This window comes from Periplaneta americana, chromosome 2 (assembly GCF_040183065.1).
Source record: "Periplaneta americana isolate PAMFEO1 chromosome 2, P.americana_PAMFEO1_priV1, whole genome shotgun sequence".
NCBI lineage: Eukaryota > Metazoa > Arthropoda > Insecta > Blattodea > Blattidae > Periplaneta > Periplaneta americana.
The window spans coordinates 218,208,106-218,784,821 of NC_091118.1; the positions used below are offsets into that span (position 1 = coordinate 218,208,106).

Sequence of the window (576,716 nt, forward strand, 5' to 3'; positions counted from 1 at the left end):
GGACGGTATGATATTGAGACTAATTGCACAAACTTGTGTGCTAGTAACATGAAAGGTGAAGAGAAACTAGTGGTGGTTAATAAAAAAAACAAAATTCACAACATCACCATCACAATGACACTGCATCATACAACTTAGCTAAGTTATTCTCAAACTGTAAATTTCTTTTCATTGGAACACACACTTTTCACGATAAAAAAATTCTGCAGTGAGTAATGAAAAACCAAACATGGAGAAGTGTAGGGCTGCAACATATAAACAATATTAAATAATGCAAACTACCATACACACATATATAATTTTAAATTTTTCTACAATTGCAATCTCGAAAATGTTTTATGGTTAAAAGCAAATAATGGACTTCAGACACATTGGCAGAGTGAATGAGACTGGGGAAGTCTACTACTGCAGAACTGAACTCCAGCCGCTCCGTGCCCAGCACAGTAAATGATTCTGAATCATTTATTATTCCCACATAATTTATAACACGCGTTACTTCCTCATTATATACGAATTGAAATTTCTTCTACCAATGATAAGCATACAATACTTTAAAATTATAAGTAACAAAATTCATAATATTCTTTAATTTTCTCTACAAGGGAAGACAGTGGACAGCCCTGCATCTACCTTGTGGTGAGATCTATGCAAACACAAAAGTTTCATTACTCACAATATTATATTACGAAGTTATTACTATTTAGAAATACATCGAATTCTAAATTATATATTTCGAGTACTGTTTTAATCTACACTTTATATTATAAATTACCAAGTGGAGTTAAATATTTAAAGTAGATTCTACAAGCAACAAAATTCATCATTAGTGTTCCAATTACGAGCACAATCAGTTTCCAAAGAGGTGCAGTCATTCGTAGATAGTATTGGCTTCACACTGTGGACAATCCAGCAACAAAACTAACTTCAAGAAACCTTGCAAAAAGTATTTAACTAAATATCCATACTCTAGAAGGTTTAATTGAGTTCTATGTAATCAGTGGATTTATACACAACTATACCTTCTAGAGTGTGGATATTTCCTTAAAAAATACTTTACCCAACATTCTGAACGTTACAACGTTGTTGGGGTGACCATTCAATTCATATATTATGTAATTTTAATGGGGAGGGAGAAGAGGAACAAATTTCTCTGTAACAGTAAAACATAAACTTCTGAATCACAAATATCCACATAAAAGTGCAAACTTTGGCTTACAAATAATGAACTTTGCAGTATTAAACCACTCCATGCACAGAATAATGGTGTTTCAGATTCTAGACTCAAATCAGTTTTCTGTTCATAATATATATTAATCTTTTAATTATCATAGGCCTATGTATAGCAATTATGACGAATCACAATTGAGTTCTATGCCTTATCCCGAAAATTCAGGTAAGTACACTACTGCACTCTATGAGCAATACACAAAATGATGTTCCAAAATGTGTCTTATCCTCCGAAAGTATGTTCTATACTTGCCTACTCCATACATTTCCAAAATGGATCTTCTCAATGGCAGCTAATACTATAGTGTCATACACAAAGATTGCATTCAACGTTTTCTGTTAAATTAAGTTCTTCGTAATATAAGCAGAGATTATTAGTTATTAGACAAAAACACTCGAGCCTGAAATAACAAAAATCAGGCTTTTGCAGATGGCTGTGGAGGCCAGAATAAGAATTCCATTATTGTTGCAATGGCATCTTTGTCATGCACTTCCACAGGTACAAACTTTGGAGTTTTGCTTTCCTGGAACTGGTCGTTCTTTTCTCCCTGCAGAGAGTGTTTGCAAGGATTGAGAAGAGGGTGAGAAAAAAAGAAGAAATTACAAGTCCTCAGGAGTATGTTGATATTTTTGAAGAACATGGAACTGTAATTCAACTAGGAGGGATTGACTGTCCAGTTTCAGCTTGGAAAACAACAGGCAATGAAATGCAATTGAAAACAGGTAACTGGCACTTATCTTACAATGCAATAGAAAAGTAAACAAGGTTTATATCCGCGGGGAGTCTTAATTATAGAATAGACTTGTGTAATTTTAGAGTGTTGTCAAAAAGGGGAACAACATTTTTGATATTGGGCCTCAAGTTATTTGCAAAGTGAACATCATCAAAGAAGCAAAATTAAATGATATTAATAACCTTCTAACAAAACATTTTGGTGATAGATGGAAAAGTCAGACCGGATTATCTTTCTACACGAACCTTCTGAATGCAAATCGTGCTGATGTTGACTGTTGTGGTGAACCAGACTTCTTTAACAATGTATACCTTTTGATTTGAAGTCTTGTAATACAAAATTTAATTTACACTGAAGATTTTTGTTCCCCCCCCTCCCAAATCATGCCTTGTTCAACTATGTTGTTTCCAAAACTTGCCTTCTCTAATTTTAAAATTTAAATAAAATCCTAACTGAACAAAGTTAACCTAATGAGCTTCTATTCCTAACATATATACTATTTATTTTAAGGGGTGAAAGAATTCTTATTTTAACATAAAAAATGGGAAAAATGTATTTCTTGGTTTGTAAAAAACCATAAAAAGTGGACAAAACACCTTTTGGAACTATAGAACTCAATTGGTATTGACCAACAATGTTAGTGAAGAGATATAATTTTTTTTATGAAAGAATTATGATGCATCTCAAGATAATTTCCAATTATTTTATTTATTTATTTATTTATTTTTTGCTAGGTCTGAGGGAAAAACAACCGATCAAACAGAATTTGGGATACAATTCTAGACTTACATATTATATTTGCATGAGGCAGAGTATTATCAGTCACATAACATGTAATGATGTCTACAACCTCACCAATGCTGAAAAGAGCAGCACTTAATAAAAATGTCGTAAAATGTGGTGGAAGATAACCCATGAATATTGTACAGTTTAAAATTTTGTTCTCTCTATTACAACGAAACAATTTCTTCCCGTCTATGAACAAATCAACCGTTAGTTTTGGAACTGAATGGATTATCCACAAACCATGAGGCCTTCACACATTCACTCACAACTTACGAGGCTGCCCATCTTTATACTGGAATATCATTCTGTAACACACTAAAAGCTTCATTACATGTGATATCACTTACAAAAAGAAATTTTCTTCTCAGCTGGAATGTAATATTGTAACAGTTTTTGAAATTCTTTATAAACATTCAAGAGTCGAGATCATGAAAGCCCATGTGGCTATGTCAGAACTTGTAGAGAACATCTGACATAAGCTTTTGCATTTATTAACACTGTTTATTCCAGCTCTTTCATGTTCGTTATTGATAAACTCAGTACATTAAAATATTACATATTGTTCTTTACAGAAAATGATCAGTAGGAATTAAAAAATAAATACATGTAGTTCTAACAAAACAAACTGACGGAACTCCTGCTAGAGTAGCAGTAATGTGTTCAGAATCGAGATTCAATGTGGACAAGAAATGGTCGACAAATTTTGGCTGGTGCCCTTTTATCAGGAACATGCCGCAAATCTGTGACCAGGACCCAAAGCTTTCTTTACTTCCTTTGCAGAGGAAGCCATGCTAAATATTTAATCACCCTTGACCGGGTTTGAACCTGCGAAGCTCAGATCCAAGTTCTAGGTCACGAGGACAGTATTCAAAGCACTTGCAGTCTTCGTGGCCCCAGCTCTGGTCAGAACCTCAAATAAGCACAAGCTTGTCGCGTGTCCAGCTTTGGTTGTGTGACCTAACCTCCATATAAACCACTATTAGCTTGAGATTCTACAGTGTGACTACCAAATTCAATCTCGTGTGACCAGCTTGAGATCATGTACATAAGTAAAATATGAAAACACAACTGACAATGTTGAGTCATCACGTAACTTTTTGTAAGACATTTTACAAGCTAATTTCTAAATTAAACAATGCAATTCCTCACTGTGGATACTTATAAATAAATGAGAAGAGAAATGTGGACTGAAGCAGCTTTGTAACACAAAATGCAGCACTGTACATGAAGCATTGTCAACGATTTTTGCATCCAAAACAATTGTAAAGATGTGTATAAAACAAAATGCTTAAACATAATATGAGAATGTCATTATATACATCTAAACAGAGCACTCGAAAAGTCACTGTGCACTTATAACATAGCCAGAGAAACATTTTTTTGCAGTTGTTACAATTTCCAAGTCATGGCTAAATAAAATTATATGGATGGTTCTTTCTCTGAAGAAAGTGTTTCTCTTGTCAAATGTGTGTTTTGAGAAGGTGGCAGGTATATGGAATAATTGCAGCAGAAACTTCTGGCAAATTTCCAGAAACACCAGTTCCACATCATAATGTAGCAGAAAACTTCTGGCAAATTTCCAGAAACATCAGTTCCACATCATAATGTGGCTGAAAACTTCTGGCAAATTTCCAGAAACACCAGTTCCACATCATAATGTAGCAGAAAACTTCTGGCAAATTTCCAGAAACATCAGTTCCACATCATAATGTAGTTCGTGTCTTATCGATAATTCCATCAAACAAGCTCAATGGAGGACACTGGAATTGGAGACCACCTAAAATGAATGTAGTAGTGGCACATTATACGAAAATGTGAGGTCCACTATTACATGAAAGAAATTTCTGACATTAAATATATCATATGGAGAGAAACCTGGAGTTTGGGTTGGTATTTCCAGACATTGCACTGTTGGTCTTTTTTCTCTCTCTCTTTTCAAATGAAATGACCAATATTGAACGTTATTGCTCTGATATTCTGTACAATTTCATTGGTCATCTTGAAAATGAAATTAAGTAAGAAGGGTCCCAACAAAACAGCAGCCCAGCTGACAGATCTCTACAACTTTTCACTGAGATTTTTGGAGAATGTATCTTATCTTTAGTCTGTGAAATGTGTAATGTATAAAGAACATGCACACATGCATACACACTTGATGAACTGCAAGCTGAGTGTTTCACAACAAGAACTGGTGAAAATGTATGAAAATAAAATAAAATGAAATGTACTGATGCTTGTGGACATCACTTTCAACATACGTGACTTTCCAAACATCCTGTATGTGACTGTGTGTATAACATTGGTACCTTCATATGTGGTACAACATTAAGTGCTATTTGCCATCAGGTATCCACAACAAAAAATTCTTCTGCTTCGGCAACTTAAAATTAAATTGCATTTTTGTTGCACATTCCCCCTTAATGCAGCTTGTCAAAAAATGAACAAATAAAAAAAAAAAAAAAAACTGTTAAAAACGACAAAGAGATAACAAATTAATTGTTAATATTGTCTCCAATTAAACCTTACTGACGAATAATTTTCAACAATTCTGAAAAGGAGTTAGGAGTTTTGCTTTATGAAAGAAATTAGAATAACAAATCACAACTACTCGTAAATAGGGACATAGTTTAAAAACTGTTTCACTGAAACCATATAATTTAATTAGCTTTAAGAAATGCAAATGCAAATGCAGAGTGATAAAAATTATAGGATGCAATACTTCATACACAGTGTGTATATCACCACTTAATGCTATTAATACAGAGAGATTTTCAATGTATTTTACAAATATTCATTTAGTGATCTGTGTGCCTGTACTTCATTACAACATATCTTCTTACCTTTCTAAATCTGGTATTCAATAAACATCTGTTTCTTATATGGATATTATAATTTAAATTCTAGAGAAAACTGAAGTTTTCACTGCAATGTGAAGATCAAGAATTTTGTAAGCTCCTTCATTAAAATAGATCTTGGAGGGACCCTGGTTTGAGGGAAGACAAGGTTTTCGCTCCTTTAAACTATTTCAGTTGCTTGGGAAGAAACCGAACACATGCTATCGTGTCCTAGTGCTGTGGTCAGAACTCACTGAACCATCACGTCATTCACTTGTATGGATGTGAACTGTAACTTTGTAGACACTAACACATCTCTTCATGCTGGCTGTGATTTTAAAACTGTTCACTGTCCTAATCCACATTGACTGGATGAAATTCTTCACATTGCTGAACTTCGCTACTTCTTGCATCCTTACTAAGCAATTTCCAATTTCTCTAATGCAAATTTATCTAATCAAATAGATGTAGTCATGTAAAATATTACCAGATTACAAAAATTCACTGCACGGTAAGAAAAATATGTGATATAGTGCAGTGAAGCCATTTTAATACTGAAAGCAAATTGTTCATAATATTTGTGCTTCAAAAATTGCAAACCGAAAACAAAAGGAATCCAGCTCCAATTATTGCATTAAATATTACTGCAAGACAGAAAATGACATAATTAACTATAAACAGGACTCAGTCTGAGATTTGAAAAAAAAAAAATCGATAAACATGCACTGTGTGGCCTTTACACTCCATTTATACAGGAAACCAGGAACCATTACAATCTGTTAACAAGTGGACATGAGCCATGTGCTACAAATCACACTCAATATTTCTGTTGCCACTACTACAGAGGATATAAGAAAATAATTCCTATCTTTTATACTGTGGTTACAATACAAGCTCGAAGATGTAAACCCAAGTCTCATTTCATAAAGCAACTATGAAAGTCAGGTAAACTCGTTCAAGGTCTTCTGTTCATAGTAGTTTATTCTAACACGTATATTTTTACTGACTAAATAATTTGTTTCATACATTAGAACTAACCTTCCCCCCCCCCCCCCCCCCCCGCCCAAAACTAAGGTTTTGTAACAGTTATATCTTCTAGACCCCCAGTCTAGTATCAGCATAGTAACGAATGAGAACTTGTGTTGGTCGCTGAATTTCCTGCGTGATTAACATAACTGCAAATGAGGATGTGTTCAGTAGAAGAATGATATTCCGTATCTTTTTAAAAGAAAAGCTGTCTAAAAATGGACACTTCTACTTTCTGACTATAAATAAGCACAGGGTACTTAAGAATCCACTGCAGGCCCCATACTTTAGAATTGAGTACATCGAAGCTGGCTCTCCTCTCTTACATTGTTAAAGTTTTGGTATTACATGCCTACCACAAAGGGTATTCATTCTCCCCTCACCAATCAACATATATTACTCTTTTTATAATTTTAAAAAATGTTTACTAAATAAGTATAAAAACAGTAAATCTACTACCAAAAGAAGAGATTCGAAACTACTGAACACCAAGATACCTTGTTGGCAGAAAACTGATGGATATGGAAATTTCATTAAGATAAAATGTATATACAAATAAAACACAGCAACCCAAACAAGTATAAAATAAAAGCAAATTCGTCTGCAATACAGAAGCATTCTTAAGTAAAAAATAATCCTCCATTCAACTGTCAATATTTGGTTTCTGCAGCCATATTATTAAATATTCTGAATATGCATACTTAATTCCTTAATACTGAAATGATTATTTTAAAGCTGCAGCAAATCATTATTAAAGAGAATGTTTCATCACTACAATGTGGTCTATACACTTCTTAAGGCACATTCAAATATTTGCAGTTCTTTGCAAACAAATCTCAATTCAAGGTACACTCTTTTAATTTGTCCCACTTTGCACAGATGAGAATTTGTGACAAATTATGTGAAAAATGAATGCATTGTTGGGAGGGGGAAAAACACTCTATTCACAATACAGAGAAACAAGAGTAGAAAACTTATAGTGGCTACACCTCAACTTGCAACAAATAAAAATGTTTCTAAGTAGTAAACAAATATATAACATAAAATTTAAATTTCCATATCCACTAGTTTCCAATTCCAATAAGGTATAATTAATTGTACCTGTTAAATTTTGGAGATTTTTTAAGAGAATAGAATATCTTAAAATTCTCCAAAAGCTCTCTCTCACACGCACGCACATACACACACACATACAATCATAATAAAAGGAGTCCAAAAATGACTTGTATCGCACTGATTTAAAAGAAATCAGTCACATTATTGTCACTCTACACTATAATTCAAACTCTGTTGTTCATTCGTGCTTTCAGCACCCAACCACAACAATAATTTAATTGAAACTGACTTGTGGCACAGATGGTACTTCACAACACAGCTCTTCAACTGTCATGTTGAAAAGGCAACAAGGAAAGTCAATAAATCTTTTTCTATTATTATAAATGATATGTCTGTTTTCCCCATATACACATCATCAAATAAATGTGATCCTTAATGTTAATCTGAGATTTGTAGACGCACGTCTTATGCCACTGATAAGTGATTTTTTTCTTAATTATCACTGAAAACTCGTTCTCAGATCTTGATTATTTGTTATTGATAAATACTGAGATTCAGTGCCTACACCAGCAATATCGTGGCAATGATGCCCCCCCCCCCCAAAAAAAAAAAAAAAAAAAAAAAAAAAAAAAAAAAAAAAAAAAAAGCACTAGGAAGTTTAAGAGCGCCCCACGTCATGAGATATGCTGAAAGGCACACGTCACTTACCAAACTACGAATTTTCATTTCTATTTAATAATTTTAGGAAAATATGAGATTCAATGTAAATCATATTCACTACCAGAACTAATCTTTTCTAATTTTATCATCTTAAAATTTTAAATGTAACTATTATGCTATATCTATAATAAAAACATCCAACAAAATAGCTACTGTTAGGAATATGTTTTATCATCCAATGTGCCAGACACCAATCTGACAACAGAAACAGTAGCAGCCATCCTAAAATATCATATAATTTTGAGATACATTATGGGTAATTTAATATCATAAGTTAAACACATGAACACGGAATTAAATTATATTTCTAGTCATCTTTACCTTTAATTGTTTCACTGTTCTAAGAAGGGCATGTGGCCCATTCAAACTTGCATCCTCTACATTTCATTAACTTCCTTTGTGCATAGATATAAATAATGAGAGATTTACTTAATTACACATTCCAACATATATGCAATGTTAACTTTTCAAACATCAGTAATTTCGAATTCTGAAAATTGCAGATTTATATATCAAGTAAGAACAATGAATTGATATTTTATGACGGAAAACAGCACACATTTATTTTCTTACATACACTTGAGTACCGGGACCTTCCCGGGGGTAAAAGGCGGTCAGAGTGTGGTGCCGACCACACCACCTCATTCTAGTGCCAAGGTCATGGAAAGCGTGGGGCTCTACCTCCATGCCCCCCCAAGTGCCTTCATGGCATGTTACGGGGATACCTTTACCTTTTACACTTATATAATGACAGCTAGACACAATGCTCACTCTGCGGTCCCTTCTCACTACACAGACTGTTACATTCAATATTCACAAGATAATTATTGCTTATTATCACAAGTCAGGGGCCAATTTCTTCCAACAATAATAATAATAATAATAATAATAATAATAATAATAATAATAATAATAATAATAATAATAATAAAAATAAAAACCAAAACCATCAGTGTGCAAATGCGACCTTCTACGACAGGTAGATGAACAAAAATGGAGTCATGAATTTCAGAGGAACATCGCAGCTCTGAACAAGCATTCTTCTATGAGAATACTGTTTGCAATCATAATTATGTTCTGACATAAAGCAATATTTAAATCTTAATTACACATGAAATATTCTAAAACTTTATAACAAGCTTAAAATTGAAAACTTTGCTACAATAAAATGTTACTGAATGCTAGAGAATATTGAATTCAAATAAATTACTTTTATGTTTCATTCATCCATTCTTCAATTACCAGCTGTTTAAGCATAATGAAACCTAGTTAATGTATGACAACTTAATTCCATTTCTTCTTAAAAAAAAATGAGGATAATTGTCATCAAGGATAGGTGGCAGGTTATGACAAGTATGCTATATCTGTCACCAAGGAGAGAGGGACTAATGAAGGTCTCAGCTAATACAGTGGCCTCCAGCTGTCGGAGAGACGCTTGCCTGCTGACCTGAAGCTGTTTTTGGGCATGGGTTTGATTCCTACTTGCATTTTTTCAGAGGTTTCCCCAAACCATAAAAAAAAAAGGCGTCCCGGAGAAAATGTTCAGTAATTTGATCTTGTGAAAGGAATTTAAAGCATCTGAACATGAGCCAATTATTTAAATTTCAAGCATGAGTTTTCATAAAAAATATAAAATTGTGATACCTGAACACAAAGGAAATAAATATTTTTTGTCAATATAACTGAAGATAATGAAAATAATAAAAACAGTAAATCTTAAAAATGAAATCTATGCAAACCAAGAGTGAAAAACAGAGTAACTCTGTCAGAGTTGCAAATTGAATTGGTAACAGCAAAGTAAAGTGAAACTGTTAAACTATGATTTTTTTTTTTAAACGAAAAATCCAATTAGAGATTTCCCTTGCTTTTAGAAAATGTTTCTAAAGATCTCTCTTCCAAGTCCATCTTTTCATCTCTTCTACAAAATAACTGCTGAGTAAGAGAATCATGACTGAATGTTCTTAACAGTTATTTCCAACATAATAAATAAATCAACCTGAAAGGTAATGCATCTCGTATCACTAATGATTTGGTCAATTTGGTACATAAACAACTCTCCTATCTCAACTGAAACTATCTTAGTTAATGATATTTAGAAATCTGAATGATGGATATCAAACCGAAACTAGTCATTAACTGAGGTAAAATACCATTAACACAGGAAAGTTGTTTATATAACATATTTACAACATTACAACACATCTAGCAATACAGCCTTCGACAGGGTGAACAGAACTTATTATTAGATATATTGGCAAAGGGCACAACAGATCATTGATATAAAACAAATCTAATTTCCGTCAAAATATCTGAATGGAAAGAAATAAATTCAGGCATCAGACAACAAAGTGTATTCTCACCTCTTCTGTTTAGCTAGTGTTAATAATAACAATACAGTGTCTTGTCTTATTGTTGCTGTATTCCTTGTTACAAGTTATCATCTGTTTATACAACTGCTGCTAACTATCAATTGTCTTAAGTGCGATGCAATCGATATATAAATTAGTCACAGCCCATATATCATTACATATTCTATCGATTATTTTAGCATTCGAGTTGGCGCACCTTTAATAGATTTTTTTTTTTTCACTAACATTTTTCCCTCTCTTAAAGGATGTACCCTAGTTTTTTATTATAAAAATCGGAAAAGAAAAAAGTGCGACTATGACGTGGGTAAATACAGCATCTGAATGCAATGGTACAAGACTTCAGGGAGGAAAGACATGGAAGCATTCTGATTAATAGAAATTCAAAATTAGATGCAATAATTTTTGCAGACAACCTAGTTTTATTAGCCACACTGAAGGTGATTTGCAATGGTTAGTACACAGGACTAGTCTATGGAAATATCCACAGAAAAAAAAAAATAATGGCCTTTTGTGATTAATATAAGTACCAAGTGAAATTTATCCAAATAATAAACTCCTAGAATGGCTCCATATTATTACTTATTTAGATTATAAACTATCTTTCCTTGAAAATTTAGATATACCAGAAAACATTTTTAAATTCAATAAATCCATGGGCATCATTAACCCAATTACTTCGTTTGATGAGCTGTGAGTTACCGCACAAAAATATCTTAGTAAGATGTCTTAATCAGTAAGTACATACTTCCAGCATAGCCTCTGATAAATTCTGCATTAAAAATCTTGCATAGTTTTTTTTTTTTTCAAATTTTTTCAGCACATTGCACATTAAATCCGAGCGAAGGCAATTTAAATAACTTAAATACGAGTCCACTAGCTCAACAGAGTACTGAAACCATCATAAGTACAAAAACCTACCCGTATTCGTCTAGATAAAATAATGGCTAGTCCTGTCTGTTAGTATGAAGGATGAAAGCAGACTAACAGCTTGTGAGATCAAATTCATGAATTGAACAGCTGGAAGAAAAATAAAGATGTACTACAAGTTCTAGATTACATCTATAGACATCAGAAGAACTGCAAGGAGCATGTCTTGAGAAGGGACTCGTCCAGTTTCCCTAAGGCAATAATAAAATATGTGCAAATGGACAACACACTCTGGGATGCCCCATCAAAAGATGGCATTAAAATCATCTTCTCAGACCGGAACAGTTTCTAGTACTACTACTTGATAGGATTATTATTATTATTATTATTATTATTATTATTATCATCATCATCATCATCATCATCAAATATTGTAGAGCTGAGGCCCCCATGTCTGTTGCTCTATTCCATGATTTCATGCATTAGTTTGTTTTTAAGTTCACCTACAGACCAAACAAAGGCATGTCAGACAGTAAGACATGGTGTATCATATCTGAGGAGACGTGTACGAACTTAACGCATCCAAACTGGACGATGCTCAAATGATACTAACTTACGAACAGCGGTGACATTCAATGTATTGCATGTTGTCGTTTAAAGGAACAAAGAACATGGGTATTTACTTAACGTGAGTGATACCATTTGAACGTTATCCAAACCCTAACCAGTGACACATTAAGGAAGCCTTTAACCACTGTATAATAACTACAATCATAAAAACGAGAACGAATGTACCATACAGTCTCATGCAGAAATTTTCACTTATTACCAGTAAGAAAACTTTGGTGATTTTAAGTAATTCTAAATGCAGAATAAACAACAAAAACTCAAAGCAAGGAATACAAATTAGATGGACTTACCATTATCAGCAGATACCTCGCCAATTTTTCAGCATTATATAATTAATTTATTGTTTGTTAGTTTTACATCATTAATTTTCATCCAAAATGGAATCATCAAAATTAGCATATCCTCTCCTTGTAAGATTTAAAAGAAGAATAAGAAAACAACGGCAAAGATTAGAATTCAGTAAGCTGCAGACAGAATGTGAAGAGAAATGGAATAAAAAGTCACGGCAGTCATATTATCGTGTCTGTTTCACATTAACTGAAGGTTAGTGAAGAGAGTATTTCGCCACTTTCAAAACATAAAAATTTCCAAGCCCATCTGTCCATATTCTGAACTTTCTAAAGCAACACTTTTGTTAAAACCGGAAGATACAAATTTCTCTCTTTTATATTGGTAAGATATGTAGAGAGGCACATGTCTACGTCATTACTGTACAAAATGTGCTTCTCCCCACATGCATTATATACATAATCCTGTATGATGATGAGTATTACAATTGCCTTTCCTTGTTGACCTGAACATGCACAGTGTTACAAATGAGTTGAAAGCACGGCAATGACGCAGGCTGCCAACAGCGCGGTGGCAGGCACTGGCAACGTTGCAGCCAGGTTGTAGATGGGGCAGTAGGGACACTGACTGCTGCCACACACCTCGCAGATGTTCAGCAGGTATGTGTTCAGGGAGTCAAAGATGCTCTCATTAAAGCGTTCTGTAGGACAAGAACATTTAGCTCAGGTTTTGCATGGAATATAAATTAGTGGAATATAAATTAGTTCCTATTATTGATTTTAGTGTAATTTCGTGCTAAATGATATCAAAAGTGACCATTTAAATAATTACCTAGTGCGTCACAAACATCAAGATATCTACAAATACAGCATAATTAGTACTGAACAATACCCAGTTTCATAGCTATAGCAGTTCACAGGAATCTCCAAACAATATGAGCCACTACATCGTATTCCCAACTACAGACAAAGCAATTGCAACTGAATCATATTTTTTATTTAACAAATTAATACAACACAAATATGTACAAATATTGGTTATGGCTCTATTTACAGTTTTACATCGGAGACATCATGCATGGCAGGTTTCTCTTATTATAGGGCACAAAGTAGGCCTAATATTCATTATGCTGGGGAAACTTGCTTTGAACATACTAGTATCCAAACTAACTTTAGGATAGAAAAGTCTAGAAGAACTGATAAAAGATGCTATTTGGGCAGGTTAGTTATACAAGGTGTAACGAAAAAGTGGGCAAAACTTCAGGTATGGATTCCTCTTATATCGTAGAAAAAAATGTTTATATCAACATGGGTCTGGAAATCCTTAGTTTCTGAATAAGACTTGCAAGTATGATCATAGTGGACTCCAGTACATTTGTTTGCTGTTTAACTGTTCAAATATCGACCTGCACGAATACAGGCCACAGCTAGCAGTTTCATCGAGATCCAAACATGCCCGGCCCCATTCTCACCCATTGCACTTCTTTACAATCGTCGGTGTATTCACCTCCTGATGGAACTCTCCATCAGCAGATTCTGCAAGGCTACCAGACAATAAGAACTATGCAAGGAATTTGGGAGCATGTTCGGATCTTGTTGAGACAAGCTGCGGCCTGTATTGGACACGCTGAACAGTTCATCTAAGGAAATGTAAACAACAAACGCACTGGTATGCAATATGATCACACTTGTGAGCCCTGCTCAGAAACCAATCATTCCTGGACTCACGTTAATATAATCATTTTTTGTACCATATATATGAGGAATCCATACCTGAAGTTATGCCCACTTTTTCTGTTACACTCTTTATACGCAAGAGAAAATATTACAACTAAAATTTGTAATATTTTTACGAAACTTAATTACCTATATAATATTTAACCAGTGTTGCTTCGCAGTGTCTACCAAGATTAAGTCTCTTGAAGATTTTAGCTAATAAGGAATGGGGATCAGATATCAGACAATGCGTCTGTTTTATAATGCTTATATACGATCAAAATTGATCTATGGATGTGAAATATGGGGAGGAGCATCAGTAAACTCATCTACAAAACATTTTTGTTCTTCAAAACTCAGCCTTACGATTATGCCTAGGAGTGCCAAAAACCACATCAACTGTTGCCCTAGAAATTGAATGTAATATTCAACCAATCAGACACTATGTATTACAAAAGGATCTTATAATTGCAAGCCTCATCCAGATCTCAGATGTTCTTCAAACTGTCAGATAATTTCCTGTGTAATTTCTATAAAATAAACAAAGAAGAAATACCAATCTATATCACAGACACACTCATTGCTAAAACCCCAGTTGTGAACGAAATTCCTCCATGGAAATGGATGATTCCAGAACATAGCACACAAATTCCAGGAAATCATTCTAAAAAATGATCCTCCATACATTCTTAAGTTAAGAAGTACTCTGCAGCACATATAAGAATCACCTTTAAATTTATACAGCTGGATCTCTAAATCCTAATAATGGGACATCAGGAGCAAGGTATTACATTCCAAAATATCAAGAAAGTTACTTCATACCATGTTCATCCTCCTCCAACCATGACACTGAATTGCTAGCTATTGATGCTGCTCTTCAGTGTGTTACTCAAATTTCTGAAAAATCTATTTGCATACTTATCGACTCCAAGGGGGCTACACTTAATATAATTAAATATGTACCAAACCTATATGCACATAGAATTATTCCAATTCAGAAACAGGTAAGTAAACTAAAAGAACTCCAAAAGGAAATAACATTTCAACGGATACCTAGTCATTGTGGTATACCTGGAAATGAGAAAGTCGATAACATTGCAAAACAGGCAACATATTTGCAACCAAGACCTCTTCAAGTGATATCTCTATCCAGTGCTTTTGCTTCAGTAAAGTCTCATTTTATAAACCTATGGATCAACAATTGGCTCTCTTCTGACAAAGGAAAAATTTTACAGCCTGTACAAAAGAAACCAAATGATCTGGAAATGTACAAAAACTTGCCCAGGCATGTTCAAACATTTTTAACAAGAACCAGAACAGGTCACATTGTCACTCAATTGTACCTACACCGATTTCACATTTCTGATAATCCTACTTGTCTGTGGTGTAATAATCATGATGAAGGTCTGGAACACATTCTTCTATACTGTCCATCCATAAACCACAAAAGAAGTAAATTAAAATCATCAGTCCCAGTTGCAGAAGACACAGCCCTGCAGTATATATTGACTACACCCCAACTCTGGCTACTAGCAACAGGCATCTATAATGAACACCGATCATAATACCCCTCATTTCTCGTGAAAAATAGCAACTGAATAGACTACAGTGGACTATAGTGGATTTTATGTTGTCAGCAAACAGCTGGATACATTAAGAACATTGATTGATTGATATATGATTAGGCATATATGCAAAGTATATTAGATACTATTAAACAAGTTTATAATATTATACTTTATGGCACAAGTCAATGTTTAGGGAAAGAGGAGAGACAGTTCATTAATTTGGAAGAGTGCAATTACTGTATAACATAACAAACGTGTTTCATACGTTATTTTTTGTAACACAGCATTACATAACATTTAATAAAGAATTTGTAATGGTGGGTAATTTGGCCACTGGGTACCGCTGGCCACTATAAAGTTTATGCAAAAAGGAAACATGACAGCTCATCTCGTGCATAAAAATCGTGCACTCTAATGGGCAAGTAATGAAACATGTTGGCCACTGGATACCATCGTTCCACTGTGAAGTTTATGCAGGTGACTTAATGCACAAAGGAAACAAGACAGCTCACCTGGTGCGTAATAATCGTACACTCTAATGGGTAAGTAACGGGACATGTTGGCCACTGGATACCATCGTTCGACTGTGAAGTTTATGCAGGTGTCTTGGTGATCCAGCTATGTACAAAGGAAACAAAGTAAGAAACAATAACTGTATGGTTCCTGCTTGTCAAATACATAAACCTACCAGAATGTAAAGCATAACCTCTGTACCATTTCTAGAGATCAATTTCCAACTAACTTAGGGTGGTCAATACATTTTTAAGAAAGATGAAATATGTCCAAAATTTATCCAATAGGAGTGGTGACACAGACTAGGAATGTACATTCAGCAGAATAATTACAGTTTCATATGCACTTGTTTAACAGAGTCTGTACTTACAAAGTCGAAATAGAAAAGAACCTTGCTCTCCTGGAATCGAGCACGTTGCAAGTTAAGGACTTTCTTTGACCGAATGTAGGCATCCAGGTCCTGCTGTTGCACGATGTATCCTGTGGGAATTGTGACGTCCAACACAGCCATGCCTGAGCGAATCGACTCATTAGTGTTTGTCCACCTGTGAAAGGTAAGGCACATTTCTTACTTCTAACATACCATTTTCATGATATCTTCAATATTCTTTTCTCAGTGAAAGAGCAAAATGTTAAAGTGAAAATAATAGAACTCTAATCAAGTCTAGCTTGATGATGTGCTTCATTCTGAAACAGAAGATGATCACAAGCAGATTACTACTTCTTGCTCTGTAACGCAAGGGATACGGGAAGAGGGGAGATGGCTAGAACTAGCTTTCTTGCTACAGATGGGAACAGCACATTCGCGAACATTAGCTTACAATCAGACACTCTGCTAGTTGAATATTACTACTGATTACAACTGTGGTGTGCAATAAAGCAAATAAATATTCACAATATCACGCGACCTAGAGGATAACAAATCTGGACCAGGACATAGTAAGCAGCTATATGTCACATATTAATTCAGTGGTTAAAATAAAACACAGAGAATTTAATTTGGTGACACATTGCTTTCATTGATTTTAGAAAATCTTTTGATAGAGTTAATCATACGAGCCATTGCAGATATTAACAAAAGATTAGGCAGGCCTGTCTTTAATAAAATTTGCATAAAAATTAGTTAATAATAATAATAATAATAATAATAATAATAATAATAATAATAATAATAATAAATAATAACAGGAATATCGCACAATATGCATGTTTCTTTCATTGAGCTTTTTGCTGACGTTTAATTAATTAAAAGAGTAAATGATTTTACATACTACGGGCACTTACTAAGTCATGGCAACTATTTTTTTCCGTGGAATCCTGGACCGCAATCCACATTGTTTGATATGCAACATTTACATTAGGTTGTATAGTACTTATAGATGCCACTAGATAGTGCAGATATTCAAGGACAGAAGAAGAGGGATACACGCAAGTCAGTCGGTTCATTGTTCATGTTTGTAGTTTGTCAAGTGTGGATGAGTCGGCTAGAACAACGTGCATACGTAAAAATAGCAGAGCTTCGCGGTCAAAACACGAGAGAATGTCACGCACAACTCGAAGAAGCTGTGGAGGTCGTGCTCTGCTGTACAGAACTGTTGCAAGATGGGTAGCAGCTTTTCAAAGTGGACGAATAAAAAGCACCGACAAACCTCGTATGGGACGCCCTAGGACTGTCTGTACTGATGTTGCTCGTGCCACGATAGAACATTGCTTAGAGAACAACAGACGATGATCTCTACAGGAGTTGGCAACAGAAACAGGTATTGACCAGGCAACTGTACATAAAATTTTACGGCACGATCTGCATATCCGCAAAACTGCTCCTAATTGGGTGCCACATGCACTAGCAGAACAACAAAAGTGGACACGTTACGGAACGTGTCGTGTGAACCTGGAACGATATGAACGTGAAGGAGACATCATGCTGAACAGGATCATTGCCATTGACGAAACCTGGGCCAGGGCTTATGAAACCAGCTTAAACGCCAGTCTGCTGAATGGCGTAATCAAGGATCGCTGCGAAAACACAAAGTCCGTCAAAATCCATCTCCGATGAAGTTAATGGTCATTTTAGCGTATGACATTCGAGGAATTATTTTGTGTCATTTTGTCCCCCATTGCCAGACGCTTATCTGCAGAATAACCTACGTCGCACTATCAGGAATAAACGTACCGAGTTGTTGGACAATGCAATCATCCTAGACAATAATGCAACAGCCCATATGGCAGCCATCATTACGGCGCTGGAGATGGGAAGTACTAGGGCATCCTCCCTACTCCTCCATATGTCACCATGCGATTTCGATTTGATACCGAAATTGAAAACTCCACTGCGTGGGAGACGCTTCATACACGAGATTACGAGATTGACAACGGAGCTGCTGATGGTACTGGTTGTCTTCCTCGTCATTGGCAGTGAACAGCTGATTGCCTTGGAGATTACTTCGAAGGATCTTAATGTGTTCAAAATGTGTTAATGTGCGTTTTTTACTCTTCTCCCTTGTCTACAATACTTCCTGAGAAACTCGTGTAACAGACATGATTACATTATGTATTTTCATATGTGTATAATGAAATGTTTGTATACATTTGCCTAAAGAAAATAGTTGCCACAACTTAGTAAGTGACCTTTGTATATGGCATTTAGTTTCCACGCCATTTTGGCTTTCCTTGTTTTCCCTTGTTTCCTACCTTTATTCTTATGCTTTTCCTTCTATTTAGTTTTCTTTTAATTTAATTTATTTACGCATTATCCTTTTTTTTCTCTCACTAAAGGGCAGTGCTTCTGGTCTCTTCTTTTGTTTTCAGTTGACAAAGCCAAGTTTGAGGAAGCTTTTCTATTGGCCATTTCGAATTTGTAATGTACTTAATTTTCTCGACTGTTCTGGTTCTTTTCTTGGTGAACACTTTTCGAGGACATATTAAGAGGGAGTGACTTCTGAGTATTAAGAAGCTGGACTCTGCCGGGAGCCTGCGCTTCAAACAAATCGTATTAAGAACGAGTCAGCTTGCTATGCATGGTATTGAAAAGGTCTGGTCTGCGGTCTCGTGGCGATACTTTCGCCAGCCCATTTTGACTGCATGAGTGTGCTTCCTACACAGACGACGACTTTGTTGGATTTTCCACCACCATCATGCAGTATATTAATGAGAAAAGTGGAGTTCCCAGGTGGACTCATGGAGAGATTGATTTGTTACATTTATTGTATTATTTGTAGACTGTGGGAAACTCTTCAGGTTATTCTAAGTCAAGATATTTATCCCAGAGAACATCTCTATGCTCCATGACTAGACGACCTGATTCTGTGTTAAGGAATTTTGCTTATCAGAGCTACGGTTACCGTCAGTTACATTTGTAGGGCAATGACTATAATTTCTTTTCTCTTGAGACCTAGTTAATGTTAAGACCTTGAAGTGTTTATTGTTATGGTATTATAATGTTTGGTTGATTATCCATCTCTTAGGGGGGAGGGAAGAAGTTTCTTTCTATGTTTGTTATGTCACTTTTCTTGGGTCTATTCATTCATAATTAAAGTGGCTTTTAGTAAGAAATGTTCATAGTGTTGTTTTTTGTTACATAGGACAACCTACCAGTTTTCACACTTTTGATCCTTGCTTTCCTTAACATACCTCACATCTACGGATGGATATGGCAAACCAGTGCTGTCAATGTGCTAACTGGAGCATGGTGTTATCCCAGCACGTCACACATCTTGGATAGAAATAGCTTTTTGGTAAACTAGATATTCCTCATAAAATTGATAAACGGTCAAATGAATGGGAATAATTAACAGAACACTGAACCCTTTCCTGACAGGACATGCAAGAATATATTTATATAAAAATCATGAAGACATTATCAAAGTTGTGCCTTAGTTTGCTTGCTGTTGTTCACACTGACTCTGTGAGCATGTCCACTTAGTTCATCAGAGTCTATCCAGAGTGCACCACAGACGGTGGATGAATGATGAAAACCTCTGGATTGCCTAGCACTCAGACCTGTGAGGATGGACAATGAGAAATCGAATAACAGCCAATAAAAGCAATGGCAGGATATGCAATATGTATGGTTAATTGTTACACAACAGTGACGTACTGAAGGCCATGCAGTGTGGAACATTGTGCAGTGTTATGAAGTATAGTGTGGCGCAGAGTATTTTCATATACGATACTTTCATGCAGGAGAGTGCGTAGAAAATTTTGCCAGAAATATCCGGAATCTCCAGTTTCATGTAGGAGTACAATTTATAAATTGGTACAAAAATCAGAAACACAGGTTAGAGAAGAAGAGAGAAAGGAGACAACACGTGTTAACTGAAGAAAATTATACAATATAGGGAAAAGGCTGGAAAATAGTCTGATGAAATCTGTACCGGTACATCATTTAGTCCAACAAGTAGGGATATCACCAACATCCATGCATGTCGCTACTAAATTGTTAAAACCAAAGGCCTATAAAAGCCGTATAGTATACTGACTTGCAGGCAAGACTAAATTATTGAACGTGGTTTCAACAATCTACACATATGAAATTGTTGACCCTATTTAGTCCTTTTACTGATGAGGCATGTTGTTTGAGTGATTATGTTAATAAGCAACTGATCTTCATTGGAATAAAATTAAGTGTATGACTTGAGGCTTTCCCGGGGTTTGGTGGAGAATAACTCTTCTTGGTTTCTCAGTCAGGTGAGTTGGAGATTTGCTTCCAAGCTTTCGACGGCTAGCTCTGCCTTCTTCTTCAGGGAATGAAGTGATGAGGGACCATGTCTAGCCGGTATATATGCAAAAGTAGGGCTTCCCGCTGCAGGCCAATCAGGAGCTAGTTCCTAGTTCCGACCGCCAGGAGCATTCTGGTTGGTGGAAGCGGTAGCCAATCAGGAGCTACTTGCTGGTCCCAACTGTCTGCTGTGTGCTGGTGGTCTAAGCATATTGATGGCAGGTTTCCATGCTGTGCTCAGCTGTAGACCCCCGTCTCTGTTGAAATTATTGCCGTCTAGCTGGATTTCGATGGCTTCCTTGATGACCAAGTTCCAGTAACCTGATGTCTTGTCCAAGATGGTTTTTATTGGTTTATTTTACGACGCTGTATCAACATCTAGGTTATTTAGCGTCTGAATGAAATGGTGATAATGCCAGTGAAATGAGTCCGGGGTCCATCACCGAAAGTTACCCAGCATTTGCTCGTATTGGGTTGAGGGAAAACCCCGAAAAAACCTCAACCAGGTAACTTGCCCCGACCGGGATTCGAACCCGGGCCACCTAGTTTCGCGGCCAGACGCACTGACCGTCACTCCACAGGTGTGGACCCCAAGATGGTGGTGGCGCCGAAATCTATTTTGTGACCAGTTTCTAGGCTGTGTTGGGCTACTGCAGACTTATCGGGGTAATATAGTCTTATGCTGCGTTGATGTTCCTTGCAAGTCAGCATGTGTGTATAATGAGAGCAGAACGTGTTACCTTTGACAGCAGTAATATGTGATGTGAGACTGGTTCCAACCATAGAAGTCAGCATGTGTGTATAATGAGAGCAGAACACGTTACCTTTGACAGCAGTGATATGTGATGTGAGACTGGTTCCAACCATAGAAGTCAGCATGTGTGTATAATGAGAGCAGAACACGTTACCTTTGACAGCAGTGATATGTGATGTGAGACTGGTTCCAACCATAGAAGTCAGCATGTGTGTATAATGAGAGCAGAACACGTTACCTTTGACAGCAGTGATATGTGATGTGAGACTGGTTCCAACCATAGAAGTCAGCATGTGTGTATAATGAGAGCAGAACACGTTACCTTTGACAGCAGTGATATGTGATGTGAAACTGGTTCCAACCATAGAAGTCAGCATGTGTGTATAATGAGAGCAGAACACGTTACCTTTGACAGCAGTGATATGTGATGTGAGACTGGTTCCAACCATAGAAGTCAGCATGTGTGTATAATGAGAGAAGAACACGTTACCTTTGACAGCAGTGATATGTGATGTGAGACTGGTTCCAACCATAGAAGTCAGCATGTGTGTATAATGAGAGAAGAACACGTTACCTTTGACAGCAGTGATATGTGATGTGAGACTGATTCCAACCATAGAAGTCAGCATGTGTGTATAATGAGAGAAGAACACGTTACCTTTGCAAGCAGTGATATGTGATGTGAGACTGGTTCCAACCATAGAAGTCAGCATGTGTGTATAATGAGAGCAGAACACGTTACCTTTGACAGCAGTGATATGTGATGTGAGACTGGTTCCAACCATAGAAGTCAGCATGTGTGTATAATGAGAGCAGAACACGTTACCTTTAACAGCAGTGATATGTGATGTCAGACTGGTTCCAACCATAGAAGTCAGCATGTGTGTATAATGAGGGCAGAACGCGTTACCTTTGACAGCAGTGATATGTGATGTGAGACTGATTCTAACCATAGAAGTCAGCATGTGTGTATAATGAGAGAAGAACGTGTTACCTTTGACAGCAGTGATATGTGATGTGAAACTGGTTCCAACCATAGAAGTCAGCATGTGTGTATAATGAGAGCAGAACACGTTACCTTTGACAGCAGTGATATGTGATGTGAGACTGGTTCCAACCATAGAAGTCAGCATGTGTGTATAATGAGAGCAGAACACGTTACCTTTGACAGCAGTGATATGTGATGTGAGACTGGTTCCAACCATAGAAGTCAGCATGTGTGTATAATGAGAGCAGAACACGTTACCTTTGACAGCAGTGATATGTGATGTGAGACTGATTCCAACCATAGAAGTCAGCATGTGTGTATAATGAGAGCAGAACACGTTACCTTTGACAGCAGTGATATGTGATGTGAGACTGGTTCCAACCATAGAAGTCATGATGTGTGTATAATGAGAGCAGAACACGTTACCTTTGACAGCAGTGATATGTGATGTGAGACTGGTTCCAACCATAGAAGTCAGCATGTGTGTATAATGAGAGCAGAACACGTTACCTTTGACAGCAGTGATAGTGATGTGAGACTGGTTCCAACCATAGAAGTCAGCATGTGTGTATAATGAGAGCAGAACACGTTACCTTTGACAGCAGTGATATGTGATGTGAGACTGGTTCCAACCATAGAAGTCAGCATGTGTGTATAATGAGAGAAGAACACGTTACCTTTGACAGCAGTGATATGTGATGTGAAACTGGTTCCAACCATAGAAGTCAGCATGTGTGTATAATGAGAGCAGAACACGTTACCTTTGACAGCAGTGATATGTGATGTGAGACTGATTCCAACCATAGAAGTCAGCATGTGTGTATAATGAGAGAAGAACACGTTACCTTTGACAGCAGTGATATGTGATGTGAAACTGGTTCCAACCATAGAAGTCAGCATGTGTGTATAATGAGAGCAGAACACGTTACCTTTGACAGCAGTGATATGTGATGTGAGACTGGTTCCAACCATAGAAGTCAGCATGTGTGTATAATGAGAGAAGAACACGTTACCTTTGACAGCAGTGATATGTGATGTGAGACTGGTTCCAACCATTGAAGTCAGCATGTGTGTATAATGAGAGCAGAACACGTTACCTTTGACAGCAGTGATATGTGATGTGAGACTGATTCCAACCATAGAAGTCAGCATGTGTGTATAATGAGAGAAGAACACGTTACCTTTGCAAGCAGTGATATGTGATGTGAGACTGGTTCCAACCATAGAAGTCAGCATGTGTGTATAATGAGAGCAGAACACGTTACCTTTGACAGCAGTGATATGTGATGTGAGACTGGTTCCAACCATAGAAGTCAGCATGTGTGTATAATGAGAGCAGAACACGTTACCTTTAACAGCAGTGATATGTGATGTGAGACTGGTTCCAACCATAGAAGTCAGCATGTGTGTATAATGAGGGCAGAACGCGTTACCTTTGACAGCAGTGATATGTGATGTGAGACTGATTCTAACCATAGAAGTCAGCATGTGTGTATAATGAGAGAAGAACGTGTTACCTTTGACAGCAGTGATATGTGATGTGAAACTGGTTCCAACCATAGAAGTCAGCATGTGTGTATAATGAGAGCAGAACACGTTACCTTTGACAGCAGTGATATGTGATGTGAGACTGGTTCCTGCCGTGGAAATCACCACGTGTGCGTAATGAGAACGCTCGCACTGGTGGCTCAGTCTGGAACTTGACTATGTCGACATTGTACTGCACTGACATCTGCAGGATTGCATAGCCTGCCCCCTTGGCTTGAACCTTCACAGTGCCCCATGCCTCTGGGATCTGCAATGACAAAAATGGAGTGAAGCCTCTCGTCTCACTGCAGAATGGAGCTCAAGAACTGGAGTGAATACCTCTATTTTCTGAAGCTGTGCAAGATTTTTCTCGTTGACATAGAGATTCCGTACATGTCCCTGCAGGGACGTGGCTTCAACAGTCACTGATAGAGAGGACACATCTCTTAGTCGCTGCTTCACAGTGTACTCAATCAGAGCTTTCATTGCAACTGCTGTGTCCTGCAACACAATAAATTTACTAGTGAATGAAGATGCATTCTGATTTGGTTTGCAATGCTAATGAAATATGGAGATTATAATATTTGCACACATATATATATATATATATATATATATATATATATATATATATATACACACATATAATACACAACACAAAGGCATCCACACCACCCTAGGAGATAGTGATTGGCAAGAAGCAAGACCATATCAGTAGACTGCTCATGACAGAGAATAAAACTGCAAAACAGCCATGTGGCATTTAACTCTCTTAATATTTTTACACTGTAAAGTTAAAAAAGTTTTTATTATATTTTATATTAATGATTTTTCGTTTTCCTTCCTCTTTTTCTGCCTATTTGCTATCTTTACGTCGTAATATTTTCCTTCCTTAACTGTTGACTTCTTAAAAAATTCTTCCCTTATCCAAACAGAAAATCAACAGTTGAACTGAAAGAAAAAAAAATGTATATGAACCATCTTCAACTGTAACTAAATTGTTTACCATTCAATCATATATTCACTATGTATAGAGAAGTGTTGCCTTTCTAGATCTTTTGGTCACTCCTGCTATTGGGGCAGATGATTCGTTTTCAATAAATCTTACTACCACTGTGCCAATTCTATTGCACTTAATTATTAATGATCAAGTCTTCCAACAAATTCACTCATACTGATGAAAATATGTATGCTTTACAGCATGACATTAAAGCACATTGGCCTAACATGCAGAAGAACCTGGCCACGGACAAACTTGCGTCCGTTAACTGATTTAATCTCCTTTAAGTCCTTATGCAGTTCCCAGCACTCCTTAGTAAGTGAAGATCCCCACAACAAACAACATACCTGAGTGGAAGCCCAGCCCCCATCTGTGAGCCTCTGGGAGTTGAGCCACTTCACAATGGGGTCCAGCATCAACTCCTTGCGTGCTACATATGTCAGCAGTGCATATGAAGTGGCCTGGATGTTGGTCGAGTCATATTTGTATGGCAACCGTGGCAACGAGAAGGGCTTCTGGTTCTCCATCTTGTATGGAGGGGGTGGAACAGCTTCTTTTGCCCAGTACATCAAACCACCTGGAAGTTAACTACAGTGTCATATGACACAGTCCTCGCCTGCGACACATAAGTAGGCCTAAGCAACCAGTACATCAAACCACCTGGAAGTTAACTACAGTGTCATATGACACAGTCCTCGCCTGCGACACATAAGTAGGCCTAAGCAACCAGTACATCAAACCACCTGGAAGTTAACTACAGTGTCATATGACACAGTCCTCGCCTGTGACACATAAGTAGGCCTAAGCAACCAGTACATCAAACCACCTGGCAGTTAACTACAGTGTCATATGACACAGTCCTCGCCTGCGACACATAAGTAGGCCTAAGCAACCAGTACATCAAACCACCTGGCAGTTAACTACAGTGTCATATGACACAGTCCTCGCCTGCGACACATAAGTAGGCCTATGCAACCAGTATATCAAACCACCTGGCAGTTAACTACAGTGTCATATGACACAGTCCTCGCCTGCGACACATAAGTAGGCCTATGCAACCAGTATATCAAACCACCTGGCAGTTAACTACAGTGTCATATGACACAGTCCTCGCCTGCGACACATAAGTAGGCCTAAGCAACCAGTATATCAAACCACCTGGCAGTTAACTACAGTGTCATATGACACAGTCCTCGCCTGCGACACATAAGTAGGCCTATGCAACCAGTATATCAAACCACCTGGAAGTTAACTACAGTGTCATATGACACAGTCCTCGCCTGCGACACATAAGTAGGCCTAAGCAACCAGTATATCAAACCACCTGGCAGTTAACTACAGTGTCATATGACACAGTCCTCGCCTGCGACACATAAGTAGGCCTAAGCAACCAGTATATCAAACCACCTGGAAGTTAACTACAGTGTCATATGACACAGTCCTCGCCTGCGACACATAAGTAGGCCTATGCAACCAGTATATCAAACCACCTGGCAGTTAACTACAGTGTCATATGACACAGTCCTCGCCTGCGACACATAAGTAGGCCTAAGCAACCAGTATATCAAACCACCTGGCAGTTAACTACAGTGTCATATGACACAGTCCTCGCCTGCGACACATAAGTAGGCCTAAGCAACCAGTACATCAAACCACCTGGCAGTTAACTACAGTGTCATATGACACAGTCCTCGCCTGCGACACATAAGTAGGCCTAAGCAACCAGTACATCAAACCACCTGGCAGTTAACTACAGTGTCATATGACACAGTCCTCGCCTGTGACAGATAAGTAGGCCTAAGCAACCAGTACATCAAACCACCTGGCAGTTAACTACAGTGTCATATGACACAGTCCTCGCCTGCGACACATAAGTAGGCCTAAGCAACCAGTACATCAAACCACCTGGCAGTTAACTACAGTGTCATATGACACAGTCCTCGCCTGTGACAGATAAGTAGGCCTAAGCAACCAGTACATCAAACCACCTGGCAGTTAACTACAGTGTCATATGACACAGTCCTCGCCTGCGACACATAAGTAGGCCTAAGCAACCAGTATATCAAACCACTTGGCAGTTAACTACAGTGTCATATGACACAGTCCTCGCCTGTGACAGATAAGTAGGCCTAAGCAACCAGTACATCAAACCACCTGGCAGTTAACTACAGTGTCATATGACACAGTCCTCGCCTGTGACATATAAGTAGGCCTACAGCAACCAGCCTGCTTTTCTATATATATTTCAGATGCCCAGGAAGCCAGTTTTAGTTTCAACCTCGTCAGTCACCATAACAATACTGTTATCCTAAATTATTTGTTATAAACTTAAAAAAATATAATTTTAAATAGGCCAAGGCCAAGTATAAAGATCTATGAAAAACTGAAGAAACATATCTTCAACATAATATGTAACAAAACAAATCATTATCTATTAGGTATGTGCCAATCAGCATAAACTCAGTGAATTTAAAATCCTGTAAATACCAAGTGAAAAGAAACATGTTTATAACTAATTTATTACAAAAGAAATAATATTAATAAACAAACCAACAAAGTGAGTGTATGCATCTACAAATTATAGGTAGATCTGACGTATAGCAGGCATTTCGAATCTTCAACAAAACTGCAACATTTATGGGATCACAAAACAGCTGTTTACAATGAACTTGAAAATCAACGGCGTAACTTTATTGATATAGCAGGTGAGACCCAACAATTTCACCAGAATTCTGATACACCACAAACAAGACTATAAAAATGTAGTTTACACAATATTTAATATTTAGAAGAATTGTTCAATCATTTTGTCATTAATAATAACCGTAAAAATTGCCAAAGACTGCAGCCATATTTTCATTTATTGTCTTGTTTTTATCGCCAACACGCACTTAGTTTATAATACATCAATAATTAACGAAAATGTACGTGACAAGTCACTCACGTAGTGATTCTGAGTGTAGAAATTAACATTGTGTGTTGTATTTGAATGCTTAGGTCCTGAATCCTACTATTTACTTCAATAAATTAAAGACAAGTAGATAATGTATTTGTGGATGTAATATGGAGAGCATTATGGTTAACGTGAAATTGTGATTTTGTAATGCATTTCCAAGGAAAGATAACGGATATATTATAAATTATAATAACATCCTATAAAGGACCAGTACCACTTACTTCATTGAGTAATGCTTGTCAGGCTTAACCTCAAATCTTTCTTAATATTGGCTATGAACGATACAAACACAATGTAACCAGACTGAACCACTCATGTTCATCTGCTCTTAACCTCAAAAATAGAATGAGCCTGAGAGAATAAAAACAAAGGAGGGAGTACTCCAGGCAAATATGCTTGAAATAGGTGCGACAGATATGACATCAAACTACACATTTTATGCCCTATAATCCACGCGAAATACCGCCAATTGCCAAATATGTTGTTGTTCTTGTTGTTTTCTAATGCCAGGCGTTTGACAATAAAGTCATTTGACCTCTTGCACTCCAATATTTTTCAAAGATATTATCATGGCCAGCCACTGAAGCACAGATTATTCAGAGTCCATTTCTTGGTTTGAGTTGCACAATGGACAGTTAGGGGACTATATTCCAATTCTATGCAGGTGTTTGGCCAAACAATCACGGCCTGTTGCCAATCTAAATGCAGCTACAGACGATTTTCGTGGTAAATCGGGAATTAACTGTGGATTATGATGCAGAGAGTTTCATTTATTCCCTTGAGATTGTGTTATCAAATTTTGTTTGTTGAAGTCTAAGTATGTAGATTTAATAAATCTCTTCACAGAGTAATACGTAGATTTAGTAACAGGTCTGTAAGTAGCAGTGCTGCCCTTCTTTGCTAAAGCATCCGCATTCTCGTTTCCCAGGATTCCACAATGGGATGGTATCCATTGGAATACAATTCTGTTATTGAGTGATATTAATTGAGAGAGCATTTTAGTTATTTCTGCTGTTTGAGATGAAGGTGTGTGTTTAGAGACGATTGACAGAATAGCTGCTTTGGAGTCTGACAATATAACTGCATTCTTAAATTTATTGATGTGGCATAGAAGATTCCTGAGACTTTCACTTATTGCAATGATTTCTCCATCAAAACTTGTTGTTCCATACCCAAGAGATCTATAAAGTGAGAAGAGACAGCACGTAACACCTGCACCGGCACCTTGTTCTCTGGAGATCAAGGATCCGTCGGTGTATAAATGAAGCCAGTTTTGTGGAGGATACCTAATATTAATTGTCTCTAAAGACAATTGTTTTAGTATTTCAGTGTTTACTTCTGATTTCACTATTTCTTCTGTTAAATTTAGATTATATTCTATATTTAATAGAGTTAAAGGGTTTGGTTTAATTTGTAAGTTTTCTTTTAAATTCGGGATATTGATTTTCTGTTTTAATTCTTGAACCATGGATATGAAACTTTTTTGAGTTTTCAATCTACAGAGAGGAATGCCAATTGTTTCCTGGTAATCTGATAAGTTTTTCATATTGAATCAGTGCTTTTTCTTCTATTGTCATTTTGATGCTGTTAATATTAGTGAGGAATCTCATAGAATCTATTGGAGTTGTTCTGATTCCACCAGTAATGAGTCTGAGAGCTTGGTTTTGAACATATTCTATGTCGTTTATGAAAGGTGAAGTAATTAAAATTTCTCCGCAGTATGTCAGCACTGGCTGTATAAACATTTTGTATGTAGTGTTCAAAGTATTCCTAGAGCATCCCCATTTCTTTCCTGCTAGTCTTTTTAGAAGGGAGAATCTTTTACGAGCTTTTTCAGAAATGTATTTCAAATGGTTGCTCCATGTTAACTTACTATCGAAAATAACTCCAAGATATTTGGATTCATAAGTCCTAGGAAGGTGTTGGCCATTGTATTGGATATTGAATTCTCTTTCTTTTTTACCAAGTGAAAATATTTGGTAGTTACTTTTGCTTAAATTGAGTGTCATCAAATTTGATGTATTCCATTCATGTAGTTGATTTAGAGCTTTAAGAGCAGAATTTTGAATTTTGTCTCTATGTCTGTAAGATCCGGAAGTCCACAAAACTATATCATCTGCAAATAGTGCTGTTTTCATGTTTGATTCCTCTAATAGGGAGGGTAAGTCATTTATATAAATATGTTGTTGTTTTCTAATGCCAGGCGTTTGACAATAAAGTCATTTGACCTCTTGCACTCCAATATTTTTCAAAGATATTATCATGACTAGCCACTGAAGCACAGATTTTGAGGTGCTCCGAATCCATTTCTTGGTTTGAGTTGCACAATGGGCAGTTAGGGGACTGATATATTCCAATTCTATGCAGGTGTTTGGCCAAACAATCATGGCCTGTTGCCAATCTAAATGCAGCTACAGACGATTTTCGTGGTAAATCGGGAATTAACTGTGGATTTTGATGCAGAGTGTTCCATTTTTTCCCTTGAGATTGAGTTATCAAATTTTGTTTGTTGAAGTCTAAGTATGTAGATTTAATAAATCTCTTCACAGAGTAATACGTAGATTTATATAAATATTGAATAAAGTTGTGCTGAGGACAGCGCCCTGAGGTAGACCTCGATATGTTTGTCTGTAACTAGAAAGTGAGTTATTGAATTTAGTGGCAATGAATCTTTGACTAAGGAATTCTGATATCCATCTGAACATATTGCTGGAGATACCGAATTTCTGGAGTTTTAGTAATAATTTATTTCTCCAAACAGAGTCATATGCTAACTGAAAGTCAATAAATATTGCCAAGGTATCTTCCTTCTTGTTAAAACTATCTTTTATTTCTTGGCCAAGGGGTATGACTTGTTCATTGGTAGAGTGTAGTTGTCGAAAGCCGGTTTGTCTTGGTGATAAAAGATTTTGGGATTCTAAATACCAAGTTAATCTGTTGGAGATCATGGACTCCATGGTTTTTGCTATCATGCTTAATAGTGCTATGGTCGATAACTATTAACATCATGAGCAGGTTTCCCTTTTTTGTGAATTAGTACAATGATTGCTTTTTTCCAAGCTGCTGGAATTGAGGTGTTCCATGATAAATTGAAAATGGATAAAAGTACAGACTTGGCTTTTCCACCCAGATGTTTAAAAAATTCGGAATGAATGTTGCCGGGGCCAGGAGATTTCTTGGTTTTTAAATTTTGTATAGCTATAGTTAATTCTTTGGAAGTAAAATTTTGATGAAATATTTCAGGTTTTGTACTAGTAATATTGTTTTTATGTAATTCTCTTTTGATAAATTTGTCAGTTTTTTTTATATTGGGATGTAATCTGTGAGAGTTTGAGTAGTGTTTATTAAATGCGTTTGCTATATCTCTACTATCTGTTAGCGTTTTGTTATTATGAATAATAGGTTGGCTAGTATTTTCCTGTGTATTGGAAATATTCTTCAGAAATTTATATGTTTTAGCGCCATCGGTTCTGTAATTAATATTTTCAATAAATTTATTAAAACTGTTCTTTTTTGCTGTTATGATTGCTTTTTTAAGAATGGCAGTCTTCCTCCTCCAATCTTGAGTATTTTCTGGTGTTTTGCTATTTTCTGCTTTGGTTCTTGCTTTATCTCTATCTTGTTTCAATAAATTCAAGTTTTCTGTCCAGAATGGGGTGTATTTTTTTTGTTTGCATCGTGGAATGTGCTTTTTTGAAATTTTAAGAATAGATTCACAGAAATATTTGTTCAATCTATCTGAGTTTGTATTTTCCATTAGTGGTGTGTTGAGCTTGAGAATTGCCAAATATTAAATTGCTACTATCGGTTTCGTCATACGTAAACAGATTACAATGGATGTGGAGGTAATAGGAGTACTATCAGATTATTATATCAATGTACATTTGACTGTATATTTATTAAAAGTGTTATGGTTGTGACATGGACTGAACACTTCATTTCTACATTCTTTCTTTTATCAAGAGGATGTTGGCATTCCTTCATATGTTAAAGCATAGGGGGACATATCAACGGACATATTCTACAGTTGAGCTGAACAGAATATTAGCTTATTTATATAAAAAAAAAAAAAATAGCTGCTGAACTTGACTAGACTTTTGAAATATTCACAATACACGAAACAATTTGTAATCATAATAATATGAACAAAACAGCTGATAAACACACCGAAAAAGGGATGAACTATGGGTAATTTGACAGCCATATTAGTACACCTTTTTGGTTCCATCGTTTCAAGCTTATGGCCTGGGGTTGGAATGAGCTGAGTAATGAACTGTAACATTAGTGTGCGTTGTGCAGAATGTTTATGAAACACCGAATTTAGTATCTTTTTGGGTCTAAAGAAGTAACATTATTAGTGTGTTGTGAAACATGGCCCAACAATCTTCTCGTGCTGGGAACGGCTTCCCACAATGCACTGCTTTTTTTCTATCTAGTTTGCGAATGACTTCCACAGATACGACTCATCTAGTTGACAAACGACTTCAACAGATGTCTCATCCAATTCACAAACGACTTCCACAGATGTCTCATCTAGTTCGCGAATTACTTTCACAAAAATTTCGAACTAGTTCATCTAGTTCACTTGAATGATTAGTTCCATTCGAACTATCCATCACTATAACATAATTGTCTTTGCTTAGAATGTCTTTTTTGTGTAATGTGAGTTACAACTATTTCATGAATAAATCACAAATAATTATATTCCCGATTATTGGTTATCAGTGCTGCCATGAAGAAGTTCCTAAATAAAGCAAATAAAACTTTCGTAAAAAGCTTTATTTTTTGTTTTAGTATATCGTACTAAGTTTACAAATGTAGCTGAATGTAATGCGAGTTAATGTGGAATGACCCTATAGCATTTCAAACAGCTTGAAGTCCTATTTTTTATTTACACGATATGTATGTATGTATATATTTGTCTTCAAGCAATATACCTTTTGGTGAGGCGGCACTTCACATTATTAGTACACAGTGCCGTCTCCCCGTTTTACACGCCTCTCGTACAAGTCAATTGGGACATTACTTATTTTTAATTTATAATTGCAATTCTTCCACTAGTCTTTTCTTGTCTTTCATCAATTCTTCCTCTACTTCACTCCTAACCCAACATTATACCAAAAATACTGTAATCCCCCCCCCCCCCACTCTACATCGCTAATTATTTGCACTTTTCACTGTTCCCTTTTCCACATTGCTACTTTTTAGGTCTTAGTTTTCTTCTCTCACGATTTATTTCCCCTCCACACCATTTCCTTAAGTCATACTGTTTTTTCACCTTGTTTTCCCCTCTTCCTTCATCACTGCTCCCTGAACTATCTCCTACTTGCATTACTCTACTTCTAGTCAGCCTTGATTTAGATCTTAGTTCCTTCACCCGCTTCAGAATTGCTCCCATCTGATGTCCACTATTTCCATTCACTTGCATTGAGGTCTTGTTCTGCTGAACTTGCTGAATACCAGTTCATGTCACTCCTGTTTCTTCTTCAGTTGACGTCACTGCCTGTTCTCCAGAAATTTCCGCTGAGTTTGATACATTTACAATTGACTTGCGTACACTCACCACACTTGTGTCACTAACCTCGCCTTTAGATACAATATTCTGGATTTTTTCTTTCAAAATTTTTGTGTTCCTTTCCTTTTCTTCTGAGTCTACGATCGATTCCTTTAACGTTACTAAGCACTCCTCTACACTAAAAACCAAACTGTTTATCTTAATTTTGTCCTTGATGAGTTTCGCGAATTGTCCATTTCTTCGTGCTGCTTTAAGAAAAGGGATTAAAACTCGTCTTCTACTTCTCACTTCTTAGCTCCAGTCGTCGTCTATTCTGATCGTTGTGTTCCCTAGCATTCTTCTATTCTTCATAATCCTCTCCTTCGTAACCACACTCTTAAATTTTACTAATATTGGCCTAACATTTACACGATATATTGAACACCAATCAAAATGCCCCTCATTTCTCATGAAAAACAAAAACTGAATAGAGTACAGTGGACTTCATGTTGTCAGCAAACAGCTGGACACATTAAGAAGATTGATTGCTTGATTTACACGATATATAAGTAAAAAACAAATTTATTTTCTAATCTTACAGCAGAATTATTATTATTATTATTATTATTACTATTATTATTTCGTTAACGCCGCGCATTTTGTGCTGTAGCTATTTGTGTCTCAGCCTACTTTTTTCTTGGGTATTATGATGAAGAAACCCGTTCTGACATTGGGACACCCATTACGTCGAATTCTGTCATCCCGTATCACAGGACGACTTATGAGTACGGAAGTAGGCATGATGGATGAAGATGAAGGTGATGATAGCTAAATGAACCCAGGGTCTGACACTCAAAATTACCCAGCTCATGCTCTTTATGGGTTGACAGAAAACCCCGGCAAAGCTTTAACTTGGCAACTGTCCCAAAGGATTCGATCCCTGGCCTGCTAGTTTCACCAAATACTGTAGATACTAATACCGGAAAGCTGGCTGTCATATGTGCGACATCGACTAACAGCGCTCCAAGCGGAAAGGTTTGAATAAGTTGACGAGAGGGTCGGCCGTGCGAGAGGAGATCGAAACATTTCTTGTGTTGCCTGCAGCGAGCTAGAAGCACAGTCTACATAGACTGTGACAAAAGTAAGATACAGTACTACCTGTTCTAATATAACCTATGCATTCTACAAAGTCACAAACTTTTAAGTAAGCCCTGATTGTTGTATTTTTATATTCCTGGCCCTAATATCGTAATTGTTATTTACTAGCAAATATGATTACAATATAAAATGTTTCGAAATATAATATTGCAAGCCTTATAAAGCACAAAATTTATCTTGTTACAGATAACTTGGAGAATGTTAGAACTCCAAAAAGAGAAAAAAATTCGTCTGAGAAAAAAATACAATTTCTTACTAACAAACTAAGGAATGCGCAGAAAATTATGTCAAGACAAAGGAAACTCATTCAAACCCTAAGAGCTGACGTACAAAAATTGAAAAAATCTCATTCATCTTTAGAATGTGATCAATCGCTGGTAGAAGATTCATTTCTTAAATCTCAGTTGAAGCTAAGAAAAAGAAAACCTATGGGAAGGCGATACACCAAGTATGAAAAAAATTTCGCACTGGCATTGCATTATTATTCACCAAATGCATATCGATACTTGAGGAAGACTTTTTGTCTGCCGACTATTCGCTCCTTACGTAATTGGCTGCAACAATTGTTTCAATGGGCAATAATGCAACTGCTTAAGATAAAATCGAGAAGTCTGACACCAGCTCAGAGAGTTGTTTCCATTGTACTTGACGAGATATCTTTGAAACAAAGTTTCTCGTATGATGCAAAATCAGATTTATTCGATGGCTTTGTAGAATTTGGACCGTACGAGAGTCAAAATCAAACAGAAAGTGGAGAATTGAAACCCGCAAATCAGGCTTTAGTATTTATGATTAGGGGCTTGCAAACCAACTACAAGCAGATAATAGGATATTTCCTACCTAATAATTCCACGCCCGGTGATGTTCTAAAAGATCTTCTTTCCGAAGCCATCCGCGAGGTTAGTAAATATGTGGCTAATTTCCTAAAGTAGTCGTTAGTGACCAGCCAGCCAGTAATATTAGAATGAGGAATTTATTGGGATGCGAGGTTGATAAACCATTTATTGAAATAGATGGAGAAATTGTGTACTTCTTGCATGACACACCACATCTCCTAAAGTCAGTACGAAACAACTTTAAGCGGCACGACCTTTCGTACAAAGATGAAGTATACAAGTGGCAACATGTTGTTGAACTGTATAATAAGGATAAAGATATGAATCCACGATTATGCCCAAATTTGAGACAAAAACATATAGAACTTCCACCTTTCTCGCCCATGAGGGTTTGTCTGGCTGCACAGGTGCTAAGTCATTCAGTCAGCAAGGCCATAAAAACTCATGTGTCGTTTCAGTCACAACCTGAAGAAGCTCTTCAAACAACAGAGTTTATAGAGCTAGTGGATCGTGGATTTGACTGTTTTAATTCATCGACCATGAACGATGCTAAATCCTCACGCAGGGCTTTACAAACTACTTCTTGTCATTGAACGACTCTACAAAAACTGGAAAGTCTGTTTTCAAAATTAAAAATTCTGAGCGAAAAAAAGACAAACCCACCTTGCTTTAAGGGTTGGATACAAAATATAATAGCTCTACGTCACTTGTGGAGAGATCTGGAACAAAATTTTAACTTTTGGTTCCTGCTTACAAGACGTATAACACAAGACTGTATTGAAAATATTTTCTCTGTCGTGCGTTCTAAGGGTAGTTATAACATTATCCCTGACAGCTGTAAATTCAAGTCTGCCGTCAGAGGAATTATGAGCTGCCAGCTCTTAACACCTTCAGAGAAAGGCAACTGTGAAATTGAAGTTAGTGATTTTTTAGTTACGAAGAAGGAGATTGAAGAAAGTTCATTTAGAATCTGCAGTGATTATCCAGCAACAGAAAACAGTTTTGTAGAAATCGCTGAACTTGAAGAGGACAATCATGATCAATGTATGATTCCAGATAATGCATTAACATATGTGACAGGGTGGGCTTGTAGCAGAATACCACATGAGATTTTCAAACTGGAACTAGCTAGTTTCAAATCTGAAAACTTGACAGGCATTTATCAGCATATTGCAAATAAAAAGTATGACAGTGCTAATTTTCTAATTCCCACAAGTTATTAGTTTCTTTATCTAAAATTATTCGATCAACATTTCACACGCACTTTAGAAAAATTCTTTCATCAAGCAGACAAGGTGTAAAAACCAAGTTAATGGCCCTTACTTTTAAACAAATAGATCAAACTAATTCAGTATGTAAAGATTGTAAACATGTTTTCGTTAATAAGTTCCTTAACGTGATGATCAATTGTTTTGTAAAAAATGAATGTGACAGAGTAAGTTGTAGAACAGTGACTGGAAAAAAGAACAGAAAGGCTAAAATAGTAATGCATCAGTAACCTGGAGAATAGAGAGTTAATGGGACAATTAAAAAGTATGTGCAGTAGCTATACTGTAGCTTTAATGATGTTTTTCACCAATGTGATATCTCTTTTAAAACATCTTATAATATTATTATTAGCATCATAATGTTCGTTCAATAGTTATGACAATTAAATTAACGAGAATGTAAATCTGACCGTTCTGTACTGATTTCTTTAGCTCTCATGTAATATCTAGGAGGGGTTGGAAGGAATTGTGGTAGGCTTATATAGTAATAGGCCTACCACAATTCCTTCCAACCCCTCCTAGATATGTACGTAATCAAATACAGTAGAGAGCTTCATACGTTATTTGAAGCAATACATATTGGAAGCATTGTTCAAACCAAGCCGCTAGACAGCGCTAGTGTTCTCGTGTCGCCGCCCGACACCATGTTAATCGCGTTGCTTTCCGGTATTAGCTCTCTACAGTATTTGGTTTCACAGTCAGACATGCTGACCACTGCTCCAAAGCGGACTAAATTATTATTATTATTTTAACTTCACAGTTGCTGGCAACAGGCAAATACATACGAGAGAAGACTTGGAAACAATATTTAAGAAATTTTGTCCCGAAACAGAAACTACAGAATGTGTTCAGACCATATCCCAACAAATCCAAACATATCAAGTCACAGGTATGTGTGACTGATATTCATTAACATTGCGATACTCCTTACAAACAACATTTTATATACGATGATGGTAGGCCTAATAAAGACTAAGCATCTTCCATTCCTAGGCTAACTAAGAGATGAAGTTTGCCCAAACAAAATCTTGATCAGCACGATCAAAGGCCTCATGGAGGTAGATGATACTTTCTGGATTACAAATGTGCGTGACTAACCTTCTATACGAGCATGTCTTGCGAGAATGCTGAAAGCAGTTTCAGCTATTGATGCTTTGCTGAGAAGCAAAGAATAGGCAACAATGGCAACTTCGAATGGCTCTCCATGTTCGTTCAGATATTTCATGTTGCGTTCCAACCATCGCACAGCCCTGCTTTGAGCAGTTGCCACTTGCGAGCCTAGACCCTGCAATTGAAACAGAAAGGTTAGTTTCCAAGCAACATAACTATTACTGTATGTGATCCACACAAAATGACTGTTCCACATTAATTCAACTTCTCTAATAAAATGGTATAAGTTTCAATATCTCTTTCATCAGACACTATTATTATTATTATTATTATTATTATTATTATTATAGTTTATTATTTATTATTAACGGTACTGTCAATGTATTAACTTTATGCTTGTGAATTGAATTATTCTACTTAATTTGAAATGTACAACTTCCTTGATATCGCTGTTATTACTTCCTCTAATGAATAAGTAAAAAGTGCAGAACTTAGTTACCGTTTCCTCTGCTAACAGTGTAGTCCTTCCTACTTCCTTGATATCGCTGTTATTACTTTCTCTAATGAATAAGTAAAAAGTGCAGAACTTAGTTACCGTTTCCTCTGCTAACAGTGTAGTCCTTCCTACTTCCTTGATATTGCTGTTATTACTTTCTCTAATAAATAAGTAAAAAGTATAGAACTTAGTTACTGTGTCCTTTGTATATCAGATTCAGGAAATGAACATTTTTGTTAAATTTTCGAAATGCTTTGTTGCATCATAATTCTTTGCATAAATGGGTTAACTCTGAAAATGCTTTGCTAAACCACAACTCTTGTGTAACACATGAAATGAACATGTTGGTTGAACTTTGGAAATGCTTTGCTGCAGGGTAATCCTTATGTAATATATTCATGAAATGAACATTTTAGTTGAACTATGGAAACTTTGCTACATCACAATCCTTTGTATGACAAATAATAAAATTAACATTTCAGTTAATCCTTTTCACTGTACATTTTGTACTTACGCCAGTCAAATCCTTAACTGTTTCAAGCATGATGAGGACGTGAGCTGTCAGGGAGATATTACGAAACTGTACATTGTAGGTGGGCCACAGCTGTGAGTCATTCATCTTGCGGTCAGCAGACCATGTCACTTCGTAAAAGGCACCCTCCCTTGTCTGATGCTTCAGCACCCAGGACACAGCTTTAGCAATGACCTGCAACACATTTGTCAGTAACGTCAAATATTCCATTTTCAAGGTAAGAGCCCTAAATTTTACATAATTTCATACTGATAGTCATATCTAAGCAGCATAAATCTTTTCAAAATTAACAATAACACACCAAGTGTCAAGGATTTTTAAAGAATTTAGCTACTTCATGAGCAGCCAATGCAGTTGTAAAAAAAAAGCGGTCGCACTAGTGAACAGTGAATATTTTCCAGGTCCACTTCGGATAACGGTGAGTTACATAATGCATACATTTATAGAAGTTTCGGAACTAAGATGTTTAAGCAGGAGTCATTCACATCTGCGTCTTGTAGAGCAGTGGTACTGTGTTCGCTTAATGATCCGAAAGTTGAGAGTTCGAGTATTGTTCAAGTTATTTTATTTTTTATCGTTCTTTAGCGATATAAATAATATTCAAGTCATAATTTTGTTTCGTTATCATTCTTTAGTGATTTGAATAATATTGAAGTTATCGTTTATATTCTGTTATCCTTCTCTGTGATATAATATTCAAGTTATCATTTTATTTTGTTATCGTTCTTTAGTGATATAAATAATATTGAAGTTATCATTGTATTCTGTTATAGTTCTTTAGCATTATAAATAATACTGAAGTTACCATTTTACTTCGTTATCGTTCTTTAGCAAGGGAACTAATATTGAAGTTATCATTTATATTCTGTCATTCTTCTTTAGCATTATAAATAATATTTCAGTTAACATTTTATTTTGTTATTGTTTGTTAGCAAAATAAATAATATTCAAGTTATCATTTGTATTCTGTTATCGTTCTTTAGCAATAAATAATATTCAAGTTATCATTTGTATTCTGTTAACGTTCTTTAGCGATATGAAGAATATTCAATGGCGATAACAGCAAGCCACAATCCATCTTGACCTTAAAGCCTGTAAGACCACTAGTCCTTCCCAGCATGCTAAGGAGATCTTTGCACTCCCGTGCCACACCACCGATGATGTCTGCTGGAGTAGCAGACGAAACATGTGATAGCAACAGCTCCAACAGACCATGGCTCTTTAGCCCAGACAACATCGATCCCTATGACGCTGGCTGTGAAAGCCTACATTCCAATATTCAAGTTATCATATATATTCCGTTATCGTTCTTTAGCGATATATGTAATATAAATTTAATATTAGATTTGGAACAATACAGTTGCATAATACTAGTGTTAGTTTTTTCTTACTATTTTATTACATTATATTATTATCCTGCAACACAATAGAATGAAAAGAAGTGACAAGGAATAAGGCTTAGACGTTGACATCTAAATTATATAAATTGCGATGTTCTTCTGACTGAGCTACAGGGCAAAAGTAAAAAAGCATATGCAGAAAAGTCCCTATCCAAGACGTCGTGATGATTTGTAGAGACTCATTCAGGATGCCTGGGATGCTGTGACTGAGAAATGAAAAGACTAGTCGATTCCATGCCCACTCGATTGCAAGATGTGATCGAGATAAGCGGAAACTGGACTAAATATTGGATCGTGGCTTTTTGTTTTGTTTTTTTAACTTTTGTTTGAATTTTCTAAGGTAGACGCAGTAAGTTTGTTTTGTTTATGCCATGAAAGATATTTTTGTTGAGAATATAATCTTTCTTTCTTTCCATTTGCAGCCATAATAAATAATGATAAAGTCATGGCATAATACATTCATGGACCTGATGTTAATTACTGAAACAGTCATAAAAGAGACAGGAGCAATTATATTTTCTCTCTCTCTTAAAAAACAACATAAAAAGCACTAGGTTGTGTAGGAATGCACCAGCCAGAAACAAGGAGAACACTTTACAGTAATTATTAGAGCGGGCAAACAGCCTCTTAGTTCCGATCGTTCTCTTAGGCGATACTAGCTAGCCAATAACGCCAGTTCCGAGAAACGTATTATCGAGACAGACATTCTCGGGAACAAGGAATACCCGGACTCGGCCTTTTACTATTAATTGCCGCTCATCATTGTAATTCGTGACTCTTTCAGAAGTCACACTATTTTAATGAACTATTTATTGCCTTTCTGGAGAAGCAAAATAATGCACCACTTTCAGTCGTTGCCTAATGCCTAAGCTCGTCTAAAACAATAAAAAGTTATGGTTGGAGCTATGATGTTCTTTCTTGCTATCAGCATTTCGTTGACATTCCATATTTAATCATTCGATAGTGTTTTGTATACTGTTATAGTAATGGATATCACACGACTATATTATTATATTGCGAGTTGACATCTGGATGTTTTGTTGTTATGCAATGGCATCTTCATCAGCAAGAATAATTATTGCACTGTGCAAGGATGAAATAAAATAATTAATATTTATTTATATTATTATAAAGGACCAAAGGCTCTGACAAAAGATATTTTTGTTTCCCAACTGATAAAATGCTGAATGCGAACTGGGAACACTTTTGCAAAAGGACAAAATTACTGAATAGAGCAGATTCTTTCACAAATTGATCATTAAAATTATTTACTTACAAATGACTTTTAAGGGACCTGTAGGTTCATTGCCTCCCTCACATAGGCCTGCCATCGATCCCTATCCTGAGCAAGACTAATCCAGTCTCTACCATCAAATCCCACATCCCTCAAATCCATTTTTATATTATCCCCCCATCTACGTCTCGGCCTCCCCATAGGTCTTTTCCTTCTGGCCTTCCAACTAACACTCTATTATGCATTTCTGGATTCGCCCATACGTGCTACATGCCCTGCCCATCAAAACGTCTGGATTTAATATTTCTAATTATGCCAGGTGAGAAATACAATGCATGCAGTTCTACATTGTGCAACTTCCTCCATTCTCCTGTAACTTCATCTCTCTTAGTCCCAAATATCTTCCTAAGCACCTTCTTCTCAAACATCCTTTACCTCTGTTCCTCTCTCAAAGTGACAGTCCAAGTTTCACAACCATACAGAACAACCGGTAATATAACTGTTTTATAAATTTTAATTTTCAAGTTTTTTGAGAGCAGTCTGGATGACAAAAGCTTCTCAACCGAATAATAACAGGCATTTCCCATATTTATTCTGCATTTAATTTCCTCCCGAGTGTCATTTATATTTGCTTTATCATATTTACTGAGAATAAAAGATGGTTATTATTATTATTAATTTATTATTATTATTATTATTATTATTATTATTATTTAACTGCTTACTTTACGACGCTTTATGAACTGCTATAGTTATCTAGCATCTGAATGAGATGATGATAATGCCAGCAAAATGAGTACAGGGTCCAGCGCCAAAAGTTACCCAGCATTTACTCTTAGTGGGTTGAGGGAAAAACCTCACCAGGTAAAGGCTGGTTCACAATAAAGCGGGAACAGATTGACAACGGGAACGAGAATGGAAATAAAGTTAAAATAAATGTATTTAAATGTGAGCATTCACAATTAACGGAAGCTTGCCGGAGCCTGGGAATGGAAACGTGAAAAGCTCATAACAATGAAAATTTACGTTCAATGGATTTCGAGGTACAATCAAACAACTTAATTTTGTAACTGATAATAATTCATTTAGTTAGATAATCGAATGATGTTCTCAATACAAGTTTGCTGATGCACCCATTCTATCATAGATAGCTAAGTGTTGCCAAGGAGACTTGCTTACTATAGTCATTTGAACATTTGTTATGAGTTTCTTAATTGATTAAAGTTGCAACACTTGCTACATTGACGAGGCCTCTTGTATTCTTGTACCTTCAGGCAAATAAAGAATATGAATATCAAGCTGACAATATCTAACAGATGTTTCAGTATGTTCTTTCATTAATAACTAAAAAACTAAGAATTTTCGAACATATGTTTATATGATTTGGTGTGAAGAACATGCCCCCGAAGTTTGTAAAATTATTTCTGAAACACCCTGTATATTCAAATAAATTTATCAATTACAATACAACTCCGATTTAGGGCACCTTCGTTTAACATTTTTTCACATGCAACATTAAATTTTCACAGTCCCAATAATTTATTATTACATATGATTAATATATTTTTATATTAGATTTAAAGTTCTTCTCTTTACTCTGAAACCCGTATTTTACATTACAAATTACTCTTAAATGATTTTTTAAAATTTCGATTAGTGCAAAAAATAAATGCATTTCAACGTTTAATATACAATTTTTTTTAATAGTCAATGACTTGACTGCACTGCCTCACTGCCACATGTTAATGGAGTGGCCTCGTGATCCCCACGCCTTCACGAACATATATGCCTCACAAAAAAGAAAATGTTTTTAATTTAATTTACGAAATGGAAAAAATCTGAATGCAAAGATATCCGAGTTGATGAGAAGGGCTTGATTAGCATCCAGCTTCCCCTTAATGTTTTCTACTTTTTTTTTTTTTTTTTGGGTACAGTTTACCTGTACCTTTTTTTTTTTTTTTTTGCAAATAAATAGAATTTTTTCGAAAGATTAAAATTTTTTAAACAAAAAATAGCCAACTTCTATTTAGTATCAACTCCCATTTGAGGTTAATTATTCTGTCTCTCCAGAAAAACGTTAAATAGAAGTTCTACTGTATAATATGTAGAAAGTTAATAATAAAAACTGTTCATTTGTGGATGGAAGGGAACTCAATAAATTAAATACGTGCTTATTTAAAAAATAAAAATGAACTAATCTGAGTTGTGTTTGTAAGTTTATAAAAGAAGTCCAAAGATTATATTTGTAAGAAAATGTGAACTTTTAAAATACCTCTGGGTCTATGTAGATGAAGTTCTCCCACTCATAAAAGCTCGCTTCTTGAAGCATTTGCACTACAAATGAAGTAAGCCATACACTGGATGCTGACTGGTTCCTACAACACAACATGAATCATTGTAACTTGTTATTTTTTTCCACTCTCTAACTTCACACAGAGTTCAATCCAATAATTCTGACTCAGAATCCCCAGTCCTGATTTTACTAATACTTGTCTCTTTCGAAGTTCAGATCTATTAACCAAACAGCATTTTGATCTATGATAATGACTATCAAAACAATATTACAATCACTTGATTATTGCGTCAATTCGGCAACCCCACTTTTCAACTACTAATAAGCAGATACTGGAATGTACACCAAACTAAGCTGTGCGAGCAATCACTTCCAATAGGCCTATTATGGTAGATCTCGAAACACAAGCAGGGTTCCAAATTCTGATAAATTAAGTAGATACAGTTACACTAAAGACAGAAAATGGATTCATACAAGAGTAATAAAGCTTAAAGAAAAAAATCCAATTGAAAAAGAAAACTTGATATCTCGATTTAGCCCACTTAAAATTTCAAAATGAACTGTCACCTTGATCTTGATGAAGTCTTCAATCCTTAAAAAGCAATGGCCATTACTCCACAAACAATTAAAACAAGATATCCACGAAAAGACTCACTGCACACTCATGAACAGAAAAACTGACCAGCTTAGAAAGTCTTCATAGCAGCCATGCAATACAACTGTCCCGAAATTTTGCATCATACTATCTTTATGATTCCTCCCATGCCTTTAGATCGAACCTAACCTTACTCTGCTGTTACCCATTTCTAATTTAGTTAATGTTATAACTCACAGAACTTCCAAATACTTAAATTTAATAACAAATAATTTTTCATGTGCCCACCCACAATTTTCACAACTAATACAACTAATTTTGATGGCGAGGTTGAAGCCATGTACACATCACTCCAAAATATATTTGTCTGGGTTCACAAAATGCAAACACACAGTTTTCTATCTGACTCTAAAGCTGCAATCCAGGCAACCAGTTCAATTACATCTCCTACAATGGAAAAAATTAAAGAAATCCATTGCATGGTAAAACAAATAAAAAATTTGAATAAAAATGCAGTTTGCAATGGATCCCAGCCGAATGTGGGCTGAATGGTAATGAGAAAGCTGATATGTTAGCCAGGAAGGAAGTAAAATCTATATAAGAACAAACTATAAATCTTCATACGAATTTAATGTATTAAACTAGTTATAAAAAGGGGAATTAACCATCACAATGATTAAACCATAATAATTAAATAATTACCAAAATTCAAGATGGAAAAATTCATTGACAGATTTAAAATTAATACCCGATCTACTTCGTGGCCATGTTCAGATTGGTCGCTGGTCATGACTGCCTCAGCAAACACTTCCATCAAATCGGCTTATTGACTTCTCTTAAGCATAAAGGAAGAGGATTTTGACATGGAAAATTGTGTATTTCTTGAGACTTTCGTGCATCTTAGACCAAATATTGGGAAGAAGAAGGAAGGTAACTTCATTGTTAAATCCTGAGTAATCGAAATATTCATCTTTTTTTCAGTTAATGTAATGTGTTGGAAAAGATGGAATGTTTATTTAAACTATTAGACCCGCCCTGAAAACAGTTAATTGTTATCTGTGTTGACCGAGCCATCATCAAATTAGTTCTCTTGCCAGTATTTCCACAATTTAAGTTATGTTAGGTTGCGTCATAAATATATCCCAATGTTGTTTAGTCAACTGTCTGAAGACAGATTTGAATCTCATAAGTGACACCAATAAGGCACCACTCACGAGACAACTAAGCCAGGAGAAATCTGTTCAGTTCAGAAGGGCTTCATGATTCACTAATAATCTAATTCTAAAATCTATTTACTCACTGCATAAAGTCACACTTCTTACCAGTCACTCCTGAACAAACTGAAGGAGCCATCTGGTTTCATGAAGGACATTGCGCGCTGATAGCCAATGTTCATGTGGTAGAAGGAATGCTTCTCCTGTGTTCTGTTGCGCTGATTGATGAGTCGCATGTACATCGTAGTCATCATGTTGGCAGCAAAGCTGAACACCGTCTGCTCGGCACAATCCTGTACACAAATTATGAATGAGCAACACCAAGATTCTAAATAATTGATTAAATGGCGATCTTACCGCGTTAATTATGTAAGCATGTGTGGCTTATTGCTGTGTCGAATAGCACTGAAACAGCTGAAAGCCACACATGCTTACATAATTAACACGAGTAAGATCGCCATTTAATCAATTATTTATATTGAAGTGTTAAAAATAGTGTACGAAAGATTCAACATGTATTACCAAGATTGTGCTTATAATATCAATAACAAAGAAAAGTTGCACAAACATAATGTAGGCAACAACAGAGAGGGCAGCTTCAAATGAAGCAGCAAAGAACAACAAAAACATACAATAGGGTTACTGCTTCTTCATGGGTAATACTCCATCTGACTTCATGATGGGTAATACTCCACGTATCATATGAATTAATTAGTTCTGAAACGCAATAATTGAACTTTTCTTCTCTGTGCAAATACTATGTAAACAATAATGTCTTATTAATTCAAAATTAATTATACAGGGAGATTGTGCGGCATTCGCAGGTAGCTTATCAGCCGTGGTGATAGGGACCCACAACGAACTACTTCCTGTAATGCAGACTCTAAGCACAAGTGCAACAACTTCCAGTGAAAGTGGATGAATCTTATAGTCAGTCATCAAGATATCTCTGCTCCTGCATCAATGTTCATCAGGACCCAGTTCAATCCTGGCTGCTACAGTTGATACAAAAAGCACGCAGAGAGAAGTATGAGAATTACAATAATAATAATTTCACAGTGAGTACGGCACCTTTCTTCTAGGGGGGGGGGGGGGGGCACCGATTAAGACTATGTAGAAATATAGCAGGAACTAAATGAACAAATTTCTATTCTTCGAAACTCTCGTGATCAAGGATCTCCACAGGATGTCACTGAATGCGATGTGTTAAAGAACTGGTTGTATAGGCAGAGTAAAATCATCAGTACCAGTTGCAGAAGAGACAGCCCTGCAGTATATATTGACTACACACCAACTCTGGCTACTAGCAACAGGCATCTATAATGAACACCGATCAAAATACCCCTCATTTCTCGTGAAAAACAGGAACTGAATAGACTGCAGTGGACTGTAGTGGACTTTGTTGTCAGCAAACAGCTGGATACATTAAGAAGACTGGCTGATTTGTATGACAACACAGACCTAGCCAGCTCTGAACTTCCGAACCTCACATTCCTGCCAAGGACAACGATAGACAAAATCATTTGTATTTTTAGATAACACTGAACATAATCATTCTTATTTTTATTTTTTAGTTGAATTTATGGAAATTCTCACCATTGGCAGATTTAAGAGAGAAGTGGCGTTGACTGGCATAGTGGGGAAGATGGGACCCACAACATCGCCAACAATCGACACAAATGCCTTATTTGAGCCGTAGATGTAGTAGCGGTTTTCATCATAAGGGATGATGGGTGTCTCTGTAACATTCACGTGCAAGTACTGGAACACATAGGCTCGATTGCTCAGGTCCAGCAAGATAGACTGGTGGCGATACTGTGGCAATCCATCTGCCTGCAACAAGATATTACTGCAATCTTGAAATCCGTCAACAATACCAGATATGCAATAAACACGTTGACAAATCTCAAGGTGTAACATAGTGTACGGTAATTCACAATACATAACTGTAATTATGATAATATTAACACTCCTTGCTAGCCTACTTGAATGATCCAGAACACAGGGAACCATAAGACTGATATCAAAGGACAACAAACGAAATTGTGCAAAATACAAAGAGCATGTTAGAGATCTTTCATGAATTTTCAGTACAAAATGAGTGATACAAACCAACATCTTTATGCTGCAGACTATAGCGTGTTGCCAATTTTGAAAAAATTTAAAAAGGCTTTTTACAATGTTTATACACTTAGCTTAAAAGATATATATATATATATATATATATATTTTTTTTTTTGCGGCTAATGGTACTTGATTTTTCATCATTCATCCCATAAAATATAAGTTCATAGTTATATATTTTTACTGATACATGTAAAGTTGCAATTTTGATCTTCCAATAGATTTCAATATGGGTACTAGCAGATGTTGCACCTGGTTGCATATTTTGAATCACACATTGCATTCTGCACTTCAAAATCGCTGAGGTCAGCCACTAGTGTTCTACACACTTGATCTTTTATGAATCCCTACACCACGAAATCCAAGAGTATTAGATCTGGCGACCTTGGTGGTCAAGCCATGGTCTCAGGTCCTCTGCCAATCCATTATCTTGGGGAATTGTCATTCAGAAAACTGTGGAAGTGAGGAGGAGCATCATCTTGCTGATAAATGGCTCCAGCAGACAGCTGTGGCAAAACATAGGAGCAAGCATGTTTAGTAGGTTCTACCAATTCAGTGAAAAAGAAGTGATCACACGACTTTTCATTAAGCTGCAGCAGATGTTAATTTCGGGTGAATCATGTGCAGATTCTGCAACATTGTGTCTGTGATTTCCTGCCAGTCAGAGAAAGAGACATGATCTCAGTACGATCTATCTTCATCAAGTTTGGCAAATCTGCTGTGTTATTTCAATTTTGTATGCTTTGTGCAGAATATTATGAAATGTACTGCAAAGAAGTGGAAGATGCAAATTTGTTTGCTGAATTGATTTTTTTGGGCTGCTTGTAAATGAGATTCCAATCAGTTCAATATCTTCTTGTCTGAACTGCTTGATGTTCTTTGGCAACAACAGTCCGCTGGCCTCACACCCACACAGGTATGGTGATGAGCCCCTCAGCTGTTACAGCTGGATTTTGCTACCTATCACAACTCCCCAAATTCATCACGATGCTGGACAGGCACTGGTCCCATACACTGGCTGAAATTTCACGAGAAAATTTCTTCCCCACGAGGAGTTGAACCAACGCACATTTCATAATGCAAGCTATGGCATGGGACTTGAACTTTGTATCCTTATAGTTGGGAATGGAACCGGTGCTGTACATGTTTAACAGACTTCGTTTTTGTTTACGTGATTTTCTTCTGAGTGTCCACATAGTAGTAGCTTCATAGAATTTCAGTCTATGAGTCTACATTTTCAATTATAACCATTTTTCACTTATTGGCATTTTAAGCTAGACACAATGCATTTCTCCAAGGCAGGACATTAGTACAAGAAAGCCAATTTAACAGCACAGTCTTCAGATAGAACTTCAACTGTAGAATTAAAGCAACAAGTGGATGGCAGAAAACTGCTAATTTATTTAAATCTTAAGGAGATTATGGTTATGACGATGATTAATAATAATAATAATAATAATAATAATAATAAAAATCTTGTGCTTTCATGTATTAGATGTTGGTGACTCAGTTACAGTCTCTGCTTGTCCAAACTTTCTACATACAAGGTGTGGTTGTTAAATGTTAAGACTGCACACAGATTATTGAAGTGGGGAGTGATTGAAAGGTTTCTGGCTCGTTGGTTTTACGAGGACTGGACCCGGGCCACACTTGGCTGATTGTGCACTCTATATATGTGATGAATGTCCAAGTCTGACAGGTGGGCCATCCTGCCTCAGCCCTTGATAGAGCCAGCCCCAGAAATCTGTGCTACCTGCAGGTGGCACCTCGCACAAACACAGGTCTCTGTGAACTTGGAGCTTTTTGAATCGAACAAGACTGGACTCATCTTTCTGTACAGTTTAGTCTGTGTTGTTCTGCCGGATACGTGAGCAGAATTAAAATCGAGCACTGCATCAATATGAAGTTTCTTTTGTAATGGAAAAGCTCAAACAAAAAGCAAATGTCCAGTGATGATGCCATACACATGTCACGAACGATTCATGAAAGACTGGAAAGAAATGGAAGACAATAAAGGTCCAGGATGTCAAAACATTTGGAGAATCAGTGAAATTATTACCATTCTAATACTGCTGAGATAGTTAACACTAGGAACAAAGTACTTGCCTCGACATGCAGTTTCCTGGTCACAGTGTCCTTGCCCATCAGAGTGGACGCGTGAATTGTAATGAAGATATCTCCAAGCCGAGTTGGAACAATGGGAACGTGTACTATTTGCGCATCTTGAGCGTTGATGTAGATAAAGAATTGATGCTCTCCAAAAGATGTATCTGGATTGTAGGATCGCACCTGAAATTCAAACAAATAGGTAATGTCACACTGACTTCTGCAGATCTCAGATTTGAGATATGAAAGTGTATAAATATATTATTCTAAAACTATACCATCAAAACGAATTTGAAATTACACTGAATAAAATAACAAATTACATACAACAAAACAATTTAACTTCAGTCACAAAATTTATCGTTTAAAGATGGTTCTGAAGTTCTTTTTTTAACAGCATTCAATACTGAGAAGGGTAATCTTTAGTTGTTGTTACCCTTTCAATTTTATTTGTACTGATTCACTAGTACTTGAGTGACAATTTTCTTATATAACAGATTTCAGTGTGTTATGCTATGATTGGCCACACCACTTCCTAGCACTACTGTATTCTCTCAGTACATTATTTGTGTATGTCTGGACGAAGTGCTAAAATAACTCTGAGCCCTGATCCAATGACTACTACGCATCCCAAACCACCACTGATCATCCTTCTCGTTTGACAATGGAATAAGGCTTTCTTCCGACTTAGAACTACTCCCTTTCCTGAGTGTGGGTGAGGGAGTACGTAAAGAGTTCCAAACGCATACTGCACAGAAGCTACAAGAGCTTCGTGATGATATGTAAACTGGGTGGCGAAGTAGCAGTCTTCAGTGACCTCAGATATGGAAGTGAACAGTACTCCATTCCGTAGCTTAAAGACAATGCTGCTATGAGGGTTAGTAGACCAGTTTGTGAGAGTAGCAGTGAAAATTTCACAAGTGCCCAAGAAATTCGGAGAAAAATTACATCACAATGGGCAAATGCACTGAAAGAGGTCTTCTATCACAATTACTTTGTGTACTGTACCAATATTTTGCAGATAACATATTTTCGAATTTTTTTCCCAGAATATCTGTTCTTTTAACTTTATGTACACTACTATACACTTTATAACATGAAGCAAATACAGAGTGGACGCCACAGCTCAGTCTAAGGTCAGCAGTCTCCACATGCTATAGGATAGCCCATCTGTGATCGTGATTTGCAGCAACACAAACTCAAAGAAAAAGCTCACCTTATTGTTGTAAATGCTGACCTTCTCCATTTAAGAATGCTTCACATCTGCTGTTCGCCCTGAATTCTGTTCTTTCTTTATTGCAGCCGCATAAGCACTACAGGGATTTGCACACTTGTAACTTCAATGATTTAGTGACGTGTTGAACTGAGAGGACTTTGTAATCAAAAACATATTTCTTCTAAGTTATCCGTTTATTCTGAATAGAGTCTCTCTTGTTCAATTTCTTTATGATCTCTATATTGATGTTTTATCTGACACAGGAAAATACGGAAACTGACAATGGAATTTTCCGAGAGACTTTTTGCATGAAGATTTTTTCATAAAATTATTGTAAATAAAATGTGTTGTTCCACAGCTGAGGAGTGAAGTGAACCCAAAAGCATATAGGGGCTCGCAGCCAACTGTTTCCAGTGGCATTTCATTTCGTCCACTCTGTACATATTGAAATGTTTATTCATTTCATTGACAACACTTTCAAATGCTGATGCAATTAAGCAATAACTATAATGAATAACAAAAGGATTTTCAGAAGAAACTGTGCCATGTTAAGGCTTCTGAAGCCACAGAACTACTGAACAAACAGAACACGTACTTTCCCCCTCTTAAACTGAATAGGATTTCCTGCTATGTCACTCTTCAATCAAACATAAGAATTATTTTAAAACACTGAAATATACACAAACAGTCTGAGAGCGGGCATGCAGCTCATGACTACAGCTGCTATAGCCAGGTGCAGCATTTTGGCATTTAAATCATCATTTTGAAACTAATGCAAATATTCAAATAATTCTTTCACCAAAATGAAATTCAATAATAATTGTTGCATAAATTTAAAAAAAAAAATATTTTGAAAAATCGATTTTTTGAACTTGTTAACCCCTTAATCTAGCATAATAGTTAATTACATTGCACTGATTTGAATTTACATAATATGTGTAAAAACGTTAGTTATAATGAAATATTTATGGGACTATATTTTATAGCTTTGGCTTTCAATCAATTGCAAATCAATCAGTGACGTCATATTGTTTTGGTCTAGTACGGTTCTTGGCTTGGATAGACAATAGTTACTGAACTGTGTTTTATTGCAATGCAGGCTCTACAAGGTTTTTCCAGAATTTTCAATAAATGTACATGCAATGGGGTTTAAAACACTCCCATCTTTTAACATCAAAATTTATATTTCACATTTTAAGATTTTATAGATAAATATTTGAACGCATATTTCAAGCTTCGAAAATGCATATTCTAATAATTACTATGATAACATAACCTCTTTTTCAGCCCTTACCCACATGAAGACATGGGTAGGACCTGTAAACACATTTGCAGCTTATAAATTACACACTTGTCATAGACAACAATTGACCACAGATACACTTGTACAATGATACTTACAGGCTTACAGTTGTAGCTTTATGAAACCCCTGTAATTTACAATTCCTACAAATTTTAAGTTTTTTTTCACCTGTAACCTGTACTTTTATGAAACAGTCCCCAGATGATTACTGTAAGCATACAAAAAGTGCCGGATTTTTTACAAATTGGTCTGGTTTTATTGCAAATTAATTAAATAAATAAATAAATAGATAAAAAAAACTTTTCTGCAAAATCTATGTATGACACATGGAAAATTACTTTGAACCATAACACGAAAAAGAAATTTCTAACATAATATAGACTTCATGATCATATTCGTAATTCAATTAATCTTGTGCACACCCTTTGACATGGAAAATGGTCGCTTTCCTGCAGTGTGAATTTCTCAAAGTGTTGTTTGGGTTAACACGACATTCACACATAGAAATATTAAGCATTGTGGTCCAAGGATAAAGACAAGTCATAGCAGTGACATATTTGTTGTTGTTGTTTGCTAATACTGAATTTCTGATAATGAAATCATTAATTCTCTTGCTCTCCAGTATTTTTTACTCAAGAATGCCAAGTGCAGCGACATATTTGCATGTCGCAAAATGACATATTCCCTACGAAGCCCTTATGGGTTACGGATGATGCTGTTTCTCATTACAAAGACTAGGCTCTGAATCTATGTAAAATGTATCCATGTAAAAACAGTGCACACGATGATTCCAAGGTGGGACAGCGACCAATTTTTGTGCCAAAGTGTGTACTGGTTCTACTCACAATGCCATTCATTCCAACATGGACAAACTTGTAGTCGGGCGACCCTGCAAGCACAACAGTTGCCTCGATGGACGAGGGCATGTAGTTGAACACAGTGACTCGGATGCCCACCTGTTCTCCCTGCCGACTCTTCGTCGGCATCTCCACATTTATGAAGAAGGGAAGCACTCCAACATACTGCAGCATTCACAAACACTTTAAATTACACTTCTATATAATAATGAATCTTTGCAAGTGTTGATGATACTGTATGCAACAACTGGATCTTTTCGAAACAGGTAGCCACTTTATACTGTGATTTACTTCAAATATATTTAAAGTTTTCCTTCTTTTTCTTGGACAACAATGTCTAAACTGAACTTCTCCCATTCAAATTAACGCATGCTGTCTTAACTCTGTTAACAGCACAGTCAGATTCCCTACTTGGACAATGGCAGACATTCAGCCTCTGTCCACGGGAACAATGCTATGCTGACTAGCATACACCTCCACTACACCATATTCGATTTTAAGTCACGAGGTAAAAAACAATAAAGAAATTTCATTTTCTCAAATAAGTTCGTTTCTCGCATTACATTATAATGGGCAGTGAAGCTGTTAGTCAGGTTGTGTGTCACTGATGTGAAGTAGACACTGCAGCACTTGAAATACTGAAGCTAAATATTCCTGCCAGCGTGTCAAGATCCACACTTTAATACGAATTCCATTCACCAGGTTGATCTTTACTGCTGCATTAAACATTTGCAGCAGAAAGACAGAAACAAAATCTTTAAATAAACTCAGTCTAAAGTAATGTACCTACATAATTTTATATTCAATTATAATCCTATTATGATGAAATTATACATAAAACAAACACCAAATATATTTGTAATATCAGCACTTTTCAATAACAAGACTTTACTAACCAGTTACTAGTAACAAATTAGAGAATAAGTATTACAAATCCTACTAATTTAGAACTACCGGTACTAGAGAAGTTGTTTTTATATGCAAATGTCAATTACAGAACAAAGTCACTACAGCTAGACCACTAAGTTATTTATGTAACTATTCAATGTTCAATGATATACTGTATTCCCCAAGAGATTAAAATATTCGGTGGTTATCCCTATCTTCAAAAAAGGAGAAACAACCTCTTCAGAAAATTAGACCCATATCACTTCTACCGGTTTTCTCTAAAGTCTTTGAAAAACTAATGTATAAAAAATTATATCATCGTCTAGAACAGGTCTGCACAAGGTTTGCGCTCTCCGAGCCAGTTCACAGCTCATGAGCGGAATGCAGATATTAGCTGCGCTCTGTATAAGGGTGGATGGAAGAAGGGGTGATCTCATACAAAATATACACAAAAGGAAGTACTATTACGAGTGTTTATGAAATGAATTCCCGTTCAGTGTTTTCATAACTATCTTGGACTATTATTAATTAATAAAGAAATATTTATTTTACAGAAATAACAGAAATTCTATAGCTACTTAAATGTACAATATCATTTTGTTATATTTTTATTTATCAGTACATCAAAACGAAGTTTTATGCTGTTGGCAGCTGAAAGGAACAGTAGCCTACTGATCGTAATGAAACGTCAGTTACAGATGTTCGATGCCTGCCTTTATTAAAGTTGATTATGGAAAACAGTTGTTCACAGATATAAATGTTGAGCCAAACAGCAATCATTTTCACAGCCAGCCTTTGTAGTCGTGGATATTATTGCTAATGTTTAGTCTCGTAAAACTCAACTAGGCTAGTAGTGTTATTCAAAAGATCTTTATAGGTCACATTGAAGATCAATAAGTTCGAGCTGTAAATCGTTAAATGTTATGTTTCGTCTTTTAGATTCCTCCATACTGTACTGTAACAGTAGGTAAGCAACGTGAAACAGTTACTGAGAATAGGCCTACACACTGCACTCCACTAGATAGCTGAGTGGTCGTTTCCCTCTCCTCTACCTATAGCAAGTCTATGTCATTCTGACATATCTTCCTCTCCATTTCAGCGAGCGGTAAACACAGCTCTCCCGCTCGCTGAGTGCTGTTTGTGCAGAAAGATACAACATTTTAGTTCCCAAACAGTTTGGATTTAGGAAAAATAAATTCACGAAAAAACATTTAGTTTAATTGACAAAATTCTGGAGCCAATTAATAAAAAATTCCAAGCTGGAGGGATTTTCTGTGATTTATCCAAAGCATTTGACTGTATAAATCATAAAATGCTGCTAGACAAATTAGATGATTATGGAATTAAAGGCGTTGCACACCAATGGTTTCACTCATATCTCATACATAGGAAACAGTCGAAATCAGTACCACTATGAAATCTGCCTCGACATGGGGAACTATTAATAATGGAATTCCACAACAATCAATACTAGGTCCCCACTTTTTCTAGTGTTCATAAATGATCTTGTCCCCTAATAAAAGATGTAGGTCATCCCATATTATTTGCAGATGACACAAGTATAGTAATTACAGCCAATAACTCCAACACATTCCAATCTTCAACAGAGGCAATTCTCCTCAAAATATGTGATTGGTTCTCAGCCAATAAATTTGTACTAAATTATAACAAAACTAACATAATCCAATTTAAATCCTGTCAAAATTCAACCTCGAAATAATTAATAATAGGTCCGTAACAGAACAACAACCAAATTTCTTGGATTACAAATCGATAAAGTGTTAAATTGGAAAAATCTTATTAAAGAAATTACCCCCAAACAAAATTCAGCATGTTTTGCTAATAGATCTATGCAAGAGATAGTCAATATCAATACCTTAAAACAATACACTTTGCATACCTCCACTTGATAATGAGTTTTGAAGTAAACTCTGGGGAAATTCTACAGATAGTAACAGTAGAATCCTACTAGAAAAAAAGAGCAATTAGAATAATAGTAGGTGCCAAATCATGCAGGATCATTTTTAAAAAACTACAAATAATGCCCATGACTTGTCAGTACATTTTTTCATTAATAAACTTCCTCGTATGTAATCGTGAAAACTTTGTAACCATTTCAACAGTTTACAGCATAAATACTCGTCAAAAAATGACTTTCATATCCCGTCGGCAAGTCTATCGCGCTATCAGAAAGGAATGCATATTGTAAAACTCTTTTGTACATATTTCAACTACTCTGTGACAATAATATTAAGACTTTGTAGTACTATTAAGATTTTTCTGACATGTTTCATATTCTATCTGCGAAACATTGCACAAATACCATGGAATTAAATAAATACAATGCAATCAGTTTTCGAACATTGTGACGTTGTTGTTTCCAATTGCCAGACACTGGTCTATGCCATATTTCTTCTTGCCTACCACTGGAGGTCTGCAGAGTCCTTTTTCTGTTCAGCAGGATACAGACCAGAGAGTGACCATTATTTATGATGTCAATGTGTTCACAGATTACATGATGAAAATCCTCTTCTACAAAGAGAATCACCTGCTGTATAATAGTGCCGTTTCTTAATTGTATTGGTTGATTACATGGCCAAAGTCCCATTCTACAAAGGGAGTCACCTGCTGTCTCTAGGCATTATAATAGTGCTGTTTCTTAATTGTATTGGTTGATTACATGGCCAAAGTCCCATTCTACAAAGGGAATCACCTGCTGTCTCTAAGCATTATAATAGTGCTGTTTCTTAATTGTATTGGTTGATTACATGGCCAAAGTCCCATTCTACAAAGGGAATCACCTGCTGTCTCTAGGTATTATAATAGTGCTGTTTCTTAATTGTATTGGTTGATTACATGGCCAAAGTCCCATTCTACAAAGGGAATCACCTGCTGTCTCTAAGCATTATAATAGTGCTGTTTCTTAATTGTATTGGTTGATTACATGGCCAAAGTCCCATTCTACAAAGGGAATCACCTGCTGTCTCTAGGTATTATAATAGTGCTGTTTCTTAATTGTATTGGTTGATTACATGGCCAAAGTCCCATTCTACAAAGGGAATCACCTGCTGTATCTAGGTATTATAATAGTGCTGTTTCTTAATTGTATTGGTTGATTACATGGCCAAAGTCCCATTCTACAAAGGGAATCACCTGCTGTCTCTAAGCATTATAATAGTGCTGTTTCTTAATTGTATTGGTTGATTACATGGCCAAAGTCCCATTCTACAAAGGGAATCACCTGCTGTCTCTAGGCATTATAATAGTGCTGTTTCTTAATTGTATTGTGAGATTTGTGTGGGGATCAAAGAGAGAAAACAGTTTATATATGGCAAATGTAAGTAAATTTTAAGTTAAGTGACTGAATACCTGAGGCAGGACTGAGCAGTGAATGTTTTTGCTCTTAAGTTTTAATTTATTGAACTTATATAATCTTTTCCAGACCAAAAAGACCAAAGATCAATTGCTCAGAAACTGCTTAAACACGTTAATTGTGTTATTAGTTATACATAAATGTTCGTCATTGTATTGCGATAATGTAATTTCAGGTGTTCAATTTGAATGTTAAGAATCACCCGACATGTGATCGGATTCATCCTCCAAGTTCAGGTTGAATCCGATCATTTGCTAGACTCTTAAAAAATATATAAAAAGTAAATCAGAATTATCTAAAGAAATATTTCCATAATACATATTAGAGGCAATGGAGCAACCTTTCAATTTAGAACATAGTTTTGTGCAAATATGTCATACTATTTAATCTAGCAACAATTTCTACAAATTCGATCAGAATCACCCTCTACTCATTTTCAGAAATGAAAACATAACACGCACAAACTTACACTTATCACACTTGAACTTGATTCTGACACATATACTGCTAGTCCAAACTGCATTTAACAATGTTAAAATAGACACACGGGAAGTGCTACCATCTTAAGAGTTGTGCGAGAGAAAAATCAGACAATGTTGCCAACTTAATTTCGAATAAGCCATGCATCCGTAATTTTACTTGTATATTTACGGAACTTGAAGGGGTATTCGAGAAAATATAGTAATTTTGATTTCAGAAGCGGGTTTATCAGTAATACCTTGCCTTAGTTTTGAAGTACTGTTGAGTTTTTCGTTTACCTTTAGGCTTGTAAATGTGGATTTCTCGTGTAATTATGTGGTTTGCAGATCATATAACAATCCAAACACGAATGACATTTCTTTAGATGCAGAAAATGGGAAGAATGACTTCCATTCACAGAAACTAAAGCCACCGACTTCATGTGATAGATTTGCTGTATGTAGCTCAAGATAATAAAATTCTATCTCCAGATCTATCATTACTCCATTCATTCCTCTCGCAACAAATAGGAATAAGCTCACTCAGACTTCCTACGCCCTTTCACAAATTGTACAAGTGGGAAGAAGTTGACATTAGTGGAAACAAGCCAGTAACAGTTGTGAGGCCAAAATATAATTAAAGCAAACTGCAGTGTGGGACTAACTTCAATAGCTTTGGACAGCATTCCAAACCCCATAGTGGGGCTCACACTGAACGCTGACACCATCCAGTGGGCAGGACGCTCAGGAACAGGGATGGTAAACAGGTAGCGTCCATGAGGGCCGATGTTCACATCCTGCCACAGCCACACGTTTTCGTATTGACGTTGTATCCGGTTGAAGCGGAACTTCCGGAACAGTGCCAGCTTTGTTTCATTGTAATGACCACCTGAAACATAGGATGATCTATGACAAAACAATGAAGGAAGGATGGCAGGCTTCTGCCGAAGCCCAAAGTTTGCATCACTTCTTCACAGTCAACTTCTTGACTATGGCAGAATCGCAAGAGACCATAAAGTAGAACAGCCGAACCATTATACAGTGCGTTTCAGAATTCAATGGAAGAAATTTATCTGGTTATGGAAGGGTTGTAGACAAGCAATTTTCTATGAGGAACCCAGGGTCTCCGACGAAAAATATCTGAGTTATCAGTTGTTAAAGTTGTTTACATCTGATACTCATATTCCAGTATTACAATGAAATAGAGATGTGGAATGGTAGACCTATGTGATGGTTTCAGACAGAGGTGTAGTTGTAAAAAAAGTGGCTAGCCCTCTGGTTGGGACTTAATACATTTTTTGTTGTTCTATAGTTTCCTTTCATCATACCACGGTCATTATTAGAGGGTTTACAAGTTGTGGATAACGTAAAGAACACACAGATGACCATTAAGGATTGGATTTCATTACCTCTATAGGTTCAACTACAATGCACTATTAAATACCAGCAGCAGAATCTTGCCCTACTGCCCACTCCACCAATTATACAGTACCTTACTGTATTTATAAAAACGTGTAATGCTTATTTTACATTAAAACTTTTAAAATCTTATTTTATGCATCTATACGAACTTGAAATACTATTTTATAAGATCTTCCGTATTTTTCCACATTCACTATATTTTATCTCATCAACATTTTCTGCTTGTCTCTTATCTTGCTTTTAAATCTTCAGCTGCTGTACATTGCAGAAGCCATGTGCTTACATAAGGAATTGAGTTCCGCTAGATTATTAAACTTTATGAAGAATAGAGATGTTATTTGCTGACTTCTTGTACTTGTAACTACATTGTTCATTGCACATTCAGCAGAGTTTATTAGGATAATTGTTTGACAGTGTTCTATTGGGATCAATTCAGAAGGGATTTTTCGACCCCCTGTTTGCAAGTAGTCCATAAAACCATTTTTATTGTTTTTGCATTAAGTTGGAACATCTTACTAAGTCTTTCAACTGACTCCTTTGCATATAATATGTTGACATCTCTGGCCAGGTATCTGGATCTAATACGTTTAAGTCATTTACCAAAACATCATATTTTTTAAGCTGTTCATCAATTAACTCTTTTTCCTTCACTTTCATTGAATGATGATAAAACAGCATCTTTCCAAACTATTTTCAATACTACTTTAATTAATAATTTTATAGTACATTATGCAACGAGCCTGTAATGATAGTAATTAAGACGCGAGGATGGTTATGAAAGGAGTTTCATAATTTTCATACGAGCGTCTTAATTACCATTATAGGCAAGATTCATACGACTTTTTATGCTCGACCATATTTCTAACTTGAAATTATTCATAAGTATTCATGTTATTGTTATGTGAGTGAGTGCAATAGCCTACTTCATAAATTGTGAGATGTGCGCAGACGCGAAAGTATTGATTTTTTCCGGGAAACGAATGTCGACGACCTTGATATAATCTAGAGAGTAAGATAAACATTAATCTCGATATAACCTTGAAATTGAATTCGACATTGAAAAACGAGATGACAAATTGAATTTATTTGAATATAATTTACAATTAACGCTAATTATTATAGTAACAGAACATAACCTTCTGCGACAGTATTGGATTTCCAGCCTCCGTGATGTTTCCCTAGTTGTCTTTCCATTGCATATCCGAGAATAATCGAAAACCTGAACTTTAATGACATGCATTAAAGGACTGCTACCAGGTGTATAATTACTACATTTTGGCATGGTCGAGCATAAATAAATTTATTATAGGAAAGTAATTGAAGAATGTGATCTTCCAAAACTCACTCAGTGCATTTGGCCATTTTTATGATTTATGCATATAATATATGATTTTTTGAGATCTCTACCATTATATTTTAAGTTTTATTTCTTCCAAAACAACGCCAATAATTCTTGTCTAAAAGTTTGTGTTACTGTACATGTCACTTGAAAATTCACTCAGTCTGTAGACCAGTGAATAAAAAACTAGCTAGTCCTTTCACAAAATGGACTGAAAGTGTTTTGGGATCACACTCTTCCATTCTATTTCTTAAAACTGGCCTCAATTTATTCTTTCCTGAGCTTGTCTTGTAAATTCTTCTGGACTGTTCTTGTTAAATTGTTCTTTTAATAATCCTATCAGCCTTTGGTAGAATACACCTCTCCTGAAGATTGTTTGCTAAAAAAAAGGAGTTAAATCAAGAAGATCTTTCTCTGTTACTTTTTTCAATAGTCATGAGAACTTCAACTTTTCTTGTTCCTTTTCTATATCCCACAGCCAAGGTTGTCCTATAGCTGTGGTACTGGAAACGCAGCAAATATAAAGTATTTTACCGATTATTTTTAAACTGTACTCCCAGTTTTGTGGCTACACTTCCAAGTCCCCTGATGTTTTTTGACGACTGGTATTAATACTGTATAATTTATCCACAAGATGCAATATGTCACAGACTGCATCACTAATTGCAAGCTCAAGCCTTTGATTAAGGCAGAATGTTTGTAAATTGTTCCAGTAACAAAGTACTCACTCCAAGCCTATTTGCCTCATCACTAACAAAGCACACTAATGACTTTTGAAGAAATCCTTAACCTAACCAGCAAGAAGCTAAGCAGTTCAATAAACCATCCTTTATTGTTGCAGCTTTTTGATTTTCTAGTTCATTTAAGTCTATAAGAAATAGTAATGATTCCTTCATCTATGACAGTTCTCATATAGATGATCAAAGTTGTCTTCTTACTTAAGGTAGGTAGTGTATTCATCAAATAAAATCAAACTTTTCTAAATCTCTACCACCAACTTCTTCCCTAATCATTTTCTGAATTCGAGCCTATGTTATGTGCTCAACTATACCTAGAGTGTAGAGTCTGTTGGAGCAGGATTAAATTTGGATGGTCATAATAAGGGTGATCTTCTTTTGCTAAATGGTAAACTCCATTAAAAACTCTCTCTGTAGATTCAAAGTGCATTTCCAGCTTACTTTCAGTGTTCTTTTATTGCTTCTTTCTTATCTAATGCCAAAATCTTCAACCTTTTTGTACTTTTCATGAAATGACTGTCGACTTAATTTATTTCTTAATGATTTCATTTGTGGTAGCAGAAGAGGTTTCTTACGAGTAGCCCATTTTTCAGAAAGCAAACCTGCATCTCGAGACTTATCAGGGCCAAGGATTGAAACATGACTGTAAAGTTTACAACCTAAAACCTAGCCAAGATAATTGCCTTTCTTCTTCAAAATCTTCATGGCTAGAAACAGAAGAATAATTGTTTTATACAACATTTCCATTAAAACTGTTTTCCTCTGCATTAGCTTGAATATTGTCTATTTAGTCTCACTTTCTTTTTTTGTCAGAATATGAATCTGTTTTTAGTGGTTTTGATATGATGCATATGGCTACACTATCCTGAGTAAAACCAATGCCATCTAGTGTCATTGAGTGGTACTTGAGTGCAATTTTTACATTTAACAAACAATTTAATTCATATATAGAATACAATTTTTTCCTTTTTGAAATACAATTATTGTTTTATCAATTATGCATAAGTAAGTAGGCGACGGCTACATCTGAAAAAAGAAAAAAAGTAAGTAAGTAGGTGTTGCCTACAGCCACCTATGGTACCCCCAATTACACTACTGGTTTCAGATTGCATGAAGCTCAACTGTTAAGAAATAATCAACTGCGTTTTCAAAATTTAACCGGCAAGTAATAAGACAGCATGCCACTGCATTGCTTGTTTCACCCTCATTTGTTTTCGTTATTGTACACTTGAATGGCAAAAGAATGGGCCGACTCTTGGTTGATAGAAATGTGCGGTTCACTCGTGTAAACGTAACCCACTGCAAGGCATTGCTGTGGTGTTTCTTCATTGAAAGTCGTCCGTTTACAATGTAGTCAACCTTACAGTTGGGACGGTCGTTCTGTGCCGGTGTGCTTGGTTACTTGAGCAACAGAGTGAGTTTATAGAAACACGTGACTTACCGCCTCGGCTGGGATCTGCAGCGTGTAGTGACATCATCATGCGCAGTTGGTTCCAGGATGTGCGATGAACAGCGCATTCCACTCACAGTTGTCCAGTATCACTTATCACATCAAACGTGTTATAATAAATAAAAACTGATTATAAACATAACATGATATCCATGGTTCAATTGTATAGCAATGAAGAGAAACAGACGCAATCAATATATCTAATCATCAGACAAACTTTCGATACCAGATATATCACCACCATTGTCGTCGTGATTTTCGTTATGATCATCATCTTCAGCATCGTCGCTTTCACTACTGCTGTCTCCGCCCGTAATTATGAAGCTTTCAATTACATTTTCCATAATTCCTTCCTGTTCAATATATTCATCTTCGATTTTTTCAACATGTTCACATACTTTTTCCCATTTTTCTACACTGATGTCATCAACCTGTTGTTGGCACAATTTCATCACTTGCTCTAATTTAAAAGTTGTGTTTTGACCGGCTACCCACTGCTTGATATCTGCCCAAATCAATTCCAATGGATTTAGCTCAGGTGAATACGGCGGCAATCTGAGTACACAATGTCCATTCATAGCTAAGAGATTGTCAATCACGTAAGTTTTATGAAGTGGCTTATGTGTTTTAATGAGCCCGTAAAGCTCCACTTTCAGCATATTTTCCTATTGTTTCTTCTAAGCCAGTCCTGCATATCACTTTTCTTTTAATTACTTGAGGGAGCTTTATGCAACTGCACGTTATGGTAAGGTGCGTTATCTATTATAAAAACAGATCTAGGGGGCAAATTCGGAATCAACTTTTCCGTTATCCACTTCTGGTAATTGTTGGCATTCATTTCATGATGGTAGTCTCCAGTTTTCCTGTTCGATTTAAACATCAGAAATGTGCCAGGTACAAAACCCGCTCGACCCCCTGCATGAACAATAATAAGCCTAGGTCCTTTCGAAATAGGCGCCAGTAAACCTGAGGTTTTATCATCACTCCAATTTTTTGGTCTTGTATGCGTGCTATGAATATACGTTTCATCCTCGTATATTAGAGGCCTACCTTCTTCTCTGTATTTCTTTATTGCGCGTAAATATGATACACGCTGTTCTCGAATATCATGCCTTTCCTGTAATACCGCTTTATTATTTCTTGTCTTCTTCCATTTAAACCCCATATCACGTAAAATGATCTTTAAACTTGTACTACCGCCATTAAAGTTTATGGCATCTTTTAGTTTAGGTAGCAGTTTACTGACAGTGGGCACTGTTTTCTCATTTATATAAAAATTATAAATTGTCTGTCGTATAACTCTTTTATCAAAATCATCAACATCTGTGATGCGTTTCGGTACACGAACTTTACCGGGCGTTCCAAAAGAGGTCCCTTCTTCCTCACACTGTTTCCCTTCTTTAATTATCTTTCTTATTGTTCTTTCGGGCACTTTAGTTGCTGCACTCACTCGTTCTTGCACCTTTTTCAGCGGTATTAAAAAGTCTCCAGAAGCTGCTTCACTCTTCATGAAAGAATGTATATTGTTCACAACTTCCCGAGTTTGGCTATGCAGTGTTTTTGCGCCAAGTTTAGACTGAATAGGAGGCATTTTAGTCTACACAAACACACACAACTGCAATTTGCCACGATAATAAATAAACAATACGAATATGAACTAACTAAACTAACAAACAGCAATTATCACGCACGTGGCAGGACGATGTTACACAGCCAAGGCTTTCTGCGAGACTGGCCACTTGCCATATTCTGCGCATGTGCGAGAGTGTAGGCTCACTGGCTAGCTACCACATGATTCTCACCGGCACAGAACGAACGTCCCAACTGTACGTGCTGAGTGTGGCCCAGTGGTAAGATGTCTGACATCCGTACTAGAGGTTGTGAGTTCGTCTCTCAGTATGGTAGAAATATTTTTTTATGTTAGTTTTTAATTTATTTATTAGTTTAAATGTGAAATGGCACTTGTTCATAAACTTCGTTATGCCTGCCTTTTAAAAATATTATTGCCCATCACCTGTTGGTTATTAATAGACGAGACCTGGCCTGTATAAACAAAAATACTTGTTTCACATCCCGACGCATATCAAATATAAATAAATACTTTAATAAACAAAAAACAAACAATTTGTTAATATAATAACAAAAAAAGGCCTGTGGTGGGGACTAGTATCTCGTCCACAAACCACCTGCGTCAACAACTGCCCTCATTCTGTGTGGCATGGAGTCCACAAGATTATGGAACAGGTCTGAATTCATAGCCACTTCCTCCCACTCATCTAGAACTCTGTCCCACAATTCGTCAGCTGTCCAAATGGATGATTGTTCTGCCCAATTAGAGCGTAGGATCCGTTTCACTGCAGGCCACAAATTTTCAATCGAATTAATATTTGGTGATTTTGGAGGCCAGTCGACCAGGTTGACATCAGGGCTCCTTGTTAACCATCTCTGAATCCGGTTGGTGGAAGGAAAATGTTCTTTCTGGATATCGGGCAGAAGGGATCATTACATTTATCAAAATGTGCTTGTAGAAATATTTTTGGAATGCATCATATCTACCCAAATCTGCCTAAACTGACAGCGGATGCGTTCCAAAAATATTTCTCCAATAGAAGTCCCATCGGAGAGTAGCATACGCTAGACGGTCCACGGCATGCTCCATCATCACATGTTCTCTCCTCACAGCTCGAAGACACCGTATGCCACGCTCTCTAAAACATCTCGTGGTGTGTGGGGAAGCTGTAAAGTTGGACACCATCTTGAGTTGAGAGGCAGTTCTAAAGAGGTGGTTCTCAACTCCTCTCAATAACATGGCATCCTCTTCCCTTGTAGAGATGTGCGGCCAATCAGGAATGGGATGATTCACAACTTCACCATTCTCAACAAAAAATTTAGCCCACAGCTTGGCATTTGACAATGGGACTCCAATCTCTCTGGCCTCCATCGACGCAGGATAATCTACGCTAACCAGGGCAATGAATTGTGGATGGAGTTGTCTTCTTTCTTCCATCTTCTTGCGTAATGACGAGACAGAACATTTTATTAACAGACAGGAGTATTGCTTGAAAGAGAGAGGGAAGTTTATTATTTACTAGAGTTTGGGCATATTCTAAGAGATGTCACCACATAAACATAGCTTTGTGTGACTCATATACAGGGGAAAATTTGTAATTAAAAAAAGAAGATTGTGAGAGATTCGGACCTTGAGCTACTATTATTAACTCGTTCAATAGACCAATGCCGTAACGACTTATGCTACTGAGACTGTTAATATCGGTTCAGCATAATACGTTGTGTTCCTGTTCGTATTTGCTTCGGTTGATTTTGTATTCATAAATTTTATTATCATTTCACTTGTCAGAGGCCCTGATGTATCTAGAATCATCCCTCCATTCGATTTTGCAACATATTTGAGACTCTTAAACAAAACACAGCAAAATTAAATGGTTTAATTATGTGTTACCTAGTGAACTAGTCTCAGTATTTAAGATTTAAATATCTATTGAATGAACGCATATGTATAGATAGTACTGAGTGTTGTGTTCCTAGTCTCAGTATTTAAGATTTAAATATCAATTGAATGAACGCATATGTATAGATAGTACTGAGTGTTGTGTTCCTAGTCTCAGTATTTAAGATTTAAATATCTATTGAATGAACGCATATGTATAGATAGTACTGAGTGTTGTGTTCCTAGTCTCAGTATTTAAGATTTAAATATCTATTGAATGAACGCATATGTATAGATAGTACTGAGTGTTGTGTTCCTAGTCTCAGTATTTAAGATTTAAATATCTATTGAATGAACGCATATGTATAGATAGTACTGAATGTTGTGTTCCTAGTCTCAGTATTTAAGATTTAAATATCTATTGAATGAACGCATATGTATAGATAGTACTGAGTGTTGTGTTCCTAGTCTCAGTATTTAAGATTTAAATATCTATTGAATGAACGCATATGTATAGATAGTACTGAGTGTTGTGTTCCTAGTCTCAGTATTTAAGATTTAAATATCTATTGAATGAACGCATATGTATAGATAGTACTGAGTGTTGTGTTCCTAGTCTCAGTATTTAAGAGTTAAATATCTATTAAATGAACGCATATGTATAGATAGTACTGAGTGTTGTGTTCCTAGTCTCAGTATTTAAGAGTTAAATATCTATTGAATGAACGCATATGTATAGATAGTACTGAGTGTTGTGTTCCTAGTCTGAGTATTTAAGATTTAAATATCTATTGAATGAACGCATATGTATAGATAGTACTGAGTGTTGTGTTCCTAGTCTGAGTATTTAAGAGTTAAATATCTATTGAATGAACGCATATGTATAGATAGTACTGAGTGTTGTGTTCCTAGTCTGAGTATTTAAGATTTAAATATCTATTGAATGAACGCATATGTATAGATAGTACTGAGTGTTGTGTTCCTAGTCTCAGTATTTAAGAGTTAAATATCTATTGAATGAACGCATATGTATAGATAGTACTGAGTGTTGTGTTCCTAGTCTGAGTATTTAAGATTTAAATATCTATTGAATGAACGCATATGTATAGATAGTACTGAGTGTTGTGTTCCTAGTCTGAGTATTTAAGATTTAAATATCTATTGAATGAACGCATATGTATAGATAGTACTGAGTGTTGTGTTCCTAGTCTCAGTATTTAAGAGTTAAATATCTATTGAATGAACGCATATGTATAGATAGTACTGAGTGTTGTGTTCCTAGTCTCAGTATTTAAGATTTAAATATCTATTGAATGAACGCATATGTATAGATAGTACTGAGTGTTGTGTTCCTAGTCTCAGTATTTAAGAGTTAAATATCTATTGAATGAACGCATATGTATAGATAGTACTGAGTGTTGTGTTCCTAGTCTCAGTATTTAAGAGTTAAATATCTATTGAATGAACGCATATGTATAGATAGTACTGAGTGTTGTGTTCCTAGTCTCAGTATTTAAGAGTTAAATATCTATTGAATGAACGCATATGTATAGATAGTACTGAGTGTTGTGTTCCTAGTCTGAGTATTTAAGATTTAAATATCTATTGAATGAACGCATATGTATAGATAGTACTGAGTGTTGTGTTCCTAGTCTGAGTATTTAAGATTTAAATATCTATTGAATGAACGCATATGTATAGATAGTACTGAGTGTTGTGTTCCTAGTCTGAGTATTTAAGATTTAAATATCTATTGAATGAACGCATATGTATAGATAGTACTGAGTGTTGTGTTCCTAGTCTGAGTATTTAAGATTTAAATATCTATTGAATGAACGCATATGTATAGATAGTACTGAGTGTTGTGTTCCTAGTCTCAGTATTTAAGATTTAAATATCTATTGAATGAACGCATATGTATAGATAGTACTGAGTGTTGTGTTCCTAGTCTCAGTATTTAAGATTTAAATATCTATTGAATGAACGCATATGTATAGATAGTACTGAGTGTTGTGTTCCTAGTCTGAGTATTTAAGATTTAAATATCTATTGAATGAACGCATATGTATAGATAGTACTGAGTGTTGTGTTCCTAGTCTCAGTATTTAAGAGTTAAATATCTATTGAATGAACGCATATGTATAGATAGTACTGAGTGTTGTGTTCCTAGTCTGAGTATTTAAGATTTAAATATCTATTGAATGAACGCATATGTATAGATAGTACTGAGTGTTGTGTTCCTAGTCTCAGTATTTAAGATTTAAATATCTATTGAATGAACGCATATGTATAGATAGTACTGAGTGTTGTGTTCCTAGTCTCAGTATTTAAGATTTAAATATCTATTGAATGAACGCATATGTATAGATAGTACTGAGTGTTGTGTTCCTAGTCTCAGTATTTAAGATTTAAATATCTATTGAATGAACGCATATGTATAGATAGTACTGAGTGTTGTGTTCCTAGTCTCAGTATTTAAGATTTAAATATCTATTGAATGAACGCATATGTATAGATAGTACTGAGTGTTGTGTTCCTAGTCTCAGTATTTAAGATTTAAATATCTATTGAATGAACGCATATGTATAGATAGTACTGAGTGTTGTGTTCCTAGTCTCACTATTTAAGATTTAAATATCTATTGAATGAACGCATATGTATAGATAGTACTGAGTGTTGTGTTCCTAGTCTCAGTATTTAAGATTTAATCACGTATTGGACGGACAGATGTCAACTCACAATTAGCTTCATCAGTGCCATCCTCGCAGTCCAGCACGCCGTCACACTTCTTGTTTGCTCGGTAGCATCTGCCATCCAGACACTCTTGCAGGCCTTGCGATGTGTTGCAGAAGTCTGGCCGCCGAGGCACAAGCACATCACTGAACACAATCAGACCTGCGTACCTGCAACAGTCGCATTTGGTCCATGTCATGAGTCATGAGATATTGCTGACTATGAGATCAGAAGTAACTTAATTATTATATTGCTTGTCAGCAGAGCAATCCGAAAGCAACTGTACTGTACATTACACTGAATATATAAAGGAAATGGAACAGGTGATCATGGTTGCGATGTTAATGAACTGAATAAACTTCCTGGCTAACACTGTACAGAATGGAACCAGCAGATTATACAAAGTTGGCAAATATCAAGGACTTCATCTACAAAACTAAATTTTACAAGGTGCGAGGTTTCTACAAACAGTGACTCAAAGCCAGTCCAGTTCTGCAAATAACATTGCATAGAAAAACATAACATGAAGTAAATTATAAGGTTGACTCAGCTTTTTGACTTGTTTCATTCAAAGAGTGAGATTCAAATAGAGAAAAAACAGATATAAAGAGTAGATCTGAAAACAATCAGAAATTTCTAGTGTTTGCCTGTACTTACGCAAATGTGCGATTGGCATCAATACCATATGTTGAAGAGGGGAAGTAAACTATCTCGTCTGGATTGCCTTCATGAGAGAACCACTTATGTATGAATGTGCCATTTGTCTCTTCATCAAAGGCTGCCATTTTTGTTATAACCTAGGAAAATAAGTTCAAGCAATTAACCAATTCTGCTTATTCATAGTAGGACAACAACATCTAGTGTTGTACAGAAATATTCATTAACTGCAAAACAGTTATGCACTCACACAGAGCAAATAGAACAGAGAACAAAATTTCCTAATACTCTCAGCTTATGTATGTACTAACAGGGGAAAAACACGACCTGAGAATGACACTATTCCTGCCATCAACCCCTAGCTACGAGAAACTAATACAGTAAAATCCATCGTAACTGGCACCCAAATAACCGGCAATACCAAAACAATGGCACTTTTGGCTAATCTGTCACATTGCCACAATCTGGGCCATCAATTTTGCCACATTAGGAAGTTCGCACGAACTTTCATTTTCAGTGAATATTCGAACCTGGAATTAATGTATTATTTGTGTTGTGTGATGTGTTTTAATAAAGAAAATCCACACAGTTTATTTAGTTATATTCAGACCGTCAATGTTGCCACATTAGGAAGATCGCACGAACTTTAATTTTCAGTGCATATTCGAACCTGGAATTAATGTATTATTTGTGTTGTGTGATGTGTTTTAATAAGGAAAATCCACACAGTTTTTATGTTTATTCAGTTACGAGCAAGAGATGGAGAAATAAGCTTCACATGGCAGCAGTTTCAACATTTGACACCATGAAATACGAAGTTTTTTTGTATATACCGATATTTATTCAATTATCCAGCAAAATCTCGTATCCGGAACTAGCCTGGTCCCTTTGGTGCCAGGAAAGATGAATTCTACTGTACAAGACATGAAAATGAAGCAAAACGAAATATGGAGCGACTTCTACAGCACGAACGCGATGGTATGGAGAGACTGGATGAAAGGGCTATATGAGTTACGACACACCATAACCATAGTTTCCACTTCAAAGTGCAAGAACAGAAGCTACCACCAACTGGATCCTGAATGCGAGTGCTTGTGGTGCGGCAAAAGTGTGACAGATACCGCACCATGTGGTGTGAACAAAGACAATTATCGATAACGCAACTGAGCGACGAACACTAGTGTTGATGATTATACTTATGCATATTTTGCGCTGTTCTATTATTATTAAAAATTCCTAAATATACAGTAAGAATATAATTAAGACTTAGCCACAATATTGCAATACGTACAGGTTGTATACCTTTGCACTGAATCCTTTCTACTACTTCACTCCACTCTCCTTACAAATATGTAAAATAATGCATCGTGGGGCAAGACTGCAAGACGTATCTATAGTAGTATAGTATTTGTGACTTACCTTAGCATATGTGAGTTCATTGCCAGCTTGCATAGTGTAGAATGCTCGATCAATGCCCGACAAGCCGACATATGCTCCTGGCTCGCCATAAATAGCAACCTCAACTCTCTCCCCTGTCCTAGCTTTACGGTTGTTAATGAATACAGTGAACTGTAACAACAAAGCCAATGCTATTTTAATATGATGTGCGATGTATGAGATATTCTAGTACGTTGCACTTGAGTAACACTCTGATAAGAGAAAATATTAATATACAGCCACTGCACAGTACTTAACAATGTAGTGAAGAGCTAGTATCAAGTCGAATATGCATTAGTGAATGCGTGCACGTGTGTGTGTCATATAACATTAATCTTTTTGATTTCAAAATATATTGTTATGAATCTGAAATTAACATAATTCAGAAATTAAAAAACTAGATTTCTCCAAAAGTGACAGTGCAGGAGTGCATAACTATTCAATTGTAGCATTACAATAACAAGAGTAAGACATAAACATGTCTGAAAATTAGTTACCTTTGGGTTTTACAAATGAGGGAACACTAACATAACATATTAACATATAAACCCAATATATCCATGTTGAATTCTCATTCCCAGACCTAATGCAACAGTCAGCATGTGATGAGAACTGCAGCATTGTCCCGAAGTTGCTGTGGCGTTTTTGAACGGTTTCACAGGCATGACAAAGTGTCGCTTTATTCCAATCGGAATTGAATCATAAAGGTACTAAAGATTCCAGAGTCCTGATGATAAAAATAGGGGTCTTGCACATGGCAAATAATCAACAGCATAAACCTCTCATGCACACAGATGAAAATGTGCTGGAGTGAATATTAAGAACAGTTTGAAAATAAATAAGAGAAAACAACACTTCTTTCTCTCTTGTTAAGCTCCAATATATTGTAGGACACAATGTACCCAATATTTACGTTTTTGTCATCCACTCCGACTCTTTGTTGTATGCACCAAGTATTTTACTTACTGTAACCCTTCTAAAAGTTCTGTTGTGTTTCATTTTCATTTTCTCCCATGATTATTAGTTCTTCCTACCACTCCCTCTAGTAGTGAGAACCACAATTTACAAATGCTCTACATTTGCTGTTCAACTTATCCCTGTGATCAAAGAACCCACAGCACATAATCGCCCATCCTAAAACGAATCATATTTTCATTAATTTTACTTGACGAAGGACGTCTGGAATATTCAACATCCTTAACAGAGATAACAGCACTTTTGAATTCAAAAATCATTCAACATTGCACGACCTTGTGTAGCAGCTTTTCTAAGTTTAAACCATTTACTTACTTACTTACAAATGGCTTTTAAGGAACCCGAAGGTTCATTGCCGCCCTCACATAAGCCCGCGATCGGTCCCTATCCTGTGCAAGACTAAGCCAGTCTCTATCATCATACCCCACCTCCCTCAAATCCATTTTAATATTATCCTCCCATCTACGTCTCGGCCTCCCTAAAGGTCTTTTTCCCTCCGGTCTCCCAACTAACACTCTATATGCATTTCTGGATTCGCCCATACGTGCTACATGCTTTATTTATGCTATCGTATTAACTTAAGCAGCAAATTGATTTCTCCAAATGCAGACATCATACATCAACTCCTCTGATTTACTTAATTATTTTTCAATTATCGCAATTACTCAAAAGTAAAACGAAACTTTTCACAAAACTCTGAGAAATATTCTGTAACTCACATTGTTGCGGGAGATGCCATTGACAGGGAATGTCAGACTGTCGGCCACAATGTCCCCGTAGTGACCGACATGATACACCACCACGGTGGCGACTGGTGCCATCTCTGCACTCAGAGTGATGGCAAAGGTGCGGATTGTCGTCTGCATCTTTTCCTCCCCATTAAGCAGGATGATGCCCTTGGACATCACGATGAAGTTGAACACCTCCATGTAGAAGTTGCTCTGCACGTGCAGGATGATGTATTCCCCCACCTGCGCAAGTTCAGCATTAAACTGGGCTCAGACACAATCGTGTTGCATTCCAAAAGTGCACCACTCACCTTGGCATCTCTTGTCGACGTGGACACTTTAATGTGATGGTTTCTGGGAGAGAAGTGGGCCAGCAGCAGCATGTGCGAAGTTGTGTGCTCACCATCGCTGTCTGAATAGTCTGCTGTGATGCGCATCGACTGGATGTCATTCAGACGCTCTCTGACTTTCTTGTCTTCTTCGTAACCTGTCACACGAGACTTGTCACAATCACAATTCCATTTGACAGGACACAGTTGCTGTTGCCAGACTTACATTACATACTCAACAAACTGAAATATTTCATCAAAATTTTACTTCCAAAGAATTACCTATAGCTATACAAAATTTAAAAACCAAGAAATCTTCTGGTCCCGACAACATTAATTCAGAATTTTTGAAACATCTGGGGGAAAAAGCCAAGTCTGTACTTTTATCCATTTTCAACTTATCATGGGACACCTCAATTCCTGCATCTTGGAAGAAAGCAATCATTGTAGCAATTCACAAAAAAGGGAAACCTGCTCATGATGTTAATAGTTATCGACCAATAGCACTATTAAGCATGATAGCAAAAACCATGGAGTCCATGATCTCCAACAGATTAACCTGGTATTTAGAATCCCAAAATCTTTTATCACCAAGACAAGTCGGCTTTCGACAACTACACTCTACCAATGAACAAGTCATACACCTCGGCCAAGAAATAAAAGATAGTTTTAACAAGAAAGAAGATACCTTGGCAATATTTATTGACTTTCATTTAGCATATGACTCAGTTTGGAGAAATAAATTATTACTAAAATTCCAGAAATTAGGTATCTCCAGCAATATGTTCAGATGGATATCAGAATTCCTTAGTCAAAGATTCATTGCTACTAAATTCAATAACTCACTTTCTAGTTACAGACAAACATATTGAGGTCTACCTCAGGGCGCTGTCCTCAGCACAACTTTATTCAATATTTATATAAATGACTTACCCTCCCTATTAGAGGAATCAAACATGAAAACAGCACTATTTGCAGATGATATAGTTTTGTGGACTTCCACTATTTTGGGTTTGTCATCTGGCTCCAGACGTTGCATTAACTGCACTTTGTATGCGTACAGTTTGAGACGTTTGTGGACAATTCGTTGCAATGTTGATTTTAGTACTTGAAGTTCCCGCGAAGCTCTTCTTAATGACTTCCGTGGGCTTCGCTCATACGCGGCTTGAACATTTGCAACCATTTCGTCGGATGTTCTATAATCACCACCATGCTTCTTAAACACCGATCCTGTAGCTAAAAAGTATTGCGCCACTTCTTAATGCTTTTAGCAATTGGATCATCATGGTTAAACACTCGCCGATATCCCTTTGAACTCTAACAATTGATTTAAACTCCGCATACCACAACATAATTTGTGCTTTCATCTGTGGTGTCGCCATTTTGACAATCGATACAATCTATGAAAAGAAACCGTGTCTGTGCACCATCTACCGATAGGATTCGAAACTTGTTAAGTTTTCCTTTCATATAAACGTTCTATCTTCAACTGTTCACCAATCACATACAATGGAAATTAGGCTGTCCGCCCTGTACTTCTAACAAAGTGCTTCTGTTTACGTTGCTTTTTCTCACAATGGACGGAGTACAGTAAGGAAATTAATTACTGAAAAATAATTTGCAGAAAGTGTTACAAATTTACAACAAATTGATGAAATCCCAAACAATAGAGAACATATTCTTCTAAAAGAAAATTCACAGCTTGAAAACACAGTGCACTTAATCCACCAGTAAGAAGTCAGTGTCTCCTTAAACAACCGAGCCTAGAAACCATACACACTAGCATCCACCTGAATCATGACTATCAGGGTTGCCAACTTTTTTTGAAGAAAATAACGGTAGATTAAGGATTCGACAAAATTTGGTGTAGAAATTTGACAAATTATTCCCTTCCATTACTAAAGAATAACTTTATTCTACACTTCGCCAGCTAGGCTTAAATTAAGAGTATTTTGAGACAGATTTTGTCTCGCTTAATAGTTGAAGTCAACTGCAGCTCTGATTTCATTAGATGTGTCGTGCTCCTGTTTCGTACATCTGTCCAATTATTGTTCATGAAATGAAACGTCCTCTCCATGAGCATTACTACTTGGTATGCTTAGAATAAAATTAGCCTGTTTTTTCTAAATTTATAACATTAATATTGTTTGATTTTTAACGAGTGAGCACTGAAATTCATTTCTGGCAAGCATTACTTTCTAAAAAGCCTGCACATTGCAATGCATCTCTTGAACAACAAAATTCATCATATAAACATCATTCACAGCAAAATCAAATGTTCACAATAATGATTTTTACATTATGAAAAAATTAAGGGAGAAAAATGCTCGAAGAGAAGAAAAATACGGGAGCAGGAGATTGTTAAAAATTAGGGGCAAATACGGGAGATCGCGGGGAACACAGGAGAGTTGGCAACATATTGATACAGATGGACAGTGGAGCAGGAGCTGGCGGAACTTGATCATTATTTTCATTCTATCGTCATACCGGGCTCCTAACAGCAAATTTCGATGGTGAGATGGAAGCTATGAAATGTTCCCTCGAAAATCTAATGATCAGATCCAACAAGTTCAAGAAAGCTGTCACCCTTCCCGACTCTAATGCGGCCAGACAAAGAATTATAAAGTCAAACACCATGAATACAAGATAATTATGCAGACCCATTTACCAGCTACAGAATACCGGCATGCATTTAGCTCTACAATGGATTCCATCTCATTGCGAGATAGTAGGGAACGAAACTGCTGCTCAACTCGCAAAGAAAGCATTCAAGAAGGATATCTTATATCCTGCAATTAAAAAATTACATCCAAGGACGAGAATATTAAAAGAAAAAGCTGCAGCAAACAAAAGTTGAAAGTCACTCAACGAGAGTCTGGAAGGAATCAGTAATGCTCCCGAAGATCAGCAGTAGCCCTGTTTAGAATAAATATCAGCCACATCCCAAACCTGCACTCCCTGTGATTCTCAAGATATCATCTTCATCCCTGCCCTGCTCTCTTATCGGAAAGTGACGTGACTGCTGACAGCTTCATTGTTACACGCCGCCGCCACCACCACCACCATCACCACCACCACCACCACATAAGGCTAAGATTCTAATTCAATTTTCATGTAATTAATATTATCAGTATTTTTTTTTTTTTTTTCCTGTTATATAAATGACACTCGGGAGGAAATTAAACGCAGAATAAATATGGGAAATGCCTGTTATTATTTGGTTGAGAAGCTCTTATCATCCAGTCTGCTGTCCAAAAATCTGAAAGTTAGAATTTATAAAACAGTTATATTACCGGTTGTTCTTTATGGTTGTGAAACTTGGACTCTCACTCTGAGAGAGGAACATAGGTTAAGGGTGTTCGAGAATAAGGTGCTTAGGAAAATATTTGGGGCTAAGCGGGATGAAGTTACAGGAGAATGGAGAAAGTTACACAACACAGAACTGCACGCATTGTATTCTTCACCTGACATAATTAGGAACATTAAATCCAGACGTTTGAGATGGGCAGGGCATGTAGCACGTATGGGCGAATCCAGAAATGCATATAGTGTTAGTTGGGAGACCGGAGGGAAAAAGACCTTTAGGGAGGCCGAGACATAGATGGGAGGATAATATTAAAATGGATTTGAGGGAGGTAGGATATGATGATAGGGACTGGATTAATCTTGCACAGGATAGGGGCCGCTGGCGGGCATATGTGAGGGTGGCAATGAACCTTCGGGTTCCTTAAAAGCCATTTGTAAGTAAGTAAGTAAGTTATACTCCCTTTAACATCTGTGGTCATACCACGAGTTAATCTTCTGAGTGAAATCCGAAGACCTGTGTCATACTGTTGTGAACTAGATGGCGTCTATAGATATATTACTGATTTGTTATGAATATGATTTTGGTGATGTTTGAAGCCGATGATATTCAGGGATGTTGTGGCCCAAATTTCCTGGCATTTGCCTATGGTTGAGGGACAACCCTGAAAAACCGCAACCAGGAAATTCAACCCGACCGGGAATCGAACTGGGCCCTCTGCACAAAAGACCAGCATGCCGACCCCTACACCACAGAGATGGTCAATTATCAGTATTATTTATATCTTTTGTGTTCTAAATTTCGTGCCATTTCTTCTCCTTTGCAGAAACCTAAATGGAGCAATTTCTGAACCTTCCTCTGCAGACAGAATTTAGGGGCCTTGTGAATGAATGTTCTCTATGCAATACTGTGCATATTTTTAAAATGTGCTTAGGTAAGAACAATTTAATGTTTCTTTTATTAGCAGCTTCTTGCTTCATTCTGGGTATGCTTGGCTCTCCTTCATATTAATCTCTGCACTGTTAGGACTCGAAACAGACAATAATGCCTTCGACCAGGTGTGAACTACTCCCCTCTCACTCTATGTTTATTCTCTTCATGATAAAAAATTGAGGACGATAAAACCCGATTCTGCACAAGCTTGAGTTTTGTCACTGCATATTCTTTAGTTCCTATATTCATCCACGTGCAAGTGGTTGGATCAAACAGAGAATTCATAACCCTATCCCAGGGGAAGAGACATACTAAGGATTACTAAATATGACACACCTAGCTGAGTTTTGAGGTCCACTTTCATTTCCCACACTCCTTCCTTCTCCGCAGACATCTTGAGTTCCTGTATGTCCAGGCTTCTGCGGCCTCCTGAACGAGAAGTCACTTCGGACCTGATCTCCATCCTGCTCTGAAGCAGCCGTTCATGTGGCAATGGGGATCCGTCTTGAAATGACACAGCAAGCTGCAACACAACGAGTTGCTTGTAATGGGGCTGCAGAGTGAATCTTAGTTAGTAAATTCTGTGAAGATGTACTGCTAAGCAATTGAGTCTGAACAAGGCTAATGCTCCCTCTCTAGCTATGCCAGTCATTTCACAATGTTGGACTAATTATGTCCAGATATGCAATTCAAGAACCTGGACACCATAATCCAAGTTATCAATCATATTACTGTACACCTCTGCTGTAGGGAGAGGTGATCTGGTCCACTACCCTACTTGTGGCTTTGATTCTTCAGATCATTACCAGACATGAACACACACGTTCCATAATGTGTGTTACACCACATACAATATTAAAACGAACTCCTCACCTATTAAGTATAACAGTCATGACTAGAGACAGCAAGTTTAGGCTCTAATAACCCTTAAAATAGATTTTAAACTGCTGAAAAACGCAAGAAAAAGCAAAAACTTGTGATTATCAATTCAGCATTTATGTATCAATATTTCCATGCTACATACTAAGTTTTGCTGCAGCTCTTATAAACATACTGATGGCACAAAAGGAAGTGTATGGTAATGAAGTAATACTATCAGCTGCCGACTTCATTTTCAAGCATCCTAAAAATCCAACATACATTTGTTATCGCTGGTGCCCTGTCTGAGGCAATTTTTATTTTTTATTTTATTCGGTTATTTTGCGACGCTATATCAACATCTAGGTTATTCAGCGTCTGAATGAAATGAAGGTGATAATGCCAGTGAAATGAGTCCAGGTTCCAGCACCGAAAGTTACCCAGCATTTGCTCATATTGGGTTGAGGGAAAACCCCGGAAAAAACCTCAACCAGGTAACTTGCCCCGACTGGGATTTGAGGCAATAGAAATTAATTTTTCTCATTAAAGACCAAAGTGGCGGATATGTTTAAATAGTTGGAATAGGATTCCTCCTTATAAGAATCGCACGCTGAGTGATATCTGGCACGTCACTGCCACAAACATCTCGATGATGTCTGCTAGTTGCTCAATCAAATCATTAGCAAGATTTTGAATGCAAAATATAATTTTGCAACGAGAAACATTTATGGATTCAATTGTTTGAGAAATATCCAGACACAAAATATCTATGACAGCTGCACAAATTCAGCTTCATTAAGCAGATGTGACAAACAAGGAAACTTTATAGCTGGCGTAATAGCAGAGGGTTACTTTAAGTATCATACAGTCACAGTTATCACAGAGTATGGGTAAGAACTTACATCTGTCAATTCTTTTTCTTCATGCACTCTCTTAACTCTCCTCCTACATCACCATGCTATACTCCTCCATGATGAAGCCGACAGACTGTTGTAAGGAATCTACTGCACGCCACACACTGAGCATTATTCGCGTTAGCAGTAAATATGAACTCTACTTTCGACCTAAGGTTAAATTCAGAACCTTGTCGTTTTATTTTGCTGAATGACAATACATATGCTCAGTATGTGCACGTTAGATGCATGTCATAAATCTATGTGGATGAGTGACTTTGCCCAACCCTGGTATAAACTAATCCAAAGAGGCATTCTGCCAAACATTCTGTCTGTAGTCATGACTACCACCACTACTGTGGGTACTGCTGACATGCGTGAGCGGTATCTCATTGTTCCGTATGTATGAGTCAATTCTGTAAAGCAGTGTGTTCAATGCAATGTTAATTCTAGGCATTTCTACAGGTACAGCATGCATGATTTTCCACTCTTGAAAAACAATGTTTGCAATCTCTTCGCCCAACATAACTGAACTAGTTACATTTAATATTCTAAAAAAGAATCTCAGAAAACTTGTGTCTTAAATGTAACAAATAAAATTTCCATATGATAAGATACATAACTCACATAGCAGTAAAATGGCATGGATGGCTTGAAGACTTGCGGTGAACCACCGAGGAATGTCACCTTGATGGAAGAGTTGAAAATCTGTGCAGTGGAATATCCCTCTATAACTTCATCCAGGAAATGATCACCAACTGTGGCTGTCACAGTCACCTCCATTCCTTCCAGTGAGGGCACGAACTGCTCCAGCTCTGCTATGGGATACCGGAACTCATACACTCCGTAAAACTGCAACAATATGACGTCGCTACAAAATACAAGAGTTTACCAGAATTCCTTCCTTATAGCATTAACGTGCCTAAAGTCAAAGTTCTTTCATACATATGATTAACTTGGTGTAATATAGAATTCCCAGCTTTACAGAGATTTCCTTCGCCCACCAGACAGGAACCCACAACACTTGGAGATGGAAGCACCACTATACCATAGATAATTGATACAATAGAAGGTCCTTAAACAACGGATTATTTTACAGCAATGTAAATATAAATATGTCCGCAGACATAACAATTAATGTTCTTATTTGCAAATATTTAGATAGCCTCCACACCCATCAACTACAGAAAAGTTTCACTGCTCTTACATATGCATTTCTTATTAAGTCATGCAGAGACTTATTACTGTATTTGGACCAGCATGCTAAGTCACTGCAACTGAAATCATAAACAAACATTTATCTTCCAAAATCCAATGCATTCCACCAGATTCTTCAATCTATGCATTCCAGTTTCTAAACAAATGGGAAGCCAGCACCAGGTTAGTAAGAACAAGCATAGCCCTGAGTTAGTAAGTGGCACATGTCACGGACTCCCACTTACATTTCTTAGGTACGGAATTGAATCCCACTGACTATCACTTTGGAATGTAGAAAACCAAAATGGAAATTGTTCATCCTGAAAGAAGAAACGTATTTAAAACTTCATAATCATCTTCAATAATAATAATAATAATAATAATAATAATAATAATAATAATAATAATAATAATAATAATAATGAAGCTGCCCAGGTACTCTAATGTGGCATTTCAACTTATCTCCATCATCTCATCTCACTGCAGGTGTAGTGTAGACCAGCCTCCTATGGCGCACCCTGGACAATGACTCTGTCAATAAATTGGTCTATGTAACTGCTTCATATGGGTAAATGACTCATGTACTGTACCACTCATTAGTAAAAAAATAATAAAATCATAATAATAATGATAATGATAATGATGATTATAATAATAATAATAATAATAATAATAATAATGATGATGCTTCTAGATCAAAGACATATAGAGGTAACTGAAGATAAGCCAGAGATACACTGAAGACTGAAAATAATTAGCAGGTAAAAAATGGGGTAGCTCTCTTTTGACCCCTAATGAAGACTGTCAGCAATGAGAAGCATTAGCGACTCCTTGCCTCGAGAATTCATATGCAGTCCATGATTAGTGTATTCCTCTCTTACATGTCCCTCTCCAACTGAGCCAAGTCAATCTGCTGATTTACACTCTTAACTCTCCTATTCATCCATGGCTTGTCATGCCTCTGGAAAAGGTTCACAAAAGCCACATTGGTATATCTTGTGCAATGTTGTGTGTATCTTCAAAGATGTAGGTCATCCCATATTATTTGCAGGTGACACAAGTATAGAGTAGTAATTACAGCCAATAACTCCAACACATTCCAATCTTCAACAGAGGAAATTCTCTTCAAAATATGTGACTGGTTCTCAGTCAATAAATTAGTATTAAATTGTAACAAAAGTAACATAATTCAATTAAAATCATGTCCAAATTCAACCTCACAAATTTCAAGCGCAATAATTAACAATAGGTCCCTATTAGAAACAACAAATTTCTTGGCTCAAAAATCGATAATGTATTAAATTTGAAAAATCATATTAAAGAAATTACCCCTAAACTAAATTCAGCATGTTTCGCTATTAGATCTATGCAAAAGATAGTAAATATCAATACCTTAAAAACAACATACTTTGCTTACTTCCACTCGGTAATGAGTTTTGCAATAATATTCTGGGGAAATTCCACAGATAGTAACAGTATATTCCTACCACAAAAAAAAAAAAACAATAATTAGAATAATAGTAGGTGACAAATCTAGGGAGTCGTGTAGGACTATTTAAAAAAAAAAAACTACAAATAATCCCAATGGCTTGTCAGTATATATTTTTTAATAATCTTCCTTGTATGTAATCGTGAAAACTTTGTAATTAATTCATAGCATAAATACGCGTCAAAAAATGACTTTCATACTCCATCGGCAAGTCTATCATGTTATCAAAAAGGAGTGCATTATATGGCAGTAAATTAAGAAATGGTACCGATACAAACTGTATGGATAGTTATTGCACATCACTGTCTTGCAGCTCATCTGCCTAGACTATCCATTCTTTCAATCCCTGAATGTTTCCTGTGTGATATGGATTGAGACCACATCAGTAAATGCAGTGTTGAAGAATCATTTCAGGAACATCAGCAACATTTCTTGTGAAGCTAGAAGACGAATGACTTTTGTGTCCTTGTCTTGGGCATTAAACAAGTAAATATTATGGAGTAAAAATTATATATTCTCCAAAGATTTAATACGTTATGAGCTCAGGAGTTACATGCATCATTTAAAAAAAAGAGGAAATCAACCGATCTTGCTACGAATGACTTCCTACAAAAATATAACTTGCTACTAACTTTCGTCCTTGCAAGCTATTGTCTGTAAAACCTCGTTTACACTTTTCAAGTAACCTGAACTGAAGTCACTTGATTTCAAGTAACCTGAACTGAAGTCACTTGATTTCAAGTAACCTGAACTGAAGTCACTTGATTTCAAGTAACCTGAATTCAAGTTGTGGTTCAGACATAAGACATATTCTATAGTCTGACAACTTCAAGTGAAACCCCGTAAAACACGCCAACTTCTGGAATCTATCTCTTTCTTTCTTCTCTCTCCCTCGCTCCTCGTCATTCAGTCACCAATCACCACGTAAATATCTGAGAGGGTGTGTGTGGGCATCGCGACCAATAGAAGAACCACTCTCCAGTATTACCACAATAACGGATTCTTCATTTTTGCCTCGACTGTCGGCTAGGAAGGGTCCATTATACTAGCATTGCAGGCAACTAGTCAACCTTTTAATGCTTTTGTTAGCAGGTTTGACAATGGACCTGCAAGTACATAGTGCATAGTGCTCTCTCCCTTCCCCCCTGCTTTCTCACTTACTCCTCCTCAAGACAGCCAGCGCTCACGTAGTAACTCGGTCGGGGTTTCAGTTCGATTTGTCAATCTATAGTTATTTTGTTTTCAAGTAGGATAAAATGGCGTCGATGGAAGTTCTGCAAATAGGAATTTCTGTAGTAGCAAGCCTCCGTGCCAGAGAACTGGTAAAGATATTGAAGAAATGGAAGTATCCTTCAGTATGAGTTCATGCATTCATAGTGTTGTCTCCAATGATGTAAGTTTTCTGGCCAATGCAAAGAAAAGCTGCAAGTATGACAGTCCATCAGAATCTACAGAATAAATGACTAATTGTATATTAGAGATAATTTTCTGTTATCACGGGAAATAAACATAGTATAGAAATATTATTTGTGGATATACATATTTCAGTGTAAAATCGGCCTGGGCCTTTCTTCGAATTTTTAACACAGAGTACAAACTAGTGTTCTGTAATGTTCGATCATGAGAGAGGCAACCAAGACATTAAAAACTTCGTCTTATTTCATATAAAAAAACTAATCTCAAGATTTGTGCTAAAATTCTGAAGCGATTAAAACATGAGTGGAGGGCAGCATATGTAACAAATACGACAGGCCTCTTTCTACAGAGCAAACATCAGGAAATACTGAACTTCACCATACTCAAACTTGAACTGAACATAGCGCCTGTATGCACGATGCTAGTACACACACACATTTAATTGATGTAAATATACGCAGAACTCTGAACAGCAATCAGTAATGGCTCGCGCATCAAGAAAGCACAAAAGCCTTCATAACTAGTAATTATGGTCTTTCATTCGTGGGAAGAACAAGACAGATGCTGCCTACAATTGACAGAATAAACTTAATTTAATAATAAAGACAATTTATAATGCACAAACTTGGATTTTATCATGAGGTACTAACAAAACATTGCGATATAAATGTATTACTTACAAAGTTGAAATATTTCTCCACCACAGGATTGCGGTCCATGTTGCGGTATGCGGGTCTGATAGGCCTGATGGTGGCTTTCAGAGTGAGGTTGCCTCGTACAGGAGCCCCACTGGTGTAGTTCGCCATCACTGTGCCATACAAGTACTTGTCTGTGTCGAAGAAGAATGCTGGCATCGTCACATTCACCTGTAAACACTCATTCATGAAATACGACCATGTCTTCCAATTCAATATAAATGCACAGTACAACAGTAGGTGGTGTCTGCACATATATGTCTGCTATTACATTAGTGATAAAAAATATTACTACTGCTAGTAACAAGAAATGTCTACATAAACAACACAAGATTTGAGAAAATGTGTTCCTGAGAGGTACTTCTCTTTGCAGCAGTATTCCAATGTACGATATCAACATCACACAATTACTACTCGTGTGTAGCTGAGAAATCAGTATCAATTTCAGCAAAGAATTCTCATTTGTGACATTTATCAAGCAGTTTCATCGAAAATTTCAATTTTCGAAGTGAAATGTTGGAAGTCCATCTAAATAGGTGCCCGCAAGAATACTTCACAGTTTTAAGAGAAAGTAAGTGCCACAACACACAAAGTAATAGTTCAATTACACAGTTCGTGGTAAAATACAACATATGGAAATAATTCCTATTTCTGACATGAAGAGAAAGAAAACAACAGCAGAGAGATTCGTTATAAACTCAAAGGTTAGTAGAGATTCGCCATGTGATTTGTTCACGAGGTGGAGCTTACAGCCTGATCAGTTTGTGAGAACACAGCGCAAGAACAGGATCGGGACGAGGTGGCTATCGTGCACAAGGTAGGCAAATCAGCGTGAGAGCTGAGCGGCTGGAAGCAGTATCGAGGAGAGGGGAGGAGAGTAAAGAGGGGAAAACTCCCGTCGCGTGGTCTGACTGTCGTCTGATCCGGAGCTTCTCTACACAATGACTGTTGAGCAGTTTGTTAACATGTAGATGTCGTGCTTCTCACACTCAGTCGATTTTGATGACTATACCTACTTCAACAGCTACAGCATTGGCATCCCATGCTGGTAACCAGGGTTTGAATCTCGGTGGGTTCAACTGGAATTAGTGGCAGTGGTGGTAGGTTTTTGTGGGGTACTCCCGTTTCCCCTACCATCATTCCACCATTGCTCCATTAATAATAATAATATAGTGTTACATAGTTCGCCTCCTATGGCGGCTGAAAGAGCTGCAAACTTCGGAATGTCACCCAAGTCCTAGACAGATATGTAACGGTACTTACTTCAAACCTTGTCTGGTAGTATTCCTCCACTAGGAAAGTTGTCTCCTCAATTTGACCTTGGGCAATGATCTGGATGAACCATTCTCCAAACACAGGCTGGTCCGAAAGCTGGTAAGACAGGCTCACTGTGCCGAAGTTAGACTGCACAAACACAGTTCATGCATTAAACATACAACGGCTCTTCCTGCCATTCATTACATTCAATGATCACAGGACAGTGCTGCACTGCTCATCTGTCTCCTTAAATGTTAACAAGATTGGGCTTGGACATAGGATGTGCCTTCACTCATCACTAAACAGATTTGTTAGCTGCTGCAAATCTATTTCAGACTGCAGAGGAATCTCATTCTTAAATTTTACAAATATTTTAGCTAAATATATAGAATCACGTAGAACACTGCCTTGGTAAACATGAGTATGGTTTCTGTAAAGGTCGATCTACTATGGACCACACTTTACACTATGTTTAATCTTCAGAGATTTCATACATTTTATCTGCCTTTACATTAGATGTGTACTGATTTTAAGCTACCTTTTGATGCTATTAATAGATCGTATGGCTCAATTTGGATACTGAATAAACTTATCAATTCATTTTTTAAAGACATATTGAGGCTAAAACATGTCACAAACTGTAAGTGCAGTAAAGATAGGAAATAAGCCTTACAACTTACTGCTGCAGTAAGCAGACTGATTCATTGCGACTCTCACTCGCTACTGGCTGAGAAAGAAATATTACGAATATTAAAATTAATTCACATGGCGATACATTTTGAAGCCTTATTTTGTTAAAAAAAGATATTAAGTTCAAATGAGACTCTTCAGCAACAATAGTCAGAAGCCAACTCAGATGATCTGCAAATCAACAGTAACAAAACCAAATATGCGAGAAATGTCAATAACAATTACAGCATTACACATAACGATGTCAACGTTAAAATTAAGGATAAATTTACTACAGGTATCTGTTGCATTACAGCACTACACATAATAACGTCAAAGTTGAAATTAAGGATAAATTTACTACAGGTATCTGTTGCATTACAGCACTACACATAATAATGTCAAAGTTGAAATTAAGGATAAATTTACTACAGGTATCTGTTGGATTACAGCACTACACATAATAACGTCAAAGTTGAAATTAAGGATAAATTTACTACAGGTATCTGTTGCATTACAGCACTACACATAATAACGTAAAAGTTGAAATTAAGGATAAATTTACTACAGGTATCTGTTGGATTACAGCACTACACATAATAACGTAAAAGTTGAAATTAAGGATAAATTTACTACAGGTATCTGTTGCATTACAGCACTACACATAATAACGTAAAAGTTGAAATTAAGGATAAATTTACTACAGGTATCTGTTGCATTACAGCACTACACATAATAATGTCAAAGTTGAAATTAAGGATAAATTTACTACAGGTATCTGTTGGATTACAGCACTACACATAATAACGTAAAAGTTGAAATTAAGGATAAATTTACTACAGGTATCTGTTGCATTACAGCACTACACATAATAATGTCAAAGTTGAAATTAAGGATAAATTTACTACAGGTATCTGTTGGATTACAGCACTACACATAATAACGTAAAAGTTGAAATTAAGGATAAATTTACTACAGGTATCTGTTGCATTACAGCACTACACATAATAATGTCAAAGTTGAAATTAAGGATAAATTTACTACAGGTATCTGTTGCATTACAGCACTACACATAATAATGTCAAAGTTGAAATTAAGGATAAATTTACTACAGGTATCTGTTGCATTACAGCACTACACATAATAATGTCAAAGTTGAAATTAAGGATAAATTTACTACAGGTATCTGTTGCATTACAGCACTACACATAATAATGTCAAAGTTGAAATTAAGGATAAATTTACTACAGGTATCTGTTGGATTACAGCACTACACATAATAACGTAAAAGTTGAAATTAAGGATAAATTTACTACAGGTATCTGTTGCATTACAGCACTACACATAATAATGTCAAAGTTGAAATTAAGGATAAATTTACTACAGGTATCTGTTGGATTACAGCACTACACATAATAACGTAAAAGTTGAAATTAAGGATAAATTTACTACAGGTATCTGTTGCATTACAGCACTACACATAATAATGTCAAAGTTGAAATTAAGGATAAATTTACTACAGGTATCTGTTGGATTACAGCACTACACATAATAACGTAAAAGTTGAAATTAAGGATAAATTTACTACAGGTATCTGTTGCATTACAGCACTACACATAATAACGTAAAAGTTGAAATTAAGGATAAATTTACTACAGGTATCTGTTGCATTACAGCACTACACATAATAATGTCAAAGTTGAAATTAAGGATAAATTTACTACAGGTATCTGTTGGATTACAGCACTACACATAATAACGTAAAAGTTGAAATTAAGGATAAATTTACTACAGGTATCTGTTGCATTACAGCACTACACATAATAATGTCAAAGTTGAAATTAAGGATAAATTTACTACAGGTATCTGTTGGATTACAGCACTACACATAATAACGTAAAAGTTGAAATTAAGGATAAATTTACTACAGGTATCTGTTGCATTACAGCACTACACATAATAATGTCAAAGTTGAAATTAAGGATAAATTTACTACAGGTATCTGTTGCATTACAGCACTACACATAATAATGTCAAAGTTGAAATTAAGGATAAATTTACTACAGGTATCTGTTGCATTACAGCACTACACATAATAATGTCAAAGTTGAAATTAAGGATAAATTTACTACAGGTATCTGTTGCATTACAGCACTACACATAATAATGTCAAAGTTGAAATTAAGGATAAATTTACTACAGGTATCTGTTGGATTACAGCACTACACATAATAACGTAAAAGTTGAAATTAAGGATAAATTTACTACAGGTATCTGTTGCATTACAGCACTACACATAATAATGTCAAAGTTGAAATTAAGGATAAATTTACTACAGGTATCTGTTGCATTACAGCACTACACATAATAACGTAAAAGTTGAAATTAAGGATAAATTTACTACAGGTATCTGTTGCATTACAGCACTACACATAATAATGTCAAAGTTGAAATTAAGGATAAATTTACTACAGGTATCTGTTGGATTACAGCACTACACATAATAACGTAAAAGTTGAAATTAAGGATAAATTTACTACAGGTATCTGTTGCATTACAGCACTACACATAATAATGTCAAAGTTGAAATAAAGGATAAATTTACTACAGGTATCTGTTGCATTACAGCACTACACATAATAACGTAAAAGTTGAAATTAAGGATAAATTTACTACAGGTATCTGTTGCATTACAGCACTACACATAATAATGTCAAAGTTGAAATTAAGGATAAATTTACTACAGGTATCTGTTGGATTACAGCACTACACATAATAATGTCAAAGTTGAAATTAAGGATAAATTTACTACAGGTATCTGTTGCATTACAGCACTACACATAATAATGTCAAAGTTGAAATTAAGGATAAATTTACTACAGGTATCTGTTGCATTACAGCACTACACATAATAATGTCAAAGTTGAAATTAAGGATAAATTTACTACAGGTATCTGTTGCATTACAGCACTACACATAATAATGTCAAAGTTGAAATTAAGGATAAATTTACTACAGGTATCTGTTGGATTACAGCACTACACATAATAACGTAAAAGTTGAAATTAAGGATAAATTTACTACAGGTATCTGTTGCATTACAGCACTACACATAATAATGTCAAAGTTGAAATTAAGGATAAATTTACTACAGGTATCTGTTGGATTACAGCACTACACATAATAACGTCAAAGTTGAAATTAAGGATAAATTTACTACAGGTATCTGTTGCATTACAGCACTACACATAATAATGTCAAAGTTGAAATAAAGGATAAATTTACTACAGGTATCTGTTGCATTACAGCACTACACATAATAACGTAAAAGTTGAAATTAAGGATAAATTTACTACAGGTATCTGTTGCATTACAGCACTACACATAATAATGTCAAAGTTGAAATTAAGGATAAATTTACTACAGGTATCTGTTGCATTACAGCACTACACATAATAATGTCAAAGTTGAAATTAAGGATAAATTTACTACAGGTATCTGTTGCATTACAGCACTACATATAATAATGTCAAAGTTGAAATTAAGGATAAATTTACTACAGGTATCTGTTGCATTACAGCACTACACATAATAATGTCAAAGTTGAAATAAAGGATAAATTTACTACAGGTATCTGTTGCATTACAGCACTACACATAATAACGTAAAAGTTGAAATTAAGGATAAATTTACTACAGGTATCTGTTGCATTACAGCACTACACATAATAATGTCAAAGTTGAAATTAAGGATAAATTTACTACAGGTATCTGTTGCATTACAGCACTACACATAATAATGTCAAAGTTGAAATTAAGGATAAATTTACTACAGGTATCTGTTGGATTACAGCACTACACATAATAACGTAAAAGTTGAAATTAAGGATAAATTTACTACAGGTATCTGTTGCATTACAGCACTACACATAATAATGTCAAAGTTGAAATAAAGGATAAATTTACTACAGGTATCTGTTGCATTACAGCACTACACATAATAACGTAAAAGTTGAAATTAAGGATAAATTTACTACAGGTATCTGTTGCATTACAGCACTACACATAATAATGTCAAAGTTGAAATTAAGGATAAATTTACTACAGGTATCTGTTGCATTACAGCACTACACATAATAATGTCAAAGTTGAAATTAAGGATAAATTTACTACAGGTATCTGTTGGATTACAGCACTACACATAATAACGTAAAAGTTGAAATTAAGGATAAATTTACTACAGGTATCTGTTGCATTACAGCACTACACATAATAATGTCAAAGTTGAAATAAAGGATAAATTTACTACAGGTATCTGTTGCATTACAGCACTACACATAATAATGTCAAAGTTGAAATAAAGGATAAATTTACTACAGGTATCTGTTGCATTACAGCACTACACATAATAATGTCAAAGTTGAAATAAAGGATAAATTTACTACAGGTATCTGTTGCATTACAGCACTACACATAATAATGTCAAAGTTGAAATAAAGGATAAATTTACTACAGGTATCTGTTGCATTACAGCACTACACATAATAACGTCAAAGTTGAAATAAAGGATAATTTTACTACAGGTATCTGTTGCATTACACTACTACACCCTTATATAAATCTCGAATGTTTCAATTTTTACTATTTGTTTCTACCTCATTCAGTTTTTCCTTCAAGTAACCTCTCTTTTTATTCCTAAGTGTACTACTTGCTTCCCGTTTACATTGAAATAATTATCTCTATTCCCCTCAACTGGATCCTGTAAGAATTTCAATTTTGCCTGTTTCCTTCTTTCTACTACCATGCAACAGTCTTCATCAAATCACGGTTTCTTTTTCTTATTTTCATAATAACTTATGCTCTGATCAGCTGCAATTTTCATACTATCTCTGATATTTTCCCACACGCTATTAACATCTAACTCTTTCTCAACTTCGTCGGAACTTCCTTAAGTGGCAAACCTATTCGAAATTTCGACCTGATAATGTTGTTTAATTTCATCATCTTTCAATTTCAGGATAATGAATCTATTAATATTCTACTCACTTGGCTACAGACAGTCTTTCTCTTAATTTTCCAATTACCAAATAATGGTCAGAATTACAGTCTGCCCCCCTGGAAGTTCGAATGTTTGCTACACTAGTATGTCTCCGTTTATCTATCAAGATGTGATCTATTTGGTTGTGTGTCAGTCCATCTGGAGAGCAGTATCAACATGTTAGGTTATTTAGAATCTGAATGCATTGAAGGTGATAATGCCGGTGAAATGAGTCCGGAGTCCAGCACAGATATTTACCTAGCATTTGCTCATATTAAGTTGAGGGAAAACCCCGGAAAAAAAGCCTCAACCAGTTAACTTTCCCCAACCGGGATTCGAACCCGAGCCATCTGGTTTCACGGACCAACGTGTGCTAACTGTTACTCCACAGATGTGAACCCTCTCCCTCTAAAACTGTCTTTATTTTAAACAACTTTCGATAAGGGATGCAAACGGTTATAGATGTTAATATATCCTATGGATAGTACTACAAAATGACGAATCTCACCTGACGGGAAAGCCACCGCCTCATGATATGTCTTTTGGGATCCAACATGTACACATCTACAGCATCATTGAAGGCACGAAGTTCTGTGTTGACAGGAATTGTGCGGAAGTTAACTGCAATCACACATCAGGGAACAAGCTCATAACAAACATTACAACATAATTATGTCACAAGTTCACCAAAAACATTATCTACCATTAACCCACAATTTTTCTGAGTTTAAGACTAGCTTTCATTATATATACAATTTCGTGTTGGCTCCCTACCCAATCTACATAACTGTGAAAGTTTGTGTAATTCTAAAACAAATTATCATATATATAACATGCAATATGTTCTGATTAAAATTTTGTATTTACTTACCATTAATAAATACTACTCTCAAGTTTTAACACACTCTGGTTAACTGTACTAGTCTTGCAGTCCCACATATTAATACACAGCACTAAGATCAACAACAAAAGTCCTGTACTGTGGGAGTGCAGGAGGTTAGGCATATTGTCAATAGGAGATTACTTGTTGTACTACAGGGAAGGAAACTCCACAACGATTAGGGAACACATGGGAATTTTACTTGAAGCAAGTAAGGAGATAGGTTCGGAAGTAAACCCCGAAAAAACAGAGTATATGATTATGTCTCGTGACCACAACATAGTACGAAATAGAAATATAAAAACTGGAAATTTACCCTTTGAAAAGGTGGAAAAATTCAAGTATCTTGGTGCAACAGTAACAAAAATAAAGGGCATTCGAGAGAAAATTAAACGCAGAATAATATGGGAAATGCCTATTATTACTCGGTTGAGAAGCTTTATTCATCCAGTCTGCTTTCAAAAAATCTGAAAGTTAGAAGTTATAAAACAGTTATATTACAAGTTGTTCTGTATGGTTCTGAGACTTGAACACTCACTTTGAGAGATGAACAGAAGTTAAGGGTGTTCGAGAATAAGGTGCTTAGGAAAATATTTGCGGCTAAGAGGGATGAAGTTACAGGAGAATGGAGAAAGTTACACAATACAAAAATGCACACATTGTATTCTTCACCTGACATAACTAGGACCATTAAATCCAAACATGTGATATGGGCAGGGCATGTAGCACGTTTGGGTGAAACTAGAAATGCATATAGAGTGTTAGTTGAAAGACCTGAGAAGAAAAGACCTTTGGGGAGGCCAAGATGTAGATGAGAGGAAAATATTAAAATGGATTTGAGTGAGGTGGGATATGATGGTAGGAAATGAATTAATCTTGGTCAGGATAGCGAGCTTTTGTGAAGGTGGCAATGAATCTCTGGGTTCTTTAAAAGCCATTTGTAAGTAAGTAAGTAAGTAAGTAACTGCAGTATTACAATACTACATATTAAAACACAGCACTAAGAATGACAAGAAAAGTTATATTCTACATGTAACTGTAGCACCACGGTCCAACATATTAATACACAGCACTAAGATTGACAAGAAAAGTTATATTCTACATGTAACTGTAGCACCACGGTCCAACATATTAATACACAGCACTAAGATTGACAAGAAAAGTTATATTCTACATGTAACTGTAGCACCACGGTCCAACATATTAATACACAGCACTAAGATTGACAAGAAAAGTTATATTCTGCATGTAACTGTAGCACCACGGTCCAACATATTAATACACAGCACTAAGATTGACAAGAAAAGTTATATTCTACATGTAACTGTAGCACCACGGTCCAACATATTAATACACAGCACTAAGATTGACAAGAAAAGTTATATTCTACATGTAACTGTAGCACCACGGTCCAACATATTAATACACAGCACTATGATTGACAAGAAAAGTTATATTCTACATGTAACTGTAGCACCACGGTCCAACATATTAATACACAGCACTAAAGTTATACACTCTATTTCTATAAGTTACCATTTTATGTTTCAATGCATTGATTTACAATAATGTTTCTATTGACATAATCTTTGTTGAAATTATTTCAATGTCCAGTATGCAGTGAAATGAGAACTAATTATGCAGATAAGACAATATTTCTTGCGTAAGTAGGAATTAGAACTGAGGGGTCAGAAGCAAAGGAGTATAAGTGACATTTCTAAGAATATGAGTTAAGTGCATCCATGGCAAGCTAAAACATTTAAAATTTTAGTGGCAAAGAAATACATCTTTTAACCACACCACATACTAAAATTGAAATTAAAAATTTCACGGAATTTATGAAATCTTAAGTACTTTCAACCACATTTTCTCACAAATAACTTAAGTGCACTTATACCCCTTTGCTTCTGACCACCTCAAATGTTACTCCACAAACCCAATGAAATACAACATAAGAATTTTAGAAAACGAAAGAAAAGCAACTAAGAACAGCCAAGAAATTGTGTAACTCTGGACTTGTTCCACACCTTAAAGCTTCAATGGTAATGTACGATCTATGGGATACAAAAACTTAAGCAAACAAAGTAACAAAATTTATTTACGTGTAGAAATCAACAGCATCTGCAGAACAATGGTTAAAGGTAATTAATAAAACAAGCAAATAAAGTGAATCAAATATCCCGATTTCTAAACAGCACAGATTAAAATGTACAAATCAGTTGTTACACCTGTCTTAACTTATGGATGCAAGGGCAGGCCAACACGGAGATCAAAGCATGCAATAAAATTAAAGGAGTAAGGAGAGTACACAAATGCACTAATAATCATGAAAGGATAAATCTCGAGAGTTCTGCTGTCAGAGCAGCACACATAAATAACAGTGGAATGAAACAGAATGAACAGACCTAAATCAACAGAGAAATATTTCAATTCTATATGGATGCAAATGCTAGTAATCTGCTCATACCAGTTTCTCCCTGCATGTACACAGGCTTGTCAGTCTGAATGAAGATGGTCATGGAGCGTTGTGAGAATATCAGCTGCGTCTCGTTGACAAACGCCATGCCCCCCATCATCCGGTCATAGCTGCCTTCCACTCGCAACTTGTAGTCTCCAGTAACACTCGTTGCAGGAATCTGCAAACACACATCTTCGATACAAAGAGAGCAGATCACGCTTCTGAATAATTCCCTGATGTAAAAAATATTTTCTGCAACTGTTTGTTTTGTGCAACAATTAACCTACAGGTTTTCAAAATTGTTCAGGCTCCTAAAATAGGCATTTACCTTGCATTACTTATGATCTATAAAACTAAAAACAGGACTCGAGACATGTTAAAAATCGCCGTAATTTAGAAAGTATATAGCATTCATTCACATTACATTAAAAAAAAAATACACAAAATTAAATGGATACGCAAAAATACAAGCCACTGTATCTAGGTATGTTAATATTCTGTTTCATACGTGGTCTAGTACTTGAAATTAACAGTTTTCTGAAATTTCTAACCCTACACCTTTAAATAAATTTGTAAGCCCCATCCCCACAAAAAAAAATTGTGAATTGAGGTGCTTAAGTTTTGTCAGAATATGCGCTGGAATGATCTGAGCTTCTTACCAATTGGACAGACGCTTTGGTGTAGGAGATATTACGAAAAATATAGTCACATGTATACACATATATAACATGTAATATTACATACTGTAATGGGGCATGCAGATGAAGTATTAAAAAAAACACACACATACACAGATTTTACCTAAAGTCTAATATGTATCAATTATCAACAACCTCCTATGTACCGTAAATCATATTCAGGTTAGCAAATTTTTGTTCATTTCTGCTGTATCACGGAAAGTTGCAGAACTTGTGAGAAACACAACTTGATACAAAGTACACAATGGACACATGTAATAGTAATAGAATTATTATGAAAGAAATTTTTATGACATTGGGTAACTCATGGAATGTCTGGAACATAGATAGCAAGTTTGAACAGTTTGAACTTTAATTATCTGAAGGTAAGTTTTTAGACTGGGGGGGGGGGGGGGGGAAGATTGTGAGCAAATACATGAGAAGTAAAATCACATGCTGTGGTTAGGGCAGATCTGGAGAAGTATGTCTATATATTATTTGCAAGCTCCATGCATTCAATGAGATAAGAGCTTTCACATCTCTCTCACTCACTCTCAGGATGATGGTCTCTGGTATGCCCTCCTTGACGTCCTGGCTTTCCCCACTAATCTCGACGCCATTTCTCTGGATGGCGACTCTCACAGTGAGAGGCAAGGGGGCCTGCAGCACCATGACAGACACACGGTACACAATGCCTGGCCGCACCATGCGACTCGCCACTATGAAGTATGTCCTGCAGTAACAACAAGTATGGTCTCATCTGTATTAAACAAATATGATTTATTATTTTCACAATTATGCATTTTAACAAGCAACTCATTTATAGCAACAGTGTAAATTCTTTCAAAATCCACGTTCTACATACATTGAACAGACTGTTGCATCATCCAAAGTAGTTGACAGTAATGTCATCAGTTACAGTGACGAAACTATTTTACAGGCCAAGAACTGGAATTCTAAGAAGAATGGGATAGACCAAACTCTCTTCCGTCACGCCAACGATCCTTTACAAACAGTATTGGGCCAAGTTGTGTATCACAGTGTAATCCAGACATCAGTTTGCAAACAATGAACCAAGATTAAAAGAAAAAAAGAAAAAAAGAAAGGTTTTATGTGTGGAAGATAAAGTTAATGTTATAAAATAAATTGAGACTGGAAAAAGAAAGCTGATATGTGCACTGAATTGGTTTGGTAAGGAATAATTGAGAATGATTTACTGATGCTGCATTTTGCAATATATCTATATATATAATTTGAACTGGTAATGGAAATTATGGGAAAACGGCTGAACGGATTTTAAAGAGTGACCCCTCATTTTCATGCCTGGTATCCAAAGTTTTTCGGAAAAATAGTAGTTTTCAGTGAAATGTCAATTTTCCTACATAATTTCCCTATTTTCCAAAATCCATCTGTTGTCAGTTTTGAGAACTAATTTTGTTGAATCACGGCCGACTTGATTGAATTTCAGAACAAAACAAAACACACACTACAATAAGCAATAGGCTACTACACAAAGGCCTGCAGGATTGCCGACAAATTTAGAGCTAAAATTCAATTTGTTATTAAAAATAATTTACAGGTCTCATTCTGCAGTGTATAATTTTGTGAGTACAGCTGTGTCTTGGATATTCAAATCTACGAAACTTGAGGTGGTTTGATGACATTATTACCATTTTAGAAATTACATATTATTATGATTAATGTCATGATGCGTCTATTTTTCATTAATTATACATAATATTAATGCTATATTGATGACATGAAAGTGAAACGTTTTGAGGTTATGTAAGTAAATGTAGAGAATATCTTAATTTAGATCTTCATTTCCATAATTTACTGAGTGGCGGCTATATATAACTACAAAACTTACGTAAGATAATAATATTGTTATTAAAAATCAAATATTTTTATAGTTCTTAATCAAGTGTGGTTGGGTCTTTTTCATATACTTAATGGCGGTGTGGTGTAGATATTGATATGTGTCATTGTCTTCAGTATTGGCTCTAGTATACAGTTCCTAAGGAAAGACCAAAAGGTATTACTTACTGATAAAATAAGAGGCCTAGGAAATTTTGTAGTCTCCAGATCATTTCAGCATGATCTCTTAGTAGGATAAAATGATTTTACGCTCTACATTTCAAGTTCTACACGCAGCAAAATGCCATTGTTCGAAAACTTAGCAAACCTGACATTTTTTTTAACTTTCGCCTACAATCCACAATGACCTGAAACAGCTATTGCTATCGTCCTGACATTGATGCTTGAGTTTCTGTGTTGAAACTCAAAAACTGAAGGTGGATAGGTTCAAGAAAAGTATGTGGCCTAAAAACCCATTCAGAGGGAGTATGTTTCATTATTAAGGAAGCAAATAACTATCAAAATGTCAAGTATTCTTCATTGAAAATAAATCTGAAAAATTTTTATTTGAACGTCTAACGAACTTAGTTTGCAGCAGCATTTGCTGCACAAGCCACTATATATATGTATATATACATACATTTCTTCAACCCCCATCCTTCACTGTGAGTACTATCTGTACCTTAATTATAGTACTTTGTTATCATTTTGCTCTGTATTTCATATTTTCAGTGCAGTGGTCAGGCGAGGGTGATATATTCGGATAATCGGAGTTCAACATGCAGTGAACTTGAGTGAGTCCGTAACTGTGGCAGTGGCCAGGAGAGGGCGACATATTCGGAGGATCGGAGTTCAACATGCAGTGAACTTGAGTGAGTCCGTAACTGTGGCAGTGGCCAGGAGAGGGCGACGTATTCGGATAATCGGAGTTCAACATGCAGTGAACTTGAGTGAGTCCGTAACTGTGGCAGTGGCCAGGCGAGGGCGACGTATTCGGATAATCGGAGTTCAACATGCAGTGAACTTGAGTGAGTCCGTAACTGTGGCAGTGGCCAGGCGAGGGCGACGTATTCGGATAATCGGAGTTCAACATGCAGTGAACTTGAGTGAGTCCGTAACTGTGGCAGTGGCCAGGAGAGGGCGACGTATCCGGAGGATCGGAGTTCAATGTGCAGTGAACTTGAGTGAGTCCGTAACTGTGGCAGTGGCCAGGCGAGGGCGACGTATCCGGAGGATCGGAGTTCAACATGCAGTGAACTTGAGGAGTCCGTAACTGTGGCAGTGGCCAGGCGAGGGCGTCGTATCCAGAGGATCGGAGTTCGATGTGCAGTAAACTTGAACAGTGAGCTAGAAGAACTAGCCAAGACAAGCGAACTGTGAACTGACAGTTTTGTTGTGCACATAGTGCTTTATAAACATTAATTGAAATTAGGAGTACATTGTTGTTCTTCACAATAATACACGTGTACTGTCATTGTCGTCGTGTGGAGTGCAATAACGACTATTGTGTTGCTGTGTTGAGTGAAATACCCATTGCTGTAGGGTGAATTATCAAGAAATAAAAGACATTGTTAACATATGTGGTGGTAAAGAGAAATAAAAGTTACAATATTTAAAATCTACTTCGTAATTTATATACTTTTTTACTTGTTTTTTAATTTTGACGTCGCTGGTTTTGCCGTAACTTTATACAACTTTACTGTCTTCTGTTTATATATTTTCTGAAAAAGCCTAAATCAGCCACCAGCATAGCTTAGTCGGCAGAGGTGCACCCTACTGATCCGGTGATGCGCACGGGCGTGGGTTCAATTCCTGCTAGGCCTCATTACCTGTTTACGTTTTTACCATGGTTTAGATACTAATTTTTTTTATTTTATTTTTATTTATTTCAAATATACAGAATAAAGAAATATAATTACAAAACAAACAAAGAGAAATACAAATAAAATAATACAAGCAATATAAAAAGAAGATACAGTAGTATTAACAAAGTATTGTTCCAAACTTCTAATAATTTCTACATAAATAATAAATATAGGGTAACTGAAGTCATTTCAAATATTAAAGCAATATAAATATTATAATTTAGTAAGGAAGAAAAAAAAAAACAATTGTTGGGCAAACAATGGGGCTTGGTTTTTACGAATCATCGGCAATATGTCTCTTGTTTACTTGCAGGGGTTTCTTTTAGAGCACATCAACAGTAAAATGGAATAACTCACGCTTCATTGATGATGATGCTGTTCTCCCAAAGCTGCGGGCTCCTCGAGGACCAGTCGTTGACACCCGGTCGCACAGACTCCACGTCATTGAGGGTTCTGTCCTGCGATGTTGTCGCATTCAGGTTGACAAGAAAGATGAATGCAGCCGCAAACCTGTAATACATCATAATCTTGTGATTTGACTGTGAGGCAGATTCAGAAAGAGATATTTCCCAATAATACGAGCAGTCCCAATCCTGATAGAATATAGTCCGCTGCACTTCTCCAAATCTTTCCTGTCCTAGTAGTTGTGACAATCTCACAGTATATAATCAAGAGAACCGACTCAGTATCCCAAATGCAGAATCTGCTATATGCACAATATTTCGAGAACAAGATGTTATTGCCCTTTTCTTCGTCACAGTGGCTTCAAATCTCTTCTGGTTTCTGATTCCACAATAAATTAAAATCTCTTTAAAATTTAAATAGAAACTTATTTAAATACGAGAAAACAAACCGAATGTGCACATGCTTATTGACAGGGACGATAACAGGACAGGAGGAGGAGCAGCCTTAAGCTATTGCGCAACTCCTTGTATTGAGATGATTTTTAAAGTCCTTAGGATCGTTCTTAAAGCACGTAATTCACTGCTTGGTGCCATCTTATCAATTCGGCTGACATCCAGTTCTGACCAAGTCCGTAAACCCCCTCCATCTCCCTGTTGGGATGGATGGCACGTGCTTGCGTTCTGCTGCATCTTCTGATCAGAAGACCGCGACACAGCAGATCCTACGACTCACAAAGATGTCACCCATCCAAGGGAACTGCACTCCCTGGTCTGCCGTGGTCCGCTCCCTACGGCTCCCCCATGTACATGACAACTGTAGGCGAATCCCAGAACCACATCTGCTGTGGACTTGAAACTATTTAAGATCATACATGAATTGAAGCTAATGAAGGCGAAATGAGTCCGAGGTCCACTCGCACTACAGGTATATCTAAGACAAAATTGAAACAGGAAAATATGCATAAGCCAGAGGATTATCGAACTTTAATACTTACTTAAACTAGATGACAAATTAAATTACACAATTACTTTATACACCAGTTATAATTGTGAATTATATCCTGGGAACTGTGCATTCTAAAATAAGATGTTTCACTTTGGACTTGAAAGCGTTTAAGGTCGGGCAGCCCGTACCATCTCATAAAACTACACAGGCTTTGTTACGGGTACCTCAGTGACCGCCCATGTCTTACGAAGATAAAGATAATGGGATTAAGCTTCTTAAGCACAATACTGTCCCTGGGTGATAAAACTACGCAGGCTTTGTTACGGGTTGAACCTCAGTGACCTCAGTTAACCATTTTATAGTAAAGTATTATTATTAATATTACTACTGTTGTTATAGTCTCAATGAATATTTCACTTCTGATAGTGTGGAAGAAAATACCTCATGGCATTAGCTCCATCAGAATGAATATATTTCACGCTTTCGTATAATTTCGTGAAAATTTAGAAAAATGTTTGCGCCATCACACTTTTCTATATTCGTGTAATGGGAAGTGCTGTACAGCTGCATCTGCGTGGTTAAATGTTCCATGCGCGCACGCATGCAATCTGGGAAGAAGTTTAAAATGCATGTTCAAGAAGATTTTGTATCTACATGGTGCGCTGTTTTGAACGTTATCTTCACTACGTAAATACTGTATATTAATTAATATTAAATATCAATCTTACAATGCGTAAAGTTGAAAGAAAAGTTGAACCGTGTAGATGCACCTTAAGAGATGACAGAAAGATAAAATAATTCAAATGTTTGTGTTTCTTTTGGAGTGGATCGCCACTGTTTGTTTATTTCAAGTGCACAACTCCCGGATAAACTGACTTCGCAAATAAATCCACCACCGAAGAATTCGCTATGAACACGACAGAAAGACTACATTACCAAAACAAGTATTCGATAATTTAGGGATACTGAAAACGTGCACTTGATTCACAATACCTTGTGCAATGACACCGTTAAAACATGGAGAATATGTCCTTGCCAGTCTGCATGAACCGATTTTAAATTCGTGACAAATGAAGCAAAGTTTTCGAAGACATACAAATTTATGCTATTCTAATGGTCATGTTGTTTAACATTTCTAGACCTTCATTTCTTCATATATTTATAGAATTGGTTTCGTGCAAAATGAATTCAATACGTTATCAGTAAACAACACACAGCATTCTCAGAAGATACCAATTTTGTTGCTTTGTGAGTAAGCAATAAAAGTTAGAAAAAAAGTTCAGTAAAAGTTGTTTCGTTTTAAAAGTAGTTTCCAATGGAACCTTCAATGACCTATGTTCTCATTTCAAATTTCGAAGTTGACCACATATAGACCTACTTTCGGTTTGTTACGGGAAACGATACTACCACCAATCGATTCTTTACATAAATTTTGGTTATTTTTTTTTATAAGCAACCAATATCATATAGAAATATCGAAAAAATAGGCTGATACGGGTGGTCTGAAACACCTGGTATATATACTGCATAAGAAGCAACTTGTACACCTGAACAAACGACTTTGAGAATTAGCTACTCCCACATCTGTATCTCATGGCAGACGTAGACAAGCAACACACAAATCATCGTGACTGCTGGTGCGTCCAGTCCATGAGAGCTCTTTACAATGCATTCCTGATCATCATTACACAAATATCACCATCTTTGCTTTCTCTCCCTTCACTGCTATCAACTTCAGCACTACCACTTTTATCATGATTAGCATCTTCATTTTCATGTTGTTCCAAAACATACGGCTGTAGAGTCGGTAGCAATTTGGGTGAGTCAGTGACGGTGGATTATATACGAATTTAGAACCTGTCAGTAACATAAACTTGTCTATGAAGAGATTCTTTGACGCAAATCTGGCTTTCAGGTATAGCTCCCTGTGAAGCTGACATGAACAATTTCAAGGGAAAAAATCGTTCCGGGACCGGATATCGAATCCGGGACCTTTGGCTGAACGATCAGCCAAAAGCCCCAAGTTCGATACCCGGCTCCGGAACAATTTTTCCCTTGAAATTATTCTGATTCTTTAACGTCCATTGTTATTAATTAATATGTTCGCATTGTCGAATGTGGAAGCAAAAGAAAATTAAAATTGTAAGAAAACTACGTACACGGATGTTACTTAAGCAATCGATTAACAAGTAGAACGGCAAGTTTAGGCGTTGGGCTTATTTTATTTCTGCAGGCAAAAAGTGTATCAAGCAACAATGAATTTTACAGGGAAAGTTCTCACAAGGATCCAAAACCAAGAAGTCTGTTGCACACTTCATTGTTGTCTTAGGACTTTTACAAAAATTAACGCACTTCGCCCAAAACTGTGAATATAAAATAAGGATCTGAACACAAAATGATTTAAGTCAAAGCCATTGAAGGGCCCTTGAAGAGTGAAATAATAATAAAATTGATAAATACAAAATCAACCGGAGCGAATATGAACAGGAAAACCAAGTATTATGCCGAACCGATATTAAGTCACTGTAGCGAAAGTCGTTATGGCATTGGTCTATTGAACAAGTTGATAGTAGTAGCTCAAGGTTCGAATCTCCCCCAATCTTCATTTTTTAATTACAAATTTACCATCATATGTGTCTCGCAAAGCTATAATTATGTAGCGATATCTCTTAGAATATCTCCAAACTCTAATAAATAATAAACCTCCCTCTCTCTTTCAAGCAATACTGCTACCTGTTAATACAACGCTGTCTCCTCATTACGCTTGAAGATGGTACAGAAACAATAACTCATTGCCCTGGTTCGCATAGGTTATTCTGCATATGCTACTCTCCGACAGGACTTCAATTGGAGAATTTTCACTTTCTCCGACCAGGTAATTATCTCCAGTAGCATTCTGCGTATGCTACTCTCCGACAGGACTTCGATTGGAGAAATGTCATTTACTCCGACGAGGTAATTGTCTCCAATAGCAACGATAGTACTGCCCTAGTTTATTATATGAATGGCCACCGATACGATTAACGCTTCATGAGACGAATTATTAACAAGTCGGGTTGCGTGAGGGTCGCGTGTTGGGAGTGGATGTCATACGATGGGGCAGGACTTCTGGAACGCATCCACGGGCGGTTTACGGCAGAAGTCTACGAACACATTTTGACAACTATAATGATCCCTTCCGCCGAAAACGATATCCAGAAGGAACACTTTTCTTCCAGCAGAATAATCATCTGATACACACTGCCAACCTGATTCAAAGATGGTTTACGAGGAGGCGTGATGTCGACCCAGTCGACTGGCCTCCAAATTCACCAGATATGAATCCGATTCAAAATTTGTGGGCTGCAGTCAAAAGGATCCTACGCTTCAATTGGGCAGAACAACCACTCGTTCGGACATGGCCATGAATTTAGAACTGTTCCATAATCTTGTGGACTCCATGCCGCGCAGAATGAGGGCAGTTGTTGACGCAGGTGGTTTGTGGACGAGATACTAGTCCCCACCACAGGCCTTTTTTTGTTAATATATTAACAAATTGTTTGTTTTTGTTAATTTAATTATTTATTTGTGTTTGATATGCGTCCGGTTTTTTAGGATGTGAAACAAGTGTCTTTGTTTATACAGAACAGGTCTCGCCTATTAATAGCCCACAGGTAATGGGCAATAATATTTTTACAAGGCAGGCATAACGAAGTTTGTTAACAAATGCCATTTCACATTTAAACTAATAAATGTAGTAAGAATGAAAATAAAAAATAATAATTTTACCGTACTGGGAGGCGAACTCACAACCTCTGGTACGGATGTCAGACTTCTTACCACTGGGCCACACACTGCTCGTAAGGTTTACTGCATTACAGCCGGACGACTTTCAATGAAGAGACACCACAGCAATGCCTTGCAGGGGGTTACGTTTACACGAGTGAACCGCGCGATAGAACTTAGCATTTCTATCGACCAAGAGTCGGCCCATTCTTTTTGCCGCTAAGTGTACATACGGGTAGTTTCTTATGTAAACAGCGGAAACCCGACTATGAATATTATGTGAACGCTGGGCTGCAGTCACACTATACGACAGACTTCTAATTATAACGCAGAATTTATAAACGAAGACGAGCATTTTACATTCTTCAATAGGCCTGCATACTGTATTACTGCGATGTACCGGAGTACATATGATATTTCCGTGCAGGCATTCTGCGTTATCGTATGATGCAGGATCAATGGAGCGGAGAAAAAATCTCTCCGGCACCGGGATTCGAACCCGGTTTTTCAGCTCTACGTGCTGACCCTCTATTCACTAAGCCACACCGGATTCCAATTTCGATACCGGATCGAATCCTCTCATCGGAATTGGAATCCGGTGTGGCTTAGTAGGTAGAGCGTCAGCACGTAGAACTGAAAACCCGGGTTCGAAGGCATCGGAATTGGAATCCCGTGTGGCTTAGTGGAATAGAGGGTCAGCACGTAGAGCTGAAAACCCGGGTTCGAAGGCATCGGAATTGGAATCCCGTGTGGCTTAGTGGAATAGAGGGTCAGCACGTAGAGCTGAAAACCCGGGTTCGAATCCCGGTGCCGGAGAGAATCTTTCTCTGCTCCACCGATCCTGCATCATATAACGCAGAACTGCTGCATGGAAATATCACATGTACTTCGATACAGCGCAGTAACATATGCGTATATTATCACTCAGGGCCGGGTTCACCAACCTTCACTAAGGTTTTAATGATTCATTAATTTATTTACTGGTTTATTAAATCATTTTTATATCTCACCAACCATCTTTAGCCTAACGAACCAGTAAAACTAAATTATCATTAAATTTAGTGATAGAAATTTCCCGTCCTTAAATTTTTAATGGTTCATTAGTTGTAATATAAAATGGCGGAACGTTTCGACACAGAATTGTTATATCTGGAACTGCTCGAAAATTAAGAGTCAGATGGAGATAATGTTAACCATTTAAGAAACGATAATTTTGAAAATTTGAATGACACAAAAATTCAAGAAAGATACCGCGTCACGAAGATCGCGGTACCGGTACTCAAAATTTTAGAAAAAATTGAACATAGGTTAGAATATCATAAAAACAGCTAGACAAAGCTGAAACTAGTCAACTAGGTAACATACAACTGAGTTTTTATTTCAACATATGAAAGTGGTTATTATAACTTTACTATACCTAAGAAATATTAGTACATTAATACATAATGTGCATTCAAACATAACAAAACTTAATTGGTATATTAACTTTCATTTATTAGAATTAGCCTTGGAAGGTCAGATGGTGAAAATAAAGCTAGCAATAAGATATGTTTGCACTTGCTTTAAAACAGAAGCGAAAGAACTGGATTCATGAAATTTATAATCATTTTCTTTCCGAAGGAAATTCCATTTTCCAGCAGGATGACCACCCCGCACACACCGCCATAAACGTTCAAACACGGTTCACGGAAAGGCATGAAAAAGGGGAGGATGGACAAACATCGAGACAACCCACCTCAAAATCCGGATCAGTTGTGGGATCAAGTTTTGGCTACCTGGGAAGATCTCGCTGAGGACCAGAACTATTTCCGCGGCCTGGACGGTGGACTCAATGCCCCGAAGATGGCAGGCAGTGATAGACACCAATGGCATGTGGTTAAAGTATTACATCCACATGTGTATTTTTTTTCTTTAATTTGTGTTGTTTATCTTTGTTTTATTTGGCGGAAAAAATAATTGATCTCCCAAGAGTTTTTTAAATTCTCCTAGTGGAGCCAGAGTTGCGAAATAATTCGTTCCACTATAAAAAATAAAAAATGAAGGTAACATGTATACAAATTAGTTAAGTTAATAAAAATTAATTCTCACCGAGAATCGAACTCGGGTCCCATTGATGAGCAGCCAGCTCGCTACTGACTGCCTGTTCCAGCGGAGAGCCGTGACGTAACAAGGCACATATAGCTGCTCGGCTTGACAGCGCACATATAAACGTACTCGTGTAAATTTGTACATTTGCACTACCAAGAGACAACAAAATTGTTTTCTAACACTGTACACGATTTGCGATATAGTAGACTGCGGTTTCGTAGAAAGATGTTCTGATATAGTTATGAAGAAATCCGTAATGAGCCATTACTTATCGTTCATTAGATGTTAAGAAAATTTGGTTGGTGAGCAGCTCGCATTTTAGTGAATCGTTAAATATTTTAATGTTCAGTAGTTAATGTTTCATTTGGACTGATTTACTGAAGGTTGGTGAAACCGGCCCTTAGTGATTTAAGACGGCGCTCATTCCGTAGGATCCCGGCCATTTAGTCACTTGTAATGAGCGCACCTCTGCACATTGTGCCACGGTCATATATCTGTGACACAGAGCATGAGAGTTGGCCACTAAAGGGAAACTAAGAGGTAGAGCTTAAACTGAGAGGATTCAACCCGGCATCGGAATTGGAATCCGGTGTGGCTTACAAGGAGAGGACACGCTCTGTATATCACCGAATTAAATCAGATTTTGTGACATGAAAGTACAAGACACACTGTTTAAAGTCATACCTGGTATGGGTGGCCAATGACTCCTCGTTTTGAAAATATTGGCTATTGTTTATGACATACTTCCGTTAGCTGCGTAATAGCGAAGCATTAGACTGTGTAACGGCGTAACTCATGTGGTTGGATGCTGAGTTGTCATGCAGGCAACCCGAGTTCGAATCCTAATGCCCTCTAATTTTTTAAAGCTTGATATTATTATTATTATTATTATTATTATTATTATTATTATTATTATCATTATCATCATTATTATTATTTTAATTCATTTTCAGTTGTCAGTTCCTATATTCAAAGCCATGTTGAAATATGCGTGGTATGCATCAAAAGTGATAAACGAAATAGAAGTGTTTGTGAATGTGAAGGATATCTGTTTCGCAGCAGAAGTGCGGAAAAATGTGTGTGACTTTGGACAACCTTCTTTCATTTGCTGTGCATGGTGCAGGAAATATATACGTTTTGTGTGTTTTACGACATCATAATGAATCGGGTACAAAATGAAATGGAATAGCTGCTACAGAAATAGAACAGTCACCAGTGACACATCTTACCTTCCTACGTGAGCAGTATTTCATTGTTTATCCTTTACAATACAATGCTAGTTAATTAGTAATTTGTTTAAAACATGATGAAGCGTTCAATACATTGAGAAATATGATATAGGTATGTAAATAGATAACTGTGATCACAATATTAATCATTATTAAAAGAAAAAATATAGGACCAGTTAAGATTCGAACTCAGGTTGCCTGGATAACAACTCAGCATCCAACCATATGGGCTACGCTGTTACACAGTCTCATTCTTCCCTATTGAGCACCTAACGGAAGTATGTCACAAACAATAGCCAATATTTCCAAAACAAGGGGTCATTGGCCACCCATACCAGATATGACTTTAAACAGCGTGTCTTGTACTTTCATTTCACACAATCTTATTTCATTCGGTGATCTACAGAGCGTGTCCTCTCCTTGTTAGTGGATAGAGCGTCAGCACGTAGAGCTGAAAACCCGGGTTCGAATCGCGGTGCCGGAAAGAATTGTTCTCTGCTCCACCGATCTGCATCTGCATACTGCAAGTGATTCTGACAACAAAAAAATTACAATCCCAGTTGAGTGAATATTAAACAACTGAACAGCTGTGAATGCCGCCCTCCCCAGTCAGGGAGCTGCACTCCATCCCTTCCGAACATAACGAAAGGGGAGCCGCAACCCCCCAATGCTTCGACTAAAATCTTGACTCATACACCCCTTCCTTCCCTTTAGTCAGCAGAAAGCACGTCGAGCAAATTGGCGTGCTAGACCAGCAGTCAGCAGACGACACTATCACACCTCGGCAATTTAATTGGTTATTTTACGACGCTTTATCAACTGCTGTGGTGACAATGCCAGCGAAATAGCATGGGGTCCAGCGCCGAAGTTACCCAGCATTTGTTCTTAATAGGTTGAGGAAAAACCCCGGAAAAAAACACAACGAAGTAACTTGTCCCAACCAAGATTTGAACCCGGGCCCGATCGTTTCACGGTCAGGTATGCTAACCGTTACTTCATAGCGGTGGACTCGACGATTTTTTTTCGGATTATTATTATTATTGTTATTATTATTATTATTATTATTATTATTATTATTATTATTATTATTATAGTTTTCTGCCCAAGGGCAGATCTTTCACTGCAAACCCAGCGTCCTCCAATCTTTCCTATTTTCCGTCTTCCTCATAGTTTCCGCATATGATCCATGTATTTTAATGTTGTCTGTTATCTGATATTTTCTTCTGCACCGAACTTTCTCCCGTTCACCATTCCTTCCAGTCCATTGTTCAGTATGCAGTTCCCTTTTCAGCTAATGATCCAGTCAATTTCTTTTTCTCTTCCTAATCAGTTTCAGCATTATTCTTTCTTTAACCCTCTTTCCAGCACATCTTCATTTCTTATTCTGTCTGTCCAATTCACAAGCTTCATTATTCTGCATATCCACATTTCATTTATTGTAATCATCATCATCATCATCATCATCATCTCTTATTGTACAATGGCATTTACTTCTTTCAGTTTGGTTAACTTCGTACTCACTTTTATGACGCACAAAGAGGAAGTATGCGGATGCCGCAAGATTTGCTTTCCATATTTGTCAGTGATGCACACGTTTTCTGCATCCCCTACGCTACATGATGGATTCTGTTCATATTCAACAACTTGGAGTCAATTTGTTTTGGGAGGAGGGATTATAGATCTGAAATGTTACTTTTACTTTTTGTAAACAATTAACGGATCTTAATTTGAAGCCAATAACATACATGTGATTCACCACATTAAATCCGAGATTTATTTGTTAGTCCAGTTTACAAATATTTGTAACTCCTCTTTACCCAAATTCAAACCATCAATAAACCCGATGAACAGAACATCATAACAAGACTTCGACGAAAGAATATTCTGAAAGAACGTAACAAAACACTGAGTTGGAGGAACTTCTCTCAAGAACGGTTTCTGAGCAAGATAACTTCAACCATGAAATCGAAGTGCACTGGATTTCTCTACATGCATTTCAAAGAGCAGATACTCAAAATAAGTATACTGATTACTAGAGACGAGTATTTCATGCACTATAAAATCCCAAAATATGCTGCATTCATGCACTATGAAACTATGAAACATGCACGATCAAGCGAAAAATACATTAAAATATGCACTTCCATTTTTGTTCCAAATGTCTCATTTCGCTTCACTTTTTTTTTTGCATAGTTATCAACCTAACAATATTTCTAACACGGCCAATGACTCCAGTCAAGTGCCACTGCATTGAATTTTATTTTATTTTATTCGGTTATTTTACGACGCTGTATCAACATCTCAGGTTATTTAGCGTCTGAATGAAATGAAGGTGATAATGCCGGTGAAATGAGTCCGGGGTCCATCACCGGAAGTTACCCGGCATTTGCCTGTATTGGGTTGAGGAAAAACCCCGGAAAAAACCTCAATCAGGTAACTTGCCCCAACCGGGATTCGAACCTGGGTCACCTGGTTTCGCGGCCAGACGCGCTGATCGTTACTCCACAGGACTGCATTGAATAAAAAAACATTTCTAAATTGGTTTTTGTGAGGTTCCTGCGCTTGTTAGTCAATATGTTTTATAGGCAGAGAATGGCCGGCCTCTCTACATCGCAAGAAGTTATGGGTGCAAACTTGAATGAACATAATAGTGTCAGGTCAAATTCTTCATTCAAGTTTTCGCCACAAATAAACTTCTTCACTGAATAAAAGAATCCGTAGTCCGGGTTCGCATTTATGATTTCGTCAAGTTTGTTTTTCGCCGTTACAGCCACTCTCCCACGGGCATAACTAGAATTCTTTGCAGATCCTTTCCTTTTTTTGCATTCCTGCAATATGTGACATGCTGATCGACTTACATTTTATCTGAAATTATTATAGACCTTACGGTTACTTAGATACGATTTAAAAACATACATCGCAATTCAATTAATTATTTTTAAAAAGTTTTATAATTTTTTACAATGAACAACTGCCATAGAAAATTTTTGGAAATAGAATAGCAGTGCTTACCTCTTTACTGCAACAATCGCAGAACACATCCCCATCTGATCTAAAAAAATCCTTTCCTTTAATCTACTGTGCAAAGAGCACACTTTTGGAACCTTTAATTAGAACCACATTAACACACGCATAAACAAACACATTAAGCACTTACGAGATTCACACATTGCAAAGACAGTTTAGCGAACGATTCGAATTTTAGAAGAACCTAAATTGCTACTACTACTGGAAAAGGGAGAGAATTTACAACCTCCCTGAAAGAGGATACTTTTGACCTAAATTATTTGTCGGCAGTTTCCTTGAACCCTCTGTATTTCCTCTCAACTACTCTCAAGATATTCAACATAATAAATCCATTTATGGCACGCTGTCTATAGAGGGTCGTCGGTTAAGGATTGTAAAAGTGAACTTCCGTCCAGGAAAAGGTCCTCTAACATCTTATTGTGAAAATCTTAACATTTTATTTCATTTTTCTATTATTTAGTTCTTTTTCTTTCTTCAATCCTGATTCCTGAAGCTAAAATAAGGGACATAAAAATCGAGAAACTGAGGTGTCCACTCAAAACCATTAAAACATGCATTTAAACTGAATATAATGTATATTATATGCACTATGAAGAAAAAATTGCTTAAGTGTGCGTTATGCATGTTTTTATCTCCAAAAAGACCAGAACATGCAAGTATGCACGGAAAAAGTACATATATCTGGAACCGGAGAGTAATGAAGTAGACGAGTACTAAGTTTGAGCATGTTCTATGTTCCTGCAAAAACACGCATTTGCATGGAATTCTCGTCTCTGCTGATTACTTTCTTGTCAATGTAATTTACCCGGCTCCGTGCTCGTGTGAGTGCCGAAGTGACTCAAAACACGTTGCGAGCTCGTAATATGGTGGTTGTGAGTTACAAAAATAAGACACAGCTTGCACAGCACATACGTGTCGACGCGCAGAATAACTGCAACCTTTGTTACAAGATGTTCCCGGAAAGTTAATCGCACGAACTTACGATGGGGCCGCTGTACTCCGAGGGCATTTTAGGAGACGTCAATGTTATAATTCAAGATGTATACAACGATGCATATTATTTATTGCTTCACAACCGATTAAACGAAGTACGGGAAAAGACAGCATCTCAAATTTACTCTGTAATTTTTTTCGCAAACTTTAAAGGGATTTCAGCATTTTTTGCAAATTCCCGATAGGACAACCGCATCAAGCGGAATATGCAGCGTAAGAATACCGAAGTCGTGCGAGACCAGATGGAATTTTCGTTCGATATTGAGACATAATTTTCCAAATAAAGATTTAATTTTGGAATGTTTTCAAAATATTAAATCTGGGGGTGCCAAAAACGAACAACGCAGAAACAATAGCTATGCCAAGCTGCTGGGTTTACAAATTGGCTAAATGATGATGCCTTCATATTTTGACTGAATTTCTTCCAACGGTCTATGCCTCGTAGACGTACGCTCCACTATTACGGAAGACTGAAACAGATGTAAAAATAAGTCGTTTTGAGACCGGAATTATTGAATATCATCGTTAGAAGAACCAGCTGCAAAAAGACGACGTGGAAGCTCTTCATTAGGCTGAGGGAGAGCTGTAACTGCATTCTCACTCAAGTGAAATATCGTTTTGAATTCAAAAGTCAATTTTGTGAGAAAAATTGTTTTTGATTGAAAACTATGAACATAAAAAAGGCTATCTGTTGCAGACAAATAATTTCTATGATGCCTTTACAAGATTGACAGAAGAACTGAAGGCAAATTAGGCATTTTTTACTCTCGGTCCGAACCGTCTCGAAATTATGACATAATATCTGGCTGTCTGAAAACAATTTTGTTCTTTCGTTTCGACTCGACACAACAAAACGCACCTTAGTGACTACCTGTGAAGCAAGATATGTTTTTAAAATATTAAATCGGTAAAATCATATTCAAGAAATTCTATGGTGGACAGGCTAACAGCTTTAGGAATGTCATTTATTGAGAAGAACATGATACAAGTTAGTCCATATTTCAACAGGAAAGTAGCGAAGTTAGCGAGAAGCACCGGAGGATGGAGTTTCACTACAAATAAGTAGTAAGGTTGGGGGACTACTTTGCTATACACAAATCTGTCTTTGTTTCTAGTTTTTCACTTATATGTTTGAGTCGTCCCAGAATAAAACCCACGAGCCGCCACTGCTGAAGAAACCAGATTTAGTGAACTGTACTGATGAGTCATGATGACATTATGTCGTAAGGATTATTAATGACAATTTATATAGAGTACTAAAAATGAGCACTGAATTGTATTATAATTTTCCTAGAAAATGTGTTAAATGCAATTATTAGAACTTGTGAAACACCAGGATATTATCCTGAAGAGACACCTGATCCTAGCACAATAGCATCTAGGGAAAATGTTTGAGAAACCCAAGAAACGAAAAGTGGAGATATCAGCAGACACTCACTCACACTGGTCAGATTTGTTTATGGTCCTGTAGTCAGATCCTCTAACGCCTTCCTCTCCCTTTCCCGTATGTGGTAGCTGATAGGTTACGTCCATTTTCGTAATTTCTCCTTCAAAATTTTCTAGAGCTCCTTCAGCGACACCCGGAGTGAGACAAGTGGCCAAGTGGCTTGGAGCTCACATATTCAGTTTCTCTCAGCCCCGAACTTCCTCGCCTCCCATTTCCCTCTTATTCAATTCCAATCAAACTCGAGACGGCTTGTATTCCAGAGTCTGGAAGAGCTCATTTCTCCCGATGTTAGCCTCTACTCGCTACCTTTCATCGTTGCAGTAATCCTGACTTCGATTCTCCCCCGACTTGCTCGACCCCTGTTCCTCCTTCGAACCCCTCTGCGGTCGGAAGTCGTGAGCTAAGGCTTACTGATCCACCGTTGCCCCGCTCCAAGCTACACGGCTTGTTAGATGAGTCGACTGCGAGAACCACGCCCTTACATCAGAGCAAGCCTACGCTTTCCTACTCAGGCACTCCCATTACCCCGTCTCATCACTGTGCTATCATCCATCGTAACTCTCCCCACATCGAAGTCTCAGGACGGATCTTTAAATTAAAAATTCCTATTTATATTTCAACTGTTTCCCCTACCTCTAGAACCAGGTGAAAACATCTAATATCTATCGTGTTATTTTCAATAAACAAATATTGTTAAAACATTCTTCCTATTTCTTCACCATAATACAGCTGGATTCACCGATTTTGGCAGACAGACCAGTCGACGAGCTGACGATAACGCTTTCCTTTGTTGTTCATATTTTCACAGCCCAGCTCGTATCAATATGCACCACAGTGCAGTCCGCAATGATTTTACAGTACCGGTATGATTTCCATATTTTCCAAATTAAAGTTAAAAACATTACCAGAACCAAGAAATTATTGCTGAAGTTATGACTTAATGAAGCGAAAGACTAAAAAAAAAAAAGGTACAAGAACGAGTTGCGGAAGCAACAGGAATCTTCGACACGTCCGATGTCAAATAACCAAAAGAGGCACGCATAAGTAAGATCATTCGATACACCAGAGAAGAAATCTCACGTTTCGAAAGGATTAATGGAATATATGAATATGAGAACTTAAGTCAATGATTTAATTCACGTGTAACATGTGTTTGCAAGGAATAGTAATTCTTTGACAATATTCTGGTCACTAGACAGTCATATACTTTCTCTTTTCGGGATTTACTTCCAAATCTATCCCTTTACTTGCTTCCAGTAAAATTCCTATATTTTCCCTAATCGTTTGTAGATTTTCTCCTAACATATTCACGTCATCCGCATAGACAAGCAGCTGATGTAACCCGTTCAATTCCAAAACCTCTCTGTTATCCTGCACTTTCCTAATGGCATACTCTAGAGCAAAGTTAAAAAGTAAAGGTGATAGTGCATCTTCTTGCTATAGCCTACAGTGAATTGGAAACACATCTGACAGAAACTGACCTATACGGACTTTGCTGAGACACATTTTAATTAATCGAACTAGTTTCTTGGGAATACCAAATTCAATAAGAATATCATATAAAACTTCTCTCTTAACCGAGTCAATAGCCTTTTTGAAATCTATGGATAACTGATGCACTGTACCCTTATACTCCCATTTTTTTCCTCCATTATCTGTCGAATAAAAATATCTGATCAATAGTTGATCTATTACGCCTAAAACCACACTGATGATCCCCAACAATTTCATCTACATATGGAGTTAATCTTCTCAAAAGAATATTGGACAAAACTTTGTACGTCAACAAAAGTGATATTCCTCGAAAGTTACTACAGTTAGTCTTGTCCCCTTCTTAAAGATAGGTGCGATTATGGACTCCTTCCATTGTTCTGGTACAATTTCCTTTTCCCGAATAGCAAGTATAAGTTTATAAATGTTGTTAGATAAGGCGCTTCCACCCTCTTGTATTAATTCTGCTGGAATTTGATCGATACCTGGAGACATAAATTGTCAGATTTTCTATCGCAATTTCGACTTCAGAAAGTGTGGGTTCGGGTATAAATAGCTCAGCAGTTCTTCATTATTACTAATACATTTACTTCCACTTTAATCCATACTTTTAAAAGGAACGGGTATCTCGCGAACTCACTGTCACATGAAGTGAACTGAATGAATCCTCTCTAGAAAATGTTCTTACTAGAGATGAACAACGATCGAGAAAACAAGACTAACAGCGCCCGCAAAGCCGAAAACCCGCACGACAATGTTCTATATGTCGCGTCGTTGGCGTAAAGACTGCTTGTGACCCGAGATTGATCACACCCGAAGTCCCGAACGTCAAGTAGCCTTGAATCGCCACAGTTGTTTATACCTGACAACTTTGATCTACTTTGGCAACTGTTATATATGTATAAACAATCAAGTATCCTATTTGAAATATCATCTCTACCTTCCAGTGTATAATAATCCGTTTCCCAATATTTATTTAATTACTAGGCCCTTATTAATAGACTAGACATGTTCTTTTCATATGTTTGAGATCAAGTGTGCAATCTCAAGTAAAAAGATATTAACATTATGTTTTATGTTTCTTAGAAATGCAAATTTATTTGAGAATTGTTTTTTTTTCCCCCTATTTATACAACCATAGGTAATATCATATAACAGAACCAGAACATTTTGATAACTAAGATACTGTTCTGTTTTGTCTATTTGTCTCATTTAAACATTTATAGTGTTATTTATTTCAATGATGTACATTATTCAAAGTTACGAAATCTTTCCACGCCGACCAAATGCTATTTCGAGACTGATGAGCGAGACTCGAAGTGCACGAGAGCAGCAGTTAATTTCGTTCACCTCAGTTCTTACTCGCACTATAAAAGGATAAATTTGATAATGAAGGCCTATATTTAGAAACATAATGCTTACGTAAACGTTGATTTGCACATTAATTCCCAGAATTATGCTTCCTTCATACCTAATAATAGAGGGGAGCAGTAGCCTATATCACTCTCACCCCCAATGACATCTATGCACTGCCGGAATCTTCGCCTATGCTCCAAATTCAAAGAAACACGAAGTCGAAAGTCATCTGAAAGCCACATTTCTTCAGGTATTTATTTTGCTACAACCATTCCTACTATAAAAGAGAACCTGGATATGAACTTATACGTTTTATACAATGTGCCCTACACAAAGTGTTACAGTTAGTTTCTCATAAATTATACTGATTTTTCCAAATCTCGTTAAAGGATTTCGGATTGCATCATGGACGGCATCACCATATCGAGCAACTTTTGTTTTGGCTTTCTGATCTTAGTGTGTCAGTAATATTTTAGAAGCTTTCGTTTATCCATCTCGTTTGTGGTATCGATCAAATTCGTACAGAACTCTATTAATTGATGCAGTCAATACGTTTTCCCTTTTAGGAAACGGAATTACTTGGGCAGTTAAGGAATCTCCTGGAACCGCATATTATAAATACAAAAATGCGGTAGTACAGCACTGCCATATTCAAGTAATTCAACCTTGTCCTGTTGCCTTTGTCCACAGTTCTATCGAGCACTGGGAGGACTATCAAGTATCTTGAACTGAAGTGCAATTGCACGAAAGTTCCTGAAACTCTCTTAATTCTTATACAATTACAACAGAAACAAAAATGAATATTATTTACAGTCTTTCCGTTTCAACGTGTAACTCTAAGGTTGCAATTCAAGATCCTCCGACTTACTGGAGGTGGAGGGGGGGAACAGCTCGATGGAGACAAGCCTAGAGGAGATTGTAAAAATTGAACGAAACAATTTCTAAACCGTCATTTTTTCCGGAACTTGTATAATTATACAGTTACAGTCGCTAAAATAATAGTTTGTGGCCACCAAGCTTATGAATCGCATCACGTGGTGACAACGCCCTAAGTTGTGATGACATCAGATACTCAAACTACTCCGCCCACTCATAACAACTTCCGTTTCGAAGACTGATCATCGATATGGCTTAATGATGTGCATTTCCAGTGCTAATAAGTGTTCAGAAGGCTGACTAGGAATCGATTTACCGTTCAACTTCGAGGCAGACGGACTTCGTTTAATTCCGTGGTTTCCAGACTATCTGTCCCGATGTACAGCGAAATTTCTTTCTACAATGCTGTATAACACGAAGAAACCGAGAGAGGTGGCTCAGACGGTAATATTATTTTGAGACTGATGTTCGGGAAGTACCGGGTTCAAACCCCGTGGCCTGCCAATCTGACTGGTTCTTCATGGTTTCCCTCAGTCACAAAGGCAAATGCCGGATTGGAAATTTACATACCATGATTCATCGCTGTCTTAATCACCAATATCATAAACATTAAAACAAAATCTAAAATCATTACCTAAGTAATCAAAGTGTTATTTGGTACACCAGATCCCAGAGGGAAGTTCCTAATAAGGTATCCTGCCTAGAAGCTAGTGGTGGGGTTTGCATGCACTGATGATCTTGTGAGCTTTCTGGCAGCCAGTACCGGCAGGGTCACAAGTGAGGTTCATCCTAAAAGTTGGAGTTCCAATACTATTATAGGCTGATTCACATAAGTCAAGCTGTGAACATCGTGGCAAGGACTGAGTTGGTACAAAATGCAGTGTCGTTAACGATACCTAATGTAACTAGCCTTCCGCCTGCAATCGAGGTTATATGGGTGGTAACCTCGGTACTCGTGGGATTAAATCAAATATAACACAAACAGAAACCATAAGTAAAAGTCACAGGGACTCTCCAGCTGAGAGAAACCTGACTCCACAAACGACACAGGGAACAAGTACAAGCAAGACAACCCGTGGAAGAAAAAACAAATGGCAAGGCAGTCTCTACTGTTAGATCTAGATAGTATTCAGATGCAGCAAGAAGACGACAAGAAGGGAACAGGTGTTAGCCAAGTCTGACACTGGGAGCGAGAGACAACCAGGATGTGCAGGGTAACTCTTGGTGCTGGACCCCGAACTCATTTCACCGGCATTATCACCTTCATTTCATTCAGACCCTAAATAACCTGAGATGTTGAAATAACCCACAAAAAAGCAAAGAGACTTGGGTTTCAAAAACGTCACTGCTAGAATAGGGACACCTAAAAGAACCAGGATCAGCATAGAGTATAGACACACCCCCTTCTACCAAGACTAAACTTCTGAAAAGTCCGAGGGCCCCTGAGGAACCTGGCGTCTCTTACAGAGGCACTGGCAGCACACAAAATGACTATTACTGTAGCCAAGTTGACTGGGGATATCAGGGGACCCTGAGGCGAACTGATGACTCCAAAACTGGAGATATCCTGTCACTTCTCAGAACTTACAGCTTGCAGGATGGGCCCATGCAATACTTGTGAGAACCCGGAACCCTGCAACTGGCTGAAGGATTAATATCGATGGCTTTAACCTCAAGGACAGATTTGCACATGGAGTGATTGAAGCAAAGGATCTTCCTAAACCTGTGAAAACTAGGGAAACAACAGCAGATCCCAAAGTGCTTGTACGCAGGATGACGCTATTTAATACAAGACTGAGAGTAGTAAATAGACAAGATTATTCTATGGAACAAAGATTAATTCTATTAATCGACCAAGAATCAGTTAAGTCCATTAAGGAAGCCCACCTGGCCGCCTACACTGGCATCAACCGGTGCCTGTTCAAGATCCTTTCCAATCATACCAAGAACAAAGGTCAAATTGGGAGACGGAGCCTGCGGATTCTGGGAAGGTTGATCTCCCTGTTAAATCTGCAGACATAGATGTCCTGTGACAGCAGAACAAGGCAAGAAATTTAGTATTTCTGGGCAAGTTTATCAGGCTCAAATACATTCACATCATAGTAAGATAGATTCAGCACTTCTATGCAAGAAGCTATCAGATGGATATATTGACATTGCTCTTACTCAAGATTTCAGTCTGGTCGGTAGTGTTGAATTTTCGAACATTGTAAGAAGCACAAAACGCCTACTACCACCACAAACCTAGCCATCTGACTCAACGAGTCTGGACGGTTGTGCTGAATTTCCAAACACTGTAAGAAGCACAACACACCTACTACCACCACAAACCTAGCCATCTGACTCAACGAGTCTGGACGGTTGTGCTGAATTTCCAAACACTGTAAGAAGCACAACACACCTACTACCACCACAAACCTAGCCATCTGACTCAACGAGTCTGGACGGTCGTGCTAAATTTCCAAACATTGTAAGAAGCACAACACGCCTACTACCACCACAAACCTAGCCATCTCACTCAACGAGTCTGGACGGTCGTGCTGAATTTCCAAACATTGTAAGAAGCACAACACGCCTACTACCACCACAAACCTAGCCATCTCACTCAACGAGTCTGGACGGTCGTGCTGAATTTCCAAACATTGTAAGAAGCACAACACGCCTACTACCACCACAAACCTAGCCATCTCACTCAACGAGTCTGGACGGTCGTGCTGAATTTCCAAACATTGTAAGAAGCACAACACGCCTACTACCACCACAAACCTAGCCATCTGACTCAACGAGTCTGGACGGTCGTGCTGAATTTCCAAACATTGTAAGAAGCACAACACGCCTACTACCACCACAAACCTAGCCATCTGACTCAATGAGTCTGGACGGTCGTGCTGAATTTCCAAACATTGTAAGAAGCACAACACGCCTACTACCACCACAAACCTAGCCATCTCACTCAACGAGTCTGGACGGTCGTGCTGAATTTCCAAACATTGTAAGAAGCACAACACGCATACTACCACCACAAATCTAGCCATCTCACTCAACGAGTCTGGACGGTCGTGCTGAATTTCCAAACATTGTAAGAAGCACAACACGCCTACTACCACCACAAACCTAGCCATCTCACTCAACGAGTCTGGAGAGTCGCGATGAATTTCCAAACATTGTAAGAAGCACAACACGCCTACTATCACCACAAACCTAGCCATCTGACTCAACGAGTCTGGACGGTCGTGCTGAATTTCCAAACATTGTAAGAAGCACAACACGCCTACTACCACCACAAACCTAGCCATCTCAATCAACGAGTCTGGACGGTCGTGCTGAATTTCCAAACATTGTAAGAAGCACAACACGCCTACTACCACCACAAACCTAGCCATCTCACTCAACGAGTCTGGACGGTCGTGCTGAATTTCCAAACATTGTAAGAAGCACAACACGCCTACTACCACCACAAACCTAGCCATCTGACTAAACGAGTCTGGAGAGTCGCGATGAATTTCCAAACATTGTAAGAAGCACAACACGCCTACTACCACCACAAACCTAGCCATCTCACTCAACGAGTCTGGACGGTCGTGCTGAATTTCCAAACATTGTAAGAAGCACAACACGCCTACTACCACCACAAACCTAGCCATCTCACTCAACGAGTCTGGACGGTCGTGCTGAATTTCCAAACATTGTAAGAAGCACAACACGCCTACTACCACCACAAACCTAGCCATCTCACTCAACGAGTCTGGACGGTCGTGCTGAATTTCCAAACATTGTAAGAAGCACAACACGTCTACTACCACCACAAACCTAGCCATCTGACTCAACGAGTCTGGACGGTCGTGCTGAATTTCCAAACATTGTAAGAAGCACAACACGCCTACTACCACCACAAACCTAGCCATCTCACTCAACGAGTCTGGACGGTCGTGCTGAATTTCCAAACATTGTAAGAAGCACAACACGCCTACTACCACCACAAACCTAGCCATCTCACTCAACGAGTCTGGACGGTCGTGCTGAATTTCCAAACATTGTAAGAAGCACAACACGTCTACTACCACCACAAACCTAGCCATCTCACTCAACGAGTCTGGACGGTCGTGCTGAATTTCCAAACATTGTAAGAAGCACAACACGCCTACTACCACCACAAACCTAGCCATCTCACTCAACGAGTCTGGACGGTCGTGCTGAATTTCCAAACATTGTAAGAAGCACAACACGCCTACTAGCACCACAAACCTAGCCATCTCACTCAACGAGTCTGGACGGTCGTGCTGAATTTCCAAACATTGTAAGAAGCACAACACGCCTACTACCACCACAAACCTAGCCATCTCACTCAACGAGTCTGGACGGTCGTGCTGAATTTCCAAACATTGTAAGAAGCACAACACGCCTACTACCACCACAAACCTAGCCATCTCACTCAACGAGTCTGGAGAGTCGCGATGAATTTCCAAACATTGTAAGAAGCACAACACGCCTACATCACCACAAACCTCGCCATCTGACCTCTCCCTCATTGGAGATAATCATGTGGAAGTGGCATCCTCCAGGCAGATGCTAAGGAAAGCAACCGATTTTGCACGATTCCACAAATATGCACTTATGACCGAATTTCATACTCTATCCTCACAGTTTATTTGTAGTTAATTGTTTTAATTGCCGTGGAAGAGGATAACATTTTCATCACAAACGAAGAAATTTATTTGGCTTGTTCCACTTTTTTGGATAAAGTTCAGGAGTAGCCGAAAGTGAACAGCCTGAAGAAATACTCACGTCTGTTGTGTATTTCGTGTCCATTAACAGAGAAAGTAGTATTTAATAAATTTTCAAATCATTTATTGGTAAAAACGTAATACGGCGAACGCTAAGCTCCGCTCACGACCCCGTTCCACTTTTCCCCTACTAGCTCACCACACACTCTACGTGATAGGCTAGTGTTGTGTCGAATGCACATTTCATGTGGGTGGGGATAACTTCCCCTACTGGCGCTCGCCGTATTACGTTTTCGCCCATTTATTATTACGAGCTTAATTGTTAACATTTCAGTATTCATTGATGATCAACACCACCACCACGGGTTACACTTATAAGGGGCGGATATTGATGACCTAAAAATCTAATTAAAATTATTAATAAAATGCCCTTGAAATAATGGAAAAATGACACAGAAATTAAAAGAAATGACATTCATATATTATTCACCTTACTCGCACCACAATTTCTTAAAAATTAGTCACCTTGTTTCAATGACTGCTGTGCAAATGTCGGAGAGAGGAGGAAACTTCCTGGAATTTCATTAACATAAAGAAAAAGAGCATGCATCAAAAGGAAGGTTTTGAGGGAAAACTACTGATTTTAATGTGTTTCAATCAGGGGTGGTCCATGTCAGTGCCTTCATTCTCCATCACCTCCTCCTTCCGCTCTTCACTTTTGTTACCAGACCTTCCAGATGGGGAGTGTAGATAACAAAATAAATTGTGGGAGCAGCAAGCAGTCTTGCAATCTTTGTGTTAAAAATCCTGTCTACTGTAGTACATCCCTTCCGAACCATATTGGGGACACAACGTCCTATTGTCCAGGGAACGGTGAAAGGTCCCCCTTTCCAACATAAATTCTAAAGACACCTTCATACCAACAAAAGAACTGTAGCGATCAAAGCCTTCAGTTGAACTAAGCTGTTGTCAAGCATTTTATATTACTTCCATTGTGTGAGGTGAAGCTTTCAGTGAAATGAAGGATGGACTTCAGAGTTTGTTCCAAACTATAAAACTCAAACTTCACTGTTATTCTGTAAGTAATTACTAGTAGATCCTACTACTCATCTGTTTGCTGAGGAAAACATTTAACAGGCCTATATGTAAAGAAGGAAGTAAAATGCATTCAAAATGATCTGAAAGTTCTTCAAAATATTGAAAATGACCAAAAAATGCCGAAAAATGTAAAAAATGGCCTATCAGTTCAAAAACGTCAAAAAATGCAGAATAAAAAATTATTGTTTTACGTTGATATTAGCATAGAAATGATTTAATACGTAAAATACGCTCGAAAGAGCATTGATATTACACATTATTGTTTTATCAAGTCATTCAACGACCCCGTCCATCTTCTGCACTGTTTGAAGTGATATCTGCCGCACTTTTGTTCACATAACTTAAACTCACACGAGTCACTCGGTTGGTGAAACTTCACTGTCTTGCACAATTTATGGTGGAAACCGTGCGTGGCCAATCCTATAATAGCATATCTTTGTGGTTGGTTACTGCTGGTCCACTCCCTGTTCGTCATGGCGTCTGTTGCGAAGAATTCTTTTTCTCTCTCTCTTTCCTTCTGTTTTCTTCTCTCTGCGACATCCTTGTAAGGTTCCGTTGCTGGCAGCATCATCCTGATTCGCAGGTCCTCCAGGAATGGTGTTTCTCTGGCCAACATGTAGACCATTCTACTCTGTGTATATTTGCTTGCACCTAGTGCCCTCTTCATGAATCTAGTTTTTACTTTCTCCAGCCTCTCCAGATCGCTCGCCGTAAGCTTCTCCCATACTAGTTCTAGCCCGTAGCTAGTGATTGGGGTGATCACTGTCTCGAATAGTTGCATGACTGTCTCTAGCTTTAGTCTTGCAATGTCCTTGATATTACAGATTGCTCTTATGGCTGCTGATGCTCGCTCCTGTATGTGTGCGCTGAAAGACTTTGCGGTTGGCTGCAGTGTAATGCCTAAGTATTTGAATTTGTTTACTAGTCGCATCGGTTCTTCGCCTAGCTTGAAGGTGTCACTTGCCGCTACTCTTCCACCTCTGCTGAAGACCATTTGTACTGTCTTGTTTTTATTTATCACGAACTCATTTTCGGATGCCCATCTTTGTACTGCGTCTATGCCGTGCTGGATTGCCTCTTTGTTTGCGGAGCCGATGGCCATGTCGTCCGCATACATTATCAGCGTGCTTCCTTCCATTGCCTTCCCAATGTCTGCTGTCATTATATTAAATAACAGCGAGCTAATTGGGTCTCCTTGCATTACCCCGTTGGTCTGTATAACCTCGTCTGATGTTGCCACTTCATCGCTTATCTTGAGCCAATTTCGCCTCATTATGTCTTCCACTATTCCAGCAATGGGGTGATCGTTCCTAATCATGTCCTTTAGCTTCCTGCGTAGTATACTCCTATTTATAGAAATGATTTCTATATTAATAGGCATAGTCCTAATGTGAAAAATAAGATTACTTTTCATCAACATCTGCCCCCTATCTCCACAATTACTCTATTCTGTCTATACCTCCTTCAAAGAAGCCTGAAGTATGCAGTTTAAGATAAATCTACACTAAAAAAAAACAAAGCTAAACATCTTGATGTGGAAACAGGTCTAGGACCTAATTTCAAGAAGAAGAAGAAGGAGAGAAAGTAAAACTGAACAGATACTTTCATTAGAATTCAGAAAGCCAAAAAATGTAAGAGTAGAAACGAGAAAGAAAATATTAAATGCTGAATGTACATTTCGAGTTACTGCAGTATATTGTTGCAAATTACTCCACAGTTCTGTCGGCTTCTCTTCTCGCTCCATAAATTATGTTACTGGCATTTTTCAATGTGTTCTAGGAACACTCTGTCTGTAGTTCTGACTTTCTTCATTTAACCTGTGAAAGGTTGTGCCACGGTCTTTTCAAACTGCAACATTTTATATATAATTCTAAATCGTATACTGATTGCTGTACAGCAACCTTCTCATACCATATCCTTCTGTGAGCTTTTGAGTAATGTTCTGTTGCTTTGTTGAATTTGTTATTGGTAATTGTCAAGAGATAAAGCGCGTCTTTAACACCACGTAGTACTCGTGTCGACTGAACAGTAGTGTTCGTACTTCTGGTATACTGTAACCATTATAGTAATTGAGGGGTGTTTAGCAAAAATGTCAGTTGTCCAAAATGATAGTTTGTGGGAATCATGAAAAAACTTCACAACTCAACAATTATTGGCATTTCAAGTTGTAATTTGCATGAACACACTTTTTTTTTAGTAGGTTATTTTACGACACTTTATCAACATCATAGGTTATTTAGCGTCTGAATGAGATGAAGGTGATAATGCCGGTGAAATGAGTCCGAGGTCCAGCACCGAAAGTTACCCAGCATTTGCTCATATTGGGTTGAGGGAAAACCCCGGAAAAAACCTCAACCAGGTAACTTGCCCCGACCAGGAATCGAACCCGGGTCACCTGGTTTCGCGGCTAGACGCGCTGACAGTTACTCCACAGGTACACACTTCTTAGTTATTGGATTATCTACAGTATGCTGTTTACACAAAACGCATAATATTTGGATAATAATTGGAGCAAAAAATCCTTTGGAGAATTAATGTCATTTTCACTTGAAAAGTTCCACATTCACAATACAGAATGCAACAAAACACACCAGCGCCTGGTGCGATGGTGATGTCAACACTGTGTAGATCAATGAAACCTAGACAACTGACATTCTGACAAGAAATATTGTGGGCTACTGACGTTTTAACAGAAACAAAATTTTCAGAAGACATTCGACACTGTACTATTACATTTTCAAAGAACTGAATATGTGTGTTCATGCATGTCCCAGAGGAGCATCAGATGGCCGCTCTAACTAAAATTACCAGCTTTTGGACAACTGACGTTTTTGCTAAACACCCCTCAATTGTCAAGAGATAAAGCACAGTCCATAACTCTGCATAGTACTCGTGTCGACTGAACAGTAGTGCTTGTACTTCTGGTATACTGTGAGCGTTACTTTGATATTTCAGTATGATGGATGCAAGAGAAGAAGACAGAATAAATAAGTTTCTCGAAAGTGTACAAAAGGAGGAGACACCGAATGCTGCACTGGTAAAGGAAGTCATCAGTTCGTAGGAGGCTTTTTCATGAGAATGAAGACGACGCAAATCAGAACAACAGATCAAGAGAGGGTGATGATGAAGAAGATAAGTTTGAAGTTTGATACTGAAGAATCGACAGAATTTGAGAATGACGATCCTAATCTGAGAATTGCCATCTCTGTTATAAAGCCTGGGTACATTGGAAGAGCTCGTGAAACCAAATGGGATGTACGTACATTACACTCCCTCACAAGGAGACACAACATAATTACAGACTTATCAGGACCGAAAACAAAGCACAAAATGTTACTTCATCATTAGAGTCAGGGCAGTTATTTTTTCCCCTGACACAGTTAAGCCACGTATACACGGGCGCGCCGCATGGAGTAAATTGTGCAAGCAGTGCGCACGATACGAATGATCTGAGTAGGGAGCGCAAACCAATACCTTTCTACTTCCATTCTATCTCACATGATGCACGATGACAGAAAACGAGAAAGCTTTGCTAACTGCTTTTTGAGTTTTGGTAGTAATAGCATAGTACATTTTGAACAGAAAGGAACATAGACCTATGGAGTTGTACAAGAAGCAGCTATTGGATGCTACAAAATTTCAAGAAATCAGCGGTTAGTGTAAAAACTTTAGGACTACTCGGATGAAAATCGGGCCAAACTCTAAGGCCGGGTGCACACAGAATCAGACGCGGCGCGACGCGACATTTTGTCTCGTGGTACTTGTCTCCCATTGATTTCTTATGGTGCGGTGCACACAGAATCAGACGCGGCGCGACGGTCGCGAGGAGACACAAGGCGACACGAAGAGACAGCTTCGAATGACTGCTAGAAGTTCGTCGCGAGGAGACAGTCTGATAGCGGCAGTGTACTGCGCATGCGTTAGTAGTGGCTATGATTGCACGCTTCCATTATCTACAAAAAATACTATTGTTGTGTAGTGCACATTTTTCATAATGGAGCTCGATGCGGATAAATTAGTTGATTTAGTACAGGAAAGATATATTCTGTACAATCTTTGAAACAATATCACGAGAATAATGTGGTTTCTGAAAATATGTGAAAAATTGCAAATGAGATGAAAGCACCAGGTGAATCATAATTTATAATAATAACACTGCGTAACAAATGTTAACTTTTTTTTTGCGCTAGACATGTGATATATGTTTTCTACATAATTTGAGCCTCCTGAATACGAATATGACAATAAAAACAGTTGTTGGTTACGGTTTTTGAGAAATTTTGGAATTTATATCTATTCAAAATATTGTTTTATATAATGACAATAAGGCTGTTCAGAAGAGTACAGCTTTCTTTTTCTCCATTTTCTTTTACACTGGGCATCAGGTACATCACGAGCTAAAGTCCAACAATAGTCTGCTAGCATATTGGTACTCCATTGTCCTTGGTATCTTTTTTCCATAGTTGAAATTTCTTGATGGAAGCGCTCATCATGATCATCACTGAAATCGCACAATTCTAGGGAAAAAAGTCAAGATGTGAGTGAAGGAAGTGAATTTTCAGGGAAATTTTACAACCCCTAGTTTAATACGCCAACAGTAAATTTTTCACTAGTTCTTCATAGTTCTCACTTCTACAGTTATCCAGAAAATTAATTCAACCTCCTTGAATGCAATCCAGACGGCTGTCTCTTTTCCTTCCAGCAAAGATTCGAAGTGATTGTCCATTACTTCTCTAATTTGTGGTCCATTGAAAACTCCCTCTTTTATTTTTGAACCACTAATAGCAGGAAATGTTGAGGAATGCGCGCTGGTCCGAGTCCTCATGGGGGAAGAAATTTTCTCATGAAATTTCGGCCAATGTATGGGACCGGTGCCCACCTAGCATCGTGATGCACTTGGGGAGCTACGATAGGTAGCGAAAGCCGGTTGCGAAAGCCAGATATAAGGACTGGGGGGATCATCGTGCTAACCACACAATACCTCCATTCTAGTTGGATGATCGTCCACCTCTGTTTTGGCATGTGGACGTGAGGCCAGCAGCCGGCTGGTCGGTCTGGGCTCTTCACGGGGTGTAGCGCCACGGATTATTAATAGCAGGAAATTTTTCCTGGATATTTTTAAATGCTTCAGTTTTATAATTTATCCCTTTAACAAAATTCTTCATTAACCCTAACTTATTGTGTAAAAGGGGTAAAATTACTTCGCTTTGAGGTACAAGGGGTTGATGTATAACATTTTTCTTCCCTGGCTCTAGTGATTGTCGTTTTATTTTATAATGCATATCTCGAGCGCGAGTCCACACCTGTGGAGTAACGGTCAGCGCGTCTGGCTGCGAAACCAGGTGGCCCGGTTCGAATCCCGGTTGGGGAAAGTTACCTGGTTGAGGTTTTTTCCCGGGTTTTCCCTCAACCCAATACTAGAAAATGCTGGGTAACTTTCGGTGCTGGACCCCGGGCTCATTTCACCGGCATTATCACCTTCATTTCATTCGGACGCTAAATAACCTAGATGGTGAAAAAGCGTCGTAAAATAACCCAATAAAATAAAATAAAAATAAAATATCTGGAACGCGACTGTCCAATTCGTACAGAAAGCAGCAAAATTTTGTGTAGCCTAATTGCATTCCAAAAAGCATTGCTACAACCTTCAAATCCGCACATATAAACCATTCATACTTTGAATATTATCATTAAAGCACACTTTAAAGAAATAGCCTACACGTCCTACACAGAATACTAACACCACAGAAATATCCTGGTAAACTGAAGCGTTTTCATACGGCGAACCTGTTTCTTCCCCTCCAAATGGAACCGAAAAGGACAATAAAACAATTTCCGCTTCTAGAAGTGGATTTGACATGGTGATATATTGCAAGATATAAACTACAGTAATGTAATTAAGCTCACTGTATAAGAAATGCACATCTCAAGTAAAATCAGGTAAACTCAAGTGAATTTATACCGCGAACCTGTTTCACTCCCTCCAAATAGACTCGTAGAAGGGCAATAAAATAATTTCCCTTTCTACAAGTGCTTCTATCATGGTGCCCTACATATACTACATTTGTTTTCACATAATGGGTCTTCACATTTGTAAAACAAAATAGTTACACACGAAATACGGTGATTTTTAAATTAAATGCATAAAAATTTAATTATATTGTGCATCTCGAAAACCCGAAGTGATGGAACATTTTTCTTGTTATTTTTTAATTCAGGAGGTCTAAATTATTAAGAATTTGTTAGTTTTATGTCTGGCGCAAAATGACTGACGACCAGTGTAATTTGTAGTAAGCCTAATTCTCTGCTCTAAACTATCACTCATTATTGATTTAATATATTATTTTTCTTTATTGTGAGTCGTGAAGTAGTCATAACTAGACATCGGATTTTTAGGCACTAAAATTGCAGTTTTAGGCGCCTAAAATAAGCTCAAAATTTGTAAAATTAGGCTCTATTTTAATGAAAATAGGCATTTTAGGCACATCAAGGTATCATACTTATTTCTTTCACTGAAATTTTTAGTTATACACTAAAATACGCACAAAAAAGTATGTTTAAACATTAAAAAAGAATACTATATTATATTTATAAACAGAGCTGCACAAATTTAATATATTGAAACTAATGAAATAATGATTATTGATATCAAGAATACTCATTTTAAGTTATTGAAATTCAGTTCCATGCTCAGACTTTATTATAATTATCTGCACAGTACACCACCAGAATTTTTTCTAAATTCTCCACAGTTAACCTTTGCCTTTTGTCACTGAGAATCATTTTGAAAGCAGAAAAACTTCTTTCAACCGAAACTGATGTGAGAGGCGCAAATTTTAAATTAGGTACAATAGAAACATCAATACTTACTGGAACATTTACACTTTCCCCCGATATCACTCTTGATACTTTTTCCAACAATGAAAATCCTACATTCTTATTTAATACGTTGTCCCACTTATTTTTAACTTTTTTCCCAGTTTGTATGTATGTTCAGCAGAATGTATGTTCACTTGAGCTTCCTTTACTATTGCTATTTGGCTACAAAGAGATTGTTTTTCACGTTCTAATTGTTCAATGCTTGCAGGTATGAAAGAAAAGTTTGATGTTATGTAGGCAATATCGTTTTTCACTCGTGAGTCATTCAGACAATCTTTCACTGCTTTCACACACGCTGCACTATCAGTTTCAGGTAATTTATCAATAACTGTGACCACTTCTTTAAAATACTCAGAATAATACACCACTGACTGAATCCAGGTTCCCCATCGTGTAACAACCGGCTGAGGTGGGAGTGGGATATCTGGAAAGTTCTCTCTGAATATTGAAATCCTGGATGGGGCTTTACAAAAACATTTTTTTGTGTTAGAAATAAACGAATTGACAAGAGGAAATTCATTCCGGATTGTTTCAGAAACCCTGTGAAGGCCATGTGCTAGACAGGTTACATGCGTGAGGTTAGGATAAAATGTTTTAAGAAGTGGAGCTGCAGCAACCATGTTTGAGGCAGTATCAGTACAAAACAACAGAACTTTAGAATCGTCTATATTACCTGAGTATAAAGACTGTAGGCCTTTATTTACAAAATAAGCAATGGCTTGGCTATTCACTTTCGAAAGTTCCTTAACACATACGAGGTGTGGAATCGAAGGTCCATCAGGACTAAGTTTTCCTACTACCATATTTGCTATATACCTATTCATAGGATCTGAGGTTTCATCCACAGAGACCCATATGTAAGAATCACCTATATCCTCCCGAATGGAAGCTAAAGTTTCATTGTATATTCTGTCTAAGTAATTTTTTCTTAGGGTCGACTCAGATGGGATATTTTGTTTGCAGTATTTTTGTAAAAACTGTCTTAAAACCGGATTTTCAATACATTCCAGGGAATGTTAGCAGCAACAAACGCTCTGGTTAAATCAGCATAGAAATTGCTGCTGAGATTGGATGAAGTAGGCTGTGTTAGTAAAGTTTGTTGCAGTTGATTTTTCTGCTGAGCTTTAGCCTTATGAGCCGCTCCTTGCACATGCTGCTTTAGATGGCACTTCTTTTCTTGCGAAATCTAAAAATGTAAAGTAAACTGAATTAAAATAAAATCCTAATTGTTGTATTCCCGTATTTCTATCACAAAGTTAGTGGGTTCGAACAATCAAAATTTTAATGACCTGCAAATACTTTAACTATCGGAATTTAAAAGGTTAAAGTGTAGTGGTCTTAAAAAGAATTATACCTCAGGATAGCTCAGTCAATGTATAAATATTATAGGCCTACTCAAATAAAATTAATTGAATTTATATATTTCAACTATTGTTACATACTGTACCTGTTTGCTACAAATCTTGCAGAATATTATTTTTCCATCATAAGTGAATTCTGAATATTCTGTTAGCCATTGCCGGATCAATGTAGATTTTGCACTTATATTTTTCGGCATTATCGCGTTAAACTTCACAGGAAAACGTCCTACCGCTCAAAACTTCTCAACACAAATAAGGTGAGGGAAAGAGCAACTGTTAACGAGCATTCAAATGAACCGTTGTTATTGAGATTCAATTGGACAAAAATACAAAGTTCCACTTATTGTTGCATTTCCTGGTAGTGTTAACACTAGGAGGGCCATTCTTTTAAATATTTTGTAACGGTTTACCCTACTAATTCGCAGTTTTACGACTTTTCATAAATATTTCAAGAACACTCTTTCTCCAAAAATTGTGATTTTATGACACTCTGAAGGGCAGTACAGCTAATCGGTTTCAGACCGAAAACAGTCATTTTTATAGTATAGTATATCTCTGAATCGGTAGCAGCACATGTTGTGATTGTTGCCTGCTTCAAAACTAAGGTTGGTTCTTTGTCGGCATTTATGCCTCCAAACATGTTAAATTCGGTGAAATCTATTGCGAGTGTCGTGAGATTCAAAACATTTTGTTTCCTTTATCAGTGGTTTCATGGCCGGTGTGAAGCTAACTTTCCACTTTTTAAATGCCTTAAATTTCGCAGTGAATGCATGTATAAATTATAAAAAGTAAGAGTAAAATGCGAAACTTTACAGTGAGTTAGGCATTTTTAGGCGAATATTAACAAATTAGGCTCTGATAACCATTTTAGGGCACTATAAAACTCTTTGAATACCTTTCAATTTCCATGAAACACAAATATTAATAATTATTTTTACTTTTCTCCTAAAGAAACAAAATAGGCATTTGCCCTAGAATCCGATGTCTGGTCATAACATAAAAAATGACGTTTTAATTTTAAGACTCTTTCAATCGTATAGATTTTTAGGAGCTTGCGTCCTTAGGAAATAATAAGCAACTACAATAGAATTTTTCATATAGACAGTCCTCTATTATTGACGCCATTTTCTAGCCTAGGCCAGTTTTCCAAACCCACACAGCCAGCAAATCAGTTGTCGCGAGCAGACAGTTTTAAGCTGTCGCGAGGCGTTGTAAAGCAAAACGTAGCGTCGCGCCGCGTCTGATTCTGTGTGCACCCGGCCTAAAAAAGCAGCCATCAACATACGAGAACCAATCTCAAGTCAAGAAAGGACACTTAAATTGTACTAAACTCAAAGCAGAGTATGTAAACACTATTTCAGTTGACTGTCAATATTCCAGGTTCACAGTGACTTCACGATTCTTGGTGACAGGGGATTCGTTTACAAGCCTTCAATTACCTGTTGCGAATTTCAAAATGGGCTATGGGACAAATAATTCCGGAAGTTTGCTCAGAAATTGTCAGCGCATTAAAGAAAAATATCAAGATGAGCTAATAAAAAATATTCGATTTGAAAATGTAAGTTTTAATACATACTCGAAGTAAAAATCCATAATAACTTAAAAGTAAGTTTAAATATATAGAGTCTTCAATGTATTGGCACAATTTTTACGTTGATACAACGAAGCATGTCATTTTAATAATAATATATTCAACAATAGTCTACATATCAATTCCCCGAATATTTCACCCTTCATTACATTTCAAGATATGAAATTCATATTAAGCCATTTAACTATTTATTATGACATTCATTTACTAGAATATTGAAAAATTCCAGCAGTTGACGTCACAAAATTTAAAATTTCATATGGAATGACCCTATTTTCTCTGAAGTCACACATTTCTTCAAGCAGGAAATTTCATCAAATAAATTATTTCATCCAGGTGAAGTCCGTGTATATTTGAAGAAAAGTTATGGAGTGTCATTTCAAATGTTTCTGGAAGAGATCTCAGCATTATACATTCCATAGATATCCCATCTTTTGAATGAAAAACGCAAGGGACTGAGATATTCAACATCATTTTCATAAAATGCATGGGGATGTCTGGTAAACCTTCCTTTAGTAATGAGATTACGAACACACTGTAGTCCACGCCTGTGGAGTAACGGTTAGCATGTCTAGCCGCGAAACCAAAGCTGTTGCTAAAGCGTCATAAAATAACCTAATTAAATAAATAAACACGCTGTAAAGGAATCTCGGCCAGCTTGTTGCTATCTATCTTCCACTTCTGCATACTTTGAAAGCTTTAAAAGAAAACCATGATCTAAACACATCATCAAAACCTAGTCAATTGTTATGTATCATGCAAAAGAGTCAATTCATTGTTTCGCTGATTGTATGTGAAGAAATATTTTCCATAATTTTGCCTATAACATGCAAAGAAAGCACTATAGAAAGTCAATTGTGATATCTCTCAGGCAACTGAGAATATTAAAAATATTTTTAAAATCTTAACTGACATGCATGAAAATTCAGAAGTGCTCAAAAAGCTTTTCACTTCAGATATATCCCATTTATTATTAATCATATGATACCAGAATTTAAATACCTCTGTGGTATGTAGCTGACCGAAATTTAAATGCCATAATATCCAATTTCAATACATGCGTACAACTACTGAAGTCGACTTTCGGTTTTTTCAGTGATACAAACATTGTTGACTGAAGTTGACATTAGGAGTCACAAAGTTATGCATTACCTCAGATCATATATTGGAATTACATGTGAAAGCAACACTGCATTAGACTATTTTGGAAGAAATATCTTTATTTAATTCCTGGATGATTTAAGATGACAATTAAATTAAGAATTTGCTAAACATAAATCAACGACTTCATCATTATCTTTGACACTGCCAAAACAATGTACTGAACAGACAGCAATTGGGAGAGTATACAGCTATTACTGCATCATTTCCAAAAATTGACTGGCCAGTGTGCGCTTACAGTGTTATCACAGTCTAGTATAAACAGTCACGAAGCTTGAGTTGTGAGGGTGCTAGGAACAACAGACTGTGTTGGTACTATTTCGCATTGTCTGTAATGAGACGTATTAGCGATCTAGTGGTTAGCAACTATCTATGGATGCATATTTACTATGTATTGAGCTTTGTGACTGTATATACTAGACTGTGGTGTTATTTCAGCATAATAAGGACTTCTTTGTAAACATAAATTGTATCCTAGTTACAATTTCTGTGTCTACAGCGACAACTGAAAGAACATTCTCTACACCAAGAGGACTTAACGAAAGGCTGTGGCCTCGTTTTGGAGCATTGCCATTCAAAGCAAACCTGAAGAAGTGATAGAAAAGTTTGTCAGACTTATAGTTTGAACTATGATAATTTAGTCAGTTGTGTCTATTTTTTTTTTGTATACCCTACTGGATAAGTGTACAACACTACATAATACCATTGTATCATCCTCTCCTGATCCTACTGGTAATGTTCTGCTCTGTAGTTCAACAATCGTGTATGACAGCCATTCCATAATTACGGGTGGGACATTCTTGCTCTGTTGTTCAACAATCGTGTATGACAGCCATTCCATAATTACGGGTGGGACATTCTTGCTCTGTTGTTCAACAATCGTGTATGACAGCCATTCCATAATTACGGGTGGGACATTCTTGCTCTGTAGTTCAACAATCGTGTATGACAGCCATTTCATAATTACGGGTGGGACATTCTTGCTCTGTAGTTCAACTATCGTGTATGACAGCCATTCCATAATTACGGGTGGGACATTCTTGCTCTGTAGTTCAACAATCGTGTATGACAGCCATTTCATAATTACGGGTGGGACATTCTTGCTCTGTAGTTCAACTATCGTGTGTGACAGCCATTCCATAATTACGGGTGGGACATTCTTGCTCTGTAGTTCCACAATCGTGTATGACAGCCATTTCATAATTACGGGTGGGACATTCTTGCTCTGTAGTTCAACAATAGTGTATGACAGCCATTCCATAATTACGGGTGGGACATTCTTGCTCTGTAGTTCAACAATAGTGTATGACAGCCATTCCATAATTACGGGTGGGACATTCTTGCTCTGTAGTTCAACAATCGTGTATGACAGCCATTCCATAATTATGGGTGGGACATTTTTGCTCTGTTGTTCAACAATCGTATATGACAGCCATTCCATAATTACGGGTGGGACATTCTTGTTCTGTTGTTCAACAATCGTATATGACAGCCATTCCATAATTACGGGTGGGACATTCTTGCTTTGTTGTTCAACAATCGTATATGACAGCCATTCCATAATTACGGGTGGGACATTCTTGTTCTGTTGTTCAACAATCGTGTATGACAGCCATTCTATAATTACGGGTGGGACATTTTTGCTCTGTTGTTCAACAATCGTATATGACAGCCATTCCATAATTACGGGTGGGACATTCTTGCTCTGTTGTTCAACAATCGTATATGACAGCCATTCCATAATTACGGGTGGGACATTCTTGTTCTGTTGTTCAACAATCGTGTATGACAGCCATTCCATAATTACGAGTGGGACATTTTTGCTCTGTTGTTCAACAATCGTGTATGACAGCCATTCCATAATTACGGGTGGGACATTCTTGTTCTGTTGTTCAACAATCGTGTATGACAGCCATTCCATAATTACGGGTGGGACATTCTTGCTCTGCAGTTCAACAATCGTGTATGACAGCCATTTCATAATTACGGGTGGGACATTCTTGCTCTGTAGTTCAACAATCGTGTATGACAGCCTTTTCATAATTACGGGTGGGACATTCTTGCTCTGTAGTTCAACTATCGTGTATGACAGCCATTCCATAATTACAGGTGGGACATTCTTGCTCTGTAGTTCAACAATCGTGTATGACAGCCATTTCATAATTACGGGTGGGACATTCTTGCTCTGTAGTTCAACTATCGTGTATGACAGCCATTCCATAATTACGGGTGGGACATTCTTGCTCTGTAGTTCCACAATCGTGTATGACAGCCATTTCATAATTACGGGTGGGACATTCTTGCTCTGTAGTTCAACAATAGTGTATGACAGCCATTCCATAATTACGTGTGGGACATTCTTGCTCTGTAGTTCAACTATCGTGTATGACAGCCATTCCATAATTACGGGTGGGACATTCTTGCTCTGTAGTTCAACAATAGTGTATGACAGCCATTCCATAATTACGGGTGGGACATTCTTGCTCTGTAGTTCAACAATAGTGTATGACAGCCATTCCATAATTACGGGTGGGACATTCTTGCTCTGTAGTTCAACAATAGTGTATGGCAGCCATTTCATAATTACGGGTGGGACATTCTTGCTCTGTAGTTCAACAATAGTGTATGACAGCCATTCCATAATTACGGGTGGGACATTCTTGCTCTGTAGTTCAACTATCGTGTATGACAGCCATTCCATAATTACGGGTGGGACATTTTTGCTCTGTTATTCAACAATCGTGTATGACAGCCATTCCATAATTACGGGTGGGACATTCTTGCTCTGCAGTTCAACAATCGTGTATGACAGCTATTCCATAATTACGGGTGGGACATTCTTGCTCTGTAGTTCAACTATCGTGTATGACAGCCATTCCATAATTACGGGTGGGACATTTTTGCTCTGTTGTTTAACTTCAAATTGTTACATTATCTAAGTAATGCAATGAAACCTTTCATATTTGAATTTTGCAAATGAAGCGTATTACTCTACAAAATGCATGTTGTTGAAACTTTTTAAATTTTATTAATGTATTTGAAATAATATTTCTAGAATTTGTTATGGGTGGGACAAAAATTGGAACAGCATTTTTGTTGTGAATATTAAAGCAAATTTTTTTGTTCTTCTGTTATTGTCAGAATTTTAATATCGATATTAATGAAGAAATGGAGATTTAAAAAATGATAAATTATTTTTCCAAGATCCTTAAAATATAAATATTCACCTAGAAAAATAATTAAATAAAGTTGCTGGCAATATTACAGGTGGGACAAAAAAAAGGCAAAATTTCATTTATTTTCCTTTTGCATTTCAACAAAACTTACTTGCAACTCTTTAAATAATAAATGACCCCTGTTATAGAACTTCAGGTGTTGACAATATTTTTTTAACACATCAACTGAAGTTTCAATATCAACATTCTCTTCCGGCCAAACCTAGTATTTCCCACTCCTTTGTAGGTATCTCACTTCAACTTGTGAGGTTTCTTTCTTTACTTCTGTAAGTGCAAGTCTGCCACACTTAAATTTTTGGCATTGAAGACATTTTTCAAATGCAGCATTTTCTGTATAGCTGGTCTCTCTATTACTGCTCTTCTTTTAGAGGGACTTTCGACAAGAATTTATTTTTCCTTACTAATTGAATTTGCTGTGCTATAGCTGCCTTTTCTCGGCGAACAATTGTTGGTTTTGTCACTTTATTTTAGGTTTTCATTTTTCAGCTTCTGTGTGTATTTTCCTTTACGCTCAGTCTCATGTAAGCGATTAAGTTTCACTTGCAGCACACTGTTTCCTTATATCGTTTCTCTCTCTCTCTCTCTCCTTGGCAAGATGATTGTAGGATTCTGGATTGTTCTTAAGTCGCTCACAAAATTACCGAATTCTTTCTTTAAGCCAGGGTTAGGCACCGGGAGTGAATCCAAAGTCTAAACGGGGATGCTTAATATTCATCCATCATAGTATCAACGCTGCATGATGTTCGGCGGAAAAGGAAAGGTTGAAGAGAAGTCATATCGCTCCCTGTGAGAGAGTAGAATTCGCTCTTGGTGCCCAGCCCTACTTTAAGCCATTATTTGCTTACATTATCTGCAATAGGGGTTAATTTATTTTAGAATGTCAAATAATTTTAAAGCTTAAGTGGAAAAAACGTTTTAATAGATTTTTTTTGTATGTGAATAAAAAATGAAGCATCATTCAGTAACAGAGGTCAGTAATTACTTCTTCACAATTATGTTCAAAGATTTAATACAAAATATTTCAGCTATATATTTAGAAAATAATTATTATTCAATAATTTTATTCCTTTTTTTTTTAGTAGGTTATTTTACGATGCTTTATCAACTTCTCAGGTTATTTAGCATCTGAATGAGATGAAGGTGATAATGCTGGTGAAATGAGTCCGGGGTCCAGCACCGAAAGTTACCCAGCATTTGCTCATATGGAGTTGAGGAAAAACCCCGGAAAAAACCTCAACCAGGTAACTTGTCCCTACCAGGAATCGAATCTGGGCCACCTGGTTTCGCGGCCAGACGCGCTAACCGTTACTTCAGAGGTGTGGACAATTTTATTTCTATGATTACTAACAATATTCATTGCACCTATCACTAGCTTATATAAACTTCAATGTTTAAGTACAGGGTGTTTTGCTTGTAAGTATAATAAAAGAGGCCAGATGGCTATAACTTCTGAACTAATACGAATTTATTGATGAAATCAATTGTTACAAAGAGTGAAAACTGGGAATTGTTTCACCAAATGTCCCGTAAATCTCAACATTCCTTCCATTAGTGGCAAGGGAAATGTCCAACCGGTATTCTACCTCGAGTCATGTGTTATGAAGCATCTGTGATGTGACACTGTTGACAGCAGTATAAATTCTTTGCTTTAAGTCTGCCAAATCATGTAATGGTGTCCTGTAGACCTGGTCCTTAACAAATTCTCAAAGCAAAAAAACAGGTGGTTAGGTGGTTGGAATGTGTACCTGCTTTGGATAACAAACTTCCCATTTCTCTGAACTGCCCATCCCATCTCATTATTGATACATACATCGGAACAGCTTACCTCGCTCTAAGGTTGTACCAATGACAAAACAGGCACTGCACACAAATCACAGATTTTTGTTCTGCTAATGATAGCACACAAAAGACTTTCTGTTGTGGTGTCCACATTGCAACTAACTCTTCCCCAAGATGCAAAATATGATAAGCTTTATCAAATGAAATTATCTAAGCATGCGCGTGATGCGTAACTCCTCTAACAACAATAATGAATTAAAACTTTCAGACCTCCTCTTTAAAATGGTACCAACCTTTTCCCATTTGAACGCGTATTTTTGTCGTTATAACTATTTTATTATACTTGTAAGTGGAACATGGTGTACATTAACATATTACTCACATAAAAGGAGTGAGTAATGAATAAACTGTCCCACTCGTAATGCATATTTAAAATATCATTTCGTATAACACAAAGCCTTGAATTATATGGCTAAGTGGTCAGACTTACTTACACAAACTTTCAAACACATTAACACAATGAAGGAGAAAATTGTTTCTTTTGCATTACGAATGGGACAATTTGCAACTCAAACAGTGGCGGTTCCTCGGGGGAGGGAAGGGAGGAACGTCCTCCTCACATTTTTCTTCTTCTGAAAGTAAATACCAAATAAAATATGTGCCTTAAAATTCGAGGAAGATTCAATAATTTTTAAGTTCACAGCTATAAGTAAACCTTGGTTGATCGAATTTTAAACGACACGTGCCCATGTGCTGTAGAAAACTGTGAGAAGAATGAGAGATTGTTTGTGTGGAGGAAAGCCAATCCTTTCCTCCTTTACTGGAGTTAACACACATAGACAAAAGCACACTAGCGGCCAGAGAAAGAAGCAGAGTTTTAAAGCAAGTAAATGAACGGCGAGGGAGGAGATCCTCCTCTGAATCAGCGCATGGGCGGGAAATAGAAACCGACTGGTCGTGCAGCAAGCTCGCTACAGCTGCTATCTAACGATGCTGCATTCAACCAGGCTAACACATCTTGGAGGAGGCACAATTAAAATAGTTTTAGCGCAAAGTTATAAGACAGCATATAAACTTTTTTAAAATTATAAATGAAAATATATTTCATGTTGAATCTTTCGTACACTACTTTTAACACTTGAATATAAATAATTGATTAAATGGCGATCTTACTCGTGTTAATTATGTAAGCATGTGCGGCTTACAGCTGTTTCGGTGCTACTTGACACCATCCTCAGAGTCTTCTGTGTCTCGGCGTCATCTCAACTTCGCTGATTCTCAACCAAAAATATATTATTCATTGCACTTTATATGTATAGGGTATTATTCATGATTTGAAACTTTCGAGGATATTTGAAAGTTAAAGACAGGTTTGTATAAAACAAAGAGGAAGTAGTTCTACGTTAGTATCGTAGATCATTTTGGCCAATGAAATTCACTTCCATTCATTGTCTACTAGATAGGACAACATCCAAGTTGTGAGTTTTGTACAAATATATTTGAAATTGAAAGTACTCCAAACTACATTATTTTTAACAATAAAAAAATTAATCGGCCAATGGCAGCTTTGAAAAATAATGGTAGTATGACTTTACAAGAAGTGACATTCTTCAAAAGCATGTGATACGGAACATGTAAAATGTATGCGTGGCAACACAGACCATGTGGGTGGGTGCAGTGTTCTCGCTTTCCTAACAGGTTATTTACCATTCCCACTTCCGTAAAATGGTTCTGATTACGTGTTAGTAGCTGGTCTCTTCCAACATGTGTGATGCTGTAGTGTACGCGAAAATGCTGCAAGGTTGTGAATTTCCTTGTAACGGTTAATTTGTGCAATTATTCAACAATGAATGGAAGTGAAAACATTTTTTTTTTTCGTGGCGCTACAGCCCGTGAAGGGCCTAGACCGACCAGCCTGCTGCTGGCCTCACGCCCACATGTCGAAGCAGAGGTGGACGATCATCCAACCAGAATGGAGGTATCGTGTGGTTAGCACGATGATCCCCCCAGCCGTTATAGCTGGCATTCGCAACCGGATTTCGCTACCTATTGTAGCTCCCCAAGTGCATCACGATGCTGGGTGGGCACTGGTCCCACACACTGGCCGAAATTTCACGAGAAAATTTCTTCCCCCATGAGAACTCGAACCAGCGCGCATTCCGTAATGCGAGTCCTAGCGGGATGCCTTAGACCACGACGCCATGGCGCGGGACGAAAACATATTACATTTTGGACAATTATTTAGGAAACTCAGTTTACAAGAACAGATTATTGCTATACAAAAGGGAAGCCAACCCGAACACTATCTGGTCTTACATGTATGCATGTAGGCTAATTTGTAGTATGTTTCATTCAAGAAGGTGTCATTTTGTGCAGTTAACCTCTTTCCTCCTCTTAAGAAATGTGCGGGAGCCGTCACTGAACTCAAACAATTAAGTTAATAAACATTATAACATATCTTTGCAAGACAACTCAACCAAAATGCGGCTGAAGATGTGTAATTCCTTACACAACATGGAGACAGCTGATTTCTATGAACCACATAGTAACTTACACATTTGGTGTTGAAAACATGTGATAATTTTAGAAGAAATTAGTTATATGACATTGATACAAACTAATTAAATTTATACATCAAACAAAATGTTGAAGTGCTGAAGCCTCAAAATTCGATTAATATAAATTACGAGCTTTAATTTGACTACTAATACATAGGGTTTTCCTAAACTACTTTTTATGTAAAAATTTTCTTTTTTGTGGAATAGCCGATCAGCTTTGAGTACATCTTAATACTAGTTAAGAGTAGGGTGATCCACGAAGATTGTGCAGTACTCTAGGATGTGATTTCCGGCATCACATAAACATGTCATATTTTTTAAATGCAGTGAGTTACGCCCTCCTGAATGTAAACATAAACGTGAATATTATGAAGGTTTAAGCATTTAAATTATTTACAACAATGGCACTGGGTGTGTTATAAATTCATTAAAGAACATTCACGTTATTACTTACCTCAAAATCTATATTAAAGCCAGTTTTCAAGGACCCTACCTTCTGCAGCAATACACGTAGCCGCCTGAGTGTGAACTGCGCGCGCCGCATTTCCTAACTTCTGTTGTTCAAATGCTAGGTAGATATGTTGCACCGGTGTTGAGTCATCTCTAACCGTGACTATGATGTCAGTCACGAGATTTTGTGTCGCTGCTATCAGCTGTACTGTAACACATACAGCTCCAGACGTTCAGAGAGAGAGATTCACAAGAATGCGTGTTACAGAAGAAAGAAACGTGATTTTATCCGAAACTATTCAAAATCGGGCACATGTATATATGAACTTTTTTCATCAGAACGGTATCAGAAATCACATCCTAGAGTACTGCACAATCTTCGTGAATCAGCCTGTATTTTGTTCATTTGGAGTGTTACACAGTTAAAATGCCAACAGATTTAAAGTCATCATCTGTAAACTTGTAATCTTACGTTAAGTAGGGCTATAAAAGATCTTTTATAGGCCCAAGTATGAAAATTTGATACAATATAGGCCTAGATATTCTTTACATTATTTTGCACCTTTTTATAAAATTTTAGTCCATATTTCACTTCATACTTTGAAGATGTTTTGTTCATATGTAATTGGTACATATTTAGCCACTTGTATTATATATAAATCCTAAGTAACCTTGACAATTATGTACCGGTATGGAGGCTGCGCTTGTATTTTCATTTACAGTTACCACATTGTGTATGAGACTTCTTATCCTGACCGAAGTTCTTACCACACGCCACAGAAAGAACTAATCAACACATGATGAATCATTCCACTAACCAACTAGATTTTGCACAAACTTTCCACGTTGTAAGTCCGACTAGCTCACGTCTAAGTTAATTTGTGATTGGCAATGACAATGTAGGCCTACTTCCTTTCTTCATGGAAACTTGTGTGTTCAGCCTTACTTTCCAGAATCCATAGTCAATGCTCTGTGGTTGTTACCTACATCATAATATAACCAACTACTAAAGTGAATCCTCAATAGTATTTTCGTACGTGGTAGGGCCTAAGGCTAGAACCCCTGATCACATAGGCTATATAATAGACTGGCCATCTCCATGTTAAAAACATAACCACCAGGATCGCCACCGTCGATTGGAAACGACCGCTAGATGGAAGTATGATTGCTCCATGCAATTAAAACGAGAGTTATAACGTGACTTCTTATGCAGTAGCTAGATGGCAGCATAGTTGAATTGATAAAAGTTGTTGCCGTCAAAGCCTATAAGGCTGAGCAATCTGTTATATACGTGATCTGGGCTAGACCGTTCCACCAGAAACTGGTCCAACACTACAATGGGCTATGCAGAATGTGGCGTACCCTCGATTTATGACTTGTGCTGGGCAAGTCCATGATCCAGGTAACACAAGAGGGTTTTCACCGGGATCTCCTGTCTCCCCCTTTGGCATCCCAAAAAATGGATAAATTGTATTTCATAACGTGTAATTATGCCTACGTAAATTCCTATTACATTTACATTTCAATATTGAACTAGATATTAACTGGTAGGTAAGTCGATTGTTTTTTAAAGGCGTGGGCTATTGTTCATGTAGAACTAACCACTTTTCTAAAAACTTTATTGCTACCTTTTAACGTATCAAATGTAGGCCTACGTTTTCTTCCAAATCTGGCTATAATAAATTAATGAATGCAGCCTACAAAATTCAAGAGTAAATGCACAAAAAGAACAAATATATTTGCATATTTACCCGCGAAAAGTATGACAACGCCATTATCGAGCGTTAAGATTTCTTTGTCCTAAAATGTTGTCAAAAGTGGCAATATTTAAAATTCACGCTCATATGAACTGATGTCGGCAATGAAAAAAAATACAAAGAATACACAATGAGTTCGTGAAGTGAATCACCGAGTGAAAATGCAACTACTCACCTAATTGTTATGTCTACGCCCTTGTCACACATAAGGCAATAGTTAAATATACACAGAAAATATCTCAATTACATTTGTGCTTTCATGTATTTACAGTATGTTATGCTTCACAGATGTAATAAATAAAAAAAAAAAAAAAAATGTAAAAATGTTTATGCGCGGCCAATTTGGTCGACGCCCAAGTTTACATTACCAGAAGTCCAGCGTCCTGCTTAACCATTGCATCTTCGTGTCTTCAATGTTGTATGTACTAAAACTGGACAGTTCTGAAATTTTGTATAGTTATCCGAATACCGCATACGATGTACAATTCCTTCTTTGCCGTTTAATTTTAACCAAACCCCATTTCGGAACTGTTTAACACTATGTGCTCCCACAACTGTTCCAACTAGTATATATAAGGTCTTTGGTTAAGATTCCAGCAGCGTTTATCCTATTATAAACACATCGCACTTCTGGCAGGCTCACCAACGGTCATAGACAAACGGTTGATGTTTCGTTTCTCAGTCGTTTCTATACACTTCCTGACATCTACTAATGGAAACCTGTAACTAATATATCTCTATACAAGGTCGCTAGATGTCACTAGCGGTTACTTGCTCGCTCGACCATCAGACAGTATTCTGGACGCCACGAATGGCGGAAACTCCAAATTGTGTTTCAAAATATCTATTTGTCTATGGTGTAGATCACCTGTGAATCGGTATTTCTATTTGTGTGGATTTTACTGTCTAGTTTATAGGGTGTTTGTAGTTGGAGAGGCTTCCTAAAGCTTAATAATTGATAATTTTGTTGGTGTTTCAGTTTCAAAAACTTGTATTATTACTATTTAATACGAGAAAAATTCGTACCGGCACCGGGAATCGAAACCAGAACCCCTCAGCTCTGCGCGCTGAGCGCTCTTTCCAACTGAGCTATGCCGGGACACGATCCACGGCGCCGGCCGAACCCCTCTCGTAATGCTTTTACGGCCTTACTACCTGCATTTGAGACGATACAAGTCATATATGCGGGAACGCATATTTAAAAGACTTTGTGGCCATATTCAACATCAGTTCGTGACAACTGCTATGTGACTTGTAAATACCCAACTTATACACACAAATTCTTCTTCTTCTTCATCATCGTCATCGATGTGCAAGTATTGGCCTCACTGGCCCGTTACCATCTCTAGCCATCTCCTCCTCCTCCTCCTCCTCCTCCTCCTCTTCATCCTCCTATTATTATTATTACAATATGAATAATGAAATCAGCATTGCAATCCAATGTTGTAGCTTTGTATTTCTATACTGCTTGCCACCACCAAATGAGAATTTTTTTAACATTTATTATAGTGCTCGTGTTTCTAACAGCTCGCTTGAGCATATCTTTAAGATAGATAAGTGGTAAAATGCAGCAATGTCACAATTACTGTTATATGATCAACAAGCAGCATTCCAAACAAATGACACTGAGAGAAAACATTACCAGGAGTAGATTAAGAATATTAAGTTGTAATTACACTTAATTTCTTAGAGTTAAAATTATAATCAGTGAATAATTATATTGCGCTATTCACACTGAGATATCTACAACACAGTCTTTTGGCGCACAAATAAGTCACTCACAGTTCAGCTACAACAAAGACAATTTAGTATGATATTTTCATTTGGACATTGCTCCCTTAGATTGAATAAAAAATGAAATTTGAAAAATTACCACATTTAGAATGTTAGGTCTTCAAGTTATGAATTGTTGGTATTCTTGTAAACCAATTCAAAACAGTTTCAAAAGAGTAACAGACATACGTGATTTAAATTATATATATATTGCTATGAAACATATTTCCAGATTACCAGGAAACAATTGGCATTCATACAGTCCTCTCTGTAGATTAAAAACTCAAAAAAGTTTCATATCCATGGTTCAAGAATTAAAACAGAAAATCAATGTCCCGAATTTAAAAGAAAACTTACAAATTAAATCAAACCCTTTAACGCTATTAAATATAGAGTATAATCTAAATTTAACAGAAGAAATACTGAAATCAGAAGTAAACACTGAAATAATGAAACAATTGTCTTTAGAGACAATTAATATTAGGTACCGTCCACAAAATTGGCTTCATCTATGCACCGATGGATCCTTGATCTCCAGGGAACAAGGTGCAGGTGCAGGTGTTACGTGCTGTCTCTTCACACTTTATAGATCTCTTGGATATGGAACAACAAGTTTTGATGGAGAAATCACTGCAATAAGTGAAAGTCTCAGGAATCTTCTCTGGCACATCAATAAATTTAAAAATGCAGTTATATTGTCAGACACCAAAGCAGCTATTCTATCAATAGTCTCTAGACACACACCTTCATCTCAAATAGCAGAAATAAATAAAATACTCTCTCAACTAATAACACTCAATAAAAGAATTGTATTCCAATGGATACCATCCCATTGTGGAATCCTGGGAAACGAGAATGCGGATGCTTTAGCAAAGAAGGGCAGCACTGTTACTTACAGACCTGTTACTAAATCTACGTATTCCTCTATGAAAAGCTTTATTAAATCTACATACTTAGACTTCAACAAACAAAATTTGATAACACAATCTCAAGGGAAAAAATAGAACTCTCTGCATCATAATCCACAGTTGATTCCCGATTTACCACACAAATCATCTGTAGCTGCATTTAGATTGGCAACAGGCCATGACTGTTTGGCCAAGCATCTGCATAGAATTGGAATATATCAGTCTCCTAACTGTCCCTTGTGCAACTCAAATCAAGAAATGGATTCAGAACATCTCAAAATCTGTGCGTCAGTGGCTAACCATGACAATATCTTTGAAAAATATTGGAGTGCAAGAGGTCAAATGCCTTTATTGTCAAATGCCTGGCATTAGAAAACAACAACAACAACAATTTTTAATTAGCTTAATTCTGCAGTGAACCTGGAATTCCGACTCTAAGCCTGTGTTTTTTAATCATGCAAATATACATATCAACACTTATATTGCAAGCCTATGTAGTTCCCTTGCTCTCCTGAACAATTTACTTCAATGGACTTGGGATGTTTGTCAATTCAGATCTTCATATGTATATATAGGCAGAACCCAGGAGAAATTTTGGTCCCTCTGTCTGCGAAAGTTCAACATACCCTCTTCTACCCTCTACACTAAACATTTGAAATTAAGTTTATTAGAATTCAGAGCTAATTTAGACATAATTCGTTACACTGCTTACAAAACGAAAATAAATACTTTGAAGATATTCATATAACTAAGTTATGGTATATGAATTTACTGTATATTGTACTTACGAAGTGCTATACCAAGATCACTGTAATCATTACTGGCCGAGGGGGTGTTGATGTCACCGTTATTGTCAGAATTAGAACTACTATCTTCACTTCCCAGGCTGATAATGAGATTTCACTATAAGCATAAGCACTTCGCCTGAGTTAACAGAGAGGTGCAAGCATGTGGCGCCACCTTGTAACAGCAGGCAGAGCCACACTGTAAAGTACGCAGTTAAGAACACATCGTGAAACTAAACATAAGCAGTTTTAAGTAAACGGGTACACCATAGTAGAAGAAATTGTACTGTACAATTCTGAAATCTGGGAGGTTAATGAAAGACAATGCAAAAATTTGCAAGTACTAGAAATGGATGTATTAAAAAGAAGTTGCAGTGTGTAGGCTACAGCAAATTTCCAATACAATTATGAAAGGAAAAATAATCTTTGCATGTTCCCTACTTCGGTACAGTATCAATCCTTCACGAGACTGGAAATGAAGATCCTCCCCACTTATCCAGAATAATCTCATTTATTTTCGTGATGATTTTAAGGACTTGGCTTAGATTAAAAATCTCTCTGAATATTAATGACAAAGAAAAGCCTATTGACCTAACTAGACAATTTCTTAAAAATTAAGTATAAAGAAAACAATTTGCCTGACTTGGATATGTGCACAAATGGAGTTCCTATTCAACTTCAACTAATAAGTCCCTGAAAGTTCGTGACTACATATTTATGAGAGACTGGGCCATGAAGACCAAATATCACTCAAGAATGAACATAATAAAAAAAAAAGAGAGTGGCAATTTTTTTTATTTAGCATCCAGATTTTAAAAACTTAGTTCCCAGAAACAGAGCCATAAATCACACAAACATGTTAAATCTTTTGTAATGATTTCTACATTAAATTTTATGTCTAATATTTGTCACCAACACAAGTTAAAATTTTTCAATCTTTTCAGTAATCCTTTATACATTTCATTTTATTGTTGGCAATAAGAACAGCGCAGTTGTGAATGGTGTTATTCATCTGTTAAAATCCTTAAGGGAGAGGGCCCACTTTTTTATGGAGCTGAAAAGAGTTTGGAAGGGAAAAGTTTGAGAATTGCTGACTTAACATCACAAAAGGATTAAAACATGGTGTTCAATGGAATGGGAGACATTTTAAAAACAAAAACATAAAATAAGTCACGAACACTCCCTGGCTCTCTCACAGTCACTTTTTTATGGAATATATATATATAGTAAATACCGTACTTCATTGCCATCGCGTGTTTATAGACAAGCTAACTTCACTGCATAATCGTCACATGGATATTTCCATTTATCATGATCAGAAATTTTAAAAGTAATGTGCAACACGAAGTACCTTTATGCTGAAGGCCGAATGTGCGAGAAACAGTAATGGCCGCTAACGAAAGTGAATGGAGTGGGGATGCAAGATGTTAGCACCAAGCCAAGCCATAACGACAGCTAATAAATACTATACTATACTATAATATAACCATAAATGCCTTCAGTTCAGTACTATCTTATTATTGGTTGTTGTTTATTAGTGCACAAATACTTTTTTTAGGCCTAGACCAATCATCTTTCCACAGACTGGTCCAGCAGTGAACCACATGTACCAATACATGTAATTAAACAATACTGTTTACCCAGAGACCAATACTGTGAATGTTTTAGTCGATAAAAAAAGGGTTTTTAATTCAATAACAACACAGTATCTTTTTTAAGGTATTATTCACGTTAAGGTTCCAAAGTCCCACACTAATGCCGGTTCCCTTTCCTTCCCCTGCTACAAATCACGCAACTTGGCCCTGCTTTCTTGCACACACCCCCGTTATATGGAAGCTGATCACTGAAAGTTGACGCGACCAAACATTACCATTTTAATTTATTCTTCACATAAAGGTCGCACCAGCAAATAGAGATTATAAAGAATGGACACTGAGCGAAATTTCCTGTGTTTTGTTTCTCTGTGCGCCAGCGGTTAGTTCCACTTTCAAGCGCTAGAGGTTAGTGTAATCGAGCATATGCTACGATAATAATTGAGAACAGAGTTAAGAAACAGAATCCAAACATCGCCTACCTTATTGCATAACCCAGTAACGCTTTGCTTCAAATAAATTCAAGTTAACGGCTTTTCCTTATTTCTCAGTGACAAACTAGTTGTAATAATAATATTTTATATTTCAGATATAATAAATTATATTATAAAATAATATAATGTATTATAAAATTAAGTATCGAATTCGTTTAATATTTATATATAATATAATAGAGGTATATGGTTTTACTTCTCGTAAGAGTTTTGTTTTTCCATTTTCAGCGCTATCACATCATTACATATTTCAATTGTTGTTGGGGTCAACGTCTCAACTCTCATTACAAAGGAACTCTAGAGTCTAGACATTACAGTTAATGACAAATTTATTATTTTATGGATCCAGTTTATTTTATTTGAGTACATAATGTACCTAGATGTATTAATTATATGTGTTATATTTCCGCTGTGTCGACTGCTAACTGGTGTGATGTCAGTGCCAACTCTAGGGAGAAAGCAGAATCTCGCGCTTTAGCTGGCTTGAAGGTCACTGAAATCAATCCAGCTACATCAAAGGTACCGATGCAGAGTGTCCATTCTTTATAATCCCTATTCGCTGGTCACACTGTATATTTTTACTCGAATAGAAGGACATTACAAATGGGACGATTATGGGATGAAAAATAGTAGTTAACTTTTTTGTATATATTATGTCTTTCGCAAATATTACTGCAAATGAAGATTGTAAGTATGAAGTAAGGTTTACTTGTAATTCATATGAATTTCGATAGTGGACATAATATGCTAGTAAACATGAACAAATTTCACAATCGAAAAGGATCTATTCCTAGCACACTCTAATAGTGCTTTTCCCCATGACGATAATGAAGCCATCATCTTGAAGATCTTTCAGTGCATCTTCAAACATTTCGCGGGTCACCATCTGAAAGAGAGAGAAAAAATATTGAACTTCATGCCATGTTTTGGAACACACTTTGTTACTATTAGCATATAAATCAGTTACAACAGTATTTAGATTTAAATATTTGGTTGTCCTTTATCCACTCTTCTGATTCAATCCATTAAATAGAATCCACACTTCAAAAACAGTGACAATAACTTCATAATTTATAATGAGTATTCAACCATAACACTACATTATCACTGTTTCCCAATCCCAAACAAGGACTTGCTTGTTCCATTTTCCAGAGAAGTTCTTTAGCCCTAAAAAGCACTAATATGTTGAGTCCCTGTCTGGATTAAAGTGAAGCGACAATGTAGGTAGGCTGACAGACTGGGATCTCTGTTCTGTTTGTCTCACATATATTACCCGATTAATGCATGCACACACATATTCTCCCCCTTCCTCCTCGAACAGTAAGTTAGTTTTCAAGCTTCAAAGTGAAATACGAAACAATTTCAAAATTACAAGTACGTAATTTGTAAATAAAAGGTGTCCTATCTGCAGTTTCTGTTTGTTTGTCAGTGAACATTATCAGAATGTGTTACAGTATGGATGTGAAAAGGTGGTCACCAATCCCAAAGAAGTTTTCATCGATAATGAACAATCACATGACACACCTTACTACCACTTATCCAAATGTCTTAACCTCTCAATGTATTTTAGCGATACTGTATCAACTACTAGGTAATTTATCATCAGTGGTATTGATGATAGTGAGATGAGGCCGAGGATTCATCATACATTATCTGACATTTGTCTCACGGTTGGGAAAACCTCGAAAAAAACCCAAGTGGAAATCGAACCCACGCCCGAGCGCAACTTTGGATCGGAGGGTAAGTACGCCGGTGCTCTCAATGAGAACAAAGAATAATGTGAGGTGATGAGTAAAATATGCTCATGCACTTTGCCACTGTCAAAATGCACACTATGGCGGCAGCAGCAAGCCTTGCGATTCATATTAACAGACGTACAGAGGATACAGTGCTATGGAGTCCACACCCAATAATCACAGCTTAAGCAGAATACAACCGCATCTCTGATTAGGTTGCTGAGTCACTCACCAGCTGAGAGCTCTCTTTGAACTCTGCAAATGTCTTCTGGTAGCTTAATGTGGCGACTTTCTCCTTGCTGCTTATCAGCTTCCTAAGCGCTTGCATCAGCTCAGCACGGCGCTTCCTAGCTGCACTGCTGAGCCCCGTGGTCAGAATACCCACGTCGATCTTGCCAGAGAGTGGGTCAGTGGCGGACTGCTTCAGAGCTTCACGATGGAGCCTGCACAGACAGCACACTGCATACCAAGATCCTGAGTTACAATAATCAACAGAGGAGCAACTGATAGCGCTAATGTGAGTGCGTACCTCCATGCCTCTTCCACATCGACAACTTGGACCACACTGGAAAACCTGAGCTTGGCATGAGCCTCTGACAGTCGAATTAGGGACTCCAGCTGGCGGGGGTACGCAGTGATCTGGCCACGACCACTGCCAACTTTACGCATGTCGACATATGCCTGAATCAGACGCTGTGATGCCAGCTCGCTCAATTTGGGATGGATGTGCTCCCGTGCATATGCAATGTAGTCCCTCAGGATGCTCATGTCCTGAAGAAAAGATAGAACTGTAATGTGCCTGTCACATGTAAACTACACAACTTTGTGATATGTATTCACATCATGTGACAATTTTGTATGAGTCTAAAAACTTTAGAATGCAATGATGCCATAAGAATACCAAACAGCTATCCTTCAAATAGCAAAAGATATTCATGAAATACTACAAAACTACTAAAATGGTGTCACTTACTTACTTACAAATGGCTTTTAAGGAACCCGCAGGTTCATTGCTGCCCTCACATAAGCCCGCCATTGGTCCCTATCCTGTGCAAGATTAATCCATTCTCTATCATCATATCCCACTCCCTCAAATCCATTTTAATATTATCCTCCCACCTGCATCTCGGCCTCCCTAAAGGTCTTTTTCCCGCCGTCTCCCAACTAACACTCTATATGCATTTCTGGGTTCGCCCATGCATGCTACGTGCCCTGCCCATCTCAAACGTCTGGATTTAATGTTCCTAATTATGTCAGGTGAAGAATACAATGCGTGCAGTTCTGTGTTGTGTAACTTTCTCCATTCTCCTGTAACTTCATCCCTCTTAGTCCCAAATATTTTCCTAAGAACTTTATTCTCAAACACCCTTAATCTCTGTTCCTCTCTCAAAGTCAGAGTCCAGGTTTCACAACCATACAGAACAACCGGTAATATAACTGTTTTATAAATTATAATTTTCAGATTTTTTGACAGCAGACTAGATGACAAAATCTTCTCAACCGAATAATAACAGGCATATCCCATATTTATTCTGCGTTTAATTTCCTCCCGATTGTCATTTATATTTGTTATTTTTGCTCCAAGATATTTAAATTTTTCCACCTCTTCGAAAGATAAATCTCCAATTTTTATGTTTCCATTTCCTACAATATTCTGGTCACGAGACATAATCATATACTTTGTCTTTTAGGGATTTATTTCCAAACCTATCGCTTTACTTGCTTCAAGTAAAATTTCCATGTTTTCCTTAATCGTGAATTTTCTCCTAACATATTCACATCATCCGCATAGACAAAAAGCTGATGTAACTCATTCAATTTCAAACCCTGTCTGTTATCCTGAACTTTCCTAATGGCATATTCTAGAGCAAAGTTAAAAAGTAAAGGTGATAGAGCATCTCCTTGCTTTAGCCCACAGTGAATTGGAAAAAAATCAGATAAAAACTGGCCTATACAGACTCTGCTGTAAGTTTCACTTAGACACATTTTAATTAATCGAACTAGTTTCTTGGGAATACCAAATTCAATAAGATTATATAAAACTTCTCTCTTAACCGAGTCATATGCCCTTTTGAAATCTATGAATAACTGATGTACTGTACCCTTATACTCCCATTTTTCTCCAATATATGTCAAATACAAAAAATCTGACCAATATTCGATCTATTATGCCTAAAACCGCACTGATGATCCCCCAATAATTTCATCTATGTACAGACTTAATCTTCTCAAAAGAATGTTGAACAAAATTTTGTATGACGTCAACAAAAGTGATATTCCTCGAAAGTTACCACAGTTAGTCCTGTTTCCCTTCTTAAAAATAGGTATAACTATAGACTCCTTCCATTGTTCTGGTAAAATTTCCTTTTCCCAAATAGCAAGTACAAGTCTATAAATTTCGCTAGATAATGCACTTCCACCCTCTTGTATTAATTCTGCTGGAATTTGATCGATACCTGGAGACTTGTACCTTTTCAGATTTTCTATCGCAACTTCGATTTCACAAAGCGTGGGTTCGGGTATAAATGGCTCAGCAGTTTGTATTTCAATTTCGTCCCAATCATTTCTATTTGGCCTATGTACATTTAGTAGTTGCCCAAAATAGTTCTTCCATCTGTTCAGGATTGAATGAGAGTCTGCAAGCAAGTCACCATTCTCATCCTTGATCACGTTTACCCTTGCCTGATATCTGTTCTTAAATTCCTTTATATCCTTATATAAATCTCGAATGTTTCTATTCTTACTATTTGTTTCAAACTCATTCAGTTTTTTCTTCAAGTAACCTCTCTTTTTATTCCTAAGTGTACAACTTATTTCCCGTCTTTCACTGAAATAATTATCTCCATTCTCCTCAACTGGATCCTGTAAGAATTTCAATTTTGCCTCTTTCTTTCTTTCTTTCTTTTTACTATCATGCAACAATCTTCATCAAACCACGGTTTCTTTTTCTTAGTTTCATAATAACCTATGCTCTGCTCAGCTGCAATTTTGATACTATCTCTGATATTTTCCCACATGCTATTAACATCTAACTCTTCAACTTCGTCGGAACTTGCTAATACGGCAAACCTATTTGAACTTTCGACCTGATAATGTTGCTTAGTTTCCTCGTCCTTTAATTTCGGAAGTTTGAATCTTCTAATATTAACTTGTTGCTCTACTCGCTTGGCTACTGATAGCTGTCTTTCTCCTAATTCTCCAATTACCAAATAATGGTCAGAATTACAGTCTGCCCCCCTGAATGTTCGAATGTCTACTATACTAGTATGTCTTCGTTTATCTATCAAGATGTGATCTATTTCATTGTGTGTCAATCCATCTGGAGAAGTCCAAGTATATTTATGTATCCTTATGGGGGAATGTTGTACTTTTGACAATTAAATTTTTTGATGTGGCAAAGTTGACTAATCTAACTCCATTGTGATTACTAGTTACGTGTAGGCTCTCTTTTCCAATAGTTGGTCTAAAAATATCCTCCCATCCTACTTTAGTGTTGAAATTCCCCAATAAAATTTTCATGTCATATCTAGATAACAGATCAAAAGTATGTTCCAATTCCTCATAGAAACTTTCCTTTATATAGTTGTCTTTCTCTTCTGTAGGGGCGTGAGCATTTATAACTATGATATCGCACCATCTACCCTTAAGTACTAAATTTATGATACCTGTCACTGATAAATTCGACCTTTTTTACTGCTGATTTTATTCTTTTATGGTGTCACAACTTGCAAAACTGAATTAAAAAAATCACGGACACAACTCTCTTGTTCCAATTTTTCTCACCAGAGTTTATATAATGTAGCAATTCTAATTCTATTAGCATCCGAGGCTTATTTTATGAAATACAATATTTGAAACACAGACATTACCCACAGCACAAAACCACGTGGGTTCAACAGCAGGGCCAATTGAGGTGCTTTTTATTAAAGGATTACATGCACTATTCGTAAAAGTCCTTTAGTATGTAGCTAATTTAACTTGTAATGAATTTCATTCTAATTTTTTTAACAATGTACGAGTACAAACTTGCAACAATATAGGCTACCAATAGCAAATAATGATGTACAGTATTACCTACATTAAATCATGACTGTAATGAAAAATGGAAGAAAATTAAGACAATGATACATGAAGCAGCAGAAAATGTTGTTTAAAAGAAAACCCAACTGAAGCAAAGATAAAAACCATCAACAGGTTTTATGACAGACAGCATCTCTCACTCTAATTTATTGAATAAAGTGAAATTTCATGGATTAAATGATAAGGAATTAAGTTTAATTAAATCATAAAGGTTTTCATCTGTATCTTATAACATTTAATATCGGAATATGTATGGTAAGACTTTCCTGTGTTAAATTTCAATGTACCTCGTTTACATGTTTCAAAGTCTTCCCATACATATTCCGAAGTGATACAGTGTTAAAAGTTGTGTAATCAAGACGCACAAACATTTAATATATTTTCCCAGTACTTACCTGTACTCTACGGTGTATCTCAGAGCTCTAGCTTGAACCGATCTTATTCATCATACACATGGATGACGTATCTTTTGCATTAAATTCCAGCCATATTATTCTGTATTTATATCCAGATGATTTGGCAGTAAATGTAATCGGGGACTGCTTACAGTCAATTGATACTGAACTGAATCACATTAATGCGGTAATTAATTACCAATGTGCAGCAAATCATTCATCCTTAAATTTCGCCAAAACTGAGGACAATCATTTGCTTAAATTCGAACAATTACTGTATAGTGGTAATGTCAAACTTCTGGGTATATACTTTGAGTCAAACTTGAAATGGAAAATATACTGCATATAGATTTTATTTACAAAAAGATATCAAAAGAGATTTTCTGATAAGAAAGCTTAAATATAAAGTTAATCTACAGGTGTTGAAAGTTCTATATTTCGCTTACATTCACCATTACAATAACATACAAAATTCTTGTTTAGAGCGACGACCCAAATGAAACAATTTTAGAACTACAGGAAGGACCATAAGATTGATGTGCAATACTGAAACTGAAACTCATTGTAAACCTTTATTTAGGAAATTAAACATTTTGACAGTTGTGCCACTATATATTACCGGTATGTAGGAAAAATTTTTATTACGGTTTGTTTTCACTAAATAATGATACTTAAGATTACAACACGAGAAACAAAAATTTCTGTAGAAATACTTGAACTAAAAAACAGCCTTCAAGAAATTGGGTTCTATTCAATGTACTATCTACTCACGTCAGAAATCTAGAAACCAACAGTTTCAAATTAGCTATCAGACACTTATTAATAATTAATAATATTGTTTTATTGTATTAAGGAGTACTTTAGAAATGAAGTTTTTTTCTAGAATGAAGCTTATGTTGTAACACAAACCAACGTTAATAAACTAATTTAACCCAATGCTATTTTTTTTGCTCCTAGTACAGAACAATAACGAACACAGTCCACCTAGGGTTTTTTTAATTTATTTTGCTGAAATGCTAATTACTGAAGAAAAAAATTGTAGAAACTTGTTAAAAAAAAAAGGTTTATTTTCATAAAAAGACTCGTTTAAAACAGTTCAATAATAAACAAATATAGGGTCCGTAAACTTTAAAAATTCTCTCCTGAAAAGTCTGGTGTTTGTGACTCTGATCGTTCTTTCTCTGCACTCTTCATATTAGAAATTAAACAAATAAATCTAAACTATAAAAGCTGTGATCCAATAAAAATATTTTAAAGAAACTTTAAAACTGCTAAAATTATTACGGAGCTTAAATGTATTTGGTAATTTGTATTAGGGATTTACACTCAATATTAAAAAGCTATCATGTCTTAGTCAATCTACAATTGGGAGTTACTAAATCTGTGCACATCTGACACTGTCATATAACTAGGCTTCTTACGTACGTGTTCTATTGCTGCTTAACTATTAAACTAATGTGCTGGGATTCAATGCAAATTACTGCTTTTTTAATGAATTTTATTACCATCCATCCTATGTGCTGGGATCAACAGTAAATTATTATTTTTAATTACTATGCAGCTTTAGTACTGGAAAACATTGTAAGTTACTGTTCTTTTTATTACCATCCAGCTTATGTACTTGTGATCCAGTGTAAATCAGTGTTTTTATTACCATCCCTCTTGTGTGCTAGGTTCCATTGTCAATTACTGTTTTATCCTTGTTTCTATAGTCAGTAGATATTTTCTCTTTGACGAAAAGCAAATACTGTAGTTGTTTACAGCTAGGCCCTCTGATTGGTGACAAGTTACATGCATCACTGAATGTCTGATTTACAACTTACCATCAATTCACCCTCCTCTTCATCACGATGCTGGAAGTACAGAGACACAAGATGTCGGGCCAGTCGTCTATCATACAGTTCATTCTGAGGATCCAGCATGAGAAAAATGAGATCAAACCTGAAACAGAGAGACACTTGTGAGGCTGTGCACACCAGAGGTTCTGATTCAATCCCACAATACACTACTTCAGTTTAATTGCAATTAAGCATCAAACAGATTACTACCAATACTGCTACATCCAACAAATTACTATCTTTTATAACATGATGTTCCCTATTATAAACTACACTCACCGTGACATAAGTGTATGAGGCAGCATGATGTTCCCTATTATAAACTACACCCACCGTGACATAAGTGTATGAGGCAGCATGATGTTCCCTATTATAAACTACACCCACCGTGACATAAGTGTATGAGGCAGCATGATGTTCCCTATTATAAACTACACTCACCGTGACATAAGTGTATGAGGCAGCATGTTGTTCCCTATTATAAACTACACCCACCGTGACATAAGTGTATGAGGCAGCATGATGTTCCCTATTATAAACTACACTCACCGTGACATAAGTGTATGAGGCAGCATGATGTTCCCTATTATAAACTACACTCACCGTGACATAAGTGTATGAGGCAGCATGATGTTCCCTATTATAAACTACACTCACCGTGACATAAGTGTATGAGGCAGCATGATGTTCCCTATTATAAACTACACCCACCGTGACATAAGTGTATGAGGCAGCATGTTGTTCCCTATTATAAACTACACCCACCGTGACATAAGTGTATGAGGCAGCATGTTGTTCCCTATTATAAACTACACCCACCGTGACATAAGTGTATGAGGCAGCATGATGTTCCCTATTATAAACTACACTCACCGTGACATAAGTGTATGAGGCAGCATGATGTTCCCTATTATAAACTACACCCACCGTGACATAAGTGTATGAGGCAGCATGATGTTCCCTATTATAAACTACACCCACCGTGACATAAGTGTATGAGGCAGCATGTTGTTCCCTATTATAAACTACACCCACCGTGACATAAGTGTATGAGGCAGCATGTTGTTCCCTATTATAAACTACACTCACCGTGACATAAGTGTATGAGGCAGCATGTTGTTCCCTATTATAAACTACACTCACCGTGACATAAGTGTATGAGGCAGCATGATGTTCCCTATTATAAACTACACCCACCGTGACATAAGTGTATGAGGCAGCATGATGTTCCCTATTATAAACTACACTCACCGTGACATAAGTGTATGAGGCAGCATGTTGTTCCCTATTATAAACTACACCCACCGTGACATAAGTGTATGAGGCAGCATGATGTTCCCTATTATAAACTACACTCACCGTGACATAAGTGTATGAGGCAGCATGATGTTCCCTATTATAAACTACACTCACCGTGACATAAGTGTATGAGGCAGCATGATGTTCCCTATTATAAACTACACTCACCGTGACATAAGTGTATGAGGCAGCATGATGTTCCCTATTATAAACTACACTCACCGTGACATAAGTGTATGAGGCAGCATGATGTTCCCTATTATAAACTACACTCACCGTGACATAAGTGTATGAGGCAGCATGATGTTCCCTATTATAAACTACACTCACCGTGACATAAGTGTATGAGGCAGCATGATGTTCCCTATTATAAACTACACCCACCGTGACATAAGTGTATGAGGCAGCATGATGTTCCCTATTATAAACTACACCCACCGTGACATAAGTGTATGAGGCAGCATGTTGTTCCCTATTATAAACTACACCCACCGTGACATAAGTGTATGAGGCAGCATGTTGTTCCCTATTATAAACTACACTCACCGTGACATAAGTGTATGAGGCAGCATGTTGTTCCCTATTATAAACTACACTCACCGTGACATAAGTGTATGAGGCAGCATGATGTTCCCTATTATAAACTACACCCACCGTGACATAAGTGTATGAGGCAGCATGATGTTCCCTATTATAAACTACACTCACCGTGACATAAGTGTATGAGGCAGCATGTTGTTCCCTATTATAAACTACACCCACCGTGACATAAGTGTATGAGGCAGCATGATGTTCCCTATTATAAACTACACTCACCGTGACATAAGTGTATGAGGCAGCATGATGTTCCCTATTATAAACTACACTCACCGTGACATAAGTGTATGAGGCAGCATGATGTTCCCTATTATAAACTACACTCACCGTGACATAAGTGTATGAGGCAGCATGATGTTCCCTATTATAAACTACACTCACCGTGACATAAGTGTATGAGGCAGCATGTTGTTCCCTATTATAAACTACACCCACCGTGACATAAGTGTATGAGGCAGCATGATGTTCCCTATTATAAACTACACCCACCGTGACATAAGTGTATGAGGCAGCATGTTGTTCCCTATTATAAACTACACCCACCGTGACATAAGTGTATGAGGCAGCATGATGTTCCCTATTATAAACTACACCCACCGTGACATAAGTGTATGAGGCAGCATGTTGTTCCCTATTATAAACTACACCCACCGTGACATAAGTGTATGAGGCAGCATGATGTTCCCTATTATAAACTACACCCACCGTGACATAAGTGTATGAGGCAGCATGATGTTCCCTATTATAAACTACACTCACCGTGACATAAGTGTATGAGGCAGCATGTTGTTCCCTATTATAAACTACACTCACCGTGACATAAGTGTATGAGGCAGCATGTTGTTCCCTATTATAAACTACACCCACCGTGACATAAGTGTATGAGGCAGCATGATGTTCCCTATTATAAACTACACCCACCGTGACATAAGTGTATGAGGCAGCATGATGTTCCCTATTATAAACTACACTCACCGTGACATAAGTGTATGAGGCAGCATGTTGTTCCCTATTATAAACTACACCCACCGTGACATAAGTGTATGAGGCAGCATGTTGTTCCCTATTATAAACTACACTCACCGTGACATAAGTGTATGAGGCAGCATGTTGTTCCCTATTATAAACTACACCCACCGTGACATAAGTGTATGAGGCAGCATGATGTTCCCTATTATAAACTACACCCACCGTGACATAAGTGTATGAGGCAGCATGATGTTCCCTATTATAAACTACACTCACCGTGACATAAGTGTATGAGGCAGCATGTTGTTCCCTATTATAAACTACACCCACCGTGACATAAGTGTATGAGGCAGCATGATGTTCCCTATTATAAACTACACCCACCGTGACATAAGTGTATGAGGCAGCATGTTGTTCCCTATTATAAACTACACCCACCGTGACATAAGTGTATGAGGCAGCATGATGTTCCCTATTATAAACTACACCCACCGTGACATAAGTGTATGAGGCAGCATGTTGTTCCCTATTATAAACTACACCCACCGTGACATAAGTGTATGAGGCAGCATGATGTTCCCTATTATAAACTACACTCACCGTGACATAAGTGTATGAGGCAGCATGATGTCCCCTATTATAAACTACACCCACCGTGACATAAGTGTATGAGGCAGCATGATGTTCCCTATTATAAACTACACTCACCGTGACATAAGTGTATGAGGCAGCATGATGTCCCCTATTATAAACTACACTCACCGTGACATAAGTGTATGAGGCAGCATGATGTCCCCTATTATAAACTACACTCACCGTGACATAAGTGTATGAGGCAGCATGATGTTCCCTATTATAAACTACACTCACCGTGACATAAGTGTATGAGGCAGCATGATGTTCCCTATTATAAACTACACTCACCGTGACATAAGTGTATGAGGCAGCATGATGTCCCCTATTATAAACTACACCCACCGTGACATAAGTGTATGAGGCAGCATGATGTTCCCTATTATAAACTACACTCACCGTGACATAAGTGTATGAGGCAGCATGATGTCCCCTATTATAAACTACACTCACCGTGACATAAGTGTATGAGGCAGCATGATGTCCCCTATTATAAACTACACTCACCGTGACATAAGTGTATGAGGCAGCATGATGTTCCCTATTATAAACTACACCCACCGTGACATAAGTGTATGAGGCAGCATGATGTTCCCTATTATAAACTACACTCACCGTGACATAAGTGTATGAGGCAGCATGATGTCCCCTATTATAAACTACACCCACCGTGACATAAGTGTATGAGGCAGCATGATGTTCCCTATTATAAACTACACTCACCGTGACATAAGTGTATGAGGCAGCATGATGTCCCCTATTATAAACTACACTCACCGTGACATAAGTGTATGAGGCAGCATGATGTCCCCTATTATAAACTACACTCACCGTGACATAAGTGTATGAGGCAGCATGATGTCCCCTATTATAAACTACACTCACCGTGACATAAGTGTATGAGGCAGCATGTTGTTCCCTATTATAAACTACACCCACCGTGACATAAGTGTATGAGGCAGCATGATGTCCCCTATTATAAACTACACTCACCGTGACATAAGTGTATGAGGCAGCATGATGTCCCCTATTATAAACTACACTCACCGTGACATAAGTGTATGAGGCAGCATGTTGTTCCCTATTATAAACTACACCCACCGTGACATAAGTGTATGAGGCAGCATGATGTTCCCTATTATAAACTACACTCACCGTGACATAAGTGTATGAGGCAGCATGATGTCCCCTATTATAAACTACACCCACCGTGACATAAGTGTATGAGGCAGCATGATGTTCCCTATTATAAACTACACTCACCGTGACATAAGTGTATGAGGCAGCATGATGTCCCCTATTATAAACTACACTCACCGTGACATAAGTGTATGAGGCAGCATGATGTCCCCTATTATAAACTACACTCACCGTGACATAAGTGTATGAGGCAGCATGATGTCCCCTATTATAAACTACACCCACCGTGACATAAGTGTATGAGGCAGCATGATGTTCCCTATTATAAACTACACTCACCGTGACATAAGTGTATGAGGCAGCATGATGTCCCCTATTATAAACTACACTCACCGTGACATAAGTGTATGAGGCAGCATGATGTCCCCTATTATAAACTACACTCACCGTGACATAAGTGTATGAGGCAGCATGATGTTCCCTATTATAAACTACACTCACCGTGACATAAGTGTATGAGGCAGCATGATGTCCCCTATTATAAACTACACTCACCGTGACATAAGTGTATGAGGCAGCATGATGTCCCCTATTATAAACTACACTCACCGTGACATAAGTGTATGAGGCAGCATGTTGTTCCCTATTATAAACTACACTCACCGTGACATAAGTGTATGAGGCAGCATGATGTCCCCTATTATAAACTACACTCACCGTGACATAAGTGTATGAGGCAGCATGATGTCCCCTATTATAAACTACACTCACCGTGACATAAGTGTATGAGGCAGCATGATGTCCCCTATTATAAACTACACTCACCGTGACATAAGTGTATGAGGCAGCATGATGTCCCCTATTATAAACTACACTCACCGTGACATAAGTGTATGAGGCAGCATGATGTTCCCTATTATAAACTACACTCACCGTGACATAAGTGTATGAGGCAGCATGATGTTCCCTATTATAAACTACACTCACCGTGACATAAGTGTATGAGGCAGCATGATGTCCCCTATTATAAACTACACCCACCGTGACATAAGTGTATGAGGCAGCATGATGTTCCCTATTATAAACTACACTCACCGTGACATAAGTGTATGAGGCAGCATGATGTCCCCTATTATAAACTACACTCACCGTGACATAAGTGTATGAGGCAGCATGATGTCCCCTATTATAAACTACACTCACCGTGACATAAGTGTATGAGGCAGCATGATGTCCCCTATTATAAACTACACCCACCGTGACATAAGTGTATGAGGCAGCATGATGTTCCCTATTATAAACTACACTCACCGTGACATAAGTGTATGAGGCAGCATGATGTCCCCTATTATAAACTACACTCACCGTGACATAAGTGTATGAGGCAGCATGATGTCCCCTATTATAAACTACACTCACCGTGACATAAGTGTATGAGGCAGCATGATGTTCCCTATTATAAACTACACTCACCGTGACATAAGTGTATGAGGCAGCATGATGTCCCCTATTATAAACTACACTCACCGTGACATAAGTGTATGAGGCAGCATGATGTCCCCTATTATAAACTACACTCACCGTGACATAAGTGTATGAGGCAGCATGTTGTTCCCTATTATAAACTACACTCACCGTGACATAAGTGTATGAGGCAGCATGATGTTCCCTATTATAAACTACACTCACCGTGACATAAGTGTATGAGGCAGCATGATGTTCCCTATTATAAACTACACTCACCGTGACATAAGTGTATGAGGCAGCATGATGTTCCCTATTATAAACTACACTCACCGTGACATAAGTGTATGAGGCAGCATGATGTTCCCTATTATAAACTACACTCACCGTGACATAAGTGTATGAGGCAGCATGATGTCCCCTATTATAAACTACACTCACCGTGACATAAGTGTATGAGGCAGCATGATGTCCCCTATTATAAACTACACTCACCGTGACATAAGTGTATGAGGCAGCATGATGTCCCCTATTATAAACTACACTCACCGTGACATAAGTGTATGAGGCAGCATGATGTCCCCTATTATAAACTACACTCACCGTGACATAAGTGTATGAGGCAGCATGATGTTCTCTATGATGGTCTTGTTCTTGTTCCACTGTGACTCGCAAGGGTTGGCTGCAGCCAATATGGATGTTCGTGCATTCAACTGACAGATGATGCCTGCTTTGGCAATACTCAAAGTCTGTTGCTCCATTACCTGTTATAAGATTATTAATCAGTGATCACTAAATAACAGATTTTAGGTAAAAAGGTAGGATATTGTATGCAGAGTTTCCAATTTTGCTGTACGAAATGTAAATACAGGCTACTGCTACTAAGTCCTGCTATTCGAATTACATTAAAATTCTTTGTATCTGGCAACTATGTCACAAAGCCAGTGCCGGATATGAGATTCATCCAATTAATTGGAAGACAGTTTTATAGGTTATTGAAAGACAACTGGCACCTACGTTTTTTTTCCATGTAAATATTTAGCAATTGCATATGGATTGTTTAATAAAATTTTGATATGCAAGCTTTATTTTCAGTACTGAATACAGTACATTTAATTTCGTCCATAATATGAAATAGGATACCTAAGACTATATGATGTCGAGAGCATAAAAGTGCAACTACAGAGTGAGCCAAAAGTCCCATTACTCCCTTATGGATTTGGTTATCACCGTTAAGTGTTGTCTCTTTTCATTGCAGATTGTGATAAATGTACGAACCATGGCCAATGAGTCAACATACTGTATACTATGGACGAATGGACTGTAATGAGCACTGGAGTCATGAACGACCGCACACAGGAAAATAAATGAGGGACATTCAAAATGATTTCACTGCAAGGTTTAATACACCTGCCCCACCAAAACCAACGATTTTACAGTGGGAGGAAAAGCTTTTTGAAACAGGTTTCATCAAAGACAGACCCTGTTCAGGATGACCAACATGAAGAGACAGTTGTGTTGATGCTGGCACACATCCGTCTAATGTTCACCCAAAAAGTCCATTCGTAAGCAATTGCTGAAAATGGAAGTTCCATACTCAACATTACCAAGGCACATGAAAACATATTTAGGTTTGAAGCCATTTAGACCATCATTTGTAAACGAATTAAGTGATGATGATATGCTGAAACGGCTGGAAGAGTGTGAATGATTGCTCAGGTCTTTCAAACAATTCCTGCACATGGAAAACTGCTATTCTCGGATAAATGTGCCATTTACCATAGTGCAAAAGTGGGAAAAATTTATTTTTGGAGTAAGAAAAATCCCCACTTCTTTGAAGAACTGGAACGGAACCGTCACTATGTGATGATGTAGACTGCAATGTCTGCTACAACCTTATTTGGACCATATTTCTTTCAAAGTTCAAATGCAAGAGCAAGGACTTCTTGGACAAGTCTGGTTCCAGAAAGATGGAGCACCAGCACATTATGTAATTGCCATAAGGGAATATCTCAATGAAATATTTTGCAACAAACAGATTGGACGAGGTTCTGCACAGTTGCCAGCACCTCTGCAGTGGCCACCCCGAAGTCCCAACCTGTCATCGTGTAATAATAATAATAATAATGATTTATTTTAGCTGGCAGAGTTAAGGCCGTAAGGCCTTCTCTTCCACTCAACCAGCAAAAAGTGTATATACATATACATGAACTTACAAAGAATCCAACAATTTGATTGAGATGAGAGTTACATGTATACAAAAGTAGGGCTACATCAAACAGAATGCTGCAAGCAAGCGCTACAACACAAATGACGAACTGAGAGAAGCATTTGCTTCCATCCCTCCAGCAATGCTGAGGAAAATTTCACATCATACTTGGAAACAAATAAACCCCGGCCATGTAAATGATGGCGTACACACACTCTGGAATAACTCGTCCTCGTTTGATTATGTAGCCTCTATTATCCAACTATATGGTTTAGGAATATTATACTGCATATGAGGTAATGAGAATGACAATGATGAGGGTTTAGCACGTGGTGATTTAAAACCCTTTAGCATGTCTCTAATATCTGCTTGTTTACATGCCTGTCTCTGGTGTTTGTGAATAGTAATGCAGTTGAACGACATATACCAGCACTGCAAATCAAGCTTTCAGGTGTAGTTCCCTGTAAAGTTGATTTGAATAATCGAGACATTATGTAGTCCTAACAAAGTATTTTTGGAATACAAGATATTTTCCCCATAATCAAAAGTGGTAGCCTACTTGTATATGCTCGTTTCATAATGCCTAGAATGCCATTAAGTGAAGTACAGAAGACCCCAATGACACTTTTTTTAAGAAAATTATTACTGCTCTGGCAATTATAGGGAATTCCATGCAGACTGATCTCAAAAAAAGTAATGCAAAAATTATCTAAAACAATGAAAAAAAAAAAAGTAAATATTAACGCAATAAATTCTTGAGAAGAACAAAATATGACTGAAAACTGTACAGAAGTTGTAATTTTGGTTGTAAAATCAACACAAAATGAGTGCGAAAGCCCTTAATCCGTGGCACTACAGCCCATGAAGGGTCAAGACCAACCAGCCAGCTGCTGGCCTCATGGCCACATGCCGAAGCAGAAGTGGACGATCATACAACCAGAATGGAGGTATCGTGTAGTTAGCACAATGAGCCCCCCAACAGTTATAGCTGGTTTACATAACCGGATTTCGCTACCTATCGTAGCTCCCAAGTGCCTGGCCGAAATTTCATGAGAAAATTTCTTCTCCCACGAGGACTCTAACCAGCATACATTCCATAACGCGAGTCCCAGGCAGGATGCCTTAGATCATGACACCACGGCGCGGGACAATATTCTGCCCTTACTAGAGTAAATATATGCTCCTAGTCAACTAATCGGAAATGAGTAGCAAACACTGTAACCATCCCCAACTTTTTTCTTATTCTGTGGCCAGTACGAGTGGCATAAGACTTATTGAAAAACTGAATAAAGGTAACAATGTGTGTATTTGTTCAATTGCTGCGTTTTCTCATTTTTAGGTCTATTTTTTAGTTTTAAAAATAACTCACATGATATAGAGCAAATGTGTTTTTCAGGCAACAAAAACTTGTCTTTGATCAAAAGTTTACATACAAGTTTACGCAAAATTAGGCTGTTTGTGTTGTGGAACTACATATAGCTACGACTACTCCAGCAGAGCAGGTGATTTCTCTGAGGATGGAGCAATACATTATACTGCAGTCTGTTATGTGCAAGTGACTTGATTTGCAGAATGCCTAACACAGTACACCTGTCCTCACATTCTTGCCATTCTCAGGAAACTACTTACCTAAGCAGTATACAATGTCACAGGACAGGAAGTAAATTTGTTTTGTCTGTGGGGAAGAAAATAATTTCAAGGTTTCAAAGTCACACTGAAAATGCAAGTTTTGAACAGAATAACCATTTTCGCAATGTCTAAAGCTTAGTAAAGCAGGATGTCACACAAGAGGAAGGGAGAATCTTAGTAGATGGCAGCCTTGTCTTACCTCATGCAAGACACTCCGAGTCGAATCATTCATCTTGTCAAACTCGTCAATGCAGCAGATGCCATTGTCAGCCAGCACCAATGCACCGCTGTGTGACAGAACAAACAATAATATTCCTCAGCTGCATGCTCAAAATCCCGCATTTGTCAATTAAACCTCAATTATGTTATGGAATCACCATTACTTCTCTACTGATCAATAAACACAAAAAAATGGAATCTAATAGTTAATGGATTATGTTGTCCCTTTCTGTCACTTGCTCCTGCTGAACAGTGATGAATGCTCCAAATATGGCAATCTGTGCACATGACCACACGACCACTGACCCTGAAGTTCTGTGCAGGCCAAGGTGGTTGTTACTCCACCTTTATATTTATGTCTCATAAAAGCAGGATAGCAATGGCAAAGAAAGCTTTTAATAGAAAAAGAAGCATCTTCTGCAAACCTCTGGAAAAAGAACTAAGGAAGAGACTAGTGAAGTGCTTTGTGTGAAGTGTCGCATTTTATGGAGCAGAAACATGGACATTACGACGAAGTGAAGAGAAGCGACCAGAAGCATTTGAAATGTGGATATGGAGAAGGATGGAATGTGTGAAATGGACAGACAGAATAAGAAATGAAGCTGTGTTGGGTGAAGAAAGAATGATGCTGAAATTAACAGGAAGATAGAAAGGAATTGGCTGGGTCACTGGCTGAGAAGAAACTGCCTGCTGAAGGATGCACTGGAAGGAATGGTGGATGGGAGAAGAGTTCGGGGCACAAGAAGATATCAGATATAGACAATGTAAAGATGGATCTTATTTGGAGACTAAGAGGAAAGAGAAAATAGGAAAGACTGGAGAAAGTTGGGTTTGCAGTGAAAGACCTGCCCTTGGACAGAACACTAAATGAATGAATATATATATATATATATATATATATATATATATATATATATATATATATATATATCCTCAGGTGGACGCTTAATGTAGTGTTCACCCAGATTATGGGAATCTTCACATGTGTCCACTTGAACTTCAGTAAACCCCCACTTAACTCTTCAAGAACAAAAATACAATTTCAACGAGGTCACCTCTTTTCCATGGAGTTAATTCATTGTGTCCTATAATGTGTGTCCTTGAAATAGCACATGAGGTGAAGAAACTGCACCATTGAATTTTTGTTCAATAATTGCGACACTTTTCTGTTTATATAAATTCACAATCTTGCAAATAATAATACAAATTAATATGGCAACATTGTAGATTTTGTTTCATGACACTCCTTCCAAAAATAAAATAATAAAGAAATGTGCATGTACAAAACAATGTCCGAGATATAGTTTGTTCATTATTGCATGATATCAGTCACAAGTACAGCTTGTATCACGTCAAGATGACATTGCTTATCTCAATGCTAATGACGTCATGCAATCCATAGTACAGAAATTATCCTGTATTTATTCTTTTCTGCTTCCTTTTGGTGGATGTTTTCGATTATAAAGATTTCACACTGTACTAGTCCGAATGGGTGAACTTGGATCTAGTGATAGTACTGCAATAGATACTAAAACCTTCGCTATCATCTGCAGACAGTTTGGCCATGTGCCAAAATAGAGAATATCTCTGCATTGCTCTTTCATGTCATAAAGAGCCTTTGTTGCAGTAATGGTTTCTGAGACAACCTTTACTATTTTCATTTTAACTTATTGGTTCATTGTTGAGGATTACTTACTGTCTTGAAGTGTGGTTTGTTTCTGCAACATGTTGAAAAGTACTAAATGATAAGTTAAAATGTTTTTTTTTTTTAAATCCAATGCCACCAGGTTGTCTTTTCGACATTTCTGGTCTTCTCTCCTGGCCGTGGCTTAGTTGTAACCCACTTCTGAGGTTGGGGCATCTGGAAGGCGGAGTTACATTACCCCGATGATGTGATAGGATGATTATGATAATGTGGTGCCAGGAGAGGTCTTAAATCTAAACTTAACCTAAATTCCAGACCATGGACGAACACAGGAATAATCCCCTTTAAGGAAAAATTCCTGTGCTCTAACCGGGAATCGAACCCGGGACCTCATGAACTGTAGCCAGAAGCTCTGACCACTAGACCATGAGGCTGGTGGAACATATTTAAATAACATTGTTGTAAAACCGGTAGCCTACTATCAATTTTCAAAATAAAAAAAAAAGTAAAAAATAAGAAAGTGACAGTAAAGACTGTCTGGGGTGTTTCAACACCCCAGCTACTAGTTATGTGCTTTGTATGAAAATAAATTAACTGTCTTATTTTTAACAGTTGGCATATGAAAAAATAAAGCAACTCTGACATATTAAAAAAATTATCATTAAATAAGAAGAGCTTTTAATTTTATTTATTTATTTAACCTGGTAGAGATAAGGCCATCAGGCTTCTCTTCACCTCTAATATGTCAAAACACCCCACTCACTCAGTCTTTAGAAGGTTACGCTTGTAATAAGAAGTGATGTATGGTTGCCATTTTCTTTTACAAGCTGGTTTATCTATAACATGCAGTTGGAGTTCACAAGCTTGTATCAGAATGTGACGAAACTGCATGATCTACAGTGGATAGCCACAGCCTGGTGAAAAATAAAGAGTGAAACAATCATAACAGGGTTTAAAATGTGCCGTGTTTCTAATAAGATGGATAAGAGTAGGATGGGGAAGATCCCAGCCATGAACCTGGCCAGTAGTGAAGATCAACTGCAGGAAGAGGATGTTAGCTGGGAATAATTATAATTATAGTTACTTGTCATTTATCCCCCACATTTCATGTTAAAATAAAACTTTTGTTATAGTTTTTCTTTAAGGATTATTTCATTAACTTAACTAGAGAAGAACTAGAACATACTGTGTTTACATATCGCACCTTGGGAAAAAAGACAGTCACAAACGCTAGTTCATGTCTTACACACATGGGGAAGCTACTATTAAAATATTATAAGAATTACTCATCAACAAATGACGTAAGTATTTGCTGAAGAAATTATGATGCTGCACCTATTAGCATTGGACCCTAGACCTTTAACACGTTCTGCTGTAAAATTTAGTTTGTGTGGATTAGGACTATATCATTCTCATCCCTTCAATTATTATTAGCTTACATTTTTCAACTTAAAATGATACTTTCAGCCACATAAGAAATCTCACTGAAGCAACAGAACACTCACGTCTGCAGAACGAGTTGTCTCGTTTCTGGATCCTTTGTGACATAGGCAGTGAGCCCCACAGCCGACGAACCCTTGCCGGACGTGTACTGGCTGCGAGGCACCAGGTTGTACACGTACTGCAGCAGCTGCGACTTGCTGGTGCCCGGGTCACCACACAGTAGGATGTTGATCTCCGCCCTGTTCAACATCAACATCATGCCTTCTTTTCACATGTAATATACTACACAATCTTGTTGGAAATATCCGTCAACTGATTTACAAATTCAATTACGAATAATTGGAGATGAACATACTGTACATAGTAGCAATTGAGAAATACGAATATAAAATGGTCTGACAACTTGCCTACCAGAAATAGCACATCATAGTCCGATATTTTTCGAATTCACGTTCAGAGGCAGCATTATATAAAGGCGAAATAGACTGCTACGTAGGATCTCGCATCTGCGAGTATTTAAAATTTAATTTTTCATTCAGATACCTACTGTATGTTTCCTTTTATTTACGTGTTATTTCTTTTTCTATTTCCACATTCTTATTTATTTTCATTCATAATGGAGTATAATAATAATTCATACCAGAGTCTAGCTTTCAAAGTGTAGTCAACAATATGTATTTATTTATTTCATCAATCTTTGTTCATGTCATGGCGGATTAGATGTGTTCCAGTTCTTAATCTGCCATCACTCTCTATACAAACATTACAAGAACTACTACATATTGAACCTATAGATAGATAGATTTATTGATATCGTTCACAAAAGTACAAAACTTAATAATTTAACAAAGGATCTATATACAAATGTAGTTCTACATAATAAATATACAATTTCCTAAACTAATTAATCTATCGCAAATCTCAATAATTTATTGGTTGAAACTTACACTTACGTCTGGTTTTAGTGCATGTTTAAACCAATCATGATAACCATTAAGACTTTAAACCTTATTTATCTGCTCCTTTTCAAAATTTAATTGTAATTTTAGGTCTTATTTTACATAATAATTTATTATTCCAAGTAGGTGATCAGATGTCGACATACTGTAAGTCATGAACCTGAAATAGCTGAATCGGTACATTCCGTATGTAGCTTAATCTTTCTTTCTTGCAATATTTTATTGAACCTATAAGTATCCTCTGTACACAATAATAATAATAATAATAATAATAATAATAATAATAATAATAATAAATAAAATAATAATAATAATAATATATTAATAAGTATAGCTCCTGTATTTAAAACTCTTACTTCAGCCTTTTCATTTCTATACTCAATCTCTTAAAAATTATTCTGTTAACTTCATTGACTACTTTTCGTAGTTTCCTATTGTGTCCGACTACTCAACATTTATAATTCCATATCCGTTAGAGCTTTGACTTTCTTTTCCCATCTAATTTTAACTCTAAAAAGAAATTTTCCTAATTTATGCAGACTGCTGGCATTAAGGGGACCATTCATTTTTTTATAAGCTACTATAGCGTTTATTTGTAGAAATTTTTTATCCACCCAACTGTTTCTCAAATCATTTGTTGCCTGACACTTTAACGCAATATGCATTGCATCTTCAGCTAGTCCACACAAAGGACATTTATCCTTCTCTACATTCCCTCACTTATTCTTGAGTCTCCAGACACCTAATCTCCACCATGCCATTCCTGTTCTCTCTTCCCTTGAATTTAGTCTAACATATTCTTCCTGTTCCCAAAACTGTTTCACCATCCTATAGTATTTTAGTGATCCTAGGTCTTTAATATTACTAAAAATATCTTGTCTCGAAATTTCGTTGCCCTCCCTTTTACTATTCTTCCAAAAGTTTTCGTGTTTATAGACCCTAGTTCTCTCCATAGCCAATTTAAACTTAATCTGTTTATTTCTTGTTCCAGCTCTTTCAGACAATTCAATTTCCAATTAGCGGCTTCCATACAAAAGATACATGTTTTCATAATTGCTGAATCATTCCTAAACAGAATATTACCTAAATATTTGATTTTTCTTTCTAGAATAATTCCCAGACTCGAATCGGTTCCCATCTCTAGTAACGCTGCCAGGTTAGAAGCATTCTCCGTATTCCTAGAAATTTTTTACACATTTTGGCTCTTACTTTATCGATGTTTCTGCTGGATAACTTACTACCCCAGATCTCAACTAGTGCATTATAGATGTTGAGAAAAGTCTTCACCCCAATATTCGGCAGTTTTTCAGGAACCCTTTCCTGCAGTCATTGTTATGGATAATGCACCTGTCATAGTGTAATGGTGGGAAAGGTGTCCACACTGTCATAGACTCTTGATAAGATATGACTTATCTAAAGTGAAGTCCAAATGTCGCCATTATAAAGACGACAAGATGGCTGTCAAGAGCAAGAGTAACGTTTCATAACTGCCCCCATATCATTGCGAATTAAATGCAATAGAAATGATAAGGAGTGGCCCCAAAATAAAAATTAGAGCTTTGAGTTGGGAGTTGTCTGATATGGCAGTAAGATTAGGATATAAGGGCAACGAAAACAACACAGCCAATGATTCTTACATGTCCGGTATCCAACTGCTACCATATAATGCTGAGAAGTTTTATTTTTTATGTAATATTAAAAGTTATGTACCCTATTCACTCGGAATAATGTTTACTACTACTTCCAAATGAAATGGTGCACAGTTTGTACCTTGGATGGTTATCACTTGACCATTGACAGTAAAAAAAAAGTTTTAAATTAATGTACAACTGCAATGAAAGTAACAACATGCAACTGTTTTCAGTGACGTCAATACCCTCATTATTTTTGCAATGCTCCTAATATTAAATATAATGTTTGAAGTTAATCCTTTCCTTTTGTGTCATTACCAGTATCTATATTAATTAATATAAATGTGTTCAACTGAAATTCTATACAACAGCAAACCAAATGAGTGGTTGTGGCAGGCTTTGACTTGAGACTTTTTTGTGGTTTAAAACTCGTACAAACTCTGAATAGTCAGTTATCGCAATTCCGTAAGTAGAGAAGTTAAACAAATATGCAATCATGATTATGATTAGTTTATAGTCTATGCTCACTTCGTAGCATACTATAAAAGCTGTGGGAAGTATGTTCATCATATTGATTGAATGAAATTTTAGCATTCTGGAAGTGTTGGGAGCTCAAAACAATTGTATGTAGACAGCAGGGACACATTCACATCACAATCTAGCAACTCTAGGACTACAGTTATCAGTTAATTCTATCACCAAATGGTATGACATCTAGAAGCAGCAGTGTGTAAAGAACAAACCTGAAGTTTCCACGACCAGAAGTTATGAAGGACTTCTTGGTTCCGCCAAAAAGCTGCAGAAGAATTCCCTTCTTGATGTCCTCGTTTTCATAAATGGATGGTGCCACAGCACGAGCAAGGCGCTCATAAATGTCTTCCATCTTGGACAGCTCATGAAGTAACTTAACCCTTTCAGGAGTGAACAGATGCCCTTTCCTATGGAAGTATACAATCTTTTAATGTATGTTGAACAATTGTACGATACAACTAACAGAATTAGGCTTTTGGGTACTGTGTGTCCTGGAACTTGACACTGATACGACCCAAGTGGGAAATGTCAAGTTCCAAAACAGAGATCGAATTGGAAATAAGTTATTGTCAGTATGCAAAGACTTGTCTCATGATACAATTATTTTGGGGATTTTTTAAACAAGATATAGCTTCGTGCACAAATTAAGCACGCATATAAGACACCATGCACTACTGCAGGAATGTCTAAGACAAGGTAACAGTATGATGGCCGTGTCATGAAAAGAAAGTATTACAAAAAAAAAAACACTAATACTAAAAAAAAACTGAACTTACCTTCTTTCAGTAGTGTTTCCAAAATTCTTGTAGATGAGGATTTTATAGTTATTATTATTAATTCTTTTAGCTTCCTTGGCCCTACATGATGTAAATGTCAGATTCAACTTCATTTATGACGCATTTACTGGCAGAAGGTGTTCGTTTTAACCACAAAACTAAATTCACTTATCACATACAAAATAAATACGGTGCACTTGCCAAATCCAGCCTGTGGCAACCAATAGAAAAACAAATACTGTACTAAAATGGCTAATTCATATGACTGACCATTGTTATGACTGAAATTTTAAATCATATTGATATTATCAGCACTTGTTTGAGAGAGAGGATATTGTTACGGTACTTTTCAAACAAGTTTGGGACACTTAGATGAAAGTGCATTTTCACTTAAGTTACAAAAGTACTGACGTAATATAAAAAAAAAAGTAAATTTGTATTGAATATATGTATACCCTTCAAATATTGATGTAGTAACAAGTAGAACAAGTTCATACAGTTTATATTCATTAGAATAAACATAAAAATGTGTCTCTTGTAGAAATGTGTTTGACTTAAGTGATTTTATAGCCAACAGAAGATCTAAACATTAAAAATTCAGTAAAATTACTTTTGTTCCAGTCATAGACAAATGAATACTGGTATGTCGATTTTATTTGGCAGAAGAAGCAAGAAAGCAAAGGGAATATATTCAAGCATTTGGGCATTAGATTACTACTACTCTTTGGTAGAAAAATAAATTTCCAGATTTTTTCCTCAATTCCCTGACATTTCCCAGTTTTTCCATGATTTAACAAATCCCTTAACACTCCCCAGTTTTCCACATGGGTGAGCACCCTACCTGTAAATCCCTCGTTCAGTGACAAGATTCTTTCAGATCGTAAACAAAGGCTCAAGTATCACGTACCCCTCTTCCTGGTCATACAGACGCCTGCTGTCAGCCTTGCGGAAGTGGACTACGTCAATGTGTGTCTTGTACACAGCTCGCACATTGCGCATGCGGGGGTTCACCTGCATGGGAATGGCCCGGTAGATGCCGGTCACGGTGACGCGATCACCAGCCTGCACGGTGTCCACCAAGTCATTGTGAGCAAACAGCACCACGGTGTGTGGGGTCTGGCCAGCCGGCATATCATCTGAAACAAAGTCATCAATTAAACTTCAGCTTGGTGCACATCATGCTAAGTTTTCCTGCTGGCTGCATCTCCTTCGATACCTGCGCAGCTTCCTTTGTATTATTAACGCTGACAATAAAAAGGAAGCAGATTTGCTTTCAATAACTGATGCCAGCCATGGGGACGAGAGTTGTTGTCCCCTTCACTGTATGAGCTGTATTATACAGAGTGCTAACAAACAATCTGGAAGCATGCAAATGACTCCACATGACTTAGCTTCAATGGCTGGCGATGACTAAGAATTGGAAAAAATTCAAAAGGTCGTTCTTAATGTGGCTGCATATTTGAACGTGCTAATGATTATGAACAGAAGATTGATGTGTTACTTCATGAAGGTGGTTCAAACCTAATGGATGGTTTTGATTTCTTTTCCCTGTCAGAGAAACTGAAACATATTTCAGAAATGGTTAGTCGCTGTAATGCCACTTCTATGGAGCATCTTTTTAATACTGGATTCATAATTGAGGACCGTTTTTGCAGAACTTGCTAACTGCAAAATTTGCAAAATTGAGATTTTGATGGATTCGTTAACATAAGGCAGGCCTCTACATGATGTTCAAAGCGTCTTAGTAAAATTGGGTTATTTCTCTTCATTGTAGTGTGTCAAAGTGTGATCGTTTTTTCAAAACTTGCTTTCTGCTATAAGTGAGAGATACAGCAAAACTTGCTTACTATAGTGTTTTGTCTCTCCTGTAAAATTTAGTTTTTTCAGTTAGCAAGTTTTGCAAAAACGGTCCTCAATTGAAACAGATTTTAAAGGGAAAATTGTTACTCAAGAAGATGTTATAAAAATAGTTTTTATCTCAAAACTTCTAAATGTAAAGATTTGTATGATAATAGTAGTGATTTTATCAAGTCTATTATTTAGTCCATCATCAAACCATTAACTTGTTGTATTAATGGGTGTTTATCAAGTGGTGTTTTCCCTGAATTCTTGAAGGTAACTAAAACCATTCCTGTTTTTAAAAAAGGTGATCCCTCTAAAATGGAAAATTATAGACTTATATCAATAGTTCCTGTTTTTCTAAGATAATTGAAATTATCATAAATGAGCAGCTGACTCGGCATTTTAAATCTAACAGTCTATTCTCCAATTCACAATACGGTTTTCGATCAGGATTATCCACTCTTGATGGAGTCTGTTGTTACTGGTTTTGAGAAGCATGAAGGCACCATGTCTACACTTTGTGACCTGTCCACGGCTTTTGATTGTGTTTCTCACGAAACCATTTGTTCCAAACTTCACTTCTATGGAGTCAGAGGCAAAGAATTGGATCTCATTAGATCTTATTTAAATAATTGTACTCAAATTACATGCATTAATGGGGAATTTTCTAATGCTGTTAATGTTAATATTGGAGTTCCTCAAGGATCTGTTGTGGATCCTCTACTGCTCCTTATTATAATTAATGATCTATCCTTTAATATAAAGTGTGACACAGTCCTTTTTGCTGATGACACTTCCTTTTTGTCTACTACGTATGACATACATCATCTGTCTTTATTAATGGATTCCTATTTATGTGATGCTGCTGGTTGGTTTGAAGCCGATGAACTGAAACTTAATAGATCTAAAACTCAGCGGATACTATTTTCATTAAATCATGTTCCTGATGAAATGATTTCAGAAGTTAAACTTCTTGATATTACATTAGATTCAAAACTTTCTTGGGCAGGTCACATTGCAATTGTTTGCAATAGGTTATCTCGTGTACTTTATCTTTTGTGTAAATTAAAAGCTCTTGTATCTAGTAGATATTTGAAACAAGCCTATGCATTTTTCCATAGAGTATTTCATTACGATATTCGTTTGTGGGGTAACGGTGCTAATGTCAACAGTGCTCTAATCTTGCAGAAAAAGCATTAAGTATTATTACTAATTCATCTTTGAATGCTCATTGTCGACCTTTATTTCGTAATGCTAATATTCTTACTGTAATTAATCCATATATTTATGACTGTTTAGTCTACACCAAGATTAATTTAAACAGTCATGCTTCTCAATCCCTGCTTCACAAATATTGTACTAGAAATAATCATTATATTGTAACACCTACGCTCAGGTTGACAAAGACCAGGAAATGGTTCAGTGTTATTTCTTTAGATATGTTTAATAGATTGCCTAAGAATGCCCATTCAGCTTATTTAGATTTAAAGTTGTTTTAAAAAAATGGCTTTCAGATAATCCTTTTTTACCATATAAATTAATTTTTTGACAGCCATATGAACATAGAATTTTAATCTGTTTGTTTTATTGACCATTGTCTATAATTACGATATTATAATTTTGATAAGTAAACATGATTGATTGATTGATTGATATTCATACACAATGAAGAAATTCATTCCCAATTAAGGAATACACTAAGTTATACGTATGAAATCTACTGTAAAATAATAATAATAATAATAATAATAATAATAATAATAATAATAATAATAATAATAACAACAACAACACATAACCATCTATTACCAATCAGTTATAATAAATTAAAATATATTTTACTCACCAAAATATTTGAGAAATCGCTGCTAGCACATGGACAGAGATGATGAGTTTAACATCAGACAATTTACAGGAACTACTGAACAGGCAAAGAACATGTGACGTTTTGTACATGTTGAATTACTCGACTCTTATTGGTAAGAAACTTGTGATGTTTTGTAATTATATGTGAGCACCAAAATAATGCATGCCTAGAGGGGCAAAGAAATTTTTTTTTTTTTTTTTTTTTTTTTTTTTTTTTTTTTTTTTTTGCATGAACACCAACGATATGGTAAATATAGGAGTTCTTATTTTAAGTTCCAGCAAAAAAGAAAACTACGATCAAAACCGAACTGTACATAATTCTGAGTTACGATATGGTCTATACATTCCGAGTATCTTCATTCCTAATCCCACTTATTTCAAAACCTTAAGAGCAGTCCATTCAGTACCTGGAGACTCCTGCAGCTTCACCATCTGCTTGTCAGTGAACTGGGAGCGGTTGTGAATGAGGCTGAAGCAGTGGTTGGTGTTACAGTTGGTGCACAGTGTTGGCTCGGCAATGCGTCCACGGTCGATCTCCACGGCAGTGGTGTATGAGCACACAATGCATTTGAAGAAGGCCTCCCGCATCTCAGGCATTATGTTGGATGTGCGGATCACCATGCCACTGATTGTTATCAGCTGGTCAATGTCTGCAATACAAACACAGCAACGTACCGGTTATTTATAAACAATGATGATATTTTCATATTTCATATTTACACGAACTTATAGTCGGTATGAAATAGCATACACTGTATACTGGAAGACTTCTGCTATCATCTGATGCAAACTTTACTTATTGCACGAATGGTAAGGAAATCATGATGTCTGATTTAGAAGGTAACTTACAAGTAGGAATACTTCTGAACAAAATTGTCAAAGATTTTTTATATATAAATATTTTCTTTACAAAATATAAATACTTAAGAACCAAAATTAAGCCAGAGAGAACTTCAACAAACATTACCAAATGTTGGGTCAGATCTGCTAAACCACAAGTCTTGAAGTATAACTTCAACAAACATTGCCAAATGTTGGATCAGATCTGCTAAACCACAAGTCTTGAAGTATAACTTCAACAAACATTGCCAAATGTTGGGTCAGATCTGCTAAACCACAAGTCTTGAAGTATAACTTCAACAAACATTGCCAAATGTTGGATCAGATCTGCTAAACCACAAGTCTTGAAGTATAACTTCAACAAACATTGCCAAATGTTGGATCAGATCTGCTAAACCACAAGTCTTGAAGTATAACTTCAACAAACATTGCCAAATGTTGGATCAGATCTGCTAAACCACAAGTCTTGAAGTATAACTTCAACAAACATTGCCAAATGTTGGATCAGATCTGCTAAACCACAAGTCTTGAAGTATAACTTCAACAAACATTGCCAAATGTTGGATCAGATCTGCTAAACCACAAGACTTGAAGTATAACTTCAACAAACATTACCAAATGTTGGGTCAGATCTGCTAAACCACAAGACTTGAAGTATAACTTCAACAAACATTACCAAATGTTGGATCAGATCTGCTAAACCACAAGACTTGAAGTATAACTTCAACACTGCTAATCCTATCACTGGCACATTTTCTAACAATGATGAGTGTGCAGATTTCACTACAACAATAATCTTGCAGCTGACTTTTGTTTTTGTTCTTGAGTAATTAAACTGCAACAATGGCCAGTTACAGAGCAAGATGTGTTGCAGGTGGTGCTTGAGATAACTTCTCCTGTTGCAACTTCTTATTGTTGTCGTGATATTTTTAATTTGCATGTGCATAGCTAATATCATTTTGATGCTACATTTCACTAAACACGATATTACAATTTTGTAGGGTGAATCCGATCGTGCGGGTATACAAGAAAGTTATTGGCCCGACAATAAAATCCAATTACAAACCAGAATTTCTTCTTAATGCTGTAAGAGCTGTACAGTCAAGCAAATTAAGTGTCTGAAAAGCTGCGAACAAAATGGTATTGCTTATACCATAATAAATGACCAACTCAAAAATAGGTACAAACATAAAATTGGGGGCCAGACAACACTTAGCAGTAAAGAAGAGAAAAACCTTGCAGGTGTGCTGTGCTGTGCAAGGTGGGGATTTCATTTGAAGAACAAGATACTGTACAGACATACTAAATAGAGAAAAGATTTCAGGACAACTGACCTGGTTTTGAATGTGTAAGAAGTTTTCTTCAAAGAAATAAGGAACTCACTGTCAGAATCGGAGAAAATGTAAAGAGGGCTAGGGCAGCAAATACTCTATCTGCAGTGTCTACCACCAACATTAAGAACTACGACGAAACCAATTTCTGTGATGATTCTGGTCAAGAAAAAGCGATAGCGAAGCGAGGTACTCGACATCTGGAGAGGATAGTAAAACACAGTGCAAAGCATCCCTATGACACTTGGATGGAAGGTGAGGGTTACAGTAGAAATTAAAGTGGCTGGTTTGATCTTGCAAGACTTAACAAAATTCTTTTACCTTATGTAAAGAAGCTGGAGGGACCGAAAATGATAACAGGTGACAATCTGTCCAGCCATCTGTAAATTAAACACGGCTAACTCTACTCATTTGTGCCAGTCAGTTGATGTGGCATTTTTTCGGCTCCTAAAAAGTTCGTAGCGAAGTGTTTTAGATTACTGGAAATCGAAAAACAGAGGCATGGTACCAAAATTTGAAGGGGGCCTTTGAAAATATAGATATGAATTCCCGATCTAATATCATGTCTGGATTCAGGAAAGCAGCAATTGTTCCATTCTGTCCAAATAAAGTCATTGTCCAGATTCCTCAATAATTCAGAAGAAGGATATTGGACAGCACAATTTGAAATGCAACTGAAAAAGGATTGTTTCAATGAATCAATAAATTCAATACTTCGTCTAACAATACATTAACTCCAGGCAAAAGAATTATAGTGTTGATGATGAGGATTCAGTTTCTACTTCCACTTTATCTGATATGAAGAAGAAAACAAAAATGATGAAAATGAAAATGAAGAAACAGGCAAAGGAAAAGAGAAAGATGGGCATGAGCAAACATAGAAAATGACGAAAAGAATGAAGAACGAAATGAAAAATGATTTTGCCATTGTAAAATTCTCAACGAAAAAGCAGAATTGACAGTGTAGGTCAGCGGTACTCATTACATGGCCCACGGTCCCCATGCAGCTTTCAAGGACATTTATTGTGGCTCTTGAAATAATTTTACTTTCATGACATTTACATCCAAATATTAAAATCTAAATTCTAAAAATAAATGTGTCTTTATTGAAATTCTACAAAACTTTGGATAACCCTGTATCATTGCTAACAGTGCAGTGCAGTAGCGCATGTGTTCAACAATGCAATGTATTAAATTTCTATGTTCAGCCTTATTGGTTTTGATGAGGTGTACATTTGTTTGAATTTGTTCATTGTCGTTGGAAGCTTGCAAAATGAAATATACATTTTTCTTAGTTTCTATGAACAAGCAACTGAACACTCGGTTACTGTTATACTGTTGAACAGTTAATTGATAATGGTAAGTTTATTGCAGTGCAGTGTTTAATAATGACTGGTGTTTTTTCGAAAGGAAAAAAAAGAAAACTGGACGAGGAAGGAAGAGTTATTCAAGATAGTTGAGAGCATGATTTTTCTTCATACCTACTAAAAAGGAAGGCAGTGCCATGTGTTTATTATGCAGTAATAATTGAGAAGATGATTTCAAGTACAGAGCATGAGCACTGGCAGGAGGGTGCAAGGGGGTGCATTTGCACCCCCTAGGAAATTAGTATGCTATGCATGAAACTGCGGAAATAGGAAATCATAAATATTTTAAAATATAAAATTTCAAAATCATTTTATTTTCAAATATTTTTTAGTTGGTTATTTAACGATGCTGTATCAGCTGCTAGGTTATTTAGCGTCGATGAGATTGGTGATAACGAGATGGTATTTGGCAAGATGAGGCCAAGGATTCGCCATAGATCACCTGGCATTCACCTTACGGTTGGGGAAAACCTCGGAAAAAATCCAACCAGGTAATCAGCCCAAGCGGGGATCGAACACCAAGCACAACTTCAGACCGACAGGCAAGCGCCTTAACCGACTCAGCCACGCCGGTGGCTTTCAAATATTGAATTTGCAAAAATTACTTACCACCGTACATTTTAATACACATAAATATACAATATTGTTTTGGAAAATCCACTATAAGAAAAGAAAGTTAATTTTGGAATAAGAATTTCAGTCTTCTTGGATGCAGTCCAACTCATTTGTTACATTGTCGATAAATTCGGCGTCTTCTTGCACCCACTTGGCCTTTCGTCACCCACTGCAGATCGATTCCAAGTTTTGATGCGACGTAACATATTAAATGAGCGTTCGATGGCACATGTTGTCGCCAGAAGAGTTAGACCAATTTTTATAGCCTCTGCTGCAGACGGGTAAAATGATGTTGCTTCTCAAATCAGATCTGCATACTCAATCAGGGTTGTTGGCTCATACTAAGTGGTAGCTTCAGCGATAACATTCGGTACGTAGAGACTATTTGTTTTTTTGCAACAGCTAGAAATGACATTTTATCTAATTTCTTCATTTCATCTTGATGGAGCTGCATAAACGAAAATGCTTTCTCATGCATATGAGAGAGATGATCTCTCACAGAACAAATAATAGAGTCCAAGTAAGGGATAAAGATTGCTCTTCTGAAGAAATCTTCTACATTTTCAGAAGGATGGTTCGACCTCTGTATTTTCCAACCACTCGAGGGAATTTTAATTCAACACCTGGTTCTTCGCAAACTGTTGTGCTTTCTCATAGATGTTATGTTATGTTACGTTTTATTTAACGACGCTCGCAACTGCAGTGGTTATATCAGCATCGCCGGATGTGCCGGAATTTTGTCCCGCAGGAGTTCTTTTACATGCCAGTAAATCTACTGACATGAGCCTGTCACATTTAAGCACACTTAAATGCCACCGACCTGGCCCGGGATCGAACCCGCAACCTTGGGCATAGAAGGCCAGCGCTATACCAACTTGCCAACCAGGTTTCTCATAGATGGTTTTGAACTCTGTTGGGGCATTATCGCGAGTTAGTTTTGCTATGTGGTCGTTTACATCCATTACGTTCATGTTCACTTGTTGAAGCTGATTGCATACAGGTTTTCAAGTTTGGAGGAATAAGCAGCAATCACTAGAAGGGTCACAATATAAGTCAAATTTGTTGCAGTCCTGTACAATTGATAAGCTTTGTTACGTATCTTCGAGTTCATTGCGTTCTCTGAAAGTTCTTTCAAAGTTTTTACAGTGGTCAGAAACTCCTCAGAAAAGAATCTGATACTTTTGTATTTTGCCGACCAGTGCATTTCACAAAAAAGAATATTGGGAATCATATTCCGCTGTGAAGTAAAAAAAATTATGATTTCTTGTGTCGTCCCAGAAGTATTTGTCACTTCACTGACATCATTAAGATCATTGATGACCAGATTATTTGGCTAGCACAGTGAAAAACCAGCACAATAGGATATTTATCATTAATTAGTTTCTGAGCTCTACTAATATGCCCAGTCACTGCAGCACAGCCACCATACCCTTCTCCAACTAGCTTGTTTAAATCTAAATGATAATTTTCCAAACACAGCACAATGATTTCTGAAATCGATTTTGAATCTCGATTTTGGAGTGGCACATAATCAAAGAATTCCTCACAAATTATAAGTTTCTTCTTTTCTTGATCACATTCACAGTGCAAATAGCAAACACTGATGAACAATTGCTCTGTATCGCTGATAGCAGTCTCATCAGAAAAAGAGATGAATGTTTTACCTCTTCACTTATTTTTTAGTACATCAGCACAAGTTTCAATTAATTCATTTTGGATCTGATGTGATATGTACAAATAGTTTTTTTGCTTCCTATTCCAAATGTTCCTTTAAAACTCTGTCTCCGAATTCCATTCTAAAATGCAACAGATCAGTAAAAAGAGAGCTCTCATTCCTTTTCCCACGAAGTGGAAGATCATGCTTCCTGCAAAAAAATTACATGATAGACCGAAGTTTCACTCCGTTCTCTTCAACTTCCTTGTGATATGCAGAATGCAAAGCTTCGTGAACACTGACTTGTTTTCTGTCCATAACATTGCGAAAACTTCTGGAATGCGCAAACGCACCACAATGCCACTGGCTTGTCACATGAGCTTGTGCAACTTCGTGAAACTTATGATATAGTAACTTTAATACAAAACAAAACTTTTGTATTTTGCCGACCAGTAACTTTTATACAAACAACAATAATCACTTTCTATAATTTATTGAATGTAAACACTCCCGTGAACAGTGGGGTTTCCACTCCACACAGTAACACAGTATTCGTTATTACACTCCACAGACGACAATGACAATTTACTTGGATTATTGAGAACAACAATGTAATGTTCAAAAGCACTATTTACAAATCAGAACTGTCAGTTCTCAGTTCACAGTTCGTTTGCCTTGGCTAGTTCTTCTAGCTCAGTCACTCGAGTTCACAGTATCTCGAACCCCAGACCTTCAGAGACCATCCACTGAACTTCGAACTCAGGTCCCCCAACTGCGGTCCACTGCACTCAAACTCAGGACTTCGGCTCCCACAGTTACGGTCACACTCAAGTCGAACTCTGGTCTCGAAGCTGGCTTCACTGCTATACAAGACTGCCTTGCTGTCCAAAAGTAGCAACGACTGCAACTAACTAACTAACTAACTAACTAACTAATTAACTAACTCAAGTTCACTCGCGTGTCGTATTTATAACTAAACCATAGTTTCGGGAGAGTACGATGCTGGAAATTTCTACAGATGTCCAGAAGATGGCGCTTCTCGAATTCTCTGGATTTCTCCCCTCAGTCGCAGGCGCATTACTTCCCCCTCTCTGCCGCAGTCGCCGTCTCTCCTCTCCTCTCTACGCCACAGCACATGCCCCAGGAAGCAGATGTGCGCGCAACTTCATTTGCTGCGCCGAGCCACAGCCGACCTTGCCCTCCTTCTGCCGGTCGTGAGATCGTTTCCTGGCTGTCACAATATTTAAAGCAAGGGGAGACAATAAATTGTCCTTGAGCCGGAGGTCGAAACAATATACATACTCGACAAAGAGGTCCTTTAGCAATAGCTGAGTAAGCTATCAGCTATTCAGATCGAAATGCCCGTTTTGTTGCGTCCACGTCATTTTTCAAATTGTATGTTTGACTTGGAGCCCATGACTTCTTTAATAATTTTAGGCGAATTTCATCATTAGCAGGAGAATTCGAATTCAAATATAACTCAATGTCCAATTTGTCCAATTGTCGATAGGATCGATTAACACTCGAATCCGAATGGAGAGCAGGTTATTCAATTGTAGTATTTGTAGTTGTAGAGTTGAAACGTGGTTGAAACAGTTAGTTGTTCTTGCTAACTATCCCCACCCCTACTGGTTGGTACTTGGAGCTGGAATTGCAATGCGTGTTGTAGAAGTATTATCAGTCTTTTGTTTTTTACACAAAAAGACCCTTATGTCACTCATCTTACTCGATTCAATTTCATTAATTTTATTCCTACTTATCACTGAAACGGCATACGCGCATAAATATTCACACACTGCTTGTGTATCTCCAGTACTGAACTATTGTTTATATTAAACAGAGAGAACAGTCTCTATTAGTAGGTAACCACTCAGATTTCCGCTATGAATGCATTGAAAAAAATATACAGGGTGTGATGAGGATCAAGGTGGCCGTGCTATAATGGCTAATATTTAGTGTGGCAAATTCAAATGCTCTAACCTTAAATTACTGATCTTGGATATATTGTACTTTTTTGTGTGCTGTCCACACCCCCTTGGAATTAGTTCTGCTGGCACCCATGGTACAGAGCGATTCATCAGAGTAATAGAAATGAGTGTCGCATGAACTTCAAGCTTTGCCATTAATTGAGTTATATTCTATTTTATAAGTTAATATACATTGCATGCTGCACCACACTCAACATTTTTGCACCAGCTGTCACTGTTTTGGACCAAAGATTATTGGGTATGAGCCCGTGAATCTGACATGGAGCTTCTATTGTTGGAGTGAAGTTGTTGAGGATCCTGGTTACAATACCAATGAGAACTGTAGAACCAGAAAGGTGTTTTGTCACTAAAAAAATCGATAAAAGCTTTTTAAGAAATGCCATGTCATAGGGACGCCTCACTGCTCTTGCAACAGTTCAAGGTTATAAACGATTTTATTTTAATAGGCATTACAATACCGTGCATTCAAATTTTTACAGCAAGTATCGAAAACTTGGTGTAGTGTGCATATAAAATTTTGTATCTTTTTGGATGAACATATATTTGTGACATTACTTTCAGCAAGATAAAGTTCATCAAGGGTAAACATAGATCTCGTCTCACCAATGTGAACTTGGAAAACCTGCTGAGGATATCCGTCACAAATCAACCAGCTCATGTTGACCAAATTGTGCAGGAGAGCAGCAGAGTTCGACATTCAACTTCACAGCAGTAGTCTACATAACTGTAAGTTATCTTAAAATTATGTAATCATAATAATATAAAACAGTTAACTATTAATATAAAAATCAACGAAAGTGATCAGTAATGAACGTAATAAGGCTGTGTGTTACCAAGTTTGAAATTTGGTGCGGCTTTCCAACAGAAGCTGTTTCTTATATACCACTGGTGTAGATGATGGCACACATGATATGACTTTAATAAGGAAAAGTTGCTAATAGGAAAGTTTATTTGTCTTTCCAGAAATTTAAGATTCTATTGACGTGGTAAAAACACAAATTGTTCGGAAGGTTGTGTCAGATTATGGGACGCATGGTACATATGCATATGTATTAATAATTATGACTATCATTGGTGCTAATTTAAGGCAGGAATTATACATGTAATGTCAATAGTTTATTTGAGAGATTTTGTACAGAATTTGTGTTAAGAGAATCAATAAGGGGGATTTTTATACATAATACATATTGTACGAGGTTAAAAGTTAAATTGTACTTAAATTTGATGTACTTTAATGAAACACAAAATAGTGATTGATTTCACCCACTGGCAGTCTGAATCCAATAGATTAAGGAAAATAAATATGTGATCAGATTCATCCCAACTTATAATAGATGAAATTATAAACTAAATTAAAATATAAACATATTATTCTCAAGGGTCAATGAAACTAAGTTCAAATTATGCAAATCTAGTCTTTCAGGTAAGGCTCCCTGTAAAGCAGATTTGAATAATTTCAAGGGAAAAATTGTTCCGGGGCGGGTATTGGGAGCCTTACCTGAAAGACTAGATTTGCATAATATATATGTCACTGTGTACGTTAACAGAAAACCACAATTCCAAGTCACACAGAGTTTGTGTGCACTCGATGTGGGTCTCTGGCGTTTCGTCAGCCCACGCGAGTTGTGTGGATATAAAGGGAAAAGTTGAGACGGTGTCGGGTGGAGTTCCCGGGTAGCTCAGTTGGCAGAGCGCTGGTACGTTCAACCAGAGGTCTCGGGATCGATACCCGGCCTTGGAACAATTTTTCCCTTGAAATTATTCTAAGTTCAAATTGACATTATGCTATAACAATTTTAATTGGTATGTATCTAAAAAAGACAGAAATTCTTTTATTGGATTCACCCACTTTACTGTATCTTTTAAGATTAAATACAGCAAAGGTGAGATTTATAAAAAGAAAAAGAAAAGATTACCAAAAAAAAAAAAAATGTTAAATCTAAAGGAGAAATGAAAGAGAGCATAAAGAATACCATGGGAAAGATAGACGAAATTAACAGAAGTCTACCAATTAGGAGGGTGAGATAGAGTTTCACACTTTCTTGGCCTCGGCACTAGATTGAGGTGATGGGATCAACACCGCATTTACCCTGGTACTCATTTTGATAGGAGGCTGAGTGAACCCCAGGGCCATTCTGGCAACAAGAGAAATCCAGTTACCACCCAGACTGACCTTTCAGTTGCTCAATAGTGAAAAGATTACTAGTTCAAAACATTTAACTTCACAACTATGTTCATTTTTGTATTTTGTGAGCAGAGAGAATGAACAGTCAGGCAGTTCTGCAGCAGTACTTCGATTATGTTATGTATGTTCCTTCCTAGACCTCAACATTTCTGTCTCTCAAAAAGAACATGAGCATTTGATTTTTTCTTTCTTCACCTCACGTAACTCGCAGGCATTTGCAAGTCGCACGCACACACCAAAAATATACAAAAACACATACACTTGTTGCAGACAGTATTTGTATTAAAACATAATTACATTTTTATGTTTATTCTACAACAGTATTCTTTAAAGGTATAATTTTTTTAAACCAATGGCAAGTACTTGACTTGAGTCACATACCCAAGTGCCTCCAAGTGCACCACCTTGAAGGTGTTGGTCTTGGTACACTATAGGAGACGAACTATGAAACAAAGGATTATGATAATGATTATTGGATCACTGGTGAAATGCCAGTAGGGGAAACGGGAGTACCCCACAAAAACCTGCCACCAAACACAGTCTTTGTCCACCACAAATTCCAGATGGACTGCCAGGATTCGAACCTAGGTTACCAACTTGGAAAGTCGATGCTCCAGTTGTTCAGCTAACGATGCAATGTGATGTCATGTGATCTTGAAATACTGGTTTAGTTTTAAAATATGAGCTTTTCATAAAAAAAGTACGTATTATATTTTCTCTTCCTAATACAAATCATGTTCAAAGCAATACGCCCACAGTCAACACTCACCCTCAGGATTCAGTGATCTCATATTCTTTGTCTTCTGCGCATTGAAAGGTCGTACTTGGATCTGATGGTCGAGCACAGCAGCAGGATAACGCTCGAAGAACATCTCATTAATTGCCATATCAAATGTCGGAATCACTTCTTGTGGATAGCAGACCAGTTGGCGATAGAGGTCAGGATCATATGACTCCAGATGTGCGCAGTTCACGTTCAGGAACGGCTCCTCCAGCATGTGGATCTGTTGCACATCAAATCATATCTGCCACACATTTCAATACATCAAATTTAAGCATCAGAGTGCATTCTCGCCTCTCCTCCACAAAAAAAAAAGTAAATAGTATGCATTTCATCTTTTTATTTTTGTAATCCATACTTTTTTTTTTTTTTTTTTTTTTTACATAACTGAAGGCTGTGAAGTTAAGAATTATGGCTTGATTCAGAAACACGCAGAGTCTGACTGCAATCTTGACTCTGAATATTAAGGATATACTATCAATTTCGTATGGGATGCATTTTAGCAACATAGTGTGGGAATAATGTCGTTAAGTGGCAAGTATTATTAGTTTGTAATTTTATAACTGAATTTAAAACAACATGACAGTAGTATGCAGTTCTTTTAAATTTGGTGGGAACAAAACTAATCAAATTCACGTATAGAAGAGATATAACCTGAACTTTTTCAATTATTGTCTTCAAATTAATAACTGGGATTGTTACAAGTAGCTACGTCATGAAGCCTGAAACTTCTCATAACTACTTTTGCCACTGTACAATTTGACATTTGTCAACAGAACATTGTACATTGCATAGTAATCATATTGCAAATTTTTTCCTCGAGTGTCCCATGAAGCTCTTAACGATACACTAGAACAGATCTCTTGGCTGAAATTTGCACTATAGAAGAAAAATCATACACAATATTGCTTGTAACAATGTGTTTGGACTCAGACTGAGCTTCTTTGCATCAGAATAAATAATAAATCAACAAAAGTTCGATTCTATTTGCTGGACCGCAATGCTTGAACTTGGGAGGGAAGACAGCTTACAAGCTTCTAATTCTTTGCTCACAAGTGACGGTGCAAACAGGGTCTCACACAAAATGAGAAGCATGCTGTCCACTGTTAAGTTTGTCATGCTGGAGCAGAAGTCCCTTGGAAAGGACTTGTCCCCCGTCAGTGTTTTCCACCACATTAAACCTCAACCAGCACCTTTGGATCAAATGTTTCCTCTTTCACGGCCTAGTAATACCTTAGTTGCATATTAGATGGCATTTGAGGTGTACAACTGAATTCCTTATAGATACTGAAACCTATGACCTGTATTCCAGCATCGGAGTGTTGGGTTAAATATATACAACAATAACATTCTTGTAGCAATGTAGATTCCTTTGATCTGATACTGATATATCTTTTGTTGATAGTTTAGAGATATTAATTGAAAAGTACAAAGAAAATCACAGTGGAAACAATAACTCACACAAATATCACAACAAAATGACAAGAACAGTTATTGCTCTGCTCAGCATGGGAAATTTAGTAATGGACAGGATTCTACCCATTTTGTTGCGGCCTTTGGGGGAGTTACTGTTTCCATTGTAATTTCCTTGTGTAAGTATCTTATTCTCACTGCTAACTTGAGTATTTAAGCAGTCAAGATACACATCAAAGGAACATAACCCACATGCTGAGTAGTCAGCAACATGGATCCATCCCATACTTCATGGTTGGTTGCTCGCTAATGCTCTTCCATGTGCCTTTCTTGTAATGACAGATCCGTAGCTGTTAAATTCTTACCATTCTTGAGGTGTTTCATATCCTCCTACTGTTATATTTTTTACAAAGTTACACAACACAGAACTGCACGCATTGTATTCTTCACCTGACATAATTAGGAACATTAAATCCAGATGTTTGAGATGGGTGGGGCATGTAGCACATATGGGCGAATCCAGAAATGCATATAGAGTATTAGTTGGGAGGCCGGAGAGAAAAAGACCTTTAGGGAGGCCGAGACGTAGATGGGAGGATAATATTAAAATGGATTTGAGGGAGGTGGGATATGATGATAGAGACTGGATTAATCTTGCTCAGGATAGGGACCAATGGCAGGCTTATGTGAGGGCGGCAATGAACCTCCGGGTTCCTTAAAAGCCAGTAAGTAAGGAAGTAAGTAAACAATTAGGAGTAGGAAAAATATTTATTATATATAGATGGGCAGCCAAACAATCACGTCCTGCATATAATTGAAAAAGTGTGAAGCCTTCATTTGTGGACATTCTGAAATTCAATTTTTACTGTTTGATAAAATATTATTATTATTACTTTCCAATGGCGAGAAATGACTTTCAAATCATTTTCTCTCTACCTTCTCATTACAACCTAACAAGGTCCTCAGTTTGTTGTGCATTTGGGTTTAAGGCTGGGCAGAATAGAAGGTGTTGTTTGTCCATGATTTGGTCAAGGTTGTTGCACAAAAAACATAAAAAATATTCATTGATTCACACACGCCCGCCCCTACAACTGACAAATGAAAATGGCAGAATTCAAGATCAGCACGAACAACAGCAGTTCGTAGGACACTGAAGATGACACAGCACTGGTGCCAAAACGGGCCTAAGGAACATAACCTGTTTTAAATTTAAACTTTTAACGTGTTGACTAATACAATTTTAAGTTTTTAAAATATATTCCATTCCTTATTTACAGTCTCGTATATTATTTTTCATGTTTTTCTTGTTGGGTGGTTTTCTTAATTATTACTTTTGAGGAATGAAACAACACAGTTGAATTTGTAATATGAGCTGTCAAGTGCAAAACTCGCCTTATCCAGAATTAAAAAAAAAGAGTTACATATGGAATGTTGTACTTCTTGCAGCTCTCTAACTACTGGCATAGTCAGTTTGTGCAAATCTTGTCTAATTCCTCTTCCACAGAGCTCAGAAAACTACCAAATGCAAAACTGTCCATATCCATAACGGTTTTTTTTATTTTCTGACAAATCACTTTACCTGGATAAGGCGAGTTTTGCATTTGATAGCCTCATATATTGGATCATTGGGCCTTATTTTTGCTAAGGAATCTGCTATTTCATTACCAAGAATTTCAGTGTGAAGGAATCCATTACAAAACCATTGCTTTGTGACGAGACTGCAAGCATTTGATACTTTGGCAATTGTAGCACTGCAAGTGTTTTCCTTACATATTGGTGACAAATCCCTTCACAGTTGTAGCACTGCAAGCGTTTCCCTTACATATTGGTGACAAATCCCTTCACAGTTGTAGCACTGCAAGCGTTTCCCTTACATATTGGTGAAAAATCCCTTCACAGTTGTAGCACTGCAAGTGTTTCCCTTACATATTGGTGACAAATCCCTTCACAGTTGTAGCACTGCAAGCGTTTCCCTTACATATTGGTGACAAATCCCTTCACAGTTGTAGCACTGCAAGCGTTTCCCTTACATATTGGTGACAAATCCCTTCACAGTTGTAGCACTGCAAGTGTTTCCCTTACATATTGGTGACAAATCCCTTCACAGTTGTAGCACTGCAAGCGTTTCCCTTACATATTGGTGACAAATCCCTTCACAGTTGTAGCACTGCAAGCGTTTCCCTTACATATTGGTGACAAATCCCTTCACAGTTGTAGCACTGCAAGTGTTTCCCTTACATATTGGTGACAAATCCCTTCACAGTTGTAGCACTGCAAGCGTTTCCCTTACATATTGGTGACAAATCTCTTCACAGTTGTAGCACTGCAAGCGTTTCCCTTACACATTCATGACAAATCCCTTCACAGTTGTAGCACTGCAAGTGTTTCCCTTACATATTGGTGACAAATCCCTTCACAGTTGTAGCACTGCAAGCGTTTCCCTTATACATTCGTGACAAATCCCTTCACAGTTGTAGCACTGTAAGTGTTTCCCTTACATATTGGTGACAAATACCTTCACAGTTGTAGCACTGCAAGTGTTTCCCTTACATATTGGTGACAAATACCTTCACAGTTGTAGCACTGCAAGTGTTTCCCTTACATATTGGTGACAAATCCCTTCACAGTTGTAGCACTGCAAGTGTTTCCCTTACATATTGGTGACAAATCCCTTCACAGTTGTAGCACTGCAAGCGTTTCCCTTACACATTCGTGACAAATCCCTTCACAGTTGTAGCACTGTAAGTGTTTCCCTTACATATTGGTGACAAATACCTTCACAGTTGTAGCACTGCAAGTGTTTCCCTTACATATTGGTGACAAATACCTTCACAGTTGTAGCACTGCAAGTGTTTCCCTTACATATTGGTGACAAATCCCTTCACAGTTGTAGCACTGCAAGCGTTTCCCTTACACATTCGTGACAAATCCCTTCACAGTTGTAGCACTGCAAGTGTTTCCCTCGCATATATTCGTGACAAATCCCTTCAGAGTTGTAGCACTGCAAATGTTTCCCTCGCATATATTCGTGACAAATCCCTTCACAGTTGTAGCACTGCAAGTGTTTCCCTCGCATATATTCGTGACAAATCCCTTCAGAGTTGTAGCACTGCAAGCGTTTCCCTTACACATTCGTGACAAATCCCTTCACAGTTGTAGCACTGCAAGTGTTTCCCTCGCATATATTCGTGACAAATCCCTTCAGAGTTGTAGCACTGCAAGCGTTTCCCTTACACATTCGTGACAAATCCCTTCACAGTTGTAGCACTGCAAGTGTTTCCCTCGCATATATTCGTGACAAATCCCTTCAGAGTTGTAGCACTGCAAGCGTTTCCCTTACACATTCGTGACAAATCCCTTCACAGTTGTAGCACTGCAAGTGTTTCCCTCGCATATATTCGTGACAAATCCCTTCAGAGTTGTAGCACTGCAAGCGTTTCCCTTACACATTCGTGACAAATCCCTTCACAGTTGTAGCACTGCAAGTGTTTCCCTCGCATATATTCGTGACAAATCCCTTCAGAGTTGTAGCACTGCAAATGTTTCCCTCGCATATATTCGTGACAAATCCCTTCACAGTTGTAGCACTGCAAGTGTTTCCCTCGCACATTCGTGACAAATCCCTTCAAAGACACGACACTGCAAATATCTTCCCTGCACAATGATGACAAATTCCTTTCACAGTTGAAGCATGACACTTCTGCAATTGTATTTTTTGTTGTAAGTGTAGATAGAGGGAAACAGTAATTTTAAACAGCTCCACTTAAAGCACTGAATTATTTAATTTTTCCTGATAACTTTCCTCATTTTCCCATAACCCAAAACAGAGATCCAAAAGTAATCATAATAGACTCCTTATTTTCAACTGTGTACCTCGTACTATAGTCATGTCACTGTTATTTCTAGCGTTACTCCTACTTTTTGCTTGCTCCTTAGGAAGTGAAGGCTCAATAAAGTCCAGGTAGGTAGTATCATTCGCCATTTTTGTTCTCTCGTTGATAAAATATCAGACGAGGAATCTATTTGCCACACCGTTAAACATCACCATGTTGTAGCTCCTATGATAATACATCAAACGCACTGTAATTGAGCAAATAATTGAATGGCAAATAATGTCCTCGTATACATTCTGCAAATGCCATCGAAAGAATAAAAATGGCGGGCGATTGTATAATGTATTTATCGAGCCTTAGTTAGTGCATAACATCAACAACAGCGAATGACAAGATGCACACGTTTAAATGTAGCTGACTTGCAACATGATTGGCTACCAGAAATAAGAGCGATGGGACTTTAGTGACATCATTGCACACATTAGCAAGATCATGAATCATGTTCCCATTCTTTTCCATCAGAGACTCCCTAATTGTTATCAGAGCAAAGCTAGGCCTAGTCACATAATTTTTCCTTAATTATTTTCGTTCACAAATTAATATTTTTTTTTTTGCAGCAAATCTAAAACTTTACTCTTACAATGGAAGTTCCATGTCAGATTCATTGGCTCAAACCCAATTATCTTGGGTACAAAACAATAACAGCTGGTGCAAAAATGTCGAATGTGGTGCAGCATGCAATATATAACTTATAAAATAAAATATAACTCAATTAATGGCAATGCTTGAAGTTCATGCGACACTCCTTTCTATTACTCTGATGAATTGCTCTGCTTGAAATCAATACTGCGTTCCTGTGACATGGCATTTCTTAAAAAGCTTTTATAGATTTTTAGTGACAAAACACCTTTCTGGTTCTACAGTTCTCATTGGTATTGTAACCAGGATCCTCAAGGACTTTGTTAATGTAAACCAAGGTTTGCGCTCTCCGAGCCAGCTCACAGCTCAAGAGCGGAATGCAGATATTAGCTGCGCTCTGTATAAGGGTGGACTGGAAGAAGGGGTGATCTCGTACAAAATATACACAAATAGGAAGTACTATTACGAGTGTTTATGAAATGAATTCCCGTTCAGTGTTTGCAAAACTATCTTGGACTATTATTAATTAATAAAGAAATATTTATTTTACAGAAATAATAGAAATTCTATAGCTACTCAAATGTACAATATCATTTTGTTATATTTTTATTTATCAGTACATCAAAACGAGGTTTTATGCTGTTGGCAGCTGAAAGGAACAGCAGCCTAATGATCGTAATGAAACATCAGTTACAGATGTTCGATGCCTGCCTTTATTAAAGTTGGTTATAGAAAACAGTTGTTCACAAATATAAATGTTGAGCCAAACATAGCAATCATTTTCACAGCCAGCCTGTGTAGTCGTGGATATTATTGCTAATGTTTAGTCTTGTAAAACTCAACCAGGCTAGTAGTATTATTCAAACGATTTTTAGCCCTTAGGTCACATTGAAGATTAATAAGTTCGAGCTGTAAATCGTTAAATGTTACGTTCCGTCTTTTCGATTCCTCCACACTGTACTGTAGCAGTAGGTAAGCAACGTGAAACAGTTACTGAGAATAGGCCTACACACTGCACTCCACTAGACAGCTGAGTGGTCGTTTCCCTCTCCTCTACCTATAGCAAGTCTATGTCATTCTGATGTATGGTCCTCTCCGTTTCGGCGAGCGGTAAACATGGCTCTCCCGCTCCGAGGGAGTGCGTGCGCTCATTGAGCGCTGTTTGTGCAGGTGTGGTATAAACTGTTGTATGAAACAGCACCATCAGTGTTTCTGAAGTCTTTTCCCTCATACAGAACAGTCAGATCTCTCTTCAAACTATTATTTTATAGTGTGGGATAATTTCGAACAACAGCTTGAAGTTGGCAGAGTTTAACAATGATGAGCCTCTCGCATGATTCATTCACACTCTAATCTGTCTGAGGGCCATTAATGAGACAGCATTTAAGTAGTTTAATATCAAAGACGGACATCTATCGTCTCCATAGTTTCGATCTATAGGCAATTTTTTTGTTTCACAGTGTTCTTTGTAATATTTAGCACAATTTATTTTATAAATGTAGTGTTAGAGTTTGCATATGGTTTCACTATAACTGGAAAGAGCATGAAAAATTGTATAAAAATTCAGAGCTAACTAATTTCGATCTGAGGTCAGATGTCCGCCTTTGATATTAAGCTACTCATTTCTTGCCTTTATTGCACCAGTCGATCTTGCTGGTAACTGGTTGTACGAAATGTCAACATAACATATGGCATTATTTTGCAGAAAAACATCAGCCAATAAATTCTCCACCTTCCAAGTAACATGCAGTCCAACAGCTCCATAACAAGTCTTGTTGCATGACATTTTCTCGTGTTTCAAGTTCTCCTCGTTTTCTAGAACCACAATGACAATTCTTGATTTAAAATTCTACCTGGTCACAGAACAGCTAGGAATTCCATAAGCTACAACCGACTAATAATGAGCAACGTTGTGGTGATCTTGAAAAGAGGCAGGAAAAGTCGACAAATTCAGAAAAATAATCTGTGAAACCGCTCATTCCAAGATTAAGTTCAAAGTCTTTCAATTTTGCTTGTTGCACCACTCACACAGTACAGTTGCATCATTAAAAGAAGTCTGTGTAAATATTTTGTGTAGTTCATCTTTGAATAGTGGATTCACTTCATTTAAGATGCAGCTTAAAAAATCTCCGAGATCTTGACACATCCTTCTTCTCATAATAAAATACCAATGTTAAATGTGATTGTTCAGGTGTCTGTAGCTTCGTATGACATTGAAATAAAGTATGCTTCCTTCATTATTATTTCAAGATATACTTCCAACATGCAGTGCAACAATTTATTCTGAATGTTTTTGAGTCCCTTTAAATACTTGCTTCAAATCCACGTGTTCCTTCACACCACTGTCTATATCATCATGTTGCTGCCAGAAGTACTGAGAGTCACCATATTATGCATGTGTTTAACATTATCTTGTATGCTAAGATGGCCCAGATCAGTTACTGTTACTACTGAGAAGACAGGGAAAACAGAAAAAAAAAGGTTCCTCACCTATCAATCACATATCCAATTTTTATCGTACACTTTGCTCTTGGATCTTCTACTGTAGACACAGTTATTCTCGTGTTTGACCTTTTCATTTATGTTATATCAGGTATGTATTTTCCTAACACTCTCTTCAGTTCTTTCTTCCATACTTCCAGAGAAGGAATTATTTACTGTACTGTCTAGTAATTTCATATTAGTTCAATTAAAAGAATGACATTTCAAAAATACTTTCACAAACAACATTAAAAAAAAGTATCCACTTAGGAAGTATCAAGCAGTCTCCAGAGACATGTGCAGAGCTACACAAAGCTGATTCTCGTGGTAGCTCTCTGACTAAGGCGTGAATTGCCAATAATGACATCTAGCAACCTTGCTTTATACCACATGACAAAAGATCTAGAGATTTCGATGTATTATGAAGGTAGCTATGACACAGTAGCACATAGGGCAGTTGCCCTGGTCCAGTAGCAGTAGACTGTAAGAAATACTCTAGTCTACGATGAAGTCCGTTATTGTGTCTCTGTTAGAGCAAGTGGAAAATTTCATGATCCCAGAAGTCTGTAATCATGGACAATACAACAAACCTGATACTTTGTATCATTTACTGACACCGACTTTTCAGTGGCCATTACTGCTTTCTTAACAAATCTGAGGTTAAAAAGTGCTAGTATCAGTAAAAGCAGGATTGTCAGTTTCCATTACTACAAAATAACAATACTGTTTTCTTAACAAATCTGACAGTGAGGTTAAAAAGTGCTACTATCAACAAAAGCAGTATTATCAGTTGCCATCACTGCAAAATACCAATACTGCTTTCTTAACAAATTTGACAATGAGGTTAAAAAATGCTAGTATAAGCAAAAGCAGGATTGTCAGTTCTCATCACTCTACAGCTACATTCAAGTTTCAACAAAAATGATATCAGTTTCTGTTTACCTCTTGGAGCTTCTGCAAGTAAAGGGGCTCATTCATGTTCATATCCTCCATCCGCTCGTCCTCTTCGGCATGTGGGTCCACAAACCTGAGCACGAACTTCTTGAACTTCTCCTTGCACTGGCTCACTATCACGTTGGTGCCCCACACAACGAGCTGTGGCACTTGCTGGTCAGTCTCCGACGACACTCCCACAGCACTGTGATCGCCATCTGAAGGCTCCACCTTCAAGCAAACAGATTACTCTACAAACTGCCTGCCTCAGAAACAAACAATTCAATTTTATTCACTATGATTTGCTCAAAATGTATCATGTGTGTCGATTATCACTTTAATACTGCAGAACTCATTGATACAAATAAAACGAGTGTAGCTGCTCTCGATGCCGAGATATTACTGAGAGTGGCTGGAGAGCATGGTTAATTTTATACATAACATTAGCATTCAGCTGTGGCTCATAGTGTTGTTACAGTGAGCATTTGAAATTCTGCTATTTTATTGTTTCACCACAGGTCATAATTGGTGCTGGGAAAGATGCATTCTACTTACCACATCAGAGTTGACATTCACTTGGCGAATTCGACGGTCAGTTCTTATATCTGGTCGCATGCGAATTGGAGTGCCTCTGATCCCTGAATGAGGGGTACGGATTGAAGTCAAGGATCCTGGAGTTCCATAGTTAAGCGGAGAGCTGAGGTCAATTTCACTCATACCTGGTGAACAACGAAATAACACAGTGCCAAATGATGCATCACAACTCACACCCAGACATTTGATAAACTGCAGCAGCAGACAAAAGTTATCATGATTGCCTCGAGGATTTAAACGCGGCTGAGAGTAATACAACCTTCATCGAGGTGGTGGTAGTGACAATAATAATAGTGATAGTTGTAGTGGTAATAGTGGTAGTTGAACATGGTGAATGAAAACAAAATTTCAAGTAACACTGCTGCAATTAAAGTTTGTAAACGTTGCAAAATAAGACTGTTCTGGGTTGCAAGTGTGTTGTATGTTAAATATATTAATATCACTAATTAGTAATGTCTCTGTGTGTTGTGAAGTATATAAACAGTTATTATTATTATTGGATCAAAAAGTGGACTGTAATGTTTTTAATCACATTATTCAACAGAAGACTGCCTTATTCACGAGAAGTGACAAGATAACCCTACTCGAACATACTGTTAACAGTGACGTGCAGTCCACCCAAGCACGGCTTGGGCAGCACTGATTGATTATAAGAATCACGATATCTACGTAAATCCATGATTAAATGTTCTGTTTATTTAATCATAAAGTCCTGAAACGTTTCTAAATACGTTTTGTTAACTGCAAGTGGCATCATGGGGCATATACAATGCACATACTGCGGTCCCAAGCTGGCAGCAGCGCTGAATGCAGGTTAGCATGGAAGTTGCCATGACAACCCACGTCATCATAACTGAAGAGTCCACTGCAAGAATGATGGATGTCATTTGGAATACATTTTGCAGGAGAAGCAATTGAAAGTTTGAAATGCTTAGCGCTCAAAGCTTAACTGTGATTTTCCGATCATTACTGGACAATGACTATCAGTGTTAATGTCATATAACTCTGTATGTACATTCTATATGTCTTAAGCTATGCATTGACAGTCTTGGTTCATTTTCGACAAGAAAGTGACATCCATCATTCTTGCAGTGGACTCTTCAACTTCTAACCAATGAGGGACGCCTCACGAGACTGTAGTAAATACATAATACCCCAAGCAGCCGGTAGCCTGCCTGGACTGGCTGTGTGTGTGAAGTCGAATGAGTGTAAAACATACTGTTTCTCTCGCATTTGTTTGTACCGGTACTTTGTAGTTACATTGTGTGCGTGTATATAAGTGCAATAAAAAGTTTTGATTATGTCTGGTGATAATAATAATTTAATTCAGCAACAAGAGCTAAATACAGTAATTTAACTAAAGCAATACGGGATCATGATGTTGCTATTGCACATATTCGTGCTTCTAACGCACTCGCGACTTTTGGAACTGTGCGTATTGAAACTGAGCTAAGTGACCAAACACAACAAAGTATTATTCTACATAAAGAAAAGGTAACACGCAATAGAGACATTCTGAAAAGGCTTATAAACGCCATTTGTTTACTTGCAAAATTGGAACTTTCATTTAGAGGAAACGGTAAGTCGAAAATGTCCAACAACCGCGGTAATTATTTAGAACTTTTGGACTACACTGCCCAGTACGACCCTCTTCTAAAAAATCATTTGGAGATATCTACAGCATTCAAAGATGTATCAAATCGTATTCAAAATAATTTAATTGAATCTGTTGCCAGTGCACTTAATAAGGAAATTAAACAGCAATTGAGACAGTGAGATCAACAACCCACTAACTCCAATTTTTGACAAAATTCAGTTATGGACTGGAAGATGCTTTTTGGTTTGTCCTGGATGCGTGGAAGGCAAGGATACACTAATTTCGACATTCATCTGCATTCTGGGGGCTGTTTTAAAACTCGTGGAAGTCAAAACTCCACTTACTCCATGGAATAAGAGAGTTTTTGCATTCCAAGCTTAATTTTCCGGTAGGTGGCAACACTATCGCTCAACCAGCTGAGTAAAGTGATACGATACGGTATTCAGAATGTCACAAATGTCTATGAAATCCATGTAAGTAAGACTATAAAAGGCACAATATCGAGGCTAACTTCCAGAAACACAATACAGATGCATCATTCCCCAGTCAACTAAAGTACAATTCAGCATTGCCATTGAAAGAAAAAGGCAAAAGGACTTGCAAAATTTAATACAGTTTATTTCTGAGGAAATAAGGATAAATTACCAAACTCTGTTTGCGGACAGTAATAATCTATAATCTAGAAGCACAGGAAGAACATGAGAGAGAGAAAAAAAACAGAATCTGTAACATGAATGAGACTGTTAACATTTTAATATTGTTTGTGGTTTTATTTGTGTATTTTGATGTGCTTTATGGTAATTTGTGATTTTCTGTCTCATATATTTGGAATTTTAAAAAATGTAGCAATGTTAATCTTAATAATAAACTTCCATTTTCTCGTATATTCCAATGTTTCATAAGAGAATTATGATATACTTATCTTTTTTTCTTCACATGGCTCATATTTATTCACTTTTTTTAATTCATATACTGTGGAAGTCAGAAAACCACTAACTCCAGCAGTGTTTATTTCAAATTGTGGCGTAAGATAATTAAAAAATTTAGGTTATGAAGTATTTAACTGACAAAGAATGTAAGTTTACACAATATTAATAGATAAATGTATAATATTTAAAGTTAGTAAGAGAAATAATAAGTTTTTTCTCTCTCCTGTAAAATTTGGTTTATTGGAGTTGGGGAGTTTTTGATTTCCCTGCCTCAATTACAGAAATCTGATTTTTTTTTTTTTTTTTTTTTTTTTTGCCTTTAGCTGATGAGACAACTGACGTCTCGAATAAATCACAATTTTCTCTCGTTTATCGATATACGATTGAAGGAATGGTGGTAGAGCGGTTTGTGTGCCTCCGTGATGTGAGGACAAAACAGCGGCAGCACATTCTGATCCTATTTTTAAGACATATTCAAGACTTTTCAAACTGCAGTAAGAAACTTGTCGCACAGAGCTACGATGGAAGTGCAGTGATGGCCTCTTCATTACTTGGTGTCAAGCTAATATTAAGGCTTCTTTTCCACAAGCTCTCTTTGTTCACTGCTATGCACACTGTTTAAATTTAGCACTGTCCCAAAATGCTTCAAGTATTCCTGAATGCCATATATTTTTTGCTACTCTTTCTGGACTTGCAGCATTTTTTTCCGAATCATCAAAGCACACAAAATTTTTTGATGAATTTTTGGGTTGACAATTACCACGTTTCCCCAACAAGATGGAATAATTCGGCAAGACTTACTAATACTCAGAGTAGTCTTTTATAATAGTATTTTTAATTTTAGGCAGTAATTGCAGTAGGCCTAATCTTATAGATTTTGTAAAAAAAAAAATTGGTACCAAATATCAATATATTTTTATAATTAGTAATATTATAAGTATTTTAATCAAATATAAATAGTAAGAAGGAAAAGAAAACTTGACTACATGGCTGCTTGGGTAATCTGTTGGGCCACCACAGGTCACTGATTGTTAATTGAAAGAATCTAGTAAATCTGAGAGTATAAAAACAATGTGCTCCTAAATAATGGTAACAATGTAACTATTGCTGATAATATGGTATGCAATGAATCAAATAACACATTTGTTCGGAAGGATGTATTGCCTAGCACATCAAGAGCCGTGGATTGAGTTAACGAACAGAGGAACTCGATAAAGTTTAGTGAAGTAGTTAAAATGAATTTTTCTGCATCTTTAAACAGTAATAATGTTAGAACTGTTAGGAAAACTGATGATACTTCTGGATGTGAAGACGATGTAAATGAGGATCAGTTAAATAGTGAATGGATGGATACATGTTCGTCGAAATTCACGACTTGTAGGGGATAATAAAGACAGTGATATTAAAACTGTGTCAAAATTAGTGAACTTATACCGCATCCACACTTAAAATGATCTACATCATAACAAACCCATGTGACCAGCTTGCGTTTCACTGGTTATGACACCGAAGCGCAATGCAGAAGCAATAAGCATGTGAAAAAAGTAGATCCCTTCATTAAATTAAAAATATGTCCCCTGAATATATGTGTTATTCTTCTGCAATTGAAATAATAGTATTCAAAACACAGAAATGATTATAAAATGTACCTAATCACGCTGAGATCAATAATTACAACTTAAAATAGTTTATTGCATATGCATGATGCATTTGAGGGTGGCAGCATTTGCTTGTGATGCAACAAAATGGCTAGAGATGCTGACTGGGTCTTCTGTCGAACCCAATAGTGTGATGCTCCTTCTGACAGTGTTGAAGCTGATAGTGGTTAAAGAATGACATTATGGCCTGGAATGAAGCAAACAATATTCTGTGTGATAAAAACCTGGTAAAACATGAACTTTTGCAAATGTCACTAATAGATATGACAAATATATTGTGACAGCTACACCAGGGTTCGAACGCGTGTCCGTTGGTCGCTTAGGTGTGGCGGCGAGGGGAGCATCTGGATGCCGAGAGGGTAGATGGGCGGTGTACTACTGCGATGCGCAAGGGGAGGTTGCGCGCGCATCTGGTGCTGGCAGAGAGGAGAGGGATCTGGATTGTTCGAGAGTGCTATCTCTGGACACGCGTGGAACCTTCTCGTCTACGTCGCTGTGGTTATAAAAGAGAAGACGCAAGTGAACGTCATTCAGTCAGTCAGTAAGCCAGTCTTGTGTAGCAGTGAAGCCAGCTTCGAGACCAGAGCGCGACTTGAGTTGTGTCCGTAACTGTGGAGCCTGAAGCCCGGAGTTCAAGTGCAGTGGACCGCAGTTGGGGGACCTGAGTTCGAAGTTCAGCGGATCGTCTCTGAAGGTCTGTGGTTCGAGATTCTGTGAACGCGAGTGACTGAGCTAGAAGAACTAGCCAAGACAAACGAGCTGTGAACTGAGAACTGACCGTTCTGTGTTGTAAATAGTGCTTTGTAAATATTAGTTAAGATTAACAGTTCATTGTTGTTCGTAATAGTCCAAGTAAATTGTCATTGTCGTCAGTGGAGTGCACTAACGAATACTGTGTTACTGTGTGGAGAGCAAATCCTATTGTTGAGATAATAAAGTTACATTGTTGTTGAGTTGAAATAAATTTACAATATTGTGGATTCTCTTGCGCAACAGGCTACCATGACAGTGCAGCGACTGCCCCCTTATAATTGTTTATTAAATCCTATAGAAACGATAAGATGTTAGGTGAAGGGCTACATTAGACAGTGCAACACGATGTTCAAGATTAGAGATGTCAAGGTCTTGATTGAGGGAGCAATTAAACATGTTACTGCAGATGTCTGGAAGAAATCCATCGAACAGGTTATGGAAGAAGAAGCTTTGTTCTGGGAGCTGTACAATTTGAGTGATACTCTTGTTGATAAATTAGTTACCATGGACAAAAGCAGTGGTAGTGACAGAGACGAAAGAACTGAAACTGATAGATATGGATGGGACAGAACCACTTCCGGAATAGAAATAAAAGGTAAGTGTTGCAAGTCTAAACTTTTTAAAAGTATGGCTTACTTAGTACTGCGTGTATAATATGCTGTATAACTGATGCTTAAACTAGTTATTATTCTGCTAAAACAAACTCTTACTACTATTAATAGTAACTAATTCTATATACAGTATGTCACATCGTTTATTACCTAATATACTTACATCACAGCCATAATTATGTACTTCACATGTGCTCCATGTCAACGTGACAGTAATTGCGGCGCGAATGGCGGAAGGATACAATTGGGGCTTGTTTATGTTAGGATCACTTTAAGAGTGGGTGGGCTTCACATATCCCACAAGTGATGGACGTGACATCTGCTAGTGTCTTATTTACTTCAATTCTTTATTTCTATTTGGTGTTCACTTTTTAAGCATGAGGAAAATAAAACATGATGACAGTTATAAACATTTACTTTCATTTTTATCTGTAATTTACAAATGTAATGATGTGACATCAGGTATGAGCAGTACAAGTACAGGTAATTATTTCTACGAATTTTGGATACTTATCAAAATATCTATAATTTATACATGGAGTTCAAGACTTAAGATTACACTCACCTTAGTTTCATGCCGAATTATTATTTATAAATGTCAGTTTTAAAAATTTTAAGAACTGCATGACGGACGTGACACATCCAAAGAGTAGGCCTTGTTAAGATCATAATTGAGTTTAACACATTTGAGAAAAATGACACTATGTAAAAACAATATTCTAACATAATATTCAAACTTCACTGAATTAAAAGTATTGTTAAGGTAGTCAATATACAGAAAAATTAGTACAGTGAAACCTCTCATTTACGGACATCGAAGGGACGTAATAATCTGTCCGCATCTGAGAGGTGTCCTTTATTGGGAGGGAGGCTCCCCAGTCTAACAGTAAATTTATAATGTATCCCATCATGCTTTAAATGAAATGTATTACTGTAGTTTAATTTTAATTATGGTGCACTATAGTAAATTCTTTGTAACTTTGAACTTCAGTAGATAAGACCGAAAAGGAAAATATAGTACTGTGCCATCCAATTTTATTCCAGGTCTACAGTTACGCAGTACTGTAATTTACAGTTTTCAACTTAACCTTTACGTTCAGGATTTACACCTGCGGAGTAACAATTAGCTCGTCTGGCCGCGAAATCAGATGGTCTGGGTTCGAATCCCAGTCGGGAAAAGTTACCTGGTTGAGGTTTTTTCCGGGGTTTTCCCTCACCCCAATTTCAGCAAATGCTGGTTAACTTTCGGTGCTGAACCCTGTACTCATTTCACCAGCATTATCACCTTCATCTCATTCAGATGCTAAATAACCTAAGATGTTGGTACAGCATCGTAAAATAGCCTACTTCAAAAAAAAAAAAACTTTATGTTCAGGTGCCATGTCTCTCGAAACAGAACAACTGATTGAAGTGAAGAGAATAATCCTACTATCCCTATCATGTGTCGAATAAAACTTCACGATCACGGAAACCTTGGACCCATCAGACAGGTTAAATTTTATGACTTTATTTATCCACCTGCTTCCAGCTAACAAGGGGTAGCCGGCTGGGCTAGTGGTAGCAGGTAAGTCATGTAACATTATACACTGGTCAAAAAAAGTTAAGCATAATTAGCATATAACGGTTTTTATTGATTAAAATAAAATAGATAAATTATAATTGGGTTCCTTGGTACCACAGAATAAACTTAAAAGTAGAAGTACACTATTTGTTAACAATGGACTCAATATGAAATGAAAAAGTTGCATTGTTTGGAAACAACGGAAAAGATAATGGAAGTTGAAATTCGTACAGCATCAAAGAAAAGGAAATGGTGCTTTCAGTGCCCCGTTTAATAACGTGTTGGTCCTCCACGAACCCTGAGGCACTCTTGTATGCGATGGGGCATACTCAGTACCAACGCATCTAAGCTCTCCTGAGGCAAATTGTCCCATTCTTCCAAGGCAGCATTCCTGAGTTCTTGAATCGTTAATGGGTGATGTGGACGATTGGAAATGGCTCTCCTGAGAAAGCTCCATGCATGCTCTATGCGGTTCATATCCGGTGAGCATGCTGGCCAATCCATTCTTCGGATCCCATGTTCTACCAGATACCGCTGCACACAATGAGCACGATGAGGCTGAGCATTATCGTCCTGTAGAGTGAACCCTTCTCCTACAGTCTCTGCAAAACCACTTACTATGGGTTGGAGGATGTTGTTCTCATACACGCCAGCAGTCATGTTTCCCTCTATTGAAACCAATGGTGTGCAGCGGCCAAACATGACACCTGCCCAAAACAAGATTGAACCACCAAACTGTTGGTGACGTTCCACGGTCATTGAGGAATGATTTCGTTCCCCTGTTCGTCTCCATACGCGAATAGAGTTGTTGTCAGGGTGTAGGCCCATTCTCACTTCGTCTGAGAATAAAGTTCTGGTCCATTGGTCTCGTGTCCAATTCTCATGTGCTCTAGCCCATCTTGCACGAGCACCCCTGTGATGTGGACGGAGTGCTGGAGTCTTGAGTGGTCTTCGAGCATACAACCCTAAGTCAGGAAGTCTATTGCGCACAGTTTGGCTACTTACAACAACACCAGTGGCTTCGCGCAGGTCATGGCGCAGAGTTGTAGCTGAGGCTATAGGGTTCCTACGTGCAGATAACCTTACATACCGGTCCTGACCTGGTGTTGTTTTGCGTAGACGGCCCTCGCGAGGTCGATCTGCTATTGACTGGGTTTCCTGGAACTTTCTCCACAGTCTGGAGACAATACTCTGATTCACATGAAGGATGTTAGCAACATCAACTTGTCTCATGTTTTGTTCCATCAAAGTAATGATTTTGATGCGGTCTGCCATTGTAAGGGTGTTCCGAGCCATTGTACTGCACTATGAAGCAAAACGACACTGACTGAACTTCGCTCGAATTACAGGCTTTGTTTATTAGCCGTGATTTGGACATTACCTAGTGATGCAGAATAAAACAAATGAAAGAGTTTGAATTGGTAAACATAATGCGTGTCATATAAAACCGAAAGAAACATAAATATCAGGTATTACTGGGTAAACTGGAAATATGCTTAACTTTTTTTGACCAGTGTATTAAATAAATTTGGGCTTAAAACAGAACCTAGAGATATGCCACCTGTAATTTTTTTTGCATAAAGATAAATGATTATTTACTGAATAAAATGGGAAGAAAAGACTAAAATAATTAGTACCAACTTGTGTGTTATATATCAAACATTATGATCATTTAATTAGTCCTACAATTATTATTTACATTGTTTTTTTTTATTTCTCGCTTTAACACTTGATTAAAACTATAAAACTTTCTGAAATTAAAGTGTTAAAAGTGTTATAATTTTTTAAAAAAGGTAATGTACCATTATGACAGATGAGTCCTGTTTCAACACCAGTGTGATTTCATATTCAGTGTCCTTCGAAACTACTGCTGCTCCAGCTGGTCTTGATTTCTGGTGTTTGCTTGCGTCAACGATGGGGGTGTGGGAGTGTTGCTCTTATGGGGGGGGGGGTTGTTTGTATGTCGTGTAAGTATTATAATATCGTATAATGTATGTGTATTGAATTATATTGTGTATTAAGTACATGCTCTGGATGTTATTGTGTACTTGTATATTTCGTACTGTGGACTTTTTGGTGTCATGTGTAATACGAATATTTCAATATCTGTTTCAGTCTTTATTGTTGTTAGCAATATGTTCTGCGTAATTTGATGTCATCTATGGTTTAGTTATTGCTTTAATGTGTTCACTATATCTTATATGAAATGACTTTCCAGTCTGTCCTATGTAAAAATCTGGACAGCTATTGCATTGTAATTTGTAAATCCCAGTTGAATTATATTTATTTGTTTGGTGCGACTATTTATATATTTCTATATTGTGATTTTTGTTTTATATGCTATCATGTATTTTAGTTTTCTGAATTGCAATTGCATCTCCACTCAGAAAACTAAAATACAAGATAGCAAAGCAACCACTCTGTGAAAGCAACGCAAAGCAAGACCATAAAGAATAACGGCACCGCATTACTATCGACTGAGATGCACTATCAAACATGCTGGTACTATTGATTATTGAAAGATGAGTCGACATTTCGGGCTTCATTATCACAAAATCCACATGAAAAATGTTCCTTAAAAGCGGCAATTAATTAAATTATTCTTATGATAATCTGACTGGGACTTCACAGATTATTCCTTAAAAACGGCGTTTTACTATATATGAATAATTAATTTTAAAAATCCGAAATTTTTAAAATCAAATTGATTTAAACCATCCAACACTGCCAGTAATAGAAAACTGTCATCCTAGGCAGCAGCTATACACAGATGATACTTACTTACTTAGAAATGGCTTTTAAAGAACCTGCAGGTTCATTGCTGTCCTCACATAAGCCCACCATTGGTCCCTATCCTGAGCAAGATTAATCCAGTCTCTATCATCATATCCCACCTCACTCAAATCCATTTTAATATTATCCTCCCATCTATGTCTCGGCTGCCCCAAAGGTATTTTTCCCTCCGGCCTCCCAACTAACACACTATTTGCATTTCTGGATTCGCCCATACGTGCTACATGCCCTGCCCATCTCAAACATCTGGATTTAATGTTCCTAATTATGTCAGGTAAAGAATACAATGTATGCAGCTCTGCGTTGTGTAACTTTCTCCATTCTCCTGTAACTTCATCCTCTTAGCCCCAAATATTTTCCTAAGAACCTTTTCTCAAAGACCCTCAATCTCTGTTCCTCTCTCAAAGTGAGAGTCCAAGTTTCACAACTATACAAAATAACCAGTAATATAACTGTTTTATAAATTCTAACTTCCATGTTTTTGGACAGCAGACTGGATGATAAAAGTTTCTCGACCGAATAATAGGAGGCATTTCCCATATTTATTCTGCGTTTAATTTCCTCCTGAGTGTCATTTATGTTTGTTACTGTTGCTCCAAGATATTTTAATTTTTTCCACCTCTTCAAAAGATAAATCTCCAATTTTTATATTTCCATTTCGAAGAATATTCTGGCCATACTCAGATGATGCCTATAAAAAAGAATTCATCTGCAGCCTACTGTGAAGCATGTTATTGCTTGTGTTATGGGAATCTAGAAGACGACTAGCTGAAACTCACCAACTGCAAGCGGACTAGTAGGATTCAGGTTGGCGGCCGGCGAGGGCTGGTCCGAAGTGTCCACCACAATGTTGTGCTGGGACTGACGCCGCTGCTGAACGCCCCAGCGCTGAGGTGTGCCAGCAGGCGTCCGGCGAGAGGGCGTTCCATCCACTTGGTCTGGTCTCTGTACAACGAAAATAAACCTCTTTGTAACAAGTGCTCGTAATATTCACTATCAAAACTTACAGTCATGAAGAAGAAGCAAGGAACTCTAATTCTAGACTTTCAGATTGGTTCTCCAATGTTGAATTAATAAATGAAACAATAGTGGTTTAACCCATATTCAAACACTCAAAAGCGAGGTTTCTGTACATTTCGAATATTTTGAAGAGTAAAAGAAGAGTCCAAAACAAACATCTTTCGTTGGAAACTCACAATCTGCAGTATTGAAACATTACAGGTCATAAAATAGGCAAATGGGAAATAGATCAACAAGCTCAGGTAAATTCATAAGAGATTGTTAAGAGGTATTATGTATATGAGGAGTGTATTGTCTTTCTTTATTTCATAGTTTTCACCAGTGATTATTCCACTGTAGGCCAGGGCTGGGCACCAAGAGCAGACTACTCGCCAGCCACATGACTTCTCTTCAACCTCTTTCTTCCCCGCCGAACACAGCACAGCGTTGATGCCATGACAGATGAATATTAAGCGTCCCCGTTCAGAGTCTAGATTCACTCCCGGTGCCCAGCCCTGCTGTAGGCCTACTTTCTTACAACTTTCAATAAGTTTTTTCTTATACTCAAAATCATACAAGCAAAATACTCTGGCTCTTAAGGAAAAAAAGAAATTAAGACATGTTAATATTGCCACAGCTACAATAGCTTCCTGCCCTGAAGCTGAATATAGTTATGAACTTACGAAATAGCATTTATGTGCTGTGCTACCTCTAATACAGAGAAATCATTCATGTTTGTGTGTTGAATATATAATTCAGTAGAAAGATTCATTCATTACCTAAACATTCTCTACATTTAACTGGAAAGTGATGGATACAAATGGACAAAAGGAGCGAATTATACAAAAGAATTAAATATAAAATGTTTAAAATGAAATTCAACAATCACTTGTACAGGTCCCAACGAAACATCCTTACATCTCTTCGAGCTGACATCTGTCTGCTTGGGGTCTCCATCTGTCGAGTTGGTGTCCTAGTGCTTCTTCTTGGAGTTCGTCTCCCACTGTTTTCATCCTGAGCAGAATGTCCATCTTCCACAAGGCTTTTAGATGGGCTCGACATGATTATTAACTACACAAAAATATTTTAAAATGTTATAAAACACTAGTGTATACTCATACTATGCCTTACATATACGAAACTGTGTTAGGTTAGGTTAGTTTATGCTTTTGTTGTCTTGCATGACAGATTACATTAGTTTAGACTTTGTTACGCCTTGCATATACGAATCTGTGCAGAATTTTCAAGCGCTGGGCAAAGGCTGGTGAATTTTTATTTTGTGATGTCAGTAGGCCTACCGGTCACTTCCGAAAAGACCAGAACTACTGTTCGCTAGTTTCACCGATTGTTTTTAATACAAAGGGAACACACTTTACATTTGCAATAAATTATTGTGAGAAAACTGGCTCTTTTCAGTAACCACTGCTTATGTAATTGGCATTCATTGCTGAAATTCTTCTTTTTGACCTAATAGCCAGAACAAATACCGCGGCTCTTCCCCCTATGCTTTAACATATAGGAGTGCCAAGTGCAGTTTCTCCAATACCGCATACATCTCATCCATCTTGAAATACAAACAAAAAACTAATATTGAAAATGACAGAAATAATTGAATGGTATGTGGACTTCATCGTGTTGCATCTTGCAATGTAGCTTAAGACTGCACAAGTAAATCAAAGAATAAGCCTGTGCGTGTGGCAGGCTTACTATGAATATTTCCCACTCATTTCACACCTACATTTTGCCTAATAGGAAATTGCTTAATACCCATTAAGCTTTCCGAACGTAATAGACATATTCAATTACAATCATTTTTCCAAAAATGTTGTGGGAAAAGCAAAGTTACACTTCCATACTCAAAACAACCAGAAAATCCAAATCAATTTAATATCTCACAATAATACATACCTAAGTAGTCTTCCCTGTTACTTCAACCTTTAAAAGGAACTTTTTACTTACTAAGACTTGAAACGAGATGGCTATAATATGAACCTCAGAGCTATTAAAATTACAACTAAACGAAACCTACATGCTCACCTTTGCTTATACCGTAATACATTAAAAGCGCGGGAAACTTGGACAACAGTGCCAAAGTGCCAACATAACAATTTTTCCCTAGAGCACTTTGAATTTACCCCCTTCCTGATGTTATTCGTCTGCCAATTCCCGCCTTTACAAGAACCAATCATATTCATATACACTGACGGAAACTGGTTGGTATCACCTCTGGACGCTGATGGAAGTTCTGCTACAGCGCTGGAGCATCAATGACGTAATCGCTAAAATTCCGCGATTGCTCAGCGCTGAGATTCGGAATTCGCTGAAACATACGTATAAAAGCATAGGAATGTGCACTGAGTTATTTCTTGCTGTTATGATGCGGGATAACGTTATTGATATAATTATACTTCGTGTTGTGTAACATTTTTCACAGTGTTGCAAATCATCTTTACAATTCTTGTAGAGTGATCACCGTGACTAATTATCTCACGTCAGTGACGACGGTGACGACAAATGATTCGCAGAAATTCAAGGTCGTTTCTATCTTCAAGCAGTTGTGCAATGTTGGTTAACATTACGCGCATAGGCATTTATTCGCAAATAGTAAGCAAAATCGATCAGACTGTTTCTGTATACGGAAATACTAACTCCTTCCAAGCATGTTACCTATTCGTTCATTAGATCAAACCGTTCCTTTGCGTATGCTGTGGTGGAGGTGAATGTGATTAATCTAGCAGACGATACCGTCCATACCTGACATTTGTCATTTGTTAAGAAAGCTCCGTTCTGGGAGGATTGTTGTGGAATTCATGTAGCAAATGACGTTAGTCCAAATGGCAGATAACGAACTTGCTCAGAATAACAGGTAATGTGCTAATGTAAATTGTTACTAGTAACTCCTTGAGTGAAGAAAGAAATTTAACTGATAAGCTACAGAAAAAAAACATTATTGTTTTAATCTAATTGCATGAATTTCCCAGGTCACGAAATTCGAAGTTTTAAGATATTTCATGAATGACATTGTTTTACATCGCAGGTTACGTTATTTAGACATTTGGTGCATATTTCGATGTCAAAGGTAATATATAGTGATAATTTTTACGCATGAAATGAGAATCTGTGTACATGAGCAAGTAGTAAATAAAATTGTAACCTTGGCCAGGTAAAAATGTCAAACCTTATTAATTTGGCTTGTTCCCTATGATTTTGTTGAATTTGACCAAATTTACAACGAGAGAAATAGGGAATTTTTTATGTTTTATTTTCAACTTATTTAGAACAGATTTAACAATGTTGGGCCTAGATCTATATGATAAATGGTATTTTTCCAGAAAAACTACACCAAAGGAGGCTTTTTTTTTCCTTCCTCCAGAAAAGCTAGCTGCACCAAGTTAGGCAATACTTTTTTTTTTGCTTCGATAGATTGTGTCATGCATATAGTCATGATCATGAACAAGTGTTCTCACATAGCTGCCACACATACCTACTTTTCACGTACTGTAATTATCGTTTCTCAATGCTACTGCTTAACAAAGAACGAACACAAGCCAAGGGGGACACAGTCAAGGTCTACTGGACTTGGGGCCACATTTGCCATCAGTTGAGCCATAAAAATTAAATTATGGTTTATTTAACGACGCTCGCAACTGCAGAGATTATATCAGCGTCGCCGGTGTGCCGGAATGTTGTCTTGCAGGAGTTCTTTTACATGCCAGTAAACCTACTGACATGAGCCTGTCGCATTTAAACACTTAAATGCCATCGACCTCGGCCGGGATTGAACCCGCAACCTCGAGCGTAGAAGGCCAGTACTATACTAACTGCGCAATCGAAGGCGACTTCAGCCGTAATGCCAGTAGGCCTACGTACTTTATAAAGTAAAAAATTAATCTCATGATTGCCGTATTGAAGATAGTATTTGTCGCCCTGGGCCATGCTTAAAATGACGTCTCTATTTATAGTGTGGCTCAAAAGTCAGCTTTCTCCTTTTGCTTTCTAGTCGTGTGAAAATAATTTAATAAAAATGGAGTTCTTGTCTATTTCGGCTCTTTGAAGTGCCCTTTTCTGAAACCAGAGCAGGCTTCTCTGATTGAGATTTTATTTCTTGGTTTTATGTTAGAAAACATATAAATGAACGAAATGTTTAGTTTTGGAACTAAAAAAATTGTTTCGTCCACAGAAGTCACACTTTACAATAAATCAAACCGAAACTACGACCAGAGCTACTTAGCAGCTTTCTCTACAGTCTACTTCAGTTTGAGTCCTCTAGGTAGCGGCAAAAATTAAAACCAAAAAAATATTCAGAGCTATACCATGGATAAATATATAATTATCCATGGCTATACTATGATGAAGGTACAACAGTCTCCCCTACTAAATAGCTGGACTAGTGTGAATTACGAATATATTATTTGTGTAGTAAAAGCCCCTTTATTTCAGGTTAAAATAAATAACGTATCTCAAATAATGTATATAAATGATTAAAAAGATAAAAAAAAAAAAAAATAACCCCAGTTAACCCCAGATTCGAACCTGGGTCCACCTACATCACGATCAGTCTTTTGACCAATACATTACGGAGAGCTATGGAATGTAACCGTTGAATTAGGTGTTATGAACGATTTCATGTTTGCTGACTATAATGTTTAATTTTAAACAAAATGTGTTTTGTGCCATATAGAGGAAATATATTCATGTAACGTGACATATTCAATCAAAGATCATTTCTCGTATTATGTAATTTTTAATTAATATTATTTTATTTAATATTTCAGTAGCAATATGGCGCATCTACAACGAAAGAAGATGTGAAAATATATTAAGCGCCTCTGATTCATGATTGGATGACGTTTAACTTACGTTCCTTTGCGTTTGTGGAAGCTAGACTTCGACAATGTCGAATCAGCGCCGTCATGCGTTCGTTCATTTTAACGTTAACCGTAATCAAATACACGGAGCTTGTATTTGACAAACTTCAACGTACTTCACTGTAACGAAACGCAAACGAACGTCGATCGTAATCCCAGCCTTACGTTGACTGTAATCAAATATACGGAGCTTGTATTTGACAAAACTTCGACGTACTTCACTGTAACGAAACGTAACGCAAACGAACGTCGATCGTAATCCGAGCCTAATTCAATCTCCATTTAAGTTATTATAGTTGAAGAAATTAATTTAGAAGAGAAATTAAGTTTACAGTAACGTTAAGTAATGTGTTAACTGTTACGTATAGTAATATGATCGAAACGTATCTGATGAGACGTTTTTGTTTACATTCTCCTTTCGCAAGTCATGCGGAGTGGATGATTGCAGTTCCCCATTGCAGAGCAATGACCTCAAGGAGCACTGATACTCTTTGCAGTGTTGCAACACATTGCATTTCGTATTCTCAACAAAACTATTGAAATATATTGGTATGACTGAGGAAAGAGCTGTAAAACAGCTGAAGGTGTATAAGTGGAGCACAAAGAGAATTTACCTTTGTGCTAGCTAACCCTGATTTTGCCCAGGATTTTATCCCCCATTTTTAAATGAATTAATTTGTCGTTATGAGTCGGTATTTTAATATAAGCGTATTGTATAGCTGACAACAATGGGCATCTTCATAGACGGCGGCTAGCAATTCTGTCATTCCTGCTTATCAACTTTTAGCTTCAGGCGTGTTAACAGTTTGTTTTACAGAAGTAACTTCCGGTCATTGCTGTCGGTATAATTAATTTGATTAATAGTTATTTGTGACGCACTTCTATCTGTGCTTTCGGATCTTATAAAATGTAAATGTTGGTTTATTTAGGACACACTGTCGTATAACGAATTAATTAGTTACTTTAGGTTTAAAAGTCGGAACAAGTGTTAAGTGCTATCGGCATTGATTAAAATTAATTTCATCTCTTGTACAATAAAATGTTTATTCGGAAAAGCATAAGAACAAATTTGGAAAGTAACTCTACAGTCTATACAAAACTAGAAAGGCATTGACAGTTCAGCGGCTTCTAAGCGTCACCATGGCAACCGCTCAAACTAGCCAATTAGAGACCATGACAACAGGCCGATGCTGCCTACTGTTTCTCAGCAAGCACGTGCCTTGTTCGGAAGTGTTGAATCTTCGTTACTGGGTTACAGAAGTATTGATGTTCTGTCGTTGCTATTGTTTTCGTAGATATTTTGTTGATGATGAAGGTAAAATTAGTTTGAGTTTAGTTTTAAATTTAATTTAGTTGAGAGTGTATTTGTAACGCGATTTATAGTGTCTGTGTGTTTCACTAATACATTGTCACAAGCCATCATTCCTGCAGTGAGCGGCACAATATGAACCAAGGGCTCAAAGGGAAAGGAGTGCTACAAGGGACAGCAGGAGGTCTAGAAGTAACGGAAAAGGTGCTCCTCTTACAAGTCAGGCGAGAGAAATGGTTTGTAATGTGCGGGACTATTTCCAGAGAGAAGAGACAATGGTGGGTCTCTTATTCCTGTACAACAGGTGGTAAATAGTACTGCAGAGGCTCTCAAAATAGGAAAGAACACCATTGTTAAAATAGGAAAGGAAAATTTTAAATTGAATGAACAAGATGATGGACCTTCCCGAATTGAAACCCCAGGAAAGAAAAGGAAAGTGGAAAAGTGGGTGACAAATTCAGATCCCTTTCAGGAGGATGCAATCTGCCGGCATGTATATTTGTATTACCGACGGGAGGAGATCCTACTTTAAAAATATTGCAAACTTCGCTTCGAGATGCGGATCTTTTCCACAGCAGTGTTTCTTCCCTGCACACTGTCTTAAAGAATTTAGGTTTCAAGTATAAAAAATCAATGGTCATAGAGAAATTATCGCTTACATACTAGCCTAAGTACCATATTCGCATTCATTTGTACGTTATTATTATTATTATTATTATTATTATTATTAGTATTATTATTATTATTATTATTATTATTATTATTATTATTCTACTCAAACATACCGTATGATAGACTACAAATTTCTGAGTTCGCGATTTCGTGTGAACTGCTTAGTTCTGACAGGCAGACAGGCGGTGCAAAGAGCCGCACCGCACAACTTCACAACGTCGCTCCCTTTCCGCGTGTGCGAGAGAGAACTGTCAATACCTTTCTAGTTTTGTATAGACTGTAAGTTGAAATTACACTATACTTGTTTTTATGAAAGATTGGACATGACAGAAGTGTTGCGATCGGAAAAACAACAATGTCACATAGCGCGATAGGCCTGTTGCTATGGTAACAACGGTTGAGTTGCCAAATTTACCGTTCCCACGTGGCGACAGTTATTGTGCACACAATGTTAGCATTGGTACGTTTCGTCTTTTGATTCTCTGTCGATTTTTGTACGGGTATTGTTTTCTTACTTTCGCGTCAATTGTCAATGAATATTTTAACGTTAGCCATCTTAATGTCAGTTGCTAGCTTCCATCAGCTGGCAGCGTGGTAGTCCATATTGGCAACATAGCACTATAGTTTCCAGCTTGGCTGCTTAACTGTCATGTCCCATCTTTAAAAAAAAAAACAGGTATAAAGCCCAGTTCCCAAGGTGCTTGTTTCCTTGTTGGCCAGCAAGCTTTGTGCTCTGATGGATACTCCAATGGCCCTCGTGTTTGTTACTATGCTGGTTACTGTTCACACGCAGTTGGCTCTTTTCACAGTTCAAATTGGAAAATTATCTGCTGTTTCATCTGTTTTCAACACTCATGATCAAAAAGAAACTAAACTGTGAGTGGAAAACAGCCAAAGTCCTACATTAACAATAGCAAATGTCGTAATAAGGTAATTAAACCGAAGTGTAAAGCAGCTAACATCCGATGTTTAATTACTGTTTCTTAGGAACTAAGGAATATTGAAAAAAAAATAAGAAAACAGATTTACTTGGAAAACAACTAACATCACGACATAGTTTCAGCGGTGATACTATATCACCATCTTTGGTTCCAGCTTGCAAATGAACACGAAAAATAGCAAGCAACCTAATCTCCATATCTAAGCAAGCTAGCCACCAGAGGGCATTATTTACAGCAAGCAAGCAGAGCAGCCATCAGCACTCCCAGCTTTGAATCCGTCCCAGAAACAAGCACTGAGGGAACCGATGAAACAGAGTGGTGTTCATTATGGAGGCGCACTGCAGTGATCTAGATGAAACAGAGTGGTGTTCATTATGGAGGCGCACTGCAGTGATCTAGATGAAATAGAGTGGTGTTCATTATGGAGGCGCACTGCAGTGATCTAGATGAAACAGAGTGGTGTTCATTATGGAGGTGCACTGCAGTGATCTAGATGAAACAGAGTGGTGTTCATTATGGAGGCGCACTGCAGTGATCTAGATGAAACAGAGTGGTGTTCATTATGGAGGCGCACTGCAGTGATCTAGATGAAACAGAGTGGTGTTCATTATGGAGGCGCACTGCAGTGATCTAGATGAAACAGAGTGGTGTTCATTATGGAGGTGCACTGCAGTGATCTAGATGAAACAGAGTGGTGTTCATTATGGAGGCGCACTGCAGTGATCTAGATGAAACAGAGTGGTGTTCATTATGGAGGCGCACTGCAGTGATCTAGATGAAACAGAGTGGTGTTCATTATGGAGGTGCACTGCAGTGATCTAGATGAAACAGAGTGGTGTTCATTATGGAGGCGCACTGCAGTGATCTAGATGAAACAGAGTGGTGTTCATTATGAGGCGCACTGCAGTGATCTAGATGAAACAGAGTGGTGTTCATTATGGAGGCGCACTGCAGTGATCTAGATGAAACAGAGTGGTGTTCATTATGGAGGCGCAGTGCAGTGATCTAGATGAAACAGAGTGGTGTTCATTATGAGGCGCACTGCAGTGATCTAGATGAAACAGAGTGGTGTTCATTATGGAAGCGCACTGCAGTGATCTAGATGAAACAGAGTGGTGTTCATTATGGAGGTGCACTGCAGTGATCTAGATGAAACAGAGTGGTGTTCATTATGGAGGCGCACTGCAGTGATCTAGATGAAACAGAGTGGTGTTCATTATGGAGGCGCAGTGCAGTGATCTAGATGAAACAGAGTGGTGTTCATTATGAGGCGCACTGCAGTGATCTAGATGAAACAGAGTGGTGTTCATTATGGAGGCGCACTGCAGTGATCTAGATGAAACAGAGTGGTGTTCATTATGGAGGTGCACTGCAGTGATCTAGATGAAACAGAGTGGTGTTCATTATGAGGCGCACTGCAGTGATCTAGATGAAACAGAGTGGTGTTCATTACTGTTGAGTTTGAAACATTAAAATGGCAGTCTGTGAAAAGTGTGCACATAAACTAATTGTGACTGTCTACAAAGTATGCTATCTCTCTCATGGACTGTATCACCATGAGAGAAGAATATAAATGCTGACATTCAGTAGGAGGTCAGTGGGGGTTGTTTTTGACTATTTTTTTTTAAATTATAGTCACACACAGAAATGTTCAGAATTGTTTGGGCTTTTATAAATTCATATATATATATATATATATATATATATATATATATATAATATACATACATACACACCCACACGCAAACACATACACACAAAATTAATAAAAATCTTATGTTTTACTCATCTGCACAGCTTAGTGACATCTAAAATAACAAATTTTTCCTTCTATCTCACTTGGTGACAAAAAGAAAATTTTTTTAATAGGCTACTCTAACTTTCATATAGGCCTACATAACAAATTTTAGAGGTGTGAAGTCGTTAATTTTTAGTATAAACACTTGTGTAAAGTAAGGTTTATCACATCCAGAACTATGAAATTGACTGTCATGGTAAACTGAAAACCCATACTTTCAATGTGTAATATTACCACAAGTAGGGGCTGCAATATATAATGGGCAATGTTTTTCAGAGTGCATGAGGTTTTTTTATTATGTTATGTATATACTCGAGATCAAAAAAGTGTTAATATTAAAAAATAAGTAGGCCTACTTGTAGATTTGAGTTTTTCATGAGTAGGACGCAAAATCACATCCTTGTTTTTAAATAGACCTACTGGTACGCACTGGTAGACTTTGTCCAATATATAATTTTGTCGATCTCAGTATCGCAGTTGGTATAGTGCTGGCCTTCTGTGCTCGAGTTTGTGGGTTCGATCCTGGCCCAGGTCGATGGCATTTAAGTGTGTTTAAATGCGACAGGCTCATATCAGTAGATATACTGGCAAGTAAAAGAACTCCTGCTCCTGCGGCCAAAATTCTGGCACACCGGCGACGCTGATATAACCTCGGCAGTTGCGAGTGTCGTTAAATAAACCATAATTAAAAATATATATATATAATTTTAAGGCTGAACAGAGCACTCGAAATTTAAGCCAAAGTGTTACTTAATTTTATTGACAATTTTTTCATTTAACTTCTAGAACTGAAGATTCACATTTTGAGACCTGGACCAAATCCACAAATAACTTTTGCATCTGCCATCAATCATCGCATCATGACTGCCCCAAAACCATCACTTGAACACACAGGATCTATGCCTAACAATCTACCAATGTTATTTACTGTATTCATTTAAATGACTGTCCAATATTTGCAGCAGTTGGTTCCGTGGTTGGCTGCAGTGGTCACCAACATCCAGCACAATGCTGCGAGCAGCTGAAAAGAAGATCTTGTCTTGTAAGTCACATATTAGAAAGGTACTGCTCCTTCTGTCTCAGACGTTGGATACAAGGCATATTTCAGAACTTTCAATCTGTGGCTGGTAGACGAATTATGGAAATTTGGGTGGTCTCCATTTCTCGTATAGCTTCCCAATGTAATTTTGATTTGAAATCTAGACGAAATGAAGTTCCGGTAGAATATGTGGGTTCATTACTGAATTTTCGTCATGGTGTAAGACACTATGTGGTCATGTGTATGTCTGAACAACAGACCAACCATGGATTTGTTTCTAATTTAAACCTTGGGTCTTTCATTCACATCAATGTTGCTGAGTTGCATGATCATCAGCTCTGCATTTCTTTTTATGCAGGCCACAGCTGAATATGTTATTAATAAGAGACAAAGTACATTATTTTCAGACAGAAAGCAGTGCATGCCTAATGAAACCATGCTTCAGTTATCACTTGTCTTTCTCTCTCCTTTTACTTTAATGAATAAATTACCTACTTTCTTCAAAAATAGAATAATCTTAATATTAAAGCAGGAAGTGGGTTACTGGATCCTTGAACACAATTTTAAGTAGAGATTTTCTCAATGCTCAACACTGCCAACTTACAAGTGAGTTGTTTGTTTGAGAATTACTTTATTACAGTTTTGTCTGCTCTTCAGGTTAGTCCCATATTCGGAGTAACGAAAGTACTGCGTCTGCAGTCAATAACATTTTACTAATATATTCGGCGCCTCATAGACCACACCTTATTTAAAAAGCAGGTAAAAAATTCCCAGGCTTAAATAAATTACTTTTCTGCGGATTGCCGGACCTCGCCCGTTATTGCAGTTGACATCTGGAGCTCATTCACACAACGTACATCTCCACCGCCAGGCCGTGGCCCATTACATCAGTTATACTGGGCCATGAGGTTTTCTCCTGGAATTTGTCAGTTTACCTTTCTAAGCATTTTTCACGAATAAATATTTTATAGTGGAAATATTCTTAGGCGAATAATTTTCATGATTATGTCGAAAAGCACAGATCCAGATCGTCTCTGGCAAAATGTAAAAGCCTGTTCCTTCCAGGTTTGAATCCATGCTCTTCCATCACCAAAGCTAATGCAGCTCTCCTTCCACATCTGTGACTCGGTGCAAAGACTCAAAAAAACTTCGCGCTTTTTCACCATCACTTTCCTCCATTTTAACAGTGAGTTAAGTCACTTTCTTTGTTTTCGTTTGATACAGGCTTGAAGAGTGCGTACCGTGGCTGGTATGTGGACATCGGTCCAGTGGTGGGCCCAGCTGACAAGATTTGGACTATTTCACTGAATCAGGAATCCAGCAAGACCCCCATCCTGCTGCTGCATGGGTTGGGTGCAGGTGTCGCTCTCTGGTGCCTCAACCTGGACCACCTGGCTGCCACGCGCCCGGTCTATGCCATCGACGTGCTTGGTGAGTTTGTGCAAGGAACACTGAAGATGACTGGTAGAATCATTCGTATTAATCTTAATTATGATGGAGATCAGTCACCTTATACTCGATTATCCTCTGTTTTCTCTTCATTTTAGTGACGTATTTATCTGGCACTCTATTCATGTGATTTTTAAAGTTATTTCTTGTTAGCTGAATTTTTACATTCATTCATATGTATGCAGTCTGTCTCTTATATTGTGAAAAGATCTCAAATCTTTTATTTCAAATATTTATTTCTTCTTTATTCTACATTTTCCATTATACATAATTTGCATGCATACAACTTCATACACAAAGTTGTTTTTAATGAAGCTTGCTAGCTTCTGAGCTGCTCAGGCAAAACTGTTGTTCCTCAATTTTAATTGGATATTATTCTTGGTTTCGTGTCCTAATGCTCTTTTCATGTTGTCTCGTTTTTTATTAATGTCTGCTTTTTTGATATTCCACTATTTGTGTAATGCAGATGTGTCAAATGCATAGCCTTCGATGAGTTCGGATGCAGCTTGTAAATTATAATTAAAAGAAATCTGTTTTAAATGGAATGAATGTACAACACTGGGCAATTTTTCCAGAAACCCTTAATTTCTTCTGCGTGCGAAATTTTACTCTGAAAGTAAACCTCAAATGTTTGGGAGCATACTGCCACACATCAACAGATTATATGCCACATGTAATGTGCTATGACCACTGGATTTATAAAATAAAATGTATAGGAGGATATGTGAGAAGGTAGTGGAGTGCAGTTAGTTTTTCGCTGCTGTTTAAAACTGCGTGAACGTTACGTGACATGATACATTTGAAGATCGATTTAGTGAAAAAAAAAATGTTTGAATGCAGTATCACTGCTTAATGCACCAAGAAAACCTCTGTCATCTATATCTAGATATAAAGTTTTGAAATTAAGTTTCATTTGTTACAAGTTTTATGACAGAGAATTTGAGAACCTTTGAAAGTGTGTTGATTCAGAATTGGAAGTTGTACAATGAAACCAGAGGGCTCATCTGTGGCAAAATTTTGAAGGGAGTGAATGACTTCAAATATGAAATACAAATCTTCATGGAATGAGAAAGGAAAATACATTGCTGAAATTAAAGATGCAGAATGAATTTGCTTTTCTGATAGATATAGTTGAACGAACTCCACGTCTCCATTGTAGAGATCAGATCGCGTGAAGGCCTTCGACTTTTCTTAGCATAGACGAGGTGTTGAGAATTTTGAAATAGTGTGTGCTGATGTTCAATGTGCATCAGACGCATAACATTGTCTCTTATGCAAGCATCCTGGCACTTTGTTTTGCATCACTTATTGACGACACATACCTAGGTCGCGAATCACAATCCTCTGGAGAGTTCGATTCAAATGTCTACAACATGTACCAAACCTGATATTTTAATTATTAAACTAATAGCTTTTACATATGTTTAAGTTATTCAGTTTGCTATCGGCCCACATACAACTTAATGGCCTACAAACTAATCCACCTTTGGTCTTTTTAATGCTATTTTATATATATAACTACAAAGCACCTCCATTGCAAAAGTTGCAGTATAATAATGTGGGGCGACATGCGTTACAGGTTTTGGGCGCAGTTCACGACCGACATTCAGTTCAGATGCTCTGGTAGCGGAACGACAACTGGTAACATCAGTGGAGGAGTGGAGACGGGAGATGCAGCTGGAGAAGATGATAGTTCTGGGGCACAGTTTGGGTGGCTTCCTTGCTGCGTCTTATGCAATTCATTACCCTGACAGGTACGAAAATGAAGTAAAGCTCTTGATCCCATATCAATGCAAAAGAATAAGGACAGTGCAGCGTGATAATAAATCACCACGTTAAAGTGGAGGTGCCTACAGTATGTGCTTACGTGGGTGAGTGGAGATGGTATCACAAAGAGCAACGTGCTCAACATTGAAAACAAATCAGTCTCTTATCACTTTGCCAGCTCGGTAGTTCAAGAAACTTTGTATCTCTCTTAAGAAATGTCATTTGTACCGCAGTTGGGTAAATGAATAGTGGATAGAGATTGTCAAAATTCGTGACTCGCAAAATCGCGAAAAACCTAAAAACCAAATAAACATAGTTTAAAACATGGTTCACTTAAAAAATATCACTCAATCTTCTTAATGTATCCAGTCGTTTGCTGACAACATAAAGTCCACTGTAGTCTATTCAGTTGCTGCTTTCACGAGAAATGAGGGGTATTTTGATCGGTGCTCATTATAGATGCCTGCTGCTAGTAGCCAGAGTTGGGGTGTAGTCAATATATACTGCAGGGCCATGTCTGCTGCAACCGGTACTGATGATTTTAATTTACTTCTTTTGTGGTTTATGGATGATAGTATAGAAGAATGTTTTCCAGATCTTCATCATGATTGTTGCACCACAGACAAGTAGGATTATCAGAAATGTGAAATCGGTGTAGGTACAATTGAGTGACAATGTGACCTGTTCTGGCTCTTGTTAAAAATGTTTGAACATGTCTGGGCAAGTTTTTGTACATTTCCAGGTCATTTGGTTTCTTTTGCACAGACTGTAAAATTTTTCCTTTGTCAGAAGAGAGCCAATTGTTGATCCATAGGTTTGTGAAATGAGACTTTACTGAAGCAAAAGCACTGGATAGAGATATCACTTGAAGAGGTCTGAATTGGAATAATTCTATGTCAGTAAAGGTTTGGTACATATTTAATTATATTAAATATAGCCCCTTTGGAGTCAGTAAGTATGCAAACAGATTTTTCAGAAATTTAAGTAACACACTGAAGAGCAGCATCAATAGCTAGCAATTCAGTGTCCAGACTGGAGGAGGACGAACATGGTATGAAGTAACTTTCTTGATAGTTTGGAATATAATACCCTGCTCCTGATGTCCCATTATTAGGATTTAGAGATTCATCTGGTTTGGTAGAGATGGGCCAACTTTCTGGCTGCCTAGATCCCCGGATTTAACTCCTTTGAATATTTTTGCGTGAGGATTTATTAAACATTTTGTGTATAGCAGAAAAGTTCGTAATTTGATTGATTTGAGACCGTATCATTGAAGCAATTGAGTTTATAACATCTGATATGTTTGTGAACACCTGGTGAGAGGTTGAGTATCATTTTGGTACCTGTCGAGCTATAAATGGTGCTCATGTTGAAGTGTACTAGTGGAAATAAAAACTTTTTCAGTTACTCTATACAATGCAGAAGAAATTTATTTAATAAATCTTATCCAAGTTGCGATATAAGCTGTATACTTTTAGTGTACTTCATCAGTACAATGTAACATTTATGCCTGCTTGTTATTGTAGTAGTCCGGAACACGACATGAGAGTGTGATTAAGTATTTTATTTTATAAAGAATTACACATTCACAAAAGCTGCTTTATCTTTCAACCCAGATTGCCCAGATCAGTGAATCTCGGTTCCAAGCACCAGTAATGGACTTTCTACTATACTAGTAGCTGACTCATCACTCACCTGACTTGGTGCAGTTGACAGATTTGAGAACGTAAACAGTGTTGCTGTAAGACTGCACTTCGTACTTTGGACATGGATACGTGTCAGAATGACTTCGCTGTTTCACATTGTTCTTCGATCCAGTTACCTTCAGTGTATAATTTTCTCTCCCCAAACTCTGAACAAGCAATCCAGTTCATGTTCAAGAACTGAAATTGTCTTATGCATATTTTCCGTACCCTTTGTATCCGGCACATTTGAATTATATCAGAATAATGGTAATAAACTTGTTTCCCTGCTCTGTTTAATCTGCAGTTCATTTTAATATTCAGTTAATTTCCTACTGCGAAGCCACAAAAAAATTAAATAAAACAAAATGAATGCCCCAAGTTGACACATGCCTTTGTGAGCAGTTTAGTTCCTTTGTCTTAATGCACATGAAGCACTAGGATAAGACGATTTATTTAAAAAATGAGCTTGGTGAGGTAAATAATTGTCCAAATACTTTTTCGGTTGAAAATAGAAGGCAAGGCCAAAGAGCATGACTGTTCACAGCTACAAGCTTGTATCATTTTCATACCATCCTTCATTAAAACGTTGTACTTATTTAAATTAAGAAATGGTTTACCTCTGTCAACTGTTCCTTTCTTGTCAGCAAAACGTCGGCCATATGTTTTTTGGCCTAACAAGAGTTACCATTTAGGGGCCATGATGAGAACTTTGAATCAGATAAGAGATGAAATTGTATTGAATTACATCACCACAGAGACGAAAAATTAAGAAACCATTGGGAAACATCTGGTGCACATCTCTGATCTCATAATAAACAAAACGATTTGATCGATTCTTATTCAATAAAATCAAACAAAAAGTCAAAGAAACACAATAGAAGACGAGGCTACAGATATAACACGAAAGTCTCAACTTTCATCAGTTTTGCATCACATCGCACCTGATGGCGTTCAAGTTCAGACCGCACTGCTGTTTCCTTGCTGGCCATGTTTTCAATTTAATCAAAGGATTTAAGATTGAGGATAGAGCAGTTGCCAGACATGCTCTGCCACTGGATAGATTTCTAGCAGCATTGCAATGTTTCTCCTTTATAATTTGGTCTGTCTTCTTCATAAGTTTGAGGTAATCCAGACTATGATCACTCTCCCTATTCTTAGAACAGGAGAATGTGTTTAGTACATTCTGCACACTTTTCCCGATTTATCAGAATCATTAAGTTCTCTATTATGCATACAAATGGATGTACGCCCACATTTAATGTACATGTATCACCTAACTTGTATGTCAACCTGTGTTATATTTTGGATGAAAAGAGCGGCAAAGTAAGGAGGAGTGGAGTGCTTGTACAGGTGACTGAGAAGGATTCAAATCCTCATCCTCTAATCACAAGTACTGCACACAGGTATTATAGATGTAGAAAACACCCACATCTGTTCCAGGATCAGTGGTGAAACAAAAACCGACGAATTTCAAAAGCTTACTGTAACAACAATATGAGCCAACTGCTTGCTAATGCTATTAGTACTAAGGCCATTACTTCTCTTATCATAGACCCATACTCTGCATTTGTAAACTGAAACAAAAATAAAACAATCGAACCAGTTGCATCCCCGAAACTGGGGGATGTACCAGTATTCTACATGCCAGTGTATCCCTGTATATTGCGGATTTGTTGTTTTTAATGGTGTTATCGCCAGATTATACCTCAAGAGCTGACATCATGTTGCAGACTAATATTATCTTTTCGTTGTTCAGTACTATTCTTATAAAATGTTTTCTTTTATTGAACTTCACATATGTTTAAACATGTCTCCATTCGTACCTTTGTGATTTAATTTAAAACACAACATTTAGTTTATAATTTTTAATTCTACATTCTTAAACTCGTATTCTACAACCACGCAAATATGATCCACGCAGATTTTCTCCTACATTTTAGTATTATTACACAAATTAATCAGTGCTGAACTAACAAATTCTGTTAATATGTCATACTTTCAGAAACTCATTTAATTGGTTGTCCTGTAGTGTTAACTAATTTTTCGTTCATTTCTTTGCAGTTGTAGAAGGCTCTTGTTGTGTGTAGTTCCTCAGTTCTTTTTTCGAATCTTAATTCCTCGAATGCATAGGTAGGGCTACTTTTCCTGAAATTTGCCAAAATAAGATGAAATCTGGACAATAAATATAAATAGTTTTTGTTATCATTGATTGATAATCACATTTCGTTTATGTACATGATCAAAATTTACAAGAGGCCTACAATAGCCCGGGGAACATAGATATGAAGGTGTATATGCATATGAGTTAGGCTTGGCTTTTGTGCCAACAGTGTACGTACGAAATGCTTTCTTGGAACTTAGAGAAGATGTACAGTACGATTATTTAGTCCTGACAGTCGCCGGAGATGTGCGCGTGGGAGAGGCGAGTCTATTTAGTTACGCCAAGGGGTGTTGGGTTATTCACTCGCTTGCCTTTACCGACCCTCTCCCCACTCCTCCTATTACTTCCCCTCTTTCGCGTCGCTGAGCTGTCAGGACTAAATAATGGGTCTGTACCAAGCGAGCTGCTACATAATTTAGACAATGGGTGCAAGGACAAAGGCTGTGCTAGCTTAAACAATATAACGTAAGTAAAGGTTGGCAAAACTGCTTGCAGTAGTTAGTAACAATATTGTACAAGAGGTGCACATGGGAAGAACTGTACATGCACAAGTGGCAACTGAGCAAAAAATAATCCGAGTTATAATTATGCAGCATCAACAGTAGATAAAAATGAGAATGATAGATTATCATATTTGCATGGGGTAGGTTTCAATTTCTCCGTATGAAATTTTTATATTCAAACCAAACCCATTTTATATATATCAATATACCAGTATTCTGTTTTTTGTTCATTTAGGTACTACAGTAATTTTTGTCTATGAAAATTGAATAAGTTATATTGAATGTGCCCGATTATTAAAATTTAACGTTTCACATTCCAGAAAAAAGGTTTGGGATATTGCTTTTGGGAAAATACATTCAGGACACAAGATCATGCCCATCATGTCGAGTTCTGCACCTGGTTAAACGGAAATGGTAGAGAGTTTATCACGGGATTGCATTAATAACTAAAATAACTTACATGAATGGGCAGTTATGAACCCTAAAGCCATGGAGAAAACCAATTTTCAACATCGATTTCGTGTAGATGTATGGTGTGGTGTTCTGTATGATCAGCTGACATTTTACCTGGAAACTTTGATGACATGTACGTACACTTTCTACAAAACGAATTGCCACAATTACTATAGACTATGTTTCTCTTATGAGACTTCGTATGCACTTCCAACTTGATGGGGTGTCTGCTCATTTCACCATTGCCATAAGAGATCATCAGACCAGTGGATTGGTTGTAGGGCCAGCCAGGTCCCCAGATTTGACATCGCTTTATTATTGCTTATGGGGTGGATGAAGGATCTGTGTACCAGATTAAGGTAAACACACGTGAAGAATTAATTATGCGCATTATGGACGCCACAGCAGCCCTGATAAGTCAAGGAATCCAATGCGCATGACTCATAGGCATGTGACAGTGTGTGGAGATAGAAGGAGACACGTTTGAAAATCTCTTGTAAAGAGTTGATGAGCAGAATGAAGTTTACGACAAGTAAGCAGTTACAAGAGTGGGAACTGTAGGCTATTCATTTTTTTTTTCTGTAGTGATATTAAATTTTGCCTCTAATTTAAAATTTTCAATAACCTGTAGTGACTTTACTATAAGTCGGACCCTATTTTTTTTATTTACATTTTTGCTCCATTTGACCTAAAGAAGGCGCGCGCACGTACATCCATCCGAAATCTGTCTACCAGTTGTTGTTGCATACAGCGCTGCAGTTGGACCGGAATGCGTTCCAGTTAAAATTTTAGTTGGACTTTATCATTCCAGTAAAAATTAATATGACTACACTGTTCCAGCATAAATAACCATTCTAACTAAATATTTGTCGGTAATATGACTTTTTTTTATCAGGTTCAGCATTCTTCTGTTAAACAGAAACACACTATGTTAGACAAAGATGGAGTGACATGTGAGGAGTTACTCTCAAGAAATGCCACAACCTAGCCATTTCCAGTGTCAACAATTGAAACTTTTTCTTGCTAAATGTAGCTTTTTTCAAAGTCGGTTGAGAGGGGTAACATTGCAAATTTTGTAACAATTATTGGCAGTGTTGATATCCATAAAGGCTTTCAGCAGTTTGAAAATTACATTTAGTAGGGTAACTCGATTCCTTTTCTATTCGAGTTTGAGGAATTTAAATAACTTATTCTAACATTTGTTTAGCATTTTATTTTTTATACTCTTGGCAGCACGGAATCCATAACCATGTCAGTTTGAAAAAAGAGTTGCCATGATAGAACACAAGTTATTTTGGAAGTTCATAATTATTATACTCACTGTGTATGTGTTATTTTGTTAACTTCGAAAAATATTTAAGAAAATAGATTTATTAAAGTGGTTGAAAAAAGGTTCAGGTAAAAGAGAAGGTAGTGACAGTGTTGAAGGTAGTGTCAAGTTGAATATTATGGAAAAGTTAGAGAAGTGCAGCAAAGGATGAGAAAGAAAATATCTGAACACGAGAACTGAATTTCTCATTTAAAAAAGACCTTAGTTTGGTTAACGCTAAAAACTGGCCTCCTGAGACTCATACCACCGGTGTTGATAAGTGTGTAAGCAGATTCTGTGCTATTTTTTGTTTGCCAGAAAAGTGACTCTTCATAACTGCTTTTCGTGAGTTCATTGACTGTGAAACTGAAAATTTTAAAACAATCTATACTCTACCAATTTCAATATCAGAGTGCAAAAGATCATTCAGCACAATGAATGAAGTAATATCAAAGACGAGAAATACTCTGCTCATCTCCTTGATAAGTAGGTTCATAGTGTTGGCCCTCCACTTCAACAGTTCGATCCACACCATATGTACAGTTTTAGACAAAAAATGACCGGCTTCCATAAGCTAAGGCCCTTCAGAAGACTTCAGTTGATTCTATAAGAATTTCTTGTACGTCAAATGTTACGAATAATCTATAACGAAGATGTATTCAAGGAGTAAATTGGGTGCAAAATAAACATCCTTTCTCTAGTCGTGTGAACCAGGAGCTGCCCAAAGTAGACAAACAAATTCACACTACAGGAGAGCGGTCAATTTTTGTGTCTAAGGCTGTACAATCGTGATTGCGAGATGGAAGGCGAAGTGCAGATGAAATAGCATGTAGGAAACGACGGCCAGTGAAAGAAGTTACATATGAAGCAATCTGGGATCTTCTGAAATAGGCTGTAAGGTGAGTTCCACTTAAAATTTTTTTCCAACTACAGTACTGGCTGTGTAGACATCTGTCCGAAGACAGGTTGCAACCTCATAGTTATAAGTAATATAAATAAGGCATCATTCATGGGGCAACTAAGCCAGGAGATAATTATATGCAATTTATAACCTGAATTAAAATGAAGAGGAGACTCAGTCATTACATTCCTAGCCCAGAAGTGACTTGCGTATTGAATAATACATTCTGATCTGACAAAATAATCACATGAGGAAGTTACTCGAATTAAAACTGACATTTTATAATTAAGTGCGGAAATCCGTCTATAACTCGTTCAATCACAGCACAGAAGTCCCTTTCTAATGACAAATGACTGCTAAGGAAGTCCTTGATTCTTTTCAAAGTACTGACACTTCATTCACAGAGTTATATCATAACCAATCTTGAATATATGGAATAACTGAATTTCACGAAGACCATTGGTGCATACAGATTTTCTAGCCATTGATGAAGCAACTAGTCCATACGATGTGTGTTGTGCAGGGTGAAGCACTTGGTTCTGGCAGACCCCTGGGGCTTTCCAGAGAAGCCTGCAGACGTGGCTCAGCGGTACAATGTGCCCCTCTGGGTGCGGGCCATTGCATACGTCATACAGCCTTTCAACCCCCTCTGGCCTGTGAGGGCCGCTGGTCCATTTGGTAAGACTTTAATTATTACCAAACTTACGACAATTTGTAAAACAAGAGAACATCATTCATGGTTGCTGATACAATCACTCTGAATGACGGCATTTGTAACCCTCCTCAGTATATGTTACATTAGCTATGTCTCTTGATTTCAAGTATGGGCTAGTCAAAGAGAAAGTGTTACACACTGAGAAATTATTGTTCAGTATGTCGTTAGTTTTTCACTGAAAATAGAAAGTTGTTATTGTATATAATTATGTTAATATAGTGTGATCATGTTTCAGGCCAGTGGGTTATAGAGAAGACACGTCCAGACATCATCAAAAAATTTTCATCATTCCTAAACGAAGATGCAAATGTGATACCCCAGTACATATTCCAGTGCAATGCTCAAAATCCCACGTAAGTCTTGTCACAATCAAATACTTGAACTAATCATAACACGGCATTAACTGTGTCCTGAGGTTTGGAACTGTTCATAGGATCTATTATCCGATTCTGGAAAGTTGTTCGGCAATACTACCAAGAAGATCGTAGAAATCTAGTTTCAACATATGAACGAAAAACCTGACTTATTTACATCCCAATCAGCATGAAAGCCTGAATTCTCGTATTGACTTGAGTCTACCATATCTTTTGACTATGACAGCAAACTCGCTCTTTTACTAAGCTAATATCAGAATAACACCAGCTGATATATTTCGATTGCTACTGAAATATAGTAAGACTGAGCCTACCTTCACCTTGAGAAGAAAATATCCTGCCCATTGGAACTAATATACAATCGTAGGGACTTCCAAATAACAGCTGTTCGAATGACCAAAAGGGTTTATAGAAGACAAACAAAACTATTAGTAAGTATGTAGGATACACACATTCTCCCCTCTTCAAAGATCCTATCTCCATTCTATATTTTATTAACAGTGGAAAAAGCTTCATTGCATCATTCCTCGCCTCTCAAAAAGAGAATATTTCCTTTGCCTATATTTCATATGGTCATTGTGCATCTGTATTACGTAATTAGCGCTACACTTCAACACAGTCGAGCTTGCTCTGTCACTGTACAGTATGGCGTCCTCTTCCCTGCAGATTGTGCATCTGATAAAGTACTTGTTACATGTAACTGTCTTGCGTAGATCAAACAGTCCATGCTATGTTATGTTTGTTATTCTGCGTTTTCAGAGGCGAAGCTGCTTTCCACGCCATGATGGCTAGCTTTGGATGGGCCAAGCACCCCATGATCAACCGAATAGATGCTCTTCGAAATGATATCCCCATCACATTGCTGTATGGCTCACGTTCCTGGGTGGACAACGCTTCAGGAGAGTTGATTCGTGAGCAGAGGAGAAGCTCTTATGTGAACATTCAGGTGCTTCTTGCTGGTCCTCTTTTATATTATGTATCATGTGTCATATTTTATGGATAGCATGCTGAAAACCACTTCTACCAATTCTTCAACGATCATCTCAGGATTTTTTGCAGTAGATAACAGAATACCGTATTACTCGCATAACGGGTGCCCCCACATAATGGACGCACCCCAATTTTTCGTGTTAAAATTTAAAAAAAAATTCTCCGCATAATAGACGAATCTCATTTTAAACAAAGATCATTTTAATACTATCGAAAGTCGTAAGATTGGATGCACTGCTTAGTATGTTTAAATTCAAGTTTTTAAACAACAATGCATAGTACCACTGCAATCGTGATTGGTTATTTTTTTACGCGCGCAAAATATGGGTACTCTTCAATTAATAACACAGCATTAGGACATCTGCAGTAATCAGGTCCAAGTTACACAGCGAGTTTTAAGCTGAGAGTTATCAAATTCGTGGAAGAACATGGTAACAGAGCCACTGGTCGAGAATTTACCATGTCGGAGTGTAATATATGTAAGTGGCAGAAACAAAAAGAACCACTGCTAAAACCTCTACCATTCCTTGATCATCAAGATCTCCAGGTCTCAATCCCATGGATTTTTGTTTATGGAGTTGGATGAAGGGTGAAGTGTACAGAAGGAAGGTAATACGTGAAACAGCCCACTGCTGTGGAGTAACGATTAGCATGCCCGTGGTCTGCTCCGAGATAACAGTTGGAACCGGGGACACTGTTCTCGTTCTTTATGCCATACTTCAAACTTAGTTATGGAGGGGGAAGCCTTGCAATTTAAACAACTGGAAGAGCAGACAAAACCTGTAAAGTTGCACTAAGAATTTAATTAACTATAATTTTCATTCCTATTCATTTCCCACTTTATTTCAGCATCGCCAGTTCGCTATTCAGTTGCAATATTAGTCATTAGAGGCTTCGTAATTTAGTAAAATAACAAGAGCGGGGTAGGTGCAGCTTACAATATTAAAAAATACGCCATATTAAATATATTTTTCTCTGAATCTATGACATGGAGAAACGTGAACATTTGTACAAGAAAAACACTTTCATTACTATGCAGGCCTAAAATAACTATTTTGGAAATTAGTGTAGAAGTTGTGTACGACATGTTTCCACATTACTAGTTTGCAACTGTTGTTTGGAACATAGTACTTTTCCGGAATGAGAACTGTCGGAATTGTTCTGGGAAAAGAACAACTTCGCCCACCACTAATGTCTAACCCAGTCTACTATATACAGTCACGAAGCTTGAATTTTGAGGGTGCTAGAAACAATAGACTGTGACGGTACTATTTTGCATTGCCTGTAATGAGGCGATCCTAGTGGTGAGCAACTATCTAATGTTTGCATATTTACTACGTATTGAGCTTCGCGACTGTATATACTAGACTATGGTCTAACCATGAAATGAGCAAAAATCCTGGTTGGGGTTTTTCCGAGGTTTTCCCTCGACCAATTGAAGCAGTTGGTGGTAACTTTCGGCATTGGACCTCAGACTCATTTATTCACTTGTCGTCGTTATGAGCATAGCCTGGGTTATAATTTCACAGTGTCCTTTTCTCCCGTTGTCCTTGTCTTCAGTTTTGCATTCCCTTAACATTTGAATTTTGGAAAGTTCGCAGATTCAAAGTTGAGGATCTAATTTACCCTGATCATCATGCTCGACACCTCTGCCTCAAAATACATGGGTCGATAGAATGAAATGTAATCTGTATTATCTAATGAAACAGTGATGACATGTTTGTTTTAATTTCTCATGCATTATCAGTCTACTCACATGTAGTTGGACTGAAACCATTACATTCTAAGAATCCAATTACATTAATTGACATACCATTTGCAGGTGATAACCGGAGCAGGGCATCATGTGTATGCTGATAAGGCAGAGACCTTTAACCGTCACGTGATCGAGGCTTGTAAATTGGCAGATTCAGGGGAACTCTCCAAGACATCCGTCATTCAAGCGAATCCAACAAGTGAGCTGGAGGAGGAGACGTCACAAGAGAGCATCCCCGCGCAACAGAATCCTTCTAGCTGAGCTAGTGAGAGACAGTACATATTGCAACTGCGATAAGAGTCCCTTCTGTTACTTAAACATTTATTAGCTTCTCTTACAGATAGAACATCACAACAATAAACTGAATTCTGCTCCGTTTTAAAACAGTTTATAATTTTGATACATAAACTAGTTCATGTTGTAGTCAAGAGAAAGAAAACGAGATACTTGTAATGCATTATTATTTGCTTTCCATTGTGCAAATGCTTTTCAGAGCGATGGGAACTTTCGTGTAAACTTTAATTCATAATGCAATGATTCATTCACAGTGCAAATATTTGTCAAAGTTCCTTTGGGCCTGTTAAGTAGTGTATATTCCAGTGATATTGTTTCCATGACATCAGTATCTTTTCCATGCACTTTTAATTCTGCTTCATCATAAGAAAGTGATGGTTTTACTGTCTTTTAAGCATACTTCAGAAGCTCAATGACACTAGAGATTAGTTGACCTGTATAATTTTTCCCTTGCTACCCATTATAATGCACACAGGTTGTCGCTGTTCATGCCCTAGCATTATGAATTTGGATAAAGATTTGCACATGTTCAACAAGGCAATGGTGACCAGTTTTCATCCTAAATAGGCCACTGCAGTTTTTCTTGATGTTCGAGTTTCTGTTAAGGTACGAAACTGGACTAACAGTTCAGGCATTGATTCACTTACAGTCACTTCTCCATGTCTCCACTTTCTCCTGCGCCCTGCCTCATTCCGTCTGAGTGAGCTACTTAAGTGTCTTGATAATGGAAATCCAGCTTCCATTGGACAAATAGATGGAGATGGAAATCCAGTAGATGATCAGAACTATACTGATATCTTATGTGGACCCTTACATTCTCACGTCGTCAAAATTATTTTTCACAGTCACAGTGGTAAGGTGAAAAATACAAGACTTTATTTTTGTATATTTAATTTCTCTTATCTCCTGAGTTTTGCTTTGTTTAGTGAAAGTGATTCTTGAAGCATGACTCGTGCTCTAGGAATCAGACTTATACATCATTTTCAGCAAAAAAGTTGTATGAACATAGGTCCAATGCTCAATATTTAAGGAGCTAAAGCTGTTCGAATCCTAGGGAAGTAGAAGCATTTGTGAGCAGAATTAAAAGAAATCAATTAGAAATATGCAGAGAATAAGCATACCTCGCGTTGAAAGTAGATTTTCAAATATTACTCCTTCCACGTCTTGTAGGTCGGCACAGCAGCATTCACTGTGCATGAAGTAATTTTATTTTATTGGTCTCTTGTTCGTAGCCCACTTCCATTTGTTATACGTGTGGTCTTTCATTCACTGCAGATGATCCATCACTAGAGGTGTGATTTTTTGGTATTAACGATATACACAAAAGTGTTAAAATGGAAAATGCAAATTTCATAATGAAATCCAAAATTAGGTGAAATATACCTGCGAAATTTATAGAAATCGCGAAATTACTTCTTAATCACGATATTTTTTTTAAAAAGCAGGTTTTATGAAGAATTTGCACGAAAAATGACTCTTTCTTCTAAACATTTCTACATAGGAATATGATTGTTCAGCGTTACGTGCATGTGGCATCTGACAGCGATGTACGCATAGTTTCAGGGAGCAGTTCAAACAGTCATTTCTCTTGCCTTCATGAGATCAAGAAGGCATTGTCGTCATCCCTTCACAGTCAGATGAAATTGAATTATGAATTAATGATACAAATAATTTTCTGTTAGTTTCAAAGGGCTTGTTTCAATAATAATTTTTAAAAATGTTATTTTGTTACGTTTTAATTTTCTTTAGTGTGCGAAATGTGCGCGAAATTGCTTGTTTTTTACGAAATATTCACCAAAATTAAACTATTTTAATCATCGAAACCAGGGTAAAATAATCACCATAAAATCACACCCCTGTCCATCACCCAGGAAAATGTTCACGTAAGTGAGCTAGCTGTTACTGCACGAGAAAAGAGAGGCAGGGGCACCATCATGATAGTACAGACATCTTCCAGTGTAAGATTGTGAAAGCTGATGTGAGCTGTTCTATCCCTCTCCTACATTTCACATCCTCATTAGTGCAGGTCACATAGACGAAAACAAATAAACAAAATGGACCCATGTTCATGACATTTTTGTTCGAAATTACCAATCGAACTGATTCCTGAAGGATAAGTCATACTTCATGAACCGCTCTGCATATTTGGGATACTCTTACTGACTGCAACATCATCAGAATGACGACATTCATTCTTGCATTTCCTGCATATGCTACTCTCTTTCATCAAAGGTGGCTTGGGTGAGATTTTGAGGATATTGAAATTGATGTCCCATTCATCCAATAGAAACGTAGCTACGGTGATTCTTCCTTATTACAAAGTGCGTTCTACAGTTAATTTCTCTCTCAACTGTACAAATTTTTCACGTGTTAGTACTCCAACTACTGTGTATAAAACAAGGCTATCCAAAAAAATTTTGCAACTGGCCGAGAGTTCTTCCTTACATCAGAGACAATCGCCTAATAAAAAAAATTGAAAATTCTGATTTCACATTTTTATGATTATTTAATTCCTAAGACTTTTAAATTGTTTTCTGCACGATACCAATAATGTGAGTATTAATTAAATAACTAAGAGGAATTCAGTCTAGTTTATTTTAATGCCCAGACACGTGTTTATAGCACTACACTGCTTGACATGGTCCCAATCTGTAACACATGCTGGTGATGCAAGAAAGGAGGTCGTGACCTATCAGGACGTGAAATATTGCTCCTGGTTGAAGTGAAATGGTTTCCTTACCAGCAAGTAATGTTTACTAATACAAGAAGGTGCAAATGATCTTGCTCCAAGACAGACGGTACTGATATGTCTGCTTCCACTTCATTCTGTCTTCCCTGAACACAATTTGTAGGCCTACTGCTGATATTCCTGAACTCGAGGTGTTCTGTGACAGTGCAACACTTTCACTTCTCGTGTCCATCGGAGTTTCAGTGTTTCTATAATGTTTACTTTAGGGAGTTCTTTTCTGTGCTTCTATCTACTCATGCCTTTTTACTTGTAAATATGTTACTTTAATATGTTCTGGAGAATTTTTTGGGTGAATAAGAATAATAATAATAAATAATAAATATAACGTCTTTATCTGTAACTGCAGGCAAAAAAGTGTAGGCCTACAGTAAAAAGCTTTCATAATGACATAAAAGAATCGCTGTCAAGAAGAGTAATTATACGAAATGTGGTTTCAATTCGATGTAATGTGTTTTAAAATGGAGATAGTTTCTGTGGTGACAGATCACTGGAGACCATTTTTTATGATATGCATTATTACTTACTTTAATGATGGTGCATTTAATGAAGAAGGCATGTGCACAGAAGATAATTATGTAGCAGAACTTCCGTTGTAAAGAAAAACCAATACATTCATTTCTTTCTGTAAGAAAATGATACACTCGTACATACCTGGACTTGAAGATTCCCAGTTTCAGTGCTGAAAGTGAACTCCCTAGCTGCAGCAGTCGACTGCGAATTTCAAGTTGGTGAAGCCAAAGTAATCAGTATATTTCATATCAGATGTTGATCTGCTTATTGGAAATTATTCAAGTGACTCACTAAAACTGAGACAGATTCGGCCATGGAATATAAACAGTAGCAAATGTGTGTACAGATTTACATTTTTCATTTCCCATTATCGTTTCTGTGTGATATAGTGACTTAAACCGAAATAATGTCACTTTTAATTCCAAACATTGTCATTAGAATATGCAGTTATATTTGTGTATTTATAGATTTAACTTGGTGACCACTATTTTATATAAAGTGACCAATACAACAAATGTCGTTTGCTACAAAATGTCATAGGCTGCAATAATTATTGACATAGTAAACAGTGTTCTTTCCATAAAGGAATATTTTTTCTATAATTCATGTCAGATACAAACAACATTACGTAATGGATATATTTTATAAGTTAAAACATTTACTTACGTGTTAGTTCGAGTTTATGCACAATGTATAAAGAATGAATGAAAATTATTACAAATTTTACCTTGCGAAAGTAATGATGAATGGCGATGTCTTCTCCTTTTCAGCTAATATGCTCACTGTTACAAGCATCCCTAATTACAGAAATATTGACTAAAGAAAATATCGAAAAGTGAACGTATATGGATATTGTCGACGGCAATGAATTACAGGAAGTATTAAAGTCAAAATCTTGAATCATTCTTAGATTTACGTATGAGCTATACAATTACAACGAAACACTTTACCAATGATTTCCTTTATGAAAAATCGGACAAGTGCAAAACTTAAAAATGGATTGTTATTGTTAAATATTTATTTAATTTATTTTATTCTTATGTTTAATTCAAGGAACAAATTTGAGTATTTACTGTATTCTTTTGTTTCATATTAAATAAAAATAGTATTAGTGGCCTATGACTGTTTTTTTTTTTACCATTCTGATGCCACCAGTACAGTGGAATCCCTCTTAACTAGCACTGAAGGGACCAGGCTAGTTTTGGATACGAAATTTTTGCTGGATAATTGAATAAATATTTTAAAACATTTACCTATTTGTATTTTATGATGCCAACCTGTTGAAACTACAGCCATATGAAGCTTATTTTTTTTTTTTTTTTTTTTTAGTGGGTTATTTTACGACGCTTTATCAACATCTCTGGTTATTTAGCGTCTGAATGAGATGAAGGTGATAATGCCGGTGAAATGAGTCTGGGGTCCAGCACCGAAAGTTACCCAGCATTTGCTCATATTGGGTTGAGGGAAAACCCCGGAAAAAACCTCAACCAGGTAACTTGCCCTGACCGGGAATCGAACCCGGGCCACCTGGTTTCGTGGCCAGACGTGCTGACCGTTACTCCACAGATGTGGACGCTTATTTCTCAATCACTTGATCATAACTAAATAACATAAAAGCTGTATTGATTTTCTTTATAAAAACACAAATATACCAATTTAAGGTTCCAACATTCACTGAATGTGAAAGTTCATGCGAACTTTTTAATGTGACAACACTGATGGCCCAGGCTGTGGTAATGCGGCAAATTTAAACATCTTTTTGGCCCAAGCAAAAGTGCCGTTGTTTTGGTATTGCCTGTTAATTGGGAGCTGGTTATGAGGGATTTTACGACAACATCAAAGAGTGGTTTTGGGCCTGCCATCTGTCTGCACAGAAATTTCTCCTATACTATTGGACAGATTTTGTTAATATTTTTAGCAGTAACTGTCAATATGCACATGAAGCATAATAATCAGTGGCGGCTGGTGGGTTGTGAATGTGGTGTAGCTATGTCATTCACAAAATCAGCTCTGTGATAGTGGTGACATCATTTCAAGAATTGGGTGTAGTCAAGAACTTTTTTTCTTTAATTCTGGACACAGGCATCTTAAAAATTCTCGCCCTCTGCTGGGTTTGGCACTGTGATAAATACAAGTACGATAATGCTAGACCTCCAAAAATGAATACTCAAGTATGCAAGTTATACCAGCTTTGATTTCTTTCAAATTTTTTCTTCAGATTTAATGAACTAAGTAGGACTAGAAAATTCATGCATTTGCATATATTTTTCATTGGATGTAATTAATTGCTGATTAATTATCTTCACGAATCATTAAGCTCATTAAAGCTTATTTTATGTTACACAAAAATCCATAATTTGGATTTCTAAAATAAAATAATCATAATCTATTTTTAAAAACTGTTATTAAGTGAAATTATTATAATAATTTACCAGAAGTATTGAAAGTTTTGCGGCACACCTAGCAAATCTCATGGTGCAGTAATGTACAACTCCAAACAATAAGTGTAAGTTTAATCTCATCTAGTTTGACCTATATCATTATTAAATTTATTGCTTATTATTATTATTATTATTATTATTATTATTATTATTATTATTATTATTATTTATTACTTATTTATTAGTGATATCAAGAAATATAAAATTTTATTAATACATATTTTAAGGTTTTTAAAGGCATACTTGCACAGTATTGTGGTCTAAGGCATCGTAATGTGTGCTGATTCGAGTTCTCATGGGGAAAGAAATTTTCTCGTTAAATTTCGGCCAATGTATGAGACCCATCATTGTGATGAATTTGGGAAGCTACAATAAGTAGCAAAATCCGGTTACGAAAACCAGCAATAATGGCAGGGGGGATCATCGTGCTAACCACATGATATATCTATTTTGGATGGATGATCGTCCACCTTTGCTTCTGCATGTGTACGTGAGGCCAGCAGTCAAAGGGTTGATCTGGGCCCTTAAAGGGCTGTAGTGCCACTTATTAGTATTATTAAGTCTCTGAATTTACGGTTTATATTTCAACGAAAAAGTTACAGTGAAGAAAAGATGACACCACTCAAGAAATTCACTGTATTCATGAGGTCTGTTACTGAATGTGGTGATTTGGAATCACATATAGCTAGTATATCATCACTGTACTGGTCACAGTAATGTAAACTCATTGTGTTCACATCAAATGTCAGTTCAGAACCATTCATTCAAAATTCATCTACTCAGATAAACTTTCCATAACTTATGATTAATGACTGCAACACAATAATTCTAAATGTAAGATACAGCAGAGAAGAAAAAAATAATTTCCGAAGTTATTTCCATGTATTGTGGCTCCCTATCACCACAGCATGGCGTCCTCAGGTTGAGGACAGAGGAGACGGTCTCCAGATATGGAGGGTATCATATTGAATAAGCACTCACGGACAGCCAGTAAAGGGTGGTCCTCCAGCTTGATGGGTGAGTGAACGGCTAACAACTGGTTACCGTAAAAAACAGCTGATTACGAAACCCCAACATAAGCCTCAGAATGGAACTGATTCTTTGTTGCGACCACAGCAAAGGAATAAGGTTATGAGATTTGGTACCTGGAATGTCACGAGTCTTTACAGAACAGGAAGGGCAACATTAGTAGCAAAAGAAATAGCTAGATATAGGATAGATTTTGTGGGAGTACAGGTTAGATTAGATGAAAACGGCATATCAGAAATAGGAGATTAATTACTTGTTGTATTATGCGGAAGGAACAGTTATCACCCATTAGGATCAGAATTCTTTATTCATAGAAGAAAATCAGCAGTAAAAAAGGTCGAATTTATCAGTTCCAGGTTATTGTATTCAGTACTTAGGGTAGATGGTGCGATATCGTAGTTATAAATGCTCATGCCTCTACAGAAGGGAAAGACGACCATATACTGGATAGCTTATATGAGGAACTGGAACACACTTTTGATCAGTTATGTAGATATCACATGAAAATTTTTGGGGGATTGCAATGCTAGAGTAGGACGAGAGGATATTTTTAAACCGACTATTGGAAAAGAGAGCTTAAGCATAACTAGTAATGATAATGGAGTTAGGTTAGTCAACTTTGCCACATCAAATAATTTAATTGAAAAAAGTACAACATTCCCCCATAAGGTTATATATAAATATACCTGAACGTCTCCAGATGGATTGACACACAACCAAATAGATCACATCTTGATAGATAAAAAAAGACATACTAGTAAAGTAGACATTCGAACCTTCAGGGGTGCAGACTGTAATTCTGATCATTATTTGGTGATTGGAGAACTAAGAGAAAGACTATCAGTAGCCAAGCGAGTAGAGCAACAAGCTAATATTAGTAGATCCAATATTCCGAAATTAAAAGATGAGGAAACTAAGCAACATCAGGTCGAAATTTCAAATAGGTTTGCACTTTAGAAAGTTCCAACGAAGTTGAGAAGGAATTGGATGTTAATAGAGTGTCGGAAAATGTCAGAAATAATATTAAAATTGCAGCTGAGCAGAGCATAAGATATTATAAAACTAAAAAAAAAGAATCCGTGGTTTGATGGAGATTGTTCCATGGTAGTAGAAAGAAGAAAACAGGCAAAATTGAAATTCTTACAGGATCCAGTCCAGATGAATGAGAGAATTATTTCAATGAAAAATAGGAAGCAAGTCGTACATTTAGGAACAAAATAAGAGATTACAAGTAGAAACAAATAGTAAGAATAAAAACATTAGAGATTTATATAAGGGCGAAACTATTGTGGGCAACTACTAAATGTGCATAGGCCAAATAGAAATGACTGGGTTGATATTCAAATACAAACTGCTGAGTCATTTATACCCGAACCCACACTTTCTGAAGTCAACACTGCAATAGAAAAGCTGAAAAAGAACAAGTCTCCAGGTATCGATCAAATTCCAGCAGAATTAATACAAGAGGGTGGAAGCGCATTATCTAATGAAATTTATGAGCTTGTACTTGCTATTTGGGGAAAGGAAATTCTATCAAAACAATGGAAAGAGTCCATAATTATACCTATCTTTAAGAAAGGGAAAAATACTAACTGCAGTAAATTTCGAGGAATATCACTTTGTTGACATCGTACAAAATTTTGTCCAATATTCTTTTGAGAAGATTAACTCCATATAGAGATGATTATTATGGGGATCAAAATGTGGTTTAGGTGTAATACAGAGCCATTATTATCAATGGTCCCAGAAAACATTGGCTGGCTGGCTGGCTGGCCGTGCCCTGCGTGGTTTTTGCCGAATGCATAACCATTTCTCCGGTACATAACAGTACTAACAATAAATGTTCAATAATTTGGACTTACCATGCTCACAGTCCTTGCTGAAAATGGCCCCATTTGCTGCCACACAGCACTGACATCTTCTGATGAACGAATGAGCCACACTCTGAAGTTCCACATCATTGATTGCTTCGATTTCTTCTCGTATATAGTCTTTTAGCTCATCTATAGAATGAGGATTTTTCCTATAAACCCTATCTTTTAGTGTTCCTCATAAATAGAAGTTACAGTGTGTTATATCTGAGCTTTGTAGAGGCCACAAATTATTACTGATTAGTCTCGTACCGAAAATACGCCCCAATTCCCTCACTGACACGGCAGCTGTATGAGCAGTGGCAGAATCGTGTTGGTAATAAACTGACAATCGTTCTGCGTAAGAACACTACGTTTCCTGCTTGATTTTCGATTCTTCACTGAGCCTGTTTCTTTAAATCTTTTAGCGAGTCGTCTAATTGTTTTGGCAGAAGGCATCTAGGTCTGTTTGGAAACTTTATTCGAAATTTTCGTCTTGTTTTCGCACACGACCTTCTGCCTTTTACGTACATGTTGTACACATACACACGTTCACACAACTAGAATTTGTTGCTAGGCATTACCTAATACACAATCTTTATACACTAACATTGTACACTTGAAGAATTGAGAGTTTCATTACATGACTTCTAAGCACACTGAATGCCATATGGCTACTGGAGGTCGATTGTGTGGGAGAAATGGTTACGCGCGCGCCGGAAACAATGCAGGGCATCAACAAAACTGAATTTGGTATTCCCAAGAAACTAGTCTGATTAATTAAAATGTGTTTCTGTAAAACATACAGCAGAGTTCGTGTACGTCAGTTTCTGACGTTTTACCAATTCACTGCAGGCTAAAGGAAGCAGATGCACTATCACCTTTACTTTTTAACTTTGCTCTAGACCAGAGACACCCAAACTTTCTACCAAGAGGGGCCAATTACTCTAGTGATGACCTCGGGCCAGACTGAAGTGTAATTTTTTGTTAATATTACGACAAAACAGACTATAATTTAATTAATTATTTTATAAAATTTGGAATACTTCATTTTGACAAACACCGGTACTTAAATAAAAGGGCATGCTTAATTACTCTCCTAATGAGAAGTGTGGAACTGGTGTTTTGAAGATAGTAAATTATCGATATCCGGTCTCTGCTCTGTTGTGCTCAGAAGTAACACGTCTTGGATATGCTCGTCATTTAAGCTTGATCTTAATCCTGATTTCTGAATTTTCATTTTCGAAAATTTTTATTCACATATATATGTTGAAAACATGGAGATCAAATGCCGAGCTTAGTTTTTCAATACTGGATATTTCTTCTCAAAAAGTAATTTGTAGAACTTGATCAGATCTGCAAATCAAACTTTCAGGTATAACTCCCTGTCAAGTTGATTTGAATAATTTTGAGAGAAAAATTGTTCCGGGCCCGGGTATCGAACCCGGGACCTTTGGTTAAACGTACCAACGCTCTACCAACTGAGCTACCCGGGAACTCTACCCGACACCGATCTAACTTTTCCCTCTATATCCACAGACCTCAAAGTGGGCTGACAACCATCAAGCAACCAACATTGAGTGCACACTAACTCTGTGTGACTTAAATTGTGGTTTTCTGTTAACGAACAGTGACGTGTATTATGCAAATCAAGCTTTCAGGTATAACTCCCTGTCAAGTTGATTTGAATAATTTTGAGAGAAAAATTGTTCTGGGGCCGCATATCGAACCCGGGACCTTTGGTTAAACGTACCAACGCTCTACCAACTGATCAGATCTGTAGGACTGAAGACTCTCTTCATTGCATCATCACATTGTATATCCATTAGCTCTAATTGTAACATTTCTGGTGTTTTATCAACATCAAAGGTAAATGGAGACAAGAACAAAGAAATTTCACACCCCTAACAAATATGAGTAATTACGCAGTATCCGTTATATCTGTATTCTCATCACACGCAATGGAAAAATATTCAAACAGTTCTCCTTTCGCAATAAGTTGTTGCCTAACACCGGCTGCTAAATCTTCCACGAGCCTACTTACAGTGTTTCTAGATAGGGATAAAGATTTGAACAGATCAGTTTTGTCAGGACATAAAGTTTCGGCAACGGTAACGAGACATTTCTTAACAAATTCTCCTTCAGCGAATGCTTTTCCTTGCTCAGCAATTAGTCCCGAAATTTCCTAACTAGCTTTTGTAACATTTTTTTGCTTCAAATTTCCACCTAGAAATAGTAATTGTTGTTATTTAGTGACTTTCATACATCATTCCTTCGCCTTTGCAACATGTTCGCTTCCCTTGAATTTATCAAAATCACGAGAGTGTTTTGTCTGGTAATGTCTTTTAATATTACATTTATTCATTAGGGCTATGACATCGTTGCAAATAACACAAATCACTTTGTTTCTATGCTCCTTCACAATCGAGTCAAGATTTAGTATATATACTTTCTACATTCACTATCAACTTTGTGTTATTTCGAAAACATTTTGAACTTAAGTAAACCTGACACCACACTACCGCACGAACAGTGATGAAGAATGTCAATGGAAGTTGTAGAGTTGGTGGATAACAGAATGTAAGGGATGCAATGAACTACCCTGTGGTGACTGACCAGCCTGCCTTGGGATGGGGATGGCCTTGCAACGTCTGCTAATCCCCAAATTCCAGTCACAGGGTCGCATACGGTAAGTTTCTGGTACATAGTCTATCAATGAAAAGAATGTGATAGTCTTCATTTTCCAGAAAGGAGAGATTACAGCCTTCAAACTTTCGAGTCATGCTCAAAACATATTACGCTGCTGAAAATTGAACTTTATAAAGTTGTTTAAAATTAACGAACTAAAATATTCAGATCATGGCGGCGGCCCTGCTCTAGGCTGTGCCATTGGGAAAACAGAAGATTTAGAACTGAACAGGTTAGTTACACCGGCTGCTCAGTTATGCGAATGTCATGAATACGTTAGCAGAAAATCCACAAACTATTAGAGAAAACACAGGAATTTTACTTGAAGTAAGTAAAGACATAGGTTTGGAAGTAAATCCCGAAAAAACGAAGTATATAATTATGTCTCATGACCAGAACATAGTACAAAATGGAAATTTATCCTTTGAAAAGATGGAAAAATTCAAGTACCTTGGAGCAACAGTAATAAATATAAATGACACTCTAGAGGAAATTAAACGCAGAATAAATATGGGAAATGCCTGTTATTTAGTTTGAAAAGCTTTTGCCATCCAGTCTGCTCTCAAAAAAGCTGAAAATTAGAATTTATAAAACAGTTAAATTACCAGTTGTTTTGTATGGCTGTGAAACTTGGACTTGGACTCTCACTCTTAGAGAGGAACAGAGGTTGAGGGTATTTGAGAATAAGGTGCTTAGGAAAATATTTGGGGCTAAGAGGAATACAAGAGAATGGAGAAAGTTACACAATGCAGAACTGCACGCATTGTATTCTTCACCTGACATAATAAGGGAATATTAAATCCAGACGATTGAGATGGGCAGGGTATATAACAGAAATGCATTTAGAGTGTTCGTTGGAAGACATGAGGGAAAAAGACCTTTGGGGTGGCGGAGACGTAGATGGAAGGATAATATTAAAATGGATTTGAGGGAGGTGGGATATGATGCTAAGCACTGGAATAATCGTGCTGAGGATAGAGACCTATGCTGGGTTTATGTGAGGGTGGCAATGAACCTCCGAGTTTCTTAAAAGCCATTTGTAAGTAAGTGTTTTCATGTGGTGTATATGATACCTACGCATTGTATTCTTCCTAACATAATTAGGAACATTAAATCCAGACGTTTGAGATGGGCAGGGCATATAGCACGTATGGATCAATCCAATCGTATAGAGTGTTAGTTGGAAAACATGAGGGGAAAAAAGACCTTTGGAGAGGCCGAGACGTAGATGGGAGGATAATATTAAAATGTATTTGAGGGAGGTGGGATATGATGATATGTACTGGATTAATGTTCCTCAGGATAGTGACCGATGGCGGGGTTATGTGAGGACGGCAATGAACCTCCGGATTCCTTAAAAGCCATTTGTAAGAAAGTAAGTTTATGATACCTTAACCATTTCAGGCTCATCTTGTATCATTGATTCCTGCTGGTGTTTATTATTCCTCTGCCTCTGATTCTCAGTTGTCTGTCAATGAATGAGCTAGATTTAATTGTATGTAATGATCCCAATGAGTAGAATCTTTTGTTTCCTCTCCTTCTTCATTTATGAAGATACATCTAACCTTCGAACATTGTGTTAGTTGGTTTCCAATTTTGAAAACTGCAACCCATTTTCAATTTGTGCAAATTATACAGGCAGGTAGAAGGTTATGGGTCAATGACATTTTGAATAGATTTGTTCCAACTCTTCTTCTACCAGAGGCCTCTGGTTGTAATATCAGTTACCAGGCATAAACAAAACATATTGCCCTTATCCATATTTATTAATCGTCTGCATGCAGTAAATCTACTACATGATGCAACAGCTTCACTTCCTCACCTGATAAAAGCAGCATTTTGTACATCATAAAATATGGTAGCCGCTAAACCCGTGAGGATGACTGGAAGAATTACAACTTAAACTTCTCGTGGAAGGTGTATTAAAAACTCACACTTGGCATATAAATAGTAACTTTAATTGGCTGAGAGAGAAAGAGAGAGAGCAACAGTGACGTTCATTATAAAAACGTTTACATGCTACAACAGCGTTCATCTCTTTCTCGGTCAGCACTCAGCCCAGTTCCTGAATCTCCTGACAGAGCTGCGTAAACGTGGGGCGTGCGTGCGTGTCAGCCTGCCAGCAGGGGCTCATCAGTCTCACATAGATGGTCTGCGAACACTGAGGTGGGCACGGCAAGCGAGTTCCGCTCTCCAGTGCCGCCAACAACTGCTGTTGGTCTTGGTCGTTGAGACAGTCTGGCAGCCGAGGATCTTCCCCAAGAGAAAACATCTCGTACAGAGTGACCCCATACGACCACACATCAGACCGTGGCGAGAACTTCCCGTCCCTGAGACTCTCAGGGGCATACCTGTGAACAGCGTGAAATAAACCAGCCCTAATCAAAGAACCATTTGCTCAACAACAGCAATGGGATTAATCGAAAGAAATGACAAACCCACCATTGTTGTCTCTCACATCCAAACATTTCTTGAAGTGGCAATCCAAATTTTCGAATACTTTCTTAAAATGAGAAGTGCTGTGTTTGAAATACAGTAGTATCTTGGTTTCTATGGTGGTGCCAGCAACACTCATTTAGATACCGTCTCCTGAATGTGGACTGGTGGCTTTCTGTTGTCTAATTCATTTCTAAATGTAACATTCTGTCCAACACAAGTATTCCAAAATGGCCTTTGCACTCTTTAAATCAACTCTTTCTCAATATTTACGAACCAGGAAGACATGCTGTTTGATTGTGTAAGTTACATACTTATTATACCAATTGAACTAACATTAAATGAAATATCAATAAGTCAAGGTCACAGGAAGAATCCAAATCAATGCGAGGGGAGAGATATTTATTTTACAAGGTTCAAGCTTTGTGTACCGGTACATAAATATTCACTGCAAACTAAAAAGTATACAGTGACTTTACTGCAAAAAGTTTTAGTCCGTATATCAACAATAGCTTTATATACATTGTGGTGGGAGAAGTGTACTGCACTTTTCAGGATGTATTATTACGAGATTAAAAGAAATTAGTCACATACAGATAACTCAAACTAGGAAGCTGCCTGGAGAGGGGAGGTAGTACAGCTAACGAAGGGGGCCCACCTACGCTCCGATATTCATGTATAGTCATATTATCTGAAAAGTTGGCCTCTTGACAATGTATTCGTATTCAAGATGCATCCTCGCTATGATATATTGAGCACTATTTTAATACACATTATTCATTTAATGTTATGGTGTTAATGATTTATTTTCTAATTGCAAAAGTATATTCATTGGTATAATATTTGATCGTCCTAAATGCTCCATCAGTCTTGTAGTTATATGTGCCCAAATTGTAGATTATAGTGTTGTCATTCAACTTCAATGTTCCACTATAAATAAAGAAAATTTTTCTTTTTAGTTGGTTATTTAACGACGCTGTATCAACTACTAGGTTATTTAGCGTCGATGAGATTGGTGATAGCGCGATGGTATTTGGCGAGATCAGGCCGAGGATTCGCCATAGATTACCTGGCATTCACCTTACAGTTGGGGAAAACCTCGGAAAAAACCCAACCAGGTAATCAGCCCAAGCAGAGACCGAACCCGCGTCCGAGCACAACTTCAGACTGGCAGGCAAGTGCCTTAACCGACTGAGCCACGCTGGTGGCTAATAAAGAAAAACATATCACTTATTTTATCTGTATGATATGAACAAAACAATAAAAGGAAGACACAACTGAGTTTCTATTTAGTCATTCTAAAGGGATCTCCTTTACTCCCAATAAATCTCCATCTGAATCGCTTCTTCTTCTTCCTCTTCTTCTCCTCCTCTTCCTCTTCTTCTTCTTCTTCACTAGACTAGTATAACTGTTCACGGCTTCTTCTATTAGAGGAATCTGCTTCGCATACTCCTCTTCATATTTCACGGATTTTTCACACTTCTTCTTCCAAGACTCTTCCGTGATTTCATTAATTTTTTTTTCCTTGTCAGTGCTATGACGTCATCCATTTTGACTGCAGTGTTGTTTGCAGCAATCCTAATTAATGTCATTTTAGAAACTCCTGTTGCTGCTTCTACTCTTTCCTGCATCTTCTTAACATCCATGAGAAATATTCCTGCTTTGCTTCTTTTTTTCTCCTCTAATAATCATTGTTACCATAACATATCTATTCTGTAGGACCAAAAAATTAATCTTTACACACATTAAACAGAGATGGAGTGAGATGAACAGCGTGAAAAACCATGAGGCACAAAGTTCATCTCACACTTATCAAACACGTTACAATTTTATTTTTCTCTCTTATAGGTCGAATATAGACGTTTCAGTAAAAAAATATGGCCCCAACAGACTATTATAACCGCACACTATATATTACTGGAGCTTCACAAGAAAAACTGAATTTTCGGTATCCTAATACCGAGTATTCTGGACTTAGGTTACCCAAGTGAAACCGAGCTTCAATGAAAAAATGGAGCAATGGATCAATTATTCCACTGTGGACTGAGTATAACAGCCGGTGAAAAAAAATCGTGTGAATCATCTGAATTCAATTAATGACCCAATGACACCTTACAGGGATCAAAGTTAAGGAACAGAATATTGCGATACATTCAATCCTTGTGCTGGCAATGGGACTTTACCTCTGACTAAACTCCATCCCCAGACGGACATCTTAAAGTGTGTGTTAGCGTTGCAGCACGCTTTGAACAACATCTCTTCTTATGTAGAACAGAAGCTGCTTCTCGCCACTTACTACATAATTTAACAATACGCTGTTTTAATGATTGTCCAGTCTCTGGAAAACGCCGACGAAACTTGCATAAACACAACTCACACGACTTATTCTTCAGTAGATACATTTCGACGAGGAAAATACGTAATATGTATCAAATCATGGTAAAAAAATATGTGTCTCTAATGCCTACCCACTTCACTATGTATTTCTCTATACAGTTCGGACAAATAACTAACTGAGATTGACATTGTAAAGGGGCAGCACTAGCCTTGTGTGCTTAAAGCCAGGAAAATACAATGAGCAACCTCGTGGCTTGGACAGGATGCCGGAAACTTCGGTCTGACTTGCTATGTACAACTGCACTTACCATTTGATGGGCAATTCTCTGCTAGTCTTCAAAATGTAATAGTCATTCTTCCCCATGACCTGGGCTAGCCCAAAGTCTGAGATCTTCACATGATGCTCGTTCGCTACTAGGATGTTCCTGGTGGCCAAGTCGCGATGCACAATGTTCTTCCTCCCTAAATACTCCATGCCCTGTAACACACAGTTATCGTGGCACTACTGAAATGACACTTACTCCACGTCAGACCATCAATGTGTTGATGTAACGACAGGACAGACATCTAACAGACACTATGCAAACCACTAACTAATCTAATCGAGATAGGATTTTAAATTACTTAAAGTACTTATCACACAGCTCCATGGGCATCTTGTTATGATATTATTGTGATAATATTCGAGCCATGTTCATAACTGCAAAAAATAAATATAAAATGATGCTATACATAATTTGTAAACAATTCTCTTAATAAATGTAAGGCTGTATGGCAAATTATTAAATCCACTAGATTTTTTTCATTCTGTTCAATGGCAGGTCTCTTAAATGTTGTTAAATGTTATGTTTTATTTAACGGCATTCGCAACTGCAGAGGTTATATCAGCGTCACCGGATGTGCCGGAATTTTGTCCCGCAGGAGTTCTTTTACATGCCAGTAAATCTACTGACATGAGCCTGTCGCATTTAAGCACACTTAAACGCCATCAACCTGGTCCGGGATCGAACCCGCAACCTTGGGCATAGAAGGCCAGCGCTATACCAACTCGCCAACCAGGTCGACTCTTAAGGGGCGTGAGGGGGCAAAATTTCTATTTTCTACAATTTTTGAAGTAGAAACTTTATATTTTGTACACTTCATCCCTTTTCAAGCATTTTTGCGTTAAGTTTCATTATGATCAGATGAATAGTTTTTGAATTACTCAAATTAAAACAAAAAACTTGAATATTTTCAAAACCTAACTCCTCCTACAAAATTTAAGTTTTATGCATGACTATTTCTTTACGGCATCTCTGATATGGTTAGAAAAGAACTCATCATTTAATTTTATTAGAAGTGTTCTTCCAGCTCTCAGTTCTCACAAATATATTTTCTTTTAGACGCTCACCAATTTTCTGTTGTCTACTGTAATAATACAATAAATAATCCGTGGTGCTACGGCCCTTTAAGGACCAAGAGCAACCAGCTGGCTGCTCGCTTCACGTCCACATGCCGAAGCAGAGGTTGACGATCATCCAACCATAATGGAGGTGTGTGTTGTTACCACAATGATCCCCCCCCCCAACCGTTACTGCTGGCTTTCTAATCGGGTTTCACTACCTGCTGTAGCTTCCCAAGTGCATCGCAATGCTGGGTGGTCACCAGTCCCATACACTGGCCGAAATTTCATGAGAAAATTTCTTTCCTTATGAGGATTCGAACCAGCGTGCATTGCATAACACGAGCCTAAGCAGTATGCCTTTGACTATGACACCACAGTGTGGGACAGTCAATGTAGTACCAAGTTTAAAACTGGAATTGATTCAACAAATCCGGAAAGTATTGCATGATAATAGCAGTTATATTCATTGTTTTAAATACAATTTTGGAAGTGATTCAGGAACAGATGACTTTCAACTTATAATAAGCTAATTTTTCACTAAGTACTTAAAATACAATAGCTGTAAGTCAATGATATTATTTATAACAAGTGCAATGAAGCACAAGGGATGGCTAGTCAGGAGAAAAAGTTAACAACACATTGTGTCCCAAAAGTCAGATCACTGTATCGGCTAAACAAAATATAGTATTTTGTAAAACATTTATAATCTTGAAATATAGCTCAAAAAGTTTCTTCAACACGTTTAACTTAGTCCTATGTAGGCTTCATTGGTGGCTCTGCTAATTTCTAAGCAGTGTTCCACTTCAACCACAACGATGAAGAACATTAGGAGTGACAGATTTGACAGCTTCCCTGATTTGCTGTTTCAGGTGCCGAATGTATATAATAGATGGTTTGCTTCACATATCCTCACATAGAAAAGTCTAAAGATATCATGTTCGGCGATCGTGGAGGCCATTGCTTCCATCCACCCCTCCCAATCCAGTGCCGTGGAGATCTTTCATTAAGAAAATCCATAACAATGTTGGCATGATGTGGAGGAGCACCATCTTGCTGAATGATAACACTGTCATCAAGCTGGGGTATTGCAAAATTTTCCAGCACATCGAGGTAATTGTGTTCTGTCGCAGTGCATTCCGCAAAGAAAAATGGTTCAATGACACGATCTCTGGTAACAGCATGCCACACATTACCTGTAGGGCTATTAAGCCCATGCTCAATGAAGTGATATAGCGGTTCATTTGCCCAGATTTTTACATTATGTCAGTGGACATGTCCAGAAACGTGCCTCATTGCTGAACAGCATGTGACCTAAAAACAGTTCGTCGTCAAACAGCAAACTATCTTTTGTGATAATCATCTGGATGAAGTGCATGTAACAACTGAAGTTTATAACGAGTCAGATCAAGACGCTTCTATGAACTGTTGTTATTGGAAGTCCTAATTGTCGGGCACATTTAAGAAGTGATTTCTTTGGCTTCTACCATTTTATCATTTGTCGATGGTCTTCCAGTACGCTTTTTGTCCCTTTTAAATGTCTATTCCAATGATGAACGTTATTCTTGTGTGGTGGTTCTTCATTACATATGCGACAAAATACACGTCTTACACAAGTCACAGATTCAAATTTTCCAGCCACAAAACACATTGCACTTTTCTTTGGACAACCATCTTGTATAATTAATTGTAACAATGAAAATTATTGCATTTGTTCGATTGTTACTGTCTTTTGTTTTTCTTCAGTGCCTCAACTTACAGATGAAAAACTTTTGAGTTTTATTTTCATCTGATACCAATATTACATTTCTACTCTATTCACTCACAAAACATAATCCTCTTAAATCTCACCATGACTTTCCAGACACGGTAGAAATAAATAAATAAATAAACAAACAAATAAATAAATAATGAATAAATAAAACAATGAATGGATAAACAAATAAAATAAATAAACAAATGCTGTGAGCACTTCACATCTTCTTCTAAACTTTCGTTTAATTTCCGAAGTAATTTGCAATGGAAGAAGTTACTGATTGGAGTAATTTATCTGTACATCCACAGTCTGTACCATTTCATTTACGTTATGTAAAAAATCAAGAAGAAAATCACCACCATCAATTTAGAGTAAATCACCATTTTGTGTCTAATTAAATTAAGACATAATTTGTTAGTAAAAATGATTATATTTTATGTGATTAATTCCTAAACAAATTGCTGAATGTGAACAGTGTTTATACAGACAGATGGACAGTATGCATCAAGTATTAAAATCTCCATGTTGAATGACTTCTTGTAGTATCACAATACTTAGTTATAATCAAAATAAGAATTCTTGTATATATTACAAGCACCATTCTGCCATCTCAAGGTACATACAGGTGCTGCAAGTTTCCATTATTTCTCATAGATTTGCCTGCAACTACGCAAGTTGCTTACAGCAATTGGGCTGTCCATTTCGTACATACATTCTGTTAGGAGTTAACATAATGCATTCCAAGCGATGTGGCCTAGCACACTATTATACAAAAATGAGAACTTACGAAGATACTAGTACGAGATAGCTTGAAAACTCTTGATGCTCCAAGTACTGTACCAGCTTGGGAACAGAGCATGCAATGATTAATTGGTATTATTTACATTAACTCTTCTCCTTCTTCACAATGGCCGAGCTCTTGGTTTTTACACCATTTTTCTTCTAGCTTTCCAATACAAGCTGGAAATGTCTTTTGCCTCTTGTCTAGCACTACAATGAAGTAAAAAAAAAAAATGGTTTATTTAACAACACTCGCAACTGTCCAGGTTATATCAGCATCACCAATGTGCTGGAATTTTGTCCTGCAACAGTTCTTTTACATGCCAGTAACATGAACCTGTCGCACACTTAAATGCCATGGACCTGGACCGGGATCGAACCTGCAACCTTGGGCACGCAAGGTCAGTGCTACCCAGGCCGACTACACTGAAGTATGTGGTCTGCATTCATTATACAGTCCAGAGGTGTTCGATTCCATTATATTCATTGTTTTCAGATGTTGTGTCAGGCAATCATGGCCGTCAGGATTCTGAATCTTGCTACTGAGGAAGATAATGCTGTATCAATACAGTTCGTTTTTATACAAGTTGGATCCTTTTGTTATTACTGTGTGTAGTGGCTGTAATGTAGTCGATATTTGTGATATTCATCTCATTTACAAGAAGTCCAACATGTGAGGGGACCCACTAGAGTACAGCACATTTCTATTGTCTGCCAATATTTTTATTGCTGCTTCTGTAAATTTAACTTCTCCTCTGAAGGCTCATTTTCCCCTACCAACTCCTATGTACTGCGCAAACTCCTGCTCCGGCATTTCCTTCGAACCATCAGTCTGGTTCTGGAAGGCTACTGCTAGTTGTTTCAACTGGATGGCTTTGTTTTGTTGGAAAGTTGTTCAAAAGCTTCTGGTTGGTGTCCGAGGGATAAATACTGGTATTCAGTTTTAGAAGTGTTAACTAGCATGTTATTTTCATTTGTCCATAACTGTAATGCAGCTAGTGGTTAAAAATCTTATCCTTGAGTATTTGGTGGTGTTTCGTGCTGCTGTTTTTTGATGAAGTACAAAGGACATCATCATCTGCATACAGTGCGAGTTTTATTCCTGGAATTCCATCAGGTGATGTAAAACCGAAGAGTGCTGCATCTTGTGGTAATCTTATATTTAGTTTCCTAAAATTGGACTGAACATTATTATATCTGACTTACTTACTTACGACTTTTAAGGAACCCGGAGGTTCACTGCCGCCCTCACATAAGTCTGCCATCTGCTCCCTGTACTGTGCAAGATTAATCCAGTCTCTATCATCATATCCCACCTCCCTCAAATCCATTTTAATATCATCCTCCCATCTGCGTTTCAGCCTCCCCAAAGGTCTTTTTCTCTCCGGCCTCCCAACTAACATTCTAAATGCAATTCAGGATTCGCCCATACGTGCTACATGCCCTGCCCATCTCAAACATCTGGATTTAATGTTCCTAACTATATCAGGTGAAGAATACAATGCGTGTAGTTCTACATTGTGTAACTTTCTCCATTCTCCTGTAACTTCACTCTTCTTAGCCCCAAATACTTTCCCAGAAACATTATTCTCAAACACCCTTAATCTCTGTTCCTCTCTCAAAGTCAGAGTCCAAGTTTCATAATCATACAGAACAACTGGTAATATATCAATTCTAATTTTCAGATTTTTTGACAGCAGACTAGATGACAAAAGCTTTTCAACCAAATAATAACAGGCATTTCCCATATTTATTCTGTGTTTAATTTCCTCTCAAGTGTCATTTATATTTGTTACTGTTGCGCCAAGATATTTGAATTTTCCACCTCCTCAAAGGATAAATTTCCAATTTTTATATTTCCATTTCGTACAATATTCTGGTCACGAGACATAATCATATACTTTGTCTTTTCGGGATTTACTTCCAAACGTATTGCTTTACTTGCTTCAAGTAAAATTTTCATGTTTTCCCTAATCATTTGTTGATTTTCTCCTAACATATTCACGTCATCCGCATAAACAAGAAGCTGATGTAATCTGTTCAATTCCAAATTCTCTCTGTTATCCTGAACTTACCTAATGGCATATTCTAGAGCAAAGTTAAAAAGTAAAGGTGATAGTGCATCTCCTTGCTTTAGCCTACAGCGAATTGGAAAAGCATCCGACAGAAACTGGCCTATTCGGACTCTGCTGTATGTTTCACTGAGACACACTAATTAAATGAATTGCGTAGTTTCTTCGGCATACCAACTTCTATAAGAATATTATATAAAAGTTCCCTCTTAACAAAGTTATATGCCTTTTTGAAATCTATGAATAACTGATGTACTGTACCCATGTATTCCCATTTTTTCTCCAATATCTGAAGAATACAAAAAATCTGATCAATAGTCGATCTACTACACCTAAAACCACACTCATGATCCTCAATAATTTCATCTACATACGGAGTTAATCTTCTCAAAAGAATATTGGACAAAATTTTGTGAACAAAAGTGATATTCCTCGAAAGTTACTACAGTTAGTCTTGTTCCCCTTCTTAAAAATAGGTACAATTATGGATTCCTTCCATTGTTCTGGTACAATTTTCTTTTCCCAAATAGTAAGTACAAGCTTATAAATTTCACTAAATAATGTGCTTCCACCTTCTTGTATTAATTCTGCTGAAATTTGATCGATACCTGGAGATTTGTACTTTTTCAAATTTTGTATTGCAATTTCAACTTCAGAGAGTGTGGGTTCAGGTATAAACAGCTCAACAGTTTGTATTCGAATTTCGTCCCAATCATTTCTATTTGGCCTAGTTTGCCCAAAATAGTTTTTCCATCTGTTCAGGATTGAATGAGAGTCAGCAAGCAAGTCACCATTTTTATCCTTGATCACATCTGCACTTATATCTACTGCAATCACTATCTGTGCCAAGAGATTCCCAATCCATTTTATCATATTCTCTTTAACATGTAACTCCTGTAGTTTCCTTAATAGATTTGTCCTTCAGACGTTATCATACTCAGTTTAAAAATAGATGAAGACAGCTAGTACACTTTCATCCTTGTTAAAAAGTTCTGCTGCAGATATGTCGACGCGAAAGCTGTCTTGTTCTGGGGCTAGGAGATCTTGGCTTCTTAAGAACCAGTTCCAGCAGGTCACGATCATTTACTCCATGGTTTTGACTGTTACCGACGTTAATGAGACTGGTCAGAGGTCTGTTAGGTTTTGAAATCATGATCACTTTCTTCATATGATTTGTTTGTTTATTTTGTAAGAAGTCTTCGAAAACTTGGATTAAAGTAGTATGTTTACTTAACTGACAAAGATCAAGTTCCTGACATAATAAACATTAATCCCAGTTCCCAGGGCACCTGTGTATGTGTGCACACACACGAGAGAGCTGGTCAATAAGTGTCCAAATCTACTTCATTCTTCCCAAGTTATTTGTGTGGTGTTGGCCTTTGGAAATTAGTACAGTGGATTTTAGTGTCCTACCTTCAGGATCAGTCATTGTTTTTTTTTTTTATATTTTTTAATGGTTTATTTTACGGCACTTTATCAACTGCTGTGGTTATCTAGTGCATCTGAATGATATGAAGGTGATGCCAGTGAAATGGGTTCAGGGTCCAGCACCGAAAGTTACCCAGTATTTGCTCTTAATGGATTGGGGGGAAACTCAACCAGGTAACTTGCCCCTATCAGGATTTGAACGCCATGCTAACTGTTACTCCACTCAAGCAGACCAGTACATTCTGTGTGGCACTGACTAGAGAATATGCAGAAACTCGGTGACTCATAAGAAGAGACCACTCAGGAAATTCAGAATGTTCTGAGTGGTGATGCTATGGGGCAACGCAAATTAAGTAGGTTATTTTACAATGCTATATCAACATCTCAGGTTATTTAGCATCTGAATGAAATGAATGTGATAATGCCAATGAAATGAGTCCGGGGTCCAGCACTGATAGTTACCCAGCATTTGCTCATATTGGGTTGAGGGAAAACCCCAGAAAAAAACCTTAACCACGTAACTTGCCTCAACTGGGACTCTAACCCGGGCCACCTGGTTTCGCGACCAGACACTCCACAGGTGTGGACACGCGTATTAAAGAGCGGTACTTTTGCTTCAGACATGAAAATGACAAACAAATATACAGCAGACTTCAGCCAATAGCAATCCTGAAGTGACTGAGAAGTGTATAATTTAATGATAGAAAACTGCCGAATTACGATTAGAGACACCAAAAATTAGTGGGAATTTTAATTTGTTTTGTGCAGCCGATTTTGACTAACAATATGTGCATACGAAAAGTCGCAGCAAAATTCGTCCTAGGACTCCTGACACACGAGCAGCAGGAAAACAAAAGACATGACAGTATGCAAGATGAGTCAGTGGGCAGTGATTGATAGTCTGGCAGGTCCCCTACGCTTCAGACATGGTTCTCTGGATGTTCACCAACATGCATATCATTTATTTATTTATTGGAATGAAGCTGAAAGTAGGTGTCATCTTATTTATCTCGCTCCCCAGTGGAACTTAGGAAGAAATCCCTTTGTGTTTAAACTAAGAGTAAAGAGTTTTCCGAGTGATATTCAGATGATAATATGTTAGTACTGGGTAATTCTACCTTGGCAACATCAAGGGCGAACTTGAGCAAGGTGTGCTCCTGCAGTGTGTCCTTGTGAATCTTGAGGTAGCTCTGCAGGGACCCATGCTGCACAAACTCCATCACGAGGCTGATTTCTGGGTCTTGGATCACACCTTTGATCTCAACAATATTCGGATGCTTTAATGCCTGTAAAAATCACAAAACTATCAAAACTAAGTGCAGTGCGACATATTACACCAACCATGGAGTCTGAACGAAAAGCGTATTTTCTTTATAACTGCTGATTAAATAACGCACCATCGTCACAGTTTCACCAAATTGTAGGTACTGGATCAGGCATCATAGTTTTCAAGATATCCTACATGCACACACGCAGAATGAAATCTGTCTAACAAGGGATGCTTTTGGACCTTTCCACGAAACTTTCTGGGCTGAACAAGCATGAGGCCAAAGTAATTGGTGTGAAGTGTGGCATTTTGCAATCATTTGCTACCCCTAAAACAAGGCGTATAAAAGTAGGGTTCGCAACTGTGATGTTTGTAGTCATAAGTTATGAAACACGCTGTACCTGAGAGACATGATGTCATTTTGTGATAATGCCATGCCTGGTAGGTCTCCTGCCTTGTGTAAGTGGCTAGGTAGTACGATTCAGGACATGGGCCTGTTTGTGTGTTAAAGAATAGTGTATACTATTGTGTGTTTATCAAAATGAGTTGTAACCCTCACACTGGTGAAGAGGTGACACAGAATTACTTTGTGTGTAAGTTCGACATGCCTTTTGGTGCAGCAAGCTAAACAACATTCATAGGACTAACTGGCTTCAGCCTACTCATGTCTGTATTAGTATGTGCACTTCACTACCGAACACCACAAGAGTCTCGCTCGTACTGTCTGTACAGATACGGCACTGCGAGGGTAGTACAGCAGCTCACGTAGTTTTACAGATGAATGGCATTGATAGCTATTCGAACAGGTACAACATTATATTTTAAATGTGTTTCCAGTTGTTTTTAGCCTTTCAAACTACACTACTTCACTTGTGAGTTAACTGGTATTTCACATAGGCTTACATATTTTTTTTAAGCTAATATTTATCATATACGCGGGTGTAGTGTAGACCAGCCTCTTATGGCACATCCTGGGCAATGACTCTGGGTTGGTAAATTGGTCTACATAACTGGCTTCATATGAGTAAATGACGAACAATAAAGTACCCGTCATCACAAAAAACGAAAAAAAATCTAGATCATATATAAATAGTATACCAAATACTGATTTTGAACTAAATCATGCACCTTCATACCTTCATGATAGTGATCTCCCTCTCAAAGTCCTGCAGACTCGTCTCCACTGCATTCGTCTTGAGCTTCTTTATTGCCACGAGCTGAGGCTCCATGTCCTTGTCCTGCTCCAGCGTGCCTTTGTACACCTCGCCGTAGAAACCCTGAACAGTGTGGGCGCACTTATAAATTGACACAGAGGATCCTCACTAACAAAATGATTCATGGTTTATTTTAATTTCCACAATGGCACACTTGTGCTGCAAAAAAGTAATTTTTCTAAATAAAATGGTTCTCATTTATAAGCATATGCATATGGAATTATTACTACACATCTAAGAAGTTACACGCCATGCACACTCACAGTGTGGCAACTGGAAAATGGACAGCTGGAACGAATAGCAGAAGGCTGTGTTGCAATTCTGTTCAGTGTTCTCGTTTCAGCCTTTTGAATGGTGTCCACATCATAACAGCATCAAAATGACAATAGAAGAAAAAGCACTGATTCAATATGAAAAACTTATTAGATTACCAGGAAACAATTGGCATTCATACAGTCCTCTCTGTAGATTGAAAACTCAAAAAAGTTTAATATCCATTGTTCAAGAATTAAAACAGAAAATCAATATCCCGAATTTAAAAGAAAACCTACAAATTAAACCAAACCCTTTAACTCTATTAAATATGGAATATAATCTAAATTTAACAGAAGAAATACTGAAATCAGAAGTAAACACTGAAATACTAAAACAACTGTCTTTAGAGACAATTAATATTAGATACCCTCCACAAAACTGGCTTCATTTATACACCGAGGGATCCTTGATCTCCAGAGAACAAGGTGCCGGTGCAGGTGTTACGTGCTGTCTCTTCTCACTTTATAGATCTCTTGGGTATGGAACAACAAGTTTTGATGGAGAAATCATTGCAATAAGTGAAAGTCTCAGGAATCTTCTATGCCACATCAGTAAATTTAGGAATGCAGTTATATTGTCAGACTCCAAAGCAGCTATTCTATCAATCGTCTCTAAACACACACCTTCATCTCAAACAGCAGAAATAACTAAAATGCTCTCTCAATTAATATCACTCAATAAAATAATTGTATTCCAATGGATACCATCCCATTGTGGAATCCTGGGAAACGAGAATGTGGATGCTTTACAGACCTGTTACTAAATCTACGTATTACTCTGTGAAAAGATTTATTAAATCTACATACTTAGAAACATGCTGAAACTTTCCTTCTGGAGTGTCAAAATGGCTTTAGAAAAGGAAGATCATGTGTAGATCCATTATTTAGTATCAAACTATTGTTGGAAAAAAGAAGAGAATTTAATTTAGAAACCCATATAGCTTTTATTGATTTTGTGAAAGCTTTTGATAAAGTCCGAAGAGATCTTTTATTCGACATATTACAAGAAAAAAATATTCCAAATTTGCTATTCCAAAATATAATAGAAATCTACACGGACAGCAAAATAAGTGTCAAAATAAATAACTGTATATCCGAAAGAAAATTAGTTAATAATGGAGTTCGACAAGGTTGTCCACTATCACCAACTTTATTTAATATTTATATAAATGAAATTATTTTAAAATGGAACCAAATCTACACAGCAGGAATCAAAATAACCAGTGCTCTAACATTAAATACCTTACTCTATGCCGATGATCAAGTCATAATTTCCAATTCAGAGGATAATTTACAAAGAGGATTGTATACATTAAATGAAATATTAAAAGATTTTGGGATGGAAATTTCAGCACAAAAATCAAAAGTAATGGCATTTTTAGGACAAGACCCAGTGAGAAGTAAGATAATACACAATAACCAATGCCTCGAACAAGTGCAAAATTTCAATTATCTGGGTTGTGAAATATCTTATCAAAATGAAAAAGATGTGAACAAGAAAATTACCAAATTTACACAAATTCTAGGAATAATAAACAATACATTAAAAGCTAAATTAGTACAAAAATCTACAAGAATAAAAATATATAATACACTAGCATTACCCACCCTTCTATACGGAAGCGAGATTTGGACATTAAAGAAAAAAGACATGAACAGAATCAAAGCAACGGAAATGAAATTTTTCAGGAGAACAGCAGGATATACTCTTTTAGACCGAAAAAGGAATGAAGAAATTTTAGAACAATTAGAAGTAGAGTCAGTAGAAGAAAAAATCACCAGATACAAATTCAATTGGCTAGATCATGTAAGAAGAATGGAAAATTCAAGAATCCCAAAAATTATGATGCAATATAAACCTAGAGGACATCGTCGACCAGGAAGACCGTTAAGAAGACTGCTAGATGGGGCCGAAACAGGTCTACAGAGGCCTAATTCGTGAAGGATGATGATGATGATGATGACATACTTAGACTTCAACAAACAAAATTTGATAACACAATCCCAAGGGAAAAAATGGAACTCTCTGCATCAAAATCCACAGTTAATTACCGATTTACCACGAAAATCGTCTGTAGCTGCATTTAGATTGGCAACAGGTTATGATTGTTTGGATAAACACCTGCATAGAATTGGAATATATCAGTCCCCTAACTGTCCATTGTGCAACTCAAACCAAGAAATGGATTCGGAACATCTAAAAATCTGTGCTTCAGTGGCTGGTCATGATAATATCTTTGAAAAATATTGGAGTGCAAGAGGTGTAGGTGCAGTAGTGCTCCGAGTATAGTATTGTTAATCAATATGTCTGGTCCAAGCTCATATATTCCCTGCAAATGGCTCCCTTACATAAATTACCTTGAAGTTTTTTGGAAGACGTTGATAAGATCCTTCGAACCTCTGTTAAAGAAATGCTTTTCCTCCCGGCTGATATTCCAAATAGCTGCTGTACGCTAGTAAACAGTTAAAAGGACTTCAGTTAATACGCGCTTCATGGGAAGCTTTTCTTCAACATTGTAACATCTGTCTATCATTAATCAGAGCAGATAATCTGCATGTTAACATGATGAGACAGTTAGATGTCGAACTCAAATCGTCGTGTGATTCCCTCTGCCTTTCTTTTCCCGAAGACTTTACTAAAGCTACAATTCGAAATTTTCGAGAAGAATTGCGAGGTTGTGAATATGAATCATGGAAGACCCTTTCAGGACGGGGAAAAGGTGTTGCGATGTATAGCAAAGTAACAGCCGCCAACTTTCGACTAGTGAATGGATATCTAGCCTGAAAATGACAGCAAATTTAGCAGCTGTTCGTTCCGTTCCCGGCAGATCTCTTGACGGTACCTGGTGCAGACATGGCTGCCAAGAAATTGAAACTTTAGCACACGTCTTGGGATTCTGTGAACAGGGATTGCTCTTGAGGAACTCTAGACATCATCTTGTAAGATCCAAAATTGCTGCCGCTTTAAGAAATAAGGGCTGGATAGTAGAAGACGAAATCTCCTGTCTAGCAGAAAATGGGTCAACGAGACGAGTAGATATTTTAGCGTACAATGCTGACACTAAACAGGGCATCATTGTGGACCCCACGATACGTTTTGAAGTAGAATGTCATCAGTCAGCCGAGGTCCACCTTGAAAAGAAGTCGATCTATGAGCCTACAGTCAACTATTTCAAGCTGAAATATGCCTTAATTCACGTTGAGGTATTCGTCTTGCTCATAGGTGCTCGAGGGACTATACCAGCTTTTTTCGAAGAATTTCGACGGCAGTTTGCTCTGCCAACATCTCTGAGGGATGACATTGTGATAATTGTGTTAAAAAAAATCCTGCCCAATCCTAATTAATCACATGATGCCACATTAACAGCAATTGTAATTTTTCACGCCCTTTTCTTTGTTTCCCATCTTTAAAATTTAATATCTATGTTTACATATGCATAATAATTTTTTTGAGGATATACTGAGTCCTTAAGGGCTACCCTCAATGGGGGGCAGTTTACTATTATTATTATATAAAGATAGTAATCCCAATCAATATGGTGGATGCGACAATTTACTGTTCAAAAACATCCCAGCAATGATAGTTGAATGTCTGCAATTCTCTTGTTCTGAAGACTGAAGCAGTGCACACAACCCCTCACTATCACAGAACATTATTAACATTATTTTGATTGTTCATTCTTCTTGGCTAGAGACTTACACTCTGTGCTTCGACACACTGGGAACACCACGTCTTGGGTTTGTTTTCAGTACTGAACTCGTGCTGTTGATCATCTACTGCCTTCAAATCCTACTATTTGTCAATAGTTTCTCTAATAGCATTGTACATTGGTCATTGGTGATTATTTCCTGCACATTTTCAGTTTATTTTGTCACTTGAATGGTTTTATAAGATAAAGATGTTTATCATCTTCCTCATGGCAGCAAATGGTATGGCACTCAAAAACACATATACGAGACAAACATCTCCTTTATTATTTGAAACATTTCAGTGGCACAGATTTGATATTCACTCTATTTCATTACACACTACATTCTCAAATGTATGACGATCCCTCTTTGATTCATATTCACTTCTGACACATGCTAGTTCATGCCTAGTACCATTTTCCAATTGCCGCAATGTCTACATTTTTTTAAGTGAATCACTTGGATGCATACATACGATTCTATCAGAAAATGCATGGAAAGGTAAATATCTACTAATAAATATTAAATCACTATACTATTATAATACAACAACTCTCTTGTGTGGTTTATGGCTCACAGTAACAAAATTTATAAAATGATTCAGAAAATAACATGTTTTTCAAAATTTTATAATTTGCTTACCTGACCAATACGACCTTGAAGAATTACATTGCAGTCTGCATCAAGTTCAAATATCCCCTGCATTGAAGTTACACTGTCGATTGTTGTTGTAGCCGTAGAAAAGTTGAAGTTTGACAACACAACAGAGAAATCAGGCGACATTACATCATCTGCACGGGTCTGGACCTGGTAAGAAATATTTCGTAACAGTAGCAGCAGTGGTGGTGGTGGCGGTGGTGGTGGTGGTGGTGGTGGTGGTGGTGGTGGTGGTGGTGGTGGTGGTGGTGGCAGCATATGGACACCATCTATTAGTCGCACTGCAGGGAAGGGGCACTCTCACTGTAAGAGCTAGGGTGGCCCATTGTACTACTTGAATGGATTGGTGTGCATGCCCTAAGGTCCCTCGTGCTCTCCTACAACCTGCAGAATCTCTCTTATCTTCCACATCACCACAATCCCTCAACCCCATGAGCACAGGAGAGAACCCACAATACATAGCACTCCCACTAGTAACTAATGACCACATACAACAGGGTCCAAGTTCAGTGGCGACCTCTAGCTGACTCTACATTGGACGCAAGCCAGAAATATTGGAAAGAAATGAAGATGTTGATGAAAGGGGATAAGTGTGATTATAATGGCGAAATGAGTCCGAGATGCAATGCTGAAAGTTTCCCAGCAATTCTGCTGGTCCACTCATTTCACAGTCAAACATACTATATACTATTGCATCTGGCATGAGCAACACTTGTTGTGGATGATGGATCACGCAACAGGGATGATGATGAAAATGTTATCCAATGAAGACAGAGAAACAGGAAATATGCTATCGTCAAGATCTGAACTCAGCAATAGTTGTGTAAGTGTGCTTACAATGAATAACAGAATACTATTTTGCTATGAATGACTAATTTTTTCTTAATTGCAAATTCTGGCACAGAAATAGGAATATTCGAATGCCCCTTACCATTAGATCTTGTTATTCCTTCTACGACGATCAAGAAAGAATTAAACACAATGCTTACACTTGAGTCTCCAAGAAGCCACGCTCCTTCTAGGCTGCTCCCCACACTGAATCCAGAAGACATGTCAACACCAGTAATCGGTTCTTCATCCACAGATTTGGAATAATCCACATATGTGTCTTCTACGAAAAATAAGTTTATTTATATTAGGTTACTTACTTACTTACTGGATTTTAAGGAACCCGTAGGTTCATTGAAGCCCTCACATAAGCCCGCCATTGGTCCCTATCCTGAGCAAGATTAATCCAGTCTCTACCATCATATCCCACCTCCCTCAAATCCATTTTAATATTATCTTCCCATCTACGTCTCAGCCTCCCTAAAGGTCTTTTTCCCTCCGGCCTCCCAACTAACACTCTATATGCATTTCTGGATTCGCCCATACGTGCTACATATCCTGCCCATCTCAAACATCTGGATTTTAGTTCCTAATTATGTCAGGTGAAGTATACAATGTGTGCAGCTCTGTGTTGTGTAACTTTCTCCATTCTCCTGTAACTTCATCCCTCTTAACCCCAAAAATTTTCCTAAGAACCTTATTCTCAAACACCCTTAAACTCTGTTCCTCTCTCAAAGTGAGAGTCCAAGTTTCACAACCATAAAGAACAACCAGTAATATAACTGTTTTATAAATTCTAACTTTCAGACTTTTTGACAGAAGACTAGATGACAAAAGCTTCTCAACCGAATAATAACACGCATTTCTTAATTTCCTCCCAAGTGTCATTTATATTTGTTACTGTTGCTCCAAGATATTTGAATTTTTCCACCTCTTCGAAGGATAAATCTCCAATTTTTATAGTTCCATTTCGTACAATATTCTGGTCACGAGACATAATCATATACTTAGTCTTTTCGGGATTTACTTCCAATCCTATCGCTCTACTTGCTTCAACAAGAATTTCCGCGTTTTCCCTAATTATTTATATTAGATTAGAAAAAAATCTAGTGACCTTGGAATATGTAAAGATCCTAACTCCATTATGAATGGAGATTAAAATGTTCTAGTCTAAAAGAAATAAAATAAAACGAGAATAAGTTTGCACTAGAAGCAAGAAGAAACAGAGCTGTGAACAAGATCACTTTCCCTTTCCTAAACTCCTGAGTCCTGAGAGTACAGTATACTATACTACACTTCATACACGATTATGATATAAGATGTGTGTGCAGAGTTCCGAAGTATAGTATAATATACCTGCATTTGTGCCCTAACTGTAACCTGCAGAATTTTTTCATCATGTCATTAGCTTTTTTTTTGAAGTGTAGAATTATACTGAACTTTAAAAATAAAACAACAAACGTCTCAGAACTCAGGAGGCCATACATGCAGCAAACTGCCAATTATTAAGCAAGACCTAATTATAATTAATTCACCAACAAACTTGATTCCTTGACGCTTATAATGATTATGCTAGTAGCATAAACTCGGTAAATTAAATATGTGCATTGATAAAGGAACAATGAGTCTAACTATAAAATTAATTTTTATACATCTTGATTACACACTTTATATATACACTTAAGATTTAATTATAATTCGAAACAACTTTCTAGTGTTAAATTGAAACTAAATTGGTAAATTACCTTAGTTGACTAGTTTCGACTGCAATGTTAGTCATCTTCAGAACTAGTTAGGTCTGTGCTTGTTTTCTGTTTTTTCTGGAGTTGCTTTGGTGGTGGGTGCATTTGTGTTCGGTAGTGGACTGTCAAACACACCCACAAAATATCCTCAATATACAATAAAATTTCAGAAAACACACCCTATTTGACTCTGCACTAGTGAACACAAACGCACCCACCAAGGTGTTTAAAGAATTGAAATTCATCAATTTTCATGCACAACAGCAAATAGCCACATACGTCAAAACAATTACTCCACTGTATCAGGAGTTCCTAAACTCTGCATCGTGTTGCCCACAGCTTTAAGGAAGCAAACTTATAATGTATAGTGAAATACAACATGCATGCACATTTTATTATAAGAATCTGAGAATAGCAATGCACTCTATTGGACTGCTGGGCAACAAATGGACTTATCCTCCAATGTTGGCCATTAAAAGAAGAAGACTTTTATAATATTTATCTTCAGTAACAATGAACAGAAATGAGTTACAGCAGATCCACCATCAACCTTTACTAGTGCTGAGTAGGAACAGTTAATACGCATCTTTAGACTCTTTTCTGTTAATTGCAACATGCTGCCTTGTTCAAGATAGGCTGTAATTAACAAATACGAACAACGTACAAAATGTATGCCAAACCAATTGCCCAATACTGCGGAGGAGTATTGATGACATCACTCAAAAACTATCTTCATGAACTCAATTTATTTCAAAATCAAGCCTAAGATTAATTACTGGAGTAGTAAAAACAACTCCAATCATTTGCTAAGAAGATTCTTCCGTATAAGCACTGATACAGTATGAGAAGTTAGATTGCCATATACAGGAAATATCCAAATTGTGGATAGATTAAAATTCATAAAAGTTTTATAAAGTTAGTACAGGAGATTAAAAAAAGACTTAATTATCTCTCAAAGAAAAGAAAATATATTAATGGAAGACAACCCATTAAATAGCTTTTATACAGAACACAGTTCGGTCCTTATGGACGATGTTAAAAATCCGAAACAGATAAACTAATTTTGAAGACTCCAGTTATAGAAACAATTGAGAGAAGATAGTACCCACATAAGGAGTGGTTACAGATGTCACATTCACCAGAGCAGGAGGATCATGTCCTCTCTTTTCATTTTACCATTCTGTGATCGTCAAACTGTCGATCGCAATCTACCAGCAGATCGTGAGGGCCTTTGAAGTTGATCGTGACACAGAGCATACATGAACTTAAAAAGATGGTGTTATTTTCTTTTCCAATTGACTAGATTTTACCATTTGGTCGAAGCAATGAGTAGAGTTTCAGCGAATACAGTCATGGGGAGAGTAGAGATTATGTATGCTGACAACTGAAAAGTGGCTTATAAAGCTGTTATTTCTCCCTGCAGTTTGAAGAATGTACATATTTGGTTGATACAGCGCAACTAGTAATATTTGTAAGATTGATCTTCAGTGAAAATTATTCCACTGAAGGGACACACAACAGAATAGGATACTTACTCCAAGTTCAGAAACTTCACCATTTCCGGAAGTGTTCTATTGAGCAAGCTTGTAGGTGTCACTACAGATGGAACACCGGCTTTTACTGGTGTTCAAAATGTTTTCCTTGCAGAAAAGATAATAGTTTCCCGAATTTTGTGTCCTATCACTACATAATTTACCAGCAAACTTTGTGTTCAGAATTTAATTAAGGATGGATATGAAACTTGCAATCAAAACTGTTAACCAAGATGTTTGTTCAGAGCCTGAAAGATGAGCTCAATTGTATGGTTATCTGCTTCTTCACACAGAAGTTTGCTGGCTTGGCAGAGAATGAGTATTGTAGTGCTTCAATGACTTGCTGCCACTAATGGTGGTATTTTCAAGAGAAAATGGTTTTCAGGTCCTCATCTTAAAGACTCTTGATTAGGTTCAAGGCTTTGTCTTTCTAGTCGACATAACAGAGAACTCAACGAATTTAACCTTAATCTTCAGGGCAAAGAGAAAATCATTCTCCAAAAAACTTGAACTCTGGAAGAAGAAATTCAGCAGAGGAGATTTAAAACACTTTCCTTGCTTAAAAGGACGAATTTAAAATGAAAACGCTTCTAATTCCTACACTGGTTTCAGTCATCTTGAGATTCTCTCCACCTTTAGAAGAGAGTTTTAGCATCGGTTCACTGGCTAGTTTGTTGCAATCATTTTAATGAACGTTGATGTTGAAATTTATGATCATGTCACAGAGATGTTTAAAGGACACCGCAGTCCTGGAAATGGAACTAACAAATTTCAAAGTGACTTGTGACTGAAGAGTGTGGCTGCATCTGCCTAGTCACTTGTGACAAAAGAAAAATATCCCGTTTTAGTACAGGTGACTTTATGGAAAAATGCTTTGTTCTCTTCAACCTATGTGAGTAATCTTTTTCTACCATGAAACTCGTCAAAAACAAGTGCCAAAACACACTAATCGATTCTGTGATTTCTGGGTACATGCTGGCATTTGAATAAATAACGCTGTTTTTTGTTGAGTTCACAATGAACTCTTTGCATGATGCACTTGTTCAAGCCCTAACCTGTGATTCCTGGGTACATGCTGGCATTTGAATAAATAACGCTGTATTCTGCTAAGTTCACAATGAACTCTTTGCATGATGCATTTGTTCAAGTTCTCACCTGTGACTCCTGAGAACATGCTGGCATTTGAATCGGTGACGCTGTTTTCTGTTGAGTTCCCAAGACCTCTGAACACTCTGGAGAAAGCTGTGGCATATGAATGCACACGCCTTGAGTTGAACACTGCAACATATTCAAGTAACAAAATGTTTTAATTACTTCAGGACATGAACTCAAATTCTGCTGTCACTTCGAATATTAGTTAAGAACCTTTCCAATGCTTTATTAGTGAAAATAAATAACAATTTATATTTTTAAGTACATGATCATGATTTTTTACTTGCACAGTTTTCAATTTAAGATTTACATTTTGAGTTAAGGCCCATTCACAATCAAAAGGCAAGCACTAACATTAACATAAACGTAAGACGTACACCATATAGCAGTCACAATGACTGTTGTTACCGTATGTAATCACGGCAAAATAGATTGAACGATACGGGCGGCTGTGCAGTCACGGCCCAGTTAATAATATAATTATTATTATTATGACAATGTGGTAAAAGTTTATTAACTACGATGGAAACTAATAACGATATAGCTTTGCAGTTTATGTTTTGACAACTGTATTGACTTTTGCTTGCAGTAATTACATAATAACTAGAAATGGTGCTTGTAGATGTTGGTGGGTTCATCCATTGAATGTGAGAAGAATCCAACAAGGAGATTTTCATAATCTCTTAAAAGAAATGCGACAAAAAGATCCTCAACAATATCTTTATTACATGAGGATGACACCAGACCAATTTGATATGTTGTTGAACATGGTAGCTCCATTTTTAAAAAAGAAAAGTAACAGTGCCTCTTTGCCAGCAGCACTGCATGTGTCCATTATACTTGGGTAGAACTTTTGTTTTTATCTCAATAATAATAATAATAATAATAATAATAATAATAATAATTATTATTATTATTATTATTATTATTATCATTATTATTATTATACTGCAGTGACAAACTGTGTATGATTTGCAATAAGTCAATATCCAGTTCACGAGGAATGATGGTTTTCAGATGTGATTTGCATCTTGTTAAAAACTCATAAAATTCAACAGTGTTTTATATTCAATTTAACCATAATAATTGCGATGAGAATCCTAGCTCTATCTCATAACAACTCACTAGTGTTGAATATAAACAATTACATATTACAATCTCAAACGATCGGTCATTTGAGTTGGGAATAGTACCTGAACATCCAAGAATCCTGGCTGAACCTGACAGGCAACGATATCAGTAAGTTATAGTTTCTCAATATATAGCATAGCAGTAGATAATACATTTCATCTTTTGTCAACTTTTCTAAAGAAACAGATTTTTATAACTAGCCTACTATGTTTTTTTTTTTTTTATACTTGCAGGTTCCTGGCTACTGGAGATTCAATACCTCAGGATGGAGCTATAGAATTGGGAAATCAACTTGCTGCAAAATTATTCATGAAACCACACGGGTAATTTGGGATGCTCTTCATGAAGCTTATCTACCTCTTCCCAACCGATATGACTATGAAAGGATTGCACATGATTTCAATAATATTTGGTGCTATCGAAGGCAAACATGTTGTCATTCTAGTGCCTACAAACTCTGGATCTCAGTTTTTAATTATAAGAAGACACTTAGCATTGTTTTAATGGCAGTGTGTGTTGCAAACTACTGCTTCACGCATGTTGATATAGGAGCATATGGGTCGCAGAGTGATGGAGGAATTTTCAGACAGTCACAGTTTGGTAAATAATTAAGTAATAATTCACTGCCTTTACCACAACCAGCACCCCTTCCACACTCAGATACTTTTGTTCCATACTACTTTCTTGGTGACGAGGCATTCCCTTTGAGTACAAATTGAATGAGACCATATGCAGAAGCTTCATTAACAAATTTAAAAAGAAAAAATCTTCAATTTTCGTCATTCAGGAAGTCGGCGAGTTATTGAAAATTCTAGTTGCTTGTTGGCGAATATTTCATAGAGTTATTAATGCTAATCCGGAACATGTGGACAGTATCATAAAGGCTACAGTGTGTCTACATAATTTCCTCAGAATTTTGGAGAAGCAATGCAATGTTACAACATACTGTCCAACAGCATTTGTTGATAGGGAAAATAATGGAGAGTGGAGAGGGGCAATACCAGAGCATGTATCCACTAGCCAATTAGGATTGGTGCAAGGAATGCCGCTGCAAGTGCTCTCAACATTAGGGAAGAAATTTCTAATTTTTTCATTTCACCTTCTGGTGCCACAGATGGGCGAGTAGAATATTTCACGTGGACTTGGAAATGTCATGAATTGAGTGCTGCAAGATTAATAGGAACATATATAAAGCTTTACTTACTTACAAATGGCTTTTAAGGAACCTGAAGGTTCATTGCCGCCCTCACATAAGCCCGCCATCGGTCCCTATCCTGTGCAAAATTAATCCAGTCTCTATCATCACACCCCACCTCCCTCAAATCCATTTTAATATTATCCTCCCATCTACGTCTCGGCCTCCCTAAAGGTCTTTTTCCCTCCGGTCTCCCAACTAACATATATAAAGCTTTAGCGTAAATTAAACGTGAAGTGTATTATCAGTCCAAAATGTGACGCAGCAGGTTGTGATCAAGCAAACCCAAACTCAACAATATGTCTATAAGGACTTACTAGTTCTTCCTAAATTTCAACTGAGCTTATCTCTCAAAGGGAGTGTTACAATATTTTCTTTCTATGCATTTCAGAGAACATGATTATCACATTTTCATGAGAACATGTCTCGTTAACTCTTACGCATTCATGCTGCTGACACCTCAAATGCTGTATAATGGGTTCTTATCAGCTATTTTGCTAGTGAACAATTAAAATATACACCTATATGAAATACTTTAATACCTGTCACAATGTTATAATATTAATGTACAGTAATGGTAATATTTCAGTATTGGTTCACATGTAATATTCGAACGTCTATTCACTCAAAATCATAATTTACTGTTTATCTTCCTTTCCAGCCCACTTTCTTGACTTTTCTATGCGCACAGTCACTACTTAATACCCATTGTTATTATTTATAACACAAGTATGGTCAGTTTAGTCACTGTCACTATTTACAATAGGAGCGTTGTTGTAACACTTTAAACACATCAATTAAACTGTTATCATCTCGAGTATGCAAATTCCGGTTTCAACATTTACGGTTATGCCGTACTAAATTCTAAGAAAGGTACTCAACGTTTCAGAAGCACGAACTTACTCAATGTAGTTAACAACTCCGTACATGTGACTGGGATGTTCAACAACACCCTGCCCGATTGCTTAAGGATTAATTATATTTCAAGTCCGGCGAGGTCTATATTGAATCCAAATGTATTATCTTGCTATGGAAAGTTTCAAAGAATGTAGTTCGCTTTCTACTGGGCTGGAGGGCCTACCAACAATTTAGGTTAGGTAGTGAAGCATTTATGAGATGACAATGATTATTTGTGCATTTCAAGAAGGGTTTGATATTCACCAAAAGCAAGATCCTCTAATTTTTGTCAAGAAATACACTAAAAACTTTCTGAAGCTGAACTTCGCTTATTTATTATTGTGAGATTCAGTTATGGTCACTTAATGTTTTTTTTTTTCAAAATAACCATGAGTATTGTTTTTTGTGGGAGAAAAATTAGAACTGGTATTTATCACTACACCACCTACATAAAACACTTGTAATGAAAAGAAAAGAATACTTCACAGATACATGTGTTTTCTTTGGTGAGAAAAAATGAAAATGAGAATATTGTGGCGGCAGGCCAGAACTTTCTGGCCGCGTCGAGGAGTTTCACGCACGTCTGGGGAGAAGGAAGGCACGGGGAAGTGGAACTCGGGCTTCGGCATGTGCTGGGCACGGCGCGGAGAGAGGGGGAAGAACTGCGGTCCCAGCGCGGAGCGGAAGGGGAAGGAAGATCACAGCGCGGGGCGGAAGTAAGGAAACGTCTGGAGATCGTTTGTTGTGGGTTCCAGAGGCTTCGCGACGCAGAACATTCTAGACATTCGTGGTAAATAAATAACACCGCGAGTGCCAACGAAGTCAATCAGTCAGCAAGTGAGCCAGCCTTAGGCAGCGAGCAGCTGGACCTGAGTTCGAGTTAGTCGTCGGAGAAGTTAGTCAGTCAGTGAATCAGCAGCGAGAGAGCAAGTTAGTCTTCAGTCAGCATTCAAGTCTTGGACAGCGGAGACGTTTCCAGAGGATCTGAGTTCGAGGTGCAGTGAACTTGAGTAGGTCCATAACTGTGGCAGTATCCAGGTGAGTGCAACATACTCGGAGGTCTTGGGTTCGACGTGCAAGGAACCGCATTTGGAGGGCGGGGTTCGACGAGCAGGGAACCGCGTCTGGAAGGCTTGGGTTCAAAGTGCAGTGAACTGTATCCGGAAGGCTTGGGTTCGAAGTGCAGTGAACTGTAGCTGGAAGGCTTGGGGTTCGATGTACCGTGAACTTGAGTGAGTGAGCTAAAAGAACTAGCCAAGGTGAACGAACTGTGAACTGAGAACTGACAGTTTTGTCCTGTACATAGTGCTTGGTGAACATTAGTTGAGATTAGGCGTACATTGCTGTTCCCAATAATACACGTGAATTGTCATTGTCGTTCTGTGGAGTGCAATAACAACTACTGTGTTGCTGTGTTGAGTGGAATATCCATTGTTGACGGGTGTGTAATTAGAGTTAAAAATAAAAGTCACACTGTTGTAAATAAAAGTTACAATATTAAACAACTTTAAATCATAATACTTTTGCCTCCACATGATGAAACCTGTATCCTTGTAATGAAATACAATACAATAATTCAATAAAAAAAAACACAATAATCACTTTGAAACTATTGTAGACGGCTTTTCTTATTTGCCTCAAACAGTACCTGTGTTATCTTTAACATTGTATTGTGCTTTATGTCCTCTGGCAGTGAAGATAAGTGATTTGCAATAAAATTGGCAAATGAAGCATCTTGACTTGAACTTCTCTTTTCAAACAATTCAGTAAATTTTTTTGAGGCCTCGGCTATTAGTCGCACGTTCTCTTCCATACAGCTTTCCACAACTTTACGTTTTGCTCTCCTCTTTCCCATTGATGGTGTCTCTAGATTTGTGCCTAATGTAGGTAGCTCAGTTTCTTCCTCATCATTGGAAGGAGTTTCTGAACTTAACCTTTGAACTCCATGTTCAAAGATTGTGTCGAAGTCAGAATCCTCTGTAATAGCATACGAGTCATTATTAGATGCCGATTGACTACTGGTACTAAGACTGGATGACTTTGGTAATGTTAAATTGCTGAAGGTTCTTCTGGCCTTAATGCATACCTGCACAAACAGCGCTCAATGAGCGCGCATGCTCCTTTGGAGCGGGAGTGCGGTGTTTTCCACTCGCCAAAATGGAGAGGAAAATACGTCAGAAAAACATAGACTTGCTATAGGTAGAGGAGAGGGAAACGACCACTCAGTTATCTAGTGGAGTGCAGTGTGTAGGCCTATTCTCAGTAACTGTTTCACGTTGCTTACCTATTTGTTACAGTACAGTATGGAGGAATCTAAAAGACGTAACATAACATTTAACTATTTACAGCTCGAACTTATTGATTTTCAATGTGACCTAAGGGCTAAAGATCGTTTGAATAATACTACTAGCCTGGTTGAGTTTTACAAGACTAAACATTAGCAATAATATCCACGACTACACAGGCTGGCTGTGAAAATGATTGCTATGTTTGGCTCAACTTTTATATTTGTGAGCAACTGTTTTCTATAACCAACTTTAATAAAGGCAGACATCGAACATCTGTAACTCATGTTTCATTACGATCAGTAGGCTACTGTTCCTTTCAGCTACCAACAACATAAAACCTCGTTTTGATGTACTGATAAATAAAAATATAACAAAATGATATTGTACATTTAAGTAGCTATAGAATTTCTATTATTTCTGTAAAATAAATACTTCTTTATTAATTAATAATAGTCCAAGATAGTTTTGCAAACACTGAACGGGAATTCAATTCATAAACACTCGTAATAGTACTTCCTTTTGTGTAGGCCTACATTTTGTACGAGCTCACCCCTTCTTCCAGTCCACCCTTATACAGAGCGCAGCTAATATCTGCATTCCGCTCATGAGCTGTGAGCCGGCTCGGAGAGCGCAAACCTTGTGCAGGCCTGCCTTAATGTGTTCGTCGAGGAACCTCAACAAAGACATTAAGAGCCATGGCTCTCTGAAAGTCGCCTTGGAACCATCAGTTATAACCTTCTTCTCCCAAGAGTATCTGTCTCTCAGGTTTTTCACTCGGTTTTGGCATATTTCAACTGAAAAATAATGAATGGCTTAATAGTAGTAATAATATCATAATGGGTTAAAGGCGAGATCATAGCTTAAGTGGCTGAGTTTTTTAGGTTATGTCTGCATTTATAAATTTGTTTTTACCTCATTGTCAAGAATAGCTTGCTAAACTATTGTTTTCTTTCTCTCAACAATCAAATTAGGCTAAATTTTACTTTGTGATTGTAGGAAAGTTATTACACTACATTCAATTACACCAATATAACATTTATAAATTTTACTAAGTTGTTTAAACAACCCTTACCTTCCGAATTCAATTCATTTGCAATTTTTTTCCAAATATTTTCCTTCAACACATTGTCTTTGTACAGTCTGTGTTTTTTATCAACAGGAAACGTTCATTTTCATACAAAATAATAAGTTTTTGATTGAATGACTCCATCCTGCCTGCTGTTCAATGAATTTGTCGCTGCAACTTATAACCACGGCCTATGAAATAAAATAGTGTCTGGACGCTGCTCATGAGATATTTTGAGAAGTTCGCTCTCTGATTGTGTTTTGTTTCAAAATAACAAACACAAGTGCAAAAGTTTGGAGCTTGCAAACTTTTCTTGTGTTTACGTCAGTGTTTGCGCTTACGTATTTCATTGTGAATGCTTTCATTAAGTAACATGGGTCCAAAGTCTTGCGTTTATGTTGTGTTTCCATTTAATTTTCATTGTGAATGGGCCTTTATACTGTTGGATTTGCTGGTCTCTGATAGACTGAGCATACCACTACAACACTCAGGGTGCGAATTAATGGAGGGGATGGGGTATTTTCCCCCTCTTGGAATGTTATTCCCTCTCATAAATTCATATTAACATCCCTGCCAGGGTAACTTACATTCCCCCCTCACAAAATATAATTGTTTTAATACAAGTATACTTTATAAAGTACAGTATAAAGTAAGCAAAGAAAATAATATTGATGTGTTATCATCACCGCCAAGCTGACAACAATTAATAACTTAGGAATTACACATCTTATCTTAAGCCTGTTCACGGATATAATTATTATTATAAACAAGATGCAAGACAAGCAACTCAGTGCGACCAAGCATTGAGCCATATCGAATGAGAAAAATAATGATTTTATGTGTGGTATTCTCTGTCTAGGATTTCATCCCCTCTCATCAGAAATCTTAATTCACACCCTGACAACACGGTACCAGTACCTTGATACAGGATCTGATTTATGTCCCGCATGATGGCTTGAGGCTTCTTCCTCCGGTACGGGTCGAGGTCCCAGCACTCTAGCATCAGTCTGTATATGTCCACTGGACAACCACTGGGCAGTGGCAGCTTCTTTCCACTCTGGTAATACTGAACAAAATGCACAATTACCCATCACATCTCCTTACGTTCTTTAATCACTGTGTTATGTATTTCCTACCTGGCTCTTTTTTTTTATTCGTGGTGTCAATGTGACATCACCCACGCCAAGTAAGAGAGAAGGAAATACCATTCTCTCATCACGTGACCTCCATTGCAGTCAAACACTATAAAAGGAGATTAGCGACCCAGCTAGTGTCTCCACACTTCAGCTTAATCTCCCTAATTTTGATCCTCTAACATTCTTAATTTTTATTTCCCAATATTAATCAATCATCTTAACCTTCATGATTTCGAGCTCCGAAATTCACAACTTTAACATTCTTGGCTTCAAATCTCCAATATTCACCACCCTAACCTTCCTGAGTTCGACTTCTCCAATATCCATCTCACTTTGCCTTAGCCAATAGTTTCCTCTCTTCAACAATAGTAGTCCAGAGCTGTGAGTCTCGACAACAGGGATTATCTGCCTGCCACTTCAACATCAGGCCAGACCTTCTGAGATTCCACCACATCAAGCATATTCTCTCCAACTCTACCATATTATAATTGTTCCCTCACACTCTCCCTCTTACTACAGCATACTACCCAATATGTAACAAAAATAAAGCACTTCCTCCTCTGTGATGAACTGACCTCTGGTAAAAGAAAGAACAACAACACTGAAGCATTTTATTGGGAAGCTAGAGAAAGAGTGATGCAAGCCAACTTATTGCCATTCGATAAAAACAACATAATTTTATTATGTATCTTTCATCACCAACGAGGAAATATGGAAACACTTCAGGGAAACTAAAATGGTTTCCAACACCTGCTTACTCGGTGACACATAAATGAATATCTTAAAGACAATGTGGCATTCTTCGAGGAACCAAGTGATTGAGATTCAGGGATTAAGTTTCTAAAAAGGACTACAAGATCCAAATACATTAGATAGGGAACAATGGAAGAAAAAATAATAAAATGAACAGCATGATAACTTTTATGTATTATACTTTGTTTGGCTGAGGAAACTAGAACACTGTAAAAAGCCCTATAATAAAAGAAAGCTGTATAATAAAAAAAGAAGGTTCTAAAAATCAAGAATGATGTAGAGTTTAAAACTGTGGAGGCCCAGGTTCTGCTTGTTAAAAAGTAACTGAAACAAAACTTTCAGCTGTTCATCTGATACATTCTATGCTAATAGATTTAGTTTAGAAACTTCAATTTTTGAAATTTGATGTTTTTAAAAGAACTGACAACCACCTTGCACAACTCTAAAGAAGGAACTCAAGATAACTTTTAAGACTGTCACAATTATGTGTATGCAAACTGTGCGAACTTAACATACAAGATTGATCACAGTTGTGTTACATTCTTCAATCCCCACAACTTACAATACTTATGGCACACCATTCATCGAGGATTATTTTGTGTAAAGATATGTAGTGAAGGTGCAGCAAAACATTCAGACAGTGAATTTGGTTGAAGTTTTATATTCAATGATACCCAATTATCCTATTATTTTCTACAGCCATGTTAAAATTAATTTTGATCATTTGCTCCAAAGTTGATACTGAGAGGTTATTTTCCATGTATTCTGTCCCTGTGAATGACAGAAGATGCAAATTTATGCCAGAAAATGCTGAAAAACAACAATGGAAGTTTTATATAAAAACGTGTCTGTATTAAATTATAATTTGTATTCTTCTCAACTTCAACTGTCTATACTCGTATCATTCTATTGTACAGGATGAATAGAATCCGACCTAATTGGTGCCCCAACCTCAGAACAGGTTTCTACATGCTAATATATCCAGCATTAGAAAAGAAACTGTCCAGTAATGTACTTTTTAAATCTATGTCATCATTGTTTTTACATTATAAACCATAGTGTAGCATCATGAACTCTACTTTGGTGTTGCATAGCACACAGATGAAGAAAACAATTTTCTAATGCTGTGAACAATAATAATAATAATAATAATAATAATAATAATAATAATAATAATAATAATAATAATAATAATAATAATAACAACAACAACAACAGTAATAATAACAATAACATACAGTGAAAACACCAAAATTTGCCAAATTATCTGATGTATAGTTATGCATATGGCCAACATGTTAGAAACTAGTTTTTGATTAAGGATAACTAGGTCCCTTCCTATGTTAGCTATGACTAAATATTTTTAACATAAATGTAAGCAGTTTACATGAGGACAGAAATGCCAAACCAAGTTACTATCTAAATCCTTTATTAAAACCGTCTACCTCGAACTTTACTGTCTAGTAAAGAATCAAAGATACAGTCATGCAATACTTTACAATTAGAATCGTACCTTTTTCATTGAACTGATACTTGTGGATTCAGGTGGACACTCTCCATATGAAAATATTTCCCACATTGTAGTGCCAAAGGCCCAGACATCTGCTGCTATAGAGCCGCGAGCAAAGTCGAAATTGGGATAGCACTCTGTTGGAACCCAGTGGATGCTGAAAATCATTTACAAACATGCTTACAACTTTTGCTTGCTTCTTGTCTACCTCTTGTAAGTTTGGAGTACAGTATTATCTCAATATAACGTACTTTCCAAAATAAAGTATAAATATTATTTTTTTATGTACATTATACTGTTTCACCGTATACACCATCTCTAAGAAAAGGTGTGGCTGGAAGCTTAGGTCATCTCCACCAGTTTTAATAGAATTTAATACCACCAGCATCTACGAGTACATGTGTTATGACCAGTGAGGGAAGTGGGAAAAAATCAGAGGCGGTACGCTATCCCAAGATTTTCTCCCAGCATACCATTTAAAAAAGGCATACCGTACCCCTCTCTTACAACATACACGTACATATAATAACTGTTTCGTGCAGTCAGTAACGCAAATCTTTGAAGCTTACACAAAACATTACATTTCTTAATAAAATAATTTCAAGTTACTTCAGTTACTTACCAGATTATTTTGCAATGTTCATTGAGACTTGTCACTTAAAATAATGTTAAAGATTCAAAGTGCCTTATTTAATTATTAATAAAAATTGCACCAAAAACAAAAATTACCTTACTAAAGTATGCTGAAGCAGAAATTTACCTTTCTGATTTGAATGACTTTATTGTCAAACGCAACAACCTTTCTGATGTGAGGCTCGTCATCTTATTCATGCAGAAACTCATGCAACATCTGATATCACACAGCTGTTTCCAGCAGCACTCAGCCATGTCCTCACACATTTCTCTGGGTTGAACTTGTGCACTGGGGTGCCTACCAAGTTGCTGGCTGTTTTCACCTGGAGCTGATTCCTTTCAGGGGAATATATTGTGTTCATGCCACTGAATGATCGTTCACATTCGGCTGTGGATATGATTATTGTTTTCACAGCTCGAAACAGAAATTTCAAATCATCTATTATTGTTTTGTCAGATGCATACAACCTAAATGCTGTTACCATTTCCCTCATGGAACCTATATACAATTTTTCACATAGATATTTTATTTTACTGTCTCCAAAACAAATATCACTGCCTACATCTTCTGGCCACTTTGTTTCGTCAAAAACTTCTAAATTACTTAAAAGTTCCTGATATTTAGCTTGTAAATATCGTGCATTAGAAGTAGAAGATCTATGTGACTGACTGACTGCTCCATTTCTTCCACTAATGTACTGTAAAAGCTTGTTCGTTAATTCTGCACACTCTTCCATGTTCACGCCATTCAGTTTCTTACACTCAGCTGCAGTTCTTGCTGACTCTGTAAAGAGTGAAATACACCAGTTTGTGATCCTGAATAACAGCTATTTCCCTCTTCTGTAATTGAAGCGACAGATGTTCTAATTCATTCAAAGCATCTATCATCAAACCCATATTCAGGACAAAGTTGATATCAGACTATCCAGCAGTCCTTTGTACATGGCTCTTTCCTTAGAGACTCTTGTCTGATCTTCCATAGCAATCTTAAAATGAATGGAAAGCGCTAAAAAATTCTTCCAAATAGCTCTAATCGACCTCGCACTTGATGAAACCCATCTAACTCCTAAAATTCTTCCTATAGCCTGAATTTTAGTACACAGGTCTGAGGCACATTGCTGCAATTGATAAAGGGAACATAGTTTACCGAAGAAATTCCTCATGTGGTTAATCTGTGTCAACTTGGACACAACATCACCAACTGTTAATTCAAGGCGGTGGTTGGCACAGTGCCACACAATAAGCTGAGCCTTACTGCCAGTCCTGATATGCTGGTTGGCACAGTGCCACACAATAAGCTGAGCCTTGCTGCCAGTCCTGATATGCTGGTTGGCACAGTGCCACAACACAACAAGCTGAGCCTTAATGCCAGTCCTGATATGCTGGTTGGCACAGTGCCACACAATAAGCTGAGCCTTACTGCCAGTCCGTTGGCACAGTGCCACACAATAAGCTGAGCCTTACTGCCAGTCCTGATATGCTGGTTGGCAGTGCCACACAACAAGCTGAGCCTTACTGCCAGTCCTGACATGCTGGTTGGCACAGTGCCACACAATAAGCTGAGCCTTACTGCCAGTCCTGATATGCTGGTTGGCACAGTGCCACACAACAAGCTGAGCCTTACTGCCAGTTCTGATATGCTGGTTGGCACAGTGCCACACAATAAGCTGAGCCTTACTGCCAGTCCTGATATGCTGGTTGGCACAGTGCCACACAATAAGCTGAGCCTTACTGCCAGTCCTGATATGCTGGTTGGCACAGTGCCACACAACAAGCTGAGCCTTACTGCCAGTCCTGATATGCTGGTTGGCACAGTGCCACACAACAAGCTGAGCCTTACTGCCAGTCCTGATATGCTGGTTGGCACAGTGCCACACAATAAGCTGAGCCTTACTGCCAGTCCTGATATGCTACCTAGCATATTAGATGCTCCATCACAAGCAAATGATATTAAATTGTAAGTTAGAAACTCTTGTGAGAAATGCTGAAGAAGATAGGTCTTTAAGGAATCATAAATGCACTGAGCCAAAGTATTTGAAAGTTCAACTAAGTAAAAAAACAGACTGCTGATTTCTTCAGAATTATTAAAATGCACCCGAAGACAGACACAAAGAACAGATTTTGACTTACTGATGTTGACTCATCACACCAATTTTGAGATTATTTTCAACAACTTGCTTAACTACAGTTTTCCTCATTTCTTCACCAATTAGATTTGTAATGTCAGCAGCTCAATGTTTAGAATGTAGAATTACCCCAATGCTCTCTGTTCAGGATGGTAGATCAGAAAATGGCCTTCCAAGCTTGGCACGAAAAATTCTTTATATGCTTTCATGGTAAACACCTTCTTGTTCAGCAGTTGCATTTTCAAGAATTTGTTTCTTTGCCTCTTCGAGTATCTTGACACATTCGCCATGGCCATGAGAATTTTTGTGATCAAAAATCTTTTTCCTTATTGCTTGACACATTTTAATATCGCTGACACCAAAAGCCATAACAGAATATGAAAACCACTCCTTTGATAAACATATTCTTTCTGAGTTGAAAGCACCTAAAGTTCCATTAGCTCTTATACATAATTTGCAGCCAAAACCTTTTGTTTTGGTTTTGTAGGTTAGGCAGTCATGTTCTTGAAATTTTGTTTGTCACTGAGTAACATTCAGAAATGTCGGAAAATAACCAAAATCTATTTCACTACCACTTTGCTGGCTTGAAGAAGCGTTTGACAAATCCCACATAGTCAAACTATTTTCATGTAGGCTGGATTCATTCAGTTTGGTCCAAACGTCACTAACACAATCACTGTTATCCTCTTTTGTGTCACTGAAGTTTCTCTTTATTCCTTTTGTGACAAATTTATCCATTATTAAATTAAAAACACCACTACGAAAAATGAGAATTACTAGATTTAACCCTTTGCAGCACAAATTAATTTTTTATGTTTTTTTTTTTTCATTTCATGGATCATAACAAAGCTTCAATCAATTTTTTTTAACATTTTAACTGCACACAATTTCAAAACATAGATGGCACCTCTATGTATACTCAAGAGGTGGTTCCTTGGTGGAATATCTGTGCCATAAAAGAGTTGTAGAACTGTAAGAGAAAATAGGACTTGAATGTGTACTTCTCCCACCCGAACCCAATAAATTAGACCAATACATTTTTCCCTTAAGCTTATGAACAAGCTTTAGGAGAGTGAATCTACTCCAATTGAATTAAAACTTTCAGCACTTGAAACAATAAATACAATGTATTCAAAAGAAGAATGGCTTCATGTTTTATATACATACAATCAAATAAATGTGGAGTCAGTGTCTTCTCTTTTCATACAGCAGTCAGCCAATACAAAACAGCCTTTGATGGAGAAGCATTATATCAGATATATTACTTTAAAGATAAGCTTGATAAAGTAGTGCTATTTATAGACTCAAAATTTGCCACTGAAATGAAACTAATGTGAATTTATCCATATCTTCAGAAATAGAGAAATGCAGAACATTTTGGGTATAAGCAGTTACTATGGAAGAAAAAACGCATTTTCTTCCAGTGGATTCCTGGACACTACGGTGTGGAGGGAAATGAATTGCACACACTCTAGCTAAGAAGGGTTCTCAAATTCTGCAGATAAGACACAAACCTAAACTTTTCACACAGTAAACAGACTTATCCATAAAACCATCACTCAACATGGCGTAAAACCCCAGATTACCCCAAGGATGTAGCTGTTGCAGGATTCTGTTTCCTCATAGGTCATGGCTGCCTACTATATCATCTTCATCGTTTCGGAATTGCACCAAGCCTTATATGTATGTTGTGTGACCAACAAGAAGAATGTGACAAAACCATTTGATGCGCTGTCCCGCTATAACTAGCAGATACTGAATTTATAACCATTGTTATGTTCATGCCGTTTGAATAAATAAATAAATACCATTGTATAACAGAATTCAGCTTGCTACACTTACTCAGACGAGTTGAAGGAATGAAGTCCAGGATCAGCAAGGCGAACTAGGAATGTGTTGTCATCGTGAGCTGCGACTAGAAGTTTTCGACATCGAATGTTTCCATGTATCACACCTTGGTCCTCCTGCAGGGGACACATGTTGGTTACATTAAGCGAGTCCAATTCTTATTTCGTTTCGAAACAGTAATGTTTTCAATCACGAATTATTTGTATTAAATGAGATATTGATTACAGTTCTAGCTACAAGTGTTATGAATGCAACTCAGTCCTCACCTTTCTAAAAAGGTTTAAAGATATAAAGGAAAAATAAAAGGTGATGTAAAATGATACACTTTCTCATAGTACATGTTACAAATGACCAAGATCTGTCTGATTATTAGGGAGCAGATTTTTATGACATAAAATAATTGTTGGCATGGTAACCAAGATGTTGCGATCACTGATAATGGAAGTAGAAACTATTTTATATTTTATTAGTTGGATAAAATAAGTTTTGAAAATATTAACACATGGTGTCAGAAGTGAAGTACAATATGTTAACATACCAACCAGGTCCATTAAAATGTGATGATAGAATAATAGAGAAATGAAAAGTGTTCAAAGAATCCTGGAAAAATTATGAAATAGGAATTGGACTAAAGGATGAAAGCAACAGGAAGAGAGCAACAGTTTTTAAATCAATTGAATCAGACAGAGCTAAAAGGAATTAAGTCACTTTTCATAACTTTTCAGGAGAAGCAAAAATATTCCACTAATAACACAAATATTATATTTTTATATTATAGAAGACAAAAGAATATTTAAAAGTCTTAGTTCCTATTTCCACCATTCAATGAGCATGACATCCGTTGTTCAAATTGTTGCATAACCCAAAACTGCATATTTTGATTTAGTTCCTTTTAGTTCCGACTGATTCAATTATAGGAAACAAAGGAATCAGATTCATGACACAATTGTGCCTGGTATCATCAAACAATTAGATGAGGAAATACAACCTAAAAAGAATATAATCTATGAAAGATATGTATTTTTTTCTAGTGTGCAAAATAATGATACATCATACTCTGAATTTATAAGACTGTTGAAGGAGAGAGTACAATTGTGTGAATTTGGATCAATAGAAGGTGAATGATACGTGATTGTTTGGTAGTTAGAATTCAAGACAATGCGTTATGAAGACATTTATTAAGACAACATGATTTAACTTTAGAAAAACTAATAAATGAAGCTTGTACAACTGAACAAACAGAAAAACAGTTAGAAGAAGAAGAAGAAGAAGAAGAAGAAGAAGAAGAAGAAGAAGCTATAAGGAAGCACACTAATGAACTGAATTTGAGGCCTAATATAAAAGAACTCTAAATAAATTTTCAGATAATTCAATGGCACAATAGAAGATGCAGAAAGAAAATGTACCTTGAATGTCAAGAAAGTGAAGAAAGGTGGAATTCTTGATGTCCTAACATGATGATATAATTCTTGGACTAAATACTGCGTTAAACCTGAATCCAGTAAGTCCAAGAAAAGGAGTATTCATAAGGAAGGTACAATTAGAAGATTTTGAAGAGAAGTTGGGTGATATAGGAAACCTGAAGGTGGAAGTGAAGAAAGACGCAGTTCCAGTTATTGGGTCACCAAGAAGATTTCCTATAGCCATGCGTGCCGAAATAAAGAAAGAATAAGATCAATTGGTTAAACGAGATATTATAAAGAAAGGAGACCATCCTACAAAATGGACTACAAACATGGTGTCTGCCAGAAGACCCAATAGAAACCGTTCATGCGTTGCACCCAGAAAATTAAATGATAACCTGACACACAATACTCCTGATCACGTATATAACAGATTGCAGATTGGCCATTCTAATGTTAAAAATGGGAGCATGTGGAAGAGAACAACCATCAGGATCACCACTGTCGATTTAAAACAACTGCTAGGTGGAAGTACAGTTGCTTCATGCAATTCAAATGGGAGTTATGACGTGACTCCTTCTATTGTCACTAGATGACAGTGTAGTAAACTTGCTGTCAAACCTATAAGGCTGAGCAATCTGTTATATAGTGATCAGGGATTATACCCACAGTACAAGAAATATCGAGTAAAAGTTTTTACAATTTTAGATGCAAAGAATGGCTTTCATCAAATGAAACTAGACAAAGAATCACAAAAGTTGACAACTTTTGGATCTCATATGAATGGTATTGTTTTCTCAGATCCCCTTTGGAATTTCTGTGGTCTATAGATGATATGGGGGAATCTGATACAATAACAGCCAAGGTAGTACAGTGATATTATGAGTGACATAAGAATAAGTGAGGAAACATTGAAGGAGATCAGGAAACTGATAAATATAGAAGATGAAGGGAAATTATTATTGAAATATGTACAAGAAGGTTGGCTTGAAAAAATATAAAAATGGTTCAACACATTGTACAGAAATGGTTGAAGATTCGAGATCAAATTACTTTAAACAATAGAATTTGATTAAGAAACCAATAGATCTATACACTGTACCTAAAACTACGGAAAAGAAAATATTACATACAGTAGAGATCAGGGTAATGAAACCTCTATTCAATTTGCTAAAATGAGGATGTTTTGGAAGGATAGGAATGGATTGCGATGTGAAGCCCTTGACACAAAAATCAAAAAGAGACCTACTCCTGTAAGTGATATAGCAGGCGATATATTAGAATTCAACAGCAAATTGTATTTAGTGGTGTCAGATTATTATTCATCAATTTCTGAATTTTAAAAAGTGATGAATCTGACATCAAAACTCACAAATAACGCATTTAAAAAATATTTGCTAGATATAGAGTTTCAAAAATATTGTATTCAGATGAAGGGACAAATTTTTGTTCTAGAGAATTTAAGAACTACCTAAGTTGAAATTTCTTACATAAATCATATCCACATCAACCATAAATCCAAAGATAAAGCCGAGTCAGCAGTAAAGTCTGGAGTTTTCACGTAGGTCTCCTGACTGAGGTCAAATCCTGTAATTTCTCCGATATAAACATTTCTGTGACATACAGCTTACACTGTTAAAAAAAAAATCCAAGAAGAAAATCTATTAAAAACGAAGTGAGGTAAATCGTCATTCCATGTCTCTATTTGAAATAATGATCCATTACTATTTAATAAGCGTGCATGTGCGTCACTCCTGAATGATTTGACTTGCAGTTACTGACTGTGAGCAATAGATTATGAAAACCGCTGTATGGGAAGCGATAGACTGACAGACTGTTCCTGTAACATCAAAGATGCTGAAAATGAATATTTCCACGAAAACCTCGAAATCAGAATTTTGCAATGCCACAATCTATTTCTTCTCATTATAGTTCGCATGATGGGAGAGTAAAAAGTGAGGGCAAAGGCAATAAACCATCACAATTTTTTTTCCAAGTGACATAATTTAAGTATCAACATATCAGTTTTCACCTGGAGTAGTACTTAATTACATTTCATGTGTTTCATAATCATCCAAAAAGATCAAAACAATGTTAATTTAATGATTTCAGAATGTCGATATAACCATGCTTATCTTGTAATATAACTTACTAAGTGCCAGAGAGCTTTAGCAAGGAATGCCCCTGCTTCCACCAGGTCCACTTGCTTCAGGCTCTGCTTGTGTTGTCGCAGGTACGCGTCCAAGGGACCCAGGCTCAGGTACTCCATCACCATGGCAAGTGGACTAGACAGAGTCACTCCATACAGCTTCACCACAGCATTGGACTGCAGCGCTGCCCATCGGCCTGCAAGCTCCAGGAACTCCTGGAACAGAGTACAATACATCCCGTAACAATAACAACATTATCCACTTCAGTTAATGAAAAGTAAATTAAACATGCAATTAATATGAAACTTTAATTTGTTCACTTAATTCAAGTCTGGGATAATCAAAATTATTGTTTATTACCTTCAAATATTTATCTCTGCATTCCTGCTTCAGAATTTTCATAGCAGCTTCAACTTTCTTGCCTTTGGTTGGTTTCCATACACTACGATACACGAGGGACATCCCACCCTTTCCTTCTTTCTTCTGATCTGGAAACAATATTTTATAACTTCTTATGTTAATAAAACAATGAATGTTTCTGTTGCACATACCTATATAACAATGAAGCTGAATACTAAAGTATAGGGGTGAACTGTAGTTAACTATTCTTGAACACACCTCCTCAGCTTGTGTCTGGATCCCAAATATCACAGGTTCAAACCCTGCTGAAGTGATTTTAGACAGGAAAAATATTGTAAAAGCAGCTTTCATAACATGTGGAAGTAAAATGATTGGTCCTTTATGGTACAACATTTGCTCACGAGAAGGTGCACTTTTTTTTTCAATATGGTCAACTAAATGAAGATGCAAACTTAATCAAGGATTTTAGCGAAAAGACAAGTTGTACTCTTCATACAGTTGGAAGATAGTGATCCGAACACTTAACTGACTCTTAGCTACCGCACTTCCAATGTTACTGAAGAGTAGCTGAAACTATTTGGGCATATTTCAGCAGAAAAATGTTGACTGTCTCAATTTTTAACCACTGTTGTTATTTAAAACAAGCAGTCATGCTGTGCATGGCAATTTCACTATACAATGACAGGTTGAAGCTCCTTTTAAAGTTCGTAAGTTTGAATAGTGTGAAGCAAAAACAGCTTGCAGAAAGATAGCTGCGAATTCAAACTGCATTACCCAAAAAACTGTTTCGGAATACCTACAGTGAAAAATGTATGTTCTACCTAATGCGTCACACCTCACACTATAGTGGAAGTAGACTGGTGTAACCTGTAACAATTTATTTACATCAAGTCTGATTAGTGTAAATTGTTACTAGTCAGCAGTGTAGGTAATGGAGGGGGGAAAGGAACTGGCTATCCTACCCCATTATCTCCTGGCTTAATTGCCTCTTGAATGATGCCTTATTGGTTCACTTATGGGGTTCAAACCGTCTTCGGACAGTTGACTAAATAACAACAAATAAATCTGGACTAGCTACGATTCTATTTTAAAAAATTAGTAGAGCCTCACCTGAAAAGTGTTTCCCCTTTTCTTGATCTTGTAATATATAAGACACAACTAATAATATGTCCACAGTTCAAACTATTTACACTACATTACACTAATAACTTCTTTGCACAAGAAATCCATTTGTCTGGTTTTCAGTTACGCAAATCTATCTATAGTTGTCTTGTTGAAATCTGGCAAAGACCGCATGAGTTCTTTTTCTATTGTCAAATTGCCAGTGCATTTAGTCTTGCCTCAACCATGGTAGTACGCAAGGATGATTTAATCCCATAGAATGTAGAGAAACATCTCTGTGGCTCAGCAGTTGTCATTGAAACAGTTATCAGGATTTTCAGTAACTTCACTGTTTCTGAATAAGTTGCGGACAGATTGCCTTATAAAAGTGTTCTCTTCCAGACAGCGTCACTAGCTCAGTTGTAAGTCTTTTTAATTGAAGGAACGATTTTATGGTATTTTCCAATATTTCTTCGGGAAAGTTATTTAAAATTTCCTATAATTTTCCCTATGGAAGCAATCAGATGACCACTGTGTGAAAAACGGGAACTATGATGATGTCACACACTTCTTTTGCTAGCAGTAGAAAGACGGTGCCATTTTGAACTGTTAATCATTACACAGTCTTCCTTTTCCTTTGCCCTAATATCTTGTATAGCTTTCTCAAGGAGGCAATGTTGTTAGTGACTTGTTCATCACTTTTGCATTTGATCATAGATGTGACATAATTAAAAAAGAATTATCTAATAGAAACATAGAACAATTAGACTACAAATGATCCATTAACCCCGATGCTTCATTCAGAGGCACACTATCAGTATTTTTGTTCTAGTGAAATTTCACCCAGTATTGGAAATCCTAGGGAGTCTTCTAGCAGTTGCGGTCAGCTAATGACCACAAAGAATATTTTTCATATCTTTTTTTATTACAGGGAAATTTGTTTTTATGCTTTTATAACTTGCATTATTGTTACACAGTGCCATCAAGAAGTCACTCCACACTGCGTGTGCAGCCAAGATTCTGCTAGAGAAGGGAAATTCAGGTGGCAATGATGGCCACTAGCATATGGTGTGCAGTTGAGATTCCGCCAACGTAGGGAATTCAGGTGGCAGCTAGTGTATGGTTATAATGTTCTGTGACAATAATGTATGAAATAAAAAATGAAAATAAATACTAAATAAACAAACAAATAATATGCAACTCGCCTATTACACATGTTGAAGATGTTTACCATTTTCTTGAAGACACAAATCTACTCACTTTAATTTATTTTCGAAGACTTTAATTGAAGTTTCTCTGATCACAGGGTTCATGTAATTACTGATCGTCGTTTTCAATTCATCCATTGTTTTGGGATTGTCCCTATAGATTGATGATTTAGCGGCCCCCCTAAGAGGATAATCGGGAGAGGTTAGAGCAGGGGATCGTGATGGCCAGAGTCTTTGAGAAATTATTCTCTCCCCAAAAATTACATTTAACAGTCGCATTGACTGATGCAACATACACCGTGGCGTTGGCTTGTTGAAAAAATGAAGTGTTCACTTAGCTGTCCAATGAAAGGAAATAAAATATCTGATTTTGTTTCTAAACAATAGGAACTAACGCAGATAGTGTATGAGTGTAAGTAGTGTAAACAGATCAATAAAATTAACAAAAGTGTAAAAAGTGCTACTTAACAAATATGACTAATGTGGAGACATGACACTGTGAACAAAAACTGTACTTTAAACATAGCTGTCCAGCTGGTATTGGATAAGAAGCGTCATCCCAGAGCCTATTTACATTACGTACACTAGTTTACAAACGAGTAACAATCGTAAAGCAGGGGTATGTAGTATAAACAGATCAATTAAATATCAGTTCTGAAAATGTTGGTAAAATAGTATAAATAAGTAACAGTTATGAAAGTATACAATGCTACATAAAAATACAGCTAATGTGTAAACATGATCTATTTAGTAATAAGGAGAACAGAAAGATGACTTACAACAGGCAACATTTAAACGTGCCTGTACCAAATACTGCACCTCTCACCCTGTGTCATTGCGCATGACGTGCTGCACATCATAACCAGCTCGGAGTGCCGTGCTGTTGTGGAGGAGTGAGCCATAAGCAAGAGAGCGAGGTGAAGTTGCCTTGCTCTCCCATGAGGAGGGAGCGAAATGCAATGACTGACTCACTCCTTTGTAAGGAGCGAGCGGAGAGCCGCTCCAGAGTGGAAAATGACTCGCTCATGAGCGACCCATCACTACTGTCGTGTCATCATTGGAGAGACTTGCGACATAATATGAATGCTTAATTTCCTTAGTCACACATTCCATACATACATCCTAGAAGTTCATTTTGTACAGTTTTTGACATGCCCTTGAATACTGTAGCACTATTTAGATGTTAGCGCAACAATGTATCTACACTGACCAGCAAATTTCTTTATGAACTATAATAATTTTATAGCTTATGCTTTATTTTCCTACATTCTGTCAAAGGCATATTGTAAAATGAAGTAAACATGTATCCTGTGCAGTTCATCAAAATGATTTTTGTTTGCTGTTTACTTTAAAATTCTTAAGTGTTGTAATTTATGCAGAATTTCAAGTAATGCATTTCATGGAGTTATTGAGGCAATGGCTTACATTAATACCATGAGCATTTCTTCTTCTTCTTCTTCGGTTCTACAGCTGGGTTCCAGCCTTGACCACCCCAACGATGCTTTTCCATGTCCTTCGATCTAACAACTTTGTTTTCCATCCTCTAACACCTGCTGCTATTATATCCTTCTCCACTTCATCCAGCCATCTTAGCTGAGGTCTCCCTACTTTTCTGGTGCCAAAAGGTATAGTGAGAGTCAATTTCTTGCAAGGATCATTTTCATCCTTCCTACAGATATGGCCCAGCCACCTGACTCTCCTAGCTTTAATTTCTCTGCAAACATCTGGTTCTTTAAAAAGTTGGTATAATTCATAGTTATACCTTTTCCTCCAACTGCCCTCTCATTTACTGGTCCGTATATCGTCCTCAGAACCTTTCTCTCAAATATACTCAGCCTACAATTGTCGGCACTGCCAACTGCCCAGGTTTCAGATGCATAAAGCAAGACTGGTCTTATTAATGTTTTATAGTGCTGAGGTTGATATCATGTGATCTTAACTGTTTTTGGAGTCATAACAGCACCTGTTTCCTGTGAGGAGTCTATGTTGGATTTCTGCACTCACATTATTATCTGAGGTGACTAGTGAACCTAGGTACTTAAATTCGGTGACTTTTTCAAACTTGTATCCTCCTACTTCAAGATACTCCATTTTTGAGGGATTTATTGATACCTCCATATACTTGGTTTTACCCTCATTTACTTTGAGGCCCATTTGCTGTGCTGCGGCATCTAGGTTGATGAATATATCTTTGATGGCTCTTTCTGATCTCCCAACAATGTCGATATCATCGTCACACTTTGACGAGCATATCCCAAAGGTATTCAAGTCTGGGTTGCATGCTGGCCAGTCCAGGATTAATATCACGATGTCGCGAAGGTAGTCTGTCATGCAGAGGGCATTGTGATGCATAAGGATGAAATTTTCGCCAGCGACAGAAGCAAGGCAATTACAAGGTCTGCTAACACTTTCACTATGTATCGGTGCATATTCAGAGTGCCTCCATTGACAAAAACAAACTCTGTTTGGGTTCCAAAACTGGTAACACCCAATACCATACAGAACCATTTACAAACAGCATTCTTTCGGAGAAGTTGCAAGACGAATAGGTCCTTACACAGTTTCCATACCCTCTCTCTACCATCAGGTGAACGGTGACTCATTCACTGACCAACTGTAACTGTAATCACACTGCCCGGTCCTGGTCTAACATTCCTCATTCCTCACAGACGATTTCCAGCCTAGACTGCTATCGTGTGGAAATACTGTAAGACATGGAGAATCAGAAATCTGTTATCCCTAATGGATATAGGCCTACCATGGCCTGATTTCGGGTGTCTGTGGCAGGTGTACCCAGTTCTCAAAATCTGCTTAGAGCTCGTTGGATGCTGCAAAACAAATTATTCATACACCCTCAACCAACGCAACAGCTCTTGCAATGTCTTCTCGAATAAGAGGCATCTTAATTTATTAAATTCAAAACAAAAACTGAAGAAAAATATTGACTTACGACAGAAAATGTGCTACACGTTAATAATTCATTAATAGCTGCCACTGTACAATTGTAAAACGTATAAGGTTTATTGCTGGTCCGTGTTGTAAAACCATAAAGCACACAGCCTGGCACTGAGGGGCAGAAAGTGATCCATGGGGTGGCATTTTGTGAACGCTTAACATCATATTCGTCTTCAAAAATACTGAATACATCTTTCCTCAGACATAAAACTTATTCAATTTAATGATACTTTCTCTAAATTGGTGATTTATTGACGATGATTCAGTTTTTAAGAAGTGATCCACTTTTTTTTTTGGTGGTCAGTGTAGTTCTTAAATGAAATTTACTAATTACTATTAAATACGAGAAAAATTCGTACCGGCACCGGGAATCGAACCCAGGACCTCTCAGCTCTGTTCGCTGAGCGCTTTTACCAACTGAGCCATGCTGGGACACGATCCACGGCGCCAGCCGAACCCCTCTCATAATACTTTTACGGCCTTAATACCTGCACTTCAGACGATACAAGTCATATATGCGGGAGTGCATATTTAAATGACTTTGTGGCCATATTCAACATCAGTTTCATGACAACTGCTAACAGTTTAATACATCAAATATTCATATGTAGTCATGTAATATTCAATGAGGTGGGCGAGACCTCATACATATGAACATTTGATGTATTAAACTGTTAGAAATTTACTAAGCCTAGAAAAATTCCGCGATTTTGTGATTCTTGTGGTTCATCATATCCATGCAGTGCGAGTTCACACATGTCGCAAAATTTTATGTAGTCCATCATTTTCGAAAAAAATGTCCCTGTTTTTATCAACTTCTTCATTATGACGTCTTACAGATCGCTGATACACAGTGCCACGTTGAGTAGCCTGTAAGTGCCGAGTCAACAGCATTATTTTGAAGATTCATGCTTAGAAATCCTTTCATGTTGGCAACCCTAACATTTATCCAATTACTTTCGCCTCCAAACAACAAACAAAGTGCATGGAAAACAAAATGTTCTTCGGTATTCAAATACAGAAATAATGTTGACATTAAAAGTTAGGTGAGGCTCGGTCGGTCAGTCTGTTTCATTACCACTCCCATGGTAGGTGTCTCTGCCTTACAACCAAACAGACTGATGTGTACTGAATAATGTTTTTGTGCGAAACTTACTTTTGTACACTTGCAGATTCCTGACATTGATGCACTGTGGAGAGGCAGTTTCCAGCCAGGTCACAGCACTGCCCTCGCTCAGATGGTCTGTCTTGCGGCACTCCAGCTGGCACAGCAGCAGGTTCGACTTGTCTGTTCACAGCAAAACAATCCTCATTTACAAATACAATTATTTTGCACGCACATAATTATATCTCTCTCTCTCTCTTCATCGCCTATCTCTCTGCTGCATGCATACATAGTGACAAACAAATACATAATTCTTTACTTATCATCATCACAAACAATATTACAAGGATTACTTCTGCTTTCGGCTTGTACTGGTGGTCATCTTTGACCAATATGCTGCTCTTGGATCCAGCTAAGATCATATATTTTAAAAGCAACAAAATTCTTCAACCTGGGTGCATGTCACAGATTTATGGCATGCTCTGACCACGGCCAACTTGATGCTTGCTTCGCTTCTCTGTACACAGCCTTGACAGTAGTAATCTTATTCTGAAATTGGTTAGTTTCTCAATTCCATCACGAGGCACTGTGTGCCAAAGATTGGTGTCCACAGAAGAAATGCTCAATATGAATTAAAACAAGTGATTAAAGAGTAATAATAACACTTTATAAATAATAAATAAGAAAATAATAAGTACTATTACGTTTATTTCTGTTAATTATGGTAAAAGCGTGAGTTTAAAACAGGGAAAATAACATATTGTAACCTGTTCGGTTTAAGAAACATGACAGCAGAGACATAATTTTGTAGTTCAGTCGCTGGGCAGCACCCCAGGCTAAACTGCGATGTTTGGAAGTAATCACTGGGGTAATTATGTACCATAACTTGCACTAAGGTTTATAATTTCACTCACTGCACTGATACATTCCACTTCATATTGCAGATTCAGAAATCATAGTTTCAAGATTTTGCGACTCACAAAGGACACCTTTGACCTCCAACAATCGAAACCGCATGAAAACATGCTTAGAATAACAATCGATCATAAACAAAACAGTGGTGTGAGTCATTTCCATGCAAAACGTTGCATTCTACCTCAAGTGACATTTTAATAGAGAGAAACAAAGTAACAAGATATCAATAACATAGGAGGGAAATTATACGTAATTCAATGATGTCAGTGTATCATTACGTTTTCAATCAACAGTGCCAAAAACTCTCTGCTTAAAGTACTTATAATAGCGCATATACAGCGGTACCACACACCTGACAGCCACGTTATCACATCCAAATCACTTTCGCATTCACGCAGACCAATTTCAAAAGCCACACTAATTACATTTTCAAATGATGATGTTGGTATGTCAATGACATAACCTGGCTTTTAGCTAAGCATATTGCAACACAGGCTTATATGTAGGAGCAGCAAATTGATTGTAAATCACAGAGTGAAGTTTCATGATGAAACAACGATCATGTATCTTCACTTGTGGTTCGGCACATTGTAGTCTTACAAAATCAGTAATCCTTCTGATATAGAGCTTATATTGCCGAACGAAGTAAACATCAAGGGGTTGGCAATATTTTGTTGTTTTCGGTGGCAATATCTTTAGCATAACATCTTTGTTTGGAAAACTTGCATCTAGAAGGGTACGATCTGTATGACCTGACCAGGAATCACACAAATCACGACTGACTAACTTTGTAACTTCTTTACTGTGTTAATAAGAGGAATTTTACCTGACTGAAACAGACAGAAACATGGGTTCATTTGAATAAAGTATAAAGTGCTGAAATGGCTTTTTTTTTTTAAAAAAAACAAAAGAATATACAAGATTAGATCACATAAAGAATGAAGACATAGGGAAGAAAGTACAAATTTATAGCCTTAATGATAAAATAAAGGAATATTGCGAGAACTGGATTCAGCACATGGACACAAGACTATTCAAAATAGTGTTTCAAACCAAAGCAACAGGGACAAAGGATGTGAGACGGCCAAAGCAACGGAAGAAAAAAACTGTTAAACCGGAATAGGCAAATGTGTCTATCCCGTAAATTGGAGGGGTAGGGGGAGGGGGAGGGGGAGGGGGCAAGTCAGGACGATAAGGAGAAAGGCACAGAACTGAGTATATGCTGCTGTGAAAGATGTTCTAAAAATTTAGGAATAGAGGGTTTTATTAGTTTGCATAAATCTGGGATTTTACTAGTGGGAAAATATATAGTCCTAAAGTGAACTGGTGTGGGATGTCCCTGAGGCAAGCAACCATGACATTTCTTTGGGATGTCGCAATGGGGGCCTTACCGGGGAAAACATTATATAAGCAGCACTGTCACTTACAAGTTCAGAATTATTGAAAAGCTAGGGATGAGGCAATAGTTCATTTTGCAATGACATTGGATGTTTTGTGGTGCAAACATATGCATTCTGGATGAAACCTAATTGTATTGACAATGATCACTGACCTTTTGTACAGTAGTGCCATGAGATCTCTGGACTGAATTGTCACTTGATCCAAAAGGTGATGCATAAAATCAATGAATGTATATTTTGTTCATAAAAATAATGGACAACCCCCATCTCAAATCTTTTCATCTGTGGATGTGGTGGTGCTAAGTGTAGTGATTCTGTAATCAACTTAGCATGCATCTTCATGATCGACTTCTATTTCTGACTGTATAACGTAAAACCGATTTGCTTAAACAACCTGCAGTAGACTGTTCACAGAAGCGATGGCATAAATATCCTTTGCTTCTTTATTAAATCTCTTCAACGTCCTCTGATAAACTTATTGCCTCTGTTATGCACTCTCCAATATTTTTAATATTTACAGTGGTCTTTTTTTTTCCTGAATCTATATACATTGCTTCCTATTTTAAATGATTGTGAATGCAGAATTTTTCTACCAAGTTTGCTTTGCAGAGATGCAATGTTCAGCAAATCAAGACTCTCTGTTAATCTATACACGCATACTACTAAATCAAGACAGTCCAACAACCTACGAACCAATGTCGCCAATATACTGAAATATATAAACAACAAATAATGTATTTACACACAAAGATCGTATTTTCCAACTGTAGAATGATAAAGACAGGTGGAAGCCAACTATAAGCAAACAGACTTTATCACCTCTTATCACTCTTGATGCTGCACCAAGAAGTTACATTTACAGCATTCTGATGCTCAATAATCTCTGCAGTCATTAAATATACCACCATCGCCTCTAATTCTATAACACCTGTTCAGGTGATTATTCGCTCATTACAAAATATATCATTTCTACAGCAGTCTTTGACAATTCTAAAAAATTACACTTCTGCTGCTTTTATCAAGCTTAGCTGTTTTCATTGAATACCCAAGTTCTACTGATATAACAGCTAGAAACGTCCATCACATTCAGTTTCTTTTCAACGCTCTTTCTATTTTACTAATGGCGGGTACTTGACTGTTTATCATTCACCCAAATGAAGCCAGTTTACCCACAGGATGGAATGCACTATAGGAGGTTGGTCTATGCTACACCAGCAATGAGATGATGGAGATTTGTTGAGATGCCACACGGAAACTGGAGCTCCCAGAGAAAACCCCTGCCCAACACAAGTTATAAATTGGAGGTATACCAGGGATCGAACCTGGGTTTATAGGATTATGAGTTCAGCACTTTAGCTACTGAACCATCATGCTACTGTACTTACATTCAATGATTTGTATCATATGTAAATAATACATTCTACATTTTAAAAAAGTGAAACCAGGCCCATAATTTTGTTGGAGAGATGCACCATTAGCTGAATGGCTTCTCACACTGAAAACTTTCATCCAGTTCTAATGAGTTAAAGTGAAGACAAAAATGGTTTTCCATTTACTTCTCCATAAATCATCACCATTATCATCCTGGCACAATGCATATTTATCTTCCATTGTGCACCAGAAACAATATGAAGGCAGTAAAAAGATCTACAAGCATGATACATTACACCTAGAAGAGGATGGCGAGTTCAGTGACTATGCTCAAAGTATACACATTGTTGTGAACTACAGGGTATTTCTTTGGAATGGCATTCTCTCTCTCTCTTCAATGATGAGATTTTAAAATTGTAATCCATTGCTGGAGAGTTTCTGAGCAGACGTTCCTAATTTATGTCTGATCTGTATAATAGAATTAGTTACGTACCGTACTCTGAGGGTGGAAGACACTCCTGCAGAAAGATGGAGTCTTTGCCAGAGCGATATGCAGCAACCAGCTGCGTGATGCTGCTGTACGCCTTCCCATCACCGCTGAACAAGAACTCCTCTTCTCCCAACTTCTCAATCTTGTACGATCTAGGCTTTGAGCTGTCAACGGTAACACTTCCTTTAACTTCAAGCAAAGTTACACATCTGAGCATGCAAGGGGTGTGGGTGTGGGTGTGGTGCCACCACCACGACTACTACTAGAGCTGCAACAGCAGCAAATGTACTATGGTCATCAGAGGCTCCAAAACAATTGAAAAATACAAATCAACTGAATTCCAAGAAGACATAAAGACAACGCTAAATATAATCCGTTATCCTACAAGGTCACCATTATCATAATATCCTATCTTTACTTACTTAGTCGATGGTGTAGAGGTTTACAGAGAGACCTCCATCTTAATCTATCCTGAGCAGTTGTCTTTGCTACGTTCCATTCAATTCTCCTTCTTCTCATGAGGACTTGTATTTCTTATTCCCAAGTTTGTCGGGTATTCCTTTGGGTTTCTTTCATTATTCCTTCTGACTACATGCCTGAACCATCGCAACTGAGTGGAGCAGTGGTTCCTTATTCTATCCCTTCTTCTATTCTTCTCAAGTACCTCATTTCAGTGGCTTGAAGGCATGAATCGTCTATAATCTGATATCTTCTTCTGCCCCAAACTCTTCTCCCGTTCACCATTCCTTCCAGTGCATCCTTCAGTAGGCAGTTTCTTCTCAGCCAGTGACCCAGGCAATTTCTTTTTCTTTTGGGTTGTGAGTTTCCGGGCTTGTCCCACGTTGTCTCAGTTGCTAGTGCTAATGTTTCAACCATCCTGTTGTGGTCGCCCTCAGAGCTTTTTCTCTTCCTGATCTGTTTCAGCATCATTCTTTCTTCACCCACTCTTTCCAACAAAGCTTCGTTTCTTATTCTGTCTGTCCTTTTCACATGCTCCATCCTTCTCCATATCCACATTTTAATGCTTCTAGTTGCTTCTCTTCACTTCGTCATAATATCCATGTTTCTGCCCAATACAATACCACACTCCACACAAAGCACTTCACTAGTAATCCATGGCTCTACAGCCCACGAAGGGCCAAGACCAACCAGCCGGCTGCTGGACTCACCGTCACATGCTGAAGCAGACGTGGACGATCATCCAACCAGAATGGCAGTATCGTGTACTTAGCACAATGAGCCCCCCAGCTGGTTTGTGTAACCGGATTTCGCTATCTATTATAGCTCCCCAAGTGCATCGCGATGTTGGGCGGGCACCAGTCCCATACACTGGCCGAAATTTCATGAGAAAATTTCTTCCCCCATGAGAACTCGAACCAGCGCGCATTCCATAACAAGAGTCCTAGGCAGGATGCCTTAGACCACAACGCTATGGCGCCGGACACACTTCACTAGTCTTTTTCCAGAGATCTGCAGAAGGTACTCTTTTTTCTATTAAAAGCTTTCTTTGCCATTCTGGGTCATTATTAGTAGGAAGGATTGAAGAATTTTGGGTTTGCAATGAAAGACCTGCCCTTGGCCAGAAAACTATGAATGAATACGGTATAGTTCAGTGTGAAAAATCCGATTTCAAATTAATACACCAATCTGACACTGATTCTAATAAGTTAGCGTAAATACTTAAAAGTGTCCACATTAGTGTAAGAGAAATGAATGTCACCATGAATAATAATGAGAAAAACTTGTTGCGGGATTACAACATAACATTGATGAAGGGTGTGTAACAAAACATTCTGATTATTATAGGCCTAGATCGTGATATTTTATCTGTTTTATTTTGCCTTTTTATCAGCTGAGCTTGAAGTCTATATGCACTCCACTGGGTTTTGGAAATATATTTCAAATAGTGTGCCGATCGTTTTTCAGCACCCTGTCATTCTTCTCTATTTTTCCTTTATTGATTATATTTTGGTTGATCTCTTGTGATTTTTTTTCTTTTCTATGTAGTTTCTATCTCTTTCTTATAGATGGCGCTTGTTTTTGGTTCCTACTTCCTCCGTTAGGTTCTCTGATTTATTTATTTTATATACTGGCTGACAAGTGTACCCCTGTGTTCGAGAGCTTGCCTCTCATTTGTTTGTTCAAATTCTTAACTGTTTGTGTGTTTTCTTGGGGCGACTGTTTTGCCCTGTCGTGGAGTCGAGATTCTACCAGCCAAGAGAGAACATCGGAAGTCGAATAAGAGCGTGTTCGGATTTCTGCTTGTGGAGAGGGCAGATGGGCTGCTGCTCGTGAAGAGAGAGATTTTCTACCGGATCCAGGATGCGAGCATAGCCTGAGTAGAAATCGTGTAACATCTTGGCCTGTTGGGTAACAGGCAAACCAGGTTTGATGCTGGTTGAGTTGATTCTTAGTTGGAAATCACTCTCCCTCGTTGATTTAAGTATATGTTCTATACATCTAGCCATTTTGTGACCCTGCTGTTTCTACATATCTATGCTTGGTATTTTATTTCCTACGATGGACATTTATTTTGTAAGTGCAAGATGTTGTGAGTTACAGCAAATTGCTTCAAGTGTTTTCTAACGAATTCAGTGTCGTCTGTGGAATTGTTATGTAAAACATCTTGTGAAAGTTAATGTCATTAGTTTGTTTTATTAACATAATACCAAAGCTTGCTGGCTAATCTAGTGGGGTCAAGCGAATGAGAATGAGTGATTTAGTTCCCTTCCCTCTTGTTCTGCTCTTTTGATATATGTACATGTTTCTGCTTAATTTCGACCCTTGTGTGGACCTGGTTCATATATATGGTATTTTAATGCCTGGTTTTTATCCCATGCTTGGAATGTGTATTGTAACGCATGCATGCGTGGGTGTATTTAAGTGCTTTGGTTATATTGTTTTCGGTTACGATTTCTCTTCTTTTACGACTTAATTCATTTAATTTTAATTTATATTAATGATAATTTTTATTTATTTACCTATCATCCAACAAGGTTTTTCCGACCATTATCCAAGGTTTAGCGACCTTTGTTTGGGGATGGGAGCAAAATACATCTCAACAGCATGCACTGAACATGATGGTATTACGACCATCCTTCTATGACTAATTGCAGTCCATGAATTATTAAGAGGGGAACAAAATTGCGTTTTGAAAATTGTCTTAGTTACGAAGTAAGGAGAAGAAGAAAACTACTGTTACCATATCTGAAAACAGCGAGAAGTAAAGGACATGAATAAGGACAAATTGAAAATTAATTGTAAAGTTTACGATCTCGAATACTGGGAGAAGAATTGTGATAAACCAGAGTTTGGGTCTCAAATCAAGTGAATCAACAGCGACGAACGTGAAAATATGTACAGGTCAGCAGATGAAAGACAGCATGCTAGGAAGAAAGAAATGCAGCCGACACTTAATTTCAACAAAAGTGAGACGAGAGACGATGTACAATAAGAACGGAACGGCTGACCAAAATAAACCAAGGAAGAAAATAAAGCATTAGACAAATAGCAGATACTGTTGATGAAAGAGTATGTTGAGGTCCTGAGGTCAGAAACATAGACAAGACAAAAGAGGAAGCAACTACCAGATATTAGTGAGTGTCAGGACAGAATAGGTAGGGCTTCTGAGATGATGATAGAAGAAAGTGGCAAAATGAAGGACGGTTTAGAAAAGGTAGTGGAATTAGTGAGGAAAAGGAGTCCTAAAAGTGGGTGTAAGAAAATAGGGGTGGCAAAAGTGAGAGAATATGCATAAAGAAGAAAGTGTGAAATAAAGTGAACGAAAATCGGAACTTATGGGAAGTGGAAGAGGAAGTAATGAAATGAGTAGTGAAATTAAGTGAATGGGATAATTAATAGGGAAGCAGGAAATGGAAGGAAGAGGTCTAGGTAAGAGAGAGAATGGAAATGATAGATAGCAAGTCAGCTAAAACAGAAGAATAGGAAATACTTGGCAAAGGAATATGAGTGGTTCAGAAGGAAAGGGGTATAAGTGCACTTAAGTTATTTATGGGAAAATGTACTTAAGATTTTGTAAATTCCGTGAAATTTTTTACTTCAATTTTAGTATGTGATGTGGTTAAAAGATGTATCCTTTTGCCACTAAAATTTTAAATGTTTTAGCTTGTCCTGGATGTTCTTAGAAATGCCACTTGTACCCCTTTGCTTCTGACCGCTTCATATGTGAACACAAAAGGTTGGTATGTATATCAAAGCGATGGTGGACCAAAAGCAGAAATATAAAGGTATACCATAACTATGAATTGTAAAGTTGGCTGACAAATAAATATCATATCATGTCATTATACTGATAAAGTCTATTTTCCCCCTTCCCCCCCTGTCCGTGGTTTTAATAATATATAGGTGGATAATGAAATGAATTCAATTCATGTATTGATATTTTACAAGGGTTGGATAAAAAGTAATGGCAACATTGCTGTCACATGACGATGGTGCATTCGAGAACTGCCAGCTCTGTGGACATGAACAGGGACTGTTAGATGAGTCATTGCAGCCAGCGGCGACAGTACTCTGTCAATCTACTGCAGTGTGTAGAACGTTGACTTTCATAGGGATAGTGCGAGCGTCCTAAGACCATGTTTACAAAACTAGAGCAACGTTCCTGGATCAAAATTGAAGTGACACGGGGTCGTAGTGCACAAGAATGTTTTCAGGGACTGCGTTGCCATATCGCACAGTGACACAATGAGTTAAAGCATTCTGGAAAGGCAGGGACGCTGTTCAGGACGACGCACGTGGAAAACAACACAGTTCAACTCCAATTCCTTGCTTCCCTGTTGGATGCTGATCCACGATGGACTGCGCATGAGTTAAGAGCGGAAGTCGGGAGTATGTCACAAAACAAATTGCTCCACATTCTGGGTCACCACAAAATTGCAATGAAATTTCCAAGGTGCAACAATGGCACCGCTATGCAGTCGCACAGGCCTTGTTGGACCGATGTCAAAGAGAAGGTGACGACTTTCTTGGACGAATTGTCGCTATGGACGAAACCTGGGCTCGCTCGTACGAACCAAACTTGAAATGCCAATCAAATGAATGGAAGCATCCCGGTTCTCCTCGTCCTACACAAAGTGCTGTGAAGGTGATGTTCATTGTGGCGTATGACAATGATGGGGTAATACTGCAACACACTGTACCGCCAAGGCAGACAATAAATGCGGACTACTACTGCAGGTTCCTGCAGCACCACCTTCGTCCAGCGCTCAGGAGAAAACGACGACAAAGCCCATCATTCTTTACGACAATGCAATGAGTCACACCGCTGCTGCTGTCAAGGACCTCTTGCGCCGCTGGCAATGGGAGATTCTGGAACATCCACCGTACTCACTCAATATGAGTCCATGCGATTACGATCTCTTCACCAAAGTGAAAGAACCACTGCGAGGGACCCGGTACAATACCAGAGGTGAACTTATCCATGCTATAGGGTGGCCAATATGGAACATCAATAAAGATGAACGCGTTGATGATGTACGACATCTTCCAAACATTTGGCAAAAGATGATGAATAAGGGGGGGGGGGCGACTATATTAAAGGTACGTAAATGTTGTACGCCTGTGAAAAAAGTCATGTCAGAAATATCGAACTGTTGCCATTACTTTTTATCCAACCTTTTGTATATTTCTATTTTTTTAGTTTATATTTTAGAAATACACAAACAAGTAGAAGTTAAATGTATTTGGAAGGACACATTACCTGTAAAACGAAGAAAACTTCATCAATGGATAACAAAGTACACCCCAGGGAATGTATGGAAAGTAACAAGTCAACATCGTGGCTAAGAATGGAACTACAGTTCTATAATTTGGCTTGGAAACTTCTAAGTGTGTAGTCAAATGGACTCTAGGAACAACCTAAGCTCTGCAACGGGTAATGCTTAACATTGGACAGCAAACAACTCCTAGCTTTTAGACAGAGAAGTTCAAGATCGGTGACAAGACTCCTAATCAGACAATGTCAACAAAGAAACACCTACATTTAATGGGCGTGACAAAGGACTCATATGTGGACCGGATAACGAATCATACCAATATTATCCAGGGAAACATATGCTATAGTAGGTGACTATGCACTAGAAGGAGATACATATTTTAACAACTGATTTCAAAAGGCGACTCCACTAAATATGATTAAAAATATTAATAAAATGGTTTTAGTATAAATTCATCCAAATTGAATGCGCACAAGCACATAACATTACTTTTTACGCTTTACATAAATGACGTAATAAAGATCTTAAAATATTCTGAACACCACCTATGCGCTGAAGACTTACAACTTTACATTCATTCTCGAACTTGTACAATCAATGGCTCTGTGATCAGAATTAATGAAGATCTAGCATCTGTAGCTCAATGGGCGCAAAAATTTGGACTCAGATTAAATCCAGACAAATCACAAGCCATAATAATGGGCCACCAACGAGCATTAAACAAAATAGATCTAGCCACTGTATCAAATACAAAAATAAATAATACCACAGTTACATATAGTAAGACAGTAAAAAATTTAGGAGTATATTTAGATTCAAATTTAAATTTTCAAAGTCAAGTGACCTACATATGTAAGAAAACTTTTTCCATAATTCATTCCCTCAAACACTTAACCAAAGTTTTACCTCTCAGCCTGAAAAAGAACCTGATTCAAACTTTAGTGATGCCCCACTTCGATTATTGTGATTCTCTATTCACGAATCTAAATACTGATCTTGCCCACAGACTACAGCGTGTTCACAATATCTGCGTTCGTTTCGTTTGTAACATTAGAAAATTCGATCATGTAACACCATCACTAGAATTGTTGTCTTGGAATCCACTTAAAGAAAGAAGATTCTTCAACTCCCTCTTATTACTATTTAAAACCAACCACACATCCACACCTTCTTACTTAGCATCTAGTTTTGTTTACCTTTCACTACCTCGAACCCGGAACATGTACCTTCTCTCTATTCCTCTGCACAGAACATCTTTCTACTCATCATCTTTCAGCATATCGATTTCATACCTCTGGAATTCTCTCCCTGACCATGTCAGAGACTGTCGGACAATATCAAAATTCAAATTTAAATTAAAGAATCACATCCTAGTTCTTGCAATTGGTTGTTGAACACCTGTCAGGTTGCGCAACTTCGGCTTAACCCATGACATATAATAAATATTGTATCTATGCTGTTGTAAAATTGACAATTAATACATAATGTATTTATTATTGTTATTGTTGTTATTATTATTATTATTATTATTATTATTATTATCAGTTATCACTATCATCATTGATATCTCCGCTTTTCTTTCTTTTTTTTTTCTTGCATTAGCTCGATGAGAGCTCTATAGTGTTCTTTTGACCCTGTTGACCCTCTACAGAGCTTTAATTTAATATATATTATTTTTATTAGTGTTTGTATTTCTTTTTTGTATTTATATGTGCTATCAATCCTGTCAGATTAAATAAATAAATAATAAATAAATAAACTATGTTAAAAATAACATATCATTATCTTAATTCCAAAACCTCGTAACTTGCTCGGATGTCGATTTTCACTTTTTGCGTGTTTCTGATAGTATATCTACAGATCAATCTACTGACAAAGCACTGAAGCTTAATTTAAAATACTAGTGCTAATATTGGGCTATTACGAAACCATTTAATTTCTTTCTGTGTGAATACACTTTCAAAATGTGCAAAAAGTGAAAATCGATATCTGAGCAAATTACGAGGTTTTGGAATCAAGGTAACGATAAATGGAATAAATAAAACTAAAATTAAAAGTGAAATTAAATTAAGTTTATTAAATTTATTAGTTTGCTTTCTATCAAGTAAATAAGCCATTTACTAAGCAGTAATTAAGGAATTTTAAAATAACTATTTCATTAAAACTGGGGGGGGGGGGCCCTCCCGGCCTTGGGCTAAAACTGCCTCTTGTAAAGCATTTCATCCTATAAGGAACTTACCTTTCTTTGGTACATACATCCAGATAGAAGACTTCATACTTGGATTCACTCTGTCTAAGAATAAAGCAACCTGGAGCATTATTCCGTTTCTCTTCTAATTTGGCATAAGAGAACTCTCCCCTGTAAGAAGAGTAAATGAAGTCACAATCAAAATTATCTTTATTTGAAGTCACACCCAAAAACTACCTTTACTTTTTAACTTCACATTTTTTCAAAATTATGGAGAAATCAACATAATGTTTTCCACTTTCCAGTATTGTTAGTGACAACATCATTTTTAATGAATGAAGCAAGCCTTAACAAATCATCACACTCGTACACATAGAAGGCAATTCTTTAAAGTCTGACCCACTAAGAAAAGCCCATGTGTTGTTACAGCACACTGCACTTCAAAAAGATAATGGAGGGTAACTCTGCACACTTTATTTTTATTTTGTCATAATATGGCCACCCGTGGTTACTTTTCTAAGTTTATGGATATTTTGATAGAAGGGTACAGTACTCAAATAATATCCTTACAGCATGCAACACGTACACTTAATCAACATGTCGTCTACCCTTTAGAGTTGTTTTTAGTGATTGGTTGAATATTTTTATTTTATTATTTCTGGTTTAACAATGTTTATAGCTGGGTTGGGGGCTAATTTTGAATATGTTTTAAGGAAAATTATTGCCTTATGAATTCTAAAAATAAATGAATCATCAGATGACTGAAAGCAAGTAATGGTCTCTTAAACCAAATTATAGTAATTTATCAATTACTTCTGATGGGAAAATGTAGATATATTGTGAATTTTATTAGTAACAACAATGTAATTTATTCGTCACAACAATAATTCCTTTCTACAATTCGCCTTAAACACTCTCGTCAACAATTGGATTTTCACTCAACACAGTATTCGTTATAGCACTCCACTGATGACAATGACAATTTACTTGGACTAGTACTAACAACAATGAACTGTTAATCTTAACTAATATTTACAAAGCACTATTTACAAATCAGAACTATCAGTTCTCAGTTCACAGTTCTTCTATCTCAGTCACTCGAGTTCACAGTATCTCGAACCACAGATCTTCAGAGACAGTTCACTGTACTTGAACTCAGGTCCCTCCAACTGCGGTCCACTGCACTCGAACTCAGGTCCCTCCAACTGCGGTCCACTGCACTCGAACTCAGGCCTTCGGATGCTGACGCAGATGCGGACGCACATTCGAGTCGAACTCCGGCACACAAGTCTGGCTTGCTTGCTCTGGCTTTCTCACTGACTGGCTGACTAATCAACTGAAAACTACTGTCGTTCCTTCGCGACCGTAATTTATAACCACAGCGACGTAGCCTCGAAAGTTCGAATTCGCGAGTCTTCCACTTCGACGGATTTCTCGGCCTCTCTAGGCAAGCAGAAGATGCGCGCGCAAACTCCCTCTCCACTCTCTCGCCGCGTAGGCCCTTCCCCCTTACTTCTCTCCGCCGCACGCCGTCCCCGCGCGATCTGCTTTCTTGCGGGACGATGGTCGTGAGTTCGAATCTCACGTCGCTGTCACAATATTTTATAAACACTTCACAATATAGTCTTGGCAGACGTAGATCATTCATCATTAGATACACTAGGCCCATACTCTGTGTCTCAGCAGGTAATACAATTATAAGCAGGCTGTTTTCTCATCCGCAGACCATGTCTGTTCAAGTGACGCTATTCTTAGCTACAAACTCTGAGTGTATGTGTTAAAGCCAGCAGAAACCAGGCAGGCTAGTATAATGTGACAGACTGACAACGTTGTGTTTAACTGAACTCTTCTGTAATATAGGTTTAATCAGAATGACAGAAAACATTACTGCAAGAAAATGCTTCAAGAAGAATTACACGTAGTGAAAAAAAGGTCGACCTGTTCCACAATCACCCAATCTAGAAACCAACACAATATATTGGACATTTTCGATAAGATGCAGTAGTTGACAGGACGTGGAACTTCAAACGGTTTTTTTGGCAAGATTCATTGTTTTCCAACAAAAGCGAAGTTTGGAAAAACAAGGTTTCGCAGATTTAAACCAGCAAAAGCATTCTATATGTCGCAAACTCTTGTACATTGTTTTCTACAGTCAAGCATTTGGAAACAGCGAGTTGATCTGTTACCTGATGATCAGTGCAGAAGTGCTATCAGCAGGCGTAATGAACTGGTCAGAAAGAAGAGAGATGCAATATGACAGATAATTGATACAGTTTGTTATTTAGCTAATCAGATCTCCCATTCAGGAGTCATGATGAGTAATATCAAGTTCTTTAAACATAAAATTTTCTTTTGTGTTGAAAAAATATGATCCACTTTCAAAGAGCCATCTAAATTCGTCCACAGTTTTTACAGGAATGTCTGCTACCACAGAAAAATTATAAAAGCTGCTTCTCATGTCGTCAATGACAAACTAAGACATGTGCAGTATGTAATTAATGCTTTTGGAATTGAAGATAAATTAGTAGGGCAATTTTACAATGAAGTGATGCAGTTCTTGCATCATATCCAAAGGCTGTCTTCAGACATTGTTATAGTCATGCTTTAAATCTTGTTTTACAGCACAACCCATTAGTGTGTGTATTTCTGCCTATTTCTCCAAATCTTCCGTATGCTCTGCAGCAGTTTGCACAGACTACAGGCAGTATGGAATTTTATGTCCAGACTTTCTCACACAGTCAAAGGACACGGATGTGAGATTTACAAGTACTTTGCAAATGTTATTGAACAGCCTGATAACTGAGACATGATGCAATAATAGGTTTGTTCTAGTATGGTTCAGAATCGATTCGAAATTGCCTGTTCATGTGCGGTCCAACAAGACTTGAACCGATTCCCAGTTTTCTGTTCCAATGTGCTTTGGAACGAGTGAAATTGGTTCTCAATTAAGAGCAGGAATTGGGAATTCTGACATGTTGATACATGTGCTGAGGTTGAGGTTAAAATGCTTTGAGACTGGGCAGATTATAATTAAAAAAATAGTCCATCATGAGTAATTTGGAAGGTGATAATGATAATATATTTTATGACGAATTAAGTTCGGAAGATGAATATAACTTTAATATGAGAAGAAACTCTGAAGGCCATGAAAGAACAGTTCAAGAAACGTTCCAACAACGTAAAATCCTGAACTAGTTCTGAGAATGTATACAACTAGCGCATGTGTCAAAAGATGTTCGGTATTAGTTCATAATGTGTTCTGAATTGCTTGCTGAAACAAACCTAATGAAAAGGAAGTAGCTTTCCGGCATTCCTTAATAAATTTGAGGCAGTATTTCTGTTGGAATTATTTTCAAAGTTGTTCAGTTACACTGATATCTTGCAAAATTTTCTGCAAGACAAGGATTTTGACATATTGTACTGCACCAAAAAAGTAAGGGATATCAACAATCAATTACAATATGATAGAGGACAATCATTTCCATCAATATGGGCCAGTGGCAGTTCTCCATTGTTGTTTTGGACTCACTGAATCACTTATCTTTTAACATACATACATATTTTTTAAACCTAATGCATTCATTATATCGTTTACAATTATAATAACTTGTCTATTGCCTGTGGCCATTAACATTTATCGAAACCGTAACTCTTTGCACTTGAGCTCGGCCACTTAAGAAACTTTTACATTTACCAGAATCTGCACACTACGATGTGTGTAAGTTTACCAGCACCTGCACACTACGATGTGTGTAAGTTTACCAGCACCTGCACACTACGATGTGTGTAAGTTTACCAGCACCTGCACACTACGATGTGTGTAAGTTTACCAGCACCTGCACACTATGATGTGTGTAAGTTTACCAGCACCTGCACACTACGATGTGTGTAAGTTTACCAGCACCTGCACACTATGATGTGTGTAAGTTTACCAGCACCTGCACACTATGATGTGTGTAAGTTTACCAGCACCTGCACACTACGATGTGTGTAAGTTTACCAGCACCTGCACACTATGATGTGTGTAAGTTTACCAGCACCTGCACACTATGATGTGTGTAAGTTTACCAGCACCTGCACACTACGATGTGTGTAAGTTTACCAGCACCTGCACACTACGATGTGTGTAAGTTTACCAGCACCTGCACACTATGATGTGTGTAAGTTTACCAGCACCTGCACACTACGATGTGTGTAAGTTTACCAGCACCTGCACACTATGATGTGTGTAAGTTTACCAGCACCTGCACACTACGATGTGTGTAAGTTTACCAGCACCTGCACACTATGATGTGTGTAAGTTTACCAGCACCTGCACACTACGATGTGTGTAAGTTTACCAGCACCTGCACACTATGATGTGTGTAAGTTTACCAGCACCTGCACACTATGATGTGTGTAAGTTTACCAGCACCTGCACACTACGATGTGTGTAAGTTTACCAGCACCTGCACACTATGATGTGTGTAAGTTTACCAGCACCTGCACACTATGATGTGTGTAAGTTTACCAGCACCTGCACACTACGATGTGTGTAAGTTTACCAGCACCTGCACACTATGATGTGTGTAAGTTTACCAGCACCTGCACACTATGATGTGTGTAAGTTTACCAGCACCTGCACACTACGATGTGTGTAAGTTTACCAGCACCTGCACACTATGATGTGTGTAAGTTTACCAGCACCTGCACACTACGATGTGTGTAAGTTTACCAGCACCTGCACACTATGATGTGTGTAAGTTTACAGCACCTGCACACTATGATGCATGTAAGTTTACCAGCACCTGCACACTATGATGCATGTAAGTTTACCAGCACCTGCACACTATGATGTGTTTTCAGAGGGTGAGACCTAGCACATCCAAGAGTAGTATGTTCAGCCAGAGGGGCATGAGGAACCATAACCAATTCATTAGGTGTTGGCCATCTTTTTCATGTCAGGTAGTGTTCTCAACATAACGCTCCGATTTTTTCAGTTTTCTTCACTTGTTTGAAGTTAGATGTGTTGGCATATGTGCTATTTCAATTTTGGCGTCAGCTCACCAGTTGCAGCATGGTATTATGTTGTGTGATGTGTGCGGTTATTGCTCGTAAGATTATAGTTATTTTGTGAATTATAATCAATCCAACGAATGATTTAATGTGTTCCCTATTACAGACATCTTTTTCTCTATGACAAACAAGATGTGATGAATTTTGGAAGATCTTTGTTTGGAGATAGTAGTTTTGGTAATCAAAGTGTAATTTCTAACCTTTCACCAGAAAATTTAAACCTCTCAGTATGACGAACATAAATGGCTGTATGGCAGTAGTTATTCTAAACACTTTATTGTTGCTTATGTTTATTAATCGGTGTGAAAAAGAACATGTGGAACTATAATGATGTGGCAGATTTGAACAATATAGCATAAGCATTTTGTACACATATGTCTTTTTAGAGCATATAAAGAACTGTAAGACAAACGATTCAAGATTCAATTTAGCCACATGGAATGTAAGAGACATATGCCATAAGGAAATACTAAAAGAAAGGAAAATTGATATGGCAGCAATAACAGAAAATAAAAGGGTCAAAAGGAACTATATTATGTACTATGGTGGTGTTGATCGAGAAAATAAATGCTAGAGGAGTAGCATTATTTATCAAGAAGACTTGGACAAACAAAATACAAAGTTACTGCTGTTCAATGAACGAATTTTATCAGTACACTTTAAAGTCAATCAAGGGTATATGACAGTTGCAGCCATATTATGCCCCTGAAGAAGAAAGAGAGTCCCCTGCCATAATTATGTAATAATTGTTATTTATTTTCGCCAATGCTTCTTGTAATGATTTGTAGAATTTTATTGATTCCTCTTCTCTTCTCTTTTTTTTTTTTAAGTAGGTTATTTTACGACGCTTTATCAACAGCTTAGGTTATTTAGCATCTGAATGAGATGAAGGTGTTAATGCCAGTGAAATGAGTCCGGGATCCAACACCGGAAGTTATCCAGCATTTGCTCGTATTGGGTTGAGGGAAAACCCCGGAAAAAACCTCAACCAGGTAACTTGTCCTGACTGGGAATCGAACCCGGGCCACCTGATTTCGCGGCTAGATGCGCTGTTACTCCACAGGTGTGGACAATAATGGAATAAGACTGTTATAGTAAACGGGGAGCGCTACTACAGCATGTTACAGAACTTCGTCATCCCTAGACTGAGGAATCACGATATGGAAAACATAATCTTCATGCAAGATGGCGCTCCACCCCACATCTTTATCTCTGCAAAACAACTAATTACGCAGATGTTTGGCGATCGTGTCATCAGTAGGCACGTTCCAACAATGTGGCCTCCGCGATCTCCAGATTTCAATCTGGCCGACTTTTGGTTGTGGGGTTACCTTAAAAAACGAGTTTTCCTGACATCCAACAACCTACTGTAACTGAAAGATGCCTTCTCGCAAGAAATTGCCAGTATTCCAAGACATTATCTGCAAAATGCTGTGGATGACGTCACAGACAGAATGCTGTACATTGAACAAGAGAAGGGCGGACATCTTCCCAATGTTTTGTAAGCCCCGTTGTTTGCCCAACACTGTGATGTTTTTGTTTTTTCCCTATCTCAGATATTATAATATTGATAGTGGTTTAATGTTTGAATTGACTTTTGAAATACCCTATATTTCTGTAGTACACTGCACTATGTCAATCATTACAACACATTAATCACGGTCTGTTTCAAACACACTGCTGCACGAGTCAGATTCAGTGTTCTTTGACAGACTCTCCCCTACCATTACCTGTTACTTATCATGTTTAGGGGAGATATGAAATGTATGACATACAGGAGGAACGAGAGATAACAGTTTCTGGAGATTTTTCCACTTAGGTTTCTTGTACAGACTATGAAATTTAATGATTGGTGGTCTTCCTATCAAGTTTCTTTCGAAGACTATCTGCAGAAATTCGAAATCAGCATTGAAAATAACTTGCATAATAGTTTCTGCTTCTCGATAATTAGCAAATAAGTAACATATTTAGCAGTATGGAACACTATATACAATTTCATCCATTAAGTATGTAACTGTCTCAGTGACCACAGCATATCTCTAGAGTGCTGTGTTATAATTTTGATGTTATTTTCTATTATTTAAATAAATTTTTTCTTCCATGTGCGGTGTGAGAGAATATCGAAGGTTAGTGTAGGTTGGACATTAATAAATCATGTGTCTCATTTTGAATGTTCTATATACTAGATGACACTACGCATTTGTGCCCTACTCTACCGAGAATCATGGCAGACAGCATGCAGGCTCCATTGCCTCCTAGAGAAGGGGTAGTGTGTGTGAACTGAATTTAATTTGTGCTTTGTTCATTTTAGTGAATAGTTTAAGTTGGACATTAATAATTTCGGGTAGCATTCTCTGAAAAAAAGTGATATATGTTAATGTTAGGCAGACAGGCCTATAAAGTGTGTACTTCGAAATGACGAAACAAAAGTCTTAATTATCCCAAAACACTTCTGGTTCAAGGCAAAATAAAATTCGGAGATTTAATAAGAATGAAAAAGAAAGAGAGATTCGTTTACGAACTAACAAGGCAATCATTTCTGCAGCTCGACCAAGAGAAACTAGTATCGAACACTTTGATTGGAGTTCGAACTTACCAGGCTCGAGAAAGAGGACACAGAATTAACGAACGAGAATGTATTTATATATAATATGCAGTAATAGTACGTTAGGTTAGCATTTCATTATGATCCAAATATTGATTATGCTCATTTGAATTGTGTTCAATTAGGTAAGTTGAATAACTATGCAATAAATGCAATGCAAAAAAATGGGGTAATGAGCCAAACAGATAATGTTGTGTTGTTGGAAATGTTGTTCCTCCTGAGATTCAAGAGCCCCCACAACCAATTAAGGAGTACATCCGTTATCAACACACTTTTTAAACCATGTAAGATGGTACATCTTACTCTATGTGGCATTGTTAGGTGCAAAAGAAATATATGAAGTCAATTTTATACCAACATTTAAAGCTCAAGCATTGGGTTATCAGTTAAACTTGCAAGTCTTCTTCCAGCTGAGAGTAACAACCCTCAGTTCTTACAAGCATGTTTTGTTTTAGACACTGGCCAACTGTCTGTTAGGGCTAATATAGTACCAAGCTTAAAGACAGAATTGATTGAACAACTTCAGGAAGTTGACAATAACAGTTACATTCATAGTTTTAAATACAACTTTGAAAATAATATAGAAACAAACAACTTACAACTTATAATAAGCTATTATTCACTAAGTAATTACAAAACTGTATTTTAAAGTATGATAGATGTAAGTCAGTAATATTTACTTCTAATAAGAGCAGTGAAGTGCACAGGTATGGCTAGCACATTAATCAAATTCATTTATAACTTTTTCACAAACAACACATTACAAAGAAACGGCATACAATTTAACCCCTCAAGTCTTAGCGCTAAGTGGTATTTAAATGCCCTAGTAGAATTAAATTTACATGACATCACTCTTTTATTTCTATTTTTGAAATGATTAAACATAATACAACCATATGGCAGTAAAAAACAGACACTCTGCACCACATTCCAAAACATCGCATGGATATATAAACAGATTACAAACTGTGGCTGGTTTTGTGCAATCCTGCTGCACACACGTGTATGATAGGGGTTAAATTCACTTCAGATACCAGTAATGAGTAAAATAATGTATAGCACTTGGTTATTTAATGATGCTGTATCAACTACAAGGTTATTTAGAGTCAATGGGATTGGTGATAGCGAGATGACATTTGGCAAGATGAGGCCGAGGATTCACCATAGATTTCCTGACATTTGCCTTATGGTTGGGGAAAATCTCGGAAAAACCCAACCAGGTAATCAGTCCAAGCGGGAATCGAACCCGCGCCCAAACGCAACTCCAGATCGGCAGGCAAGCACCTTAGACGACTGAGCTACACCGGTGGCTTATGCACTGGTGGAAATTACGACCCACGGGAATAATTCTTCTCAGGTTCTCAGCCAGGTGAGTTGGATATTTACTTCCAAGCTTTCGATGACTAGCTATGCCATCTTCTTCTGGGGACTATGTCCAGCCAGTATGTATATGGTCAGTGGGGCTTCCTGCTGCGGGCCAATCAGGATCTAGTTTCTAGTCCTGACCGCCTGCCGTGTGTTGATTACAGGTTTCCACCATGCTGTACTCAGCTGTAAGCTCCATCTTTGTTGAAATCATTGCCATCTAGTTGGATTCCATGGCTTCCTTGATGACCAGGTCCCAGTAACCCGATGCCTTGTCCAAGATAGTGGTGGCGTCGAAATCTATCTTGTGGCCCATTTCCAGACTGTGTTGCAGTACTGTCGACTTATGGGAGTAATGTAGTCTCATGCTGTATCCTGTTAGGCCAAAGTAGCATTTTCCACACTCACAGACTCCAGATGTCCTAAGACCAAGGTCGTCCTCGACTGGTCTCAGTAAGTTCTGGATTTTTGTGGGTGGCTTATGGATAGTCTTAATCCTGTGTTTTCTTAGCAGCCTGCCAATCTTGCCGGAGGTGGGGTTATAAAGCGGGATGTATGCCATGCCCTTCATCTCTTATTGCTCAGAGGATGGTTTGTCAGAGAAGGCCCCTTTTGAGTGTCAAACTAATTTCTCTGTTGCTGAAGTTGTTCTGCATAGGTGTCGAATCTCTGAAGGCAGACTATCTTGGTCCAAAATTCCCCTCGCTCTGTGTAGAAGAGTCCATAGGATCTTCATTTCTGTGCTGGGTGATGGTGGCTGTGTCCGTTCAGGTGTAGGTCAGTGTGTGTCGGCTTTCTGTATACGCTGTGGCCCAAAACACGCTGCTAAAACCAGCACACTTCTACCGTTATGTAAATTATATACTGGTCATCTGGTCACATGGAGAACAAAAACTTCAGGAATTCCAAGAACACATGAACAGCATCCACCTTATGAAAGAAGTGGAAAAAGAAAATTGTATCCCCTTCTTGAATATTCTCATCTCCAGGAAGTCGGATGACACACGGGACACAGCGTAGGGTAAATAAATTTGATTTTTTATAGTAATTTAATATAACATTTTAGGTTTATGATATCTAAGGTATTACGATGCTCATGGCCAGTAATATGACAGTTGTAATAATGCAGAAACAAAATATGTAATCAATGTACAATTATTTAATATCGTACAAAAAGTTTTCTTCATTCTCTCTTGGTACAATAAACAGATTTAAAAAATGGCAAACATATCAGCAAAATATAGGCTTCTAGGTAAACTGGACATTCCCAACTACACACAGAGAGGTCAGCTACTTTGTTGGGCTCGTTATCCAGACGACTGAACATAAGATCTGTCTATTGTTTATGTAGGAAACTATCTGTTGAAGTCAAATGAAAACTCGGAAAAAACATGAATGTAAGGGTATGTGAAACAGAACTATGAATAATTGATTCTAGATCAATACAATTACTTACTAATATCATTAGCACATAGGAGAAAAATCAGTGCAATTATGTTACAAAAAAAGAGTAGTTAATATGATGTGTGTAGTATTACCCATGACACAATAGGAAGTCAAGATGACGAGTTTCTTTTTCTCATGAATATCTTTAGAAACATATAGGCCTATACAATTGTAAAAATGTTCAAAAGGAAAGCTACTGCGTTCTTACCCCACTGGTCCGTGGCATTTGAGTGCATACAACTTCTGCAGAGATGGAGTGGGCACATCCTTACACAAGTTGAAAGTCCATTTCACCATTAAGCGATAATACCCATCCAACAAACTCACAAAGGAGAACATAAGTGGAATGGAATGGAATTTAAGATACGACGGTATACCATTTTTCCTTGAGATTTCAACTGTTCCATCATTCCGCACTGAGATGTAACAGAGTTCATCGATTGTACACAACTGATGCCACTAGAAATGATAAAAATGAATTAGTTTACATAACAAAGGAAAGCAACTTACAATAATAAAATGTTTCTATTAGAATAAATTTTAATTCAAATGAATAATAATAAACATATATTCTTATTCAATTGTCTTCAATGTGTCCATCTGTGATGAAATGACCTAAGAACTGGAATTACATAAATTTCGCTATTACACAGAGTAAGTGCGTGCAATTTACATCCTACAGGTAATTTTCTTAAACAAAGATTTACCCTTCCTCCAGAAAACTTCATCTACTTATAGTCTGCATGCATGTAAAACATTCCTGGATAGCTATCTCTCTCGTGTAATTGTTTTGAGATGGAGCACGGACATTATGCCAACAAATATCACGCATTTTAAGTATTAATAGTATATTTCAGGCTGAATTGCTACATTACAGTAACAAGAGCATTGTTGTATAATAACATTACATTTAAGGATATTTTGGCACATAAACTAGAGGGTTTGAAGGAAATGTACATTGATTAGTTACAATTGAAGACATTATTACAAAAACAGTCCCAGTCATTTTTAATGCAATTGAGTTAAGGACACATTTGCTACTATTTCAAATGTTTATAGACTCCAAAAATGACACATGTCAGGTGCAATAGCCACAAGGATAAACACCAGTTGTACGGAAACAGCTGACATGTGTTGTTCTATTTATTTTTATTGTTCTCCTGAAAAATAGCAATTTTGACAAGGGTTGTTTTTGTAATAATGTCTTCAATTGATTTGAGGGGCCTAAAAAGCCGATCACTTTCTTGATCGTAATCTCAGCCATATATTGATATGTTTCCATTGTTTTATCGTTTTTCTTATGTTTTTCTGTGAGGAACATTGTTGACGGATATTTATTTTGTAAATTCGACATTGAATTCATTTGCCAGAATGCTGCTAAGAGCAGAAGACGTTGCAAAAGCTATTGCACTTATTGACGATATGCTTCTGCTGCCATAGTAAGAGAAACACGAAGTTACTCTAGGAAGCCTGGATCTGCCGAAAACGTAAACCTATTGCCCATGACGATCAATTTATAGTGCTGCAGATTTTAAGAAATCGTCATACAATAGCGGTGCAAGTCCGAAATTGGGTCCAGAATGCAACGGAGGTCAACATAAGTGTGTGGACATCTTTGAAGTCATGCCAACCAGCACTGACCCCAGATTACCGAGCAGCCCGAGAACATGCAGAATGGACAATGGTGGGATGGGGAAGAGTACTGTTCTCCAATGAGTCCTGAGGGAGGCAAGTTGGAGATCGTTATGCAGCATGTGCTTTCTCCGATAGAACAGCATTCAATGGAGGCTCTGTAATGGTATGGGCCAGTATCTCCATGGAAGGTCGAACAGTTGGTTTCTGTGAGGAATGAAAACCTAAATGCTGACCGCTACGTTGAAGAGATTCTTTCTAAGCATGTCGTGCCTTACGCACCTTTCATTGGAAATGCCCCCATTTGACAAAGAAATAACTTATAAGGTATTCTTTTGAATTTAATTTTTTAAGAAATATCAAAATTGTATAATGTAGGACTAGTTGAAAATAAATCTGTATGTCTATGTATAGTCAAATGTTTGTAATGAGCCAATTGTGTTTCTAATATCACATACTGTTGATTATCTAACTAATGTGACAAGCAACAGCATTAAAAATTCTAAGACAGAAACGAAGTGTGAAGTGGTCCCTTCTCATGGATAATGCAGTATCTTTGATCTTACTGCACACAGTGTTCTGCCCAGATTCCAAATCTTTTGAATAATGATCTTCACTGATAGACATTACAAAACATGTCGTCAGTGTTGTGAAGCATCTTAGGAACAATAATTTTGCCACATCCTGCTGCAGCTTCTAACCTAACCCTTCCTAGTGATGTTAGGACCGTCTCAAACCTTACATCAACACATGGCCTCCTTTTAGACACTTTGTGATTGTAATTTTTTTTTAAATTTTAACAAACTTCCCCTAAAATAGGGGTTTCCCTGAAGGGCAAAGTATTTCAAATATACAAGTATTAGTAAATGCGTAAAATTTTCGTGAGAAATATAATAAATAATTAAATAAGCATAACATTACTATTTGACTGCCCATTGCATTCTTAATATTCCCAAACGAATTTGATATCATACCTGTTTTTCTGGTCGTGTGGTGTCACTCCAAGAAAGCTCATATGTCTATTCTACTAAATTGCCATCCACCTTACAATCATGTGCACAGTTTTAGTGTGATGTCACTCAACACTACAAGTTAAGTTATCCTTCTCAAGTATTTCCTTTATGATTATTGCCGTAATTACTGATCACACAGTTTCTTGCTTTACTTACCTTTCTCATAGTGGTGCGTACCTAAGATTAAAAATCAGTGTCATGCCATATATGGAAGGCAAGGGAAGCATTGCTTACTCTGTCCACAAAAAAAAAAAAAAAAAAAAAAAAAAAAAAAATTTTTTTTTTTTTTTTTTTTTTTTTTTTTTTGCAGAAATTATACTTTAATTGTGAGAACTATGAATTCTCCAATCTTAAAATGTCACAAAATTCTTTCTCCGAGCGCCTGTCCTGTCATGATTCATATTCTTAGCTTGAGATGTCTATACTGGCCGATACAGATTTCCATTCAATGATCTTGCTGCTAAAGAAAGGAGAATTACTTTGGTATTGATTGCTATCAGTTTTATACTATACATATAAAAATTAGTATTATTGCTTCCTTCATATAAAATTGCACCGCACACCAACATTAAAAATGAGAGAAACGGAGAAAAAGAAATAGGACAGGATATTATAATTAAGATCATAATAATCCTAATGATAGGAGGATAGTCCAGAGTTTCATAAAGTAAACTGTGGTGGTGGTGGTGGTGGTGGTGGTGGTGGTGGTGGTGGTGGTGGTGGTGGTGGTGGTGGTGGTGGTGGTGGTGGTGGTGGTGGTGGTGGTGGTGGTGGTGGCAGGGGCAGCAGAAGCAGTAGTGGTGATGACAATGATGATGAAATTTATTATTATAGTGATGATGAAATGCTATAGAATGAAGGAACAAGTGTACAGATACAGAAAATAAGCAGACAACAGTGCTGAATTTAGTGAAAATAAATAGCGACAAATACATAATTTCCTAAGACAATGCCAAGTTTCTACATGGTACAAAATAGATGGCCTATATTGGTGTTTTATAGAGGTCAAATGCAGCAGACATAATTTCTCAAACTGTTTTCCAGAGTAACAATAAAACTAGTGTCAGACAGTGTAACTACTTTGATTTGTGGTCTTGCTAACGATTTACTTGCGTGTTAGCTCACAATGCTCGCCTCTACCAGTAAATCTCTGGCCCAGGCACCAAGAGGAAAAGGTGTTACAAATGCGGCCGTTCAAACATACAGTTGCAGGTCTTACAGACAAATACCGTATATTTGAAGCGTCCACGGAAATAACAAGTCTCATTTTGTTTCCTTTTGTTTTTTGGTCCCATCTATTAGCTCATAAAGTTTCTAGAAAATAAGAATGGCAAAAAGACTGTCAAGTATATTAAAATTAAGAAATGCTCCCCTGTAAAATTTAAGAGACGTGACTTGGCATGTTCTTTCCGTGGACCTTTCATTTGTTTTGAACACACCCAACAAATTTGTTCATAGGTAGGCCTATGGTACAAAGTGTGTTATTCATTTTAAATAGGTAATGGTATACTTTGTACCCTTGTACAGTGAGCTTTCCCTGCTATCTGTTGTCGGGTCACCAGCCAACAAGGTCAAGCTACAACACCTTGCCAACAGCATTCAATCAGTTGCATGATTTTAGTGTTTCAGCCTTTGTAAGATAATAAGTATGTTTATTTACAGTGTGGAGAATGCAATAGTGTATAGACCTGGAATCTTTGTGAGAAGGGCATTGAAAATCATTATAGTAAGTGTTTCTTAAACCCGAGTCAGTTGGTAAGATATTATCACTGTTTCCAGGCGAATTTCTCTGATGCTAATGTTCTGAGTAAAGATTCTGTTCGAAGGCTTGTAAAAACTTTGAAAGATTCGGGAAGATTATTTGAAAGAAGCGAAACGTGAAATGTCGGATTTTAAGAGAGCAGAAACTAGACGAGTTAGGTGAACAAAATCACTTAAATACCTTGCTCAACACAACGGAGAGACCAAATTGTCAGTACGAAATGCAAGAAAATCACTAAAATTAAAATCATATACCGGTAAAACAACTTCAGTATAGGCCTACCATATAACTATTACGATGTACAGAAGTACGGTACATATGATATTTGCGTGCAGAAATTCTGCGTCATCATATGATGAAAGATAAGTGGAACAGAGAAAAATTTCTCTCCGGCACTGGGATTTGAACCCGGTTTTTCAGTTCTACGTGCTGATGCTCTATCCACTAAGCCACACCAGATTCCCATCCCGATGTCAGATCGAATCCTCTCAGTTTAATTTCCACCTCTTGGGTTCCCTCTAGTGGCCTACCCTCATACATTGCGTCATATGTATGTCCACTGTGCAACATACCAGGATTGTCAATGAACAGAGAACATCTGCTTCAATGCACTAAACTGAAGGAAGAAGTGCAGCAGTGCAGAAATCTGAGTGCTCTTTACTGGGAGGCAAGAAGCAAAATAGGTTAACGATCCCAAAAGCAGCCATTGGAAAAGAACAACAACCACATTCGAATGGCAGCTGCTAGCGCAGTATCTATGGTATTATAATAGGCCAAGAAAACAGTATCATGCTGGCTGCTTCTGTTTCTACATTCTATAAACCTAAAATTTGCTGTTTTTAGGCTTAAATTTTGTGGAAAATAAATTCTGCTAAAGTGCTAGCAAAATGAATGAGAATTTTTAAAGACTTCAAATAATGTTCGCTCTTACAGCCAGCATTAGTCCACACCCTTCAGTTGTGCATATGATATCTTTAAAATTGCATTTTTTAAAGATGGGGGGGGGGGGGGAATCATCCTCTCGTCATCAGGCCTCATACCAGTCAGCGACGCAGACAGCTCAAAGTGATGGAGCACTAGGGTCAATGTTACTTATGTCCCGCCCACTATAGAGACATAGGCCAATTTTACACATATTTAGTATAACCTGTTGCTTCTTTGACAGGTTAGGTTTGGTTAGTTTAGGTTTTTGTTATAGCCTACCTTGCATATACGATTATAGCGCAACACTGGCAGTGTTAAAACTGAAATATTCGTTCAGTGGGCGTTGGATACTCTATATTCACCCTATTTAGGCCTAACGGAAGTAAGCCGAGGTCAAATTACACAAGGATCACATAGGCCTATGTTCGATAAATGTTGCCATTTGATTATGACCTTACATCTAGCGGTAATGTATAAAAATTTACCTCCTTTTTTCCATCATAACGTATTCTAATCCCTGGTTGTTCTTCATGGAAGGGGTTGACTTTCACAAGCACGGTTTGCACGCAACCATCTTCATCTGTTAAAGCTTTGAACTCTTCGCTCAGGTAATTTGGAGCCATTTCTTCGAACTGTTTTAAATATTCACTCTTTACATACCACGCATCATGTTGGGCGTTTTTTTTTATTTTTCCCAAACTGTCATGGATTGGTTTTTTAATAAAGAAAAAGTGATGTTTTAAAACTTCTTTGGGAATATACTTTTTATAGTCACTTTCAACGATGTCCCTTTCCACTCCTTTTTCTAACATCACTCTGTACATATCGGCAACTCCTAAACCGACAAGTTCTTGTTTGTACTTATCATAACTGATGTCAGGTATCTCATTAATCATAACATCATTTCTAGCCTGATGAAAATAATAATCATAAGCTTTTATGTCCACTTTTCTCAGTCTTGACAAACTTGGAACTTTATATCTAAGTCTAAAGTCATATTCAGAGTTAGTACGAGCTTCAGACAGTCGGAGACCCGGATTAAACCAAATTCTTGATCCATGAAGACGAAGTGCAAATAAATGTCGGGCAACAGGCCCTATTCCAAGTTGTTTTGACACTTCGATACACACATCTTCTGCAGTTGTTGAAGTCTGAAGCGTTATTCGTAATATACCACTATCAACATATACATGAACTGGAGCGTATTTAACATTTTCTCCCATAATTAAGAAAGTAACAATTATAAATGTAAACAATGAGTAGTACGGTAAGTCGAAAAAGATTATTTCTCAGGATTTAAATTTTACTCGAGGCTTAAAATCCTATTCTATTTTCCAGCACTCACGTATAGCACTCAAGTATAACACTCAAAGTAACATTCGTGGCCCTTCCTACTGTACTTCATTTTTAGCAATATAAAAATAATATAATTGTAATAAAAATAACTTCAAATACTTATTTTACATATCTACAGCTGTTTCAAGTCAGCTGGATTTATAACTCCAGAACAGCCAACCAACATTCATAACATGCAGTGTCGCCAAAGTTCAAACAAAAGATAATTGTAGCACAGTCTAGTATCAAAGAGTTTGTAATGTATTACAAACTCTTTGTCTAGTATATAATATCACCACTGTCTACTATATACTACATACAGTTAAACTCTAAACGTCTTTGTATACAGTCGCGAAGCTTGAGGTGTTTTTTTGCAAATCTCGTGGTAAGCGCTCCAAGCGGTTAGCAACTAGAAACAATAGACAGTCCATGGTCGACTTTGGACCTGGACTGTGTCGTATTTCTATCGAGTGCTAGCTAGTTGCGTTTTTCACATTGATGCTTGTGAAATGTTCTTTATTGGTTGTAATGAAAATGTTAATGGCTAAAATATAATAATTGGAATAATAATAAGGGACAAGGAGGAGGCGTTTGTAGTGCTATAAATTGCAGCAACAGTAAGAGAAAGAGGCCAAAGTTATCCTTTTTCCGATTTCCGAAAGATTCAGAAAGGTTCCTGGGTTTCCACAAGAATGCTGTGCAGAAACAAAACTCTTAATTTTGAAGTTCTTTGTGACTGTTAGAATACATTATATCCTTAAATTTCACAATGAAATGTTTCAGTCTAACCGAAAGGACATTAGATACCGGTTAAAATTCAGTCACTTAGGCTGCTAAATTTCCAGAGAATTAAAGATTAGGTCTACTTTTATTTTCAGAGGATATATTTTTAATTGTAGCTATTAATTTTGTTATTATTTTTATATGTTATTTTACTAAAGACGTAGAAAAATTAAGTTTGTATTAATGAAATTCATTGATCACGTTTTATTTTCAATTCTGGTGGGATTATTATTGCTTAGACCTACTTTTTTTTTCAAAGGATATGTTTTTAATTATAGCTGTTAATTTTGTTGTTATTTTTATTTGTTGCTTTACTAGAGACGTAGAAAAAGTTTGTTACAATAAAATTTATTGATCACGTTTTATTTCCAATTCTATTATTGCTTAGCCTCATCCCACTTTGTTAACTACGTAAGCCTACACTACAAGTACCGGTACACGTAAGTTACTCCATTAATTCATATATCCATTATTATTGTTGTAAAGGGAAATGCAAATTAATATTTATTGGTTTAATAGTTAATTATCGCTATAATCTTGAATGAGTGATGCTATTATAGTAAATTTCAGTTCGTTTTGCAGAAACAAAAATTATATTAACTTATTTCTTGCAGGTATCTTCGAGTTTATGGTGGAATTTAATATACTTCATTAAAATAATAAATTAACTTTATGCATTTAATATTTCAATAATGGAAGAAAGGTGTTAATTTTTCCAAAAGAACACGACAACGAAAGTGTAACATATTTTGTCGTCTGTTTGGAGAGACAGAGAGATCTGCGATGATAAGGCGATAGTAGCGATCCTAGTGGTGGGCAACTATCCATGTTTGCATTTTTACTATATATTGAGCTTCGCGACTGTATATAGTAGACTGTGATAGCACAGTCTAGTATATACAATCACGAAGCTTAATGCTTACTAAATATGCAAACATAGACAGTTGAAATATGCATCCATAGATACTTGCTCACCACCAGGATCGCTATTATCGCCTCATCACAGACTCTTTCCCTAGCAGACCATAAAATGTATTGTACATTCGATATCGTGTTCTTTTGAAAAATTAACACCTTCCTTCCACTATTGAAATATACACAAGGTTTATATATTATTTTCATAAAATATATATTATATTCTATAAACTCACCTTTAAGGATAATTCTAACCGATTTTCCTTAAAATTTATAGTACAGTACTACAAACGTCTCATTGTCCCATATTATTATCCAAATTATTGTATTTTAGCCATTTACAGTTATTACAACCGATAACGAACATTTCACAGTTTACACAGCTTTTCACGAAAATGCGAAATACGGCACAGTCAATGCTTTTTCGATCTAGACCAGGCCGTAATGTTTGTTCAGGTTTTCTTTTTCAGTATATGGAGCTCAGTGAAATATTATATTATAACTTTATTGCGTATCATTGGTAAGCTTTATTTAGTGTAATATGTCCATAAGTTCCGTTTACTTTTTGTTGCATATGTTGCAGAAATAATTACAAAACTGTGTTACCGTATTTTAATGTGAAGAGAATTTTACATGTTAACATAATCTATTCGCGTCAACATTTCAAGTTTAGAATGGAAGCTATTTTGTGGTTTAATAAAAGAGGATTTATATTGTGATTTCAATTTAGCACATCCACCTTCCTTAATTTTAGACGAAACATTTCCCATACCACTCCTATGAAATTAGTGTACGTACATTGTATTACTTCGTCTCTTAAGTAGTAGATAAATACAATAATTCGGTACCGTACTCAATTGTAGTATTAAATTACAGATTTTTAATTTATTGGTCTGACCCAATATTTTGGGTTTGCCCTGCGACACAGAATAGCTCACAATAAAATTTAAAATGAAAAATTATATAAACAGATTTCAGACAAAAGTGAATAAGACATAAGAAAAAAAATAGACCCAAGTGTAATTTAAATTGAATGTACACCACAAAGACGCTGACGAAATATCGCTACAGAAAATTTTATTATGGTGGTGACGATGGCATTTTGAAGATCTCTCATCAGCTTGTATTTTTCCCTCCACTTTACAAAGGCTTTCGGGATGGTGCCTCTCGCTCCGAAAAAAGACCGGTAACTGTGATTGTTTCTATGTTGTATTTCGCCGATAGGTACTGAATCGTGGGCTCGTAGTTTTTCTTTTCCTCTTCGTTCACTTCAGATGGTTGAGTGGCTGAGATTTCAAATCTGATAGTAGGATCAATTATTTCGGCTGTCTGTTTATTCCTATTTATAGCTATGATATCGATCCTACGATTGCTTCCACCATCAGCAATACAATGAACTTCCTCGTGAACGTCTAGATTTTTGGATCGAAGTGCACTGCGATCATAGAACGTATGATGTTGTGACGTTTTATTCTGAGTACTTCTCTCTGTGGGCAACTCCCAAGCACATGTGGTAAAGTTTCATACTCACTGCAGTGCCTACAGTGGGTTGTGCCTGTACAGCGAGCACGGAGGGAACGTACTGGTGCCACAATCGCAGTCATTTTTAGCATTTCTCTCCATTCAGAACTTGATAATCCGTCATGATCCACGAGTTGGTTGCAGGTACTTCTTCAAACAATACAACTCCTTTTCCTTTCTGAGGGTATGCACACCAGGTTTTAAATTCACGGTACCGAAGATGTTGCCTTAATTGCTTCACGGATCCTGTAGCCTCATCTCTGTTCACTTACAGTTCCGACAAGCAACGGGTTCTTATAGTTTCGTAGTCTCGTACAGCATTAACGTGCTGGTCATTTAGGTTTTCTAGCTTGGTATTGATGTTGAGTTGCTGCAGATAGGCTTCCCATGTAGCGCGCATCACTGACAATCCTTTGTATTTGTTACTTGTATATATCATGCTATTAGGAGTGGTAATTGTAATATTTCCTTTACTGGGCTTTTAATCATATTGTCAGCTTTAATGAGGAATTTTTTGGGGATCAGATCCACAGATGCAGTTTGAAATGGATATATTAAAGTTGGGCCGATGAACTGGTTTAAGACGACTAATTTTTATTGTGGCTGAAGCAATGACTTGATGTTAGTTTGTTGAGGTGCGTCTTTAGTTTATCCAATACTTGGTTTTCATTGAAAGTTAGTGTGTGTTTAAATGTAGCGCCTAGATATTTAATTTCTTCTCTACACCGATGCTATTAATATGACCCGCAACAGTTGCTCAAGTTTTCCATTGTTGATAATGATGGCGCTTGATTTTTCTGTATTGATATTCAAACCTATTTCATGCAATAGTAGTATTGCATTCGTAACAAGAATAGAAACAGCTTCTTTGTCTTTCCCAACAATTACAATATTGTAAATTTTTATACTGAACAAGAATGCAATTTTATTATCTCAACAATAATTATCACTCTCTACAATTTAATTTCATTCCCGTCAACAATGGGATTTGCTCTCCACACAGTAACACAGTATTCGTTAGTGCACTCCACAGACGACAATGACAATTTACTTGGATTATTACGAACAACAATGAACTGTTAATCTTAACTAATATTCACAAAGCACTATTTACAATACAGAACTGTCAGTACTCAGTTCACAGCTCGTTTGTCTTGGCTAGTTCTTCTAGCTCAGTCACTCGAGTTCACAGAATCTCGAACCCCAGACCTTCAGAGGCGATCCGCTGCACTCGAACTCAGGTCCCTCCAACTGCGGTCCACTGCACTCAAACTCAGGCCTTCTAATGCTCACACAGTTGCGGACGCACACTCAAGTCGAACTCCAGTACACAAGACTGGCTGGCTTGCTCTGTTCACTGACTGTAACAACGCTGGCTTACTGACTGGCTGAATAAACTGCTCAAGTTCACTCGCGTTTCTTCTTTTATAACTAAACCATAGTTACGAGAAATTTCTACTGGTGTCCAGAGATAGCTCTCTCGAATTACCTGGATATCTCCACTTCGCTGCCCCAGTCGCTCTTTCCCCTTTCTGCCGCGGAACAGCGTGTCGCAACCTCCTCTCTCCTCTCCACGCCGCGCGCCAAACCCCAGTGCTCCGTGGAGCCCGTGTCGACTCACGCGCGACCTGCTCTCTTGCGGGACGCTGGTCGTGAGTTCGAATCTCACGTCGCTGTCACAATATCATTGGCAAATCAGAGTAATGTAAGGGGATCAGTGTCCGAGGTTAATTGGAAACCGTAGTTCTTAAAGACATTTGAATGTCCGGGGTATCATAATGACATTATGCATAACCCGATCACGAAGGGAGGCGTTTCAACCGTTTAAATTCATTGGAATGCATAAAGAGTAACATACATTTCTCTAAAATGTAGTGTAATTGCATATAAAAAACTTCAAACAATGATTAGGGGACACTTCAGACATAATTCCTTGCGAGTTAGGGTGTAATATTATTTTTGGTGTGAAAATTACGTTGTTCGTATGTGTAATAATTGCCTTTATTTCGATTAAATATTGCGAAATTCTTGTACATTCATTTATGCACGATTCAATAATTTTCAGTTGCACCGCACGAATATTTAGAAATGTTGAAGTTATAGGTTATGTTTACTGTACCAGTTGTCCCTTTCTGTCTAATTTTAGTGATCTCCAATGCCATGCCATTCATATGAAAATCATAGGTTATGTTCAATATATTTAACTTATATTCCTAAATTCGCAATCATACATTATAATTAAGCATAATGTCATGTATGATACCCCGGACGTTCAGTTTGTCTGTATTTTAATACTACAATTGAGTACTGAATTATTGTATTTATCTACTACTTAAGAGACGAAGTAACACAATTGTACGTACTCTGATATCATAGGAGTGGTATGGTAAATGTTTTGTCTAAAATTAAGGAAGGTAGATGTGCTAAATTGAAATCACAATATAAATCCTTTTTTATTAAACCACAAAACAGCTTCCATTTTAAACTTGAAATGTTGACGGCAACAGATTATGTTAACATGTAAAATTATCTTCACATTAAAATACGGTAACACAGCTTTGTAATTATTTCTGCAACAAGAAGTAAACGGAACTTATGGACACATTACACTAAATAAAGCTTACCAATGATACGCAATAAAGTTATAATATAATATTTCACTGAGCTCCATACACTGAAATAGAAAACACGAACAAACATTACGGTCTAGATCGAAAAGACAGACTGTGCCGTATTTCGCATTTTTGTGAAAAGCTGTGTAAACTGTGAAATGTTCGTTATCGGTTGTAATAACTGTAAATGGCTAAAATATAATAATTTGAATAATAATATGGGACAATGAGGCGATTGTAATGCTATAATTTGTAAGAAAAATAGGTTAGAATTATCCTTATTCCGAAAGATCCAGAAAAGTGAGTTTATAGAATATAATATATATTTTATGAAAATAATATATAAACTTTACGTATTTCATATTTCAATAGTGGAAGGAAGGTGTTAATTTTTTCAAAACAACACGATATCGAAAGTACAATACATTTTATGGTCTGCTAGGGAAAGAGTCTGTGATGAGGCGATAATAGCGATCCTGGTGGTGAGCAACTATGCATATTTAGTAAATATTGAGCTTCGTGACTGTATATATTAGACTGTGATAGAACTCACTGATAGGCAGTGGCGTAGCGTCAATGTAAGGTAAAAAGCTCAGCGTCCCCAATTAATAATAATTTCATAATAAACCTGCAGTTTACGAACAAAATTATTTATTATTTTAATACAATACAATTTATATTTACGCGTTAAATATTGTGATGCGGCAGTAAACATGAACCCTGCACACACCAGCTTCCAAGCAGATTGGTTTCTTCACGCATTCTTCTGTGCATTATAACCCCCCCTCAGATTTTCCATCCCTTTCTAACTAAACTGCCCTGGTAGCAAGGCTCGCAAGAAGCTACTTTTGACATTGAAAAGAATTTAGTTTCCGAGTTATTCCTTTCGTGAGTTGTGTTCAGTTGAAGTGTTAGTGTGCATTGTGCCTGATAGAATAAATAATGACTGAAATAACAAAACGTATTCCAAATTAAACATTATATTAGAAAAGTAAGCTAAATAAAGCTGGGAAGAATTAATTAATTCCTTTTGTGTATAAACATTTATTTATGAATAGTTGATCCATTTTTGTTGATTATAAGATTAAATTACCTTAGGGATAACAGCGTAATCTTTTTTTTTTTTTTTTTGATAGTTCTGATCAACTAAATGAAATGGATGATTTGAGTTCCTGACACTAATTTATTGAACTTTTAGGACAATTCCATTATCAATATCAAGACTGACTTACGAACAGAAGTGTATATGCCGGTCTTAAGTTTCGTTCGGGCGCTGGATCGATCCCGCTTGGGCTGATTACCTGGTTGGGTTTTTTCCGAGGTTTTTCCCAACCGTAAAGTGAATGCAAGGTAATCTATGGCGAATCCTCGGCCTCATCTCGCCAAATATCTTCCTATCACCAATCTCATCGACGCTAAATAACCTAGTAGTTGATACAGCGTCGTTAAATAACCAAAAAAGAGTGATTTCAAAAACAACCGACCGTCTCCCTTGCTGTCAATGAAGGACACAACCAAAAGATAGATGCATACTTACGTAATTATACTAATGCTGTATCTATTGACCGCTAATACCTATGTAATTTCTCTAAATACAACAGAGGTGAGCTAATGTTATACCGGTACGTATACGTGTCTGTTTGTTAGAGATATGTGTAAACCATGAAAACATATTTTACTACGTACCATTTGAGGTCATGACTTATTGAAGTTACGAGTTTCCAACCAATCTTCGGATTAAGACTTTATTTTTGCAATACGTTTTCTCATATGTACATGAAAGATAGCTTGAGTTAGCTTCCCCTGATCAAAATTCCATGCTACGCCACTGCTGATAGGGACAAATTGAAGCTTGAGCCCGCAGCCATGTTTTGGGAGAAGCACCACAGTCTAAACAGTCATGAAGCTTGAGTTGATGAGAGTACTAGGAACAATAGACTGTGCTGATACTATTTCGCATTGTCTATGATGAGGCGATAGTAGCGATCCTAGTGGTTAGCAACTATATATCAATGCATATTTCCTACGTATTGAATTTCGTGACTGTATATACTAGAGTTACTATACTAGCCTGTGGAAGTACTGGCTAGTTGACGGCTGTACTATGCAATGTTGAATGTTTAATATATATATATATATATATATATATATATATATATATATATATATATATATAGTAACTTTTATACAAAACAAGACTAACTTTTATTCAAAAAAGGACAATAATCACTTTCTATAACTGAATGTAAAAACTCCCGTCAACAATGGGATTTCCACTCCACACAGCAACACGGTATTCGTTATTGTACTCCACAGACGACAATGACAATTTACTTGGATTATTGAGAACAACAATGTACTGCTAACCTTAACTAATGTTCACAAAGCACTATTTACAACACAGAACTGTCAGTTCTCAGTTCGTTGCCTTGGCTAGTTCTTCTAGCTCAGCCACTCGGGTTCACAGTAGAACCTCCAGCGTCTTGTTGGCTCCCAGGTGGCCTCCAGTCACGCCAGCATGCGTCTTTCCAGCACTTCCTTCACTTTGCTCCTGGGCAGGACGAGTTGTTCTACGCGGGTCCTTCCATCGCCCGACTCCCAAATCCTCTTCAGGATACCGTCCTTAACAGTGAAGGATTCCCACTGGGCCCAGAAGCTCTTGTAAGTGGTGCTACGGTTGGCGATATGGGCCCATACTGGTCCCTGGCCGGACTCCACATCACGTAGTAGCTGTCCAATGTTTGGGTCCTCCAGGTGCTCCCTCCTTATGGCGGCGTTGTCCCATCCCGAGCTCGGCTGGGCGGCAATTGCTCGGAATGTGTGGGCGCCATCTCGCTCTTCTACTTTCAGGCAGTGTTTGCAGCCATCCGGGCACGGGCGTCGTGATAAGGCACCAGCGTTGGAATGTTTCTTCCCTTGGCTGTGTTCGGAGGTGAAGTTGTACTCCGCAGTCGTTGAACCCAACGGGCGGTTTGCCCCTCCAGATAATTGAAGCCCAATAGCCAGGTGAATGCAGAATGGTCTGTCCTCAGATGGAATTCCTGGCCACACAAATATTTGTGGAAATGCTTTAGGGCTTCCACAATGGCAAGAAGTTCTTTACGTGTCACACAGCAGTTTCTCTCAGCCTTGGATAGTGTTCGGCTGAAGTAGGCAATCACCCTCTCTTGCCCGTCCTGTTCCTGAGAGAGTACTCCGCCGATGTCTACGTTGCTAGCGTCCGTGTCGAGCGTGAACTTCCTTCCAGGGATGGGGTAACCCAGTACAGGAACAGTGCAGAGAGCATCTTTCAGCGACTGGAAGGATGACTCCGCCTCGTCCGTCCACTGGAATTGCCGTTTCTCCTCAGTCAGCTGGGTTAGAGGTTTAGCGATATTGGCGTACCCAGCTACGAACCTTCTGTAATAAGTGCAGAGGCCGAGAAAGCGGCGCAACTCCTGCTTGTCCCTCGATCTCGGCCATCCTCTGACGGCTTGTAGCTTCTCCGAGTCCGTGGCCACTTCGTTGGTCCCTACTACGTGCCCCAGGTAGCTGACCTTCTTCTGGAACAGATGACATTTCTTCGGGTTCAACTTCAGCCTGGCTTGTCGCAGTCTCTCGAACACTTTCCTCAGGTTCGACAGCTGTTCGCCGAAAGTCTTGCCGATCACGATGACGTCATCAAAGCACAGCAAACAGGTGTCGTATGTCAGGCCTCTCATTAAGGACTCCATTAGTCTCTGGAATGTAGCCGGGGCGTTGCAGAGGCCGAACGGCATAACGGTGAACTGCCAATGCCCCTGGCCTGTAGAGGATGCCGTTTTCTCCATGTCCTGAGGATGTAGCGCCACCTGCCAGTATCCTGACTTGAGATCCAACGCCGAGAATCACACTGATCCGGCCAGGGTGTCCAAGGTGTCGTCAATTCGAGGAAGGAGAAAGCAGTCCTTCTTGGTGATGGCATTCGGTCTTCTGTAGTGCACGCAGAAACGCAGGTCCCATTCTTCTTCTTCACCAGCACCACGGGTGATGACCAAAGACTGTCGGATTCCTCGATGACCCCTCTTGCTTTCATGCCCTCCAGTTGGCTGTCAATCTCCCTCTGTTTAGCTAGAGGGACGCGTCGAGGAGGTTGCCTGATTGGGCGAGCATTTCCGGTGTCGATGCGGTGCTGAACTTTCTCCGTTCTCCCGTAATCGTTTTCAGACAGACTGAACACGTCCTGAAATTCTGTCAGTAGATCGTGGACTTGTCTTCTTCCTTCTTTGCTTAAATTCTCCGCCAATTCTCGAGTCACTTCTTTCAGTGATGGATCTAGATCCGAACGTGGTCGATGATACTCCTCGTTATCTGACAGAGACGTCACAGACACCACCGGCTCGACGCTACCTAGTACAGTTCTACTAGGTACCTCCTTGTCCCGATTGGTGACATTCAGGACCCTCACTGGTACCACCTTCTAGTTCGGGAGTAGAGATCTGGCTACATAAACCCCATCTATCGGAGTTGTTTGCGAATCGAGGGGCTGTCCGTCCAGTCTTGCCGTCACCACCATTTCGCAACCTGCTGTGATTGTCACTTGATTCTCCAAGGCGAGTCTGCTGGCCATGGGTTGGTCTTCGACGTCCCTCAGGAACACTTCATCCTGACCAAAACGGAGAATATGGCGCCGGACGTCCACCGTTGCATCGAAGATCCGCATGGCGTCGAGTCCCAGGATGACGTTTTCAGTGATGTTGGCGACGAACACCCACATCTCCAATCTCCTCTTTCCCAAGGTCAAATCCAGGAAACCCCTTTTTGGATGGGCAGGCTCTCGACTGAAGCAATACGCAGCTCATATCGCCGCAGTGGCGTCCTCCCAGGTAGGCCACGCACGACTTCCGGTCTGGCGATAGTGAGCGACGCCCCGGTGTCTACCAGTACTCTGCATGGGCGGCCTCTTATCCATCCGTCAGTAATCAGCCCATCATCGCATCTTCTGTTAACCGTCTTCAAAATCAGCGGAGGGGATGGTGATGACGGCGCCGACGTGCCCCTCCTCGCATCGGCCCAATTTAGTTTTCCTGTCGGTGACCAGATCGGTCGCAGTCCCTCCTCAAGTGCCCAGGTTCGCCGCAGAACCAGCAGGCGAGCACTTCTCGTCTCCGTCACTCGGGTGACTTCGGTTGACGTTCCTCGACGTCGGCCGCCGCGACGCTCCTAATCCGGTGCAATGCCGACGCGTTCGCCGTCAACTTGGGTGCCTCCATCCTGAGGGCCGCCGCCAGAGCTGCGTTGATGGTACGATGCTCTGCCAAGAGTAGCTGTTGTCTGATTTCGGGGTCTCGAACTCCGCTGCCGAAGGTGTAGGCCGCCTCTCTAGCGATGAAGTCAATAGGTAGGCCCCTGAGGGCCTTATGGGTCAGTTGTTCCACCGCCATTGGAAATTCTTGTAGGGACTCGCTTGACTGTTGGACCCTCGTCTTCAGTTGGGCCCTGAATGCTGCCGCAAGTTGATGGTCACCATAACGTCCCTCCAGGGCCGCCATTATCTCAGCGGCTGTCCCATCTTCTGGAACATTGTGAAGAATCTCCGACGCCTGTCCCTGAAGCGCGGCCAGCATCTGAGTAGTTTTCTCTGCTGGCGTCCACCCATTGTGCTCTGCGATGGCCTCGAACTGACGACGGAATATCGCCCAAGACTTCGTACCGTCGAACTTCGGTGTCTTGACGTTGCAATGTCTGGCTGACGGCGATGGTTCCACAGGGTCACTGCATGAGGTCCTCAATTCTGTCGCCGATCTTTCCATGGCCCGTTGAACTTCCTCGGCAATTATCTGTTTCTGTTCGCTAGCGATCCACCAACGCGAGTATGTGGTTGTTTTCTTCAGCATGTTGGTCCATTAACACACTCGTCTTGTTCAGCAACTCACTCGTTCCCTCTTGACGACGCTCGAGAGCGCGAATTTTGCTGTCAAACAGGTCTACATCCTGTCTTAGTTCGGCCACTGTCTCGTTTATAGTTGCAAAATTCTCATTTAGTCTGTCAAACTCGGCTTTAAGTTCGTCTTTCACGATGGTAACAATTCCATCTACTTGGGCTGAAACGCTACCAATCTGCATAGCGACGACTGTTTTCACTCCACTGATATCGTTCTTCACTTCTGCTTTTACTTCACTCATGTCACTTTATGTCGCTTCTGACACCAGATGTAACTTTTATACAAGACAAGACTGTAACGTTTATTTAAAAGAATAATAATCACTTTTTATAATTGAATGTAAACACTCCAGTCAACAACGGGATTTCCACTCCACACAGCAACACAATATTCGTTATTGCACTCAACAGACGACAATGACAATTTACTTAGATTATTGAGAACAATGTACTGCTAATCTTAACTAATGTTCACAAAGCACTATTTACAACACAGAACTGTCAGTTCTCAGTTCGTTTGCCTTGGCTAGTTTTTCTAGCTCAGTCACTCGGGTTCACAGTATCTCGAACCCCAGACCTTCAGAGACAGTCCACTGAACTTCGAACTCAGGTCCCTCTACTGCGGTCCACTGCACTCACACAGCTGCGGACACACTCACACAGGTCGAACTCCGGTCTCGAAGCTGGCTTCACTGCTACACTGACTGGCTGACCAAAAAATCTGACGAGTGCAACAACTAACTGCTCAAGTTCACTCGCGTGTCGTATTTATAACTAGACCATAGTTTCGGGAAAGTACGATGCTGGAAATTTCTACAGATGTCCAGAAGATAGTACCTCTCGATTTCTCCCCTCAGTCGCAGGCGCATTACTTCCCCCTCTCTGCCGCGGTTGCCGTCTCTCCTCTCCTCTCTACGCCACAGCACATGCCTTAGGAAGCAGATGCGCGCGCAACTTCATTTGGCGCGCTGAGCCACCGCCGACCTTGCATTCCTTCTGCAGGTCGTGAGATCCCGGCTGTCACAATATGTTTGGTGTCCCTTTTAAATCAATTTGAATGAATAAATAAAAAATATCCTATTAACATTTAAAGACACCACGTTACGGACATAATCAAGCTCATTTACCATTCGTTGGCATGAAACGAAGACTGGAACAATTTGATACCAAACACGTATAGTTATTATTTAGGGCCAAAATAAAGAAGTACCTAATTTCTTATGCCTTCTATTTTTTTAGGTGAATTCACGACAGTGCTTCATGAAAGTCTTTGCATTTTTTTTAAATTTGGGTCTGATATATGTGGATACAATTTAATAATTGAATTGTACAATTTCTTAACCATAATTCAGGTAGTGTAGCTTAGTAACACGAAATAAAACATATTGCAAACTCTTTCTTAATGACAGAATTAATTTTGTCTTATTAAAGCAATGAAGAAATACAACAATTAATTGAGGTAAGTAATTTGAAGTATATGCAATTATTTATTATCGTACTATTTACACTCATCTATAATTATCTTGTCTGTAATTATGATACTTGTGTCATCTGCAAATAGTATAGGATAACCTATTCCTTTTATTATGGGGCCAAGGTCATTTATAACAATTAGAAAAAGAAGAGGTCCTAATATAGATCCTCCTATGACCCCTGTATGAACATTTCCCCATGTCTAAGTAGATTTAAAGGACTTGCTGAATGTGTTGATTTCAACTTTTAGTTTTCTGTTTAGGAGATATGATACAAACCATTGGTATGTTATGCCTTTAATACCATAGTATTCTAATTTTTGTAGTAGAATTTTATGGTTAATACAATCGAAAGCTTTCGAGAGATCACAGAATATCCCTCCTACTTGTAATTTGTTATTAATTGCTTCCAGAATTTTATTAGTTAAATTAAACGTCGCTTGCTCAGTTGAGTTATTCTTTATGAATCCAAATTGTTCGGGAATGAGAATCTTAACATATAATAAATGCTACTCTAGCATGAGCATGTATCTTAGAAAATAAGATAAAGCCTTTACAATTTGCCCAAAATAAGGCTTTAATGATTATCAATGGCTCTGATTGGTACACCAAGACTACACAGATTCACAAAGACCTAGAAGTTGAATGTTTGTCTGCAATACAAAATTTCTTCAGCGCGCGCGTGCGCATGCACGCACAGCTGCGGACGCACACACACACAGGTCGAACTCCGGTCTCGAAGCTGGCTTCTCAACTGAATAATATCTGGCAATTCCCGTATTTATTGTGTGTTTAATTTCCTCTCAAGTGTCATTTCTATTTGTTACTGTTGCTCCAGAATATTTGAATTATTCCACCTCTTCAAAGAATAAATTTCCAATTTTTAAATTTCCATTTCGTACTATGTTCTAGTTGAGACATGTCATATAATTTTTTTTTTTTTTCGGGATTTAGTTCCAAACTTACCTCATTGCTTGCTTCAAGTAAAATTCCTGTTTTTTCTCTAATAGTTTGTGGGTTTTCTCTTAACATATTCACATCATTCACATAAATAAGTAGCTGATGTAACAGTTCAATTCCAAATCCTCTCTGTTTTTCTGGACTTTCCAAGTGACATATTCTACAGCAAAGTTAAAAAGTAAAAGTGCATTTCCTTGCTTTAGCCTGCAGTGACTTGGAAAAGCGTCAGAAACTGGTCTATACAGACTCTGCTGTAAATTTTACTGAGACACATTTTAATTAATTGAATTATTACTATAATGTACCGAAGTACATATGATATTCCTGTGCAGCAATTCTGCATTACCATATGGTGAAGAATTGAACTAGTTTCTTGGGTATACCAAATTCAACAAGAATATTGTGACAGCGACGTGAGATTCGAACTCACGACCAGCGTCCCGCAAGAGAGAAGATCGCGCGGAGCACTTTGGGACGGCGCGCGGCGAGAGAGTGGAGAGGGAGTTTGCGCGCGCATCTTCTGCTTGCCTAGAGAGGCCGAGAAATCCGTCGAAGTGGAAGACTCGCGAATTCGAACTTTCGAGGCTACGTCGCTGTGGTTATAAATTACGGTCGCGAAGGAACGACAGCAGTTTTCAGTTGATTAGTCAGCCAGTCAGTGAGAAAGCCAGAGCAAGCAAGCCAGTCTTGTGTACCGGAGTTCGACTCGAGTGTGCGTCCGCAACTGTATCAGCACGCGAAGGCCTGAGTTCGAGTGCAGTGGACCGCAGTTGGAGGGACCTGAGTTCGAGTACAGTGAACTGTCTCTGAAGATCTGTGGTTCGAGATACTGTGAACTCGAGTGACTGAGCTAGAAGAACTGTGAACTGAGAACTGATAGTTCTGATTTGTAAATATTAGCTAAAGATTAACAGTTCATTGTTGTTCGTAATAGTCCAAGTAAATTGACATTGCCGTCAGTGGAGTGCTGTAACGAATACTGTGTTGAGTAAAAATCCTATTGTTGACGAGAGAATTTAAGGTGAATTGTAGAAAGGAATTATTGTTGGAAGAATAAAATCTATTGTTGAGTTGAAATCAAATTCACACTGGTGTCAGAATCGGGACATTATCGACAATGGAGAACCTACAGCAGATCCTGCAAGCCATCGCAGAAATGAAAGCAGAAATGAACATGCACATTACTGGAGTAAAAGATAACATGAACAAGCACATCAGTGAGGTTAAGAACGACATAAGTGATGTGAAAACGGAGATGAAAATTGACATAAGTGAAGTGAAAGGCGACATAAGCGGAGTGAAAGATGACGTCACTACGCAAATTGAAAGCGTTTCAGCGCACGTAGATGGAATTGTCGCCATCGTAAAAGACGAACACAAAGCCGATCTTGACAACATAAACAAGAATTTTACAACTATAAACGAGACAGTAACCGAATTGTGACAGGAGGTAGACCATTTCGACGGCAAAATCCGCGACCTCGAGCGTCGTCAAGAGCAGACAAGCGAGTTGCTGGACAAGACGAGTGAGGTGATGGACAAGCACGCCGAGGAAAACAAGCACATACTCACGTTGCTGGACCGACATTCTGAAGAAAACAAGCACATCCTCGCGTTGGTGGATCGCCAGGCTAGAGAACAGAAACAGATAATTGCCGAGGAAGTTCAACGGGCCGTGGAAAGATCGACGACAGAATTGAGGACCTCATTTAGTGGCCATGTGGAACCATCGCCCTCAGCCAGACATTGCAACGTCAAGACGCCGAAGTTCGACGGTACGGCGTCTTGGGCGATATTCCGTCGCCAGTTCGAGGCCACCGCGGCACATAATGGGTGGACGCCAGCGGAGAAGACTACCCAGCTGTTGACCGCGCTTCAGGGGCAGGCGTCGGAGATTCTTCACAAGCGTTCCAGAAGATGGGACAGCCGCTGAGATAATGGCGGCCCTGGAGGGACGTTATGGTGACCATCAACTTGCGGCAGCATTCAGGACCCAACTGAAAACGAGGGTCCAACAGTCAGGAGAGTCCCTGCAAGAATTCGCGATGGCGGTGGAACAACTGGCCCATAAGGCCCTCAGGGGCCTACCCAATGATTTCATCGCTGGAGAGGCGGCCTACACCTTCGGCAGCGGAGTTCGAGACCCGGAAATCAGACAACAGCTACTCCTGGCAGAGCATCGTACCATCAACGCAGCTCTGGCGGCGGCCCTCATGATGGAGGCAGCAAAGTTGACGGCGAATGTCTCGACGTCGCACCGGATTAGGAGCGTCGCGGCGGCCGACGTCGAGGCGCGTCAACCGAAATCACCCGAGCGACGAAGAGTGCACACCTGCTGGTCCTGCGGCGAACCTGGACACCTGAGGAGGGACTGTGACCGATCTGGTCACAAACAGGAAAACTAAAAGGGGCCGATGCGATGAGGGGCACGTCGGCGTCGTCATCACCATCCCCTCGGCTGATCTTGAAGACGGTTAACAGAAGATGCGACGATGGGCTGATTGCTGACGGATGGATAAGAGGCCGCCCATGCAGAGTACTGGTAGACACCGGGGCGTCGCTCACTATCGCCAGACCGGAAGTCGTGCGTGGCCTACATGGGAGGACGCCGCTGCGCCGGTATGAGCTACGTACTGCCTCAGGTGAGAGCCTGCCCATCCAGAAGGTTTTCCTGGATTTGACTTTGGGAAAGAGGAGACTGGAGATGTGGGTGTTCGTCGCCAACAACACTGAAAACGTCATCCTGGGACTCGACGCCATGCGGATTTTCGATGCAACGGTGGACGTCCGGCGCCGGATCCTCCGTTTTGGTCAGGATGAAGTGTTCCTGAGGGACGTCGAAGACCAACCCATGGCCAGCAGACTCACCTTGGAAAATCAAGTGACAATCCCAGCAGGCTTCGAGATGGTGGTGACGGCAAGACTGGACGGACAACCTAAGAGAAACCTGCTCCTCGATTCGCAAACAACTCCGATAGATGGGGTTTATGTGGCCAGATCCCTACTCCCGAAGCAGAAGGTGGTACCGGTTAGGGTCCTGAATGTCACCAATCGGGACAAGGAGGTGCCTAGTGGAACTGTACTAGGTAGCGTCGAGCCGGTGGTGTCTGTGACATCTCTGGCAGATAACGAGGAGTGTCACCGACCACGTCCAGATCTAGACCCATCACTGAAAGAGCTGGGTCAAGAATTGGCGGAGAATTTAAGCAAAGGAGAAAGAAGACAAGTCCACGATTTGCTGACAGAATTTCAAGACGTGTTCAGTCTGTCTGAAAACGACTACGGGAGAACGGAGAAAGTTCAGCACCGCATTGACACCGGAAATGCCCGCCCAATCAGACAATCGCCTCGACGCGTCCCTCTAGCTAAACAGAGGGAGATTGACAGCCAACTGGAGGGCATGAAAACAAGAGGGGTCATCGAGGAATACGACAGCCCTTGGTCAACACCTGTAGTGCTGGTGAAGAAGAAGAATGGGGACCTGCGCTTCTGCGTGGACTACATAAGACTGAATGACGTCACCAAGAAGGACTGCTTTCCCCTTCCACGAATTGACGACACCTTGGACACCCTGGCCGGAGCAGAGTGGTTCTCGACGTTGGATATCAAGTCAGGATACTGGCAGGTGGCGCTACATCCGGAGGATAAGGAGAAAACGGCATTCTCTACAGGCCAGGGACTATGGCAGTTCACCGTTATGCCGTTCGGCCTCTGCAACGCCCCGGCTACATTCCAGAGACTAATGGAGTCCGTAATGAGAGGACTGACATACGACACATGTTTGCTGTACCTTGATGACGTCATCGTGGTCGGCAAGACTTTCGGCGAACAACTGTCGAACCTGAGGAAAGTGTTCTTGAGACTGCGACAAGCCAGACTGAAGTTGAACCCGAAGAAATGTCATCTGTTCCAGAAGAAAGTCAGCTACCTGGGTCACGTAGTAGGAACCAATGGAGTGGCCACGGACCAGGAGAAGCTACAAGCCGTCAGAGGATGGCCGAGATCGAGGGACAAGAAGGAGCTGCGCCGCTTTCTCGGCCTCTGCACTTATTACAGAAGGTTCGTAGCTGGGTACGCAACATCGCTAAGCCTCTAACCCAGCTGACCGAGGAGAAACGACAATTCCAATGGACGGACGAAGCGGAGTCATCCTTCCAGTCACTGAAAGAGACGCTCTGCACTGCTCCTGTACTGGGATATCCCATCCCTGGAAGGAAGTTCACGCTCGACACGGATGCTAGCAACGTAGGCATCGGTGGAGTACTCTCTCAGGAACAGGACGGGCAAGAGAGGGTGATTGCCTACTTTAGCCGAACACTATCTAAGGCTGAGAGAAACTACTGTGTGACGCGTAGAGAACTTCTTGCCATTGTGGAAGCCCTGAAGCACTTCCACAAATATTTGTATGGCCAGGAATTCCATCTGAGGACAGACCATTCTGCACTCACCTGGCTATTGGGCTTCAAGAATCTGGAGGGCAGACCGCCCGTTGGGTTCAACGACTGCAGGAGTACAACTTCACCTCCGAACACAGCCAAGGGAAGAAACATTCCAACGCTGATGCCTTATCATGACGTCCATGCCCGGATGGCTGCAAACACTGCCTGAAAGTAGAAGAGCGGGATGGCGCCCACGCAGTCCGAGCAATTGCCGCCCAGCCGAGCCCAGGTTGGGATAACGCCGCCATAAGGAGGGAGCAGCTGGAGGACCCAAACATTGGACAGCCACTGCGTGATGTGGAGTCCGGCCAGAGACCAGTATGGGCCGACATCGCCAACCGTAGCACCACTTACAAGAGCTACTGGGCCCAGTGGGAATCCTTCACTGTCAAGGACGGTATCCTGAAGAGGATTTGGGAGTCGGCCGATGGAAGGACCCGCATAGAACTTGTCCTGCCCAGGAGCAAGGTGAAGGAAGTGCTGGAGGAGAGTCATGCTGGAGTGACTGGAGGCCACCTGGGAGCCAACAAGACGCTGGACAAGTTAAGACAGAGGTTCTATTGGTTGCATCAGAGAGCCGACACGGAACAATGGTGCCGAAGATGCGACACCTGTGCAGCCAGTCGCGGACCAAGGACACGCAGCAGGGGAGCCATGCAACAGTACAACGTGGGAGGTCCCTTAGAGAGGATCGCTATCGACGTTGCTGGACCGTTCCCGGTCACGGATCGCGGGAACCGCTACCTGCTAGTCGCCATGGATTACTTCACAAAATGGCCAGAGGTGTACGCGATTCCCAACCAAGAGGCTTCGACGGTGGCCGACGCGCTGCTTGACAACTTCATCTGCCGATTCGGGGTGCCCCGGGAATTGCATAGCGATCAGGGGCGCAACTTCGAATCCAACCTGATGGGAGAATTGCTCGAGCGTCTGGGGGTGCATAAAACCAGGACCACTCCCCTCCACCCACAGTCCGACGGTATGGTGGAACGATAGATCAAAACCGTGGAGGAGCACCTGCGGAAGGTGGTGTCCAACCATCAGCGAGACTGGGACGCCAGAGTTCCACTGTTCCTCTTGGCCTACAGAGCTTCGGTCCACGATACGACAGGGATGACACCGGCAAACATGGTCTTCGGGAGAGAGCTGCGCCTGCCCTGTGATCTGCTGTTTGGCACGCCACCCAGCGCCGACCAGCCAGCAACTGACAATGTGGCAGAACTCACCGAGAAGTTGAATGGAGTTCACCAACTGGCCAGAGAGCACCTCAAGATGGCCAGCGACAGGATGAAGGTGAGCTACGACAGATTAGCCAACTCTGCAGGATTCCAGGAGGGCGACCTGGTGTGGCTGTATCGACCTACCAGGACCAAAGGGAAATCACCAAAGCTACAGCGTGCCTGGGATGGACCATACCGCGTGGTGACCCGGATCAACGACGTGGTGTACCGCATCCAGCGACAACCTCGAGGGAAGATGATGGTGGTGCATCTGGACCGATTAGTAGCCTACCAAGGGACTGCCCGACGTGAGATTCGAACTCACGACCAGCGTCCCGCAAGAGAGAAGATCGCGCGGAGCACTTTGGGACGGCGCGCGGCGGGAGAGTGGAGAGGGAGTTTGCGCGCGCATCTTCTGCTTGCCTAGAGAGGCCGAGAAATCCGTCGAAGTGGAAGACTCGCGAATTTGAACTTTCGAGGCTACGTCGCTGTGGTTATAAATTACGGTCGCGAAGGAACGACAGTAGTTTTCAGTTGATTAGTCAGCCAGTCAGAGAGAAAGCCAGAGCAAGCAAGCCAGTCTTGTGTACCGGAGTTCGACTCGAGTGTGCGTCCGCAACTGTATCAGCATCCGAAGGCCTGAGTTCGAGTGCAGTGGACCGCAGTTGGAGGGACCTGAGTTCGAGTGCAGTGGACCGCAGTTGGAGGGACCTGAGTTCGAGTACAGTGAACTGTCTCTGAAGATCTGTGGTTCGAGATACTGTGAACTCGAGTGACTGAGCTAGAAGAAATGTGAACTGAGAACTGATAGTTCTGATTTGTAAATATTAGTTAAGATTAACAGTTCATTGTTGTTCGTAATAGTCCAAGTAAATTTACATTGCCGTCAGTGGAGTGCTATAACGAATACTGTGTTGAGTAAAAATCCTATTGTTGACGAGAGAATTTAAGGTGAATTGTAGAAAGGAATTATTGTTGGAAGAATAAAATCTATTGTTGAGTTGAAATAAAATTCACAATATTATATAAAACTTCTCTCTTAACCGAATCATATACCTTTTTGAAATCTATGAATAACTGATGTACTGGTACTATGTCCTTACACTCCCATTCTTTTTTCCTCACAATATCTGTCGAATACAAAAAAATCTGTACAATACTCGTTCTATTATGCCCAAAACCACAGTGATGATCCCCAATAACTTCATCTACATATGGAGTTAATCCTCTCAAAAGAATATTGGACAAAATTTTGTACGACGTCAATAAAAGTGATATTCCTTGGAAGTTACTACAGTTAGTCTTTTCCCCTTCCTAAAGATAGGCACAATTATTGACTCCTTTCTTTGTTCTGGTAGAATTTCCTTTTCCCAAATAGCAAGTACAAGCTTATAAATTTCGCTAAATAATGCGTTTCCACCCTCTTGTATTAATTCTGCTGGAATTTGTTCGATACCTGGAGACTTGTAGCAAAATTAAAAAGTAGGAGTACCGGTACTGGTAGTAACTGCAAGAACAGAAAGGTACGTAATACACATTAACTTTAATGAAGTCATCAAGTTTCTTACCTCAATAAATTCAGTTTTCTGAAGCAATTTGCCACGATGTGATGATGGAATCCTTCTCACACATCACTGACGTAATTTACAGTGTCCAGAAGGATGGTAGGTTTTGTTTTCCTTTGGTACATGGGCTGAAAGTTGCTAGTTAACACATAAAGATAAGAAGAGACGGAAGAAATCAGTTGTTTCTGATTCAAACTTGTGTTTTTGCTGTGCTAACACAGGATTTCCAACTTACCTGATACAGAAAGTGCTTTTCATTTTACAATGACAAGAAACTAAAATATTTAATTTCTTTCGAACAATAAAAATGAATCAAAAAAGGAAAAACGTGAATGTCTTAAGTTCAATAAACAAGATGTGGAAAAAGCACGTCTTACAAGGATAATATCAGTTTAACTGTATGTGGAAAATTTTGTTCGGCCAATAATTTTAAAACTTAACAAAAGAATTTCCTATAAAGCAGAGGAATACCAAGTTCAGTACTTAATAACTATTTAATGTCACCACATAATACAAATTATCCCTTATGTCATAAGTTTAAAACAACATCACATTTTCTTCAGAGTGAGTGTTATGTCCAGAGCGTAATCCTCGTGATTGGAGGTCTCCTGGCGAAACAACTGTGCATGCTGCCATGCATTGTCCCCTTCACCCTTTGTGAGGTGTGCAGTGAGCTCTAGTTGTGAACAACCGTGGAAATCACTCGTTTCAAACACTGAGCCACCTGTGGAACAGGTCCAATAAAGAAGTTATTAGAGTTGCCTACTTTTAAGAGTTAAGGAACCTTAAAATATTGTAAGCACATATACAGCCTAATTAAGGGACCTTAAAATATTGTAATCACATATACAGATTAGTTAAGGGACCTTAAAATATTGTAAACACATATACAGCCTAAGACAGGAACCAAGTGGCGATCAGCAGACTTTGGGCGCACTCTGATAAAGCTACATTCATACCAGAATGTTTTATGTTTTCCTCTGATCCTTTGCGGTGGATGTTATGCACCAAGAGTATGTGTCATATACTCATTAAGAGAAGATTCAACCTATCATATCACTTTGGGTGACCAGTTTAAAGTGCTGGTGTTCTAATTGTAAGATCACAGGATCGAATCCTGACTGCGTATTATTTATATTTTTTATTCAACAAAAAACATTTAGCATGCAGGTTATCGTCTGTTATTTTTATTTTCATTTAAATCGTCTGAGAGTTGTAGTTTGATGTGCACACACAAAAACGAAAAATAAGCTTTTTTCTTGCTTTCATCTAAGATCAATGAAAATAAATAATGAAGGAACAAATCCCAACGAAAATAAATACTCTCATAAAAAAAAAATAATACTTACAATATCGGGTATGTGACCCCTGAGGTCCAATTAATTGCCTCAACCTTCGAGGCATGGATGAAATCAAATTTATCGACCACTTGTCAATACTGTATCCCAAACTTTTTGAATTTGAGTTCACAAGGCACCCTTTGTCCTCTGTTAATATGTAGGCCAATTCGACTGCACTTCTTTTTTCACCTCTTCCCATACATTTTCAATAAGATTCAAATTGGATGAAGAGGGAGGCTGGTCCATCAGTCATATCCTGCTTCTCGACAAACCAATATGAAACCATACTGGATGTATGGACAGGACGATTATCAATGATAACTCATCCTCACAGAGAGAATCATGACCTGTTGTATTGTTCCCTGTTCAGCATCATCAAGCATCCACAAAACACTAGACCATTACGAGTCATCCAGTCCCAACACGACACAGATACACGGCCTCGGCGAATATGATTATTCCAGTTGCGATTGGCATTTTCCTCTGCAAACGAGAGACGAAATGGCTTATGATCGTCTTTTAGGTGTTCTTTCTTTGCTGCATCTTTTAAACCCTGCAAAGCTGTTCAAGAAGATCCAGAGAAATGAGAATTAGTTCTAATGGAGAAGCAGACTGGTAAGAAATCCTGACTGCAATCAGAGCTGCATTCTGCTCAGGAGTCGACACGCGTCTTCTGCCAGAAACTGTACGATGGTGCTCAACCCCTTTCCTGGATAATTGCACCCACCTGTGGGCTGTAGATACAGGGATACCAATCCTCCTTACAGCTTGGGAAATCGAGTAATCTGAGGTATTAACAAGAGTCAGGAGTGATTTCCTTGTGTGTGCGATCAGCCATGGTGGGACTCAATATGGGACTCAGCATGTGCTGCTCATCCATCTACATGACTATCAACAATATTGTAATTAACTAAAACGCAATATATTATATACTGTATTTATATTTTGTATTTGGAAAGAAAGTTGATACTATGAAGCAATGAAGATGAAAACAAAAATGTTGATTCAAAGTAATTATTTAATGAAGTAATGGAAAGTAAAAGGAGGTTTCGAACTTGCACATTCTTCGCTTGCTAGAAATCAGCATTCGTACCTTACCACTGAGCTAATACAACATGTAGCAATATCACTGAGTTCATACCTTATATCGCAATTCATGTCAAAGAGTAGATTTCAGTCTACTGTGGACTGGGCATAAGACTGAGTAAGACTTAGACAAAATCTGACCTCAATAATCTTCCCATATTTTTTGTCTCAGGACAGTCACCATCAGATAGTATGATTCTGGGCAGCGGGCACATGTCCCCTCTGCGGACAAAGGAGGGGAGGTTACGTAGTGTAGAAATAGAAGTACAGTGTTGGCTGATCTGGGAGCCTTGTGTACTAGTAATCCCGAATCAGTATCTAATAAATATTATTTCCTTAATAATTTTAATTCTAGTTAATACAACTACTATAACAGAAATGGCTACAGGATGTTCCAAACGTAGGTCACTGAAATATAGTTTTTCATTTTTAGTGGGAGAAGATGTTTTGATTATGGAAAGGGATGGAATTACAAAATGCTTAATTTGTAATAAAGCGCTTAATAGATAATGAAATACAATAGGAACGATATCATACTGCTTGCCATGTAAGTGAATATGAGGGAGCAGAGCACTTAGAAGTGACAGAAGATATTTTTAATTGGTTTATTTTACGACACTTTATCAATGCAATGGTTATCTAGTGTGAGAGTGACATGAAGGTAATAATGGCAGTGAAATGAGTCCAGGGTCCAGCGCCGAAAGTTATCCAGCTTTGCTCTTAATGTGTTGAGGGAAAACTTCGGAAAAACCTCAACCAGGTAACTTGTTCCAACCAGGATATGAACCCGGGCCTGCTCATTTCACAGTCAAACATGCTGTTTCTCCACAGCGGTGGAAAGTGGATCTGAAGAAGATTTTGATGGTTGCAAGCACTGAGTAACTAATTCTTATGTAGAAAAACATTTCTTAGATATTAGTTATTAAATCAGTTCATACTGGTATACTCGTATTATTAGTAGAGTATTATCAGGAACACAATTTTTTCCAAAACTGAAATGTATGTTTATAAATATAAAAGTAAATGATGTGACTCAGAAAACCCTGCCAAATATGTCAACATTATTTTATATTTCCTTCCTGCCGATATAAAATGTACAGAATAATTGAGAATTTTGTATTTTGTAGTATTTCAATGTTACTGGTTTTACCTAACTCCGGATATATGTAAAGTAGTCTACATCGTCACTCTCTTGAACTACAGCAGTTATTTTGTTAAATTTTACGTTTGAATCACTGCAATTTTGTGTATGTCAACATCAGTAAATTAATAGTATATTTTTATTTACAAGGTATGAAAATTTTATCTGATATTTCATATTCATGTTCATTATTTTCTTAATTTATGGCAAAATTTTACTTTCTCTGTGTACTGTTATAGTGTTGTCATATCGTCATTCATCATATCTGTAATAATTAACCACACCTCGTCACCATTACCACTACCACAACAAAAACACATGTGCATATTACAGGTACATTATAAAGCCGCCACTGCAGCAATAACAATTGATTCCTTCACCTCGTGTGGGCAGCACGTAATGATGGAGCCTCTCTTAAGGTGTACATGCAAATATGTCAAAGCAGAACTGACTGCAGCTTGCGATATAAGTGCCACTAATGATCAGGGTGAGCAGAATGAATTGTATGATATAAACAGGCAGCATATTGTAATTAATAGAATAAACATACCATGGCAGACTACAATTACTATCTCTCAAATATGACGCTGAATAGGTGGTCACTTCATTACACTGAATGGACTCCTCCAAGATCAAATGTCCAAGGGGTTTTGAAGGGCATGTAGCAAACACTCAACTCCACAGGGGTGGTCAAATCCATTGACAGTGCTGGCTAAATCTGGAAATCAATTGGCTGCAAAATGCAGGCCGCAGGACAGCCATATGAACTGTTGAAACTACATCTGATTGCAAAGCACAACCACTGCAGTCCTCAAAGAAATAGGGGCCTATGATGCACCACATCTGATTGCAAAGCACCACCACTGCAGTCCTCAAAGAAATAGGGGCCTATGATGCACCACATCTGATTGCAAAGCACCACCACTGCAGTCCTCAAAGAAATAGGGACCTATGATGCACCACATCTGATTGCAAAGCACCACCACTGCAGTCCTCAAAGAAATAGGGGCCTATGATGCACCACATCTGATTGCAAAGCACAACCACTGCAGTCCTCAAAGAAAAAGGGGCCTATGATGCACCACATCTGATTGCAAAGCACAACCACTGCAGTCCTCAAAGAAATAGGGGCCTATGATGCACCACATCTGATTGCAAAGCACCACCACTGCAGTCCTCAAAGAAATAGGGGCCTATGATGCACCACATCTGATTGCAAAGCACCACCACTGCAGTCCTCAAAGAAATAGGGGCCTATGATGCACCACATCTGATTGCAAAGCACAACCACTGCAGTCCTCAAAGAAATAGGGGCCTATGATGCACCACATCTGATTGCAAAGCACCACCAATGCAGTCCTCAAAGAAATAGGGGCCTATGATGCACCACATCTGATTGCAAAGCACAACCACTGCAGTCCTCAAAGAAATAGGGGCCTATGATGCACCACATCTGATTGCAAAGCACCACCACTGCAGTCCTCAAAGAAATAGGGGCCTATGATGCACCACATCTGATTGCAAAGCACCACCAATGCAGTCCTCAAAGAAATAAGGGCCTATGATGCACCACATTGTCACTATGGAGCAATTTCTCTTGCAGCTCATATGCACTGTTTGGCTGTTTATTGACATCCCTGGATAGTTGGAAATCAGCCTCATCAGACATCACAAGGTTGCTAAGCACCCCACCGAAGGAAGTCTGTCTGTGGCAAAGTTCTTTGGGCAACTCTGTCATGTTCTTTCAATTGTTGCACATCTGATGGAAGTGCAGGTCATCACGGATAATGCACCACAGAGAGCGAGAGCCAAGCCATGTCTTACAGCAGAATGCAGAGGACATTGGACGAGTGCTTGTTGGGAGCGGAGGGTCTGCTGTCTTCAACACAAGATACTATCATTCAGTGATTAGGAATTTTCTTGTAATGTCCCAGCCCAAAATGGCGACACGGAAGACTCGTTATTTTTTAATAGGCTAGGTCTCAAAGCAAAGTGCTCTACGGACCACGAAGTCATAATTGCTAATGTCAGTCCCTCCCCACTCCTGCCGGCACAACAGCACCATCTCACTACATTATTCAAATCACGCTATTTATTCTGCCCAACTGAGTATTTCCCCCATCGCTCTCCAAAAAGGCAGAAAAACAGTGAAAAGACATACACGAAGATGATTTGGAAGTATATTTCAGGACTTCTAGGCTGAGATATTAACAGTTTGTATCCTTACTACACTATTCATTGAGGTGCAGCTTTTAATAATGGGATTAGTTCATACTCTCCTCCATAGGCGGAGAGAGAACCATAGAATCCCCATATAACGGGGTTATGGGGGATATCATTTATCTCCTCCCTCCATTATAGCTTGACCGTGGCACAGTATATCGGAATATTATTTAATAAAGGTATTTTCGAAGGTATGTTTCTTGCAGCGTTACATCCACATCCGCAGTGTTTCAGACCGAGTTGTATAGGGCTTGAACTGTAAGTCTACTACAAATTATAACAGGGCAGAACTTAAAACATTCTCCCTCTTTCTCTCTCTCGTACAGAAACACATGCATACATCAATAAAACTACGTAACAGTGCTAACAGAAACTTTTTATATGAAGCTTACCTTCCTGATGATATCATATTAAATTAAACCTTATTTTATTTAATCTCGTCTTTAAGTTTACACATTATACCTGGATCACTTTTCTTTTTTCTGCTTTGTTGTGCAGCATGTTATTCATATTTCTCCAAGTGGCGGCCTGAACATCTGCAGACTTCTAACACATGAGTACAGGCTGTTACAAAAGAAACATTACAGTGCTTCCATTCCTCCAATGAGGTATAGAAATTCTTATACATTCAGAAATTTGAAATAAATATTATAGTCCAGACATATGATCTGAAGACATTAATTCATCAATTTAAGCACAGAAACTTAGTCATAAACAAAAGCAAAAAAGATCTTTTGTTCAGTATTTTCTAACGTTAATAGAGAGAGAGAGAGAGAGAGAGAGAAAAGAATTCAGAAAAGTTTGGGGGGCCAGCCCCCCCCCCTCCCATAACTACACCTATGCTTTCCTCCTCTTATACGAATTTCCAATTGTTCAAAGTAGTGTTGTAGGTCATATCTCTTCAGCAAGTTCACCTCATCAACAGCTAAAAATGCACTTTTGATTTTGGGAGCTGAATCTGAAGCAGGAATGAACACATCAGCTTCACGACAAGGGTGCAGTACAATTGCAGCGTTTTCTTCCTCACTCACTCTAACAGTTTGATCAGGACCTCAAACTGATTAATCATTTGACCTTCAGTTACCCACTCGACAGAATTACGCCTCTGATGTAGAAGAAATGAATATCACTATCTTCACTTTCGAATTTCTCATTTTTGCTTTTTTTTATTGTCAGTGAAATGATCAATGCATCAATTGCCTTTTCATTTTCAGATCGTGTTGAAAAGTGCATATATCATCACAAGTGATGACACTTTCAAACACAGCCGATTGTTCTGTGATTCAGTCCATGATGTTACAACAATGTTTTTCCATGCATCTTCTGTTCTTAAGTGAATTTTTCAGAACTGCGTTCGCGCAGATATTCCTATGCAAGATTCGTTTTACACTGCCCATATTAATACCTCAGCAATAACCTGAATGCTCAAATGTCGATCTTTCCCTACATTTTCAATTTCAGATTGATATGCTGCTTGATTTTCATCCTGGTCACGAATTCGACAGAAAAACACACCAAACAGTGTTCAGACACCAACTCATAGATGTTTCAGTTTTGTTCAATTCGAGAAACTTCAAGGTCGTGCTCCACATTTCTACAAGCTTCCCCAGCAGTCCCATTATTTAACAGATATCACAAACACAGTTTTCACTTTGGCCATATTCATGACAGAACGCTGTCAAATGAGTGATCTCTCTTATACGTAGCATGGAAAGTTGCCACTCCTGAGTAGTAGTAGTAGTAGTAGTAGTAGTAGTAATAGTAATAATAATAATAATAATAATAATAATAATAATAATAATAATAATAATAATAATAATATTTATTTGTCAGAAATCAGTGTACAAGGCCAGGATATGACATCGTCAAGTTAGATAACACGCACGCACGCACGCACACACACACACACACACATACTCACACATGCACAAACAAATAATTATAAGCAAATAAACAAACACAGAGAAATAAGCAGAGTATGATGTATGGTAACACATTTATATAAGAACAAAAAGAATAATTAAGATACAAAGACAAAAATTAAAATATAAAGAAAGGGTTACATATCTAAAATACAATATTTACATCACACTCCATGAATTCATTCACTGAATAGAAAGGTCTATTCAGCAACCATCTATGTATACAGGACTTAAACCTATTTATTGGTACCTTTCTCGCCTCCAATGGTAGCTTATTAAATATACTGATGCCATTAAAAAAGCAAGTATTGGAGCTCACATTCAATCTGCACCTTGTGTAATCTAATTTATCTTTATTTCTAGTGTTAAAGGAATGTATATCTGATCTAGGCTGATAACGATCTATATTAGATTTAAGGAAGATCAAGGTTCTGTAAATGAATAGACTGTAGACTGACATTACATTTAACTTTGGAAATAGTGGCCTACATGATTCCTTGGTATTTTTAGTAAATATTACCCTCAGTGCTCTTTTTTGTAGCAATAAGATGCTATTGACTCCTGTTGTACTTCCCCATATATGAATTCCATAGTTAATGTGATTCAAATAGTGCAAAGTATACCTGTCCGAGACCAATGGCCTTAACTTCCTAAAATTAAAAATTATCCTCGACAATTTAGTGCATATACTTCCTATGTGTTTGTGCCATCCTAATTTTGGATCCAAATAAAATCCTAATAGTTTAACATAAGATATTTCATTATCTAGTGTGGGAAAGACCTAAGATCAGTTTCTGAGTTTTTTCCTCATTAAGCATTAACTTATTTGATTGAAACCATTGTTTAGCTATGTTAAGATTATTCATCTGTGACAACTTTAATTGATTAAGATCTGAGTGAGATGTTATTAAGGTGGTATCATCAGCATACATGATTAGATTTTGAGGCAGATTGAAGGACAAGTCATTTATTAATACAAGAAAGAGAAAAGGGCGTAATATGCTGCCTTGAGGAACTCCATTAGTGACAAGTCTCACATCAGAGAGCTTATTTGATATATTAACAATTTGTCTTCTATTTTTTAAATAAGATATGATAAGGTTTAAACTTTCTCCTCTAATACGATAGTGTTGCAGCTTAGCTATTAAAAGATCGTCGGATATGCAATTAGTAAGATCACACAGTGTTAAAGAGACACATTTTTTGTTTTCAATGCTGTAATGATTTCCTTGACCAGGTATTCCAGAGCTATTATTCTTTTGGAAACTGAATAGCCTAGGTGAGATAATTTGGTGTTGGTCAAACCATTCATTCAACTGCTTATATAGGAGAGATTCAATAATTTTAGAGACTTGGGACAAGGCTAATAGGTCTGTAGCTGGACACTGCATTTATATCACCTCGTTTGTATATGGATATTACTTTAGAAAGTTTCAAGCAATCTGGAAAGGACTTTTCATGGATGCACTTATTGATTAGAGGAGTTAATGTTATGGCAATTAGATTCCCCATTTTTAATGATGAAGTTAGAAAAGCCGAAAGTATCAGAGCTATGAGAGGAAGGGAGTTCAGCAACTGCTTTCGTAAGTTCATCTTCTGTCACACTACGCCAAATAAAATCTCCTTCAGGCGCAGTGCTAATATAATGCTGAGGTAGATCATCATCAAAGTTGTCAGCAATGCTCTCATTTGATTTAATACAGAATTCATTAAATGCATAAGGATCTATTTGAACATTTTTTGTGTTGGTCATGTTAGTTTCTTGTTTAATGATTTTCCATGCTGATTTACATTTACTGTCAGAGGAGGTAATATAATTATCACAAATGCTTCTTTCTGCATTGGAAGGAATGGTGAATGGGAAAAGAATTCGGGGCAGAAGAAGATATCAAATGATGACAACATTAAGATATATGGATCTTATGAGGAGACAAAGAGGAAGGCAGAAAATAGGAAAGACTGGAGAATGCTGGGTTTGCAGTGAAAGACCTGCCCTTGGGCAGAACACTATGAATGAAAGAATGCTTCTTTTAGCCTCACTTATTTTTTTTATATTCTTTTTTTAAAACAATATTTTTTCTTTGCCTTCTCAGCTTTAATGGACATATAGACTGTATGGTGGACGAGTACCAAGTTTTTTAAAGCTTTGTGTACCATTTTGCATTAGACAGACTTGCATCAATTTTTTTCTGTGCTGCAAAGCAATTTAGAAGGTGATTTATAAAATTCAGAAATTATATGTCTACCTCTGTGCAAATGATTAATGGGTTCCAATCTATTGAACTTACCATATCACAAAATTTAACAAAATTGCTGTCACTAAAATAGGAACTGTGACAGACAAAACTTCCTGCTCATGTCTTTATAGCCTTCAGAAATGGACAAAGATCCATTTACAATTTAGAGCAGTTAACAGCTAGATATGGGATAATCGAATGAAAAATAATCACTTACTTGATTATTTAAGAGAACCGATTATTATTTTTCGAATAAATGCAAATGGTTCTTTTCTGGACAAAAGCAAACATACGAAGAGAATCTGCATGGTAACGTAATAACTTATATACTTACATTTAGTCATTTTTTTCCCATACAATTTTGTAGTGTTTTCGCTCATTTCATAGTTTAAAAATCAACAACAACATGGTGGCAAAAATATGTTATTTTATATTGGTTATGCACATATATATCAACTGAAACAATCACAATTTTAAAAAGAGTAATTATAATGTGAAATAATAACTGATAACATATTACGTATTTATAAACTTTAAATAGCCTATAATGTTTCAAAACATTTATAATTATTATTATTAAACATGTTATGTTATTTATATGTAATAATATAGAAAACAGTCATTGGAGTAGCTAAAGTGCTTGCTCCGGAGTTGCATTCAGGCATGAGTTTGCTTCCCGCTTGGACTGATTATCTGGTTGGGTTTTTTTCCGAGGTTTATCCCAACAGTAGGGCGAATGCACCTCCCCAAGTCCAACCCCAACGTCCTCGCTGTGGGAGGTGGTAACTAGTAAAGTAGTGGATGGCTCGTTAGGGTGATGTACAGCGGGAACTTCGTGTGTCCCACGACCGCTACGGTAGCTGTGAAGGCCTAATGAGAACCACGAAACACTAGGCGAATCGGGGCTCTGGTGAAGCTATTGCAGGGCTAATCACCTGCGTAGTGGATTCTTATTGATTCAGAGGACGCTGCAAGGCATAAGAAGAAGTAGGGCGAATGCTAGGTAATCTATGGAGAATCTTCGGCCTCATCTCGCCATCACCAATCTCATTAACACTAAATAACCTAGTAGTTGATACAGCATCGTTAAATAACCAACTAAAAAAATACTAGGAAACAGACATTGTCTTAAGTTTTACTCAAATTACTGTCTTATAATAAGATTATTTTTATATTTTCACGAAAGTCTATTTTTTTTAACTTTCGATAATTCACCAGCCTTACAAAAGATCCAGGCATGCACCAATACTTGACAGGTTTTGTAATTTTAACTTTCTGCCTTCATGAGAGGTTCCGTTGTCTCATCATCGTGTCACACTAATGCAAAGAATTAAAGAACTCCCAGGGCATTGTTCCTTTCCACCATGTCATTATTTGTTGAATGAATATATTTTTATCTGAACTTTTGCTCCAATTATACTATATCACACGTAATTTCAATTTTCATCTTTCTGCCATTAGTTCTCAACTTTCAGTAGAAGTGATTTGCATTTACAAGATGGAAGAAGATAAAATATATTTTATTTTATTTATTATAGTTAATTTTTATATTTATAGGCATGCAGAGCCACCAGCATAGCTCAGTTGGCTAAGACACTAGCCTGCTGATCAGGAGTTGTGCTCGGGTGTGGGTTCGATTCCCGCTTGGGCTGATTACCTGGTTGGGTTTTTTCCGAGGTTTTCTCCAACTGTAAGGCGAATGTCAGGTAATCTATGGCGAATCCTCGGCCTCATCTCCAATCCCCTCGCCGCTAAAAATAATCTAGTAGTTGATATAGCGTCGCTAAATAATCAAGTAAAAAACACGCAGACTTAAGATTTAAGTCTGGATATTGTGTTCTTTCTCAAAGCTGTACATATATTAAGTGACTCCACTGTCTAGTGCAAACCAACCTGCAATTACAACGCAACAAGAGTCCGCACCACACATCTTGAGCTGCACGCACCCCGTGCCATACTGCCACGTCGAGCACACCACACGCACATCGCGCACCACCATGCTGCTGCCTGCTGTGTCGAACCTCCAGGTGACACTGCCCTCCTTGCAGCCCTCTGCAAACAGAAGGGATCCTTGTGCAGACTGTTAAAATGTTGGGAAGAGAGCGTAACAGGACACTGGGCCCAGGGTGATGATGATGACGACGACATGGGTTGCATTCCATAACCTACCTTCCCATGGTGCAACGAGGCTCTGGGACCGATCACAGTGGTATAACTGTTCCATAAAAATGGAGGAAATGTCACTTCAGCATGCTGACCTGCCATGCGTTTGCTATGCGGTGAAGAGGGGATATTATCAGTGGCGTTGTCTGACAATCCTCCTGGCTATGTCAGATGGACTTGCTAACCAGTGGCAGTATGGGTGTTGCATGTAGATGATATAACCGCCATAACATAAAATATGTTGTTGTTTAGTCAACTGTCCGAAGACAGGTCTGAACCTCACAAGTGATACCAAGAAGACACCACTTATGAGGCAACTATAGGCCAGGAGACAATGGGGTAGATGGCCAGTTTCTTTCCCCCTCCATTGCACACATCGCCGACTAGCCACATATTACACTAATCAGACTTCAGATGTATACAAACAATTGTTCTTCCTCTGACACATACCATCAAGTGAGATGTACTGCCTGATAATAGATGTACATATCAGCCAGAACCTCAATCAGAGGACAAATAAAAATATGATGCCTAGATTAAAACGGTTATAATTTTTACTACATTATTGGACAGCAAGACAGTTAATGGCTTTATTGTCAAGAACTCAGCATTAGTTGACAACATGGTAGTTACATTACTACAGTGTTGTAGGACTGCAAAATGGAGTTTCTTTCCAATTGCACATGAAAGGGAGCAGTAAATGAATTTCATACAATGAATGCAAGCTCTACAATAATTATTTATCCACGGAAATTCCATTTGAGAAAATCAGTGTTCTCAAAATATTACACGTTAGTGACTAGCCAGGAAGAAGGTACTAAACTAATCATTTTACTGAGTATTATCTGTTCACTGTACGAAGTGCAAGGTGGTATAAGAAGCCATACAAATACTGAATAATTGTATAAGTTTATTACAAAGTAACGAATATACTGAGTGGCACACGAAATGTCCTACCATTTATTTTACACATAACACATATCGATTTGTATTAAAGCTTTACGAAATTATACAGAATTAATAATTAGGATTTGGAATTTTATCTCTAATGCAGAACATGTTCCATACGATCGCTGTTTTGCCTCACAACCTCTTGCAAACGAATCCTTACATTCGTCACCACTTTTCGACGCAAGTCTTCAGATAGCGCACGGCACAACTCCACTAGAAGGGTTCAAAGCTGCACCACATTTTCTGGCCTCCTTTGGTAGACTTTCTCTTTTAGGAATCCCCATAAAAAGAAATTGCACAGATTAATGTGCTGGCTATGAGGCGGCCACATTTTGCCGCACCCATGTCGTTCAGAAACCGATGTGACATCACACAAAGATCAAACATCTCGTGCAGGTAATCCAGAGCGGTGTTTGCAGTGTGTGGATGGGCTCCACCTGCATGAACCACTGAGTTTTCATAGGGAGATCGAGATGGGGGATAAAACTGCTTTCCAACATTGTATTGTATCGAACTTGGCTGACAGTTTCATCGAAGAAAATTGGACCGATGATTCTGTTGCTCGAAATTGCAGCCCATACAGAAACTTTTGCCCCAAACATTTCTTTTTAATGAAGTATGAGAGGAGGTTCCCTCGCCCAGAATCGAACGTTTTATTTATTCAAAACACTGTTCACATGAAAGTAGGCCTCGTCTGTAAACCACGTGTTGTGGAGCACAGCCTCTTCTTCCATTATCCACAACGCAAATTGTAGTCTCCGCTCCTTATCTCTCTGTAAGTTTATGCAGAATGGTAGTGTTGTAGTGGTACAATTATCCAGAACAAGATACTGAGAACAATTCATGGGAGTGGTTAAGGAACAAGTACCAGGCAACTTCACGATGATCTCCAAATAGAATTCTTCATGAATATATACAAAAAAATCACATATAAACTCTATCACAGGGCAGCACAAACTAACATGACATACACAGAAAATACAAACATCGACGACCAAAACAATTACTCTCGTAACTTCCACTACAATAAATGATACCATCCACAATGTAATATATCAGTGCATCTTGCCATCATGCCCACAATGACTGACCCACGCTTCTGCCGCTGAGGTGGTCCCAGATCAGGTACAGTTCTGTAATTCTAATCATTTGTGTATTGTCATGTACCTAATCTGTGGTATCAATTTCATTTGTCACATGTATTCTTCTTGGTGTTGCAATTTCCACAAACATTAGTGTATTATATAAAATTATAATATAACAAGAACTGACACTGTACAAAATGAAAATAATATTATAGGCTAATAGAAAAAAAGTAAAATACAGATCTAAAGACTGGAATATACCATAAGCAACTCAATCAGTACAAATAGTTAATAGGCAAAACGTACGGAAGAATACAACAAATGTAATGTAATGTAATATGATAATAAAAAAAATCTAAATTTAAATAAAATAAAAGCCACAATAAAAAGATTATGGTAATAAATTCATCTGGTAGTCAATAGAGTTCAATGTTGATGAACAGGGAAGGAAGAAAAAGATATTATTTACAAAACTGACGCAGAGAAAAGGGCTTATAATTCAAGGGAATCTGAATTGAAAAAGTGCAATAGCGTATATTGTCGCTTAAGAACCAATACCGCGTAACTGACAAAATGTAAATTTTACAGGAGAAGGAAAAAACCGAATAAAAACCATAAAAATAACGCAATAGTCTTGAAAAGTGGTGTATGGCTATGAAATAGCTTAACTAATTTGTAACTAAGTGAAAATGGATGATCATGGCTGTAGACATTTGGCCATGTCACTTACGCGGTATTGGAACTCTGCCGTTGACTACATTTTGTTAGTTACGCGGTATTGTGAGACAACTTTAGCAGCTTCAGGACACATGCTGACTAGCGTTTACTTTACGTTAAAACTGCCTTCTGGAAACATTATTCGTGCTCTTGTATATGTCAATGTGTTATCTGAATTGTTGTCCTATCATCTGACTTGAGGTCAAGGACGGTAGGCTGTAGCTTGAATCAGCACTTGATTACGTTCCAGACAATGATTGCTGCATTCTTAGTCAATCAAATGCTAAAACTATGGGAAAGGAAAAACGAAGACACAGTTCAATGTTTATTGTTATATTATTATTATTATTATTATTATTATTGACAATGGACTTGAGTGACTTGCGAATAATGAAAAGAAAATCATATAAAAATATAATAATGATGATAATTTTTCAGGCACAATATTCGTTAAACACAATAAAGAAATAATTATAGACCTATGCTCAAATCACAAAAAGTAATCCTTGAGTAACCCTAGTGTGGAATACTATCATAAAAACTATGGCACAATCGGTTCTACATACAATAATGTGACAGTAATTTAGGCAGGCTACTAGCATAATGCTCTTTTTTTTCCTGTGCTTTTGCACGAGAACATGACTTTTTTTTTTACTGAAGGGACCCCATCAGTACTATTAGCTAACCAATATTGCACAGTTCATTCTTTAATTCCCAATGTATACGGAAACATCATTTTGCAAACCTGAATTTTTTTCTCATCAACTTTTAGATTGTAGACAAATGTTCTCTTTCTTCTCGATTCAGAATTTGTACTGCCAGGTCTTTTCGTAGGAGTGAAATTCGCAAGATTTGATATGTGAACGGTCCTCTGTTCCCAAGTCATAGTTTTCCAGAATGCCTGAAAGATGTGTCTTCTCTCATTAGAAATTAAATTACAGCCTCTTACTTTCGAATTTTGGCACATTTTATAACTACACTCTGGCACCAAATTCCTTACATCTCTTTCCGTATCATGTGTCACTTTGCCATCTTTCGATCTCTTGTAGCTAAGATAAGCTTCCTCTTCCATTCTAAGTTTTCTATTTTTCATTTTCTTCCACTTACCCTTGTGTGGCTTTGAACTTCCTTTTCTCTTTTCTGTCAAATTCCCATGAAACGCTTGTAGATTCTTCTCTTTACCTTTTTCTGACGAATGTAAAGATGTAGAATAAGTAGCACTCACAAATTCTTCGGGGTCGTCTACATTTGAAGACGCATCCGAAATTTGGTGTAGATCCTTCATTGACGGGGTATTGTCTTCAGTTTCTGTCCTATCCTATTTCTAGCGGTATTATTTTAATAGTGTTGCTTTAAATCATACCAGACTGCATAATATGATCATAACCTTACCGGTAACACTGGACGGACAATGCCTTATCTGCAGCAGTCCATTTTCAGAAGGACGGTTTTCTTTTGCATTTGAATTATCAGGCAGTACACCTACGAATAAGATGAGATTACTAGTGCTTATAAATGTGATATAAATGGATTAAAAAACATGTGTAGTAAATATTATCATCAATTTAGATCTTCCTCCTACCTGAGGAAATGGAAGGAACCAAGCTCAGGACCACTGAATGTAGCGCAAATTATTTTAGAGGCCCATTCATGATTATTTATATTACTTAAATTAAGTTTGCTGTTATAATTCCGTAACTGAAGAAAAATAAACGTTTAATAACTGTGATACTTCTTATGCCATACCTTTGTTATGTTCACAGAAGTTTCTCCCGTCTTGAATGCAGAACATACCACAGATAGGATTTCGTTTTCGCTAACATTCAATTGACATTAGTGAAATAATTCTATTATATTTACCTTTTAAAATATTTGAAACTGAACACTTCTTTAATCTTCTCAGAATATTACACACTGTGGATACAATTTTACAAGGCAGTAACAGGAACCAGCTTCCGTACTGAGGGCGCGCAGGGAGTAGACATAACAGTCTATCTGTTGTCAGATACGCGGTATTTCCTACAGACTTCTCGTGACTTCAGATACGCGGTATTGTGATATGTTCTTTGTTTTGTTTTTGTTCTTAATTAAATTGCTGCCACTATTTTTCCAATGACTCATACGTATACTGTTGATATTGATGATACCTTGTATACCAACAAATATCATAAAACACACAAAGTAAGAAAATAATCTCACCTCTTCTCGCCAAGTAAGCCATTTTCCAGTCCTTTTCTTCTTTTCTGAAGACAGAGTTTACTAAAAAAGCTCCATTCTGCCAGCCAGCAATCTCCTCCTGCCCAAACACTCTCACATACCGATCCAGCACACACGAGTACTGCACGCGCAGGCTGCCTGCAGCCACTTCCGATGCTGTCGGCTTCCAAACAAACTGGGGATGTACTTCTGCACCTGCTTCTCCCCGAGCCAGACGCCATGCTAGGGACCCTGAACTCCGACCCTATAAATATTTGTACTTTTCATAATATGTGTGCTTGTAGAATGTACCCAAAAAAATAACTTTAGGAAATTACCTATATATATATATATATATATATATATATATATATATATATATATATATATATATATACAGTATATATACACAGGTTGTTTAAAAAATACGGGGCATAATTTCAGGTATGTATTTCCCACATGTAGACAATCAAAATAGTTCCTTACAACATGTGTCCGGAAATGCTTCATTTCCGAGTTATGGCCTTCATAACATTAAAATTCACCGGAACATTTTTCTTTCCACGGGTCGTTGTCATTACAGAAGATGTTCAAAATGTCCACCTCCTGCTTGAATACAGACCTCACATCGATGTCTCATTGACCTGCAAACACGATCCCAAACTCCAGGAGTATTGTGTATGTCCTCAGAACATGCCACAATTCGATTCCGAAGGGATTCCAAATCAGGCACCGGAGACGAATAAACCAATGATTTTAAATGGCCCCACAAGTAAAAATCGAGAGGGTTCAGATCAGGTGAGCGTGGAGGCCAAGCAATTGGGCCACCTCTACCTATCCATCGATCAGGAAACCTTCGATCCAAGTACCGGCGAGCCATACGACTGAAGTGCGCAGGAGCGCCATCATGCAAGAAGTGAATGTGTTGAGGATTGACTTCTAAAGTGTCTTCTAAAACATGAGGTATGGTGTTTTCTAGGAAGTTTGTGTACGCCTGCCCCGTAAGTCTGTTTACAAGTACATGGGGTCCAATTAATTGATCACCAATGATACCGGCCCACATGTTGAGGGAGAACCGCACCTGGTGATGAGATGGAACAGTTGCACGTGGGTTTTCATACGCCCATACATGCTGATTGTGGAAATTTGTTATGCCATCTCGTGTGAACTGTGCTTCATCTGTAAATAATACTAAGGCAGGGAAGTTCGGATTTACACCACACTGCTGCAAGAACCACTGACAGAACCTAACTCGTGCAGGGTAATCTGCTGGTGACAGGGCCTGTACACGTTGCAAATGATAAGGATACAATTGATACTCTTTCAACAGTCTCCAGACAGTCGTATGAGGAACATTGACTTGCAACGCTACCCTTCGTGTGCTGATAGAAGGAGTCATGTTCACAGCCTCCAGAATCTCCTCCTGTACTTCTGGAGTTGTAGATCTTGGTCGTCCCCTTCCCAAACCAGGAGAGTTAAATTTTCCATACTCGCACAGACGGTAATGGAGACGTACAAATGTCTTCCGATCTGGACATTGTCGCTGTGGGTACCTCTCTTGGTACAAACGACGAGCCAGCGCAGCATTGCCGTCCACCTTACCGTACATGAAGTGTATCTCTGCCAGCTCTTGATTTGAATACATGTCGCACAGTCTAACGCCTACACAACACTGAATGTAACCTTCGCCTCAGAATGAACTGTCAGAGTGCCCTCTTAATGTCTCCTTTGACGGCAACGACCTGCGGAAAGAAAAACGTTCCGGTGAATTTCAATGTTGTGAAGGCCATAACTCGGAAATAAAGCATTTCCGGACACATGTTGTACTGAACTATTTTGATTGTCTACATGTGGGAAATACATACCTGAAATTATGCCCCGTATTTTTGAAACACCCTGTATATATATGAAGAGCTTACTTTCAAACTCCATTAAAGTCATTTTTTTGTTTTTGTGTTAATATCTCTTATTAGGATTAGAAACATGTGCTTCACTATAATATTCAAAACTCGTTTAAGTCACATTGAAATTATATTGGGAAAATGTCATTTTCTTCCAAAGCCCATCCAAGTCATGAAAAAATTTAATTCCAAACCCCTCTTAAGTCACATATAAATTCTCGGACTTCATTAATTGCTGCACAATTCTGATCATTGTTGATTTTAACATTTTGAAGTTATAGTTATTGTAGAGAAAACCGTTGGAAGTATAACTGCTATAATTTGGCTATCTTATTAAGTAGTATAAAATGGAAGGTGAAGTAGTAGATTTTGAAAAGTCAAAAGGGAAGAAAACGTTCTAAAGATGAAGGAAAGTGGGTAAAGAAGATAAAACAAACAGCCAGAAATAGAAAGAAGCCCGTCATCTACCAAGATTGAATTGCCAGCATGATCACAGCGTGAATAATGATAACATCAAATACTTAAATACTGTTAAAATTTGTGGACATCAATCATGACGAGTGAGCTTTCTCAGTACTGTATTCTACAAAAGAGCTGAGGAACCATTCCTATAACTGACACTGAAAGAAAGTTTTGTGTTCAATATTCAATAACATATATTATTCGTTAATTTCTCTGAGAATGTTAATTTTTCAAGTCAAATGTAATTAGTATAAACTAGTTTATTATTGTCTATTACTATGAATGTTTTCCTTAAATGTTGTAACTTAAGTGACTTATGGAAAAAAAAAAGTATGATTAGAGATGCCATTTGGACCTTAAAGCTAAAACAAATTTTCTTCATACTTTAGTATGTTGTTCTACATAACAGTACCTAAGGGATACAGTTAAAAAAATTACATTTAAAATAGAACAACAGGTGTATAAGTTTTTTGTTGTTTCTGATAATCACAAGAAAATGACTCGGGTGGAGTTTGGAAGTAAGCTCTTCATATATACAGGGTGAACTGTGAGTAGTGTCATTATTTCAGGGGGGTTATTTCTCGAGATATTTCAAACAAAAAGGTCTAATATAATTTTTCTCGTTTTTTGCTTTCTTTCCTAGATAAAAATTATTTTATATGAAACATTTCATTGCGTGTTTTGGGAAAGCCATTCATTTAATTCCCAACATGTTCAGTCAGTTTAAGGGAGCAATTTGTTATGATAAGGAATGTTGAAAAAATTTTAGCTTTGTCCTTTAAATGAGCAGAAATTTGATCCGAACAAATGTAACATTTTAAAATTCCTTTTCAGAACAAAACACTGTATTTGTTTCAGTCAAATTTCTGCACATTTAAAGGACAAATTCTTTCTATCATTTATTATCATAATACATTGCTCTCTTAAACTGACTGAGCATATTGGAAATTAAACAAATGGCTTTCCCAAAACACGCTATGAAATATTTCAAATAAAACAATTTCTACCTTAAAAAGGAAGCAAAAAACGAGCAAAGTTGTATTAAACTTTTTTGTTCGAAATATCTCAAAGAATAACCTCATGAAATTAATGACATTACTTATGGTTCACCTTGTATATATATTAAAACTTCATTTATATGTTTTTTATGGGGTCTGAAGAAAAATGATTAAGTGAAATGTCATTTACATCTGAAATAGCACTACCAGTAATATAATTAATAAGATGTGATTTTACAAAAAAAGTCAGTTACTTCCTCTTCCTTCCATTCATTGGAATTCAAAACTCAATCAGCAGCCTTCTCGTCATATCAGTTGAGTCTACTATCAAAATATTTTCAGTTTGGAGGGGTGTCAGAATAGTAACTGTATTCAATGCGATCACAGTTATGGACCTGGATCCTCATCGTTTAAAATGTTCCATTTCTTCCCTCTGCACATACACCATGTCCACACTAAGAGTATACAGAAATAATAGCTTATAATTTCACAACCGTATATTATAATTCCTTAAGATAAAGCTCAATCAATGGAAAAACTCTTCAAGATTTTTTTCATGCCTTTTCCATGGCCATTGTTGTGTGCAATGTTTCGTTTCAAGCTTATTGTTGCATGAATGAAAATTTGCACTTATCAGTCTAGTTCCTTGTCAATAGGGATGTGGATGGTACAGCAAAAAGTTCAATGCATGTTCTGTTTGCAGAATTGAATTCAATTACACATGTTCAGCAGCACATACGGAGGGAATGGAATGTGGATCTTCCTACACGGAAATCCATTTACGAGTGGGGTACAACTGTACGAGATAATGGAAGCTTGATTTCAAAGACAGGAAAACATTCTAAAAAGCATGTGGCCGAAATGACTGTGGATCAGGTGCGTGAATCATTTGCTAGAGGCCCACGTAAATCAATAAGACAAGCTAGTAGAGAACTGCAGATTCCTCATTCAACAGTTCACAAGATTCTATGCAAACTTCTCCGTATGTGTGCTTACAAACTTCAGTTCCTTCATCAACAAAAACCAGATGATTGTTGCAAGAGAGCTAATTTCTGTGATGCGATGATTTGGCGTATTGATGAAAATCCCAGGTATGTAGATTTGTTGCTATTGAGTGATGAAGCAACCTTTCATGTTTGTGGAAAAGTTAATCGTCATAATTGCCACATATGGGGTTCTCAAAAACTCTACGGAGTGATTGAATATGAAAGGGACTCGCCAAAAGTCAATATCTGGTTGGGAATGCACAAAAATGGAGTAATTGACCCATTCTTTTTTTATGGAGCCTACAGTGACGGGAGTCACATACCTAAATATGTTGGGGAACTTTGCTATTCCGCAATTTCCGCCAGGTTTAACATTTCAGCAGGATGGTGCTCCACCACACTTCCATCGAAATGTTAAAACGTTTTTGGATGTAACCTTCCCAAGAAATTGGATTAGTAGGGATGGGCCAACTTCTTGGCCACCTATATCCCCGGATTTAACTCCTTTGGCTTTTTTTGCGTGGGGATTTATTAAAAATTTTGTGTACAGCAGAAAGTTCGTAATTTGATTGATTTGAGACAGCATATCATTCAAACAGTTGAGCTTATAACACCTGATATGTTGGTGAACACGTGGCAAGAGGTTGAGTATCTTTTTAGTACCTGTCGAGCTATAAATGGTGCTCATATTGGAGTGTACTAGTGGAAATAAAACTTTTTCAGTTACTCTATACAATGCAGAAGAAATTTATTTAATAAACCTTATCCAAGCTACGATATAAACTGTTATTTCTGTATACTTTTAGTGTGGACACAGTGTACTTCTCTGATCTCTCTGATTGTTTCTCCCTCTGGCACGTAACTATTTACTGAACCTAGTACATGTGTGTTATATTCACACTCAGACTTAAATTAAAATTAACTCTCTATTTATGTTACGAGATATGGTGGGAAACAACTGACAGAAATAGCCAGTGATATTTTGTGTTTTCTCGCCTTTTGCGCAAATTTGCATACGTAGCGGTAACTCCTCGTGAATCATCCTGTATAATGGCGTCCTTGTGTTCCTTATTGAACTCATATTTTACACAGACAAAAATAGCAGTCATTACAATGATCTTTTTGCTCACTCCAAACAATAGGAACACCAAGGCATAGGTGAATGAACCCGTGTGTAAAATATCTGGGCCCAATAAGAAAACAAGAACGCCATTATATAAGGTGATTCATGAGAAGTTACCGCCACTTATGAAGATTTTTTCCGAAGACATTCTGAGCAAAAGATGTCATATAAACATGTTCCTAATCTCAAAATTTTCAGAGTTACATTAATTTGAAGTTGTTAGTAAAAATACCTACTTTCTTTAGTTTTAAGGGTAAAAGAATATTACAAATAGAGACTGAACTACCAATGATGACATCTTTATATACTTTTTTCACCTAAATGCTTACTGTGCACCAGAGAAGAGGACATGGAGATGGAGCACCTGGCTAATTGTGGACATTGGGACATTTGTGGACCTTCCATCAAAATATTGGGAAGCAAGAAGGATGATGACTTCATTGTTAAATCTAGAGCAAAAAAAAAAAAAAAAAAAAAAAAAAAAACACACACACACTCTCTCTCTCTCTCTCTTTTGGAAATGTTACCTTCCTCTCGTTATCAGTCGGCTGACGAGGTGTGAGGAATTCGACCAACTCTCCCAGCAGTCTCCTGGTGAGATGTGTTCTCCTGGCCGCTGACAAACACCGCTGTCTGGCTGTTCTGAGCTCCATCATGGTAGCCAGTAGCTCAGCTTCACTGCACGCTGTCCTGCGCTCCAGCACACGGTCATGCTGGCTAGAGTAGCGCCACGTCACATCCTGCACCTCGTCACGCGAGTATGCCATCACATATGACAGCTGCTTCCCCCAGCCTGCTTCGTACATCAGTGGGGCATCGCATACATTCTCACATGGGTCACAGTGCAACCATCGTCCACGTATGCCAGAGTACACCTGCAGTATAAGAGCAAGTAAATTAAGTTTAAGACGAATCTAATAATTACCTAAGTACGATAAAGGTATATTTTTAAATTTCAATTAAGAAATCAGGGTGATGTTATTCAAAATACACTTGAGCTCTAGTAGCAAACATCATCATAGCAACGGAAGGTAGTATTGTGATTTGTTTACAGAAAAAGACCACAACCACCTCCACAGAGAAGTACAGTTTGACGAAAAAAATCTGCATGCGTACTAAGACGTTCGTAAGTTACGTGTTTAAGTAAAGATGCTGAAATAGAAGTCATGTAATCTCTATGGAATACCACCACTGGTTTCTATGGCCAAAAACCATGCCGTTAGTGAAAAAGACATAACGTCACTGAAAAAAATGTGTTTATACATTCCTTCACAGCAGAGTACTATCTGTTTGCTTCGTAGATCTAAACCACACCTTCTGAAACTGTATTCAACGTGTATTTAAACACGTTTATTTGACAAGTCAACCTCTGGAATGCTTACAATGGTAGCACTTCAAATATAGAAGGCTGTGGTCTGTAGCTTGTGGTGGCCATTGTTGCCAATTTAGTGATTGTGTCATCATATCTTATTCTTTTAAAATATTTGTTAGTGATAAATATCGTCACTTATCTATTATTTAAGTAGGGTTACATACAGTACTATTTTAAGTACTCGTTAGTGATAGAAATACTATAGGAAGTAAATTAATTTTGCACCGATGTTTAGCGATTTTCCATAAACCAGTATTGGCAATATTTGGTTCGAGTTTGAATTTTGAGCTTTACTGCTTCATTAAGTAACAGTTAACATAAATGTTTAAATCTAGTACTTCTCATTCTTCGTTATTACTGGTGTAGTGGTGTTTGTAACATAATAATGGATACATCTGTCATATGAGGAGTCAAGAGAAACTTCGGTGACGCAAAAATGATTGTGTTAATGATCATCAGACTAGGTCCAGTGAATCCAGCTCACAAGAAAATAGTTTGACTACATGCACTTCGTCAAATGCTTCTTCAAGTCAGCAAAGTGGCAGTGAAATAGATTTTGGTTATTTTCCGACATTTCTGAATGTTCCTCAGTCGCAAGCAAAATTTCAAGAACATGACCGATTAACCTACAAAACTGAACAAAAGAATTTGGCTGCAAGGTATGTATAAGAGCTAATGAAACTTTAGGTGCTTTCAAATCAGAAAGAATACGTTTATCAAACGAATGGTGTTCATATTCTGTTAAGGTTTTGGTGACAGTGATGTTAAAATACTTCAAGCAATAAGAAAAAAGATTTTCGATCACAAAAATTCTTGTGCCTATGGTCAATGTGTTAAGAGTCTTGAAGAGGCTAATAAAGAAATTCTTGAAAATGCAACTGCTAGACAAGAAGGTGTTTACCATGTAAGTATTTGCAGAATTTTTCGTAAGAGAATGCTAAACAGTCGGTCTCATAGATCTGCTTCTAATGCACGATCTTTAGAAGCAAAATATCAGGAACAACTTTAAGTAATTCGGAAGTTTTGATGAAACAAAGTGGCCAGAAGATGTAGGCACTGATATTTGTTTTGGAGACAGTAAAGAGTGTATTATTTTTTTGACCATGTTATGAACTTAAATGCAGGTGTGCCACATTCTCCTATGAAGGGGAAACATTTAAAGGTTTGCAACAACCGAAATTAGAGATGTTCGACAACATATTAAGTCTTTCCCAGTAGTGGATTCTCACTACCTCATGCCTCTCCCCAGTTACACTCCGCACCATACATAGCTTTTACTGCAACCTTTCAATAGCCCTGATGAAGAAGAATGGTGGAACACTAGCAAGAAAAATAGGATTACCCAGCGAAAATTCTGCTTCACCATTTTAACTTCAGTTTAAAGCACGGGAAGTCAATGCTATCTTCATTCCATACAGTAAGATCTGCATGTCAACAAACGCACGTGTCCAAAGCCCTTCTTGTTGCCTGCAGGACAAACAATCTGTTTATGGCATCTAGAATGTGATGTAAACTACTTCCCTGTCTGTTAGATGTATTTGAAGTCTTAATGGTAAATGTGATATTTTTTAAACATAAGTAAGAAATACAATACATGAAGCGGTTGGAAAAGGAATAAAAACTGTCAAGATGAAAAGAATGTGATTTGTAAATGGGCACCAGCAAGGACCGTTGGCAAAGGAGCATGACAAGATGACAAAGAGGTTGTGTAATTTAACTATGACTGGGTCACCACTCACACCACCCAAACACCGAGATGGAAGCTGTGGTCAATGGTCCATAGTCTATGCTATGCTCCTTGTATTGTGGTATGTGTGCGATATCTGCTGCCAGTAAACCTTTATGAACAGCTGTAAGCTGCAGATCTGATTGCTCGGCAAGGTCCTGATCCTGACTTACAGCTTGATACTTCGGAACAACATTAGGACTCCTGAGACGATCCCCTACCAAATAACTGATGCAGAATAATAGCTAGCCAGCTCAAGCAATTATATGAGAAAGCTCGTGACATGCAACACATCCTAACAGACACCCCACAAGTCACACAAATACAAGGAGTACCATTTAACAAATTGAATCTAAACTTCAAAGCTGTCATTAGAAGAAGAAGAAGAAGAAGAAGAAGAAGAAGAAGAAGAAGAAATGAAGCTGATATCTCATACTTTCGTGAATACAAATAATAATGCTCTACTTTAGACGATTTTAGTGTATTTTTTATTAATTCTGTGAATACAGAATATAATAATATAATTAATATAAAGAAAGCATACAACATCCTGAAACCTCATCGGAGGAATTTTTATCCACAACTAATCAAGTTAATATTTTAATTGGAGAATGGTTAACACGAAAAGATGTTTATGAATCAGTTATGGAATTAATAATGGCTTCCCTAATTTTTTTTAAATCCATTGGTTCTTGTTATTAACCAGTGTCTGGATCGAGTCCTCTTACAGTACAATCCTGAAGTGTTACTGGTACGCAAAAAAAGGTGATACACACTTGCACTTGCACACATAGACCAATTTCGTTAATTCCTGTACTGTCAAAGATTTTTGAAAGTGTCGTGTTGAAACAATTTGCTGCAAACAGAATTTGTTTTAGATCTGGGAAACTGGCTACTTCAGTTATCGAATATTTCGTCCATTGAATACTGCAAGTATTTGAGGATAAGCAAAATGCTGCAAAATTTGTATGTGCGACCTTTGCTTCATGATGTTAAGTTAAATAAGTTCTTGTTTTATGGCATGAAAGGACAGGAATTATTCATAATTAAATCATATGTCATGACTAGGCAACAAATTTTAGAAATAAATGGTAAACAATCTCTGTAGTCAGCCTATAAATATAAATATATGGGTTCTGCAAGGGTCCATATTGAGCCCTTTTCTGTTCATAATTTTTGTGAAGATCTACCAGTTGCCATACCTGGTAAAATTATTCAATATGCAGACAATATGTCTATTTTGAAACCTTTTAATAACATACAGTATGTATAAATATAGCAAGCACACTGCATAATTTATCTGAATGGTTTAATGTTAATGTGAGTACTTAGTGTTCATGATAACGTTGGCAATAAATTAAACTGAGCTAGTGCTTTAAAATATTTACTGGATAAAATCTAACTGGAACAATTGTGGAGAGAAAAATGTTTCAAATATTATTAGACAAAGGTGCAACAATATAGAAAAACAACAAATAGTTACTGAAGAACAAAACTTCACTACAAAATTAAAGGTAAGTTAAAATGGTAGAGTAATGTTTCCATTTTTAAGGAATAATCTGTTAATTACCAGCCAAATTACCATAAGAATAATTCAATAAAATCCCGCTTTTAAGGAATACTTTTCAAATGGATTTTATGATAATGAAGCCTGAAATATCACCTCGACTTTCAATAACGGCATGTTCGATGTGCAGCTTAATCAACAGTATTCTTTATGGTCCTGCTCTGCTTGCTTTCTTCTCGCAGTTTCACACAGGATCCAGTTGCCAAGTTTTTTTGTTAGTTTAGGCATCATTACAATGGCGACCGAAAGGAAGAAATTAACTATCGGACAGAATGTGATAATAATAAGAGATTTGGAGGCTAAATCTCAAATAACACTAACACATATAGCAAAAAGCCATGAAGAAGAAAGAAGAAATTTTCAATGCCGAGTTTCAGTGTGGTTCAGGTTCAACCAAACAGGAAAACATTCACGCCTCACCATTTGAAGAGTTAGAAAATACTGTAATGAAATTTAGTGTAGATAATAATTGTAGGCCTACATGAATGATTATAATGTTTGGTATACAACACACATGTTAGTGCTACTTATTTTAGCCTTTCCTTCCCATTTTATGTAAACCCCTATTAAGGAAGATATAGTAATCTCTCAGAGATTCGTTAAAAAGGATTTCTACAGTATGGAGTCAAGAAACATAGGCAGGAGTGTGAAAATGAAAGGTTTAGGGGTAATATAGAAATTTACAGATGTACATATATTATGTGGTGAAATAGAAGATATAAAGCATATAACGTTAACATATTATGTTAAGACAGATTGGAGTGTTATACAAAAAAGGAATGACTACATTTTAGTAATGAAGTTGTATTAGCCAAAATGTCAAGAATTACAAATGAACAGAAAATAAACTCCTTAGGAACATAATATTAAAGAGAAAAATTGTTCCGCGACAGAGTATCGAACTCGCAACCTTCGGCTAAGCATGCCAACACACTACCACTGAGCTATTCAGGAATGATACACAATCACTGTCAAATTCTTTCCTTTATGTCCACATACCTCAAGTGGGTTGACGGCATCAAAGACACTATACTGTGTAACTTAAATTGTGATTTCATGTTATAATGCACATAAGCGTTGATCATGCTAATCTGGCTTCCAGGTTATTTTTGTAAATACGAGGAAAGTGAATGAGGGAAATCAACAAGTTATAAGAAACGATAATAACTTTCAAATGTGTGTATGAAATGTAAATAAACCTACCTATATACAGATCCAGAAACAAAATTTGGGCCACCTGAATTTTCCTAGTTCCAGTTATAACACACTCTGCCTGCTCAGTGTGGAACTGTGGAAAATTCAGGTGGCCCAAATTCTGTTTCTGGGTATGTACAAAATTGCATGTTAATAAGTGAATGAATGATAGCTGAAAGTCCGAAGTATCAAATCACAAATGTGATAAACACAAATATGCTGTTTTTTTTCGGTTCCACTGAACCATCATCAGATCATTAATAAACCTACGGACAACTTATATTATAAATAAACAGTGAAGACATAGATCTTAAATGTGAAGTAGACGTGAGTATGTGCTACAATACAATGGTACATGTGAAATCACAATTAAAATGGGTTAAAATGTTGAACATTAGCAATAAAATCTATATATAAAAATAAAATTGTAAAAATATGATTAACCATTCTAATCTATATAAAATAGAACTGTGTAAAGAAAGTACCACATAGCAGCATCTAAGGATGTGCGGTCTTAAAACAAATCCATGTAACTGTAAAATTATATAACAGGTGCAGCATGAAGACTGGATTACATGGAACACACGTCCTTGAACTAATGCTAAGCTCGACAATAAAGCTATTAACTCTCTTCTTCTCCAACATTTATCACACACAGTGGGTTTAGAGAAAAGGGCTGAACATCGTCGAAGATGATTCTGATCCATTTCTTCCTGAAGACTGCACAGTGGATAAAGTGGTGAAGAAACAATTCCAATCTATATCTGTCTTCGGACTGTTGACTGAACAACAAACTTGAATGTAAATTTAACTAATTTTCATGTAAATGTTTTGACTGAGCTTATTGTAATCTTGTATTATTATTTGGCTTCCTAAATAATGATGATGATAATAATAATAATAATAATAATAATAATAATAATAATAATAATAATAATAATAATAATTCTTTTGAGAAGATTAACTCCATATGTAGATAAAATTATTGGGGATCATCAGTGCGGTTTTAGGCGTAATAGATCAACTATTGACCAGATATTTTGTATTCGACAGATAATGGAGAAAAAATGGGAGCATAAGGGTACAGTGAATCAGTTATTCATAGATTTCAAAAAGGCATATGACTCGGTTAAGAGAGAAGTTTTATATGATATTCTTATTGAATTTGGTATTCCCAAGAAACTAGTTCGATTAATTAAGATGTGTCTCAGTGAAACATACAGCAGAGTCCGTATAGGTCAGTTTCTGTCAGATGCGTTTCCAATTCACTGTGGACTAAAGCAAGGAAATCCACTATCACCTTTACTTTTTAACTTTGCTCTAGAGTATGCCATTAGGAAAGTCCAGGATAACAGAGAATGTTTGGAATTGAATGGGTTACATCAGCTGCTTGTCTATGCGGATGACGATTATGGAAAACAAGGGAATTTTAGTTGAAGCAAGTAAAGCAATAAGTTTGGAAGTAAATCCCGAAAAGACAAAGTATATGATTACGTCTCGTGACGAGAATTTTGTACGAAATGGAAATATAAGAATTGGAAATTTATCCTTGGAAAAATTCAAATACCTGGGAGCAACAGTAACAAACATAAATGATACTCGGGAGGAAATTAAACACAGAATAAATATGGGAAATGCCTGTTATTATTCGGTTGACAAGCTTTTATCATCCAGTCTGCTGTCAAAAAAATCTGAAAGTTAGAATTTATAAAACAGTTATATTACCGGTTGTTTTTTTATGGTAGTGAAATTTGGACTCTCACTTTGAGAGAGGAATATAGGTTAAGGGTGTTTGAGAATAAGGTGCTTAGGAAAATATTTGGAGCTAAGAGGGATGAAGTTACAGAAGAATGGAGAAAGTTACACAAGACAGAACTGCAGGCATTGTATTCTTCACCTGACATAATTAGGAACATTAAATCCAGACGTTTGAGATGAGCATGGCATGTAGCACGTATGGGAGAATCCAGAAATGCATATAGAGTGTTAGTTGGGAGGCCGGAGGGAAAAAGACCTTTGGGAAGGCCGAGACGTAGATGGAAAGATAATATTAAAATGGATTTGAGGGATGTGGGATATGATGATAGAGACTGGATTCATCTTGCTCAAGATAGGGACCAATGGCGGGCTCATGTGAGGGTGGCAATGAACCTCCAGGTTCCTTAAAAGCCAGTAGTAGTAGTAGTAATAATAATAATACTAATAATAATAATAATAATTACACGGAAGAAAAACTATGGAAGACAAAATACGTAAATATTCACAACTTCAAAAAATTAAAGCGTATCTTATTCAATAGTACTTTCGACTGCAGTAGATTATTTCCTGGATCCCTGTCATGGAACCCACAGCCTTATTTCCTTCCCAGAGGATCATTTGGCTCCAGCATGGTAGCCAGTACACTTTTACAATTATCTCAATTCTTGCCTCACCTCAGTCCACAAGTGGTCCGTTTCATCAACTACGCAGCGAGTGTCCCAGCCAAGTGAGCGACACATCAACATAAAGCAGTTGGCCCACTCTCCACAGCGACCCCTGCGTGTTTCAAGCAGCTTCTCGGGGTCACTGTACCGAGGAAACAAGGTCTGTGCCTGGCACAACTCGCACACGTACATCTGTAAGAGGATGATAACATTTACCTTTTGTAAAATTTATGTTATGCTAATGCTCGAAATGTTTTAGGTTACATAGCCTATGAAGTCAAGGAAGCCATATACAGCCTGGAGAAAACAGAAAGCACTACTAACAATGGGATAAGAACATTACTGTTAAAACAGGAACAGATGTGAGTGACACAATAAAAGTATATTCTGAAGTTTGGAAAAGTAACAGGCAGAAATCTGTATGCATCTGCCTGAATTCTATCCGACATCAAACTTCGATCTGACTCATGTAGTGCAAGCAGTGATAGTGCGTGACTGCTACACAATTATTTCACATTGCTGCATTACGATTGTATTAATTTAATGAGCTTTTCCTCAAATGTTTTATTAATAATCCTCAAAAGAAAATTTTAAATGTGTTATAATTCTAATACAGCAATGCAAACTAACTCTCTACATTTTTTGATTGACTTCAATCAGGACAGCTAACTTTACCACAGCTTACGATAGTTTCTGAGACTATTTTCCAATCTTCCTACATCCTAACTGAGAAGAAATTTCGAATATATAAACTATATAAAAGAAGAATTTTATAACACACTTGGTATTTATAACTAAGCCTCAGATTCTTAAGTTCGAACCTATTCTGTTGCAATCTTGAAATATCACTACTATATGTGCCAATATTGTACTGTATTTGCTGTATTTAACCTTCACAACTGTATTTTATTCATTGATTCTGGTTCACGTTAACACTTTGTTTAAAAAATTTTAAAATGTTTAACAACATGTTAAAAGTGTTAAAATTTTTAAAAAAGGTTATGTACCTTTGTATTTTATTTATTTTGAAGTAACTGTGGAATAGTATTGCCATTCAATGCAGCACAAATACTTTATTGTGGGCAGTGTTCTTTGAAAGGAAAGCTCATCGAACAACTTCTAAAAGAAACGGAAAATGACATGATCATGACGTGGGCAACGAATAGCCAGTGTTCTCCACCTATGGCATGAGAGAAGCTTGACCGTTATTGTTCAGCAGTGAACTAGTGACAGAGTTCAACATTATTATTCGTACAATATAAAACAGTTTGCTCAATTAAAGGGATTCTTTTTTATAGACATGATCCCTTATATTGCACAAATAGTGCTCCACTCTCACAGCAGACCACTTATTGAGCATTTATATGAAGGAGATTTTATTCCTAAAAATATGTCAAAATATTTCATTATTCCGTGTTATATTAGAAGCATTAATTAAATTATTACCTCTGATTGAGGTTCTGGCTGATATGTATATCTATTATCAGGCAGTACATCTCACTTGTCGATATGTGTAAAAGGAAGAACAACTGTTTGTATGCATCTGAAGTCTGATTAGTGGAATAAATAGCTAATCGGCGATGTATGCATTGGAGGGGGGAAAGGAACTGGCCAACTTACCCCATTATCTCCTGGCCTAGTTTCCTCGAGTGATGCCTTATTGGTGTTACTTATGAGGTTCAAACCTGTTTTCGGACAGTTGACTAAACAACAATTAAATTATTGGTCTGAGGGTCAATAATTCAATAAAGAACAGTTTTGTAAACATAATACACTAACAAGTAAATAGTTCCATAAAAAATTTCAACATCACCACAGGAATCATAAGGCTACATTTCAGACTTAATAACGAATATTTTAATGTAATTTTAATAGAATTGCAGTACATTAATGGTATGTTGCTTTTTTTTCCGTAAAAACTTATGAGTTTCTAAATGGAAGATATAAAATCCTAAAACACGGACTGAAAAACTTAATTTTACTTTTTTAAAACCTAAATATCTGTGGCTTGAGTATAACTGTTTTTACTAGAAACAGTACCACAAAGATACGAATCGCGCAAGTGAAGTGGGTAGACATTAGATACATACATATCACAAAGAAAAAAAAAATGAAAAATAATGTACCCTAATTAAGATAGGTATGTAACACAGTTCTTTTGTACTTGGATTCTAGTACATAGGTTTAAAAGAAAGAATGTCATATTACGTTAAGTTTATGATTGTTTGGCCAAACACCTGCATAGAATTGGAATATATCAGTCCCCTAACTGCCCATTGTGCAACTCAAACCAAGAAATGGATTCGGAACACCTCAAAATCTGTGCTTCGGTAGCTGGCCATGATAATATCTTTGAAAAATATTGGAGTGCAAGAGGTCAAATGACTTTGTCAAACGCCTGGCATTAGAAAACAACAACAACGTTAAGTATGGAAGTATATTTGTATAGAATTATTAATATCTTATTCTTAATACTAGTACAGTATAATATTACATCAGTGTTAAAATAACTGTACACCTAACACTTCACTCAGTGCTACTTGGCGTTCTCTTATTACATTTTTTAAGATTTCTATAGTAGCTGTTAAACAAAGTTCAAAAACATGCTCAGGGCTTATTCTGGATCTACATTTCTGAACTATGTTCACTGAGGCACTGAAAACGTGCTCGTTAGTCACACAAACAGCAGGAATGGCAAAAATACTTTTTGTCATAGCAGCTAATGTTGGAAGTGCTAAAGATTTCGGTTTCCACCTTTAAAGCTGTCTGCATTAACAGACAAATATAGAGAACTTCGTCATGACACTTATTGTCTTCTGTGTCATCCCTCCAATCTCATGGTCATCCCCAACCTTATGTGAGGGCAGCATTTCGCACCTCTTCTCTGTTTCAATCAGAAATCATTCTCAGATGATGGAAAGGTGGTGTGAGAAATGATGTGATTAATCCCAAGTTTTACCTTGTCATACAGCAGCCCTCTCTGTTATTGAGCAGTTGGCATATTGGAGAGATGCTGTCCTATTGTAGCATAGGTAAGAAGGCAATACTGTAAAATTCCAGTTTGTTGGTCTCTTCTTCAAAGGGCTTCAGAAAAAATGATGTCTCTGCTGAGCCCCATCTTCGATGTACAGTTGTTCTGTTGTAAGAATGCTGGAATACTCTCAAAGTGAGAACAGATGGACTCCAACATAATGGTCTTCAAGTTCCAACACGTTTCACAAGGATTTTTCCAGTTTTGCTGTAAGCCCTGACCGCATACAACACTTTGCAATGTATTACGTGTTTGTTCTGCTGGTGCCAGAATATGGGCAAGGCACTATCACAAGTTAGGGCCCTGGTCAGTGACCCATGTCAACTTACCGAAGTTTTCTTTAGATTATTCCCAATTATGCAAATTCCACTAGCAGCTCCTGCAGAATATTTCCTCCGGCTTTGTCTCATCTGGGAATGTGTGGTAGAAAGGACTGGTGATCAGTTGCTACTGTTCATTGCCTGTGAGATAACGAACCTTTCTACAAGCATTGCATTAGCAACATGCTTACATTGTCTCCAGGACGATACCTTGGCCTCACATCTACAGCAATGTATTGTAGGGCTTTATTCTTGTGAGACTCACGCACCTACAGCGGCAGAGGCACAGAGCATGTAATTAACCATAGTAAGAGAGTCACTCTTATACTAAAAATATACACCAAGATGTTACAGAATGTTTGTAAACTGCACTGCCCTGTTCTCAACACTAAATGAAATATAAATGCAAGCAGGCATAACATAATCCTAATAACACTAACCTGTTATTCGTGTTATTTTCCTCTATCAAGACTTTGATTTTGCAAAGATCAGAAGAAGCATGTCTGGCCAAGTTTGTATTTTTCCAATTTGCAATTGTAATCCAGCACATGCTTACATTTAACACACTGAGTGAATTCGAGGAAGACATTTTAGTCTTTGTCCTCTAAAATAAAACTGATTCCAAATTTCGTTTTCTACTCGTGAACTGAGGATGGGTATGCCAATTAATTCTCCAGTTTTAAGTCTTTCTTGAAGTTCAAAAGGCAGAAATTCAGAGTGGTTAGACATGATCTCAATATTGCCAAAAAATAACTGCCTAGTTCTAAGCAAGTAGATCTGATTAAAGACCATTTCTTGGACTGAGACCAATTCTGGGACTCCCTGGAGGAAAAAAAAGTGTGATAACATTTTATTGGGGAAAAAAATATGTTACAGGATATGTAATGGTCATTGGAGACCAAAAACAGCCATGTGGTTTCCAATCCATAAATGAAACACAATTTTGTGTAAAACCTATCAGGAATGAGATAATGTAGCCTATACATTTTGGACAGGGTATTTAAATTTGCAAGAATTCCATTTCTGAGATATAAAATGCTATATGTCACACAAAATATTACATCATCCAGCTCTTTACAAAATATTTCAATGTAAAACAGTTCAAAATGTGTGAATCATGAAGTTATAAAGCACAGTAACTGACGTACCTCATTTCTGTAGCTCTGTTTTCCATTATCGGGAATGATTCTATGTCCAACAAATTTTGTTGGCCCATTACATTTTGAGCATTCTGGAGAATCAACCCAAGAGAAGAATGAGTTCTTGAACCAGAACAGCAACTCCAGTAAGACCAGTTCCTGGATGTCCACGTCAGACTCCTTGTTCTGACCACTCTTTACAGCTTTTTGCAAGCTGCGCATACTTCTCTCCGCTGCAATCTCCAAATCTCTAACAGGGATGAGTGCCCGAGCCTTGCACTGCAGGGCTTTGTCCTCACACCGCAGGACAGCTGCGAAGTCATTTCTAACTCGCTGTAAAAATGGCTGCTGAGGTATCTGAAACAAGCAGATATGTGACAGTCAATGTTGCAATGTGAATATGTGCTAACAGGTTGCAATTCATCACCTTTGGCAGTCCAGTATGCCATGTACAAATGATTTATAGGATTTCATTTATGATGAAATTTGAATTAATATATTTTTCAATTTCGCAAAACAACGAATCGAGAATTTTATGTGCACTTCCTAGTCTACCCAGGAAAGGCCAAACTAGATTACGAATAATTCACTTTTATAATGAAGTGCACACATACAGAGATACAGTTCATTCTTACAAAGCATGGCATGGCTCTGGACACAGGAATTATTTATTGCGCGACTTGTTTCTGGTGAGTGGTAATACTTCACACATAACTTCTGGACCACGTATTGTATGTGACACTGCTCGAAATTAGCTTGTCTCCATGCTGATGACATAAGAATGTCCATAGTCGAGAAATCATTCCATTTCACCTTTTTCTGCTTCATTTCTTCTAGCAGCTTTCTTAAACTTTATGCATATCCGCAATTGCATGTCTTTAAGCAATGTGATTTCAAATTCTGGCTGTCAACAGCACAAGAGTAGTCTTTGAATCAACTGAAATGGGTCAGGCCTTGTGCACATAGGCCCCAGATCATTGGGAAGTTTACCAAGTCTCGAAGGGTAGCCTTTAAAAAGTGGGCTTTTACTTTGCCCATTATATTTTGGTTTAGTCTCGATGATTTCCATTCAAAATGGGCAAACATTTGCATTCAACAGCTGTTTGTCTTACAAGGCTTCTGGTTCTTTTATATGACGAGATGTGATGTCTGCACGGTTCTTGAAAGTGATGGTAACTTCTGCTGTTCTCTTGCCCTTTTACAAAATCGCTTGTACGGTTTTATTTCCATTGATGACAAATCAATGTCATGTGCCCATTTTGTTAGTCTATTGAGGGCATTCTATAGGCCTACATTCATTTTTTCTTTTCCTGCTATCACCATGCTGTCCACAATTCTTCTTGAGGCTTGTTTGATTAGCTCTATTCTGTGTGAGAATGCTACACTGATCAGCAGTCTCTTTGTGTCATGTTGTTTGTATGCTTTCAGCTGATGCCAACAGAGAGTTCTTTACGTACCAAGTTGGATATCCTAGTTAGAGTGTGCAGTCACCATGTATTTCTTGAGGTAGTCAAAGGCATTGGTGTAGTCTACAAAGATGCAAAAGAGTTTTCTTTTGGATTTGTTAAGACATCCTCTATATTTTTGTATTTCAAATTACATTATTCATCACTTTTACTGTTTAGATTTATGTTTACATGTTATAGCACTCATTTTCTTCACTTACTTCAGTTTAACTGTTCCTCCACATACCAATGCCTTCTTGCACCATCTAATCTCATTACCGGCATGTACAACGTAACACTTACTGATTATAATGCAGTGTGTTTGAAATGTTATGCCAAAAGGTGTGTTAATTTAATATCCGATTAACCAAATGTAAGTGCATGTCATTGGCTTGGTCCAAGAAATTAAGGCAACTCTACAGTCTACAAGCAAAAGGTATATTCTTGATATCTCAGAAACTGGCAGCACAAAATCTATATTGCAATGCACATTAAAAAATAATTCCTGTTCTAAGGTAAATGGGACAGCAATACTAATGACTACAAGAAAGTGGTACTGCACACAATACAATTTCCTCTTCTTAATGGTGACAATTTGAAAAGTGGTCCCTCATAAAAAGTTTCAGGTGTAATTCGTATTTTATGGTTAAAATATTTTGTTCCAATGAAAATTTGCAGACAATTTATACGGAATCTGCAGTAAAAGATTGAAACACACTAGAGAATGGTGCACAAAAATCTCCGAAGTAAGAAGACAATCAATCTTCTTAATGTATCCAGCTGTTTGCTGACAACAAAGTCCACTACAGTCCACTGCAGTCTATTCAGTTGCTGTTTTTCACGAGAAATGAGGGGTATTTTGATTGGTGTTCATTATAGATGCCTGTTGCTAGTAGCCAGAGTTGGGGTGCAGTCAATATATACTGCAGGGCTGTCTCTTCTGCAACTGGTACTGATGATTTTAATTTACTTCTTTTGTGGTTTATGGATGGACAGTATACAAGAATGTGTTCCAGATCTTCATCATGATTATTACACCATAGACAAGTAGGATTATCAGAAATGTGAAATCGGTGTAGGTACAATTGAGTGACAATGTTACCTGTTCTGATTCTTGTTAAAAATTTTTGAACATGTCTGGGCAAGTTTTTGTACATTTTCTGGTCATTTGGTTTCTTTTGTACAGACTGTAAAATTTCTCCTTTGTCAGAAGAGAGCCAATTGTTGATCCATAGGTTTATAAAATGAGACTTTACTGAAGCAAAAGCACTGGATAGAGATATCACTTGAAGAGGTCTTGGTTGCAAATATGTTGCCTGTTTTGCAATGTTATCAACTTTCTCGTTTCCAGGTATACCACAATGACTAGGTATCCATTGAAATGTTATTTCCTTTTGGAGTTCTTTTAGTTTACTTAGCTGTTTCTGAATTGGAATAATTCTATGTGCATATAGGTTTGGTACATACGTATGCAAACAGATTTTTCAGAAATTTGAGTAACACACTGAAGAGCAGCATCAATAGCTAGCAATTCAGTGTCAAGACTGGCGGAGGATGAACATGGTATGAAGTAACTTTCTTGATACTGTAACTTTTATTCAACAATAATGGCTTTTATTTCTGACTTTAACCACACACCCGTCAACGATGGGTATTCCACTCAACACAGCAACACAGTAGTCTTATTGCACTCCACAGAACGAAAATGACAACTCACGTGAATTATTGAGAAGAACAACAATGTACTCCTAATCTCAACTAATGTTCACAAAGCACTATGTGCAGAACAAAACTGACAGTTCTCAGTTTGTTCATCTTGGCTAGTTCTTCTAGCTCACTGTCTCAAGTTCACTGTACGTCGAACCCAAGCCTTCAGATACAGTTCACTGCACTTCGAACCCAAGACTTCCGGATGTGTTGCCTTTGCCTGGATGCTGCCACAGTTACTCAGTCAAGTCGAACCCCGGTCTCTGAGGCTGGCTTCCTTGCTCGCTCGAAGATTCACTTGTAGACTGACTTCCGAAGACTAACTCGAACTCAGGTCCACCTCGCTCACTGCCTAAGGCTGGATCTCTCTCTCTTGCTACTAAATGACTAACTCTTCGAAGGCTGCTCGCGCTTTTATTTATTAAATTACGCGTTTTCGAATGATCTGCGTCGCTAAGCCTCTGGGTTTCCACAACATTCTACTTCCAGGCGTTTCCTTACTTCTGTCGCCAACTCTGGGCCGGGACCGCAGTCTTCTTTTCCCTTGCCGCGCCAAAGCGTCCGCCAAAGCTCGAGTTTCGCTTCCCCCATGCCTTCCTTCTCCTCAGACACGCGAAACTCCCTGACGTGGCCAGACGACTAGAATTTTCGGCCTGCCGCCATAATATTTTGGAATATAATATCCTGCTCCTGATGTCCCATTATTAGGATTTACAGATCCATCTGTATAAATTTGAAGGTGATGCTTATATGTGCTGAAGAGTAGTTTCATGGCATCTAACTTAAAAAGGTATGGAGGATCATTTTTGGAATGATTTCCTGGAATTTTTATGCTATGTTCTGGAATCACCCATTTCCATGGAGGAATTTCGCTCACAACTGGGGTTTTAGCAATGAGTGTGTTTGTGATATAGATTGGTATTTCTTCTCTGTTTATTTTATAGAAATTACACAGGATATTATCTGACAGTTCGAAGAACATTGAGATCTGGATGAGGCTTGCAATTTTAAGATCCTTTTGTAATACATAGTGTCTGATTGGTTGAATACTACATTCAATTTCTAGGGCAAAAGTTGATGTGGTTTTTGGCACTCCTAGGCATAATCTTAAGGCTGAGTTTTGATGAAGAGCAATTTTTTTGTAGACGAGTTGTTGATGCTCCTCCCCATATTTCACATCCATAGGTCAATTTTGATCGTATATAAGCATTATAAAACAGATGCTTTGTCGTGATATCTTATTAGCTATGATCTTCAAGAGATTTAATCATGGTAGACACTGCGAAGCAACACTGGTTAAATGTGTTTTCCATAAAAGTTTTTCATCCAAAATTAATCCTAGGATCTTAGGAGTTGGATTGTACTGAATTTCTCGATTATTCAAATAAATGTGAGGTTTATAGTTTTTTAAGCTATATCTTTTTTGTGAAGACAGTATATTCAGTTTTTGATTGTGAGACAGATAGATTCCATTTGGATGCCCAATTACTGATATTATTTACAGCTGTTTGTAAAACTCTTAATGATTCATTTGGATCTTTGTTCATAGCCCATATTGTAACATCATTTGCATAGATATTTATTTTTACCTCAGGTGGAACAACATCAGGTAAGTCATGTAATATTAAATTGTGACAGCTACACCGGGGTTCGAACACGTGTCCATTGGTCGCTTAGGTGTGGCGGCGAGGGGAGCATCTGGATGCCGAGAGGGTAGAGGGGCGGTGTACTACTGCGACGCGCGAGGGGAGGTTGCGCGCGCATCTGGTGCTTGCCTAGAATGGAAGGAAGCAAATTGCTACGTGCGGAGTGAAGGGGGGGACGGACCCTCCCGAATCGTCCAGAAGTCCGTCGAAGTGGAAATCCAGATTATTCGAGAGTGGAATCTTTGGCGAACTCTCCAGAAACTATAGTTTGGTTATAAAAGAGAAAACGCAAGTGAACGTCAATCAGTCAGTCAGTAAACCAGTCTTGTGTAGCAGTGAAGCCAGCTTCGAGACCAGAGCGCGACTTGAGTTGTGTCCGTAACTGTGGAGCCTGAAGTCCGGAGTTCAGTGCAGTGGACCGCAGTTGGGGGACCAGAGTTCGAAGTTCAGCAGATCGCCTCTGAAGGTCTGGGGTTCGAGATTTTGTGAACGCGAGTGACTGAGCTAGAAGAACTAGCCAAGACAAACGAGCTGTGAACTGTGAACTGACCATTCTGTGTTGTAAATAGTGCTTTGTAAATATTAGTTAAGATTAACAGTTCATTGTTGTTCGTAATAGTCCAAGTAAATTGTCATTGTCGTCTGTGGAGTGCACTAACGAATACTGTGTTACTGTGTAGAAAGTGAAGAGTTGTTGTTGAGATAATAAAATTACATTGTTGTTCAGTATAAAATTTACACTGGTGTCAGAATCGGAATATTATCAACATAATGGAGAACCTACAGCTGATCCTGCAAGCCATCGCGGAACTGAAAAACGACTTAAGTGCAGTAAAAGCAGAAGTGAAAAGTGACATACGTGAAGTGAAAGGCGACATAAGCGGAGTGAAAGATGACGTCACTACGCAAACTGAAAGCATTTCGGCCCACGTAGATGGAATTGTCGCCATCGTGAAAGACGAACTTAAGGCCGATTTGGATAAACTAAACCAGAATTTCACAACTATAAACGAGACAGTAGCCGAGTTGAGACAGGATGTAGACGGCAAAATCCGCGATCTCGAGCATCGTCAAGAGCAGACGAGTGAGGTGATGGACAAACACGCTGAGGAAAACAAGCACATACTCGCGTTAATGGACCAACATGCTGTAGAAAACAAGCACATCCTCGCGTTGGTGGATCGCCAGGCTAGAGAACAGAAACAGATAGTTGCCGAGGAGGTTCGACGGGCTATGCAAGAAGCGGCAACGGATTTGAGGACTCCATATAGTGGTCCTGCGGAGCCATCACCTTCAGCCAGACATTCGAACGTCAAGACGCCAAAGTTCGACGGAACGACGTCTTGGGCGATATTCCGTCGCCAGTTTGAGGCCATCGCAGAGCATAATGGATGGACGCCGGCGGAGAAAAATACTCAGCTGCTGGCCGCGCTTCAGGGACAGGCGTCGGAGATTCTTCACAGCGTTCCAGAAGATGGGACAGCCGCTGAGATAATGGCGGCCTTGGAGGGACGTTATGGTGACCATCAACTTGCGGCAGCATTCAGGACCCAACTGAACACGAGGGTCCAACAGTAAGGCGAGTCCCTACAAGAATTTGCGATGGCGGTGGAACAACTGGCCCATAAGGCCCTCAGGGGCCTACCACCTAACTTCGTCGCAGGAGAGGCGGCCTACACCTTCGGCAGTGGAGTTCGAGACCCGGAAATAAGACAACAGCTACTCTTGGCAGAGCATCGCACCATCAACGCAGCTCTGGCGGCGGCCCTCAGGATGGAGGCAGCCAAGTTGACGGCGAACGTCTCGACATCGCACCGGATTAGGAGCGTCGCGGCGGCCGACGTCAAGGAACGTCAACCGAAATCACCCGAGCGACGAAGAAGAGGAGTGCCTACCTGCTGGTCCTGCAGCGAACCTGAGCACTTGAGGAGGGACTGTGACCGATCTGGTCACAAACAGGAAAACCTAAAAGGGGCCGATGCGATGAGGGGCACGTCGGCACCGTCATCACCATCCCCTCGGCTTGAAGCTATGCATCACACACCTCAGGGCTATCCATCACAGATCTTGACGCTATGTGTCACAGACCTTGGGGCTATATGTCATATAACTTGAAGCTATGCATCACACATCTCAGGGCTATCCATCACAGATCTCAATGCTATGTGTCACAGACGTTGGGGCTACGTGTCACATAACTTGGAGCTATGCATCACACATCTCAGGGCTATGCATCACAGATCTTGATGCTATGTGTCACAGACCTTGGGGCTACGTGTCACATAACTTGAAGCTATGCATCACACACCTCAGGGTTATCCATCACAGATCTTGACGCTATGTGTCACAGACCTTGGGGCTACGTGTCACATAACTTGAAGCTATGCATCACACATCTCAGGGCTATCCATCATAGATCTTGACGCTATGTGTCACAGACCTTGGGGCTACATGTCATATATCTTGAAGCTATGCATCACACATCTCAGGGCTATCCATCACAGATCTTGACGCTATGTGTCACAGACCTTGGGGCTACGTGTCACATAACTTGGCGCTATGCATCACACATCTCAGGGCTATGCATCACAGATCTTGATGCTATGTGTCACAGACCTTGGGGCTACATGTCACATAACTTGAAGTTATGCATCACACATCTCAGGGCTATGCATCACAGATCTTGACGCTATGTGTCACAGACCTTGGGGCTATGTGTCACATAACTTGAAGCTATGCATCACACACCTCAGGGTTATCCATCACACATCTTGACGCTATGTGTCACAGACCTTGGGGCTACGTGTCACATAACTTGAAGCTATGCATCACACATCTCAGGGCTATGCACCACAGATCTTGACGCTATGTGTCACAGACCTTGGGGCTAAGTGTCACATAACTTGAAGCTATGCATCACACACCTCAGGGTTATCCATCACAGATCTTGACGCTATGTGTCACAGACCTTGGGGCTACATGTCATATAACTTGAAGCTATGCATCACACATCTCAGGGATATGCATCACAGATCTTGACGCTATGTGTCACAGACCTTGGGGCTACGTATCACATAACTTGAAGCTATGCATCACAGATCTTGATGCTATGTGTCACAGACCTTGGGGCTACGTGTCACATAACTTGGAGCTATGCATCACACATCTCAGTGCTATCCATCACAGATCTTGATGCTATGTGTCACAGACCTTGGGGCTACGTGTCACATAACTTGGAGCTATGCATCACACACCTCAGGGCTATCCATCACAGATCTTGACGCTATGTGTCACAGACCTTGGGGCTACATGTCACACAACTTGAAGCTATGCATCACACACCTCAGGGCTAAGCATCACAGATCTTGACGCTATGTGTCACAGACCTTGGGGCTACATGTCACATAACGTGAAGCTATGCATCACACACCTCAGGGCTATCCATCACAGATCTTGACGCTATGTGTCACAGACCTTGGGGCTACGTGTCACATAACTACACATCACACATCTTGATGCTATGTCACATAACGTGGATCTATGCATCACAGGCTACTCATCACACATCTTGAGGTTATATGTCACATAACTCAGAGCTATGCATCACACACCTCAAGGCTACACATAACAGATCTTGGGGTTATGTATCACAGATTTTGGGGCTGTCAATCACAGACCTCAAGTAACCTCTCATCAAATGTCACAGTCCTCAGTGTATCACTATCTCAGATGCTATATTGCTTCTTCTCCAGTTGTACTAGTCTTTCATTCGCTCTTTTCATCTTTCAGATGTTGCCCCTATTGTTACTCCTATTAAGACGAACCCAAACAATTTGGTAATGATGATATACAGGGACCGGAACTTTGGCAGAATGCCTTTTTAAATGTGTTAAATCTATCTTCATTTGGGAAGTAAATATGTACGAATTATACCTTTGTGATTGAAACGTCACAGTTTTATGTTGCTCTTTTCTGCCTTTTTTAATATAAATGCCTAATTTACAAAATAAATTCTTTTTTTGCCCTTATTTGATTATTTACCTATTATTTATTAATTTATTATTAAAAATTGCCTACAGGTATATTTTAATTCATTTCTATAACCACTACAATGAAAGTGACTTCACCGAATGTATATTGTCTTTGAGTCAGTTCATATTCTCTTTGGAACAATGACTGTTGATGTGCAAAAATGTATAACAGTAAGCATTTTAATTATCACTTGTGTTTATTTGACAAGGCAACAATGAGTGCGGGTCTAACATTATTTTTAACAGTTATTTTTCTTTCAGTTTCCATTGCTAGCTAAATATTTCATATCGCAACATATCAGTACAACCAAACACAAAAATGCACTCTCCAAGGCTACTGGGAAGATTTCTTTGCTTCCAACAGTAATTGCAACATTGAGTCGAAAATCTCAATTTGCATTTGACTTCTTGCTGCCGAAATCCCTTTGTGGAAAGTGCAAGGTTGTGGGTCTAGCGCAAGGTTTTTGTAATTGCTTTTTATTGCGTATTTTAGCTATTTATAATGCCTTTTTGCCTGCCTATTTTAGCTATTTATGATGCCTTTTTATCTGCCCATTTTAATGATCCATAATGCCTAAACTTCCTGCCTCTGGTGATATATAATGTTGTTAGTGATATAGGAATAATGTTGTATCCTAACTTACCTGTTTATGAAGGTCCTGGGCAGCAGTTCTGCTCTCTGCACCTTTTCCATAGCCGCTTCTCCTTGCAGAGATTTCATTTCTCAATAACTTCAAGTTTTCTATGGACACAGTTGGCGGCAGTACAAGACTATCATCAGCCTACAATCAAAATGAAAAGCTGCAATTCTCAAATTATTTTACAGAAAATCTGGTCCCAAAATGGACTACAGAAAAGGAATGTAATAAAAATATTTTGACAATCAATATCATCTGTTTAATGAAAGAGAATCTTTTTACTTAATTGTGTAGAACTTCAATTGAGAAAGCGACATTATTCTGCTGATGCTGCGTACCAGTGACATGTGGTGATCCAACAGATCACCCAAGATGTTGCGCAGTCAAGTTTTCTTTTCCTTCTTACTACTTATATTTGATTTGATTCAAATATTTATAATATTACTAATTATAAAAATACGTTGGTATTTGGTACCAGTACTTTAACAAAATTTATAAGATTAGGCTTACTGAAACTACTGTTTAAAATAAAAAATACTGCTATAAAAGACTACTCTAACTGTTTAAATAGTCTTACTACCATAACAGTCTAGTAGTTTCAGAACTAAATCAAATCTATTCGTCAATCACTTACAGCAAAATGTTTAATTAAAGAATCGAAAAATGTGTCTCTCTTTTTCTGAGTATTTAATAGTTCACTTTCGACTGATAGTCCAAGATCCGAAAGCTGTTTTTGTCCTGTTCTGTTTCGTGAATATGTCTTAATTTGCTTTAATGCAGAAAATGATCTTTCAACTGTTGCAGTGGACACTGGTATCACATATATAAGCAAAGCTAATAGATAAAGCTGTGGCATCGATTTTCCGAGTGCTGAAGTCCCTAACATCTTAATTAGCTGAGAAGGTGACTTATCAGAAAATTCTTTTGAACTGTGTGCTACGATTAACTCGTTTTTGAGACGTACTTCATCGAAGAAGCAACCAATAATTTTCAAGTAAACTTTTAAAACCATCAGTTGAGAAAACACAAAAGTAACAGCTATACTTTGAAGAATCTAATAAGCACAAAAAGGTAAGCTTTCCATAATCCTGAAATCTTGTATTAATATGTTGTTCGATATTATCGAAAATTTCAAAACATAATCTTCTGTATTTGGTTGTCGTATCTAGAGAAAGATTTCTGTTTAGTTTTCCTGGAAGACCAATATCAGAAACCGTTTTGTCACATATCTCTTGAAAATGGTTTCTTAGAGAATTCACATTATTTTGCGTTTCTGTTATCCTTCTTCTGCAGTAAGCAATATCTAGTGAAGCATTTTGAAGGACACTGAACAAAACATCAGTTAGAGAAAATATACTTTGAAAAGTTGCAAGAAGAAAGCAAAATTCAAAGTTTTCTAAATTTGATAAATATCCTCGAATAACAAAAAGAGTATCACATTCCACTTCTGACTGAATTAAGAAAAACTTGGCGAAGCTGATCCCTTTTTCGTAAACAGTATTGGCAAGTCGAGACAAGTAATTCCATCTTGTTGAGCAAACATGTGGTAATCGTCGACCTAAAAATTCATCAAGAAATTTTGTGCGCTTTGGTGATTTGGAGATGCTGCAAGCCCAGAAAATGTAGCAAAAAATATACGGCACTCAAGAATACTTGAAGCACTTTGTGAGAGTGCTAAATTTAAACAGTGTGCATAGCAGTGAACAAAGAGAGCTTGTGGAAAAGAAGCCTTAATATTAGCTTGACACCAAGTAATGAAGAGGCCATCACTGCACTTCCATCGTAGCTTTGTGTGACAAGTTTTTTATAGCAGTTTGAAAAGCATTGAATATGTCTTAAAATAAGATTAGAAAGTGCTGCCACTGTTTCGTCCTCACTTACAGCACGTAAGCACACAAACCTCTCTACCACCATTCCTTCAATTTTATATCGATAAATGAGACAAAATTGTGATTTATTCGAGATATCAGTTGTCTCATCAGCTAATATGGCAAAAAAAATCAGATTTCTGTAATTACTGTTTAATTTCCTTATTAAGTGCATTGGCAACGTATTTAATTAAATCATTTTGAATACGATTTGATACACCTATAAATACTGTACATTACTCCAAATGATTGTTTTAGAAGAGGGTCGTACTGGGCAGTGTAGTCCAAAAGTTCTAAATAATTACCGCGGTTGTTGGACATTTCGACTCATTGTTTCCTCTAAATGAAAGTTCCAGTTTTGCAAGTAAACAAACGGCATTTATAAGCCTTTTCAGAATGTCTCTATTGCGTGTTACCTTTTCTTTATGTAGAACAATACTTTGTTGTGTTTGGTCACTTAGCTCAGTTTCAATACGCACAGTTCCAAAAGTAGCGAGTGCGATAGAAGCACAAATATGTACAATAGCAACATCATGGTCCCGTATTGCTTTAGTTAAATTATTTAGCTTGCTGCATTCTGTAGTTGTCCAAGTAGAACTTCTGTCACAGCTAAACAGCAAACAATTCCAACAAAATAAGTTGGTCTGTTACACTTATCACTTCCAGTAAGCAGGGTTGTAGTCCGAAACTTTACAGTGCCGGAGCTCTGTATGTTTTTTAACCTTTGGGGAAGGTTTGGATACAAAAAAAAAATAAGACAAAGAAAGAAATGCCATAAAGTAAGACTGTAAGGAGAATGCAAGGCAACACCAATCAATACCTACTCCATTTAGCTTCTGAAGCTCAAGTAAACCAAAATGATCACTGTAAGGGTGATCATTCTGCGCAATGTAATAAGCTGATATAAATTTCGCTTTTGTTGCTTCACGGTGGGCTGCACTCATTTATTCGCCAACATTTTGAATTGATTGCTATATTATGAGCATTGGATTTCTTGTGTTCAATGATTTTTTTCGTAGTGACTTAAGCTTATCTGATCTGTTTGATCCCCAGTAATTTACTGAATATGAGCGCCATTCATTAGATACAGAAATACACTCTTTTTAATGCACCTAACGTAGTTACTTCATGACACACTTTACAGCCTAGCTTACATTGCTTACAATCAATCCACGGATAAGCTTCTTTTTTTCTTGACCACATATTTTCTTCATTCCATACATTCGGCCACTCACTTTGCAGGCCGACTGTTTGGCTTTCACTATTTTGAACATTATGATGTTGAATATTCTTCGCAGTCATACTGGAACTGTATCTTTTGTAACAGTATCTCTAGTTGAATTACTAGGTTCATCAAATAGAAGTGATGGGCTTGAGATATCAATAATATCAGGAGAAGAAGCTCCTGTAACTCCACTAGTAAAAGTAATGGCATGAGAAAAGAAAGAAGTAAATGTTTTTTGTCTATGTTTATTTTGTTACATATTTAGTGAAGGGCAATAGATAAAAACAAAAGCTTCAAGTAGTCTTTTAGTCACATTATAGGCAGTAAATTAATTGTTTAAAATTCACTTCGTAAAATAATTGGGAAACAAACACAACACATTTCGGTAAGTAACACCATAGACAATCTCCTGTATCATACAAAGACGCGAAAACTAACGAAATATAATACGAAACGAAAGTGAATTATGAATGTGATCATTTCGCGCAGGCGCACTAAAGTTTAGTTTGGTGGTTGTCCTGTCACTGATTCTTCCCCCATTTCTCACCACACACCCCTTCCACGCTTCTAGTGGTTCCGAACTTGTTCCGATTTTCTAAGGGAAGCACAGAAAATATAATCACTAAATATTGTAACTTTTCTTTCAAACAAGAATATAACTTTTATTCAAAACAACAATAATCACTTGCTATAATTGAATGTAAACACTCCCATCAACAATGGGATTTCCAATCCACACAGTAACACAGTGTTCGTTATTGCACTCCACAGACGACAATGACAATTTACTTGGATTATTGAGAACAACAATGTACTGCTAATCTTAGCTAATGTTCACAAAGCACTATTTAAAAATCAGAATTGTGAGTTCTCAGTTCACAGTTCGTTTGCCTTGGCTAGTTCTTCTAGCTCAGTCACTCGAGTTCACAGTATCTCAAACCCCAGACCTTCAGAGACAATCCACTGAACTTCGAACTCAGGTAGTTACGGACACACTCAAGTCGAACTCCGGTCTCGAAGCTGGCTTCACTGCTACACAAGAGTGCCTTGCTGTCCAAAACTAGCAATGACTGCAACTAACTAACTCAAGTTCACTCGCGTGTCATATTTATAATTAAACCATAGTTTCCGGAAAGTACGATGTTGGAAATTTCTACAGATGACCAGAAGATGGCGCCTCTCGATTTCTCTGGATTTCTCCCCTCAGTCGCAGGCGCATTACTTCCCCCTCTCTGCCGCAGTCGCCGTCTCTCCTCTCCTCTCTACGCCACAGCACATGCCCCAGGAAGCAGATGCACGCGCAACTTCATTTGCCGTGCCGAGCCATCGCCGACCTTGCCCTCCTTCTGCCGGTCGCGAGATAGTATCCCGGCTGTCACAATATTCTGACATTAACTCAGATATCGTTAGCTGGGAAAGTATTGTGATGTCAAATAGATTTTAAAATTCCAAATCAGTGCCAGAGCTCTGCTCCACCTTCGAACACAGTGCAGGAGTGTCGCTCCACTCCACTTTCAAACACAGTGCAGGAGCATCGCTCCACTCCACTTGCAAACACAGTGCAGGAGCATCGCTCCGCACCGCTCCATCTCCACTACATCCCTGCCAGCAAGTCAATGGCATCTTTTGTAATTGGTATTCTGAAAATGGCAAGTAATATTCTTTTGTTACTAGATTAAATTGCGCAATGCAGGCTTTGGTCTTCCTTTAGAAATCGAAGTTTAATTTTCTTTGAATGTTCTTCGGGAAAACGGTATTTGTAACAAAGCGGCTATAATATCATTATTAGCAGACATAATCAAAACTCTTTGCTGCACTTACATACAAGTACACAATGTAACTACAAAGTACCGGTACAACAAACACGAGAGAAAAGACCCATTAAGGATTTATGAAATTTCAGTATCAGCTTCTTTCTTGTTATGATTTAGCTGTTAATTTAAGTCTCCAGTTGGTAACAATGTTGTGTTTACATATCAAAAGTAGAGACAACATCGTTGTGTTACTTCTCAAGGATGTGGGAAAAATCTAGCCCCACTTACAAATTAATTTCAAACAAATAAAGTGACAGAAATTCTGGTAGGACTGGGGTATCACATGTTCATATTATCCAATCAGAAGCAGTCTCTTACAACATGCTTGAAGTACAGTGAGGGACAGAAATGTTGAGCAGCTCGAGTATTTTCTAAGTCAAAGAATGCCACACTGCGCATGCTCCGGGCCAAAAGCCTGGTTCATACCATGAAGAGATATTCGTGTCTCTTTCCTGTTTAAATATTATGCATCTATGCTGAGGAGATATTAAAACATGAGGGTATTACAATTTAACATGCATACACAAATAGGCTATACAGACGTAAAATGCTGCAGTTTTTTTTTAGAAAAAACAAACCTGTAACATGCAGAAGAACCACAAGCATTCTAACCTGTAATGAAAACATCGAATGCTTGAAAGCAAGCGCAGTGGTCGAGTAGTTAAAGCGTACAAGTCTGGAGTACGGGATCAATAGTTCGAATCCCGACGCTATCAATTATGTTTTATTTTTTTTTAAACAAGTAAGAATAGCCTATATATATACGCTTTTCATATGGCTTCATATTAATTTGAATTCCTAAAAGTTATAGTCTATTAATATTATTTACAGTATCTTTCCACTATATTTAGCTGTAATTCTATACGTATAACAGTTAATTCATTCCAAAGACGCTGTACTACTGTATAATCATTCATATTATACTGTAAGCATGTGGAATTCGGCAATTTTAATTAATTACTTATGGCTTCTAAGGAACCTGGCCCGCCATCGGTCCCTATCCTGTGCAAGATTAATCCAGTCTCTATCATCATATCCCACCTCCCTCAAATCCATTTTAAAATTATCCTCCCATTTACGTCTCGGCCTCCCCAAACGTCTTTTTTCCTCCAGCCTCCCAACTAACATTCTATACGCATTTCTGGAATCGCCCTAAGTACTACATGCCCTGTCCATCTCAAACATCTGGATTTAATATTTCTAATTATGTCATACAATGTTGTGAGACTTTCTCCATTCTTATGTAACTTCATCCCTCCTAGTCCCAAATATTTTCCTAACAACCTTATTTTCAAACAACCTTAAACTCTGTTCCTCTCTCAAAGTGAGCATCCAAGTTTCCCAACCACACAGAACAACTGCTACTATAACTGTTTTATAAATTCTAACTTTAAAGATTTTTTGGGAGCAGACTAGATGACAAAATCTTCTCAACTGAATAATAACAGGCATTTCCCTTATTTATTTTGTGTTTAATTTCCTCCCGAGTGTCATTTACATTTGTTACTGCTGCTCCAAGATATTTGGATTTTTCCACCTCTTTGAAGGATAAATTTCCAATTTTTATATTTTCATTTCGTACAATATTCTGGTCACGAGACATAATCATATACTTTGTCTTTTTTTGGATTTATTTCCAAACCTATTGCTTTACTTGCTTCAAGTAAAACTTTCCGTGTTTTCCCTAATAGTTTGTGGATTTTCTCCTAACATATTCATGCCATCCGTATAGACAAGAAGCTGATGTAACCTGTTCAATTCCAAACTCTCTCTGTTATCCTGAACTTTCCTAATGGCATATTCTAGAGAAAAGTTAAAAAGTAATGGTGACAGTGCATCTCCTTGCTTTAGCCAGCAGTGAATTGGAAAAGCATCATATAGAAACTGGCCAACGGACCTGGCCTGTACGTTTCACCGAGACACGTTTCAATTAATCAAACTAGTTTCTTGGGAATACCAAATTCAATAAGAATATTATGTAAAACTTCCCTCTTAACCGAGTCATATGCCTTTTTGAAATCTATGAATAACTGATGTACTGTACCCTTATACTCCCATTTTTTCTCCAATATCTGTCGAATACAAAAAATCTGATCAATAGTCGATCTATTACGCCTGAAACCACACTGATGATCCCCAATAACTTCATCTACATATGGAGTTAATCTTCTCAAAAGGATATTCGACAAAATTTTGTACGTCAACAAAAGTGATATTCCTCGAAAGTTACTACAGTTAGTCTTGTCCCCCTTCTTAAAAATAGGTACGATTATGGACTCCTTCCATTGTTCTGGTACAATTTCCTTTTCCCAAATTGCAAGTACAAGTTTATAAATTTCGCTAGATAACGCCCTTCCACCCTCTTGTATTAATTCTGCTGGAATTTGATCAATACCTGGAGACTTGTACTTTTTCAGATTTTCTATCGCAATTTCGACTTCAGAAAGTGTGGGTTCGGGTATAAACAGCTCAGCAGTTTGTATTTCAATTTCGTCCCGATCATTTCTACTTGGCCTATGTATATTTAATAGTTGCCCAAAATAGTTTTTCCATCTGTTAAGGATCGAATGAGAGTCTGCAAGCAAGTCACCATTCTCATCCTTGATTACGTTTACCCTTGCCTGATATCCATTTTTAAATTCCTTTATATCCTTATATATATATATATATATATATATATATATATCGAATGTTTTTATTCTTACTATTTGTTTCTACCTCATTCAGTTTTTCCTTCAATTAAAATCACCGTGATCGAAAATGAGCTGTCACTGCTTCATCGGTGAGTGAAAAATCACGTTTTACCCCATCTCTAATTGCACGTGTGGAGAAAAAAAACCGGAGAATCACAATACCTACGTACTTCTTCAAATCCCATTTGAAATAAGCATTCCATTGCACCAACGGCTGACAAGAGTTTGTTGACAACTGTAGGATTATCAAGTCTGATACTTCTATACTTTGGATTTGTTGGATTGTTGATAATGTTGTCTACAAGTTTCAACAGCAACGACGTAGTCTCTAGATATACTTCTTTAGGATTCTCCTCTAAAGCCAATACACAACTCATTGTCATGATGTCTTAGCGATGAGTCAAAGAATTATGAAAGTATCGCCATGAAGCAAGAACACAGATTCAGTCATATACATTGTAGTCAGTGTTGCCAACTGGTTATCACTGAATCCAGCTAGACGGAGTTTAAATATAAGCTATTTTCGAGCGAAAAAAAGCTAAATTTTTCATAAAAACACTTTCAAGTAATTCAAAATGGTATTTATAGATAGGTTACTGTTAATTATATATCACATGTTTTAATATTGAATAATTGAAAGTATGATTACTTGATTTAAATAGAGATTTCCTCAGGATCATTGGGGTCAATATTATATTCAATAAAAATGAAGAAATACTTGCAGTGGCGACAATATCTCTGCTATTAGATCAAGAGGACTAATAACATAACACAGTTTAGTATATACAAGCGCTGGCCTTCTATGCCCAAGGTTGCGGGTTCGATCCCGGGCCAGGTCGATGGCATTTAAGTGTGCTTAAATGCGACAGTCTCATGTCAGTAGATTTACTGGCATGTAAAAGAACTCCTGCGGGACAAAATTCCGGCACATCCGGCGACGCTGATATAACCTCTGCAGTTGCGAGCGTCGTTAAATAAAACATAACATTTTTTTAACAGTATATACAGTTGCGAAGCTTGGCATGAGGATCACATAAGTTCAGTTCCAGAGCCTTCTTTATTTACAAGCCGCGGCCATACGTCGGCAACACTGTAATTATCTGTCACCCGGAGGCTGACCGTACAGTACACGTGTTTGTGCTAATGCCGATTTCCAATGTAAATTAATGTTACAATTTAAGTGTGTGTCGATGGAATTATGTTTGCGGTCATACCAAACGTTAATTGTTGATGTATTATAAACTAAATGCGTGTTGGTGATAAAAAAACAAGACAATAAATGAAAATAAAATGGATGCAGTCTTTGGGAATTTTTACGGTTATGGATGACAAAGTAATTGACTATTCTATTAAATATTGTATAACCACATTTTTATATTCTTATTTGTGAGTTGTGTGTATCAGAATTCTAGTCAAATTGTTGGGTCTCGCCTGCTATATCAATAAAGTTACGCCGTTGGTTTTCAAAGTCATTGTAAACAGCTGTTTTGTGATCCCACAAATGTTGCAGTTTTGTTGAAGATTCGGAATGCCTGCTATACGTCAGAACTATCTATAATTTGTACATGCATGTAATCACTTCGTTGGTGGTCAATGTTACTTATGTCCCGCCCACTATAGAGACATAGGCCAATTTTACACATATTCAGGCCGTGTCTCAAAGCTCAAGTCCAAACTACACACTAGTGACTAGCAACTAGGTGACTTGTAAACTACACACTAGGGAGCTTTGGAAATGTATGCTTGAATCATGGCCTTCTTCACAGACTATTTTTCTAAAAAACCATGACATCATGGTGCAGCACTGAATTAAGAAGGCAGTGTCCTAATGCAGTTTCATTACGACTTAAGGAAAAGATAAGGGCTTAATATATTACATTAATGTTTACAACATTGTACAGAAGGTACTAACAATGTCAATGTTCATTATTTCACTTCCAAAGCATTTTCAGATTTCATAACCCCAATTGCTGATGAGGTATCCATGTTTGTTTAGAATACAAGTCAACAATCAAGCAAGCATTTTTGTTTGCTAGCTACTGCGGACTTGATTGCTATGCACTACGTAGCTTTGGATCGTAACTTCTGACATCATGTCCGGCTATTTAGTCAACAATCTAGTTCACTTCAACCGAAAATGTAGCTTTGAGACACAGCCTTAGTATAACTTGTTCCTTCTTTGACAGGTTAGGTTTGGTTAGTTTAGGTTTTTGTTATAGCCTACCTTGCATATACGATTATAGCGCAACATTGGCAGTGATAAAAGTGAAATATTCGTTCAGTGGGCGTTGGATACTCTACATTCACCCACTTGGTATTTACAGGATTTAAAGTTCACTGAGTTTACGCTAATTGATACATACATGTACTTAATAGATAATGTTGCGTTTTGTTACGTATTATGTTGAAGGGATGTGTTTTCATTCTTTCATAGATTGTTTTACTTGGCTTAACTGTATTTACATCCTCATACTTTTATTATAATAGGAATGTCAATAGTTTCTTCTGTTTACATTTTATTTTAGGCCTATTTGCATAATTCACAATTTTAGCTTGTTTTCTGTAGTTATATTTATTTAAAATTATATTTTAAAAAGTTTATAACAAATAATTTAGGATAACAGTATTGTTATGGTGACTGGCCAGGTTCAAACTAAAACTGGCTTCCTGGACATCTGAAATATTTATAGAAAAGCACGACATAATCACATGAAATTAAAATGCATATGATATCCTACACCTTTCATGACAGAGGTGAAACAACATTAAGCGGCAAAACATTGTCAATTTACTAGCCACATAATGGTTAATTGATTGGAATAGGGTATTGCGAAAGTACGTCATTATTTTATTTATTTTTGGTACAAGTAACATTTCTTTAAGTATTTATTTATTTTCCCTTGTACCATCAATAAAAAAAAACAAGTATGTTTTTATTTATTTTTTTAAAATTATAAATGTAGTTGCTACGACACATAGGCACACAGCACTTTCTAGGCATCTGAAATATTTTTAGAAAAACACGATAGATAATCGCAGAAGATAATATTAAAATATATCCTAAACCTTTCACAGATGAAACACCATTAAGTCGCAAAACACTGTCAATTTGCTAGCCACAAATTTGTTAACTGAATGGAACTTAAGAATACTGCGTAGGAACTTACGTCTTTATTGCATTATTGATTTTATTATTTTCAGTGCAAGGAATATCTTTTTTATTTATTTATTTACCTTCGTACTATCAATAAAAACATGTTTTTTTTTTGTAATTATTTTAAGTGGCAGCCTTTGTATGTAAGTAGCCTACTTACGCCGTATTCTGAAGTATAGCTAATTGATTGCAATAAAACACTATTTTCGAACCCGTAATAATTTACATCACTACTCTGAATCTTGATCTTACCTTTGTGCATGAAGTAACATTGAAAAAATACGCGTTACGTATAACGAAAGCAATGAGCAAACACAATATCACTCTAAAATCTCCCGCCTCCACTCTGCGTTGCCAAACCTACCCATGCCCCGGCTTGTAACTAAAGAAGGCTCTGTCAGTGTTGCCAACTGTTACCAGATATCACCAAATGTAAAATCACGATCCTATGCATAGACTTGCGAAGCTTGGCATGATTTTTTGCATTTCTCGCGATAATTGCTAGCCGCTTGGAGCGTTCTGAGTACTAGGAACAGTAGACTGTTCCACTGCCATCGTGATTTAATATAAGGAGACCATGTGACTCGCTTAACCCGATCACGGAGGGTGGCGTTTCAATCATATAAATTAGTTGCAATGCATAAAGAGTAACATATATTTCTCTAAAATATAGTGTAATTGCATTAATAAATTTAAAACAATGATTATGAGACACTTCAGACATAATTCACTTGCGAGTTAAGGTGTAATATTATTTTTGGTGTGAAAATTACGTTGTTCGTATGTGTAATACCTGCCTTTATTCGGAATAAATATTGCGAAATTCTTGTACATTCATTAATGCACGATTCAATAATTTTCATTTGCACCGCACGGATATTTAGATATGTTGAAATTATAGGTTATGTTTACTGCACCAATACTTCAATATTCGCATTTATACATTATAATTAAGCATAAAGTTACGTGTGATAACTTTTAAATGCAATTTATCTCTATTTCAGTTGTACTTATTCGTTTCTTACGGTACTCCAATGTGAAGTCTGATTAATGTACGGTACTGTGTTAGTAGGCTATACTATATAGCACAGAGGTAGTTCCTTTGTACTCACATTCCTTGCATATACGGAACTGTGACAGGTTCAGTTTGGTTAGTTTCGGCTTTTATTATGCTTATACGATCACCTGCACCTCCACAAAAAAAATCTCTTATAAATTCAACGATATTCACTTTCGAAATCGCAGGAACTACCTCAGCGCTAGTTCCACCGCTTTATGAATGCTGCCTTATTGGCCTTCAGACACTTGACTATATTGAAGTACGGTAACCTCACAGCGCTATTACTAGAGCAACTAGATTTACAAAGTCTCAAATGCCCTGCCATTACATATGTAGGCCTATGTTATGTCATATGGAAATTATGGGTTATTAGTTATATTCCTATATTCGCAATTATACATTATAATTAAGCATTACGTTATGTATGATACGCCGCACGTTCAATTTGTCTGTATTTTAATACTACAATTGAGTACGTACTGAATTATTGCATTTATCTACTTCCTAAGAGATGAAATAACACAATCGTACGTACACTAATTTCATAGGAGTGGTATCACAGTCTACTATATACAGTCGCGAAGCTTGAGGTGTTTTTTTGCAAATCTCGTGATAAAGCGCTCCAAGCGGTTAGCAACTAGAAACAATAGATTGTCCATGGTCGACTTTGGACTGTGTCCTATTTCTATCGCGTGCTAGCTCGTTGCGTAGTTCACATTGATGCTTGTGAAATGTTCGTTATTGGTTGTAACGAAAATATTAATGGCTAAAATATAATTATTGGAATAATAATATGGGACAAGGAGGAGACGTTTGTAGTGCTACAAATTGTAGCAACAGTTAGAGGAAGAGGCCAGAGTTATCCTTTTTCCGATTTCCGAAAGATTCAGAAAGGTTCCTGGGTTTCCACAAGAATGCTGTGCAGAAACAAAACTGTTAATTTTGAAGTTCTTTGTGACTGTTAGAATACATTATTTCCTTAAATTTCACAATGAAATGTTTCAGTCTAACCGAAAGGACATTAGATACCGGTTAAAGTTCTGTCATTTAGGCTGCTAAATTTCCAGAGAAATAAAGGTTAGGTCTACTTTTTTTTTTCAGAGGATATATTTTTAATTGTAGCTATTAATTTTGTTATTATTTTTATGTGTTATTTTACTAAAGACGTAGAAAAATTAAGTTTGTTTTAATGAAATTTATTGATCACGTTTTATTTTCAATTCTGGTGGGATTATTATTGCTTAGGCCTACTTTTTTTGTCAAAGGATATGTTTTTAATTATAGCTGTTAATTTTGTTGTTATTTTTATTTGTTGCTTTACTAGAGACGTAGAAAAAGTTTGTTACAGTAAAATTTATTGATCACGTTTTATTTCCAATTCTGGTGTCATTATTATTGCTTAACCTCATCCCTATTTATTAACTACGTAAGCCTACACTGCAAGTACCGGTACACGTAAGTTACTCCATTAATTCATATTTCCATTATTATTGTTGTAAAGAGAAATGCAAATTAATATTTATTGGTTTCATAGTTAATTATCGCTATAATCTTGAATGAGTGAAGCTATTATAGTAAATTTCAGTTCGTTTTGCACAAACAAAAATTATATTAACTTATTTCTTGCAGTTATCTTCGAGTTTATGGTGAAATTTAATATACTTCATTAAAATAATAAATTAACTTTATGCATTTAATATTTCAATAATGGAAGGAAGGTGTTAATTTTTCCAAAAGAACACGACAACGAAAGTGTAACATATTTTGTCGGCTGCTAGGAGAGAGATCTCCGATGATGAGGTGATAGTAGCGATCCTAGTGGTGGGCAACTACCCATGTTTGCATTTTTACTACATATTGAGCTTCGTGACTGTATATAGTAGACTGTGGTGGTATGGTAAATTTTCTATCCATTATTAAGGAAGGCAAATGTGCTAAATTGAAATCACAATATAAATTCTTTTTTTTTATTAAACCTTAAAATAGCTTCCATTCTAAACTTAAAATGTTGATGCGAATAGATTATGTTAACATGTAAAATTCTCTTCACATTAAAATACGGTAACACAGTTTTGTAATTATTTCTGCAACTAATTATGCAATAAGAAGTAAACGGAACTTATGGACATATTACACTGAATAAAACTTAGCAATGATACGCAATATATTTCACTGAACTCCATACACTGAAATAAAAAAACAGAACATACATTATCGTTTGTTCGGGAAAGGGTCTGTGCTGAGGCGATAGTAGCGATCCCGGTGGTCAGGAACTACTTATGGATGCATATTTATTAAGTATTGAGCTTTGCAACTGTATACTTTAAACTGTGATATAATGTGATTATGTCATGAAGATTGCATACTCCAATGAAATTAACCAGATATTTTCATGACTATTATCCCTGATGACATATATTTTGTGATCAAAGCTATTATGTGGAAACGTATATTTCTCAATATTATTTGAAGTTTACGATATTACTGCACTCTGTTGGCTGAGCAAAACGATATTTGTGAGTGAATAACCATTTTGAATATCAGAGTGCTATGGAACATTTCGATTTTATAATTTCGATTGTTATGGTGTTCATGGAATTTTCATGGTGGTGAGAGTGTAAACCCCTTCGAAACGGGGACAACAAATGTCTTGTAAAAGGGTTCCTCAGATAAATCGAAAAGGTCGCGGGCGAATTAAATGTGATTATGACAATCTGAACAAACTTAATTTCGACAAATCTTCAGATTCCGTTGATATGTGCTCAAAGACGGTTCTACAAGACAACCAAGATGTCATTCAAATTTCGCGTAATGGTGATTCATTGAGTGAACTGGAAATATCAACATCTACAAATTTCTCATTACATACCCAAGCAGAGATAGTGCAAGACATTACAGGTGTCGGTGTGGATGAATGGTTTAAACAAAGAACAGAATCTGTATCAAGTATAGATTTAGACACCGTAATGAAGACCGAAGTGTTGGAATCGACTTACTTGTCCGAAAACATTGGTCATAATTTTTTATCAAACAAAGATGTAGACATGACATGTATAGTGACGAATATTTGTGACATAGGATTAAGTTTAGATAACCCACCTAATATAGCTGATGGATCAAAGAGTAAACAGACAGAATGTGAAAATACTATATTGAACAACTACTCCTCGGATCAAGATCCACTTCTAAATAATTTAGATGGAAGTGACTTATTAGATAAAGATATGTTAGTTGAAAATACTGGTATCAGCAATACACATAAACCGGACCTTGTTGACAAATCTAACAAACCGCGTATTCCAGGAAATTATGTGAGTGAATCAAATGAAGATAATTATTCCTCTATTGGAGTCCCATCCAGTTTTATAAAACAGGATAAAGAATTTAAAGAAAACCTGTGGAATGGGAGTGAAATAAATGATACGCAGCCAACAATTAAAGGTGTAAAAACGAAGTCGAACTGGGAAAGTTTGTCAACAACAGGTAAAAGAAGTGTGGACACAGATTCAGAAAAAGATACAGGTATTGATTTTCCTGAATTTAATTTAATTACCTTTCAGATTGATACCAGTGATACATTAAGTAATATTAATCAGCTACCTCAAGTGGAAACAAGCAATAAAGAGATGGCTGTCACTGCAACTGCTAATGATAATGTAAAGGCTCTTATTAATAAAAAATATATTCTTCCTACCCAAGTGGATGTGTCAAAAAAAGATGATATAAATTCAATAGAAACTAATAACATAAAGAAAAGCATCTCCAGAACATGCACTGCAACTGCTCCCTCTTGCAAAGTTAGCGTGGCTCTCCCATCAAATTCCCGAAGTCTGTTAAAAAGTCCTCTCAAACCATCAAACATTACTAAGAGTACAAGTGTTCAGAAGCCAGGAGATTCTTCTCGGGTTCGAACACAGACGAAAACTCAGGAATTAGAGGGAAGAGCAGCAATCGCTTTGTCTGAAGAAGGTTCCAAAGCAGCACTGCACCTTAAGAAAACACCTTCGATGGCTATTATTGCAATTTCCACTGACAAATCAAAAAATACAACGGAAATCGTTATTAATACTCCATTTGGCGAACAAGTGTTCAAGGGGAAGACAACTGATCTGATGAAAGCGACATCTGGATTTTGGCAAAAACTGGATAATAACAAGATCCAGAAGACTGACCAACCTGTGACAATTAGTACTGTGAGCTGTGCGACCGAACAGCCCCCATTGCTGGAGGGTAATTAAGTTTGTGTTAAATCATTGAGGATGCTTAGTAGGCCAATGTACAAAATTAATCTAAATCTGAATATTAATCACTGGGATATCAGTGATTATGGTGGGAGTATAAGTTTCGAATTCACTTCCGTCATAAGTACTACTGTAAAATTGTAACTGTCCAAGAAATTTGAATTGGACAATTTTTTTTATCACATTTCGTATTATATCTAGATAGATATCACTCTCTCAATTGGAAAAATATGCCTATGAAATGCAGGCCTTTTTTTCTCTTCAAAAGTAACATTCGAGTATCCGAATGCTTATGTCAAGATAAAAAAAAGTTGTTGTTGTTTTCTAATGCCAGGCGTTTGACAATAAAGTCATTTGACCTCTTGCACTCCAATATTTTTCAAAGATATTATCATGACCAGCCACTGAAGCACAGATTTTGAGGTGTTCCGAATCCATTTCTTGGTTTGAGTTGCACAATGGGCACAAAAAAATTAGAGTAGACTGAGTTTAAATTTTTACATACTTAATGTTATAAGTTGTATTCAGTTATTTCCTGCCGAAAGACAGTTAGAATAGCCTAAGTGGCAAGGCTTGTAGTGCAAGTCTTTGGTTCGATTCCTGCCTTTTCGTTTATTAAAAGTTCACATATGGATTCTATCAAGCGAACGTGTTTCACACATTTTGTAAAGTAGCCCTTTTAAGAAAGATAAACAAAATCTCTTTCAGTGTCTATCTAATGTCTTTGAATGGTAATTGCTAAACACGAAATTATCTCCGGGCATACCAATGGTCGTTTTCCTTTCCATGAGGATTTATATAGTGCTTTCAATAAAAGTTGTGTAGCTTCATTATTCAATATATTCCATGTCCATAAGCAATTTCTATTTATTGTTCGCATTATTCAATTTCACCATTGCTTTCACTTCCTAGTTTAGAGCAATACTTTTCTGACATAACATAATTTTGCAACCTTCCTATATAGCATCTCTGTTTATAAGATATTTCTTTATAAAATTAGTTCAACACATTATTATTAATTTTATGAATTTCTTCCAGAACTCAACCACATAATAAGCAGTTATAAACCAAATTGCATAAGTATGACAGTAACAGAAGCCTGATAACTTTTTCGATAAAACTATTTTTATGAAAATAAAAAGGTAACTTCGTGCTGTTGTTTACACAGGTACCTCATGTTGGTATTTGGCATTATACAAATTCAAATTCGTGAAGTGGGGAGTTCTTCAAGTTATATTACCTATGTTAGATTCTGCTGCAGGCATCTTATTGTGCATTGTTCGCAGTTTCTGGTGAGCAGGCTGTATCTCTTGCTGCTGATGTGCAGTGTGATATATCTGAAGAAGGAGAAGAATTTGGCGACCAAGTAACAGGTACCGTTGGCCATTTGATGTCCCTTAAACAATAGGAACTATTCACTTTCATAATATTGTAGTAATGATCAAGCACTCAATTTGTCTCATCTTTGATATCATACTCATTGTTAAGAAAGCCTAGTGACATTTATTTTATGCTAGTTAATTTTAGTGAAAAGGAATTGTAAAGAGACAGTTTATATTCTATGCTTTGTACAAGAAAGCTGAACACAGCTCCTAGCTCTGGCCAGTCATATGAATACCGAACAATGTCTTCACGAATTTCAAGCTTGTTACACATCATTGTCTATCATGTTAGGAACAAAACAAACAAAGAAGAAAGAACTTAGCTCAGTGCTACTGATTTACTTGCTGATTCAGAGTTGCGCTTGGGAGTGGGTTCGATTTCTGCTTGGATTGATTACCTTGTTGGTTTTTCTGAGGTTTTCCCCAACTGTAAAGCAAATATCAGGTAATGTATGGCGAATCCTCGGCCTCATCTCGCCAAATATCATCTCGCTATCACCAATTTCATCGACGCTAAATAACCCATTAGTTTATACAGAATCATTGAATAACCAAATAAAGAAAAACCCTACAGCGGTGGTTTATAATTTTATCTGTTGCTCCTTGTTTGTTGACAGAGGATGATCAACCAGTAGTGGAAGCCCTTGCTGAACTCGGAATAAGTGTGGACAAGGAAAGTGTGTTCTGTGTGACAACAGGAAATGGACAGAAACTGTGGGTGTGTCCTGTGAAGGACTGTGGCAAGATGTATCCACGACAGAGTATGCTCAAAGTTCACGTTCTCAGCCATTACAACGTTAGACCTTTCAGGGTTGGTGTTCTCTCTTTGTCAGTAAGCCATCCTAGTAGTTGACTAAATATTTCCAGTGGGTACTGAAATTACAGGGCAATTACAAATGATTCATCAGGTTTTAAGTCAAATATTTGCGAAAACTATGAATGCAATATGTTTGTGCTAATCATGAATCGAAAGAAAAACTCTGGAAGTTTACTCTTCCATTGTTGTAACTCTGGCGCATGTAGACAGACGACAGCACAGGCATAGTTTTCAAAATCGTGTCTATGCAGCAGAAAGCATTCGCAGTTGTGGAATATGAGAAGTGACTTTTCTTTGTTACTGTACAGGATGCGTTCCGGAGACAATATCCTGGAACTTCACTGTCAGGTCACCAAAGCATTCTGCAATGACATCATCAATTTAAGGCGACTGGTACCATGAGTAAAGGTAAAAGCAATGGATTCCCAAGCATTTCTAATGAAACAGTGGAGTGAGTGAGGTCTAGTTTCATTTGCAGCCCTCAGAAATCAACGTACTGCGCCAGTCAGGAACTTGATATTCCACAACCGACTGTATGGAAAGTTTTACGAACCTGATTGCAAATGAAGAAACTGTACTGCAAAAGCTAAAACCGGAAGACCTTGTTAAACAATATAAATTTTGTAATTCCATGCAGGCTGCTATGGAGGATCTTCTAATGTTTAGTGACGAGGTCACATTTCACTTGAGTGACAAAATTAATCACCATAACGTATGCATCTGGGGTACTGAAAAACCACGTTTCACAGTGCAAAATGAACGAGATTCTCCAAAAGCGAATGTTTGCTGCAGTGTCTAAATCACGGAGACAACTGTGACTGGTATACTGCAGCAGTGGTTGTCTCCTCAAGTGACTGAGGATTCCAATAACTTTATATTCCAACTTGATGGGGAGCCGCACACTGAAGTGCGTCGCTACCTGAACACAGAACTCCCTCACTGTTGGGTTGGGCAATGCTCTGAAGATGAGTAGTGTCGTTACAGTGGCCTCCTAGATCCCCCTCTGGGGTATGTAAAGACATAGTGTACATGCCACCACTACCAGCAACTTTGGTTGAGCTCAAGGATCGCATTACGACCATTACCAAGGATATGCTACTGCACGTATGGGACGAACTTCAATATCGCATCGATGTGTGTTGTGTAATGAGAGGAAGCCACATTGAACACTTGTGAAGATGTGTCCAAAACTTAGACAGTTTCTGTTTATTTTGATACATCATACATTAAATGTTATAGTTTTCTTTACGCAGCCACTTAAACCTGATGAATCATTTGTAATTGCCCTATATTTACATTTGGAATGAAGATGATTAGAGTAGGACAGGACACCTGGAAACAAATCCAAACTTATACATTGAATTTTATTATTATTATTATTATTTTATTTTTTTTTTTTAAACATATACAGTAAAACTTCATTTATACGTTTTTATGGGAGTCTGAAGGGAAAAAAAACGCATAAGTGAGAAAAACATAATTGAAATGACATTTAATAATAACTCAAATAGCATTTGGAGACTATATGCGGAGAAAGAGTTGTCAACTTAGTAAAATTTTCACAAGAGAAATTTATAACTTCACAGTTAAACCATCTTTGAGTCTATAATACAGTATGCTGAAATTTATGACACACATTCTTGAAGAATGTAACATTATTTGTAGGAAATCTTAGCTGCTTAGGGCCAAATCTGGCTGATATATTACATTTGAAATTTCAGTCCAAAAATGTTACGACATTGACTTGTCTTGTTCTTTTAGTGAGATCTTCATTTAGCAACATGTGATTACTTTAGTTATTTTGGACTGCGTGCTCCTAAGAATAAATCACATCTGCAAATTGTGATAACTGTTCCATAATTTGTTCAGTTACATCATGGTGTTTTACGAAATGTTTCTAAAGCAGTAATAGCGTCATTAAAGGACACGAGTGGTGGAGGCAAGCATGGACAGCTTCGAATTTCAAAGTGGGCACACATGCTGTATTTTCGCTTTATATTTTCACAGCAAACTTAATTTCGAGCAAAACTGACAACTAATAAATGAATATGAATTAACATATAAGTGATATTTCATATGTCCAGGGGTTTAAAATGATTGTATAAGTGTAAAAGATGCGTATACGAAAAACATATAGTCGAAATAAATTAACATGGAAAGTATAGGGATCTTGCCAGGACTAAAGAAAGAAATGAATACGTGTGAAACGTGTAAAAGAAGTTTTACTGTAATGATTAATTAGAGGTAAATTATCTACAGTAATAGTTGTTATGAAATTGTGATTAAAGAATTGCAATATGCTGGAAGAAGATGTGCTGTAACAAAATGCAATTTTGTATTTAGTTTAAGTCTAGCAATGCATACTGTTACAGCCATGCGATCATAGTTTACCCTTGCAGTATCTGAGTTTATTAATTCATAGATTCTGATTTTTTCTATATTAGGACAATATAGAAAGCAGAAGTGATGTATGCTGTTGGGTTTGTTGTGTCAAACTACCACTAAATTTGATAACAGATTTAGAAAATGGTCTGAATTTATATTTATTGTTACTTTGTGTAACAGATTCGACAATGTGTTTTCTATACTTACAGTGTAATTTTTCTGGATGTCATTGGTCATTCTACACTTATTTCAAACTGAAGAGACATAAGGAAACACATCTCAAGAGAAAAGATTTTGTTGTGAGTATGTTATGATCACTATATAATGACTCTAGGGCTGCCATTAATAATGAAAATAAAGAGAGAGTTTGATAATATCCAAATGGTTTTAATTGCTGTGGTTAGTAATTTTTCAGATGTTTACAGCTGTGCATTATAACATGTGAAACTTAATTACGTTACTTAAAAATTCAGAGAAGTGACTTCAAAACAATATATTTTTCTTTAGGAATATGTATTACCGTATTTGCTCGCGTAATTTGCGCCCCCGCGTATTTTGCGCACCCTACTTTTTAAGGGATTATTTTGAACTTTATTTTTGCTCCTTGTATTTTGCGTACATATTTTTTTCAGTGTAGTAGGGATTTTCCTTCCCTACAGTCCATCGTAGGTCATTCACCAGCAACTGAAGTACCTGCTTCAGAAAGAAACCCCAAAGTCCCACTACTTTAACAATGCTTGTCCTTGGTAGAGACAAGTTACCGGTATAGAAAATTACCCCTACCGTAAATACTTACCTATACATATACTAATTGAGATAAACTCAGAACAGAACCTCTTATTTGAAAAATCCGCATATTTTACGCACCCCAATTTTTCAGTGGCCAAAGTTAATTAAAAAGTGCGCAAATTACGCGAGAAAATACGGTATATGTCTTTCTCGTGTTAAATTCTATCGTACCTGGTTAACATGTTTTGGTCTGTTATTGAGCTTCTTCAGAACTGGCTGTTGCTGGTCTTGGTGCCTTTTGTTTTGTTTCCTGTGGGGGTGTGTTTGTGTAGTGTAATGTGGAGTCAAAGAGTGTGTGTGTTCTGAAATTGAGTTGTTGAGAATTTCATTTGGATGTGTTTTTGTGTGTCTGTATATTTTGTATTCTTCTAGTGTGTTTAGTTTCTAGCTTTTTGGTTGGATGTGTAGAATTTCCATGTCTGTGTTGATGTCTCTGTAGGTGTGGTTAGCATTTGACAGAAGTAGGCTAAGTGCCGGCATCGGGTTTCCCCTTCTCCCTTCCTCATCACTCATTCCAGACACTACACTTACACATACACTCACCATAGTACATGACATAACTCTTCACACAGATACACATCATGTACAGTGTGACGCGCCAAAGTGGTGTACAACTAGAAAATGGGTCACAGTTCTGCCATCTATCCGCAGCATGCGGAACCCGAATCACGCAAGTGAAGTGGGTGGGCATTGGATACACACACATATTCCGAAGTGATATAATGTTAAAAGTGTGTGTGTAATCAAGATGTATATTTTTCTTTACATAATTTTTACTCTTTCATGATAAAAAGTATAGAGAAAAAGCACTATGATGTTGCAAATATATTTCGAAAATTTCACGAAACTTTGGTTTTTGGCATGCTTCTGTATTTGATGGATGTTGTTCGTATTTACAACCACACAGCGGATTGCAGTGCAGTGCTCAAGGAAGGGCCATGTCAGGTGAATATGGTTTGAACATTGAGAATACACGTACGTACTTGTAAACAATATTTGGTAGAGCGTTGGTACATTTAACCAAAGGTCCTGGGTTCGATACCCGGCCCCGGAACAATTTTTCCCTCGAAATTATTCAAATCAACTTTACAGGGAGTTATACCTGAAAGCTTGATTTGCATAATACACGTCACTATTCGTTAACAGAAAACCACAATTTAAGTCACACAGAGTTTGTGTGCACTCAATGTTGGTTGCTTGATGGTTGTCAGCCCACTTTGAGGTCTGTGGATATATAGGGAAAAATTGGGTCGGTGTCTGGTAGAGTTCGGGTAGCTCAGTTGGTAGAGCATTGGTACGTTTAACCAAAGGTCCCGGGTTCGATACCCAGCCTCGGAACAATTTTTCCCTCGAAATTATTCAAATCTACTTTACAGGGAGTTATACCTGAAAGCTTGATTTGAATATCTGGCAAGGTTTAAATCCTCCAGACTGTTGGGAAAAGGTAACTGTAGAAATGTTACAACTACAACATAATAGAAATACATTATGACAATTTTATTATGATCAGCTCAGTAAAGATCAACATTATTGCAGAAGAGAAAATCTTGTTATGATAGCTATTTTACAATGAAAATTGTAATTAAAAAACACAGAGAATTTAATATTAAAACATATTTGAAGTTTATAGATTTTGAAAAAGCATTTTATAGAATTAACATAAACTTTCATAGGTGTTAACCCATGATAATGTGCCCAACTGAATTTCTGGATTGGCCCGAATCTAGTATGATGCTTTCTTTGCATAAAAACACAGCTGCGAAAACTGTATTCATGTTATAGTAACCACCTAGCCTTTTTATAATTTCAAAGACATATTTGGTCCAATAAGTATAAATATTACAAAATGAGATTATTTTTTTTGTAAAAACTTAAGAAAAATGTACTCTAATTCTTTCTTGCAAGAAATAATTTAAATGTAAACTAGAACAGAACAAGTAGTGTCGAAGTAGACTTTACCAGTTCTAAAGGCCTCATTATTCTACATGCTGGTAGTTTACAATTTTATTGTCTATTGGTTTTGATAAATAAGCAATATACACCGTATTTTTAACTTCATGGCTAACAACTACATATTTCCTTGTAATATTTCTATCACTTTTAAATGTCAGTTTTTTGTAAATACTGGGTGAACAGATAGTAACCCAGCTGCTTGGAGACTTCAGCTATGTATCAATAATTCGACACACCACAAACTATTAACGTAAAATATTACTAAATATAGCCTAGCAGTTAAAACATTATTTACTCACTCAGATTAAACAAAGGAGATGTAGAAATTGTTTCCTTTCTTGTTCTAAACATATGTTGCATATATTTAAGATGTCATGCATTACTTACTGCAGTTTCTGTTGAGAAATGGAGGCAAAGAGCCAATTGCAGAAACGACCTGTTTTAAGCCTTAGACACTGTATACCTAAACAACTTCTAAGTAACGTATGAATTTCCATTGCTTAAACAGTGTTCAGCCAGTGTTCAGAAAGATATTGTTTAATTTAAGACATCATCTGGGAAGAGGAAGTATGGAGTATCTTGCATTCGACTCTTTGCCAGTCGTCACCAATGGAAACTCTTCATTAATATGGACATCAAATGTAAATCAGTTGATTTACGACACAGACACCATGGCGAAATGTGTAGGAAACTTCTCAATGTAAAAGCAGACCATCTTATCAGACACAGTGAAAAGTTATGACCATATCGAGAGCAAAGCTTGCAACAGTGATACTTCAGAGAAGAAAGCAGCATGGTGGAAAAAAATAACCTATGTTTTCAATACCCCTTGTGACTTTTTATCTCTGTGGAACTCTAGAAGACGAAGTGTACAAAAATTATACACATATCCGGAAGAACTGAAAAATAAAATCTGGAAAACATCGCTGTCATTTCCCAATGGGAACTGCTAAACAGATGCGACAAATTGGAACAAGAAAGCAAAGAGTTTTCTTTCTTAATTTGGATACGTAAATACTTTGTTACTTGTCTCCTGCCAATAGTAATATTTGTGGTGTAATACTGCATAACTGGAGTGTGTAAGCTTAGTCCAGCCGTGAAGTCAAAGATCTTAATTATTTTGTGATATTCAGGAAATTAAAGTTTATGTACTTACTGGTACATAGTAAATGATTTTTGGATGATAGTTCTAGAGAATGAGAATATCATTTGCAACACAATAAAACAAATATATGGGCCATCTTGATGACACTACGTATATTAATAGTGATTTATTCAAATTAGAACTTGCTGACAAATATTTAATCTTCTATTTCTGTCTTTGATATGTAAAAATTAGTTTGTTCGCAATTTTTTAAAAGTAAAGGAACTCCAGACATTCGCACACAACTGTTTTATCAACAGTAATCTCACTAGAGGTTTTGATTTATCTAGAGAAAATCAAAACTCGAGTGGAATTTAATTTACTATTACACGGTTAGAAGAAAGTAAACCTATATAAAGATTAGAAGAAATAAAATACTCTAATACAATAAAATATTGACTTACTGAAATTCTATTTCACTAATGTTAGCTTCACCAAAATGTTTGAACAGAACTGCCATTTTCAGTTGACTGTCTATGCTGTAAACAAATGACGTTCCCAAAACTTGTTTTATAGTACCATAAAGAATTTGCAGTTTGAAATGTTGGCAAACAAAGAAACAAATGCTAGGGTAGTGACAAAAACAAACAAATGCTAGGGAAGCGATAAAATTAAACAAATGCTAGGGAAACGATAAAATTGTGCAATAAGCAGCCATGATTGGTTTAAAGTCGTCCTTTCGTACTGTTTTATTGGTCAAAAATAGTATGACGTAGTAAAAGTGTAATAGTAAAATATTTTCGTATATTTTCAGGTACTGCACAGTATTAATTACATTAAAGAATTCAAATCTCTCTACTTTCGTAACTTTTCTATAATTACATGCAGCATCATTCATTCTTTCATAGTGTTCTATCCAAAGGGAGGTCTTTCACTGCAAATCCAGCATTCTCCAGTCTTTCCTATTTTTTGCCTTCCTAACAAATACAAAATAATGTTAACTGTATCTGCAAAATGACTATATGACCGAACAGCATATAGGTCTACAGAAACTGAGCAAAAGGGGCTGTTGTGTAATATTTTGTTACAGCGATGTAACATAGCACATGTTTTTGTATTACAGTGTCCAATAAAGGGCTGTGAAAGAAGGTTTACTACAATATACAACCTTAATACCCATCAGAAACTGCATGCTAGACCACTTGAGATGGTTTGTCCAGTTGAAACTTGTGCTGCTCGATTCCAGACCAAAAGAAGTTTAGAGCTTCACTTGAAGAGTCATGATAGACTTCACGCACCATACAAGTAAGAGTTGGCATTGTAACACTACGCACCTTTGTATGTAGGTTAGTCATGTTCTGAGGAGTAACCTTAGGATTAATTTTATTTTTTTATAGTAGATTGGATGACATAGGAAAGAGAAGCTTTGTCTGTGCGCAGTGTCTACTCTACTGATTGCACAGAAAGATAACCTTTAAATATACTGAAGTAAATTACAATTTGCAAACTGAGCCTAATGCAATCGAAATTGAAGTCAAAGTGAACATAATATGAGTGCTTATTTATGGTTGGTGTCTAACATTGAGCAGTTGATATCATTCGCTCTCTTCCACTCCAACATTGGAATATTGAGTAAAAGTTGGACAGTGAAGAAGATGATCTTGTTCCGTTCTTCATTAAGATTGTAGGAGATTCTGCAGTACCAATTCTGTTACAGAGAACAAACAATCCCATTGCAGACTTACTGCTTCCACAGCCTGAAAGATATCCATTCCGGTGGTTGTGTTGAAGCTGGCTGTCAGTACCTCACATGTCCGAAATGTCAGCAAGCAAATTGTACATTTTCCCATTAACTGTCTCATCACATCCTTGACAGTATCAGCAATCCACCACACTACTTTCTGGTGAACGAGTTCAATTTTCTCGAAATGTTCCACTTCCAATGTACAGAAAGTCGATTAAGCACGCCTTCACGAATTCACCTTCCATAAATGTTTTTGTCCTCTTGCTATTTGCATGCTCTGAGAGATGGACTCGATGTATAGACACATGGAATGCACACATTAGAGAAAAACAAAGGATATTAGACCAGAGACAGAATTAGTCAAAAGGCATTAACACTTCCTTCCAAATTCATGGTTAATTGTAGTGCTTTCTTCAGCTCCTGCATCTTAACAAGGCGTGGTACTCATCTTTGTGCTTCCAGTTACAATGACGTTCAAGAGTTTGTTTTCTCAAATTCACAACAACAAGGTGGTACAGCCAGCAATTAGCATGCAACGTAAATAAACAGGGCTGTTCCATTGTTGCTTGAATGAAGCCTACACACTGCAGACAACAAGCTTTCCCTGCCTACGCTCTCTCACACAGATCTGGTGTAAGATATGGAAGATATTCAATGCATAAAAGTTGCTGAACTCTTCAATTGACATTTGGCCTTCATTTTCAAGTTCTGTGAGAAATTCTTCATATTTCCTAGAATTTAATTTGTTCAAAAAACTGATTATTTAATTCTTCACTTTGGATCATGATATTCGAAACTAATTTCAGACGACTGGCAAGAAAATATAGGATTTTGAAAGAATTTTCAGAGACTGACAAGATTTTAAGGTACCTATGATAACATCTTTTCTTGTTGTGTTATAACCTTCTTATAGTCTGTTTTGGTAACTTCACAAAATGATTTTAACATTTCAGCTCTTACAGAACAGATATGGCAGTGCTGACGTTACTTTATTTATCTGAATATCAATATGTGAACAATCTGCAGTTTGAACAGCATTGTGTACCATTCAGTACTAATCAAGTAATTTGTAAGTTTTACTTCTATCTTTTCTTTTCTTCTCATCAAAAGACAGCCTACTGGGAATATTACCACAGCTACCACTGCCATTAAAACATAATACATGTCAATCTAGTAGAACATGCAAAGTTTACAAAGTTGAAAAGTCAGAATGTGATATCTCTTGAGCAAGTTGAGCTCACTCCAGTCAAGGGTGATGGATCTTTAGGTGAGAAAAATCTGAAGTTGGTCACATATAGTAGATTTACTGCCTGTAAAAGATCTCTATATTCTTGAATAAAAATGCTTTGCTCCTTATCGTTTGTACTAAGAGATGCCGGCACAATGAGATCTCTAATAGAGAAGGGTAGGATCTGGTATGTGTAACAAAATACATGTACGCAGTGCACAAGTTATTATTTCAGCTGTCCAATTGAGATGCTCAGGTTTGGAAAATAACTAACCACCAGTCAGAATCATATCATTGGAATGCAACTTTTGACATTTGAATTTATTTGTTTGATGACTCATCCAGGACATTGGAACTAAGGACTCACCTTGTCCTATTTCTTTTCTCAGGAGTGTTTGTTGTTATAAACATGCTCTGCCTTGTCGAACAGGTGCTCGTATGAGGGCTGTGAGAAACATTACTACTCCCTGAACTCTCTCAACTCCCACTCAAGAAGCCACCAGCACAAGGAGGAGGAGGTGCGCTGCCAGTGGGAGGGCTGCGGCAAGCTGTTCGACAAGCCCTGCCGACTCAAGGCCCACATGCGCTCCCACACAGGGGACAAACCCTATCCCTGCATGTACCAGGTATTACTTTGCTACTAATGACAAAGAAATGAAAATACTGACAAGTGTTAATCGTTCTAAATATATTACTTGCTTTTCAAGCATCCAGCAGCATTATGAAAGCAAAACGTGTGCGTACCAAAGTGGTCTTTACAACTGACTGTGAACACAGAGTTATGTGTGAGTACAAGGTGGTCTTTACAAAATCCTATATTGCACAGAGTGACCCAAAATTGTCAGTTCGAAGTAATCTTTACAACTGACTGTGAACACAGGTAATTCTATATTACACAAAGAGCAATCCAAAATTGTTGCGTAGTCACGTGTGAGTACCAAAGTGGTCTTTACAACTAACTGTGGAAGCAGGTAATCCTTTATTACAAAGAGTGACATAGAAATGTTATATGTAGTCTTGCCTGTCTTTTAACATAATGTGCGAAAAAGTAATTCCGAGTATATTTTAAGACTTGTACCGAAAATTACGAATTTTACAGAAAACTTTTTTCCCTTATTCTGTATTTGTACAGCTAGAATTACTTTAATTCCACAAAGTAATTTCTATTTTTAAATCCTAAAATTTTTGTCTGAATAGTCGAGGAGTAATTCTGTAGATAAGCAATTTTCTCCTCGGCACTATAGCCATAATGAGATTAGAACTACATTTGTTTAAAAATTAATTCGTACAGATATATTTGAAGTCGTAAATTGTTACGTGAAGAAGTTTTGGATTAATTGCATTATTATGCTAATAATATTTTCTCTGGCAGAAATGTTTTTGGAGACATATGGCCTGCCATTTCATTTATAACTTTATTTTAAGTAAAAAAATATATCTTTCTTACTAATGGCAGGCACTATGTAAAAATATAAATAAATGTGAAAAAAAAAAAAAAGAAAATAAATAGAGGTAATTTCGAGTAAGTTGGCATTTGATGTTTTTTTAAACAGAAATGCATTAATGTTTCAGTAAATAGATTAATTTCATGTGTATTGAATTGACTCATAGGTCTTCAGCAGATTTGTTGTAATATACAGACAGGAGATATGTCAAAAAACCACTTTTTAGGGTACTCAAAATGTATACTTCTCTAAGAATTTCAAAATTTTTACAGGAGCACGGTATTTTCTCTTTTACTTAATACAGATATTAAATTTCGTGTTTTAGGATTGTGGTTGGGCATTCTCGAGTGCAAGTAAATTGAAACGCCATCAACAGAAGCATACAAATGAACGCAAGTTCCAGTGCAGTGTTGAAGGCTGTGGGAAGTCCTTCATGAGGTCAGAACACCTCAAGGAGCATACACTAACTCATGTCGGACAACGAAATTTTCAGTGCCCATTTGAAAGTGAGTATAAAAACGTGATGGTGATAATTTCTGCATAAATTATTAATGAGAACGTTAATTTTTATAATAAAGTAATTTGTGCCAAATAGAAAAATAATGTCACTGATGGCCATTTCCATCAGCATGGCTTAGCAGATGTTAACTAAGAAGTTAGTGATTTAGCATTTCATTACATAATGCTTTAATATATGTATTTCACATCCTTCAAGAAACATTTATGAAATCTATCCTAACCAAAAGGACGTTTTTAAAATATGGAAATTTATTAATGAGGGAACATAGTATCTCAGTATTTTGGGTCTGTAATGATATAACATTCTCTAACAATTTTTGCGACAGAATGAAATTTGAATCTGAAGAGGTTTCTGATAGTTAATGATACATAAACAAAAGACTAATGCAAAAAGGACTTAGATGGCATTCAGAAAGCGGCAATGTTGTCATGGCTCCTGAGAATTTTACAGCCCACGTGATGATCATGATTTAACAGTCTGTTATTTAACAAAATACCGACATACATAAATGAAATGTACTTTTAACGGACTGTTAACTTGTTAGTTAACGTCTGTTAAGCCTTCTATTTAACAGAATTGATGAAACTGGCCATAACAGATTTTAAAGTAACGAGATTTGATGGTTGATTTTAAAAGATGTTGATGAATATTTCAGTACTTTACGTTTATTAAAACTCTACTCCTGAGGATTCACTGAAATTAATCAAAGGAGAAACTGCATGGCATTCCCACAGAACTGGAAATAATGAATAACCTCTATGCGTTCAGTTTATTTCACCATTCCAAACAGTAATTAAATGTAATCAAGAAAGAAAAAGAAGAGCATTGTGCAGGGAATATCATGTATGTAAAACAATACACTGATTCAATTCTTCGTGAACAGACTGTGGAGTGAAATTCTCAGCAAAGAGCAGCCTGTACGTGCACTTAAAAAAACATAATAAGACTGAATCCGAAGAAGGGGATAAGGTCCTGTACCACTGCCCCATAGAGAAGTGCATTAGGACCTACACTTGCAAGTCTAGTCTGAGACAACACATGCTCAAGTTCCACACTCCTGTTCTTGGTGAGTACCTACCTTGCATGTGTAGACTTTTCTATCAGTTAATATTACTTCAGCAAATCTTCTCCAAAACATTAATTAACTATGTATAATATGGTTATTAGGTTCACATGAGAATGTGATAGTAGTTTGTTCTTTTCTTTCTGTAAATGTTACAAATACATATTACCAATATATACAAATTTATAATGAAGTTGATAATTTTACAATATTTCTTTGATTTGTTTTCCTCTTTTAAATAAAGGACCTAATGGCACATTAATGAAACTTTATTTGAAGACTGGCATTTATTGCACTTTTCTTCAAAGGGACTTTTAACTATGAGAGTAGTAAAGAAATTTTAGTTTTGCTGTTACAATGAAATTATCTTTTTAGTAACATACGAGGGTAGTGGTATAAGTCAGGGCAACTATTTTTTTTGTTTGTGAGAATGGAGCACGGTTCGAAATTTTGAAATATGCAACTAGCTGGATAGGGCAGGGATCAAACATCCATAAATAACATAGCATCATGCTACTCATATTTATTACGGTAATTGGAATAGCATTGCAGCACACATATCCATCATAAAAAGTCATCGGGTCACATCCACATCCATTTTGCATGGCAACATTGTCATCTATTCATAGTGACGCATAATACTTGCTGTCTGTGTGATAACCATACATCGCAACATACATCATTTGTGATACCTTCGCTTACAAAATTTCCAAGAATTATGACCCAACCTTCGTAAAATCAAGAAGTTTTTACAATGTTGGTTGGTTTGTTTCCAGTGGCTCACATTTTGGGGACTTTAGTGCATTTTGTACCTTGCTTCCCAATTAAGTCCACTTAGATTTTTCGATAGTTTTAAGTTTGATGCAGCTCAGCAGGTGATCCTGATCCATGTGTCTTCTATTTCTACAATTTTTATTTTGCACAAATGACCTGAGTTTAATGTTTGCACCACTATTAAAATAAAGCACCATGCCCAACTGTATGAGCATTGTAAATACAAACAGTGGACTATATCTGTCAGTACTGGTCCTTTACTTGTTTTACCACCTAAGGTATGAAGATGGATGGTGCCAGAAGGGGTTGGTATTTCACACAAATATTGAAGGTTATCACAAACTTCTTACACAGCAATTCAAAATTAAAGTACCCATTACTTCAATAATTGTCATATTTGTCTCATAACTTTCTTAGTATAATGCTATATACAAACCGATGTTGTTCATGTTTGATCCAGACAATTTACTTTTTATATGATTTGTCCACATCTCTGACTGTCATAAGATCCAGATGCATTGTTGTCCTAATTTAATGCCTTTTAAGTCTCAATCTCTGAAATTTTTTTTCTTAAATATCTGTCACAAATCGTATTCTATATTAAGTACTCTGTTATTCCTATTATAGATAATGTTAATTCCCCATTATGTCCTCTGTCTTATGAGGGTGGGTACTTGACTGTTTGTCATTCACCCATATGAGGCCAGAGTCCAATTTACCGACACGGTTGTACACTGTACCTGTGATGAGGTGATGGAGATTTGTTGGGAAGCCAGAGCTCCTGGAGAGAACCCCAACACAAGTTATAAATCAGGGGTATGCCGGGGATCGAACTCGGGTCCAGCACCCTAGCCACTAGACCACAGTGGCAGCATATATTATGAAGTATAGCAATTTAATTTTTAGACAGCCATTCCTGAATGTAGATATTTGCACACTAGGCAAGCATGTCAAAAATTGACTATTTCATATAGCATGTGAGAAGTACTTTTAATGCTAGTACAACTGACTTTAAACTGTTTGTGTTGATTGTCAATTATTTTCCTCTAGATGTCACACAACAGCCATTGCAACCAATCAATAAAGCAGTTCAAACAATGCTGAACCTACTTTTAAAAATGACTTTATGGTACACAAATTAAATGAATTGGTTCAACAAGTGCTTTATTGATAACTGAAGAGTGTGATCCCAAAACTGTGGCTATTTTCATGATTTGTACATATATATGATTTTTTTAGACCACACTCACTAAAGGACAACACAGAACACTGAAAAGATAAACCTCTCTGGTATGTTAGATCGCAACATTCACTTCTACTGCGAGCAGCAATGACATGTCTGTACCTAAACAGTACAACTGAAAACTAATGTAAACAAAACTTTGAGAAAAAAACTGTGATACCTCACTCCATTCAATTGTTGTTTAGAATTTAAGTTGTAAAGATATGTGGACATCGTGTACATTTTTTTCTTTATGTGATTAGAAAATTCTCGCTGACTATGGAGGAAAGAGTTTGGTTATGTCCCTGAAAAATACTTGTACATATTTGAAACTTAATACTGAAAGGATTTTTCTGTAATGAAAAAATCTGACATGTTTAGGAATAAACAGAAAGTGGATTTGGCTAAGGATGAGTGATAAGTGCTAAACAATTTGGAAGTAAAAGGCAGTGAAATGTTTGATATGTTTCTAAAAGATAAAACTTTACCCAGTAGGGACAAATATATCAGTCACAGTAATTATGAGGCAGTTCCTGGACCTTCAGACAGAATTTAAGTACTATGTGAACAATTGTTCTATGTAATGAGTTTCCTATTAATTTTATGTAGGGTATTCAGTGCACTACAAAGGCCTGTTTATTAATTTTATGTAGGGTATTAAGTGCAATACAAAGGCCTGTTTATTAATTTTATGTAGATTATTAAGTGCAATACAAAGGCCTGTTTATTAATTTTATGTAGGGTATTCAGTGCAATACAAAGTCCTGTTTATTAATTTTATGTAGGGTATTAAGTGCAATACAAAGGCCTGTTTATTAATTTTATGTAGATTATTAAGTGCAATACAAAGGCCTGTTCGTTAATTTTATGTAGGGTATTAAGTGCAATACAAAGGCCTGTTTATTAATTTTATGTAGGGTATTAAGTGCAATACAAAGATCTGTTTATTAATTTTATGTAGGGTATTAAGTGCAATACAAAGGCCTGTTTATTAATTTTATGTAGATTATTAAGTGCAATACAAAGGCCTGTTTATTAATTTTATGTAGGGTATTAAGTGCAATAAAAAGGCCTGTTTATTAATTTTATGTAGATTATTAAGTGCAATACAAAGGCCTGTTTATTAATTTTATGTAGGGTATTAAGTGCAATACAAAGGCCTGTTTATTAATTTTATGTAGATTATTAAGTGCAATACAAAGGCCTGTTTATTAATTTTATGTAGATTATTAAGTGCAATACAAAGGCCCGTTTATTAATTTTATGTAGATTATTAAGTGCAATACAAAGGCCTGTTTATTAATTTTATGTAGGGTATTCAGTGCAATACAAAGGCCTGTTTATTAATTTTATGTAGGGTATTCAGTGTAATACAAAGGCTTGTTTATTAATTTTATGTAGATTATTAAGTGCAATACAAAGGCCTGTTTATTAATTTTATGTAGATTATTAAGTGCAATACAAAGGCCTGTTTATTAATTTTTGAACATTTGCATAAGAAAATATTTTTTGTTTGTTTTAATTTTTTTCATTCTTGAAATTATTACTATTAGAATTATTTGAAACCACCTGACAAAAACTAAATTTTTGAAAGAAGAATGTGCCTTTTAGTCTCATGGTTGACATAAATAAAGCAAACAGTACTGAGATTGCCTAGCAATCAAATACAGAATATTTAGATATGTTGTAGATTCATTGCTTGGCTTAGTCCTAAGATTATGGTTCTTATAAAAGAGGAAAAAGTCTTTATTGTTGAGTATTAGTTTCGTTCATACGGACATGAATGTGCAAATGGCCCAAGTTTGAAACAACACTTTTTGTTGCAGCTAATGACCCTAGTCAACTAGACTACATTGCATTGCTGACTGGAGATGATGACCTGACAAGCTTAGAAGGATTACAGTTTTCTGGGGACATGACACCAACTGTCAGTGGTAAGTAGTGATGGAGAACATGTTGAGTCATGCAACATACTAGTACGATGTTCACAAATTGAAAATGGTTCTCAGACAGATTGCAAAGAGCCTAGTGTCACATGCTCAGCATTATAACCATAATTAGGATTTTACGGCTGTCGCTGCTTTCCTCCTGTTAACCACTTTTTCCGTTCTGTTCGACTTTCCCAATTTTCATTTTTTAATCCTCTTGTTTGAAAAGTTCATAGCCTGACATAGTAATTAAACAAGGATTACTTTGAAACAATCTTCATTTCCCAACACAATCCCTGCTGAGATTCCACCAGTGCTGCAGTGCTTCTATACCGCCTTGAGGTCTGCTGCTACGATAATCTGTTCATTTGACGAAAATTTCTTCCCACCCTAGTGAGTTTTGAGCTTTGGGAAAAGGAGGAAGTCTAAGGGTGCGATATCTGGTGAGTGGGATGCGGCAACAATTCGAACTGTAGTTTAGCAACCGCGGTTGGAGATGCATGAGAAGATGCACTGTCGTAATGAAACAACACTTTCTTCTTGGCCTCTCCTCGCGAATTTTCCCTTTCAGTTGCTGAAGGAGATTTGAATAATATTCTCTGGTTATTGTTCTCTCCTTTGGCTAGATACTCAATCATGATTACTTGTATCCCCTTAGAATCCCAGAACATGTATGTCATGACTTTCCCAGCTTTTGCTTTCTTTGGAGGCAGAGAATCACTACAGTAGCATTACTGCTCACCTGACCCAGCCGACCCCCTTTACCTTTTTGAGCCTCGCAAATCAAGCACTACAAGTCTATATGCAACGAATCTCTTCCATATTGAATAAAGTTAGTTAGAATATGTGCTGGATATCTCATCCCAATTAATGATGGCGTAGACTAGGATTACAATGAATGTTTGTTTTCGTTACGTTACATTGCATTCATCCATATTTTGAACTTCTACCAAATGTTTAGAGGCTGTTTATTATGATCGACGTTCGCGGATGTTCGTAACAACTATCACACTCTGCCGGCCATAATGAGTACTGAAATGCACAAGCCAGTCAGTCAGCTTTTTATGATAAACATTGAATTTTATAACTTTGCTTGAGACAACATAAATAAAATACCGATATTACAAAAATATTTTACGACAGAATAATAAAGAATGACAATAATTATAAAGTAACAATAATAATAATTAATAATAATAATAACAACAACAACAACAAATTTTAACTTTATTTTGAGCTGGGCATGTGATACATATTTTCCGTATAATTTGAATCTCCTGAGTACGAATATGACAATAAAACAGTGTTGGTTACGGTTTTTGAGAAATTTTCTAATTTATATCTATTCAAAATACTGCTTTATATAATGACAATAAGGTTAAATACTCACTGGTCAGAAGATTACAACTTTCTTTTTCTGCATTTTCTTTTATACTGGGCATCAGGTAAATCACGAGCTAAAGTCCAACAGTAGTCTGCTAGCATACAGGTACTGCACTGTTCTTGGTATCCTTTTTCCATAGTTGAAATTTCTTGATGTAAATGCTCACCATGCTCATCACTGAAATCGCCAAAATTGTCGGGGAAAAGGTCAAGATGGGAGTGAAGGAAGTGAATTTTCAGGGACATGTTACAATCCATTGTTTCATACACCAATAGTAAATTTTGTACTAGTTCTTCATAGTTCTCACGGCTACGGTTACCCAGAAAATTTAATACAACCTCCTTGAATCAGTGGCGTATACTGGTTTACCACTGGGCTACCACTGACCCTATTATTACGCAAATATATTTTTAAATCCCTATAATAAAATTCCTTACCTATTTATATGTGAATTCCAGACGTCTTGATTGGGACGAAAATACTTTGATGACTTCGTCATTGAAATTACAGTTGGGCCACTTGCGAAGTTTCTGTAGAAATGACTTTTCAATGGACATCAGTGCCAAGCCGGATAAACGTTCTTGTGTATGAGTTGATCTACAGTAGGATTTTATTCTCTTCAACGCAGAAAATGTTCTTTCTACCGTTGCTGACGTAGCTGGTATTGTCACAATTAATGTTGCCAATTTAAGGACTTCAGAAATAACTTGGTTCAGCTGGTTTTCATATATGGCAGATAATATTTCATGGATAGGCTTGTTCGAAAAATCAAAGATTTCTGCTGAATATATTATACTTAATTCATTTTTCAAACGCACTTGATCAAAGTGACTGTTATAGGACTGAAATAATTTGTTTAGTGCCTCATTCGGGAAGTTTTCTCTATAAGCAGAAAATTTTTGAGAATTTACAAGATGTGTGAACTGAAGCTTTCCATAATCAGAAAATCTGTCAGTAATTTCCATGTGCATACGATCTAGTATGCTGTAGTACAGCTGCCTGTATTTCAATTCATCATCTCCTTTTCTTCGCTTTAATGGTGGTTCCATTGTATTGGCTGAAGAATTTTCATTTTCCATATTACTCCATATGGACGGAAACCCACTACGTCTGAACTCGGATATAGTATTTTTTAACTTCGATACCTCTTGCAAGCAGTATGCTATGTCTAGACTTTTTGTCTGAAGAATATTGTAGAGCACATCTGTATGTGCGAACACTCTAGCATAGACTTCAAGAAGAAATATATTCTGAAACTGTGTGAAAAAATACAAATATCCTTGAGCCTGCACAATTACATCATCATCCCAGTTTCCTTCAGAGTCATTACAAATGATATTTTCAAAAAAGCAGTCAGTTGTTCTCTGTATTCCTTCACTGTATTTACAAGCCGAGATGTAAAATCCCATCTAGTTGGTGCTACTTTTGGGAGTTTCTGTTTCATAAATTCCTCGAGTTTTTCTGATCTTTTAGGAGATGATGAGAAAAATGCAGCTAAACCCGACAGTGTTTTGAAAAAAATGCGGCATTCTGGAATGGATGAAGTAGTTTGTTGCAAAACTAAATTGAGAACATGGCTGTAACAATGGACAAATAGTGCTTGAGGATACTTTTCTTGAACTTTTGTTTTTAAGCCATTAATATTTCCCGCCATAACTGAAGCACCATCGTATGTCTGTGCAATTAAGTTATTGCCAACATTGTATTCTGCTATAACACCTTCCACATGCTGAAACAAAGCAGCAGCAATTTTGTCCGAATTGACATTTGTGAATCCTATAAACCGTTCTTGAACATTGGCAGTACTATCGACGTATCTTAAAACAGTGGACAATTGACTCTGATTAGAGCAGTCACTTGTTTCATCAACAATAATGGCCACAAAAGGTGTTTCTTCTATTTCAGATTTTATGTTCTTTATCATAACCCCACTTATAGCAAATATTAAGTCATTCTGATTTGCGGGAGAAGTACCACGAAATACTGTTGAACTCTCAAGATGATTGGCCAGTAAATGGTCAAATTCACTTAAGGAACTTAAATATTCAATATAATTTCCTCTATTGTCTGATTCCACACTCTCGTTATGACCCCGAAAAGCCAATTCTTGTTTTCCTAGAAAGCAGACTGCGTTAATAAGACGCAGTAAAATCTCCCGATTTTTTTTCACAAGATCATTGTGTTGATTGATGTGTAGAGCTTTTTGCTTATCTAGCTGTAATCAATTCTTGTCTTCCCAAAGTTTGCAAAGTTCATGCTACTACAAATATGAGCTTTTGATTTGTCGTATTTTAGGACTGCTGTTCGAAGGGAGTTCATATTAGAAAACCCCTCTTTTGACCACACATTAGTTTCGCGGGCTAAATAACAAACATGGCCAGCAAAATAGTTTAGACAGTTTAGAACTACCACACAACCAATTCCACTTACCATATGATGTTGAAGTGAAATGGCGTGTGTATTCACGCTGTTTTTCTTTTACGTCCATGGACAAATTTAACTCAGGAGTTGGTCTTTCCATTTTCACAATTTCAACTTTCTCGTATGTACGACGGTTAAAAGGCACTTTTAATAAACCTTCTATTACAGTCATTTTCAACACAAACCTCTCCAGAAACTTGTTCTGCCATATTTGTCACAATATCACTTAATTGGGAAATTAAAAACTTAATAGTTAACAATTAATATAACTCTTAGACACTCGAACAAATCACAAATTTAAAATACTGCACTGCAAGAACGCAATCACATTGATGAGCTAGCGTACTAAGCGTATTGTTGCTTCGCGCCTGCGAAGAAACCGATCACGAGAGCGGCAACTCACCCGGCATACACTGCACGATGGAAACAGAAGGGAGAGGGGGACAGGCAGTTGTGCGACAGAACAGCGTTAGCGGAACGGTCACAGGCTACCCCTCGTAGCAGCGGTTTCTCCAGCGATGCCGCCTTGACAACTTGTTTCTTTTCGAGAGCAGAGAGCGCATATAAATCTAACGATTACCTTAATTTTAATTACTGTGGTAAAACTAATAATACAAAATTATTACATTATGTTATATTATTAACTTTTTCTTTTGTAATATCCTTGGGCTACCGCCGGTAGCCCCGGTAGTCCGCAAAATACGCCCCTGCCTTGAATGCAATCCAACAAAGATTCGAAATGATTGTCCTTCATTATTTCTCTAATTTGTGTTTCATTGAAAAATCCCTCTTTTATTTTTTGAGTCACTATTAGCAGGGATTTTTTCCTGGATATGTTTAAATTCTTCAGTTTCATGATTCATCCCTTTAACAAAATTCTTCATTAACCCTAATTTAATGTGTAAAGGGGGTAAAATTACTTTACTTTGAGGTACAAGAGGTTGATGTACAATATTTATCTTCCCCGGCTCTAGTGATTGTCGTGTTGGCCTATTTTTATTTTATAATGCTTATCTCGAGCACGACTGTCCCATTCGCACAGAAAGCAGAAAAATTTTGTGTAGCCTAATTGCAATGCTGTAACCTTCAAATCAGCATGTAAACCATTCGTACTTTGAATATTATCATTAAAGCACACTTAAAAAAAATACACGTCTTACACAGAATACCAACACCACGGAAATCTCCTGGTAAACTGAAGCGATTTCATACGGCAAACCTGTTTCTACCCCTCCAAATGGAACCGAAAAGGGCAATAAAACAATTTCCGCTTCTAGAAGTGATTTTGACAGGGTGGTGTATTGCAAAATATAAACTACAGTAATGCCACTAAAGCTCATAGTGAAAGAAATATATGTCTCAAATAAAATCAGGTAAATTGAAGGGAATTCATACCGCGAACCTGTTTCACTCCCTTCAAATAGATTCGTAAAAGGGCAAAATACGGTGTTTTTTTTTTTTTAATAAAATTAATTATATTGTGCATCTCGAAAACCCGATCTGATGGAAAATTTTGCTTGTTTTTTTTTAATTCAGGAGGTCGAAATTAGTAAGAATTTGTTAGTTTTATGTCTGGCGCAAAATTACTGTTGGAATTACGAATATTTTATTTAGGTAGTGAAAGCTCCTTTATTTCGAGTTAAAATAAAATAAAGTATCTAAAATAATGTAAATAAATGATCAAAAAGATAAAAAAAAATAATAATAATTTAAACTCAGGTTCGAACCTGGGTCCAATTGCACTATAAACCTGTCCCTTGACCAATACGCTACAAAGAGCTACAGCATATAACTGTTGAATTAGTTGTTATCAATGCTTTCATGTTTGCTGCCTATAATGTGTAATTTTAAACAAAATTTGTTTTATGCCATATAGAGGAAATATAATCATGTGACCTGATATATTCACTCGAAGATGATTTCTCGTATTGTGTAATTTTTAAGTAATATTATTTCATTTAATATTTCAGTATCTTTATGGCCGCATCTGCAATGAAAGAGGTGAAAAAATATGAAGCGGCAACGTGCTTCTGATTCGTGATTGGATGACATTCAACTTACGTTTCTTTGCATTGGTGGAAACTAGACCTTGACAATGTCGAATCAGTGCCGTCATGCGTTCGTTCATTTTAACGTTGACCGTAATCAAATATATGGAGCTTGTATTTGTCAAACTTCAACATACTTCACCGTAATGCAAACGAACGTCGATTATAATCCCAGCCTTAATCTTTCTCTTCAGATTCTGGGGGAAGGATGGGGGAAAATATTTCCTTCCCTTATATTAATTCTTATCCCGGATTGAGATTCTGGCTGATATGTATAGTTTCTGAAAAAAAAAAAAAAAACCTGTCTGAATTTTCTAAGTTCCAGATTCAGTGCATTGCACATGCTCAGTACTCCAAAGCAGTGGTACACACGAGATCACTTTGGCCATTATTGAAATTCATTTTAGTTCGATTGCTGTGATAACCTGAAAGACTTTTGAAAACATGCATTGAAAATTGATCGGTTATTAATAGTAGATTAATATTTATAAATCGTCGGTAAACGAAAAATAACCTGCATAATTACTTAAAAGAACACTTTCCTCAACAGTATCTGAATCCTGAACTTTGTAGTCTGCAAGCAAGCTCGCCACCACAGAGCTATCAGAATGCTTGCAATGAACCGTCATAATCAGGATTGTTGTATGTATCATGTTTGTTACATAATGACTCTTAAGTAATAATTCGATCTTATTTTCAGATTAATTTCGCGCTTTTTGGATTAGTTGTGAAATACCTTGCTATAATACTATTTAAAATAATACTGGATTGAAAACCACTGTCAATCATTATGGTATGAATCGTGCTGTGTAAGGAGTTTCAAGATTTCAAGAGTTGGGCCATTTTTTGTTTCTGGGCCTGTACCGATCGTTCACATAGATGAGACTAGCCAGTCCAAGAATTGTGCCATTCTCGAGACCGAGTGAGACTGCCACTCTGCCTGTTACTGTATAAAAAGTACTGCAGTTCATGACGAGGCACAACAGTGTGGCACTACAACACATTGTGATTGCCGGCACTCTTACAGAACTCTCACTGTTTCAATTAACTATTGCCTTTCTTGGGAACCAGAATAATGCATAATTTTCAGTTGTGTCCTAAGCTAACAAGCTGTGGTATCATCCATGTATGTGTTAGGCTTGAAAAAGTTTTGTACCACTAAAATTTTTGTATAACTGCTATAGATAAGCGATCATTTTAAAATAAATATACGTACAAGTTATTATCACGAAACGAATGAGTATCTATTCAATATTACACACCATTATTGTGCATTTTATTGACAACAAAGTCAATCAATGGACACAAGTCACTTTCTCATCGGAAACGTGATTTTAAGCAGATTTTGAGTCGAGTTAGCAATGTATAGCGTAGCACAAGAGCCTATTGTGCCCTTGGACAAACAAAAGAAGTCTTCCTTCATCAGCAAGGCTTCAGCATGAGGGAAATCGGTTGAGAGATTGGAAGTCATGTTAGACACAAAATCTTGAAGACTTGTCTCAAAGTGGTCGCCCATGATCAACAACACTAGCTGAAGAACAATAGCTCGTAGAAATCGAGAAGACAATGCAGGCAACTGAAAGGTCTGTAACAACCCAAACGGTCAGAAACCGTCTCCAATGGACAGCTTAGACTCAGGAGACCTTTACGAGCAGCAGCGATGACCCCTCTGCCCCATGGAACTAGAGAGTGCTTGGGTTGGTATCTGGAACAGTGGCATGAAGTTTTCTTCAGCGATGAGTGCAGAATTTGTCTGATGCCTGACAATCGTCAGAGAAGAGTGTGTAGGGTCATACATCTCAGGTGCTCAGTTCCACGGTTCCAGCAGGGAGGTGGATCGGTATGGCTTATTGCCATCCAGGACGTCTGTGCAGTATCGGAATAGGATTCTTCAGTCCATTGTAGAGCTATATAGGCAAGAATTTGGAGACAATGTGCGTGCCTAGGACCAACTGAAGAGGCAGTGCGACGACATAGGAATCCGCCCCAAACCCTGTATGACCTTTGGAGAGCACTGTTGAAGAATGGGACAGACTGGACAGCATGCTGCTGTAATGCACAGGGGGTTAACAAGATACTGAGGCTAGTCAGGAGTAGATGTTTTAATTTCAGAGTTTTAAAGGCATATACACTTTCCCGAATAATGCCTTTGTTTTACCTTTACAATAAATCTTTATTTCAGTTTCAGAAGGTTTGTGTTTTTCATCTCTTACCCCTTTAGGTCATTAGCTTCACTGTGATTTAAAAAATCAAAGTGGTGCAAAACTTGGAGCAGTGCATGTTGTTGATTTACCTGATGAATTTACTCCCCTTAGATTTCTAAAATATTTTTCTGAGTGCTGTGGATCAGTCATGTCATACACTCTGCTTCCAATTCCTCTGACTTTGACAGGAATCTTTTCTGCAGGTCAATAAAAGAACGATACTTTTTTTGCCATTTTAAAATAAATGTGGAAAAAAAAATGCAAGATATAGTAAGAAAATTATTGGCAGAAAACAAATATATTTGAGCCATTTCAACACCAGTATTTTGTAAAAAGTATTTACCTTCCAGTTGAATCTACAGGTTTAAAGATGCCGTAGATTGCAATATTTCTCACATGATGGAACACAGTACACGCCTGAATATTGAAGACAGAAGCAGAAGCCAGTTTGCCACCAGACATGTTAACCAACTTATGAATCTTGGTAGTTTTCCAAGAAGATTGATTCTGTTTGTGTGCCAACTTACGAAACCAAATTTAACGTAGTTACCACATGATATTTGTTATATCTCTTGAGTTATGATGTGTTGTTTATGTGTGCAATAAATTATAAATTGTTACCATTTATTTGAGTTTTCCTGTATTTAATAATATCGTTGATGGAGTCATGCTGAGAATGTTCGTTTGTTAACTGCTGTCATGCGTTTTATGATGAGAGTTTTTCTAGAGACGTGAAAACTATTAATTTTTCATTGAATTGTAAAATTGCGGACAAACACATCAATTTTCAAAACTGTTTGTGGATGCTCTGTAAATGACAATCCTATGTTTTGAGAAACTGCATACTTCATCACATGTTCACGTTGCGGTGGATCAGTGATCAGTTTATCTACATACAGACAAACTCATTGAGACTTGTCACAGCATTCATTTCTCTACTACATCTTTTAATAAGGCTGTGATACTATCAAATTCAAAAGCATCTATCCTTGCTTTACAATCGGATGTAACACCAAAAAATATTTCAGTATTCTAGTGTGGTAAAATTTCAAGATAACTGGGCAGATTAAATAACCAGTCGGTGCTGCACATTGCAGAGTGAGACGTAATGAGGCAGGCGATTTCTTGGCCAAGAAAGGTAGCAAAATTACTCCAAAGTCATCTGTACCTGTGTCTTACCATTCTATTAAGAAATAATACCAGAATGTAACACTTATCAACATACAGTAATTACAGTGTATGTCAATGTATATACACAAGAATGTCTCACACGAAAACAAAACAGTGACATAGCATCAGTTAGCATATACGAGTATCTAAAATGAAAGGAAAAGAATGGATTTAGAAGTCGCATGAAATTATTGAAAAGTACCACAATATTCTTTTTAGTAGTATTCTAAACCTGTCTAAATTACCTGTAAGTGAAAAATACTGGACTGCAAGATGGCTGATGGCTTCATTGCCATGATACCAGAGCACTGGCTACCAACCAACCAAATTACCTCTAAGTGAAAAATACTGGACTGCAAGATGGCTGATGGCTTCATTGCCATGATACCAGAGCACTGGCTACCAACCAACCAAATTACCTCTAAGTGAAAAATACTGGACTGCAAGATGGCTGATGGCTTCATTGCCATGATACCAGAGCACTGGCTACCAACCAACCAAATTATCTCTAAGTGTTCGACACAGTAACTCCCTGTGTGTAGCCTTAAGAAAAGCATGTAGGTAGTGATTTCTCAATATCCCACTTCGTCCTCAATGTGATGTAGGTGTGTTTTCACATTTTCTCAGAGAATGACGTTGTGAGAGATCATTTTCAGAAATATGACACTGATTTTGAAAAAAATAGTTTTTGTATATAATTTTCTAATAATTAAGAATGGCAAGCTGTGAGTTGCTAAAGCTTACACAGTAAAGTATTTCAAGCAAGCCTCGATACTCTGACTCCTCATCGTCATTAATACATTAACAAAGTCAGTAGCAGACCTGCATTGAAAGTAACACAACAGATGGAAACTTCATTGCTGGATTGTGGTGAACCTTTGAGTAGAATAAAGAATTTTTGAAGGGAGGGGAGAAAAACAACGAGAAATCACGTAAGACATGCTGAGTTTTCCACATGTTAGGCAAGAATAGAACTCCCCACTACGTTTACAACCCATATGCAGAAGACATGACCAGCAGATTAAAACTTACATCTATAATTTATTGATGGTTGATTCACAATCCTTTCTATAATGTAAATGAATATCTTAACTCACATGTATATGTATACACAAGAGTACTCAAGTAACGCTGTTAGAATTTTATTACTAAATGTAAAATTTGTGATGTCAGCTTAATCCTTAATATTTGTAATCCTGATTATTCTTAACTGTATTGTGTGATTTCATTTTGTTTAATTTCTTCTCTTCTCTTATGTCTGCTCAAGACAACAATAAACAAATAAATACATAGATAGACAGATAAAATCTATCGAAAGATCAATAAGTTGTGTGGTGGTGGTAGTGGTAGTACTTACTTAGTGGCTTTTAAGGAACCCAGAGGTTCATTGCTGCCCTCACATAAGCCCGCCATTGGTCCCTATCCTGAGCAAGATTAAGCCAGTCTCTATCATTATATCCCACCTCCCTCAAATTCATTTTAATATTATCTTCTGATCTACGTCTCGGCCTCCCCAAAGGTCTTTTTCCCTCCGGCCTCCCAACTAACACACTATATGCATTTCTGGATACGCCCATATGTGCTACATGCCCTGCCCATCTCAAACGTCTGGATTTAATGTTCCTAATTATGTCAGGTGAAGAATACGAGTGCAGTTCTGTGTTGTGTAACTTTCTCCATTCTCCTGTAACTTCATCCCTCTTAGCCCAAATATTTTCCTAAGCACCTTATTTTCAAACACCCTTAACCTCTGTTCCTATCTCAAAGTGAGAGTCCAAGTTTCACAACCATATAGAACAACCGGTAATATAACTGTTTTATAAATTCTAACTATCAGATTTTTTGACAACAGACTGGATGATAAAAGCTTCCCAACCGAATAATAACAGGCATTTCCTATATTTATTCTGTGTTTAATTTCCTTCTGAATATCATTTATATTTGTTACTGTTGCTCCCAGGTATTTGAATTTTTCCACCTCTTCAAAGGATAAATTTCCAATTTTTATATTTCCATTTCGTACAATATTCTCGTCACGAGACATAATCATATACTTTGTCTTTTCGGGATTTACTTCCAAACCTATTTCTTTACTTGCTTCAAGTAAAATTCCGTATTTTCCCTAATCGTTTGTGGATTTTCTCCTAACATATTCACGTCATCAGCATAGACAAGCAGCTGATGTAACCCGCTCAATTCCAAACCCTCTCTGTTATCCTGGACTTTCTTAATGGCATATTCTAGAGTAAAGGTGATAGTGCATCTCCTTGCTTTAGCCCACAGTGAATTGGAAACACATCTGACAGAAACTGACCTATACGGACTCTGCTGTACAGCTGTCAAAAGAAAAAGTGGCCGCTCTCCTGAAACAATGTTCCCTTCGGGTATCTTCGCTATAATTCGGAGACAGGCGATGTTACATGTTGTTGGACCACGTTGCCTGATACCTACAGTTATAATTAAAGTATTCATTCTGTGATTCGATAGCGTAATGGTAGCGTTCAGGCCTCTTATTCATGAAGTCCTGCGTTCGACTACAACCTTGTGCTTTTTATGTTCTTTTTTGTTATGTTTTTGAGAGAGACAAACTATACATAATGGCCCCTTTCTCTTTTACGATTATTTTAGTAATTAACATCAGGTTCATTAATATATTATGCCATGACTTTATCATTATGATATTGTGGCTGCAAATGGAAAGAAAAAAGATTTTAGTCTCAATAAAAATATCTTTCGTGGCATAAACAAAACAAATTTACTGGCGTCGGCCTTAAAACATTCAAACAATTAAGCGTTCAAAAAACAAAACAAAAAGCCACAATTCAATATTTAGTCTATCTTCCTCTTATCTCGATCATCTTGCAGTCGAGTGGGCATGGAATCGACTAGTCTTTGCAAATAGCGACTGTTCTTAGACACGATATTCCAGGCATTCTGAACATACCCACATACATAAGTGTTCTGTCCGTGGGCAGGTCTTTCATTGCAAACCCAGCAATCTCCAATCTTTCCTATTTTCTGCCTTCCTCTTAGTCTCCGCATATGATCCACATATCCTAATGTCTTCTATTATTCTTTTCAACCAGAGACCCAACCAATTCCTTTTTCTCTTTCTAATCAGTTTCAGCATCATTCTTTCTTCACTCACTTTTTCAAACACAATTTTATTTCTTATTCTGTCTGTCCACTTCACACGCACCGTTCTTCACCACATCCACATTTCAAATGCTTCAATTCGTTTCTCTTCATTTCGTCGTAATGTCCATGTTCCTTCCCCATACAATGCCACACTCCACACAAAGCACTTCACTAGTCTCTTCCTTAGTTCTTTTTCCAGAGGTCCGCAGAATATCCTTCTTCTTCTATTAAAAGCTTCCTTTGTTCATGTTTGCAGTTTTTCTTGGGAAGGATAGGCCTAAATGCGGTAACATCCCGTTGCTTTCCGCACACCACTATCTCTTTCGCATCTTATTAAATTCCAGGGGACCCAAGCGTGGAGATGAGGAGAGTGGATTTGACTAATTGGGCCCTCCGGACTTCACCGAAAGTCACGGCAAGGGTTAAATATTAATTCTGTCAGGATGTTTGACCCGATCAGAGACCGGGAAATCTCAATTAGCCTCTGCCCCCTGCATCCTGGACTAGCTTCTACGAATCATCAGAAAATCTTAGAGTGTGATTGGGCCAATTTTTCCGAAAATGTTTCCACACTTTTGCCCTCGTAGCTCAGCGGACGAACGTCGGAATTTAGATGTCAATGTCTCAGGTTCAATTCCTCGTTACTCCTTTTCATTTTATTGTGGTTCAAGATAGTATAATGTAATAATACAAAAAGAAAACCTAATACCAGTATTATGCAACTGGATTTTTCCAAACCTAATATTAAATTTATGTTATTTATATCGCTAAAGAACGATTACAATATAAATAACTAGAATATTATTTATACAGTATCACTAAAGAACGATAACAGAATATAAATGATAAATATCGGTTTGTTTAATTAATATAAGATATTATATAATACTTATTTAATTATCTAAATAAAATACAGATTATTTATATTGCGAAAGAACAATAACAATATAAATAACTTGAATATTATTTTATAATGCTAATGAAGGAAAACAGACTATAAATGATAACTTGAATATTATCTATATCGCTAAAGAACGATAACAATATAAAAAACGTGAATATTATTCATATTGGAATTTCACAGATTTATTACAGATATATTTAAGAAATTGTAGAAGAATAGTAATTAGTAACAGTGTCCTATTTATTCTTCTTGGAGCCAAATTTGTAACTTTTAAAAGTGTGGTTACTGTGTTGAAGTGTATGTGTTGCAACGGATGCTTGATTTGTTATGTATGTGAGTCAGTTATGGGATGCTTGATGTCGTCGCAATGTCGTAATTATAGTTTGATTGTGTTTGTATGACTATTGTGTATTAATTTATGATGTATGGTACGGAAGGCTGCGTATTTGTGTTATAGAAGTGTTACGTATGTGTGTTGTTAATGTTTTTGTATGTTTCAAATTGATACCTGATATTTATTTTGCAGTCGCAATGCCTAATTTACGGTTTGTTTATGTTTTGTTTGCATCGCGTAAGCTAATTTAATTTTCTTTTCTATTTCTCTTTATGCGTATCTTTTTTGTGTATGAAACTATAGCCCTAACATACATATGTAAAATAGGGCTAACCACCATTGGAGATACAATAATAATAATTATTGTTATTCATATCGTTATAAAACGATAACAGAATACAAATGATAACTTGAATTTTATTCATATCTCTAAAGAACGATAACAAAATATAAATAACGTGATATCCATAAAGAACGATAACTGAATATAAATGATAATTTGAATAGCATTTACATCGCTAAAGAACGATTAAAAAATAAAATGAAAACTTGAAGAAGGCCCGAACCCACAACCTTTGAATCATTAAACAAGCACTCTACCGCTGGCCTATGAGGCGCAGACATGGAACACTTTCATAGTTCAGGAACTGCTTGTACAAGCACATGCATCGTGTAACATCGCCGCGACCCGAAGTGGACTTTGAAAATATTCGCTGTTGACGAGTGCGGCCACTTTTTTTTTTGACAGCTGTACATTTCACTGAGACACATTTTAATTAATCAAACTAGTTTCTTGGGAATACCAAATTCAATAAGAATATCATATAAAACTTCTCTCTTAACCGAGTCATATGCATTTTTGAAAGCTATAAATAACTGATGCACTGTACCCTTATACTCCCATTTTTTCTCTATTATCTGTCGGATACAAAATATCTGATTAGTTGATCTATTACGCCTAAAACCACACTGATGATCCCCAATAATTTCATCTACATATGGAGTTAATCGTCTCAAAAGAATATTGGACAAAATTTTGTATGATGTCAACAAAAGTGATATTCCTCGAAAGTTACTACAGTTAGTCTTGTCCCCCTTCTTAAAGATAGGTACAAGTAAGTAATAAGTAGTAGTAGTAATATAGTAATAGCTTTATTTTGCCTAGCAGAGTTAAGACCATAAGGCCTTCTCTTTCACTCAGCCAAGTTTGAATCATACACATGAAATAGATAAGGAAAGTACAAAACAACACCTTAGAGATTATGTAGAATAAAGTAGAAAATTACATATAATCAAGATAAATTACATAATATAAGGGGACTATATAAATTTATAAGACATAAACTCGATGATTACATATATTATACCAATAACAGATGGGATACATAATGAGAATAGAAAAATGTGGATGATAACGAAATTACTAGAGATAGAATATACAGTTATATACGAATACGAGAATACTAAGAATAAAACTTTCTTGTTTCTGGCTACACTTGCCAGACTGTCATTTGTGCAGCTGGGATCTCAGTAGATATATCCACTGAAGCAAAGACTCGAAGAGTGGAGCTAATATTGACCTTTTACCTGTATAGTAAGTATGTTTAAAGAAATTTTGCCTGTCTCGTGTATCAATTTTTTATTGTCCATGTTTCAATATTAAATACAGAAATTCAGCAAATGTGGAATATCAAATATTTTGTAATACCAGCAATCATGCAGGCTGAGGAAATGGAATGATATAAACTAATGAAGAGAACTAATCCAATAGAATCACAACCATACATATGTGTAAAATGATTAAAGAAGAAGTCTGTAGAGACTATGTTGTAATGAGAGTCATAAAGTAATAGTAGTGTAATGATAAAGATAGTATTATTATTGCATTTAGGTCAATATATTGTACTGTAAAATTGTCAAAGCAAAATTAATTTTTTTAGCCAAGTGAAGTGAGTGGCATGCTTGCAATTAGTTTCGCAAAAGGAAAGCGAAGCTGAATTATAATTTTAACCGAAGTAGCTAGTTTGTGTTTGTATTGTCACCCACAGGTGGCGTCAGTCTCGTCACACCACCTTCTCTGATGATAAATGGTGACAATGTGGGTCCCATCCCTCCTGAGTACATAAGTACAGGTATGCATGGTATGTGAAATACAACAACTTGTTGTTTGTTCGTTTTGTATTATAAAGAACGAAGTTGTTTACAATCAGATAAGAATTTAAGTTATAATTTAATTACAATATATTCAAATTTTACTTAATTTTTATATATGCATTATCAAACTAGGTTCATCACAGTACAGGCTTTATTGTTCAATAATAAAATTACAAACATGGTGAACAGATATCCAAGTTATTATAGTGGATGCAGGATACTGTTTTGGACTCAGCCTGCACAACCTGATTCTCATGCATTGCAATAGTAGCCCTTACATTACAATTTTAACCACGTGCTAGGTATTGATGAACCTTAGTTTCATGTGCTGCAGAGCAATTTTGAAGCATGTTCTTACTCGTGCAGAATTGAACTGCATGTGGTGTGTGCATGAAGTGAAGTGTCAATGTGTTATGTTTGTGTAAGGAGATGACATAATTGTGACAATTGATCTTATTTCATTATTACAAACCTGGAAAATTGTGAAATGAGAGAGGGATTGTGCCCAAGTCTTTAGTCAGAAAGAGGGAAATGGGGATGAAATGTTCTGAATCATATCAAAGTTATCCTGATAAGTAAAGAAATTATTTGCACATCGATAGCAAGTTATTCAGCAATCTATTACTAAGGCTTAGTCGTAAGTTATCTAATGCGTAAGAGTACAAGCACAATGTATTCTTGCCTTGTGAAAGACTGCACATTACTTTACAAACTTCTACCTACCAGAAGGCCAGGTGTTCCCTCCCATTCTTTGTACAAGCTTGCAGCTTAATCAGTTGCAGACTGCTTAATATATATTTTAGACGTCTACTATTAAAGTAGAATATATTTCCAAATTTTTCGTAATTTTGTCTTCAGAATTTTTCTAGCTTTGTTCTCAAACATTCCTGAAGTGTAGTTCTAGTGTTCCATCTTCATTACAAACAGAACCCACAGGATATATTGCTAAATGGAAGTGATACAGATAGGCTTGTGTTACTATGTCTGTTTTCCCCTAGCAGCACAAGTAGTCACCTGTTTGAACATTCCATGGTACAGTTTTTTTAATAGAATAGAGATAGGCTATCTACCAGTTTTTATGTTATTTTAATTTTCTATCCATATATTTCTGGCTTAGATTGAACGCATTTCAGCCAAATTCTGCAGTTACACCTGTATGTGTAAGTCACTAGTGTATGCATCCTTATAAATCCTTTCTTTTTCTTGTATTGCCATTACTAGCTTCATGTCATCAAATTAAAATTGCAGAAGAAACATCAAACTAATCCTTAAATTTCAAAGATACTATCTGTTGGAATGGTTCAGCCTATAACTTATCAAAGTCTACCTATGGCTTAAATAATAGTCATACTTTAAGTTCTCATATTTATTTAGACTAACGTTTTCGACTAAAATTAGTCATCTTCAGGTCTATTTAGTAATTACAGTAAGATTTATGAACACATCTTAAATTGAAGGTCTACAAAGAATATATAGCAGATTTCCGAAACAGGAAAAAATCCAAATTCGCATCTCATCTAATCGATGAAGGCCATGAATTAACCAATATCAATAGTACATTAGATGTTTTAAAAACAATCAATAACAAAAACGTCAACACTGCAGATGAATACTTTATAGCTAAACATTTTAATAAAAATGTCCACTTACTCAGTGAACAGATCCTGAACATAAATAATTGCTTTACCGATTACATACCCCTAAGCTTAGGAATTAGATCTGCCAACCAAATATCCGGTTCTCTTTTGCGGTCAGTTTTATTGTAAAACCCATACGAGACAGTATATGAGCAACAGTCATGCAAACAACATTTCAGCACAGCATAAGTACTAAAAACATTCATTAGTGATTACATCATTGTTTTCATATAATTAATTAAAATACAAAATTTAATAAGAACTTGATCCTTTCAGAAAAACATAATCAGGCCAGAGCATCATGTTACCGAAATGACATAGCTAATGCTTACACACCATGTAGTTTATTAAAAAAACTTGCAAGCAATACACCAAACAAGAGACAACAATCGACATTAACGCTGCTCATAGCACGTTGAAAGTTCTTAAACTATTAAACAGAGCCAATTACAATCCATTTTTGCATTTTAAAAAGAACCAGTCGTAATAAATTAACTCTATGTTTTAAAAATTTAAACATGAGAAGTGCATCCAACATTACGATTTTATATTACCACAGGTAGCAATTCAAAATGTAATGCTTACATTATGCGGGGATTTTTTCCACCTACATATTACTGTCAAAAATTTGGGTATATTATGCGATATTTTCTATTGTGTGAATAAATACAGTATTATCTAGTGAATCTAACCAAATAATGACACTAAATCTTAAAAAGGTGATCTCATGTACAATGTATTTTATCCGAAAGTTAATAATAACACTGCAATTTATTAATATTTTAAACTTATATTAATAAATAAAAAAAAATGCATTTCTAGATATTGTGTAGCAATATATGTAGATAACAGAAAATATCACTACAGAAGCATATTTTTAGACTTCCAATAATTTAAGGTGTGTTCATAAAATGTTATTGTAATTACTAGAGCTGGAATTTCTATGCAATTTTACATATTTTTTTTTCCTTGCCATTTAGACGCTGGAAAAACATAAATGTCCACGAAAAACTACAGTATATTTAGGGTTATTGTAACTGAGTTTCTTTTTACATATTTGTAGGTATTTTACATATTGTTAGTGATACTATATCAAAGTACATATTTTTAGCATTTCCACATTCACATGTATGTAAATTGTGTGTGTTGAAATTCGAAACTCAAGTTCTGGCCATTGTCGCTTGCTGCAGTACGGGGATTAAGATGAGTGGCAGCCATTTAAAATGACGAGCACTGTAGGCAAAGAAACAGCTGCAGAAATATTCTCCTTTCATACTTCAGTACTAGTAATAAATAGCAATATCTGTGTACCGCCTTTATTCCTTTAAACAGTGAACAGTGAGACTATTCATTTGCATTTTGGTGTTTCCAGAAATATTTTCCTGAACAAATGAGATATGCCGTTCTCTTATGTTACTCTGGAAATTCCATCTCTACCCTTAAACACCATAAGCTTACGTAATCTTTATTATTTTGAAATGTCTCAAAGTAATTTTAGTTTCACTAAAACTGCTGAAGGCAACAGTAAGTGAACAATCGACATCAGTTTACTGTAGTGTGAGTATGGTGCTGGTCGCATCCTTGCTGGCTTCAAAGTTAAAATTATGGGTTGCAGTTGACGAGTCCTTTACAACTGACTATAAAATAGTGATTCGTCAAGCATGCAATAAATATCAGATGTTCCATGAAATTAGAGCTTCAACAGTATATGTTAAGTGCACTGCATAGAAAAAGCAAAGAAGTAAAAACTGTACTTTTAACACAGAATCTTCCCCTTCAAGTAACTCTTTTTGTAAGGATTTGTGCAGTGCAATGATTGCTCCCAATATTCCATGGTACAAACGTGAAATGCTGGAGTTCAGATCTTCCTTGGAAAGTGTATGTGTAAGTCTTGTGTAGGGAATGGGTGAGGATGATAATGATGAAGGGAGAAGGAGAAACCCAGTGCTGGCACGTAGCCTACTATTACTGTCAAATAGCACCAATGGCACCTCCAGGCTTAACGTTCCCATCCAACAGACGAATCACTATCAACAGCCTTCTCTTCATATGCACTGCAGAAAGATTTGGGATTTAACCCAGGCATATTGGTGCACAAGCTAGTGATTAGAAGTTGTGCACTGCCACCTCTCCTAATCCCGAGGAAAATCTGTGACCCGGCTGGTTTGGATGCAGACACGCTACCACAGAGCTTACTTGGTGCACTCCAATAAAATAATAAATTGGTATTAAATATGTGATTATTACGGTTTTTCACTTCCCCCCCAAAAAATAATGAGACACTGGATTATTCTAAGTCACAATAAAAGACACTGTGCATGATCAGAGACTCAAAGCACAGATACACAAGATAACGCGTAATTGAGTTACTTAAATTCACTCTATTTGGTTTGTTATTGAAACTCGCTTGAAAAACTGTAAAAAAAAATGTAAATATGTTGTAATATATATATATATATATATATATATAAATTGCGTAGTAACATCGAAATGGCCTTCATGATGAGTGACATGCTGTGCGCAGAAGACAGGTCTTCCTTCTCATCTCAATAGCTTAGGCGACTAAGGGTGCTATTCATAGACATTTCGCCAGCCCGCGCTACGAGCGTGCTAAACAGGATTCATATCATATCATATCGCTGACACTGGTTTATGAATACGAAAAAAGTTAGTTCGCTGATCATCCACCGAAAGCCCACGCTAAGAATGTCTATGAATAGGGCCCTAAAGCTTTTGTGTGTCATGGGGAGGAAGCAAGTTTGAGCCCTATATCTGTGAGTTTCTTTTATTTCTTTAATAATGTTAAAACAGAGTTTTACAGAATCCTGAGTTTACGTGGACGAGTGCAAGCACAATGGGATAGGTTTTCGATAAGTGCTAATGGTCTTAGACAATACAAAATTAAAAATTATATTGTAAGAAATTAATGAATACCTACATTATGAAAAATATTTATATTAAAAGTTAAGTAACTCTGGGACATATTTTAACAAATAATAATTATAATTTAGATTTTGCGATGTCATTGTAAATGGTGTAATATTTCTTTTTAATAATAACAATGACATTTAGAATGTTTTTTAAAACAAGCATTAAGCAACTGATTTTAAATAGCAATAAAAATTACATTTTAATATAAGCTGTATGTGCCACCAAGGCGAGATGAAGAGACAGCATTTATCCCAGAGTCTCAGTGCAGGCAGCTGCCTTTTTCAAAATACTGACAAACAATGCTATACCACGACAAGCATGACAGGATAATGGTGCTTGTCTTGGCTTATGTCTTCCGTCATTATCGTAATTCTTGTCGTCATCCATGTCTTTGTCATGGTCCTTACCTTAATCCTTGTTGTTTTTGTCGTGATTTTTATCATGATCCTTGTAGTCTTTGTCATGGTCCTTATCGTGATTTTCGTTGTCTTTGTTGTGGTACTTTTTGAGTCGTGGTCCTTGTCGTGTTCCTTATTGTGGTGCCTGCCTTGATACTTATCATTGTCCTTGTCATGGTCTTTATCATGGTTCCTCATCTTTATCATCATCCTTGTTATGTTTTCCATGATTCTTTATCGTGGTTGTGACCCATATTGTGTTCCTTGTCGTGATCCTTATTGTGACACTTCAGGCAGCCCATGTCGTTGTCTTTATTGTGATACCAGCTATTGTCTTTGTCTTTGTTTTGTCCTTGTGATTCTTGTCATGGTCGTAGTGCTTGTTGTCGTCCATGTCGTGATACTTATAATCGTTGTCTTTGTTGCCTTTCTCATAGTCTTTATCGTAGTCTTGGTCCTTATCGTAATCCTTATTGTGGTCTGTCATTGTCCTTGTAGTGGTCCATGTCGTGAGCTTATCGTGGTCATTTTCATTGTCCTTATAGTGGTCTTTATTATTTTCATTGTCCTTGTAGTGGTCCTTATCGTGGTCTTTGTCATTGTCCTAGTAGTGGTCCTTATTGGTCTTTCTTTGCAGTAGTCCTTATTGTGATGCTTATTGTCATTGTCATTTTTCTTCTAGTGGGTCATGTCGTGATCCTTATTGTGATCATGGTCATTGGCCTTGTAGTGGTCCTTATCGTATGCTTATTATTGCCATCATTGTCCTTGTAGTGGTCCTTATTGTGGTGCTTGTGCACATCGTGGTGCTTTGTTTTGTCACTGTTGAGTCATAATCTTTACCATAGTCCATGTCTTGATCCTTTCGTGATCCTTGTCTTTGTCCTTTTCTTGGTTTTTATAGTGGTCCTTGCTGTCTTTGTTCTGGCTCTTATCAAGGCCCTGTTTATTGTAATTGTCCTCATCATTCTTCTTCTTGTCTTTGTCATGGTTCTTATCTTGATTTTCCTGTGGTCTTTATCATGGTCCTTGCTGTCCATACCACGGTCCTTGTCTTTGTCCTTATAATAGTAGATGTCTTTTGTAGAGATCTTATCGTGGTCCTTGTTGATTTGATTTATTGATAAAAAAAGTCGTGGTATCACAGATACACAAACTCTAGTTTCCATAAATACATTTATATCATAAAAAGGGCGTTCGATTAGCCAGTCACGAAAAACACACCTAAATCTATTAAAATTAACAATATGTGCACTATAAGCAAGTTTATTAAACATAGACAATGCAATTGATGTAAACTATTGTTTAGACTTGGCTAATCTAACCCTAGGGGTCACAAGATGGTAATTATGTCTTATACCATAATGATGAATCTCACTATGTGGATAATAACTGTTTAAATTTGAATTAATTTTAATCAAACAATGGAAAATATACAAATTCACAACAATTAAAATTCTTTCAGAAATAAACAAACGTCTGCAGTGAGCATCAAAACCAAAAATCAGTCAAAATACGTATTGCCTTTTTTTTTTTGTGTGTGTGTGTTTGTCTGCAAAAGAAGTACTTCGCAAATCAAGATTTCGGGTATAATCTCCCTGTAAAGTTGATTTGAATAATTTCGAGGGAAAAATTGTTCCGGAGCCGGGTATCGAACCCGGGACCTTTGGTTTAACGTACCAACGCTTTACCACTGAGCTACCCGGGAACTCTAACCGACACCGATCCAATTTTTCCCTCTATATCCACAGACCTCAAAGTGGGCTGACAACCGTCAAGCAACCAATTTCGGGTGCACACTAACTCCGTGTGACTTAAATTGTGGTCACACGGAGTTAGTGTGCACTCGAAGTTGGTTGCTTGACGGTTGTCAGCCCACTTTGAGGTCTGTGGATATAGAGGGAAAAATTGGATCGGTGTCGGTTAGAGTTCCCGGGTAGCTCAGTGGTAAAGCGTTGGTACGTTAAACCAAAGGTCCCGGGTTCGATACCCGGCTCCGGAACAATTTTTCCCTCGAAATTATTCAAAAGAAGTACTTGGTCAATTTTCTGACAATTTCCCCACAAATGAATACCATAAGTAATAATGCTATTAAAAAAAAGCAAAGTACGAAGTTTTAAGAAATTCTTTAGGTACAAGGTATCTAAGTCCCCTTAATAAATAGATTACTCTTGACAATCTAATATACAGGTCATTAATATGACCTTCCCATGTTAACTTAGAGTCAAGAACAACACCCAAGAGTTTAACCTGTTGAAGGGTATTATTACATACCTCTCTACACAACAAAAATAAAATACTCTGAGTCTTATTGTTATTAAGGCAAAGATCATTAGCCATAAACCAAGAAGCAGCTTTATCAAAAGATTGAGTGATTGTTACTTTCAATTCATTCACATTCCTATCAGTCAAGTGTGGTATCATGTACAAATAAAAGAGATTCGATATCAGTATTAAATGGAAAATCATTGATCGTAATAAGAAATAACAAAGGTCCCAAAACAGAACCTTGGGGAACACCACACTGAACGGCAACAAGATTCAAGCAGCTTCCATTAAAATATACAGCTTGTTTACGATCACATAGATAAGTTCTAAACAAATCCAATTCCATATCTGAAACTCCATAATAATTTAATTTCCTAATCAAGATATCATGCGAAACACAGTCGAATGCTTTGGTAGGGGAGCGAGGGGATACATTGGACAGTTTATCTTATTAAATTTTTGTGCACTAAGCTTATTAATTAAAAAGATTCTTTCCACCTGGTTTTGATTTGTTGGACATCTGGCTGTCATTAAAAATTTAAATCATTTTCATATCAGTAAAACTGAAATCATTTGAATATATTTGAAGAAATACACTTTGTCCAGGGTATCCCCAGATATGGGGATACATTGGACAGGAATCAAAATATTTTGTGTACAGAAAAAAATGATCATACATGGTCTCTAGATTTCAAATACAATAATACTAACAAACTACAACTAAATTCACATATGTACAATCAATACAATACATTATTGGATACAAAATGGCATGAAATCGAAGTCAAAATAGGTAATATTTTCAAAACGCTTTTTGTTGTCTTTGATAGGTTCAGGTAACTTCAGCATAGTCTCCTCGTATGACACAAATGATACTGGCTCATCAGTTTCAATGAACCGATTTGAAGCGATCTGACGTTTGAAAAATTTCACATCATATCCATCCACGGCTCGATTAACAATTTGGGCTACATAATTTCTTGAAGTGTTTTTGCCACTAACTCTGACAATTACAAAATCGCCAGAATGTAGGGAGTAAATGGGTTCAACTTCATTTTCATGTGAGTCTTGATCTGAGTCACAGGTATTCTCACCAACTTCCTCTAAAGATGATGAAGACCTCTGACAAACTCTCCTCTTCTCTGCCTGTTTTCCCTTTGAGTTTTTACACTTCCGTTCTGCGATCTCATTTTTTTCTGGAGACTCTATTGCTATCATACAACGACCCCTTTTTCGCCCACAACAGGACAATTTGCGAGGTGGTTCTTTTGGAAAGGGCCTTACTTCTTCAGGACTGACATATGCATTTTCGGTTGTCGAAGATATTGGAGTTTCTAATGTTCTAGAGCTGACAACTGAAGTAATTATAGCATCTTCTACTTTAGATCCTGCTTGTTCTTCTGCAATTGATCCTGGAGAACTTTGATGGTTCAAAAGCACTGGAGGTGGGCGATCTGATACTACAGACGACAAGAAATGTTCATCGGAGAATATATTTCGGTCAAATGGAGAAATTCCACAAGATTTAAATCCCGATTTAATGTTTTCTGGGATTGCTGCTCTGTCCCATGCAGTTGCACTCATTCGTGGTAATTCAAAGACTGTCACACTTTCATTTGGATGACTAAGGTGCCAGGCGTTAACTGCTTCATTGAAGAATTTCTTGAAAGGACCAAACACTCAGCGGTCCAGGGGCTGGAGCTTATTGGATGTGTGTGGTGGAAGGGTCAAGATGGTAATGCCATTTCCCTTGCAATAATCTAGGCCTTCTACACTCAGGTGGGACTCATGATTATCCATGATCAGCAACACCGGATTTCCACTTGAACAACATACATTTTCTTTAAAAAATATCAAAACTTTCAAGAAATTTTCCGCTGTCATCCAACCTGACTTGTGGACAAGACCCAAAGCCCCTGTAGGTGCACCAGCCATCATGCTTGCTTTGTCAAAGCGAACGCGGGGGAATATCCACACAGGAGGTAAGGCATTCCCATTTGCGCAAATGATACCAACTTGTGTCATAAGTTCGCCCCGCTCCCTGGAAGTCACTTGTCCTACCTGTGTTTCACCTTTTTTGCGATTACTTTTACCACAGGTGGTACAGTGTTCAAGCCAGTCTCGTCTAAATTGAAAATCTGATGCGGCATGAATTTATGTCTCTGCAGCACAATGTCCAACTTATCAAAGAACTGGCCCACTGTTGCTCTATTGAATGCCTGCATTCTGGCTAGACTTGTAGCTTCTGGTGTTCTGATTGAGAGTGCTGGGTGTCTTTTCAAAAATGCTGATAACCAATCCAAACCAGCCTCCTTATTTGCTTCCCAAGATGTAGATGTTGTCATCAGTTCATTCTTTTTAGCATATTCGAAAGCCAATCGTCTTGTTTGTTTTGGTGTCAGCCCATAAAACATAGCTGAACATGACAACAAATAATCAGCGAGAGCTTCTTCCATGTGACCTGGAATTACTTGACGATTCTTAAAACTGGACTTGAAATTAATTGAATCAAACCCAACCTCCCTTGATTTCTTCACATACATTGCCAAGCGGGATTTTTTGACACCATGCTGTTCTGCAGAAGCTCGCAGAGATATATTATTATGTAATACATCATCAACTGCTGCTTTAATATCCACCTCAGACTCCTCACGATCTGTTTTTCTTGTGTAGACTCGAGGCATCTGCAGACAAATAAAGTAAATAGTTCATTGATCTAATGTAGACATATTTAAACAAATATAAAAAAGAATATTAATTTAAGGGGATACATTGGACATCACTGTCCAATATATCCCCATGTTCTGGTTTGGTACTTTTTTCCTTTTCTTTCACAAAGGATTTCAACCTCACTAAAGTATTATACATGAAATGAATTCTCATAATATCCACAAATATACAACGTTATAACTTGCACTATGATTTGAAAAGAAACTATTTAATAGAGAATAGCACTTACCTCAAGATTTACATCAAAATTACGAAAAACTGGAAAATGCTGCTGTTCGAAAATCTTCTTTGTACTTCTGGTCAAAAACACTGTACTTTCATAAGATATGAACAAATGAATATCTCTAGTCATTGATGCCAACATGGAAGGTCATATAGAGGGAAATTTGCATATGTCCATTGTATCCCCATGTCCACTGTATCCCCTCTCTCCCCTAAGGTCACAAAGAACTGCAAAAATATTATTGGATTTATCAAAACCAGATATTATAGAAGAAATCATATTCTCAAGGGCATCTATTGTAGAACTTCCTCTTCTAAACTCACATTGATTCTTAGTGAATAAATTATTACTTTCAAAATAATCGTACAATTGAAGTTGCATTACAGTTTCAATAATTTCAGCAAAAATAGGTACAATAGAAATGGGGCGATAATTCGCAGCCTGAGATGGCTCACCTTTCTTCAAGATGGGAATAACTTTAGATAACTTCAAAGATTGCGGAAATTTACCATTCATAAGACACTGATTGATACAAAACGTTAAAGGATCAATAATAAGATAAATAACACCCTGCATTATGTCAGCACTTATATCATAAATGTCTCCACATTTAGGATTTTTTAATTTATTGACTATAAGTAACACTTTGTCCCGTGAGACAAGTTTCCATTTAAAATGGTTACCAGACATGGTCGTATTCGCCAAAAAAGATAAGGACTGATGAGTGCAACTATTTACACTATTTTTGAGTGCTGTGACCGAGTTAAAATCCTCAGATTCAAGATTAATATAATTACTTCTACCACCAGAAGATCTATTATCATTAAAAATTTTCCATGCCGTTTTACACTTATTAGTAGAATTGTATATACAAGAAGCATTAAATCGTAATTTAGGTTGTTTAAGTGCACATTGCATTGGCATGTAAGCAGGATTAACATCGTAATGTATTGCCCACTGCATGAAATACACGATCTTTAAAAGCTTTCAAGTCATCAGTGTACCAATTTAATTTGTTATTTATGCCATATGAATGACTATGATTGGAACATTTCACAAGATTAAAAGGGAAATATGAATTAAAACAATGTAGAAACACTACTATAAATTTATCAAAAAAAAAACAAAAAAGGTTTTATCACGAAAAATATCAGACCATTGAATACCACTCAAAAGTTCTTTAAAATTAATAAAGTTATATTCACTAAAACAACGAAAATTCATAAGAATAGGAGATTCATTATTATGTACATTATTATTAATAATTTTAATATCACTACGAAGAGTATTGTGATCTGACAAAGGCACCTTAACAACATCTGTAGTAATTAAATCTCCATGTATATTAGTTAAAACATTATCAAGGCATGAATTGCCCCTTGTGACCTTTGTATTTGTAAGATAACAATCAAAAGATCTTAAAACATTAATTAATTGTGAAGATATAGCAGAATTATGTCATACATCAATATTAATATCACCACATATTACAATAGACATTTTTAATGATAAAAGGAATAAAATTAATTTATCAAGTTGTGTGAAAACATACTAGCATCACCTAAAGGAGAACGATATAAACTAAGATGATGTAAAATAAAAAAAAAAAATAATAGCAGAGGCCTCAAAGTGAATTTCAATACCACATTTATCAATATTTAATAACTGAAATAGACAACCTTCTTTTAAAAAAAACTGCAACACCACCATGAGAATGAACAGTCCTACAATAAACACTGGCACAAATAAAACCATTAATATTAATAAGATCACTATTACTATAAGTGAGCCACTGTTCCGATACACATACAGCTAAATAATTATATTCGTTTAAAATAACTTCTAGTTCATTAATCTTATTAAAAATAGACTGTACATTCTGGGAACAAATACTAAAAGTTTCACAAGAATTGTTCACATTGGAATTACTTGTTACTTTTCTACACTCGACCTTTGTCTTGTTAGAAAAAAATGACGTAGACACGTTTTCTTAGGCCACAATTTAGGATTCATTACCAAGTCCACATTTTCATTGTACACGTCGACCTTAAATGAGGCGTCTTGATCTGGATGTCTAGATTGCAGTTTCTTACAAAAAAACTTCAGGATACTTGGGTTTTAAAAGCTCTTGTTCCACGCATTAATCTACAAACATGCAATGAAGTAAATTTGGGCACCCCTTTTATGGTTGCTGTCCTTTCCCAATCACAGTTATATGCCATGGTTTACGTACCTCAGTCCAAGTAGAGTACTGTTTGTTATTATTAGAATTACATACTTCAGTATGTCTTGTCAGTTGCCTTTCTCATAGTCCATATCATATCCTGATTCTTGTAGTGATCCTTATTGTGGTTCTTGTCTTTGTTCTTTCACGTGGTTGTTGTCTTTGTCATGGCCCTACATTAATTTGTCATTTCATAACATTGTTTTCCCCCTAAAGTGACCTCTTGCCACACGGTTCTTTCCAAACTTTCATAAATTATAAAAAAAATCAAGGATGTAATCAGGGACCTGTACCAACATTTTGACTGGTGTGTACTTCGGAATAGAGTGAAAATACGCATGCACAGCCAAATGTCTCTGTGTCACCATGCCGATATCATATGAACGTTCACATCACCAAGAGTATCTCATTCCTTTTTGTGGGACTGTACATATTTTACTAAATAAAAATCCCAGCTACAGTAATTACTAAACAGACCTGAAGATGATTAATTTTAGTCAACAATGTTAGACTAAATAAATATGAGAACTTGTAGTGTATTATTTAAGCCATAAGTAAACTTTGATAAGTTATAGACTGAATTGTTCCTCTTCGAAATCAAGTAACTTCTCGGAAAATACAACCATGTTAATAAAGATAATCCGTAAGTGTTTAACTGAATGGAAATACAATCTTTCTTACAAGATGTAGTGACCAACACTGAACTGAAAATAATCTGTTCGTTGATAGTAATTGCTGCTCTTGTTTACTTGCTCAGTGATTATTAATTGCATTTGAAAGCTTTGTAAAATAAAACTCTTGACTGTTGACTGCATAGACTTACTGAAGTAACACAAACTTATTTTAAAACAGATTTTCAGTTTCCTACAATGCTGCCATCACAGATCTGTGCCAGTGAGAATGGAAGTGAATGCAGTAATGTGACCAGCAACAGCATCATAACTCACGTTGTGTTAGCCCAGCCTGATGGCCAGGTAATTGAGAATAGGAGAGCAGTCCAATTGAATCCTAACAAAAAAATAATGACTATATACAGTAGAACTTTTGATACTCTACTAACCATGATTTTCGCCAGATCACAGGCTGGGGAATGATCTCGAGCATTACAACGTATAGTGTATGAATCACTTGGTCAATATAGATAGTTACAGTTTAAGTTTACATAAAATTGCTCAAAAATGCTGTAAGTATGAAAATAATAAAGACATCTGGAAATGTTACTTCCTTACAAGTTAAATTTCTGGGTACATTAAAAAATTGTAACGATAACCAAGCATATGACATCTCTTTACAATAGTAAAAAATCATTAATAAAAAAACTCCGAGCACTTGCTTCTAACAAGGTACAATATTAAAGGGCGAAAAGCATCTCTGAAAGACGAGTGAATGAAATATTGAATTTGTAGCCATTAAGAAATCATGCAACAAATTTAAGATGATATCTGGAGTCTATTTCATAAAAGTGCAGTTATCATTGTACAATTATTACATGCACGGTTTTCAAAATTACAGGTGTTTCATAAAGAATCTGTACATTTATCAATTTGATACTATAATTTTACAGATCCTCAGCTGTTGTCATTTTTTTTAATATTGCTGGTTAGATAATAATTACTGAAATATTGTAATCATACCGGACCTTTCATAAGTACCTCTCCAGAAAATTGACTGCTGATTTAGGATGTGTTGTAAATCTATGCTAGCAGGAACCTTTTTTGCTTCTGTACAGTTCATTTGGTCACGGTGCCATTTTTCCATGTAGTGATGAATGAAACAATCGTTATGGGATTCAGAACTTCGTGTAATTTCCACGAAAAAACATACATTATGTACAGGTTAGTGAACATACACTAATTATGGGCCAAGAATGCTCTTAGAAGTGCTAGAAGGCCTTCTGGAAAAAACTGGAGACTGGCTTCCAGGAGTATGTACACCACAGTAATAAGATCCATAATTGGTTATAGGGCAATAGTATGGTGGAACAAAGTGAACGGCTGCTGAAGAGCTGGAGACTGACTTCCAGGAGTATGTACACCACAGTAATAAGATCCATAATTGGTTATAGGGCAATAGTATGGTGGAACAAAGTGAACGGCTGCTGAAGAGCTGGAGACTGACTTCCAGGAGTATGTACACCACAGTAATAAGAGCCATAATTGGTTATAGGGCAATAGTATGGTGGAATAAAGTGAACAGCTGCTGAAGAGCTGGAGACTGACTTCCAGGAGTATGTACACCACAGTAATAAGAGCCATAATTGGTTATAGGGCAATAGTATGGTGGAACAAAGTGAACGGCTGCTGAAGAGCTGGAGACTGACTTCCAGGAGTATGTACACCACAGTAATAAGAGCCATAATTGGTTATAGGGCAATAGTATGGTGGAACAAAGTGAACGGCTGCTGAAGAGCTGGAGACTGACTTCCAGGAGTATGTACACCACAGTAATAAGAGCCATAATTGGTTATAGGGCAATAGTATGGTGGAACAAAGTGAACAGCTGCTGAAGAGCTGGAGACTGACTTCCAGGAGTATGTACACCACAGTAATAAGAGCCATAATTGGTTATAGGGCAATAGTATGGTGGAACAAAGTGAACGGCTGCTGAAGAGCTGGAGACTGACTTCCAGGAGTATGTACACCACAGTAATAAGAGCCATAATTGGTTATAGGGCAATAGTATGGTGGAACAAAGTGAACGGCTGCTGAAGAGCTGGAGACTGACTTCCAGGAGTATGTACACCACAGTAATAAGATCCATAATTGATTATAGGGCAATAGTATGGTGGAATAAAGTGAACAGCTGCTGAAGAGCTGGAGACTGACTTCCAGGAGTATGTACACCACAGTAATAAGAGCCATAATTGGTTATAGGGCAATAGTATGGTGGAACAAAGTGAACGGCTGCTGAAGAGCTGGAGACTGACTTCCAGGAGTATGTACACCACAGTAATAAGATCCATAATTGGTTATAGGGCAATAGTATGGTGGAACAAAGTGAACGGCTGCTGAAGAGCTGGAGACTGACTTCCAGGAGTATGTACACCACAGTAATAAGAGCCATAATTGGTTATAGGGCAATAGTATGGTGGAACAAAGTGAACGGCTGCTGAAGAGCTGGAGACTGACTTCCAGGAGTATGTACACCACAGTAATAAGATCCATAATTGGTTATAGGGCAATAGTATGGTGGAACAAAGTGAACGGCTGCTGAAGAGCTGGAGACTGACTTCCAGGAGTATGTACACCACAGTAATAAGATCCATAATTGGTTATAGGGCAATAGTATGGTGGAACAAAGTGAACAGCTGCTGAAGAGCTGGAGACTGACTTCCAGGAGTATGTACACCACAGTAATAAGAGCCATAATTGGTTATAGGGCAGTAGTATGGTGGAACAAAGTGAACAGCTGCTGAAGAGCTGGAGACTGACTTCCAGGAGTATGTACACCACAGTAATAAGAGCCATAATTGGTTATAGGGCAGTAGTATGGTGGAATAAAGTGAACAGCTGCTGAAGAGCTGGAGACTGACTTCCAGGAGTATGTACACCACAGTAATAAGAGCCATAATTGGTTATAGGGCAGTAGTATGGTGGAACAAAGTGAACAGCTGCTGAAGAGCTGGAGACTGACTTCCAGGAGTATGTACACCACAGTAATAAGAGCCATAATTGGTTATAGGGCAGTAGTATGGTGGAATAAAGTGAACAGCTGCTGAAGAGCTGGAGACTGACTTCCAGGAGTATGTACACCACAGTAATAAGAGCCATAATTGGTTATAGGGCAGTAGTATGGTGGAACAAAGTGAACAGCTGCTGAAGAGCTGGAGACTGACTTCCAGGAGTATGTACACCACAGTAATAAGAGCCATAATTGGTTATAGGGCAGTAGTATGGTGGAATAAAGTGAACAGCTGCTGAAGAGCTGGAGACTGACTTCCAGGAGTATGTACACCACAGTAATAAGAGCCATAATTGGTTATAGGGCAGTAGTATGGTGGAACAAAGTGAACAGCTGCTGAAGAGCTGGAGACTGACTTCCAGGAGTATGTACACCACAGTAATAAGATCCATAATTGGTTATAAGGCAATAGTATGGTGGAACAAAGTGAACGGCTGCTGAAGAGCTGGAGACTGACTTCCAGGAGTATGTACACCACAGTAATAAGATCCATAATTGGTTATAGGGCAATAGTATGGTGGAACAAAGTGAACGGCTGCTGAAGAGCTGGAGACTGGCCTGCCCAACTGTAACTAGCAGAATTAACAGCACATTTCAGCTGGAATGGAGACCTCCAGTACACGTGGAGGCAGCAGCTGAGGCATACAAATTAAAGACTAGTGGAAATCTTTAGGATATCCAGAAAGTCATACCAACATTCTAAATCTGGTGAAGTGTAGCAGAGATGCCAGGGTACTGAAGTCCTGAGCAGGAAACTTATACGGTTTGCTGATAGGTCTAATGTATTTTGTTTGTACCATTTTCATATTAATCTTTGTTTTATGGAGAGTGGTTGGATTTAATCATAGATGAGGAGAGCAAAACCTACAAATCAGGACTTGTTCTGTAAAGCACGTATGGTCAAAAGACCCGTGCACTGGATTTAAGGGCAAATTCTGATAGTGTGGTGCGTCTGTATGTATAATAATGCTGAATAAATACATGTAGGCCAAAAATGGAAGAAGGCACTGTAGCTGGAGGAAGTGCTGACCACTGTATTCCATGCTATCAGAGCATGTGTGGAGTTACAAGAATTGTGACATCCATATTCATTCAGACTGAAGACACTGTCTGCACTTAATCGTCGGGGATTGCTATGAAGCTCTGAAGAGGCTGAGAGGGCGCGATAGGGTCACCCTAGCATGGGTCTCTGGTCATTCTGGGGAGGACGCCAATGAAAGTGCAGACAGACTGATCAAGATCAGAGCACAAACTCCGTTGTGAACAAAACTACTAAACTGGATTAAAAGACAGCAAGTAGAACACTGGATTAATATCCAGAAGCAATTCTTGATGCCAAAACCATGTGAAACTAGACATAGGTACTGCAGTCCTAAAAATTAACAGGACGCAGATGAGTCTAATAACTGGCTGGGGATTGAAGCAGAGGTAATTGTATTCAACAAGAATCTGATTTGTGGACTCTGAACCTTTTTATGAGCATGGGTTCATCAACTAATATACACAGGAAGAAATACCGCACAATAAGTCAAAGACTTGCATCTAATGGCCCACAGTTTTCAATATGTCTGCCTTCCTAATAAGTCAGAGACTTATATCTAATGGCCCACAGTTTTCAATATGTCTGCCTTCCTAATAAGCCAAAGGCTTATATCTAATGGCCCACAGTTCTCAATATGTCTGCCTTCCTAATAAGTCAAAGGCTTATGTACAGTTTTCAATATGTCTGCATTCCTAATAAGCCAAAGGGTTCCAGTAAAGTCTTGTTATAAATCACCATTACGAAATTACATGCTACAATAAACATTTACGTACCTTAAGACTTCTTCTCTCTTTTGTTCCCTGATATTGGTACGTTTCTGGCCCCAAATGCTGCAGTTTCACGTGTTAACAAAACTTTTTTTGTAGTTTCAGATGTGTAATAAACATTTCTCCAAGAACCTGGCAAAATTTCACATGAAGAGACTGAAGAACTTGTAAATACAGTACGCTTGATAATTTAGCGTCTTCTGAAAGATGTGCCACACAGATGTAGCAGAAATGTAGATTACTTTTTTGGACTGTCAATTAAAGCTCCATGGACATTTATGGTGTTCTCCTCACATGTTGCAGAACGATGCTGACAGATCTCTTTTTATATTCTACAGATCCAGTTTATTGAATCTTACAGGCAATTGTAAGGACGGAATTTCTATTGGATGCCTGGCATTGAATTGATGTCGAAATAACTCTAAATTTGAGTCATAGTGTTCCCGATCTCAATCCAGGCAGCGATTTTTCTTGTTTATAGTAAAATTAAACACATGTGTTAACATCTTGTTCATCTGTGCCAGGCCAGCACAGGGATGTCAACTTACAGGTATGCCAATGTATGGAAAACTGGCTCTTTCTGGTGGGCACATTTGGCTGTATGGCACCAGGAAGGGTTTATGTTGACATGGATCAAGAATTGTTACAGTTGGTCAATTTTTCTAGTGATTAGGTACTTATGAAAGACTATCATAGCATATCAGGAGCTGCAGTTTGTGATGATGGCTGGAAAAAAGAACAAAATAGAGATTCTGAAAGATACGCGAGATGCTAAGCATGTTCTATTTGGTGCTTTCTCAGAAAAAAATACCGAAGAAGAAAATAGAAACATGGACAATAATACATGAGAAAGCCCAAGTGATATTATAATATCAATAATATTTTATACAATTTTTACACTACCTCATTTATATTCTGAGGTCAGTTTAAAGCATTAGGAAAAATTAGATCATTCACAGTTGGCACAGCAGACTTTCGAAACTGTGATGCCGTTAGACCTACCTAATCAATGAAGAGCAATGTATATTGTTGTTTTGCTGATTTATAAAATTGGGATGATTTAACCTCTGCACAATGTACTGAGTACTTAAATTATAATTATTACTTCCTGTTAAATTGTCAAAATTCATTACTACCAACCCTGGTGTCTTGCAGAATTCTGCTTTATCTCCAGCTTTATACAATATTAGCACCAATCATATTTTAGACGAGCTCTTGGAAGAACCTGTAACTAAGCATTATGGTTTACTCACTGCTTCCAAAACATCCCACACTAATGAGTTCTGCTCACGACATGGTCATCATAGGAAAATACATAGAAGCAGTAAGCCAACTAGAATGGTTATACACCGGTTTGAAGAAATTGGCCTCGAAATAAACATTTCTAAATCAACAGTCTTGTCAATTATAAAGGGAACATTATATGCAAACAACCTGGTCATTCGTCCTGGATATGAAATACAACCTCATGATGCCAGAGAAAGCATATGTTATCTAGGTGTAAACTTTTCAGATCAACAGATATTTGATTCTCACTAAACTCTTAATGTATTAAGGGAAACACTTCTTAGCTCACCCTTGCTACAGGCTCATAAAAAATGTATCATGTTAAACTGTTCATTATCGCCTGCTCTTATCTGTTTCAAACAGTTCCACAAAACAAAATTTCTAAAAAGTTTTTAACTGACTGTGACAAACTTCTTCAAAGTAGACTCAAGGAAATCTTGCAAATACCAATAGACGTTCCCGATCATATGCTCTGTTCTGAACATAAATATAAAGGTATAGGAAGCAAGGTTGCAACACATTAATATATGCAATGTTCATAGGAATCTTCAAGAAGAAAGTTTAAGTTGAATGAGAGATCTTGGCATTTGACCAGACACACACAATACTAATCCTAATAGTCTCCTACCTGATGCAAGAAAAGTCCGATGCCAGTTATAGGAACAAGAAGGTTATCTTATGGAGAGAAAAGGTGTCGCCCTTTGTAAGGAGTATACATCTGCAGTATACATTGTCAGACTCCAAAGCAGCTATTCTATCGATAGTCTGTAAATACACACTTTCATTTCAAACAGCAGAAATAACTAAAATGCTCTCTCAACTAATATCACTCAATAAAAGAATTGTATTCCAATGGATACCATCCCATTGTGGAATCCTGGGAAATGAGAATGCGGATGCTTTAGCAAAGAAGGGCAGCACTGCTACTTACAGACCTGTTACTAAATCTACGTATTACTCTGTGAAAAGATTTATTAAATCTACATACTTAGACTTCAAAAAACAAAATATGATAACACAATCTCATGGGAAAAAATGGAACTCTCTGCATCAAAATCCACAGTTAATTCCCGATTTACCACGAAAATCGTCTGTAGCTGCATTTAGATTGGCACCAGGCCATGATTGTTTGGCCAAACACCTGCATAGAATTGGAATATATCAGTCCCCTAACTGCCCATTGTGCAACTCAAACCAAGAAATGGATTCGGAACACCTCAAAATCTGTGCTTCATTGGCTGGCCATGATAATATCTTTGAAAAATATTGGAGTGCAAGAGGTCAAATGACTTTATTGTCAAATGCCTGGCATTAGAAAACAACAACATCTGCAAATAGATGTGGTTTATCATGTTCTGAATAGAGAGATGCTATAAAATTGACAGCCAATGTTTGTGACGTGGATTTTCTACTGGGCAAATCTCGAGATGGTACCCTCTGCAAGCATTGCCGGAGAGAACACGAAACCTTTGCACACGTCCTGGTATTCTGTCATATGGGGAGGTCCTGCAAAACAGTAGACATCATATCATGGCTCTCAAGCTATGTGGGATTGTGATTGCACTGTTTACGAGGACATCTCTTGGTTGGCCATGGATTGCAGTAGCAGATGCATCAGTATCATCATGTTCAGACCATCTGAGAAACAAGGGATTACTTCTGCTTTGAGTCTCATGAAGGACAGCCAGAGGAGGTGGACTCTGAGAAGAAGAGCATATATGAGCCTATGTCCAAACCAAATACGAGCTAGACAGTATAAATGTTATTGGCTTAATGGTTGGGGCACGAGGAACTATACCCAAATTTTTGGTGCAGTATTGGATTACAGAAGTCATATCTCTTAGACATTGCGATTGCTGCCCTTAAAGGGTCTATTTCCACATTAAGAAATAATTTCTTTGGTAGCAGTTATAAATTTTAATATTTTTGTGTAAATGAAATCATACTCTTTAATTTCTGTCACTTTTTGTAGATTCTTTTATATATTAGAACTTGTTGTATGTTTATATTAACCTTTGTTATGTTATAAATTTTGAAGTTGTCTCTATCACTTTGTCCATGTAGCAGTCCTCTAATAAGGGAAGTTTTTGTAAACTAAATACATATTTGTAATTTTACCTTTATGAAACACCTGTACAAAGTATTTCTTCGAATTTGTAAGAAAAAAATGTCTGCAAAATTGTAATTGCACTTTTCATAAATAGGCCTCTGGTGTTAAAGTGAAGCAACTTAAAAGTAATGATGAGATACCCAGTACCTATCAGTGTGATAGTGGTAGTGCACAATATTTCTTGTAATATATCATTTCGTTGGAAGGTACAATCTATAAGGATTATGGTTATAAGTGACTTCAATTTTCGTAACAATTATCGCTATAATATGAATCTAAAGGACTAGATTACATTAATTTCAATAACCGCCACGATAATCGAAGCTGTTTTTCGCAGAATCCGTCATTCAGCATACCAACAGACGTGACAGATCAGACTCTAAGCATGCCAATGTTCGAGCCGGTGGTGCTGGACGTGGACAGTGGGTCGTCTGCACGCACCAGCGTCACATACCAGGACATCATGAGGGAGAGAGACCGCAGGAAAGGCAATACTAGTGCGCCCACAGATGTGGTGTTGGGCACCGGACTCCAGGACATTCCTCACAGCTTCCTACTGCAAGTAAGTTAGGCCTTAGGATAGGATTCCATGTAATAGATTTATGGTGCGTAAAAAATTATGCAAAATTATCAGCCTCCCACCATCAAATTCCTTTGCGTTGTAGATACTTCATGAGAACAGACAATGTAGGAAACAAAATAAGTAAAATTTGAATGCAATCTTCAAAGGCATAGCATGTATGGGATCTGAAAGAAGACCATTACTAATAAATTATTTAAAAGCTATGGCAGTAATCTTCTGTAACATAGTCAATACAATAGAGGGGTAAATACTGTATCTTGTTCTTTGTTTTCTTGCAGCATGAAGTTGTCAGAACAATGGCTCACTGATTGGTGTTAATTCTCGGATCAAATGATAGGTTGTACAAAAATACAATGCATAAGATTTCAATTTTGTCTCCCCATTATGTAAATAGTTTTTGACATTCTGAAATATCGTACTGATTGTCATTTCAGTATTGGGCAGATTTCGCAATATACAAAATAAGTAACACGTGATAGCTACTAGTGTGACCAAGTGTGACGAAGTTTTTGATGTCTCTGTATATAAGCCTCCTAAAGCTGGACATTTATCTGACGTAGAAAGCCTGTTAGATGATCTTTTACCACAATATTAATGTTCATTAGATGGGTGACCAACACTAATCTTCTGACAGTGAAATCAAATGGAACTAAACAACTCCATAATTTGTTTGACTATTCTTCCACTCAATTCCACCCATCACACACCCACTTCCGATACTTTGACATCATCATTACGAATAATCCAGACAGAATTCTAACTTAAGGACAGTTACCAGTTCCTGGATTATATGGTCATGATCTTATTTTTGCTGAGACTCAATTCCACCCATCACACACCCACTTCCGATACTTTGACATCATCATTACGAATAATCCAGACAGAATTCTAACTTAAGGACAGTTACCAGTTCCTGGATTATATGGTCATGATCTTATTTTTGCTGAGACTCAATTCCACCCATCACACACCCACTTCCGATACTTTGACATCATCATTACGAATAATCCAGACAGAATTCTAACTTAAGGACAGTTACCAGTTCCTGGATTATATGGTCATGATCTTATTTTTGCTGAGCACTCTCTTCAGTGTCCGAAAACTGCAGCCAAGATAATTACTGACAATGACCAATTAATTTCCGATATTTTACAAATGCCATGTAATGAAAGATTAGAGACAAGATATTTTGAAATTTTTTTAAAAATTCTATTGGCGTCCATTAGATGTGATTCTTGCATACCAAAGATTCTGTCCTTGTTTGTCATTCTGTTGCACTGCATTGGAGTAGATGGTGTATGTTCATGTACCAGCATATATAAGATCACTGATAGTACTCTGTAGAAGAAGCTGGATAAAAGAATTCTATCAGTATATTGCGAAGAATATACAAACGTGAGATTTCTATAGAAGCTTTAGGGGAAAATAAAGTAGAATATAAGAAAAACGATTTTGGAACAAATATATTAAGAAAGATATAGAATAGACGATAAAACAGATAAATATGTTAAATTGTTAATACCAAGAGTTTGGCAGATAAAATGAATATAAAAAAAGTTCTAAAGAGGATAACAGAAGAAGAGAATCAATATTGGGAATGAAAGGAAAAGATATTCAGAGATGTGGGAAGTTTTTAGGATGTAAAGGACACCAAGTTGAATTCCATTACTCATTACTTACCACGAGTGATGGGATGATTGACTACCAGAAGAAATTATACATTGTGTCTAGTTGTATACAGACAGAGGCTTAGCTAAAAGTAGAACAATAAATAAATGATGCAAACACGATACAGCACTCCTGGCTTTACTCCCATTCCAGGAGAAAGCTGGCTTTCAGTGTGCCTTACTTACAAATGGCTTTTAAGGAACTCAGAGGTTCATTGCTGCCCTCACATAAGCCCGCCATTGGTCCCTATCGTGATCAAGATTAATCCAGTCCCTACCATCATATCCCATTTCCCTCAAATCTATTTTAATATTATCCTCCCATCTACACCTTGGCCTTCCCAAAGGTCTTTTCCCCTTAGGTCCTCCAACTAACGCTCTATATGCATTCTTAGATTCACCCATATGTGCTACATACCTGCCCATCTCAAACATCTGGATTTAATGTTCCTAATTATGTTAGGTGAAGAATACAATGCATGCAGCTCTATGTTGTGTAACTTCGTCCATTCTCCTGTCTAAAGAATAACATTATTCTGCATAGGATGACCTGTCAAACAATCAGCATACTCTTTATCCTGAGGACCACATGATGGCGGCAGTAGGTCCTGCAGGAGTGGGGGAGTTCCAAGTCCTGCTACTGGATTCTGCAAGCGGCACTCGCCACGAGTTTGCAGAATCAACTATCAACCTGCGAGACTTGGAGTAGAAGGTAACTCGGGTACAGCCAAGCATTTCAAAAACTGTCAGTATTTCTAATTCATTTTCTACACGTGCAATCAGATAACAGTGGTATAGTAAAACGTGACATAGTAGAGTAATTTACACTCTTTTTTTCGTTTTTAGTATTCCCATATGTAAATATGGACAGCATGTCCACTTGCTTTCACTCACCATCTTTGTCGACCAGAAATTCTACGTGCAGTGCTGGAATTTAAAACCGCTCACATTTTTGTTATTTGTCTAATTAATAATTAGATTTCTTGTTTAACAAATGCAGTGTTCGATTCAATTACTGACTAGTGTTATAATAGAACGTGATGTGACTTCTAGAAATAGCAGTCATCACAAGCTTTGCTAATTTTGTGATGTTTTTGTACTTGCTTGTTTTGTTACTTACTATCTGTTTTTACGAAGAATTTCGTATACAAGGGTTATGTCCATAATTCGTTTTCCAGCATTTAACATAAATTAAGAACTGTGTTACAATCTCAACTATGATTATCTGAGGTCCAGACCTGACCATCATGACCAGTGGTTCTCAAGATCATGTGATTGTCCGATATTGCAATTTTTGGTGAATGAAGGGAAGTTAAGAAATTAGTTGTAATTTATGCATCCACTGGCACAAAATAAGTAGACTTTTATTGGTTAGGTTTATATGAAATTATGTAAGGATCTCAATGCAGGTTTGGTTAATACGTATTTTACAATACAATGTTTGCCTAATTCATTGATGGTGGTAACTGTTATGCACATGGATGAAATGACCCACTTCATCTATCCATTCTAAAAAACCTGATGTAAAACACCATTGGTGAAGTCACTTTTCCTCCCCCACACCGAAGGTCTGGGTTAAGAATTCTAATGTGCGATTTATATTGGACAGGAAAATTCTTATATAATGCGTACCTGCATTCCGTGAGGAAACAGTGGCCTTCCAACAAATGCAAAAAGTTTTCTAGCATGTGAAATGGGCATTATACCTAACCAGCTGCTTGAGCTGAAATTGAATTTCGGACAAAATATGAATCCAGACTAAAGAAGAGCTTGGTTGTACCTTATCTCATATTTTAATACTACAGTAATGGATTCTGAGTGCCTTTTCCAATCATATAACTATCTGCATAGTGCTAATAAATTAACATCTTTCATAACATCAGTTTTTTTGTAAGAAAATGTTTTTATTTTACAATATGTTTTTCTTTTTATTTTAGAAACTGGAATGAATTCACAGTCGCATAAAATACAACTGGGTGTTTGAATCTGTCTGCATTGTAAAAACTGTAATAAATACCATATTAAACGTTAACCATAGTGTTCTTCACAAAATATATTTAATGTTTATACTGAACATTTTTATTGCATCTGTCCTGGAATTGTATTATTATTTTTGTGAAACACTGAGAAATATGAACTGTATAAGATATTTAATCACTTCATTACTGCATGAATTTTTTTGTAATTTCTTCAGCATCTTTGATGTTGGAAGAAATGATCATCTTTGCAAGATTAACATACCTGCGAAATAAAGCTACTGTTAGAATCTCAAGATATTCACAGCAAATAAAGTGCAATGTTGGAAAGTTAAGAAGAAATTACTTCGTCATCTCACAATTTTTTATGGGTATATAATGACATGACAAGAACCTACGGAAATTACTAGTCCGTTTATTTTTGAGATAAATACTAAAGCAGTCTATATTCCGAGCAGAACAATCCGCCATATTGAATTCTAAACAAGTGATATCAGTTGCAGTGCTTGGTTATATTATCTCCAATTACCATGATACCATTAAAAATTAAATATAACCACTTTATTGAGTTATATTCATGCTAACCTCCACCAGAATAATAAAACCACGGGGAAAAACTGTAAATTGAATAAGTAAAAAAACTATCCCTTATGAAGAAATCGAAGAATAGATCTGAATTCAGCCCATAAGTGTCTCTAAGAATCATATACTTTCTGCCCAGATAAAAAAAAAACTTTAACAGTGTACCGGTAACTATTATTATTATTTCTGTAGTATTAAAATAAAATATTAATATGTAATTAATGTGTATTATATATAAATACAATGAAAACTTAATACGGAATATGTATTATATGTCTTTCTCGTGTTAAATTTTACCGTAGCTGGTTAACATGTTTCAGCCTGTTATGGGCCATCTTCAGAACTGGTTGGTCCTGGTCTTGGCGCCTTTTGTTTGTGTTTCCTGTGAGGGTGTTTTTGTGTAGTGTAATGTGGAGTCAAAGAGTGTGTGTGTGTGTTCTGAAATTGAGTTGTGTGTTGAGAATTTCATTTGGATGTGTTTTTGTGTGTCTATATATTTCGTATTGTTCTAGTGTGTTTAGTTTCTGGCTTTTGGTTGAATATGTAGAATTTCCATGTACAGTAAAGTTTAACACGAGAAAGACATATAATACATATTCCTTGTGATATAGTGTTAAAGGTTGTGTAATCAAGATGTATAATGAAAAAATCTTTTGCAAACTCAAAGTTGACCTTATACATGATTTCATACTTAAACTCTGATGTCACCTTGACTGTGGGATTCAACTCGGCAGATTGTTCTGTTTGTACAGGTTCGGCACAAAGTCCTGTTACCTCAAATATACACACTATTTATGTAATTCCAGTCATAATGCAGGTAAGATGGGTAACCCACGGCCAATCCAGCATTGTCGAAACATCTCACTGAGGTGTTTGTCACTCATCTTACCAGTTCCTCTCCCTTAGCCACCTTACAACCTGTGACAATGCACTGTGAGGTTTCATCAAGAACATTGTTGCACAGGAACGGTACGACACCATTGATGAAGGATACCATGTGACACGCTTTCACCAGCAATGCTGAGGCGAACGCATATTTTGTGTGGAGAATGATGGGGACATTCTGACCCTTTGGACATACATTTAGTGTAAAGTGAATCTATGTCTGCACCCAGATCACATATAACAAATTGATCACTCTCATAGGCAATAACTTTTATCGTTTTCACTATGCTGCCATCTAGCAACAGTAGAAAAAGTCATGTTGAATTGCATGGAGCAACTGTACTTCCATCTAGCAGTTGTTACTAATCGACAGTGACGATCCTGGTGGTTGTTCTCTTCTACATGTTACCGTTTTTAACATGGGGATGGCCAATCTGTTATATGTGATCAGGGGTCTGCATTATGACCGGAATTACATAAATAGTGTGTATATTTGTAGTGCTCTAACAAACACTAAAGGTATATACAGTACGTAGTAAACAGTCACTGAGACACTTCAGGCTATTTCCTTATTCAACAATTGCTCTGAAGATGACTACAACACAGTGGTCGAAACGTCAGCCACCAACACCAAGACAACGCGGTAGAAGCCCCGAAGCTTATCCACACACCATGTACACCAGCCGCGAAAGCCTACGCGAACACTATATACACTTCTTTATTCTTCTCTAGATATCTTTTGCCGATTGTTCGTAGTAGTCCAATTACATTCCTCGTATCCTGAAGCCAAACTGCTCTTCTCCTTCCAACTGTCCTTCCATTTTAGAATATAAACGTCGATTCGGTATTCACAGGAGAATCTTCACTATATCAGGCTGATAGTCCTGAACTTGTTACATTTCTTGGCATTATTTTTCTTTGGTAGTGGCAGCAACACTGTCTCTGTAAAATCTTAAGGCCATTTGGCTTTCTCATATATTTAGTTGCACATTGATATAAATTCCTTCTTGTCCTCACCCAAGCATTTCACTAACTCAATGGGGATTCCATCAACTCCTGTTGCTTTCCCATTCTTCATTTCCTTAAGCACTAGTTCAACTTCTTCCCTTAAAATACAAAATCTTTTTTCGTCTTCTGATATGACTGTTTCGCCTTCTATGACTAACTCATCTGGATGATTCCCTGTCTCATATAACTCTTCTATATATTTCGTCCATGTGTTCAGTATTTTTTGTTTGTTATTTTATTTCCGATTTCATCTTCTATCAACCACATGGATTTGCTGTTCTTATTTGTGAAGTCCAAACATTTTACTTCGCAGTACATTAAATCATCTCTTTCTTTTCTCTTTAGATCCTCTACTGCTTTACATTTCTCTTCCATCCAGTCTTTCTTCGCCTGATCAGTTTCTCTTCTTAGTTCATTGTTTAGTTTCCTGCAGTTTCTTGTACCTTCTTCTTTTTTCATTTTCTCCGTCTTCTTCAATATCTTTCCTGTGACGCAAGATTTTTTTCATTTTTACACTTTCTCTGTATCCTATGGTTTCTTATGCTGTTATCTCTATACAGCTTTTTAGATGAGTCCAGTACTCTCTACTATTCTCAGGTGTGGATTCTAATGTAGTGGCTTTTCCTCTCTGTTCTTCAGGTCCAATTACTTCGCCATCTGTTTTTCCCTTATCTTCTTCAGACGAATATCTACTTCACCCAGAAAATAAATAATTTTTCGCAAAAATGCACAAATGGAAAATTATTTGTGCAAGTTACGAAAAGCTTGTGCAATATTATAAATAGTTCTACAAAATGATAAAATTAATAAAGTATGCAGAAATAAAAAGTTATGTAATATATTTCTTGGAGTTTTATTACTTTCAATCAATCTTTCTACACTCTAGATATACTTATGTAAGTACCATAAGTCATTACACATAGGTATGTTTAGAACCAATTACTGCTGAATTTACATCACATTAAAATTAGTGCTGTTGATCGATCAAAATATTTAATTGATCAACGATCTGAATTTAATCCATTAATCGAGCTTTGATTGATTTCAAAAAAAAGTTTTAATATACTGTAATACACAATTATTGTTAAATTTAATTTGTGTTTGGTGATAAGCATAAGTATAAAATGTAGTATATATGTATATACTGTATAGTACTGTATTACAAAACAATACTATTTTAGTTATTTATTATGTAGGCTTATAATTTATTGTGTCAATTCTCCGGGGATTTTTGAGACAAACACAAATAAAAAAAGTATGAAGACTCACCTAGTTAATACTGCTTCATCCATGATTTTGAACATGTGAGTATATTCACATGCTCCGAATTAAGTGCTGCTCTACGTTTAGTAACAATGTTTTTCTGCATCACTAAACACGAAATTTTATTTTTGTCAAACACTTCTCCACGATCGTTCAATTTAAATCCAAATGTTTCACCGAGTTTACTTCTAAAATTCTCATAGGCCTATGACATAATGGAGTTTTCACTTTTTTCACAGACCACAGAAATCTGATTTTTTTCTTTAACAAAGTAAACACACAAGCTTCATCTAGAAACTCACAAGGAGAGGACATGCTCTGTATATCACTGAATTAAATAAGATTGTGTGAGATGAAAGTACAAGACGTACTGTTTAAAATCATACCTGGTATAGGCGGCCAATGACCCCTCGTTTTGGAAATATTGGCTATTATTTGTGACATACTTCCGTTAGGTGCCTAATAGGGAAACATTATACTATGTAACAGCATAGCTCATATGGTTGGATGCTGAGTTGTCATCCAGGCAACCCCAGTTCGAATCCTAATGCCTTCTCATTTTTTAAAACTTGATATTATTATCATTATTAGAACCAAAAGGACAATTTGGCCCAAGAGTGCAACGTCAAGTAGATGAACTCACTTCTAAATTCGGAAATATATGTGTAACACGTTCTTCATCAGGAAAGCTGACATCTCAACTCCATAAGCAATACCTGGAGAAAGTAATAAAGACATATGTGAAAGAGCAGCCATTTCTTCTAATTCTGGACTCATGTGAAGGGCAGGTAAATCCTTCTTTGTATGATGAAATATTTACAAATGAAGAAAATGAAGTAACGTGCAACCTTAAAGTGATTTCACCCAAATGTGCTGGAGTATGCCAGTCCTGTGATGTTTATCTTTTTAGACAGGTGAAGATTTTTATCAAATATTTGGAAAATAGCTCTTTCCTTTTACAAACTGGACGACAAATTGCTTCAAGGGAGGATGACCTCAAAATTCACTCCTTAATTCACTTTCAGTTATCAGCTCCTATATTCAAAGCCATGTTGAAATATGCGTGGTATGCATCAAAATTAATAAACGAACGAGAAGTGTTTGTGAATGTGAAAGATGTCTGTTTCGCAGCAGAAATGCGGAAAAATGTGTGTGACTGTGGACAACCTTCTTTCATTTGCTGTACATGGTGCAGGAAATATGTATGTTTTGTGTGTTTTTATGATATTTATCATAATGAAACATGTACAAAATGAAGTGGAATAGAAACAGAACAGACTCCAGTGACCTGCCTACGTGAGCAATATTTCCTTGTTTATCCTTTACAATACAATGTTAGCTAATTAGTGATTTGTTTAAAACATGACGAAGCGTTCAATACATTGAGAAATATGATATATGTAAATAGATTACTGTGATCACACTATTAATCATTATTAAAAGAAAAAAAAATATAGGACCAGTTAAGATTCGAACTCAGGTTCCCTGAATAACAACTCAGCACCCAACCATATGAGCTACGCTTTTACACAGTCCAATGCTTCCCTATTAGGCACCTAACGGAAGTATGTCACAAACAATAGCCAATATTTCCAAAACGAGGGGTCATTGGCCACCCATACCAGGTATGACTGTACACAGTATGTCTTATACTTTCATCTTACACAAGCTTATTTCATTCTGTGATATACAGAGCGTGTCCTCTCGTAAAGAAACTGCAACAGAACAGCAAACTGGCCCATGTTGTAATTGGGTTACAAAATTTTAGAAAGAGAAGAAGATAGTTACTCTCTCACTTGCACACAGTGTAGCCATGGCTAAGGGATGAGCGGGGCGAATTCCAGAAAAGTATGTGTTTCATATGCTAGGAACACGAGATGACAAACTTAATAAGGGTTTTGCATTGTTTTTCAACTTTCAATAGGTGTTGACTAGGCGACTGTCCTCATATCTTAATCTCTTTCTGAAGTGTTTGTGCAAAGATTTGCCCTATGCTACTGCTTTGCAGTTACAAAATAACGGTATTATATGTTTGAAGTAAGTAATTTCTGAGAGACGAATATCGTCGGAATTTTTACTCTGAGTTTGCATTAACAAAATAATAATTAATAGCCTGTGGAGTAACGGTCAGCGCATCTGGCTGCGAAACCAGGTGGCTCGGGTTCGAATCCCGGTCGGGGCAAATTATTGAGGTTTATTCCGGGGTTTTCCCTCAACCCAATACGAGCAAATGCTGGGTAACTTTTGGTGCTGGACCCCGGACTCATTTCACAGGCATTATCACCATTTCATTCAGACGCTAAATAAGCTGAGATGTTGATACAGCGTCGTAAAATAACCCAATAAAAAAGAAATAATAATTAATATCAAGTACAACTGATTAATTTTAATTGACTAGATTATTCGATTAAATATTTTTTATCGATTAATCTTACAATAGAAATTGATCGATTAATCGATTAAATCCCACAACACTAATTAAAATACGTTATTTTATGGGCACTCTAAACATTGAAATTCTTTACAAGTAGGCCCTTCAAGATTTATTGTTAGCACAGAGTGCTAACTCTTTTTACTGAAAGGTGGTTTCTAATTTTATTTCAGTTTTAAAAAGATTCATGCAACTAAATTCTTGCTCACAATTCAGAATAAGCGATGGAATTATATAAATCAGTTAGAAGACATTGTTCACTTAACTTATATGAATTACACCAACTCTTTGAAATCCATTCCTGCACATCTATTGCTCAATTCCTTTTTGAATATTGCCCATGCCATTAGCATTTCATTTAATTTCAGATTAGTTCAAACATATCTTTCATTTCGTTTTCTCCATTACCATCTTCGTTTCTGAAGTCCAATATGGTTGTCGCATTTTTGTACATTTACATTAATTGTTTGTTGTATTTTTAGAAGTAAAGTAGCAAAATGCGACTGTGGCTTGAACCCTAACTTAGCCTATCAGCAGGACATGATCTGAGTTAATATCCCTCCTGGTAAAATCTTTGCATTTTTTAAAATTTTGTAATCTTTCCTGTTCCAGTACATGGGTAAGCACAATAACTACAAGAGATTGAGAACAATTGTCACTGTAATTAGAGTGACTTGATGTTCAAATCCTCATGGGAGAAGAAATTTTCTCATGGAATTTCCTCCAGTGCAATGGGACCACTTAGCTTTGTGGGGAATTTGGAGAGTAACAGTGAGTAGCAAAGTCTGGTTTCGTATGCCAGCTATAATTATCAGCTGGTTGGATGATCGTTCACCTCTGCTTCGGCCAGCCTTGATCCTCAACAATGCATTCCGGATGTTTGCTAGATATATCATTATGATGAAATACATTAAAGGTGATATGTCACTTATTAGTGTTCACACAACTGTAACATATCACCTTTAATGCATTTCATCAAATTAATGCACACTATATTATTGACCTAACATGTGTGTTTTATTATTAAATATATCATTATTACTTACACCAAAGAGATCCAGATGAAATATTTATGGCCGCAGAAGTATTTCATGCCATGCTTCTCTTATCACCACTCATGGAATTGACATATAATACAAGGAGAAAACAGAAATCCTAAATATCATGCTTGAACTAATTCATAAATGAAACAAGTGGTGCAGATCATCAGCATGGGCACACAGTGCTGCAGATCTATTACACCTTTAAATTCCGCTTGTTCTTCCTGGAATTCGTATCTGGTTCTCAAACTAACATCACTTACAAGCTAGATTGAAGGAAAGGATTTCAGATTGTCTGAATTTTTATGAATATTCTGTTGTACTTACTTTTCTTTCTTGAGCATTCTTCTGGAAAAAGAAGGGAGAGGTATTTCCCTTGCATTCTTTAGAGCGGCATATATCTGCAATATGAGAAAAATGATACCATATTCCACTGCACGTATTGCTTTTAATGACCCAAGATGGAGAGAACTTGATAACATAATTTTGATGTTCTTATTGGAGGCGGGAAAGGAAGATTGTCACGATTTTTCTTGGTCTCTTCATATTTCTTAACACTAAATCAAGAACATGCGCACATCGACTTTACTGTTTTTGCAGCAGTAACTTCAAACTCTTGACTGCTTTCTAATGGTCAGGAAGATATGCAGACCAAGTGCAGACCTATTTAAAATTAATCACTTGACGCATGTGCATTAAGATAGTTGTGTGTCGCATCTGCATACTCTCGATTATATACACATCCTTTTCGTATCAATATCATATTTTTTCAATATTTTTGTATCTTGATTATTAAAATATATTGTGAAGCTTAATTAACAGTAGTTAAATATACTACTAGACCTAGACCTATGCTGATTGCTAATCAACAGGGGGAAAGCGTGCTATGAGACACTGAAGGAAAGTTGTTGTTGTTTTCTAATGCCAGGCGTTTGACAATAAAGTCATTTGACCTCTTGCACTCCAATATTTTTCAAAGATATTATCATGACCAGCTAATGAAGCACAGATTTTGAGGTGTTCCGAATCCATTTCTTGGTTTGAGTTGCACAATGGACAGTTAGGGGACTGATATATTCCAATTCTATGCAGGTGTTTGGCCAAACAATCATGGCCTGTTGCCAATCTAAATGCAGATACAGACGATTTTCGTGGTAAATCGGGAATTAACTATGGATTTTGATGCAGAGAGTTCCATTTTTTCCCTTGAGAATGTGTTATCAAATTTTGTTTGTTGAAGTCTAAGTATGTAGATTTAATAAATCTTTTCACAGATTAATACGTAGATTTAGTAACAGGTCTGTAAGTAGCAGTGCTGCCCTTCTTTGCTAAAGCATCCGCATTCTCATTTCCCAGGATTCCACAATGGGATGGTATCCATTGGAATACAATTCTTTTATTGAGTGATATTAATTGAGAGAGCATTTTAGTTATTTCTGCTGTTTGAGATGAAGGTGTGTGTTTAGAGACTATTGATAGAATAGCTGCTTTGGAGTCTGACAATATATCTGCATTCCTAAATTTATTGATGTGGCATAGAAGATTCCTGAGACTTTCCCTTATTGCAATGATTTCACCATCAAAACTTGTTGTTCCATACCCACTGAAGGAAAGTAAATTTCCGGTTAATGTTCACCAAAGCGTTAAGTACGTAATTATGACAGCGTTGCAGTTTTATTTGTGGTTTAGAGAAAATATCTCGACTTTTACGAAGAAAACTTTTAGCGGCCATGAAATTATTCACCGCTCTCATCATATTATTGTTTAACAATATTACGAAACAAAAACTGTCATAAGGGCCATGACCGAAAGGATCATCTTGGCTGTCTGCGCAAGTGCGGACTTGGTTAATAAAAATCTAAACTAACCAAACCTAACCTTCGTATAATATGCAAGAAGGGATCTTCTTGATTTGATCTGGAATGTATACACGAAAATAAATTCAAGTAAGGATCACGCTGCTACTGCATGAGGTGTCCACGCATGCGTCAAAGCAAAACTGTTCCCGTCGCGAGACCCTCACCTAAGCCACGTAATCTGTTTGGAATATTTACACAAATACATCTTGTCACTAACAATGGTGCCATCTCTCAGTAATGTTCAGAACGAAGCAGGTGGAGAAAAAAAAAAAAATTTCTCCTTCTAACAACGCCACAGATCATCATGTCCTTATGTTGGCGACATTGTGTATTTAGCTCAATTTGGTAGTAAACGTAACGACATGGTTCAAAGCTACCGTGGCAAATTCTCCAGTTTAGCACATTTCCTAAATGAACCTAACCTCCAATAGCTCCTTTTTCAAATCATGTGGTCCAATTTAATTTATTAAATGTATCATCTATTTTAAAAACAGTTTTTGACAAAAAAAAAAAATGTATTCTGAATGTCAGATTGTAATGCATGGAATCCATCTACATCAGAGAAAGTCGCGAAGGAGTATATGTACTGATTTGTTGAGGTCAGGATTTCTAATCGTTTTTTAAATTGTCTACACAAATCTGTAAGCTTCAATCCCTGAAGAAGATGGCAGAGCTAGTCATCGAAAGCTTGGAAGCAACTATCCAACTCACCTGGCTCAGAATGCAAGAAGAATTATTCCATATCAAATGCTGGGAAAGCCTCAAGTATACGAGGCCTGTCTAAAAAGTATCCGACCTTTAGCCAGAAAAAATATTTCAAATACCTGACGGGGTTGGGACCCTAATCCCCTTCAAAGTAGGCCCCTTGTGCTTGCACACACTTAGCCCACTGATCCTTCCACTGCCGGAAACACCTCTGGAAGTCTTCTTTTGGAATGGTGTTCAGCTCCGTCGTCGCGTTCCGCATTATCTCTTCTCTACTCTCAAAACGGGATCCTTTCAGTTGTGTCTTCAATTTTGGAAACAACCAGAAGTCGCAAGGAGCCAGGTCTGGAGAGTAGGGAGGTTGGCGAACGGTTGTAATTCCATGTTTGGCCAAGAAAGTGTGGATCAATTGGGATGAATGTGCGGGGGCGTTGTCGTGATGCAAGTGCCAGATGTTCGCCGTCCACATATCTGGTCTTTTGCGCCGAACTGCATCACGGAGTCGCCGGGGAACATCGTGATAGTACTCCTTTGTCACCGTTTGTCCTTCCGGTGCGTATTCGTGATGCACAATTCCACGGACATCAAAGAAAACAGTCAGCATCACCTTGATTTTGCTTCGCACCTGCCGCGCTTTCTTCGGCCTTGGAGACTCGGGATGCTTCCATTGCGACGACTGTCTTTTTGTTTCTGGGTCGTACCCGTACAACCATGACTCATCTCCAGTTATCACGGTGTTCAGAAACCCAGGATCAGTGTTGGCGGTGTCCAGAAGGTCCTGTGCAACGTCACGACGGAGGTCTTTTTGTTCCAGGGACAACAACTTGGGCACGAATTTCGCAGCCACTCAGTTCATGTTCAAATCATCACGCAAAATTGCATGTGCAGAATCTTTACTCACTCCAACCTCTTCGGCAATCTCCTGTACGGTCAAACGACGATCTGCCATCACCAAATTTCGCACCCTCTCAACAACAGCTGCACTCCGAGCAGTTTGGGGCCTGCCACAATGCTGCTCACTCTCCGCTGATGTGCGGCCATCTTTGAATCAGTTGAACCACTCTTTAATTTGTGTTACACCCATTGCATCTTCCCCAAACACCTGCTGAATCTTACGAATTGTTTGACTTTGAGAATCACCAAGCTTTTGACAAAATTTGATGCAGTATCTTTGCTCAATTCGTTCAGTCATCTTGCGAGAAAACTAAATACGACAAGCACTTAGAACAGCACCTTACTTGGCGACCACCAGCCAGTGACTGGCACAAGCGAATGCGGTGAAAAAATTCAAGCATGCGCATTACGGTTCCTCCTTCCACCGTGGACAGTGGCGCCGCCTTAGAATCACTACTTTGCGCGGGAAAATTTAAGGTCGGATACTTTTTAGACAGGCCTCGTATTTTAATTGCTCGTTTTTTGTAGTAAGAATATATTTTTACTATCTACAGAATTTCCCCAAAATATTATTCCGTAAGACATAATGGAACAAAAATAAGCAAAATATATTGTCTTTAAGATACCACTGTTCAGAAACTGCTGTAATGACTTTATCATGAAAAATGCTGAGCTATGTTTGGTGGTTATTTCCTTAATATGATTTTTCCAGTTTAATGTATCATTAATATGCAGACCAGTTGTTGATGGACACATCAACTGGGTATATGTTGATAAGTGTGTCTAATGTTTGAGAGATTAAATTTGAAGTGGTTTTGAATTAAATTATATTTTATAATGTTTAGTGCTGCTAGTTTACTGGTTGTGAACCAGTCATAAATTTTAAGAAGGATTATTTCTGTTTTATATTTGAATGTGACAAAATTGTTATCTGTAAGGTTACCATATTCTGAAATCTGAAAATGCTGACTCATTCCTCTCACCAAGGAACTCCTTGTACCAACTTCGTCATTTATATCACTTCTGCGGCTTTTGCATATTTATCACTAGACTTAATTTTCTTTAACAATTTCTTGTTACTATACAAATACTCAAACATACGTTTTGCATGTAAAATATCATATATCAATAGGACCTGATGGTATCGCCGGAGACGTGCTAAAATTGGGAGGGGAAGCCATGATTCCCTATCTAGTGCGTATATTTGAAATATCAATTAACAATGGTACTGTCCTGCGAGATTGGAAAGATGCAATAGTGGTGCCAATTTATAAGTCAGGGTCTCGCTCAGATACAAAAAATTACAGACCGGTCAGCCTCACCTCTGTGGTTTGCAAACAGAGGAACACTTGATTTCAGCTTATCTACGGCAGCATTGGGATGACTCAAATTGGTTACATAACTGTCAGCATGGATTTCGGGGGGGGGGGGTATTCATGTGAGAGTCAATTAGTAACTGTATGTCAGGATTTAGAAGACGGAATAGATTCCAGTAGCCAAGTAGATGCAGTGATTATTGACTTTTCACGCGCATTTGATGTAGTCCCACACGATATATTGTTCGTTAAACTACAATCAACGGGGATTGACTCAAGAGTACTCCAGTGGATCAAGGAATTTTTAACTTGTCGCACTCAGAGAGTACAGGTGGGGGAGGAATTATCGAACCCAATTGAAATTACTTCCGGAGTCCCACAGGGGAGTGTCTTGGGGCCTCTTCTATTCCTGGCTTTTGTAAATGATCTGCCAGTTAATATCTTTGTCTAGGGTTCACTTATTCGCGAATGATTGTATGGTATACAGGGAAATAAAAAATTATGAAGATACTACTCTTTTTCAGAATGACCTCAATAGAATAAACGATTGGGCTATAGCCAACAAAATGAAAATAAATTCTCTAAAGAGCAAAGCCATCAGCTTTACAAGGAAAAGAAATAAAATAATTGCATCGTATACGTTAGGGGGTGAAACCATTCCGGAAGTTAACAAATGTAAATATCTCGGAATAACATTTAGCAGCGATCTCGGCTGGGGGAACACGTTACAGACACAGCGGGAAAAGCATGAAGAGCGTTACACTTTATGATGAGGGTACTAAGAAAAGGCTCTGATAAATCCAAAGAGATTGCATATAAATCACTAGTATGTCCAGTAATGGAATATGGTGCTGCATGTTGGGATCCTTACAGACTAGAACATATTAAGACACTGGAAAAGATTCAAAAACGGGCTCTCAAGTATTGTCGGAAAAATTCACCATTAAAATGGGACACACTCACGGACAGGAGAACGCGAATTCGATTATGCGCACTGTTCAAAACATACAGAAGTGAGCCTGCCTGGAGAGAAATAAAAAATAGGTTGCAGCCACCAAATTACTCTTCAAGGAACGACCACTCTTATAAATTGAGGGAAAGAAGACAGAGGACGGACAGTGGAAAGTTTTCTATTCTCAATCGTACTATCAGGGACTGGAATGCTTTACCTGCAGACTTACTAAAGGCTTTACCAACAACCAAAAATGTATTTAAAAATAGGCTTAAGGACTTTACTAATAGACGATAATTATACACAGTATTTAAAGGGTGTAATTGATATTTTGTTATTGAAGTGTTCTATCAGTGAAGAATTATGTTGTGTCAGTGAAGTGTGTTGAGTAAGTGAAACATGTTCCTGTCAGTGAAGCTTTATAGTTTATAGTGGCAGTGCAAAGTATTTGAACAGTGAAATGTTTTTGAAGTGTTAGTGAAATCAGAATAGAATCAGTGAAATGTGTCGTAGTTCCAGTGCAGTAAGTGAGTTGACAGCGAAATGAGTGTAGTGTTGAAAGGTACTTGTGCAGATATGAACATATCATATGTGGGTTTTAGTTCGAACATAGATTTAAGGTACAAATTAGATTTACTTTAAATGTTATTTTAACTGATCGTGCTTCATTTAATTTAGGATGTTCCCTGTTATTATTATTATTATTATTAATTATTGTTAGTATTATTATTAATTGTATTTTTTTATTAATTGTGTTTATTATTGTCTTTATTGAGTGTAATTAGTTACCACTGCCACCGGTTATATATCTATTGCAGTGTGAATAAATACATACATTATGTATATCATACACATTAAATGAAATTTCACTAAAACAAATCCTTTCACAGAATCAATGGTAAATCACATCCATAAAATTTAATAACTCACTTGATAAGTTCACTGCTATTTACAGTTAACAAAAAAATGAAAGATGTATCTGGATGAACAGCATTTACACGTAGGGTTGCCAGACATCCTGCTGTACCCAGAACATTTTCATTTTTTGTTATTTTGTTCCGCGTTCCATTATAATCTTTAACAGAATGCAAAATATTCTGTTTTTGGTTTACTGGACAAGATACTCAGTTTCTACAAATTTTAAAATAGCCCACTCTTTGGTAGCAAACTTTAAAATCCTTTGACATGATTGGTGATTGTTGCTAGTGACGTGAGATAGCGTAGGTACGATGTTTAACTTGCTTCCTGATTTGGTAGCTGGTTTCTATTCTCTCAATCATATATTACGAGTTGACAATATTAAACATGTTACATGATTATTATTCAGTTGGGTAACCACGTGTTAGTTTCCTTCAAATGGAAGCAAGTACAAGCAAAGGAAAGGAAGATGGTGAAAGGAGTCTTCAACAATATCATGCAGTATGGGAACAGGAATATTCTGATTTGAGGCCAGTTCAAGGAAACCAATGTAAGGCAAAATGTGTTCTTTTCATTGGAAAAGTGTGGGAAGGATTTTCTATTTCCCATGATGGAATTTGCGATGTTAGGCAGCACTTTAACAGCACAGGTCACAAACAAAGGCAAAAATCGTCCCTGCAAACGTCATTGATGAAATCTTTTACGAAAGTGAATTCTTCTGAAGCAGATATGGTAAGTACGGTACTTGAAACGTTTTAAAGGCATTATTTTATAATTTACATGAATAATACTGATAGTATATTTTATTTATATATCTTCTCTCTATATACATTTCAAGTCACAGCATCTGAATTTGCATTAGCTTACCACACCATGAAACAAAACCTAAGTTATGCAAGTAACGAATGCAATGTGAAACTACAGTCCAAATTATTTCACGGTTCAGCCATTGCAAAGAAAGTGACATGTGGAAAAATTAAGTGTGAATCAATGATAAAAGTGTCTTAGGACCAAAAGTTTAAGTTATATGCAGGAAACACTAAGAGAAAACTAATTTGGGGGGGGGGGGCGTAGGATTCGATGCTTCGAATAAGAGTAACAAAAAATGTTTTCCCATAGTGGTTGGATACTTCAGTGAAAAACTTGGAGCATGCAACAAACTAATTGATTTTTATGAAGATGATAATAAAAGTGCTGTTGCAACGTCAGGACTAATTGTGTCTCGAATTGCAAATCTCAAACTGAATTTGTGCCAAATTTCAAGCTTCACAGCTGACAATACAAATGCCAACTATGGGAAGAATAATTCTGTTTATTTCCATTTAAAGCAAAAGAATCCCAAATTAATAAAAGCAAACTGTTGTGCATAATGCTTGTAGAGACAGCATGAATGTTATGTCATTTGATGTTGAATTGTTAATTATTAAGGTTTATCATTATTTTTCTAATTCAGCAAAAAGGGTTGCCCAACTAAAAGACTTCGTTGATTTGGAGTACGGCAATTTACTTAGACATGTTACCACACGATGGTTATCTATAAAGCCTGGTACTGAGAGACTTCTACAAAATCTTAGTGCTATATCGTCTTACTTTGCCAGCATAGATGACTATCCCAATTTCATGAAGAAGCACTTGTTAGGGGCAGATTTAGAAAAACAGAAATTGATTGCAGAGTTGCATCTTAATTTTTCTTTGTATGTAGTATAATTGTTCCACAAAGCTGTGCTAAATTTAGAAAAGAATGAGCTAGCAATTTGTGATGAATTTTATGTAATGAAGGACCTAAAGTCTCAGAACACCTTATAAGAGACTGTTTTTTTTTTTTTGGCTTATAGAGTTAATAAAATCTATCTTCATGTATCCAGCTGTTTGCTGACAACATAAAGTCCACTATAGTCCACTGTAGTCTATTCAGTTGTTATTTTTCATGAGAAATGAGGGGTATTTTGATCGGTGTTCATTATGGATGCCTGTTGCTAGTAGCCAGAGTTGGGGTGTAGTCAATATATACTGCAGGGCTGTGTCTTCTGCAACTGGTACTGATGATTTTAATTTACTTCTTTTGTGGTTTATGGATGGACAGTATAGAAGAATGTGTTCCAGACCTTCATCATGATTATTACACCACAGACAAGTAGGATTATCAGAAATGTGAAATCGGTGTAGGTACAATTGAGTGACAATGTGACCTGTTCTGGCTCTTGTTAAAAATGTTTGAACATGTCTGGGCAAGTTTTTGTACATTTCCAGGTCATTTGGTTTCTTTTGTACAGACTGTAAAATTTTTCCTTTGTCAGAAGAAAGCCAATTGTTGATCCATAGGTTTGTAAAATGAGACTTTACTGAAGCAAAAGCACTGGATAGAGATATCACTTCAAGAGGTCTTGGTTGCAAATATGTCTGAACTTTAGTATAGAAATCTACATCAGTATTGGTCTTCACGAACTCTAATTTCAATTTCAACATTTCTTTTTTATATGCAGTAAGACATCATCTTGGGGCAAGCAATTACTATCTTCTGATGTAATGTTGTGCCTATCATATGGGTCATTATTAACTGAGCTACAAAGCTGTGGCTCATTAGATTTAGACTGTAGTGTGGATGTGTACTGTGGGATGTTCAGGTTATCAGTTACTGATAGAAAGTTTTTGTTGAATATGTTCACAACTTCTGTTGTACCTGATGTTCTTGTATTATTTGTTACAAGAGTGTACTTGGTTTCTTACGTCTAAACTTCCTGCTTTTTTTTTTATTATGTTCCAAGTTGTTTTAATTTTATTATCCGAGTTTAGAATAATTTTTTAAAGTTCTTTGGCTTTTAAGATTTACTTTGTGTAATATTTTAGAGTAGTTTTTAAAGTAAGGTATTAATTTGGGGCATTACTGTTTCTACTTTGAATATCCTAGAGTCCTCTTAGTTTCACATGAGATTTTTATGCCGTGTGTAATTCATTTGTTTTTAGATGTTTGAGAATTTTTATAGTTTACAGGAAAACTGGGTTCAAAGATATTTAAGAATGTATTATGAAACACATTGAATTTACTATTCATATTATCATTATTATCATATAATGATTCCCACTTTTCAGTTTTTAGAGAGCTTAGATTCTAAAGGCCCTATTCATAGACATTCTTAGCAGGGGCTTTGGTGGATGATCAGCGAACTAACGTTTTTCATATTCATAAACCAGTGTCAGCGATATGATATGATATGAATCCTGTTTAGCACGCTCGTAGCGCAGGCTAGTGAAATGTCTATGAATAGCACCCCTAAGTTTTTTAAAGATTCTTCATTTATGACTCTTAACCTAACTTTAGACTAGTGTTTTGATGAAGGAAGGTTATCGTTTATACTTGTTAGTTGTGCATCATGGTCTAAAAGACCATTTATAATGGGAACTATCTGGTAACTCTCTAATCTATCCTTTCTTATAATTATATTATCAATTGCAGAAATAAATCCTCTTTGTATTCTAGTTGTGTTAAATTGAAGGTTGCTCGTAATGTATTAAATTGTTCCTTACTAGTGTTCTCAGCAAGAGAGTCAATATTTAAGTCTCTGCAAAACATATATTCGTTTTTTTTTTACCATGTATGTGCCATAGTGCATTTTCTAATAGATTAATACAATGTTTGAAATCTTCAGGGAGCGACTTGTATAAATCTCTGACTGTAAGATTACCAGATTTTAATTCTAATTCTATTGCACAGAGTTCTAAATCTTTTTTTCAGAAAAATTTTGAAAGGCTGATGCTATTAAAATTTATACCATTTGTAACAAATATACACACATTTCCCTTCTGTCTACAATAGCTACCTCTCACTTTGTATCCTTCCAGTGAGTGTGCCAATAATTCATGTTGTTTCATGTCATGGGTTTAATTGTCCTATTTGTAAAAGTGTTAATAGTTCGGTGACGTGTTCCTAAGACTTTGTTTGTTCTGATGAAATAAACTAAGCTGACAATCTTTTGTTTTTTTAATTAGGCCTACAATATGTATGATGCATATTTAATTTACTGTGATGATTATCTGTAGACTTACTTTTTTTTCTATTTTATATTTTACCCTAAAAGAGGAGATGTCCTATGTTGAGGAGAAATTATAGTGATGGTCATCTGTTTCACAATGAAGACATTTATTTGACGAATTTCAGTCCAATACTTTCTCAGGATATTTTATTGGTGAAGGACATTACAGACAACCAACTTTATCTTGTGCACGTTTTCATCAAAGGAATGACAAGAATAACACTAAAGTAAAGACTTTCTCTGACTCTGTGGCAAAAGTTAGCTGTGTTACACGAAAAGTATGTAAATATACTTACACTATCAGCCCTGTCACAAGTTGAAGGTCCAAGAAATGATTCTGCAATTGGCAGGGCACAGCTGTTTTCTATTCTGCCTTCTTTCAGCTTATACAGATAAATTATTTCCCCATTTTTATCTGCCATATAGTCCAGTGTCTGAAATCATTACAATTACACACTTCATTTCCTTATCTCTTATATTACCCACCACCAGTTTCTCATGTGGTGTTTTGTGAGTACAGAGATACAAGGCGAGATTTTATGCAACACTTTATTTACGGAACAGAGAGAACAAAAAATATTACATCAAAGAAGTACATTTTGACAATCTCTAACAGAACAGGCGTCTACTTCATCCTTGTAGCAGAAGAAGAGAAACACAACGGATGATAGTAAGACATAGAAAAAAACAGACATTTGGAAACAACATCAGAATAGCCAGGAATTGACAAAATCACCATACAAGCCAATAGATGCTTTTATGGTCTTAGAAGACATATGAAATCTCAAATTATATTTAGGAGTACAAGAATTATGATGTATAAAACTCTTATAAGGTCTGTACTATCTTACGCATCTGAGACTTGGCCATTGTCGAAGTCAGATGCGACATTATTATGTACATTTGAAAGAAAGATTCTTAGGCAAATCTTTGGACCAGTTAGAGAAAACGGAACATGGAGAAGAAGATATAATTTCGAACTGTACAGATTATATAATGAGCCGGACATTGTTAAATTCATAAATTCATAAAAACTGTGTATAATTTCCCCTCGAGTGTTATTTATATTTGTTACTCTTGCTCTATGGTATTTGAATTTTTCCACCTCTTCAGAGGATAAATTTTCATAATTTCGAGGGAAAAATTGTTCCGGAGCCGGGCATCGAACCCAGAACCTTTGGTTAAACGTACCAATGCTCTACCAACTGAGCTACTCGGGAACTTTACCAGACATCGATCCAAAAATACATTTCCAATTCTTATTTTTCAATTTCGTACTATGCACTGGCCAGGAGACGTAATCATATACTTTGTCTTTTCGGGATTTACTTCCAAACCTATCTACTTACTTGCTTCAAGCAAAATTCTCGCGTTTTTCCTAATCGTTTGTGGAATTTCTCCTAACATATTCATGTTATCCACATAAACAAGTAGGTGATGTAACCCGTTCAATTCCAAACCCTGTCTGTTTTTGTGGACTTTTCTAATGGCATAATCTAGAGCAAAGTTAAAAAGTAAAGGTGATAGTGCATCTCCTTGCTTTAGCCCACAGTGAATTGGAAAAGCATCAGACAGAAACTGGTCTATATGGACTCTGCTGTATGTTTCACTGAGACACATTTTAATTAATCAAACTAGTTTCTTGGGAATAACAATAAGTTTATTATATAAAACTTCTCTCTTAACCAAGTCATATGCCTTTTTGAAACCTATTAATATCTGATGTACTGTGCCTTTATACTCCCATTTTTCTCCAATATCTGTTGAGTACAAAAAATCTTATCAATAGTCGATCTATTACGCCTAAAACTGCACTGATAATCCCCAATAATTTCATGTACATATGGAATTAATCCTCTCAAAAGAATATTGGACAAAATTTTGTACGACATCAACAAAAGTGATATTCCTCAAAAGTTACTACAGTTAGTCTTTTCCTCCTTCTTAAAGATGGGTACAATTAGGAACACCTTCCATTGTTCTGGTACAATTTCCTTTTCCTAAATAGCAAGTACAAGCTTATGAATTTCGCTAGATAATGCGCTTCCACCCTGTTGTATTAATTCTGCTGGAATTTGATCGAAACCTGGCAACTTGTACTTTTTCAGATTTTCTATTGCAATTTCGACTTCAGAAAGTAAGGGTTCGAGTATAAGTGGCTTAGCAGTTTGTATTTGAATATCATCACAATTATTTCTATTTGGCCTATGTACACTTAATGGCAAATAGAAATGCTAAGTTCTATCGGTTCACTCGTGTAAACGTACTGTGCATCAAGGCATTGCTGTGTTGTCTCTTCATTGAAAGTCGTCCATCTGCAATGTACTCAACCTTACGAGCTGTGTGTGGCCCAGTGGTAAGATGTCTTACATCCGTTCCAGAGGTTGTGAGTTCACCTCCCATTGTGGTAAAATTATTATTTTTTTTTTAATTTTAGTTTTTAATTAATTTATTAGTTTAAATGTGAAATGGCATTTGTTAATAAACTTCGTTATGCCTGCCTTGTAAAAATATTATTGCCCATCACCTGTGGGCTATTAACTGGCAAGACCTGGCTTGTATAAACAAAAATACTTGTTTCACATCCTAGAAAACCGGACGCATATCAAACATAAATAAATAATTAAATGAACAAAAACAAACAATTTGTTAATATATTAACAAAAAAGGCCTGTGGTGGGGACTAGTATCTCGTCCACAAACCACCTGCGTCAACAACTGCCCTCATTCTGCGCGGCATGGAGTCCACAAGATTATGGAACAGTTCTAAATTCATGGCCATCTCCTCCCACGCATCTAGAACTCTGTCCCACAATTCGTCAGCTGTCCGAACGGATGGTTGTTCTGCCCAATTAGAGCGTAGGATCCATTTGACTCTAGCCCACAAATTTTCAATCAGATTCATATCTGGTGATTTTGGAGGCCAGTCGACCGGGTCGACATCACACCTCCTCGCAAATTATCTTTGAATCCGGTTGGCGACGTGTACCGAGTGATTATCCTGCTGGAAGAAAAGTATTCCTTCTGGATATCGTTTTCAGACAGAAGGAATCATTACATTTTCCAAAATGTGCTCATAAATTTCTGCTGTAAACTGACAGTGGATGCATTTCAGAAGTCCTGCCCCAGCGTATGACATCCACCTCCAACACACGACGCTCATGCGACCCGACCTGTTAAGTTGTCTCACGAAGCGTTCATCGTATTGGTGGCCATCCATATGATAAACTAGGGCAGAACCATCGTTGCTACTGGAGACAATTACCTCGTCGGAGCAAATGACATTTCTCTTATCGAACTCCTGTCGGACAGTAGCATATGCTAGACGGTCCATGGCATGCTCCATCATCACATGTTCTCTCCTCACAGCTCGACGACACCGTATGCCATGCTCTCTAAAATGTCTCATGGTGTGGAGAAGCAGGAAAGTTGGACGCCATCTTGAGCTGAGAGGCAGTTCTAAACTTCAACTTCTCTCAATAACATAGCAACCTCTTCCCTTGTATAGATGTGCGACCGACCAGGATTGGGACGATTCACAACTTCACCATTCTCGATAAACAATTTAGCCCCCGCTTAGGAGTTGACAATGGGATTCCAATCTCTCTGGCCGCAGAATAGCCTAAGTGGACCAGGGCAATGAGTTGTCTCTCTGCCATCTTTAAGCATAATGACGAGACAGAACGTTTTATTGACAGGTGTATTGCTTAGAAGAGAGAGGGAGGTGAGATTTATTATTAGAGTTTGGGTATATTCTAAGAGATATCACCACATACCTATAGCTTTGCGAGACATATATGATGGCAAATTTGTAATTTAAAAAAAAGAAGATTGTAGGAGATTCGAATCTTGAGCTACTAGTATCAACTCATTCAATAGACCAATGCCATAACGACTTACGCTACTGTGACTTTTAATATTGTTTTGGCATAATACGTGGTTTTCCTGTTCATATTCGCTTTGGTTGATTTTGTATTTATCAATTTTATTATTATTTCAATCTTCAGAGGCCCTGAAGTATCTAGAATCAACCCTACATTCGATATTATAACATATTTTAGACTCTTAAACAAAATCCAGCAAATTTAAATGGTTTAATTATGTGTTACCTGGTGAACTACGGCTTTGACGAGACGAGCATGCGCAATGTTATGTATCTGGAACTTAGAATTTGTCGCCGGCTCATTCTTTTTGCCGTTAAGTGTACTTTTAGTAATTGTCCATAGTAGTTTTTCTATCTGTTCAGGATGAAATGAGATTCTGCAAACAAGTTACTGCTCTCATCCTTGATCACTTTTACCCTTCCCTGACATCCTTCCTTAAATTCCTTTACACCCTTATATAAATCTTATTTGGGAATCTCCGGCCATGTAGCAAGGTCAACTTAGTCCCGTCTTATTTCTGGCAGCCAATTACGTTGCAGGTCGGCTACATTTAAATGTGTGCGACTTGTCATTCGCTGCTGATGATATTATGCACTTAAGGCTCGATAAATAATATAATCGCCCGTCATTTTGGTTCTTTCGTTGGCGTTCGCAGAAAGCACATGGGGACGTTATTTGTAGCTCTATTATTTGCTCAATTACAGTGCGTTGGATTTATTAACATAGGAGCTACATGATAATGTTTAACGGTGCGGCAAATAGATTCGTCTGGTAGCTCGACAATGAAAGAACAAAAATGGCGAATGATACTACCTACCTAGACTTTATAGAACCTTCACTTTCTAAGATGTAAGCAAAGAGGAGTCACGACAGAAAGAACAGCGACGCGACTATAGCATAACATGTTTTATACTCGCACTCTCTGGCAATGTAGTGAACAACTAGTGTAAAGTGTATTCAGAATTGATTGTCATGTAGTATAGATCAACTAGTTTATTATCTAATTCTATTGTCATGTAGGACGTAACTAACGCGATATATATATATGTTACACTTGGTACATCTGCAGGCATATTGCGAACAAGCTAACTTAGCCGTGGAATCAGCTGATATATAGTGGTAGTCAGTCAGTGCAGAACTGCGATCGTTTTAGGAATCCTTCTAGCCATAGTCAGATGTGAGAAACAGTATTTAGAAATCTGTCTCGGCGTAATTATGTGTGTTGGTATATGAATATGGTCATATTGGTTATAATCGTCGAGGATAATTTGGTTATTGTGAAAGATTATTTTGGTAAAGTAATAGTCGTCGAGAATAATAGTGAAATGGTAATTTGGTAATGTAATAGTCGTCGTGGAATTATTTTTTTTCTTTAATCTATTTATTGTTGCTTTAACTTATAACAAAAGTCATATCGCGACACATACTTGTTTTAACAATAACATAACATTTAACAAGTTAATTCATTACAGTAAATACACGATTTTATCAAATAATCCAGTTAAATTGAAAAACTTTGTGACACTATTGCAGTAAGAAGGTTCATCAAAAGATCTTGCTATATCGGTGGGGATTTTAGTTGTTGTCATAACTAATTTCCTGGATTATGTGCTTCACAGAAAGAGTTTCACTGCAAGTGTTACAAATTGTGTAAGCTCGATATGTCCAATACGTAGTCGATTGATGAGAACTTGATTCCTTCGTGATAGATGTTTAGTTGTATAGGATAAACTGGAAGCAGTTCTAATTTCCCTGAGTTTGCTAGTAGACTTTGAAGCCAATTGGAGTACCATAGATTATTTAACTTTTTTTAAAGGTGAGTGCTATATCATTATTCCAAGTGTCAATGTCCATATCCTGTATAGGAAGACAAGTTGCTTTTTTCACTGAATCGCTTTCCTTTCAGACATTTCTTCATCCGTGGAAACAAAAAAAAGTCCGATGGAGCCAGATCGAGTGAGTAGGGTGGATGAGGCACAAGCACCATGTTGTTGTTTGTCAAAAACTGTCGGACCGTCAGAGCTGTGTGGGTGGAGCATTGTCATGGTAAAGCAACCGGTTCCCATTTCGGGCCGTTTTCGTCGCACACTCTCTAGTAATCTCCGTAATACATCCAAATAGAAATGTTGGTTCACTGTTTGTCCTGGCGGAACGAACTCTTTGTGGACAATGCCATTCACATTGTCTTCACATTGGCTCACACTTCACGTGCTTTCTTGGGTCGTGGTGAATTTGGAGTTTTCCACTGGCTCGATGCTTGCTTTGATTCTGGATCGTACCCACAGCACCAAGACTCATCCCCAGTCACAATTCATTTAAGAAAATTTGGATCATTCTGCACTTCACTCTTCAAATCGCGGCAAACTCTCACGCGGTCTTTGGTCATCTGTAAGCAAGCGAGGAACAAATTTTGCAGACACCCGTCTCATGTGCAAATCTTCGGTTAAAATTCGCTGGACCGTGCTCCACGACAGGTTCGTTTGCTAAGAAACTTCGTCAATGATCTTTCGACCATCTTCATCAATTGCACATTTGATTTTGGCAATGTTTTCGTTATTTCTTCCCGTCGAAGGACGCCCGGGGCGTGGCATGTCTTCAGTTGACATGTTGCCAGATTTAAAACTGGAAGACCACTCATAGACCTGTGATTTCCCCAAAGCATCATCATTAACAGTCTCAGCTGCAGTTTTCCCTAACAGAAAACAAAATTTCACACACACTCTTTGTTCCTTGTAGTCGGCCGGCTCACTAATCGCCAAACGGTTGAAACAGGAACGCAAATAACACAGCACCACAAACAAACCACTTAACTCAGACTGACGCCAGCTCACTAAAGGTCGCAGGAGACCTCAAACTAACACCACCTAACAGCACCACTCGTAACTACAAAGCATGCGCGTGCAACAGTTCGGTTCCGGTTACTTTTGGGTCCACCCTCGTACAGTTCCCCTAAAGTTAAAGGCTTGAGATTATTTCGAGCTACGTGGGAAGCTTACATTCAAGGTATAATAACTGCCTTACATTGCAAACCATTAATAACAGTCATGTTAATGCATCAAGAAATCTAGAAGCCGAGCTAATAACTGTCTTAATAAATTGGGCATAAAAAGAGAACAACTGCTTGCAGAGACTAAAAAAATAACTAGTACAACGTTGAGAAATATATTAAAAGATGAGGAATATAAGAATGGTGCACACTCAAGCTAGTTGGATAAAAACAAGGGATGGTCTGTATCTGAGTGGAAGGAGACAATTAAAATGATAGGACAAGTGTCAAACGTGCATGCCATGCCAGGATGGCTCCCAGTGCAGACATTGCACTGAGATAGAAACCTTACCCCACATCCTGGGATTCTACCAACATGGACCTCTCATCCGGAATACTAGACATCATGCAATATGAGAACTTATTACTAAAAGTCTTCCTTCCTTCCACGAGGTTCACCAAGAAGTCCACTGCCTTGCAAAAGATGGAAGTTCTCGGCAAGTTGACATCATTGCCATTGATAAAGGAAATGACACAGCAATTATCATCGATCCCGTGCGCTTTGAAACTGCAGTTGAACAACCCATAGCAGTACATGAAGAAAATAGGACCATCTATGACCCTACAATTGAATACTTTATGGATTATTATCATATACAAGGACAAATTGAAGTATTTGGATTATTGTTCGGAGCAAGAGGAACAATTCCAAAATTCTCAGTTGAATGTTTTAAGTCTTCTGGAATTCCTTAAAAAATTTGGAAAATTATTGCTGTAGACGCAATGAAATATTCTGTTCAGATTTTACGTAATCACCTGTTCACCTAAATTTCTTTATATTAATCTGATTACTTATTGAATAAACGAACTTTCCCAAGGGTAGTTTCCATTTGAAAATAATAATCATAACACAAATGTTTATTTTATTTTTATTTGTTTAGTATGCTGTATCTTTGGCAACCCTTACTGAAGGGCAGCTACCCATGTGGGATTTATACAATATATATGGTGAATATAATGGTCGTCGAAAGATTGTATTTGAAGAATATACTGGGGATCAAAGTATCAGTATATTTATGGTATTGTCTTCGAGTATATATTTGTGCGGAATATTTGAGTACCAACGACTGGATGAATATAGCACTGTGTGTAGAATTACGCAGAGTGCAGACAGAATGCTACAAAGTTTCGGAATAGGCGGAAGTTACGTGAGTGTTGTCGGCCATAAGAGAGAAATTTCTAGATCACAAGGAAGTAATTGTTAGTTAATGGGAACAGATTGACTAGTATGGGTATTCTTTTCTCCTCTCATTATGATATACCAGAGTTGTAAATCTTTATTGTACAGATGTGTGGACATAGTTTATGAATGGCTGTGGTTAAAGTGTCTGATCGTATTGTATAGGAAGTTACTTGAAAGCTATATTGTGGGAGTAGCTGCCATTGAGTATATTGGATTCAGTAATCATTGTATGTTAACATTGTTATTGTTCTACCATATGCATCTTTGTTATTCCATCCATCAACTCACTGTACATTGTTATTGTACTTGTTATACATTCAGTCAGATTATTTTTTTATTTTATTTTAGTGGGTTATTTTACGATGCTGTATCAACATCAGGTTATTTAGCGTTTGAATAAAATGAAGACGAAATGAGTCCAGGGCCCAGCACCGAGTTATCCAGCATTTGCTCATATTGGGTTGACGGAAAACCCCGGAAAAAAACCTCAACCAGATAACTTGTCCCGAATGGGATTCGAACCTGGTCACCTGGTTTTGCGGTCAGACGCGCTAACCGTTACTCCACAGGTGTGGACCAGTCAGATTATATATCATGTTGTTTGAACTATTGTATTTATTAATTCTATTATTTCCACTAGACCTTTGGGGAGGCCGAGACGTAGATGGGAAGATAGTATAAAATGGATTTGAGGGAGGTGGGATATGATGATAGAGACTGGATTAATCTTGCTCAGGATAGGGACCAATGGCGGGCTTATGTAAAGGCGGCAATGAACCTCCAGGTTCCTTAAAAGCCAGTAAGTAAGTAAGTATTGCTTCCACTATGCTTGCTAACTGACCAACCAATTCACAATTACATTTGATTTAGCAGCCATAGGAAGTACTACGACATATTTAAATGGTAGAGGAGAGAGAGCGGTAACTCCAACCCATCATCTCAATCTCTAATGTTTTATTCTCACTATTTGTTTCTGTCTCATTCAGTTTTTTCATCAAGTAATCTCTCTTTTATTTAGTATCATTATTACTAAAAAATTAATAGCGGTAAGCATTTATTTTTAAAAATAATACAAAGTGGAGATCACAATCAGCTCTAAATATATTTTTTCAACATAAGATATAGTGACAAGTGAAATGATAATATACATACACTATATGTCACTAAAAATTACTGTTCTGAGAAATTAATTATTATCTACTTAGAAAAGAAAGCAAGAAGTACCCATTTGTACGCATCTTTTAAATAAGTGTTTTTGAGTGGAGTCTGCGGAAAAGAGTGGTGATCTGTGACTTGCGTCAACAATAAACGAAGGAGATTCTTCTTTCATTTCATCAGCTGAAACTAGTACCAAGAAGGAATTCATATGCCGAAAATGAAGAAGCAAACACCGACAATATTCTGTTAACTCTATATTCAACATGTATAAATATTCAAAATATATTTGCAATGGGGTTTCTTTTACCGTGTGACAATCTGCTGTTGTCCACTTGCACAACATTGACAGATTCTTTAATTATAATGCTACTAATATGTACAAAAATCTTCACTGTTTTCCTTAATACTAACCATTTGATATCACCTCAGTAACATGTAGGCCTACTATGAAAACGTATGTGCAATTCACTCTGCAAGAGCGCATATTTATTTGTCAGTAATAAGTCCTATTTTATTATTTCTGGTAATGTGAACAATTTAATTACCAGTACTTGTAATACTCACATGGAACGAGAGGTATCTGGATTGTAGCAGAAAGGAAGCAACATCATGGAAGTGAGTGGATGCAAACACATGTGGGCATTTGTCTCCGCGACTCAGGAAGTGATTTAGGCAGGATGTCAGCAATGCCAGGCCATCGATTTCTGTGGTGCCCTTCCCAAACTCGTCCACAATGATGAGCGAGCGTGGCGAGGAGCAGCACAAAGACAGAAGCATCTGGCAAACAGTAATTCACAGTGTGCTTGTTTTCACGTCCATATTGCATTGTGCTATGTCCCATACGTGGCATTTACAGTAAAAAATAATAATAATAATAATAATAATAATAATAATAATAACAAATAAAAATAAATAAATAATAATTTCAACAATTATAATAATCGTTTTATTTTTCGCCTTAACATGATTATGACCCTCTTTTCTTAATGAATGACGTGTATAAAAGTGCTGTGTTGCTGCGAAAAAAACAGTTTACAGATTATCATGAAAATACCTTAATTTTGTAGTCATTCTACCAAAGGGTCAGACAAACACACTCTATCACTTTCAACGGCCCCGCAGTAAGGGTAAAACTGAACAGAGCAGGTTGTAGCAGGAAGGACGCCATTTGTAACAACGGAGTATTGGACCCCAGATTTTGAGCTCAAGGCATATTTTTTAAATAATGACGTGTGGTAGTTTCACAGTGGAAGTTTTGACAGCAGTTTAACATTGGGAGACATGGAAGAGTACCAGAATGATACACAATTCAGAGGTGGGTCAATCAATTCCGTACTATCTCAAGTGTCATGAATAAGAAGCCAATGGGACAGTACGGACACTAGAAAACATTGAGAGGGTAAGGAATGCTGTTGACAGAAGTCCATGCTGCCACATTTAACTCATCATACAAAATGCAGGTGTGAATATGCCTTCCGGAAACAATTTAGTACAAATTTCTTCATTGAATGAGAATAGGAAATTCTTCCCAACCTGTTGGACGAGGCAGGTCATTATTCAGTATTCAGAACAATGTTAATCCACTACACAGTACAAAAGTCATGGGGCTTTCAGGATTATTGGACCCTACGGAACACAGTCATAGAGTTACAGAGGCCTACTGACGACTTTCCTCATTCCTGAATTGCAGAGCTGTGCTGTTCATCTCGAGTTTCAGGGACATACTGTGGCCAGCCAGTTCCCTTGATTTGACTGCTTGTGATTTCTTTCTGTGGGGGTATCTCAAGAGCCGAATATGCATCAGGCAATGTCACGTGAAATGTTGGTGTTGGTAATGGATAGTTTCGTTCATCGACTCCATCACATAGGATGGTAGCTATCTAACTGGTGTGCTCTTCAAAACATAAAGATGACGTGCATAGTGTTGTGTTATTTATTGTGTGACAAAATTATATTATGTTGTTTATCACTCACCACTCTCGTGTTTTACATTCGCTATGTAGTGTTACTGTGGGACATACATGTATTGAAATGGTAGATTGTTTTTGCTATAAAGACTAAAATTATTGACTGATTTTGTTCATACCCACAACATTACACATCTATTCATCTGAGAATGATACACATTAAATATTATTTTTACAAAAAGAATTATTTATTTATGTTGTTTTATAATGTCAGGCATTTGACAATAAAGTCATTTGGCCTCTTGCACTCCAATATTTTCCAAAGATATTGTCATGGTCAGCCATTGAAGCACGGATAAAGTGACAGCCAATAAAGTGCATGCCTCCAAAACTATTGTTTTCAGAGATATTATCTAGACTTATACAGCAGAGCTTTGATTATATCCTCCTTAATTTGTTTAAAAAAATGTGTAATAGTTATCGAAACAATGATAATTGCGTCATTTAAACCCATGCACAATGACAATTCATTCCAAAAACAGAACTTATAAACATATTTGTTTTAGATTATAACTTAGAACAAAATTATGTATTCCAAGAAATATCATCCCTTAATATTATCAGAAAAGACAGAAGAATTTAACCTACCACTTTACATCGGCTTCAATTCAACTGAACATGGAAGTATACGACAGCCCTTGTCCATACAAGGTGTAGAGGACAATATATAAATTACAGCTTCGCAAAGGTGAAAAGAACCAACATTCCGACTGGAATGAGGAGTATGTCAAGGAGGCCCAATCTCTCCAAAACTTTTTACCTGTGTTATGGAAGACATATTCCAGAAAATGCACTGGAACAGTCGATATGGAATAAACATAAATGGCAATAGATTAACGAATCTAAGATTCGCCGACAATGTAATTCTATGTGCCAAAACAACAAGGGAACTACAAACGATGTTACAACAATTCAACACACAAAGCAAAACGGTAGGCCTATTAACGAATAATTAAAAAATATAGCTAATGACAAATAGTTCGAAAACTCCAATCACAGTAGATGTCCTTCAAGGACAAGACGGGAAAAAGAGATAAACAGAAGAATATCCTTAGCCTGGAAGGCTTTCCAGTCCCTTCAGTTTATTTATTTATTTTTTTGTAGGTTATTTTACGACGCTTTATCAACATCTTAGACTATTTAGCGTCTGAATGAGATGAAGGTGATAATGCCAGTGAAATGAGTCCGAGGTCCAGCACCGAGAGTTACCCAGCATTTGCTCATATTGGATTGAGGGAAAACCCCGGAAAAACCCTCAACCAGGTAACTTGCCCCGACCAGGAATCGAACCTGGGCCACCTGGTTTCGCAGCCAGACACACTAACCGTTATTCCACAGGTGTGGACTCCTTCAGTTTATACTCTCCGACAGAAAAATAAGCAGAACATCAAATTCGAAACACCAGAAACCTGCATCTACTCAGAACTACTATATGGGTGCCAGACATGGCCGGCAACAGACAGACGAACGCCCTGCAAATAAGCCAAAGGAAAATGGAACGCAAGATACTAGGAATAATAAAAAGGGACAAAATCTTCAACGAAGCGTTATCCTAAAAAACATTAACAACAGACATCCCAGAAATAGCCATCAGACCACATAGTGAGGCTGCAGGACGACAGATGGACGTGTAAGACCACCATGTGGGACACACGCTTAGGCAGGCCAGACTTCTATGCAGCACAAGCATGGCAAGAACCATTGAGCAACGTGCGAAAATTCTACACAAATGTGCAACAAAGTGTACCAATCAAGTGATACAATGCAGACCATCATAAAGGCTACAACCCTGACGCGAATTAGCTCATCGCATTAGAGAACAAGAGCTAGCCTTTGCCCTTCACAGGGACACTTGGGCTCATTATTATTATTATTAGCCCTTCATAGGGACACCCGGGCTCATTATTAATAATAATAGCAGCACTATCATCAATCAATTTTCTTAATGTATCCAGCTGTTTGCTGACTACATAAAGTCCACTATAGTCTATTCAGTTGTTGTTTTTCACGAGAAATGAGGGGTATTTTGATCAGTGTAGTAGCACTATCATATTATGAATGAATATCTATTAATTACAAATGTGTTTACAGCCAATGGCAGTTACAGATAACAAGAAAGATAATTATTGATTTAATTTAATAAAAAAATTTTAAGTTGATTACATCGACTATAGGACTCCAAGGGAAGGTTGAAGACTGAATTAAATTTGTCACTTTTTCCCCCGAATCAGAATATATATGGTTTATTAAAGTTATCATTTATGTCCTTTAATTGGCATATTTTGCAGCATGTTAGATTACATATTCATAGCACCAATAATAAAATTGATCTTTGTCACCGTGTTTTTCAAAATTACATCTTGCAATCTTCAATGTACCTTTCTCAGAAACTCCAAGTTCAAATTGGATCCAAATTTTGCACAGACACTTATAATTTAGAAATCTTCTCACCATTTGTGAGCTGCCACAAGGGACAAAGAGTACTTAACCATAGAAATGTTTGCAAGTGCAGTGAACCATTGATTTTGTTTTGACAATGAAACTCCTACAAGTAGATAGCTGCAAATACATTTTAAGATTAATGGAAATATACCTAGTTTTAAAGAGGTAAGTGTTACAAAAAAGTAAAGAATGCTAATGAACTTTGTTTCATTTCGAATATAGGATGCTTCAGGAGAGCAATTGATCCTTTCAATGCAGCTAAGGTTACAACCGGAATAATAGATGTAGGTATTCCAAGCCTCTTAAACACATCTTTCATGAGAGTAGCAGTACCTCTTGCTCCAACCAGAAGTCCGATCACTTCAAGCTCTTTTAGCTGGTACTTTTGGAGGTGTTATTATTCGGCTGAGAAGCTTTTGTCATCTAGTCTGTTGTCAAAAAATCTGAAAGTTAGAATTTATAAAACAGTTATATTACCAGTTGTTCTGTATGGTTGTGAAACTTGGACTCTCACTTTGAGAGAGGAACAGAGATTAAGGATGTTTGAGAATAAGGTTCTTAGGAAAATATTTGAGGCTAAGAGGGATGAAGTTACAGGAGAATGGAGACAGTTACACAATGCAGAACTGCACGCATTGTATTCATCTGACATAATTAGGAACATTAAATCCAGACGTTTCAGATGGGCAGGGCATGTAGCACGTATGGGCGAATCCAGAAATGCATATAGAATGTTTGTTGGGGGGCCAGAGGGGAAAAAGACCTTTGGGGAGGTCGAGACATAGATGGGAGGATATTAAAATGGATTTGAGGAAGGTGGGATATGATGATAGAGACTGCATTAATCTTGCACAGGATAGGGACCGATGGCGGGCTTATGTGAGGGCAGCAACGAACCTGCAGGGTTCCTTAAAAGCCATTTATAAGTAAGTAAAGATCTAGAGTTCCATTGTAAAATTTTTAGACTGTGTATATCTTTTTTTGTTGATGTTGTCTTTTCGTTTTAATTCTCGGTCTTTAAATGTACTACCCAATGAGACATGGAATTTATTCTTTTTAGCCTCATTTTTTATATTACAGAGAATGGATTTTGCTTCTGCATTGGACTGACATCACATTTCAATCCTTTTGGTATTATATTTGCCTCTGTGTCTCATTATATGGTTCTTTTCAATATTAAACTTGGCTCTGATTGACTGGACCATGTTCAAATAAGTACTTTAGTACGATTCTTGGCATCTCTCAGTACAGTCCCTACCTGGAGATCCGATTGAGGGACTATTTTACATCTGGAGAATTTTACACTGAGGGATTCCCTATATCATAAGCAATAAAAAATATAGTGAGACTGCGTTGGTGTTAATGCAGCTTCTGTGGGTACCTCTTTGGTACTTGTTAGTTTAAACAACAAATTTAAGCCCCTCATCACGTCAAGGTGAGTACCCAAGAGGGGGGCTCATCTCTTGGAGAACAAATATAGAAGTAAATTCAAAATTGCGACTACAAAAGCTAAAGCTATAATTTAATATTACTATCATTTTATTAAGGATATTTAATTCACTACATTATGCAAATATTTAAGAGTAGAACATATTTATGGCTTAAATTAGGTATGCAAAATATTTTAGGGGGTCCTTCAAAATGAAGTACGAACTTTTAGAGGTCTGTGACACTCGAAAGGTTGGAAACCACTGCTATAGTGACGAACTTTCATTCAATATATTAGTTATTTTAACTGTTGTGTAATATGTATGAGAAAGTATTTGTGCAAAGTACGGAAGCAAGATTATGTGATAGGAAGCCATACTTATATGATTCAATGAGCAGGAATAGAAAGAATTACCTGCTTCAAGTCAACCACAAAGGCAGACATATTGGTTGCTACAGACTCAACGGTCTGGATGCGTGTATGAATGTGGTTCAGGATGCCAATTCTCGCACTCTCTGCTGGCACAAAGCTGCCAATGTGCGCCAAGTATGCAATGAGGGCCACCTGTGCAGATATCCAATTATTTATTAATATATCTGCTTGCCATAACAGATGACCATATAGGTCTGGAACACAATTTCACATATATGGAATAGAGATAAATAAGAAATATATCAATATAATAGGTAGTAATCAAGTGCAATATGCAATTTAGAAAGTTACAAATTTAAACATTATATAAATGATTATGTAAAATGTATATGGATTTCTTTAAGATTGTCATTAATAGTACATGCTGTTATAACATCACTATTTATTAATACATAATGAATGGGAATCTTAAAATGAAAGTACAGCCAACTTCGGTTATAGTGAACCTCTGTGGACCAGCATATTTCGTTCACTATATCCAAGGTTCACTAAAACCGAAGTGACTGTTTTTATACTACTGAAGTTGCTACACATACAGTATTATGCCCATTTGGGACAGACCACGTTCAATATCAGTACTAATGTTCGCTTTATCTTCCAACTTAAACACTTTATGCTTCAACATCCTGATGTTCACAGTTCGAAACTTGAATCTAATCTGACCATGTAGGTAGTAGGCAGTGACCGATTTCGCACCTCTTCCCACTAGAGATATGCTATTGTATATTCGGCCTTGGAATTTACAAAGACGTGGGAGGAAGGGTTGAAGACCCTTATACTGTAATCCTTCTTGTATTCTTGTATTTACCATTTGATTATCACTCTAATCTCTTTTACAAAAGGAAACACTTTCTTTTCCTATACTTCTAATAACCTCTTCTTTTAAAGAAGTCAGAACTAATCCTTCCTTTATCCCTCACTGCGTACACTATTCCCTTTAACATGTTTCAAGCTGGCCAGGAAGCTGAACAAATCCTTTGTCTTTCAATCCACTTAAGAAGTAGAAGCCATAAAATTTACTTAGTCTTACGTTAAAAGTGTTAAAATTGTTAAAAAAAAGGCATATACCTTCGACAGACGGCCCGTTTCGACGCTATGTCACATCATCTTCAGTGTCTCTTGAACCACTGGTGATCTTGACTCTATGATGTGCATTTGTCGATGGTAGGGGTGGGGGTGTGTTGTTCCTATGGTGGGGCTGGCTGTTTGTGTGTTATGATGTATTATGACGTCAAATAATGTGTGTGTATTGAACTGCAATTGTGTGTTAAGTGTGCGTTGAAACGGGCCATCTGTCAAAGGTATATGCCTTTTTTTTTTTTAACAATTATAACACTTTTTTAACGTAAGACTAAGTAAATTTTATGGTTTTTAACAAAGTGTTAACGAGAACTTTAATCAATGAAGAAGTAGAAGGTTTGAGATTTTGTTCTCAACATATTCTTGAAAGTTTATAGGAGAAAAGGTTTCCTAAATTACCATTTTGGCAATTTTAAAATTATATTTTCTTGGGGAAGTTCTAGTTTTATGTTCACTATAACCAAAGTGAGGGTTCACTATAAACGGAAATATTAATGTACTTTTTAATGTATGCGGGTCGGGACCAATGATTTAGGTTCACTATAGCCGAATGTTCACTATAACTAGAGTTGACTGTACACTATTCCACAAAGGTACAGTGTTGTAAATTCTCTAGTAAGTAATACAAATACTACCGTTGTACTTTACAACTCCATACTTAAAATTACCAGGGAAGTTTCATGATTGTGTTCCACAAAAGTACTAGTACAGTCAATTCTGGCTATAGTGAACCTAGATCGATGCTCCTGACCCGCATACATTAAAAAGTACATTAATATTTCAGTTTATAGTGAACCCTCGCTTCGGTTATAGAGAACCTTAAAAATTGAAGTTATAAGAGTTGTATCCTGACAAATTCTTATTTGAAATTAGACCTTCTTGTATAAAATTGAAAGAATGTGTTGAAAACAGGTTTTATGAGTCCATCTCCAGCCGACAGGAAATCTTTGCCCGGAGAAACTGCGTTCGAAATGTTAATAATTAGCAATGCTGTAGTGAAAATTCACTGTCCATCATATAACTTTAAAAGTAAGTGTCTGTGATGCTAGCATATAACTTTAAAGTGAGTGTCTGTGGTAGTGTTGATATTTAGCGCACATCAGACACTGGTCTCTCACACTATGCCAACAATCACCAACAATGAAAGATGACGTAAATAGAAAATTAAAACAGATAATTTTGATATGATGATAATATATTTCAGAAATATGACTTCAACTATTTCAATTAACTTTTGCCATTAATAAAGTTTTGTAGCAATATTTTAACGAAATCTGAATGCGTAACAATGGAACAATTGCAAATTTAAAGCTTAATATTCACTTCCTTGATCCTTTACAAGTCAGTTCTTACAGCTTTATAGTGCAGTGCAGTCTGTTATGCGAAGTGCGGAAATTTGTGCGAGTTTTTTTCAAATTCCACTTTTGCAAAATCTGAATATTCACAACTTCAATATCACTGATGTCCAATAGTTTTCAATGTTACTGTAGGTGTATTGATTAAGTAAATATTACTGCAATTAGGAAGAATCGCAGTGAAAATCGTAATCGAGCTCTTGATTTAGGATCAAAATGCAATGATAGTATTGTGTTGTGTTCAATATGAATCCGGCAAAAATATACTTTAGTTCTTTTCGTGATGAATGGTTGACGAATGATAAGTACAAGGTCTGGCTAGAAAAAGGAGAGGATGAACTTTCTTGCCGGTGTAAAGTGTGCAATGTTTCATTTACAGTAAAGTATGATGGCGTTAAAGCTGTTAATAAGCATTTGGAATCAGAGAGGCAGAAAGAACATTGCAAAGTACAAAGTAGGAATAATTATATTCTGAAATTTATGCCCCCACGATATTCAGTTGAACATGAAAAGTTACAGCAAATTGTGTAAAACATCACCACTCCTACAGTTCACAAGATTGTGGGAATAAACTTTACTCTTGTGTTTTCAATGACTCTTCAGTAGTGAAAAAAATAATTTGTGCACGAACCAAAAGTGAAGCCCTAGTTACAAGCTTCTTTTACCATCCTCACAGGAAAAGTTTCTGAATGACTTAAAAAATACCCCATTCTCAATTGGTTCAGATGCGTCAAATAAAGGTAACAGGAAGCATTTCCCATCAGTGGTGACATATTTTTCTGTAAAACATGGAAAATGTAGCGTTATTCTAGACTTCTATTAAGATAGTAATGAGAGTGCTGAGGACATTTCAAACAAAATTATATCAACTGTTGCAGAAAATGGATTTAGTTTAAGTAACATTGTAGCTTATTCGGCTGACAATGCATCTGTTAACTACGGTAAATACAATTCAGTGTTCAGAAGAATGAAAGACAAAAATCCTAATATAGTAAAGGCTAATTGTTGTTGCCATGTACTGCATAATTGTGCCAAATTTGGTTTTAAATTCCTTAAGTATGATGTTGAGGCATTAGTCTTGAAAATATATTCTGACTTCTCGTCGTCATGTAAGAATGTCGAGGAAGTTAGGTCTTTCTGTGAATTTGCTCAACAGGACTATTTTCAGATTTTGCGTCATATTCCAGTTCGATGGTTGTCCCTTCAATTAGCTGTTGAATGCCTTGTTAAAATGTGGTGCGCTTTGGAAAGGTATTACTTGGCAAAAGGTGAAGAAGAAACACATCCTTTAATTTGGAAATTTGTATGTTCACAAGAAGATGAGTAAATGAACATTCATTGTCAGTGGCAGAATGTTTTCTGTATTTTGTTAATTGTACACTTCCAATGTTCTGTAAGGCGATTAAAATATTAGAATGTGAAAATACGCTTTCAACCGAGGTGCACAAAATCATGTTGGGAGTAAAAACTCAAGTAGAAAGTCGTAAAAAGGACTGATTTTTCGGTTTTGAAGTGAATATGTCGCACAAAACCATTATAGATAACCAGCGCCTAGAAAGCCTGAAATCATACATGATGTATTGTTGTTGTTTATTAGTAGAAGGGGAGGTGTTAGAAGGTTTGTATTTTGGTGCAGAAAGTTTATTGTATATCATCTGATGATGAAATGGCGATCATGTAACTTTAATTGTGGTTTTTCACATTGTAATCTTACAAAATCAACTATCCTAGAGCTCATATTGCCTAAAGACTCAAACCAAGAAATGGATTCGGAACACCTCAAAATCTGTGCTTCAGTGGCTGACCATGATAATATCTTTGAAAAATATTGGAGTGCAAGAGATCAAATTACTTTATTGTCAAATGCCTGGCATTAGAAAACAACAACAACATATTGCCTAAAGAAGTACACATCAAAAGGTTTGCAATATTTTGTTGTTCGTTGTTCGTGTTGATGGGAAATGTAGCAATATAGTCATGACATTGAAATAAGTGTTTTTGGTTCTATTGTATTAATATTTTGCATCTTTGCATAATCAAAGTTCTTCTCTGCAGTTTTGCATGAGAATGACTCATATCACAGTTTTTGTGATGCGTGATTTATATTTTAAGCATGTTTTTTGTGCGGTTCTGAGCATTCGAGGTCAAGTACATCCCTTGTGAGAATCCTTAGAAATAATACAGATCAATTTATTTATTATGCTTATATGCATAGCCACAATGGGAAAATCATTCTTATGTTAGAAAGATACTTATCTTACAAAAAAATCAATGAGAATTATTTGTGGAGTTTCACCCAAAACTCACTGTAAACCACTCTTTCTCAAACTTGTCATCAGTGTTTGTTCTAAGTAGTCCTCTTTATGTAAAAAAGAAGAAATGTATTGATCTTTATTCAGTTTTTTAAGTGTGTACTAGACAGTGTTAGATTTTCCTTATGCATAATTTAAAAGGGCTATTAAATCTGCTCCTCTGGCAAAATCTCTTTACAGTGTCCAACAATTTAGTAGTCCATTTTGAATCTTGTGTACACCACTTTTAACACTTGAATATAATTAATTGATGAACTAGTGGACTTACTCGTGTTTAACACGAGTAAGTCCACTAGTTCATCAATTAATTTAGTAGTATTTAAATTTAAATTTTGCCATTTATTTCATCAACCTCTGAGGCAGAATAGAAGGATAAGGCGAGTTCAGCACAATGTGGTAAAACATTTACCTGGGGTCACAGAAAATGCTAAAATGTTAGTAGTCCTATAAAGGCCTTGCAACTGCCCTTTTACATCGTTTTGCATTATAAAATGGTTTTGAATATTTGAATAGACATGTAAGAGCTGTCTGTTATTTACATCTACATTTAATTACATCCATTCGAATTGTAATGATGCAATAAGTCGGAATAACACGTAATGATTCACTACAAGCATCTAACAGGGAGCGAACATGACAGAGAGAAATGTTTTGCAAGTGGACTTTACTCCTGACCAGGAACCGATACCTGGCATTTAAATCTCAATGGTCATGGGGCTTTCAGATCTTTCGCACGAGCTGTATAAATGGTGCTGTTGGAAGACTATTTTCGCGTTTGATGGAGGACAGAAAGTTGACATGTAAGTTTAGTGCACAGAATTTCACTGTATAAAATCGTAAGATGGTTGGTTGCTAATGCTCGGCATATTGGAGTTCTTCCATTTGCCTTTTTGCTTCCCAGTATCGTAGTAACAGATCTGTAGCTGTTAAATTTTTACAGTTCTTGAGGTGTGTCATATCCATTATAGTATTTTCTTCTTTACAATGTAAACAAATTAGGAGTAGGAAAAAAAATTTATTTTATATAGATGGGCAGCCAAACAATCATGTCCTGTATATAAACGAAAAAGAGGCACAGCTTTCATTAGTGGACATTCTGGAATTAAATTTTTATTGTTTAATAAAATATTCCATTGCGTACCATAAATACTTTCAGACATTCACAGATTTCGCAAAATACAACTCACCTCTTGCAACAGCAAGTTGAAAGTATGGTTCTATCTACTGTATATACAACTCACCTGTTGCAACAACAAGTTGAAAGTATGGTTCTATCTATATACAACTCACCTCTTGCAACAGCAAGTTTAAGGTATGGTTTTATTTTTATATATATATATATATATATTAAATTTCGTGAATTGTTCAAGTTCACTCCATTCACTGACTCTAACATCTTTACCTGCTTGAGATAGACACTCTTGCCACTGGCATTGGGTCCTGTGATGATCTTCACCAGACTTTGCTGATCTCCAGACAAGATATCATTCGGAACATAGCTGTCCACACACAGCTCCTGGAGGGGATGGCGCCCCCCTGTGATGTCCAGCACCTGCTCCTCCATTAATGTGGGCCGTGTGTAGTTGTTTTCCTTGGCTACCATGGCCAATGCAATCAAACTAATAACAAAATGTTAAGTTTTCATGCTGAATAGCCAAACAATTAGATACACATGTTCTTGCCATGCATGAGTGTTCTATACACTAATTTCAAAGCAGAGGTTTTGTAATTATATTTCGTCACTTACAAAGTTTTCTTATAAATATAATTAGCTTAACTACCAATCTAGCTCTGATGCCATCTTTATGATCTTCTGCATAGGAGAAATTCTTTCCTGGATATACTGCACGAGTCCCAATAGAATGCGAGACTCATGATTTGATATCTCAACAATTGTGTCACCCACCACATCATCTAGCTCTGCAATAAACGAAATCATTTACTTCAGATGTTGAATATTTTAATATAAACGTATTTGTTACATCTTGTATAAGTCAGTGACAGTAATGAGCAATTCTGTGGCCCAATATTATCGTCATCAATGTCAGATTGAACATCACTCTAAAACTAGCTCATCTGGTCAATTATTATTATTAAATAATGGTGCTTTCCCTAAAAGGGATTATCTAGAAGACAAAGTACGCAATTTAAAAAAGAAAATCGGAAGAGTACAAATATATGGGTAGTTTCTGTTATGAACAGAAAGAGAATAAAACTTTACATACATCATGGTAACTTCCAGCTTTCATTTATCTGTTTTTGTTTTTGCACTTTATCTCTTTGGTACGACTGTTTACTTTCATGTCACTATTTCTTAGATTAAGTGTTTGCGAGCACAATTCTCCAGGCCCCAGGTCTCACTCTATTCATCACCCAGCAGGACTGATATTTCAGACAAGGATGTGAAGTACATAAACAATTTTATATCACGTAAAAATTGTAAACGAGTTTTCACTCACACAAAAATTAATAACTTATACAACAGTTTACATTTACCTTTATTACTGATTAATATCCATTATGCTTATTACATCAAAAAACCTAAATTTGAGGTTAACATTTTAGAAATTGCATGTATCTGATGATGTCGCAATGGCGACGAAAACGTTAATATGAATCACAAAATATGTAATATAAAAGGATTTATTCCTTGAATATTATATGATAAGTCATTGACTGAAAACAATTGAAAGATAGTAGATGCCATGAAGGCACATGCTTTCATGACAAAAGCACTAGAACGAGGTACCATGCTCCAACAACCCCTTTACCCCAGGAAAGACCCAGTACTCAAAACTCACAAAGAATTTCAATTTAACCTCCCACTTGGTAAAATGTTAAAGATATGAATTTACCATGACATCGTACATTCTTGTAGTGGCCAACAGACTCCAGTTTGAACTGAAACAGACAATACAGCATTACCATTCAGAGCACATATTACAAATATAATCGGAACTTTTTCTTCCCATTACCAGCTCAACCGAAGACCCAGATTCAAATTCTGGCAAATTCAATTGGAATATGTAATATTTGTTGCTTTCCATTGATCATCATAAATAATGTAACTTTAAATTCAAAACAACAATGTAATTTTATTCTCACAACAATAACTCCTTTTTACAATTTGAATGTAAACACTCCGGTCAACAATGGGACTTCCACTCCACACAGTAACACAGTATTCGTTATTGCACTCCACAGACGACAATGACAATTTACTCGAATTATTGAGAACAACAATGTACTGCTAATTTTAACTAATGTTCACAAAGCACTATTTACAAATCAGAACCTCTCTGCATCAAAATCCACAGTTAATTCCCGATTTACCATGCAAATCGTCTGTAGCTGCATTTAGATTGGCAACAGGCCATGATTGTTTGGCCAAACACCTGCATAGAATTGGAATATATCAGTCCCCTAACTGCCCATTGTGCAACTCAAACCAAGAAATGGATTCGGAACACCTCAAAATCTGTGCTTCAGTGGCTGACCATGATAATATCTTTGAAAAATATTGGAGTGCAAGAGGTCAAATGACTTTATTGTCAAACACCTGGCATTAGAAAACAACAAATCAGAACTGTCAGTTCTGAGTTCACAGTTCGTTTGCCTTGGCTGGTTCTTCCAGCTCAGTCACTCGAGTTCACAGTATCTCGAACCCCAGACCTTCAGAGACAATCAACTAAACTTCGAACTCAGGTCCCCCAACTGTGATCCACTGCACTCACACAGCTGCGGACACACTCACACAAGTCGAACTCTGGCCTCGAAGCTGGCTTCACAAGACTGGCTGGCTTGCTGTCCAACGACAACAACAACAACAACAACTGCTCGCTCACTTGCCTCTCTTCTTTTATAACCAAACCATAGTTTCCAGAGAGTATGATACTGGAATTTCTACGGATGTCCAGAAGGTGGCACCTCTCGAATTCTCTGGATTTCTCCCCTCACTGCCGCGGTTGCTATCTCTTCTCTCCTCTCCTCTCTATGCCACAGCACATGCCCCAGGAAGCAGATGCACGCGCAACTTCCGCGCCAAACCACGGCCGACTTTGCCCTCCTCCTACCGGTTGTGAGATCGTTTCCCGGCTGTCACAATAAGATGTAATGTAATCATCTTCCATGGTGCACAAAAAGCAATATGCATGGCAAATCAATGATTTGAAATTGATTAAAGAGAATAAAAGTTCAAAGAAAAAGTTCAGGGGAATAATGATTCCAGCTCTCAAGCAGAATTCACAAGAATAGAATGAGATCAGATTGATATGACAGAAGATAATGAACAGAACACAATGAATTACGAGGGTTACTTCAAAAGTAATGCACAACATTTTTTTAAATTATTTTTTATTCTATACCTTTGCAATTTATGGAGGTCATAGACACATCCTTCCCATTTGTATTCAAATTTAATTAATTTAAGTCATTCCCGTGAGTGGTGCCATGATAGCACTCCTTCAAGATGGCTGCTGTACTTGACATTCGTGAGAAGCAACATGCTGTTACTGAGTTCCTGTGCTGTGAGAACGAGGCAGTGGGAGACATTCACAAGAGGTTTAAAAAGGTGTATAGAGATGCAGCTGTCGATTGCAGTACAGTTAGTTTGTGGGCAAGCAGATTATCTGGTGAAAGAGGGCATGCCAATATTATTAATAATTATAGTAAAGACTACTATATTTCATTACGGACAAGTGGCATGTAAAAGATTTTCGTTATCATGTTGTTCAAGTCTTTGAAATTGAAACCGTGCCATGCTGCAATTTAGCTCTTCGTCACTTTACTGGGAGTGCCTCGTTGTTGCTGGATCTTAGTTAATGGTAGCAACAATTAGAATATATCTAAGTTTAGACACCATGGAGAAAAACTAGACATGGCAATGCTTCACACATTTTAAGTGGGTCAGGTGATTAGAGTAATTATTATTATTTTTACAAGTCAACAATGCAACTGAGATTGGAAGCTCACAAACTAATGCCGCTTGACCATAATGAAAACGGGATTACTATGGTTATCAGATACTTCAATCGGTTATTGTTTAAAACTTCACAGTATTCATTGTTGATATTACAAATCATCTCAATTTTAAATGTTCTTGTAAATCACATAAATGAATCAATATTTTACTTCAGTGAAATACATGAAAACTAATGGTGAAATTTATTTATATTTTATCATCATGCCTCCTAAACACTCTGTTAATCAGTTCTCCCTGAAAGCCAAACCGAAGGTTCATATGGAAAAGTCTTTACATCTGGGTCATCTTCTAGTAAGTGTCATTTTTCTCCGAACTCAAATTGTGAACTACTGCACAGGCAGCAATTATATTTGGAACATTCTCGAGTTTGTTTCTTAAACCAACCGAGAGATAAGGAAATCTCACCTTCCATACCTCAAACATTCTCCACTACATTAATTCTCGTCCTTTTGTCGGCTCCATTGTACCTATGAATTTTAAAGTGTCAAGCCGATATTTCCACAACTCCTTACATTTGACAAAAGACCAATTTCTTATTGTTTCCAAAGACTTTGTTGATATGAATTTTAAAAATATCGTATATAGCCTTGTTATACGTACCATGAAATCGAGATTGGGAACTATCCAGTCCTCATCTATCATGTTATCTTTCCAAGCTGGCAAGGCTAACAGGTAACCTATTTCTGGAATGTAAACGACATTGCACTCTCTGATGTAGGAGGGTAGGTGGTTCAATTCTTCTTGTGCTACTTTTGACATCAGTTCTCTCATTCCACCATATTTTTGTTTCACTGCAATCACATCACTTATACAGTCCAAGCCACAAACAATAAAGCAATTATCTACCAAAATATTACTGTAGTACACAGAAATATCACCATCATCTTTATGTAGAGGAAAAAACAAGCACACGTACACAGACAGACATGCCAAGATGGCAGCTGAAGAGAATGAATGTGCTGTTGAAAATGCTCCGCGTTTGTTAATGACCGTCAGAGAAAGGAGTGGAAACCTGAGAAGACTTGAAAGCAGACATTCTGGAGAAATGAAATTATTAAAATAGAGGCATGTTTAGAGCAGAAAGAAGAGAAAATTATTGTACTACAAAAGGAGGTGATGACATTGATGAATGGAAACACAGTATCTCCTACATGCTACCACCTGGACACAGCAGACTGCACTAGGATGACAACAGAATACAAATGGTAACTTGAATATTATTTATATTGCTAAAGAACGATAACAGAATATAAAAAATTATAACTCGAATATTATTTATATTACTAAAGAACGATAACAGAATGTAAAAAATTATAACTCGAATATTATTTATATTGCTAAAGAACGATAACAGAATATAAAAAAATTATAACTCGAATATTATTTATATTGCTAAAGAACGATAACAGAATATAAAAAAATTATAACTCGAATATTATTTATATTGCTAAAGAACGATAACAGAATATAAAAAAATTATAACTCGAATATTATTTATATTGCTAAAGAACGATAACAGAATATAAAAAAATTATAACTCGAATATTATTTATATTGCTAAAGAACGATAACAGAATAAAAAAAAATTATAACTCGAATATTATTTATATTACTAAAGAACGATAACAGGATATAAAAAATTATAACTCGAATATTATATATATCGCTAAAAGAACAATAAAATATAAATAGCTTGAATATTATTTATATCGATAAAGAACAATAACAGAATATAAATTATAATTTGAATATTATTTATATCGCTAAAGAACAATTAAAAAATAAAATGAAAACTTGAACAAGGCCCGAACTCACAACCTTCGAATCATTAAGGCAGCACTCTACTGCTCGTCGATATGGAATAATTCCATAGTTCCGGAACTACTTCTACAAGCACATGCATCGTGTAACATCGTCGTGACTCGAAGTGGACTTATAAAATATTCGCTGTTCATGAGTGCGGCCACTTTTTTTTTTTTTGACAGCTGTACAAGGTGTTTGAAAAAGCGTGGAAACAATCTTCTTCCTCTCTTTCGTCTCATATCGTAAATTTCATAGTTTCTTTTCTTCAACTTTCAATATATTCACATCTCTTGGAGTTGGTATTGCTCCAGATTTAAGGGTAGACCCTTTTCTTTTATCAGGCATTAATTTAAACTTCATAACCTCAGATTCGTCATAATCAGACTGTAAAAGGTGGTCAGAGCAAATAACTGCATTAGATGTTGGGATGAAGTGTTTTCTCTATTGGAAAACTGCACCCAGGCCGAGCGGTGCTTTGGACAGTGATCTCTTTTAGGAACTGAGTAGAAGAATTTTCCCTCCTTTCTGTCCTTGTCTTTATATCCAGAAATGTTGGAACATCCATACACTGCACATTGAGGCATTTTAACGACTGCACAGAATGAGGAAGAAACTCACTGTGACACATGCCTTACTGCTACAGCTACGCGACCGCTTGGCAAAGTGATGTCATACTATTTTTAAGAATCGCTCTCCTGTGAAAATGGTGGCGAGCTGGAATAAAAACTATTGCATTGTTGCTTTGAAGGACGAGTACATTCATTTAAAATATATATATATATATCATCATCATCATCATCCTTCACGAATTAGGCCTCTGTAGACCTGTTTCGGCCCCATCTAGCAGTCTTCTTAACGGTCTTCCTGGTCGACGATGTCCTCTAGGTTTATATTGCATCATAATTTTTGGGATTCTTGAATTTTCCATTCTTCTTACATGATCTAGCCAATTGAATTTGTATCTGGTGATTTTTTCTTCTACTGACTCTACTTCTAATTGTTCTAAAATTTCTTCATTCCTTTTTCGGTCTAAAAGAGTATATCCTGCTGTTCTCCTGAAAAATTTCATTTCCGTTGCTTTGATTCTGTTCATGTCTTTTTTCTTTAATGTCCAAATCTCGCTTCCGTATAGAAGGGTGGGTAATGCTAGTGTATTATATATTTTTATTCTTGTAGATTTTTGTACTAATTTAGCTTTTAATATATTGTTTATTATTCCTAGAATTTGTGTAAATTTGGTAATTTTCTTGTTCACATCTTTTTCATTTTGATAAGATATTTCACAACCCAGATAATTGAAATTTTGCACTTGTTCGAGGCATTGGTTATTGTGTATTATCTTACTTCTCACTGGGTCTTGTCCTAAAAATGCCATTACTTTTGATTTGTTGTTACTTATTCAGTGATTATACAAGTGTTACAAGAGTGTATCCAAGAATGAAGAAACATTAATTATTATTATATTATATGTCATTAAGACAAATTCTTATATATTACTAATAATAATAATAATAATAATAAGATAACCAAAGGATGTAGTATTACACTGACAGTGAGTAATGTTACATGCTGTATGATAACAAATAGAAAAAAAAACTTTCTCTTCCCCCCCCCCCCCTCTCTCTTTCTTTCTAAAACTAAAACTAAAACTAAATATGACCCCTAACTTTACAACTCGACATGTCCTTGCAAAGCTAGAGAACAAACAGTCGACATTTTCTATCAGAATGTACACTATTAGACGAAAAAAGAGGAAGACTAAAAATCTGCAGTGTAAAAACCGAGAACTGGCCATCAAAAAAGAAAACCTAATTAAGAAATACATTAGAGAGTTTAATAACATCATAAATTTCATATCATTGGATAAACTGTAATAATTCATATTAATTATAAAATAGTATCACAATCTTATATAACACCATAGTATACCATAACCATATAAATTCTAAAACAGATAATGTAATGCTGTATTACTCCTAAGTAATGGAGCATGCATACATACAAAACTATAACTTATTCATTTTCAGAATCAGTGTCTGATTTCTGCTCTCCGATTTCGAGTGTCCCCAATCAATACTTCAGACTACTCTTCAATCTCATAATTCAACTACGGGATTAAGAGTGTAAGTAAATGCTATCGCAGTTACTTACCTAGGGCTACCATATTTCTGAAAGAGAAAACGAGGGCATTTTGCAGCTTACCTTTAAACTTGACTTACAGGATGGTCCTGTATTTCTCTGAACAGACAGATTTTCGTAAGATGTTTTCGTCATGATGTATTAGATCAAAAAATTCACTGCAGTTGAATTTTGTCAAGAGAGACTTCATAGTTTGTACTGCCATGCTTAATCTTTCTGTACTCCAAGAGTTCTTCATCAGAGAAGAAAACAGTCTTTCTACACTTCTTGATGTACTCGTACCGGGCAACACAAGATGTAAGCTTACTCCACTGTCTTCAGTAGATTTGGGGTACTCGCATCACAATCTTTCAGAAAATTGAAGATTTTGACACATATTTTAGATAATTCTAATGTCTTCAATTCATTCAGTACTTCAGATTTTGAATTTAAAATATTGTTAGTTAAAACATTTCATCACACAACAGGTCTACATCAATTTCAAAACTAATGCACAAATCACTGCAGTCTTTGTGAATTCCATTTGTTGAGATTTTTAAATCGTTGAATTAAAAATCGAAAGATGTTTAATTATAGTGTGTGGGCCACCTTAACAATGAAATTATGACTAAATAAAAAGCAATGACAGCAAAGAAACTGATTTAATTATATATGCAGTACAACCTGGTTGGATTCAGTGAATATGCAGTTATATTTACCTTCATCATGTCAGAGGAAAGGAAAGAATTCCCAAATATATATATTCATATGTGTGGCCTTGCAGATCTCATTGAATAATCAAGACTGCTTTCTATAAGTAGTCAACATGTAGATACCTATTACTGGAGAAAAAATTCGTTCCGGCACTGGGAATCGAACCCAGGACCTCTCAGCTATGCGCGCTGAGCATTTTTTCCATCTGAGCTATGAGACGGTTTGATTTCCAGTGCCGGAACGAATTTTTCTCCAATACTATAGAAAGTAGTCTTTATTATTCAATGAGGGTGGTGAGGCCTCATATATGAATATATATCTATGTTAAAGTATTCAATAAACTGTTGTCGAAAATGGCCATAAAGTCATTTAAGTATGCGCTCCTACATACATGACTTATATGTCTAAAATGCAGGTAGTAGGCCATTGATGATACAAAGGAGGGGAGTTTGGCCGGCACCATGAATCGGGTCTCGGCATAGCTCAGATGGAAAGAGCACTCAGCACGCATAGTTGAGAGGTCCTGGGTTCGACTCCTGGTGTCAGAACGAATTTTTCTCCAACAATAGGAATCCCCAAATACTTACGTCTGTCCAGGTGTTCGTCTACTCCAAGCTTGACAATGAATGTATTCTGGATTTCAGATTCTTCAAAATCTATTATTCGACTGATGCAGTACTCCACCTTCTGTATGTCTTCAGTCATACTGTCTGCAATCTGGCAAGAGAGACAGAACCTCCCCTTTGTATTCAAGAGCATTACCACACAAGAATTCTCGTAAATGTGAATTCCAACTATGATCACAGAGTCCAGAAAATGTTTCTTAGGACTAAAAACTACAGCGATTTTCGTGAATACACTTTGTACTTTATCTCCATAGCAACTGCACAACTACAGCCTCTAGCTGCTTATGAAATACAACTACTCTCATGAAAATTTCACAGTTTATGGAATTCTTTGTTATTTTTGACGAAGGTCCACCACTTTGGAGCAGTGGTGAGCGTGCCTGACTGCGAAACTAGCATGTCTGTGATCGAATCCTGCTTGGGACAAATTGCCTGGTTTGGGTTTTTTCTGAGGTTTTCCCTCAACCTTTTAAGAGCAACTGCTGATAACTTTCGATGCCAGACCTGGGTTGATTTTGCCGTCATTATCACTATCTTCATCCATACTCATGTCATTCTACTATACAGGGCGAACATAATCCGTCCTAATGGGGACTCCAACCTCAGAACAGGGAGAAAGCAGAGGTTCAAAGGATAAGTACCTACAGCATATTAAAAAAGAAAAGTGATTGTTTCTTTTAACAGAGGTTGCACAATAAGTGTAAGGCTGTGGGGAAGAGGATTGGAAACTAGTAATAACAGCCGGAATTTTCAAATATATTAAATTAGTTATTAAATAATATATATATACTTTTAAAAGCCAAACAATGTTATAATTTAAACATTTTATTATATTAGCACTTGTTCACTGTATGCAGAGTTAGTTGTTTGTCTCTAATAGTCCAAGAAGATAAAATATTTTTTCTTGTAAAGGGAAATAGTCTAATGTTATGTTTTGAAATAGCGGGAAAAATTCCGCAACACGAAAATTTGAGACACATAGAGAGATGGTGACATCTTACTGAAGCAATATTTTAACTATATATATATATATATATATAGTTGGTCACTCTGAAAAGGCTGTCAGTGAAACATTTATTAAGTTGGAAGAAGCTGCAAAGAAGATGAGGCATAATTAATCAAGACAAAACTAAGTACCTACAAGATGCCACTGCACAACCAAGAAGAGATTATCTTGTGATCAAAAATTATAAATTTGAATGTGTTACAGAATTTATATATCTTGGATCTGTAATCATAAATGATAACAATATAACAACAGAAATAAACTCTAGCATAAACATGGAAAATGAAAGATAGTACAGTTTAAAAAGAAGCAACTTCAGTCCAATTTTCTCAGTATAAAAATCAAATGTTTTTTTTTTATCCAATGCCACCAGGTTGTCTTTTCGACATTTCTGGTCTTCTCTCCTGGCCGTGGCTTAGTTGTAACCCACTTCTGAGGTTGGGGCGCCTGGAAGGCGGAGTTACATTACCCCGATGATGTGATAGGATGATTATGATAATGTGGTGCCAGGAGAGGTCTTAAATCTAAACTTAACCTAAATTCCAGACCATGGACGAACACAGGAATAATCCCCTTTAAGGAAAAATTCCTGTGCTCTAACCGGGAATCGAACCCGGGACCTCATGAACTATAGCCAGAAGCTCTGACCACTAGACCATGAGACTGCTCAAAAATCAAATGTAAATTATATAAAACATTAATTAGACCAGACCTTTCATACAAACCAGAAAGTTGGACCTTGATACAGAAAGACTAATGATATTTGAGAAAAGAAGTTCTAATCTCCGTCCATCATAAGGAAAAGCAACATAAACGAAGCTAGTAAGTATCATTCCACGATAGTCTGTTCTGATTGGTAGACTGCTGCAGTAGTATTATTTGCAATAAAGTCAGCCAATTACAATGTCAATCTAATTATCACTTTGTATTGGACATTACACATTCTGCTTTCGTTTGAAAAATATTGCAATACATTAAATTATAGTAAATTCAATTTGATATTTAATACCATAACAAGAAATGTTTTATTCCTATAACAATATATTCGCTTCACGCACTCCTGCTTTGGAGGAAGGCTTCAAAATGCACCAATTTCTGAAGAAGCCAAGCACCAAATCATTCTACACTCTCATCATCACTTAACGAAACTAATAATAATCGCTGAGCACATTCGCTTACTACATGCAGGTCCTCAACTTTTGACTGCTTGCTTACGCCAAAGATATTGGATCCAATCAGCAAGACGAACTGTAAAGAAATATATCCATACATGCATCGTCTGTCATAAGTTGGAATGTACCACTGCCAAGCAACTGATGGGAAATTTACCTAAGGAAAGGGTCACATCTACACGCCCATTCCTCGACACTGGGCTCGATTATGCAGGTCCTATTCTAATAAAAACTGGCACACGGCGAAGTAAAACAGTAGTAAAGGCATATCTTGGAGTCTTTGTTTGTCTTTCTACAAGGGCTGTTCTGATCTCACAACCAAGGCTTTCACTGTAGCAGAGGACAACCACTCACAATACATACCGACAACGGTAAAACCTTTGTTGGGACGGACCGAGAACTATACAACTTTCTTGAAGTTCAGAAGAATAGTTTACTTAGTATACTGACATGGTATTCATCCCACTGCAGCACCGCACTTCGGAGGAATCTGGGAAGCAGCTGTAAAGAGTCTAAAATATCATTTAAGAAGAGTTATGGGCAATCACTGCCTCACATTCGAAGAATTAACAACTCTCAGCACTCAAATTGAAGCTTGCTTAAATTCTCGACCTCTCATCAAGCTCAATGATGATCCTTTTGATTATTCCTACCTTACTCCTGCACATTTTCTAATTGGAGAACCTCTAACTGCACTTCCTGATAATAATGTTCTCTCATCCCCCATTAACACTCTATTCAACGACTACTCAACATTTTTGGAAGAAATGGTCCAGGGACTATTTGAGCAACCTACAACCTCGATCCAAGTGGACAACTAGCCAGCCCAACATCCAACCCGGAACCTTGGTCCTCATCAAGGAAGAAAATCTACCTCCTCTTCATTGGAAGGTAGCAGTAGTGAAGGATATCCATCCCAGTGATGACAACTTGATTCGTGTGGTAACAGTTCGCACAAATGAGACCCATTCATAAACTGTGTCCTATACCATGAACTTGAAAAGGCTAGATGCCTTTCGGTGGGCAGGATGTTTGCGCTTTACATGTTTCCACTGTTATTGTTTTGTGTTTTTTAATGTTAGTATAGATGTCTCCACCTACATTGTTTCAGTGGAGGCAACGCCATTTTTGTAGACAGACATTCTCTCTCATGTGCTAACAGCCATGTTCTACCATTTGTTTAAATCATAAATAATTAATTATCTCAAGTGCCACATCACCAGTGGATCTCTCTGTATTGTGAAGAAGCTCCAAGACGGCTACTCAATAAACACAAATGAAGGTAACCTTGTGCTAATTTTATTTATTATGGGGCAGTCCCCCACAAAAGGGTTGCTCATGACTTTCAGTACTTCTAACCATGTGCTTCTATTTACGTTGCTTTTTTCTTATGACGGACGGAGATTAAGTAAATATTTATAAATTTATTTATCACACCTGTTACTAAATCTACATATTACTCTGTGAAGAGATTTATTAAATCTACATACTTAGACTTCAACAAACAAAATTTAATAACACAATCCCAAGGGAAAAAATGGAACTCTCTGCATCAAAATCCACAGTTAATTCCCGATTTACCACGAAAATCGTCTGTAGCTGCATTTAGATTGGCAACAGGCCATGATTGTTTGGCTAAACACCTGCATAGAATTGGAATATATCAGTCCCCTAACTGCCCATTGTGCAACTCAAACCAAGAAATGGATTCGGAACACCTCAAAATCTGTGCTTCGTTGGCTGGTCATGATAATATCTTTGAAAAATATTGGAGTGCAAGAGGTCAAATGACTTTGCTGTCAAACGCCTGGCATTAGAAAACAACAACAACATATTTATTTATTCTAATGGCGGATACACTGTGCAATGACATTGATCCAAAGAGCAATTCAAAAACAAATAGAAAAAAAAAAGCACTGAAAACAATTTCTTCTCCACTTTGTCCCAAATTTTTGTCATCACACTTTCCTTAGCTGAAGAGGCGAACTGAAGCCAAAAAAGAGAAAACACAACAATAGCATAGAGTTTTAAACTCTTAAAACAAGTTTGTGTTTTCGCGGATCATTGCTAAAGGGCCAATAATGAGCTTACATTTCCAATCCAAAGACTACAAAAGATAATACCACATGCAGTTAAAGGATTTAAACCTTTCTGGTGGTCTTGGTCAGTGGAGGAGAATCATTGGGGTTGTCTTGGTCAGTGAAAGAGAATCATTGGGGTGGTCTTGGTCAGTGAAGGAGAATCATTGGGGTTGTGTTGGTCAGTGAAGGAGGATGATTGGAGCAGTCTTGGCCTAAATAAGGCTGTTCAACTTAAGAAGAAGAGAGATGGTGAGTTTTTTGTTGCAAATAAGGTCGAATTCAGAATTTTCAAAATCTTGTAATGATAATTCATTGTATCTAGTAATATTGTCACTATGATGTATTAATTGAGGCATTCTCTGGAAATGGAACTTAATTACAAAATCTTGAATTTGAGACAAAGAGTATCAAATGTTTTGATCTGGTACAGCAGCATTGTGCAGAATGACAAATGTTTCTAGGGAATGCTGTGTTTGTTGGAGGTAAATAATATATGGCGGGAGAGTGATGTGTTATTAAGCATTCACTATAAGGCTGCAAAGTTGTTATTTCAGGGTACGCCTCAATTATTATCACTCTTAGAGACATATGACTGGAGATTCATTTAGATCTAATTTCCGAAAATGAACAGAGATTACGACTTGGGCACGTTGCATAATACTGAACTCTGTTTACATTAATCTTGGTCAAATTTGATCTGAGTTTTGAAAAGTTCATCAAAGCAAATGAATTATGAAAATCGTTTGCCAGTTGGATGATACGGAACTCGATTCAGCAGCCTGTGACAGTATAGTGACTGATGTGCACCTGTGGGGAATCGCCTTACAGATTTCTGAAAAATTCCTTTTATGTAAGATGATAGGACAGATTCGTTCACTGCAACCAAACTGAAAGCTAGAAATCTTTATGTGCATCACCATACAAATAGTATCTTATAAAACTGACAGTACCTTGCTTGTACTTAAACGGGGAGAGGCAGTAAAAAGTTACTGCACAATGCAGGGGATGTCAGGCAACAGACTGCTCACAATTCACTGCTCGACTCACTGGTAAGCAGCGTGGGCTTTCATCACGGTAGGTCTAAATTATTAGTTAAAGAGTTTCCTAATGAATGAATGAAGTTGAAAACTGATGTAGATCTTACCTTTCATCAAAGCAGCTGTTTAAAATATTGTCCAGCGTTCTCGATCCAAACGTTACATCATGTTAAAAAATTCCGAAACACTCATATCTCCACCTCTGAAATTTCAGATATCACTCGTCTGATTTCATTTTCCAGGGCTTCAAGAGTATGTGGACTGTTCTTGTACACTTTCAGTTTTAAAGTTCCCCACAAATAAAAATCACAGGCACTTAAATCAGACGAACAATGGCGCCAAAGTCCATGACTAACTATTCGCTCATCGAACATCTGTTCTAATGCATGCACTGAATACTGAGCTGTATGAGCAGTGGCGTTATCCTGTTAGAAGTAGGCATACTGATTTTCTTCCTCAGTCAACATTTCAAAAAATGGCTGCAGTATGATTTGCACATATCATTCCAAGTTAATGGTATCATAAAAGAAAATAGGGCCATGATTCTGCATGCAGTAATGCCACACCAAACACCGACTTTCTGATCGTGAAGAGGAGTTTCATGCACAACATGAGAATTGTCAGTGTCCCAATACCTTGAATTCTGAGAATTCACCTACCCAAACTTAAACGGAAGTACACCTTGTCAATCATAATTAAAAGAGAATGATCGATAATACTATCATGGACAGATTGCAGCACGCACCAACAGAAATTTACGTGGGCAGCTGGACCCCTTTGTGTTAACTGATGAAGCACTGACACTTTGTAAGAATGAAAGTGTAGCATTTTCAGTCCCTGTAATACCACACTCCTGCACCAATCAGCACACAGTGTGCAATTTTCCAGTCTAAGTGGACAAAAATCAAATTTCGACTTGTTAATTAGGCATAGGTGAATATAAATTCATGTTGTTTAACATTTGTGAGTAATAGCTTTTACTGTTTTATCAGCGGCAAGCTATATTTAGAAAGGTATAAACATGAGTCCTTCCTAACACTTCTCACAGACAGAGAGGCTTACTATGTGAGTGAAAAAGAGCTAATTGTTAGTGATTTACTGTTGTGAGACAAGGAATCTGTTCAGATAGGTTTGTTCTTAATAATGTAACTTCAATTAAAAGTATTATTCTTACAGTAGGGTTTAAATGTTACAATTGAAAAAAAAAATATATATATATTTTTTAAGTTTTCCAAATATAATGTGAGTTTTAGTATAGCCAGTCACGTCCGGTTACAACAATTCTTTCACCATTTAATACAGCATCATTTAGAGTGTTGGATCCTTGTTTTAAAGTTTGCGTGTTCTTGCACACTTATCAGTAATTAATTATTTCAGTGGTGGGGCATATGGTAACTGTTCCTTGTTTGGCTTACAAGCAGAAAAGAATCATGGAATAAGGAAGATTTTGATCACTGTGCGAGTGTTTTAGGCCTGCAAAATTATTCACATGACATCGAACATCAGGTTAAAAATACATTGAACACATTTTTATCCAACCTTAAGAAACACACAGTGAATCAGAACGCAAATCACTAGCTGGACAAAATTAAGAACTTCTCTGAGTTCTAACGGATTGTTATGAAACTCTGCACATGCCTTACAGGTGGCACATAATATGTTTTGTGTATAAACTCTGATTACGTTTGCACAAGAAAAACTACCTCTTTATAGCGGGTGCATTTAAACAGAATTAATAACTTCTCTCCTATCTAACAGATTTTTATGAAACATTGTACGGAAGTTACAAGTAGCATATTTTTTTGTGCACAAACTATATTTACGGTTTCATAAGAGGAACTACCCCATTATAGGAGTGCATTTACACAAAATTAGTAATTTCTCCCCTATATAACAGATTTTTATGAAACTTTATACTGAAGTTATAGATGGAATATATTTTTTGTCTACAAAGTCTGATTATGTTTTGTAAGAGGAACTGTCCCTTTACAGTGGTGCATTTAGACAAAATTAACAACTTCTCTCCTATATAGGCTAATATAGTTTTATGAAACTTTGTACAACGATTAGGCCTACAGGTAGCATACAGATGTAATCAGAATTTGTACACAAAAAATATATGCTACCTTAACTCCTGTACAAAGTTTCATAAAAATCTGTTATATAGGAAAGAAGTTATGGAACTGTAAATATAGTTTGTACACAAAAATATATGTTCCACCACCCTCTATAAAGGGGTAGTTCCTCTCACACAAACGTAGAGTTTGTACACAAAACATACATACTATCTATAAGGTCTGTACAAAGTTTCATAACAATTCGTTAGAATGCAGAGAAGTTGTTAATTTTATCCAGCTAGATTTGCGTTATTGCACACTGTGCGGCTGGTTTTAATTCTTGCTTCAATATCTGCAAGCTTCTCCTCTGTTAATATCCTCTTCTGTGGTTCTCTCTTTTTGTTTAAAACAGATCCCGTTTCTCACATTTTCTGAATAACTTGGTTATGTATTTTCTCAAAGGCATTGCAGGTCACAGAATTGAAGTAGAAACTTGCAAACGGTACCGTACTGTCATACGATTTCTTCTTTAGGGAAAATGTCTCAACTAGAAATATCCATTGTGCAATACTATACGTCACCATACTGATAGCGAACACAAATAATGTTCAATAACAGGTGTAGTAATGCAACACTACGTACACTTATGCTGTCTGCACACTCCATCCCACCACTCGAGAATTTTAGGCCTACTGTAATGAAACTGAATACCCGTCCACACTGCTACAGCTCACCCGTGAGTCGAGCAATGGATTGCATAGTGCAGTAGCTTTTCGCTAGCCATTATAGCAAAATATTGGACCACATCCATTTCCCCCTTTATTTTCTTTAAGCAAATGTTAGTTATTATTATTTACAACAATCTGTTAATATGGAAGCAATCCGCAGATCAGGATTTCAAAAACTTTTCTGTAACATCATCTTACCTCTCTAAACAACTTTGCATCTGACACAATCGTTTCACAGATATTCCCCATTACGATACAGTAGTAGACTGTCTGCAACAATAAAATAATTAAAACAACAAACAATGCGTAAAGGTAGTTACCATTTAAATAATTAGTTAGGTATTCAAAGGGCAGGTACACTCATAATACAACCCCTTGACTCCCAGTGTTTTTGTATGTTTTACACAAAAAGTGAAGGATGCACAAAACAAAAGCCAACAAAGCACAACACTGCATTCTTTATGGATTTAACATAAGTTTGTTAGACAGTGTCTGGAAAAATAAACTCATAGATAAAATTATAGACTACATTTTATATAGATGGAAAACTATTAGAATGGACAGGAATATTATTATTGTACATATCTTTTCACTCAGATACAATAACATTTATTCTAATACATATAAGGAATATGATAAGGAATACCATAACTCTGTTTTCCTCTCTGGATAGGAAAATTATTGAAGCACATATCTTTTCACTCAGATACAATAACATTTATTCTAATACATTTCCTTATATGATAAGGAATACCGTAACTCTATTTTCCTCTCTGTTATGTAGGGGGAATAGAAGAAAATCGAGAAACACTCTGTAGGTACGCTGATGCCATAATTATTTGGATCAGTGAGAATCATTTATGGGAAGAGAAACACAAATAAAAATGTACACAGAGATAAACGAAAGGACAAACTGATGTGCCGAAAACCACTTTTTCAGTTGTACAAAGAGATAAACCAAAGGACAAACTGATTGCCGAAAACCACTTTTTCAGTTGTACACAGAGACAAACGAAAGGACAAACTGATGTGCCAAAAACCACTTTTTCAGTTGTACACAGAGATAAACGAAAGAACAAACTGATGTGCCGAAAATCACTTTTTCAGTATAAGGGATGTTTAAGATACGTATTTGTCAGAATCTTGCAATATACAATATTATGTTTAATATTTTACCTTATGAAGACACTTCCATTCGCGAACAGAGACAGACAGTTTTGTCAGTCGACCCAGCATTCTCTGAAAATATGAGCAGAAACATGGATATTATGACGAAGTGAATATGGGTATTAAAAAGGTGGAGTGTGTGAAATTCACAATGGACAGACTGAATAAGAAAGAAAGCAGTGTCAGAAAGAATAATGCTAAAACTAATGAGGAAGAGAAAAAGTTTCTTTACTACTACTACTACTTGAAAAATCTTCAGAGTTTGTATCAGAATCTAATTTCTTTAAAAAGGATTCGATAACACCATTTCTACCATTTCCTTACCTCTCTTGGCATATAATACAATGAAAAAATATTTAAAATATATGCAAATAAACACCAATCATCAACAAGGCACAGTAAGCTGGCACCATAAGAAAGCAGACGAAAAGTAGCAGTGCTATCAATACAGTAAAATTATTGTTGCCAAAATTTTGACTGAAATAATATATTATAATATTATAGTAATATTATATATTAAAATATTATATATTTATTGCACAATATTATTTTATAATTAAAAAAAGCAAATAATGGTGTTAAATAATTGATTTTGTACATTATTGCGACATATTGAAAATCATAAATGTCGATTATGTTGGTTTAAGTACAATTAGAACTTTGACAAATTGTTTGTAGGACGAAAAATAATTGTAACATCAACATAAAATTCATGTGGTAGGTACTGCTAAATTAGTACTACTCAATGCAATAAAAACCTCGATTTTACTAAAAATTGTCAAATAGAACCCTGTCATTCTGAGCCCTCAAAGAGAGTAAATATTGTATGTATTTCGCTTCTTCGTTAAAAACTGGGACTGTCCCAGCAAAACTGGGACATCTGGTCAGTATAGTTGAGAGAAACCTTGGCAGAGGGGAAACTCTCTAACAATAATAATAATAATAATAATAATAATAATAATAATAATAATAATAATAATAATAAATTATTCCTGCATGAATGTAATATATATCAGTAGGACCTGAATTTACATGCACTACAAAGTAGTACTGCTACTTTGTTCATTTTTAACCACAGTCCCATATGTGTCTGATATTAGATATTTCTGGAAGCAGTGCATGCTGTTTTATGTCCAATCATAGAAGACAAAACAAATTCAAGTGCAGCATCTCGTGATAACTGCTCTATTGGTAACTTGCACATGTAATAATCTCAAAGCAGGTGACTCCTTGTCTCCTTTAGGTATTTTAGATGAAATCTGGAAGATTTAAATTTTGCAACGTTGTACAGCTGTCAAAAGAAAAAGTGGCCACTCTCTAGAAACTAAGTTCCCTTCCGATATCTCTGCTACAATTCGGAAACAGGCAATGTTACATGTTGTTGGACCACTCTGCCTTATTTCAGCAGTTCTCCATGTAACTGTTACAGTGTAATGTAGAGTTTCGGGCTGGTATTCATGAGGTCGTGTGTTCTAACGCAACCAAGTGCTTTTCATATTTTTCTTTTTAAGAAAGAGAGAAAATATAATTGCTCCTGTCTCTTGTATGACTGTTTTAGTAATTAACATCAGGTCCATCAATGTATTATGCCGTGACTTTATCATTATTTATTATGATTATGCCTGCAAATGGAAAGAGAGATTATATCTCAATAAAATTATCTTTCATGGCATAAACAAAACAAACTTACTGGTGTCTGCCTTAGAAAAAAAAAAAAAAAAAAAAAAAAAACCATTATTCAATATTTTGTCCATCTTCCTCTCATCTCGATCACATCTTGCAGTCGCGTGGGCATGGAATCGACTAGTTTTTTTTTTCATTTCTCAGCCACAGCATCCCAAGCATCCTGGATGAGCTTCTACAAATCATCACGATGTCTTGGAGGGGGATTGGGCCAATTTTTCTGCATATGCTTCTTTACTTGTGTCCCCGTGCCTCAGTTGGAAGAACGTCGGAATTTAGATGTCAACGTCTCATGTTCAAATCCTTGTTACTTCTTTTCATTTCACTGTGTTACAGGATAGTATAATGTAATAATGTAAGAAGAAAAAACTAACACTAGTATTATGCAACTGTATTGTTTCAAATCTAACATTAAATTTATATTATTTATATCCCTAAAGAACGATAACAGAATACAAATGATAACTTGAATATTATTTATATCGCCAAAGAACGATAACAGAATACAAATGATAACTTGAATATTATTTATATCATTACAGAACGGTAAGAAAATAAAATGATAACTTTAATATTATTTATAATGCTAAAGAATGATAAAGTATAAGTGATAACTTGAATATTATTTATATCACTAAAAACGGTAACAGAATATAAATAACTTGAATATTATTTATATCACTAAAGAATGATAACAAAATGAAATGATAAATTGAATATTATTTATAATGCTAAAGAATTATAACAGAATATAAATGATAATTTGAATATTATTTATATTGCTAAAGAATGATAAAAAACAAGATAACTTCAACAAGGCTTGAACTCACAACCTTCGAATCATTATGCAAACACACTACTGCTGATCTACAAGACGCAGATGTGAATGACTCCTGCTTAAACATCTTAGTTCCGAAATTGCTTCTATAAGTGCCTGCATCATGTAACATCACAGTTATCCGAAGTGGACTTAGAATATTACAGCAGTTCATGAGTGCGGCCACTTTTTTTTTTTTTTTTTTTTTTGACAGCTGTAATATACATTATGCTTTCTAACCGTAATGTATGCCACACCTGCTTGAATAGCTTATAGTGCATATGAATCTGGGCCCTATACATATATTAGTAACACTGGTACATTTCTATGTCTTGTCTTACCGTTATACTCTGAATGTTTTTCAAACACATCAGCATGTTCTTCACTGCATCTTCATTTCGTGGCTCCATGCAGAACTGTACCACATCCAGACGTGAATTCAAAACATCAATGTCCCGTGTAGGATGTAGAAACATGGCCCTTAAAACATCAATAATTCATTTTCTCATTTTTTATAAATATGCTGTTTATGGCTGTAACATGTCTATGTATGATACTGAGATTTACAGTGCCCTCAAAGTTTACATTCTTTAATTGAAGACTTCCCTCGAAAAAGGGTGTAACATCACATTAATGAAATATGTGACTTCGGTTGAAAAAGTAATTTTGAAGCATTCATTTATAACAATAAATGAATGTATCCAATTGCTGAATCAACTTGTATCCTTGATGAATCAACTGGTTCTGCTAGTAAATAGAGGCCTAACGGAATATGCACCTGAAATTATTTTCCTTTATCCTGCAATGTGTATTATAGATTTGTTGGTTACACCGTAATTCGAGGGAGATCTTCAATTCTTTGCTGATGGAAACCTTATCTCGCTGTAATTCCAGAGAACAATTGCGTGAAGGATAGAGAAAAATGCAATACCATCACTAACTTCTTAGGACAGTCTCTCATAGGTTACTCTACTCGCAAAAACTGGTCTCTTTATCTTTTCTGTGATCATACTTTTTATCATCTTCCTTTTCAAATAAAATTATCATTATTTCTGCGTGAATCAATATTGAATTTTTTTACCAAGTATTCTGCCCAGTGTTAATTGAATGACTACCAAGTACAAATTGCATTAACTTATTTCTTCACTACAGTGTTCCACGTCACAGATTTTTCAGAAAAACACCATCTTTTTATTCGAAATTCAAATGAAACAACACCCATTCCATCGACACTCAGCTGTTTACCCATGCTTTTGGTAACTATCTCACTGTCAGACTCCATGCAAATCTCCACGCCAAAAATATGACCAACACAACCAAAATGAATACACCCATTCACAATCACTACATGAAGCCTCAATAAAGTGAACACCTTGAACCTAGATAACATTCCACTGAATAGAGCTTCGAAAATTCACTGAAACTAGCTCTTGAGCACAACTATTTCAAATAATTATTTTCGTTCATACATCTCTAAACTTTAGAAATTGGTATTATTTCAGCAGAACTTTTAATTCTGAATCGAATGCTGTGTCACGTGCAAACAGGGGATTTTTGATCTCAATACTGAACATAAGGTGTAGTTAGTTGCAGGGAGGTCACTGAACTCATTGCTACGCCAAGGGATGTGATGTCTTGTCACTGTGTAGGGACCGAAAATCCACTGTCTGGTTGTCTGTCATTCCCGAGTTATGGTCGTTTACTGGTGTGTGACACAACTGTATACCGTTGCTACCATCGCCACTCCTATAGCAATAACTCATTGCTTAGACCAGGGGCGTCAAACTCAAACAGGTGTGTGGGCATATAACCTAATCAAGAGAGCATAGTGGGCTACTGATTGAGACAAGAAAATTTCAATGTGGGATTATAGTCTATGTATATATATATATATATATATATATATATATATATATACGTGGTACAGTCATTAAGTTCTAATACTGAGCGCATAGTAGCGTTGTGTGCACTATAGCGCATAGGTGGCGCCATGGTATGATACCTTATCAGTTAGTCTCTTGACCCAACAAGAGACAGTTGAGTGCATGCACTGTAAGCAGAACTACGGTCTTTGTTGTGACGGTGATTTGAATGCACACGTCGGAACCCGAGATGTCACAGTTTGAGCAACGGGCAAACATCAAGTTCTGCCAGAAATTAGGCAAAACTGCTGCCGAAACGTTTCAAATGATGCAGCAAGTTTACGGTGAGGACGCAGTGAGTCGCAGTTTTGTGTTTAGGTGGCACCGACATTTTTTGCAAGGAAGAGAGTTGGGAAGATGTGTGTACTGGTCGGCCACAAACAATTCGAACTGAACGCAAGATCCAAGAAGTTGCAACGTTGGTGCGTGCTAACTGCTCCCAATCGGTAGACGATTTCGCAGCAATAGTAGGGATCAGCCATGGTACTTGCTACAAAATTCTGTCCGATGACCTGAACATGTCTCGTGTTACTCAGCACAGTGTGCCACGAATCCTGTCGCAAGACCAACGTGATGATCGCATGACGATTTGTGGTGACCTCATCAGTAGTGCTGACGATGATCCGATGTTTCTCAACCGGATATTAACTGGAGACGAAACTTGGTGTTCCCTTTACGATCCGCAACTGAAACGACAATCCGCCACCTGGAAAACGCCGTTATCACCACGACAGAAAAAACCGCGACAAGACAGGTCAAAAGGCAAGGTGATGCTTGAACTCTTTTTTGATTCAAATGGAATTGTTCACATGGAATTCATCCCAGAAGGTGCAACTGTGAACAAAACCCACTACAAAGAGACCCTTGGCTGTTTACGAGATTAAATTCGCCGTAAGCGACCTGAGCTATGGCGTACAAAGAATTGGCTGTTGCTACATGACAACGCCCCTGCACATCGCTCTGTCCTTGTCCAAGAGGAACTTGCAAGACAACAGGTGACAATTCTTCCACACCCTCTGTACTCACCTGATCTCGCACCATGCGATTTTTTTCTCTTTCCTCGCATGAAAGCAACCCTACGTGGGCGTAGATTTCATTCTTCCGAAGAGGTCATGACTGCCACAAGAGAAGCCACACGGGACCTTTCTGCGAACATCTTTCAACGGTGCTTCCAGCAGCTATACCAACGTTGGCAAACGTGCATAACGGCCAACAGAGACTATTTTGAGGGAGGATGTGGTTCTGTTTAAATGTACGCCATGTTATGCGGCATCTTGTGATACATCCAGATTCTTGTGGGAGCCTACCCTCCAGGCGTCAAGTCTTAGAACTTAATGACTGTACCACGTATAAATGCTACTTCATTAGAAACTTACACAAGTGTAAGTGATAAAAAATAATACAGTACATTAAAAGAACAGATATACACCACTATGCAAGCATGCAATTTAAAAAGTTTACAAAGGTATACTGTATAATTTGTACTAGAAGTCTGGCATCGTTTCTTGCCTACCAGGTGTTCTAAATCTAGTGATATGTTTTGATTTAATAATCTCTAATACTTTTTAAATGTTCATCTGTAAGCTGACTTCTTAATTTGGATTTGTTCAACTTTAAGAGGGATGAAAATTGTTAGCAAATATATCTGCTACCAAACATTGAAATTATTTAAGCAGCATTTATTTCTATTGTGGAATACTTTTCATCTAAATATTTTGAGTGAAACACAGGTAAGGGTACATTTGTGAATGTCTCTTGAAGGATTTAATCACATTGGAAATCAATAACTTCGAGTTACATTTCTTCTTTAATGCTTTCGACATCAACTGTACAGGGAGCAGTTAACAAAGAAAATGAAGATGTCAAATGTTACATAATAGCTAATACAGGACATATTCTCATAATTTTCAATGGTGCTCTTTAATGATGGGAAGTGAACAAAGTTATTAATAGATATCTGATCTTCCCACAGCCTAAGCTTGCTTTGAAAGGCTTAAATATGATCATAGAGCTATGTCATAATTTTGTTCTTTCCCTGAAGTAGCAAATTTAATGAAATGTGGTGCTGTGTGATGTCAACCAAAGCTAAATCAGTTATCCAGATTTTCATATTCATTTTAAACTAAGAACATTTCAATATAGTTTTGAAGTTCGTAAAATCTTTTTTATACTGTACCCTGACTTAACTATCTAACTTTTGAATAAGGTAGCTCTGTGTATTGTTCACCAATCTCCTCCAAAAAAGTGGTAAATTGAGGGTAGCTACAACAGGAGAACTAATGTTTTTGCACACAGTGTTCCCTGATGTATTATACAATGTACACCTGTGAAGTTTTCAGCTGGCACCTCCAGCCCCATTAATTTATCTCTCAATTTAGCTGCAATACCATTTTTGAACCCACAACACAACCAGCACCATCAGTGGTGATAGTGGTCAATTTCTTCCAATCATGTCCTGTAGATTTCGTAACTTCTACTAAAGCTGAAAAAATATCATTTACTGTAGTATTCTACTTCGAAAGTATTACTTCTAGAAGTTTCTCAGTTACGGTCAGATCTCTAATAAACATTGCTAGCTGTGTCAATGCTCTCGCCACCTGCTACAGAGAACACAAGAAGTTTCATCTGTTGCTTTTTTAAATTTCCTGAAATGTCACTGACCTGTTCAACTATATTCCTTCAGAGGCCGGGTTTGAAAATGATTGCTTTTTTTCTGGACATACTAATTCTGCAGCAGCAACGCTTGCTGAAGGGTTTTCATGCACATGCTATTTTATGATAATATAAAAGATGCTCTAACGACAGACTCAGTGACTTTATTTTCCTGATTAAACAAGTTCCGCTCCTTTGACTATTCACTTCACTTTTTTCATTTATCGACTTTGTTCACATGAGCCTGACTAATATATTTATCATAATATTCACAATGTTTGTCATAATGGCATTTCACGTATTCTTTTACTACAGAAATAACAGATTTATAACTAAGACATGTATTTGTACCATTATTATTATTAGAAAAGAAATACAAAATTTCCCATGCTTTATCGAATACTCTACACTTCTTGTCAACATTTCTCTCTACACCACTTTTACTGAGACTCAGTTTTAATCTTGGAGAAGCAAATTATCGTCAGATGTTACCTTCAATGTAAGTAACTGCAGATTGAGAGGCAAAGCATTTTGTGTCTTCTGAGCATGGGTACAGGTTTAACCTGACGCCATAACCCACGTTCAACGAAGACAAACGAAACTGTTTCACCATCTGCTGGATTCAGAGTGAACTACTACCTACATGCTGTGGAGGGAGTCTCGTTTTCCTAGGAGCGAACATACTATCTCTGATGGCAGAATGGAAGACAACATAGCTGATTCCACTCAATTATTTGAACCGAGCATCGTTCTGTATCAGACTAATACCTGCGCAGAAAGAGGTAGGCCTATTCTGTTATTGATTTATTTAGTTATATTTGGTTCCTGTAATGAATTAGGCAAAAACTTATTATATCAGGGCCAAACTTAATAGAAACTTCATATTTTGCTGAGGGTCATTTGAAATGATATCACAGGTCATATATGGCCCACGGGCCGTACGTTTGACACCCCTGGCTTGGACCATGCATATCAGAAACGTTCGTTCATATACTCTAACGCGCAATTTGGTTTATTTGGATATCTCCATCAGGTCCCTCATAGTAGGAATTTCTAATCTCCTCTAATTTTGTGACACACAATGGGTGAATTTGGATCCCTACATGTAGTGTTAACAGAGATGCATTCTAATCAAATTAAATAAGGAGGACACGTCACCTTCCATTTTATTTGGGACTGATTGGGACCATGCCAGCTTTATTGGTTTCAAGACACAATAATAGAAAAATAATCTGATTACAAAATGTCCATAAGAATAAACAATTTCATCAATCACATGCCTTTTCTTCCTTTCATGTACAGGTTGATTTTCTTCTTCTCTCTTCCTCTGCGTGAAGAGTATCAGGCCTAAAGGTCTCTTATGGTCCTATACGAAATTTTCACACAATCTCTTCTTAGGATGCTACTATAAGGACCACGAAGAAGAAAAAGACAGGGACCACAATTAGTCTCATGACATGGACTACAACAAGCACTACAAGTATCATGATAAGGTCCAAGACATGGAAGACGAAAGGACAATGATAATGGCCACAACAAAGACAATAAGGACCATAAGGATAACAAAGACAAGGGCAATCTGGGGCCACAATAAGGATCACAACATGGGTCACGACCACTATAAGGACCATGAAAAATATAACAAGGACCTTGACAAAGACCAGAAGAACCATGATAAAGATGATGATACAAACGAAGGCAAGGACCATGACAGGATTATTACATGAACAAAGACCACGATAAGGACCATGACAAAAGCAACAAAGATCATGACTTGACAAGTACCATAATACGGACCACAACAAAGACAACAAAGTCGCGATAAGGACCTTGACAAAAACAAGGACAATAAAGACAATTACAATAAAGAACCACGATAAGAATCACGACATGTATGTATGTATGTATGCATTAAGTTTTGAGTTTATTATGTGAGATCCAAATTCTGAACAATCATTGTAGATTTACTACGCCCATGTCTGCTACTTGCTACTTCATGTCTTATATAATAATAATCTCAATTACTTTAATATTATTCTCTTTTTTATCTGTAGAATATTAACTATTGTTGCCGTGCAAGTCTAAGCAACGTACCTCATGCATTTGCTTCCGAGTTGCGATTTACACCTGTTGAATATGCTGTACACACTAAGGCCCTCTTTATAGGATCCTGGTACACCTCTCTTGAAACTAGATGGATGCGCCACCTTGTTGAAGATCTGCAGGGCTTCATATGTCACAGAGTTGATCATTACCATGTCTGCCCTGCAAATATGGAGGTTATAATTAATTTACATCAGAAATAAATCAATTTCTGTAATGATAGCAGCCATAAAGTAATAGCTATTTTCGAGTAATTATTGTTCAATTATTACTGGACTTTACATTGGTAATCACATAGTTTCTTTTGTTAACGATGATGGTCATTTCTCACAAAGTTCCTGTGAATCTTCTATTTGCAGCCAAGAGGCTTAAATATATTATTCGTTGTCAGAATTCGGACTACCAGCTGTTTGTGGCATCAACAACAAATAAACTTGTGAAAACGAAATGTTTCTTAAGACAGCATACTATCATGCCTTTCCTAATACAACTGTATTCTTTCAGGTATGATGCATAATTTTTTTTCCCCTGCAATAACATCAGTCAAATTAAAGTTTTTACATTGAGTACATTTGTAACACGATCAGAAGGAGCTATGCATGAGCTTCGCAACGCCTAAATCTGTCATACAAAATGTACTTTAAGAGAGATACAAGAAATTCATTTTAAGCACATTCCAAGACAGGCTATGAAATGTATCATATAAAACAATTTTTATCTCGAAAAGGAAGCAAAAACAAGCAAAACTGTATTAAACTTATTTGTTTAAAATATTGTATCTCAAAGAATAACCCACTGAAATTTGACATTACTTACGGTTCATATATATACACATACAGGGTGTTTCCGGGCTGGTGTTACTAACTTCCAGGGATGATGGGGAAGGGCACACGTATCAATTTGAGATAAGGAACCCTGGTCCGGAAATGACTGAGTCGAAAGTTATAAGCAAAAATAGTTGTGTGGAAATGAAATAATTTTATTCCTCTGTACACCTTATTAATGTGTATTTATCTGTACATCTTACACATACTGTATTCATCTGACGTTGTTTACATTGTCTACCTACAGTATTCCATTCAGTGCGCTGTCTGAAGGGTGGGGACAGGAAACTACACTAAAGCAATGCAGACAGCGCAATGTGTAATGGACATGGTCAGTCCTGATAGACACGTCTGCAGATAGTGTATGTGTACAAGTTGCAGTGTCCAGTTGATCAGTTCTAGTGAAATGGAGGAGTACACGAGAGCGGAATATGCAGAGCTGATTTTCGATTACGGATGAACCAATGGGAACATTAGACAAGCTCACAGATTGTATCGGGCCTAGTACCTACGTAGGAGACATCCGACCCATACCATCTTTCCACGACTGTTCCAAAGGTTAAGGGAAGGAGGGCACATGGTGCCAAATTACAATTTCATTTCATTTAATTAATACTAATTAGAGATGGGTCACTACCAAATTTTCTCGATACCAACACATACTTTTAGTCTCGATACTTCTATCTCAATACCTTCACATCATTTTATCAAATAAAATAATAATAAAATGCTGATGTTATTATACAGATGAGACCCTAGAGTAAATATAATAGAATATTATATTAATATTACTGATTAAAACTTCAACATTTGTATGTTAAATTTGAATTGTATTGTGATACACAGGTTACCGTTACCTTTCCACAAGGCAGCTGACACAATTAAATCCTAAATCCTGATTTAACTGACCTTTATAAGTTTTTGTATCTCAGTAAAGTCCACTTCTTTTTTGTCACATGTGAGTTCTGCTGCTCAAACAGTTTCTCAGAGAAAACTGTTGCTGGTGGTATACATAAATATTTTACAACTAATTTCCTCAGCTTTAGAAACTTAGTATTTGTTTTCAACAATCAAAAATCCTTGAAAGAAAAGATAAATCATCTTTGAGGTATGAGTTGATTTCTTCATAGCATGTGTTAACTGACAATGAATTTGATCACAGTATTGAGCTATCACATCAGAAACCCATCTCTAGTGGTAAATTATATTGTGACTAACTTGGGGGCACATGCTGAAAGCCAGTAGTGAAAATGATGCTTAGTAATAAGGAGATGTAAAGCTGAACTTACAAAGAAAAGTTGGTGAAGGTCATGATGGTTGCAGCGGCATTGTGTTGCTCAAGTTGCAGGAAAGTCCAGGACACATCCAGCCACTTGAGAAGCACGCCCAGTGCATGCACCATCGCCTCACTCGTCAGGTCGAGCAGAGTGCTCAGATACAGGTGGTGCATCTCTTCACAGCTTTCCTGTGGTTCACTTGGCAGTCTTGCCCGTAGCACATGTCGCCTGCAGCCCTCGAAATCTGATGTGCAAATAACAGCCATTTTGTGCCTAATTCTTACTAATTTCGACCAACTGAACTCGAAAATAACAATCAAAATATTTCATCAGTTCGGGTTTTTTTATACACACAGTGATTGAGTTTTTAATATATTTTCCTTAAAAATTCACATTTCGCATTTAACACATCTTTGCACAAATATGACAAAATTTTACGATTAAATTTCTAACTACTTTACTATGTTAATCTTCAGAATTTACCTTGCTTGACTAGTATCGAAGTCTTGTGCTTCATTGTCCAAAGCCTAGTGGAGATCCTGCGATATCTTCTGGTTTCATGAACACACCCCACCACAACTGGGGCACGGGATCTCCACTAGGCTTTGGACAATGAAGCACAAGACTTCGAAACTAGTCAAGCAAGGTAAATTCTAAAGATTAACACAGGAAAGAAGTTACAAATTTAATCAGTAACATGTAAGTGTTAAAAGTGTATATAGAGAAATGAAAAAAAATGTTACGTTAAAACCAACATTGAGATGTGTAGACCACACCTGTAGAACCATTATTATTTATTTATGTATTTATCTATTCTGACAGGATTAAGGCCATAAGACCTTCTCTTCCTGATCTTTAGAATTACTTAGAATTACACTTTACTGATGGAGATGTTTTTTTTTTTTACCCTGTGAGAGAGGTTTATTGAGAGGTGAAATAGGAGAGCTGTATGGATTTGCTTTAGTTTAGTTGTAAAGTTCAGTGGAGGTGGTATTTTGTTTGAGACGTGAATTTTCTTTTCATTATCCTTTAATTATTGTTATGTTTTATCTTACAAATTAGAATTGAAAAAGGTCTCGTAAGTGTATCAATAAAAGAGATCATTTTTGTTACATTTATGCCGAATTCACTCTAATGAAACAAAAATGCAAGTTAACCCCATTAACTTCAAAAGCACACGAATTATATTTTGGATGCAGAGTAAACGATGATAACCACTGGGCCTGTCTCTCATGTTTACAACTCAGATTAAAAGACAAAAACTGAGACATGCTTTTTGCCGCACCAACAATCATAACACAGACTGCACCAGTGCAAGGTATGACAGACAATTTCGTATCCTAACATTCCATCAGCAATCTGCCCAGTCTCTCACAGTGTGGATTTGCCTGTACAAACTAATTTTACATCACCCAAAGAAGAAGCTGACCCTTCTGAAGCCTTTCACTCCCTGACAGTGCCATACTTAATCATACAAGGATAACTAAATGATTTGGTGAGAGATCTGGGTCTTAGTAAATCTTAGCTCCCAAACTGCAAGGTTGCAATTTATTAGAGTGTCAGTATTTCGTATCCAGCATGACCCTTATGTTCTATTCGACTTGATGAAGATATCTTTTTATAATACTGATGGCCTTATCAACGCCCTTAATCTGACCAAGAAGACTGGCAATTGTTCATAGATTCGTTGAAAACAAGTTTAAAGGTTGTTCTCCTCCACAACCGTAATATCTTCCCTTCTATCCCAATACCTTATACCGGGGGGGGGGGGGGGGGGGGACATACGAAAATATTTAAGTCATTTTGAAATGTATCAACTATTCAAGGTTTTAATGGTTTAGAGTGGAGTCATGGTCTAAGGCATCCTGCCTATGACTCGCGTTATGGAATATGCACTGGTTTGAGTCCATACAGGGGAAGAAATTTTCTCATGAAATTTCGGCCAGTGTATGGGACCAGTACCCACCCAGCATCGTGATGCATTTGGAGAGCTACAATAGATAGCAAAATCCGGTTGCGAAAGCCAGCTACAATGGCTGGGGGATCATCGTGCTAATCACACGATACCTCTGGATGATCGTCCACCTCTGCTTCGGCATGTGAACGTGAGGCCAGCAGCCAGCTGGTCGATCTGGAAGCTTCAAGGCTGTGGCACCATGGATTATTATTATTATTATATTGGTAAAACAATAAAATACTATACTACAAATAGAAGCAGAACTGACCAATGAAGAAATTAAACTGAACATGAGGACAAAATGTCCAGATCAATATTGGTAAAATAATAAAATACTATACTACAAATAGAAAAAGAGAGCAGAACTGATCAATGAAGAAACTGAATACAACATATAAACAGAATGTCCAGATCAATATTCATTCATTGTCCAGATCAATATTGTTACAATTAAATGAAATAAACTCCAAATAGAAAAAGGGAGTAGATCTGATCAATGAAGAAACTGAATACAACATATAAACAGAATGTCCAGATCAATATTCATTCATTCATTGTCCAGATCAATATTGTTACAATTAAATGAAATAAACTCCAAATAGAAAAAGAGAGTAGATCTGATCAATGAAGAAACTGAATACAACATATAAACAGAATGTCCAGATCAATATTCATTCATTGAATGTCCAGATCAATATTGTTACAATTAAATGAAATAAACTCCAAATAGAAAAAGGGAGTAGAACTGATCAATGAGAAAGTGAAATGAACAAGTAAATAGAACATCCAGACCAATATTGCTAAAATGAATAATGAAATATACTCCAAATGGAGAGAGGAAGCAAGACTTACCAACTAAATTGAATAAATAAACAGAACATCCAGACCAATATTGTTAAAATTAATAATGAAATATACTCCAAATGGAGAGAGGAAGCAAGACTTACCAACTGAATTGAACAAGTAAACAGAATATCCAGACCAATATTGCTAAAATTAATAATGAAAAATACTCCAAATGGAGAGAGGAAGCAAGACTTACTCCAAATGGAGAGAGGAAGCAAGACTTACCAACTGAATTGAACAAGTAAACAGAATATCCAGACCAATATTGCTACAATTAATAATGAAAAATACTCCAAATGGAGAGAGGAAGCAGTGTTAGTGGCTGGGTATTCACACGATTACAAGTGCACACCTTAAGAAACTTCATTTTAAAAATACGTTGTTTGAATGTTAATTTTTCTTTCAAATTTCGAGCATGTGAACCAAGAAACAATGTTATACAAATTTTAATCTGCCGCCATTTACTCTCGTCTCTGCTGCATCGTACTCAGGCATCAAGAGACAACTTCAGTTTTTGTACAGAACAAAGGGAAGAGTGAGAGGGGAGGATTGTGTTTCTTATACATGGAGAAGAGATCATCAAGAGGTATTGCCAATTCAACAACTTTCTTTCTTGACAAACATCATAATATTTCATCTTTATAAAGTTACTGCAATCCTTATGTTGATGGTTTAAATAATGTATGTTTGTAATTTAGCAACTCGATGTCATCTAGTAGATGATTAAACATAAACTTTTCATTTAAATACAGAACTATTAAAAAAAAGTTTCGAAACTTTCTGCAAGCAGAAGTTTGTGATACTGGAGATCGACTTGACTTTCTGGTTTCTCAATCATTTCACTTTGCAGCCAGGGCCAGCATCATGCTGTGATATAAGTATAAATCTTCAATCTTGTTTTATTGTCAGTGAGTATAGGTATTGCGTTTGATTGAAGAAAAGCTTAGGATAAAGGAGAGAGGTAGTCCTGTTCCAGATACTAAGCTCATTGAAATAACAAAGTGCAGAGGAAAAGAAGTTAAAAGAAAATTCAATTGTAATGCCTACTTGACTTACGAGTGGATATGTGGTTGTGACAAGACTAATTTTCTGTATTGCTTTTCATGTTTACTTCTTGCTCGAGGCCAGGATGTAAGCAGTATGTGGACGAAAAATATTAGTCATTTAAAACAAAAGATCACTAAGCACAAAAATTCCAGATGTCATGTGAATGCAGAATTGGACTTAAAAAAAGTTCGATAGGAGTAACATTGGATAACAATTGCACACTACATTTAGAAGAAATATAGAGCAGAAAAATATGAGAATTAGTAGAAATAGGTATGTGCTGGCACAAATAATAAACTATGTTGGGCCTTGGTAGCTCGAATGATGATTAAAACACACGTGGACTGTAGATTTAATGTGTTTTATTGTTTGTCGACCTCTTGCTGCAACATCATACTTCTATGACACTTACAGATGTTAACATATGAGGCAGAGTTGCCAACCTTGAAGTCCCAAACATACCACCCACCTTAACACAAATAGAACACAAATTACACTGAAAGTACTGACAGCCTTTGAAAACATTGCAAAACTAACATGAATTAACATTTGGAAACAGACATAATTTACTGATAGGCTGTTTGAATGTTCCATCTTTAGTTCGAATGACTGCTACCCTAATTAGTCCATCCTTTCCTGGAATCACGGCTAGCTTCCACTGCATCAGCAGCACTACTGCACCTGGCTGGATGCTGCACCACTTGGATCGCTGCTGCAAGCCATTTAGGTAGTCACACGAAATCTTGATGCAGCTTCTGGATGTGTTCTCAATGAAACAGGTAATTAATTGGTGACGAGGATAAGTCTGATTCAGGATAGGACATTAAAGGAGTACCTATAAGAAAATGACCTGGACTAAGATAAGAGGGATCATCAGGATCATTTGATACGGACATGATGGGTCTGGAATTGAGAACTGCTTCAACTTGACATATTATGGTATGCAGCTCGTCGTATGTCAAGTAGTTGGCTCCGATGACACGTCTTAGGTGATGTTTCATGGATTTGACTTCGGCCTCCCAGAGTCCCACGAAATGTGGAGAGTTGGTTGGAATGAAGTGCCAGTTGAATTCTTCCAACTCCTTGGTCCCTTCTGTTGACTTCAATAATTGATGCAATTCTCGTAGTTCGTTCTTGGCTCCTACGAAATTTGTACCGTTGTCACTGTATATATTTGCACATTTCTCTCATCTCGCTGTGAATCGTCGTAAGACGGCAATAAATGCTTCTGATGTCAAGTCTCTGACGAGTTCCAAATGAATTGCCTTGGTACTGAGGCATATGAATAGTGCTATATAGCATTTAACCTTGACCTTGCTTCTTGTTGAACCATGTTTTATAGAATAAAGTCCGGCATAATCCACTCCAGAAAATGTTATGAATGGTCGAGAAGATGTCACTCTTGGAATAGGTGCTGTCCCATAAGTTGTTTGGATATGCTGGCCCTCAGTTTGAAGCATGGTAGGCATTTATGAATAATGGTCTTATCACATGTCGAATGTTACAATCCAATATCTTTGCCTTAGAGATGCTGTTAAAAGTTGTGAACCTGCATGTATTAGTCTTAAATGTTCTGCTTCTACTATCAGCCTTGTTATATTTTGCTTCGGTGGAAGGATAATTTGATGCTTATGTTCATAAGACTTAGTAGAGTTGTTCAGTCTTCTGCCCACCCTGAGAATATTTTCAGAATCCAGGAACGGGTTCAGATCCTTCAGTTTACTCTTCATGGACACTGTAGAAAGAGTATTTAAATTCTTGATTTCCGTCGAGTATTCTTGAATATGTGCTTGTTTGATACATGCCACCAGTGTGTACCGCAATTCTTCCTTTGTCAATATACCAGTTGCTTATCTTCTACAAATGTGAACAAATCTGAGACAATACGATAGTACCCATTGTAGTCTGTGTAGTGAAGAGAATCTGAGTGTAATATCCTCTTGCTCTCTGATGTCTTTTACACTGCTTAGTAGAGTTCGTTGTTCAGGCATTTCCAATGTAGAATTTTCCAGTGATGCGAATGACCACTTGTTCGAATTAGTTAGCCAATGTGGTCCATGCCATCATAAATCTGAATGTTGTATGATCCTTGAGTCTTCACCTCCTAAAACAAGATCTGCAGGGTTTTCTGCAGAATTGACGTGACACCACTCGGCGCTACTCATATATTGCTAGATTAAAGAAACCCAGTTGGCTACAAAGGTTTTCCATTGACATGGCGTTCCAGCTAACCAAGCCAGAACCACTGTAAAATCAGACCATAAATTCACTTTGTTGATTTTCACATTCAATGCAGGAAGTGTTTTATATAATAACCTTGCCAATAGAACGGTAGCACAAAGTTCCAATCTGGGAAGAGTAACAGTTTTCACTGGTGCTACCTTGGATTTAGAACTTAACAGTTGTACTGATATTTCTCCTCAGTCGTTTACTGATCGTACATATAGACATACACCATAGGCCTTCTCAGATGCATCTGCGAAGCCATGTACTTGAATATCTACTACACTGCCATGAGTTAAGACGAATTTATTTGTTTTGATGTTGTCTATGTTTCTATGTTCTTTAAATGAGATTGTACATCTTGCCATTCCAGTTGTAGGTCATTACCAAGTATCTCGTCCCAATCTACTCGTTGCTTTCATAAATTTTATAAGAATATCTTGCGTTTAATGACAACTGGGCTGATAAGTCCTAGAGGATCGAATATGGAAGCAATAGTTGAAGCAACTTGTCGTTTTGTCATGGTGCTTCCTGAACATACGTATGAGAAACTTGTCTGAACTTGGATACCAAGAAGTCCCAGGGTCTTAATTCCATCCATTTCATTGATAGAGTGTGGTAATTCTGTTTCTCTGTCTTCTGGAGACACTGTCTCAACAATGAAGGGTGATTTGAGCTCCATTTCCTCAAATGAAATCCTGCACTCTGAAGTACTTCTGTAAGTTGTGACTGAGTTGTGAGGGTTGTTTGCAGGTTGCTGCAACCACTAAGAAGATCGTCCACGTAGAAATCTCTCTCAGAGTTCTTGAAGCTAACGGGTATCTTCGTGATACTTCAGCCAGCATTTGTAAGCTTCGTGTGGCTTGAAATGGTGCTGATGATGTGCCATATGTTACTGTAGTCAGCTCATAAACCCTTACTTGCTCTTCAGGTTGGGTGTAGACTTGTGTCTTCTGGATGCATCTTGATTTGGGAGTACATTTTCTCAATGTCTGCAGTGAAGACAATAAGATGAGTTCTAAATCTTAATGTGAGAGAGTATAAGTCTTCTTGTATGGTGGGTCCTACCATCAATGTACCATTTGGAGATGTGCCCTTCGTTGTCTTACTTGATGTATCAAACACCACTCTAATTTTTCGCTCTTCTCTTAAAAACTGCGTGATGTGGAAGGTAACAACTTTCCTTGTCTTCTTCCTCTTCCTTTATATCTATTTTTCTCATGTGTCCTAACTGCTCATAGTCTGTCATGAATTTACAGTATTCTTCTTGAAGTAATGGTTGCCTTTGGAAACGTCGCTCCATCTGTTGTAATCTATTATATGCCTCTTGAAAAGATGATAATCTAAAATGATCTGTACGAGTCTATCATTGTAATTCCACTGAATCAGAGACACCTCCAGAAGTTTTTTCTTCACATTTCTTCCAAAGCGTGGATTAGCTTAGAAGACTGAGAGAAAAATGAAGCCAGATCACTAAGTGACAGAAATGATATTGCATACTTTGACTGTCTCAGCCAACTGAGAGAAAACTAAATTCAGATGATGAGCAAAGCAATGAACAAAGAGTGCACAAGGGAACTGTAGCCTGCAATCCACTCAAGTGACCAGACATTACCGCTCCGCCATCATAACTTTGACTCACATTTCAGTTCCTCCAAAGCTACACGCAGTTCTGTCTGATGAAGCATTCCTAAAAACCTTTCCTGAACATTGCTGTCTTTGGTCGATATCTAACTAATACAGATAACTGACTGGCATTCTTGACATCCGCAGTTTCATCCAAGGAAATAGCTGTGAACGAACTATAAATAATTTCCTTCTTAACAATTCAAAGCAACCGAGAAAATTAAGTCATAGTGGATCAAATTACAAGTAGCCTGGAAAACTAAATTATGCACTAAAGTGGATCATATTTTGATACCAACATTGCATTTATAACTTTACAATTTTATTGGAAGCGTTAATTCATTATTTTATGCTTCCACTATTTTAAGTTTTCTATACTCTTTCAGGAATAAAAAGAGAGAATACTTTAAGGAAAAACTGAATGAGGTAGAAACAAATAGTAAGAATAAAAACATTAAGAGATTTATATAAGGGCATAAAGGAATTCAAGAATGGATATCAGGCAAGGGTAAACGTAATCAAGGATGAGAATGGTGACTTGCTTGCAGACTCTCATTCAATCCTGAACAGATGGAAAAACTATTTTGGACAACTACTAAATATACATAGGCCAAATAGAAATGATCGGGACGAAATTGAAATACAAACTGCTGAGCCATTTATACCAGAACCCACACTTTCTGAAGTCGAAATTGCAATAGAAAATCTGAAAAATTATAAGTCTCCAGGTATTGATCAAATTCAAGCAGAATTAATACAAGAGGGTGGAAGCGCATTATCCAACGAAATTTATAAGCTTGTACTTGCTATTTGGGAAAAGGAAATTGTACCAGAACAATGGAAAGAGTCCATTATCGCACCTATCTTTAAGAAGGGGGACAAGACTAACTGTAGTAACTTTCGAGGAATATCACTTTTTTTGATGTCGTACAAAATTTTGTCCAATATTCTTTTGAGAAGATTAACTCCATATGTAGATGAAATTATTGGGGAACATCAATGTGGTTTTAGGCGTAATAGATCAACTATTGACCAGATATTTTGTATTGGACAGATAATGGAGAAAAAATGGGAGTATAAGGGTACAGTGCATCAGTAATTCATAGATTTCAAAAAGGCATATGACTCGGTTAAGAGAGAAGTTTTATATGATATTCTTATTGAAATTGGTATTCCCAAGAAACTAGTTCGATTAATTAAAATGTGTCTCAGTGAAACGTATAGCAGAGTTCGTATAGGTCAGTTTCTGTCAGATGCATTTCCAATTCACTGTGGGCTAAAGCAAGGAGATGCACTATCACCTTTACTTTTTAACTTTGCTCTAGAGTATGCCATTAGGAAAGTCCAGGATAACAGAGAGGGTTTGGAAATGAACGGGTTACATCAGCTGCTTGTCTATGCGGATAACGTGAATATGTTAGGAGAAAATCCACAAACGATTAGGGAAAACACAGGAATTTTACTGGAAGCAAGTAAAGAGATAGGTTTGGAAGTAAATCCCGAAAAGACAAAGTATATGATTATGTCTCGTGACCAGATTGTACGAAATGGAAATATAAAAATTGGAAAGTTATGTTTTGAAGAGGTGGAGAAGTTCAAATATCTGAGAGCAACAGTAACAAATATAAATGATACTCGGGAGGAAATTAAACACAGAATAAATATGGGAAATGCCTGTTATTATTCGGTTGAGAAACTTTTATCATCCAGTCTGCTGTCAAAAAATCTGAAAGTTAGAATTTATAAAACAGTTATATTACCGGTTGTTCTGTATGGTTGTGAAACTTGGACTCTCACTTTGAGAGAGGAACATAGGTTAAGAGTGTTTGAGAATAAGGTGCTTAGGAAAATATTTGGGGCTAAGAGCGATGAAGGTACAGGAGAATGCAGAAAGTTACACAACACAGAACAGCACGCATTGTATTCTTCACGTGACATAATTAGGAACATTAAATCCAGACGTTTGAGATGGGCAGGGCATGTAGCACGTACGGGCGAATCCAGAAATGCATATAGAGTGTTAGTTGGGAGGCTGGAGGGAAAAAGACCTTTAGGGAGGCCGAGACGTAGATGGGAAGATAATATTAAAATGTATTTGAGGGAGGTGGGATATGATGATAGAGAATGGATTCATTTTGCTCAGGATAGGGACCAATGGCGGGCTTATGTGAGGGCAGCAATGAACCTCCGGGTTCCTTAAAAGCCAGTAAGTAAGTAAGTAAACTCTTTCATATACAGTACTCTCTATTTTGAACTCTTTTAGCTTCAATGTCATCCAACATCTTATGTATACATGCCATGATGCAACATTTACCAGTAATGTCAAGAGTGTAGCACTGTTATTATTTTCACAAGAACTGTTTGTATTAACTAAAACTATTAGTAACAGAGGAAATTTGAAAATGGATTTGGAAAGCTGGAAGTGCAATATGTATTTCATATACAATGTGTCCAGATCCATCACGCCTATCCTAAATTAAAGAACGAATTATAAATATTCATGTGACCACAAATTCTTCATTATCGAGCTCTGTACTAGTCTTATTGGACTATAGCAAAGCCTTTGATTCTGTTGACTTCGATCTACTATTGACTAAACTACAAACGCTACACCTTTCTGATAGTGCTATCACCTGGATGTACTCCTACCTTACTGGCCGCCAGCAGCGTGTCATATCTAATAATCGTTTCTCATCCTGGCGTACTGTAGATACAGGAGTTCCTCAGGGATCAGTATTAGGCCCCTTGCTCTTCTCTATTTATATAAATGGAATTTCTAAATCATTTAAGCACTGCAGATATCAAATATATGCAGACGACGTTCAATTGTATATTTCAGCGCGTCCTGATGCACTAAATGATAGCATTAAAAGTCTTAATGAAGATATTGATTCCATCTCTTCCTGGTCTCAACAATTTGGGCTTGACCTAAACGCATGTAAATCACAGGCTATTCTGTTCGCGAACTTTAGATTAATTCCTTAAGTCAACGACCTGAATATTCCACCTGTGAAACTAAATAAAACAATCATCCCGTTTAGCTCTACCGTAAAAAATCTCGGAGTGCATTTCGAATCTAATCTTAGTTGGGATACGCATATTAAATATACATGTAAGAAGGCATTCTCTATTCTCCATTCACTAAAAAGATTGTATCATTATCCATCTAAATTAAAACAGACACTGGTACAGACACTCATTCTACCTCACTTCGATTATTGTGACGTTTTGTTCAGTGATCTCAGGATTGATTCCGCTCAGAAACTACAGCGTGTTCATAATGCGTGCATCTGCTTCATTTGTAATGTTCGATACTATGATCATATCTCACCTTCTTTCGAGAAGTTATCATGGCTTAGGTTACATGAGAGGAGAAATCTGCACTCACTTTCTCTCCTATATCGAATTATGCACACTTCATCCCCCTATTATTTATTCGCTCGTTTTCATACTCTCTCTCACTATCATAATATTAATACTCGATCATAATGCGATAACACGCTAGAAATTTCACTTCACACATCATCTCTGTATTCCTCATCTTTCACTGTTGCTACCTCTCGTCACTGGAACTCTCTGTCGCCTGAAGTCAAGGGCTGCCGAACATTGAAATCTTTCAAATCCAAGTTAGAAAATTATCTTATGACGAGTTGCCAAACTAACTTACTATTATGACAAGTGTTGTATTGCATGTTTCCACGTATTCACTTTTTTTTTTTTTTGTGTGTTCTAGTGATATTTAACTTATTTTATATTTTTGTTTTCATATTTTCCGATAATGATATATCTCTAATGTGATAAGTTGAGCTATATACAAACATAATTTTCCTTACTGTGTAGCCTATACTTAAAAATAATGTATTCATTGTATGCTTTGTACTGCACTATTTTATTACTACTATTAGTATTATTATTACTATTAGGCCTGTTATTATTATTATTATTATTATAATAATTATTATTATTATTATTATTATTATTATTATTATTATTATTATTATTATTATCAATAATAGTCTTATTTTTTTTATACTTTGTATGCCTCATTTATTTTTGACCTGCTGTTCACATTTTATTATGCTTTTTTCTTTCCTTCTCTATGTTATATATTATGTCCGATTTCTTCTTACTTGTTGTTTACATTTTATTATTATTATCTTATTCAGTTTTGTGTGTACTTTGTAAATTTGTAGTGTTTTCGTAACGCAGTTTTTACTCCTGGTTGAGTGTTAGAGAAGGCCGTATGGCCTTAACTCTGCCAGGTTAATAAAATCATTATTATTATTATTATTATTATTATTATTATTATTATTATTAATGTTTTGATGTTTCTAAAATACATATTAGGTCTTCATATGATGCCAAAAACAATCTCTGCAACTTAGTGTATAATAGTAACTACCAGTCCCCGTTTCCTCCTTTTAACAAGCATACCATAATCTTTCTTTGGAAGGATGTGCAGTACGCTGTCGGCTCCAGTGAGGTCCTTGAGCATGAGGAGAAAAGTGTCCGAAACCTGAGAGGTGACTAGCAAGTGGGTTGGTTGCACGAGTTGGTAAAGACTCTTTGTCAGGTGGAAATCAGGCTGCACATCCACAATATCGGCCATCACGTGCACCTGTAACAAAGTAAAGAACAAAAACAGAGGCAATTTTTATCTCATGCTACATTTCATATTGCACTGCAATTTCATTCATGAAGAAAGATTTAAACTTTAAAATTAGAATTGTAATCAATGCTTTGTCCATTAAATTCTACTCTACCTCTGCCACAACATAGTTGTTATTTATCATTAACCTTCTCCTCGTCTTTTGCGAGATTTTCAGCAAGTCTCGGAATATAACTTTCAGACTATTTCTTTCTCCCTATTGTTATGCACCTTCCTGCTGCAGCAATATGAAGAACGTTGAAATTTATAAAATATTGTTCTATTCCTTTAAGGTCAGTGCAAAACTTCTAATATCTGAAGTGAACGTATATCATCATCACATCTGTGGATGAAAGAACCCTTGAATTTTAGTGAACATGCATACTTCAAGTTTGATATGAAAGAAAATATTTATATTATTATTATTATTATTGATTCTCTCTCTAACCGTCAAGGTGTGTAGAGGTTTCCCCCCTCCCCCCACACATTTTAACATATGTCGTGTTTAGGATCTTTGGGTATACCAATAGGCTGTTTTTACTATTGTTGAATTCCTGTTTTTATTGTCGTGTGTTATAGTTGGCTTACGTTCATGTAACTGATTTTAGATTTTGATTAATGTTAATGATATTGACAATTGAGACGATTATGTATCATGCATGGTATGTAAATTTCCAATCCAGCATTTGCCTTTGTGATTAAGGAAAGCCATGAAAACCCAGTCAGATTGGTCAACCACAGAGTTTGAACCCAGGACCTCCCGAATATGATGCTCAAACAGTACTGTCTGAACCAACTCGCTCGGTATGTGTTTTTGTGTAGCTCTGCTAGTAACACTGTATACAGCTGCATCATTTACATTCGCTGATTCTTCAGTATGCCACCAAGCAAGAATACTTGCCCTGCTTGCAGTGCTGCCTTTTTCAGCCAGCAGAAATTTTTGAAGTGTGGTCTTAGATTTCATCTTGACTACTTCGACTTGGATGATATGGAATAAGACTTTTTCATGAAGGGAGATAACTCGTCAAATAATAATACTAATAATAATAATAATAATAATAATAATAATAATAATAATAATAATAATAATAATAATAATAATAATAATGTGAATTTTATTAGTAACAACAATGTAATTTATTCGTCACAACAATAATTCCTTTCTACAATTCGCCTTAAACGCTCTCGTCAACAATTGGATTTTCACTCAACACAGTATTCGTTATAGCACTCACCGACGACAATGACAATTTACTTGGACTGGTACGAACAACAATGAACTGTTAATCTTAACTAATATTTACAAAGCACTATTTACAAATCAGAACTATCAGTTCTCAGTTCACAGTTCTTCTAGCTCAGTCACTCGAGTTCACAGTATCTCGAACCACAGACCTTCAGAGACAGTTCACTGTACTCGAACTCAGGTCCCTCCAAGTGCGGTCCACTGCACTCGAACTCAGGTCCCTCCAACTGCGGTCCACTGCACTCGAACTCAGGCCTTCGGATGCTGATACAGTTGCGGACGCACACTCAAGTCGAACTCCGGTACACAAGACTGGCTTGCTTGCTCTGGCTTTCTCACTGACTGGCTGACTAATCAACTGAAAAACTACTGTCGTTCCTTCGCGACCGTAATTTATAACCACAGCGACGTAGCCTCGAAAGTTCCACGCGTCTCTAGAGATGGCACTCCAGAAAAATCCAGAGCCCTCTCCTCTCTACCAGCACCAGATGCGCGCACTTTCTCTCCACTCTCTCGCCGCGTAGGCCCTTTCCCCTTACTTCTCTCTGCCGCACGCCGTCCCCGCGCGATCTGCTTTCTTGCGGGATGCTGGTCGTGAGTTCGAATCTCACGTCGCTGTCACAATAATAATAATCTTTATTAGCCATTAAAGTTGGGGAGGTTCGAACGGAAGATACTCAGAAGAATATTCGGTCCTATACAAGAGAATCAACAATGAAGAATACGATACAACCAGGAACTGTATGAACTATATGAATCACACACATATTAAGCTGAGGAGACTGGAATGGGCGGGGCATGTTTACAGAATGGAAGAGCAGAGAATACCAAAGAAAATTTTGGAAGGAAAGATTTAGGGGAGGAGACCTGTTGGAAGACTTAAAGACAGGTGGATTGATGCGGTTATGACTGACTCCAGACTCTTCTTCGGAAGTGCAGCATGGAGAAGGATGGCGATAGATAGGGAAAAAAGGAGGAAGAAGCTAGAGGAGGCTAGGGCCCAACATTGGGCTGTTAGGCCATAGTAGTAGTATGTATATCACCCATTAACTCTAGGCTGCTCCACAGTACAGTGCCGCTTTCAGTCGGCGAAGATGCTGGTGCGTATGTTGTATTAACAGCAAAGTGTTATTAGTTTTCTATGGAGCAAGGGACAAACATCCATCTACATTCATAGGAAAATGGGGATGTGTCTCGCTTTGAGAAATGTGCGGCGGTGATGTTGTCAGTTCAGTAATGGCCGAGAAGACTACTGACAATGAGCAGTTGGGACAGCCTCGCACCTTGGTCACACGGATGCAATGGTGAAAGCACATCGGTGTATGCACCTGAAGGTCATTCATATCGTTCACGATTCCTTGGTTTCATGTCGGTGGATGTTGGATGACGTGCACAAAGTCAAGAGAATGACGACCTCACATTAACATTTGCAGTATTACTCCGAGGAGGGTGAAAGGTTCCTGGATCTCATTTGCACCAGAGATGAAAACGTACGTACTGCTTTCTCTCCAGAATCCAAGCAGCAGAGCATGGTGTGGAAACATCTACACAATGCCGTCAGTCAGGAGGTTGTTGCTCATGATCTTTTGGGATCATCGAGGACCACTCCTGCTAGATTACACGCCACGAGGTGACACCATCAACGCAGACAAATATTGTGGCATACTAGCACGTCTGCGAACTGCCATCCGGAAAAAGCGCCAAGGAATTCTTGTGGACAATGTAGTCCTTCACCCAACTGCACTTATTCGGATGGGAGATTACGGAGCATCCACTGTATAGTCCAAACCTCGCCTCCAGTGTTTATCACGTGCTCGGTTCACTGAAGAAATTCCTGGCAGGCCAGTGGTTCATTTCCGATCACGACGCAAAGACTGCTGTCCGACAGTGGTTCCGTGCTCTACCGGCCGAATTCTACAACAGCGGCATCTCCAAGCTAGTGCTGCGATGGAACAAATGCGTCAAACTGCAGTGATGCCCATGTGGAATATACTCGATGGTACTTAGAACACTGTCTGTATTTTGATTTTCCTGTGTGTTTATTATTGTGACTGAAAAAGAATCGAGACGAAGACTTTTCGATTTGCCCTCATGCTTCAGAGGCACGGTAATCCAAGAGAAAGACATGGAAAATATATTAACAATGATTTATTTCGCAATTTTTAAAGCATGACTGACTTCATTCCTTTGAGTGGAAAAAAGAGTGATGAAAAACTTACGGTTACGTCAGTCTCTGAAATTCTAATGTAAATAATTAAATTAATATCTAATAAATAAAGGTAAAAAATCTAACAAATATAAAATAAAAGCTACCTCAGAATTCTCGGTGCTGTAGTAGGCAGCAGCAAGGCTTCCTTTGTACCAGAAAACAGATAAAATAACCTGAAACACAAAGATACGTAGCTATGTTACAGAGCTTCTGTTGACTTGTGGGAGACAAGCTACTGTATATAGGCTATAATCTTTTCGTTGTAAGATTAATCCTACAGTAAACAATGGCACGTGACTGAAGTGAGGCTTTATTGGCCGCAGTTTGGCGCCAGAGATTCTCAGTAAGTTATCACGCCCACTCCTATACATTCTGTTTCATGTTAAACATTTCCTGTTACTCGTCAAAGTAGACCTAACTTCACTACTACGCATTAGTTTGCTTAGGAAATTCTTACTTTATAATTAATTAATTCGATTCAATTCACTTAACTTACTACATACATTCAACACTATGATTTCCTCTCCGCTTTTGAGAGGGTTTCCACTCATGTTTAGTAACCACACACACTAAGGATGCAGAAGCCATACTATCAGGTGCTTACGAGAACAAGCTCAATTGGCACCAATGTACTACAAGGAAGGACTTACTTTTAGTATTCATCTGCTTATAACTTAAATAACAAAATATAAAAGTAGCTTTTCTTTTATATAGCGTTTTACATACGAGTGAAGTTATATGTTCCGTCGTATTTAATAACTAGAATTCAATTTATATTTTCGAATAATACAAGGTTATGATTTTCAAATACGGAACTATATTTTCCTGTGGGTGTTTGGACTGAGAGAGAATCACAGGTATGACAGCCACGTGCTTGTGTTTACATTAGGATTTTTCTTACAGCGAAAAGGGTTATAGAACAGATGATGCGAATCTATTAGTCATGACATTCAAGACTAACCAACCTAATTCAAGTATACTATATACATAGTGTTCTGCCCAACTACACACACATGAAACTTTACTATCACAACAACGTAGGTATTGTCTCTAGTGGCGGTTCCTTAAAAAAAAAATACACGCACGCACACACACATACACACTCACCCCCCCCCCCCTGGTGCGCGTGCGCGAAACTTGTAAAGTTTGTCTATCACTTCATATCATTGTGGTTTTTGTATGTCAGTGTAAATCAGCTTTACTTCTGCATCTAGAGGGAACCCAAGAGGTGGAACTTAAACTGAGAGGATTCAATCCGACATCGGGATGGGAATCTGGTGTGGCTTAGTGGATAGAGAGTCAGCATGTAGAGCTGAAAACCTGGGTTCAAATCCTGGTGCCGGAGAGAATTTTTCTCTGTTCCACTCTTCCATCATCATATGATGATGCAGAAATTCTGCACTGAAATATCATACATACTTCGGTACATTGTAATATATCACAATCTCAAGGGAAAAAAATGGAACTCTCTGCATCATAATCCACAGTTAATTCCCGATTTACCACGAAAATCGTCTGTAGCTGCATCTAGATTGGCAACAGGCCATGATTATTGTTTGGCCAAACACCTGCATAGAATTGGAATATATCAGTCCCCTAACTGCCCATTGTGCAACACAAACCAAGAAATGGATTCGGAACACCTCAAAATCTGTGCTTCAGTGGCTGACCATGAAAATATCTTTGAAAAATATTGGAGTGCAAGGGGTCAAATGACTTTATTGTCAAACGCCTGGCATTAGAAAACAATAACAACATTGTAATATATAATATTCTCATTGTTTGACTATTTGTAGGATTCCATGCTAGCATTTGGTATTATAAGTTTTCTCAGGGTCAAAGAAGACTGTCAAGAGATGTGCATTCTTGAGGAAAGTATTTCTAATGACGCCCTCTAACCAAATATTATGGTTTGCTGTTGATCTACGCTCATGAAAACCATCCTGAATCCCGGATACTGGTACCAGATATCATCATGAGATGGTTATTTATCATCCTTTTCTTAAACTTATACAGTTATACATGAGTGAACTTAAAACTACTAGCACAGATGTGTTCATTTCTGGTCTCTGGACTGACTACTAGTACAGAAAGAGGAGAGGGTAAACTACTTACAAATAGACAAACTGAATATCAAAAATAGTTCTTATCACAGATACATAAAAGAGTAATTTCGTAAAAGCCTCGAAATCAATTTTTACATCACCACAGTAATTGTTTTATCTAAGAACTCCTGAAATAATTTGTAATTAATTTAATTTCGAACAGACGCTCTTCAGTCATCTTCAGGAGAATAAAAAATTGAGGCAAGAAGAGGTTCCCATTTGTTGGGGCAGTTACAAACAGCTAAATCTGCTTGACCACTAACAACAGCCACGAGAGAGTGGCATTATATGAGCAAAGGAACGAAGATCATATGAGGAAACAGAAAGAAAATAAAAAGAAAAAATCCAAATCTACATTGTTCTTAACAATTCACCATTGATTTCTCCCTCATTCTGATCAATATAAAAGTAATGGATAGGTTATATAATTGATAGGGGTGCGATATTTTGGTATTAATGATATACGCGAAATGTGTTAAGAACTTAATTTTGTGCATGGAAAATGCAAATCCCTTAATGAAAGTCCGAAATTAAGTGAAATATATCCGCGAAATTGATCACTTCATACTCACGATATTCTCAATCCAAAAAACCAGCATTTGTGAACAACTGGCTGGAAAGATGACTCTTTCTTCCAAATAAAACGCGAAAATTTTCGTTATTAAATATGCATGAACATTGGTACATATTTGATTGTTTAGCATTATATACGTGTGACTCTGGCAAAGATGTACTGGTACACATAGTTTCAAGGACCACTTCCAAGGAGCAGTGCAATTAGACAATGGTTATTTCTCTTTCCCAAAACAACTGCCTTCATGGCATCAAGAAGGCAGTGCAGTCACCCACTCAATCAAATTAAATTGAATTATGAATTTAATTAAAGATGCAAACAATTTTCTGTTAGTTTCGAAGAGATTGTTTCAATAATCATAAAATATTTTTTTATTAATTTTTTAATTTTTTGGTGCGAAATATGCGCAACATTGCTCGTTTTTTTACGAAATATTCACTCAAATTAAACCATTTTAATCACCGAAATCAGGTAAAATAATCACCAGAAAATCACACTTCTAATAATTGATTTAAAAATTGAAACATTTCTCTGTCTATGCTAAACTAACAATAAATATGAATGAAGGCTCAGTACCACGTCGTCATTTGACTGCTCAGCACCACACTGGTTCTGCAAGCTGCTCGTTGATGGTGATTGATTTTGGGCAAAACTGGTATCAGAACACGATGACCTGAAATAAGAAGCACATATTCCATTGCGACACACCTACTGTAGCAGACTTCAGAATAAAGAAGCCGAAAACATGATGTCTGCACAAGTAACAAATGGATTATGAAGTATGTTACCAGTACTGCACAAATTCAACAGAGTTGCAACAAAATACTACATGAAAATTTGAGTTTACAAAACAAATCATTGATGACAGCTAAATAACATGTAAGGACTAACTGATTGGAAGATAGGCATAGTATAGCTATACTAGAGGCAGAAGAAATAAGCGGGTTTGGCGAACCCCTACTTCACTACCCCGACTTCTACATCACTCTGAACCTACTTCCCAAATAACTTTCTCCTTCATTCACACGTTTTGCACTATAGGAAAACTTAAAAAAATAAATAAACAGTAACGCGATTTCTGGTAATTACAAATAGGGCAGGTTATTTACTCAATATTATCATTTATAATATTTTGGAAGTTAAGCCATTTCACAAATGTAATAAAATGTAATGTAAACCTAATATAAATAAAATATTTAGCATTACACACAAATATTTTGTCCTTGATTGACAATAACTTTTTCATCGTGTTAATATAACAATACTAAAGATTGTTGTAGAAAAAATTGGAAAAATAAGTGAAAGAGTAGTAAAAATGTGGGTCCATGAGAGTCAAGCCAACATTCAGCAAACACGTGATAGGCAGAGAAGAGATGACTGATGCGCAGCCAGGGTTGCCAGGTCACTAAAGTCAGAATATTATACAAACCTTGAATTGAATTCGAATTTAAGGGAAGGGCACTACAATCCATCACTGCAACCTTATTACATTTAATAATTTCAAATAAATAATTTTAAATTGAAAGAACGTATGTTTGCTCAAAACAAAGAAGTTTAATTTTCAATAATATTTCGACCGGTAGCACATGAATACATAATTTTATACATGGTTCATGTATATGACAAAGAAAGTTAATTATGCAATTATGAACGAATTTGAGATTGCTGATTTTTTTCGTCATAATGTTTTGCAAGGAATGACCCCAAAGGATTTTATTAGTACTGCTACAGCAATTTTGAAGTTTCAAGTCATGGTTCGAACACTAAATATTTGAATACAGCTGGTCCAATGTTATGAAAACAATAGGAATCTTTCTCAAGATCAATTGAGTCAAAAATCTTCATGTAATCCATAAATAATACTGTGACCTTCTTAATTCACACAACAATGTTACTTTTATTTCTGGGTTTAAACTCTCCCGTCAACAATGGGTATTCCACTCCACACAGCAACACAGTATACGTGATTGCACTCCACAGACGACAATGACAATTCACGTGGATTATTGAGAACAACAATGTACTCCTAATCTCAACTAATATTCACAAAGCACTATTTACAAAACAAAACTGTCAGTTCTCAGTTCGTTTGCCTTGGCTGGTTCTAGCTCATTCACTCAAGTTCACAGTAAATCGAACCCAAGACTCCCGGACGCGTTGCTTCCGCCTGGACGCTGACACAGTCACTCAAGTTCACTCGCGTCGAACCAAAGACTCCTGGACGCGTTGCTTCTGCCTGGACGCTGACACAGTCACTCAAGTTCACTCGCGTCGAACCAAAGACTCCAGGACGCGTTGCTTCCACCTGGACACTGCTGCTTCACAAAACTGACTGGCTGTCCAAACTAAACTGGCCCGGCTCTCTTGCCCCTTCTATTTATTACTAAATCACACTTTCCAGAATGTACTGTTACCCGAAGTTCCTACAAATGTCAGAGGATTGCGCTTCTGGAGACTTCTCCGGCTTTCGCTGCTCAGTCACAGTTTCTTTTCTTCCCCCTCTCTGCCACGGCCCAGCATCTCGTCTCCTCTCTCTCCACCTGCCTTCCTGCGCGCCCTACCTTTCTCCGCCGCCTGTCTTCCAGCACGCCTCCCTTCTGCCGGACGTGCGTTCGACTCCCGACGCAGCTGTCACAATACATACAACTTGCCTTTTGGATGGCGCAAAGCATCCTTGATATATTCCAGTAAGTTTGTTACTGCATGGACTGTTGATCTTCCCTTTCGGAATTGTATTAATTTCCACTATTTGTTGAGCATTATAGTCCATTTATCACGATGGATTCCAATATTTTCAGATGCTCATTGTATACACTATATTTTATATATCGTTAATAACACAAAAAAAGCCATATAAGCAGCTATTACCATATTGTTTATCATACAAAAATTAGCTTGTATAATTTTTTTATCAAAATAGCAGTAGCCCAGTTGGGACAGTTCCCTTGTTAGAAATAGTGGAATGAAGTACCTACATGGCCAGTCGAAGCCTAGAGAAGTGGAAGCTCCACTCAAAGATGTCATCAGTGAGCTGAATAACCAATTTTTAAGGTTCAAGGTTCATTACATCGTTAACAAGATCCAACAATTGTTAACTAAATTTTATTATATTTTAAGTGTTCGCATAGGCTTCTGCGGCTGGTGAACATGGTGTGTGGATAAACTTCAGGGCTTCTACCGCGTTGTCTTGGTGTTGTTGGCTGACGTTTCGACCGCTGAAGATGGCCACAACACAGTGGTCGAAACGTCAGCCAATAACACCAAGACAACGCGGTAGAAGCCCTGAAGTTTATTATATTTTATTTGGTTTTCCTAGTTAATAAGTAAAATAACATTTCCCATTTACAACAAATCAATTAAATAGGGCCTATTCATGTTCATTTTTTATCAGTGTTGTACAAGTGAGTAGGCCTACAAAGTCCATGGTAGGCTATGATCAATAATTACATGTTAGGTTTGGTTTATTTAGGATTTTCATATGCCTCGCATATACGATTTTTGGCTGATAGGTACACAAATAGATTTATGTTGAACCAGAGTACTGTAGGATAGCCCATCGCCCAGCACTGCCAGACCACGTGCATCAGCAGTCCAGCCCCAGCATTGTCCGACACGGCAGCTTCCTAGCCCATCGCACTGGTCTTCGAAGCCCATTGTAGCCCACTGCACTGACACCAACCCACCAGTTGGTTGCATTCTACTGTTTTTCTGCTTGTGCGTGTTGATTATCCTTTCCCTCATCGCGTGGCCAGTGAATCAGTGACTAACTAAAACGTATCTACCTTCATGTTGTATTTTTTTTTTTAATTTTAGTCGGTTATTTAACGACGCTGTATCAACTACTAGGTTATTTAGCGTCGATGAGATTGGTGAAAGCAAGATGGTATTTGGAGAGATGAGGCCGAGATTCGCCATAGATTACCTGGCATTCACCTTATGGTTGGGGAAAAAACGCGGAAAAAACCCAACCAGGTAATCAGCCCAAGCGGGGATCGAACCCGCGTCCGAGCGGAACTTCAGATCGGCAGGCAAGTGCCTTAACCGACTGAGCCACGCCGGTGGCTTTCATGTTGTATTTCCTGCAGCTTTGACTGATTCACGTTTATTGTAATATCCATTGGAAACCCCTGCGGTGGCTGAGTAGTCAGACCTTCAGTCTGTCATGCAAGCTGTCCGGGTTTGAGACTCTTTCAGGCCTGGGACTTTTAATTGAAAAATCACAATTGTAGCAGACGAGATTCAGTTGGGTTTCTCTTGGGCGTCTATTTCCCCAAATCGTGTCTGTCAACATTCCTCCATTCCGTCTTCATTTCATAACATTCACGAATGCCAGCTGGTGACACACGCAGGCGGCTGGCCTGTTCGAAATCTCGGTATGCAGCGGACGTATAGTCAGCCGTTGTGGGTTTGGGAATGTGCCTAGCTTGAGGGTTAGCGCAATAGGTCTTGAAAGGTCGCAGTGCTAGGTCATAGTTTCCTCCCCCCCCCCTCTCGAACGTCCATTCCATTCCAATATTCATTGAAAATGTGGTAACGAGAGTTAAATCAAATTTGGACACTATTTGAGTTCTCCAATAACGATCTGACAAATAACTTTTATTTCCAGAAAGTGTAAATAATTAAATTGACATTTTGCACTGTTGTCAAATGGGAGATGGCATGTTTGGCACTCACTTTTCCATATGTAGTATTTTTAACGTCTGTGCAAGAACCAGGAAGTGTTCGCCATCAACTGTCCCAAATGACCTCAAATCCCATGCACACATGGGCACACATTTCTCAGTTATCAACTCCTGCGACGGTTTGGGTAGTCATTTCTCATAATCACTACGAGTTTTGTGATTTGCAATGCATGGATGATCACAAACATATGAGGTACCAGTCAAACTTATTGCATCAGCATACAGTTTCCCGCATACCGGAAATATAGGAGTTACCGGTACCAGTCAAATCCATTGCAGGAGCAAACAGTTCCCTGCATACCGGACAACATATAAAATTAAATTATTTTCCACTACTAACGAACACAAATTTAAAAACTGTCCCAATAGCAATTTTTAAATTTCCGTCCCATTCTGTTGTTTTAAACACTCTAGCGGCGATTTTCACTACTTTTTCTCTAGAGAGACTGTAGGCTTTCAAGATTGGTGTCTGTGACGAAGGTTTTCCGGGTTGAGATGCTGTAGTCTACTGGTAGACCATGGCATCTCAGCCTGGAAAACCTTCATCACAGAGACTGTATTTTCTTTGTGATGCACCATTATTTGGACTCATCTTGAAAAACAGAAGTCAAAAACTCAAAAACAAAGACATTCGAAACAGTAGCTGATCATTGATTGAACTGCACATGCAAGCACAAGCCTACACAAAGTAACTGATAGAAGAGGAGACTTGTGCTCGATGCCAGCCCACCACACAAAACCACTTAGCAAGTAGCCCAGCCTGGCCCGCGCAGTGACGTCATGGGCTTGTTCCGTGCGGGACTGTGAAACCCAGTAAGGAAGCAGCCCATGGCTGCCATTGTGCTGGATTGAAGAAAAGAGTGATTGGTGTATTCAGTACTAAACCCGAATTTTAACGTTTACGTTAACGATTTGCAGAAAAAAAAAATATATCGATAACAAATACAGTAATATCTCTTGGAATTAATAACATTTAGCCTATACAAAATACACATAATCCAAAACTTTCACAGTACATTAACGCAAGTAAAATAGAACTTTGAGACATAGTAATTTACTGGTATGCTGATGAGATGAACGATAGGATGCTAAATGAACACGTCTGCACTTCACTTAAACAGACTGATGAATGAAGAAAGGAGTGTTTTCCCACGTAGTGCAACTTAATGGTGTACCACTGGGTTATATGATAATTTTGCGTGAAAATGTCTGAGAAAATCATTGGTTGGGTATGTAAGAAACGAAGGTTTTTGGGGAGGATTAGGTGGGGTGGGCTTGGTTTATAGCTTTCGCAGTGATCACATTGTAGCTTTTGAGGTTATTTTCAGTGATGTAGGCCTAAACATGTTTTTTTCTCCCTGGGTTGTGTATAGCGGCATCGAAGATTCTTCTTTCTTTTTTTTTTTTTTTACATAAAACTCATTCGCTGAATTCCGTTTAATGATATAATCAAAGACGTTTAAGAAGACAGCCATCTCTTTGATATATTGCAGGACAACTACAGTGCACCTGGTAGCTCCACCTGGTGCGAAGAATATAGCTAAGTGCATGTATATTGTAATATTTTAAATACAGCATTTTCTACTTCTCCAGAGGATTCGCAATTACTTTTTTGCTCCAGACTCTCTATGACTTCAGGTTAATTCATCAGATATGTCTGGAAAAGTTTGTGCAGTTTTTGGGGCAGAAATTAGGAGACTGAAAAGAACTCATGGTAATTTGTTTCGTTTCCTGAGAGATAAAAAAACTGTAAGTATTACATTTGCTTCCAGAGTTTTGGATTTATTTTAATGAAGAAAAGATATAAATTACTGTATACCCTAATGTACTGTGTTTTTTTATACTTGGTTATTTAATGACGCTGTATCAACTACTAGGTTATTTAGCGTCGACGGGATTGGTGATAGCGAGATGATATTTGGCGAGATAAGGCCGAGGATTCGCCATATATTACCTGACATTCGCCTTATGTTGGGGAAAACCTCGAAAAAACCCAACCAGAGATCGAATCCGTGCCTGAGCACAACTTCAGATCGGCAGGCAAGCGCCTTAGCTGGCTGACAAAGCAAATCAACATAATACTTGTTATAAGTGAGGTTAAGTGTTGAATTAAATATAATGCAAAGCTTTGTATTTGCAGACATAATCTGCAGGTGCTGAATTGCAGGAAGAGTGATCTAGACTTTTCATACAGAAGGAAGGACCTCTCAACATGTACAAGACCTACAAAAATTTGTTAAGATCGCATTACCGAGAAAGATTTCAGTCAGGGGTAAGTTTAAGAATCCTGTAGGCTAATTTTTTTTATGGAAGCTTATAAATTGTTCAGAAAGTTATTATAATATGGTTTCATTACTTCTGGAATTTTTAGATTGAAACCTGGTAGTTCCATCCCTGATTCTGCCAAGTAGTTACACTTCACAATCAGTATCAACAAGCAAAGCCAGTTCACATAAAAGGAAGAAAGAAGACAGTGTTGACAGCAGCATTCCAGATAAATTCATCAATGTGTTGATAAAGTGTTACTTGCTGTAATAAAATGAACCGAATGGACAGAAACATGTTTCCAAGAAACCAAAGCAAAGAAAATTATGCATGAATGGGCAATGAAGTTGTTTCATTCTTGTCTAAATTAAAAAAGAGACAGTATTATATTGTTTTCTGTGTATTTATCCCGGTGTAATATTATTTATAATTATAAAAATAATATTTTTATTAAAGTACAACACAGATTCAATAAAGATTTATTTTGTTAATGAATTGTCACTGTAAAAATATTCCTACTTTGAATTCCTGCTTATTCTACAGGTCCAGCTGCTAGGAGCACTACATGCAACTTGTCACTTCAGTTAACATGTGAATCTGTAGAAGATGGCTGTCTTCTTCTTAAACATCTTTGATATAATATTCATGTGTGTACATTCCGTCTCTCTTTTCTCCAACCAAGTGCAACTCATGGCTTCTGTTGAGTACAATCAACAGTAGGAGAGACTGGGGATATATGATACATGATAAATTTTGGCCCGATCATTGGCATTACTGTTCTGTGATTCATATGTTCAAATAATCACTTCTTGTTGATGGTTTATTGTCATTTGTAGCAAGTGTGGAGTTGAAGAATTTGATCTTGAGCTAGAATTCCAATTCTGAGCGATCAAAGTAAGTATTATGTAAAATTTTCATCATTTTTCAATAATATGGATAAGATTTATCAATACCGGTAATTATTTTGTAAGATTGCAATTTACATATCTTTAAGTAAAATTATATCCCGCAGCCATAAAACGTTGATTGTTTTAACCCCTTTTCGAGTAAAAGTATAATGTCTGTATGTTTCATGGAGATGGATGATATAAGTGAACAGGGGATATGTAATGTGTGTGTCAGTCATCCCTGTGTGAAACTGCATTTTCAATCATTACACCTCCTACAAACAGACGAAGACCATGATTATCGAAAGAAAAATAAAGAACATAAATGTGCAAATACAAAATGAGACAGTAGATTAAGTGGACAGTTCCAAATACTTTGGGTGTACTATAAGAAGTAACATGAGCTGCTGCCAGGAAGTCAAAAGAAGAATAGTAACGGCAAAGGAAGCTTTCAGTAGACAAATGAACATCTTCTAGGGACCTCTAGAAAAAGAAATAAGAGATTAGTGAAGTTCTTTGTGTGGAGTGTTGCATTGTATGGGTCAGAAACATGGACATTACAACGAAGTGAAGAGAAGCGACTATAAGCATTTGAAATATGGATATGGAGAAGAATGGAGTGTGTGAAATGAACAGAAAAAATAAGAACTAAAGCTGTGTTGGAAAGAGTGGGTGAAAAAAGAATGACGCTAAAACTGATCAGGAAGAGAAAAAGGAATTGGTTGGGTCACTGGCTGAAATTTTCTAAAAAATATGACAAGTTAAGATGAGGACGTTGTATCAATGAGGTCTGATAGGAGTAATGATCAATCAATCTTCTTAATATATCCAGCTGTTTGCTGACAACATAAAGTCCACTATATTCCACTGTAGTCTAATAGGACTATTAGATGTCAGACTCCAAAACAGCTATTCTATCAATAGTCTCTAAACACACACCTTAATCTCAAACAGCAGAAATAACTAAAATGCTCTCTCAATTAATATCACTCAATAAAAGAATTGTATTCCAATGGATACCATCCCATTGTGGAATCCTGAGAAACGAGAATACGGATGCTTTTAGCAAAGAAGGGCAGCACTGCTACTTACAGACCTGTTACTAAATCTATGTATTACTCTGTGAAAAGATTTATTAAATCTACATACTTAGACTTCAACAAACAAAATTTTATAACACAATCTCAAGGGAAAAAATGGAACTCTCTGCATCATAATCCACAGTTAATTCCCGATTTACCACGAAAATCGTCTGTAGCTGCATTTAGATTGGCAACAGGTCATGATTGTTTGGCCAAACACCTGCATAGAATTGGAATATATCAGTCCCCTAACTGCCCATTGTGCAACTCAAACCAAGAAATGAATTCGGAACACCTCAAAACCTGTGCTTCAGTGGCTGACCATGATAATATCTTTTAAAAATATTGGAGTGCAAGAAGTCAAATGACTTATTGTCAAACGCCTGGCATTAGAAAACAACAATTCCGCTCTACCATATTACAGTCAAATGGCATACAAATGAGGCTAACATACTGAAAATGACATGTATCTGATTATGTCACAACGGTGACGAAAACGTTCATGATACAAATTACAATTAATACGTTTCCACTCTATGATATTAGGCCCTAAATGATAAGTCAATGACGGAAATAGGCTATAACAAAACATTTGATATTACTTAGCAAAAATGTTACTGATAATCCATTGTACAACTTTGAAATAACTTTTCAAAATGGTCCATTAGCACTGGAGAGAAACCAAAATCTCATTTAAATTCTGTGAATTTTGTTTTTTTTTTTTTTTACCGTGGCGCTACAGCCCACGAAGGGTCAAGACCGACCAGCCGATTGCTGGCCTCACGCCCACATGCCGAAGCAGAGGCGGACGACCATCCAACCAGAATGGAGGTATCGTGCGGTTAGCACGACGAGCCCCCCACCCCAGCCGTGCGAATTTTGTTAATGTTATCAATAAGCTCTGTGTAACTAAGTAGATGTATAAAGAAAACTACAGGACGCCTATTTAAGGCCACAATATTCATTTTTATACATGTGTATCAAACATCCCCAGTCTCCCCTAATTACGTAGCAAGCATCGGTCAGGCCGCCATCCCACAAGAGAGGTCCAGGGCACATAGTTTCCCGTTACAGTTAAAGAGGTAGACAATAAATTAATGTGAATTATAAGAAACCGCTGAAAATTTAATTACCAGTATAAATGTATGCCTATATTTAGTAGGCTAATATTTGTGTCCTAAACGTCTATTGGGGGAAGATATCCGATGCTTACTACATAATTACTCGTGGCTAACGAGAAAGACGTCACTGTGCAATAAAACACAATCCTCTATTAACACAAGTAGGTATAATGACCTCTTTATTAATTTACTTGTGAGATTTGGCTTTCGCGAGATTCTTGCCCATTTGCTATCTTGTTTATTGATCATTCAAATTAAAACAAAATATACTCCACATGGTGTATGTATGAATGACACTTATACCGTCATTGTAGCAACTTAACCTATCGAAATCAAATAAACTTACATTTTACACCATTTATGTTTGCTGTTCCAATTAATTCGAAAATGTTTCAACAAAGGCTGAAATTATTTTACAAATCACTCACTACATTCACAAACTCTTAAACAAAGACAATTACCAACAGACCGAAACTTCCGACTGTTTGAAAAGTTCCTGAAGGCTGAAAGCGAATTAAAATTTTCCGCTAACACTGTCGCCAATACTACACAGATAAAAAAAATCACTGAACGTACCTCAAGGCTTCTAAACTTCTCATAGGTTGCATAATAAATAAATTTCTAAATTATAGACATCAGCTCAAAGAACTTGAGTGACCCACAAGTGTCCTGAATACAATAAACATGTACCTGACATGTACAATAACGTCTTTCGGTTGCAATCGAGTTTGTTGGCGATGGATTGTCGGAGAAAGGAGAGCGGTTCTGACGTCACATGATAGCTCAGCGCGCCAAAGCTCAAATGCTTGAAAGCAGCATCTCTTGTTTATGCTGTTTTGAATGCATTATGCCAGATCAAAGATGTGCTATTGCAGTATGCAACAATTCTAACGATAAAAATAGTTGTCTTTCTTTACCAATCCTAAAGATTTAGGAATTAGAAAAAATGGGTAATTGCGTGCAAATGACAAGATAAATTCAATCCTGATACGAGCAGAGTATGCTCTGATCATTTTAAAGACGACGATTATGTTCCTGATTTTCGAGCAGCATTAATGAACATAAAGCCGAAACGACCGAGAATGTTAAAGCCTACAGGTAAGTTTAAATTAATCACATAGACCTATATAAGTAGCCTATGTTAATACCAGCTTTTATAATTGAGGACCGTTTTTGCAAAACTTGGTAACTGAAAAGCTACATTTTACAGGAGAGACAAAACACTATAGTAAGCAAGTTTTGCTGTATGTCTCACTTATAGCAGAAAGCAGATTTGAATAATTTCAAGGTAATAATTGTTCCGGGGCCAGGTATCGATCCCGGGACCTCTGGTTGAACGTACCAGCGCTCTTACCAACTGAGACAAATGGTGAAATTATTCAAATCTGCTTTAAAGGGAGCTTTACCTGAAAGACTAGATTTGCATAATATATACGTCACTGTGTACGTTAACAGAAAACCACAATTCCAAGTCACACAGAGATTGCGTGCACTCGATGTGGGTCTCTGGAGTTTCGTCAGCCCACGCGAGTTGTGTGGATATAAAAGGGAAAAGTTGAGACGGTGTCGGGTGGAGTTCCCGGGTAGCTCAGTTGGTAAGAGCACTGGTACGTTCAACCAGAGGCCCCGGGATCGATACCCGGCCCCAGAACAATTTTGTATGTCACATACACACACACACACACACACACACACATATATATATATATATATATATATATATATATATATATATTGTGGCAGCTGAGGGTCGATCACGCGTCCCGCAAGAGGGCAGGTCGCGTGGGAGTCGGTATGGGCTCCACGGAGCACTGGGGAGCGGCGCGCGGTGTGGAGAGGAGAGGAGGCGACATGCTGTTTCGCGGACGTGACGAAGGGAGAGGGGGAAGTAAAGCAGCTAGTGACTGAGGGGGAGAAATCCAGAGAATTCGAGAGTGCCATCTTCTGGACATCAGTCGAAATTTCTAGCATCGTACTTTCTCGTAACTAAGGTTTGGATATAAATTACGACATGCGAGTGAACTTGAGCAGTTGTGGTTATAGTCGGTGGACAGCAAGCCAGCCAGTCTTGTGTAGCAGTGAAGCCAGCTTTGAGACCGGAGTTCGACTTGAGTGTGTCCGCAGCTGTGTGAGCTTCCGAAGTCCTGAGTTCGAGTGCAGTGGATCGCAGTTGGGGGACCTGAGTTGGAAGTTCAGTGGTCTGTCTCTGAAGGTCTTGGGTTCGAGTGACTGAGCTAGAAGAACTAGCCAAGGCAAACGAACTGTGAACTGAGAACTGACAGTTCTGCTTTGTAAATAGTGCTTTGTGAACATTAGTTAAGATTAACAGTTCATTGTTCTCAATAATCCAAGTAAATAAGTGAAGTGCAATAACGAATACTGTGTTGCTGTGTGGAGTGCAAATCCCATTGTTGACGGGAGTAGAATTAAATTGTAGACAGTGATTATTATTGGTGTGAGAATAAAATTACATTATTGTTTTGTAATAAAAGTTTTATATATATATATATATATATATATATACGTGGTACAGTCATTAAGTTCTGACACTGACGCCTGAAGGCTAGGCACCCACAAGAATCTGGATGTCTCAGAAGATGCCGCGTGATATGGCGTACACTTAAACAGATCGACGCCCTCTCTGAATATAGTCGCCGTTGGCCGCTATGCATGTCTGCCAACGTTGGTGTAGCTGCTGGAAGCACTGCTGAAAGATGTTGGCAGGAAGATGCCGTATGGCTTCTCTTGTGGCAGTCATGACCTTTTCGGCCGCATAAAAATTACGCCACGTAGGATTGATTTCATGAGGGGAAAGAGAAAAAAAATCGCATGGTGCGAGATCAGGTGAGTACGGAGGGTGTGGCAAAACAGCGACCTGTTGCCTTGCAAGTTCCTCTTGGACAAGGATGGAGCGATGTGCAGGGGCATTGTCGTGTAGCAACAGCCAATTCTTCCTATGCCAAAGCTCAGGATGCTTACGACGAATTGAATTGCGTAAACGGCCAAGAATCTCTTTGTAGATGATCTTGTCTACAGTTGCACCTTGTGGGATGAATTCTATGTGAACAATTCCATTTGAAAAAAAAAAAAAAAACTGTTAAAGCATCACCTTGTCTTTTGACCTGTCTTCCTGTCTTGTTGCGGATTTTTCTGTCGTGGAAATAATGGCGTTTTCCAGGTGGCGGATTGACGCTTCAGTTGCGGATCGTAAAGGAAACACCATGTTTCGTCTCCAGTTGTGATCGGTTATAGCAGTTTCGCCTAATTTCTGACAGAACGTGACGTTTGCCCATTGCTCAAACTGCAACATACTCGAGTTCCGACGCGCGCATTCAAATCACCGTCACAACAATGACCGTAGTTCTGCTTACACTATATGAACGTAACTGTATGATGCTGGGACGAGAGACTGACAAGGTACCATATCACGGCACCACCTATCTGTTCTAGTGCACCACACTGCCACTATACCCTCAGTCTCAGAACTTAATGAATGTACCACGTGTATATGTGTGTTTATATGTATATATGTATATATATATATATAAAATGTGACGGCCACATGAGATTCGATCTCACGACCGACGGAGGAAGGGCCAAGTCGGCCGTGTTGGGCGGGTTGCGCGCGCATCTGCTTCCTGGGGCATGTGCTATGGTGGAGAGTACACAAGGGAGAGAGCGACTACGGCAGAAAGGAGAGAAATCCAGATTATTCGAGAGTGGAATCTTTCGCGAACTCTCCAGAAACTATAGTTTGGTTATAAAAGAGAAGACGCAAGTGAACGTCAGTCAGTAAGTAAGCCAGTGTTGTTACAGGCAGATTTGGACAGTAAGCGAGTTAGTCTTGTGTAGCAGTGAAGCCAGCTTCGAGACCAGAGCGCGACTTGAGTTGTGTCCGTAACTGTGGGGCCTGAAGCCCGGAGTTCGAGTGCAGTGGACCACAGTTGGGGGACCTGAGTTCGAAGTGCAGTGGATCGTCTCTGAAGGTCTGGGGTTCGAGATTCTGTGAACGCGAGTGACTGAGCTAGAGGAACTAGCCAAGACAAACGAGCTGTGAACCGAGAACTGACAGTTCTGTGTTGTAAATAGTGCTTTGTGAATATTAGTTAAGATTAACAGTTCATTGTTGTTCGTAATAGTCCAAGTAAATTGTCATTGTCGTCTGTGGAGTGCACTAACGAATACTGTGTTATTGTGTGGAGTGGAAATCCCATTGTTGACGGGAACAGAATTAAATTGTAGAAAGTGAAGAGTAATTGTTGAAATAATAAAATTACATTGTTGTTCAGTATAAAAATTTACAATATATATATTGGGGGTTCCATTTAAAATAAGAGTTGGAGTTACTTCTGGTTAAACCGGAAGTAAAAAAACTCGGTAATACCATTATTGAGTTCTTAGTATATGGTTATCCCCACATACCAAGTTTCATGTCAGTGAATCACATGCTTCAAAAGTTATTTAGGTGGTGCAGGACTTTTAACTAACCCCGTATATTTATCCATGTAAGGAGTCTCACATTCCGATGCCAGCAGAGCTGCCAGTCATTACAATTGACTTGCTAGTGCCTTGTTCCATTATTTGTGGGTTTCTTTTTGCGAAATGGACAATTTTGATACTGAAAACTAAAATATTGTATGTAAAGCATCTTGTGGGTGTATGATCTTTGTCCTACATTGTTCGTAGCAAGATAGATTTTGAAGTCACTGAGTGAACTACTTCAACAGTTTGTAGATGACCAATTACTGCAGTACATAAGATATGTCGTGGAATAACTCTGCATTATCTAATGTAGAATCAAAACAACTTTGTCGGGATACAACATCTTTTCATTATAATGTGCTTTCCAAAATAAAGTACTGGTAAGTATAAATACAGTAGCACCTTGATTAAACGTCACCCTATCAACTGAGTGGCAGATTATCCAATTGTCTTTGTCTAGCTCATATTTTTTCTGTAGAGGATTACTCTTACACAGTATGTAGTAAGAATGCTTTCATTGCTGGCAACAGTTACTTGTGGAATGGGGTGTTTTTCCCAACTTGTAAAATAGTCACCACATGCTTTCAAAGAAATTATCCCAAGAACTTCCAGCCCATGTACCATTCAGATCTTGCCCTACTATTCAAGTGGCCGTAGTGTATAATTTCTATGCAAAATGTCTTCCATGGGTGTCAAAAGAAAAAGTGTTTTGCTTTAAAAAAAAATGTAATATTTGAGAGGCTTGAGGAAAAAAACTGTGGCTCATGTCGCATCAAAATACGAGATTGGCATTACAACTTTGCGTGATTTAATAAAAAAACAAAGATAAATTGTATAAAGTGTGAGTAAGTAAATGGCCCTTAAAACCCGTCGTTGACAAAAGAACTTAATTACTGAAGTTCTGGTCCATTACCTAGTATGTTAAACACAAGACCACGAAGAAAATTACGAAAGTGTAGCTTAATTTATGAAAATCTTTTATTGTATGGATTATCCAATTTTCTGATTAACTGTTCAGTCCATCCCCTTCATTAACACGCATAAGGATTCTACTATTTATTATTTTCTGATGTATGTTATACTGAGATTTCACTGTATATGGTATGAAGACGTTTGAGGGACATGGAGGTAGAGCTCCATCTCTCTTGATCTCGGCACTAGAATGATGTGGTGTTGTCCCTATAAGAAATGGAATAGTAAAAAAAGGCTGTATGATCAACTACCTTTTTCACCACCAACAAAATTGTACAGATGAACAATACAACACTGTAATGAGCCATAATGGCCAAACAGATAGAAGGGTGGTAAGAAACCTGGCCTGAATAATTTAATTAACATACATATTTCATCAGTTTGAAATCCAACCTCTGGTACATTACCTATTGCCTGTTTGAAATGAAACACTTCTGCAAATATGTAACCAGTTTAATTTAATGTATAAGTATACATTACAGCATCAGAACCTTACACACCACTATGAAATATCTTTCGATATCTACATCTTAAATTCTTTTAATTTATAATTTATTCACATTACACTAAAACTGAATCTTTAGTTTCTTTAAAGGATCAAATCACATTGTGGAGTCCCTCTATTATCAAATTACTATTTATATAACAATATTATATTTAATACCCATTCATTAAGCTCTCTCTTGCATCGATGAAAAAGAAGTGGACTTAACTAGCATTTGGAATGAACTATATTATTACTCTAAGGTATAGAAAGATTGGAATCAAATATATTCCAAATGTTTAGATTTGTGGCAATACAGCAGTTAGAAACAAATACTGATGTAACGCGAAAGTTACAGAAAAGTAGTGCAATCCACGCCAGTGAAGTCAACAAATTTTCAATATTTCAGTATGTAAATATAAAACAAACATCCTGCTGTGGACACTGTCATGAAATATCACATTCAGAAAGACTAGTGTACGGAACATCTCATTTATATTTCATCCTTCATACAAGCTGGAAGAACCCAACACAACTCACAACTGCACTTGTTAGCATGAAGTGGGCAAATGTGTTTTACGGACATTTCTATTAGGCAGTAGCCTGCACTCTTGTACAGTTTCTTGGTGCCTTCATCTAGAATATGATGATAATTTTAAGTCAAATATAATTTCACTCATACATTTTAATATGAACAATGTTAATGAAACATATTTCATATGCTTGGGCAAAGACTGTCCATGGTCTGCAGTGAGGCTTTCTCGATACATTAATTTTCTTTACAGATTTTGGTAGGGTATATATTATCCTAATACCGAAATGTTTGGGATATTTTTCACCATACCACAAATTAAGAGGCATTACAATTAACGTTTTGACGATCTACTTCTAACTTTTATGTTGGTAAAGCATCGTTTCTCAATCTCTTACACATAGTATATAATTAAACCTTAAAAATTAATGTACCGGTATTTCCCTTCCCTTTAAGTTTGCAAATATTCAGGAATCTTTAATACTTTTAACTAAAAAATTTTGACATTTTAAGTATGTGTTCAGACCAGAAAATTAATACATTTCTCCATTTGTAACAACAGATAGATTAGAAGCCAGATTACCCATCTTCCCCAATTCTAAGGGCGAGTGTGTACTACAGACATTTTGAAAAATAATTTAATTCTAGCAAGCCACTGACTTTTAGTGTTGAATTGTCACACTCATAGAATGCAAACAGAGTGTGTATTCACGACCTCTAGATATATAATTCAGTTGTTTTAACTTACTCCTCCACTCCACCCTAATCTTGTGAAAGTGATGTAGTAACAGCAATAACAGTCATGGTGATTGTTGTAGCTGTACTAGTGGTGGTGATGATGGTTCTAAGAGTAATGACAATGCACTGGCAATAAACTGCAGTACTAATGCAATTTTACTAAGTTACTTCAATATAAACATATATCTAACGTAACTCTGTACCATTGTGTTGTAGTCTGGTGAAATACACGCACAATACATATTTGATGGCGGTGGTTGTTAGCAGTTTGGTATCTTAACGCAGTTCTTATATATTAATCATCCATGCATGCCTTCACAAAAATTCACATATTGTGACACACTGAAATTGTTTTTATCTTTCAAACTTGAACATATTCCTAACAACAAGAGCTTTCCCAAGCACACACTTCTTATATAATTTGTACAATTCTGATGATGCTGTTGTTATATCTACAACTTCTTTCACCCTCTCAATTCTGTGCCTTGCTGTAAGATGGGTTTACCTGAACAAACTTCTGTACCCGTAACATACTGGGAGGGAGGAAGAGATAACGTGGCGAAATTCCTTCCCTTTATGTATCAACAGGAACTGTAGGCACGTTATCATTTTCATGGATGTTAATACTCATTTTTGCACAAGTCACCATCAACAATGAGGCACAGAAGCCCTCCCTACCCTACACGTGCTCACGCATTCAGATATAACACAACCGAGGCACTATACAATGGAACCAGGCTTATATACTGTGTTCATAAGAATTATATGCATAGAAGAAAATAGTGCACTGACAGACACGATGACGATGATGATGATGATCTTGTTAATAAGGTACACACACTAATAAAAAGTAACAATGTTATCCCATGAATATTTTTCTTAACAATGTAACATTGTAAAAAGAGCGGTTGAAAGACATAGCAAACCTTCAAATATAAACTAAATATTGTGTACATGACTTACTCCATAAAAAGTGTTTTTATACATTATTATTATTATTATTATGTAATATTTCCTATACTTTAAAAGACAAAATAACTAGTTTAAATTACAAGTTTTTTTTTCTTTACATTAATAATGTAAGTATGTACAGTGATGCTCACAAACTGAGGAACCTCCAACAAACAGATACGCGCGGTACTGACCCCTGGTTTCAAACAGAGAACTGACCCCCCCCACCCCCAGCACCATGTTGGATACTAATACACTTATCACATTTCAGTTAATTCGTTAACATAATGAACTTGTACCATTTCTGTTTAATACCAAAGAACAGTCACCTCCATTATTTATTGCAGAGGTCCATTATGTAGTTATCTTAGATCATTAGTAGTGGCAATCCCAATGCTGTGAAGTATTACCACATCCACGGGCCTGTTCCTCATGCTGCTTATATATACACAGATCTGCTTAATAATGGAAGGAAATACATGAAGCAGATTATTATCAAACAGTAAAGATCAGCCTGACACATTGAAGGTTCTAACTGATGGAGTTAGAATACGCTGCAATTAAAATAGTTACTCTACAATATCCTCTTAAGTGTGTGAAAGCATTTTTATATCAGTAAGATGAATTTTCTGAGGAACATTTTCATATTTGGAATAAAAACAGTGATTAGACTTAACTAGCATAAAATATGAATGTTAACAAGTGTGAGTATGAAAGAGGACAAGATAAACAACTCAACTGCAGCCCATCAACCCCAAGCTCAATTCTTACAAAAAAACTTTCCAACAACTGCTACTAATATTTACAATACCGGTACCTTATGCCCAATTCTAATGTCGGGATTTTGTTGGCCCCAAAAAATGTTTGTACACAGTTTAATACAGCCTTTGGGAATGCAAAGTTGGTACACCCTGATCATGAATATCTGAGAGGTGGGGTGTGACAGGTCCAGAAAAATCATTGTGACGGACAACAGTGAGTTTTCGCTGTTTAATTTTTGTGTTTGGATGTTTCTTGGCAATTGTGGGACTCTGTTTTCTGTCCGTATATTTCAAAGTCGTCTAGAACTCAATTTCACTGTCTCCTACTTACGAGAAATACCAATGTTTCTCAACATCACACTTCTGCGAATTGAGTTGACATATCAGTACCATGTCTTATATCAACAGTAGTATACTGAAAACAAAACACACACTGACCTCTGTTATCACTATATTTATGAATGATTAAGTTAATTATTTGTGTGAGAATATAGCAAGTGGCAAGTGCATAGCTTCAGTATCGAGGTGTTGCCGACGTTAACCTTTTGTCTTTTATGTTGTAAATGTCTGCACTCTGGACCTGTCACATATACACACATCAGTTGAGAGTCACATACTGGACAGAGATGATGATTTCTTGGGGCAGTGTACTCTCAGGTCTGCAAATCACACCCCACCACTAGAAGATTTGGTAATGTTCCAAGATATCTACACATTGAGCACAGATAAGAACAGCGGCATTCAAAGAGCATACAAAAAAAATATTATATATTTATATACATACATACACACAATTATACAACTGCCAAAATAATTTAAATTTTGAGCATAGTTTGCTTTGTAGTTCATGTTTTACTCCTTTAAAATAAACTGTTTTTATATGTGCTCATAATAAGTACCTGAATGTACATAATTGCCTCTCAAAAGTGCTCAGCATAACCTTACATATCATGACTGTAAGCCATGGCATTCATGTGAAGCTATTCTTACATATTTTGATTCTATCTGTTATATTACATCCTGGAAAGTAAAAAAATCAATCAGATAGCATCATTGCTCAAATGTCTAGCACCAGAGGAAGATACACCAAAGAATGCCCTCTGCAATGAAATAATATTTCAAAGAAACAAAAAATACTCTCCACTCAACACGCCAGTTTAGTTATAAATGTAAAATTACAAAACACAATGAAATTTCACATTACTGAAAGTACCGTAATATGAAGTCTTAAGCTTTGAATATCGTGCTGTATATTTACAGTATTGATGTGAGTTGACGACAATCTTTCAAGAATCATACAACTTTTAGCAATTACTATGTATGTTTTGTTCCACTGGTAACTGATCGTTTGTTTTTTGAATACAATACATTGCAACTATACAATGTATGACTAGTTACCGCAATCCTCAAGTATGGAAATAAACATCTCGCCCATGTCGTCTAATATTAGGCAAAGATTTTTTAACGTTTTTAATATGTTTTATTCAAAATGCTAACTATGCTAAGTATGAAATTAAATGTATATGATGCACTTACTACAAATTAAAATTATGCTTGAGAAAATCTGAAAAAGATGTAGGGAGGAGAGAATAGATATATTTGTTTTCTTATATTGCGTAAGTATAGAATTAATACAACACTATGAACGCCTTTTCAATAAGTCACATTAACTTTTTGGGGGGGAAAAAAGGAAAAAAGAAAAACGAAATATGGAATAAATGTAAGATATTGGGAAAGTGCTTAGTGGCTCAACTTGATTCCACATTATACTGAAAATAATAAAAAGAACTAAACATTTCAGACAAACTGCAAGATGATGATGATGATGATGATGATGATAATAATAATAATAATAATAACAACAAAACAAACGAAATGTATATTTTATGTGGCGACCAAAATGAAACTATTTTTTTGTATGTTCAAAAATACAATATATTGCATTTATCTTGAAATTAACCAGCACACACACTACGAACAGCAAATAACTGCATATCACATGTATATCCCACTTCAAACCGAATTTTTTACATGCTTATGTAATTTTTATTAACAACAGAGAACAAAAGACTGCCTGGTTTTCTTCATTCATTACAGCCAAAGTAAGATTTACACAGTACTGGAAACAATTTGCCAACTAAGCAATCTAAGCACATACCCTAATTTTAACTATGGATTAAGTTTAAATTGGTTATATGATTATTGATTTAATAATAATAATAATAATAATAATAATAATAATAATATCCAATGACATGAACTGAATTATGAGATAATTTCGAATTATAGCTTCTGAAGGTCATCAAACGGACATGATAATTGCATTCTATCAAAACATAACACTGATAGAAGACTTAGTAAAAGTGAATAATTCCCCAAAAAATAATTTTTATATGTAACAGATTATTAATGTTGCCATTACTGATGTAATACTTGCAGGTCTACTAGCATCATGCTGCCTTACATCCACAATGGGATTACTGTAACATATTATGAAACATTACTGACAACAAAGAAAGACTACAGTCATTCCTAAATTTATGAATCTCTATAAATGGCTGATGTGCCATTTACCTGCCAAATTGTAATTCAGTTACAAAAATATCTCTACAGAAATCGCCAATACAATAAACTTTATTCATCTTTGAACAAAGTCCCGTTCACAGTTCTTTCAAATTCAATGACATCTCATAGAACATTAACATCAAATTCGGTGATATATTACATTTATGTGCTCTTAAATCATATAATATGCAGAAACTTTAGCTTGTTTCTTTCACAATAACAACAGCAATGTTATAGAGAAAAAGGAAGTCAAAACAATATTTCATGTGTAAACCTTGTGTATTAAATAAATAAATTTGAAATTTGAATGTGAAAAAAAAAAAATATATATATATACCCATATGAAACAGCACGAACTGTGTCAAAGTGACAGAAAATGAATAACAAATATTAAAAGAAAGGTTTCTTCCAAAGCACTGTAAATTGTGTAAGATTTGTACCTACATACAATCAATGGCACACACAACATTTGCTGTTCTGCCATATGAATAGCAAATACTGCTGAAATAAAAATATGCAATCTAAACTTAACATGGCCTCATCAGTTTTTAAACAGTCTCTGCAGATACATTCTTCTTCTCTTTATGGCTAGAGATGTTTATATTCAAATTACGTTTGTATTTAGTAATAATTACAAGCAAAATTATTATTATTTCATAGAAATTTAGAAAACGTTAATGTACAAAGTTAAAACAAAGCTGAACATAACCTAATACCGCCATGAATGCGATATTACAAATGTTACAAGACGATATGTTGGTGTATCTTCTCTCTGGGCGACATGAAGATGTGTATTAACAGTTACATTGGTGCACTTTCATTATCACTAGCTGGTGCATTTCCCTCCCCCAAATAAATGTATTCATCACACTCTGCTGTTAGGAAGTACAAATATGACGTAGGTAGTTTCATACATAAAAAAAAACAAACGATGTTACACCCAAGTGTGTTTGTCACCACATACTGAGGGGAGGGAGATCGTCTAACATGCATTTTTATGGCTACCTATTTTTTTTTTTGCTAAAAACTTGGTGATCATCAAAACATGATTTTTTTTTTCAATTTAAAAAATTAACAAAGAAGCCAACAGTTTATTTTATTTTCATCTTTTACAGCAGATATTTGCATTCATTTCCTCTGTCTAACAGAATCCTTTCCATGGTCAGGTGTGTTTTTTCTGTAAAAAAAGAAGAAATGCAAAGTTTGATTATGAAATGGAGGTAAGATTTTTATAGTTACAATTATTAAACCAATCATCAAGAGTACCCAAATCATTGCAAAAACTAAGAAATACTGTAGAATGAATGAAAACTGAAGTCTAATATACCATCCACATAACTTTATAGTAGCTAGAGAGTCACGTTTTCAACAACAGATAACAAGAGTGCCTCACACCTCAAGTTGTGGAACTGGCTACAGACTGAAAGGATCTATTCGAGATAGAGGTATGTTCACCTCTAAAGAGTTGGCATGGCTTAACTACGTCCTTCCAGTTCTAAGCATTATTTCGGCAAATGAGGGATTTAGACATCTAAAAAGTGAACATACTATAGATACTCTTTTATACGAAGAATATGCCACTACCTTGCTGCACAGTTTTGTAAAAGTAGCTGCAAAGCTGAGGGCCTATGTATGTACAATGCAGCATCTTCATGTTGGTTCAATTCATTTTATGGTTAGGTTCTTCATAATATATAAAAATACGTTTTCAAATGATGAAATGTACGTAGCAGTTTGTTTATCGTCTTCTTTACTAATAAAATGGAGGATGAACTACAAAAAGAGAGAGGTACCGAATCAAAGATCGGC

At 37.1% G+C, this 576,716-nt stretch overlaps 8 protein-coding genes across 28 annotated transcripts in view; 2 read left to right on the top strand and 6 right to left on the bottom strand.

The window, feature by feature from the left end:
• Positions 1 to 10,746: 10,746 nt before the first annotated feature.
• On the bottom strand, positions 10,747 to 143,783 carry Mcr (macroglobulin complement-related). 2 transcript variants are annotated; one of them, XM_069819584.1, is made up of 29 exons: positions 143,555 to 143,783; positions 99,328 to 99,480; positions 95,801 to 95,981; positions 94,581 to 94,749; positions 91,742 to 91,854; positions 85,534 to 85,674; positions 84,256 to 84,441; positions 80,916 to 80,990; positions 80,101 to 80,325; positions 78,059 to 78,245; positions 73,468 to 73,643; positions 73,148 to 73,399; positions 71,436 to 71,585; positions 70,017 to 70,156; positions 69,366 to 69,529; positions 58,896 to 59,119; positions 53,500 to 53,676; positions 50,132 to 50,318; positions 47,502 to 47,734; positions 46,014 to 46,198; positions 44,076 to 44,178; positions 39,152 to 39,343; positions 38,130 to 38,316; positions 25,667 to 25,896; positions 24,659 to 24,820; positions 24,394 to 24,587; positions 16,704 to 16,878; positions 16,333 to 16,438; positions 10,747 to 13,237 (listed from the first exon to the last, which is right to left on the bottom strand). In XM_069819584.1, the coding sequence occupies exons 1-29, from the start codon at positions 143,584 to 143,586 to the stop codon at positions 13,059 to 13,061; spliced, it is 4,878 nt and encodes a 1,625-aa protein (XP_069675685.1). In that variant the 5' UTR covers positions 143,587 to 143,783; the 3' UTR covers positions 10,747 to 13,058. The 2 variants fall into 2 exon arrangements, with proteins under 2 accessions (XP_069675685.1, XP_069675686.1); XM_069819585.1 differs by lacking the exon at positions 80,916 to 80,990.
• A 3,973-nt stretch (positions 143,784 to 147,756) lies between these two features.
• On the bottom strand, positions 147,757 to 211,549 carry dpa (disc proliferation abnormal). Of its 4 annotated transcripts, none has more exons than XM_069819591.1 (16): positions 211,419 to 211,549; positions 210,113 to 210,265; positions 208,975 to 209,140; positions 198,255 to 198,418; positions 197,709 to 197,930; positions 188,389 to 188,623; positions 178,047 to 178,289; positions 174,839 to 175,067; positions 173,368 to 173,562; positions 170,097 to 170,273; positions 166,927 to 167,014; positions 163,493 to 163,653; positions 156,773 to 156,890; positions 151,004 to 151,245; positions 150,707 to 150,917; positions 147,757 to 149,624 (listed from the first exon to the last, which is right to left on the bottom strand). In XM_069819591.1, the coding sequence occupies exons 2-16, from the start codon at positions 210,254 to 210,256 to the stop codon at positions 149,529 to 149,531; spliced, it is 2,691 nt and encodes an 896-aa protein (XP_069675692.1). In that variant the 5' UTR covers positions 210,257 to 210,265; positions 211,419 to 211,549; the 3' UTR covers positions 147,757 to 149,528. The 4 variants fall into 4 exon arrangements, with proteins under 4 accessions (XP_069675692.1, XP_069675689.1, XP_069675688.1 ...); XM_069819588.1 differs by having other exon boundaries at positions 211,232 to 211,419; XM_069819587.1 differs by lacking the exon at positions 211,419 to 211,549 and adding an exon at positions 211,103 to 211,230.
• Positions 211,550 to 211,659: 110 nt separating this feature from the next.
• puml (pummelig) lies at positions 211,660 to 238,556 on the top strand. 3 transcript variants are annotated; one of them, XM_069819594.1, is made up of 8 exons: positions 211,660 to 211,798; positions 219,745 to 219,824; positions 221,046 to 221,252; positions 222,850 to 223,024; positions 230,573 to 230,727; positions 231,000 to 231,117; positions 231,898 to 232,084; positions 233,951 to 238,556. In XM_069819594.1, the coding sequence occupies exons 2-8, from the start codon at positions 219,791 to 219,793 to the stop codon at positions 234,143 to 234,145; spliced, it is 1,071 nt and encodes a 356-aa protein (XP_069675695.1). In that variant the 5' UTR covers positions 211,660 to 211,798; positions 219,745 to 219,790; the 3' UTR covers positions 234,146 to 238,556. The 3 variants fall into 3 exon arrangements, with proteins under 3 accessions (XP_069675695.1, XP_069675693.1, XP_069675694.1); XM_069819592.1 differs by lacking the exon at positions 211,660 to 211,798 and adding an exon at positions 211,919 to 212,060; XM_069819593.1 differs by lacking the exon at positions 211,660 to 211,798 and adding an exon at positions 211,919 to 212,060 and having other exon boundaries at positions 219,748 to 219,824.
• Positions 238,557 to 247,192: 8,636 nt separating this feature from the next.
• Positions 247,193 to 324,312, bottom strand: hop (tyrosine-protein kinase hopscotch). The gene is made up of 17 exons (XM_069819586.1): positions 323,286 to 324,312; positions 317,678 to 317,928; positions 307,050 to 307,169; positions 299,076 to 299,236; positions 294,948 to 295,079; positions 288,528 to 288,655; positions 288,170 to 288,382; positions 284,609 to 284,730; positions 280,011 to 280,164; positions 277,527 to 277,674; positions 270,035 to 270,157; positions 265,767 to 265,888; positions 264,763 to 264,927; positions 260,039 to 260,179; positions 258,754 to 258,921; positions 250,527 to 250,696; positions 247,193 to 247,796 (listed from the first exon to the last, which is right to left on the bottom strand). Exons 1-17 carry the CDS (start codon positions 324,021 to 324,023, stop codon positions 247,499 to 247,501), a joined length of 3,354 nt encoding a protein of 1,117 aa, XP_069675687.1. The 5' UTR covers positions 324,024 to 324,312; the 3' UTR covers positions 247,193 to 247,498.
• A 21,687-nt stretch (positions 324,313 to 345,999) lies between these two features.
• Pngl (N-glycanase Pngl) lies at positions 346,000 to 398,356 on the bottom strand. Of its 4 annotated transcripts, XM_069819595.1 has the most exons (9): positions 398,065 to 398,356; positions 390,301 to 390,438; positions 380,837 to 381,184; positions 376,347 to 376,529; positions 368,583 to 368,930; positions 362,589 to 362,850; positions 361,782 to 361,871; positions 357,367 to 357,525; positions 346,000 to 346,248 (listed from the first exon to the last, which is right to left on the bottom strand). In XM_069819595.1, the coding sequence occupies exons 1-9, from the start codon at positions 398,275 to 398,277 to the stop codon at positions 346,073 to 346,075; spliced, it is 1,917 nt and encodes a 638-aa protein (XP_069675696.1). In that variant the 5' UTR covers positions 398,278 to 398,356; the 3' UTR covers positions 346,000 to 346,072. The 4 variants fall into 4 exon arrangements, with proteins under 4 accessions (XP_069675696.1, XP_069675699.1, XP_069675697.1 ...); XM_069819598.1 differs by lacking the exon at positions 380,837 to 381,184; XM_069819596.1 differs by lacking the exon at positions 361,782 to 361,871.
• Positions 398,357 to 404,635: 6,279 nt separating this feature from the next.
• On the top strand, positions 404,636 to 466,306 carry LOC138695153 (uncharacterized). Of its 3 annotated transcripts, none has more exons than XM_069819601.1 (14): positions 404,636 to 406,338; positions 407,636 to 407,722; positions 408,349 to 408,542; positions 411,143 to 411,232; positions 415,883 to 416,064; positions 418,162 to 418,357; positions 419,502 to 419,682; positions 420,580 to 420,762; positions 424,582 to 424,689; positions 440,335 to 440,427; positions 453,704 to 453,825; positions 462,076 to 462,300; positions 464,533 to 464,700; positions 465,926 to 466,306. In XM_069819601.1, the coding sequence occupies exons 1-13, from the start codon at positions 404,754 to 404,756 to the stop codon at positions 464,695 to 464,697; spliced, it is 3,411 nt and encodes a 1,136-aa protein (XP_069675702.1). In that variant the 5' UTR covers positions 404,636 to 404,753; the 3' UTR covers positions 464,698 to 464,700; positions 465,926 to 466,306. The 3 variants fall into 3 exon arrangements, with proteins under 3 accessions (XP_069675702.1, XP_069675700.1, XP_069675701.1); XM_069819599.1 differs by having other exon boundaries at positions 404,675 to 406,338; positions 440,335 to 440,418; XM_069819600.1 differs by lacking the exon at positions 440,335 to 440,427 and having other exon boundaries at positions 404,675 to 406,338.
• Positions 466,092 to 564,137, bottom strand: LOC138695154 (mutS protein homolog 5-like). 9 transcript variants are annotated; one of them, XM_069819602.1, is made up of 19 exons: positions 563,999 to 564,136; positions 553,962 to 554,058; positions 550,811 to 550,879; positions 547,038 to 547,221; positions 534,917 to 535,148; positions 532,795 to 532,965; positions 526,468 to 526,606; positions 523,636 to 523,698; positions 522,658 to 522,729; positions 514,340 to 514,469; positions 509,718 to 509,908; positions 506,992 to 507,037; positions 505,918 to 506,056; positions 505,539 to 505,755; positions 499,372 to 499,521; positions 493,684 to 493,896; positions 484,145 to 484,282; positions 473,501 to 473,574; positions 466,092 to 466,229 (listed from the first exon to the last, which is right to left on the bottom strand). In XM_069819602.1, exons 1-19 carry the CDS (start codon positions 564,028 to 564,030, stop codon positions 466,151 to 466,153), a joined length of 2,436 nt encoding a protein of 811 aa, XP_069675703.1. In that variant the 5' UTR covers positions 564,031 to 564,136; the 3' UTR covers positions 466,092 to 466,150. The 9 variants fall into 9 exon arrangements, 7 of the variants coding, with proteins under 7 accessions (XP_069675703.1, XP_069675705.1, XP_069675706.1 ...); XM_069819604.1 differs by lacking the exon at positions 563,999 to 564,136 and adding an exon at positions 563,769 to 563,951; XM_069819605.1 differs by lacking the exon at positions 499,372 to 499,521 and having other exon boundaries at positions 563,999 to 564,137.
• A 5,177-nt stretch (positions 564,138 to 569,314) lies between these two features.
• Bsg (immunoglobulin domain-containing protein Bsg) overlaps positions 569,315 to 576,716 on the bottom strand; it is a 67,946-nt gene continuing 60,544 nt past the window's right edge. For both annotated transcript variants that reach the window (XM_069819611.1, XM_069819610.1), the window contains one exon: positions 569,315 to 576,084. In XM_069819611.1, the coding sequence (XP_069675712.1) occupies positions 576,036 to 576,084 (49 nt within the window). In that variant the 3' untranslated portion in view covers positions 569,315 to 576,035. The remainder of the gene's footprint in view (positions 576,085 to 576,716) is intronic.

Excerpts from the sequence above, each read along its gene's own strand:
- Mcr (XM_069819584.1), bottom strand. The coding sequence starts at position 143,586 with ATGCAATGGTTAAGCAGGACGCTGGACTTCTG. Across the intron at positions 99,481-143,554 it reads AGCAGGACGCTGGACTTCTG|GTTTGCGGCTGCATTCATCT; the intron begins GTAATGTAAACT and ends GATGTATTACAG. Across the intron at positions 53,677-58,895 it reads TGCTGTCCAAAGCTATTGAA|TATGTTGGAGTGCTTCCCTT; the intron begins GTTAGTCCCACA and ends TGAATGCTGCAG.
- dpa (XM_069819591.1), bottom strand. The coding sequence starts at position 210,256 with ATGTCGAGCCCATCTAAAAGCCTTGTGGAAGATGGACATTCTGCTCAG. Across the intron at positions 209,141-210,112 it reads AGATGTCAGCTCGAAGAGAT|AGACCAGACCAAGTGGATGG; the intron begins GTAAGGATGTTT and ends TTCGTTGTACAG. Across the intron at positions 173,563-174,838 it reads CTGTATGACCAGGAAGAGGG|GAAAGGGCATCTGTTCACTC; the intron begins GTACGTGATACT and ends ATACTTCCATAG.
- puml (XM_069819592.1), top strand. The coding sequence starts at position 212,014 with ATGACGTTAGTCCAAATGGCAGATAACGAACTTGCTCAGAATAACAG. Across the intron at positions 212,061-219,744 it reads GAACTTGCTCAGAATAACAG|CAGTTGGTTCCGTGGTTGGC; the intron begins GTAATGTGCTAA and ends CAATATTTGCAG. Across the intron at positions 221,253-222,849 it reads CTATGCCATCGACGTGCTTG|GTTTTGGGCGCAGTTCACGA; the intron begins GTGAGTTTGTGC and ends CATGCGTTACAG.
- hop (XM_069819586.1), bottom strand. The coding sequence starts at position 324,023 with ATGGGAGAAAATGTTAAATACGCTCCAGTTCATGTATATGTTGATAGT. Across the intron at positions 288,383-288,527 it reads GCAGAGATAAATATTTGAAG|GAGTTCCTGGAGCTTGCAGG; the intron begins GTAATAAACAAT and ends ACTCTGTTCCAG. Across the intron at positions 264,928-265,766 it reads GGCTTCTTGGAGACTCAAGT|GTCCAGACCCGTGCAGATGA; the intron begins GTAAGCATTGTG and ends ATTTCTTACCAG.
- Pngl (XM_069819595.1), bottom strand. The coding sequence starts at position 398,277 with ATGACAATGAGTTGTGTATTGGCTTTAGAGGAGAATCCTAAAGAAGTA. Across the intron at positions 390,439-398,064 it reads TTCAAATGGGATTTGAAGAA|GCTGATGATAGTCTTGTACT; the intron begins GTACGTAGGTAT and ends TTTTGATTGTAG. Across the intron at positions 357,526-361,781 it reads TTGTCCGTCCAGTGTTACCG|AGGGCTGCAAGGAGGGCAGT; the intron begins GTAAGGTTATGA and ends TTCTGTTTGCAG.
- LOC138695153 (XM_069819601.1), top strand. The coding sequence starts at position 404,754 with ATGTCTTGTAAAAGGGTTCCTCAGATAAATCGAAAAGGTCGCGGGCGA. Across the intron at positions 408,543-411,142 it reads ACAACGTTAGACCTTTCAGG|TGTAATTTTTCTGGATGTCA; the intron begins GTTGGTGTTCTC and ends CTATACTTACAG. Across the intron at positions 424,690-440,334 it reads CATGACACCAACTGTCAGTG|GTGGCGTCAGTCTCGTCACA; the intron begins GTAAGTAGTGAT and ends TGTCACCCACAG.
- LOC138695154 (XM_069819602.1), bottom strand. The coding sequence starts at position 564,030 with ATGCAACCTATGAGAAGTTTAGAAGCCTTGAG. Across the intron at positions 505,756-505,917 it reads ATGGCATCAGAGCTAGATTG|TTTGATTGCATTGGCCATGG; the intron begins GTAGTTAAGCTA and ends TTTTGTTATTAG. Across the intron at positions 499,522-505,538 it reads AGAGTGTCTATCTCAAGCAG|GTGGCCCTCATTGCATACTT; the intron begins GTAAAGATGTTA and ends ATATCTGCACAG.